Here is a 439,276-nt window from a genome sequence, read left to right on the forward strand (position 1 = left end):
TTCAACATGTACATCTCAACTGATGACATTATCAGTTACCTTATTCAACATGTACATGTCAACTGATGACATTATCAGTTACCGTATTCAACATGTACATGTCAACTGATGACATTATCAGTTACCATATTCAACATGTACATCTCAACTGATGACATTATCAGTTACCATATTCAGCATGTACATCTCAACTGATATTATCATTTACCAGTTACAGTAACTGATAATGTCATCAGTATGCATGATATGCTGAATGCCTTTAATGTCACTGAGGGTGATAACATATGCACAATATGTCACCCTAGGTGGTACAAAAATATCTCACTCTGCATTATTGGTACAAAAACATTTTGATAACCCAATATGATAGGAAATGAAAACTTCAAGACTTTTATTGTTTACATCTCACTCCTCCAACCAGTTTGGATTCCTGGACAGATTAGGTCCCCATGGACCCTTGTCATGAGGTCCTCGATGTGTGACCTGTCTGGCTGTATGTCAGTGGACCCTGACTCTGTGGGTATTGCTCATACTGTCGACCACTGGTTGGCCTGACCCATGATTGATTATGTATAAAACAACATTCACCATCTTGTTAGTAGACATTTATTATCTACTTCCATTTCCATGCATTGATGTGTCTGGAATGCTGTTGAAGCATTATTGAGCCTCTCTTATTCTGACTCTCTTTCTTCCATTTTGGTAACGTCTTACTTCTTATACTTATGTGGATGGACTTTTGAATGTAGCATTCAGTGCTAATGTTGTTATGAGAAGTGCTTCCTACCTATGGAGAGTTACAGTTAGGTAACACTTTCTTTGAACATTTGGCAATACTTGTCATCCCCTGATATATAGACTAACACTTAATCTCTGAATATATATTATTTTGATAGAATCAAAAAGTCCCTTTAAATTGAAAATGAGCCCCAGTTATACAGGAGATTTGGAGCCTGAGGAGATCTAGACTTTCTTCTTTTAGGGCTTTAGCATTGCAGATAGGAATGGACAGACAGGAAAATAATGTGGTTGAGGGACTGAGACAAATCTAGACTACCTGATTCAATGCACCTTATCAACTACATTATACACTCATCTGTAACTCGTCAATATTAACAGTAATGACTTTAATGATCAGAAAACATTTAGGGAACATTATGCTGTCACCAGATAATTATCGTGTATGCTATTTATTTCCACAAATAACCGTGTAGTGTATGTTCCTTAGTACATAGTGAAGGTTCTAGATAATCTCAAGTAATTAGTCATGAATTGCAGGTCACAGTTAAAGTTTGATGAGGGTGAGTGTTTTTTTATAGAGTTCGGGATAAAGGTTAAGAGTGGCAGACAAAATGACACTGCATCTACATAACAGAGTTCATTAAACAGTATAGAGTCTCAAGACAATTACTGCGACCTTAGTGTATCACCTGTTGGTGGCTGAACTGTGACCTTTCTTTCAATCTCACATGATTTGTCCATGGTATTTTGAAATATGATTCACTTTTAAGATTCTGTATATCTAGACAAAACATTACAAATGTATGATTCAATCAATCTTATTTCTGTATTTTTTGTTTTACAAGCATAAATGTATTAAATGATAATTTGAAACAAGTGTGATGATAAACAGTCCTTATATCATCTTGATTGAATTAGCCAGGGATACATCTAGCATGATATGACGTTAATGTTTTCTAATTGCTTCGAGTATGCAATCTGTTCTGTTAAATGTGTTTTCATTATAATTATATATTATTTTAAGTTCCTAATATCCTCTCAAGTAATCTAATAATCTGAAAGACTTGATGGTTACAGGTAAGCCAATACAGAAAATTAATTTGCAATTTCAAAGTAATGGAGAAAACTGTTTTTTCTTTTATCACATGTTCTAAATTTCTGATTGAGAGTTTATTTTGGATACCATTTTTATATATATTTCCAGAAAGGTCTACTTAACAAGAAAAATTAAATACTTTGTTTGATAATTACAGTGCCTTCTTTCCCCTTCTAAATATTGCAAAGCAAACACATGTCTTTCTTTATTAACATATAAGCAGCAGTCAATTTCTTGGTCCCCTGCTGTGATGTTGCTGGAATATTGCTGAAAGTGGCCTAAAACCATACCCACTCACTCACTCACTCACTCACTCACTCACTCACTCACTCTCACCCACCAACCCACCCTCGCTCGCTCAAGCTCACTCACGCTCACTCACTCACTCACTCACTCACTCACTCACTCACTCACTCTAGTCCATCACTTGTCTGGTTTGTTTACCTGGTTTGTTTACATGTCACCATCACCGATGTGTTGTGTCAGGAAACAAACACATGTTCTTTTCCTCAAGTCATGTGAGCAGTAGCTGCTTTTCAGAAGGGCAGAACACCTGGTGTCATTACTGATTTTCAGTGATCCAGGTTTGTAATATTTACTGCTATTTTACATTTAATTTCCAGTAGAATCTGTTTGTTAAGTTTCTTCATTTTTTAAGACTTCTTTTCATGATTATCATTGATCAGTGCATTCCACTTAGATCATCTTATTTTCAATTTTTTTGTATCCTGCCTCTGGGCTTATTCAGCAAGAAAATGTATAAAATCTCAAAGTTAACTTGACATGGTTTTACAGGAACAAGAATGTAAATAGCGACTATTCAGTATCAGTACATATTATCAAATGAGTTACGCCCAGTGTAATCTGTTTTTACAGATCATTTTCTTAAGTATCATATCAACAAATTTAAAACATAAATGTGCGCATTTTCATCTGCTTCATTAAACTACAATAAAACATTACATTTCCTGAGCTCATAAATGGGAGATATCTGTTCCCAGCCAGAACATAGTTTTGTGCATTATAAGAACATACACGTGACAAGTTAAATGAAAAACCTTTTAACAGCCCCCAAGTAATGGTCCTTGACTAATCCAATATGACTAAACTGCACTATATGTCAAAATAAAATAAAAACTCCCTCCCAACATGTGGTTTTTGGCTACCATCTAGCCTGGCTGTCTCCCCCAAGGGCTGGTTGGGGATGAAATGCTAGATGCTATTGATAATCACAACAAAAACATAATGGAGAACTTGGCTGTATAAATATATAGACCTTGACCATGTCTCCACTAGGCCGATCTTACATAAACATACCACTGGGAGGATGACTTTCGTGTTTATCCACCATGGAGACCTCCATTAGGTTTTACTGCTGTGGATCCTGGACTTCTGGAGATTGTTGTTTTTAAGTGTTTTCACAGCAAAAAGTTACTTTTTCCTTGAAGCACCATTTAGTTAAAATGGAAAACAGGATTTTGTTTAATAAAATTGAATTTAAATGTACCATACCGTATCTAATGCAATAAGCACCCTGCTCCGATAACTACCTTAATTTTTTAACACACTCTTAAGTAACCTTACCAAGCAAAAGGTTTATACGATATAGAATCAAGAATTTGTAATGTACAAAAATATCCACTCTGGAGAAGGTAGACTATAAAAGTTTCTTGGCTCTATATTCTATAAGAGAAGAAGGGCGACGGGATAGCCTAGTGGTTAAAGTGTTCGCTCGTCACACCAAAGACCAGGGTTCGATTCCCCACATGGGTTCAATGAATGAAGGTCATTTCTGGTGTCCCCTTCCATGATATTGCTAAAATATTGCTAAAGCGGCATAAAACCATACTCACTCACTCACTCACTACAAGGGAGGAGGGGTAACCTAGTTGTTAAAGCTTCACTCATCATGCCAAATGCCCAGGTTTGATTCCCTACATGGGTACAATGTGTGAAGCCAATTTCTGGGGTTCCCTGCCATGATATTGCTAAATATTGCTAAAGGGGCATAAAACCATACTCACTCACTCACTACAAGGGTGGAGGGGTAACCTAGTTGTTAAAGCTTCACTCATCATGCCAAATGCCCAGGTTTGATTCCCTACATGGGTACAATGTGTGAAGCCAATTTCTGGGGTTCCCCGCCATGATACCGTTGGAATCCATACTCACTCACTACCTCAGACATCTTTTGGTCACTGCAACAAGTTTGGAAATGTCCTCATATCTATCATCTGAAAGCTCTAATGAAGCCTTTGTTGAGAAATCACATCATTATATGCATATCATGTTATATTAGTGCTGCACAATCTTGAAAATATCCAATAAAAATTATCCCATTCAATTACTCCAATTGTTAAGTGTCTACTATACAGATCAAGTTGATTGTCCAGTCAAATATATTCCATGTAAAAATTATCATAACAGTACATTATGAGCAGTTATTTATCAAGTGGATGAATACGAGATATTGTAAACAGTCATTGTCTTGTTGGTTGTTGGTATATCCTGGCTCATTGTTAGTGATAGTTAATGACTATATGTAGTGTAATAGCTGCAGTTCATTATGAAAAGTGCCGTTACATTGGATGGAAAAAACAAACAAAAGCTTCCTGCCACCCAGTGCTAATGATGTAACATATCACGTTTCAAACACATGTTACCTGTTACGATGCCTCATACATCATTTATTTAACACAATGTTCAATTCCATTCATCACTGATGTGGTAAACCAATAACAGCTATTGTTTTGTACAAACAAAATGAAATGAGATTTCCTTCCCAACTCTAGTTTTATTACTTGATATATTGTACTAATTCATTTCTGTGTTTTTCTAGCAGTTTGGTTAAATATCAACAAAAATCACCTTTGATGAATAAAAAACATCGGCCATGCTCGTTATCTTCTACATTTTCCTTTCCACAAATTGAAATGGGAAACTAAATAGGAAATTTAAGAAGACCTTTTGGTTTCATCATATTTATATTTTTTTTTATTCACAAGCATTGCCAAAAAATGGATACAACACTCCTGTTTCCGTAATTCCCCAAACCAAGTTCTTTAAATGTTAAAAACTTAATCTATACATTATCAACTAGAATGTATATTCTTTGACAACTACACATTTAAATGCACTTGGGTACTGATTACAGTAAATACGGTATCCTGCATGCTAAGCAATGTCTGACATTTCAAGAAAATGTTTGTTTGCTTTGTATGTATGATAATAAACATCATTTTTATTGTTGTTTGTGCATATTGCCAAACAGTACACAAAGAATATGGTCGCCTTCAGCTAAGAATGTATGGATATTTATGCCTACTTTGTATTTTTGAACCCCATTTAGAAACACAATGCTTTCCAATTTCAGTTGCATAAGCTAGTGTATTGTTGTACAACATATACAATGTCCATCCTCATCTTTGTGTGAGTAAGATGGATGCTAAATAAACTAGCTGCTAATAAAGAAAGGTGTTGGTTTCACACAGCTCTGTCATTTATCCGAGTGTTGAAGAGAAAGCTGTTGTTGAAGGGAAAGCTGGTCTCTGAGAATGCGTGGCTTTTAAGGTATCATCATCAACAGTTTGAAAAATAGCTAGTGTTCATTAGAAAGAATGTTTATGGCTGTGTTTTTTAGAAATACTTTAATTATGTTCTGTTGATGTTCGGATGTTTAAGGCCAAGTCAAGCTGATCATGTGTTTTATGAATTGTTATGCCCAAAATACTTGAAGGGAAAAAGGAATGATAGATTTCAATATTAAACAGCCAGTCAGCGTAATTTAAATATACCATCATTTCCCTTCTGGTGTGGTCTTTGCTGGAGAGATTAATTGATTGGGTATGGTTTTGCGCCGCTTTTAGCAATGTTCCAGCAATATCACGGTGGGGGACACCAGAAATGGGCTTTACACATTGTACCCATGTGGGAATCGAAACACGGCCGTCGGTGTGATGAGCAAACACTTTAATCACTAGGCAACTACACTGCTCCCTTCCCTGGGGAGACTGAGATAGAACACGTATTGGGCAAATGTCAATGCAACTGCATGTCTTGAAATAAAAGGTTACAGGTTACAGATTATTTTTAAAATTTTGTTCGTTTGTTGTGTTTGGCCATATAATCACAGACTGATTAGTTTATTAATATTGTTAATATTCAATATTTTAATACAAAATATGTGGCATTCATAACCTATTGCAGTCAAATATTTTAAACACTGATTGGTGTTGTGATCAAAAGGTACATCCAAATGTTGATGGCATACATATACTTTAATAGCATCTCTAAAACCTTTTCAAGATGTTCTTTTAAGGATTGATGTAGATGAACCTTTTTGAATGATGGATGCCATAATGGTTGACCTTCATGGCATTGTTGAGATTATCGTGTTTAACTAACTGATTCTTATTATTTGGTCCAACTTTACCTCAAGGTAGAACAATGCCATTTTAGAAAGTGGTCAAATGTAGCGTATGTTATATTTGGGATTACACTTTCTTTGTAAAGTACAGATTCTAGTACTTTTTTTGGGTTGAGTCCCATCCGGGATTCAAACCCACACCCTCAGATTCAGGCACCTAATTGCCAGCACACAAAGTCAGATGCCTAGACCGCTCAGCCACCTCAGCTTCCACATTCCATATGTTGTTGTAAGAGGACATGAATAGGATTAGGAGATCAGGCTTGCTGACTAGTTTGAAGCATGGCATCGTATCTCTATTGGTAGATTCATGCTTATGATGTAAATCACAGGATATCTTGTCCAGACTCTGTTATTTACTTGTAGGTGTCATGTAGCTGGAATATTAAGATATAGCTGGAAGAGATATTAAATAAACAAACATGACATCCTGCTAATCATCAGGTTCTCAGTGACCATGTGGGATATGTTGTTCCCTTCCTTTTTGAGAGCTCATAGCAAGATCAAGTCCAAAGGTTAAGTGGCAGTACACTAGCTCTTCCAAGAAAGTTTCAAAAGGTTACAAGCCAGAAAAGCAAGCAAGCCATTATGTCCTGCATGTGCATTGTTCTCCAAAAGGGCAATGACCACACCATCCTGAATGGCCTGATGCCCAAACTATCCTCAGAAAACTGTCAGGACAAAGGTAAAACTGGTACTTTGATTGATTCATGTCAGTGTCTGAGTTGAACTAATAAGTTAACATGAAGTCTGTATGTAAAAAATTCATTGAGAAACCAACAACAGAGAAATGTTATACAATTAACACGTTTAACACAAGCTTCATACAAATTACTACAAAAGCAATTACAATGTTGGTATAAATTCCATGGCAGTACGAATACAATGGAAGAATATTGTATATATATACAGTCAAGAAAGGTTGTGTCGAGCTTTGAGGTGTTGAACTTGTAGTTGTCTCAAAATAAAAGTTTGGTCGTAGTGTACTCCGTAAGTCATCATTTTGTGTGTTGAGTTTCCAGATGAGACTGTCATATTACGATTTTAAGGTAGGCGACCTGGAGTTGCCTACCCTGATACCCCACAGTGGTGTCGCCTGTAGACCACATGTGTCGGCAGTAAAGCTATAGTCGTCAAGAGAAGAAGTTGTGTCGTCTATCTCCTCCCAACCTACAACATGACAGAGACTATCCTGAATTATTGTGGATGCTCCAGAAGCTTCCAGACCAGTCTTGACTCCTATTCTAGACATAGTTATGAGCACACTACTTCCCTCTACTGCATCTTTACTGGTACAATGTAACACAATAAAACCTGATTTTACAAAGAATAATACTGCCACTTTGCACTATCCTGTAGTTTGGTTGTGATTTACTGATGCAATGTAATATAATTTCAACAATGTTTTTTTTTGGCGGTGGGGTAAAGCGTGCGCTTATCACGTCAAAGCCCATTTCTGGTGTCACCCTTCATGATATTGCTGGAATATTGCTAAAAGTGGCGTAAAACTAAACTCACTCATTTCAACACTGTTTTTACAATAATTAACACTGCTACCTGGCACTGTCCTGCGGCTTTGTTGTAATTGTAGGATGAGTCTGTATAAGGTCAGTCTCTTCTGATTTACGTATAAGTGCGTTTGTTTACAAACAAGAGAAAAGTATGGTCACGTGATATGCAAGTTAGTCTGTGGCAGTGATGTTATGCTAAGTCATCGCTGCGCCGGAGTGTGAGTTCCATTGGTGTGGTACCACTGTATCAAAGCAACTCTCCTAGTGACCTTCAAATGTATTTCAACCTGTCACCGAATCCATTTGGAGCATCCCATAGCTATGGCACAATTTTTAGTATAAATAATTTAATGTAATGTATCAAGTGTCACCCGTGACCTCATTTTGCATGTGCAGATAATGTCAATTGGTTCCGGTGTTCCGATGATTTATTTCTGTGATCAACACAAACACTTGCTCGGTTAAGATGTTGATCCTACCAGCTTTCATATAAGACTGGGAGATACAAAAAAATAGCTGAAGCACCAAAGGTTGTGGTTTCTTTCTAATTAAGTTTGAGTAGAAGTTTCCGTAACACTAGCTGCTATCACCCTTTGAAAAGTAAATCTATACCTCTATATATTCTGTGTGTGTCACAGCCCAATAATTATTACTTACATTTACATTTCTGAGGACAGGTTCTATGTATTATGTCTTATCTTAACGTATATTATTCATCGTTTACCTTCCATGGAATTCGATTATCTGGAAATGGACTTTAAACTCAAATGAACTGTTTGTACCCTCCGTTATATAAATATTTATGGTGCCCACTTTTCAAAACTTAGCTATCTTCACTTACAACTTACACTTAAAACAATGGAATTATTATTAGTGTATGTTACATCTTTATTGTACATCAACTCTCTCATGCTATCATGTAGATTGAGACTATGGCCTACATTACTTGATAAATGAAGTATAAATAACCTCATAGCACAATTCAAGTTGTTAAATGTTCATGTATGTGGGATTACACATCTCAGTACAGATTGTGAAAGATTGTGAATCTGTACTTTTCTGTGAAAGTGTTATCCCAAATATAACATATGTGATTATTCTGTGGTGCTGATGTTTCATACATCTAGAAGGAAAGTAACAAAACGTGAACACATTCCGTCAACTAAACTTTCTGGAGCCCACTTGTTTAATTTGCTGTTTGTTTAAACTTGAATCCAACATGGGCACCCAACTCACAATTGATCACCTCATGCATAAAAGTTGTATGTACAAAGATCCAACTATTTCTGAATGATAGTTCTGAACAAAAAAAGTGTCTGTATAGGTTTGCTCTTTTTAAAAAAAATGGAATTTGAATTTGGTTCCAAAGTGGAACCACAAAACTTGATCAAAAGCAATGTTTTTCAGAAATGTGATTAAAGTCTACATAGTATTACATTTACAAAGCGCCAAGTTTTTTGACTGATAGTTTTGAAGTGGAGGAACTTTGAAAGTATTACCCATGAAAAACAGTAATTGATATGTGAATACAAGCTGGCTGTCAAATCATACAGACCAATACATTTTCCAAACTTGATTAATGTCTACATGGAGGTTGTGTGAAAAAGTTGCAATTCTGTCTGCTGGCACTGAAGAAGGCTTTAAAGGCACAGACCTATGACAGAATGACATTCAAACTTTGATACAATATATGGATGATGAACTGAGTGACCTTCTAGCCATCGTGTTTTTATCAGGTTGACTAAGGTTTTTATGGACTTATCCTTAGTGTGGAAAATAATTTTTCTTTCCATTCAGTAACTTGTATATATATTGAAATATATCTTTATGGGTTTTTAATGCAAGTATGTCTTTCCAGAGTGCCATCCATATTGACAGGGCTTCACAATAAATTAGCCTGAAATATTGAGAATTCCTTTGTTCTCATTGCTGAGAGACGCTAATGATGTTGTCTATTCTTGTAAATCATGAGGCATAGGTTTCTATAACAGTATTGTTTACTGATGGGCATTCATTGAATATCTGAATGACCCCTTAATGTTGGCACTTCACCTTCTCCTCCTTTCTCCTCAACCACACCTTCCACAGCTCTTTTGGTCTCCTCTCCATTCCTCCACTCTGCTGCCTATGCTTTTCTGCTCTTTTCTTCCCCACTCCACCATTCTGTACCCAACACCTTCATGCTCTTCACTTCTTCTCCTCACTCCTCCATTATCCTCCCCACACCTTAATGCTCTTCACTTTTCTTCTCTTCCCCTCTCCAATCTCCTCCCCATACATTCCTGCTAGCCTAGTGCTTCAAGCGTTTGCTGGTCATTCCGAAGACCCGCTGTAACAGGCCAAATTTTCCCCCTGGCCAAACCTTCAGGGGAAACAATATCCTAGGACAAAACCTCCCCGGGGAAAGTTTGGCCTAGGCCAGATTCTCCCCAGGGAAAGTTTAGACCGGGGAAGAAATGGCCTGCTACACCGGGTTCAATTCCCCACATGGGTACAATGTCATAAAACCATACTCACTCACTCACTCGCTTACTCCAGCTCTTCTCATCTCATCCCCTGTCCTCTCTGCTCCTACCTGATTCTTTCCACCCTTAACAACTCCTACTTTCTTTCATCCCAACTCCTCCCCTACACACCCCACTCATACTGGCTCTTTCCCACTCAATGCCAGCTCCTCCCTCTCTTCTCCACAGACACTCATGTCCTTTTTCTCTTTTCCATCTTTCCCATTCTCCCCCACCTTCCTCTCCCCCACCATTTCCTCCTCCAGTCATTCCTGTTGTCCCCACTCCTCACGTCTACTTAGACTTGCACAGGTGTCTAAGGTAATGATTTATAATCTGTTTGATTGGCATTTTAGAAGTTGATAGATAATAGAAAAGTATAATACTTTATGGATAAAAAACATAAGAAATAAAGAAGTTTATATTTATAGTGTAAATTATAATTTCTGAAAAAAACAGACCAGGGTCCTATCACTGTCCCCTTATCTAGGCTTGCTTCTTTAAAGGATAGAATTACTATACATGTATGGGCATAGCACTCAGTACTGCCTTGGTGCAAGGTTAGTGGTCCCCCTATCTAGACTTGCCTCTTTAAAGGATAGAATTACTATACATGCATGGGCTTAGCACTCAGTACTGCCTTGGAGCAAGGTTAGTGGTCCCCCTATCTAGACTTGCCTCTTTAAAGGATAGAATTACTATACATGCATGGGCTTAGCACTCAGTACTGCCTTGGAGCAAGGTTAGTGGTCCCCCTATCTAGACTTGCCTCTTTAAAGGATAGAATTACTATACATGCATGGGCTTAGCACTCAGTACTGCCTTGGAGCAAGGTTAGTGGTCCCCCTATCTAGACTTGCCTCTTTAGAGGATAGAATTACTATACATGCATGGGCTTAGCACTCAGTACTGCCTTGGGCAAGGTTAGTGGGTAGCTCTAGTGAATTACTATACATGCATGGGCTTAGCACTCAGTACTGCCTTGGAGCAAATGGAAGACCATGCATGGGTTCGATTCCCCACATGGGCACAATGTGTTAAGCCCATTTCTGGTGTCCCCCATGGGCACAATGTGTTAAGCCGTGATATTGCTGGAATATTGCTAAAAGCGGCGTAAAACTAAACTCAGTCAGTCAGTCAGCTCAGTACTGCCTTGGAGCAAGGTTAGTGGTCCCCCTATCTAGACTTGCCTCTTTAAAGGATAGAATTACTATACATGCATGGGCTTAGCACTCAGTACTGCCTTGGAGCAAGGTTAGTGGTCCCCCTATCTAGACTTGCCCCTTTAAAGGATAGAATTACTATACATGCATGGGCTTAGCACTCAGTACTGCCTTGGAGCAAGGTTAGTGGTCCCCCTATCTAGACTTGCCTCTATAAAGGATAGAATTACTATACATGCATGGGCTTAGCACTCAGTACTGCCTTGGAGAAAGGTTAGTGGTCCCCCTATCTGGACTTGCCTCTTTAAAGGATAGAATTACTATACATGCATGGGCTTAGCAGTCAGTACTGCCTTGGAGCAAGGCTAACCTCAACCCATTCTCCTTCCTTCTCCTCTCCCAAGGACTGGAGTGTAAACTGGCTCTTGGTAGCCACATCTCTGTTGCCACCCATACTGATGACTATAAAACCCAGCTGTCAGGGAAGGAAGTACTTGATGCTAAATCCAATTGCTATTACATTTTGTGGCAATAAAATAATGGGGAGTTGGTATTCTTTTCATTTCATTTGAGTGTTTATCGTTTTGAGATGGGTTCATTTCTTTTGAACGTTTGATTTCAGTTGGTGATGGAGTACATTTGGTGTCCCGTGGGGAAGTAAGTGGTAAATATTCATGCATAGGATGTACCTATAGATATAGAGAAGGTAGCAAGAGTGGTGAAGCATTATACTGAAGAGATAGGTGTATATAGATATGGTGTACATCTTGCATGTTTTACATAATGTTAACATTGCTTGATGATAAAGCATTACACTGAAGAGATACGTGTATATAGATATGGTGTACATCTTGCATGTTTTACATAATGTTAACATTGCTTGATGATAAAGCATTACACTGAAGAGATACGTGTATATAGATATGGTGTACATCTTGCATGTTTTACATAATGTTAACATTGCTTGATGATAAAGCATTACACTGAAGAGATACGTGTATATAGATATGGTGTACATCTTGCATGTTTTACATAATGTTAACATTGCTTGATGATAAAGCATTACACTGAAGAGAAGTATATAGATGATAAAGCATTACATTACACTGAAGAGATACGTGTATATAGATATGGTGTACATCTTGCATGTTTTACATAATGTTAACATTGCTTGATGATAAAGCATTACACTGAAGAGATACGTGTATATAGATATGGTGTACATCTTGCATGTTTTACATAATGTTAACATTGCTTGATAATAAAACTGTGCATATATTCCGCATGTGGTAGTGGTGTGTTTGTTCTCAGGTACAACAAAGCATGAGGTGGGCTATATAAGTATATTTCATCTTATCTCACTTGATCTAAAAGTAAGGATGCTTAATTCCTGGAATAATGCTTAGTCTGCTGAATATATGTATATGTAATTTTGATTGTAACAAACAAACCCATATACACTGAACCTGAGGAAGTCTAGACTTGCTTCATTTAGAGCTTTAGCATAACAGAGAGGGATGGACAGTAGGGAAAATAATAATTTAATTCCACATCCTGTGAAATACATAAACAGTGTTCAAATGACAAATTAAACTGACTGACTGAGTTTGGTTTTACGCCGCTTTTAGCAATATTCCAGCAACATCACGGCAGGGGACACCAGAAATGGGCTTCACACATTGTACCCATGTGGGGATTCGAACCCGGGTCTTGGGCGTGACGTCACTCAGCCAACGCTTTAACCACTAGACTACCCCACCGCCCCGACAAATTAAAAGAAACGTACATGTCCAGGTTTTAACCATTAGATTTTAAACTTTTGTCGTTTGTCAGTATTATGTAGTGATCTTAATCACAAGGGTTCAGATTATCTGAATGTCTGAATACGATCCTGCAACAACAAACATAACAGACATCTCTCTTCTGAAACAACCAAATGCAGGACTCAAATTTCCAAAATTTCATTCATCTTTCTTTTCTACCAGCACAAACCACAGCATTTGGCATAAACACTTGGAGCTTTCAAAACCCACTTGTTTTCAAGCTAATTTCAACAAAGGCCAAATCCGACTGATGTTAAAAACACACATGGTTTGTATCAAGTTTGATGCTGCATACCAAACACTGCGCTGATTAGGACAATTTTCTTGTTGTGGAACTTTACTCTCAAGTTCACCCTGGTTCTGCATATCTTTCAACCCAAGGACATGGCCACCCACTTCAAGAACACCTAATTCTGGAACGTCTACCTCTCCGGAGCTCATGTGTTCATCCAGTAAATGGCTATGATGATGGACTCTGATATGTTGATGGATAACTGATGAAGTCTTTACCTCAGAAGTCTATATGATGTACCTAATACATATATACATTGTTCAGCCAGGAGGCAAATGTCTAATCAATCCCAACTGAGATTCATTCACAAATTTGAGAAGATCAAGAAAACAATCTCATTCCTAATAAGACCGATATTCAATTAAAGACTCACTGGTTATAGCTGATGCACCATTAGGCAATATTCACTCACTCACTCACTCACTTACTCACTCATTCACTTCAGTTTAAGTATGTGGAGACCAGCATTCATTCTTTCGTTATGTGAGAAGATCAACATTCAGTTACAACCTGCAAAAATGCACGTTCATTTAGATTAAAAAGATCAACATTCAGTTACAACCTGCAAAAATGCACGTTCATTTAGATTAAAAAGATCTACATTCAGTCATAACTGCAGAACATTAATGTTTTGTTATGGCCTGAGAGGATCTCCATTCAGTTTGGCCTGAGGGACCATCACCTTACCTGAAAACCTGCTCCATCATCTAGACAGACTTGAGATGCTATCTTATGTGTGACAACTCACCTCTGTGGCATGGTTCAATGCCCACAATATCAACACTACATGGTTTACCTGCTCCATCACCTAGACAGACTCGAGATACTAGCTTATGTGTGACAACTCACCTCTGTGACATGGTTCAATGCCCACAATATCAACACTCTATGGTTTACCTGCTCCATCACCTAGACAGACTTGAGATACTATCTTATGTGTGACAACTCACCTCTGTGACATGGTTCAATGCCCACATCATCAACACTCTATGGTTTGCCTGCTCCATCACCTAGACAGACTTGAGATACTATCTTATGTGTGACAACTCACCTCTGTGACATGGTTCAATGCCCACAATATCAACACTCTATGGTTTACCTGCTCCATCACCTAGACAGACTTGAGATACTATCTTATGTGTGACAACTCACCTCTGTGACATGGTTCAATGCCCACATCAACACTACATGGTTTACCTGCTCCATCACCTAAACAGACTTGAGATGCTATCTTATGTGTGACAACTCACTTCTGTGACATGGTTCAATGCCCACATCATCAACACTACATGGTTTACCTGCTCCATCACCTAAACAGACTTGAGATACTATCTTATGTGTGACAACTCACTTCTGTGACATGGTTCAATGCCCACATCATCAACACTACATGGTTTGCCTGCTCCATCACCTAGACAGACTTGAGATACTAGCTTATGTGTGACAACTCACCTCTGTGACATGGTTCAATGCCCACATCAAAATGACATGGTTTCCCTGCTCCATCATCTAGACAGACTTGAGATGCTATCTTATGTGTGACAACTCACCTCTGTGACATGGTTCAATGCCCACATCAACACTACATGGTTTACCTGCTCCATCACCTAGACAGACTTGAGATACTAGCTTATGTGTGACAACTCACCTCTGTGACATGGTTCAATGCCCACATCATCAACACTACATGGTTTGCCTGCTCCATCACCTAGACAGACTTGAGATACTATCTTATGTGTGACAACTCACCTCTGTGACATGGTTCAATGCCCACATCATCAACACTACATGGTTTGCCTGCTCCATCACCTAGACAGACTTGACCCGTGAAGATCCGGGGTAGAATAGGTCTTCAGCAACCCATGTGCTTGCCATAAAAACTTGAGATTATCTTGTCGTGAAGCTCACTTCTGTAACGGATCGGGGTGGTCAGTTTCATGGCTGACTTGGTTGACACATGTCATCGGTTCCCAATTGCGCAGATCGATGCTCATGCTGTTGATCACTGGATTGTCTGGTCCAGACTCGATTATTTACAGACCGCCGCCATATAGCTGGAATATTGCTGAGTGCGGCGTAAAACTAAACTCACTCACTCACTCACTCACCTAGACAGACTTGAGATACTATCTTATGTGTGACAACTCACCTCTGTGACATGGTTCAATGCCCACATCAACACTACATGGTTTACCTGCTCCATCACCTAGACAGACTTGAGATACTATCTTCTGTGTGACAACTCACCTCTGTGACATGGTTCAATGCCCACATCATCAACACTACATGGTTTACCTGCTCCATCACCTAGACAGACTTGAGATACTATTTTATGTGTGACAACTCACCTCTGTGACATGGTTCAATGCCCACAATATCAACACTACATGGTTTACCTGCTCCATCACCTAGACAGACTTGAGATACTAGCTTATGTGTGACAACTCACCTCTGTGACATGGTTCAATGCCCACATCAAAACGACATGGTTTCCCTGCTCCATCATCTAGACAGACTTGAGATGCTATCTTATGTGTGACAACTCACCTCTGTGACATGGTTCAATGCCCACATCAACACTACATGGTTTACCTGCTCCATCACCTAAACAGACTTGAGATACTAGCTTATGTGTGACAACTCACCTCTGTGACATGGTTCAATGCCCACATCAAAACGACATGGTTTCCCTGCTCCATCATCTAGACAGACTTGAGATGCTATCTTATGTGTGACAACTCACCTCTGTGACATGGTTCAATGCCTACAATATCAAAACGACATGGTTTACCTGCTCCATCACCTAGACAGACTTGAGATACTATCTTATGTGTGACAACTCACCTCTGTGACATGGTTCAATGCCTACAATATCAAAACGACATGGTTTACCTGCTCCATCACCTAGACAGACTTGAGATGCTATCTTATGTGTGACAACTCACCTCTGTGACATGGTTCAATGCCCACAATATCAAAACGACATGGTTTGCCTGCTCCATCACCAAGACAGACTTGAGATACTATCTTATGTGTGACAACTCACCTCTGTGACATGGTTCAATGCCCACATCTTCAAGGCTGGCAGGATCTAGACCCAGTCGTAAATCTTAACTGACATCCCATCTTTATAACCTTTATTTATATTATATATTATTATGCTCATGCATATCCGTGTTGGTGTAATATGTAAAGAAAACTATCATGTAATAAATCATCCCCCACATCGTCTTGGTTCTTTCATGCCCACACCACGCAGTGATTATCTAACACTCACAGAATCAAGTTATTGTCAAGAACCCGTCCATCTTATCATCCACATCCTGGCTACACTCATTAGCATATAAGCTGCCAATATCCTTTATCTAATACGTATTTACATAATCACTATTCCTGTTATTGATGCAGGTGATGTGTGGCTACATTAATAAAGACAGAACGCCAAGGACGGATCGTGTGTGCAAAGTGCAAAGGGTTCTAATTAGACTGACAGTGTTATATATCCAGCTTCATCACCCTGTAATGTAGATCTATCTCTCTGGTCAATAGCAATATTATGCTATTGATCTAATCCACGTCAGCCACTCAAACCTGGGAGTGATGGCAAGTGTTTTGGCTTGCCCATGTGTGTAATACAAGCCTATATCTCCCTATGGTGTTATTCATCATGATGTATTGCAAGGTGCATGCTACACACAATGGTTAGTTGGATAGTGATTCTGGGCCTGACATGTTCCGATTGTGATGGAGATGTCAAGCTTAAGTTTGATGGAAATTAATTTCCCCTGAAGATCTAGATGTTCAGGTTGATCTGATGCAGAGTAAGATATATATGCTTCTATAATGCATGCGTAACGTTTATCATTGATTAATCACCACTGTCTTATGTTTTTAGACACAGGATTACCATGAAATGGATTAAGTGCATATATTTATCATGGGTTAACGACCACAGAGTCATGTCAATATCGCAATGTACATGCTATCGACGTGATACTAGCACATACACACTGTCTGTTGATTGGGAACTCTGGTGTTAAGTGGGACGTCAGACCCTGAGTTGAACACATTGGGGGATTTCATGCTGTTTCCTCCCATGCAGATGCTGGGAGATTAGGGAGGTAAACAGTAGGTTCACACCTGCGAGGGTTCGGATAAATATCAAACCTCTGCAAATCCTCTTGCTTGCGTTAGTGATGAGTGACACGTTTTGAACCCAGAATATCTTTTGAAAGTCTCCTATGCAGGTAAGATTAATACACCGTTCTAAAATTTAATTAGCAGAAAGGAATTTATGTGCCCGTTCTACATGCATAGGTTCTTATTCTTTGTGTGAATGTCTTCTCAAATGTCAGCCTTTCAAAATCTGTCATGTGTGAGAGAATGAACATAATGAATTGGAAATCGGCAAAACCTTTTGTGACATCTACGTCAAAAGCAATCAGCAAACTGAAAAATTGGAACAGTGCTAGGCTGTTTTACGGACATGTAATACGTAAGTCTCTTGCATGCGTTTTCTTTGCCGTTATTGCTGTGGAATGTCAAGCATTTGTTTCTCATAGGAAGTAAACAGAAAAAGCTTGGCTAAAAAGTCACTCTAAAAATTTCAAGTGACAGAACTCATACACAATAGAGACGTTGTCTGTTACAATAAAGTGAAATGGTGTGCTTTTGTCAGGTTTTCCCAGCATGAGTGAGTGGGTGTGGGTGCGTGAGTGAGTGAGTGAGTGGGTCAGTGAAGAAATGACGGTAATCGCTGTTTGATTCAACACTGCTTTGAACAGTGTGTCATTTGTTGAACATTTTAGTAAGTCACTATCATAGGTATGGTGCTGACAATCCGACAATAATGATGAAGGTAAATCAAGGCTTTGAAGCTATGATCATAAGATCCTGAGGAGCCTAAGGGATGCAACTCCATCACCTGGAGCAAGGACAGTTCAGAGTTATAAATTAAATTCTTCAAAGTTGTGCCACCATGCTGTGTTTGCATCAATAACTGAATATATTTGGTTGTGTAATGTTGGAATGGATTAAACTAATCAATACATATTAGTTCCAGTCAGCGTATACTGCAACACCTGTGCTCTTTGTTCTTTGTTATGACAAACTGATGCAGTAACTATGCAGCATGTATGAAAATAAGAACATAATGACTACTGTCGAAAGATGTGTGTGGCTCAATCATATATACATGAAACTGCGTGTGCTCACTTTGCATAAAAATACTCAACAGAGTTGCACAGTGTATAGACCATTTATGTTGATTTATTCATCCCCTATTGGTGTCTCATCTTCTGGCTCACCCTAAAGGTGTTTCTAGCTTACCTCATCCAGACATATTCAAACAGGGATGCGTAATAAATTCTCTCTTCCCTGTGTGCAGCAGAACTTGGAGTACAAATTCTGACAAGATGGAAATATATTACATCTTGACTACTGAAGTGGGTCAAAAAATATTGTATATTGTAATCAGTTGTACAACAAATGTTATCTCCAGTGGTTGCTTTGTCTTTTGGCATCAAAACCATGACATGTTTTGTTAAGAGTTTTAAAGGGACATGATCCTTCTACCTGTCTGTTGTCCTTGACATTGGTCTGTGATCCATGTTGGAGGTATAAAGGTGAAGGTCCAGAACCCCCCCATACCCATAATTACCTCGTGAACCTCGTCAGTATGTATGTCGGACAAGCGACACTGCACAGTGTAAATGTCAAGTGCTTCTCATGCAAGTGTGAAAATCTTCTCTGAATACAAATAATGCATGTTGGGTCACAGAGGCTGCAATCATGCACCTAGACAGGAGATCCTGGACATCAACAAACACCATTGGTTGTTGGAGGGAGTAATTAAGAGGAATGACTTTGAACACGAAACAACCTTTAGTAAACAGGCTACATTTTTGGTTTGGATTGAAATATTTAAAAAAACAATCTGAATTAATTTGTATACTTGAAGGTGTTTTAAAGCTACACATTTCAACAGATTTTCAACATGATGCTTTTTGCAAGTCAAGAGTAACCGTGACATCAGAATGGAACAAACACGTTTTTAATGTATAATCTTTTTAGTAGGGGTGGTGGGGTAGCCTAGTGGTTAAGGATGTTCTAATTTTCTGATTGAGAGTTTATTTTTGTATATCATTGTTAAATATGTTTCCAGACAGGTCTACTTAACAGGAAAAATTAAAAGCTTTGTTTGCTAATTACAGTGCCTTCTCTCCCCTCCTAAATATTCCAGACCAACTCATTTCTTTCCTTATCAACATATAAGCAGCAGTCCTTGTAAATAACAGAGGTAATTTATAAAGCAGAAAATGCGCTATTGTGTGACCGGATTTCTAGTCCATCAGGGGCTGTGGGGTAGCCTAGAAGTTAAAGCGTTCACTCGTCATGCCGAAGATCCAGGTTCGATTCCCAACATGGGTGCAATGTGTGAAGCCCATTTCTGGTGTCCACCACTGTGATATTGTTTAATGTTGCTAAAAGTGGCATAAAACTAAACTCACTAAAATAGAAAATACAAAAGTATTGGCAGCATAAATGATCTGTTAGTTAAACAGTAACTGAGCCAGGCTGTTAAAATGATTTTACATCATGCAATCTATTTGTTTTGTATTTATAATTTATTGCTAATGATTATCTGCCAAATGTTTTGCTTTTATCAGATAATGTTTCAGAGAAGATTCAAGATAGATATTGATGTGCAGGAAAATGATTTCATACACCAAGCTTTTAGCATCATCAAACAAGCTGAGTAAACCTTGAGACACAATTTGTTGCTGTCAGTCAACACTTAAATCAAACAGTGTTTGTGGGTGGTTGGCATTTCTACTATGTTTATCTAGTGTTCGGTAGTGTAGGGTGCTTTTCTAGGGTAGTGGTGTCCTCTTCTGGTCCCAAATACTCACAGAGAAGCACCAGGGTACTGGTGATGCCTTCTGTCCCAGAATACTCATACGAGGAGAAGCATTGGGTACTGGGGTACTGGTCTGTACCTGTCTTGTCCCAGAATGCTCACAAGGAGAAGCTGGGTGCTGGTGACCCCTTATGACCCAGAATATTCAGAGTGAGAAGCATTGCTGTGATGCTGTTGACTCCCCTCTGATCCAGAATTCTTAAAGGGTGAAGCATGGGTACTGGGATACTGGTTACCCCTTCCGGTCTAGAGTACTCACACAGAGAGAGAAGCATCGGGTACTGGGGAACTGGTGACCCCTTCTTGTCTAGAGTACTCACACAGAGAGAGAAGCATCGGGTACTGGGGAACTGGTGACCCCTTCTGGTCTAGAGTACTCACACAGAGAGAGAAGCATCGGGTACTGGGTTATTGGTGGCCCCTTCTGGTCTAGAGTACTCACACAGAGAGAGAAGCATCGGGTACTGGGTTATTGGTGGCCCCTTCTGGTCTAGAGTACTCACACAGAGAGAGAAGCATCGGGTACTGGGTTATTGGTGGCCCCTTCTGGTCTAGAGTACTCACACAGAGAGAGAAGCATCGGGTACTGGGGAACTGGTGACCCCTTCTGGTCTAGAGTACTCACACAGAGAGAGAAGCATCGGGTACTGGGTTATTTGTGGCCCCTTCTAGTCTAGAGTACTCACACAGAGAGAGAAGCATCGGGTACTGGGTTATTGGTGGCCCCTTCTGGTCTAGAGTACACACAGAGAGAGAAGCATCGGGTACTGGGTTATTGGTGGACCCCTTCTGGTCTAGAGTACTCGGGTACACTTCTGGTCTAGAGTACTCACACAGAGAGAGAAGCATCGGGTACTGGGTTATTGGTGGCCCCTTCTGGTCTAGAGTACTCACACAGAGAGAGAAGCATCGGGTACTGGGTTATTGGTGGCCCCTTCTGGTCTAGAGTACTCACACAGAGAGAGAAGCATCGGGTACTGGGTTATTGGTGACCCCTTCTGGTCTAGAGTACTCACAGAGTACTCACACAGAGAGAAGCATCGGGTACTGGGGAACTGGTGACCCCTTCTGGTCTAGAGTACTCACACAGAGAGAGAAGCATCGGGTACTGGGTTATTGGTGGCCCACTTCTGGTCTAGAGTACTCACACAGAGAGAGAAGCATCGGGTACTGGGTTATTGGTGGCCCCTTCTGGTCTAGAGTACTCACACAGAGAGAGAAGCATCGGGTACTGGGGAACTGGTGACCCCTTCTGGTCTAGAGTACTCACACAGAGAGAGAAGCATCGGGTACTGGGTTATTTGTGGCCCCTTCTAGTCTAGAGTACTCACACAGAGAGAGAAGCATCGGGTACTGGGTTATTGGTGGCCCCTTCTGGTCTAGAGTACTCACACAGAGAGAGAAGCATCGGGTACTGGGTTATTGGTGGCCCCTCCTGGTCTAGAGTACTCACACAGAGAGAGAAGCATCGGGTACTGGGGAACTGGTGACCCCTTCTGGTCTAGAGTACTCACACAGAGAGAGAAGCATCAGGTACTGGGGAACTGGTGACCCCTTCTGGTCTAGAGTATTCACACAGAGAGAGAAGCATCGGGTACTGGGTTATTGGTGGCCCTTTCTGGTCTAGAGTACTCACACAGAGAGAGAAGCATCAGGTATTGGGTTATTGGTGGCCCCTTCTGGTCTAGAGTACTCACACAGAGAGAGAAGCATCAGGTATTGGGTTATTGGTGGCCCCTTCTGGTCTAGAGTACTCACACAGAGAGAGAAGCATCAGGTACTGGGTTATTGGTGGCCCCTTCTCATCCAGAATACTCACAGGTAGAGAAGCATCCGGTACTGGTGACCCCTTTTGGTCTAGAATAATCACAGAGAGAGAAGCATCAGGTACTGGGGAACTGGTGACCCCTTCTTGTCCAGAATACTCACAGGTAGAGAAATATTGGGAACTGGTGACCCCTTCTGGTCCAGAATACTCACAGGTAGAGAAGCGTCAGGTACTGGGGTACTGAGACCCCTTCTGGTCCAGAATACTCACAGGTAGAGAATCATTGGGTAGTGAGCTCTTTGACTTTGAATACTGAAGGGGAAACATCCATCTGACTGGAGGCAGACATGCATGTGGTACTGGAGACATCTCCTGACCCAGAGTGCTTACAGGTAGACAAGCTCACTCAAATGTGAATACTTAAAGGGAAACATCCATGTGACAAGCATTGGGTACTGCTGACCTCTCCTGTCCATGAATACACACAGGGAGGCAAACATACAATACTAGGGAATAATCACAAGGTAGGTTTGGTGTACTAAAGACAGAGCTCTTCTGTATTGCAACAGACAGGCAAGGGGAACTTGGCAACTGAATCATGAGGTGCTCCTGACCTCTCCAGTCCATGAATACTCACAGGTAGATAAACATACTTATCATCTTGTGATTATTCCATAGTGCTGTTGCAGTACTAGGGAATAATCACAAGGTGATAAGTATGGGGTACTAAGACAGAGCTTTTCTGTAGTGAAAGAAAAAGGCAAGGCTAGCTCGGGAACTGAATCATGAGGTACAAGGGACGGCTAAGGTCCATGAATATTCACCGAGAGCCACATATGTGAATTGCAGACATGCTGTTGTCCCAGAAACTCCACAGAAACCAGTAATATCAATGATTTAAATTACTTGTCTGCAACAATTTGAACTGAGAATGTTGCACACATACAAACTGCAGTCAAGGATATTGTAATTTAGACTGTCATAGAGACTGGCGTGTCTTCCACCATAACATTCCGATCAATTCATGCATCGCTGGATCTTTCACCAGGGTAAGCTTCTTGTAAATGGAAATGTCTAAGCAGGATGGAGAGTATAATACTGAACATACATGGCTGCGACTCCTGCGGCATCGCGTGTATCACATCAATAATATCTGTCAATATGATGCTTTATATAAAGTACTTGAAGCCAAATGAGGGCTGTGGAATCAGAAAAGGAAAGAGTTCTTTGCATTCCCCCCGATGTTCATCCATTGATCTTGCCAGGAATCAGGTGTTCCTATGTAACATGCTGCAGAATGAGCATTTTAGCAGCCTATTTTAATCTCAGTTGATGGGATATGCTTGACTTCTCCCATTATTGTTTAATTATTAAATCATTGACAGAATTTGAAGTAACATTGTAGGAACGATTGATAGCTTCAATGCATCATCACTTCAATGCTTCGTTAAATTGACAAACTTGCTTCACTGATTTTGATTTTCATTTATTGCTGTTATTCAGCAAATAGGAGTTAAGGCAATAGCCTTAGGGGAATTGATGCTCAGATTTCTCACACATGAAACGAAAAGGCGTCCACAAAAAAGAAGCAGCAAATTCATTGGGAGACAAATAATATAAATATGCAGCTTCATCACTGGATGAACACATTGTTTGAGAAATAAACATGATGCCTCATCATGATTGTTTGTATCTTGTGTACTGAGGTGTGACAATTAATATAAAGCAAAACATAGTTATGTGATTAATAATTCACTTCTTTTTATATAGGAATATCAGAAGAATTCTTGAGGGAACCTCAGGTGAATGTTGTAATGGATATCATAGACATAGTGCAGGAAAACGGCTTCCACAATTTGTCTGTGTGATGTTTTAAATATTTTGTGCCACATCATTGCCAATTTGTTTTACACATTATTGGAAAAATATGTTTGCTATACTTTTAACAGGCTCTTATCTGTACCTCATATGTCCCATTGCAGAAAATGTCAAAGGGATAAAAATTGAATTTTCTAATGCAGGGTGTGATTATTTTAGAATGTGAAGCTTATGTCTAGACTCGTAAATGTTTATAGAGCTTATGATTGATAAGTATGTGTAGTCGTTATGGATTTATAACATAGGTTTAATGAAAAATGTGGTCTCAAAATGTTAACAGGTTATATATCATAGAATGTCTACTTGATTAATGTATTGCCATTACCGAGTTCAGTGGGTTCGTGCTAGCCTTCAGATATATTGGATTTGCTCTGAAGAACAATATGCTTGAGTGCATGTTAATGTCTTGAAAAGATTATAAATATTTAACCTCCAAAGTTAAAGTAATGATCCAGTATTGACTGGGTTTTAAAGATAACCAGCATATATCAAGAATATTTTCTACATTTTTAGTTTCCTACAAATCAGTAATTTTGTACTTAGTGTTCATTACATAGAACCTTAACATCTATTTATATTTTTGAAAAGTGAGTGTAATTTTATATTATTATAAGCTTTATTACAGTGATTTTCTATCGACCAGGTGTAGTTTATTGAGTCCAAAGCAGACAGTGGTGATTAAGTAGATCCAGCACAGAGACATGTTAGGATGATTACTAGTATTCACTGAAACAGCCAGGTACATCTATGGCTGCAGCACCATCAGGGCAGAAGACACTCACCATGGAAACACATGGTACCATTGCTGGTTGGCAATAAATCATAAACATGTCCCATATAGTGGGCATTGTGAAAATGGACTCATGGAGATGGAGATTTCATGTGAATATTGAAAGGGTTTTGTCATTTTTGTTACCATAGTGATATGAACACTGCCAATAGGCAGATTGATGCAGAGGGGCGTGTGCAATCCCCCCCCCCCCCAGCCTGAAATTTTATTAAATGACCAAGGAAAATGGGTGAAAATGAAGTGTGTGCACCCCCACCCCTTTCTCAAGAGTGCTCACACCCACCCCCTTCTCAAAAGCTGTGTCCCCCTTGCTGCCATTGTGATTCTCTGATCCCCCAGTAATGCTTCCAATTGAGCTTGTTGTTTCACATCACTAGGGGCAGTTGGGGGCAGTTGTGGTTAAAGTGTTTTCTCATCTCACCGAAAACCCGGGTTCAATTTTCCTCATGGATACAATGCATGAAGCCCATTTCTATTATTCCCCGCTGTGATATTGCTGGAATATTGCTAAAAGCAGTGTAAAACCCCTCACTCACTCACTCTCATGACAAACTTAGCATGAAATGTCTCTTGCTCATGACCTTGAGCTCAAAATGCCTCTACTTGCAAAGCAGGGTGGCATAGGTATACATTCAAATTCATCCGAATGTGAATTAATATATCTAATTAAACCAGGAGATTCATATTAAGCTTCAGCTGGAACAGATGTGTTCATGAGTTTCACGAGGGCAAGGCAATCCATTGGGTACAAGATATTCTGGTTGTGTTGGAAATAACATGTAAACATCAAAATGAGTATTTGTGATATTGGCAGTTGTTTTAATCATGAAAATGTAATTTGATAGGATATTCAATTTTCATCATTTAAAGCAGACTCAAAGGTTCAGTATCAAAAGGGTCATGTTTCTATATCAAAAGAGAATGGGTATATTATATCCTGGTCAGTAGTACGAGTGCGCCATGGATAGAGAAAATGAAATACTTGATTGTTTGTCATTTTGAGCATTATGGATTCATATTTCATATCCAATCTAATTAATTTACAATTTACACTCTTCCAGAGTAAGTGAGTTTAGTTTTACACCGCTTTTGGCAATAATACAGCAATATCACAGCAAGGGACACCAGAAATGGGCTTCACACATTGTACCCATGTGGTAAATCGAACCAGGGTCTTCAGCAGGGCGAATGAACGCATTAACCATTAGGCTACCCCACCGCCCCTGGTTAGTAGTGAATGTGTTTACCGTAGGATCATTCACCACCAAATCGGTCAAGCTACAGCAAGAGCTGGTGTAGCCTCCCAAGGGTCACTATGAGACATGAACAACAAGATGCAGACATTTTGACCACCACATCCACATTTTGGCTGCCATTGATGACATACAATCAGTACTGTTAATCACATTTCACATGATTTGAGGGCAGTGGGGTAGCCTAGTGGTTAAAGCGTTCGCTCGTCACCGATTTGTTCATATTGTCTATTGTCTCACAGTCCCTCAACCACATTATTTCCCCTACTGCCTAGCCCTCCCTGCCATGCTAAAGCCCTAAATGAAGCAAGTATAGATTCCCTCAGGTTTCTGAATTTCCCATCTCACAGGGGCTCCTTTTCAATTTAAATGAATTTATTTGTTACTATCCAAATGATATATTCAGAGACTAAGTGTTACTCTACGCATGAGTAACTCTCTCAATTTGACACCATGTTTATTTCAAACACCTACAACAAACTATCAACACCATCTGGAAATATTTCAAAGTTTTGAAAGCCTCTTATCAATTATTATGACCTTATGGGTACTCATTCTTAATGCCCTATGAGATTAATATATTGATGTTTATAACACATGCCTTTCCATCTCTGCAGTAGTCCTGGAGTGAAGTATGTGACCTGTGACATTCCCATCCATTCACAGATAGTTAAAATGTCACCACCATTGAAATAAACACACCCCACCTGTTTTCAACATTAAGGTAGGTGGGAGAAACTATTTCTCTCCCTCACAATTCCAGCACAAACGTCTTAGTTGATTTCATATCTTGTAATTTTGTTTGTTGCTGTTTCTGGCATGGAGATACCAGTAAGTGTAGAGAGAAAACAATCCTGTTTATTTCCAGTGCAACTGTCAGGTGTGTGTAACCATATCAACACTATCAGCATGTCAGGCGGTATGTGCAGTCATTGATAGTATTGCTACTAGCAGAACCAGGGTGTCTGCACATAATGTAATTACTGTACCTGACAGAGATCAGTTCAAGTCATGACCCCAATTTTGTAACATGATATTTGTGTTGAAACACAAGGATACTTTCCATTGACAAGATACCTTGTATTGTGTTGTTACTTGTTGACAGTCTTAAAGAGGATTGCATGTTAATATGGATGTACCAATATACTGCAATATGCTTTTCAAATAATTTTCAAAGTATATTGGATAAACAATATATGACATTTTGTGATTATCTCTATGGCTTAAGTTAAATCTACACAGACTTTCATTCACAACTGATGCTTCCTCTTGAAATTACCTGACAAAATGACATGCATAGTATAAATTGAATCCCTCATTCTGCAAATCTATATTGCTGTTATCAGAACCATAACATGTTTTTAGGACCTTAGTATGTAGCAAATAGGATCTCGTATACAATCTATGTCACTCACTGTCAAACAGTTTACCTGCCAATATATTGCAATCTGTATTGCAATACAGGTTACCTCAATCACTGTGTATTGCAATACAATTTATCTGACAGCCCTATTCTTCAAGGTGTAAGGAGTCAAGTAGAATGTTCTTGTTTAAGGCCCATCTCTGTGGCCCAACACTTTACCTGGAAACACTATTTGTTGTCAGAGTGAGTGAGTGTGTATGGTTTTATGCCGCTTTTAGCAATATTCAAGCAATATCACAGCGGGGGACACCAGAAATGGGCTTCACACATTGTACCCATATGAGGAATCAAACTCGGGTCTTTGGCATGATGAGCAAATGCTTTAACCACTGGACTACACCACCCAGCAACCCAGCCACCCCTCCGTCCCTTGTTATCAATAGTTTCATGCCGTAAATATAGAAACAACTATAAATGCCATGATAGGATGTAAGTTTTAGCTTAAACACAGGCAAGCAATATGTGGCCGATAATATTTAACTAAATATAAATAGAATGCTGCAAAACATTTCCATAATCCTAAGAAAAGTCTCAACACAAAATCAATGGTACAGTTCTGACAATATAACAAACATATGTTCATGCTCATGTGAAACGTATTAAGTGTCTATATCAAGATATTCCTCCCACACATACTCCTTACATTCATCCCACACAGAAAGTGTCTTTAATCAATCAAGAGGACACATCAAGGTTGTTGTCCTGTCCCTACCTTTTTCTGTATTTTGTAAAGAAGTATACTGAAAACTTTGATGAAAACACACTTAAGAATGTTCAAATTCTCTGAGTGCAAATACATTGCAAATTGTACCTGTATACAACCATATATCTGTTGTTACCCTTGAGCACATAGTGAGTGTACAGATACTCAACCTCATAAACAGGAAGGTTCTCACAAGAAAATTATCAATGTAAGGAGATAAAGGTGTGTTATCTTTAAGCTTATGACTGATGGCGATTCAAGACATGAGAACCCACACAAATACACTTTCACGTGTCTATTTAATAAAATATGTGATTTATAATAGTAATATAAGTGAATTTCAGAACTGTCTTCATGTACTAGACTATAATCAGATTCCATTATTTGCTGAAATATGGGGCAATAATGATGAATAATATATGAATTGGTCAATAAAAATCACTGATAATACCATGTATTTGTGAAAAGGGTCGATGCTCTACCTATAGCAGCCACCATTCATACAATGCATAAAAATGTTTGTTTGCAGCCAAACTCTGCACCCAACAATATTTCTGCTATATAAAAGCAACGTGTAAGTAATTTGGTCTTGACACAACTGAAACACATCAACAGCTTAAACACAGCTCAGCATGGTCTTTCTAAAGTACATCGTTCATGTATGTGAAATACATCTCAAAAATTGTATCTTTGCCCAACAAAAATATTAGCATTAAACATATGCACATTCTATTTCAAAACTACACACCTAAAACCTTGGCCTTTGTAAATGAAAGTTACAAAACCTTTTCATATTCATGAAAAAATGTCTATTGTTTGTCTGTCCCTAAACCACATACTTTTCCCATCAGCCCAGCCCTCCCTGCAATGATAAAGCCCAAACTTGTAGATTTATATATGTCTAGATTTCCTCAGGTTCTGAATTTCCCATCTCACTGGGGCTCCTTTTCAGTTAAAATAGCTTTATTTGTTACTATCAAAATTATATATATTCAGAGACTAAGTGTTAGTCTAGTCTATTGTATGCTTTGAACAACTGCTGATCATAAGTATGTGTAAATGAATCACTATATGCAAATTAATGCATATTTTCTGTTCAACTCTGTTAATATATTAACAAGACTATGGGAGGTATCACATACGGCAAATGTTTCCTTTAGCTACAAATCATGTTTTATTGCTCCCCGAGAGATACATTGGAGATGAGATTCACCAGTTTGCCCTCAGCTAATACATTTAAATAAGCAGAAAAACAGTGTTCACTGAAATGCCTCCGCACCACAAGATTACAGAGATAAAAAGTTTTCTTCACACAGGTGAAAGCCAATGAAACAGACACATTTTGATAAATATCTGTTATGCACTCTTAACAAAAGGAAAGAGGTTATACATTTTTTGACAGTAAATTACATTTTCGAAACAAGATCCATCCTGCTACCAGAATGGAAAGATGTGTTGTTCCAGCTTAGTAAGGGTTGGTTTGGCACAGGTTTTGCTTAGCCAATTTAGGATGGTTTTTTTTTCATTTAGTTGAGTGTTAAACCTTGTTTCTATATCTGAAAAAAGTGATGTGCATCATTTCAAACATAATATTTGTGACTTGAATACAGTTTGTGCTGTATCGTAGAAAGTTACTTTTTCTCATTTGAGTAAATAAATATTCCACCATTCTGTGCTGGTTTAGTGAACTCATTTCAACAGCTGTACGCAGGGAACTGACAACTGCAGATACGTTTGTAAATAAACTGCTTATTATTCATAGAATCTGATTCGTATCATTTCCTTTTCTGATTAAATTAAATGTGAAGTGCATCACCAATTATCTCATCACAAATATCAAATGAACTGTGGTATGAATAATATCTCCCTGAAAGTGAAATTCAATTTTGGATGTGATAAAGCTGACACAATAGAGTTGATCAATAGAACTCTCCAGTAGTTAGTGAGTGAGTATGGTTTTACGTCGCTTTTAGCAATATTCCAGCAATATCACGGCGGGGGTCACCAGAACTCTACAGTAAATCATACTTGCTTTGAAAACTGTATTTGCCTCTGTGACTACTGATATTTTATCAAGTATAAATGTTCTTCTTGAGAAACAGTTGTTAACAGATATTATCTTATAGCTTCCTTGTTAACTTCTTTAAGTGGCTTTTAGAAGTAGGTGTGATGAGCAAGGGATAGTTCTATGGATGTACAACTTCCTTATCACAATATATACAACGTTTCGGTGTAGATGCTGACATGTTATCAAGCAAGTGATGTGAAAAAGCTTCCTATTTGAGAACTTGCTAACTTTAGACATCTCTAATGACTCTTGAGGGGTAGGGAGTGGTCTGTAGTGCCACACGTTAACTCATCCTCAAGATAATTCGCCACAATACCTGAATCAGTGTTCAAAGGGGAATGAACTCTGACTCACACAAAAAACAAAGTCTTTTGTCCAATGAGAGAATCTCATTTGATAATATCTAGCATATCAATATCCTTATAAATTCACTGGAGGTAATATCAAATTATCCTTGTACACAATTATAAACCAAAATATGAAACTCGGTCAGATTAGTTGTATTGTCAATAAAAACAGGTCGAGCTATCTCTTTATCTTGCAGAATCCCTGATATTTGGCAATCTCCATGCAGGAAGAGTTTGACGAAAACATGGCCTAAACAAGATTACACATGCAATTCCTGTCAGAGGATAAACCTTAGCAATAGATGATGAAAGGAAAATATAATTCCTTGGTACCTTATCTTTATATCTTTGAGAACAAACAGGAAGAGTGCGTTCCATCTCTTGTAAACGGATAAGAAGTCCCTTATCTGTGGCATGTCTGTGATAGTTCCAGCAGCTTTTCTCCTTTCTAATTTGCCATAATCCATTGGTGACTTTACAGCGAGAATGCCAATCTAGCAGATGATGTGTTTCGGCTGTTCGGCATTCGGGGAGATAACGAGACCAAAAAACAAACTTTTGTAGCAGATCGGAGAAAAACATTCATTATCAGATGGGAACGTGATCAGACGAGTGGTGGAGAATTCAGCCGTGAAATTCCACTGATCAGCTCCCTATCTGAAAGATTGGTCCTGATGCTGAAGGATAGGACTTTGATGCCTGGCCACTCGGGTATAAGTCCCAGCCCGAAACATGGCAAGCAACCATTCTATTGGATGGTTTTATTGCTGAAGACTTTTTTACAGTTCCTCTGGGCAAAACTGTTTGACAAGCCATAGATTTTTTGGGTCATTCAAAAGTGTTTCTAATGACCCTCTGGGTATAACACTTGTCTTTGATTCTGTGCAATTTTCAAGAATCAAGGTCATACAAAGCCAGTGGGAATTGATTCTAGTAGGAGTTGTGTTACAGCATTTGGTGCTGTTTGTGTGGGTATCTCAGAAGTCATTTACAGATATATTTTGAGATTTTTTAGTATATTTTTACTTTACCATTTTTTTACGTTGGAATCATGGTGCAAGTTGGAAAGTGTTTACTTATTGGTTTGTTGTTTAATGCCACACTCAGCAATATTCCAGCTATATGGCGGCAGTCTGGAAATAATTGAGTCTGGACCAGATAATCCAGTGATCGACATAATTGGTATACAATGACACGTATCAGTGAGCCTGACCACCCGATCCCATTAGTCGCTTCTTATAACAAGCATGGGTTACTGAAGACCAGCTCTAACCCGGATCTATTGGATCCTCTAATATTAAGTAAACTATGTTTATATTGAACACGCTTATTATAAACTTATGGATGTAACACACTGTTTTCTTGATCTGAGCAACTTGTATATGTTGGTCCAAATGTTTTTTAACAAATTTCATTTATAACAAAGTGGAATTAGTGGTCTTTTAGTCTGTTTTAGAAGATACTACTGTACGTTATTATTTTTATATTGCACTCATCATTCTTTGACTTTTGAATTCTCAAGGTCATATATTGTTACAGAATTGTTTCTAAGGAGAATTATGTTTCACCATGCACCGCCTGTTATTTCAAAGGGAAAAGGCCATTTTGCCATCAGTTAGAAGAGAGATGCTTGTTTACAGAGCCGATGTTGATGAATCAGTAGTGTATGTCTGGTTCCTCGTCATCCAACATTGCCCCAGGGAATCAATGAACTGGTTGTTCTGAGAAAGTTATATCTTTGGGGAGTATCAGATGTAATATCTTAAGTGCAAAGAATACCTAGAAGATCAACAGAACGTGATCAGTGAGATAGCCCAGTGGTTAGTGGGGTCTCATATCACATTAATTGTACACACTGATGCAGTTGTGAATATGTCTGTAATTTACTAGTTGTGATGTGTCTTCACTGTTGCTACATCCTTTTCCCACTTCGGAATTATGAGATTATCAAGACTGGCCTTTTCAAAATGCCAACTGCACCCACAATTGAAATTCATTGTAATGCCTGTCCAACACTTACAACATCCTACTTACCTCCATTGTAATGGTTACCAAACTTATTGCCACCCTACTTATCTCCATTGTAATACCTACCAAACTAATTACCACCCTACTTATCTCCATTGTAATACCTACCAAACTTATTACCATCCTACTTATCTCCATTGTAATACCTACCAAACTTATTACCACCTTACTTATCTCCATTGTAATACCTACCAAACTTATTACCATCCTACTTATCTCCATTGTAATACCTACCAAACTTATAACCACCTTACTTATCTCCATTGTAATACCTACCAAACTTATTACCACCTTACTTATCTCCATTGTAATACCTACCAAACTTATTACCATCCTACTTATCTCCATTGTAATACCTACCAAACTTATTACCATCCTACTTATCTCCATTGTAATACCTACCAAACTTATTACCACCCTACTTATCTCCATTGTAATACCTACCAAACTTATTACCATCCTACTTATCTCCATTGTAATACCTACCAAACTTATTACCACCTTTTACTTATCTCCTACCTATAAACTTATTCCATTGTAATACCTACCAAACTTATTACCATCCTACTTATCTCCATTGTAATACCTACCAAACTTATTACCATCCTACTTATCTCCATTGTAATACCTACCAAACTTATTACCACCCTACTTATCTCCATTGTAATACCTACCAAACTTATTACCATCCTACTTATCTCCATTGTAATACCTACCAAACTTATTACTACCTTACTTATCTCCATTGTAATACCTACCAAACTTATTACTACCTTACTTATCTCCATTGTAATACCTACCAAACTTATTACCACCTTACTTATCTCCATTGTAATACCTACCAAACTTATTACTTTACTTATACCTTAATACCTACCAAACTTATTCTCCATTGTAATACTCTACCAAACTTATTACCACCACCCTACTTATCTCCATTGTAATACCTACCAAACTTATTACCACCCTACTTATCTCCATTGTAATACCTACCAAACTTATTACCATCCTTACTTATCTCCATTGTAATACCTACCAAACTTATTACCACCTTATTTTTATCTCCATTGTAATACCTACCAAACTTATTACCACCCTACTTTATCTCCATTGTAATACCTACCAAACTTATTACCATATTTACTTATCTCCATTGTAATACCTACCAAACTTATTACCACCTTTTACTTTTATCTCCATTGTAATACCTACCAAACTTATTACCACCTTTACTTATCTCCATTGTAATACCTACCAAACTTATTACCACCTTACTTATCCTCCATTGTAATACCTACCAAACTTATTACCACCTTACTTATTCCATTGTAATACCTACCAAACTTATTACCATCCTATTTTATCTCCATTGTAATACCTACCAAACTTATTACCACCTTACTTATCTCCATTGTAATATCTACCAAACTTATTACCACCTTACTTATCTCCATTGTAATACCTACCAAACTTATTACCATCCTACTTATCTCCATTGTAATACCTACCAAACTTATTACCACCTTACTACTTATCTCCATTGTAATACCTACCAAACTTATTACCATCCCTACTTACTTCCATTGTAATACCTACCAAACTTATTACCATCCTTTTTTTTATCTCCATTGTAATACCTACCAAACTTATTACCATCTTATACTTTTATCTCCATTGTAATACCTCTACCAAACTTATTACCACCTTACTTATCTCCATTGTAATACCTACCAAACTTATTACCACCTTACTTATCTCCATTGTCATAATACCTACCAAACTTATTACCATCCTACTTATCTCCATTGTAATACCTACCAAACTTATTACCACCTTACTTATCTCCATTGTAATACCTACCAAACTTATTACCACCTTACTTATCTCCATTGTAATACCTACCAAACTTATTACCACCTTACTTATCTCCATTGTAATACCTACCAAACTTATTACCACCTTTACTTATCTCCATTGTAATACCTACCAAACTTATTACCACCTTACTTACTTGTAATATCTACCAAACTTATTACCACACCCTTTACTTATCTCCATTGTAATACCTACCAAACTTATTACCATCCTACTTATCTCCATTGTAATACCTACCAAACTTATTACCACCTTACTTATCTCCATTGTAATACCTACCAAACTTATTACCACCTTACTTATCTCCATTGTAATACCTACCAAACTTATTACCACCTTACTTATCTCCATTGTAATACCTACCAAACTTATTACCATCCTACTTATCTCCATTGTAATACCTACCAAACTTATTACCACCTTACTTATCTCCATTGTAATACCTACCAAACTTATTACCACCTTACTTATCTCCATTGTAATACCTACCAAACTTATTACCACCTTACTTATCTCCATTGTAATACCTACCAAACTTATTACCACCTTACTTATCTCCATTGTAATACCTACCAAACTTATTACCATCCTACTTATCTCCATTGTAATACCTACCAAACTTATTACCATCCTACTTATCTCCATTGTAATACCTACCAAACTTATTACCACCTTACTTATCTCCATTGTAATACCTACCAAACTTATTACCACCTTACTTATCTCCATTGTAATACCTACCAAACTTATTACCACCTTACTTATCTCCATTGTAATACCTACCAAACTTATTACCATCCTTTTTATCTCCATTGTAATACCTACCAAACTTATTACCATCCTACTTATTCCCCATTGTAATACCTACCAAACTTATTACCACCTTTACTTATCTCCATTGTAATATCTACCAAACTTATTACCATCTTTTACTTATCTCCATTGTAATACCTACCAAACTTATTACCACCTTTACTTTATCTCCATTGTAATACCTACCAAACTTATTACCACCTTACTTATCTCCATTGTAATACCTACCAAACTTATTACCATCTTACTTATCTCCATTGTAATACCTACCAAACTTATTACCACCTTTACTTATCTCCATTGTAATACCTACCTACCAAACTTATTACCACCCTACTTTATCTCCATTGTAATACCTACCAAACTTATTACCATCCTTACTTTATCTCCATTGTAATACCTACCAAACTTATTACCACCTTACTTATCTCCATTGTAATACCTACCAAACTTATTACCATCCTAATATTTATCTCCATTGTAATACCTACCAAACTTATTACCATCCTATTTATCTCCATTGTAATACCTACCAAACTTATTACCACCCTTACTTATCTCCATTGTAATACCTACCAAACTTATTACCACCTTACTTATCTCCATTGTATACCTACCAAACCTACCCATTTAACATTTAATACTCTACCAAACATTACCACCTCCTACTTATCTCCATTGTAATACCTACCAAACTTATTACCACCTACTTATATCTCCATTGTAATACCTACCAAACTTATTACCACCTTTTCTTATCTCCATTGTAATACCTACCAAACTTATTACCACCTTATACTTATCTCCATTGTAATACCTACCAAACTTATTACCACCTTATTTTATCTCCATTGTAATACCTACCAAACTTATTACCATCCTACTTATCTCCATTGTAATACCTACCAAACTTATTACCACCCTACTTATCTCCATTGTAATACCTACCAAACTTATTACCACCTTACTTATCTTCCATTGTAATACCTACCAAACTTATTACCATCCTACTTATCTCCATTGTAATACCTACCAAACTTATTACCACCTTACTTATCTCCATTGTAATACCTACCAAACTTATTACCACCTTACTTATCTCCATTGTAATACCTACCAAACTTATTACCACCTTACTTTATCTCCCATTGTAATACCTACCAAACTTATTACCACCTTCCTACTTATCTCCATTGTAATACCTACCAAACTTATTACCACCTTTTACTTATCTCCATTGTAATACCTACCAAACTTATTACCACCTTACTTATCTCCATTGTAATACCTACCAAACTTATTACCACCTTTTTACTTACATTGTAATACCTACCAAACTCCATTGTAATACCTACCAAACTTATTACCACCTACTTTATCTCCATTGTAATACCTACCAAACTTATTACCATCCTACTTATCTCCATTGTAATACCTACCATTGTAAACTTATTACCACCTTACTTATCTCCATTGTAATACCTACCAAACTTATTACCACCTTTACTTTATCTCCATTGTAATACCTACCAAACTTATTATTTATCTCCATTGTAATACCTACCAAACTTATTACCATCCTACTTATCTCCATTGTAATACCTACCAAACTCCATTGTAAAGACCTACCAAACTTATTATTACCATACCCCTACTTATCTCCATTGTAATACCTACCAAACTTATTACCACCCTATTTATCTCCATTGTAATACCTACCAAACTTATTACCATACCTACTTATCTCCATTGTAATACCTACCAAACTTATTACCACCTTTTACTTATCTCCATTGTAATACCTACCAAACTTATTACCACCTTATTATCTCCATTGTAATATCTACCAAACTTATTACCACCTTACTTTATCTCCCATTGTAATACCTACCAAACTTATTACCACCCTACTTATCTCCATTGTAATACCTACCAAACTTATTACCACCTTTACTTATGTCCATTGTAATACCTACCAAACTTATTACCACCCTACACTTATCTCCATTGTAATACTCTACCAAACTTATTACCACCTTTTACTTATCTCCATTGTAATACCTACCAAACTTATTACATCTTTTACTTATCTCCATTGTAATACCTACCAAACTTATTACCATCCTACTTATCTCCATTGTAATACCTACCAAACTTATTACCACCTTACTTATCTCCATTGTAATACCTACCAAACTTATTACCATCCTACTTATCTCCATTGTAATATCTACCAAACTTATTACCACCTTACTTATCTCCATTGTAATACCTACCAAACTTATTACCATCCTTACTTATCTCCATTGTAATACCTACCAAACTTATTACCACCCTACTTATCTCCATTGTAATACCTACCAAACTTATTACCACCTTTACTTATCTCCATTGTAATACCTACCAAACTTATTACCATCTTACTTATTCCATTGTAATACCTACCAAACTTATTACCACCTTACTTATCTCCATTGTAATACCTACCAAACTTATTACCACCTTTACTTATCTCCATTGTAATACCTACCAAACTTATTAACTTTACTTATCTCCATTGTAAATACCTACCAAACTTATTACCATCCTACATTTTATCTCCATTGTAATACCTACCAAACTTATTACTACCATCTTACTTTATCTCCATTGTAATACCTACCAAACAAACTTATTACCACACCTTATTTACTTATCTCCATTGTAATACCTACCAAACTTATTACCATCCTACTTTATCTCCATTGTAATACCTACCAAACTTATTACCACCTTACTTATCTCCATTGTAATACCTACCAAACTTATTACCACCTTTATTTATCTCCATTGTAATACCTACCAAAATACCTACCACCAAACTTATTACCATCCTACTTATCTCCATTGTAATACCTACCAAACTTATTACCACCCTACTTATCTCCATTGTAATACCTACCAAACTTATTACCACCCTACTTATCTCCATTGTAATACCTACCAAACTTATTACCACCCTTTATTTATCTCCATTGTAATACCTACCAAACTTATTACCACCTTACTTTTATCTCCATTGTAATACCTACCAAACTTATTACCACCTTACTTATCTCCATTGTAATACCTACCAAACTTATTACCACCTCCTACTTATCTCCATTGTAATACCTACCAAACTTATTACCACCTTACTTATCTCTCCATTGTAATACCTACCAAACTTATTACCACCTTACTTATCTCCATTGTAATACCTACCAAACTTCTATTTTACCACCCTACTTAATACTACCTACCAAACTTATTACCATCTTACTTATCTCCATTGTAATACCTACCAAACTTATTACCACCTTACTTATCTCCATTGTAATACCTACCAAACTTATTACCACCCTACTTATCTCCATTGTAATACCTACCAAACTTATTACCACCTTACTTATCTCCATTGTAATACCTACCAAACTTATTACCATCCTACTTATCTAATCCATTGTAATACCTACCAAACTTATTACCACCTTTACTTATCTCCATTGTAATACCTACCAAACTTATTACCACCTTCTTACTTATCTCCATTGTAATACCTACCAAACTTATTACCATCCTACTTATCTCCATTGTAATACCTACCAAACTTATTACCACCTTACTTATCTCCATTGTAATACCTACCAAACTTATTACCACCCTACTTATCTCCATTGTAATACCTACCAAACTTATTACCACCTTACTTATCTCCATTGTAATACCTACCAAACTTATTACCATCCTACTTATCTCCATTGTAATACCTACCAAACTTATTACCATCCTACTTATCTCCATTGTAATACCTACCAAACTTATTACCATCCTTACTTATCTCCATTGTAATACCTACCAAACTTATTACCACCCTACTTATCTCCATTTTAATACCTCTACCAAACTTATTACCACCCCTACTTTATCTCCATTGTAATACCTACCAAACTTATTACCACCCTACTTATCTCTCCATTGTAATACCTACCAAACTTATTACCACCTTACTTATCTCCATTGTAATACCTACCAAACTTATTACCATCCTACTTATCTCCATTGTAATACCTACCAAACTTATTACCATCCTACTTATCTCCATTGTAATACCTACCAAACTTATTACCACCTTACTTATCTCCATTGTAATACCTACCAAACTTATTACCACCTTACTTATCTCCATTGTAATACCTACCAAACTTATTACCACCTTACTTATCTCCATTGTAATACCTACCAAACTTATTACTACCCTACTTATCTCCATTGTAATACCTACCAAACTTATTACCACCTTACTTATCTCCATTGTAATACCTACCAAACTTATTACCACCTTACTTATCTCCATTGTAATACCTACCAAACTTATTACCATCCTACTTATCTCCATTGTAATACCTACCAAACTTATTACCACCCTACTTATCTCCATTGTAATACCTACCAAACTTATTACACCAGGCCACTTATTACTTATCTCCATTGTAATACCTACCAAACTTATTACCATCCTATTTATCTCCATTGTAATACCTACCAAACTTATTACCACCTCTACTTATCTCCATTGTAATACCTACCAAACTTATTACCACCTTACTTATCTCCATTGTAATACCTACCAAACTTATTACCACCTTACTTATCTCCATTGTAATACCTACCAAACTTATTACTACCTTACTTATCTCCATTGTAATACCTACCAAACTTATTACCACCTTACTTATCTCCATTGTAATACCTACCAAACTTATTACCACCTACTTTTATCTCCATTGTAATACCTACCAAACTTATTACCATCTTACTTTATCTCCATTGTAATACCTACCAAACTTATTACCACCTTTTACTTATCTCCATTGTAATATCTACCAAACTTATTACTACCCTACTTTATCTCCATTGTAATACCTACCAAACTTATTACCATCCTACTTATCTCCATTGTAATACCTACCAAACTTATTACCACCTACTTATCTCCATTGTAATACCTACCAAACTTATTACCACCTCTACTTATCTCCATTGTAATACTCTACCAAACTTATTACCACCTTATTTATCTCCATTGTAATACCTACCAAACTTATTACCATCCTACTTATCTCCATTGTAATACCTACCAAACTTATTACCACCTTTTACTTATCTCCATTGTAATACCTACCAAACTTATTACCACCTTTACTTTATCTCCATTGTAATACCTACCAAACTTATTACCATCCTACTTATCTCCATTGTAATACCTACCAAACTTATTACCACCTTACTTATCTCCATTGTAATACCTACCAAACTTATTACCACCTTATTTACTTATCTCCATTGTAATACCTACCAAACTTATTACCATCTTTACTTATTCCATTGTAATACCTACCAAACTTATTACCATCCTACTTATCTCCATTGTAATACCTACCAAACTTATTACCACCCTACTTATCTCCATTGTAATACCTACCAAACTTATTACCACCTTACTTATCTCCATTGTAATACCTACCAAACTTATTACCATCCTACTTATCTCCATTGTAATACCTACCAAACTTATTACCATCCTTTACTTATCTCCATTGTAATACCTACCAAACTTATTACCACCTATTTTATCTCCATTGTAATACCTACCAAACTTATTACCACCTTTACTTTATCTCCATTGTAATACCTACCAAACTTATTACCATCCTACTTATCTCCATCGTAATACCTACCAAACTTATTACCACCCTACTTATCTCCATTGTAATATCTACCAAACTTATTACCACCTTACTTATCTCCATTGTAATACCTACCAAACTTATTACCACCTTACTTATCTCCATTGTAATACCTACCAAACTTATTACCACCTTACTTATCTCCATTGTAATACCTACCAAACTTATTACCATCCTACTTATCTCCATTGTAATACCTACCAAACTTATTACCATCCTACTTATCTCCATTGTAATACCTACCAAACTTATTACCACCTTACTTATCTCCATTGTAATACCTACCAAACTTATTACCACCCTACTTATCTCCATTGTAATACCTACCAAACTTATTACCACCTTATCTCCATTTTACTTATCTCCATTGTAATACCTACCAAACTTATTACCATCCTACTTATCTCCATTGTAATACCTACCAAACTTATTACCATCCTACTTATCTCCATTGTAATACCTACCAAACTTATTACCACCCTACTTATCTCCATTGTAATACCTACCAAACTTATTACCATCCTACTTATCTCCATTGTAATACCTACCAAACTTATTACCACCTTACTTATCTCCATTGTAATACCTACCAAACTTATTACCACCTTACTTATCTCCATTGTAATACCTACCAAACTTATTACCATCCTACTTATCTCCATTGTAATACCTACCAAACTTATTACCACCTTTATTTTATCTCCATTGTAATACCTACCAAACTTATTACCACACTTTTACTTATCTCCATTGTAATACCTACCAAACTTATTACCACCTTATTTTTATCTCCATTGTAATACCTACCAAACTTATTATTACCACCTTACTTTTATCTCCATTGTAATACCTACCAAACTTATTACCACCTTTACTTATCTCCATTGTAATACCTACCAAACTTATTACCATCCTATTTTATCTCCATTGTAATACCTACCAAACTTATTACCATCCTACTTATCTCCATTGTAATACCTACCAAACTTATTACCATCCTTACTTATCTCCATTGTAATACCTACCAAACTTATTACCATCCTACTTATCTCCATTGTAATACCTACCAAACTTATTACCACTTTTACTTTATCTCCATTGTAATACCTACCAAACTTATTACCACCTTTTACTTATCTCCATTGTAATACCTACCAAACTTATTACCACCTTACTTTTATCTCCATTGTAATACCTACCAAACTTATTACCATCCTACTTATCTCCATTGTAATACCTACCAAACTTATTACCACCTTACTTATCTCCATTGTAATACCTACCAAACTTATTACCACCTTACTTATCTCCATTGTAATACCTACCAAACTTATTACCACTCCTTTTACTTATCTCCATTGTAATACCTACCAAACTTATTACCATCCTACTTATCTCCATTGTAATACCTACCAAACTTATTACACCTTTACTTTATCTCCATTGTAATACCTACCAAACTTATTACCATCCTACTTTATCTCCATTGTAATACCTACCAAACTTATTACCACCTTTTATTTATCTCCATTGTAATACCTACCAAACTTATTACCACCCTACTTTATCTCCATTGTAATACTCTACCAAACTTATTACCACCTTTTTATCTCCATTGTAATACCTACCAAACTTATTACCATCCTACTTATCTCCATTGTAATACCTACCAAACTTATTACCACCTTACTTTATCTCCATTGTAATACCTACCAAACTTATTACCACCTACTTTTACTTATCTCCATTGTAATACCTACTACCAAACTTATTACCATCCTACTTATCTCCATTGTAATACCTACCAAACTTATTACCACCATCCTACTTATCTCCATTGTAATACCTACCAAACTTATTACCACCTTTACTTATCTCCATTGTAATACCTACCAAACTTATTACCATCCTACTTTATCTCCATTGTAATACCTACCAAACTTATTACCATCTTTTACTTATCTCCATTGTAATACCTACCAAACTTATTACCACCCTACTTATCTCCATTGTAATACCTACCAAACTTATTACCATCCTACTTATCTCCATTGTAATACCTACCAAACTTATTACCATCCCATCTTACTTATCTCCATTGTAATACCTACCAAACTTATTACCACCTTACTTTATCTCCATTGTAATACCTACCAAACTTATTACCACCTTTACTACTTATCTCCATTGTAATACCTACCAAACTTATTACCACATCCTACTTATCTCCATTGTAATACCTACCAAACTTATTACCATCCTTTATTTATCTCCATTGTAATACCTACCAAACTTATTACCACCTTTTACTTATCTCCATTGTAATACCTACCAAACTTATTACCACCCTACTTATCTCCATTGTAATACCTACCAAACTTATTACCACCTTTTACTTATCTCCATTGTAATACCTACCAAACTTATTACCACCTTTACTTATCTCCATTGTAATACCTACCAAACTTATTACCACCTTTACTTATCTCCATTGTAATACCTACCAAACTTATTACCACCATCCTACTTATCTCCATTGTAATACCTACCAAACTTATTACCACCTTACTTATCTCCATTGTAATACCTACCAAACTTATTACCATCCCTACTTATCTCCATTGTAATACTCTACCAAACTTATTACCACCTTTTACTTATCTCCATTGTAATACCTACCAAACTTATTACCACCCTACTTATCTCCATTGTAATACCTACCAAACTTATTACCACCTTACTTATCTCCATTGTAATACCTACCAAACTTATTACCATCCTACTTATCTCCATTGTAATACCTACCAAACTTATTACCACCCTACTTATCTCCATTGTAATACCTACCAAACTTATTACCACCTTACTTATCTCCATTGTAATACCTACCAAACTTATTACCACCTTTATTTATCTCCATTGTAATACCTACCAAACTTATTACCATCTTACTTTATCTCCATTGTAATACCTACCAAACTTATTACCACCTTTTACTTATCTCCATTGTAATACCTACCAAACTTATTACCACCCTACTTATCTCCATTGTAATACCTACCAAACTTATTACCACTCCTACTTATCTCCATTGTAATACCTACCAAACTTATTACCACCTTACTTATCTCCATTGTAATACCTACCAAACTTATTACCATCCTATTTATCTCCATTGTAATACCTACCAAACTTATTACCATCCTTACTTATCTCCATTGTAATACCTACCAAACTTATTACCACCTTACTTATCTCCATTGTAATACCTACCAAACTTATTACCATCCTACTTATCTCCATTGTAATACCTACCAAACTTATTACCACACCTTACTTACTTATCTCCATTGTAATACCTACCAAAACTTATTACCATCCTACTTATCTCCATTGTAATACTCTACCAAACTTATTACCACCTTTACTTATCTCCATTGTAATACCTACCAAACTTATTACCATCCTACTTATCTCCATTGTAATACCTACCAAACTTATTACCACCTTACTTATCTCCATTGTAATACCTACCAAACTTATTACCATCCTACTTATCTCCATTGTAATACCTACCAAACTTATTACCACCTTACTTTTATCTCCATTGTAATACCTACCAAACTTATTACCATCCTACTTTATCTCCATTGTAATACCTACCAAACTTATTACCATCCTACTTATCTCCATTGTAATACCTACCAAACTTATTACCACCTTTTACTTATCTCCATTGTAATACCTACCAAACTTATATTACCACCTCCTTATTTTATCTCCATTGTAATACCTACCAAACTTATTACCACCTTACTTTTATCTCCATTGTAATACCTACCAAACTTATTACCATCCTACTTATCTCCATTGTAATACCTACCAAACTTATTACCATCCTACTTATCTCCATTGTAATACCTACCAAACTTATTACCACCCTACTTCTCTCCATTTTAATATCTACCAAACTTATTACCACCTTACTTATCTCCATTGTAATACCTACCAAACTTATTACCATCCTTTTTATCTCCATTGTAATACCTACCAAACTTATTACCACCTTACTTATCTCCATTGTAATACCTACCAAACTTATTACCATCCTACTTATCTCCATTGTAATACCTACCAAACTTATTACCATCCTACTTATCTCCATTGTAATACCTACCAAACTTATTACCACCTTACTTATCTCCATTGTAATACCTACGAAACTTATTACCACCCTACTTATCTCCATTGTAACACCTACGAAACCTATTACCATGGTACTTATACTTCCATTGTAATACCTATCCAACTTATTATCATCCTACATTATTCCATTGTAATAATTACCAAACTTAGTACCACCTTCTACTTTATTTCCATTGTAATACCTACCAAACTTATTACCACCTTACTTTATCTCCATTGTAATACCTACCAAACTTATTACCACCCTACTTATGTCCATTGTAATACCTACTAAACTTATTACCATCCTAATTCTATTTATATCTAATTAGTTAATTTACCAAATTTTATTTCATTGTATTACCATCCAAACTTACCTCCATTTTACTACCTACTACTTACCAAACTTATTACCACCCTACTTCTCTCCATTTTAATACCTACCAAAGTTATTACCACCTTACTTACCTCCATTATAATACCTACCAAACTTATACCATCCTACACTTATCTCCATTGTAATACCTTCCAAACTTATTATTACTACCCTTACTTATCTCCATTGTAATACCTACCAAACTTATACCATCCTACTTATCTCCATTGTAATGCCTTCCAAACTTATTACTACCTTACTTATCTCCATTGTAATAGCTACTAAACTTATTACCACCTTACTTATCTCCATTGTAATACCTACCAAACTTATTACTACCTTACTTATCTCCATTGTAATACCTACCAAACTTATTACCACCTTACTTACCTCCATCATAATACCTACCAAACTTATTACCATCCTACTTATCTCCATTGTAATACCTACCAAACTTATTACCATCCTACTTACCTCCATCGTAATATCTACCAAACTTATTACCACCCTACTTCTCTCCATTTTAATATCTACCAAACTTATCACCACCTTACTGATCTCCATTATAATACCTACCAAACTTACTACCATCCTTTTTATCTCCATTGTAATACCTACCAAACTTATTACCACCTTACTTATCTCCATTGTAACACCTACCAAACTTATTACCATCCTACTTATCTCCATTGTAATACCTACCAAACTTATTACCATCCTACTTATCTCCATTGTAATACCTACCAAACTTATTACCACCTTACTTATCTCCATTGTAATACCTACGAAACTTATTACCACCCTACTTATCTCCATTGTAACACCTACGAAACCTATTACCATGGTGCATACTTTCATTATAAAACCTATCCAGCTTATTATCATCCTACATTATTAATTGTAATAACTCCCAAACTTAGTACCACCCTACTTATTTCCATTGTAATACCTACCAAACTTATTACCACCTTACTTACCTCCATCATAATACCTACCAAACTTATTACCATCCTACTTATCTCCATTGTAATACCTACCAAACTTATTACCATCCTACTTACCTCCATTGTAATACCTACCAAACTTATTACCACCCTACTTCTCTCCATTTTAATATCTACCAAAGTTATTACCACCTTACTTATCTCCATTATAATACCTACCAAACTTATACCATCCTACTTATCTCCATTGTAATACCTTCCAAACTTATTACTACCTTACTTATCTCCATTGTAATACCTACCAAACTTTCATACCATCCTACTTTACCCATTGTAATACCCTTCCAAACTTATTACCACCTACTTTATCTCCATTGTAATACCTACCAAACTTATTACACCTTACTTATCTCCATTGTAATACCTACTAAACTTATTACCATCCTTTTACTTTATCTCCCCATTGTAATACCTACCAAACTTATTACCACCTTTTACTTATCTCCATTGTAATACCTACCAAACTTATTACCACCTTTACTTATGTCCATTGTAATACCTACCAAACTTATTACCATCCTACTTATCTCCATTGTAATACCTACCAAACTTATTTACTTCCTATTTATCTCCATTGTGTATACCTAGCAAACTTATTACCACCCTATTTATCTCCACATTGTAACACCTACCAAACTTATTACCACCCTACTTTTATCTCCATTGTAACACCTACTAAACTTATTTACCTTACATTTATCTCCATTGTTATATCTAGTAAACTTATTACCACCCTCTACTTATCTCCATTGTAATACCTACCAAACTTATTACCACCCTTCTTATTCTTATCTCCATTGTAAGACCTACCAAACTTTATACTCACTGCATTTGTATCTCCATTGTATCCTACCTACCAAACAGATACCATCAACCACCTTACTTATCTCCATTGTAATACCTACCAAACTTATTACCACCTTTTACTTATCTCCCATTGTAATACCTACCAAACTTATTACCACCCTCTACTTATCTCCATTGTAATACCTACTCAAACTTATTACCATCCTACTTTATCTCCATTGTAATACCTACCAAACTTATTAATACTTCCATTGTAAACTTACCAAACCATCCCATTACTACCTCCATTGTAATACCTACCAAAACTTATTACCACCTACTTCTCTCCCATTTTAATATCTTTCTTTACTTATTCTACCAAACTGAGACACCACCTATTTGACTTCATCCATTATAAATACCTACCAAACTTATTATTCCATTGTAAATGGCTCTACTAAACTGATTACACCTTTTATTTTTATTACCTACCTAAACTTATTACCATTTTACTTTATCTCCATTGTAATACCTACCAAACTTATTACCACACCTACTTATCTCCATTGTAATACCTACCAAACTTATTACTACCTTTTACTTATCTCCATTGTAATACCTACCAAACTTATTACCACCTTACTTTATCTCCATTGTAATACCTACCAAACTTATTACTCTTATGGTGTATTTACTTTTATCTAAACCTATCCATTGTAACACCTACCAAACTTATTACTCATCCTACTTTTATTCCCATTGTAATACTCTACCAAACTTATTACCACCTTACTTAATTTCCATCATAATACCTACCAAACTTATTACTATCCTATACCATTCCCATTGTAATACCTACCAAACTTATTACCATCCTATACTTATCTCCATTGTAATACCTACCAAACTTATTACCATTTCAACCCTACTTATCTCCATTGTAATACCTACCAAACTTACTACCTTACTTTATCTCCATTATAATACCCTACCAAACTTATTACCATCCTACTTATTCCATTGTAATACTCTACCAAACTTATTACCACCTTACTTTATCTCCATTGTAATACTCTTACCAAACTTATTACCATCCTACTTATCTCCATTGTAATACCTACCAAACTTATTACCACCTTGTTTATCTCCATTGTAATACCTACCAAACTTATTACCACACCCTATTTCTATGTCCATTGTAATACCTACCAAACTTATTCCCATCCTACTTATTCCATTGTAATACCTACTCAAACTTATTACCAATCTTACTTATTCCATTGTAATACCTAGTAAACTTATTACTACCTTACTCTATCTCCATTGTAATACCTACCAAACTTATTTACCAAACTTATTACCAATTTATTTATTCCATTGTAATACCTACCAAACTTATTACCTTCCTTACTTATCTCCATTCCATTGTAATACCTAGCAAACTTATTACCCATTTTACTTATTCCATTGTAATACCTTCCAAACTTATTACCATCCTCCTACTTATCTCCATTGTAATACCTACCAAACTTATTACCACCCTACTTATCTCCATTGTAATACCTACCAAACTTCAAACTTACTTTCCCATTGTAATACCTACCAAACTTATTACCATCCTTACTTATCTCCATTGTAATACCTACCAAACTTATTACCATCCTACTTATCTCCATTGTAATACTCTACTAAACTTATTACCACCATTTACTTTATCTCCATTGTAATACCTACCAAACTTATTACCATCCTTTACTTTCATTCCATTGTAATACCCTACTCAAACTTATTACACACCCTACTTTATCTCCACTGTAATACCTAAATTTTAACCACTACCTTACCAAATATTTCCAAACTTATTACTACCTCTACTTTATCTCCAATTGTAATACCTACCAAACTTATTACCACCTTACTTATCTCCATTGTAATACTCTACCAAACTTATTACTACCATCTTACTTTATCTCCATTGTAATACCTACTAGCAACTTATTACCACTTCTTACTTTATCTCCATTGTAATACCTACCAAACTTATTACCACCCTACTTATCTCCATTGTAATACCTACCAAACTTATTACCACCTATTTTATTCCATTGTAACACCTACCAAACTTATTACCATCCTACTTATTTCCATTGTAATACCTACCAAACTTATTACCATATCATCCTACTTATCTCCATTGTAATATCTACCAAACTTATTACTATCCTTACTTATCTCCATTGTAACCATTCTACCAAACTTATTACTACATACTTTTATTTTACTTATCTCCATTGTAATACCTACCAAACTTATTACTCATCTTATTTATCTCCATTGTAATATTTCTACCAAACTTATTACCACCTTTACTTCTATCTCCATCTGTAATACCTACCAAACTTATTACCATCCTACTTATCTCCATTGTAATACCTACCAAACTTATTACCACCTTTACTTATTCCATTGTAATACTCTACCAAACTTATTACCATCCTACTTATCTCCATTGTAATACCTACCAAACTTATTACCATCCTATATTATACTCCATTGTAATACCTACCAAACTTATTACCACACTTATCCTACTTATCTCCATTGTAATACCTACCAAACTTATTACCATCTTTTACTTTATCTCCATTGTAATACCTACCAAACTTATTACCACCTTACATTTCTTATATCTCCATTGTAATACCTACCAAACTTATTACCATCCTACTTATCTCCATTGTAATACCTACCAAACTTATTACTACCTTACTTATCTCCATTGTAATACCTACCAAACTTATTACCACCTTACTTATGTCCATTGTAATACCTACCAAACTTATTACCCATCCTACTTATCTCCATTGTAATACCTACCAAACTTATTACTCATCTTACCTCCATCGTAATATCTCCATTTATTAATACTCTCTACCAAACTTATTACCACCATCCTACTTATCTCCATTGTAATACCTACCAAACTTATTACCATCCCACTTTATTTATCTCCATTGTAATACCTACCAAACTTATTACCACCCTACTTTATCTCCATTATAATACCTACCAAACTTATTACCACCTTACTTTATATTCCATTGTAATACCTACTAAACTTATTACCATCCTATTTATCTCCATTGTAATACCTACCAAACTTATTACCACCTTACTTATCTCCATTGTAATATACCAAACTTATTACCTACTTATCTCCATTGTAATACTCTACTAAACTTATTACCATCCTACTTCTATCTCCATTGTAATACCTACCAAACTTATTATTACTTATCTCCATTGTAATATCTACCAAAACTTATTACCATCCTTTACTTATCTCCATTGTAATATATCTACCAAACTTATTACCAATTTACTTATCTCCATTGTAATACCTACCAAACTTATTACCACCTTTACTTATTCCATTGTAATACCTACCAAACTTATTACCACCTTCTTACTTATTCCATTGTAATACCTACCAAACTTATTACCACCTTACTTATTCCATTGTAATACCTACCAAACTTATTACCATCCTACTTATTCCATTGTAATACCTACCAAACTTATTACCACCTTCCTACTTATCTCCATTGTAATACCTACCAAACTTATTACCATCCTACTTATCTCCCCATTGTAATACCTACCAAACTTATTACCATCTTTACTTTATTCCATTGTAATACCTACCAATACCAAACTTATTACCACCCCTACTTATCTCCATTGTAATACTCCTACCAAACTTATTACCATCCTACTTATCTCCATTGTAATACCTACCAAACTTATTACCACCTTACTTATCTCCATTGTAATACCTACCAAACTTATTACCACCCTACTTATCTCCATTGTAACACCCTACCAAACTTATTTACCTGTAATACTACCAAACATTATAAACCTACTTATCTCCATTGTAATATCTATCAAACTTATTACCATCTTCTATTATCTCCATTGTAATACCTACCAAACTTATTACCACCCTACTTATCTCCATTGTAATATTCCTACCAAACTTATTACCACCTTTACTTATCTCCATTGTAATACCTACTCAAACTTATTACCACCTTTACTTATCTCCATTGTAATACCTACCAAACTTATTACCACCTACTTTTCTTCCATCGTAATACCTACCAAACTTATTACCACCTTTTACTTCCATCTCCATTTAATATCTACCAAAGCTTATTACCACCTTTACTTATCTCCATTGTAATACCTACCAAACTTATTACCATCCTACTTATCTCCATTGTAATACCTACCAAACTTATTACTAATTACCACCTTTTACTTTATCTCCATTGTAATACCTACCAAACTTATTACCACCCTACTTATCTCCATTGTAATACCTTCCAAACTTATTACCACCTTTATTTATCTCCATTGTAATACCTACCAAACTTATTTATTCCATTGTAATATCTACTAAAACTTATTCTCCATTGTAATACCTACCAAACTTATTACCACCTTTTACTTTTATCTCCATTGTAATACCTACCAAACTTATTACTACCCTACTTTATCTCCCATTGTAATACCTACCAAACTTATTACCACCTTTACTTATGTCCATTGTAATACCTACCAAACTTATTCCCATCCTACTTATCTCCATTGTAATACCTACCAAACTTATTACCACCTTTTATTTATCTCCATTGTTATACCTAGCAAACTTATTACCACCCTACTTATCTCTCCATTGTAACACCTACCAAACTTATTACCACCCTCTACTTTATCTCCATTGTAATACCTACCAAACTTATTACCACCCTACTTATCTCCATTGTAATACCTACCAAACTTATTACCACCCTACTTATCTCCATTGTAATACCTACCAAACTTATTACCACCTTACTTATCTCCATTGTAATACCTACCAAACTTATTACCACCTTTTCTTATCTCCATTGTAATACCTACCAAACTTATTACCATCCTATTTTATCTCCATTGTAATACCTACCAAACTTATTACCATCCTACTTATCTCCATTGTAATACCTACCAAACTTATTACCACCTTACTTATCTCCATTGTAATACCTACTCAAACTTATTACCACCTTACTACTTATCTCCATTGTAATACCTACCAAACTTATTACCATCTTATTTATATCTCCATTGTAATACCTACCAAACTTATTACCACCTTACTTATCTCCATTGTAATACCTACCAAACTTATTACCATCCTACTTATCTCCATTGTAATACCTACCAAACTTATTACCACTACCTTACTTTATCTCCATTGTAATACCTACCAAACTTATTACCACCTTACTTTTATCTCCATTGTAATACCTACCAAACTTATTACCACCTTACTTATCTCCATTGTAATACCTACCAAACTTATTACCACCTTACTTATGTCCATTGTAATACCTACCAAACTTATTACCACCTTACTTATCTCCATTGTAATACCTACCAAACTTATTACCACCTCCTATCTCCATTTATCTCCATTGTAATACCTACCAAACTTATTACCACCCTACTTATCTCCATTGTAATACCTACCAAACTTCCTATGATACTATGGTTTATACTTCCATTATAAAACCTATCCAGCTTATTATCATCCTACATTATTAATTGTAATAATTCCCAAACTTAGTACCACCCTACTTATCTCCATTGTAATACCTACCAAACTTATTACCACCTTACTTACCTCCATCATAATACCTACCAAACTTATTACCATCCTACTTATCTCCATTGTAATACCTACCAAACTTATTACCATCCTACTTACCTCCATCGTAATACCTACCAAACTTATTACCACCCTACTTCTCTCCATTTTAATATCTACCAAACTTATTACCACCTTACTTATCTCCATTATAATACCTACCAAACTTATACCATCCTACTTATCTCCATTGTAATACCTTCCAAACTTATTACTACCTTACTTATCTCCATTGTAATACCTACCAAACTTATACCATCCTACTTATCTCCATTGTAATACCTTCCAAACTTATTACTACCTTACTTATCTCCATTGTAATACCTACCAAACTTATTACCACCTTAATAAATACACTTATCTCCATTGTAATACCTACTAAACTTATTACCACCTTTTTACTTATCTCCATTGTAATACCTACCAAACTTATTACTACCTTACTTATCTCCATTGTAATACCTACCAAACTTATTACCACCTTACTTATGTCCATTGTAATACCTACCAAACTTATTCCCATCCTACTTATCTCCATTGTAATACCTACCAAACTTATTACCACCTTACTTATCTCCATTGTTATATCTAGCAAACTTATTACCACCCTACTTATCTCCATTGTAACACCTACCAAACTTATTACCACCCTACTTATCTCCATTGTAACACCTACCAAACTTATTACCACCCTACTTATCTCCATTGTAACACCTACCAAACTTATTACCACCTTACTTATATCCATTGTAATACCTACCAAACTTATTCCCGTTCTACTTATCTCGATTGTAATACCTACCAAACTTATTACCACCTTACTTATCTCCATTGTTATATTTAGCAAACTTATTACCACCCTACTTATCTCCATTGTAACACCTACCAAACTTATTACCACCCTACTTATCTCCATTGTAAGACCTACCAAACTTATTACCACCCTACTTATCTCCATTGTAATACCTACCACAACTTATTACCACCTTACTTATCTCCATTGTAATACCTACCAAACTGATTACTACCTTACTTATCTCCATTGTAATACCTACCAAACTTATTACCACCTTACTTATCTCCATTGTAATACCTACCAAACTTATTACCACCCTACTTATCTCCATTGTAATACCTACCAAACTTATTACCACCTTACTTATCTCCATTGTAACACCTACCAAACTTATTACCATCCTACTTATCTCCATTGTAATACCTACCAAACTTATTACCACCTTACTTATCTCCATTGTAAGACCTACCAACTTATTACCACCCTACTTATCTCCATTGTAATACCTACCACAACTTATTACCACCTTACTTATCTCCATTGTAATACCTACCAAATTTATTACCACCTTATTACCACCACTACTTATCTTACTTATGTCCATTGTAATACCTACCACAACTTATTACCACCTTACTTATCTCCATTGTAATACCTACCAAACTTATTACCACCCTACTTATCTCCATTGTAATACCTACGAAACTTATTACCACCCTACTTATCTCCATTGTAACACCTACGAAACCTATTACCATGGTGCATACTTCCATTATAAAACCTATCCAGCTTATTATCATCCTACATTATTAATTGTAATAATTCCCAAACTTAGTACCACCCTACTTATTTCCATTGTAAGACTTACTAAACATGTACCATCCTAATTATCTCCATTTTAAGACCTACTTAACTTATTACCATCCTACATATCTCCATTGTAAGATTTACTAAACATTCTAATGCCAACCACACTTGTTAAGCCAATTCAACTGAAGGGCCATGTTTTCTTTATCTGTAATAGATATTTTCTGCTCCGTAATGATTACTTTTTGTCCATCAAAAAATATTGTAAAACTAGATTAATTTTGCACCAAATATTAAACACACCTGATGTAAATATATTACGTTTAACATCTATATATTTGCTAAAAGTATTTAGCTTAAGATCTTCTTAATGTAATTTTGGTCATGTGACAATGACTGTATATCTTACAATACAATTGTACTATGGGTCATGTGGCCAAAAATACAAAATAAAATTTGATTGATTGAATATTTATAATTTTGATAGTAACAAATAAACCTTCTTAAATTGAAAAGGAGCCCCAGTGAGATCGGAGATTTAGAACCAAAGGAAATCTAGACTTGCTTCATTTAGGGCTTTAGCATTAGAAGGGAGCTATTATTTTTCAGTACATGTGATACTTCTTTTGATCTTCAAAAGCAAAGGGTGAACTGGTTCGGAAATAGACTACGGAATATTGCCATGTCTTTCAGGTTAAAAACATTGGCACGTTCTCTCGTACACATATGGTTAAACCATTGGGAACCAACCACAACCTCATATTTGCAGTGATCCTCATTAACTTCTCACTATGTGTTCTTGTTGCAAATGTACAGGTAGTACTTGACGTACAACAACATGACATTCAGTTTCATTTTGATGATATCTACCTAACAACAATACATACTGATGTTGTAGTGAGACGTCAACATTGGATCAGTCGCCACGATTATTTTCATTTTTCTGCATTTGCACTTAAGACACTTTAAAAAAAATTAAAAATAAGTAGAATCACTGATGTGTCTGTCTAAGTTTCTCACAACATGCCCTTGGAGACTTTTATGACATGCATGGATAAACACTGCTTATAAAACAACATACATAAACATGGGATTAGTTGTCAGCAAGCTCTATATGAGAGATAAGAGTCAAACACGCACATTGTCCATTTAAGGTGCTGTGACCTTTCTGTAGTGATTAGATTAATAAGTACAGAAATATTGTCTTGGATTTTTTCTGCCATGACCTGAACTACGTAACCTATGAACACCGTTGTGTATTGTTTCAGTTGAATGATTTTTATTGCCTTAAAAAAACAACAGTTAGCTGTCAAAACACAGCTGTGAATGGTTCAGAAATCTGCCTTGGCTACAATAGCACCTAAAAACATAATTGTGTTTTCCTTGGAGTGTAATGACAGTTTTTTGTAATGCTTTCATTTTTTAAGCTTCACTTTTCCGTGACACTTTAGGTTTAAAGTCTATTAGACATATGTTTGCGTAAAATAAAGTAACGAAGTGAAGTATACCATAGCATCTGTGTCAAAACTGATCAAAACTTCATATAAGTTTACCGCTGTTTTGCCTTTGTGGGAAGAAGAACCACTGTTATTCACAGGCATTTTTAATGTTCATTTACTATCTTATTTTATATATCTTATGACTGACAAATATAGCTACTAATAACTAACCTTTACAGTCAAATGTTTAGCACACAATAAATATACTTGTAAAGATTTATACTATGTAGATTTCATGATTTTCAAGAACAGCCAGATTGTGAACACATATGATGATAGATAAGCTGAGGGAACAAACATATCATCAGTCCAATTTTCCACAAACATAAAACAGTTTTCTTCACTTCATGTATTTGCTATGTCTGTTATCCTGATATACAGAACCCAGCTGTATATATGTATATTATCTTAGTATGGAATACATCGGTTTCCATTGTGTGCAGGTGAAACTCCATCCTCCAAAACCTTCATACAGACAGAATAGGTCTACAAAACAGTTGCCTCTACAGCTATTCCATACATCCAGCTTAATAAAGATTGATTATTAAAAATAATGCATTAAAAATTAATTTATCATAATTCCGTCGAATTGATTCAGTACCTGTAATGGCAGTCTGATAAATCCTTCAGGTTATGAACTAACTGAAACACGAACCATTTCCGGATCGTTTGACAAGTTGCTTAACGTGTCACTTGTCGTGAGTTTGAGGGGAGTTCAGGGGCATACAGAGGAAGAATAACAGGAGGTAAAAAATGGTATTGACAAATGCAACAGAATATGTGTGCGCTGTATAAAACAACAGACCTTGTGTGTATTATGTCGGCAGTAATGGTTCAGAAGAGCTGGGTAAAGGTGGAGTTTGGATTTCAATGCTTCTGTCAGTGGAATTAGTGTTTACCGTTCTTTGGACAGCGGAATCGGCATGTGCAGTGTGTTTGCTTTATTGGAACCAGAGGAAGGACGGCCATGCTGGACCTCAGATGATCATTTTTGCTAACTGAAAGTAGTTTATGTGATTGCTATGTTCATTCCTATCATTTTTAAAGACACACTCAGCAATATTTCAACTGTATGATGGCAATCTGTAAATGATTGAGTCTGGACCAGACAGACCAGTGATTTACAACATGAACATGAATTGTTCCAGTTTGTATACGAATACCTATGTCAACCAAATCAGCAAGACTGACCACCCAATCCTGTTAGTCACCTCTTACGACAGGCATGGGCTGCTGAAGACACATTTAAACCAGGATCTTCATGGGTCTCACTCTTATCAGAGCAAAGGATCCTTAGTAAGTCTTGGGCACTTAAATATCATCAGCAATGCCAGTAGCAGCAGCAACAGCAACATCAGCAGCAGCATGCACACATGGTGGAGTAAAAGTAATAGATCATTTTCATATTGCTGTATGATCAGTTAAAAGAATGAAACAAATTATTGAAATGATAGAGACACTGTAAGAGTTTGCCATTGCTTCCTATGATCTAAAGAAAAGTTTGAAGATTGAAATGCTGCTAGATGAAAGAACAGGTTTTGTGTGATGATAGACCATGCAGCATTTAGATGGAAGCATTATGTCAATGAGTGTATTTTCTATGTGAGGAAGAATTAGCTATGTACATATACTATCTATTAGGGAAAAACATCATAGGAAATGGAGAGAGTCTTCTGTTAAATATGAAGTACATTTCAAACTCATCTTTATGACATAAATGATGCAATAACAATCAAAACTGACACAGGAAACTGTTTTACCGTGTTTCTGGCTGTCTAACCATAATTCTGTCTTAACCTGTCTCATCCTGTACAATCCTGTCCCATACTGGATCACCCTGTACCAGCCTGTCTCACCCTGTACAATCCTGTCCCATACTGGATCACCCTGTACCAGCCTGTCTCACCTTGTACAAGCCTGTCCCATACTCGATCACCCTCTACCAACCTGTCTCACCCTGTACAATCCTGTCCCGTATGGGATCACCCTGTACCAGCCTGTCTCACCCTATACAGGCCTGCCTCAACCTCTACCAACCTGTCTCACCCTGTACAAGCCTGCCTCAACCTGTACAAGCCTGCCTCAACCTCTACCAACCTGTCTCACCCTGTACAAGCCTATCCTGCACTGACTCGCCCTATACTAATCTTTCTCACCCTGTACAAACATGTCCCACACTGGTTCACCTACTACCAACTTTTCTCACCCTTTACAAGCTCTGGCTCACCATGTTCCATACTTTCTGATCTTGCCTCACCCTGCTGTCATAAACTCTCCTACCTGAGTAGCAGTTACAGTTTCCTCAATGAGCCTCAGGTTCTGTTATACACAGTCTCTCTCAGGCTCACATTGCTTACAACACTTTCTCACACTAATCCTCACCTGTACCATTCTTGCTTATATAGTATCACCCTGTCTAACCCTTCAGCACCCTATCCCAAACTGTACATCTCTGTACCCACTGTAAAACCCTGTAACAATGTTATTTAACCCTTACCACCTGAAACCCTGTATCACCCCATCAAACTTGTATCACCCTATCTAACCTTTAATGATCTGTTAGCACCCTATCTAACCCTGTATCACCCTATCTAACCTTTTATGGTCTGTTAGCACCCTATCTAACCCTGTATCACCCTATCTAACCTTTAATGATCTGTTAGCACCCTATCTAACCCTGTATCACCCTATCTAACCTTTAATGATCTGTTAGCACCCTATCTAACCCTGTATCACCCTATCTAACCTTTAATGAAATCTGTTAGCACTGTATCACCCTATCTACCCTTATGGTCCTATCTAACCCTGTAATCACCCTATCTAACCTTTAAATATCTGTTATCACCCTATCTAACCCTGTATCACCCTATCATCTGTTAGCACCCTATCTAACCCTGTATCACCTAACCTTTAATCTAACCCTGTATCACCTTTAATGATCTGTTAGCCCTATCTAACCTTTAATGATCTGTATCACCCTATCTAACCCTGTATCACCCTATCTAACCCTTCTAATGTATCTATTAGCACCCTATCTAACCCTGTATCACCCCTATCTAATCCCTTTAATGATCTGTTATCACCCTATCTAACCCTGTATCACCCTATCTAACCTTTCTAATCTTGTATCACCCTATCTAACCCTGTATCACCCTATCTAATCTTGTATCAACCTATCTAACCCTGTATCACCCTATCTAACCCCTTAATAATCTGTTAGCACCCTATCTAACCTTGTATCACCCTATCTAACCCTTTATAATATCTGTTAGCACCCTATCTAACCCTGTATCACCCTATCTAACCTTGTAATAATGATCTGTTAGCACCCTATCTAACCCTATATCACCCTATCTAACCTTTAATGGTCTGTTAGCATCATCACCTATCTAACCCTTATCACCTGTTAGCACCCTATCTGTATCACCCTATCTAACCTTTAATGATCTGTTAGCACCCTATCTAACCCTGTATCACCCTATCTAACCTTTAATGATCTGTTAGCACCCTATCTAACCCTGTATCACCCTATCTAACCTTTAATGGTCTGTTAGCACCCTATCTAACCCTGCATCACCCTATCTAACCCATTATCACCTGTTAGCACCCTATCTAACCTTTAGCGATCTGGTATCACCCTATCTAACCCTGTATCACTATCACCCCCACCCTATCTAATCTAACCCTAACCCTATATCACCCTATCTAACCTTGTATCACCCCATCTAGCTGTATCACCCTATCTAACCCTGTATCACCCTATCTAACCTTGTATCACCCCATCTAACCTTGTATCACCCAATCTAACCCTATATCACCCTATCTAACCTTGTATCAGTCAATCTAGCCCTTTATCATCCTGTACCACCTTTTACTACCTTTTACCACCCTATCTCAACCTGTACATCTCTGTACCACCCTAAATCTTTGTATCACCCTATCTAACCCTTTACAACCCTTAGTATTTGCAACGGCTCCACCCTACCAGCCCTTGCCACTTTGTAGCCCCTTGTACAAGGTAAAATTCAAGGATTATCATCATTGAAACTATTGTTACAACAAAGTCAATACCTATAGTTTAAGCTGAATGATATAAAGAAACAATGACTGCTTGATTGTAGGCTTTAAAAAACCCAATATTCATCCCTGTTCAAACTGACAATTTCGGGAATTCTGGCAGTTGTAGCAGAATAATAATTTCATTTCTAAGATTATAATGTCAGTATAACTTGACATTTTCTGGCAGATTCGTTGAACTACAGTTGCTTGCCCTCCTGTAGTGACTATTATCCCCCAATGAGTTCCATTACAGACATGTCACATTCAAACCCACATTGACAATGGCTAGTGGTAGATTCCAGCACACTCCAATGGATAGCATTGATCTCATGGAACAGCTTGACCCATTCAATTCCTTTTGATTTGTAACGAAATCAAACCCTTTCAATTCATCCTTTTCATTTCACATAAAAGCAGTGGGTAATAATTATTATATGACTATCTGAAGATGCTGATCATTATTGCAATGTAAGGACATGACCATTTTGCAGTAGTTTCCGGTTTTATAGAAGAATAAAATTGGCATCGCATGTGGGAAATAGGAACTATCAAACCATGAATGAGGTTTCAAATTAATTTTGACATGTATTGATTAATTTCAGTAAAAGAAATAATTTTGCAGGATGAGACTTTGTGAAATGGTATCTTTACTGATGGGATTTGAGCTAATGAAGTACAATTAACCTCCTTTCTGTCTTCCGACTTTTGTTTTATGTGAGCTGGTAAACGTTACAGGCTCTGCTATTGCCATTATAAAAACACTTAACAGATACATATACTGTCATTTGAGAATGATTTTAAGAACTGACCGATATGAAGTTAACGTGTGCACGCCCTGGGTTTATAGTTAATGAAACCAGTCACTGTTAAGGTATTTTTGTTTCCTGTTAGTGGCCTCTGGCATTGTTTTAGGAGATGTACTTTATATTTATGGCCATGACACCTCTATAACCTCTGCAGCTGACAATATGACCTGTTACTCTAAATATCTGGAGTGAGTTGAGATTAAAGCTGCTTTCAGCAATATTCCAGCAACATCACAACATCGGACACCCAAAAAAAGGCTTTACACACTGTATCCATGATTGAATCAAACCCATGTCATAAGAAGCAAACACAAACCACTAGACTATCTGCCTGAATATCTGGAAAATATGTCCAGGTCTAGCATTACATGTTGAGCCAGAGGTCTGAGCCATCCATGACAGTAGCAGTTTTCTGTGTTTTACTACACAAAGCGATCTTAGTGCTATGGACCTTAATTCTGTGTTACCAGACGGGAGTTTAATGATCATCTGATGATGACTCTAAGATCACATTGTGCAAGTGGGCCTCAAGCATAAATGAAGCAGTGTATTCTAGATCTGAACCCTCTGTGAAGCTCCAGTGTAATGTACAAGTGATGTATGACACACTGAGTGAGTGAGTTTAGTATTGTGCTGATTTTTACAAAGGCAGATTTAAATCCCAACTCACTCATTGGTCTATGTGTAAGAACCCCAAAGACCTTTGACAAAGACTCAAGTTGACAGTATGGGTTATTAGGCAGCTGAACCACAAGGACCTTGTGTTAACACAAAGCTCTGAACAATTCTGGATCAGCAAGTTGACAGTATGGGTCATTAGGCAGCTGAACCACAAGAACTTTCTATTAGAAAGAAGGTATGAACAATTGTTACTGATCTCTCAAGTTGACAGTATGGGTTATTAGGCAGATGAACCACAAGTACATTGTGTTAACAAGAAGGTCTGAGCAATTCTTGCTCTTCTGTCAAGTTGACAGTATGGGCCATTTACTAAGGCAGCTGAACAACAAGGACCTGTGTTAACAAGAAGGTCTGAACAATTCTGGCTCTTCTGTCAAGTTGACAGTATGGGCCATTAGGCAGCTGAACCCCAAAGACCTTGTGTTAACAAGAAGGTCTGAACAATGCTGGCTCTTCTGTCAAGTTGACAATATGGCCCATTAAGCACCACAAAGATGTTGTATTTACAAAAAGGTCTGAACAATTCTTGTTCTTCTGTCAAGATGACGGTATGGGCCATTAAGCACCACAAGACACCTTTGTTAACCTATTGGTTTGTACCACAAATGTTAAGTTTAAGATTCTCTTGTGTATTGACCTGTGAACTGATACACCTTAGATTTACAAGATGTACCATAGAATATGAACAAAGCAGGGAAGATCTCATACATTTACAATCTCCAAGGTATTCCCTTGAAAGTAGTTAACCAAGATACCATTGCTGTTAGATATTAACCATGGCACTATGAGCAAGTAGTATTCATCAATAATTAGGCTGTTTATTCTCTCAGGTGCTGAGAAGATTCATATGGATATGCGTGGGAACCTGTGCTGAACTGTGAGTATAAAATATCCATAGAGGCACAGGGTTATTGGCCCATTGTGCAGTGAGCATAAACTGATCATTGAGGAAAAGACTTACTGGCACGATGTTAATAAAATGTTTTAATCTCTTTTGATAGATGATAGTGAGGTACACGGTAATATCTTGTGGCTGAGGTGTTTAAGTAATAAGTTGTTCTGTTAGAAATGCTTGCGTCACATGTTAAGAAGATACCAGTAGCCATGGATAGAGAAAATGAAATACTTGATTGTTTGTCATTATGAGCATTATGGATTCATATTTCATCTCCAATCTAATTAATTTACAATTTACACTCTTCCAGAGTGAGTGAGTTTAGTTTTACGCTTTTGGCAATATTACAGCAATATCGCGACGGGGGACACCAGAAATGGGCTTCACACATTGTACCCAAGTAGGGAATCTATCCTGGATCTTCAGCATGACGAGCAAACGCTTTACCCACTAAGCTTCCCCACCACCCCTGATCTTCCAGAAAAACATTGAGTGAACTACAGTGTCTTGGGTCTATATTGTTGTTGCAATTGTTCACCTTCACAGACGTTAAATAAGTATTTTTGGTCAAGAATATGTTTTGCTTAGAATTATTTCAATATTTTATGAGAGAATATATTGTCATATCTCAACATCTATTCATGTTAGACTGTTTGAACATGAAGTATTTAATTTCAAAAATGATGAAATATTTATTTTATCTAGATAATCTTCCTAGTTCAATGATTTTTGTTGAATGTCAGCATAAATATGTTGATCCAATGTGCTCAGCATTATTGACCCTGTCAGCTGATGGCTTGGGTGTGGGAACTGCTGTTCTTCAGGGGAGGTTTCTGTTGTATTCACTGACAACTATGTACCTATAAACACGCTACTACAGTAACTAATGTAATGGTGCACCTTGATATTAACTGTCAGAGTTTCAAAACAATGAAAAGGGCAGTTTTAAATTATGTACAGTTTCTTCAACCATTCATCTTCTTAGTGTTGATTTCTTCCATCAGATATCCCACATTGTTTCCTTCCACCCCTATATCAATACTTTCTCCTGTTTCCAATATAGTGATCCTTCTCTGCACACTGTTCTGTTGCCTCTGCTCAACCATGTCTTTACTTTGTTCACATCCCCATCTATTCATCATCGCCTCAGTCTTTTTCAGTCAATCCCCATCTATTCATCATCCCCTTAGTTTGTTCAGTCAATCCCTATCTATTCATCATCTCCTCAGTTTGTTCAGTCAATCCCTATCTATTCATCATCTCCCCATGTTGTTCAGTCAATACCTATCTATTCACCCATCTCCCCATGTTGTTTAGTTCCCCACTTATTCAACCTGTCCCCGATTTCTCGAAACAAACTTAAGTCTGAATTTTGACTTAAGTTAGAGTTTTTACTCAAATTTGAGAAACGCAGGAAAATGCATTTCCCAGAATGAACTGAAATCGATATTAAACCCAAACATAGTGTACAATTTGAGATTGGTGGATAAATTACTTAAGTTGTTTGGGCTTTTTAATTTTAAAAATGCAGTTGAGTAAAAAGTTCAGCTGTTTCAAATTGTCAAACTCAGTTTGAAATTTGAGTAAAAACTTAAGTTTGTTTCGAGAAATCGGGGCTAGTTCCTCACTTTGTTGTGTTCCCCATCTAGTCATCCATTTCCACAAAGCAGATCTATATGATGTCTTTTGTTTCACATGTTGTACTCATGACTAATGCCTTATGACACTTACCAGATGTAGATGTGAATACCAGTCCGGATTATCCAACAAAACAAATTCCATTGAACACAATAGGCATCAAAGTGAAACTAAAATGAATGCATCACTGAAAATCAGTAATGACACCAGGTGTTCACAGTGTAACCACATAAGCCATTGACTAGGGACGGGTGAGCTACAGTACTTGGTTTGGTTTTTTTTATATAGGGTTCCCAGCTCAGAGTAGTTCATTTGTACCTTACAATTGTACTGTACACAGTTATATAGCAGGTGTATTTTTGATTACAGTTCAGAAAACCTCCAAACACAATAAATAAAAGTTATACGGTCAACAGTTTTAATATCAGGATATACCTACATTCCCGGGTTCCCAGCTCAGAGTAGTTCCTGTTTACCCCCAGTTCTACTGTAAACAGTATGACATGAAGACAGAGCAGTAATACTCTTTAACCTGGCTGATTATGTGTCTTTACACATCAGAGTCCTGGGCCTAGATTTTCGAAGCTCTCTTAGGGATAAGATAGTCGTAAGTTAATGTTAATGTATGGCACTTACGACTATCTTAGCGCTAAGAGAGCTTGGAAAATCTAGGCCCTGGATCCATGCTGGTATTTCCATCACTGGGTTGCAGTGGTGTCGCTGGAATGGTGAGGACTGTGATTGTTCAACTTTCACACACTCAATGGATCAGTTAGACTAATGATAGCACAATGTATGCAGTGACCTTGAGATCACCGGGTTAGAAGGATCTTCATCAAGCTATGCTTCTTGTAATAGACCATAGGAGAATCGGATGGTCACACTCACTGGATCAGTTAGGCTAATGATAGCACAATGTGTGCAGTGACCTTGAGGCCACCGAGTTAGAAGGATCTTCATCAAGCTATGCTTCTTGTAATATTCTTCTTGGACCATAGGAGAATTGGATGTTCTTGTAATAGACCATAGGAGATGGATTATCCCAGTGATGTAGGTCGATGCTCATGGTATCAATCACTGGATCATATACTGGACAAAAATAGTTAGGGATATACATAAATTTTGAAATTATGATTAATGATCTATTTATTCATGGACACACTGATAAAATATCAATCATAAAATACCAATACCCCTAACTTTGTCCAGTATATTTTGCCAGTCATATAGCAAGAGTACTGCTGAATATAGTTTAGAAAAACAAACACAATAAACAAAAGTTATACTGTCAGCAGTTTTAATATCAGAATATACCTACAATCAGTCAAATAGCATCTCTCATTGTACAGAAACTGAGGCTTGAAAACCACAAGAAAAGGTGTTCTCACTTCCCATAAATCTCCTAGGCTCTTGCATCTATTTTATGTATGTTCATCATGAACACACCTTCAAAGCAAATGTGTTTTTCTTAACGCTCCAAAATAACAACTTACTCGCACAATGGCTTGCTCGATACTAATCCATTTCATTATCTGAACATCTATTGATGTCATGGCTTAATCCATATAAGTCAGTCAATGAACACCAAAGTGCCTGTCATTTTATAATCTATTTTATGTTCTGCTCTCACAGTTCATTTGATATTTCATTCACCATTGAGATAATTAATGGCCATTTATTACATTAGGAGTGATCGATGAAAGCATCAACGAGCAGGCTATGCTTGTGAATTACTTGCTAACATTCCCATACTTGTGTTTTCGACATGTGTGGGCACTTAACGTATCTCGTTCGTAACATCATGACATTGCAGTGATCTATGTGCCAATCACCAGCAATTAACATATTTTGTTAAGACATTAAGACAATTAGAGCATATTACTCAACAGGATGGTCATTTTCAGCAGGAAATGGCATGCTTAAACACACATGTATATGATAATTGTTATCTGATAATCTTGGTAATTATGCACCTAGATGATGTAAGAATGTCACAGACAATGGGATGAGGAATATAATCTGTAAGTTATAGATAAAGGAAAAGTTCCTTGCCCTTTGTTCTTGAGACAGTGTTGATAGCCCAATGATGAGCTGGTACTATAGTCCGTTTGGCTCAAAATTGGACCGATGAATTGCAATCTAACTTGAAAACAACTAAACATAGAATACTCAATGAAACGCTAATCCTAATCATAACATCAGACCAACTCTGTGAATTTTTTTTTTCAGAATTTATGACCTAAAAATAAAAAAAGTTTCTTAACAAACTATCATTAAAATTTTGACACAAGCACGTGCACAAGTGCCGATAAAGTCATTGATTCATTAACCTTTGCTGTACCATCTCCATCCTTTCTTGCACACCTGGCTGTTCCTCCCTTTGCACCCCTCCTTCGTAACAAACAGTGAACTGTGTCAAAATTTTGCTCACTCTGCCCATCCCTTTGTTTGCAAAGAAACTGTTCAATGTTTCTTTGTGACACATCAGACATGCATAATGTACAGTTTATGCATTTCTTAATCAGTTAGGTTTTACATTGAAATCAGAGTGTCATTTTAAGCGTATCACTCATACACATTGGAATATTTCTTGATTAAACTTTGTTAGCATATATGATGCCATGCATTGCTCTATCCTTAATCTCTGTTTATTCAAATGTACCTTGGAACATACTGAAATTTTAAGAATAAGAGGGATTGTTTTGTCTTTCATAAATGTCAGCCCTACTCACAAGCATTTATAGATGTTTTATGTTGTAATGAGGTATATGAGATCATTTGATTATTCTATGAACATTTAAAAGGACAGGGATATCAATAATTTTGTGTTTTTGTCCATTTAATTATTAGAAACGAGTTCCGTCCATCTGTGCGTCCATCACACTTTGTCTGAAGCATATATCCTAAACTATTCGTGATAGCTTAACCAAACTCGGTACACCTGTCAACCATGATCCCTAGATGTGCCTTTTGGGGGATAGACCCAGATATGAATTTTATTTTTTGCGGTTTCCACGGAAACATGACTTAGGCTGTGACTATGAGGATGTCATCTGGTCCAGAGCAGATCTCCTAAACTATACATCATAGGCGGATCCAGAGGGGGGTGCGCACCCCACCTTTTGTGCTGAAAGTTTGTTAAATGACCATTGAAACTCAGGTGAAAATGAAGTGTGCACCCCACCTTTTCGCAATAGTGTGCACCCCCTCTTTCTCAAAAAGCTGTATCCGCCCCTGAACATGCTAGCTTCATCAAACTTGGTACACGTATCAAGCATGATCCATAGGGTGACCGGACAAAATCCACCCGGACAAAATCCACCCCAAAATTGCCACCCCGGACAAAATCCACCTCTTCTTAACAGAAAAATGGACAAAATCCACCCTTCTCAAATTGCTTTTGTGAAAAGTTTTAGTGTGTCCTGATCTTTGATCAAGTTGTTTTGCTCAAGCATTGCAAGCATTGTTTTGATAGCATTTTCGTTTTCCTAATTGGCTGTTGTTCCTAGATGTTGTTTCAAACATTAAAGGTTTCTCCATTTGTCACATTTTGATCATTACGTAATCCCCTTAAAGAATTAAGATGTTTTTGCAAGCCTGATTGGAGCCCTTTATACTCATGTTTTGATAGAACATACTTTTTAATGAGTTTGAGAAGAAAGAGAGCAAGTCAACAATTAGGTGGGAGTGTTCCCAACGGAAACCTCTGTCTTGCAAGGGTTCAGTGACCACAGACATGGAAGTGAAGAATAAAGTACTGACAACCGACCACTGCCACACCCCAGACCCCAGCGCTACAGTGGCCCTCAAGTTGCGGTCAGAGATGAAGCAGAAGGCCAGTACATCCCGAGAGACACCAAACCGGGTTCTTCCCCTAAGAAAAGAACCAGAACAACCACCAAACGTCTCCAAGAACGCCTTGAAGGTCTGTGCAAGACCTACGGAGCGAAGGAAAAGACACTCGAGGACACGCATCGGCCGTTGTTTGCGTTGTTGAAATTTGGCAAGATGTTTAGTCATAGATATGTCTGAATGTGTGAAAATATATGCTGTTGTCATATTTATATATGTATTGATGCATGAATGATTAATAAATGTGAAAATGTGCAATTGTCATATTTATATATGCAAAAATGAGCTTACATATGTATTTTGGGTTTTTTTGTTATCGATTATGAATGACTGATATGAATAAAATTCATTTCTGTGACTAAACATGTCATTAGGTTTTTTTTCTTAGGGTGGAATTTATTAGGGGTGGATTTTGTCCGGGTGGATTTTGTCCTAGGTTGCAATTTTGGGGTGGATTTTGTCCGGGTGGATTTTGTCCAGGTGGATTTTGTCCTGGATTCGATCCACAGATGTGACATTTGATGGTTAGACCCAGATACAAATTTTATTTTGGGGGTTTCTGTGGAAACATGACTTAGGCTGTAAGTATGAGGATTTCCATGGCAACAAGTTAAGCTTCAACTGAATTTGGTGGTAGCGCTCTTTTCTGGAGCAGATCTCAAAAACTTTTCAGTACTCTCCTTCCACTTTGCTATATACACTCCAAAACATTTGACATAATCATAACTAGTAGACATATTCATAAAGAGTATTTTGCCGTTGTGTGTGATATTGATGACTTTGTCTTCTTGTTAACTTTACAATGCTTGTGGCTTTGACCCAGAGGTCTAGGTACTCATGGAAAATGATCTTTTGACATTGCGAAAGGCTCCAGAACAGTTATAGAGGGATATGTGTCAATAAGCCTGATACAGTTCTTTATGCAACTGAGTTTTCTGTATCCCTTGACAGCATCATGGATAGCAGGAATCAGGAAAAGCATGATAAGTATGCAAACCTCATTTTGTAAATGGCTAACTTACTTCTGAAGTATAGAATGATAATCAAGCGTATAGACTCCCTATTGTGTTCTCAGCTTGGTACCTCCAGACATCTTAGGAGGTGTCTGGGATCTCCACTGGGAGAACAGGCCTTCTGTCAATCTGGTTTCTGAAGAAGGCTGCAGTGCTACCATATCTCCATATGTTTTTGGTGGGTTCATCATGGCAGCACTTCCTGGAAGTCAATTTTGCTTTCTGGGTTTTGTTCAGAGAGGGCAAGGGTGCGTGTGTGGTTGATGAGTCAGACCGGGACCCACCAACCTTTCTCTGCTGTATTTGTATTTTAATCTGTGAAGTATCATCATCATCATCATCATCATCATCATCATCATCATCATCATCATCATCATCAATCATCACCATTACCAATCATCATCATCATCAATCATCATCATCATCATCAATCATCATAATATTAACATTGATATCCATAATATGCTACAAATAACAACATTCCAACTATCTAGGAATAGATAATCAAGTTTGGGTCAGACCACTGGTTGATGTTATGAGAGCAATTCTACCTGTTTGAGGTATGATGCCAATGCTATCAACCAAGACAATCAGTTTCTTGACCACCTGGTTCAATTCAGTCAGGCCGTGAAGATCTGGATTAGAATTGGTCTTCAGCAACCCATGCTTATAAGAGATGACTAACAAGATCAGCTGACTTGGTTGACACATGTCATCATATCCCAATTGTGTAGATTGATGTTCATGAGGACAATCACTGGTCCAGACTTGAATATTTCGAGACAATTGTCATACAGCTGTAATGTGGCGTTAAACAACAAACAACATGATATCCATAACAGTTCTCAAGGGGATGCTCAAACACTTGTGTAGGATAATTAAATATCACTTGCAATACGGGGGATCTTGATTCACTCTGAACAAATGCACATATCCACATCAGAACCCAAACTGAAAGTATTCACTTCAACCTCAAGGGGCGGTGGGGTAGCCTAATGGTTAAAGCGTTGGCTCGTCACGCCGAAGACCCGGGTTCGAATCCCCACATGGGTACAATGTCTGAAGCCCATTTCTGGTGTCCCCCGCCGTGATGTTGCTGGAATATTGCTAAAAGGAGCGTAAAACCAAACTCAGTCAGTCAGTCAGTCACTTCAACCTCAAAGGTTCTAAGCAGGAGTGTTTTCAAGTTGGTCCTGAGCATCTTCAAGTTTTGTCTGGTCTAGAAGGTCCAAATAGCTGGTCTGCTGTTGAAATATTCTCTCATCATATATGTTACTGTTGTTCTTGGGACTTGGCACTCTGTCCCAGCTTGTTAGTGTTAACCACTCATGTAGTAGATCCATCATGTCTATTTAAAGTCTCATGATTCTTATTAATGCTTGCTGATGATTGTGACCGTGATACGAGTATCTGTTTTTCAATATTCTACAAGAAATCTACATAAACACAATGTATTACCAAGGTGAGTCATGGTTACAAAGAAGACCACTTCACACAAATATAGGTAACTATTGGACTAAACATCAAGTATTTGTATTTGTTTTTATATAAAAAAAAATTTAACAAAAAAATATAAATATATTTGTTTACGATTTATGTTCCACTGTCATGGATTTATCTAACATTTTACTAATTGCCTTGAGAGAGAAGAAATAGTATTTTATTCCAAAGTTGGAATTTATTCAATCATTAATTTGCAGGTATATGAACTTAGAGATTGCATTCTCTGCAATAATATAAAACTAATCATTGAAACTTATGTCACCTGGCCATTTGGTTGCAATTACAGAATTTTTAATATCAGTTTCTATGGAAGTAGCGCCGATATCAGCCTCAGAGCAGGTCTAAAATGATCCCTGAGTGTAGGGTAAATTTCATTAAGTACATTGTAATCCTGCCTTCCAGTGTAAGGTATCAGCAGGTATATGATGATGTTTCTGAGGCTAAATGAAATTATTAGAGTGGAACTGCCAGCACTGAACCTGCATGCAATCATCAAGAATATCACATCAGTGAAATATTTATGTAGTAGTTATCATTGTCTTCAAAGTGATTCTGACATTTATATCAAAACTGGATACTACTTCAGAAATAAGCTGAACAATTCAAACATCTATACAATGCTAATTATTTTAAGATTAACCATGAACCATCTTGATCAAGGCATTTTCAGCATCTCTTTATGTTTGTACCTATGAAGATATATAATCTATTGATTTCTCTTAGATAAGGTGAGGTGAAATTGGGTTTAACGTCGTGCTTGAGAATATTTCGCTCATATGACGACGTGCATGCGTGTGTATGTGTATGTGCAGCTGCCTGTACTAGCCCAGACTTAAGCTGGTTTTGTAGTGCTAGCCCACTGAGATACCACGCCACAGTGACGCATGAATACCCCACTCAGACACATTATACTGACTCCGAGCCGACCAAACCTTGTTGTACCCATTAATGCCGAGCGCCAGGCAGGGACCAACAAGTACCATATTTTAACGTCTTTTGGTATGACGCTGTCGGGGATCGAACCCGCGGCCTTCCGCTCTCTGGGTGGCCGCTCTAACCACTACACTACGGAGGCGGTCTCTTAGATAAGGATGTGAGAACAATTTCAAATAATAGATTATGAAAAACCAGCAATATACTATAATAAATAATTGTACTGTGTGTTTTATTCCTGTGTTTCGGCATTTGTTTTAGAATATATTAAAAGTAAATGCATGGCATGTCATTGCCTAACCATTGCGATAAACCTAAAACAAAAACCACGCCTACAAATAGATTACTGTTTCCTGATTGGCTATAAATACACAAAGCCTTTCAGAAAGACATCAGTGTAACATGTTATATTTGAGATGACACTTTCTCTCAGTAAAGCAGTTTTCTGGATTTCTACAGCTCCCATGGCTGAATCCCAGAAGGGATTGAAGAAAGTATAATCCCAAAAATAACATGTTATCTCATTGGCTGATAATATGGATGTGATGTAAGGGACACGGTTTCATTGCATTGTGGCAATAATGTACTGAATGATGTCATATGTCTACATCTTTGTGTGCATTAATGAATAAATAATTTGTCAGGTGTGAACATCAGTCTTGTGTGACACTAATGGCAGATTCACTGCAGGTATGTTTTACTGCATGAACACCAATTTATAATTTATACGTTCACAAATGCAAAAATATGTTTACGTAAATCTTGAATAAATCAGTAGTTCAAATTTAATTCTAACAAAATAGGTTATTAATGTTTTTAGTACTATATTTATTGTTAACTGGAATGTTGATTTTTGCTGGAAATGAAACTTTCACAATCACAATTTCAATTAATCTTCAATTTATATCAAATGAAATGCTGATATGTATGTTTTGATAGAATGAGATAGGCCATGGTTTGTGCAATTCATGATATAGAATGACAACAGTTTCTTTGTATTTGTGATAATAGAATGTTGAAACAAATAATCTTCATTAAAATTAAGTGCAGCATCTTTTGTTGATAGTTTTGGAGCCATGAAACGTGCACCTGAATCACATTATTCCACTTACATTAATTTAATTAGATACTTTAAAACATTTGAAATTATTTATGGCATTTTAAAATATTATTTTTCAATACAAATGCAGTCATGTTTCATTAAAATTGAACTTATTCTCCTGAATACTTTTTATCAATTTTCATCAATTATTATGTTCAATCAATACTGTAAAAAAAAAGTAGGGGATATTCCATTTCTTGTTGGGGGGGGGGGGTATTTGGGAACCAAGTTGTATGAATGTGTATGGATTTAAAAAACGATTATTCCATTCACCATTTGTTATGACTTTCATGTAAATGCCAATTTCATGCAATCATTTTTCATGATATGCACATAATTATGGGTCGAATAAAATTTGAAATTCACAGTTGCTGTACAATTCAGTGATAAAACCAAACTGTTCTGATAGTGTTTTGATCTCAATTACTTGTTTTTCTTTAAATGTGGTGTATGTGCTGTTGGCATATTAAACGTTGGAATATAAGGGAGCATTGTAGCACGAGCTGTTATTGTTTCAAGGTCAATAATTAGCATATCACACGATATCGACTGACAAATAACATTGATGACAGATATAGATCTGGTTGACAAGAAGCGTCAAGACCGTTTCATGAGAACGGCTGTGTCATGAAACCAAGGTCAAAGTGCCTCTCAAATTGGAGATGAGCTTCCCAAAGATACAGGTTTTAGAGTGAGTGGACAGATGATTCATAATCAGCTACACAGGTGGAGGCAGTGAGTATGGTGTTATGACACTTTAGCACTATTCCATCAATATCATGGTGGGGACACCAGATATGGGCTTCACACATTGTACCCATGTGGGGACTCAAACCCGGGTCTTCGCCGTGAAAAGTGAACACTTTAACCACTAGGCTACCCCACCGCCCTGGTGGAACCTGCATTCCTGACATCTATGTGTTATCCCTAGTAATCGGAACAAAAGCATCAGGAAAAAAAGAATCGGAAAAGAAAATCAAATTTTGCTAGGAAAAAAAGAAATAGGAAAAAAATAATCAGTTCACAGCAGTTAAGACTAGACTTTCTTTTTTTTACTGATTCTTTTTTTCCTACAATCTTATCCCTTGACTATCACATTAGTCTAAGATGTCCTTGGTGTCAAGAGAGCCAGTGCCAGACAAATCATCATTAGGCAAGCATTTTATATTTGGATGAATCAAGGTTTACTTCTATCTTCCTTGACAGGAGCAACAGAGTGTGAACAGACATAGATGGAATGAACACTTTCATGCCAATTGTTTTGGAGTGGTTTAGTAATGTTGTGGATAGGGATCACTGTGACTGACAGCACATCTTTACATGTTATTCACTGACGTGTCACTGGGCAGTTCTACTGTGACATCATGGAGGCACGTCTGGTGCCATTTGCAAGCCAGCATGGGCATTGCTTTGACTTTCAGAATGACAGTGCTATAGTACACAGGGCTCCTATTGTTACTGAGTGCCTCCAATCAAAACAAAACCACTTTACCATGGCCAACACTAAGCCCAGACTTGCCAACCACTAAACATGTTTGGGATATCCTTTGATGTTACAAACCTTACCATCAAAACCACCAACCACTCTCAACAAACTTGGCACAGTTCTTCTGGAAGAATGGAATGGACCAAGTTGACATAGGACATTTGATTAAGAATATGCCTCACTGATTCCGGGATTGTCTTCAGAATAGAGGCAGATTCATGTGATATTGATGAGTTTGACTTTTCATGGTAAATGAACTTATGTACAGAAGGTCGCTTTGGACCATCATCTATCAATATCTATAGTCATCTGACATTTGGAGACAAATACAAATCTCAGCTAGATGTCCCTGATACACAGTTGAAATATTTATTTCATTAAAGGTATAAAATATCAATAGTTATGGCACCTTTTTATTCAATATCCCCTACATTTTATAGTATATATAATTGTACATTTTCTTTGAAATTACAAGAATAAATGTTAATGATTCTCATAATGAAGGTGTTCCTGTAACAGTCTCAGATAACTAAAACCTCTTTCCATATTCAGTAGAAGTCTTTGCCAAAAGCCGATTGTAGGATTCCAACTATTGGTATGAATAAGTAAGTGCCTGAGAAAAAAAATTGATAGAAATTATGCCACAGAAATAAAAAGCCTTTCCATATTATAAGAAATCTCCGCCTAAAGAAGAGTCAGTTGTAAATTGCAACTTTATCATAATCAAGATTTCTGATTCACTATCAAATACTGATGATACCAGTTGCTTGCAGAAAGCTGGATGTATCCTGCCCCACAGAGTGCACCTGTCGTAACACAATTGCAATGACAAGTAAATTGTTCAACTGAAAACACACAGGAGGACACTTTGCAATTACAAAAATGGAAATTGCATCTCTTTTTACTTCTCTGATGTATCAAATTTGAAAATGTTCCAAAACACTGTTCAAAGCATAACATCAGTTTTCAGGAATACTGTTTTAAGCAGTCTAAGTAAACTTAGGCTCAGTATTATTTGTTACAATGTTATACTGAGTCTAACAAACCCTAGTAGAAGGTCGCGTCAGCTAACCTTTGAGCGACCTATGACCTATAAAATGTGAGGCAGCCGAACGGATTCAACCAACCAGATAACGACTACTTGTTAGTGTTTGGCGGGACTTACAAAACAGTTTGGATTTTCTCTTCCCCTGTTGCTGACACTGATCTATCAACAACAAAGATTCGCATAAAACACAGATATTTGACCTGCAGTATATACGCTTAGGGGGTTTCTAATGACATGGTTACTATAGCTTATATTTCCGCAAGATGACATCCTTGAATATTGACAAAAACGCTATTTTCGGCGACTGTTTACTCACTGCGTCCTCTATGTGTATCACTCGGAAGCGATCGTGCGGAAAATAGCTTTCGGAATCATTTGAGTTTTTTGAGGTAAAGGCTCAAACAGTATGTGCAAATGTTAACTTTCGCGATTTGGTAAGCCGTGTTCTGATTGGTCAGTCCAAAAGGTTAGCTGACGTGACCTTCCACTAGGGTTTGTTAGACTCAGTATAGCAGTGTAACGAATAATACTGAGCCTAACTTTACTTAGACTGCTATTTTAAGAGGATTGTAATTGCACTCTTCTGACACTTTCGCAGAGGAAGTCACAAAATTTTCAAAATGTCAGCAATAAAATTGTTCAAAATTATGAAAATGAAATTTTGACCTAATTGATGTGTCTATGTATATCACTAAAGGATGATATATATTTAAAGCAGGATATGTTTGTCAGTAATAGACAAGCTTATACATATAACAGAGACAACACGTATGAAACTGAGATGAATAGGTACAGATTTTTGGTGAATTACACTAAATGAGTGATTGAGTGTTTTGATGGCGGTGTTTAGTGTCAGTAACAGTACAATAGCACCTTGTAGACCAACCTTGTTCTTCCAGAAACTACACATTCAGCTGTCAGGATGATAGAGCATCTAGACATGCAGTATAAACACCAGTGAGAACTGTATATGGAATAGTAGACCCAATATTATAAATGTTGGATCTTTAAGTCTGACACAATACCTCCCTGGATGAAGATGTGAGCACACCTCCATAGAAAGCTGCATCAGTTGAGCTTTCTCAGCAACTAGTCAGTGCCAAGTATTCTGAATGTTTGGTAAGAGTGGAACAAAAGAGCATGTCTGCGACCTTTTGCAGCTCATTAGGCCCAATATTATAAAAATCTGATCTGATAAAATACCACTCAAGATCAAGATGTGACCGCACCTCCATAAGAAAGCAGTGTAAGACCCAGAATAAACTATCCGAGTATTGACATAAGCAGTATCAGACAGAATCAGATATACTACCTATCAAAAGTTTAGACTCACTAGTGTAAATGTAGCCACTTACTTCAGTCAACTGTCCTAAACTAGATTTTGCAAAATATTCCATACTGTTTAAAGGAACTCTTTACACATGAACTGATGTATTGTAAAACAAATTTGTTATGTTGAAAAAAATATTGTCATGAGTTCAATATATGATGAAACTCAGTGAAAAGTGACGAATTCTTAAGAAAACTTTACACCAAAATGCATCTGTTCACATGCACGATATTTGCACATGCTTTTCAGCAATTTGATGCATGATCCTCGTGCAATTCATCTGCATAAGGTTTGCAGTTGGTTCCCTCAAGTTAGTGGAGATATTCATCTTCGATGTAACCACATATGCATAACATATAGTGAATGATTTAAGTGAGTCTAAACTTTTGATGGGTAGTATATATTTTAGTCATGTACAAATCTTCTCTAGATCAAGATATGAGACACTTCCTTAGGTCGCCCCCACATGGGTACAATATGTGAAGCCCATTTCTGGTGTCCCCCGCCGTGATGTTGCTGGAATATTGCTAAAAGTGGTGTAAAACCAAACTCAGTCAGTCAGTCAGTCGTTAGGTCGCATCAGGTGATCACAATGTTTCTCTGATGAACAGAATATAATTTGAAGTGCCGGCATATTAGAAGTTGGTAATTAACAATAAAGACAAGATAGTTTATGGATGAGAACTTCTTGATCCTATTATAAAGCAATGTTTAGGTAGCTCTACACTGAAATGTCACACCATAATACAATAAAGAAATCCTCCATAAACTGTCTTGCCTTTACAGACTCTAATTTGTGAAAACTAAACTGAAAAGCACACAAGTCCAGAGACCCAAGACTACTAAATTAGGCTGTGTACAAAGGTTAGTAACATTTAAAGGCTGTAATTCTGAACAAGTTCTCAATTATTAAGTTTTACCACAAACTGGAAATCAAATAAAGCTGACAGAAGATGAATGCGTAATAAACATTATTTGTCTCATTTGTGCAGAACTAGCAAGAAGCTCTGGAGGACCAGTTAAAATATCATCTACAGATGTCAAAATAGAGAATTGCAAGGACTGTCTAAAAGTAACAGTATTAATTTATGACTTAATGTGTAGTGAACTAAGAGGCAACTAACGGGATCGGGTGGTCAGGCTCGCTGACTTGGTTGATAAACATGTCATCATATCCCAGTTGTGTAGATTGATGCTCATGCTGTTGATCACTGGATTGTCTGATCCAGACTCGATTAATGACAGACCGCCACCATATAGCTTGAATATTGCTGAGTGTGGCGTATAAGTAAACTCCCTCACTCACTATATTGATTTCCCTTAGCTCAGGATGTGAGAACAATTTCAAATGATAGATTGATGAAAAGCCAGCAGGATACTATAATACATAATTGTACTGTGTGTTATATTCCTGTTTTGCGGCATTTGTTTTAGGATATATTAAAAGTAAATGCATGTCATGTCATAACCATTACCATAAACCTCACTCAACTCACTCACTCACGAACTCACGAACTCACTCTAGTGAACTCAATCTGTATTAAACATCAACATCTTGTTGTGACTATGTATGTTAATTGGGAGCACTGGGACCCTTATGGCCTGTCATTATGACATTATGGGTGTAATTTACTAATTGCAGCATGTAGACAAAGGTTGCAATAACACATTCTTGTAATGTGAATCATGTGGGAATCAGGTGGGTAGTGTGAGAGAATATAACCCAGCTTGTGAAGTCAGTGAAATCTGTGTATATATGCTCATGAGACACATGTGCGAACAACTGGTGCAAATTATCACTCTATATTGGTACCTTCTATAAATGACAAGCATGTTTAGAATCGGATCTTTATGGTTTGTTCAGTTTTTGATGTGGTATTCACCAATATTCTAGCTATAGAAAGTGAGTGAGTTTAGTTTTCACCACTTTTAGCAATATTCCAGCAATATCCGGTGGGGGGGACACCAGAAATGAGCTTCACACATTGTACCCATGTGAGGAATCGAACCCAGGCCTTCGGCGTAATGAACAAATGCTTTAACCACTAGGCTATCCCAACGCCATTCAGATAGTGTGAGCAAAGATTCACACAGACGGTATCTGATGGCATGTAAAACAACCTAATCACTGAGCCTGACCACCTGATGTATTTGGTTGACAATTACACCTACCATAAGTCGTCAGGGGATCTCTGCGGGGATTTAATGCTTGTGAATGGCAAGTGCAAGATTTGCCGAGATGAAGATGTTTACAAGCACCTTCAATATCGTCAAGTGTAGCCTATCCACCTATGTAGAAATTGTGGTGGGCAGAGCTCCTGTGGGCAAAGTTCTGTACACCTATTCACCTACATTCATCTGAAGCATCTCAATATATAGGCTGCCAAACACAGCACTCTTCCTAAAGTTACCATCATATCTTTTGTCATGTACACAATCACATTATGTTAGGCTGGAGAAAGGTTACTATTCAACTAGAAATAGTTGAGATATAAATGAAAAGGTAAAAGAGGATTCTGAAAGCAAAACAATACAGTATGCTTTACCACTTAAATCTTCGATCTTCAAGACAAAAAAGGAATCTGATGAAGTTAAAGAAAACCCATGCAAGCTCCTTCTGAAATCATTCTAACTAATGTCTTTAAAATATAAGATAATGTTCAGCCTTCCCAAGAAATAAGCTTGGAATATAGGTTTGGAAATGAATAATTACTCACTGCATTGTTGTGGATATTGTTACCACATATACCATATATTCTCTCCTCACTACAGTTAGTATCAATACCATATATTCTCTCCTCACTACAGTAGTGACAATACCATATATTCTCTCCTCACTACAGCAGTATCAATACCATATATTCTCTCCTCACTACAGTAGTGACAATACTATATATTCTCTCCTCACTACAGTTGTATCAATACCATATATTCTCTCCTCACTACAGTAGTGACAATACTATATATTCTCTCCTCACTACAGTTGTGACAATACCATATATTCTCTCCTCACTACAGTAGTGACAATACTATATATATTCTCTCCTCTTGTAGTGACAACACTACCATATATATTCTCTCCTCACTACACAATACCATATATATATTCTCTCCTCACTACAGTAGTGACAATACTATATATTCTCTCCTCACTACAGTAGTGACAATACCATATATTCTCTCCTCACTACAGTAGTGACAATACCATATATTCTCTCCTCACTACAGTAGTGACAATACCATATATTCTCTCCTCACTACAGCAGTCACAATACCATATATTCTCTCCTCACTACAGTAGTGACAATACCATATATTCTCTCCTCACTACAGTAGTGACAATACTATATATTCTCTCCTCACTACAGTAGTGACAATACCATATATTCTCTCCTCACTACAGTAGTGACAATGACAATACATATATTCTCTCCTCACTACAGTAGTGACAATACCATATATTCTCTCCTCACTACAGTAGTGACAATACCATATATTCTCTCCTCACTACAGTAGTGACAATACCATATATTCTCTCCTCACTACAGTAGTGACAATACCATATATTCTCTCCTCACTACAGTAGTGACAATACCATATATTCTCCTCACTCACAATATATATATTCTCTCTCCTACTACAGTGGTGACAATACTATATATTCTCTCCTCACTACAGTAGTGACAGTACCATATAGCTACAGTAGTGACAATACTATATATATTCTCTCCTCACTACAGTTGTGACATATATTCCTCTCCTCACTACAGTATATACCATATATTCTCTCCTCACTACAGTAGTGACAATACCATATATTCTCTCCTCACTACAGTAGTGACAATACCATATATTCTCTCCTCACTACAGTAGTGACAGTACCATATATTCTCTCCTCACTACAGTAGTGACAATACCATATATTCTCTCCTCACTACAGTTGTGACAATACCATATATTCTCTCCTCACTACAGTAGTGACAATACCATATATTCTCTCCTCACTACAGTAGTGACAATACCATATATTCTCTCCTCACTACAGTAGTGGTGACAGTAGTGACAATACCATATATTCTCTCCTCACTACAGTAGTGACAATACCATATATTCTCTCCTCACTACAGTAGTGACAATACCATATATTCTCTCCTCACTACAGTAGTGACAATACCATATATTCTCTCCTCACTACAGTAGTGACAATACCATATATTCTCTCCTCACTACAGTAGTGACAATACCATATATTCTCTCCTCACTACAGTAGTGACAATACTGTATACTCTCACCTCACTACAGTAGTGACAATACCATATATTCTCTCCTCACTACAGTAGCTACTGATCATTGTCTGTACATATATGAATAATGAACTTTACATGTTCTTCTTGGATACATCAGCTTGTGGCAAGAATCCAAGGGTTCCATAATGAAAGAAAATCCTTTAAGTCATCCATTTGCAAAACCCTCATCTCATTGTCATTATTGACCATTTACCATGCGTTGGACAATCATCTAATGACTTAATGGCTCTTAGCTTTGTCTTTCAATTACAATAGTTAAACGTAAATAAAAGATTCATCTTGAAGATGTAGCTGATCTTGTTGACCCATGTGAAGGAACTATGCAAGTCCACATGGAAATATTGTCAATGTTTTGCACCCAGTACACGGCAGAATTTTTAAGTGGCTTCACTCCACATGTGTAGGCCTTTATTAAGGAGCATGTCAAGTGTGACGTCTAGAATCAATAGTCTGTCTCCAATACTCTTTACAACTGACTCCTAGTATTGACAACCTCCTTAAGGTCAATAAGAACAATTGGAAATAAACCATTTGCTTTTCCTACAGGTGGGATATGACTGAAGGGCTGTGATCAGTTCTTCCTGAGGACGTTGAAAGCTTTCTGATGTTATTTTGCTCGGTTTTACTTTCCAAATTAAACAGATCTCTTATGATGTAATTCTGGGAGTGTATAAAAGTGTATGGTTCCATGAAGATCGTTTAGTTTAAGATCATCAATTTAGTATTTAATTAAGTTCCTGTCTTTCTATTTGGAATTCCATTGGGTTTCCACATTTGTCTTTTAATGAACTGAGTGATCAATTCACCATTAATAATAAGTGGAAACACATTTCTAATCATTAAACTTCTATGATTATTGTGCATTAGCTCCACTGGCTCAGCATGAGGGACTCTTTGATGTGTTGGGCACAGTTGTCACATGTTGTGATCTTGGTTTTTTCTGTATGATACAGTTGAGTTGTGGTTCCATCAGTTAATATGTTTAAGAAATGTAATTAGCTCGCTGTTTCACTGATGGCTTTGTGCAGCAATTCCTGCCCCCTACCTATGTCTGTCTAATCCAGTTCATAGGCATAACATTGAAGTAGACATTTTAACCATCATTTGTAGCTTGTCCCCTCAAAATGTTCATAAACCCTGATAATAATGATGAAGTCATATAAGCATGTAGTATACTAGTACTTGAGACAGTATAACAGAATTACATCGAGTCGCATTTTAGACTTCGGGAAGTACAATACAGACCACCTTTATGGATAACAACTTCTTTTATTTCATGTGTGTGACATTTCAGTTCAGATTCTTGTACTGTTGTCAACAATGACAACAGTACTAGAACTTGTACCGAAACGTCACACTCATGAAATAAAGTTGTTATCCATAAAGATGGTCTGTATATAACAGATTTTTTACAGAAAACACATTACAGTATCTTGATAAAATATTATAAAAAAGAGCATAGAGATTCTCTTCAGTAATGGAGACTGCCAACTTACGGATGTACATGGGCTGTATTGGTTGGTTTGGATTCCTGGTCTGCATGACAGACTACCATTTTGGGTAATCTTCAATGCAAGGCCTACATGCACAAAGTGAGTTTAGCACTATATACCTGTAAATATTTATTAAAGTATGTTACAGTGGTTTTGGCAGTGCTACAGGTGCTTTGTGCAAGAGAACCTTGACTGAGTTTGTGTCAGTATCCTTGGACATGATCACTCTACTGTCACTGAGTATGGGTTTCTGGTGTCATGGGAGGCAAGTATTTTGTTAAACCTATATTTTCCCAGACCAGGCTGTCACATCCAGGACAAGCTTCTCCTAAGAGGATAACTGTGATGAGTGGCCATCATCTTGATTAAATCAAACTGGACAACGCTTGATGTCAAGTCTCATGAATACTGTAAAACTGACTAATGGAAAGAATTAGTCTTTGCCCAGCCTCACCTTACTTTTTATGTTTGAAAACAAAACCTACATCCATACCTTGCCAGATTGTCACACAGTACTAAAAGTATGTTGGTATTGCAATATCGGTGGATGGCAGAGCTGGATAACAGTTATCGATTGTAGGAGAGGCTGATGAGTACGGTAGGTAATAAACATACTAGTCACTGACAACAACATGCATGGAGGGATTGATGTGTGACAAGATGACTAATAATGGTAATTGGATTCTCATATGAAAAAAGTTTCTCAACTGCTCAACTCAAGTTAGTTGTCAGTAAATAAATACGACAAAACACTTTCAGTAATTATATAAATAAATATTCTGCTGAAATTTGTTGTTTAAGGTGAAAGCATCATGCCTTACCAGTGGCACTCATCACAAACACATGCAATGGCAAGTAAATTGTTCAGCTGAGAAACCATGGGAACATGTTTCATATGTCAAAACATGGAATTGCAATTTTGACATATTTTTTTTAGAATTGATTCATTAAGTACGGCATTAGGAAGCAAGCGTGGTCACAAATACATGAACATTTCTGGAATACTGGGACTTGGGAAGAAAAAGTGTTTGAGTTAGTTGTCTGCAACCCATGTAGTGGTGTCTTACAGTAATGGGTGATCAGGCTTACATCATAGGTAATAAGTATATAATTTCAGTACAGAGCCACACGGTTCTGAAGCTCTGTCATCTGTGCTGGTCAGATTACTAACATTTGCTATTTGTAAAAAAAATGTTTAAGAACATCAGAAAACTTTCAGCCATTAGAACTGAAACTTATGGAATATATATATATAACTCCATCATTGGGCATACCATGAACAATTTTAAAAATTATTCAAACATATTCCCAGAATCCACAAGACCCACAGACTTAAGGGTAATGTTCAACGCTGCCATGGGAATCAGATTAAAATATTCATTATAAATGTAGTTTTTCTTTTTCTCAACACTTAAAAAAGTCATGTCACATAGAAAAACGTTTAAGAATAGCCTTCTTGATCTTAATAGATAGCAGTAACCGTTAGACGTGTCATGTTTCATCTTCAGCCATTGTCAGTGATGAATAGCTTGTTTCACATCTGGTAGACTGTTGTACCTAATGTGGTCATTCTTTTTATGAATGGCTTCACAAAACAATATTGTTCTCTGAGGTTCTCCTGAATATGACATTGATGCCCATCTCGCCTCCCACGTCAGACATATCATATTACACATAAAAAATATATGAAAAGCATTTAAAAACCGATTGCAGTGACATTTGTGCATACCTGACTGGACAAAATGCCAGTGCATGTTACATTCAACGCGCTTCATCTTCTATCAGATGAGGGCGGTCAGAGGTAGCCTAGTGGTGAAAGTGATTGTTCATCACGCTGAAGACCCAGGTTCTATTCCCCACATGGGTACAAAGTGTGAAGCCCATATCTGGTGCCCATGTGGTGGTATTGCTGGAATATTGGTAAAATTGATGTAAAACACTCACTCACTCACTCGAGTGTTATGCAGGGTTGTGGCACAGAGTCTCATGATTTATCAAGGAACAACCAAAGTTTACGTTTCTTCATTGTTCAACACTGCACTCAGCAATATTCCAGATGTTTGACAGTCGCCTGTAAATAATTACATCAGGACCATATCCCATGACTAACGTTATGAGCAACAACAGCCAATAAGGTAGAAGGAGCGACTGATAACCAAGTCACTAAGTCTGGCCATCCAGTTCATTTCAACCAGCGTTATTTGTGTGTGTGACCAATTCTTAACAAGAATCCCCTCATGGTACAGACTAATATAAATTGTTATGGTTGTAACATATCAAAAGACTCTTTTGTTTGTTCTGTCTAACTACAGTAGAATCTGTCAGATCCTGACTCTTTGTAAACTGGTCTTCTCTATAATCCGGACTACTCTCTGAGTCCTGGCAAAATTGTTCTTAATTTAGCATTAAAGCTTTCTTTATAATCTTGACTCTCTCTATTTCCGGCTCTGTATACGAGACACACAAACATGGTAATCTTAATCCCTGCATATAAGACGATGCCTAGCAGAAACAAATTAGAAATGAAAAGGTAAATAATCTTGTCATGTTTAATTGCAAATTTGATGGTTTTACTGACAAATTCGTCTTCTTGTGTTTGTTCACATGTAGCGATACAATGTTGTTTTCTTACCCGATGAAAAAAGTTTGAGGAAAGTGTAACCTATAGATAAGCCAAACCCCTTCTACAGACGGCTTTGTTTGGTCCTCAAAATTCGGCTTATCTATTGTAGTATATGGTAACTCATCATGGCAGTGTCTACAGTAACAGACAAAAGTTGTCTAATCCGGACTCCTCTATAATCCGGAGAAATGAGTCATTTCCCATGCCAGTTCATAATTGACAGATTCCACTGTATATCAGTAAAAGGTATCTGAAAATGGATTATTTCATCAATCCTGAAACAATGGGTGGCAGTTCCAATTATAAATCATAGTGAGAATGTGCAAATTAATGTCTATACTTAATCTATAATTGCTTTCAATTTGTTAGAATGACACAGTCATACCTTTGTACATAATGTCGGACCTAACGATGAAATTGATGTTAATTGAGTTCAAATACTTACAATAAGTGTTTGATCATTTCTTTGATCATATATCACGTACCAAGTGAGACATTTCCAACCTAACTTGTTTCAAAATGTTATGGCTAGTTTGAAAATGATTATTGTGAATAAGTGTATATCAGAAAACTACTTTTATTGTAAATAATACAAAGATTTCCTTTAATTGAATAGCTTATTGTTTTCTCGGTTGAAAGATGAAATGAAAATTGCATCTAGAGCAACTCTGAAAATTACGTTGTTCTTCAAAACCTGTAACTCTAAAGAGAAAGTATGCTTTAAGTAAGTGATCATTGATGCCAACAAGTTAATAACCCTCACTAACAGAACTTTGTTCTCCGTTATGATCAGGTGAATACTTAAACTGCGAGTCTACTTCTATTTATGTTATTTTCTGTTATATCGTCCATTTTTGTGCTATAAAAATAGGACTGTCGCCGAGCACCAATATGCAATGAGTGTATTAATACATAGATCATAGAGGCTTTTTCAGAACATGAAATTCAATACTTGTTCACCGTGTGACATGAAAGGTCCTGTCATTTATCAATATATGGCATCAGTTGTTTGAATGATGTATGTGTGAATTGTATTCCTCAGTGATCTTGACACTAATGGAGTAGAGATGAAAGCTATTAACATTTCATTTTCAACATAAACCTTTTAATGTGTGGCTTAAATATCACACGGCAACAGGAAGAACATTTATATTTTATTCATAAATGTTGATTAACGTGCACTCATTAATATTCCTGCGAGTTTGGGCCAGACAATCCAGTGATTGACATCACAAGCATTGATCTGTGCAACTTGGGATATGATGACATGCTTCAAGTCAGCGAGCCTGACCACCCGATCCCATAGTCACCCCTTCTGGCAAGCATGGGTTCCTAAAAACTAATTCTAACCTGGAACTTCATGGTTTTCTTAATAAACAGACAAGTATGCTTCTAATGCTGGAAAGGTGAGTGAGTGAGTTTAGTTTTACGCCGCTTTTAGCAATATTCCAGCAGTATCACGGCAGGGGACACCAGAAATGGGCTTTACACAGTGTACCCATGTGGGGATTCGAACTTGGGTCTTTGACGTGACGAGTAAACACTTTAACCGCAAGGCTACCCCACTGCCCCAATACTGGAGTGAGTGAGTATGGTTTTATGCCGCTTTGAGCAATATTCCAGCAATATCACGGCAGGGGACACCAGAAATGGGCTTTACACAGTGTACCCATGTGGGGAATTGAACTCGGGTCTTTGGCGTGACGCGCAAACACTTTACCCGCAAGGCTACCCCACTGCCCCAATACTGGAAAGGGATGAAGATGATAATAATTAGGTATATCAGCTTTGTACGATGAAGCAGCCAGATGACATTTGTATTTCAGGGTATGGTTTTAAATCATGTATAAACTACTCATGTTGTCTTCAATGGCGGAAAAGTCAACGTCATGCTATTATCTATGTAACATGAGATTGTTGATTGTTGATATGAATCCTCTATGCACATGTGCAAACAAGATGAGACATTTGATGAAATGTATCAAGACCTGACATTTACACATTGTAACAGTGATGTGGAAAATAGTGCAGTGATGACACCATAGTACAACCTATTAGAGAATAATAATTTCCTTTTTCATAAATGCTGTGCACTCCATGTGCTATTACTGAGGAGTTATTTGGTTGAAGGTCTAAAACTTGTGTTCAGGCTATGGTAATTACTTGAATTAATTTCTTCCATCTGAAGTTACTTCTTGGACAGGGGTGGTGGGGTGGCCTAGTGGTTAAAGCGTTTGCTCATCACACCTTAGACCCGGGTTATAATCCCCCCAAGGGTACAATGTGTGAAGCCCATTTATGGTGTCCCCTGCTGTGATATTGCTGGAATACTGCTAAAAGCAGTGTAAAACTAAACTCACTCACTTCTTGAACAATTGATCACTTGATTGTCTGCTTCTGTTTGCAGAACATGGATGTGCAGTACCAGGCAATACTTGCCCTTTATGCAAGGTCTGCCGTTGATGACTACAATAATTATTTGGGACATGCTTACCCATTTTACAAACACCTGGTGTCCGAGCTGCTTTTTAGTGATTCATTCATGTAATCTACGCCGCTATCTTGTCTGATAACAGAGACCGGTTATTCCCCGGTGTTGCTATTTAAGGTCTGCAGTTCATGACTACAGAAACCATTAGGGCAGGACATGCTTGCCCATTTTACAAACACCTGGTGTCCAAGCTGCTTTTCAGTGATTCATTCATGTAATCTACGCCACCATCTTGTCTGATAACAGAGACTGGTTATTCCCCGGTGTTGCTATTTAAGGTCTGCAGTTCATGACTACAGAAACCATTAGGGCAGGACATGCTTGCCCATTTTACAAACACCTGGTGTCCAAGCTGCTTTTCAGTGATTCATTCATGTAATCTACGCCGCTATGTTGTCTGATAACAGAGACTGGTTATTCCTGGTGTTGCTATTTAAGGTCTGCAGTTCATGACTACAGAAACCATTAGGGCAGGACATGCTTGCCCATTTTACAAAACACCTGGTGTCCAAGTTGCTTTTCAGTGAATCATTCATGTAATCTACGCCACCATCTTGTCTGATAACAGGGACTGGTTATTCCCTGGTGTTGCTATTCAAGGTCTGCAGTTCATGACTACAGAAACCATTAGGGCAGGACATGCTTGCCCATTTTACAAACACCTGGTGTCCGAGCTGCTTTTCAGTGATTCATTCATGTAATCTACGCCGCTATGTTGTCTGATAACAGAGACTGGTTATTCCCTGGTGTTGCTATTTAAGGTCTGCAGTTCATGACTACAGAAACCATTAGGGCAGGACATGCTTGCCCATTTTACAAACACCTGGTGTCCAAGCTGCTTTTCAATGATTCATTCATGTAATCTACACCACCATCTTGTCTATTAACAGAGACTGGTTATTCCCTGGTGTTGCTATTCAAGGTCTGCAGTTCATGACAACAGAAACCATTAGGGCAGGACATGCTTGCCCATTTTACAAACACCTGGTGTCCGAGCTGCTTTTCAATGATTCATTCATGTAATCTACGCCGCTATCTTGTCTGATAACAGAGACTGGTTATTCCCCGGTGTTGCTATTGAAGGTCTGCAGTTCATGACTACAGAAACCATTAGGGCAGGACATGCTTGCCCATTTTACAAACACCTGGTGTCCAAGCTGCTTTTCAGTGATTCATTCATGTAATCTACGCCGCTATGTTGTCTGATAACAGAGACTGGTTATTCCCTGGTGTTGCTATTTAAGGTCTGCAGTTCATGACTACAGAAACCATTAGGGCAGGACATGCTTGCCCATTTTACAAACACCTGGTGTCCAAGCTGCTTTTCAATGATTCATTCATGTAATCTACACCACCATCTTGTCTATTAACAGAGACTGGTTATTCCCTGGTGTTGCTATTCAAGGTCTGCAGTTCATGACAACAGAAACCATTAGGGCAGGACATGCTTGCCCATTTTACAAACACCTGGTGTCCGAGCTGCTTTTCAATGATTCATTCATGTAATCTACACCACCATCTTGTCTATTAACAGAGACTGGTTATTCCCTGGTGTTGCTATTCAAGGTCTGCAATTCATGACAACAGAAACCATTAGGGCAGGACATGCTTGCCCATTTTACAAACACCTGGTGTCCGAGCTGCTTTTCAATGATTCATTCATGTAATCTACGCCGCTATCTTGTCTGATAACAGAGACTGGTTATTCCCCGGTGTTGCCATTCAAGGTCTGCAGTTCATGACAACAGAAACCATTAGGGCAGGACATGCTTGCCCATTTTACAAACACCTGGTGTCCGAAGCTGCTTTTCAATGATTCATTCATGTAATCGCCGCTATGTTGTCTGATAACAGAGACTGGTTATTCCCGGTGGTGTTGCTATTCAAGGTCTGCAGTTCATGACTACAGAAACCATTAGGGCAGGACATGCTTGCCCATTTTACAAACACCTGGTGTCCAAGCTGCTTTTCAGTGATTCATTCATGTAATCTACGCCGCTATGTTGTCTGATAACAGAGACTGGTTATTCCCTGGTGTTGCTATTCAAGGTCTGCAGTTCATGACTACAGAAACCATTAGGGCAGGACATGCTTGCCCATTTTACAAACACCTGGTGTCCGAGCTGCTTTTCAGTGATTCATTCATGTAATCTACACTGTTATCTTGGCTGATATCTGTGGCTGGTTATTCCTGGTGTTCATAGTTTATAGTTTTGAAATATGTGTCTACTGACTGCTGAACATTTTGAAAAGCAACTCACAGTTAGTATTTTGTTTGGTGTTTCTTTAAAAAACGTGAACCTAGGTATTTGCAAAACATTCCATGGCTACCAAGTCCCTATGAGCATATTTTAAGTATAGAATATATATTTTAAAGTTCATCACATTAGATCAAACCATCTCAAATTTCAACCATTTTGAAAAATGTAACTGTCCAGGCAACATATCACTTTTCAGCAGGAACTGACAAGATTAGAATGTGTATCATATTCTTTCAAATGAATATGAGGAAGATTAATTTTCTCAGACATTGAGGTGCAAAAACGTTGTTAAATCAACAAAATATTGTTATTTCTGCCAGACATATTGATTTAGATTTTTTTACCATACCTTTTGCTATGATGGATGGCATCATAACATTTTGTTCTCTTTTCTGAGACAATTATTCCTCTTATTAAGATAATGTCTCAGGTTAGCACAAAAAATGAATAAAGTTTAATCAAGACATACATGGAATTTGAACCGCTTTGAATACCATTTGAATTATTACTGTTACACATGAATAATGAGAGATGCTTGTGGATCAGATTTTGATGATACCAGACTCCAAGAATATATTCAGTGTTGAGCTCCAATGTTGCCTCCCATTCTACCAGGGTCAGATATAGATGGTAAGGACAGTTATGGGCATGAAGATTAAGCACTGAGGGGCCTTCCATTGTCAGTTCAGTCATTTGCAACAAATTATTTTTTCATTAATCTTTCAACACACAAAATGGCTTCTTTCTGACAGGTTGACAGAACAATTCTGTGCATCCGGTGCATATAACAGGTCTCTTTGTTATATCTTATTTATATCAATGATGGGCGTAGGCACTGAGGAGCTGTGGGTAGCCTAGTGGTTAAAGTGTTGGCTCATCATGCCAAAGACCTGGGTTCAATTCCCCACATGGGTGCAATGTGTGAAGCCCATTTCTGGTGTCCCCTGCCATGATATTGCTGGGATATTGCGTAAAAGCAGTGTAAAACTAAACTCACTCACTCACTCACTCACTCACTCACAAGAAAGAGACATTGTAACATTTTGAGAAATCTGACTGAGCTTCAGTAACTTCAGTATACTTTTTAATAAAGAATTACCAGTTGTTGTCATGTTCTGTGACAGGTGTTACAATGGAGCAAGATGCTCACACTTTTATTCAAACATCTGGTACCATCAATTTGATAGCGATTCAAAAACACATGCTATTCTTATAGTCAGAATAATGTAATTGATTCTGCATTAGCAGATATTTTTATGACTATAGAAGGGGCTTAGTTGCTTATATAAACTCTGTCAGAAAAGAAACGCAACCCCTGTCCTCAGATATGAAAAATTCGTTTGAATGAAGTTATTGCTTCCAAACTAAATGTTATTCGAATGTATTGAAATTATACACGTAATTAATGAAGATTACCATCCAAACAACTGCATTTGTACGCATAAGTGTATTTTATTGCTTATTCCGTCACAACGCATGAAATGACCCTCATGGTGACTTCGCACACAAAAAACACATGCAAATCATGAAAATGGCAGTTAATGTAGGGGTGTATAAAAGCCCATGTGCTTTCGTGATATATTCATTCATTTGTCGCATGAAAAGCTGTGTGAAAAATGCCACGATTGAGTGCTGCCGATCAAATATCGCCATTGGTCGTGTTCAAGCCGGAGAAAGTTTTGGAACTGTTGCACGGCACCTAAATGTTCACAAACAACGATATCCCGACTTTGAGCCGCTACAACAACTTCAATTTGACCAACGACGCCTCCGAAGTGGAAGGCCAAGAATCACGACCCCTTCAAGATCGGTACATCCGGTCCATCACTCTGCGTAATCGGCATGCCCTACCAACCGTGACTGCCACACAAATACCAGGTTTGAGGAGAGTGTCAGCTCAAACGATTAGGAACCGCCTGAAAGAAGCGGGTTTACGTGCCTGTAGACCAGTTGTTGGACCTGTACTACGCCTCTACATCTCCTCACGACGACTCAGGTGGTGCAACAACGTAAGGATATGGACTTTACAAAACTGGAGGCGATCTGGTTTTCTGATGAATCCCGCTTTTGCAACATCACGACGAAGAAAACGCGGTGTATAGGAGACGCCATGAACGCTTTGGCGCCCATCTGCGTCCCACAGGGGACAGATTTGGCGGAGAAAGCGCTATGGTTTGGGGATCCATCTCATACAACCAGAAATCAGACTTGGTGATCGCTGAAGGAACCTGACAGCCCAACGCTACATCAACCACGATACAGCCTCACCTTCTCCGATTATTGACCAACAGACACAGATTTTTCAACCAGACAACGCCCGCCTCATACTGCACGCAACAATGAACTTTCTGCAGAATTCCAACGCCAATGTCTTGCCATAGCCCTCTAAATCACCAGACCTCAACCCTATTGAACACCTGTGGATACTCTGGGTCGACGCAAGACGCCAACGCCAGTCGCCGCCACAGACGCTGCAACAGCTCGGCGCTGCACTGCAGGAGGAGTGGAGAGCCATTCCCCAGGAAAGAATCCGCCTTATCCGTTCTTGTCCAAGGAGATGCCGCGCAGTGATTGCAGCTCGTGGTGCTCATACGAGATACTGAGAAAGACGCCCCCTGGTGACAAACTGGTGTCTGTGAGATGACTTTTGAAATGACAATTTTAAACATGCCCATCTTGGTTATTATTCTGCCAAATTTCAGACTTCTGTCTTAAATAATAAAAATGCTGTGTCGTCTTAAAACTTCAGATCAAAATCTCTAAAATACAGGGGTTGCGTTTCTTTTTTGACAGAGTTTATATTAATTCAATATTTTTAGAATTGTATTAAGACTACAGAAACTCACACATATGGGAGGAAGACAGTTTATCATTCGTTGGCATGTCCAAGGATCTGGCCAGGCAGTGTCTTGTAAGTTGGCTTGTGGGAATGTATTGATGTCACATGGCAATATGTTTTGATTTCTTCACTTGTTTGTCGAATGTCGCTGTGGAGAGTTTTAGCCACTTACTTGTGTGAGTGGTGGATGCAGGTCTGGACAAGCATCCTCATCTTGCAAACACCTGGATTCACCTCCAACATTTAGTAGTCATTCATATGGGTTTCACCATGCCTTTTACATCCAAAGGAATTAGTTTCAGCCGATACTCTAGACTAGTTATTCTATAGTTTTGGCATCATGTGTTTACCATAGTGGGCAATAAATGAGTTAGTGATGTTTCACAAACAACCCTTTGTGTTTGAACTTGCAATGATATATTCACATACATGAGTCAACTTCAGATTTCTGATGTTATGTCCCTCATCCCTCGATTAGTTGATCTGTGAGATCTGGAATTCATTTTGAAACATGACATCTGAGGTCTTGAACATAGCTGTCAACCCAAAATGTGTCCAAGGAGTGAAAACCATTAAAAGCTGGGACCCAGGCACCACAGGTCTGGGTCGTGTCCAGGGCGAAGTTCTGGGGGGGGAGATGGGGGGATAAGTTGATGCATATTATATATTAATGGTCGTTATTCGAGATGAAAACATCATATAGCAATATTTAGAAAGTACTTGTACGAAAAAATGTGAGATTTAGTATACTGAGCATGAACATGATAAAGAACATGATTTTCATTAAAAGAACATGAGACTCACAGCAAAACCTGAGCGTTGACAGGTTTGCTTGAATGTTGTTTCCTTCATCAACACCTTTTCAGTTAGACTTGTATGAGTATAATGACACTCTTTGAACTTTTTGTACAAAGAATGTGCTTGACTGTACCTCAAACATTACACATGTAGACACCAAAGAATGGAACTGAAGGAATATTGCCTGAGATGAAGGGCTGATTGGTGTCTTGGAGTCTTGGAGCCACCCACCTTGTCACGCAGACTCATGAAGAGTGTTTAATCATTCTGGGTCTAAGCTTGAATCTAAATATGATACCGATGAAGCAATCTCACTAGTCCCTTTATTTCTTCAGCATAAATGCATAAATATCCATAGCGGGTTGCAATAACACAGTCTACAAATACTGATGTATCTATGGAAATCAGCATGAAACCATTCAGGAAGTGTGAGAAACAAGACGCGAGAGACGATACTGCTGCCAGGTCACGTCCAGTAGCATGGGTGTGAAGTCGATCCTTCACTACCAGCTACCAGGGCATGTCTTCCTGTCTCATTATATCACATGTCCTCATTTATGCTGCAGGCTTTTCCCCTTAGTGCTAAAGACATATTTGTAATGTTTATGTTAAACCCAGTCAATGATCAGACCAACCAATCCATAAAACTGAAATGACATTTTGTAGATGAATAATATTTATAAGGATCAAACCAGGACCCATTCCACAATACGATCATAGCACTAAGATGATCGTAACTCCCATACTGTAACATAGACTTACGACTGTAGTAGTCCTATAACTTTGAGGAATGGGGCCCTGGCCAGTTTAGGAAAGAATACACCTGCCAAACCAAATGAAACTTTAAGTGGATTGAAAACATCCTTCACAATGCATAGTTATTTTCAACAATCAAACTGTATAAACAAAATATAATCAAAACTCTGGCCTTATTCCAAAAATTGAATGATTTTAAAATTTAAGATTATAGACCAGTTTCATCCTGGAAGGACAGAATGAAACCCAGTGATGTGTTCCCTGAAAACTAAACATCTTCAAATCAAATCAAGAATTTGATTTTAAAATGTAATACTTTTAAAACATAATGCAAATATATATTTCTTGTATTATTCCATGATGACAATATCAATAAGCATCTATAGAGCAACAATCCCCACTGTAATATGCTATAAAATGTTTGAGTGGACCCATCTATTGTTGGCACAGTCAGAATCCATGCACAGTATAAATGCTGTATTCCCACAAGCTAAATATCTACAAAGACAAATCAAGAATATAATATAAAAATGTGATACTTTTAAAACAAAATGCAAACATATATTTCTAGTATTATTCCATGATAATATCAATCAGAATCTATAGAGCAACAATCCCCACTGTGGTATGCTATAAATTGTTTATATTGGATCCATTTATCGTTGGCATAGTCAGAGACCATGCACAGTATATGGGCTATGTTATCGTTACACTGGGTCAGTGTTAATAATATCATTACAGTACGACATCCGTAAGTTATTATGCACACTTCCCACAATGTGTTTCCGATGTGTCTCTCACGCTGACAAGGCTTGGATCATTAATACATAATATCCTTAGTGTAGATTGATAGTTGCTCTCTATTCATAATTGCAGCTTCAAGATATGAATAGGTGACACTGATATAATCCACATTTGAGTAGGACACTTATCGCATCCAATTCTAGGAACAATGTAATGTGTAATTGTGGGATTCCTAAGAGTTTGGTTGAAGACATACCACCTAGGGGCGGCATTGGTTTCCATTTCGGTAGTACCACCCATGGCGCCTCCTGCAAATAAGCGCGCCTTGAGAGATATGGCGTTCTTGTAGCTCTTGGAATATATAACACTTATGTATAATGGTGTTGATAAAACATGAAACACACCCAAATCTATTGTATATTATTGCTGACATTTCCTTATCTACATCCAGATATGTATCTGTTACATAGCCTAAGTGGAAGTTATTTCAGAAATGTTGTTCATATTTGTTGTTTACAAGGTGATATTTGACTGATATGAGAGATCAGAGAAACTTTGTTTGGGCTCACTGCCAGAGCTGCTTGAAGTTTGATTCAAGTTCAAAATACATCTTGTTTTTTCGCATGAATTTTATGATGTAAATGAAGCAGTTTGTGACAAGCCTGATGCAGAGACGGTGTCTTACACCTGTCAGTTGTTACAGCACCTGAACAGATGCATGCAATGAGCATCAGAGCATGGAGCAATTACCCTAGCTATGTTTCCTTCTCCTTTTCAACACTTTAATCTATTAAAATACATTTAACCTCCTTAACATGGACGACTGGAGATCCATAGAGAACATAATGAATTGTCAGCAAAGTGTGTCAAGACTGCTACAAATACATATTCTATCTGAGCCATTATATTATCCTGAAATGATAGCATAATGCTTCCCTGTATAGGTGAAACCTTTGACTCAATTGCTGAACCTGAATCAGAAGAAATACAAAATATGTGGTGTTTTTTAATCTTTGTTCAGTCATTTAGATTACACATGTGACAGGTAGCTATGACACCTGAGGAAATCTTTCCCGAATCAGCTGTTTCATGTTTCTGCTGTTCGATTAAGACAGCTTTCTGTATGTATTGAATATGTGTCATTCTGTATGTATTGTATGTGCTTGCTCTACTATTTAAACACCCATTGGCATGCTTGAGTCATTCACCTAAAATTTCGGGGCGGTGGGGTAGCCTAGTGGTTAAAACGTTCGCTTGTCACGCCAAAGACCTGGGTTCGATTCCCCACATGGGTACAATGTGTGAAGCTGATTTCAGGTGTCCCCTGCCGTGATATTGCTGGAATATTGCTAAAAGCAGCGTAAAACTAAACTCTCCTAAAATTTCACAGAAAAACAATTCCACATGAATTTTTTCCAACATGTGCAGCTTTACCATGTTGTTGTTTAATGCCACGCTCAGCAATAATCCTGCTATATGATGGAGACATACAGATGCTCAAGTCTGGACTGGACAAACCGGTCAATGAGAAAACAAAGGGCATGAATCCATGCTGTTTGGGAACAAAGACACTCTATCAACAAGTCACTGGGGTTGACCAACCAATCCATTAGGTCACCCCCATGGCCAACATAGGCTGCAGATCAATTAATATTTTTACACAGAATACACGCTGATCTATTGACCAGGCTAATGATGTAGCGCTTTGAGCATACCTCAGAAGGATTGATTTGGTACATAATAAATGTACACATTATTATTATTTTATTGGTACATTATTATTAACATAGCAACACTCTTATGAACATTGATTTCTGGAGTCGGACTCTCTTTCATGTGATTTTGTACTTAATGCCTCATAAACATCCAAAATGAATATAATCTGAAGGTTTCAGAAAATATAATTATTGACAAACAAATCTTTAATTGGTTCTGGCCTTGAGTATTTATTTTATTGTTTGGATTCACATGTTGAAAATATGATATTTGATGATTGTGTTGCTTATTTGAAACAGATGTTAAAGTAATGTGGCACCCACGTGAGTAATAACTCTTTTGTTTTGATTGGCATAGTGTTGGTGTGTGAAGAAACAGGATGTTGAGTTGTGTATCTAAATACAGCATGCTTCATCTAATAAAAGGAGGCAAATAAAACATATCATCAAAGTTTTTTAAGTTTGCAGTTTGTGATAAATCAAGTCAGTATGTTCTTTTACTGTCAATATTCCTGTAGTTTATTCCATTCAGATAGAAATATGCTGGCCAAACCAAATTAGTGTTCGAAGCCTGCGTGCCTGATGTTGTACCCAAGTGAACTCTTGAGAAAATTATAGGGCCAAACATCCAAGCCAGGATTTCAGGGCCAAACATTCCCTATTCAGACCTTGGCAGGATTTCAGGGAAAAACATGCCCCACTGAGAGCTAGACAGGATTTCAGGAAAAAACATGCCCCCTCTAAACCAAGGCAGGGTTTCAGGGAAAAACATGCCCCATCTAAACCTAGGCAGGGTTTCAGGGAAAAACATGCCCCATCTAAGACTAGGCAGGGCTTCAGGAAGAAACATTGCCCCATCTAAACCTAGGTCAAATTTCAGGGCCAAACATGCCCCATCTAAGCCTAGGCAGGGTTTCAGGGAGAAACACGCCCCATCTAAACCTAGGCCAAATTAGAGTGCCAAACATGCCCCATCTAGACCTAGGCAAGATTTCAGGGCCAAACATGCCCCATCTAAACCTAGGCAGGATTTCAGGGGAAATAAACTGAGTGAGTGAGTGAGTGGTTTAGTTTTACGCCGATTTTAGCAACATTCCAGCAATATCATGGTGGGAGACACCAGAAATGGGCTTCACACATTGTACCCATGTAGGCAATTGAACCCGGGTCCTCGGCATGACGAGTGAACACCTTAACCACTAGGCTACCCCACCACCCCCCTGAGAAACTGATGAGACAGTGGGAAACTATAGTTTTACACCATTTTAGCAGTATTCCAGATTTATGGTCTTCTCACATTTGATGTATATGGGAAATTAAACATGGCCTTCGACATGACGACAAAACACTCATGCCACTTGGCGATGCCACTCTCCTGAAGACAGTGAAGAACAAAAGAGATAAAAGAGAATGCTTACCTATCACTAGTCTGTCTCACAGTCCCTGAACCACATTAATTTCCCTACTACCAAGCCCTCTCTGCAGTGCTAAAGCCCTAAATAAAGCAAGTCTAGATTTCCTCAGGTTCAGATTCTGAATCTCTGGTCTCCCTAGGGCTCCTTTTCAATATAAAAGGGCTTGTTTGTTACTATCAAAATTATATATATTCAGAGACTAAGCCTTAGTCTAACCTTTCATTGAAGCAGGTAGTTGGCCACATATCTTCATCCATATGTAATAAGGTGATGGAAACAAAGCAGGATAATGACATTCTGCTGGAATGTTACACAGGAATGACTTCAAGATAAGCCTATGTGCTAACTCTTTAACTGACTTGCACGATTGACTTTTACCAGAGACTTCTTGTGGATCTGGAATGCGTTTGTCGTTTTTATTTGCTAGTTAGTATGACTCTTGCCTTAGGGTTTGTTCATCAAATCCCATGAATTCACATTCAGGAGGATCAAATAATTCAGATTTTGAATTCTGCGTCTGCAATTTTGTTTATTGCTGACTGGGATATCCTCTATGATTATCCGGGATGATGTCAAGGAATTAAGGAGAACCAATATCCCTGAGAACCCTGCATGGTGAGGAGTCAAGGTCAGAAGTTGTTGTAACAACCACTTCTTTGTCATAGTGACTATTGCTAGAACACACAGTGATGATGACTGGGTAAGTGTAACACTGCTTTGAACATTATTTTGGTCATAACACAGTTTGTCTGTTTCATATGGGAGGGGACTCCTGAGTACTTCAAATCTTAGACATGCTTTACTCTAGTGAAAATCTTGAGCAGGGTATGATGTGAACATACCAAGATAATCTTGGTGAATCTTGCTTTCGAACCCACCACCATGTGTTTCTTGCATGCCTAATTGATGCACGTCTGCACCGTGAAATGCAGCAGTTTATACACCTGTATCAGAAGGTGATCTCCCAACCTGGCTGATTGGGTGTGTCATGGAGTGATACAGATCAGTCAGCCTCTGTTTCCCTGGTACATTCTAGGTCAAACTGTTGTTGCATAATACCAGAGATGTTGCAGACAATTGTGTAAAATGTCCTTCTCTCAATGCTTTATCAGCCTGCATATCAAGCGTCTTCCACATGCGCACATTCAGGTATGTCTGTTACCAGTGTGCACCTTAATTGTTGTCCCAGGTGCATGCACTTGGCTGTTGGGGCTGCTGAAGGGTAATACGTAGCATCCCTTCAGGCAGCTGCATCCCAACCACAGCTATGGGAGGAGACTACAAAGCAGTTGAGGTGCCGCCACATCTTATACCACTGGAAACCATTGGCGCAGTGCACATTTTTCTACGGTGAACTATTTGACATTTGAACTATCTATATTCAACTTCTTTACCTTTCGTAAACTTCGTCATGATTAATCCTACTCAAACTTTGGTTCATTAAAGGGAGACTAGGATTGGCCTAAGTGGCAGACCTAGCAAATTTGATTTCAGTCTCTTTACATAATGGTTTTCCTGCTGGTTGAAATGTTAATTGAATATGCATGTCAGTTTAGCCGTTAGTGAGTATCTGTCTTAATTACACAGAGACATGTAACACCTTCTCACAACAGTTAATGATTATCCATCCTAATTACACAAGACATGTGACAGTTTTTCACATAGTATTAATTACAATGTCAAGAATTAGGTGGAAAATGGGCACCATGTATATTCCTCCTTCGTTGAAGGAACTGAAGAAATATATATATTCCTTTGTTGGGGACAAGAACACATGGTCTATTGTCCTGGCCCATGAGGTCATCTGCCTGTCCATCAGTCTGTGCATCTGCCTGTCCATCAGTCTGTCCATCTGCCTGTCCATCTGCCTGTCCATCTACCTGTCCATCTGCCTGTCCATCAGTCTGTCCATCTGCCTGTCCATCAGTCTGTCCATCTGCCTGTCCATCTGCCTGTCCATCAGTCTGTCCATCTGCCTGTCCATCAGTCTGTCCATCTGCCTGTCCATCAGTCTGTCCATCTGCCTGTCCATCAGTCTGTCCATCTGCCTGTCCATCAGTGTCCTGCCTGTCCATCTGTCTGTCCATCTGCCTGTCCATCAGTCTGTCCATCCTCTGCCTGTCCATCTGCTCTGTCCATCTGTCTGTCCATCTGCCTGTCCATCAGTCTGTCCATCTGCCTGTCCCTGTCCATCTGCCTCTGTGCCTGTCCATCTGTCCATCTGCCTGTCCATCTGTCTGTCCATCAGTCTGTCATCATCTGCAGTCTGTCCATCTGTCTGTCCATCTGCCTGTCCATCTGCTCTGTCCATCTGTCCTGTCCATCTGCTCTGTCCTGTCCATCTGCCTGTCCATCAGTCTGTCCATCTGTCTTCTGTCCATCAGTCTGTCCATCTGCCTGTCCATCTGTCCATCAGTCTGTCCATCTGCCTGTCCATCAGTGCCTGTCCATCTGCCTGTCCATCTGCCATCCATCAGTCTGTCCTCTGTCCATCTGCCTGTCCATCTGTCTGTCCTGTCCATCTGCCTGTCCATCAGTCTGTCCATCTGCCTGTCCATCTGCCTGTCCATCTGTCTGTCCATCAGTCTGTCCATCTGCCTGTCCATCAGTCTGTCCATCTGCCTGTCCATCTGTCCTATCTGCCTGTCCATCTGCTCATCCATCTGTCCATCAGTCTGTCCATCTGCCTGTCCATCAATCTGTGCATCTGCCTGTCCATCTGCCTCAGCAGTCTGTCCATCTGCCTGTCCATATGTCTGTCCATCTGCCTGTCCATCAGTCTGTCCATCTGCCTGTCCAGTGTCCATCAGTCTGTCCATCTGCCTGTCCATCTGCCTGCCCATCTGCCTGTCCATCAGTCTGTCCATCTGCCTGTCCATCAGTCTGGCATCAGTCTGTCCATCTGCCTGTCCATCTGCCTGTCCATCAGTCAGTCCATCTGCCTGTCCATCAGTCTGTCCATCTGCCTGTCCATCAGTCTGTCCATCTGCCTGTCCAGTGTCCATCAGTCTGTCCATCAGTCTGTCCATCTGCCTGTCCATCTGCCTGTCCATCAGTCTGTCCATCTGCCTGTCCATCTGTCCATCAGTCTGTCCATCTGCCTGTCCATCAGTCTGTCCATCTGCCTGGCCATCTGCCTGTCCATCTGCCTGTCCATCAGTGTGTGCGTCTGCCTGGCCATCTGCCTGGCCATCAGTCTGTTCTATCTGCCTGGCCATCAGTCTGTCCATCTGCCTGTCCATCAGTCTGTCCATCTGCCTGTCCATCTGCCTGGCCATCAGTCTGTCTATCTGCCTGGCCATCTGCCTGGCCATCAGTCTGTCCATCTGCCTGGCCATCAATCTGTCCATTAATCTGTCCATCTGCCTGGCCATCAGTCTGCCCATCTGCCTGTCCATCAGTCTGCCCATCTTCCTGTCCATCAGTCTGTCCATCTGCCTTTCCATCAGTCTGTCCATCTGCCTGTCCATCAGTCTCTCCATCTGCCTGTCCATCTGCCTATGCATCTCCTTGTCCCTCTGCCTGTCCAGCAGCCTGTCCATCTACCTCTGCATCTCCTTGTCCCTCTGCCTGTCCAGCAGCCTGTCCAATAGTCTGTCCTTCTGCCTGTCCATCTGCCTGTCCATCAGTCTGTCCATCTGCCTGTCCATCAATCTGCCCATCTGCCTGTCCATCTGCCTGTCCATCAGTCTGTCCATCTGCCTGTCCATCTACCTATGCATCTCCATTGTCCCTCTGCCTGTCCATCAGCCTGTCACAGTCTGTCCATCTGCCTGTCCATCAGTCTGTCCATCTGCCTGTCCATCAGTCTGTCCATCTACCTATGCATCTCCTGTCCCTCTGCCTGTCCATAAGCTCTGTCCATGTCTGTCATCATCAGTCTGTCCATCTGCCTGTCCAGTCTGTCCATCAGCTCTGTCCATCTGCCTGTCCATCAGTCTGTCCATCAGTCTGTCCTATCTGCCTGCCGTGTCAGTCTGTCTGCCTGTCCATCATCTGCCCATCTCTGTCCATCTCTGTCCATCAATCTGCTGTCCATCTGCCTGTCCATCTGCCTGTCCATCAGTCTGTCCATCTGCCTGTCCATCTACCTATGCATCTCCTTGTCCCTCTGCCTGTCCATCAGCCTGTCCAATAGTCTGTCCATCTGCCTGTCCATCTGCCTGTCCATCAGTCTGCCCATCTGCCTGTCCATCAGTCTGTCCATCTGCCTGTCCATCTGCCTGTCCATCTACCTATGCATCTCCTTGTCCCTCTGCCTGTCCATAAGCCTGTCCAATAGTCTGTCCATCAGTCTGTCCATCTGCCTGTCCATCAGTCTGTCCATCAGTCTGTCCATCTGCCTGTCCATCTGCCCGTGCATCTCCTTGTCCCTCTGCCTGTCCATACCCTGGATGACTTCATGGTCTGTGAGAGAAGTAGCCATCATACACAATAGCACAATAATCCAATATCATAATGCTATGGACTGATGTTGTGGTTGAAGCTCATCACTCTGATGCCTTGGATGAAGCCCATTCTTGGTGCATCTCCTGGAGCTGATGACAATGTACAAAAGTGGCATCCCTCATTCATCCGTCTACAACTAACTCATTAACCGACCATCCCACTTGTGCACTCACTACACTCCAAAATAACATTCACTCACTTAACAATACGATTATTGTTTGACTACGCGACACTAAAAAACACAGTCTGACTTCTATTTAATACACGGAGGAAACAACACGTCAACATGTTAACATGATTAGTTTGCTGAGACGTGAAAAGAAATGAATTTGTTACAGATAGGAAAGATGCTGTGATGATTAATACTCACTGTATCTGCTCCCAGCCCTGATACATAGGAACTGTATCTAATCGTCATCTATCTGGAGGTGTAAATGGATGATAATAGCCAGGAGGTGTCTCTTTGTCATAATTATTCATGGTATAGCCTTCACCTTTTACACAACAGAATGTTTAATGATGCGATGTTATGGTGCAGGAATTGTATTTCCGGACTTCATGATGTCAGTCAGCATCTTTTTTGTTCCAAGAAGAAAGAATCTATCGACATAATATGTGACAGGTAACTGATTGGAAAGGTATGAACAGACATCAGATGGAGATATAGAACCGTGCGTGCAAACACTGCTGTCATGTTTATCGTCTGTCTGCAGAAGATCAGGGCTCACCTCCATAAAGCACTTGCACCAACCAGCGTTATGACTGCAATTAACTTCTGATCATAGAAATACTGCTTTGTGCACAAACACTGATGAAAATAGAATAATTCAGAACTATTCATGCTATGGCGCCCTGTTCTGATAAGTATTGCTTCTTCTTCTTCTTCTTCTTCTTGTCTTCTTCTGCATTTTGGGGCGGTGAGGTAGCCTAGTGGTTAAAGTGTCCGCTCGTCACACAGAAGACCTGGGTTCGATTCCCAATATGGGTACAATGTGTGAAGCCTACTTCTGGTGTCCCCCACTATGATATTGCTGGAATATTGCTAAAAGCGGCGTAAAACCATACTCACTCACTCACTCTTTTCATTTTCTTCAACATATTTTCCCTGTTTTCTTGAACCATTCTCTTTACCAAATCTCTTCCTCTGGTTTCTTTTTTTTTCCATTTTAAAATAGTGTGTGAATTGTAAGTACCATACCATTTTCTCCATATATTTTGATATCATTTGCTCATTTACATACTGTTGATCTGTATTACATGTTTTCTAGTGATGAGGACTTTGTCAGAAACATAATAGGTCACTGTAACCTTCTTTAAATGATGAACATATATATTTCTATTACTTTAGTCTACACATTTAGTGAGTGAGTGAGTTTGGTATACACTGCTTTTAGCAATATTCCAGCAATATCATGGTGGGGGACATCAGAAATAGGCTTCACACATTGTACCCATGTGTGGAATTGAACCCAGGTCTTCAGCATGACGAGTGAACGCCTTAACCAGTAGGCTACCCCACCGCCCCTCTACACATTTAGAGCCCACTGGGATATCATGGTGTGCCTGCTTCATAGTCGCTGGGGGGCGGTGGGGTAGCCTAGTGGTTCGCTCGTCACACTGAAGACCTGCGTTCGATTCCCCACATGGGTACAATGTGTGAAATCCATTTCTGGTGTCCCTGCCGCAATATTGCTAGAATATTACTAAAAGCAGTGTTATAGGGACTAATTCAGGACAGCCATCGTCCAAATATTTAAAAAGTCCAAAACTATGTACTCAAGACATGTGAGACTTTATTGTAATATATATATGACGCTAACCTGTATTTTTAATCACTACTGTACATCCTTATCACTACCGCATTGTACATTGACTTGTCAGACCATTAATTATTGTATAAGACATTTATAACCTTCATTGGTAATCCCCCTTGGCCGTGTCTGCCATCACATCAACTGGTCAAGGAAGTGCTATTGTTTTTCTGTCTGTCCATTGATGAGTCAGTCGCCTGTCCATTGTTGTCAAAAACTGTATATATACTTAGTATGCTCACACCTAGACAGAGAAGGAGTACGAGTTCGGTATTTGGACAGTCTGTTGGGACGACTACGAGCAGGATAATGCCGCTCGTAGGAAACGCCCTGGGGTTGAGCAGGTACTCCGCTCACCTCGCTCATGTCTTGTGTATTTGTTTGTCATGTACTAAAGACGTGTGAACTCAACTATGCCTTCGTCTTCATCAACGCACACTTCATCTTAATTATCAGCTAATTGACCAGTCGACGCTACACTACGCTGTTGACAGCAGCGTAAAACCATACTCACTCACTCACTCATAGTCTCTGGAAATTTGTTTTTCATGAACCAAAAGTCAGTCCATACAAGGTCATACCCCCGAACATAACACAGATAAATAATAAATAATCTCTTGCAACTTTAATAAAGGAGTCTTTATTGCACTTCCAACAATAGTTGGAACAAAGTTTTCCAAACAAAATCAGCCATGTTCATAACACTAACAGTTTGTAATTTGACAGAGATAGCAATATCCTGACCTAACATCACTGAAGCAACAATGGCAAGATATGGCTGTATGTACACCAGTCTCTGTTATTGCTTCCCAAATTGGCTTACTCAACCAACCATTCAAACTGGGTCCGTGTATTACTCCTGCTGGTGGGAATTGGTATTTCACGCCAGTTCTCTTATAACCAATAAAGACAAGCCATGCAAAGTTATCAGTCCCTGTACAATTCAAATCAAAATCCTCACTCTTGTTTACATGGCAATGCACAGTTTGACTTGCGTATCTGACAGAACTGATGGTACAATACGAGACAGACATTTAATCCCAGAAATGTTGTTATCTCATTTAAAAATATATATTTGTAAAAAATATATCCAAATGGAGCCAAGAACGATCCTTAATTTCTGGGAATAGCTAAATCTACAAGGTCTTAATTTGTTGGAATCTCTTTACTTTTAGAGCTGAGGCAATCTAGTCTTGCCAAATAATTCTAGACTTGAGTAGGACTCCTATTTAGTTTATTGTCTTGGGTCTGGACTGACTGACTGAGTTTGGTTTTACGCCGCTTTTAGCAATATTCAAGCAAAATCACGGCGGGGGACACCAGAAATGGGATTCACACATTGTACCCATGTGGGGATTTGAACCCGGGTCTTTGGCATGATGAGCCAACACTTAAACCACTAGGCTACCCCACCGCCCCTCTTGGTTCTGGAAGAAAGTAGTACCATACAATTGAACCTTGATCCTGTCAACAGACACTGTATGATTCAAAAGAAGTGAAGGAGTGTTTATATGAAAAAAAATAGTCATTACTGAAATGATTTAACTTTCCATAATTGTATTTTTTATTCTACATTTCTTCTATTCACACACTTTTCAAGTACTATCTAAGGAAAATACCTTTGTACAAGACATTCCTGTGAGAAATATCATTTTTCATCTGAATGTTCTTATAAACTTACAAATTCAATTTCTCTTAAACCGTTCCTATTTTCGATTTCCCCAGTGATTGAAACCTTGTCACATCAAGACCTAGTACCCTTGCATTAATGCAGATATATCCATTTGTTAACTCATTGTATCTTGCAGCAAGAAACGCCACTCACAATTTCATCTTATACAATCAATGTCATAAAGATAGCCACTTTTTCTTTGAAGTGATCGTGGCAATAGTATGGGTGAATAGCAGTGACCAGTTACAAACTATTTCAGTTGATACAAGCTTTTTCTTGCCATTGTTTCCAGACAGATACATGGTTTATCATTTTCGGTAAAGGGCATCTGATTGGGTCAGTCCAACCTTGAAAGTAGAACATAGCCAAGTCTACTTAGACTAATTTGGTTAACTAACAATAAGTCCTGTAAGGCAAGCAATTACTCTTCTATCCTGGGACTTGAGGTTTTTAGATTAACACTTGACAAATTGTCCTAAAGGCTGTAATTGTGCACTTGGATTGTTCTTATGAAGGAGATATAGGCAGTGAGGAGAGTAACTGTGAACTCATGTCAGAGGTGCCAGGTACTTTAAATAAGCTGGATGTAGATCTGTAATTATCGCACATTGGCACTGGCTCAGTACAACGCTGCAGCCTATACGACTCCTGGATGAAGGTTCGAGTGTGTCTTCCTTACAGTCTGGTGCCACACAGACTCAGCATGGTCAGACAACCAGTGTCTTGGTTGACCCATGAGGGGTCATGACCCACACCAGACAGGCTGAGCTGTCAGTTTCTCATTAAGTTACTATCTACCATATATTACTGTAGATAAGCCAAATTTTGAAGGCTAAGAAAAAGCAGCCTGTAGAAGGGGGTCGGATTATTTTCGGGTAACACTTTCGTCGAACTTTTTTTCTGGTGACCAGTAAGAAAACAACATTGTATCGTTTCACGTGAATGAACAAGAGAAAACTACTTTGTTCAGTGAAGACATCAAATTTGCAATTAAACATCACTGGACAAGATTATTTCCCATTTTAGTTCTAATTTGTTTTTGCTAGGCGTTGTATTATATGCAGGGATTAGATTATCGTGTGTATTTGTCTCATATATAGAGCTAGAAATATACATGCACATGTTTCCTGGTAATAAATTTTTGTCACACTATGAAGGCATTTTGGCCATCTAATCCACATTTTATCATCATTTGTGAAAGGCTACATAGCAAACTATACATCTTTTTATGGCAAACTGTTGTTGTTGGGTTTTCTTGTTCAATGCCGCAATCCAACAATCAAACAATCTAGCTGTATGATAGTGATCTGTCAGTAATCTAATCTGTACTAGACAATTCAGTGATTGATATCATGAGCATCAAGTGGATATGACATGCATCAACAAAGTCAGTAAAACCTGGGAGTCTGAGTACCCGATCCTCATAACCACCTACAACAAGGGCAGGTTTCTGAAGACACGTTCTCACCTAGATTTCCATAATTGGTTGTAAAGTATCGCAGCATGGTTTATATTTTTATTAAGAATGAGAGTTAAGAGAGAGAGGTGAACATTATATTTGCTTCGTAGAATTGGAAATACAAACCTAGTCTGTTTTGTGGCATTTTGAGCTATGGTAACACCTTAATTGCTACTTGTCTGCAGCGTTCTAATTTAGATGGTGTGCATGTACAAAATTACAGTTTCCAACATTGCATCGTTGCAGTGACTTATGCTTACCTGTAATAAGAGGCATCTCACATACGCATATCTAATGAGGGTATGGGATATCAAAGAGATGATATAAAGATAAGGGAGGAGTAAGTATGTGGGGTTTTGTCTGAATGTCAGCAGCATAGCCCATATATAAGTACAGTCTGTAATCAATGAAGCAGGGATGGACAAAACCAATGATTAAAGCAGGGGAGACAATCTTTACCACAGCGGCAGAATGACAGCAAGCTGTATGTTGAACTGGTATAGATGTCCCAGTCATGCTGTAGAGATTGAATCCCCAAATCATTCACTGTTACTATCACTATATTTACTGTGCAATGTATATCAGGTTAGTTTTGTCAATGAATGCTGTGTAACCCAGTGATCATGATGCTGAATTTCATCGTATCAACTCTGATCCAGGTTACCCGTGAAGGCCTTTAGCAATCCATGCTTGTTATAAGAGGCAACCAACAGGATTGGGTGGTCAGACTTGGTGACGTGGTTGACTCATATCATTGTATCCCAATTGCGTAGATCGATGCTCATGCCGTTGATCACTGTATTGTCTGGTCCAGACTCGATTATTTACAGACCGCAGCCATAGAGCTGGAAGATTGCTGAGTGCAGATTTAAACAACCAACCAACCAACTAATCTGACCCTGGCCTGTTGATTGCATATCAAGTCCATAGAGGGAACTCCTAAAAGTCATCACTGGATCTGACTTGCATTTGAAAGAAGTTGGCAGCTCATGTTAGTGTGAGTATGCTGTTTGGTGGAGGTAATCATACCACTGGGTTCTCTGCTAGCAATCTGAGACTGACTCAACTTGGGCATACACCACTTTCCACAAGTGTTCATTTATTTCAATCTGGGAATAACTGATTCATTTTTGTTATCAGTATTACTTTCTCTGTTTGGCATGGGATACTGTAATTAATGAATTGAAAAATGAAACTCAGCAACCAGCTTTTAAAGCTGAAGAGTTTTTTTAACTCCTTGGGGATTCCAGGCCCAACTTGGTGCAGGTCCAGGCTTGTCCATGACTCAACTAGAGCTGGTAGTTCCATTGGCTTGCAAGTGAGCAGTTCGTGGAGGACTGAAATAACAAGAAAACCAGCTGGTGCTGAAGGGGTCATTGTTGGCACGGGTACTACAGATGAGTACCTATGGTATGTTTTTGTATACAGAAACGCACCCTAACAAAAATTAGAATACAGAAACATACCCTAATGAAATTAGAATACAGAAACATACCCTAACAAAAATTTAAATTCAGAAACATACCCTAGGACATCCTGCATTGTGCCATTTCTTAATTGGAACTGTCATACTGTTGTATTAGATACATTTTTTTTTATTGCGTTATATAAGAAACAAGTACACACTGGTAACAAACAGGCAGTCAGATGAACGGGAAAAACTACGTACAGTTTCATCTTGTGGATGTGGCGTTTTGACTCATCCATCTTTTGGAGTACTGGGTATGTTTCTGTATTTAGACTTTGTTTAGGGTACATTTCGGCATATACAGAAACGTACCTGGGGTACATACCTGTAGTACTTGTACCAGCGACCCCTTGAGCAGATCTGGCACTGACTGGCAGTAGAAAGCTGGCTTATTGTTTGCCATGGCTGTTCCATACAATGTACTTCAATCCTTCTTGAGAGCCAATTTGCCCGATCCTGTCTTGATAACATAACAGCCTACTGTGATAAGGATGATTTAATATAAACCATCAACACTGGAGAGTAAACAGCGTTGATTATCTGTCGTAACTAACTCCATTATAAACAGACTCAGACTCCATTGTAAACTCCCGTAAGCAAAAAGCCACAAAACCCTTTCCAGTATCTCGAGAAACCTCTGCTGGAAGCAAAGTCCTTTGTATGATTCTGATGATATCATAAGCATGCGTTGATGAATCTCTATCAAATAGTGAAGCAAGCAGTGTTCAGGAAGTGATGAGGTTATCCTGTGAGGTTATTTTGCTTCCTGTCAATAGACAGTGGTATCTTATGATGATGTTTCCTGTCTGTGTACAGTAGTGGTATCTTATGATCTTGCTTCCTGTCAGTCGACAGGGGTGTCTGGGATTATGATGATGTTTCTAGCCTGTGATCAGTAGTATCTTATGATGATACTGCTTCCTGTCAGTAGACAGTGGTATCTTATGATATTGCTTCCTGTCAGTAGACAGTGGTATCTTATGATATTGCTTCCTGTCAGTAGACAGTGGTATCTTATGATATTGCTTCCTGTCAGTAGACAGTGGTGTCTTATGATATTGCTTCCTGTCAGTTGACAGTGGTATCTTATGATCTTGCTTCCTGTCAGTAGACAGTGGTGTCTTATGATATTGCTTCCTGTCTGTAGACAGTGGTATCTTATGATATTGCTTCCTGTCAGTAGACAGTGGTGTCTTATGATATTGCTTCCTGTCAGTAGACAGTGGTATCTTATGATATTGCTTCCTGTCAGTAGACAGTGGTGTCTTATGATATTGCTTCCTGTCAGTTGACAGTGGTCCCTTATGATATTGCTTCCTGTCAGTAGACAGTGGTATCTTATGATATTGCTTCCTGTCAGTAGACAGTGGTGTCTTATGATATTGCTTCCTGTCAGTTGACAGTGGTATCTTATGATATTGCTTCCTGTCAGTAGACAGTGGTATCTTATGATATTGCTTCCTGTCAGTAGACAGTGGTATCTTATGATATTGCTTCCTGTCAGTAGACAGTGGTATCTTATGATATTGCTTCCTGTCAGTTGACAGTGGTACCTTATGATATTGCTTCCTGTCAGTAGACAGTGGTATCTTATGATATTGCTTCCTGTCAGTAGACAGTGGTATCTTATGATATTGCTTCCCGTCAGTAGACAGTGGTAGGGCAGTGGGGGTAGCCTAATGGTTAAAGCATTGGCTCGTCGAAGACGCCGGTGTCTTATGATATTGCTTCCACATGGGTAGAATGTGTGTGAAGCCCATTTCTAAAATTTCTCCCAGTCCGTAGACAGTGTTGCTGGAATATTGCCAAAAGCAGCAGACAACCAAACTTATGAGTCAGTGTCAGTAGACAGTGGTATCTTATGATATTGCTTCCTGTCAGTAGACAGTGGTATCTTATGATATTGCTTCCTGTCAGTTGACAGTGGTATCTTATGATATTGCTTCCTGTCAGTAGACAGTGGTATCTTATGATATTGCTTCCTGTCAGTAGACAGTGGTATCTTATGATATTGCTTCCTGTCAGTAGACAGTGGTATCTTATGATATTGCTTCCTGTCAGTAGACAGTGGTATCTTATGATATTGCTTCCTGTCAGTAGACAGTGGTGTCTTATGATATTGCTTCCTGTCAGTAGACAGTGGTGTCTTATGATATTGCTTCCTGTCAGTTGACAGTGGTACCTTATGATGATGTTTCCAGTCTGTGGAAAGTGGTACCTTATGATGATGTTTCTAGTCTGTGGACAGTGGAACCTATACTGATACTAAGTAACAGTGGTGTGGCAGTGGTGTCAAGTGGACAGTATTGTCATATGATAATATTGCTTTGAAAATTCATACAATATGTATATTATCTAATGATAATGTTGCTTCTAATCTATGGACATTTTTGTTCACTTAATTATACTGATTATATCCTGTGGGCAGTTGTGTACACTTGTATGTTGTGATGATTTTGATTTTATTCTGTGGACAGTGACATGGAATGATAATGCTTCGAATGTGCATACAGTATTTACATCATCGAATGCTGCTGCTGTTTCTTGTGGTATCAGTGGCATCTAATGATGATATGTCTGAGTAACACGTCATCATATGATGATACAGTTATTACACGATGCTGTGAGACGGGAGTAGCTTCTTGTTCTCTTGTTAGTAGAGAAGAAGCATCCTGAGACAAGGGTCAGACATCGAAATATTCGTTTTCTCCAACAGTTTGGGAAGTTGTCGGACTGAGTCTACCACTAATGGACTTTCACACTTGAGTTACATCCACAAAAACCATGGCAACTAGTGTGAACAAATTGCTCTCTGCAAATAGGAATTGACAGTGTGATTGATTTACGCTGGTTTTAAAGCTCATGACATTTGCTTTTGAAGGAATGAAACCTCGGTGGGTTGTAAGGAAGATTCAACATGATTGATAGTGATGGTTAAGTTGAGTGGTGCACAAGACAACAGAGAATCTCACATACTCCGATAATTACATGTTATGCAAGTTCACATTTCTCTTGCACTGAAGTCGTCACATTTTTTTAAGACAAAGGCTGGATGTTCTTTGGTGGAAAGTTAAAAAGGGGTCTATTAGATCTGTGCTCTTTTGTCAGAATATTTCCACTATCTCTATTTCACTGACTGGCCTTTCTCTGTCTTTGAGGACAATAATGACAATCCTAATGGTTCTGTGTGATCTGTGGCCTAGCTTTTGTGCAAGTGGATGTTTTAGCAGTTTTCTTCAAACGGCTTTTTCGGGAAGATATGTTGTATGTGTAGCAGACATGGAGTCATCCAATAGATCACATCTTTATCTTGTCAGTTTGCTGACGGTGTTAACCTATTTGGTCATGTGGACAATGTGTCCAACTTCGGATCAGAAGGTCTGTGGTTCGAATCCCGGCATGGCAGATACATACAAGTGTTAACACCATATTTGTTTCTGTCCATGAATACTATCTTGCTCATGCAAAGTATTTATTTCTAACTGAGAGGGCAAAGTTCATGATGTAAGGCTTCTATGTTGATGCCAAATGTCTCTAATTAGGAGATAAACATCACGTGTTGGCCAATTTCCGGGTGTTATTGAGTATTTGAAGCACATTCATTTGGAACCGACGGCGTCAGCCAGAGGTTTCAAATGAAATATTCCCGTGCTTCAAATACTCAATAACACCCGGAAATTGACCAACACATGATGTTTATCGACATTGTAAACACAAAAGTAAACCAAAAGGTCCACACACATATTTTGTGTCTGCTCTCATTGACATCGAGTACGGGTACAGCAGTGAAATGTCATCAGCCGGCTGTTTCGGCTGTCTCTCATGGTAGCATCTGGAACTGCTCATTTGTGACGTCATTTGGACTTTACTTCACAATATGATTTTAATGACGTCATCACAGCTGACGACGTAACAATACAATGGTGTGAGCGATGTTTGTATGTATTAATACGCAGAGAATTTCTGGGAATCAAATACCATTTGATCACGTTTTTTCAACCAATCAGATTAAAGAACACAGTGACTTTTGGTTTACAATGCTTGTTGTAGTCAAGGGAATGTTATAGATGATAACTTTGATGGGCAAGATAAATCCTTGACTGAGATAGTAAGATGTAGTGCGGTTTGTTTGCTGTACATCAGATTGGACGACCCTATTCTCAGATTCAGGAAACTTGCTATTTGAAGCTGTCTTGAAAACGACCCGACCCTGACAAAGGTATGTTTTGTAATGAAAGTAATGTTTGATGGAGATGTTATTCAATCTTAATTCTATGTCAAGGAATTTTAGAAACTAGGTGAGGAATATGGTTACAACATATAAGCAGTTTGAGATACTATTTACATTTGGAAACATACACACATTTGAATGCTACTGAAGTGAGTGAGTTTCTGGCTGCTTCACATGGATGGATCACACACACACCCCTCTTCCCCAAATAAATTTTACCTGGGGAGCATATCCCCCTAACTTTTGGACCTCATGAATTATGTGTCCCCCCAAAAACAAAAAAATCCTGGATCTGGCCCTGCTTCAAATGATATTTCAGTGTTTTTCAGTTTAAAACTCTGTGGTCGATGATGCCAAAGCTGAAGGCATTTTGACCATATCAAACAAGTGAGAAATACATTGGTAGACTGTTTTTTTCGTTTGATGCTGCTTCAAACTATTTTTGACCTGAAATGTTTACTGGATAAAACCCATGGGTGGGGTGCTGATAAAAGTGGAAACATGATCAGGATGAACTAGGATTCGAACCCAATAGATTGCTGCTACTGGATGCAACACTTAACTGACCATGTCAAAACTGGTCTGTGGCATCATGAAGATTGGTTGGATTGTTGTTTAACACCACACTCAGCACTATTCCAGCCACATAGCGGTGGTCTGTAAATAAACAAGTCTGGACCAGACAATCCAGTGATCAAAAGCATGAGCATTGATCTGTGCAACTGGGATGTGATGACATTTTGTCAACCGATTCAGCTTCCATATTCATTCAGTTTGATGTTTCAGCACAGCAGCTATAGTACCCATATTCAGCCAGGTTGAATACAGCCTAATAATCATATCCAAAGATCAATGCCTGGACCTCGGTCAACAAACCCTTTTAGTTCTAAGATGGTCATAATTTCCATACTTTAACATATACATGGCCATCATATCATCGCTTTATTGACTGGTGTCCCAGCATCAAGAATCTTAATATTTATTTTGGCCTGTGGTAGAAGGTATGAAACCATTAAATATAAATATTTATATGTTGAACATCATGAAAGCATATGTTGAATTTCTAAATCACGCACTCCTCCAACCCAAACACTCATTCAGCCTTGAATTGAATAACAATAGTGTGTTATCATAAACCAAATATGCTGAACTGATGCAGTGCACTTGAAAACCACCTGTCACCATCACTCAGTGCAGTGTTCATTGTTTCTGTGAATGTTTGTGAATGCAGAGATGCTCCTCGAAACAATAGCTATAAATTAAAATCCTGTAACAGGAATGTGATAACAAATACTATGATCATCTATTCAAGCTATGCAGACAATCCTATTTTAAATAAAATTAATTGCTACATTAATCAATTTAGCAATAAAACTCACCAGCCTGTAACACATTTCCCCTTTTTTAACAGATTTCCGTTATCTGTTGCTCACAGATTAAAGTCATAAAATCTATTTGTCCTAATTTTTTGCAACTGTTTGCAGTTGCTGTTGAGAGTTTTGCAAATGCAGAATCTGAAATATCCGTTGGTAATTATTTTTCCCAAATAGCCCGAAATTATCAGAATATTCCATTTAGCACTTTCATGATATGGTGACTGGGTTTAATGAATGGAGTATCATTTGGCAAGGCGCTGCATGATGGGATTTAGTAGCAATGTAGAACTATGATTTTATCAAACAGCTTTTCTCAAACAAAACATACATTATGGTCCACTGACATGAGGAAATACAGCTGGTGCCACATTTCTAAAAAACGGTAATGGTATAACAATGAATAATGATTCATATTTTTTAGAAACATGTATAGAGTAAATTACAGTTATAACAAACGCAAAGGGACCACTAATTCTTGTTCCTTACAACTGCAGTTAGTTATACACATTTCAACTCAAATATATGTCACGTGGTTGGCGCCAAAACTAACATTTCAATATATCCATCAGTTTGTTATGAGTGTTTTTATAAAGGTAATTTACTGTATCTGCAAGCACATGGCTTCAAAATCAAATAATTAGTTTTACTTCAGAAATTTTGGTTTAAAAGGCTTGTGATAGAGGTAATAAAGTATTTTTTCCATTATATAGTAATTGAGTTCCATTAAATTAACTAAATTACATTTTACAGCAATTTAGGATGATATTTGTTGTGAAATGTGTCACCATAGGAATCTTTTACCTTCCTAATGTATCAACCATCAGCTGTATTCAAATGTAATGTTAGATGTATCATATCCTGCTGAGTTCAGACATTTTCATGTTGGTATTAATCTAAACAATCTTTCACAATCAATTAATGACTCACAGACCGACCGTTTTAGCAGTTCCTATTCAAAGGCCCAAACATTTTGTAATGAGGATTGGCAACTGTGGTTAGTTGGCATTGCACAATCTTTAATCAGTCATTTTTTAACATTTTAATTTGATTAACATACTATAAATGATTGCAACTTTTTTTTCTTTATAACATAATAATAATAATTCTTTATGCTATTAAATTATGGTATGGATATTGGAGCTAAATTAATGATTGTTGTTGTCTTGTGGGATATGTTTTTCAGCCTTGCTATATTTTGGCTGAAATTACCGACCCCTCAATAGTTAGTATGGAGGAACAAAGCAGTAGTTATTTCACTCAGATTATTTCGAAGCACAGCTAACAGGGGCCAAGGGGCAGAATTGAATACAACTGATAACAGGGTAGCACTATTTTCAGCAGGAGATTTGGTGAAGTTTGAAACTGATCTGGAATCACATCAGAATTACTTTATTGATTCCATTCCTAGAATCATACCAAAATATCTTCATCTACTCGTAAAAGAACAAATCTCAAATTAGGAATAACTGTGCATCCAAAATACTGGTCAAAAGTTTTTAGCAAGGCTGGTTATCAGTATAACAAAGAGATTGACAATCGTTCACTAAATATTAGTTGATTTTCAATAAATACTTAAGAGAAGTAATTTTGGACAAAAAATGAAAAAATATCTGAAAGAAGTCAACATATTTTGCATCACTTGTGAGCAGTGACATGTTTAAGCATGGATTAATAACAAAAATCAGTGTAGTTCTTCCCATCTTTGCTACAAGTCTGTTTTGGTATAATAAAGAATTATGTAATCGCAATTGTTTACGTAAGATGTCACTACACAATTTCCATATCAATAATCATTAATAATTCTTCCCAATGATGATATTTCAGACTATCAGTCTCTCAAGTCAGCCATAGATGTTATTTATAATTTGTTGTAGATGAAATGCATGTCTCTGGATGGAGGCATCATTGTTCCAAGTGAAAGTAAGTACTGTGTCTTGTGAATCATGCAAATATGTGTTCACTAAGCATCATTGCCAAAACATTGACTTGGGTTTTAGATAAGCTATATCTGATATGCTGCTGACTTCTCTGCCTCATTATAATGCCATTCTCATGTCATTCTCTTGTCGTTCCTCATGGTATAAGATGTCAAAGATGGCCACTGCTGCATTAGTATGTCATGGTTTGTTATTCTGATCGCAGCAGTACTAAGAACATCATGCAGTACACCAAGAGGTGATCTGTAGTCTTTCCTGAGTTTCCCCTGATGTCAAGCAGCATCTGCCAGAGCTCATGGCATCGACATTTCTCATTTGCTTGGGTACTATTAGCATGGAAAATGTAATCATCACATTTCATGGAAAGAAACATTTTGGTTGGAACTGCACTCTCGAAAAAATCAAGGTTTCGCCATCAGAGACCAATCTTATGAAGAACATTTAGAGGAATTTACCAGTTATGACACATCTCGTGTCGACATGATGGTGGATGCTCTACAAATGTATGACCTTTACATGGATATTTCACACTTCATGACTCACGGGAACTATTTTATTATGAATATCATGTAATGACCTTACCAGTAGAACAGGCTTTTCTAAAACATCTGGTGTCATCACTGATTTTCATGATATAATTTCCATGACTATTTGAGTTGGGGCAGGATATGCACACCTATTTGTTCGTGATTCATAAACACGTGCTTATGATATACATCTTATAATTGACTTGTTATGATAATGAATTTTTACACATCAAGACATCATGCGATGACTGTTGTAACCCCTATAAAGCTTATGACATCAGTGTGCAGTGTACATGTATACAGGACCACCTCCGTGGTGTAGTGGTTAGAGCGTCCGCCCAGAGAACGGAAGGTCGTGGGTTCGATCCCTGACCGCGTCATACCAAAAGACGTTAAAATTTGGTACTTGTTGGTCCCTGCCTGGCGCTCGGCATTAATGGGTACATCAAGGACTGGTCGGCTCGGAGTCAGTATAATGTGTCTTAGTGGGGTATTCATGCTTCACTGCAGCATGGTATCTCAGTGGGCTAGCACTATAAAACCAGCTACAGTCTGGGCTAGTACAAGCAGCCACACATACACATACACACGCATGCACGTCATCATATGAGCTAAATATTCTCAAGCACAACGTAAAACCCAATTTCACCTCACCTCACATGTATACAGTGTTAAATATATCACAAGGACACTTAAGCCCCATGCTGCTTATAGATGTTGTGAACCAAATAATGTTGCCGATAATTACGGGGCAGTCTTAGAGTTAATATTTTCAGTATTTTCAGTGTGTTTTTCTTGGTGTGTTTTGGAGTTGTTTCTTCTGAGAATTTTTTTGTTTTTTTTAGAACTTATTCTTCATGACCATTTTTCAATTGGTCTGTAGATTGAGGTGTGTTTTACACATTTCCTTCATATATAACCACACAAGATTCACAATGAAGTGACATCATTCACACCAGATGTGGACCTGTGAGGATCCGGGTCAGAATTTGTCCTCAGTAACCCATGCTTGTCGTATTTTGTTGTTGTTGTTTTGGGGTTTTTTTAAACATTTTATTCATCCACCCCTGTTATATAGCATTGATCTTCATGCCAGGGAAATGAAGGTCATTGACATATAGGAAATCTTTAAGTATCATGATGTAAGCAGTACTTTACAATTTACTTAGGTGGGATTATAGTACACAAAAATCTCTCTCTCTTTCTCTCTCTCTCTCTCTCTCTCTCTCTCTCTCTCTCTCTCTCTCTCTCTCTCTCTTTCTCTCTCTCTCTCTCTCTCTCTCTCTCTCTCTCTCTCTCTCTCTCTCTCTCTCTCTCTCTCTCTCTCTCTCTCTCTCTCTCTCTCTCTCTCTCTCTCTCTCTCTCTCTCTCTCTCTCTCTCTCAGTTTCACTATCAGTTTGGCAAAATGTGCTTGTCGTATTAGTCGACTACCGGGATCAGATGAGGCTCACTGACTTGGTGGACACATGTCATCGTATCCCAACTGCGTAGATCAATATTTATCCTGTTGATCACAGGTTTATCTGGTCCAGAATTTATCATTTACAGATCACTGCCATATAGTATATTTCAATGTATTATTAGGAACTCTATTTGGATGTGTACATATTGCTGTATAAATGTTGGAGACTTTTTTAATCTGTCATTGTTGCGCCTTTAGCATATCTGCTGACATGGAAAAGGAGCATGAAGAAATCTGATATATATATATAGCTGGAACATATAATGTTATGCCTGCGACCATGTTTGTTGTTTGTACTGCTATGGGCAATAGGAAAAACAGGACATTCTTCTATGCCCAAGTATAGACTAAAGGTCAGAAGCATTTGAGTAACAACATTATCAATTGAAGCATCTTGGACAGCTGAAAATAATAGTTTCATGTTTTAACTTACAATTGTCAAATCAGAACCTATTAAATACATTCATATGGGTATTCAATTTTTCACACTGCTTTGTTTCCTAAAGTAATATATCTAAACATCCCTATTTGCACAGGTAATTATTTGGGTAAATATATGTGACATCAGCAACTCAGCCAAACATTATTTGAAAATCACCCATTGCTTTGTTTTCCACTCTGTCAGCTACATTCTTATATTGCAGCTTAAAGCAGTTTAAGGGCGAACTGTATTCGACAGCATATGTGTGTTATTGTATTTAATGTATACACATTCTCCAGCAGAATAACATATCAATTATACTGTTTACTAAATTAGTTTATAATGTTGAAATAAGAAAGTAGATTAATGGTGTTTATACACATTTATGTATATCTTCAGTCTTTAAACCGTCGTTCATTTGAAGATGCATTTGATAACATGACAAAAATTGTCGAAAATTGAGTGGAGATTTAACATCACCATATTGAAAAAAGAAAGTGCATTGCTGTCGAGCATGTCTGTGATGGAGATGGAGCTGACAAGGATGAAGAGGAAATAGGTTTTAAGTAGATCCAGGTTAGGGGTTAATGTAGGGGGGAATACATCGATGCAGTACGGGGGAGAACTTTATAGCTTTGCTAAATCCTCCATGTGTGTAATTTGGTGCAGACAAAACCTTGCTTCAATATACATGTGTATGAAATCTGTGGAAGTGATTTGAACAATCTCTGCCAACCTTCCAAGGTAACCTTACTTAAACAGCTATGAGATAGTTCAAGAGGTCATGTGTTTGCTTGACATGTATAAAACAGAGTTTGATTCTCTATACATACATGTGAAGGGTTGCTTAGAGATCAATGTTTTTATACAATCAACGTTGAATCCTTTACAAAGACAGCATCTGGAACTGGCTGTGGACTGTGGTAGTGGGTAATGCATGTGCTTGACGTCCATGCTGCAGGATATGACTATTGAGTGCATGAATGGGTAGGATAGTGGTTACTTTTAGGGGTGACTATCGAGGGGGAAACAACTATTGCGATAGCGATAGTCTATTGCAACATACAACTATTGCAATATAAAAACAAGTTGAAGCAGTTTCAGTCTCTTTTAATAAATGACCAAAAAAATTGAAACCCAGATCAAGTAAACAGTTCAAACATAGACTAAACTCTGAGTCTTATGCCATGTTTTACCGCCATGTTTGTTTAAGCGGTAACAGGGGCGGGTAACTCAAAATCAAACTGAACGAATCTGGTACATCCTATATTTTGCTCTGCCCATTTATCAATGGAAGTCAATAACTAAACTACTGATAGTCACTCAACAATTGCAATCCATGGATAGTTTGATGCATCGTTACGGCACTAGTTACTATGTTTTGGGTGTCATGAGTTTGGGGTGTCACCAGCGTGCAAAATCAGTACTTTCCTGTAGGTCCGTGATCGGTAGATCTTGTCTGTAGTGCACCTAGCTGTTTAAGGCTTACAGGAACGTTGCATAGATTTATTTGTCACAATGCAATGCAGTTTTTTAAATGAGGACGAAAAGAGTTTAGGCCCTGCAGCATCTAAAGTCAGGGGTCCCTGATGACAACCTGACAAGTGTCTGCCTGTAGGCCCGTGACAGGTAGATCTTGTGTTTGGTCTATAGTTCAGATGAGTCTTTAAGGCTTACAGGAAAATTAAATATATTTATTTATCACAATGCTCTACATATTTTTAATTGAGGGCGAGAAGAGTTGAGGCAGCATCTAAAGTTCAAGGATCCTGATGGCAGCCTGACAAGTGTCTTTTCAAACCATAAAAGTACAGAGGTAGACTAGACTAGAGTGCTAACTCACTCCAACAGCACTGGGAGTCCATTACAAAAACTCGCACTAATAGGCGACATAAGTATGTGTTGAAGAAGGTTACATTTACGTGGGGCAGAGGATGTGAAGGATGACAGATCCTGGCATCATTCTTGGCCTTGCTAAATGGTCTGTCAAATACAAATGGATTGTCAGCCCAAAGTATCAATATAAATGCAGCTCAGTTAAGAAGATAAGTTTGTATACTGAATATTCTATTCTATTTATGTATGCATGTTATTGGTACCCTTGCAGATGATATACTATAAAACAAGTCATTTCCAGTTCTTGGCCGATATGTGTAGTTCAGTGACTTGCGAGGAGTACAGATAAATGATACGAGATGTCAGTGTGGTATGGGGTTTTATGTGGGGAGACTACTCTAATGAACACTGGATGGTCCCGATTATTTGTTTCTAATGTTGATATTGACCTGATAGCGAAATTGTGAGGAAATTGATTGTCGGAAAGTTACAAATCGGTTGGTTTGACCTCTAGCGAGTATAAAGGGCTTTGTGATCTAGGGAAATTCTTGGTGTAAAGTGCCAGCCCACTGTTTGTGCAGATTCTGTTTACCATGATGTACTTTAGGCGGGAATATGAGTGTTCTTGCAGAATATGCGTCTGTATTGGGGAACTATTCATGGCCACAAATCGTCATGAATCAGGTAAAGCTGGACAACAAAAAGAATGTAACAAGCTATTTGATAGAATATGTGTAGTCAAGTAGCATGATCAGTAAGCTTGACTCCTGGGAATTGTCTAGACCTGCCGACCGGTCCAACCTTTGTTGAAGCCAAGGAAACAAACACTGGTATTTCTTTGGAAAGGGACTCAAAATTTGCTTCTATTCTCCATGCATCAGATGGGTACTGGAAGGATTAGATAGGAAACTTAATGCAAAGCATTATGGGAAACATGGTTTGCATTCTCCCCAGGGAGTTCAAAATGAGGATGAAGCATTATAATGATGCCATACTGATTGAGCATGTCTTTCAGTGATGTGGAATCTGGCCCTTGTTGAAAGAGATTTTGACTGCAATATGTTAGTCTACCTTTGATATGATCACATTTGTAGCACTCTCCATGAATCCAACACAAGATGATCTGTTGGTTTTGCCATACTTCAAAATGCCATCTAGCTACTTAGCCTTCACTTTGTGGGAGTGAGTGATGGTCATAAACACTGTCATTGTGCTGGCACTTAGCCTGGGTGGACGAGGAGGGCCTATTGTGTCGGGGAAAGCTGTTTCCTCCACTGGGAGATTTATTTTACTGCAACATTTGTGTTCAAATATTAAACTTTGTCCAGTACAACAAAACTATCAGCCGACAGCCATCTCCAATGCCAATATCATTTCCATGAAAATAGGACATTGATCAACATGGCACAATGGTCAGTTTGAGTAGGTGTTATTTATCATTACTATGCTGGACAGGGTCTGTTCTGCTTACTGTATCCTCAAAGGGCTGTGTCGCAGTAGATCCCCAACAATTTGTACTTGTAAGAGCTGACTGAAATCCATTGGTTGGTTGGTTGGTTGTTTATCGCCTCACTCAGCAATATTCCAGCCATATGGTGCTGGGTCTAGATTTTCGAAGCTCTCTTAGAGCTAAGAGAGTCGTAAGTGCCATACATTAACATTAACTTACGACTACCTTAGTGCTAAGAGAGCTTTGAAAATCTAGGCCCAGGTCTGTAAATAATCAAGTCTGGACCAGACAATCCAGTGATCAACATGAGCATCGATCGACGCAGTTGGGATACAATGACAAGTGTCAACCAAGTCAGCGAGCCTGACCACCTGATACTGTTAGTCGCCTCTTACAACAAGCATGGTTGGTTGAAGACCAATTCTAACCCGGATGTTCATGGGTTGACTTGGTTGATAGCATTGGCATCACACCTCAGATGGGTTGAATTGCACTAATAACATCAACCACTGGTTTATCTGACCCAAACTGAATTATCTATTGATGAATAGTTGGAATGTTGTTAATTGTAGCATGAATCGGCAAACAAATAATCCATATGTATAAAGATGCAAAAAGTATTATTTACATGTAGGTCCATCAGCTTTTAATAATGGTAACATGCCATTTAATATTTTCAACTGTGCAAAGATATTGGACAAAAAGGCATCCCCAACGGTGCAATCAGCTAAAAATGCTCATGAGAATAGACTGCAGAAAGCATCTGTCTCACATATCAAACGTCTGCTGCATGAAACAGCTGAATATAAATCTGGATGACAGCTTCATTACAAAGCATGATACATTCATTATGTTCTTCATAGATATTCCTTTATATGGGGTCACGCCTGTCCCAGTTGTCTAAGGCATCACAATTTGTTGTGTATGCTTCTCATTGGAAACCTATGATTGTGTCTTTGCAAATCCTCAAGTTTGTCAATACCATACACTGACTGACTGACTGAATTTGGTTTTACGCCGCTTTTAGCAATATTCCAGCAATATCACGGTGGGGGAGACCAGAAATGGGCTTCACTCATTGTACCCATGTGGGGATTCGAACCCGGGTCTTCGGCATGAAGAGCCAACGCTTTAACCACTAGACTACCCCACCGCCCATCAACACCATACACATGCTTATGGATTTCACCAATGTGGTAAATATACTGAAGGAAACAAATAAGGGAACACCAGTTCAAAGAAGTGTAGCTTTGTTTATTCTCAAATTTTCACCTACAGTGCAATACAAGGCTTGTGAAGAAGCTTGGAAATGAAGGAAGGAACACTTGTGCTTTCATGGGTTCCCTTATTTGTTTCCTTCAGTATATGTTGGACTTGCATCAAGTCAGGCTTTCCTCCCAAATAGCTCACACACTGTAATATAACTGGAATACAGTTCAAAGTGGCATTAAACCCAACCCACTCACTCACTCACCCTATTAATCAGGAGCATTTCATAGGATTTCTGATTCACTCATATTCTGAAAAGGAAATTTAATGAAATGAAATACAATAGCATAACGGACAACCAAAGTGTATTGTATAGATAGTAATATAACCTATATCAGTTTTTACATGTGGTGCATTCTGGTATGGTCGATTAGAATGATAATGAACATATTATTCAAATTTCAAACATATGACAGATAGACTGGAACTTCATACCTTTCCACTAATGACAGATGTGATATGTGTCTATATATAACGTGTGTTGTTAGTACGTAGATGAGTGATTTTGCTGGATTTTTTGCTAATTGTTTGTGTAGTTACTTTTTAGAGTGACCTCCCTTAGACATGCCAGAAAATTATGATTTCGGGCTTGAATCCCATGTTCTCCCTAATTATCTTTCTAGGTTTGTCAGGACAGAGCCCTTGGGTGGTAGATATCTAAACTTGGCAGCACATGAAGCTGGCATGCTGTGAGATAACTGAAATACTGTTTGAAGCAGCATTAGACCAGATTCTAAATATAATAGTGGTGGTACATGCTTAGGTGGTAAATACTCACAGTGGTGGTATGTACCTAAAACAGTGCTAGATGGCTATTGTGGTGGTAAATATAATAGTGGTGGAACATGCTTAGGTGGTAAATAGCAACAGTGGTGGTACATATCTTAAACAGTGCTAGATGGCTATTGTGGTGGTAAATATAATAGTAGTGGTACATGACCTTAAACAGTGCTAGATGGCTATTGTGGTGGTAAATATAATAGTAGTGGTACATGCTTAGGTGGTAAATAACCACAGTGGTGGTACATATCTTAAACAGTGCTAGATGGCTATTGTGGTGGTAAATATAATAGTGGTGGTACATGCTTAGGTGGTAAAATAACCACAGTGGTGGTACATTACCTTAAACAGTATACGTTGTGAGGTGGTAAAACAGTGCTAGATGGCCATTGTGGTGGTAAATATAATAGTGGTGGAACATGCTTAGTAAATACAACAGTGGTGGCATTGTGACGTAATTAGTGGTGGAACATGCGTTTAGGTGGTAAGTACTCACAGTGGTGGTATGTACCTAAAACAGTGCTAGATTGTGGTGGTAAATATAATAGTGGTGGAACATGCTTAGGTGGTAAATAGCAACAGTGGTGGTACATATCTTAAACAGTGCTAGATGGCTATTGTGGTGGTAAATATAATAGTAGTGGTACATGCTTAGGTGGTAAATAACCACAGTGGTGGTACATATCTTAAACAGTGCTAGATGGCCATTGTGGTGGTAAATATAATAGTGGTGGTACATGCTTAGGTGGTAAATACTCACAGTGGTGGTATGTACCTAAAACAGTGCTAGATGGCTATTGTGGTGGTAAATATAATAGTGGTGGAACATGCTTAGGTGGTAAATAGCCACAGTGGTGGTACATATCTTAAACAGTGCTAGATGGCTATTGTGGTGGTAAATATAATAGTAGTGGTACATGCTTAGGTGGTAAATAACCACAGTGGTGGTACATATCTTAAACAGTGCTAGATGGCTATTGTGGTGGTAAATATAATAGTGGTGGAACATGCTTAGGTGGTAAATACTCACAGTGGTGGTATGTACCTGGTACATATCTTAAACAGTGCTAGATGGCTATTGTGGTGGTAAATATAATAGTAGTGGTACATGCTTAGGTGGTAAATAACCACAGTGGTGGTACATATCTTAAACAGTGCTAGATGGCCATTGTGGTGGTAAATATAATAGTGGTGAAACATGCTTAAGTGGTAAATAACCACAGCGGTGGTACGTGCCCATACAGTGCCCTTTGTGATGGTAAATACCTATCATGATGGTAAACATTGCAGTGTTGATAAATGCATGTAAAGTTTATAAAAAGCCAACATTGGTGGTTCCTGCCTAGAATGATTATCTGTACAACTATTTATTGTCATATGCCATGCTCATTATTGCATAACAAATTTATCTTCACAAAGTGTACAAAAATGTGTCAGGTCAACAAATAGATGTAATTAATATTTTTATTCACCACAACTTATACTGATATGTGTCTCATATGTTATCATTACTGTTTTACCATTTACAACCTCTCTCCAGGTGACTGGCATACATTATTCATTACAATTGTTACTGATACCAGTATTTCCATGGAAGCATAGCACTTTGTGTGAATGTTATTTATTTCCATGTTTAATATTTATACTATTGTCTCCTACCTTTGCGACTGTTTATGGAACGGGTGTCATTATGTTCTTGGTGCTATTTTTATTGCTTGTCAGATATCAAATGCAGTCACATGAAAGGGCGTTTCAACAAACATATCTGAATTATAAATGCATAGCATGAATAATATCTAAAAATACCCAATGTAATAAATGAATACACAATGCCATTTAGAAAGTGGTCAAATGTAACATGTATATTTGGGATTACACTTTGTCAATAAAGTACAGTTCTGTTACTGTTGTTTGTTGAGTCTCATACTGGATTCGAACCCACACTCACAGAGTCAGGGACCTAATCGCCAACACACGAAGTCAGCCATCTAACCCACTCAGTCGCATGGCTTCCACAAACATGGAAGTTGGACAACCCTTCTGATAAGGTGCCTGACTCTGAAGGTTTGGGTTTGAATCCAATATCGAACTCAACCTAACAAAGTACAAGAATCTGAACTTTACTGAAAAAGTGTAATTTTTATTGAGCCCAATCATTGGATGTATACTGAGGGAAACAAATAAGGGAACACATGAAAACGCAAGTGTTGCTTTATTCTTTTCCCGGTTTCTTCACAAGCTTTGTATCGCACTGTGGGTGAGAATCTGAGAATAGATAGAGGAACACTGCAATGAAGTGGTGTTCCCTTATTTGTTTCCTTCAGTATATATAAGGAGGTGAGGTGAAATTGGGTTTAACATCGTGCTTGAGAATATTGCGCTGATATGACAACGTGCATGCGTGTGTATGTGTATGTGCGGCTGCTTGTACTAGCCCAGACTTCAGCTGGTTTTATAGTGCTAGCCCACTGAGATACCATGCCCGCAGTGAAGCATGAATACCCCACTCAGACACATTATACTGACTGAGCCAACCAGTCTTTGTTGTACCCATTAATGTCGAGCACCAGGCAGGGACCAACAAGTACCATATTTTAACGTGTTTTGGTATGACACAGTGGGGGTTCGAACCCACGACCTTCCACTCTCCGGCCGGACGCTCTAACCACTGCACCACGGAGGCGGTCCGTATATATAAGGAAGGCAAGAGGGACAAGGAAAAAGGTTACTACACAGAGAGATGTCTCCACACTGTGACTGTGCAGTTATCTTGTGACATTATCAGCGGAACATTCAATACCTTGATGCCATGCCATTCTGGTAATGATGCCATTAGAGTTTGGGCCAACTCTGGATGTTATTTATATCTGTGGCATTGCTGACATATTTCCTCCTGTAGTAATCAGTGGTAATAATTACCATACATACCTTCTGGTGTCTTGGGTATGACAGAGTGTCTGTTCCAGGCTTCTTTACAAAAATGCTTCAAAGGAAAACACTTTTTCAAATGATGTTGGAATATTGGATATTATATAGGGATAGGTAGGAAAATTATTTTTGAATGAAGTGTCCCTGAGGTTAATCATATAGGAAATTAATATGCAAAGCAAAAAAACACATTTTGAGTAAAGTTCATATTTTTTACCTTACCTACTCATGAACATAACATTCATTTTGTCAACAATGAATCAATTTTCTTCTCACAAGAGGATTTGAGCTAATTTGGTTACAAAGATTGCCATACAGAAAAACACATTTGAAGAGTTACAATGTGTATGTTAAAATGATAACATGTAACTAGTATATAGTTTAACTCAGCTTGCTTTTTTGCCAATATTTTCAAATTTGACCCATGCACACATTTAACATGAATATTCAAGGAACCATTTTGAAAACCCCATGAGTGACTAGTCAGTGAAATATTTCATACTTGGGAGTCATGTAGTCTGGCACCACAAATGTTTGTATACTGGTTGGCCTCAAGATGTTTGATGTCATATATAGAAGATAAAACTCCTCTTTCTAAATTTTTGGTCAATAAATCTTTGTTTGATTTTGGAACCAAGTGGTTCAGCATCATTTAACATCATCATTTGTATGTAAGTGTTGTCCTCTTATCATTAAACCACTCAGCGTAAAGTCCAGGATATCGAAGGGACTTGTCATGGTAGCTTGAACTGATATTAGACCATTAAATTATTTATATAATGTGTCTTGCATGCTGTATTGTTTCATGTTTCTTTGCCTGAAGTATGGCATTTGAGTCAGTTTATCTGAGGCTTAAAGTTAGTCAGTTGTCAAAGAGCACTCAGTCACAAGATTGTTTAGATTGTCAGAAATGCCAGAGGCCAGGTTCGTTTCACATTTGACTTGAAGACTCACTCACTCACTCACTCACTCACTCACTCACTCACTCACTCACTCACTCACTCACTCACTCACTCACTCACTCACTCACTCACTCACTCACTCACTCACTCACTCACTCACTCACTCACTCACTCACTCACTCACTCACTCACTCACTCACAAACAAACAAACAAACAAACAAACAAACAAACAACTATATATATACACTTTAATGACTGTTAACATTTATACCTTATATTTCAGTGCTTCAATCTTTTATAAGAGCCATTCTTTTCTTATTTTGTGGTGAAAAATATCCCTGATAGTACACACATCCATGTAAATATATTCATACAGGTAAGTTACAGTACCTTGACCTTTTTATACCACAGGATCAAACCCAGTCCCTGGTTTGTGTAGTCCCAGCTTGCCTATAGGCAAACATAAGAACTTTAATACCTCTAGTGAGCTCACACCTCAGTCATTCTTTCCCTGAAATAATTTTCCTTTAATTTCACCATGACCATTATTCTGTCCACTTCCCCTAATTGAATTTTCCATTATTAAATTTCATTGAACATTTGCAAATGTAGAAATGTTTCTTTTATCAAAAAAGCGGTTATTTAATGATCTGAAGTTGAAATCAGCATTTTCATGTTCAATGTCAATTTACATTCATTTTTTAATAATTACAAATATTATCCCAAAAAATCTTTAAGCGTAATTGGATTTGGAACCCATGGCTGGAGCTCCTACTGATTGGCAATTAAGGTTTGTCCTGTCATAACTCACTTCTTCGACATCTCTTACACAAAAGCATCAACATGTTTGGGGGAAATTTACATCACGACATTCTATTGTGCATCTCCGAAGTCATGTTTATCTCAATTTTAATTTGTCGTAATGCTGCATTGAAGCATGCATAGTGAAATGTTGTGCAATTCAACTGTGGGGGTGGAATCTTTATTAAGGGCAATTAAATTTGGCATTTGATACTATGCTACCGTTCCCACATCTCGTTGTGAAATATGTACATTGTTTAGTACAAACATTCAATAATTAGGTCTGATTCATGACTGTAAAACCTTAAACTATAATCAAGAGAATATTTTACAAAATTGTGGTAAAGCTTGTTCTGTAGAATTACAAAAAAATACTCATGCATCATTATTGAGGTATTCAAGTTCGTAAGGTGAGTTTGACAGAAAGGTGTAATTGTCATTTTGACTTGACATGAGACTACATCTGTCCCATATGTTCTCGGGTGTCTCATCAATTGGCAGATGAAACAATGAATCCATCTACATATGACAATAAATGTTTATAGTTTTATAGGGTATGTTACAATACCATCTGTATATCAGTAACATTATTGATTAATCTGGAGAATTTAATGCAGTCTTACCTTTTAAATATGTAGATATATGTAAATATATGTTAAATTTAATAAACACCCCAGATGTATGCGACATTTAATTTATGAACATACAGACGAAGGGAAACGTAGCATGTATATTTATAGGAAGGAAGACATTTGTCCTGTTCAAAATATTTATGTGGATGAAAGCTTGTTGACAATGAAATGACAAAATCATATCAAACAAAATTACTGACTTCATAAATAGATGTATGATATATTTTTCTAATTTTACAATATTTCAAATTGTAATCAGGGTAGTATCTACACTTACTTTCATGCAGACATTCATCAAGTCTACAGCAATCAGGGGTGGAAATAACCCATTGCCCGACGTCCCAGTCCAGTGTTTTTTTCTGTCGGGCAAGCAAATTTGTATATCACACTGTACTGGTGTCCAGTTGACTTTCCAATGTTTATTATGTTGTTTATTTAAAAAATCAACAAGAAAATCGGCCAGTATAGTGGGAAAATTATCAGGGCAAGTGATTTTACTTGTGCCACTGTTCCAGAGTACACTAGCAATTTTAAAGTTATGTCCACCCCTGAGCAATGTCAGTAAAGATTTCCAAATTTAATTTCTTAAATCATGCTCTTTCAGTCATAATTAATGTTAAACTTCCTCTAAATTTACGAAAATATGAACTATACTATATCACGATCTGACGCAGTTTGCAAAGGGCACTTTGTTTGAAAACGTATGTAAATCACTGTGACATGCACTCAACATGCATGTGGTTTTGTATCTATAAATAATCTGTTTGTATGTGCTTTTCTAATGTGTCAATAAATATGTAAATTACATTGGGAACACGCCCAGTTTATTGCTGTGTACATGTTAAAAGCCTGAATTAAAAATCGGAGCATACTTCAATCACTGACAGTGGCCACAATGCCTATGAAACCTCAAACAGATCTCCTTGTGTGGGGAAGGCTATAGGCAAATCCCTCGAAGTAAACTGCAGTAAACACAAAGGTGCAGCTTATCACACCCGTGTTGTACATTGAGCGTGAATCCTCCACATGAAAGTCAACACAAGGTATGTATTTCACACCATATGGATCAAAGATTACACGCCTGACTAAAAAAATGATTTTTTAAAAAGAATCATGTCCCGGCTTTCATGTCGAGTGTGTGTATGCGGTGACCAATATATCGTGTGACAGATATGGAGGGAGAAAGGGTTGCTGTACTTTATTATGGAGCACTCTGGTGTTACAGTTCATGGTGCTATCAATCTATGAGGGAGACTGTCACTTCTAGCAGCCTGAATGTCACACCGAGAAAAGTCGATCCAAAATGTCTGTACTGGAAGCTGGGTGCTATAATGGGGTGTTGTTGTAATGTTGAAATGAAGGTATTCACCAGCAGTGGCAGCAAGAAGCTGTCCTGTATGCAAACAGCGTGGACATTCACAACGTTAATGTATTTTCAAATGTCGAAGGGACGAATGTAATGTCTTCAGAACGTGCTAATGCTTTGATAGAAGAGTCTCAGCCAGGCAGAGGGTAAACTTAATGTGTGTTTAGCGTGGAATGGATCATACGGCTACAAAACTTCCCCACCACTCTCCACCGTATCCCAGCTAACGCAATGAATCGGACCTAGATTGACAGACTCCCTGCTTCAATATAGGGAGGGAAGTTGTGATTTCAAATATCACTGGGGTTCCTCAATATCCCCACTGATAGGATGAAATAGGATACAAAGAGACTCCATTTTCCAGAGGTTGAAGGGTGTTTGTGTATTTTACTGATATTTTGTGTTAAGTTACTGAGCGTTTCAAGCTTTGGCTTCTTCAGGCCTGGTTGTGTCCTATAAACTGTCCAGCTCACTGATGCTTTCAATAATGATAGCAGTTCATATATAAATTTAAAATTGCTATCAATATTTGTAACATGTTTTCTGATCTAATCAATGATAGTAATGTGCTTTTATGACATATTTTGTGATGAAATATTACTTTCAAGATTCATTAGAGCCTACACTTATATGACAATTAATAATATATGTTACTTGTAATTGTCCTACATAGCCGCTGTTGTGAAAAGGTGTTCCATGACAAAGTGGGTAGATTATCATGAAAATATCCCTTTTAAGTTTATCTTGTTAAGATTAACTTTACCTCTGCAGTAGAAACATGAAAGTGGAACGACTCAGCGTTTATCTTCACTGTTGTATATTGTATCAAACTGTTGATAGGATACAACTTAAATCAGATATATCAATGGTTATAACCAATTTATGATCATACAAAATTGCCTGAATGTTTACAGTAATCCTGTCCCTGTGCCTCGGCCCTGATTTATTGTACCCATAAATCCCTGCAATCCACCCCCATTACTAGGAATTTGTCCCCACCCACTGTTATGCCTGTAGAATGTGTGTGGAGCGAGGAGAGGCTTGTACGTTTCAACAGCGAGAGTGGGTACATTGATACACAGCAGAGGAGGCTTGCCACCGGCTAATGATATTTACCCCTGTGAGGTTATTTAATTGTCCGTCTTCTTCCAGGTGAGCTGGTTGGCCGACTATGACGAGGAGTGTTGAGATGAGAGGATCGGAACTCTACTCGGGATGATCGGCGTTGGACAGGCGTCGGGACAGACTTATTCAGGTTCAGTCTCGTGCTCGGCAGACGGGACACATAATGAAGTGAACCGACTCAGTGGATTGATTATTACCTGTGTGTTGGATTAATACGAGAACCAATGTGATTATAAGGCACAGCGGCTTAGATCTTTCGTAAACTGATGTTTGACAAGTGATACGATCAGTGGCTCGTGATTAGTTTGGAAGGGGACGGCAGCTATGATGTTGCTGATCTGAAGAGTTACAGATGATGATAAGTGTGTGGTATTTCAGGGCCACAAAGTAACTGCTTTCATTAAAAAAGATAGGAATCTGTCATCAGAGCCTTGAAAACCATCCACGGTTGGTTGAAAATTTGAATGCACTGAGCTGTAGTCGTGACGCAGCGCAAACGTGGAGGAGAAAGGAGTTGTTGTGTACGGTGAAGGGATTATTGTTCGTTATTTTGTACAAGTTGTGATCAACAGTGTGATCGGTGGAGTTACAACTCAACAACTGTTACAACAACTGGACTCCTGATATAGACGTGAGTATAAGACTTACAGCTATCACAAGCTGCTAAACAAGTAGAACACTTTCTGTTATGTTTTAAGATATGGTTGGAACAATGCATGTCTCTGTAACTATAATGTCAAAAACATTATAACGATAAGCTCTGTTTTTTTATAAATTTACAAACATAAGACTAGCTATAAAAAAATCATAAAAATTTACTTCATTATTATAAACAATACTGAATATGTTGTATAATAATGCCATTATTTGAAAATATATAAGCAAGAAAGTTTGATAATATCAAACCAATTATGTACTATGACATCTTATTTTAAATAGCATTCCCATGTTACAACTGTTGTGATGGTAGTAGTATCATTGAAGTGAAATACTTCCAAGTGTGTATAACTCCCTGCGCACCTCTCTCGTGTGATGATAACACACAGTTTTACAATTGTACCTGACACCGGTATAAGGACAGGCTGTCACAGTAGTGTTGTTGTCAGTCTTTGGTTACTGCTGATCAAACCCACCATAGCTCTCGGATTGAAACCATTGATCATCAGCGGTTGCCGGAAGACGATCGGTAAGCATGCCTTCTCACACACATGCTTAGCCGTGTTAAAGGGGCTGGAAGACGTGTGCAGCTCGCAGAGTGAGTTGACATAATCAATATTGGAGAGTTATTGATACATGAGTGTTGGTGTGAAGGTATGTGCAAGTTGGGGAGGATGTAGGTACTCCTGGTTGTATATGCTCCACGGTAAGTGTCAGCTTCGGGTACGGAGGATGGGGAGGTCTAGGAATGGGGTCTAGGTTAGTGACATCTGCTTCAGATTAAGCTCGGGGTAATTACTGTAGTGTGTTCTGTCATTGTAGACAGTGGTCTTGAATACAACACCACTACTTAATTCACACTGGATATTGTTTCAGAAATGAATCTGTATGTATTTTTATTGAAACCATAGTAATTAATGGCATGTTTACGATCCAAGTGATGATCAATATAGAAGTGTAGTTTCAGTTTTCCTAAATACAATGTGAGGAAACAATTGTGATAGCCTTTGTTCCAGTTCATTTATCAGCTAAGATCCTATATGTTTGTAAATATATGATGAAAATAGTTATCTATATCTGTCATAGCCTTTTTTCAAGTTCATTTATCAGCTAACATCATAATGTTTGTAAATATATGATGAAAATAGTTATCTATATCTGTTATAGAGTTTGTTCCAGTTCATTTATCAGCTAAGATCCTATATGTTTGTAAATATATGATGAAAATAGTTATCTATATCTGTTATAGCCTTTGTTCCAATTCATTTATCTACAAACTTAATACGCCTTACATTTATTAATATATGATGAAAATAGTTATCTATATCTGTTATAACTTCTGTTCCAATTCATTTATCAGCATAATTTAGATGCTTTATGGTTGTAGATATAGGATGAAAATAGTATCTATAGATGCTATAGCCTTTGATCCAATTCATTTATCAATATATTTAAGATACTTTATGTTTGTAAATATATGATGAAAACAGTTATCTATATCTGTTATAGCTTCTGTTCCAATTCATTTATCAACTTAATCAATGTGCCATATATTTGTAAATATATGATGAAAATAACCATCTATATCCATTATAGACTCTGTTCCAATTCAATTATCAACATAATTAATACACCTTATGTATTTAAATATATAATGAAAATAGCCATCTATGTCTGTTATAGCTTCTGTTCCAATTCATTTATCAACTTAATTAATACGCCTTATGTTTGTAAATATATGATGAAAATAGTCATCAGGGTATTGATGTGTTCGGAGGAAGTAAATATGGTTGGAAGTTGCGATGGTGAGAAATGTAAACTTGAGTCTGATTACTAGGATTAGTTTGAGTTTGTGTCGGTTTGTAGGAAGTATTGATGGCTTGTCAGTGATTGGTCTTGTATGTTACAGAGAAGGAGTGCAGAGACCTCCTTCAGCCTGGATTACACCACAATCAACTAATAGTCCATGGAATACCACCAGCACAAAATGAAAGAGTTAAACTCGTGTGGAGCAGAAAATCTCAAGGTACATCGATCTGTTGCTGCAATCAACCGACGTAATTTGGAACAGTTTCTTGTTTGCTGATGTGCAAAAAATCAGATCATTTGCAATTTCGGGAGTTGAAATAGCCGTTTTGAAGGTGCTGATGACTGGAATCGGTTCGAGTGGTCAAGAATAATATATCAATTTCGCCGTGACAGTTAATGTGAATTGTTGTATGTAGTAGACGCCGTTTGTGACAGGGAGGCAAGTCTAGCAAGTTATTCACAAGTGTATGTCGGACGCAGGAATTTTCGACCAATGACTAGGATCCACTAATGAGCTTTTAAGCCATCAGCCTACAACTTAATGGAGAGTTAATAATACTAATGTTATACCAATAATGGCACCGGTGAAAAAGGTGTCTGTGAAAGCTTGGTTCCAGGATATGTTCTCTATCGTGCTATAATGGTCAGTTGGCGGATACGGATATTACCTTTGGACGTTCTGGTCAGTCTGGCGGCGCTATCATTGGTAGCCACAGGTAGGTGACGCATAGCATCACACTGATACACCGACTCTAATCAAATGGATGCCTTCAGCAAACAGCATCCCCGAGTACACACTCTTCTTTAACCTTTGAGCTCTGTTCTTGCAACACAAACATGATATATTCAATAACTTTGGCACCAATTAGGCTATGCATGGGTAGTGTTTGGTCAATCCTTCTTCAGGCAACCTGGTAGCAATTTCTGTAGAGAACAAAGTAGATTGTCAGTGCTGTCTGTGGCAGTAACAAATAACCATTCCTTAAAGGTACATGATCACAGGTACGGTATCTTTATAGGTTTTTAATCTGGGCTATATAGATATGGGAAAACCAATACCCAATTAGGACATTTATGGCACTGCTCTATACAGAGGTATCATGTTAGCTAAAGGGTGCTTGCATCATAAATAATAGTTAATAACATATTGATTTTACTGTTCCCAGGATAAACTATGAAAAACTCATATCTACGTAAAAATGATACATTGCTCAAAGGATCAAGACCGGATTCAGCTGTTTTAACAAGCTCTAAGTGCATGACAGTTTTTCTACACTATCAATGTAGATAGTTGAGTGAATGAGGCATCCCTGTAATGAACATGCAGAAATACACATGCACAAATGTGACATCTCAGTTGTTTGTGATTGTCCCTGCTTTGGGGAATATCTCCAACTAATAGGTTCTACAGTATATTTGTTATTTTAAAACCAAAAGATGATATGTGCAATAAGAATATTGTAGTATTTTCTCCATATGCAAAAATATTCAATACCGTTTTATCTGCAGGAAAAATTTGTTCACATGCCCAAGCCTTAAGCATTATAATATTCAAAAGAAGTTTACTTAGTTTTGAATTACAATATCAAGATTGATGACAAGGAATATCGTGGATAATAACTTCTTTATTACACATAGTCAGTGTTTTAGGGCTACTTCCTGTCTCTTCATAACCTTTATAATTAGATCCAACTTCTAAATGCCTATAAAGACTCAATGTCAATATTATTTTATTCTCAGAGTGGTTATCAAACTTTCTAACTTGTCATGACGGACAAATAAAGAAAGATTGGTTGTTCATAATAGCCACATAGCATCCATTTTTGGTGATGGATGTTTATTTAAAAGTTCACATCCAAATCTCAGCGTGGACACAGATTTGTTGCTATGATTCATCTGTTATGCCAAGAGAATCTGTTTCGTCTGATAATCCAGACTGGTTATTCTCTGTCCTTGAATTTCATATTTAGTTGTTGGGCAGTTGTATTTAAATATATTTCCCACCAAAATTGTAAGAAACTCGGTGAGTGAGTGAGTAAGTTTAGCCTTACACCTCTTTTAGCAATATTCCAGCAATATCGCAGCAGAGGACACCAGAAATGGGCTTCAGACATTGTACCCATGCGGGGAATTAAACCCGGGTCTTCGGTGTAACCTCTAGGCTACCCACCACCCTAAGAAACACGGCAAAAGTCTCCTGTGTTGCATGTTTTGCAACTGTGTTATAAATTGTAAGGTTTTAAAAAGACACAGAAAGTCATGTTTGTTATGCATGTCACTTCATGTCACTGTGTTATTGAATCATAAAGTTAGTACAAAAAGTGGATTGGTTAGGGAACAGAAACCAGTCACTTTTCATTTTTACAGTGCCTGTGAAATGTGTGATGTATTAAATTGTGAAGCTTGTACAAAAGAAGGATTGATTAATAACAAAACCCAGAACATTTCCATTTCTTTTGCTACCTCTGAAATGTGTGATATAATAGATTATAAAGTTGGTGCAAAGGAAGGATTGGTTAGTGACAAAACCAGAACAGTTTCCTTTTCTTTGCTATCTGTGAAATGTGTGACTTAATAAATTGGGACATTGGTGCAAATGAAAGAATGGTTAAGGATTGGTTACTTTGATTGAACCAGAACAGTTTTCTTTTCTTTGAGACCTGTGAAATGTGTGAGTTAATACATCATAAAGTTGGTACAGTGGAAGGATTGGCTATGAACAAAACCAGAACAATTTCCTTTCTTTTGCTGCGCGTGAAATGTGCGATTTAACAAATTATGAAGTTGGTACCAAGGAAGGATTGGTTACATTGATTGAACCAGAACAGTTGTTTTTTTCTTTGATACCTGTGAAATGTGTGAGTTAATACATCATAAAGTTGGTACAGTGGAAGGATTGGTTATGAACAAAACCAGAACAATTTCCTTTCTTTTGCTACGCGTGAAATGTGCGATTTAACAAATTATGAAGTTGGTACCAAGGAAGGATTGGTTACATTGATTGAACCAGAACAGTTGTTGGTTTTTTTTATACCTGTGAAATGTGTGAGTTAATACATCATAAAGTTGATGCAGTGGAAGGATTGGCTATGAACAAATCCAGAACAATTTCCTTTCTTTTGCTACGTGTGAAATGTGATGTTGGTGCAAAGGAAGGATTGGTTACGTTGATTGAACCAGAGCAGTTTTCTTTTGTATGCTACCTGTGAAATCTGTGATTCAGCTTGACATTTCATGCCGGTGATATCAATCAATACTATAACTAATGGCTGAAGCATGTTGCCATATTCAAACCCAGTTGTGCATCACTCAAACTGGCGTAATGTAGATAGTACTACTGACTGAAAAACACATTCATACAATCACAGAGTTATATATTTCATTGTTTATTCACGATAGATAACTGAATGGAAAACACTGATTTTTTTAACAGACCTGTCTCATTTATAAACATTCAAATAAATGTTTAATCACTCTCCTGAATTCACTTCTCTCATTCTGTTATGAATCCTTCTGTCTATAGACGGAGTATGTTGTCTCGGTCTCGTACTAATCGCAATAATGTAACCCAAAGGTCTGGCATTGTTTCACCAGCTGATCATAAATCTGTCGATGCCAACATCCAATCACAGGAATACATCTTGTCCCGAGACATGCTGAAGTACAAATACTGTTCATTTGGTGCCGTATTGGCTTAGCTTTAGATCCTCCGTGAGAGCATATATGATACACATTTCTGAAAATTGAAGATGAAATATTGATCCTGTGGTCATGCATATTTAAGCATCTGTTTGTATGAATGTGTGATTCCAGATCAGGTTTTGTACTGTACAATGAGAGATGCTGTGTCAATGTACATTGTACTGTATCCATATTTGGATTTACTATCGTGGCAGATAAGAGGCAGCCTTTTTGGTTCAGTCTGCCCAGCAAGGTTAGCTGGTTAAAGTAAATAGGGCTATTTGCTGCAGGCACTTTGGTTGATGCGGTTTGGTCCTCAAAGCCGGTTTGTTATATTTTCGTTGCTTTAGGTGTTGACAAAACCATTATCTTTGATGCTGTAGGATCATGTAGCGTCATGTTCTGTTGATTACCTAATGGGTAAAGTGAGTGGGAAAATTTGAACAATGTGGGGACTATCAGTGACCTTTGATTTTATGCTGAAACCAGGTCTGAGAGTAACTTCATTCATAAATTGTATCTGAGATATTGGCCGGATGTATCAGTTGATTGATGAGGACCATCGGCCTACTGCTTGCTTGCTCGCTCGCTCGCTCGCTCTCTCTCACTCGCTCTCTCACTGGCTCACTCGCTCACTCTCTCTCGCTCACTCACTCTCTCACTCACTCACTCACTCACTCACTCACTCACTCACTCACTCACTCACTCACTCACTCACTCACTCACTCACACACTCACTCCTGGCCAAAGGTCCCATCTACAACACAAGGTAGTTGATGCATTGGCAGAAAAAACAAAGAAGTGCTGTCTCATCGGTTTCCAAATGCGCAGATCGATGCTCATGCTGTTGATCACTCGATTGTCTGGTCGAGACTCGATTATTTACACACCGCCGCCATATGGCTGGAATATTGCTGAATGCGACATAAAACTAAACTCACTCACTCACTCATTGTTTCTGAATCTAAAAGTAATAATAATAATAATAATTCTAATTTTTTGCGACTAGAATCAAATGCAATGCTGTTCTCTGGCGTTACATTATTACACTGACGGAATTGCACTTTCAAAGCAGCTACTAAGCCAAGTGCGACCGTATAGGTCCGTACATCAGCTTCTCAGGTACCCAATTTAAACAGGTTGGTGGACTGAGTGCAATGTGGATGAAGTGCCTTGCCCAGGGACACAACACAGTATGAGACCCAGGTCACAAATTTTGGTGTCTTTACCAGGATTCGAACCTGGGCCTGTGGTGTGAGAGGCCAGCATGCTAACCACTACACCACTGTGCTCCACAGTATATCTTAAATATGTCTAGTCATTCAAGACTTACTAATACCATAGCGTCATGATATCGGTGAACAGAGCATTGCATGCAAGTGACAATGCCCTTGAGCTCTAGGTGAAAAAAGCAAAGGTATAATCAGTTCATAATTAGATCTTCCCATCAAGCTTCTGGGGTTTAATAGACCCCCAGTAACCTATACCCTTAAGAGGTTACAATCTGACCTGGAGGTCAGGCTTCATGGCATAGTTGAATATACCAAACTAATTTCAGAGGATTATCTACATGGTCAAGTAGATACACTATCTGCCTGGTGAGTGGACAGTGAGAGAAGTGGTAAGGTCTGCAGCAGGTCAAAGATGTTAAAGAATGGTACTTGTTGTTACCTAGCCTGGCACTCCACATTCAGGTGATAAAGTGTCTGTAAACTCAGTTTATACAGGGGTGGTGGGGTAACCTAGTGGTTAAAGTGTTTGCTCATCACACTGAAGACCAAGGTTCGATTCCCTCCTTGGGTACAAGGTGTAAAGCCTATTTCTGGTGTTCCCTGCCGTGATATGGCTGGAATATTGCTAAAAGAGGCGTAAAACTACACTCACTCAGTCATTCAGTTTATACAGATTCCAGTTGGTAAGGAGTGATGCCTTGCAAGTTACTTCAATGCTAATGGTTTCATTGCAGACTTCATAATTGCTGCTTCAATTTTCATCACAGACAGAACTCCCAGAACTAAAACCAAACAACCAGGCAATAATTCAACAAGAACACCCAGATATATAAATATAGCAATATATCTTCACACTTCTTTGACTCAGTGTAGTCAACTTCTGGTTCCTGTTTGTAAGATGTTACAGCCTCATTATCTCTCGCAGCAGAGGTAGCGCTCTCTCATCAACCATTTTAGTTAAAACAGTCAGCGGATAATGCACAGGAGTAATTACAGGGATATCATGGAACTACGGCGGGGCGAGTCAGCTGACTACCGCCGCCACTGGCCGCTGCACTACCTGACTGGAGTCAACATACTCTCTGAATATATCTTGGGCGGTGGGGTAGCCTAGTGGTTAAAGCATTTGCTTGTCATGCTGGAGGCCCGTGTTCGATTCCCCACATGGGTAAAATGTGTGAAGCCCATTTCTGGTGTCCCCCACTGCTAAAAGTGGCATAAAACCATATTCACTCACTCTGAATGTATCTTATTTTGTTAGTAAGAAATAAACCCATTTGATTGGAAAGGAGCCCCAGTCAGAATGGATATACAGAACCTGATGAAATCTAGACTTGCTCCATTTAGGATTGTAGCATTGCAGGGACGGATAGGGAGTAGGTAGTCCGTCATACAAACCCTGAAACAAATATATCCAAGAAAGCCCATGCAAGTCTAGAATATGTGGCAAGTCTAGATTTCTGAAAATGAAGAAAGTCTCAGGGCTCCTTTTCATTGTGTTTAATGATTAATTTTTATGAACTGTGTTTTTTTGTTATTTGTTTTGTAAAATATGTTCATTTCAGAGACTAGATGTTAGTCTAGGCAGTAGGGCAATAATGTGGTTCAGAGACTGTGAGATAGACTATAGAGGAGGTAGCACTCATATAAGTCGTTTTCAGGAAGATGTAATAGAGCGAGAAATATTTTATTCAGGAATCCAGGTTTCCAGATATTGTCAGTTCCCTATTTTCTTTATGTTCCTGGAATACGATGCAGGTTTGGTGTGTTGATAAAACACACAATGTTTTCATGCATTGAAATGATGCATTGCTTGTTTGATGTTTGTCATGAGGTTTTTGTTCGTGTTGAAAATAGCTGAAATTAAATATCAGCATATATTTTCCATAATCATTTTTGCTGGGGAAATACATGTTGTGGTCGATTAAGTAGTTTTGTTGTCGTGAAAACGGATAATGCCACTTTTTGTGGTGATGTGTCTTCATTTTCACAGCTGGTGTTGTATTTACATAGAACGTTTGCTTTATAATGACAATAAACATAAAATGTTGTCGAAGTTTTGCTGTTTTGATGTCCGAAGCTCGTGTAACACATGTGGGTATTGCCTCAGGCACATGACTTTGTTTGAAATGGGCGTTTGGAATATACTTTTGTTAAACTCACAGTAAATGGGTACCAGGTGAGGTGTTATGATTATGTGACCGTTCACCCTCAACCACCATATAGGAACATATGAAGGTCAAGGTTAGAATTGGGCGGTGGGGTAGCCTAGTGGTCAAAGCGTTTGCTCGTCATGCCGAAGACCCGGGTTCGATTCCCCACATGGGTACAATGTGTGAAGCCCATTTCTGGTGTCCCCCGCCGTGATATTGCTGGAATATTGCTAAAAGCGGCGTAAAACTAAACTCACTCACTCAAGGTTAGAATTGATTTTTCTATTTCAACCGTATCAGAGTTACCATCAGAGGTTTGAATTATGCTTTTTTATATTCTTTGAGACTGCTGACAATGATGTAAAATCCTTTCCACGACCCCACTCATTCATCTGAACTTAAGGAACTAATAAACTGCAATTTACAGAGAAGTCTTTCTTTCACAGACTGGTTCCAAGCAGCATTTGAGTTGTGTCATCTTAGTGTAAAAAAAATGTTATTAATTGTGTATTTGACACCCAGTATCAACTCACAGGGCAAGATGTTAAACGACATGTGATTTGTAGACAAATAGCGCAAGAATAAATTGCTTTTATTTTAACTTGTGTTGTCAGGATGATAGTACAAAGGCAAACATAATTAGTTTTGTGCAAAGGGGTCACGTTCAAGAATCACAGACAGTGAGGGTCAAATATTTATTGACTGAGGGCAGTCAACCAATGGAAGAATTGGTTTATCATTCAGATGTCTTGAATTTTATGAAAACTTTTATCAAATCTTGTTTATTCAGCTGCATAGGTTTATAGCAAAAAATGTACTTGTAAGATGGTCTGGTCTGCATGTGGCCAACTGCTGTGACCAGAAAGAACTCTGTTAAAAGAGATCATAGGCTTTGAAGATGATGGATGTGTTTAATAAAAACGGAGGCATCTTGATAAAATTTCATCTGGACCCAAGTACTCTGTAGCACGACATTGATGTCTATTTCTTGAGCAGGGTTTTAAAGGCACACTGTCAGTGTGCATTCATCATGAGAAACGTGTCTGGAAACTCAGAGTAGTTTCTGGAGTAACTGTTTTGAATGAACAGCAAACCCACTTTTAATTCCCCCAAAGCATATAGGGCTCAGTGTCAAATGTACAACACAAATGACAAACAGAGCATGTCATTATCATAGCCAAGGCAAATGTTTTTTAAACCGACACTTATTATCAGTGGGATATTTGACACCTTTAACAGGATAATCCAAGGCAAAGATGCACAAAGCACCTGTAGCTCTGTGACAGTTATAACACTATCGTGAACTACAGGTTTGCAATTGTCAAAGCTCTGCAAAAGCGTTCTGGATCCTTGCCCTGGATAATACTTTTCATGTCCATTATGTTTATGTAGAAATTGTAACGCTTTAGAGTTTTTCTTCTGAGTCAAAAACTAATATAACAAACTGGAGTCAGACATAATCAATATTTGGCAAAATTGAAATTTTGTAATAAAAAATAGCATTGCTTTTGTAATTACAGTAAGAGTTGATGAATAATTAATCTACATTTCATTATCTTGAGACTTAACTTGATGTATTAGCCCAAAGCAAATAAACATATGTGACTGTACTTTTGAAAAGCACGTTGGTTGAAATAAAATTAGATGATTAGTTATGTTTTTTAGGAAGAACAATTGTACATCACCAGGTGTATTGAGCACAAACTAATATTCTTAATATTCTAATATTCTTAAGGCATATAGCCTTCACTTTGACAGACAATCTTTGAATCAGTCTCGGCTAAATTGTAGGTATATTTTTATCTAGCACTCAATCCAATGTGTATCAACTATAAAGGACAACCTATGTCTGAGTTTCTAACACCCTTCACTGAGTGAGTGAGTATGTTTTTACTCTGCCTTTAGCAATATTCCATCAATATCACGGCAGGGGACACCAGAAATGGGCTTCACACATTGTACCCATCTGTGGCGTGACGGTCCTTCTTATTAGACCATCACATGTAAACCTTCTAGCACCTTGGTTAACCAAGGTAAATATGTCTGTAATCTGTCAAAAATCTCTTATTTGAGCATATTTGAAAGTGGATATTCTACAAATGTATTATATATGTTCTTTCATGGACAAAGGGATGAAGCCAGACTTGCTTCACAGATCAACCTGCTTGAAAAATGAAATACATGAAAGTTTCATTCACCATTGTTGGCCACTATATCCACAAGGACATATTAATTTAACAATCAATATTAGATGATATAAAACCTGGCTTTTCTAACCTGTGAAATTTCCTGTTAGTCATAAGAGGTGACTAACGGGATCTGGTGGTCAGGCTCACTGACTTTGTTCATTATATCTCAGTTGTGTAGATCGATGCTCATGATGTTGATCACTGGATTGTCTATCCATACCCAGTTATTCACAGATCATAGCCATTTAGCTGGAATATTTCTGAGTGCAGCTTTTAAACAACATCCAATCCTAGCTTTTATGAAATATAACATTTATGTAATGTGGTTAAAATTCAGAGACATGCCATACTGTAGATATACTCCATGAACATGAATGATCGTCATCACAGACAGAGGATCAGACATGGAGGATCAAGGAAAGATATTACTTCAGTTCTAATCCCTCACAAACATATAAGTACATGAAATCGGGATTGATGGTTGGGAGGTCGATGCTCATGATGTTAACCACTGGGTTGTCTGGTCTTGCTGGTTACTAGGGGTGGGTATTGCAGAGAATTTTTGTATTGCGATATATTGCGATGCAAAAGCATATATTGCGATATGTATTGCAATATATTGCAAGAAGTTTTTTCAACAAAAAAAACTACTTATACTCGAGTTAATGCTAGATTTATAAAGCAAGAACAAAACAAAATCATCATGTTTGATTAAGCTTTAATACAAACTTTCAATCCTGGCAAAATAAAAATGTAAATAATATTTGACACAAATGAAACAAGGCAATATCCGAAGATTCCCGAGTGTTACGAAGTTTTCCGAATGCATGTCAAAATACCGGTTTTCAATCAGCGTATCGCAATATGTATCGTTTTCATGTCTGAACCGGTAAATACCAGTAAACTGGTTATATTGCGCAGCCTTACTGGTTACAGACTGCCATCCTATATCTCTCATATCATGCAGTGTGGCGTTAAACAACATGTAAACAAGGTGTTTAAGTCTGGAAGACACACCCAGTGACAACTAGAAACCCTGACGAGTAGGACGTCACATTTACATAGTCATCATCCTCACCGAGGCTGAACGTATTACTAACACAAGGCTAGACTTTCTATCACTTTTGATGGGGACTTTAAAGCAGCCATCCCTTGTTTGTGATAAGGATGATGATTACTGAGAAACATATTTCTGATTGTCAGATACGTTTACATTTATTGTATTTAGGTATGTTACTCGTAAATGATATTGTTAACGTCACATCGCTCAGATTCATGGGCAGATGTTCAAAATTTCAAAATATCTATTCAAAATAAACTATCAAAAACTTCCAAATTAACATGTTTGTTTACAGGTTGTATAAATGACTTGCAAAAATATGTACAGCGGGACACTTTCACACTGAATGAAAGATATAATTGCCATACTCCATTCAGAAAGATGACTCATTGTAGCTCTTTGCGTCACGTTACAGAGGGTGTGAAGATGATTATATAAAAATAGAAACAATGTGAATACCATGGTACAGTGAAATAGTACATAAACATGTAAACAAGGTGCACTACAGTCAAGGTGATTTTGATTTTAGCCAGTGTGAGAAGCGGGTTCAAACTTTCAAATGGCTTTGCAGTGCTGTTATGTAATAATATGTGTTGAACTTTCTGCATTGAAATGAATGATATATGTGATATAATATTCCAAGAAGAATATTTCTGCTTGATAAATTTCACATTAGGATTATATTTAATCACTTGACATTTAACTTACACTACAATAATGGTTTTGATATTGGATATTGTTGAGTATTTATTCTGAATTTTAGCTGTAGATCAAGGTGGCTCACAGAATCATTTCTTTCTGATCCCAAATCATTAAGAAAGTAATGTTTTATCATTCATATCATTATGTACTGAATTGTAGATGTGATCTAACGTACCACTGCAGAGATGCAGCTCTTGGCATCCCAGAAACCACTGATCATGGGTTCAGACCTCCGTTTGTCCTGATAATGTGGCATGGTATGTCAGCACCATAGATGCTCTTGTGGGTTTCACCAAAGTAGTGCATGGCTAGGACATGTATCATTTCAGATTTTCCAAACCTGAAGTGAAGCACTTTTCAAAGCTGTGTTAACCTCAACTTAACTCAATTCTTATCTCACCTCAACTCAACTCTCACCTCAACTCACCCCTGACCTCAACTCACCTCTCACCTCAACTCTCCTCTCACCTCAACTCTCCTCTCACCTCAAGTTACCTCTCACCTCAGATCACCCCTCATCTTTCATCTCAATTCACCTCTCACCTCAACTCTCCTCTCACCTCAACTCTCCTTTCACCTCAATTCACTCCTTATCTTTCATCTCAACTCACCTCTCACCTTGATTTTGAGTGTATGAAATTAATTATTATTTAAATTATAAATGTTTTACACAGTAACATATATTCTACTTGGATTGTGTGATTAAAAGGTCCCACTACACAACACTGTATATCCGTGCTCTGCACAACACCTAGTCTGGCATACAGACCCTGAAACAGATATACCCTATGTAGCCCATGCAAGTCTACAATCTGTGGCAAGTCTAGATTACCAGTTTCTGAAAATGAAGAAAGGCCCTGGGCTCCTTTTTGTTGCATATTATTTTGATTTAAAAACTTTTTCTGTAAAATAAATTCATTTCAGAGACTAGCTGTGTTAGTCTACACAACAGCATGTATTTTACTTTGATTTCGTGAAAATAACGTGCACTGCACATGACCACATTTTACTTGGAGTATGTGGACATGCTTAGATTGGCTATTGATATTTAGTAAAGCTATACCATGAAAAACACATAAAATTAATACTCAGTCATGAGCCATAACACATTGCACACAAATCATAAAATCTATAAATTATCTGAAGTGTATGTGCAGAGAACCATACACATTGGTTCGTAAGAAGACCCTGCACAGTGGGTAATTATAGAACAGTAATATGAAAATAACTATCTCCTTCGCTAGTAGGTATGATTAATAGATCTTGTTTGTCATATCGGAAGCTATTATGTAAAGGTCGGCAATCTTCAACAGTGTATTTTTTGGGTAATTAGCAGCTTAAAGGTATATATATCTAAGCGTTACCATGTAATAGCCTAATTGTATATACACTCAAGTAGCAGATAAATGGCCATTTGCAGTGGTCACAGAATATCAGTGTTTCGCAGTATGCACATTTTGATATGGTATGTTAAGCAGAAACCATTCTGATTGACAGACTTTTTGATGTCAAACCATTAATTATTTGAATGTTAGGACAGGAAAACTAGCATTTCAAACTATATTGAAATTTGGATCTAACAAATGATGTAATGTAATATATGACACTATCTTGTGTTTTGCTTCATTTTGAGTTAACTGATAAGAAAACAACATCAGGGGAATCGTTTCATATGATTGATTATATGTCGTCTGACATTTTTGAAAATGTTATCAAATATCATTCAACATATTTCTTTGACCATAGTTTAGCTGCTGTCATCTGGAGGTTTTCCAACTTTGTCAGTTTCATGAAAGGTGGCTGTATCATATATGTTTATACCTTGCTTTTCTCTACTCAAAAAACTCCTTTAATATACATTAATGATTAAATTAATATATCTGTCATTATTTGATGAAAGTAGATATATTTCATTCCACCTACTAACTCCATTTCCTGGAATTAAAATCCAGAAAACCGAACCCATTGCTTACATACCTATGTTTTTGAAATGTTTCTGTCTGGAAAGAATAAATCACTGACTATTATCTTATATTTTATAGAAAAAATTAAATAATATTGATTATTGGTTGACAAAAAATAGGCTCCTTGCAGCTAGGTTTGAGAAAAACCTGTATCGTGTAATTATTGCTATTTTGTTGTCATTGTTCATTGGGTTTTAGATTTTTTAGATGACACTTAGTAGACGTCTCTTCTGTGTAGTGTTGGACAGAGCATTCTTTATATTCATTGTCATTGTTCAGATATAAGGCTCAATACAAGACCTCAAGAAACAGATGTAGTTCACAATCTGGCACCATCAAAAGGGGAGCTTCCATGTATTCTGGTTGTTCAATCATGGATGTAAAATTAATGACAGGTGATCATCATAAACACAAGGGAGGCTCCCATTTCTTTCACAGGTGAGCTCAATTGGGTATTATGTGCAATAACCAGGTACACAAATACCACCTACACAAGCCTCACCGACAAACACTCTATAGAAATACGTATAATGGGAGGGTAATGAATATTAAGATACAATTCATAGTACTTGCTGTTATCAGAGCTCGGAATGTTGTACATATGTTTCATAATCATTCCCGTGTGATGAGTGTTTTTTTAAGAAGTGTTCTTTTTCAAGGATGAAATGAGAATTTCATGAGACCTACCTACAGCAAGGAATGCTTGGATAATAAGTGTCCATTCTGCAGTGAATGAAGCCAGAGTGTTTGCATAGATGAGATTTTATACCCTGCCCAACCGACAAAGGTTTTTATGTGCATCTACAAATATGTGCTTGATGGGAAATAGAAACGTGAGATGTTGGACAACCTTGTCGATGAAATGGGTGGTTGACACAGTTACATGAGAATGTATGAAATGAGAGCAGGGAAGGTGGATGAGGTGTGCGGCTCTCTGTGTAACAGTAGTTTGTAAAGTGTTAAGTGTATACCTTCGTCATGACCTTGAGAATAAGCTGTATGATCAAGTATGTCACTGGTGATAAGATCTGTACAAAATACCTCTACCTGTTGAAATAGTTGGGAAGGTGTAAAGGCTGATTCACTGATAACACTGACAGTACATCCCTAACATAATATCAACATCACCATTGAAGTCAATAGCAGCGGCAGCAGCAGCTTCTCTGTTCTCTCAAAGTCATAGCATAGTTATGACAATTTTTAGCATTTTCATTCTTTCTTGAAATTCTTGGACCCGTGAAGATTAAATCTAGAATTGATCTTCAGTAACCCATGGTGGTCAAAATAGGCGACTAACGGGATCGGGTGGTCAGACTCGCTGATCACTGGATTGTCTGGTTCAGACACAATTATTGACAGACCGCACCCAAATAGCTGGAATATTGCTGAGAGTGACGTTAAACAATAAACCAACCAACTTGAAATTCTTGGATGAAAAGGAAAGGTTAAGTACCTGTATTTGAAAGAAATTCCTATAAAAGTTTTAAAAAGTGATATATTAAGAAAAATGAAGGCAATACACTCACCTAGTTGCACCAGCAGTTTAATTAGTTCTATATTTTTTCTCCACTGAATGGTAAAAGAAGTGAGAAGTGAAATTAAGAATTTATCAGCAAAGGAACAATATTCCATTCCAAGAAGGATTATAGCGCAGACCAATTCCACAGAGTCCATCTTAAATAACTTAAACTGTTTTCCAATGTTGGAAACACTGACAGGTGGCGATCAAGGATAGGTTCCAACTAAAAAACTGTCTACAAGAGGTGACACGGAATCAGAGTAAAGCAGGAACCCAGCAGGCACAACCGAACTGGTATTCATCAATACTTGCAGTGCCGCCAACACTCTAGTGTCTAGAGCTGCGACCATCGGTAAGGAACTGATATTGCCATGGAATTTATTCCTACTTCATGCCTCTGGTGTCAGGTGTTGAGGACATGTTAGCCAGACTATAGGTGGAGAACGGAAGAGGATGGTTGGAGGGATGATCACCCACTAGGGAATATGTCGGTTGTGCTTATGCATGTGTAAGGAACGATGATAAACTGTCTTGTCTTAAAATATGTAATTGTCATAGAAACATATGTTTATATTAAACTTGTAAAGAGCCCAGTGAGATTGGAGATACAAACCTGTCCAAAAGGTAGACTTACTTTATTTAAAGCTGCCCATATTATAGTTAGAATTGCACAAGTCTCTAAGGTAATGAATTTCTAAAAAAATATAAATAACAGCTTCCTTAGAATATCTGCTTATCTAAACTTGCCTCTTTGAAGGATAGAATTACAATGCAGCCTTGGAGTAAGGCTACATTACAGTAAGGGCTGACAGACAATTGTATGGTTCTGGGACCGTGAGGCAGGCTGGGTCGGCTGACCACAAATGAGATCTGTCTGTGTTATGGCAAGGCTGAACTCAATGACTGTGTACATATATTTGTCCCTGCGTTTTTCAGACATCTTATGTGTCAGTCTATCAACCTACTGTAACCCGTATCCCGGGTCTGGCTCTAGTACTGAATATGTGTATTTACTGTATGGCAGATCTCCATTAAACTCATAGACTGTATGGCACTTCAACCAGTCAGGTTTGTCTGAGAAGAAGTAAGGTTACATCGATGTATCTCTTGGTGTATAGAGTGTATGGCACTTCAACCAGTCAGGTTTGTCTGAGAAGAAGTAAGGTTACATCGATGTATATGGTGTATAGAGTGTATGGCACTTCAACCAGTCAGGTTTGTCTGAGAAGAAGTAAGGTTACATCGATGTATCTCTTGGTGTATAGAGTGTATGGCACTTCAACCAGTCAGGTTTGTCTGAGAAGAAGTAAGGTTACATCGATGTATCTCTTGGTGTATAGAGTGTATGGCACTTCAACCAGTCAGGTTTGTCTGAGAAGAAGTAAGGTTACAGGTTTGTCTGAGAAGAAGTAAGGTTCATCGATGTATCTCTTGGTGTATAGAGTGTATGGCACTTCAACCAGTCAGGTTTGTCTGATGGCACTTCAACCAGTCAAGTGAGAAAGGTTACATCGATGTATCATGGTGTATAGATCAGTCTTGGTGTGTATGGCACTTCAACCAGTCAGGTTTGTCTGAGAAGAAGTAAGGTTACATCGATGTATCTCTTGGTGTATAGAGTGTATGGCACTTCAACCAGTCAGGTTTGTCTGAGAAGAAGTAAGGTTACATCGATGTATCTCTTGGTGTATAGAGTGTATGGTCAACCATCAGGTTTGTCTGAGAAGAAGTAAGGGATGTATATGGTGTATAGAGTGTATGGCACTTCAACCAGTCAGGTTTGTCTGAGAAGAAGTAAGGTTACATCGATGTATCTCTTGGTGTATAGAGTGTATGGCACTTCAACCAGTCAGGTTTATCTCTTGGTGTATAGAGTGTATGGCACTTCAACCAGTCAGGTTTGTCTGAGAAGAAGTAAGGTTACATCGATGTATCTCTTGGTGTATAGAGTGTATGGCACTTCAACCAGTCAGGTTTGTCTGAGAAGAAGTAAGGTTACATCGATGTATCTCTTGGTGTATAGAGTGTATGGCACTTCAACCAGTCAGTCAGGTTTTGTCTTGGTGAAGAAGTAAGGTTACATCATGTAAGGTTACATATCTTGGTGTATAGAGTGTATGGCACTTCAACCAGTTGGTGTATAGAGTGTATGGCACTTCAAAGTCCAGTTCAGGTTTGTCTCAACCAGTCAGGTTTGAGAAGAAGTAAGGTTACATCGATGTATCTCTTGGTGTATAGAGTGTATATCAACCAGAGGTGTATGGCACTTCAACCAGTCAGGTTTGTCTGAGAAGAAGTAAGGTTACATCGATGTATCTCTTGGTGTATAGAGTGTATGGCACTTCAACCAGTCAGGTTTGTCTGAGAAGAAGTAAGGTTACATCGATGTATCTCTTGGTGTATAGAGTGTATGGCACTTCAACCAGTCAGGTTTGTCTGAGAAGAAGTAAGGTTACATCGATGTATATGGCACTTCAACCAGTCAGGTGTATAGAGTGTATGGCACTTCAACCAGTCAGGTTTGTCTGAGAAGAAGTAAGGTTACATAGATGTATCTTGGTGTATAGAGTGTATGGCACTTCAACCAGTGGTTTGTCTGAGAAGAAGTAAGGTTACAGATGTATCTCTTGGTGTATAGAGTGTATGGCACTTCAACCAGTCAGGTTTGTCTGAGAAGAAGTAAGGTTACATCGATGTATATGGTGTATAGAGTGTATGGCACTTCAACCAGTCAGGTTTGTCTGAGAAGAAGTAAGGTTACATCGATGTATATGGTGTATAGAGTGTATGGCACTTCAACCAGTCAGGTTTGTCTGAGAAGAAGTAAGGTTACATCGATGTATCTCTTGGTGTATAGAGTGTATGGCACTTCAACCAGTCAGGTTTGTGAGAAGACTTAAGTAAGGTTACATAGATGTATCTCTTGGTGTATAGAGTGTATGGTTGTTCAGTAGTAAGTACTTATAGGACTCTCTGAGTCCACCAGTAAGTAAGGTCTTTCGGAGATACAGATAGACTCCACTGAAAACATCTAGATGCATAGATAACATTGTAGTTGGCCAGTAAGTAAGGTCCATCTGAGACACAGCCAGCCTCCACTGACAAAAGTCTAGGTGCATAGATACTACGACAGTTCACCACTAAGTAAGGTCCATCTGAGACACAGCCAGCCTCCACTGACAAAAGTCTAGGTGCATAGATACTACGACAGTTCCCCACTTAGTAAGGTCCATCTGAGACACAGCCAGCCTCCACTGACAAAAGTCTAGGTGCATGGATGACATGGTATATAGGGAATAGAACCACCGACCTTCCACTCTCCAGTCAGATGCTCTACCTACTGAACCCCAGGGTGGTTCGTGTGACATAGGATGACATGGTATGTAGGTATCAAATTTCCATTCTCTAACTACTAAACCCCAGAGGTGGTTGGTGTGACATAGGATGACATGGTATGTAGGTATCAACCTTCCATTCTCTACCTACTGAATCACAGATGTGTGTGCTGTATCAGAAGATATACAGACAGCTGTTATTCCAAAACACCGTTCTTTGAAAATGTCAGCATTAGCCATGGAAACCTCCCCAATAAGAAACTCTATGCCTTGTCATAAACTTTTCACTTCCACAACCAGTTTAAATGTTGCAGTTACATTTGAGCAAGTAATTGAATTTTGTCTATGCAACCCTCAGCTAATCAAATTGAATCTTGGCTGTTGGAGATTGCCGTGTCTTGATCACTTGTTGTTCAGAAAATAAAGTTTATTTGAATTTCTATTGGCTTGGATAGGGAAGGTTCAGGAGACTGGAGCTTCCAGAAATGAAATTGACTTGAAATGAGACAATATCCTGTGACTGAAGATGAAATTCCACGATAAGGATTGCTGTTCATCTATTACACTCAAACCAAACATCACTGTGAAGAGAGTTTGTTGAACAAAGTTTACAGCATTTCATTCCACTAACTGAACAAGTCAAACTGCTTGTATTGTGAAAAAATAGCTCATTACAATGATTGCCGTTCTAATATTGTAAAAGATATGGATGACCTGATTTATTCAGTTTCAATTCATCTTATCTTGCAGAATGAATCATTGAGTATGATGAAATAATATCTCGTTGACAACTTCGTTACCCAAAAAAAGTGATGTTCCCACTGAAATAAGAGCTAGTTTGAGGAGACATTTAACAGAACCAGTTGGTTCTATCAACATCCTTGCCAATATACTACTCAACTTTCCATAAGGATAATGTTACTACAGAAAACTGAGTAATGTTAAAATATCTTGGTGTCCTTATCAAAAGATGGCCTTCATGTGATACACCACAATCACCAAACTTATGAGGAATCACTACCCAATCCATTAGGTTGCTTCGTACACTAAGCCTTAAATAATAATAATAATATTGAGAATGTTTATAATGCACCTTATCCAGGCTAAATATCCTGCTCAAAGCACGCAATTTGATCATCATTAAATCAGATAACCCAAGCTGCCTGTCAGGCACTAGAAAGGTAATCGTCTCATGACTTTTTTCACCGGGTACCCACTTTCTGCTGGGTGAACAGAGTCATTTTTGAACAAACTCACTTGCCTAAGGTGAGACCACATGTATCACATGTGCTTCGTTGTGGGGCAGGACTGAAGTCCTAGAAACTCACAGGAGTCAAGCTGTCAAACACGGTCACCCATCCAAGGACTCTCTGTGTCCAACGTTGCTTAAAGGTCACATGCAACGTAAAACACAACTTTGCAGATTCTGATACCTTTCGGTATGGACTTACCGAAAAAAAGCGTCAAAAATGCAAATTCAACTTATAAAGTTGAAAAATAACGCGATGAAAAAAAATGTGCGAAATCGGAGTTCAGACGTTTCATTAATTTTCCCCAGACTTTTCTGGGGAATACGGGTTTCAACAGCTGGGCTGCGCTCATAGCACGTGCGCAGTGAAATAGGTTCGCACAACTTGGAAGCGGGCTGTATGGTGAATACTCGGTGAAGGCTTTGGTGTGAGCTAGTTTCATAATGTTTTGTTGATATCTCACATGCGAAGCTTTTTGTATGTTATGACAGTAAATAAACTGTTTATATAATTTCATTTGTCTATTTCACCACACGTTCTTCTTACCAAGTCACTTTCTCAGTTCGATACTTAAAAGCAATGTCATTATTTAGAGTTGACACGATTTCTAACGGTGATATAGATATGTCGCTGTCACAGACAAAACTCAATGTCTTGTTTTATTGACACCAGTGTGTCTGCCTGCCTGTCTGCTAATGACAATATTCAATACACAACTCGCGATCACTGACCACATGCAATTTGAACTTAACACCAATCAGGCTATACACCATAAACAAAACGCATTGATTTATGGCCCGAGTTCGGTCTCTGTCACATTATGTAATTACACAGACAGGCAGGTGTGATACTTGAACACATGACATGTTATGATGTCTGTTGATTGCAAAATGTTATACACAAAAAATGAGCATGTATTTACAAAACCCAACTTTCTATATATACACACACAATGACCCGTGAAGGCGGCATCTGCTAATGAACCAGCCGTTACACTTGAGTGCACACCCACCCGCTCTGACTGGGTTCGGTATCCCGGCTGCTTCGTTTCAAGGGAGGTCAACCCAAGTACAAAATATTGCACTTTTGATTTGCGATTATACGCTTATAATTTTGTTTATTTGTTTTTTCATAATCAGCAATGCATATTATATGTCATGAAGAAGTGATAATTGTGTTTTAATTATGTTTGATTTTTTGGTTGCATGTGACCTTTAACTTCAACTGATTGTGACCTGAGCTCTATGCACAGGACCACGCGCTGCCACTTAAAGGGAACAGTTCTAACCCAGAATCATCACAGGGGCATATTGCAACCCTACAAGCAAGCAATTTTCAACTTACCCTTCTAAGCAAATGGAAAGTCAGGGAGTCTAAATAGAACATAGGGAAAGCAATTTAATCCAGGTAAGAAGAGAGCATACATGTCTACACCTCTGAGGTCTGAACGTCTCTTAAACCAATACAGCCTGCATCAGGTGTGAAATCTTCACATTTGAATACCTCCATTATGAATTACATTCCATGATTTACATAATCACCTGTTATGGTCATTTTTAAATGTTTTTAAGAATTTAGATCAACGTGGGAGCATTTCCAGGGCATGCTGTGTGTCCTGTTTCTTTCTTGTATAGAAACATTATGCTCAATGGCCCATTGACTAGTGCTGGTGTAATTGTAAGTCATACATATGACGTTTTTTAGAAACTGTTACTTTAGTTTTGTTTGGATTTTGTTTACATTTCATATGCAGGGCATATGAGTGCAGTTGTACAATATCAGCAAACATGACTGTGGGTGTACAATACAGCTGAACATTAGCGTGGGTGTTCAGAAAGAGAGAGTCTGGTTGTATAATAAAAGTAAGAACCAGCAAACCGGTAAGTGTGTGTGTAGGCGTGCAATGAATGTGTGTGTGTGTACGTGTGTTGGTGTGCAATAAAAGTAAGCATGTGTGTTGGTGTGTAATAAAAGTAAGCATGTGTCTTAGTGTGCAATAAAAGTAAGCATGTGTGTTGGTGTGCAATAAAAGTAAGCGTGGGTGATGGTGTGCAATAAAAGTAAGCGTCTGCGCTGGTGTGCAATAAAAGTAAGCATGTGTGTTGGTGTGCAATAAAAGTAAGTGTGTGCGCTGGTGTGCAATAAAAGTAAGTGTGTGCGCTGGTGTGCTATAAAAGTAAGTGTGGGTGTTGGTGTGCAATACAAGTAATTGTGGGTGTTGGTGTGCAATACAAGTAAGTGTGGGTGTTGGTGTGCAATACAAGTAATTGTGGGTGTTGGTGTGCAATACAAGTAAGTGTGTTTGTTGGTGTGCAATGAAAGTGAGAGTGGGTGTTGACTTCAAACGAGCAGTTTGCCTGAGCAATGGCAAGTATAACCCACCACATATCCCCAGCAGGTTATTTAAAATCAGCATGTACATGATACATTTAGATATGCATTGAAATATTAATATACTAGTATATAATTGAATATAATTGAACACAAAATTATATCCTGATGCTCTTTGTATAAGAAAGTCAAATAAAATGAAGATTAATTATTAAGTAAACAAATTGTCATGATTGAAAGAAAAAACATTAATATGTCTACTCAATGTATGTTAACCAAGACCACTTAGATTTACAAAATATGACAACTATGTGTTACATTATATGTGTTAATACCAGGGTTCAAGCACATGCATGTATCTCTGGCTTACAGAAGGTCTGTCAACACTTCTTTCTTCAGAATTCTTGAATGATTTACGTGTTAAGTGAACCAGGCGAAGATTCTTGTTACTTGGATGAGGAAATTGTCTGCAACTGTCTTCTCAAGACAGGCATGCCAGATGCAGCAATTAATACCACAAAGCTTTTTTTCGGTAATTCCATTAAGACCCCGTCACAACAGAGGCATTGAACCCAAGGAAACAGTGGCACTCATACATATATAAACAGATAATCCATTTGTTCGCGATTCTACAATTCTTTTCTCTAAGTTTATTGTCAGGGCATGTGTTTTTTACGACCTGAGTAATTTGTAGTACGACAGTTCAGGTCATGCCAACTGTGGCCATTCTTCACAAAGGCTTTGATTCAGAAGACTGGAATTTGCAGAAAACACTATCTCAAAATGATGAAGTGTAGCCAAGCGTTGATGTCTTCATCCCAACTCAGTTATATGAGTGACCACCATGGAAGACTATGGCAGCAGAGGGGGATCGGGGAAAGCCATCTTGGATGACAGGTTTGGATGTGATTGTAATCCAACTTCAAAGAGGTGGTAAGAATGTTCTTAGATCATCCTGGTTTTATGGACGTAGTTAGGCCAGTGCAGGTGGGAATCCTGCTTCAGTGGTGGAACGAATGGCAAGGTTTTTTCATTTATCATCCTAATGCTCTGGGGAGGTCTCTTAATGATGGCGATGTGTAGATCTCGGGCCTCATTATAGGTCTGGAGAGGCAGAGGTATGATGAATCCGTGGGCAATATAGTGGTCCTGTCGCCAGGAGGAATACTTTTGGTACCTGAGACCTCAATATCGGTAGATGAACAGTATAGTTTAATCATTTATCAATGCAAAATAAATTGTGTTATCCATTTTAAGCGTACATTTTACATCAGTCACTTACCATTAGACTTATGTTAGGTGCGTTCGATAAAAAGCAACAGGCTGACATAAAGAGAAGGAAATATCAGTTAAAGAAAAAGGTTCTACACAGGGAATATAGATAGGAAAAAAAAGAAATGCTTGAGTGGAATGGGCTAATTCATTTTAATGTACAAGGTACAAGAACCACAAAAAAATTGCATTTTATATGTGTAAACCATTACGCTTAGTATTAAGGTAAATGTACATGATGGCAGATACATCACACCTGTTGTAAAGAACTGATGTAGATAAAAACATACTTAATTGTCTGAGGAAACATCTATCACATGGACAACTTCTCTTGTCAAAAGTTTTTTAAAGTAAGGCCAGACTAATTTCATTACCTCCTTTACAAAATTCCGTCCCAACATACATGGGTGGTGGGGAGATGCTAAAATAGAAGTATCTATTATACTGTTTATTTCTGTGTTTATTATACTGTTTATTTCTGTTGGGGTGGTGGGGTAGCCTAATGGTTAATGTGTTCGCTTGTCACACCGAAGACCCGGGCTCAATTCCCACCATGGGTACAATGTGTGAAGCCCATTTCTGATGTCCCCCTCTGTGATATTGCAGGAATATTGCTAAAAGCGGAGTTAAAACTAAACTCACACAATTTATTTCTGTGTGTTTATTGAATTAAGCCTACAGGCACGCCTTTGGGGTTTAAAAGGGAACATCATCCTGCCCCATAACATGTTGGCTGTACAACAACATTGTAATATTAAGTGTTTAAAGAACTTGTGTAGTCCCTTCAAGAATGTTAAGTGTGCAAAGATCATCATGGTGACCCTTTAACTATACAAGGGATACTGTAGCATCGTAGAAGATTCCTAACCGATTATTCCAGCTGTGATGTGATACTGTTAATATGTACAGTGTAGACAGTGATTATAAACCGTTATATCACATAATGCCGGACAGACTGGTCCACAATGTCGGGAATAACCATCTATCATGCAGCATCGGAATGTTTAGCAACGTTCCGCTGGTCTTCAAGTATACACATCGATCATCTCTACCCAGACATCAATAATCACTCTGTGATAATATACCCTAAATACATCTTACATGACACAAGAGGAGTGTCCGTTCTAGACTGGGAAAGTTTGGCTGAAATAAAGATTTATCCAAAGGCATATTTTTTTCATGCTTGCTTTATTATAATTCACAAAATTTTAAATAATATATGGCATTTGTAGTTCTTGGCAGTCTTGCTGCTCCCTTTGTAAGACTGACTGACTGACTGAGTTTGGTTTTACGCCGCTTTTAGCAATATTCCAGCAATATCACGGTGGGGGACACCAGAAATGCCCTTTGTAAGAGATATGATATCAGTGTTTTGAGCTATCCGCTTACATACAAAAGCTTTGTTACATTCAGAGGAACATGTGTATCTATATTAGTATGGGTGAAAAGAACATAATTTGATCCCAAGCAAATCGTTCTAATTTTGCTAAGAAAGTTGCCTTTAAAGCCCATTTTCTAATCATATTGTTTTCTATCAAGTAATAATCACTTTTTATTCCAAGGTTATTTGTTGTTGACGAAACTCATTATGTCTAGTTTTAGTAATGTGCTAAACATGAAAAACTGACGAGAACCTTAGCTAATCCTTTTTATGGTCTATTTTCATCCCCTAGTCATTTCCCAACACCAAGATTGCTGGAGGTGTTTACATTGTAGGAAGCAAAGGTTTTTCTACCAGTAGAACCTGTTGGAATTAAATAAAATGTCTTTATATCTGAACAATTGTTCAAAAGAAACTGATGAGTCCATTAGAAAACAGACAGATCACACTGCATCTTCGGGAAACTGCTAATTTTCTCCTTTTTAAAAAAGAGTTCCTGTTTTTACTTTATAATTACATCAGGTCATTGCCTCGAGACAAACAGATCAAAGGTTTAGAAGTCCTTGCTTTTGTATGGATTATTTCATTTGATCATGCAAAAGTTCAGTCCTCAGATAGATACTGTTTGTGTCATTGTGTCTTATTGGATGAAGATGAAAATATTTTGTGGAACATCTGTTGCTGAGAGGGAGGAGCAATGGTGTCTCAGAAAACCTAATGTAAAGATTACCAAAGTTATGGACGTCCAGACAAACAGGGCACAGTCTTGAATTACCCTTGAGACCCATTTCCTTTCAGAATTTAATGCCAATTGGATATCAGGCTTGCCCTTCAAAGAAATTTCATTGGGGAATTTTTGGAGAAGTCATCTAAAGTTTAATTCTGTTGGCCTTTGGACATAAAAAATCTTTGAGGGTGGAGGATTTAAGATATTTATAACGTTTATAATGCCAAGAGACGATTTATAGCATGTGACTCTCTGCATTTTATGGTGGGGAGGATGTGGTATGTTTTCCAGAGAGGAACACATTGTCCAATGGTTGCCATTAAACGTGACAAGAAAATTTGTAGTTTATTCCCCATGTTTCATCCATTATAGGTGAAGAGAAAATGGACTTCGCCAGCTCTGGCATTAATCCGTTTAATGATATTGAATGCTGTCCTGAAATTTAAATTCCTTTTGAAGCGTTTGAAAAAATGCTGATGTGTTTCTGAACAGTCATGCCCAGCAGATTGTAAGGAAATTGCTTTTCAGCTGCGCATATAGTCATCTGCACAACATTGACATGGTGTTGTGTTGTTTTTACAACCTTGTATGGATGTTGTTGAAGTGAACAATATTTTTAATAAAACTTTACAGGAAATAACATGATTTTAAATCTTATTGGTAATTGGTACAATTTAGTCCAAGGTATTCCATGCTTTTCATAAATTAAAATGGGGATCAGGTGTCCAAAATGGTTGTGTTTATGAATGACATTATCACAGTGAATAGGAAAATAGTACCTACCAAGAACTTTAGCAGGTCAAGTTTCTGTTTGAAGTGGATTAAATTGGAGATATTCTTAGCTAACTGAACAATTGTACTCAGCTATCCATTAGTGGTGTGATGATTCATCGATATGCATCGATCCATGGACCGCCGATACAGTGAATCGATATAAAGTTTTACATTGTCGTATATCTCGATACGATACGTCAAATGGTCTACGATACATCGATGTTTAACTTTGAATATTGCTGAATCGCGATATCTGTCAAGATATACCGTTTTTAAAATCAGCACAAATTTCAATCCATTTTGCAGTGACAAATGTGTTTTTGACCTATGTTTTCTGTTTATAACAGTATTGTTTTATTTATTTCGTACTTGCTTTTAAAAAATGCGGCTTTTTTTTCAAATTAAAGTTTCTTTCATTTAAACATTGTTTTTGATTTGATATTAAGGTGTTTTATAGTTGGTGTAAGAATTAAAGGTTTTAGTATCGTGATATGTATCATATCGCCACCCTTATATCGGGATCATATCGTATCGCAGCTGCCATGCACAATACTTTTGCAATATATCGTCGAGACTAAAATGTTAGTATGGTGATGTATCGTATCGCAGGTTGCTTGCCAATACCAGCACTACTATCCTTAACATTTGTAAAGATTTCAAAAGGTTTTATGGTAGAGAGCTTGCTATAGTTAATGCGGCATACATTTTCAAATTTCATGCATCAGTGACTAAAATTATTTTTGGATGCAATTTTCACTTGTACTGTGTGCCTTGCCTTTGCATGTGCTTGTGATGGCATCAGCAGTATATCAGTGTATTGCCAGTTGATGGCATCAGCAGTATATCAGTGTATTGCCAGTTGATGGCATCAGCAGTATATCAGTGTATTGCCAGTTGATGGCATCAGCAGTATATCAGTGTATTGCCAGTTGATGGCATCAGCAGTATATCAGTGTATTGCCAGTTGATGGCATCAGCAGTATATCAGTGTATTGCCAGTATATCAGTGTATTGCCAGTTGATGGCATCAGCAGTATATCAGTGTATTGCCAGTTGATGGCATCAGCAGTATATCAGTGTAAATTAGGGACAGATTATAAGGATTATGAAAAGGATTTGGTCATAAGGAGTTGTTAGCTCAACCATTGTTGGTGGAGATGCACTAACAATGTCTGATCTATTTTTGATAGCTTGATACCCGTGAGTATCGAGGTTAGAATTGGTCTTCAGTAGCCCATGCTTGTCTTCAGTAGCCCATGCTTGTCTTCAGTAACCCATGCTTGTCTTCAGTAGCCCATGCTTGTCTTCAGTAACCCATGCTTGTCTTCAGTAGCCCATGCTTGTCTTCAGTAGCCCATGCTTGTCTTCAGTAGCCCATGCTTGTCTTCAGTAGCCCATGCTTGTCTTCAGTAACCCATGCTTGTCTTCAGTAACCCATGCTTGTCTTCAGTAACCCATGCTTGTCTTCAGTAACCCATGCTTGTCTTCAGTAGCCCATGCTTGTCTTCAGTGCCCATTGTCTTCAGTAGCCCATGTCTTGTGCCCCATGCTTGTCTTCAGTAGCCCATGCTTGTCTTCAGTAGCCATGCTTGTCTTCAGTAGCCCATGCTTGTCTTCAGTAACCCATGCTTGTCTCCAGTAGCCCATGCTTGTCTTCAGTAGCCCATGCTTGTCTTCAGTAACCCATGCTTGTCTTCAGTAGCCCATGCTTGTCTTCAGTAACCCATGCTTGTCTTCAGTAGCCCATGCTTGTCTTCAGTAACCCATGCTTGTCTTCAGTAGCCCATGCTTGTCTTCAGTAGCCCATGCTTGTCTTCAGTAGCCCATGCTTGTCTTCAGTAACCCATGCTTGTCTTCAGTAACCCATGCTTGTCTTCAGTAGCCCATGCTTGTCTTCAGTAACCCATGCTTGTCTTCAGTAACCCATGCTTGTCTTCAGTAGCCCATGCTTGTCTTCAGTAGCCCATGCTTGTCTTCAGTAGCCCATGCTTGTCTTCAGTAGCCCATGCTTGTCTTCAGTAGCCCATGCTTGTCTTCAGTAGCCCATGCTTGTCTTCAGTAACCCATGCTTGTCTTCAGTAACCCATGCTTGTCTTCAGTAGCCCATGCTTGTCTTCAGTAACCCATGCTTGTCTTCAGTAGCCCATGCTTGTCTTCAGTAACCCATGCTTATCTTCAGTAGCCCATGCTTGTCTTCAGTAGCCCATGCTTGTCTTCAGTAGCCCATGCTTGTCTTCAGTAACCCATGCTTGTCTTCAGTAACCCATGCTTGTCTTCAGTAGCCCATGCTTGTCTTCAGTAGCCCATGCTTGTCTTCAGTAACCCAGTAACCCATGCTTGTCTTCAGTAGCCCATGCTTGTCTTCAGTAGCCCATGCTTGTCTTCAGTAACCCATGCTTGTCTTCAGTAGCCCATGCTTGTCTTCAGTAGCCCATGCTTGTCTTCAGTAACCCATGCTTGTCTTCAGTAACCCATGCTTGTCTTCAGTAACCCATGCTTGTCTTCAGTAACCCATGCTTGTCTTCAGTAACCCATGCTTGTCTTCACTAACTCAGTAGCCCATGCTTGTCTTCAGTAGCCCATGCTTGTCTTCAGTCAGTAGTCCCATGCATTTTGTCTTCAGTAACCCATGCTTGTCAACCCAGTATGCTTGTCTTCAGTAGCCCATGCTTGTCTTCAGTAGCCCATGCTTGTCTTCAGTAGCCCATGCTTGTCTTCAGTAGCCCATGCTTGTCTTCAGTAGCCCATGCTTGTCTTCAGTAGCCCATGCTTGTCTTCAGTAGCCCATGCTTGTCTTCAGTAACCCATGCTTGTCTTCAGTAGCCCATGCTTGTCTTCAGTAGCCCATGCTTGTCTTCAGTAGCCCATGCTTGTCTCCAGTAACCCATGCTTGTCTTCAGTAACCTATACTTGTCGTAAGAGGTGACTAACGGGATCGGTTGGTCAGGCTCGCTGACTTGGTTAACACATGTCATCGTATCCCAATTGCGTAGATCGAAGCTCATGCTGTTGATCCCAGGATTGTCTGGTCCAGACTCGATTATTTTACAGACCATATAACTGGAATATTGCTGAGTGCGACTATAAACAACGAACAAACAAATAGCTTGGTGGAAATTCTGCATATTCCTTGTGATGTCTTCAAAATATCCTCACAAGTGAAGATGCATCCACATAATTCTGGCTGGAAATATTATTGCTTTGTTAGGAATAATCAGATTATACCCCGGAGAAATATTTTATCATGGAAATGTTCTAAAGAAATGTCTTCACTAGCAGAGACCACAACTATTAGATAGATAAAGATCCACAGCAGCACCTGTAGAGACCCAGGAGACATATGTTGGTGACAGCATCTTTCACCAGCTGTCCACGATTGAGGCAAATTATGTTAGACTTAGCTGCAAAGAACATAAATATATATTTTTATCAAAATTTGTGTGTCTTTAAAAGTGATATTCCCAAACTCCCTTGTTAACTCTGTGCCCCTGTTCAATCATTTCAATCTGCAATATGGCTCCCAGAGGTGATCTAAAAACATGGAGGCAAGTTGAAGTGTTAACAGTTACAGATCCGAGAGCATATTTGAAAAATCACAAATTTCATGGAATTATCGGGAAATGGTACTGTTACAGTTTAAAATGTTCATCATTTCCTGAAAACAAACTCCCAGCTGTCATTCAAAACACCTAATAGCATGAAAAATTAATTGCAGCATGGAAATTTGAAATAACAAAACCTCATGACAGCTAGGAAGGTGTTGACATTACCAACCATGTGTACAAAGAGTGAGTGAGTGAGTGAATAAGATTTTATGCCACTTTTAGCAATATTCCAGCAATATCGTGGTCGGGAGACCAGAAATGGGCTTCACATTTTGTACCCATGTGGGGAATCAAACCCGGTGTAACAGGCCAAACTTTGCCCTTGGCCAAACCTTCTCTGGGGAAACTTTAACCTAGGCCAAAAAAAAACAAAACCCCCACCCCCATCCCCCAAGGCTTAATTTTCCCCACCCTTGAATCAACTTTAAAGGCTACTTGTTTCAAACCTTTGTTCACCCTATTCATGTGAACACATTGATAAGATATTCATGTTGATGTCAAATTCCATTAATAATTTACAGGTCATATTTTCATCTTCATATATAACATGTACATGGTTCCCATTTTGTTGCAATACCCTTCTTCAGTGTCACGAGCAGTCCTTTAACCTACCACACACAAAGTCAATTGGAAGTTTTGGAAGCAATGCAAATAGTTTCTGATTGATACATGGTGCTTGGTATAAGCTGTTGTTAATATAGCTTCCATGCACAATTTGCTAATAAATAATATATCATATTCTGATAAATCATTCACCTTTCACAGTTTTTATCTCTGAACAATACTATCTCAACATGTGCATTTCAGTGGGATACACGTTTCACATTTGACAACAAATATAATGTATGGTTCATATTGAAAAATTCATTAGCCATGAACAGATTAATCATCATTACCAATTATATCTCAGAAGGAACAAGATAATTTGATTATTGATATCAGGGGATATTTTTATTAACAGTTTACAGATTGGACTCTCAAAAAAGTCAAAAGTGGAATCAAAATGAAAGATTAATGAGGCCGACAAACTGTTTTTGCACTTCTACATGTAAGGCAAGGGAAAGGTATTGAATGACAAATAAGAAAACGATATATTTTTTCTCGTGCCTAATCTGACAACCTTTGATATCATTGCACACTTAATGGTGTGTTATATTTCTGTCTATTACCAGTATGAAGCTATGCAGTTGAGAACAATTATTTTAAATATTGAAATCAGAGGTTTCTTTTTCAGCAAGAATTAAATTCATTTTTCAACAGAGCACCATTCTAAAATGCAATTGCAGTGCCATGACTGTGTTAGAGTCTGAGAGATATGATCACCTTAGCACTGTGTTTGCTTCATGAAACATGGCTAGGGTTCTTTTCTGTAAAGCAATCTTAGCACAACAAAAACTGTAAGCCTTTTTGTAAGATATGGGAGTTGTAATCACCTTAGCGCTATGTTTGCTTCCTGAAACATGGCTAGGGTTCTTTTCTGTAAAGCAATCTTAGCACAACAAAAACTGTAAGCCTTTTTGTAAGATATGGGAGTTGTAATCACCTTAGCGCTATATTTGCTTCCTGAAACATGGCTAGGGTTCTTTTCTGTAAAGCAATCTTAGCACAACAAAAACTGTAAGCCTTTTTGTAAGATATGGGAGTTGTAATCACCTTAGCGCTATATTTGCTTCCTGAAACATGGCTAGGGTTCTTTTCTGTAAAGCAATCTTAGCACAACAAAAACTGTAAGCCTTTTTGTAAGATATGGGAGTTGTAATCACCTTAGAGCTATGTTTGCTTCCTGAAACATGGCTAGGGTTCTTTTCTGTAAAAGCAATCTTAGCACAACAAAACTGTAAGCCTTTTTTGTAAGATATGGGAGTTGTAATCACCTTAGCGCTATATTTGCTTCCTGAAACATGGCTAGGGTTCTTTTTCTGTAAAGCAATCTTAGCACAACAAAAACTGTAAGCCTTTTGTAAGATATGGGAGTTGTAATCACCTTAGCGCTATATTTGCTTCCTGAAACATGGCTAGGGTTCTTTTCTGTAAAGCAATCTTAGCACAACAAAAACTGTAAGCCTTTTTGTAAGATATGGGAGTTGTAATCACCTTAGTGCAAGTTTGCTTCCTGAAACATGGCTAGGGTTCTTTTCTGTAAAGCAATCTTAGCACAACAAAAACTGTAAGCCTTTTTGTAAGATATGGGAGTTGTAATCACCTTAGTGCAAGTTTGCTTCCTGAAACATGGCTAGGGTTTGCTTCCTGAAACATGGCTGGGAGTAATCACCTTAGTGTTCGTTTGCTTTCATGGCTAGGGTTCTTTTCTGTAAAAGCAATCTTAGCACAACAAAACTGTAAGCCTTTTTGTAAGATATGGGAGTTGTAATCACCTTAGTGCTACGTTTGCTTCCCTGAAACATGGCTAGGGTTCTTTTCTGTAAAGCAATCTTGGCACAACAAAACCTGTAATCTTAGCACAACAAAACTGTAGTGCCGTTTGCTTCCTGTAAGATATGGGAGTTGTAAAGCAATCTTAGCACAACAAAACTGTAAACCTTTTTGTAAGATATGGGAGTTGTAATCACCTTTGCAAGTTTGCTTCCTGAAACATGGCTAGGGTTCTTTTCTGTAAAGCAATCTTAGCACAACAAAAACTGTAAACCTTTTTGTAAGATATGGGAGTTGTAATCACCTTAGTGCTACGTTTGCTTCCTGAAACATGGCTAGGGTTCTTTTCTGTAAAGCAATCTTAGCACAACAAAAACTGTAAGCCTTTTTGTAAGATATGGGAGTTGTAATCACCTTAGTGCAAGTTTGCTTCCTGAAACATGGCTAGGGTTCTTTTCTGTAAAGCAATCTTGGCACAACAAAAACTGTAAACCTTTTTGTAAGATATGGGAGTTGTAATCACCTTAGTGCTACGTTTGCTTCCTGAAACATGGCTCAGATTGTGTTCCACAAAGTAATCTTAGCACTAATATAACTGTAAACCTTTTTGTAAGATATGGGAGTTGTAATCACCTTAGTGCTACGTTTGCTTCCTGAAACATGGCTCAGATTGTGTTCCACAAAGTAATCTTAGCACTAATATAACTGTAAACCTTTTTGTAAGATATGGGAGATGTAATCACCTTAGCTATGTTTGCTTCCTGAAACATGGCTCAGATTGTGTTCCACAAAGCAATCTTAGCACTAATATAACTGTAAACCTTTTTGTAAGATATGGGAGTTGTAATCACCTTAGTGCTACGTTTGCTTCCTGAAACATGGCTCAGATTGTGTTCCACAAAGCAATCTTAGCACTAATATAACTGTAAACCTTTTGTAAGATATGGGAGTTGTAATCACCTTAGTGCTACGTTTGCTTCCTGAAACATGGCTCAGATTGTGTTCCACAAAGCAATCTTAGCACTAATATAACTGTAAACCCTTTTGTAAGATATGGGAGATGTAATCACCTTAGCGCTATGTTTGCTTCCTGAAACATGGCTCAGATTGTGTTCCACAAAGTAATCTTAGCACTAATATAACTGTAAACCTTTTTGTAAGATATGGGAGTTGTAATCACCTTAGTGCTACGTTTGCTTCCTGAAACATGGCTCAGATTGTGTTCCACAAAGTAATCTTAGCACTAATATAACTGTAAACCTTTTTGTAAGATATGGGAGTTGTAATCACCTTAGTGCTACGTTTGCTTCCTGAAACATGGCTCAGATTGTGTTCCACAAAGTAATCTTAGCACTAATATAACTGTAAACCTTTTTGTAAGATATGGGAGTTGTAATCACCTTAGTGCTACGTTTGCTTCCTGAAACATGGCTCAGATTGTGTTCCACAAAGCAATCTTAGCACTAATATAACTGTAAACCTTTTGTAAGATATGGGAGATGTAATCACCTTTAGCTGCTATGTTTGCTTCCTGAAACATGGCTCAGATTGTGTTTCACAAAGTAATCTTAGCACTAATATAACTGTAAACCTTTTTGTAAGATATGGGAGATGTAATCACCTTAGCGCTATGTTTGCTTCCTGAAACATGGCTCAGATTGTGTTCCACAAAGTAATCTTAGCACTAATATAACTGTAAACCTTTTTGTAAGATATGGGAGATGTAATCACCTTAGAGCTATGTTTGCTTCCTGAAACATGGCTCAGATTGTGTTCCACAAAGTAATCTTAGCACTAATATAACTGTAAACCTTTTTGTAAGATATGGGAGATGTAATCACCTTAGCGCTATGTTTGCTTCCTGAAACATGGCTCAGATTCTGTTCCACAAAGCAATCTTAGCACTAATATAACTGTAAACCTTTTTGTAAGATATGGGAGTTGTAATCACCTTTGTGCCCAGGTCAACGACTTCTTTTTACCAAAGTGAAGGTTCTCAATTAAAGTTCCTCCAACCTCATCAGCGATGATGACTTTTGACCGAAGCATCTACATGAGGCATCATGACATTAGGGGATATCAACAGAACATTGCTGGACATTAAAGGATATACCAATTTGAATGTTTGTATATTTTGTGTAAGTATAAGCCAAATATAAGAAATGTCACTGTAACATAATGAATAATGTAATTATGTTGGGAAAGAATATGAAACTGTTTGATACTACTAAGTTTAGATCGGTACAGAAATGTGGACATGGTTACTAAGTTTCCTGTATATATTTGGATTACCAGTAATTACACCTCAGAATACAAGATTTGTCACTTTTGGAAGTTGTGCTCTCCAAGTGTCAGAAGATAAATAATAGCTTTGTCATTTTGAAACGTACTGGAGCTTTATTATGGGTTTGTGAAAACATTGTTCCAATGCATCTCTGATGATAGGAGTAAGAAGGCACATGGAACCTTATGATTACTTCAGCTGAATAAGATCACAAACCCTGGCAGTTCCCCTGACAATTTGTCAAGTATGAATGTATGTTTGTCATAAGCCCATGTTTGCTATGCAACTTATTGATTATTCATCGATACATGTAATTCCACTGACATGTTCGTTCCTGTTCAGTGTCTCGCTGTGATGCTTTGTGCAAGTGTTGCCTCTTGTGCCACTTTACCCCGTCTCAATACAATTGTGGGCACATCTTGACATTAGCCAGAGCTCTATATCTTAGAAAAACAGGTCAACAGGTCATCTTATTGGGTTTTGGTAATCCCGAAGGCCTTGATCTTCTGATAAGAGTGTCTTATTGGTTTGTTCCAAGACTCTGTGTCTGTACCAAGTCTGTGACATAGCAATTCGGATGACTGAAAAAGAGGACTTTTTCTGAGCTCATTTCAAATGTTACTTCTTATTGTGAATAGGTAGTTTTAAATGTGATGAGTTTATTTCTTGAACTAAAAAAGTCTAGGATCCTATTAGGGATTTATGGTTTTCATGATATTTGGCCTGACAGCACCATATCTTGGTTTCTGGGTATCCCCAAAGTGGCAGCCATTTGCAATCTCTTTCACTGTGGGTCAAACTCAAACTTTAGGATGACCTATCTGAAGCTCCACTGAACATACTGTGAAAATGTTACAGTCTGTTAATGTATATTGAACCACAACAAATATGAATACTTTACTGTAAAGAAATTGTTGTTTAGTCTCTTTAAGAATTTATAGAGCCCCTAAACTTGGCCTATGTGAATTTTTCCATTACAATATGTTGCAGTCTCTACAAGCCTCCAGTGACTTGAGACCAATTCCGTGGTCTAGTAGTTAGACCATCTCCCTAGAGGGATGGAAATTGGCGTCATTGTAGGATAGGACTTTGTTGTTACCATGACTGGCACTTGTCTTTTAGGGGACACACACATACATGCATATCTCTGTATATATGTGCAAACATCATGAACATGACTGTAAACAACAGTTCACCTTGCCTCACCACACCTCACCTCGCTTCACCAGTGGCATTATTCCAGGCTGCAGGAATATGGGTTGCCAAGAAACACAGGTATCAGCATCAGTGCATGGTTCAAAAGATAAAAGAAAATCATTAACAGCTTGAGCTTAAAGTGATATGTTCCAAAACAGAAGCCTGTGAAATATTTAAGTGGGTCCCCAGATTCATATTTCATTATCCTTTATGAATAATAGATTGTTTGTTTGAACCAATGGACATTCAGGATGACAGGCAAATCAATTCACTGCTAAATTGTGCCTCCCTCACTGGTTTCGTTTGCAGATAGAATTACATCCTGAGTGATAATATGGCCGCCATAATTCATAAATAGTAATAATGAATGTAACAGTAGTAATGAACACCATAGTTAATCCGTATATAGGGTGTGGAATCTATGAGAAGCATGATTATTTATTTATCTATTTTTTCTTTTGTTCGTTGCTTTTAGCCACACCCAGCAATATTCCAGCTATGTGGTGGCAGTCTGTAAATAATCGAGTCTGGACCATACAATCCAGTGATCAACAACATGAGCATTAATCTATGCAACTGGGATATGATGACATGTGTCAACCAAGACAGCAAGTCTGAGCAACCGATCCTGTTAGTCACCTCTTACGACAAGGATGGATTACTGAAGATAAATTCTAACCCGGATCTTCATGGGTAAGAAGCATGATTAACAACCTGTGTGTATTTATTAATAAATATGTGTACACAGTTCCTGAGCTGGTAAAAGGATGTCCTGGTGGGTGCAGTTGTAGATCTGTAGGAATGTACCTGAACCCTATAATACTACTAGAAACAGGTTCGTAAACCAGTGGGATTGTTCAGATTACAGATCCTGGATTTAAACGACGCTATCTTCCAATAACCTATTCATGCGTCCTTTTTCCTTAGTATTTGAAGCAGCTCCAACACTGAAACTTAGAAATGCTTTATGTGCTATAATGTTCAGCATACTTAGAGGACTCAAACAAATTTCAGTCAGAACTGTCAAAGGTTATTATTTCATTCCATTTTCTAAAGAATGACTCTTTTAGGAATTGGTTCTGAATTATTTCTTTTAACTTATTCTCAAAGAAACCTATTAGTGATCATAGTCCTTCATCGTTTGGAATATATAGTACCTAGGGAAATGAAAGAATTGTTGTGTCATTAACTTCTTGTATGTAGTATACACAGCTTTACAGCAGGAGGATTAAAAAATAGGCTTAAGTTTACAACTATTTTAGGTTTGCATGTTTAATCATGGGTTTATGGTTGTGGCAATAATGTCATGTTAAAGGTGACTGAAATAAATGTCAGGCCCATTCCAGGCGAAGCTGACTTAATGTGAGAATATGTGTGTGACTTACCACTGTCATAGTGTTAAAGTGTCTCTGTACATTTTATGGTTTATAGATGGATAAGAAAAAGATCAAGGCCAAAAGATATCAAAACTGTTTGATTATTTTGATGATCAGCTGAATAATTGATAAAACAGGAATACGATTTTTTTTTACAAAATGTTTGGTAGTCAGATTTGTTTGTTTGTTGTTTAACACCACACTCAGCAATATGCCCGCTATATGGTGGCAGCCTGTAAATAAGTCAGGTCCAGACAATCCAGTGATCAACAGCATTAGCATCAATATAGGCAATTAGGATACCATGGCAAGTGTCAATCAAATCAGCGAGTCTGAACCAAAAACCTGATCCCATTAGTCACCTCTTACGACAAGCATAGGTTGCTGAGGACCAATTCTAATTCGGATGTTCATGGTTTTGGTATACATAAGTATTTGTGATATACATTCTCAACAGAAATACATAGTAAAGGGAACGAGTACATCAAGACCTGGCAGCATTAGTACAGTTTTATACTCTGAAGGACTGACTGACTGACTGAGTTTAGTTTTACGCCGCTTTTAGCAATATTCCAGCAATATCACGGCAGGGGACACCAGAAATGGTGGGGAATCGAACCCGGGTCTTCGGCGTGACGAGCCAACGCTTTAACCACTAGGCCACCCCACCGCCCCTACTCTGAAGGAGGGATGTAGTTCCAGGATGTAGGATGTAATCAATCATGGATGCCTTTGATCTGGCCTGATTTACACTGATGACATTAGAGATCAATACCTGGGGATTACATCACAATTAATTTACTAACTCACTTGTAGTGATTTCATAGCCTGGCTTGGAGCGATGTCACAGACCCTTTGTTTGACTTAGTTTGATGGTGATCATGATATGTGACAGCGTCGTCTTTGTTTATCTGTGTATGACTTCACTTTGACTGACTCACTGGCTGACTCACTGACTTACTGAGTCACTGCTTAAGTGACTCACTCACTCTCTTGCAGGCATTCCTTTACCATATCTAGAGTGATAGAAATGCCATGTTTTTCAATTATTTGGAAATTACACTAATGACTTTGGGTGATGGTGAATATAATGTGGAAACACTGGTTATTTCTTACCTTTTTCAGTATGATCATTTCTACTCACTCTCTCAAACTCACTCACTCATTCACTAACTCACTTGCTTGATCAATCACCCTGGGGTGACCCATTCACACTCTCGCTTACATATATACAAACCCACTCACTCACTCACTCATCCACTTACATGATCATTGTGTATTGACATCCGTCATGACATTATGGAAGAGATACTCACTCACTCACTCACTCACTCACTCACTCACTCACTCACACACAGGTGATGTTAGCTACAGCATGGTGCTAAGTCACTCACCTGCACACCTGCCTACGCATTCACTCACCCATTTACCCACTCACTTAGTCACCCACTCACTTACCCATTCATCCACTCATCCACTCACTCACTCACTCACTCACCCATTCATCCACTCACCCACTCACTCATCCACTCGCTCGCTCAATCACTCACTCACTCATCCACTCACTCACTCACCCACCCACCCTCTCACTCACTCACCCATCCACTCACTCACTCTGATCTAGTATTCCATCCTGAAGGTACAATCATGGTCATGATTTATCCAATGGCCTACAAAAACACTTCAAACAGAGCATTAACAACATATTTGAAAAAATGAATGGTCATAAATCATTCTAAAATTGCACTGATGATTGGCAACAGGTGTTTAAGAAGTGGGGGAATACAACCCACGAATTCAACATGACTGAAGGTCAAGGTTAGCACACAGCGTGTCCCAGAAATCACTCCCTGTATTGAATCTCTACACAGAGTAGCAATTACATTGCCCATATATTTACAAAATGGTCATTATTTAAATCATCTGTGTACACCAGCATCATGGGCTTCCCCAGAGATGTAGAAAATGAATTTTGTGGAAAAAAAACATCACTTGACATTCCTGTCAGCACAAACACACTCACAGCCTCCCTCCACTGAAGAGCTACATTTCCATACAATGTTGACTAAGCATGTCCAGCCAATGTAACTGGCATGATGAAGTAAGACCTATATTGAATATTCAACATCTGTTCCCCAACACTAACAATTTCACCATCCCATCAAGCATACTTTTATCGGTATTTGAATAATCAAGACTAGATATCCAGAAAATAATGTTTCCTTTAAGCTGGAGGGGTAAGACTCAATTAGAGTACAGCGCTTTGGGTGGCAAAATGAGGACCTGGTGTCAGCTAGAACGAATGGAATATTTTCTGCAATCTCATTTGAGTTTAATGATGTCATCAGCATTTTAAGGACAATCTAGGCTGCAGGGTTGTTGAACATGAAATGATATCTTTATTTCTTCATACATGCTTCTTCTTCATTGGTTGTAACATGATCATGATTATCTGGAATAAATATTGTATTTTACTTTTAGTACATATGGTACTTAATTAAAAATACTGTATTTAAGATAATTAGTTTTCGATAATGAAATGTTAACGGCTGGAAAAAATGTCAAACATAGTTGCAGTGATTCTTTGACATTTAGTTTTTAACTTTAATCTCAACATGTATTTGATAAAGCTGCAATGCCTCATATTAGCTTCATTCATTTTTTAAGTTTAGGAAAAAGGTTACCGTATTCTAGGTAACAATGTTGACTTTGAGATCAGTGTTGGCATTCAGACTGGTAAAAACTAGATGCTTCTATGAATATATTCTAAATCAAGCTGCTAACTCTTCACAGGATTCTTTAGCATGAAGAAAAGCACTTTCCTGTTGTTGTATCAGTGAAGAATGAGTTTGACATACTGACTAGAAATGTGTAGTGATGTGAGAGTTGTTACAGTGTACACAAGCGACACTGCGACACCTCTCAGCACTGAGTCACTCCTGCCGTTCATGTAATCAGTGCACCCCAGTCCTCTGTCAACACAATCAGGCTGCCGATGTAGTACTGGGAGATTCCATTGCTAATGTAACAGATGAGGACAAGCACTCACGATTCCATCCACATATCGGCTGATGTTCATAGTGGAGGATGAGTGAGTGAGTGAGTTGAGTTTTACGCCGCACTCAGCAATATTCCAGCTATGTGGTGGCAGTCTGTAAATAATCGAGTCTGGACCAGACAATCCAGTGATCAACAGCATGACCATCGATCTGTGCAATTGGGAACCGATGACATGTGTCAACCAAGTCAGCGAGCCTGACCACCCGTTCCCGTTAGTCGCCTCTTGCGACAAGCATGGGTTACTGAAGATCAATATTCTAACCCGGACCTTCACGGGTCAGTGGTGTTTGCATGCATGCGTGTGCATCTGTGTGTGTCTATGTGTTAGAGAGTGTGTATGTGTGTGTGTGCATGTGCATACATGTGTATCTGTGTGTCCCTGTGTATATGTGAGAGAGAGAGTGAGTGAGTTTAGTTTTACGCCGCTTTTAACAATATTCCAGCAATATCACGGCGGGGGACACCAGAAATGGACTTAACACATTGTGCCCATGTGGGGAATCGAACCGGGTTTTGGCATGACGAGCAAACGCCTTAACCACTAGGCTACCCCACCGCCCTGTGAGAGAGAGAAAAAATGTCTGTCTGTCTGTATGAGCACCTGCATGTGTATCTGTGTGTGTCTGTCCGAGTGTCTATGATCTGGCATAAATCTTATACAATACTAACCATTTTAATAAATGTGTGAGTAAAATATATCTGTAACATTTTAGTTACCATGTCTAAAAGTATCAAAAAAAATCTTTCTTATTTTTATAACTTTTTCTAATTATATAGCTGCAATAAAAATTACATTTTGATTTTAATGGTGACATGTATAATACACTTAGATCCGGGTACCGGTAGTTTATGGTTCAGGAACTGTAAAGTGTTTTGGTGAATAATGTATGTGATTTTATCAACACATATAATGATTATTTTACATACGTGCTACACACTAGCCAGTGAAATCGTGTTCATCTGTGTAATACTGTTCCTATCAAAGTCATCCAGGCTTAGCTATTTTGGGAAAATGTGGCTTGAATAATTTATACCCGGAAGGCATACTAAGCAAAACTATGTATATTAGGACTAGCAGTTGAGGTGGGGTGAAGTGTGCTTTAAGATTACTGCTTTTATGGAGGAAGCTGCATAAGTAAGTAAGTAAGGTTTTATGCCACTTTTAGCAATATTCTAGCAATATCATGGCAGGGAACACCAGAAATGTGCAACTTGGGTCTTCAGCCTGACGAGCCACTCAACCTGCAGGCTGATTGAGCATGTGTAAGACAGCTTGTACTAGTCAGGACAGCTGTTATACCACTAGCCTAGGGAGACACATTGCTGCAGTTTAACATGGGTACTCCTCTCAGACAAATTCCTTATGCCAAACCAACCAGTCCTTGTTTGTCAACTAAATGCTGAGTGACAGGCTAGGAATCAACAAGTACCATCTTTTAACATTTTTTTATATGAGTGAGCTGGAGATTAGCCATCAACCTTCCACTTTCTGGGCAGATGCTCCATCTGCAGACTATGGAGGTTGTTTCAAAACTAATGGATTTGAATAGTTTTGAATTGATTGAATCAGATATTAGTGGGTAAACAGTTTGGGTTTTTGCATTGTTTGCTTTCTGTAGAAAAATACTATTATAACTCATTCCCATTCAGAAATAGTTGTATGCAACGACACTATTGTCAGTAGTATACTGAACAGCACAAGGTCTGATGACATTATTGTCAGTACTGTATTTAACAGTACAAGGTCTGATGACAATATTGTCAGTACTGTATTTAACAGTACAAGGTCTGATGACAATATTGTCAGTACTGTATTTAACAGGGAATGAATGTTGTTTTATGCCACCTTCAATATCTCACACACTTTTTTCAAATAACGAGGCATTACATTGTACTTACTCTTCATCTTTGATGTTTTAAATTGAGTTCTCTCTGTGAAGCAGACTAAAGATTCAATTCCCATCAGTTCATCAACATTTAAAAATTCATGATGAATATTGAAAGTGGTAACTTCAAAGAATAAAATGTAATTAGTCCCAGCACCAGGTGATTCTGAAAGAATTCATGACCAATTTAATTCTTGAATTTTAATATGTTTCGAAAAACCTAAGCCTGTTAAGGCATAGTGACCAGTTAATGTAATCTACTGACTACAGCCTATCCTGGTCATCACAGAACATCTGAGACATGGAAACAAAAACAGTAGAATCACCCTGCATTGCATCTTTCTAGACAACATCTTCCATATGATTTTAGAGAATATTCCTTCACTCAGAATACAACAAAATTCATTTTCATTTGGATTATCCACTGCAAAGTAACAAGTGCGCTTGGAAAACAAATCAGCTGAATAATTTAGATTTAACATTATCATATATGAAAAAGTTATGAAATTTCCAAGAGTACAGAAATGTTAAAAAAGCCCATATGATATATTCGTCTATTATTCCGTTCCATTATTGAAGATTGGAACATTTAATCTTCCAACACCAGCCTGCAGACCTTGAGCATCTTAAAGTATTCAACTCGTGTCTATTCTTGATCAGACTGCAAAGGTCAAAAGCCTTTACCTTTGAACAATAAGTGCAGTAACCATTCCGGTCTTTGATCATTGTGGCAACACTTAGTAAGGCAATGCTATACAGATTGCAGATGTCACTTGTAACAAAAGAACGGAGTCCAATCAGGTTTTGCAGCTCGTTTTTCCTGTGCAACACGTTATAAGGAACCGCATCAGTGTTTTGAGGGATAATCTGAAAAAAGATTGTCGAAGACCAGCAGGTGCTCAATTATTTGTGATTAGAGGCTATATTCATCATGGGATTGATCAGGAAATAGAAGGTGAATGTGGCACAAGGTGACACTGGGAAAGGATAAGCTCTTTGGTTGTGGTCGTCAGTGTTTTCACCAGACTTGTAACAGACATTATGCATGTTTTGCAAGTCTTAATGGAAGATGATGTGGATGCCAGGCCAAGATGTGTTCTTTTATTATTTACAACACTGGGTAGGCTGACATACTGTCTGGAAGAATATCAAAATGTTCAGAGAATATGTTTAGGGACTTGCATTCTTTTTCATATTGTTTTGTACGAGCTTATGGTATCTTTTGGTATGCGTCTTTGTCAGAGATTCATTTCCTTCAATTTAATGATGTCAATGAAAAATGGTGTCTTAATGTCCACTGAGATAAAACAGAAGTAAAATGGCAAAGATTTCTTTATATTTGAATTCTTTAAACCAGGAAAATATGTTAAACATATCAGTTAAAGTCGTGAATTAGATTATATTTTATAGTTATTTGAATTTGATATGAATGTTTAAGTCATAAATAATACGGGATGGGTATGTACAGACAAACATAAATTTCACTAAATTTTTGGTTTGGAAGTGTGACACAGTATTTCATTTAGGAATGTTATACATGATGCACCTCAGTATCAATATAGGATACTGACAACATTTACATTTATCATGACAGGATATCATATTCAGTGTGGTGTGGTAGTCCTTTCTGATTCTAACACAAACTTATCCATAACAAACTGAATCAAGCTTTACTTTTTATAGAGAAAAAAGGCAAAACACATTCTCCCAGTTATAACAAATCTCTACTAAAGGCAGAGTACAAGTTCCTTATGAATATGATGAGATCAGGTTTTTAAAAGAAAGTTGAACATATCACACTGGTGGCACAAGTCACAAACACATGCTAAGGCAAGTCAACCATTCACCTGAGAAAACATGTGAAAATGTGGTTCCAGTCAAAATAACAAACTGCACAGGACATTGTTTTTATAATAATATTTAGAAATGTTGTGTATATGTTTCCTACATTAGTGTTGTGTGTCAAGATCATGACTTGTACTTGTGCCTTGGCTCAGATCATGAGACTTGTACTGCTACAGCCCAAAGTCAGGGCAGTGGGCAGTGGAGACTTGTACTGCTACAGCCCAAAGTCAGGGCAGTGGAGACTTGTACAGGGCAGTTGAGACTTGTACTGCTACAGCCCAAAGTAAGGGCAGTGGAGACTTGTACTGCTACAGCCCAAAGTAAGGGCAGGGCAGCTGGAGACCAAAGTAAGGGCAGTACTGCTACAGGGCAGTGGAGACTTGTACTGCTACAGCCCAAAGTGAGAAGGGCAGTGGAGAGTCAGGGCACTGCTACAGCCCAAAGTAAGGGCAGTGGAGACTTGTACTGCTACAGCCCAAAGTAAGGGCAGTGGAGACTTGTACTGCTACAGCCCAAAGTAAGGGCAGTGGAGACTTGTACTGCTACAGCCCAAAGTAAGGGCAGTGGAGACTTGTACTGCTACAGCCCAAAGTAAGGGCAGTGGAGACTTGCAGGGCAGTGGAGACTTGTACTGCTACAGCCCAAAGTAAGGGCAGTGGAGACTTGTACTGCTACAGCCCAAAGTAAGGGCAGTGGAGTAGCCTAGAGGTTGAAGCCTCCACTCATCACGCCACAGATCCAGGTTCAGTTCCCATGAGTACAATGATAGAAACCATTTTTAAAACATAATTCTCATCTTCCCTGCAATGATACTCTAGCAATATTGTTAAAAGCGGCATATGAAACCATACTCACTCACTCACTCAGTAGGTCAGCGTGCAGGTAAGGTCTGAATATGCACAGTTAATTCTGTTTAATTAGGCATGAGTTTATGACATGGGGCAGAAAGATGCGATATTACAGTAACAAGTTAATTTTTTTGTTTACCAGACTGTATGAAACCCGATCCTCTTACAGTGCCATTACAATCCCCTCATGAATCTGATTTTGGTGTAATTGTATCAGAATTTAATCAGGGATGCTGCTCCCAGCAGGTTTTAATCATGCTCGTTGAGTTTATCTTTTCCTGTGTGATCACAGAAAATCAATGGATTTCAAATATTTTGCCAAATATCTGCTTCACCTTCCACAACCTAACCACCTCTTGCAATCACTGATTTGAACCCTGGTACAGACTCAACACTGGAAGATGTAAACCTTTCAGGAAATCATACGTTATTTAACAGTACCTATATCGATGTCTGTGCTGTGAGATGTGGATATGAAATGTTACATGCTAACTCAGTCACATACTCTACACACTTCTATGACTACAAACAGTAGGATGGAATTAGATATGTCTTTCTCCTGTCTCCTTTATGTTTCTTTCTCCACTTTCTCCTCTCACAAGCCATGGTGGCCAAGAGGAAGCATTTTCTCCTCAGATTAAAGTAATGGGTTGGACGGATTATGTTGGGCTTACTCTTGATACCACCAAGGGATTTCAAATCCATCTTTTCCTTCAGGAGTTCTCATGATTATCACAAACTTAAAACTTGTCCATACCATTCGCCCTCCCTCCATACGTTCTTGAGGAGAGGGGACGGTGGGGTAGCCTAATCGTTAAAGCGTTGGCTCGTCACGCTGAAGACCCAGGTTCGAATCCCCGGATGGGTACATTGTGTGAAGCCCATTTCTGGTGTCCCCCGCCGTGATGTTGCTGGAATATTGCTAAAAGCGGCGTAAAACCAAACTCAGTCAGTCAGTCAGTCAGTCAGTCTTGAGGAGAGACCATTTTGTTTTGTTGTTTGAAGGACATAAGATGTTTTAAAGATATTTAAGAAAATCTTTTGTGTTGTTAAAACTATTATTTCAAGTTTATATACCTTTAATTTTTATTTTATTTATCATGGATTGATGTGCCTTAGTGTGGTCTTTGACTAGCATATTCTAATCATCAAGAAATTAAAATGGTTTAAAACATATATTTTGAGGTTAGGTTCATGATGCTACATACAGTATAGATGAATGTATTGCACTGGTCCTGTCTGAGATGATACACACCAGTTTAAACTGAGACTAGTTTGGCTTCATTTAGCTGGCGTCATTCACAGTATATATAGTTCACAGGTTTGGTGAAGACTTTTTGGTAGAGACCTGATAGATGTGATCTGTATAGATGGTTCAGGGCAGATGAGAAGAGATGAGATTTATTATCCCGATAGAAACATTAGAGTACAGATACTGATACCCAGACACCAGTGATGGATGCTCATTCTACCTCGGCCAGGACAACATCCTTCATCCCTGGTGACACATCACTTGTATCTTGTATGAGGTGATGCTAGCTACAGCATGGTGCCAAGTCAAATACCTGCCTGCACACTCACTCACCCATTTACCCGCTCACTCACTCACCCATTTAGCTGCTCACCCAATCGCCCATTTACCTGCTCACTCAATCACCCATTCATCCACCCACCCACCCACTCACTCACTCACTCACTCACCCATTTACCTGCTCACTCAATCGCCCATTCATCCACCCACTCACTCACTCACTATCTCACTCACTCACCCATTTACCTGCTCACTCAATCACCCATTCATCCACTCACTCACTCACTACCTCACTTACTCACCCAGTTACCCGCTCACTCAGTCATCCACTCACTCACTCATCACTCCACTCTCACCCAGTTACCCGCTCACTCAATCACCCATTCATCCATCCACCCACTCATTCACCCTCACCACTCACTCACCCATTTACCCGCTCACTCACTCAATCACTCACTCACTAATACTGCATATAATCATTCACCTAACACTTTGGTCAAAAGTGCATTCTGGATTTTTTCCCCAAAGCCCATTATTCTTGTCTAAAAGACCACCGAGGACACACATTCTCCGAAGTTCCCAACCTCTATGAATTGTAATGACTGTTAAATATTTGACTTTCCGACATCCATACATCCGACATCTTGCTCCAGTGCTGTAAGTTGGTCCTGCCAGTCGTCAGTACATCCCATGAGTGTAATATACCCATCAATCTCGTCAGACTGAAACACGCCTTTTTCCTGCCTCATTTGCTCCAGTCTTCAGAACACAACTCCTGTTTTTTCCGCAGCCAGAAGAACATAGAGCAAAGAGTTTACCATGTCCCTACTCACTCATCCCTCGGCTGCCTCACGATAAGCCCTACCTGCCATCTCCACTTCTCTATTTCCTCTATCTGAAGCCGAACCATGATTAGCGCCCTCCCCTTCCTCCATGTTGCAATCAGTGGGTTTCAGTCACGATGGGGTGATTGGATGTTTGATGGTCAAATGAGGTAATGGTAGTCATTTCACATGCCATGAGTGGCGGTAGGTAGCCTAGTGGTTAAAGCGTCCGCTCATCACGCCGAAGCCCCGGGTTGGATTCCCCACATGGGTACAATGTGTGAAGCCCATTTATGGTGTCCTTGCAGTGATATTGCTGAAATATTGTTAAAAGCGGCATAAAACCCAATTCACTCTCACTCACTCACTCACTCACTCACTCACTCACTCACTCACTCACTCACTCACTCACTCACTCACTCACATGGCATGAAGGTGACTATTGGTCTGGGGGCAAGATTATCATTAATTGAAGTAAGAATTACGTGTAGATAGAAAATATGGTCATTGTATAAGTCTTCAGAATTTCATAACAAATATACAGAAATGTATTCTGTGGAATATCTGGTAGTGCTGTTTTTGAAAATAGGATTGGTTTTTCACATCAGCATAATTGTCCCAGTGTGACAGCATCTGTGGTGTTCTGACGTTTCGATGTTTGATTTTGCATTCATAGAAGGAAGAGCAGGATGTGCAAATTAACCCTTGATTGTTAGATTTGTAATTAGTATCAATCCAGATGTCATCTGAAGTATACTCTGGATGGACAATTGATCTGCTCAGTACCAAAGGTTATTATTATAGGTCAATCAGTATTGAAAATTATGGACTTTGTTAGCTTTGAAAGTGGCAAGGAGGTTTTGACCGATGACACAATTAACCCTTATTGTTAAGTAGCACAAAAGAGTTGATACTTGATGATGACATGAAGTGTTTGAAATTGTGGTTGTTTAGTTGAAGTCACTGTGAGAAGAGAGATGTACAGATTCTGAAATGCTTGTCTACTGACAGAGTTAGGTTTGGCCGATGTACCACAATAAGCCCTCATTGCGTAATGAAACTTTTAGAAGTTAATCTTCATGATGTGGAATTATACAGATCGACATCATATTCTTTTATAAGTTGACAATGAGAACATTTCTACACAGAAACCCTTTATGATTGATTTGATCAGCTGTCAAGTTTGAAGGAAATCATCTTTGTGTTGGCCAAGACAAACTGAAGAAGTGATTCTCAGAACCATTGACAAGCAAGACAAATTGCCACTATGAAACCAAGAGGGCTATTACCGCTGAGTAACGGAGTCAGGAGTAGAATCATGGAAGTATAGAAGCGCCCAAATTGTCAGATGCTATCCTGATATCATTCATAAATATGCCATTCAGATGTTTTTATATGCCCAAAGTCAATCTATTGAAAGTCAATTCCTACAAAGTATATCGAACCTACTTTTTTATCTTCTTGTGTACCCAAATGATACAAAAATATAAGTAAAACCAAATCAGAACTGATGATAAAAAAACTCCAAAAGAGTTTGTATTAATGTCAAATATGATGGCTTGTCAGCTGTGACATGTAGATCAGATATTGATTTGTCCATGAATCAACCCACAATACTTGATAGTGGTCCTGAAAGACATCTTTTCCAGTACATCTAACCTTCACCTATCAAAAAGTAATTACTTTACCAAACAGTAATTACTTTTTGGGTAATGGCTTTAAAAACCTTCATACTATGAGGAATTATGAACATTTTTCCTGAGTTAATGGATTTACCATAAGAGGGACATTATCAATGTAAGAGGGGCGTATTATCTGTGATTCTAAGTTCCCACACGATTCTTCATTTTGCAAGAAAATGTGGAGACATCTGAGCCTTCTTTATGATGAGGCCAGTGCACCCAGCTAACAATTTCACGTCACAACGTTATGCTTTCGTTGTCACACCGTTATTCTGTGGACTCCCATTTACCTTGTCACAACGTTGTGGCCTGATGTTGTGATACATCATGATTATGTCGTAAACAATCTCCCTGGATTATGGTTGCCAGTTTCCCGTGGGTACCACAGAGACATACAGAAACGTAAGTGAATAAAATTTCAAAACTAAATCATAGCTATCCTGAGTGGTATGCCTAAAGAGTTGTTATGACAGGTCATTTTTATGTCACCTCAAGGGAAAGTTATTTGAAGCTAACATATTTCATGTTGTCTTAAAGTTCTATTTAACATTAATAGTTGAATATTTTCCCCAGTAGTGAACAGTGCATAAGAAACAAAGCAGAACTTCACTTCAATGATCGTTCACCAATTTGCATGTTGTTTTGGTCGTGTGTTTTCTGAAGCTGTAGCTGAATAATGAAGAACAAATCTCAAAGTGAAAAGTTTTACAGAAAACTCTGTGACACCAAGTTATGAGAAACATTGTTATAATGTTGTGAGAAGCCTAAAGCATAAGGTATCCTCAACATAAATTTGCAATGTTGTCATTACGTTGTGACATAACGTTATAAAATTATGTAATACTGACTTTGTGACATCGTTGATTCATGACGTTACCAATATACAACCTTCCCACAACATTGTTATGTGTTAACTTGGTATATATCGATGGAACAAGGTCACATGACATCCTCAAAGACATCATGAAGAGTATGCATTAACCTGCAGGAAATGGATACATTTCTAAATGGGATTGAAGACAGTTTCCCAGACATGAATGGTCACACTGGCAATAATCAAAGAATAACTCCAGTCGCTCCCCAACAATAGTAGTTTTTTTTAGTTGGTGATAACATGTTTTATAAATATGGAAATGGGTTTGTCGCTTTTATTTACATGTATACATGTGTATAAAAATGTCGGGTGACATGAGGTGAAATGGATTTTGGCATTGCATTCCATATTTTTACATTTATATCGGATGTGCATGCATGTTTGTGTGATTGCTTTAACTGGTCTGAGCGATGTTGGTTTAGACTGCTGGAACATTGATACCCCTGTTAGACACAGTGACGCCATGCTGACTCTATGTTTTCTCCACTGAGTGCCAGGGCATCAGGTATAACATTTTAAAAGTCTCTTGGTAGGGAAATAAACTACTGACCTTCCACTCTAGTAGACCCAGAAGGTAGTCAGAATGTATAAACATTTAACATCAGTGCTAAAGGATACCCAGTTTTGACTATCATTAGAAACAAATTATGTTTTGTGTAAAAGTAATATCTGTGAAAAATTGATCCATTGATCACTGACAAAGAGGGATGACTACAGCTGTTCATGAAAAGGCCCTTCTGACCATTCACAAATTTTGCAGAAAAATGGAAGCATCATTTGCCTGATGCCACACGTTTGCTATGTAGAAGTACAGAGAGATTCTGATGCTTGTAAGTAAAGAAACACCTTTGAACTAACGAAAAAGTTTGAGAATAGATTTGTTTTACAACACATTAGGGGGTCAAGTTTAAAGGCAGGCGCATAGCAAGCCAATATTTTTGTGTAAGCCCGATAGGTTACAAGGCTATACATTTAGATAGTATTGAGAGCTTACCCAACTTTCATTTTCAAAATCATGTGTAAGCTCGGGTATTTTTTTCATAATGGTAGCTACACTCCTGAAAGGTCTGTGTACTTATCTCACAATTCTTAAATATGCTACTGAGCTTATGTTGAATCTTGGGGACTTCAATCCACCAGCAGAAATACTGACCCAGTTGAATTTAATATAGAATGTCAGTGAAAAAGAGGACCCAGTCTTGACTATCTTAAGAAACATGCTTTTGTGGGGACGGAGCGGTAGGGTAGCCTAGTGGTTAAAGCATTTGATCATCCCACTGTGATATTGTTGGAATATTGCTAAAAGCGGCGCAAAACTCAACTCACTCACTTATGGGCATGTTACACCCACTGTACAATCTGCTTATTGCCTGTTCGTGTGCACAGTATCATCTATTGGCCAGGAATATCACTTGGGCAGAGGGCATGCCAAACAGGAAAGATCAACTCCCTGGTGTCGGTGTGTCAAACCATGATGGTATGGTTCATTGTTCCAGTCAGCGACTTCAGACCAAATTCTATTAACATTCTGTCTGGTCCAGTAAGCTCATGTATTAATTCTCCATATGATAACACCAAACTCTGCCAAAATGATGCTTAGCGCAATATTCAGGCCTTTGTCCTCAGAACATTTTGGCACCGACTGTAGTTCACGCTTTAGACAACAGATTTGTGGGACCCATGTTTATTTTATATTTCTACTGAACAATCCTCCACACAACTAATGATCTAAGATAGGAGACGCTTTAAGACCATTTGTTGACAGTGGGGACTGGAAATTTTCTGTCTAAACAGTAGCATGTCCAAAAGGTCAGTGAATAAAGATATAAGCATCCTGGTCTATATAAACAGTTAAGGCAACAGTTCCCCCCAATGAAATATATCCCATTATGAACTGTGGAGTGAGAGGTGCATCGTTACAAGTGTCAGTATGTCAAGTGGCAACGTTGCACATGTAAGGACCTTAGATGTAGTCTAGCGCCAACTTATTGAATCCTAAATCGATTATGGCTCACCCATCGTACATCACGTCCAGACATTTTTGCAGAGTTCTTAAAGGTTAAGAATCAAGCAGAAAGAGCCAAAGTTTGGACAGTGGGAAAATAAAGCTTTTAATTACACAAGTTGTTTATTGATAAAGCCAGACCAATTTTTAAAAAAAATATTTAAAAGCGCCTGTCGTATTTTTTCTAGAAAAAGAAAAAAAATCTATTTTCCCCTCTCCAAAAATAAAATTCTAATGTTTTTGTTGGCCAAAAATGTACACTTACACAAAAAAAATTTTTAGATTGTGGTTTGCCCCATATACACTTCCTAAAATTGCCAAAAGAGAAAAACTTTTAGTATTTCAAACAAATATTACTTTGACTGGTGATTCTTTATATATATTTTGTTCCCTCCTGCATTTCGGTTTTCTGAGGACAAAAATCCGTAAAACAAGAAATAAAATTGGTCTGGTCTAAAGACAAATTCATAGAAGAAATTTCAAGTCTTATTTATACTTTTTCATCAATCCAACACAGGGTGTACAGGGGAAAGATGTTAATGTATTCATTAATCCCACCACATTCATCAAACTGGTATATTAGGCCTCTTAGCAACAAAGCATGTTTTTTAAATGAAACAAGTAGTGACATTGCATCCATCCCTGAACATGTATAACCAGCCTGGCATTAAACAGCTTGAATACTGTGTATAAATTTCAGATTAGCATGTACTTGTTTTGGTCAGTGAATATGTCCACTGGTGTGGTACTTAGCAGGTGGTGTATTGCCAGTTTTAAACTTTTTTGTGTAATTACTTTTCTTAGATTAAAATAAATTTGATTCAAATATTCAATTCTGTTTTTTAAATTACTTTCCATCTATGGCAGATGGGTTTGAAAATGAGTTTCTGGGTTCTTTTTGTTCTACAGTTTAGTGATGACAGAATGATGCTATTATAACGTATGTGTGTTTCTGTCGACGAGGACTCACGTTTCTGGCGTACATAACTCAAGAAGATGGGCTAAGTGTTGAAAAGCTTTCCCAAACAACATACTTCATAGTTTGTGAAAATGTCTGTGTACATTATGTTTGGTTAATACCGCCTATTGAAAGAAATGCCATTACTCTAAAAGAGAATGAAGATATTCCCTGTGTGTTATGGCTTTCAGAAACCAAACTCTTTACAAGCAGATGGAAATAATATTCTTTTGAACCATTACTGGAATAATGATTTAAAAGATGGTGATTTGCTGCCCAAAAAATCAAAGTTTAGGACTCTTCTGCGAACGATCTCTCCGCGGTTTATATCTTCTGGAAGTGTAACTCTTCATGTTGGAGGTTTGGAAACAGGGAAATAAATACACAGCATAATGTGGCGCTGAAAAAAAACGAAAACAAGGGAGGTAATCATTGTTCCTGTCAGGTTTGTCAGGTCTCATGCAGCGAATATGCAAGATGTCTTGAAAGAACAACTTGCTTTGTCTAATTGACGCCAGGAAAAAGCCCCATTTCCCAGTGAACTGTTGAGGTTGCTCAATACAAGCAAAGACAGAGGTACCAGGAATCTCATCAGATTGGGTAAAATAATCGCAATGCTTGTGTTGCTAGACTGTGGTACATTGAGCAAAATTACGCTTATGTCTTCAGCAGACTGATCATTTGGAAAGAAGTTTTTCGCTACAGTCGAAAGTGTGATCTAAGATTATTATGCGGTGTAGTGAGTCGTTGAGCCGAAATACCTCAATGTTTAAATAATAGTTAGTGCCTCTACACTCAATGGCATCACATTTCCGTGGTTTTTCACATTCCTGGAACTTGTGAAACAGATGTGTACCTTCAAAACATGTGATAAAACTTTTAAAAAATTGTCTAATTTAGATACTTTAAACAACTGGTGAGAACTCAGTGTTGTATTGTTGAAAACTCTCATATGTTTCCACAAATGCATGCATGTCTCCATCATTTGCAGATTATCTAATATCGGCAAGAAAGGGAAGAATTTTAAGCACTTATCAGTCACCACACATTGAGACACTTCCTATAAATCATTTACCAGTGACACACTTAAGTTTGCCAACAATTCCAACAGGGCGTCTGAGCATTTCTCCGAAGGACTGTTTGGAGAACAAGCAGTTACGTATTTCTAGTGTATGTAGCCAGTTCTTTGCCAACTTGCTTGTCACATTGCAAGTGGAGAAGACAGCGTGCAACAGTTTCTTTCAAGTGAGGCATTTACACTGCGGACTTACACACAGAATGTAAACAATGTGAACGTACAGTGACAAGAGATGCAAAACGCGATACCTTACAGAATTATGGCAAACGCTACACGTTTAAGTATCACAAGTTCTGCTTGTATACAGCTACCTTGTCTGTTGTTGGTTATTTTCCGTCATCTTACAAGTAATCAAGTGAACACATCAAAGATGCTGTTTGGATTACATATTGGATTTTTACCAAACTGAATAATGTGTGTTGTCCTTTCACCGATAACACTTGTGAGTTTCCTAAACAATATCCTGTTTGTTTTGTTGTTATTGTAAATGATATTCCCTCATATATGTTTTCAATGAACCGGTATATCAGAGGGTGAGGGAGTTTATTTAAACTATTTTTTTTATCAATATCTGTGTCAGATGTCTGCGTCTGTTCAGCCATGACAACATTACACAGGGGGCATGTTGGTGCTTCCTCTGCCTGGAGCTCATCATTACACTGGGTACATGTAGGTGTAGCCTTGCTCCAAGACTGCACATAATGCCAAGCCTATTGGTGTATAGTAATTTTGTCCTTTAATGAGGCAAGTGTAGATATGCCGACAGTACAAAGACACCAGTCCATCAGAGGAATATTTATATTTTATAGAAATTATCATTTAAACTATTTTTTATATCCATAGAGACTTGTGTAAGTCTAATGTAGGTGCTTCCTCTGCCTGGAGCTCGTCATTACACTGGGTACATGGAGGTGCTTCCTCTGCCTGGAGCTCATCATTACACTGGGTACATGGAGGTGCTTCCTCTGCCTGGAGCTTGTCATTACACTGGGTGTATGTAGGTGCTTCCTCTGCCTGGAACTAGTCATTACACTGGGTGTATGTAGGTGCTTCCTCTGCCTGGAACTAGTCATTACACTGGGTGTATGTAGGTGCTTCCTCTGCCTGGAACTTGTCATTACACTGGGTGTATGTAGGTGCTTCCTCTGCCTGGAGCTAGTCATTACACTGGGTGTATGTAGGTGCTTCCTCTGCCTGGAACTAGTCATTACACTGGGTGTATGTAGGTGCTTCCTCTGCCTGGAGCTAGTCATTACACTGGGTGTATGTAGGTGCTTCCTCTGCCTGGAGCTAGTCATTACACTGGGTGTATGTAGGTGGAGCTTCCTCTGCCTGATGTAGGTCTTTACTGCCTGGGTGTCATTACACTGGGTGTATGTAGGCTTCCTCTGCCTGGAACTAGTCATTACACTGGGTGTATGTAGGTGCTTCCTCTGCCTGGAGCTAGTCATTACACTGGGTGTATGTAGGTGCTTCCTCTGCCTGGAACTAGTCATTACACTGGGTGTATGTAGCTTCCTCTACCTGGAACTAGTCATTACACTGGGTGTATGTAGGTGCTTCCTCTGCCTGGAACTAGTCATTACACTGGGTGTATGTAGGTGCTTCCTCTGCCTGGAACTAGTCATTACACTGGGTGTATGTAGGTGCTTCCTCTGCCTGGAACTAGTCATTACACTGGGTGTATGTAGGTGCTTCCTCTGCCTGGAACTAGTCATTACACTGGGTGTATGTAGGTGCTTCCTCTGCCTGGAACTAGTCATTACACTGGGTGTATGTAGGTGCTTCCTCTGCCTGGAACTAGTCATTACACTGGGTGTATGTAGGTGCTTCCTCTGTCTGGAACTAGTCATTACACTGGGTGTATGTAGGTGCTTCCTCTGTCTGGAACTAGTCATTACACTGGGTGTATGTAGGTGCTTCCTCTGCCTGGAACTAGTCATTACACTGGGTGTATGTAGGTGCTTCCTCTGCCTGGAACTAGTCATTACACTGGGTGTATGTGGGTGTATGTACAGTATGTAGGTGCTTCCTCTGCCTGGAACTAGTCATTACACTGGGTGTATGTAGGTGCTTCCTCTGCCTGGAACTAGTCATTACACTGGGTGTATGTAGGTGCTTCCTCTGCCTGGAACTAGTCATTACACTGGGTGTATGTAGGTGCTTCCTCTGCCTGGAACTAGTCATTACACTGGGTGTATGTAGGTGCTTCCTCTGCCTGGAACTAGTCATTACACTGGGTGTATGTAGGTGCTTCCTCTGCCTGGAACTAGTCATTACACTGGGTGTATGTAGGTGCTTCCTCTGCCTGGAACTAGTCATTACACTGGGTGTATGTAGGTGCTTCCTCTGCTTCCTGGACTGCTTCATTACACTGGGTGTATGTAGGTGCTTCCTCTGCCTGGAACTAGTCATTACACTGGGTGTATGTAGGTGCTTCCTCTGCCTGGAGCTAGTCATTACACTGGGTGTATGTAGGTGCTTCCTCTGCCTGGAACTAGTCATTACACTGGGTGTATGTAGGTGCTTCCTCTGCCTGGAGCTAGTCATTACACTGGGTGTATGTAGGTGCTTGCCTCTGCCTGGAGCTAGTCATTACACTGGGTGTATGTAGGTGCTTCCTCTGCCTGGAGCTAGTCATTACACTGGGTGTATGTAGGTGCTTCCTCTGCCTGGAGCTAGTCATTACACTGGGTGTATGTAGGTGCTTCCTCTGCCTGGAACTAGTCATTACACTGGGTGTATGTAGGTGCTTCCTCTGCCTGGAACTAGTTATTACACTGGGTGTATGTAGGTGCTTCCTCTGCCTGGAGCTAGTCATTACACTAGGTGTATGTAGGTGCTTCCTCTGCCTGGAGCTAGTCATTACACTGGGTGTATGTAGGTGCTTCCTCTGCCTGGAGCTAGTCATTACACTGGGTGTATGTAGGTGCTTCCTCTGCCTGGAGCTAGTCATTACACTGGGTGTATGTAGGTGCTTCCTCTGCCTGGAACTAGTCATTACACTGGGTGTATGTAGGTGCTTCCTCTGTCTGGAACTAGTCATTACACTGGGTGTATGTAGGTGCTTCCTCTGCCTGGAACTAGTCATTACACTGGGTGTATGTAGGTGCTTCCTCTACCTGGAACTAGTCATTATACTGGGTGTATGTAGGTGCTTCCTCTGCCTGGAGCTAGCCATTACACTGGGTGTATGTAGGTGCTTCCTCTGCCTGGAGCTAGTCATTACACTGGGTGTATGTAGGTGCTTCCTCTGCCTGGAATATTTGTAATACAAGTAACTTACATGTCCTAGATAGATTTGGGATCGGATGGTCAGGCTTGCTGACTGAGTTGACTTTAAATGTGTGAGAGACAAGGCATTTTACTAATGCCAGAAAGTAAGAATGACACTTGATAAAAACACCAAGGCTTGCTAATACAATATTTATTCATAACATGTATATATAAACTATCCTAAGCCACCTGCCTTACTTCGAAATACACCATCTCACATCAAGCCCTCAAACTACCTACAGAGGAAGGTAATCAGTGTGTGTGTTTCCATCTGTGTTTACTTTATCAAATACACCATATGGGCCAAGATTGCATATGTATCCTGTATCACCACATGGAACCATCATCTTTTAGCATGAAACACACACAATTTTACCAAGATGCTTTCAGGTTTTATCAATATCCTATCAATCACCATTGTGTTATCAAAGTCTTGTGAAGATCTCAGCAAAGGGCTCACCAATGAGTTTCCCAAACCTTATCAATATCTCATCAAGGTCATATGAAAGCTCTCACCAAGATCTTACTAGAGTCTAATCAAGTTCTCACTAAGGTCTTATGAAAGGTCTCAGCAGGATCTCAATAGATTCTCCCAAAAATCTTATGATAGTCTTAACAAGATCTCACCGAAGTCTCATCAAGATCTTATAAGGGTCTAATGAAGATCTCAGCAAAGGGCTCACCAATGAGTTTCCCAAACCTTATCAATATCTCATCAAGGTCATATGAAAGCTCACACCAAGATCTTACTAGAGTCTAATCAAGTTCTCACTAAGGTCTTATGAAAGGTCTCAGCAGGATCTCAATAGATTCTCCCAAAAATCTTATGAGAGTCTTAACAAGATCTCACCGAAGTCTCATCAAGATCTTATAAAGGGTCTAATCAAGGTATCATCAGATTCTCCCAAAAGTCGTATGAAAGGTCTCACCAGGATCTCACTAAGATCTCACCGAAAGTTCAACAAGTCTTATCAAGATCTCACCTAGACCCTCTCAAGGATGAGTTATAGGCCGTTGTTATACATCACAACTTCTATACAGTGCAACTTCAGATATGTGCCATAATTTGGTACACGGCACCAAATGTCCCCAGCATCCCAGACAGCAGTGACTGGTGTCCTGATAACATTCCGGCTGCTGTTTACTCTGGAACAGCCCATTAGTCCTCAGTTCCATGAGAGCCTCACTGTGGAGTATGCATCAAAAACTATGCACTGCCTCCGACTTTGTTTTCTAAGAGTATATATAAACGCAACATAACAGAAATCGGCAGATTTTGCTTTGAAACAAGAGAAAATCGTAGCCCCATGTTTCAAAGTATTTAGCACATGTTACCAATCATCACATAAAACTGAAGTTTTTTTCGTAAAGCATTACCCTTGACAAAAAGAAAATTATTTTTTTGAAGCTGTTAATGAGAATACTGAAGCGTCTCAATCTGAGCTCCAAACTCACGTTCTTAGTGAGATTCTGTTACAAATGTTTGTGAAACAGTGCTCAGTTTGAATACAAACAAAGCTATATTTTTCACAATAGAAATCTCTTTAAGGTTTGTGCAAGTTCTTACGTTTAAGTGGGATTTGTTTATGCTGTAGGCCTGCTTTAGAGGTTTCTTGCCATCAGTCAGAACGGCATTTGGCAAACCGATGTAAGCCTCTTTTATTTTCCAGTTCCCTTTCACATTTCTTTCAACAAAATCGGAATCCTGATTTATAATGAAGAATTTTATGGAGATCGATCTGAAATTACATGTCACCCTCTGCTGGGTATTTATGTGTTTGTATGTGTTGCTGTACGAGTGTGACAGCCTTTGCTTAGTCACTTGCCTACCTTAGCTTTCATGGTCTATACACACCAAGTTAGATAATTGCTCATCTGCTCATCATGCCACCCTTTACTAGTAAGTTTGATCGATAAAGGAGTCCGATCCAGTGTTGAAAGAGTTCTAATGGTTTGGATATATTCACTGTGTGTGCAATGCATGTGTGTGGGGTTAGTACATTTAATTGAGTGAGTGAGTGAGGTTTTACGATTCGATGAGTGAGTATGGTTTTATGCCGCTTTTAGCAATATTCCAGCAATATCATGGGGAGGGGGGGACACCAGAAATAGGCTATTAGTACAAGTACATATATTAATTCAAATACATTCGAGTACATGTAAGAAGTAATAAAATCATTAGCAGATAAGGTTTTTAACAATTTTTCATCTATTTGTTCAATTAAATCATGATGAAATATCACAATAATCTGTATTTGATGTAACTACGGTCGTTTTGTTTTGTGGGATTTTAGTGTTTTGTGCGAATAATGAAGCTGATTGTCTGAACCAGTTAATTTCTGAGTTGGGTTTAGAGCCTTTTAACATTATTTTCATTTTATCCCATCAAGTCAGTATACTGTGGAAGCCCAATATGATGCACATGTTAGACATTGACGCCTATGTTGAAACCCAAGGTCAAGGTAGTGCAGAAAAACCAACAATCATTATCAGGGTAATTCGGCAATTAGAGCTCATGATCACAGGATAATGACACACCTAAGGGACAGAACTCTCGAGTGAATAGCAGCTGACGAGGCACTGTTTCCCCTTGGATTAATTAAAAGTCATTATGAAGCATTTGTATTAGGTTTAAAGGTGGCTAGTGGTATAGATACAACCCCAGTGTACATACACCATCACATACACCATCACTTTACTGTGCAGCTCTTTCCATGACAAGCAACAGTAACTCTACGTCAAGGCCGTACTTCAGCGTTCATTGTGTGCATACACTCATAACACATGAATACAGATCTCAAAAAAACAGGTCTTTGATGGTTGAGAAGAAAGGCATGCAGAAGCAATAACCCTAAATCTTACCATTATTTCTAGGCTATTTCTTTGACCTTTTCAACAAAACAGTCTTTGTCGTAACTCACGTTGTTTAACACAGACCTAAAACGCCACAGCAACTAATATTGCTTTGTGGCCGAAAGCCCTGACACACCATAAAGTGGATGAAAATGTCACAATGGGTTTTTTATGTTTTTCCTGGCATATTGTGCAACTGGGTATTCATAAGTTTCGAGTTTGTCTGTCCCCAGGGACGGCAAGGTAGCCATGATATCTAGAAACTGCTGACTACAGCAATAAATAACCTTAACTCTCACTCTGTAATATATAGTGCTCATGAAAGATCCGGGTTAGAATTGATCTTCAGTAACCCATGCTTGTCGTAAAAGGTGACTAACAGGATCGCGTGATCAGGCTAGCTGACTTGGTTGACATATGTCATCTTATCCCAATTGCATAGAACGATGCTCATGCTGTTAATCACTGGATTGTCTAGTCCAGACTTGATTATTTACAGACTGCAGCATATAGCTTGAATATTGCTGAGTTCAGCATAAAACTAAACTCTCTCACTCACCTACAGTCAGTGGACATAAGTATTCGTCACTGTGCATAATTTCCCTAGACTTACGTGTTAATTTGGTGCAGCTAGAACAAATGTCTTGAATTATTTTTCGTTTGATCTTGTTCATATTTTGCACATGGGTCATGAATCATCTCAGCTACAAAGACGTAATTTCCGTTTTATTTTCCATTCAGTATTTCAAGAATGACCACACTTTGAATGATGCGTGTCATGGTTATGACAATTTTTAACATGGCGGTCTATGGGGAAAGAATACACAATGTTGTATATATGTTGCTCATGTAACTACAATGCGGAAAATACTTGAAGGAACATTACATGGAAATTATGTATCTGTGACCAAGATGATTTCCTAACAACCTGCAAAATTTGACAACCAAATAACGGAAACTGTATTAATGAAAATTATTACAGCTACACTAAAATAACATGCAAATCTATGAGAATTTTGCCGACTGACGAATACTTATGTCCCATGACTGTACTTTGTAAAATTGTAACCATGTCTTTATTGATATATTTTAGTTTATATTTATTTTGTTCCAGAACACAACAAGAACCATGTTCCCCAGCATCGCAGGCACAAGTACGAGCACAGGGAACCGGAGTACGTTGGACCGATGTACAAGCGGCCTCCCATCAAGGATTCTGTGTATTTGACCCGCAATCAGACGACTGTGAATGTCAGGATGGGGCACACGGCACATCTTCCCTGTGTGGTGCAGCACCTGGGGACCAAGCAGGTATGTTGTACTGTCAGTGAGCATCAGTTAAAGAAGCACTCATCGTGGACAGTTTCGGCTGCTTCTGAGTGGTGAATTCCAAGTTATGCACTCAACACTTTACTTCTTCCATTAACTCGTGTTTGGTGTAGTTCAGAGTGACAGCACTTGGTAGTCTAATGATATAAGCAATGTCCTATTTGCAAACAGGGAACAAGTAAGACATTCTTGACCCAAACACAGTTTTGAGTTAATATATACTCCTGAAAAATGTTAAGCAGTTCTACTTCTTCGTATCCATATATCCTGAGGTCCATATAAAGTTAGGGAACTATTACATATGACACTGACCTCATAGATGCCAAAGGAGCCACCAATACCAGATGTAAAAATGGTAGAACAGAGTACCGTATATTACCATCTATAAGCCAAATTTTGAGGATAAAAAAAGCAGTCTGTAGAAAGGGGTCGGCTTATCTATGAGTTACGCTTTCGTCAAACTTTTTCCAGGGTGAGGAAAACAACATTGTATCAATTCGTGTGAACAAACAACAGAAGACGACTTTGTCAGTAAAGACGTCAAATTTGCAATTAAACATCACTAGACAAGATTATTTACCTTTTAAGTTCTAAGTTGTTTTGCTGGGCATTGTATTATCTGCAGGGATTAAGATTACTGTTTGTATTTGAGCCAAAAATAGCAATCAGCTGTGCACACATTTCCCAGCGATCAAGTTCAAACATGCACAATAGTATAACGTTATGAATTCAGATGCAGTCATCAGTAAAATATAATACAGAACACTATTATTTAACCAAAAGAAATATATCCTAGCATTGCATAATTTTAATTACAGTTTTTGTTCTATAAATGTAAAATATATATAATCAACACTAAGGTTATACGGACCCTCATGAACGTGGTATTAGCGGAAGTTGGATGCACATGGAATGGGGTAAAATAAGCAAGCCAGTTTGTTGCCACATGATCGTTCAGCTACAATAAGTATGATATTTAGCGAAACAAAATATATATTATCCATTTTCTGTCAACTACACTTCATTTCGATGCGTGAGTAGATGCAATATTACTGTGAATTCTTTTAATAATGTGGGCCAAAGTTATAATTATTGGTAACTGCCAGTTGTCTGTGGTCTGTGTTTGCCAGGATTAGAACCCCATTGTGGGGGGATCGGCTTATGTACGAAACATACCATTTTGACACTGATTTTAAGGGTCAAGTTTGTGGTCGGCTTATCTATGGGGTCGGCTTATAGACGGTACCCAGCTGAAATGAGCATGCAAAAGACCATGGTAGACCATGGTTCACAGACCATGGTTGACCATGGTGTATCATGACTTACCATGTCCGATAAATGGCACCACAGTTTACCATGGTAAAAAAGAGACCATGGTGTACCATGGCCTACCATGGTAAAAAAAGACCATGGTCTATCATGGTTTAACCATGTGCAGTAAATGGCACCACAGTTTATCATGGTAAAATAAGACCATGGTCTACCATGGTAAAAGAGTCCATGGTGTACCATGGTCAGCCATGGTGACAAGAGACCATGGTGTACCATGGATTACTACTGAAATGAAAATGAGACCATGGTCAGTATACCCTGTTTGGTAGATGGCACAACAGTTTACCATTAGAATAACCTTTGGTTATTGAGACTATGGTAAGAAACCAACCGCACCATACCACAATATATAGTCATATACACCATGGCATAGAGATCAATTAGAATATCGGGTATTGAAGAATTAACATTAAACAAACTCATGCACTGAAAACAAACTGTTTAAATTATGTCGACACATTTTATTACTAACACTGACAGATTTAAATGAAAGACAATTTGAGGATAGCTGTTGGGAAACTCACAGGGATTGAGGGATATGCTGTGGAACTAGTACAAATCTAAAGCAAACTAGAATTACATATCCAGTAATGTTGCTAGGGACAAATGGCCTGTGGACATGTTCATCATTTTTCAGAGGATATTCTTATTTATTATTTCATTTAAAAAACATCTTTAGGACAGCTTGGATGTCAATCAGTCAATATCCAGGAAAATTAACTAATTCAGAACACCATATCATGCAGTAATATACAATTTCAGAAAGAGTAGTCTCTTTAGTCTATATGGTTTGGAAGTAGACATAATGAGAGTCACTACCAACAGAGAAATTACAACAGGGCCCAAAATCATCTACCTGCAAGTTGTACAACTTTGAGTATCACAATTTCTCTCAGAAGAAACAGGATGCACACAAGTCTGAAGAACCTTCAGGAAGAGCAGTGGTGACGTCACAGAAGATGTCCACAATGGTTCAGGGATAGTGAGTGAGTGAGTTTAATGTGAAGAAGCTTCAGTGTGAAGAGCAAATGCTCCAGCTCAGCAATAAACTCATCTAGCAGAACTTCATCTTCAGTGTTTCAACATTAGGACCATTTCTTCAGAATCATCCAGTGGAAATCTGAAAACCACACCAACAACATTTAATCACAATCATTCTATTTCCAAGAGTCTTAAGCAAATATCAAAACTGTGTTGTTGTTGTTTTTTAAATATATATTTACAGTTGCTCAAAATGTTATGTATTTTTGACATATTTCAAATAAATTTTCACCAGACTATAATTATACTATTCAAAATAATTTCTTTTCACTGATGGCAGATGACTTTAAATTATTTTTGTAATATGAAGAGTCTATGTCAATTAACAAAACATGTATTAGAAATTAAAACACAAAATTGGCTACTAAATCACTAGTCTACATTCATAACCAAATATAATATTCTGAAATATTTACATTTCCCATTACTTATAACAATCAACATATCATAACATAGAAAAACGTATCTTATTGTAAGTGAACCTATTTCCACGTTAAGTGAATAGCTAAACGTTTTGGCACAGTCATTTTTGGTTTACAATCAGTAGTTATTCCAAAACTGAATACAAATACGATAAAAAGAAAAAGAAATATCCATAAACATGCCTATAGCAATTATCTCCCTTTTTATGATCCTTTGAATTTATTTTGCTGTCTGTGTAATCTAAGCAAACAAACTGAATCTTTCAGGCTGACCTTTACAAGCACCGTGAACTTTGACACCATTCGATCACAGATAACCTAACTCCAAAAAGTCATAACGGTTGGGTTAAACTAACTCAGGCAAAAACATTTTTCATCTGCCACTTACATGTTTTACACACATATCCTTTGTAATGCTATTGGTATACTGCTTGTGTAACACTTCATTGAATGCTCCCGTTATTTGTTATTCATAAATGAAACACAATGTCATGAAACAGTCAGGAATTCAATTTTATTTATCACAGTTTGAAATGTAAAATTGGTCTGTCATGACCATGGTCTACCATAGATTTGTATGTGATGACCATGGTCAACCATTACTTTGTATGAGAACACCATGGTCTACCATTGTTTTGTCTAAGATGACCATGGTCTACCCTGGTTTCTGGTGACCATGGTCTATAATGACCATGGTCTGCTGTTGTATACCATGATCTACCATGGTATACCATGGGGAGAAATGTTGGTGACCACGGTCTACCATGGTTTCTGGTGACCATGGTCTGCTGTGGTATACCATGGTGACCATGGTCTATCATGGTTTACCATGGGGAGAAATGTTGGTCACCACGGTTTAGCATGGCAAACCATGGTAAGCCGTGGTTGACCATGGTCAACCATGGTGCCTTTTCAGCTGGGTAATATACGGTATGTGTTTCTCTAACGGATCTAGACTTGTTTTTACATTCCTCTGGGCGAGGAACCTATGGGATATAAATGTATGAGACATATCCATGAGACTGAATTCTGTAACCGTGATTGGCTACTCCATGATAATGACCTAAGGTCAGATTACTTTCCTTAGTGTCCTTTACTTATAAGTTGGTTGTGCTTCTGTAAAGGTCACTGAAACTTAATGGTTTTAGACTGTTAACTAATGTACATAGGTCGTATCTAGCTCATAATCTGTCTTGATCCACAGGTGTGAGTGAAATGTTTGAGTGAAGGGTTACACTAGGTATGAGTAATACCAGTAGGCAAAATGATGTCAAATATTGCTGTTATATTATGTATTAATGCAGCACTTTGGTCATGAGAATACACAAAATATGTGTAGATTCAAGGGTAATATGGTGTGGTTTAAGTGAGTGTAAGGAACAGGTCATACACAAACTTGTTTGAAAATGTATCTGATTCACCTTCCCTTGTTAGAGACATTTGGAAACAATTCATTATAAGACAAATGATGTGTGACAGACAGTTGTGTAGGAATCTCTATGTGCCATATAATGCAAGAAACAGAGGAAGCAATGGAAATGGTAAATAGCTAGTAACTAATAACTAACAAATTATAAATGTAAATGAATTATCTCAATTATGTAACATACCAGATTGCAAAGGGTGTTAATGGCAAAATTGCCATGAACAGTTTAGGAGTCTGTGAAAAATTTTGGAATGGTTTGCTGAAAGTCTGTGAAGACACCAGGTGTTCAAGACTAAATGTAAGAATGTCCTGTCCTAAACACATCAACTCATATCAGTAAACTTTCAGTTTCAATAATCCAATTTGAGTATATATGAGTGTCTGAACAGAAACGAACCCTTTTTTTCAGAAAATATCTTCAGAATATGATTAAGGATTTAGTAATGTCTCTGTGGTGGATATTAGTCGCTTTATAAATACATTATTATTATTATTATTATTTGATGTAAAAGATGTTCTTGGCAGTGCTTTGTTATTTCCAGTAGTTGTTGTAGAACAGGTTTTTTAGCCAATAGCTTTTTCTGCAGTTAATTTAGAAGAACAATTTGGCAGTAATTGAAACATATTGTCAAGCAAGACCCTCATCATTGATGTATATTTGTCTGTTTGTTAAACACATCTCAACATGTCACCATGATCACGGCCCAAAGAAGGTTTCACTCAACACAAACAACAATTAGTTATGGCCTTGATCATTATGTCACTGGTGTCAACTTCCATCAAACATTTAAACCTTCCCATAAATTATTCAAATATTTTAATGAATTGAATTGAAAGTATAATAATGACCCCACAGTCTTTAGTTAAATTTATCCCCTAAATACAATTATAGTTATGAAATTACCATGTGAAAACTGTAGGATAAAGGTTTTTGTACGAGTGTAATCGCATGTATCATGCAACATGTATAGAGCTCTCTAAAATCTCAACTGACATGTACTGTTATCTGATCTGCTTTGGAAACCGTTAGTTTTAATGTTTGATAACTCACATAAAGGGATGTGACATTAGAACCTGCAAGAAAACAGATTGGCATATAAAATGTAATAAATTGAGGTGATGATATCTTCTGAAAAATATTTAACAATGTTTTTGTATGCAGTTTGTATCAGAATGTCTTTCTTATTGTATGTAGTATGTTTACCAAAGCAGCTGCGTTGAGCTTCCACATTTCATGCATGTTTGTTTCAGAGGTAGATTGCATGCATTCATTATTACTGTGCACTTCAGACTACAGGCCGTAGTGGGCAAGCAGCCCTGTCAGTTGCCGTTTGTTCTTCTCAATTAATGTTACAGTGATGTCCCTTTGCTTGTTTTCAAATTTCAAAACAGGACATGTAACTTTTGTTAATTGTTCCTGAATTATATGTTTGCAACAACACAATTTTAATTCGCTTTTACATCGCATCCTGTCAATCATCAGGATATTCTTGTTTTCACTTGACAAGATAGCACATGGCTGATGTAAAAGTATTGATTTGAGGCGTATCGTTGCATGAATGACGTCATTGTGACAGAATCTGTGATGTGTTTGTTTGTTTAACTCTCTTGTAATATATTAGGTTGTAACATAAATTTAATTCATTAAAATGCCTACCCCTGAAGATCTGGTGTAGATTTGGTCTTCAGCAACCAATGCTTATCATAAGAGGCAACCAACAGGATTCATACACCTATGATACACCTTTCCTAATTAATATAAGAACACTTATAATACACCATCCCTATTTAAGGACACCTTCCATAATTAAGGACACCTATGATACACCATCCCTATTTAAGCACACCTATGATACACCATCCCTATTTAAGGACACCTGTGATACATCATCCTTGTTTAAGGACACCCATGATACATCATCCTTGTTTAAGGACACCTATGATACATCTTCCTTATTTAAGGACACCTATGATACACCTTCCTTATTTAAGGACACCTATGATACACCTTCCTTATTTAAGGACACATATGACACACCTTCCTTATTTAAGGACACCTATGACACACCACCCTTTTTGTAAGGACACTTATGATACACCTTCCTTATTTAAGGACACCTATGATACACCTTCCCTATTTAAGGACACCTATGATAAACCTTCCTTATTTAAGGACACCTATGATATGCCTTCCTTATTTAAGGACATCTAGGACACCTTCCTTATTTAAGGACACCTATGATAAACCTTCCTTATTCAAGGACACCTATGATACACCTTCCTTATGTAAGGACACCTATGATAAACCTTCCTTATTTAAGGACACCTATGACACACCTTCCTTATTTAAGGACACCTATGATACACCTCCCTTATTTAAGGACACCTATGATAAACCTTCCTTATTTAAGGACACCTATGATACACCTCCCTTATTTAAGGACACCTATGATACACCTCCCTTATTTAAGGACACCTATGATAAACCTTCCTTATTTAAGGACACCTATGATAAACCTTCCTTATTTAAGGACACCTATGATACACCTTCCTTATTTAAGGACACCTATGATACACCATCCATAATTAAGGACACTTATGATACACCATCCCTGTTTAAGGACAGCAGTGGTACCCCATTCCTGGTACACCATCCCTAATTCAGAACACCAGTGATACACCCTCACTAATATCATATACAATACACCTTACGTAATTAAGAACACCTATGATTGATTTACACTCCCTAAGTGAGAACACCTGTGACACACCTTCCCAAATTGAGAACAGCTATGACACACCCTCCCTAATTAAGAACACCAATGAACACTTCCCTTCATTAGTTGCGCGAGACTGTCTCAAGGTGCACCGATGTGACATTTCACTGATAATGGTTCGCCATCAGATCAATTCTTATTCAAACAGAAATGATTATATGAAGTGTTGAGTCCCAGGTATATATTTAATTTGCCTAATTAGGACACGATCAATCTGTCTAGACTTTGATGTTTGGACCAGAGAAACTTACTACTGTATACATAATGTACTTAAACTCAGTGCTGTATTCACGTACTGGGATAAACTAAATGTCTGGCAGACTGTTTGGAAGTGACTTTTCTCACAGTCAATAAAAACCTGTAAAGTACGCTTATTTGCAGTTGTGGGAATAATCCTTTACACAGATGTGCTTTAGAAACTTGTTGACTTTGGAAGCTTACACCAAGCAACACTATTTGTGTATGTTGTGTATATATATGTGAACATCTGAAGAACAAATTCATACAGCATCATGTAGCATTGATAGCCTGACCTGTGTGTGGCTGATCACTTAGGTCAAGTAGCAGGTTGGTTGGTGTGTTGTTTAACCCTGCACTCAGCAATATTCCAGCCATATGTTGGCAGCCTATAAATAATGAGTCTGGACTAGACAATCCAGTGATCAAGTGTTGATTCCCTAGTTGAAATCATAAAATAAATGGAAATCAGTTTGAAAAAGCGTAAAACCAATAAACAACAAAGAAATGTGATATGATTATAAATGTATTCTAGATTTAAATAAGTTTACAAATCATTACAAAAGAATTACAATGACAGTTCAGTATAGAGGGTCAGTACAAATTCAAATGCTGTGTAATATAAAAGTAGTGATTATAGCAATGAAAACACACTGATGAAACATCGTAATAAACAATATCAGATTTAGGCATAGGCTGTAAAACATATACTTATCAGTCTATGAGAAAAAGTGTAGTTGACATTCAAATTTAATGTCTGGTATAAAAATATCGTGCATTTTATGGTATATCTTTATTTTCTGTCCTCTATGAATAAATAATAAAGTGCAATAGGATTTTTGTCCTAAGGTTTAATATCATCCAGATCATTTTTTGGGTGTTCACTAGTAATATCATTTGTAGTAGGCTGTATGGTTATTTCAGTGGGAATTTATCCAGTGTTCAGAGACCAATACTCAGCCCTATCTATTAAAGCATTCTGTGAAAAGTTTATGAATAGAATCAAGTCATGTTACTATAGTTTTCACTAGTGGAAATATGACTTGTATTTCACTGAAAACAGGGCCAGTGTCACGATGAAACTATATAGTTGGTTGTACAGATTTAGGATTGAGTGAAATATTAAGATACCTTTTATTTAAGAAAGAAAACAATTTTAAGAAAATCACAGTTGGTTTTTTCCCCATTTTTTATCAAGGTCACTTAGTTAGGAATCCCAGATAAGTCCCTGTTTATTTAATCATACTACCTATTGTATTACTGGGTTTGAAAACTGAGAGCGGATAACGTACTTTGAAGATCTGCTTCCAATTTGAAGCATAGCCTCACTGTGTGCATGGACTTAATGTCAATGGGTCAACTGTACCAGGCCCAAACTCACGTCTAAGGAATAGTCAAGGTTTATAGAGAACTGTTATTGATATATATATGAATAGCTTTAGTTTCCAGTTTCAAAGCAAAAGGCACTGGTGCTTGACCAGAAACAGCAACCCTCATTTGATGTTATCACCACCGACTGTGAAATGAAATAACAGCTAAACAGTCATTTTGAAGCAAGCTTTCATTACACAGGTTTAATGTCTTACTTCTTTACAGTGACCTGTTTTACCAGTTGCCATTTTGTGAGATGAAGATGTAGTTCCAGGTAGACCAAACTGTTACCAAAAATTCCAACACACAAGTTAAGCATTTAGCATCTGCTTCCCAGTCAGTTTGTGTACCCTCACCAGGAATGAAACAAATGTTGTCCTTCTATACTGAATTAAGGATCTGCTTCAAGTGGGTCATTATACAGTAAGTTCTTTACAGGAAATGTATATATTTGGTGCAGTTTTAGTTAGTTTCATGTGTGTAATGGTTTTTATCAAATGACAAAAGTCAATTACAACTTCCTGTAATTATATTTTGCTTTGAAACATCTTGTGTCATTAAGCACATAAAGCTGCTAAACTATTTACTTGATAATCTAAGGGAAAATATCCATATTGCATCCAAGTGGTGTTAAATATAGGCAAGAAAAATGAATTTACCTGGGTTTTTTAGGTATGAATGAGATTATTTAGCTGAACCACTCAAATAATTATATCATAAAGTGTCAAGGCTTTGAAGTTCAAAGAAAAGACATCTTTCATACAGCAAGCCATTTGATTTATAACCACATATTAATTTCCATCACGGGTTTCTTTAACCACATTTATCATCTTGCTATAAATCCTTGAAGAGTTGCAAACCTAAATTCCTGTTTGCAGATCCATCATAATTTCATGAAGTTATATTTCAAGTTCCAAAAATCAACCTGGTCATATTTCAACCGATTTTAATGTTTTTGTCATTAAGTCAATTAGAGGGTCGTTCTCGTTCACATTGGGCACCTTCCCTGTTCCCAACTGAATTGGGCCCACCCTGCAATTGACAAGCAATGAACGAGGAAACCTGACAGACCTCCCTTTCATCTTTGCCTCTTTGACAGCATGGATCATCTCTGTGGTAGATATATTTACAACAAAGCAGGGTTAATTATGGATCATTCATATACAGAAGGAGATAATTGTGTCCTTATATTTCTTGTGAAGTTCGAAATTTACTCTGAATATCAAATATGTGTCAGAATGTTATTCCTTTCATTTGGAATTAGATAGATGATGAATAGTTATTACCAGTGCTTAGATCAGCTGTACAGAGAGCAGTTGTTTACTGGATGTGACATTGTGACACATGATTTGACAGTCAGAGTGATTTACACAGCTGAAGTATTTTGTAGATGCTATTTTGAAACAAGAAATAAATAATTTGATAATTGAGATGGTATTTGTTTCCAACTGGCGAAAAATACATTGAAGTTTATATAAGCTACATCTGTCTGTCTGTCTGTCTGTCTGTCTGTCTGTCTGTCAGTCAGTCTTGTCAGTACTGTCTTCTTGACGATGTTAATCACTATTCATGATGTAATGTTAACATTGTAGTTCTTGTATCGACCAGGCCTAGAGAATTCAATGAGATTCTCCTTGATCAACTTTTCATCTTGTTAGTCAATAATATATATATATCAATCATAAAATATAATGGTTGAGCTTTCAAGCAGATCATTTACCAAGATCTAATATGATTTTATTCTCTTTCTTCATCCTGTAAACCAAACCATTAGTCATTGGCTTTAAAAAAGCACTAATCATACAATAAAACAATTAAAAGAACCCCTTAACAATCAAATGTTATTACCTTTCCAATAACTGCATGTCTAATGTATTTCAGCTACTTTAATGAAAGTGTGTAACTCAAAATGTTCATGTTACTACCACAAAGACATTTATATGAGTACTTCATTCTTATTGCAAATAAATCCTTTAATACCAAATCATAATGGACTCCCATGAAATTATATAAAGTCTTGATAACAGAAATATATAAGGGTATCAATCAAGAAACTAGCATACAAGCATGCTTTTCTGTTTAAAGAGTGAGGCTGTGAACGTGTTGGGTAGTTATGACAAAAAAGTGTGTTAGTCAAGGAAATAGTATACAAGCATGCTTCTCTGTTTAAAGAGTGAGGCTGTGAACGTGTTGGGTAGTTATGACACCCTCAGACACCCTCAGCCTGTACTTACCCTTGTCACGCCGATACATCAATAGCTCAATGAATTACTGACATCGATACTTGATTTGTGTGTTCATGTTTTGGGTTCAGTTGAACGTGTGCAATGTGCGACCTATTCACAAACAGTTGTTATGAAAGTCATAAAATATTAAATGTGTAAGTAGCTTTGTAACTTGCGGTGTTTGCATGATGGATTTTGAAAAGAGGACTGAGTACATGAGGAGGTTATTGGGTGTAGAGGCGATAGAAATTTGATTTTGTGACCTATTCACGTGTGAAGATGTAGCTTCCTTGCAGTGCTCCACATGAATAGTCAGGAAAGATGACTGTTTGTTGTTTAATGCACATTCAGCAGTATTCAGGCTTTATGACAGTGATGTCTAGACCTGATCAACTAGTGATTGACAGCATGAGCATTGTTTTACACAGTTAGGTTACGATGAAATACATGAATCAAGTCCGTAGACAACACAATCACATCAGTCGTCTCTTACAACAACTATGGGTTGCTGAAGACCAATTCTATCACAGATCTTGGGGTCGCCAAAGAATGATGGAGTGAAAAATTGTATTTAACACTGGATTGAACAGTAGACTTCATTTATATCTCAGCATGTCAGCTTAATGTGGAACTAAATCTAGAAATGATGCAATGATGAAATGTTAAACAAACCTGGTATTATAATCGAGACAAATCTGAGATTCAACCTGCAGTCATATGATTCTGTAACATGTAAGGTTAAAGCTTAGCCCGTCACGCCGAAGACCTGGGTTCGAATCCCCACATGGGTACAATGTGTGAAGCCCATTTCTGGTGTCCCCTGCCGTGATGTTGCTGGAATATTGCTAAAGGCAGCGTAAAACCAAACTCAGTCAGTCAGTCTGTAACATGTAAGGGACTTAACTCTGAACAGCTAGTATATGTACCTTTAACAACTGAATGAATGAAAGAATTCTGGTGCTGTGTGACAAAACATGGGGATTACATGGTTGTGATGGATTTGTCATATTTTGGTTTAGTTCTGTAGGAAAAAAAAGTCAGTTTCTCCATCTACTCTTGCAGTTGTGTGGGGATGGGTTGGTTGATGATGTGAAAGATGCAATGACAATCTGTGTGTAGGTGATGACAGATGTAGATGGCCAGGTTTGTGGGACGAGGTATCCGCAGGTAGAGCTAATGGATGGGTCAAGACCCAATCTTCCAGATGACCAATTATCTATCTGATGTGTATAGACCATGAAAGCAAGGCAGGCAAGTGACTTAAGCAGTGGCTATGATACTAAGCGACACATACAAACACATAAATACACACATACATATAAACATACTCATAAACACATGCACACACACACCCACACATACATATAAATACAAACACATAAACATACTCACTCACTCACTCACTCACTCACTCACTCACAGACCTAACCCCACACCACCCCCACACATGCACTCCACATACAGTGAATATATTCAAACCATTGGACCTATTTTACACTGGATCGCACTTCTTTATCGATCAAACTTACTGGTAAGGGGTTGTTGCGTCAACAATGATATATATACTTGTTGGATGCAGATACCTTAGCGCGCCTGACATTTCTCCCAGCAGCAATTAAAGCTTCTTCATCACATTCAGTTAAATACCAAAATAGTGAGGGTTTCCACTTTCACATCTTTATGCCAAGAAGCATGTTACATTTGCAAGCCTCTATCAAATTCATATAGACTCTACCACGATTAATGATACTGCAAAACCTGTAATGCTGACCTAAATGTTGCATTTAAGAGACAAATATCGCTATAAAATATTTATTATGCTATATACCTACCACTGTAAGTTAATCCTAATGTGTAGGATGAAGTAAACATAGAAATATGCCAATAAAATATTAAACCTGTTCTAAATCTAGCATACCGAGGAGGGAAATGTGATCAAAACACAATAGCACAACTTTTTGAATTTTGAAATGTTTAAAAGTGATCAGTTCACCACAGTTTCTGTCATTATTTTCAATCGCACAATGACACGTCTTTGAGGGGGTAACAAGAATCCGCTCTAAAAATGGATTAAACTCGGCCTGTTCTGTAACTTATTAAATGGGTTTGCTTCAATGGTGGCACCTTGGAGCTCGGATACTGCTTGTAGGATTAATGCTGGATCCTCAAGGGGATAATTGTAAAGGTTCTTTCTAGAAATCATTTTCCATGTGTGCAGTAGGTAAACGCAGTAGATTGAAACATCAACTATGGGAATCACATTGAACGGATGATAGACAACTTGTAGCTAGGGTATTGATTCGTCTGATGTTTCCTAAAATGATTCCTTGCAGGGGATTAAATGTAATAAGGTTATAAATTGATATGGCATCCTTTACCTACTTCTCTGTAGGGTATTTGTAACACAATTTGTTGCAAACCGGGCCAAAGAGAGTCTGTTCAGAAGTGACGGGGGTACAAGGGAGAAAACACATGGGATATATGTAATCGAAATTACCAAAAGTTGGGCCGTCTTTATGTAAGTAAAATATCAATGTTGTGGAGGAAGGATTTGTACAAACACAAACTGAAGTTCTCCTTATGGCAAAATTCCAAACTGTAGGCTTGAATGGGTATTTATAGGATATCAATGGTTGATAGTCTCTCTGCATCTGGTTTTAAATCACCTGGTAGAGCATTGATGGAAAAGGATGATTTTCAACAGCAGAACTAAGTATCTCACTCACTCACTCACTCACTCACTCACAACTGAACTCACTCACTCACAACCAAACTCACTCACTCACAACTGAACTCTCACAGCTGAAGTCACTCACAGTGAGTGAGTATGGTTTTACGCCGCTTTTAGCAATATTTCAGCAATATCTTGGCGGGGGACACCAGAAATGAGCTTCACTCATTGTACCCATGTGGGGAATGAACTCACTCACAACTGAACTCACTCACTCACAACCGAACTCTCACAACCAAACTCACTCACAACTGAACTCACTCATTCACAACTGAACTCACTCACTCACAACTGAACTCACTTACAACCAAACTCACTCACTCACAACCAAACTCACTCACAACTAAACTCATTCACAACTGAACTCACTCATAACCGAACTCACTCACTCACTCACAACTGAACTCACTCACAACTGAACTAACTCACAACTGAACTCACAACCGAACTCACTCACAACTGAACTCACTCTCAATATAACTCACTCACAACTGAACTAACTCACTCTCAACTGAACTAACTCACAACTGAACTCATTCACAACATAACTCACTCACAACATAACTCATTAACTCACAACTGAACTCACTCACTCATAGTATCTGATGATAAATGTTTCCATGTTGTTTAATGCTCAGCAATACTCCAGCTTTTCCAGTTTGTAAATAACTGAGCCTTGACCACGCAGTCATCATGACTGACATCACAAGTAATGATCTATGCAATCAGGATGTTGTGCTTCATCCAAGTCAGTGAGCCTGACCACGATCCTGTTAGTCACCTCTTACAACAAGCATGGGCTGATGAAGACCAATTCTAACCCAGATCTTCACAGCGATACTTGTAGAACTCATTACCATAGTCATAAAGAACAATCACAATTATTTCAATAAACTAATCAAAGTCAACAATCACAGCTTATTCATAGAACTCATTTGGGGAGATCATGATATATCAACAAAAAATTTCAAACCCAATAAATCACTCTTCAGACAGTTTGCCACTCTACTGTTAACAACCAAAATTGATAGTAGAGCTTCTCGGTACATCAGAATCTTCATAAACACATTTGGCTTGATGAAAGAGAGTGGATGCACTGATATCTATACCTACTGCCCTCTGACAGCAAATTAGTGAATGGACAGTTGTTTTTCACTTTAATATTCAAAGTGTCTGGAGAGTTAAGAATGGCCACTTACACCTTCTTCAAATAGAAAGTGATGGTAAAGTTGCAAGACACACAGGCGGAATAGCACTTCTGACATGTGTTTTTACGTACCGTCTCTGTTTGCCTAATGAGCGGGATGAAAAAAGTATTTCCGGCACACACCTTCTGACTGAGGATCTCAGTGACCAGCTGGTTTGGAGGTGGGTGATGTGAATATGAACGACTTGCCTCAGTCCTTCCTCCCAGGGAGCCCAGCTGATTGACCTCCGACAGGGAAGCGCTTCACACATGACTGCCCTAGTGGACACTTGTTAGGAGGAGGATGGACCAACTCATCTTCACTGAACCCAACTTTATGGAATTGTTTTGATTAGAGATCCAGCATTGTATGTTTTATTCATCATGCTCCGCCATTGTAAAGCCAGACAATTTTGTGGCGGGACTGAGATGTTAAAAGACTATTGGGAATAAAAGAAAATCATTTTTGTCATGCAGTGCATACTTTTTGAGAACAGTTCTTAAATTTTGTTCAGGAATTTTATTTTGAAATTGTTCAAAATTAATGTTAGTGGGAAAAAATAATTTATTGATTTTTATCATGTTATTCAAGAATAATCCAATATATTTTATGTATTTCGGAAGTTCCATAATTGAATTGAATTGAATTTTTTTTTAAACAGAAACTTTCTCAGCATTCATTACAACTCTAATACACCAATATTTCCATAAGACATTAATAATCCTAGAGCTTCTCAAGCTGATTCTTATAAAACAGAAACTGCTGAACTACCAACTTATTTTATCTTGTGTAATCTCATCCTAGGCCTCATTTTTTATTTCGGTTTACAACTATAGACAACCCAGACACTTTCCATAGATAACATAATCATTCACTAGACAAGAACTTATCAGTTTGGATTCAGTGAAGGACAACTATCTGAAACTGTTGCAATAATCACCTTGACTACCCAACACTTGAAACTAGTTATCACTGAAGCTGATCGTTAGTATATACAGTTGCAATATGTTTTTATCAAATAATAAACCATTCATCAAGTTGTTAAAAATCATTTTTAGCATATGCTGTTATAAACTGTTATAGTTTTATTCCTATGTCCCCAGGGCTGGTGGGGTAGGCTTGTGGTTAAGGTGTTCGCTCATAACGCCGAAGACCCGGGTTCGATTCCCCACATGGGTACAATGTGTGAAGCATTTTTCTGGCGTCCCCACCCGATATTGCTGGAATATTGCTAAAAGTGGCGTAAAAGCATACTCACTCACTCGTATTTCCCCAGTCAATGTCTCCATTTGATCATGCTGTTATAATAGGTAGGAAGTACCACACTTTGTCTACAAACAAAATTCTTTACATAATTATAATACATTTATTTCAAAATAAACCCTTCCTCCTTTACATCTAGTGTGTTTTATTAATCGAGACTTGCCTAGGATATTAATATATTTGAAAATTTAAATTCCAAAATGGACAGACCAAACTATTATAGTTTGCATACAGTATCAAGTCTACCTATATTGTGTACAGCTGTTGGGGTACAGTTGTTGTACAGGAAATTTGATTTCAGCAGACCTTGCCTAAAATTGTCTATTTTTTTAAATTTATCAAATTAATATGTATGTATTAACATAACTTAACTTTGGTTAAGTCTTGTTTGGATTTAGCTGTGGTAGAAATTTGGATCTGAAAATTAAAGTTGTACCTTTTCCCTGTCTTATCTATTCATGCATTACTCATTTTAGATAAAACATTTCAAAATTTGATTTATTAATTGGATCTTAATATTTCAGTGGTTTGATGACAAAGGATGCATATGTTATACTACATGTGTTTCATGTGTGTATTTATCCGTTTCTCTGATATTTTCATAGTCATTTGTATTTTAGAAAATTCATATTTTTGTTGTAGAAATTAGTACTTTAATAATTCAGTGATATCATCTAAAGGGAGAATTATAACCGATATTTAGCTGTTTTCGTAATTGAAAAAGGTCTGTGTTATTAGATCTTTAAGATATTATTCATGTATAACTGTGGTATTTTCTCGCAGTCATTTTAATTTCAGATAACTCATATTGAAAGTTAGCTATAGGAAAAGTTCATTGATATTAATAAAAATGGATAGATAGCTGATATTGTATTTATTTGATGTCATATGAGGAGGATAAATATCATCCAATCTGATTTGTTGTATTATATTTTAAAAATATTATTTATGTATTATAATTTTAGATAACTGTCATGAAAATTTTACAGTACGAAAACCATAAATGAAGCAGGTCCAGATTTCATCATGCTCTGTATCTCCAAGCTCAAGCTGCTTGTCAATTTAAATGGAGTTATTTGTTTCTATCAAAATGAAATATTTTCAGATACAAAGCGTTAATCCAAATATTCCAGCACTCTTACAACTGGAATTAGGAATTACAATGAACACATTTTAACACTGCGTTTAAGGGCACTGAAGATCCTAGAAAATGAAACTAATTGTTTTCAGTCACACCTGTTTTTGTATTCAGGTGGCAGAAATAGAAGTAAACCCATCTAACCTAGTTCATTGTCTTTTCTCAACATCTATTAGGCCCGTCATGGCCTGAGGAAAACATTTTTTCCATCTGAATTAGTTAAGATTATACTGATGCGTGACTTGATCCGATGTATTAACCAATCAGGGTCTGTTTCCTCGCTCTTACAGATTCTCTCATCTCGACATGTGTCCCACAATTCTTTCACCATCAAAACAAACCGGAAAACGCTGCATCTGTTGAGTCTTTTTATGGATGGAAAAGTTAATTTTGGATTTCTTCAGTGCTCCTCATGACTATGACCTGAATTGTTGAGATAGTGTCCTTTTCTGAAAGTGTACATTTCTGGTAGGTCATCTGTGCTACAGTAATGTTGTCAGTACATATAAGATTTATTTTAAAATTGGGGGCAGTGGGGTAGCCTAGTGGTTAAAGTGTTGGCTTGTCACACCAAAGACCCGGTTTTGATTCCCCTCATGGGTATAATGTGTGAAGCCCATTTCTGGTGTCCCCTGCCGTGATATTACTAGAATATTGCCAAAAGCGGCGTAAAACCATACTCACTCACTCACTATTTAAAATTTGCATTGATGCATGATACTAGACATTTCAGAATTTTAGATCAGAAGTTAAATTTCGGAAACTTATCTTCTGACAAGTATACAAATAGTTCTACATAAATTTGGTTAACGGTATAAAACATAATTTTCATTTACCCGGTAATTAAAAAATATGCTTTTGGAACATCTTTTCTTTTAAATTTAATAAAAGCTTCCTTACCAGATGTTCTGTTTATGGAGGTAATGTCATAATGAATTTGGTATTCTGCCTACAGACTCTTGGAATATTGGCCATGGAAATTAGCATCTCAATTCTTTCATCTTGAATAGTTACAATTGCCGTCTGGAAAATGATTTAAAACCTTGCTCATTGAAGTTTGCAGTACTTGAAACATATTTCTTTCAAAACAAAAAAATTACTTTTTGACATCTGTATGTTGATATTTGTAAGAAATATTTTTGTCGATCTGTAGCTTCAAACCTAACTGCCCTCTAGTTAGCACCAATGGTCCACATCTACCATAATTCAAGAAGTACGTTTTTTTCTCATATCCAATTAAAAACAGGTTGGATGTGTATCAGCTACCCTTGCTCGATAAATTCTCCGATAAAACAGTTTTTATACATCATCAGTCATCTGTGAACAATATGGCCGACACATACCACTGATTGAAGATTCCGTTATTGCTGTCAGTGTTGTGTGAAAATGGGCCAAGAAATGGTTTTAAGATCCATTAACATCATTCCTCATATAAGTGAGCTGTGAAGAATTAGGAATAAGCCAGAAGCGCCAAATCTCTTTAATTACCTTAATCATTCCGTTCATCCTCGTCCCAACTTCGCTCTCGCTTCGAACAGCTGAACATCATATTCCAGGGAGGAGAAGTAATCCTTGCATGATAACTTAGCATTGAAATTGGGCTAATTTGTCATGTTTTTCTCTCATGTAAAGAATTCCAGATTTTACCATTCCCTGCATCAAACAATGTATGCCTAATCATTTGGACCTTATCTTTGGGGGTCAGTGTGCATGTGTTTGATAAAAGGTTATGTAATCATAACTAGTTGTAGTAATAGCAGCATCAAACAGCTTATAGTGTTGATATTCATATCACATCTTTTAAAGATATTTTTATTTGAATAAAGGTGATTGAAAAGTATTTTGGGTCAGTCATTACACAGAATGTTAAATCTTGCATACTAGTTTTAGACATAAACTTGTGTGAATATATTAATTTTCTACATAAAACATGCACATATATTTCTTAGTTTTAGTGATTCATTCCTGTAATTTTCACCAGTCTTCTCTTGCATCCGGTAAGAAATTCATGGGATGATCACAGCTACTTATTCTCTGGCATTGATGTTCTTATTTAGAGAAAAATCCTGTTATCCTCTTTCAGGAAAAATTAAAATAAGATATACGAGATATTTTGGATTATATAAGTTGCTCTTTGAAGTTCTGTCTGAATATGTAACCTTTTTTTGCAATGTTACTAGTACTTAAGTATACAACATGATTTGGGCGGCAGGGTAGCCTAGTGGTTAAGGCGCTCACTCATCACACCGAAGACCCAGGTTCGATTACACAAGTTGGCACAATGTGTGAAGCCCATTTCTGGTGTCCCCACAGTGATATCGCTGGAATATTACTAAAAGCGGCGTAAAACTAAAGTCACTCACTACAACATAATTTAGTCTATTTTCTGGTATATCCTTGTTGTCTAACAACTTTTGAGGATCACAGTCAGTTTGCTTTTGGGGAAATATAATATTAGTTTTCAGGTTATATGTATCTCTTGTAGGGTCATGCAGCTGAAGCTGGTAACCAGATTTCTTAAAAGGTTTTAGCTTCCCACTAATTCGGCTGTCTGTCAGCTATGTGGCATTTATCCTGGAGAGACCTGGTACTGCCACGTGGCATATCAGGTTCAGGACAAACACACAGGAGCAGGTGTCCTGCGGGTCAGGTTCTCACCACCTGGACTGCAGGAGAGGTTCGGGTAAACCATACCTATCACCAAGCCTCTCTGAGTGTTTTTGTTATCAATATATCATGCCTAATGGTCAGGCTGGGGTTTAGTCATGCAGCTTAAATGGCATTAAGAAGGTGTCAACAATGCATATGGGTGAGTGAGTGAGTTTAGTTTTACATCGCTTTTAGCAATATTCCAGCAATATCACGGCGGGGGACACCAGTAATGAGCTTCACACATTGTAACCATGTGGGGAGTTGAACCAGGTCTTCGTGAATGCTTAAACCACCAGGCTACAAAGCCTACCTTATTGACTGCTGGAATAGTACCAAAAGCTCACTCACTCACTAACTCACTCAGTCACTCTTACCCAACCTATAGTATATGGTAATCAATGTTTCCATGTTGTGTAATGCTCAGCTTTTCCAGTCTTGACCATGCAAACAATGTGAGTGACATCACAAGTAATGTCTCATCCAGGGCCTAGATTTTCGAAGCTCTCTTAATGCTGAGATAGTCATAAGTACCATACATTAACATTAACTTACGACTATCTTAGAGCTAAGAGAGCATAAAATTAAAAATGTGGACCCAGGTCTGAACCAATTTCTGTCAGTGATACAGTTTGCTAATATATAGTATGACCAGAAATTATTGAGAATTTTAGGAATATGTTTAATTGGATTTCTAGTATAAACAACCTTGACCAGCTATCAAGTGCTTGGTTTCATTCAAGAGAGACAACTCCGTTAATCCTTTTTCATTAGTTTGTGAAGAGTTATCCCCCTTTGTTTACTTGCTAGCAGACGACATTTTCAGTGATCCTCAGTATGGATGATTTAGAGAAGAGGAAGTTGATTTTAGAGTATTATAACAAGGACATCAGATCAGCTAAAGTGATTTCAAGTAGAACAGGCATCCCTTTGTCCACTGTGTATCGTGTTTTGAAAAATATTGCAAATGGATATGGCATTGAGCACCAGGGAGGCAGAGGTAGGCCTAGAAATTTGACTGTCGGTGACAGGAGGCAGCTTGGTATTCTTGTTTATGGAAAGTGTCAATAAGAAAAATCTCACAAATATTGGTGAAATGAAAGAAGAGGTGGTCCGATATTGGGACAGCATGGACCACGACTTTCTAACTTCTTTGATCAGTAGTATGCCCTGCTGCATTGAAGCCTGCATTGCCGCCCATGGTGACCTGACAAAATACTAACTGTTCACCTGTCTTTGAATCTGGAGTTATGTTCTGCTAATATTCACATTTAATACGTGAGTAATGAGTGAGAAAAAAATAAAAATTACAATCTTTAAATTCTCAATAATTTCTGGTTGTGCTGTATCTGAAATTCCACCAACAGAACAAAGACTAGGATGTGTCAATGATTCGAATCACTCCATTGTGTTCCTTTCCTCTACAGGTGTCATGGTACCGCCAGCATGAAGAGCACATCCTGACGATCGGTGACATGACCTGGGTGAGGAACTCCAACATCATCGTGGACTACCGCGAGTTTGACAACGACGTTACCCACTGGAACCTCAGCATCTCAAAAGCACAGCCTGAAGATGAAGGGACATACATCTGTGAAATTATAGATAAAAAGAAACAAATACTCCACGTTCGACTGCGAGTGTTAGGTGAGCTGAATATAATATATACCAATAACATCAGTGCAAAAGAATACCCAGTCTTAACTTTCCTCAGAAACACATTCCTTTTGGTGTAAAGAGGGAAATAGGTGTAAAAAATATACGATTGGCCCACTGAACATCAGTGATGACACGAGACATCCAAAACAATTTGCTCGAACTTGCTTGAACTCCCAGTATAAGAAATCCTCTATAAGCTATACTGGAGGACCACACAACAGAACAATTATGATACATTGTTTTTCAAATTTTATGGTACTGTTCATTCTTTTTTAAAGTGTTTGTGATTATATTTGATATAAAAGTGTTGATAACTAATTTCAGTGGTACTTCTCTACCTGATTAAAACCAGATCTGTTACTCCAATATGACCCTCTTTGTGATAAGATCTGCCAACAACTCCTTGAGTCCACCCAATCTGGATGAAGGATGCAGTCTTCTGTAGCCAAACAGATCTCAGCTTCCTGAAACAGTTCAGCTTCATTTCTTTACCACCTTGATTCTGCAGTTTTTATTTTTATGAAAAGAAACCCAAACAGAACACAAATAAAGCTTTGAGGGATCTCCCATTTGTTTGCCGATGCTTACAACACTCAGAAGTTTTTTGTTTTTTAACGCCACACCCAGCAATATTCCAGCTATATGGTGGCGGTTTGTAAATAATCGAGTCTGCACCAGACAATCCAATGATCAACAGCATGAGCATCGATCTACGATGACATGTGTTAACCAAGTCAGTGTGCCTCACCACCTAATCCTGTTAGTTGCCTTTTATGACAAGCATGGGTTACTGAAGACCAATTTTAACTGGATCTTCACGGGTCTCACTCAGAAGTAACTCAGCTAAATATTGACAACAATATAATGTCATGGCTGGAATCATGCACATTTGGCAATAGTTGATTCAGTTTGTTGAGTTACAGAAATCGGATATGGTCTGAAAGCTCTGACTCATACAGAGAATATAGAAGCCACTGTTCAGCTGATTAGAAAGTCATCTGACTCAACCTCAGACATCTCCTCCAATCTCCACACATGGAGATACATGTATTGTATCTCTCAGTAAATTATCCAATCTCCTTGACATTGTGTGAACTTTGAATTTCCCAAAATGTTCATAAAACATTGTACATACATCAGAATGCTATGAATGTAGATCCTGCTCAACAGATATACATTTAAAGGCAATTTGATATGCTGTGTTTTTTACAAGTGAGATTGTACATAATAATTCACAAAGTTAATATTGGTACAGATAAGGTTAATTGTTATTAGCAATATTATAGGTTCATAACTTGAAGTTCTTATCAAGCCTGTTCGGAATGTTGCATCAGGTGACAGACAACACAGGATGCCGCTGTGTTCTTCCTACTGTAAAGTGTTTAAATGTCGCTGATATGAGGAAAATTAGGAGAGGCTGTGTTATGTGTTATGTTCTATGTTCGCCATTTAACTTTATTATTCAGTGTTTAGTATCTTTAATGTGATCATGTTATAGTCCAGCTTTACAGATGAATATAATTATTCATCTAATAGTGTGTTCTTATTCTGTTTCAGATCCACCCGATTATAGACCAGGTAAGCATGTTTAATAATTGACATTATTGTAATAAATATAGTTGGATGGTTGTTATGCATGAATTATTACATCTGATTTAAACATTATCATCATTTCCTAATCATTGATGCTTTGACAGTAGTTTGTGGTGCACACTCTGTCAGTTAATCAAAGTCAGTTAATCAAAATTCAGGAGTTTTCAAGTGGACCTCAAAATTTAAATCCTTATTAAGCCCATTCAAACTCAGAACATCATGAGGGGGACCTGGTCAAGACTGTTTATCAGTGCCAGTTGTAAAAGGCAACTATAGTCTGTTTGCAGTGAAGACGTACCGATGAATTTCACTTTAAACAAAAGAGTAAATCAAATAAAGTGAAATTTAGATTGCGAATCCTCATAATTTTACCTTGCCAACTAAAACATTAAAATCTCAGAATTTTATTCAACTTAGGATAAAAGTTGTTTAACAAATGATCATAGTTTCAAATCGCTATTCTTGGTTTGTATTACGAGGGGGTAAGCACATTAAATGAAACTCCAAGAACAAGTAGGGTTGGTCTAAGTTAACGCTCATCACATACAGCACGTGCATTTGTTTCACTGTTCCAACTACTGCGCGTACCTCCTTGTAATACAAACCAATAATAGCGATTTGAATGTATGATCATTTGTTAAACAACTTTTATCCTAAGTTGAATAAAATTCTGAGATTTTAATGTTTTAGTTGGCAAGGTAAAATTATGAGGATTCGCAATCTAAATTTCACTTTATTTGATTTACTCTTTTGTTTAAAGTGAAATTCATCGGTACGATTTCACTGCAAGCAGACTATAATGGGATTCTTTGGTCCTGCTCATTGACTTGGCTGTCACACATCATTGTGTAGATCAATGCTCATGATGTTAATCACTGGATTGTCTGGTGCAAACATTGTTGAATGTGGTGTTAAACAACAAACAAACAAAGCCAAATCCTTCATCAGGTAACAATGTTTTGGTGTTTATGTATATCCATTGATCATGTGATGAAGGAGTAATCACATGCTCTGAAACATTGTGCTCTTCATAATAAAGAAGTTGAGATCCATAAATTCTCTCCTATTTACATTTTATGAATTTCTGCAAAATGCTGCACTTAAATTCTTAGTTTACATGATTCTAAAACACATCTTGTATAATTCTTCACAGCATCGCGATTGCAAACTTAGATTCTTTCAGGTGAAAGTCTAAGGGATTAGCTTTTAATCATTGTTTTGCATTGCTTTGTTTCAGAAATTCAAATATATGGAAAGGAATATGTGGATTTAGGCGAGGAAGTGCGATTGATTTGTAATGCCACAGGAGGCGATTTAATCCCGGAGGACATTGATTGGTTTAAGGACGGGGATATTGTGGACTCCACGAGATTTCGAAATGTCATAATAACTAAATATCGGTCTCTTAAGGACCAGGCTTTAGTGAGTGAGTTAATTATCGACAGGAGTCGAGGAGAGGACTCAGGGACGTATATTTGTCGGAGTTCTGAGAATCTTATAGACAGCATGGAGGTTACCGTTCTTGTTGGTACGTATAGTGCTGTTTCTATTTTTCTTATTTCTCAATAATCAAAGTTACGTTAAAGTTCGGACTTAAATACTCAGAGAAAGTTTAAAGGAACACTTGCTGGCATTGTCAGTAGAATTTAAGTGATATAAAATTTCTAAGAAATTTGTAGTATCTTAATACCATAGTTCTTTTATGTATGTAGAGTGTGATGATAAATATGTCCAATCAGTAAATGTATCTAGTAATACATTATTTGTAAAGAAAAATTCTTTATTGGAACACATGTATTATTGCTGTCATTGGAATGTATACATGCTCAGAATCCGACATAAGTCAGGGCTGTAAAAACCATACCCTTCTTGTCAAGATACTGAAAGTCAGGGCTGTAAAAACCATACCCTTCTTGTCTAGATACTGAAAGTTAGGGCTGTAAAAACCATACCCTTCTTGTATAGATACTGAAAGTGCCTATGTCTGTGTGTATCTTCAAGGGGCAGTCGGGTAGCCTAGTGGTTAAAGTGTTCGCTCATCATGCTGAAGACCTAGGTTCAATTCCCCACATGGGTACAATGTGTGATGTCCATTTCAGGTGTTCCCAGCCATGATATTGCTGGAATATTGCTAAAAGTGGTGTAAAACCATACTCACTCACTCACTGTATCTTCAAGAAGCTTCAGACGTTGGATAGGGATAGGTCATAATATGAAACATCTTCTACTTTCAAATCACTGCTATTTGATTTTATTAAATATGATCATATCATGTGTCATGCTCTTAAAATATTAAATTGATTTCTAGATAAGTAAATGTTAAAATACAGAAGGTTGAGTTCCATAGCTGTATATTGACTCAGGTTAATATTTGTCTTTTTAATGTCTTTTTATTGTCACATCCACTATGGTTTTGTGCATTGTATCATCATTACAGAGTGTAGTTATCTTTCAGTATTTTGTCCATAGTGTCAAAGAAACTGTTCGTGTCAGGTGGATTTGAAATGTCTGATGATGATGATGATGATGATGATGATGATGATGATGATTTGGAGATTTAACATTCACTTTCCAGCATAATGCATATAATAAAGCACTATTATTTTTGATCATCCTAAACTGGCTTCTACAGGAGATTGCTATAATGAAATAGCAGCACAATGCTTTTCACTATGACATTCTTGCTACTATGACATCATAATTCAATGACATCACAAACCTGTATGCTGCTGAGGCTGGGTACCAGTACTTTTACACTCAAGACACTGGTGTTTACTGTTACACTGTTTACAAACTCAAAAAAGCTCATTTTGAATGATTGAGAAGAATGATTTCAGGTGCTACAAATCATACATGCTGATGTCCTCCAATCTTCTATACATGAAGTCTTGATATTTGGGATATTTGTAACTTTCTCCTACTTGTCCTGATATATTTAAGACTTTCATTCAGGTGAGATTCTCCCCTCTCACTTTTTGTGCACAAAATTGGCCTTGAAAACTGAAATAAACCGACTACATGACAATTTCAAAAGTTACGAAATTTAACACCCTGATTAATACTGAGTATGGAATATTTTCTTAACCCATGTATCTGTACTTTTAATGACAGCAATACCTTTATAAATGATTATGTTCCTTTAAATTTTTGCTGAGTATACGTTCATTCTCTACTTCCTCCCTGCTTGTTGTCATGAAGAGCCCACCGGTAAGTGCTGCCACCTGCATGCTGCACTCAGGCCACAACAAATTAATAAAAAGACACTCTTCAAAGCGGTTCCAAATTTCAAAATGTTAGATATCTGAAAAAAATTCAAATCAGGATTTCAAAATGTGACAAATGAGCTCGTGCCTGATTGATTGGCAATGCATGCCTGCTCACTCTGAAGAACTGTCTCCATCTATCAAAGTGGGAAGTTAACTGGTTTCGTTTATCAGTGAAAAAACAGTCTCATGAATCAGTGAATCCAATGCTCCTTTCAGCTGCAGTGAATTACTCTTTTAAGGAAAATGTATCATGAGATTTTGTCAGTTTAATCTGGAATTTTTGCCATGTACTTTTGTTATGTTATCTCATATAAATGTTAACATCAAAACTGTGATGAATATGATAAAATATACAGTCAGTTTCCAAATAAATACTCAAAATATACCTAACATACCACTCAGATGCATACTCAAAGTGCATGGTATAAAAAGCTAAATGTCAACTCCTATCTATAAGACTTTCAGAAGCTAAAAGCAGGTCATTATTTATTCATATGAAAAATGTTTTCAATAAAGTCACTAAAATTCCCCATGTTTCTGCAAATCTGTGGTATTTTATTGAACATAATGAAACATTTAACCGTCCCTGGACATACATCTGATAAAGTCTAAAATACTTCTAACTTCTGAATTCTGGATAGTTCAGCATGACATATGGTTTTGTTTATCCATCAGTTTGTTGGTCCTCCAAACCACATATACAGTAGCAGTGAACTCAAAGGTTTTCTACAAAGGAACTTGGAGTATTTGTATCAGTTAGCACTGGTATGTCTTAACTAAGGTGTCAGTTGTGGGTCGTACACATCTAAAACTGCGCTCTTATCACACTCACATGGTGTAACGGCAGTAGTGTTAAAAACACTGTCAAATCAATATCAGTCAATCAATACCAGTTGGGCTTCATTATAACACCGAGGCAACATACTTCAGCTAAGGGGGCAGTGGGTTAGTCTAGTAGTTAAAGCGTTCATTCGTCACGCCAAAAATCCAGGTTCAATTCCCCACATGGGTGAAATGTGTGAAGCCCATTTCTTGTGTCCCCTGCCGTGATATAGCTGGAATATTGCTAAAAGCAGCATAAAACTAAACTCACACACTTACTTCAGCTAAGAATATAATCTACATGCGAAATTAGATTTTTGAATCATTACACTCGGTTTTGTTAAAAGAATGGTTAAAGCATAAAATCTTTTCCACCAAATTTGTTTTGTGAAAATCTAAACAGGCAAAAGGGCAACCTACGGAAACAGTGTAAGTGAAATATTTAATGACTTACTAATAATATAATATAAGCATATATTATATATTAGATGAACACTATATCTGAATCTGTTTGGTCACGCTCTGATTAGGATAAAGTATCGGTAATATAGCAGCAGCAGCAGCATCTTCGGAATTGGTTTCTGAGGACAGACAAGACTGGGTATTCCTTTGCACTGACGTTTTAATGGTTTTATATTGTGAGGCAAAACACTGAGACAATGGTACATTGTAATTCAAGGGGTAAATCCCCCAAATAATGGGAACTTCTTTACTCTTCTAAATGGGACCAACAAATTTCTTTATACACTTTGTATATTCAATCTGTCTATTCAAAATGTCACATATGGTTAAGTGTATTCATATTTTGGATTTATCAGGATTGAATTAAACGATCTTCTAATTTGTTGTGGCCAGCTACAAAATCTACATCAAGATACAACTGTCATCTGTCAAAAAATGTGACTTAATTTGTATGAGTATGTCATCATGTTCAAGAGGAAAACTTGATGAAAAGGTTTTTCTTCTCTGTCATTTGGCATATTCATGCAAACATTTCTAGCTGCTTTCTTAGAACATGATTTCCTTATTTTCAGTTCTCTTGTTTTAAATCCGTGTATTTGATATTTTGAAATATTTCATTTCACAGTTTAGTTGGGCTGCTGAAGACAACATGGTTATGTTCATATTTTGTTGCTTGAGGAGACAGAATTTTTGTGTTGAATATATTGAAGGTTTATTTTATAATTTCCATATTGATGTGCAGTATTTAAATGCCACCTTAAAAATATTACAAGGGTCTGAAGCCTTTATTTATTAACTGTTTTAAATCAAAGATTATATGAATGATATGGTTAATTTGCTTAACAATATTTATACATATATAAGATTTAATTAAATAAATTTCAAGTAAAGTATAAAGTCTATCATACTGCAATATTTTCAATAATTATTTTATAGTCTTGTATATTCTCTGTATTTCATTTCAGCAAACTCCTCCAATGTGAAAAGAGGTAAGGGGATCTTCCTGAAACATGATGCCATTGTTTTATACAAAATATGATTATTATCAGCTGTAACAACATTTTCCATATAGATGCCTTCAAGAAACTTTCATATTCTATTCTTAGCTTATGCCTCAGTTAGGAAGTATGTTTGCTTTAATGACTAGTACATATTGCACAGTGTAACTGAGTCCTGAGGTAACCCAGTATTTAAAGCATTTGCTTGTTATGCTAAAGACACGGGTTCAATTCCCCACATTGGTTCAATGTGTGAAGCCCATTTCTGGTGTCCCCATTTCTGAAATTGTTAAATATAGCTAAAAGAATCGGTGAAAAACCATACTCACTCACTCACTCACAGTGTAGTTGCATACAACAACTATATGGTTAATGAGTCCAGGTGGTCATGTGTTTCATCAGACAAGTCGACAAGTCATTTGTTGCTGAATGAAAGAGTCCCACGTCTGTGCCATCGCTAAGAAGGTCAAATGTATTTAAGAAGGGTCAAGGCATTTTGGAAACTTTATATTTAGAGAAAACAGCCATATATAAATGCAATTTGAAATTCATATTCCAATGTTATGAAAGGTAATAAATGGATATTTTGTCATCTTTTATCAAGCAGTGTTTAGGGTTTGATGGGCACAATGCTACTATTTCCAGTTCGAGATAACAGAGGTCATCAGTGCGGTGCTTTGATCTAAGCAGAAAATACATTTGCTGTGTTTGTTGTCTGTCTGCAAATGGACATAAAGACATGATTGATGGCTTTTTGAAAATTTGAATATGGTGAAAAGTTTGCTTTGGAATTACCAATGGGTTCCAGATTAATTGAATGATTGGTTAATCAATATACTAAGCCAAGAAAAGCTGTTATGAATCTTGGTAGATGGTAGAATGATATCCTTGAATATGTATTTAGTATGACAAAAACCAACATTGATTGACGGAATTTTTATATGTGTCTTACTCCAGAATAAACAGAACCCAACAATCATGCACGCAACGCCAGACCAATTTGAAGCAGCATACAGTTGTTTTTATTGCATATGCTGCGGTAATTTTCTTGCCTAAAAAATGTGATTATAATTGATTATCGATTGATTTACGAGGTAGGAATATTGACATTGAGATATTCTATCAATAATTAGTTCTAATATTTCCATATTTCAGGTTCTGGCTCGGGGTCCCAGCATGCTCGATCGGAACACCCATTCAACAAGGCAGCACTGCACCTTAGCAGCAGTCTCAACATGGCCACAATAGTTGCTATAGCAACCATTGGTTTCCTGCAACTCTGGAACTCATGACAGTTGGACTTTCCATGATCAGAGATGTATAATACTCAGAACTATATTTGAGATTAAAGGGAGGCCTCTTTGCTTTAAAGCAACAAGAAAAGGGAGACAAGTCAAAAGACACAGGTTCTGGAACAACTGTGAAATGCTTGTTTCCTGTTATTAGTACAGATTGAAAAGTGACTGTTTTAACAGAGGAAACATGAAACAAAATGTGAACTAGTGACGAAGTAGATGTACCTTTACAGGAGAAGACCTGGAAAGGGAGACAACTTTCATTACAAGCATTCAGGGGAGATAATGCAAAGAATTCAGGGGAGATAATGGATTTTGTTCCTTGAGTGCCAGGTGCAAAGGAATTAAAGCTTACTGATTCGTAAGCATTACGGAAAAGTGGTCAACATATTCTTTGAAATATATAAGTAATAAACCTGATTTCATATATGATCCGATGACATGTTGAGCAGAAGTACACGCTGCATCAATAAATATGATAGCATGAATATGGACACCATATTAATATCTGTCAGGATGAAGATTGTGAAATACAAAGAAAATAGCTCATATTTTTTCATCTAGCGTAGCTATCAGTGTGTTGATGAACAATAAATCTCTTGGAACATGACATTTCTATATGAAATAGAATGTATTGAGAACATAAGTTGATTAATGGAGCAGTATACGATGAACCGTCGGGGACAACTAGATGGATAATGGGGAACTGATAACAAAGCTGGAAACGATTGAGCAAAACTGCACATTGAAAATGTCCAATGATGAAGAGTTTCAAACTTCCAACTGCCAAGACAGACAATATTTCTGGAAACAATATTCTCTTTTTCCCCTGTTGAATTTCAATCATGTGAAAGATGTTGATCTTCCTGTGCTGTTTGATTGAAACTTTTCTGACGGTTGACATTTCAGTTGTGAAGTTTGTAATCAACTCTTTGTATTGATTAATCTTCATGAAGCTGTTTTTAATGGTATTGTTTGATTGGTGAATATTTTATTGAGGATAAATGTTTAAGATGCATAATTACATTTTAATGTTAAATTACGTTTTAGGGTATTTTCAAGTTTAATTTGACAAAATTCACAGAAATGTTGCTGTTTATCAATTGTTTGTTACTTTTAATATTTGTAGTATTATGTTTTGTAATGTTTTCCAATATTTTGCTCAGGTATGGTAGATGTTACACTATCAAACCTCAATATATTTTCATTTATTGAAGTTGTATAGAAAACAGTAAAATATATTAGTTACAGTTTTGATTATTACTATTTGAAAAGAAGAAATAATTTGATGGAACTTGTACAGATAGGTACACTTGACTGAGTTCAGTTAAACTTTCAGTTGAAGTTTGAGTATGTCAAATGCAGTATTATACTGTATGAAACTTGTAAGAATGACACATCTCAAAAGAAGATGTCCAAATTATATTTTAATATAAATGTTCCCACGTTTTGTACAGCCCTGGCACAGTGAATATGATGTACATAACCGAGCTAGAGCAAGCTCCAGCACCGACACCTCTGTCTGTGCATGTGTCTTCAACGATGTTGTAGCATAATTTGACTGTAATAATTTGACATTTGTAAATATACCATGTTAATGAGTACATTTTGTAAACCCTTATTTATTTAGAAAAAAGTGTGTATATTTTCCAAACATTAGCTAGTTGATAGATCAGCATTTGTTAAAGTGCTCCTTTTCTGAAATGTATGCTTGGAAAGAACAGCAACCATGATGAAAGCTATAAAGAATAATGATACTCTTAATGTGAATTATGAACATATATGATTATGGATATTCATATTTGATTACACTCAGTTAAGCATGTGTTAGGTTACTGACACACAGTATACACAGCTTTGCAATATTTAGTATTCCTGTCTTAAACATATAAGATGTGAGCATGCAAACAGTATTTTGATACAAAAATAGTTGCTTAAGTGTCCTGTGCATAAGGGAGTGAGTTAACAAATATTTACTAGATATCAACCTTCTATTGGTAAATATTAAATTTCTAGTTTCATGAAAATGCAAAAAATGATAAAATTAATATTTTCAATTTGCAAAACAAACAAATATTTTTGGTGATCTAACATCTAACCACTTAAAATGTTTGAAATGTACACATATTTTCCACAGAAATTATATACTGTTAATTGATCTATTGTGACAATATCTTTTTGAATGATTTTAACTTTCAATCCAGTGTTTTAGTGAAGATGCTAAGGATGAAGGAAGTGCTTATTTTGATCATATTCTGTTGAAGCAGTAGTTATTTTTCGAACTTTATTCCACTTCATTCTGAAGTCAGTGTATGAAATGAGAGATAATAAAGACACGTAATTTGAGAACCAAAGAATCATTTAATCAAATACTGAGCTTAAAAACTCTTCATAATGCTGAAAACACTGTGGGGAACTATCTCATACGTATCATCATGGAACTAAAGCATAAACCCTTTGTACAAAATGTAATATACTGAGAGAAACAAATAAAGGAACACAGGAAAATTCAAGTGTTCCTTTAATATTTTCCAGTTTTCATCACCAGCTTTGAATAGTACTGTGGGAGGAAATCTGAGAATAAATAAAGGAACACTGCCATGATGTGGTGTTCCCTTATTTGCTTCCCTCAGTATATCTCAGACAGCAATTGTAATAAGTCAATGAATAACCATTCTAAATATGTGTCCAAACTGTCCAACATTAGCAAGTTTTTAAAGCATCTGAATCTATAGCAAAGCCAATTTTATATGCATGATCTTCATAAAACACCCAGTGCCATTTCTACAGATTACAGTAAGTGAATTTAGAAACCTTCATTCTTCTTGTGTTATCATTGATTTTCTCAGAAACAGTCAGTTAATTTTCCCCACTATTTTTACTTCTATGCCCAAGGGAATATGTTTGACATATAATCAAGACTGATTACTCTCTGACCTTGACATTTTATATTTAAGTAGTACAATGATACAATTAAAAGGCTGACATGGATTAAATGAGCTTTTTGTTCCCTCTTGGAGAATTAGGATAGCACTTAATCTTATGATTGTTTCTAAGGAAGAACATAAGGGTAGTATCAATCATTTTGCTGCAGGTGTATTTCAAACTCTCTCACAAATGATGCATGGGAGGATTGTTAACCTGACAGTGGTTAGAATGGTTAATCTGTTGACCTAAGTTCTAACCATTCTCTCTATTTACACTAGGGGCGGTGGGGTAGTCTAGTGGTTAAGACCTGAGTTCGATTCCCCACATTGGTACAATGTGTGAAGCCCATTTCTGATGTCCCCCACTGTTATGTTGCTGGAATATTGCTAAAAGCGGCGTAAAACCAAACTCACTCACTCACTCCATTTACACTACATTACATAGTACCTTGTTCACTTTAACATAACATTATGTCTGTGTTCTGCAAACACGTACAGAGTTTAAAAAATGAATCTATTCCTTGTTTAAATCTTCATACATTGTTAAAATCTTTATAAAAAACAATATGATCATGGATGCGACAAGACCTTGTAGTAAGATGCCAGTTGTGAATCTTTAAAAGACATGTCTTAAGCCAGTCGAGCTGCAAGTCTGATTTAGGTCAATCAAACATTCACTTTTGTCCTAGACCATATACTGTCAGGAGAAGCAGCAGGGCATCTCAATGTATTGCACTCAAGGGTGTAACATTGATCATCAATGATAATCAGCTGCTGTGGCCTGACCCTTGGTATGTGGCCTCAGGGGTGGAAATAACTTAAAAATTGCTAGTGTACTCCGGTACAGTGGCACATGTAAAATCACTTGCCCTGATAATTTTTCCACTATACCAGCTGTTTTCTTGTTGATTTTTTACATAAAGAACATAATTAACATTGGAAAGTCAACTGGACACCGGTACAGTGTGATATACAAATTTGCTTGCCTGACAGAAAAAAACCACTTGATTCGGGCGTCGGGCAATGGGTTATTTCCACCCCTGGGCCTCTGCTGTTGTGTCTGAAATATAGGATGGCTATCAATCTAACAGTCAATAATCACACAGATAATGTCCTATATGGCACTATTTACAGTGTCTAGCTGTAATTTGAGCAACTGAAAATGGATATAGTTCTGTACATGATCTACTTAAAACCACAGTGAGTGAAGGTTTATTGAAGCTCTCATAAAATATGAATACTAGCCATCGCAGATGTTTTCACCTGCATTCATGGCAAGTATTCTTCATTCCAGACCAACAAAAAATCCCATAACTTCTATGGCATCTTTTTAGAAGGAAAAAAACAACACCACAATCTGAACAAGTTATAACTGGCATCGTTACCACAAGCAACTGTCTCAGAATGCAGTACACAAGTTACTCCAACTTTATTAGGATGGAAAATATGTAATCAATAGTAAATAAGTATTGTCACTATGGAAAGATTCTAATTTGTCATGTTCCACACATTAGAATTTTGCCTGCAAAACCTAAACTTGTGTTATGATGTCAATGGAATCTATGGGTCTGTTGCTTTATGAAGGGAAGGGTCATGTTAGTATGTTACCTCACTTTGGTTTGCTTGTATGTTTGCAATATAAGGCAGTTCAACTAGTTTTGTCAAGGTGCACATTTTTATCCTGAGTTTAAAAGGAATGTTTTCAGTGAAAGCATTTACAACAGCCGATGATGATGTATTGCAGGGCTGGAAATAACTTTAAAATTGCTAGTGTACTCCAGTACAGTGGCACAAGTAAAATCACTTGCCCTGATAATTTTTCCACTATACTGGCTGATTTTCTTGTTGATTTTTTTAAATAAACAACATAATTAACATTGGAAAGTCAACTGGACACCGGTACAGTGTGATAGACAAATTTGCTTGCCCGACAGAAAAAACACTGGACCCGGGCGTCGGGCAATGGGTTATTTCCACCCCTGTATTGGACAATACATTGATCTGTGAATGTCTGTATACAGCCTCTGTATATTAGTCTGGTGACGCTATGTAGATATATGGACCAGTGTTTGAGTTGCCTAATACTGCAGGGTGCCGTTGTACAAAGCAAGCTTAGCACGACGACTGTCATAAGTCTATGTTAAAGTATGAGAGTTAAGATCACCTTAGCACTAAGATTGGTTTGTACAATGGAGCCCAGGGTTCCGTTTCACAAAGCAATCGTAGAGCTAAGGCAATCATAACTCTCATACTTTAACATAGACTTATGACAGTCGTAGCGCTAAGATCGGTTTGTGAAACAGGCCCCAGGACAGCATCTCTGTAGTACAAGCCCAGATATGATCCACCTCTGAAAGATGTGATCCGTGATTGCTGTATCATTTATGGAATTGGATGTAATCCACTATACCATGTTGAAGGGTTATAATGAGGTGAGGTGAGGTGAAATTGGGTTTTACGTTGTGCTTGAGAATATTTCGCTCATATGACGACGTGCATGCATGTGTATGTGTATGTGCGGCAGCTTGTACTAGCCCAGACTGAAGCTGGTTTTATAGTGCTAGCCCACTGAGATACCATGCCGCAGTGAAGCATGAATACCCCACTCAGACACATTATACTGACTCCGAGACGACCAGTCCTTGTTGTACCCATTAATGCCGAGAGCCAGGCAGGGACCAACAAGTACCATATTTTAACATCTTTGGTATGACGCGGTCGGGGATGGAACCCGCGACCTTCCGCTCTCCGGGCGGACGCTCTAACCACTACACCACAGAGGCAGTCAAAGGGTTATAATGTTCACTCACTGCTCTACATATGCTCTTGGGACCTGATTCAACTTACAAGGTTATGTTGTGAGGGTCATTATTTAAATTACCTAAGTGAAAATCCAAAGTCATTTTACACAATAATAAACCATACTGAACCCAATCGTGAAACTGCATCTGCTCTCCTTTTTTTATATATTTTGTTATTAATGTCAATTTTTTAAAACCTAGCAACTACATGTGAGTTCCAAAGGGGTTCCAAGCAAGATGGGTCACTCTGGAAAATGGACTTGGGCTACATCATTACAGAAAGGTTGGCAGGAAGGAAAATAATATGGTTCAGGGACTGTGAGACTAACTGTACTGTGTAGTTGTAAAGTCTATTTAAATTCACCAGGAAGGTTGAAGAAAGATGATGTGTAAGGTACATGCCAACCATCCATAGTAGATCCTGCTACAGTTACACATACCAACTTTGGCCCTCTTGACGCATTTGTTGTACAAAAACACTTACTTATTTCTTTCATGGCAAAGAAATTTTGATAAAATACCCAACAGTTTTTTCACTAAATGTCAGACTTATCCCTTTGGGACCCTGTTGTTGAAGAACAAATTAAGCCACTGGACAATTTAAATTATTTTTTTATGCAGACATTTTAGACTTGTTTAACCCTGTTAACTTGATACAAGTTTATTTATTAAGTTAACCTTGTTAGCTACATTTCCTACACCAGCCACAATGGTGCTCGCTTTTTTTATAAACGTGACGTGCTCGCTGATTACATAACAGTGTGGGTTCTTGGGTAAAGCTAGCTACATCTATATATCGGAGCGGTCTGATGAGATGCTGTAAATAATGTTGAGTTTGTACATACTCTGTGTAATATCCACATGATGTGTATTTATTGCCATATTGATGATCTGCCATAGCATGGAACAGAAGCATTTACTTAGTGTTTTGTTACTGTACTGAATGACGATATTTTTACCATGCCTGAAAATTGTATTTCCTTCCAATGTAGACCTAATTTTCGCAGAATGCTTATAATTCTCAAATTCTCCTTTAAAAAGGTATAGATGTAGTCACAATGCTGTGAAAATACATAAAAATAAATGAAAACACACCTGACATTATAAGTGCATAATTTGAATTTGATTGGATTGTCAGGAAGTAATATATATGATGTATTTTTCTATGGAGACATATTACTTTGCATGGGGTACACCACATGGACAGAATTTTCTGATTAACAGGTAACATTATAGAAGTATAATCCTCAGGCCAATATAGCTGAATCAACAGGCAGAAAGTCTGTATTTTATGTAAGCTTCATTCATTTTCCAAACAGACTCCGCAGCTATAAAATATCTGTAGACAGAAATTAATCAAAGGTTCTTGGACACACAGTGGGAAGTAACAACAGAACCGTTTGCTAAATATCCATCTTCCATAGATTATTATGAAGATGTGTGTCAGGTTTATAAGAGACACTACTTATATTCCACATAGTGCAAGCATATTACATGATGTCAATTTGTATGGACTAAAAAATCCAAAATGGTTCAATCTAATATAGATCATCACCATGCTTAATTGTATATTAGCGAATCAGTCTGACATGACAATTTAAAGAGATTCTCATTTCTCAAATGGTCTTAAGTGTTTAACTTAAACTTAATATACAAGCATGTTGACCTTAACGCAAGGTTGAAGATATTTTGATTGACATATTTCTAGTTCCTATACTGACCATGAAGATCGTCCAGTGTGACACCAGGTGTCGATGTCCTTCCACTGTACCCCTGCTCAGTACAATCATGGACCCAGGTGTCTAGGTTTCAGCTGCTGTGTTACCTGCAAATCTTTGTAATAAATGTGTAGTACTGTCTATCACTTTGTATGTTACTTGTATGAAGTTAAAAATAAAGTCATTGATAATTTTCAATATTTGTTATGACTTAAGTTTTTGCTGATCAAGTTTTTATCCTGGAGTGGTCATCTCATATGGACTGCCTGCCTTGTCCAAGCTAATCACTGTCAGCCTTTATAAGACACATATCTGCATTTCCTTGAGAATTTTGAGAGTCAAGGATGGACCAGTAGTTTTAATTTCATGTAGCTTCAAGTAAAACAAACAAAAATCTTAATTCATTGTGGGTTGTAATCCCAGATTCACTCGTACCTCCATGGCTAATGATTCTTTAATTGGTATTTCCAACTCATCACCTTGGTTTCAGCAACAATGTAAGTGCATGAAGCCAGCGTCACTTCACTTGAACTAGTTGTCACACTGTTATGTGTTTTAACTGATGTTACATTTCTATGAAATTCTTTTGAGGATTGTAAACATAAATTGTAGATATACTATTCAAGGAAGGAAAATGCATAAGCAACAAAATCCTTTCCATGATCATGAGAGTGAGTGAATATGGTTTTACACTGCATTTAGATATATTCCAGCAATATTACAGCAAGGGACACCAGAAAAGGTCTTCACACATTGTAATCATGTGGTGAATCGAACCCGGTCTTCAGCTTGATCAGCGTACACATTAACCACTAGGACACACCTCCACACCACGTGATCATATGAGATTATGATTCTGTCACTAACAGAGGCTTGTATTCATGAAACATTTGAAGTAGCGATCAGCGTACACATTAACCACTAGGCCACACCACCACACCACGTGATCATATGAGATTATGATTCTGTCACTAACAGAGGCTTGTATTCATGAAACATTTGAAGTAGCGATCAGCTTACACATGAACCACTAGGCCACACCACCACTCCACGTGATCATATGAGATTATGATTCTGTCACTAACAGAGGCTTGTATTCATGAAACATTTGAAGTAGCGATCAGCGTACACATGAACCACTAGGCCACACCACCACTCCACGTGATCATATGAGATTATGATTCTGTCACTAACAGAGGCTTGTATTCATGAAACATTTGAAGTAGCGATCAGCGTGCACACATGAAGTAGAACCACTAGGCCACACCACCACTCCACGTGATCATATGAGATTATGATTCTGTCACTAACAGAGGCTTGTATTCATGAAACATTTGAAGTAGCGATCAGCGTACACATGAACCACTAGGCCACACCACCACTCCACGTGATCATATGAGATTATGATTCTGTCACTAACAGAGGCTTGTATTCATGAAACATTTGAAGTAGCGATCAGCGTACACATGAACCACTAGGCCACACCACCACTCCACGTGATCATATGAGATTATGATTCTGTCACTAACAGAGGCTTGTATTCATGAAACATTTGAAGTAGTGATCAGCGTACACATTCACCACTAGGCCACACCACCACTCCACGTGATCATATGAGATTATGATTCTGTCACTAACAGAGGCTTGTATTCATGAAACATTTGAAGTAGCGATCAGCGTACACATGAACCACTAGGCCACACCACCACTCCACGTGATCATATGAGATTATGATTCTGTCACTAACAGAGGCTTGTATTCATGAAACATTTGAAGTAGCGATCAGCGTACACATGAACCACTAGGCCACACCACCACTCCACGTGATCATATGAGATTATGATTCTGTCACTAACAGAGGCTTGTATTCATGAAACATTTGAAGTAGCGATCAGCGCATTACATGAACCACTAGGCTACAACACACCACCACTGATCATATGAGATTATGATTCTGTCACTAACAGAGGCTTGTATTATGCAGTGTCACTAACACATACATGAACCAGGACACACCACCACACCACTTGTATTCATGAAACATTTGAAGTAGCGATGGTACTAGCAGTGATTCTTAATAAACAAATCAAATCATTACTTTGCTAATGAATCTGGTCGGTGGCAGCCATATGCAGAGTTCAAAGTACTATCCACTTTTTTAATTAGCAAAATTTTAATGTCATAAATAAAATCAGAGAAGAATGTGCAACACTTTCCATTTTTGAAACGTGACAATGTTTTGTGAGAGAAAATGTGAAAGTTTTCTAGTGTTCATTATGTTGTCACAATTTTGAAAAGAAACATGGTGATCAGAGTGTGATAATAGCACCTTGTACATTGAAAACATCTCTGTAATCTCAAGACAAAGGTGCCAAGAAAGAATCATGATTATCTTAGAAGAGTCACCATTCTGTTCATGCATATCAAATATACTATTTGTGTGCGGAACCTCTATTGAAGATACCTGGTCTGTGTGCGAGTCCTGTTTTTTGTTGTACCCTCGAACCTGTGCGAGTCCTCATTTTGTTATACCCTCGAACCTGTGCGAGTCCTGTTTTTGTTGTACCCTCAACCTGTGCAAGCAAGTCCTAATTTTGTTATACCCTGTGCAAGTCTAATTTTGTTAACCCTCAAACCTGCGCAGTCCTAATTTTGTTATACCCTCGAACCTGTTGTACCCTCAAGTCCTAATTTTGTTATACCCTCGAACCTGTGCAAGTCCTAATTTTGTTATACCCTCAAACCTGTGCAAGTCCTAATTTTGTTATACCCTCGAACCTGTGCAAGTGCGAGTCCTAATTTTGTTATACCCTGAACCTGTGCAAGTCCTAATTTTGTTATACCCTCGAACCTGTGCAAGTCCTAATTTTGTTATACCCTCGAACCTGTGCAAGTCCTAATTTTGTTATACCCTCGAACCTGTGCAAGTCCTAATTTTGTTATACCCTCAAACCTGTGCAAGTCCTAATTTTGTTATACCCTCAAACCTGTGCAAGTCCTAATTTTGTTATACCCTCAAACCTGTGCGAGTCCTAATTTTGTTATACCCTCGAACCTGTGCAAGTCCTAATTTTGTTATACCCTCGAACCTGTGCAAGTCCTAATTTTGTTATACCCTCCTAATTTTGTTAACCTGTGCGAGTCCTAATTTTGTTATACCCTCGAACCTGTGCAAGTCCTAATTTTGTTATACCCTCGAACCTGTGCAAGTCCTAATTTTGTTGTACCCTCGAACCTGTGCAAGTCCTAATTTTGTTATACCCTCAAACCTGTGCAAGTCCTAATTTTTCTCTTCCACAAGGAGTTGTGAGAGTCCTATTTTTTTGTATACCCTTGGACTTGTGCCAATCCTAATTTTTGCTATACCCTATGACTTGTGTGAATATCCTAATGTTTGTGATACTCTTGGACCTTCATGTAACCCCTGAATTCACTGATGGCACCTATTGACATCTCCTTCCCAAGTTACAATGTTCGAAGCCCATTTCTGGTGTCCCCCGCCGTAATTTTGTCCCGCCGTGATGTTGCAGGAATATTGCTAAAAGCGGCGTAAAACCAAACTCAGTCAGTCAGTCCTTCACAAGTACATGCAATCATGCTAAATGTGAGCATATAGGGCCAACAAAATTGTCTCCTAGCATACAGTCTGAAATATACCTTCCTCCAACCCCTCAAGTTACTGATGTTATTATATCAACCACTTATTATGCTTTGAAGTGTAAACAAAATGGAATCCCGCAATGTTGAATTAGTTCAAATAGACCCCAATAATTCTTTTGTCACAAAGTATCAATGTGTTTATCTATCAACCATAAATATCATTGTAAGGACTGGGCCCTGCTTTGGAAAGTTGTAGTTTCTGTTTTGTTTTCCATTTTATTCACTACTCATGAAGATCCGGGTTAGAGTTGATCTTCAGCAACCCGTGCTTATTGTAAATGGCAACTAATGGGATCGGGTGGTCAGGCTCGCTGATTTAGTTGACACTTGTCATGGTATCCCAATTCTGTAGATTGATGCTCGTGCTGTTGATCACTGGATTGTCTGGTCCTGAATATTTACAGGCTGCCACCATATAGCTGGAATATTGCTGAGTGTGGCGTAAAACTAAACACCACCCAACCATCCAACAACTGTAGATTCTATGTCTGTGCAGATTTTCTGAAACAATTTTTCAAACATTCCAGAACATTTATGTGAGCAACAGTTTCATGCTGCTCGTCCTTACTTCCCCAAATTGCATCAATATACATCTGAATATTTTTCATAACAACCCACTGCAAAACCACTAAAATATTTCAATAATTATCCTGAAATAATCATCCTTTATTCTCAATCATTATGTCCAAGGCCTACAGAATGGAACCACACAAATGGTCTTCCTTGAAAAACAACACAAGACAATGTTCAGGTTTTTTTACATGTATATTCATTTCTTCTCGGCTCATTACATACTTACAAATGCATGTTACATGAATACATCATATAAATAATGCAGTAGTATAGAAAATACCACTGCTAGAGATATGTACACCAGGAAATTACAGACGTGGTGGATGCAGAACGGTATATCTGAAAGTACAACCAGTCTTGAATTGGTGCAGCCTAACTCGATTTTATACAACTGACCTTGACACAATGCAACCAGCCTCAATGTAGGGAAACCACCCAACACACCATGCAAACAGACATGACACAGGGCCACCAGCCTCAATATGGAGCAACCAACATACAGACTGTGCACCCAGCTTGACACAGAGCAACCAGCCCCAATCTGATGCAACCAACATACAGACTGTGCAACCAGCTTGACACGGAGCAACCAGACCCAACGTAGTGTAACCAACATTCAGACTGTACACCCAGCATGACACAGAGCTGTGGTGCAGCCAACATACAGACTGTGCTACCAGCTTGACACAGAGCAGCTAGTCACAATGTGGTGCAACTAACATACAGACTGTACAAATGGACTTTACACAGAACAACCAGCCTCAATGTAGTGCAACCAACATACAGACTGTGCTACCAGTGCCACTGATCTGCAACCACCCAAAACAGTGCAATCAGCCTGTATGAGTTACAACATTGGAAACAGCAAAACTGTCCTTGACATCATTCAACTCGCCGAGACAAGGTGCAGTCTCGGCAGTGCAACCATCCTTCAACGCTAAAGTTAGACAAGACACCAATCCAACCTGGTGTCGCTTGAGATGACACAAGACTTGACACGACACCACCCAACATGGTATGACATGATACCAGATGTGCATCAAGGACTTGGTGACTCCAGTGATGGTTGATGCTTCAGTAGGTCTCCCTGTAGCATGTCAACCATACATAACCATCCATGTTAATGGGCTATTGTTTCTTCAAAACCATAAAGTGCTGATGATTTGAAGTAATTGTCTGTGTTGAACAGCTGTTTGAGGGAGTTTTACTACCCATTAGTTCGTGGGACTAAAAGTCACTACAAGCAAATTAAGCTGAAATTACATAACATCGTTCTTAAGGATACTGTTATTGCTCCTTAGCTTGGCCGAGGATCAATGTTTAGGCAATATCAGGAGCACAACTAATCACTGACAGCTGTGTGACAGGAACAGAGTTATACACATGCAGACAGAAGGTATAACTAACAAAACACTTTCTATTAAGTACTAAAACTCTAATCAATTACCATTTTTCTCATCTGTAACCTTGGTTTTCGGGGGTCAGTCCTTGAATTATCCTATGAGACACTACACTGAAGTTGGTAATAAGAGATGGACGAGAAAGATACGACAGCACAGGAAACCCAACTGGAAGCTTTGGCCTGTCTGAATGCATGCTCCTGACAACCCTGACAACATGAGGCCAGTATGTCATGAACCTTGACAACATGAGGCCAGTATGTCATGAACCTTGACAACATGAGGCCAGTATGTCGTGAACCTTGACAACACGAGGTCAGTATGTCATGAACCCTGACAACACGAGGTCAGTATGTCATGAACCTTGACAACACGAGGCCAGTATGTCATGAACCTTGACAACATAAGGCCAGTATGTCATGAACCTTGACAACATGAGGCCAGTATGTCATGAACCTTGACAACATGAAGCCAGTATGTCATGAACCTTGACAACATGAAGCCAGAATGTCATGAACCTTGACAACATGAGGCAACTATGTCATGAACCTTGACAACATGAGGCCAGTATGTCATGAACCTTGACAACATGGGTCCAGTATGTCATGAACCTTGACAACATGAGGCCAGTATGTCATGAACCTTGACAACATGAGGCCACTATATCGTGAACCTTGACAACATGAAGCCAGTATGTCATGAACCTTGACAACATGGGGCCAGTATGTCATGAACCTTGACAACATGGGTCCAGTATGTCATGAACCTTGACAACATGAAGCCAGTATGTCATGAACCTTGACAACATGAAGCCAGTATGTCATGAACCTTGACAACATGGGGCCAGTATGTCATGAACCTTGACAACATGGGTCCAGTATGTCATGAACCTTGACAACATGAGGCCAGTATGTCATGAACCTTGACAACATGAAGCCAGTATGTCATGAACCTTGACAACATGAAGCCAGTATGTCATGAACCTTGACAACATGGGTCCAGTACGTCATGAACCTTGACAACATGGGTCCAGTATGTCATGAACCTTGACAACATGAGGTCAGTATGTCATGAACCTTGACAACATGAGGCCAGTATGTCATGAACCTTGACAACTATGTCATGAATGACAACATGAAACCAGTATGTCATGAACTTTGACAACATGAGGCCAGTATGTCATGAACCTTGACAACATGGGGCAACTATGTCATGAACCTTGACAACATGAGGCCAGTATGTCATGAACCTTGACAACATGAAGCCAGTATGTCATGAACCTTGACAACATGAGGCCAGTATGTCATGAACCTTGACAACATGAGGCCAGTATGTCATGAACCTTGACAACATGAAGCCAGTATGTCGTGAACCTTGACAACATGAGGCCAGTATGTCATGAACCTTGACAACATAAGGCCAGTATGTCATGAACCCTGACAACATAAGGCCAGTATGTCATGAACCCTGACAACATAAGGCCAGTATGTCATGAACCCTGACAACATAAGGCCAGTATGTCATGAACCCTGACAACACGAGGCCAGTACATCATGAACTATTAGTTCAATCCTGTTCCAGGACATGATGGTATACCTAGGTATTGCTGACAATGGCTGGATACAGTTGCTGTTAGTTCCTTTGTTCGTCCCCAACATATGTAATGAGGCATTAGGGATTACATTATGTTTAAAGATTGAACATGAGTGCGTATCAGAACACAAATGTTAAAGTGAGTATGGTTTTAACCCGCTTTTAGCAATATTGCAGTGATGTCACGGCAGGGGACACCAGCAATGGGCTTCACACATTGTACCCATGTGGGGAGCTCTAACCACCAGGCTACCCCACCGCCCCTAGATGTTAGATGTAAGACCAGATGACATAAGATCATACTGTGGGAAACATCAAATGTATCCCCATTAATAAAATATTTAATTCTGAAAACAAAAATGAGTAAATCTAAGTAGATATTGTACCAAACACAAACCTTTTACTGATTTAACATATTTATATGCATCAAATATTCTGATATTGTATTTTATGCTAAACGTGAGAAAAATTCTCCAAGGTTTCTGTTCAAATAAAAACGATATTCAGACTCTGACTTCTTTCTATACATACAGGTTCACATGACAAATCAATATAATTGGTATACAAAGAAATACTGCTGGTGAACAAAGATACCATCACTCCTTGCAAGGGGAAACACAATGTGAACATTTCATCATCTCAACAGATCTCGAGAATTAAATCTATTTAATGTAGTGAATCTTAAACTGAAGTAATTACTTGAACAAATGCTACCTTCAGTTGTCTGACATACCTTGTAACTTTAGGCAAACAAGTTGACACATGTAAAATACTAAAGTGTCCAGTGATCAACTAGTCAGATGGATACTAGGTGCTATATAAATGAAATATTATTGTTATTATCATATACCTGTAAAATTCTGGATGTTCATAATTTGTTCCTAGATCTGCTCTTGATGAAATGAAACAATCCATTTTTATCATTTAATACAAAAATTGCAGCACAGTTGTACACAACAAAATGTTAGTTTTCATTTCAAACCTATATAACCCCTTCTTGTTAGTTTACATAACTAAAAGCACCTGACCACCCCCACCCCCCTCTCAGGCAGAGATTTGTGTATTTATACTTGCAGTGTAAACAGAGAAAACCTAGATGTTCCACGTTGATGAAGATATACAAGGTGAAAGATGCACAGTGATGACTGTAGAGGATTATGACCACAGTTATGATACAGTTACGCATGGAGTACTTATAAAGTGTTTTCCAGTGGTTCACCGTTATGGTCAAAGAACCTGCAGTGCGGTGTGAGTGATGCTCAAATAATATACCACCTGTTACATCACAAACATAAACTGAACCCGTAAAAAACGAAATATATCAGTTCCCGTTTGCCTAGAAACAAATATTTCTGTTTATCTTAGTGTATCAGTTGTTGCTTAAAACACTGTGCAAGAAGTTTATACTAACTGAAGCTCTCATAAAATCAACAGTCATCCCTGACATGCTGAAGAATATTAGTGTCTAACACGTACATTTACCAGCTGATCTCATCACGTTGTAAATATAACCTGCTGTTACATCACAAAACTGTTGAGTCACGTAGACATAAACGGAGCCCGCAAACAAGGTATATCAGTTCTTGTTTGCCTAGAAACAAATATTTCTGTTTATCTTAGTGTATCATATGTTGCTTTAAACGCTTTGCTGGAAGTTCATATTTAATTGAAGCTCTCATAAAATCAACTGTGATTTACTGACGTGTTGAAGAATATTAGTGTCTAACCGTGTACATTTACCAACTGATCTCATCATGTAAAATACTCCTCATGAGGAACATTATATTTAAGAAACAAAGACCAAGCATAATTAATTAGAAAAGAAGCCCGAGTTTCATACACATAATGGGATGCTATGTTTTGCGTTTATGAGGACCACCACATTATCACATACCTAATAAATCTTATTTAACCTAACACACACAGTAAGATCTTAATCTGTAACAGCTGAAAGCAAAAACAACATAAATTTCTGTTTTTCCTTGTAAATAAAACTACACATTCTATGAACTTCTGACATTAATTTTGCTCCTTTAAATGGACAACAAATAATAAGGAACAAACTCCAAGCACTGGATGTCACCAAAGCACAGAAATCAAGCAGATTGTGAGACACACACAGTGGTAGGATATCACATGGCATTGGAGTGGCTAGAGGCATGAAGACAATGTCCCATGTGAGTAGGTGACTGTACAATTTATACAAAATGTTTAATATCATACACAGTCTGCATCAATACATCAGTGGCTGGGCAAGAAACGCTCAATAGTTCAGGGATGCATGTTGGCGTCCACCTGGTGTCCAGTAGACCCCATTAATCAAGCAATAAGTGTCTGATAATGATGACTCCAAGTTTGACAGGATATCTTCAGTCTGGTTATGTAGAATGGCAATGTCATTACGAAACTACAGGAGAATGTTCTGGAGAATGTTCTGTGTTCCTTCTGTTGTTCTGCAGGAACACATCCCAATGCTGACTGTCACAGTCACAACACCCATCTATGAACATCGGTGCTTTACGTTTCAACAATGTCTGACCAGGTCCACTTGGTAACATGATTATCAACACTGCTGGTCACAGTTTCAGGAAGGTTTGTGTCGTGATTCAGCCAAGATGAACACAGATATTACGACTACATTAAGTGGATGATGTCTATCAGCAGTAATGGAGATTGTTGTCGCATGAACTATTCCTAAGTCACACATGACTAACCGGGTGGTAATGGTGTTGTCTTGACTTGATATCTCTGTACAGGTAGCTGGACATAACTGTCCAGTTTCAGTAGGAAATCTGACAAAATACTTCTAACACATCACCCAAAGTTTCATGTTTCCATGTCACACACTGCATGCCACAGATCTGGCTAAACAAGAACTTCTTGATTCTCTATCATATCAACCAGTGTGTACACTTCTTGACAGGATTTCTTCTGTTTATTACAAATATTTAATTGTTCAGATGTTTCATCAGAACAGGGTTTCTATTCAGCTTCAGACTCCACAGATTTGTTTCCTCATCACTGCATCCCATCCTTCTTGAGTCAGGCCGGCTGTTGAATTTTTTACATTCTTTTGTTTTCAGAGCTTGTTCAGCAAGAGCATTAGAAATTAACACCAAACTAAACGGATTTTGGTTCCTGAGTGACAATTTTCCAACATATTGATCCTGGTATTTCTGATTCACATTCCACAGTATTTCCAACTGTACAGAACAAGTCACTTTATTATCTTGCAGTGGGACCTGGTGAAGAAAAGGACTAGTAAACCTTTCAGTGAAGCATTGTTAACTGACTGCCTCATTGCAAGTCTGCAGGAAACACTGAAGAAAGCCAGATGCCCACATAAGTTACGACTATGATTCAGAGCCTCTTGACCATGTTGCTGTTGCTGCTGCTGCTGCTGCAGTTCCGTTTGGTCATCAACACAAAAAACACACTTTTGGATCTCATATGGAACATAATAACCTTGCTGACAAATCTTATGTCAGTCTTCAGGAAAATATTCTTGATTCTCAGGCCACCATGACCAGAATGACAGCATTCTTATTTCTGCTTAACAGACAGAACAATTCTGACAACTCAGCAACGCTGTTTCCTACACTCGTGGAGTCTACAGCTCCTATCACCTTCCTGATGCCATTGTCTTAGAACCAATTTTCAGTTTGATATAAATGATCCATGAATATGTGCTTCTGCTTCTCACATGTATACTGGAGGCTACAAGGTCTGGTACATCTGCTAACTGCTGCCTGGTTCAAGTCCTCCAGTGTTGCAGCAGCACTACAGTCACGATCAACACACTGACCAGCCACTGACCAGAGACAACAGCTTGTCCTGGAGAACTTGACCCTGTCTCCTCTGTCTGAAGGTGACCAGAGTCTGAAAACAACATATTTTGTAAGTTCCAAGTCAAGGATTCTATATCAGTCATCATAAATGATTCATTGGTTTCTTATGAAAAATTGAAAGTTTTTAAGTACCTATTTTAGACTATATAAAACTAACTTTCAGACTAAAGTGTCTTACAATGTTCAATCAAGTGGTCAGTGAATAACCGCTGTTAGGTATATAGATTTTCAGTTTTTTCACAAAGGGACTTGAGACAAAAGGGAGGCCTCATCACACCATATCAACTTTGTTTCAACTGTGTCTACTGAAAACAATTCTAAAAATGCCATCGATAAAATTCTTGAGCAATGGTCAGGAAAAGAATTCAAACATGATGTCTTTGATTCCCAAATGAGTGAGTGGGTGAGTGAGTATGGTTTTACACCGCTTTTAGCAATATTCCAGCAATATCACGGTGGGGGACACCAGAAATGGGCTTCACACATTGTGCCCATGTGGGGATTCGAACCCGGGTCTTCGGTGTGACGAGCGAACGCTTTAACCACTAGACTACCCCACCGCCAGATTCCCAAATGAAGAACCTGGGAATATCAGCACTATACACAGGGATAAGTGATGAAGACATGTCAAATGACATCATAAGACATCGTAACTGCTCCTGAGCAATGATGTTAGATGGCTGGATCAGTGAAACTACAGCGTAAGTGTAAAACAGCTGCCATACCGTACTCACTGTAGTGAGGCTGTGTCTGAAGCTGTTCATGCTCTCTCTCAGGGCCGTGCTCTGCAAGTTGAAACAGTTCTTTGTAACAAGTTGCTCATCAGTGAGTTGAGTTTAACACTGCACTGAATAATTGTCCAGTTATATATGCATGTCAGCTTACTGTGGATTGAACCCATGAGGATCATGTCAGATCTGATCTTCAGTAACCCATCCTTGTCACAAGTGGCAACTTAATGAATTAGTCTGTCAGGTGGCTGACTTGGTTGATGTATGTCACTGTACATGTATTGCTTAGATTGATGCTCATAATGTCAATCACTAGATTGTCTTGTCCACGCTAAATTACATAAATTACATTACAACTCTGTCATACAGCTAAAACATTGCAATATTTAGCAATAGTGAATGAGTGAGTATGGTTTTACGTCGCTTTTAGCAATATTCCAGCAATATCACTGCAGGGGACTCCAAAAATGGTCTTCACACATTGTACCCACGTGGGGAATCGAACCCGGGTCTTCAGAGTGATGAGTGAACACTTTAACCACTAGGCTATCCCACCACACAATATTTAGCAATAAACAGATAAACCAAGAATGTGTGAGGAAATTCTGAAGTGATGTAGGTCTTAGACATTTATTATTTTGGTGAAACACATCAGAACTGGAATGGTGCCAACAGACATCAATACATAATCAGCGTGAACAAGGACTTAACCCACATTTATAGGTTTCTGACGAGCCCAAGAGATGCAATTGAGCAACCACCCTACACACGCCTCATTTTTTCTCAGACACCTTATGTTTCAATCCGTCTCAGTCTGCCTTTAAGTGATCTGTCAAATTGATGACTTTTTGTAAGTGGCCAAAATGCATCCTCTTTCCCAACTCCTTGACATTGACCTTTGTCCTTTCAAGTACCATAACAGGATGAGTTCCTGGATGTTTACAGTTGACAAGATAAGTAAGTACCCAGTTTTCCAGATCAGATTTTGATTTTCTGCAGCTAAAATGTTAATATTGGACATAAATGTCCTTAATTTTCACACTTTCCAACTTTTTACCCTCAAACACACATACATATATGTACATTACTGTCCAGTATGTCCACAGCAAACTTTCCCCTAATCAAGAACGTATCTCTACAAAGACAACTTTTTAAACATACTGTACTGTTTTTGACAATATTTAGAATGGATACAGACACATACTTCTGTTGGGATATTCTGATTATTCTATTCACAATGCCAGCTGAGTGAGGCAAAGTGGCTCATTAGCCTGAGGTTCTGTGCACAGTCTGCTAGTCTAGCCAAAATCTTGCAATCATTATATTAGTCTCAGTACTAGATTTGTCCTGACTGTGATGCTTGGTTTGTCAACACTAGACCCATGCTTCTGGGTTTTACTATAGTAGTAAATAGTGCTGGTATTGGCATACAACCTGCGATACGATACATCACGATGCTAAAATTTTAGTCACGACGATATATTGCCAAAGTATCCTGCACGGAAGCTGCGATACGATACGAATCCCGACAAAAGGGTGACGATACGATACGCATCACTATACTAAAATATTTAATTCTAACACCAACTCTGAAACACCTGAATATCAAAACAAAACTATTTTAAAGTATTTCGTCAAATTCCACCAGCGTTTTTCAATGTTCATTCAGAAATGAGATAACTAAGTTTATACATTGACTTTGTGAATGATAATAACATGTGAGCGCTGTCTGACACAGTTCTTGACGCAAGAATTTCCGAGAAAACATTTACTTATGAAGGGAAAATAAGTAAGCAAATATTTTAATCATCAAACAAACGTGAGTCTTTCTTCTTGACAGATATCGCGATTTGGCAATATTCGAAGTAAAACATTGATGTATCGTTGCCCATTTGAAGTATCGTATCGGAATATACGACAATGTATAACTTTGTATCGATTCACTGTATCGACGGCCCATGGATCGATGTATCAATGTGTATCGATGAATCGTCAGACCACTAGTAGTAAATGTCCATGACCTCGTGCTTTACTCAAACTGACATACCATGATATATCTGAAAGATTCCAATGTTTCCAAACAGGCACACGTTTGCCCTCTGAATGTACTGATGATGTTGTACAGGGGCAAGGTAATAACATCTTATTGCCGCCAGACTTGTTTTCGTAATAATAGTAACAATATAGTAATAATCTGTAAATAGTAACAATCAACTTGCATCTTTAACCTCATTTCAAAGTCTGTTGCAAGTCTGGTTTATAGAATAAGTGAGTGAGTAAGTTACTACACCCCTTTTAGCAATATCACAGTAGGCGATACCAGACTTTACATACTGTACCAATGTGGAGAACCGAACCGGGGCCTTAACAAACGCCTTACCCACTAGGCTACTGCCCTGAAGAATGAGTGTGTGTGCATGTATGTGTGTGTGCATGTGTTGTTTAATGACTAACTAAGAAATATTTCAGCTATATGATGTTGACATGTAAATAATCGTGTCTGGACCAGATTAGTCTGTCATACAGACCCTGAAGCAAATATATCCAAGAAAGCCTATGCAAGTCTAGAAAATGTGGCAAGTCTAGATTTCCACAGCTTCAGGAAATGAAGAAAGTCTCAGGGCTCCTTTTCATTATATTTTCTTTTTTTTCATTATGATTTTTTTATTTGTAAAATATGTTCATTTCAGAGACTTGTTGTTAGTCTAGGACCAGATAATCAAGTGATTGATAAGGAAAGCATTAACCCATGCCATCAGGTCATGACAACCAAGTCACCAAGTCTGATAATCCCATTTTCATATTCACCAAGTTGCCTCTTGCTACCAGCATAGCTTGTTGGTAGGTTTGTAGTTCAACGCTGCACTCAGCAATATTCCAGCTGTATGGTAGCAGTCTGTGAATAATCGAGTCTGGACCAGACAATCCAGTGATCAACAGCATGAGCATCGATCTGCGCAATTGGGAACCGATGACATGTGTCAACCAAGTCAGCGAGCCTGACCACCCGATCCCGTTAGTTGACTCTTACGACAAGCATAGTTGCCTTTTAGTGTGGACCAGACAATCCAGTGATCAATATCATGAGCACTTTTTCAGTCATGAATATCAGGGATACTCTTAACAATTGTTAAATCTACACAATGTCTGAATAAATATGCAAAGAATAAAACACAAATACCGCAACGGAAAACAAATGGTCTTAAGGTGGACTGTATCAACACATACACTGAAAGTGTGTGCTAGCTCCTAGCTGAAGAATTCCTGTAACTGATAAAGCAGAGACACCCCTCCTGGTATAATACTCAATACTTAAACGCTGATACTACAGTACTAACCTCGTTTGTTAACATTCGATGACCCACCTGGAACAAAAACAACAGGTGTCAAAAATAGTAAAGAACTGAAATAAATTTAATATCATTTATAATGGTTAGGTTAATGAAGCCTCATGACCCTTATCAAACATGGATATGTTCAAAGTTGGATGACATTTATATCCGTGATGTAATTTGCGACTTCCGTGTGGGATTGACCCCTCGGTCAGCCTGCTGACGATAGGGGCTAGAATTAGCTACATAAGTAGGAAAGTAAGCCTTAAGGGGCATGTTTTTCTGATGTGCCAACCAGTCCACACAGCTGCAGTCAGTTTACTTCTAATTCTTATAATCCACATCGAGCTAATATATTTTGTCCTCTGTGCCATGTACAGTTTTTAATCAGGAAATAAGTAACCACGATATTTGATGAGCACCAAACAAGGCAACTAAGTCATTGATATAGACCACCAATTTAAGAGTGTGGATAATTTTTTTAAATGTCATATAGCAAACTCATGAAATGATGGTATCATTAAAACAATGATAGTGAACAGCTGGCCATATACATCATGAAATTAATGGAGAGAAGTCTTTAAGCATAGGACTGTTAAATGGAGCTCCTAAAACTACATTAAGGAATTCTATGGAAGATTAGTTTCCATTCTTTTAATACCTGTGAATACAGGTAATGGTACAGAATGGATATACAGAATTTACACCGCTGCGAACAACATATTAGTTATGACTGTCAGCTTAATGTGGAAATTAATGAATATCTGCCTGTTTTCCTCTTTTTCACCCAATCAGTTGATTCACTATCATTTTATCCTTTTACAGAAATAACCCTACCCTCATTTGAACCTATGAAACCTCTTGCCTTCGAAATGCTAGAATGTTTTTTGAAAATAATCATATTTAAAAAACAAAAAGCTAAGATTCAGATGATACCTGAGGTACATACAAACTTTCATGAAGAAATATTGAACGAGTTTATATGGATGGACAGATACACTTCTGTAGCAACTGTGAAACTTTGGGCGATGGGAGAACTGAAGGTGAAACTTTAACTAAAACAGTTACAAATAAAACAAAATTTATATGTTTATATACATACACAATAACCTTTTCAAACCAGCAGATCATGCTACTGAATAAGGTTCTTTCTTCACATTCTTCAAACATAATGAGTGAGTTTAGTTTTATGCCACACTCAGCAATATTCCAGCTATATGGTTGCGGTCTGTAAATACTCGAGTCTGGACCACACAGTCCAGTGATCAACAGCATGAGCATCGATCTACACAATTGGGATACGATGACATGTGTCAACCAAGTCAGTGAGCCTGATCACACAATCCAGTTAGTTGCCTCTTACGACAAGCATGGGTTACTGAAGATCAATTTTAACCCAGATCTTCACAGGTATCTTCAACTACAGGTGAATAACGTGTTATTAGGACTGACTGCATATTGTTAACAGTACTTGTCCCCCATAAGAAGCCCTCAATGGATGAAAGCATGCATGAAGATTTTCTAATCTGGACAAAATCGAAACCATTTAGTCCCAACTCACCTACTCTGACCGTGACAGAATGACTGCTCATTTCGTTTTCAGATCCGCGACACATGAACATCCCTGAGTCATGTGGCTGACTGTTATCCACGATGAGCTCGCTGAAGAGAGAGTGGTCCTCCTCAGTCCAGAAGCGGGTGATGATGTAGTTCCTGTACCTCTCGCCTGTGATCTTGTCTCCATCTTTGAACCAGTCAATACTCTGGGCGTTCAGCCTACCTGAGATGTTGCACACCAACCGTATCTCGCCACCCACAGGTACGTACTTGGACCCTTGCAAGAAGATATCTGCAACATCACATGTTGGAATCTTCTACATTGTTTACGATGAACACATTTATACCGAGCTGATGGATATAACAAACTTTGGGTTTTTTTTTGTCCCGGATGCTTTCTGTATAATAAAGTCCAAATGTGTTATGAACTACAGCTAAAACAAACCAACATAAGTGGTCCAAATAAGTTCATGATGACAATAGCTCAATGTATTATGTATCTCCTGAGAACATAAAATATAATTATTTTAACGTTTCTGGTATAGTATACCTTAAATAACTATATTGACGTTTTCAGAAATGAGGAGAGTTGAATGTTTTCTCACTAAATATTACGGGCGATGAGGTAGACAAGTGGTTCAAGCATTCGCTTGTTACGCCGAAGACCTGGGTTTGATTCCCCACACAGGTACAAGTGAATCCCATTTCTGGTATCCCCCCACCGTGATATTGCTGAAATATTGCTAAAAGCGGCGTAAACCTAAACTCACTCACTCAATAAATATCAATTCAGAACAAAATGGGATGTTGAGTTTTTCTTATCATATCGATATGTTCTGATAATATGAACCGATTAAAAACTTACCAGGCTTTTGTGCAGGGGGATCTGAAACGTAAATGTAAAGTTGTCACAGATATATCATCCATAGTTATATTGTATAACACTTGATATGACTTTTGATCTGATTAGAGCTTAAATAGGGTTATCTCCCTTTCACCAATGGTGCTCAAGTCAAGTTTACAACCAAACTAGTAGAATAATCTTCTAACTTAAGAATCACTACAAAATTCTACAATTTATCATGGGAAATATGAATTTATGAATTCAATATAAAAAAGAAGAGAATTCCATGCTTACAACTCACATACCATGCGATGTTCTTACCTACAACAATGAGATACACTTCCCGTACATATTTTTTCGTGGCAGCTATCTGGCATTCATATATTCCTGTACGGTCTTTCTGTGCGTTCTTTATCAACAAATTCCAATCACTGACTTGGAAAGAAATTCTTCGATGCTCTGAAATAACATTTGGATCCTTCACCCATGTCAGTTTACCAATTGTCAAGAAGTGGTCTGCCCCTTGGTGACGCCATACAACCTGGAACAAAGGGGAGGACAATAAGGAGCTGGTCTAGAATAACAGGCTTGATACAAGTCAACAGCAGTAGGGTCTCTCCATTGTAAACTGGGTTATCGCCAATCAGTCTGGGGAGGGTGAAGGGTTTGTAAGTATTTGTACAAGGCATTGATTGTGAATTAGTGAGTTTTGAGCTATTTTCACCAATGCTATTCAATTTTGTAGAGGCATATCGTACAAAAATCGATGCTGGTGAATTTACAACCCATCACTCGAGTATTGACTCTACCATACATTTGGAAAGAGTAATTATTTTGTAATGTTATTCATAGCCACTCATACTGCACACACATATTGTTCAAAATTAGATTAGATATGCACAGACCACAAATGGACCCAAAAATGTGAAAATAAATATACTATAATAGGATGCTCTTGAAAAAATACATGCTGAAAATAGAATGACAAAATAAGAGACGGACTAATTTCATGGTTACATCCCCATTTTCAGACAAGGTGTACATAATGTAATCTGTGCCAGGTATGGACTGCAGTGGCGGATCCAGAAGGGGGGTTCAGGGGGTTCGACACCCCCCCTTTTTGAAAATGACGAAAGACCACATTGAAGTTAATGTTTTGAAATGGTGGAGCCAAGGTAGGGTTCAAACTCCCTGAACGGCCCTTGAAAATTTCTGGATCTGCCTATGTATTGAGACACAGTTTTATGAACAGCTTTTACCAAAATTGATTTGCACATCATAAAATATACAAACAGACAAAGTTTGCTTTTATGACTTGTATCAACCAGCCAGATTGTCACTTGACCTGGACCAAGTCCTCCGTTAAGAAATTTTTCCCAAAATGCATCACTCAGATAACATTCACGGACTCAACCATACTTCAGTTACAAGTCAACAATTACAAATACTGTCATTATAATCAATCAGTTCTGGACAAGACAGGATAATTATTTTCCAAAGAAACTCCCAAGACATAAACTTTTTAATGAGTCACACGTCCACTCCAAATATGGCCAACAGAGGATCTGATCTGTACTTCAAGCCATTCTGGCTGAAGAGGCTTCTGATTGAAATGTATCTTATACAAAACTCATTCTTGAAAGTGATCTTATGGAAACTTCTGAGATATTATTTCAAGGGAAATGAAACACTTAGCATCATAGTATTTTCATTTGTTAGTAATGACTCAACATTTTATTCATCTCTCCACCCTGCATGACAACATATTTGATTTGCTGTAGTGTGAATTAATGTCAATGGAACTGTCTTGGCCAACTGAGGTTGTAACCATGATCCAGCATAACATGTATCCACTGTACACTGTATGTGATAGACTGTCATATCCTCATAATTCTGAGGGTGGTGAGGTAGCCTAGTGGTTAAAGCGTTGGCTCGTCACTCCGAAGATCCGGGTTCGAATCCCCACATGGGTACAATGTGTGAAGCCCATTTCTGGTGTCCCCCGCCGTGATGTTGCTGGAATATTGCTAAAAGCGGCGTAAAACCAAACTCAGTCAGTCAGTCAGTTCTCATAATTCTGAGTGTCAAGCAGCATAACAACATGTAAAATCTGTAAACGTCTTTTGTGTGATGTGGCCAGGGATTAAACTACCACCCTTCCCCACTGGATCCAGGGTGATGGGGTAGCCCAGTGGTTAAAGCAATAGCTCATCATGGCGAAGGCAGCATAAAACCCAACTCACTAACTCACCCACTCTATCAGAGTGAGTGAGCGAATTTAATTTTACACCGCTTTTAGCAATATTCCAGCAATATCACACCGAGGACACCAGAAATGGGCTTCACATATTGTACCCACGTGGGGAATCGAACCCGGATCTTCGGTGTGACGAGCAAATGCTTTAACCACTAGGCTGACCCACCGCCCCCACTATCAGATGCTCTATCCACTAGTCCACAGAGGATGATACATAACACACAAAACAAGATTTGTTCTGATGTAAGACTGTGCACCTCCACACAAACAACATCTGCTCCCTTGCTGTGTCGTAACCACAACAACCAAAACAAATCCAATCTGGTAGAGTTGTTGACGGAGATATGAATACTACACATATCAAGGTACCCTCTGTTATTTACAGCACATAAAAAATATACACCTGAATCATGTCATAATAGAATGACTTGGGAGGACAACAAATAAACAGAAATATCAATACATGGCAGACGTGCAAATGCTTGGCAGGCCCTGGGATGAAGTGCTGTTTGTTTACGCTTTAATCAAGATGGATCCTGCAGGCAAGGGTTTGTTGTATGAACAAACAGCCACGTTTGGGAACACCATATTGAATGAAGCATTTACATACTCCATTTGTATTTCCCATCAGCCTTGCTTGTATAGCAACATGTGAGATGTCTTTGGGATAGTAGTATATTGTAACACTGGGCCGGTGGGCACCAGGAACAAGGCAACACTGTGGCTAAAGTTCATGAGTGAGTGAGTGAGTGAGTATGGTTTTGCACGGCTTTTAGCAATATTCCAGCAATATCATGGTGGGGAACACCAGAAATGGGCTTCACACATTGTACCCATGTGGGGAATCAAACCCAGGTCTTCAGATGACGAACAGATGCTTTAACCATAAGGCTAACCCACCACCCCTTAAGTTCATGAGAATTTCGTTTTATGCTGTTTTTACCAATATTGCAGCAGTGTCATAACAGCTGACACCAGAAATGGGCTTCATTTCATATATTATGTATCCATGTGGGGAATTGAACCCTGGTCTTTAACATGATGAGCGAATGCTTTAACCATTTATTAGGCTACTTCATCGAACCATTGTTGTTCAAGGGGGTGACTAAAAACTGTGACATGATATATTGTATGTCATCATACACCAATGTAGATTGTGCACAATACATGAGATGTAGGCAGTACTGTAACAGCTTGTACATACAGTCAGGCCTCTTCAATTATTATTTGGTTTACACAAATTCTCTATAACCAAAGGGTCATTGAAAAAACTTGTCTGAATTTTCTAAGTAGTAAGATGGATATTTTGCTTCCGAAGAAATAGTGTTAACTTCTGACATAAATTCTGTGTAACATTTTGAAAATCAGAAAACAAAGCTGTCAAAACAATCCCAAATCGTTGACGGACATTACCATGTCCATTCACAGAAGCATTCACGACTGTGTAGTAAAACTTAGTTAGTATACTGAACCAAAAAAGTTAGGGAACATGAATATTTTATTGATATTTTTTTTGTAGTCAACACTGATCACACAATTTCACAAAATATCACCCCAAATTTTCATTATCCAAAACAAATTTTGTTTAGCATATTACCACACTGATACATTTTAATTTTAATTAATTTAACAGCGTACACACAATCATAGTTTAACCCAATGATTTTTCCTTCTCCATGGCCTTCTTCAAAAGGTGTTTCCATAAATTCAAAACCATTTCCATCATAGCTGAAAGATCTTTGAGACCTGTTGGTAGAACTTCTAAATAGTCCGCCAAATCACTGCTAAAATATATTTGTCCCCCAGGTTAAAAATTATAGATGGGTTACCAGCCTTTTTAACTCACACAATGTACTTTATTTTCATTCATTAAAAACACTCCTATTTTTATATTTATTCAAGTTGATAAACAAAAATAGAGAGGAAAAATAACCTCTATGGAACTTTTTCCAGTACACAACACAGCAACTATTCCTGGTGAGATAGAAGACACAGTCTTTGAAGATGATCCTACTTTTCTTATTAAGGTACAAAACCTTCCCTGTGAATTTCCTTTCCTCCCTCTATCATCTTAAGTGATAAAAATTAATCCAATTTTGACACAAAACATGCCTCTAATCACATAAATCACAATGTAAGTGACAAATCAGTCGGTGCTTGCCAGGCAATGCCGAAATCCAGGGCCTCTCTAATCCAACTAGCTCCACAAAACCTCACTTAACTGAATTATTCCACAGCCTCGATACCACTGAGGGGTCACTCATGAGTCAATTTGGAACGAGCTACTTCAATAAAAGCAAATTCACTCCATCACTAAACCTCCAGAGGCAACGAAAACAATCAAATCCAACAATTGGTACAAAAACTTATTATTGGCATCCATGGCGCCAATCACCAAATGGCAGCAATTAGCCCCTTATTGATTAAGGAATTGAGTGCTAATTTTAGAGCATTAAAAACGTCATCTTCAAGCTAATAAATATCCATAAAGCCCTTCCAATAACGACCCTTATCTTGGACTTTTGAAGGGTCTTCAGAAAATACCAGAGAACTTCATGGTAATAATGGGATTCAGATCTGAGATAGAAAAAGCTACTTCTTGATTGAAACAAAACTTGCAATTGTTGCTAATCCTGTTGGTAGACTGTGTGGAAAAATGTCACTTCAAAGCACTGTTACAGCCTATAAGAGGTTCCAAATTCTATGTTAAACCTATCTTGCATGACTTCCTACTTACAATTACCCAAATAATGTTACAGGAAATTATGAACAATTAAAATCTATATTACTATCAGTTTAAGATATGATTTACCATGTCAAACATCACATAGTCATGGGAATGGGTGGAAAAAAAACAGCATTCATTGATTTTTCACTATTCCACAGTCACAAATAACAAAATCATGTGCCCCTGTGCAGATCCAGGTTAGAATTCCTTTCTTCAGCAACCCATGCTTGATGTAAGAGGTGACTAAAGAGACTGGGTGCTCAGGCTCGCTGACTTGGCTCATGAATGTTGTCGAATTCCAATTCTATTGACTAATGCTCATGACATCTATCACTGGATTGTTGCGTCGGGATGTGAATATTTACAGACTTCAAATTTACAGTTGTAATATTGCCAACTGCCTGATTAAACAACAGACTCACAAACAAAAAATAATGTGATATCATAAAAAGAAACACTTGGCTTCTTACCTCAAGGACAAGCCACAAATCATTCCAAACTAAAGAACATGTATATATATATTTCAAGGTCTTATTAACCCAATTCCAAAATTACAAGCAAGTTTGATGATAAAAATAAATCTTTCAGAAATTGCCAAAACTAATGGCATCTAAAATACAACAAGAAAACATGAAAGATGGAAAACATCCCACAAGAATATCTTCATCCTGAAACATAGGTTTATACCATAATTGATTGATGATTAAAGATAAACCATCTGATCCAAAGCTATCATTATATTTTACTATCTTCATGTAGAAGTTTACTAGGAAAAGATTGCTGCCCACCAACCTATTTCCCTACAAACATGCCACGCAATCCGCTTGCACGCCCATTGGTATGAAATTCATTCCATCTTCTCCACATCCATCTTGCACTATTCAAGACTTCAGCTGAAGGAAAATTATGAGCACTAATCTCATCTTTACAACCGATTTCCTACAAAATCTCAATGGACTGAAACCAATGTACAGAACCCAACCTAATTAAACGTTCAATATTAATCTAAAGGTGCAAGTGTGACAAATTTGAAGTAATCTTTTGTTCAGTCAAGTGAAATGCTGTATATAAAGGTTGTGTTTTTTCAATCAATACCACGAGTGTACCACTTGCCTGGACTCTCCCCACTGGGGGTGAATCAAACTGGCATATCTTTCTGCTAGAGTATTGTCTGTCACAACAATCACAGGGCCAGTCTTGTGGGGATACATGCAAGATTTACACTGAACATGCTGGGCAGTTAGACTTATCTCAATCAATAGTAGACTCGTTGTATGTCGATTACAACACGGAGGTGGGCACGCAGCAAGTCTTTGGAAGCTTTGTCTCCGGGTTTCCAGGTGTCATGGGACAGCATATTATCATAAGAGAAACAAGTGCTCAAAGCTCTAGGCATCACATTGCCTGATTCTTAATTACACTGATTCTGTTTCATGTGAAGATTTGTTACCGTCAACAATGGAGGAAGTTCCATGTAAGCTTGCTTTTGGGAACAACCACGGACATAGGATATCCTAAAGCATCATGATGTCTGGATTAGAATAACAGTGAACCCGAAACAGAGATTTTCACAGTGATGTCCATACTTCTTTGTATCCTTGTGGACAAACTAATGTTTAGTCCAAAAAAGGTATCTTATTTGAAAAAATATATCTATTAATAAATGAGTAAAATAAAAAAAAAGCCTTGAACAATGTTTATTTTCAGCTGAGGTAATCTAACCTTGAGTGAGATTCATGCTTTTGTTGTTCTATGTGGTCTACATGACAGACTAGCTTGTCTGATAATTCTGATGTCATTCAAGGATCAGCCTTTCTTTTTTTTAAATTTTGCTTAGAAGGGACAAAATCTATAAAGATCAAGTGAGCTTGTCTCGCATTATCCATTTGTCAATCAAAGTTTACATTTTCCAGATCAGAAACTACATGGTTGAAGCCTTTGCATGAATTTTTCCAAGAAGTTCTCACAAACTTCTGATCCAATTTTAATCATGGCTACCATGGCAGCCATATTGTAAATGTTGTTTTTTTGTTTTTATTCAGCCATGCAGAGAGGATGGATGCAGAAACTGTTGGGGTGTTTTTTGCTACTAAATTTTGTTTCCCACTAAATGACATTTCAAATTAAAAATAACATTCAGGATATATTCAGATGATATTAATATGTTGTGAAAAATCTCGAGTAATTTGCAAGCAAACAAAACATTTCCAGGAGCAATAAATTGTCATTATCTCAAGACTACAATGACTATGTAACTCTAAACAATATGTAAAGGAGATCATGAATTATCCTGATTCAGGATCAACAAAGGAGGTGCTTCACATTAGTGAGTACAGATTGACAAAACTACTTTATGACTAAACACCATAATAAATGTTGCCAACTGTGATTGATAAAAGACACGCTCTCACTGCACTCAACAAGGAGGTTGCTTGACAACACAACCCCAATCTAACCACTGTGTCCACCTGTCCAAGAATCTTGGCACTATCAATCTAACCAAACTCTCACTACCAAAAACCCCTTATTATATCTTGTAAAATACCCCATATGCCATCTCCTCATATACAAACAGCTACTTCATCATGTCTCCCGATACCGAGTCCTGGCTTCTTGATGAAACATCTCTTTGTCTGATGATTGACAGGAGCTCCACTTAAAACAATGAGTAAGTCTGTCACTAGTGGCAAAGGGGAAAATGAATTACTTTGATGAACAGCTATGGAAAAGCAGTCTATGTATCTAAAGCAATGGTTAGCTGGTCAATGGAAAGTAAATCTGCATCTTGACTGAGGGATGACTAGCCAGGAAATGAACATAGATACAAGATGAATCGTCAAGTCGTCGTTTTTAGCTACCAGCTTCATAGACCGTGTTCTATAATTAAAAATATAACCTTGGGCAGATTCACTCTGTAGACCTGACAGAAGACTGAAAGAGGGTTTTCTGTGCCACAAGAAATAACCCTATGGCAATACATTATCCTTAGAAATGTCAATGGTGAGTTATTGGTAAATTCAGGTGTGATGTTTTTATTATTATATCCTGCTGTGGTTTCAAGTTTAAACTTAGTATTGCCCAAAGACCTACAAATACTGTTAGCATCATTAGAGGTTTCAGATGTTCATATATCCTATTTATATTAAAGTATTATTTTTCACAAACTATCAGTAGTTTTTCACTTATGAATTAAAATTGTTAAATTAGCTTGATACATCAAACATTTGTTCGCCTTTATTAAAAATATACAAATTAAATATTAATGTTTCCAAGTCCTTTAACTGTTTATTCTGACATTCATAGCAATCAAATGCTGAAGAAAAATACATTTAGATGAGGTGTTCATGTTGTTTTTGTAATAAAATCATCCCAAATAAATACTACAAATGGTAACAGCCGGTTCATCACTTAATGAATATTCTCCACACAAACATCACATGTCCTGATTCTATCAAGCATTCCTGTATGATCATGAGATTAATTTTCCAGTACTAAATAAGGCCAATTGTGCCTTAATTTGACCATCCCTGCCAACAAAGCCAATGAGTGACCAAGGGCTACGTCTCTCCAGGACGTAATTATAACAACATCAGCCAGTCTGGTCACATCAGTTATTGTCTCTGTGGGTCATCAGTAAGTCCAGCTGTCCAGAGACTGACCGGGACCACCAATATAGAATCCCTCAAGACCTTGACAATAGGATTACAACGATAAATGTATTAGCTACTCAAAAGCTTCACTTCTTGGTTGATCCTGAACATTTTCATCTGAGTTCTTGTGTGATGTATGTCAGGGGCGTCCATTTTCCCAAGACTTGACAAGACCAAATTACTCTTATGAATCTTAAATACTACTCATTCAGCACAAGTGAAAAGCAGAGTTTAACAATGCCAGATACAGTCAGATGTGTCAAAGTTAAGAACCTCCAAATTAAGTGAGGTTTGACACACATGAAAATAAGTGAGTTAGTGAGTTTAATTTAATGCCACTTTTAGCAATATTCCACCAATATTACGACAGGGGACATCTGAAATTGGCTTCACATATTGTACCCATGTGGGGAATCGAACCCAGGTCTTTTGCGTGATGAGCAGACGCTTTAACCACTAGGCTAACTCACCGGCCCTATATGAAAATGAGATGAATGTAGATAGGATACAAAGAACCAAACTTTTACTCTGAGAAAAATGTGCAAGTTCAACACATCAGTAACTGTAATATTATGTTGTTCACCTCAAAACCATGATACAGACTCTGGAGTCTTTGAATAACATTTAGAAGTGATACACATAAAGATATTCACCTGATGAACGAATAAGGATATACTCTGAAACATCATGATCCTCAAAATAAAGAAGCTGACACACATAAAGGCGAGAATTTATGGATATCAGCTGATGTTTCGGAGTATATTCTTACTCCTTCATCAGGTGAAAAAATGATGGAGTTAGAATATACTCCTCCGTGTTCCTTCCAAGAAGTTGACATCCATAAATTCTCGCCTTTACAAACACTAGGTTTCTAGTGTATTGGAATATACTGCACAGCTTGGGTATCATCTAGTATATTGGAATATACTGCACAGCTTGGGTATCATCTAGTATATTGGAATATACTGCACAGCTTGGGTATCATATGCTTTATCTGTATTGTATTCCTGACAATCATTTTGAATAAAATACACAATTTTTCAAAGGTTTTAAATTTAATTTTCTTGGAAAAGAATTGTAGGTTAATCATTTGACATTGCTATCTGAGTAATTTACACAAGGTAATTTCACAGTCCGTATGTTTAATTACCCATTTGAGACATTTCTGACACATGTTAACAAAAATTAGGTGCTAGAATTGCCTTTGGACATTTTTCGAAATTTTATGGGGATGACGTTTTTCAATGAGAATTGCAAATGTTTGGACTAATCATTCAGATACCAAGTGTAAAAATATTAATTGCCGGTGATCAAACCTGTCTGTAATTGGCAGCCATCCTGATGAAAATATTTTTTCCTGTGATGTCCAAAACACATCCAGCTGTTTTATGTGTCCCTCTCTTCAAACTTATTAGCTTTCTTTCTCTAATTCATGTCATTTGACAAGATTTGGAGAGTTGAACAACTAATGTCAGAACTCACAAATTGCCTGTGCCTCAATGGCACAATTCTCACGAGACAGATGAAACGAAATATTCAAATCTGCCTGAAATCAATTGCTTCAAAGTCTGCTCTACAAGGACATGCTTTGACATTTCACAAGCAGCCATGATTAAGTTTAAACAAATGCATATACTTGTTACCCCAAAATGTCCTATGTCTTCAGACGTTATTACTTTTTAAGGTCCTTTATTTATTATTTACTACACTCAAACAAAAACGATCCCTCAAGCAAAAGAAACTCAATTTACACTTATCATGATGAAAAAATTGTGATTACGTTCCAGTGAAGGATTGCTCTGCGTGAAACTTGAAAAGAAAACCTGTTTGTTTTGGAGCCATTTAAGTGAATTATATTCACAAAGTATATTGTAAGTTACGAGAGCAAACAGCGGGCGCCCTTTCATCACGTGGGTAGCCTCACATTTAATAGATTTTTCAGGACTTTGAGATGAAGGGTAATAACCTTGTCTATTCTATGCTTATCAAAAGGGACAGACGGACTGCTGCTGCCTAATTAGAAAATTGTATTAAGGAAATTAATGATCTTGATCTAAGCCCTGACTGTCCTTCATCAGAATTGAATCAGAAGATCTTACTGTCCAAATTCGGTCAGTTTGATGATCACCGCAGCTGATATCAGTCGTATGGAAACCTCATTTCCATGCTCAAACATACTGACCAGTGTCCACTTGTGACAAGTGATTGATACAAAAGGCTAAATTACTTTATGATTTCAGAGCATTTGCATCTATTGTTGTCCTGCTCTACATCTGTATCTGATTTGCATTACGTTAACTTCATAAATGTGGGTAGTGGTGGGTGTGCAGGTGGCCCAGTCATCTGAGATGCATTAGTGCAGAGTTGTGTCCCTTGGGCGTGCCAGAAACCTATGATTGTGAGTTCAAGTCTTAGTGAACCCTGATGATGCTGTTAAGTGTGTCACCACCACACCAATGGTAACTGACTGACTGACTGAGTATGGTGTACCCATGTGGGGAATCGAACCCGGGCCTTCGGCGTGACAAGCGAATGCTTTAACCACTAGGCTACCCCACTGCCCCACACCAATGGTAACTGGTTTCAGTAAAGTGGCAAACATCTGAGCCCTGAATTGTTTTTGGCTTTCCCTCCACATTAAGTGGACATGCTGTAATGTGAATGGAATACTGCCTTCACTCACTCACTCATAATGAAATCAGCTGAAACATTCATTTAGATACAGATTACATCATCAGACCCCTTTTTAGAACTGCTGACAATTTTATGGTTACAATTCCTTTAAATGTTGTTGAACACCACACGAATATTACAGTAGAGGGGCACTTAAAACCAGTGGGGCACCTTAAACCAGAGTGGCACTTAAAACCAATGGGGCACCTTAAAATCAGGGGGCACTCAAAACCAGTCAGGCACCTTAAACCCAATGGGGTACCTTAAATCAGAGGTGCACATAAAACTAGTAGGGCCCCTTAAACCAGAGGGGCACCTTAAAACCAATGAGCCACTTAAAAACAGATGGACACCGTAAACCAGTGGGATGCCTAAAACCAGTGGGGCACCTTAAACCAGAAGGGCACTTCAAACCAAAAGGGCACTTTAAAACCAAAAGGGCACCTAGAACCAGTGAGGCACCTACACCATAGAGCTGTCGAGCATCATGTATATTTCATCTTAGTTTGGTATGTACCACTGGGAGCCATAACCTGCAACAGTAATGTGTCCTGTCTCATATCTGCATCACCATGACTAATATTTATATTTGGCATGACTTTATTCAAGGACAGTAAATTTGCTATGGGAAATAACACAAGTGAAATCTAGTCTAGTGTTCCTATATCTTGCCAGGGTATCTCTGAAAAAAATGTAAAATTCATTCCGCTGTCACAGAAAATTATGATTGATACTCTCTAACTGTTTAATAGCTTCTTCGTATCAGTTACAGGTCAGAGCTTAATCGTTTCAGTCATAATTTCAATCCTAGTAATATGAGGGATAATCCTTTTTGTAAACTGCACTCAAATCAGTCCAGCGCTCTTCAAATATTTCTAAGCTCACTGTGAGGATTCCATCCTTTTGCCCATGTACAAACACACAGAGACCATCGATAATCACATGGAACCAAGAGAATCAGAGATGAGAACTTGATACTTTAAAGTATTTGAAAAAAGCATGTAAATGGAAACACATTCTGAAGAACTCGATGGGGTTTTAGCAGTGATGGTTACTCAATGTATTACATCTGTACATCCAACTGTTCCACATTGCTTTCAGCTGAATTTAAACTGTTCAAATTGCATCCACTATCCACTACGAGGCACATCACAACCTGGTAGGAAATACATATTAAATGCCAATGCAGTGGAACAACCTGTCTTGATTATCCAAGAATTCAGGTTCCATTAGGCATCAATGGTAAAAATGTCATGAACATTATACAAATGGACCACTGAAAATCAGTGATGACACCAGGTGTTTGTGAAAAGTGAGTGCGTTAGTGAGTTTAGTTTTACGCCGCACTCAGCAATATTCCAGATAAATGGCGGCGAGAATAAATAATCGAGACCAGACAATCCCATGATGAACAGCATGAGCATCGATCTGCACAATTGGGAACCGATGACGTGTCAACCAAGTCAGCGAGCCCGACCACCCAATCCTGTTAGTCGCCTCTTACGACAAGCATAGTCGCCTTTTGTGGCAAGCATCGGTTGCTGAAGACCTATTCTACCCCAGATCTTCACAGGTCTGTTCGTGAAAAGGACAGGAAGGACATGCTGTTGATTTATTAGTCTGTCATACAGACCCTGAAACAAATATACACAGTGCAGTCTGTGCAAGTCTAGAATATGTGGCAAGTCTAGATTACCACAGTTTCAGAAAAGGAAGAGAGTCTCTGGGCTCCTTTTTAATTTATTTTACAAATATACTTTAGAATTTTTATATTTTTTTAAAAATAATGTTCATTTCAGAGATTAGATGTTAGTCTATCGATTAATATGTGTAATAAACATTAGAAATACTTGTACTGACATGAAGACTCTTGTAACATGGTACAGACTCTGGGTACAGACTCTGGTACTTTTGCTGGGAAAAGTTCTATCCAGGATTCGAACCCACACTTTCATGCACCTAATCGCCAGAACAAAAAGTCAGCCATCTAACCAACTCAGCTACTGTGCCTTCCACAAAAATGGAAGTCGGACAACTGGTAGTCTAGACCACGGACGTTGTATTCCCATCTGACAAAAGTAAGTAGGCATGGCTCCCCCAGCTGAAAGCACCATGCCATTTACAAAGTGGTCAAATGTAACTCATCTTATATTTGGGATTACACTGTCTCAGTCTTGTGGAAGCTGGAATCCCGGATGGGACTCAACCCAACAAAAGTACTAGAATCTGTACTCTTCTGAGAATGTGTAATTTAAAAAATAACACCTGTTAAAATTTACAACTTTCTAAATGGCATTGTGTATTCATGACCGCTCTTGTCATGATCTAGCTGAAACATGGCAGGAATCGTTCACAAATTGATGCAAGATCCTGCTTCTCTCAAACTTACTTTTCCTCAGGGGATTCTGAAGGTCATTTAACTCCCAGAGAACAAGTGACAGAACTTGTAATTGCATTATATAGTTGGCTGAGTGTGAGCAGTTCATCAACTGACCATCACCATGTCCCTTCTGGGGTATCACAGTGCTAACATCAGCTCTTGGGTCTCTTGCTGTACAGACATACTACCATGCTTCCCTTCTGGGGTATCACAGTGCTAACATCAGGTCTTGGGTCTCCTGCTGTACAGACATACTACTGTGCTTCCCTTCTGGGTATCACAGTGCTAACATCAGGTCTTGGGTCTCCTGCTGTACACACCTACTACCATGCTTCCCTTCTGGGGTATCACAGTGCTAACATCAGCTCTTGGGTCTCCCTCCCTTCTGGGGTATCACAGCGCTAACATCAGCTCTTGGGTCTCCCTCCCTTCTGGGGTATCACAGTGCTAACATCAGCTCTTGGGTCTCCCTCCCTTCTGGGGTATCACAGTGCTAACATCACCTCTTGGGTCTCCTTCCCTTCTGAAGTATCACAGTGCTAACATCAGCTCTTGGGTCTCCTTCCCTTCTGAGGTATCACAGTGCTAACATCCCTTCTGAGGTATCACAGTGCTAACATCCCTTCTGAGGTATCACAGTGTTATCATCAGCTCTTGGGTCTCCCTCCCTTCTGAAGTATCACAGTGCTAACATCAGCTCTTGGGTCTCCCTCCCTTCTGAAGTATCACAGTGCTAACATCAGCTCTTGGGTCGTCCTCCCTTCTGAGGTATCACGGTGCTAACATCAGCTCTTGGGTCTCCCTCCCTTCTGGGGTATCACAGTGCTATCATCAGCTCTTGGGTCTCCCTCCCTTCTGAAGTATCACAGTGCTTACATCAGCTTTTGGGTCTCCCTCCCTTCTGAGGTATCACAGTGTTATCATCAGCTCTTGGGTCTCCTCCCTTCTGAGGTAGTGCTATCATCAGCTCTTGGGTGAAGTATCATCAGCTGTTGAGTCGAAACATCAGCTCTTGGGTCTCCCTCCCTTCTGAAGTATCACAGTGCTATCATCAGCTCTTGGGTCTCCCTCCCTTCTGAAGTATCACAGTGCTATCATCAGCTCTTGGGTCTCCCTCCCTTCTGAAGTATCACAGTGCTAACATCAGCTCTTGGGTCTCCCTCCCTTCTGAAGTATCACAGTGCTATCATCAGCTCTTGGGTCTCCCTCCCTTCTGAAGTATCACAGTGCTATCATCAGCTCTTGGGTCTCCCTCCCTTCTGAAGTATCACAGTGCTATCATCAGCCTCTTGGGTCTCCCTCCCTTCTGAAGTATCACAGTGCTATCATCAGCTCTAAGGTCTCCCTCCCTTCTGAGTATCACAGTGCTATCATCAGCTCTTGGGTCTCCCTCCCTTCTGAAGTATCACAGTGCTATCATCAGCTCTTGGGTCTCCCTCCCTTCTGAAGTATCACAGTGCTATCATCAGCTCTTGGGTCTCCCCTCCCTTCTGAAGGTATCACAGTGCTACATCATCAGCTCTTGCTAAGTATCACAGGTGCTCATCAGCTCCTCCCTCCTTCTGAAGTATCACGGTGCTAACATCAGCTCTTGGGTCTCTCCTCCCTTCTGAAGTATCACAGTGCTATCATCAGCTCTTGGTCTCTCCTCCTTCTGAGGTATCACAGTGCTATCATCAGCTCTTGGGTCTCCCTCCCTTCTGAGGTATCACAGTGCTAATCATCAGCTCTTGGGTCTCCTCCCTTCTGAAGTATCACAGTGCTATCATCAGCCCTTGGGTCTCCCTCCCTTCTGAAGTATCACAGTGCTATCATCAGCTCTAAGGTCTCCCTCCCTTCTGAAGTATCACAGTGCTATCATCAGCTCTTGGGTCTCCCTCCCTTCTGAAGTATCACGGTGCTATCATCAGCTCTTGGGTCGCCTTCCTTCTGGGGTATCACAGTGCTAACATCAGCTCTTGGGTCTCCCTCCCTTCTGGGGTATCACGGTGCTAACATCAGCTCTTGGGTCTCCCTCCCTTCTGAAGTATCACAGTGCTAACATCAGCTCTTGGGTCGAAACATCAGCTCTTGGGTCTCCCTCCCTTCTGAAGTATCACAGTGCTAACATCAGCTCTTGGGTCTCCCTCCCTTCTGAAGTATCACGGTGCTAACATCAGCTCTTGGGTCGTCCTCCCTTCTGAGGTATCACAGTGCTATCATCAGTTCTTGGGTCTCCTTCCCTTCTGAGGTATCACAGTGTTAACATCAGCTCTTGGGTCTCCCTCCCTTCTGAGGTATCACAGTGCTAACATCAGCTCTTGGGTCTCCTTCCCTTCTGAAGTATCACAGTGCTATCATCAGCTCTTGGGTCTCCCTCCCTTCTGAAGTATCACAGTGTTATCATCAGCTCTTGGGTCTCCCTCCCTTCTGAAGTATCACAGTGCTAACATCAGCTCTTGGGTCTCCCTCCCTTCTGAAGTATCAGGGTGCTAACATCAGCTTTTGGGTCGTCCTCCCTTCTGAAGTATCACAGTGCTATCATCAGCTCTTGGGTCTCCCTCCCTTCTGAGGTATCACAGTGCTAACATCAGCTCTTGGGTCTCCCTCCCTTCTGAAGTATCACAGTGCTAACATCAGCTCTTGGGTCTCCCTCCCTTCTGAAGTATCACAGTGCTATCATCAGCTCTTGGGTCTCCCTCCCTTCTGAAGTATCACAGTGCTATCATCAGCTCTAGGGTCTCCCTCCCTTCTGAGGTATCACAGTGCTATCATCAGCTCTTGGGTCTCCCTCCCTTCTGGGGTATCACGGTGCTATCATCAGCTCTTGGGTCTCCCTCCCTTCTGAAGTATCACACTGCTAACATCAGCTCTTGGGTCTCCCTCCCTTCTGAAGTATCACGGTGCTAACATCAGCTCTTGGGTCGTCCTCCCTTCTGAGGTATCACGGTGCTAACATCAGCTCTTGGGTCTCCCGCCCTTCTGAAGTATCACGGTGCTAACATCAGCTCTTGGGTCGTCCTCCCTTCTGAAGTATCACGGTGCTAACATCAGCCCTTGGGTCTCCTTCCCTTCTGAAGTATCACAGTGCTATCATCAGCTCTTGGGTCTCCCTCCCTTCTGAGGTATCACGGTGCTAACATCAGCTCTTGGGTCTCCCTCCCTTCTGAAGTATCACGGTGCTAACATCGGCTCTTGGGTCTCCCTCCCTTCTGGGGTATCACAGTGCTAACATCAGCTTTTGGGTCTCCCTCCCTTCTGAAGTATCACAGTGCTAACATCAGCTTTTGGGTCTCCTGTTGTACAGCCCAAATTTGGATTTGGATATTTGTATTATTTTTGTCAGATACATTGTTGCAAAGATATGAGTTTATGAATGTCACACAATAATTGAAATTCTGTCAAGAAGTGAAAGCACCAGTTTACAATTTGATCACTTTATGTGTGTACTGAATTTAACCTGTAGGTTTAGAGATAGTAATGGAAAAATCATTACTGTGAATTCAGTCAAAATCAATGTTGCCATGGAAACAAAGAAATATCAATTCTAACCAAAAACTTAATAGCAAAATGCACCAGATGACAACCTGGCCTTTGGGTACACCTGCAAAGTTTTATAAGAAAATATTAGTTTAAGAGATGTGATCTTGGAAAAAATATGATTATGGACAAACTAAAAAATGTTCCATACCTCTCTTTGAATGTATACATGAAGTTTGGCTAGACTTGATGGAAATGAGTTGTTGAATGTTTTACTATTCTTATCATGTATGACAAGGACCAATATATCAACTTGTCCAGCTATTGCTTGTGTAATATTGAAACAATCTATTAATTCCCTTTCGGTTACAATGTCACAGTTGGAGGCGCTGACAATGGGTTTCACAGACTGTACCCAAGAGGGGAATTATACATGGTCCGTAGTTTTACAAGTCAATTTCATCCCTCAACACAAGGCTACGCATATCTGATTAAAAAGATTGATGACTTATAAGTTTTATAACAAACACTTGAATTGCACCCATGTATACTCAAACCTTGTTTGTATTAATGTATGAAGACCATGTTTCTCTTCCATACTTTCATAATGGACGTCAATGTACAATACTAATGTCAGTTTGTTTGTAAGAGAGAGTGACAGTGTGCATGTCAGAGAGTGAGAGAATGTGAGAGAAAAAGAGAGACAGAAGGAGAGAGAAGCTGAGTGAGTTTTAAGCTGCTTTGATCAATATTCTAGCCATATCATTGGGTAACCATATTCTCCCACATTATGCTAGACTAATGCTTAATTCCTGAATATATATAATTTGGATAGTAACAAATGAACCCATTTATAAAAGGAGCCCCAGTGAGTTCAGGGAGCCTAGACTTGCCTTATTTCAGGGTTTATCATTGCAGGGAGGGCAACGCAGTAGGGAAAATAGTGTTGTTCAGACTGTGAGACAGACTAACATTATTCCAAAATGGTGAATGAAACCCAAGTCTTTGATGCTTTGAGCCAACACCTTAACCATTCAGCTAACCAAATACAAATTTGATACATGGCAGTTTGAATTGTGCAGTGAGTATGGTGGACATCACAAAGTAATTTGATTTGAATGCCAATTAACTCATCAAAGTATCTGCAGCGGACAAAGTGTCAGTCTGGACATTCATCAGCTCTTTAACATTCATAAACAGACAATAGGACAGAACAGCTTGATGTCCAACCCAAGTCCACAGATGGACAGTCTGACAGATTGACCGTCTGCTCTCAAGCAGCTTCAAGTCAGCCACCAATGAATATCAACAATAAGTGTTTACTCTCAGTGGATAATTTCCCTCCCACCATCCCCTTCCCTGTCCACTCAAGTTTGATTTCGGGACACAATTCCTTGCTGGTGACATGCCGCAGTGTTTGCATGTATGCCCACCACCAGTGGACAGACATGACTAGGGTAGAAACTTGCTCATATTCCCCCCACCACAATTAATTTGCTCCCATAATTGTCTTTGATGATCGACTGAATGGCCCTTAACTGCTGACTGAACTCTTCCAAGTGCCTGGTATATAGGGTTACTTGAGAGTGATTCATACAAGCTAAGTGGTGTGGAGACGATTATACACAATTGAAAATGTTACACATTGTAGACGTGGTTAATGTCGTACAAAGTCGCTACAAACTTATCTCCAGCAACACAATGCAATTCAATAGACCTACGCTGTCTTTTGAGACTTACAGTCGCTTTGTGAAACAGCTCTGACCTTCACGAGTTAATTTTTAGAAACGCATTGGTTTGAGCTGATGTAACTGTTCGGTACTGGGCAGGTGATTGGATTAGCCCTGCCGAAGTATTTGATCAAGCAACATAGTTTACTACTTGCTGGGCCCCTTGACAAGAAGACCTGACCGAAATAGAACCCACTCAGAGTGCTTGGTTCCATTTCTGTGAGTGTATTGTGGTTTGTTGAAATCCACAATAGCACTTTAGAGAGGATCAAGAAGGTTTAGGAAAATTTATCATGACATCTCCTCTAAATCAAACACAGGGCCATCACAAGCAGAAATAGATCCGATATTTAGCCATGCTAAATTCGAGAATAACGATAGAAAAGAAACAATGATGTTTGGTAATTATTAAAACCTTTTCTTTTAGTTCAGCGGAATGGTAATTCCTTGAAAAGAAGCATTTGTAATGAAGACATAGAAAATAAACTAAATCGGATTACGCATCTGTGGCACAAATCCCCTACTGATTACACATTGTTCTTCCTGGTCTGCGACCTCTCCTGGCAAGATGTTGTTTTCATATGTTTCTCTAGAAATCAACTGTTCATGATACCTAATGTACTTACAAGCTTGGCACATTACATAAGGATTTCTTATGAAAATAGGCAAGGGCATGACACTACTCACAAAACATGCAACTTATAACTGGAACTGTTCATAATATGGTAATGAAGATGCCAAACTTGACTGAATTTTTTGTAATTTTATCGCAAACATGGCAAATGGCACCGAATCCCATCTTGAGTTTGATAACTAAATTTTAACATCTATCAAATATTCTTTACTTTTTTTGACGTCATGATATTTTTGAATTGCTGCAAATTTTATCAGTTTGCCTCCAGAGAACACTCCTAGTGTTCTAATGATTGGGAGGGTGTTCAACAAGATTCTTTTATTGCTGAGGAATGAGCTAGATGCCTCGTGCAGCTAAATCACCTGCACATGATACTGTCAACTGATCATTACATCAGCGTGCTAACAGCTACATACAAAGCCTACAAAATTACAAAATTTAAATTTTGAGCTAATTGGTAAGAGGTTTGAAAACATTGCGAGCCACACTTGAGTCTTGGACTGACTGTCTTGACTTTTATGTCATCATTATATTTGGGTTGTCTGTCGTTTCATATTCCAGTTCAATTTCAATTCCACATCAAAGTAGCCATTGCAAATGCCCAATAGAAACAGAATTTCACAAAATTAGCAACACTTCGTGGCATCTAGCAATAAAGTGGCGCAGGCATAAAACCCAAGCATGATTGTGAATAATTTACAGCTTTTGAGAAGAACTCTTATTCTTTAAAAGAACTTCTCTTTTCTATTACAATCTCTGAGAGAGTTTCCGAGTTCAAAGTGGTTATGGCTCAGTCTGGAGGGAGGAGAAAAGTGTTGAAATTTGGATATGTTTTAGTTGTTCATTAAATGGCTTCTCTTCTAAAGAGAGCTTCCATTTGACATCTAAATGGTAGGGATGTTTAATGGAGTGAAATTAATTAGTCGCGACAGACAAGTCACAAAGTGGTTCTCAGTCTACTTGCTTTGAGTGGATCAAGATCCTACTGTTCTCACTTTTTTAAAAGACATCACTCTACATTCGGCCAGCACAGGAAGCGGTGTCTCCTGCGAGACAACGAGACAACACCTGCTAGCAAGCAGCGGCGACATAAACGAAGCAGGCTAAATTGAGTTTAATTGGGTGGGGAGTTCATAGTCGATGCTCCTAGGCACTAAAATCCCCAATATTATAACTTCTATCAATATTACTGAAGATGGGCCAGTGGTTAGTGCTTTCACTCAACACACATGTGGGTCTAAGTCCACAAAGGTGTACCATATAAACTTGATGTAAATACTCCAATGACTGCTATGTTGATAGACTTGCACAAGACTCTAAAGTCATAATTAATAATTTAAATGATAATTTCTACAAAATATAAATATCCCTCTAACAGACTGGCTATGAACTACTGTCCACCTATCTAGACTTGCCTCTTAAAGGATAGATAGGGACGGTGGGGTAGCCTAAAGGTTAAAGCGTTGGCTCGTCACGACGAAGACCCGGGTTCGAATCCCCACATGGGTACAATGTGTGAAGCCCATTTCTGGTGTCCCCCGCCGTGATGTTGCTGGAATATTGCTAAAAGCGGCGTAAAACTAAACTCAGTCAGTCAGTCAGTCTTAAAAGATAGAATTACTATACATCCGTGGGCTTAGCCTTCAGTACAGACTTGGAGCAAGGCTACTATGTTGAGAACATGGTGAAACATCTTACAATTATTTAGTTCATGCTAAGACCACTGATAGGTAAGTTGGGGACACATACAGTTCAAACATCATCAATATGACCACTTCACCAGGAACTTCAAACTCCCCAGCAACCAGAAAACCATAACGGATGCTAATGAACAATACTGCTACATCATTAAATCCTAATTCCAACAACGCTCAAACAAATTAAGTAGGCTATCCTTTCTCTAACACCATCTGCTAACATGTGAGTGTATCCCTCCCTGAAGCAAGCCCTAAGGCTTTCAGAATAAGGGCCTATCTCCTTACCATTAATAGGGAACACAGACCAGCTAGAGCACATGTTGTATTGTGTGTGAAGCAGGGGTCACCTTCTACATGCTCCTATCAACTCTCTAGTGGTCAGAGAAGTGGAATGCCTAGGGCAGTGGGGACAGTGTTGGCTAACATCAGCTGAGTCGGAGTTTTAGCCTGGGGGAAACACACTGTCAAAGCATATGCAGCATCCAGTGAGACCATAACAAGCCACCTGTCATTTGTTAGTAAAGGATACTGTGTCACAAAACTGGTAACAAGATATGATGTTTTGTGACTAGCGCCTCATATTTCTGGTATAATCAATATGAGATAATGCTCTTTGTGAAGGATGTACATATTCGCGTGAAACCTGTTCTAGCATGCATGAACCATGTCATCTGTAATGATAATGTGACTTCAACTGTTCAAGTTGGTTGTGTTTGTGTTGCAGTCCTACTGTACTATATTTCACAGATCTTCACATTCACTGTTGCACAATTCCAACTTTCTTTACCAATACACAAGGACTACTTTGTGATCATTTTTTAACAATGACATGTTTAGAATAGACCCCCTTTGTAGTGAAATCCAAATCCCATTCCACTAAAAATTCAAATTTCAAGCAAATCGCTTTTTATGGGTGTGGGGGCGGTGGGGTAGCCTAGTGGTTAAAGTGTTCGCTCATCATGACAAAGACCTGGGTTTGATTCCCCATATGGGTACAATGTGTGAAGCCAATTTCTGGTGTCCCCTGTCATGATATTGCTGGAATATTGCTAAAAGCTGCGTAAAGCCAAATTCAGTCACTCACTCACTGGGAGAGAGAGCTTGTTTTAATACCACTGGTGACAGTTTTTCATGATCAGTTACATTGTATTATATCAGTATATTCATAAAGAAACTCGATTAATCTTTTGGGGGGTTTTAACAGGTCAAACAACATAAAACACAGCAATATAAAAAGACTTTACTTGTACATTTCACAGCCACTGATTCTCATGGTATTATTGCTGAATCGACAAAATTTATTTTACAGGAAATATCTCTCAAACCAGTTTGTTTTGAAAAGAAGATTCATTCTGAAATACAAAATACACACAGAAGTGTTTACCACAAAGTTTGATGCAATATAACAAAGCTGTGTGACCTTTCAACATGACGTATCAGATTGCACAGTCAAAACTCAAAAAAAAAACTTCCAAAGAAACTGTGACATTTATGCAACTTGTGAGTGTGGGCAATTTTTTGTGGTTTTGTTTTGAACAAACATAGTAAAGAAAAACATTCTGTAAAACAACTAAAAACAGTTAATTGCCTACTTTTCAAATGTCAACATCTCATCTGGTTTGTAAAGAAATAGGTTTCCATGATGTAGGTTATCATTGGATGGATACCTTGCCATGAGGTGAGGTGAGGTGAAATTGGGTTTTACGACGTGCATGCGTGTGTGTGTGTGTATGTGCGGCTGCTTGTACTAGCCCAGACTTAAGCTGGTTTTATAGTGCTAGCCCACTGAGATACCATACCGCAGTGAAGCATGAATACCCCACTCAGACACATTATACTGACTATACTGACCAGTCCTTGTTGTACCCATTAATGCAGAGCCAGGCAGGGACCAACAAGTACCATATTTTAACGTCTTTTGGTATGACGCGGTCGGGGATCGAACCCGAGACCTTCCGCTCTCCGGGCGGACGCTCTAACCACTACACCACGGAGGCGGTCACCTTGCCATGACACACATGCACTCCGGTATATGAGATGTGTGTACTATTTGTGAAATCCCTGTATTAGATAAGGCAAAGGACTTACGTCTTTAGATCCCAGGTTTTCAATCCGACAGGGCAGTTTTGCAAGTTGTCCCACCATGACGGTGATGTTGCGAGGGGTCGGCAGGAAGGCTGGTTCTCTTGGTGTGGCACTCATCACACACAGATCTGAAACAACATCAACATCAACATCAGTACAATCATTGTAACATACATCATTATATATACATAGTTACATTAATACACCCATCTCTCCTGATGAAACTACTCTGCTTTTACCAATCTATCAACGTTTTTAAAATGTAAGGAATCAAACCCAGACCTTCATAGTGGCAATAGTTATCACTTCAACCCCGTGGCTACCCTATCAATCTCCTATTCTACACACACTAACATCATACACATGGCATTAATACTATTTTTCGCAGTGGTTGAAAGACTAAAGGTTAGCATCACTGGGTATGTTTTACAAAAATGTGTAAATACTTTTTTTATGCTTTGAAATTTCAAATTAATTTTTATCAAGAAAAGCTGCTATTTTAACTGCACTCAGGTCAGCTTCTTGATAAAATTATGAATCATGACTCAAGTTGTTTATCTACTTAAAGTCTCTGTAATACATGTGTTTTGGTGATATATCAAACATCTACTAAATATCTGTTAACAAGTTATTGCACATCTCGGACTGTACTTTATGATTATCGATGAAAATCGATATTTATATGTCGCCATGAACAACAAACTGGACCAAACTAAACCTGTTAAGTCTCCACGTGAAATGAAACATAAACTATCCTTCCACATATCTATTTCTTCTGTTACAAACTTAATAATACTATTACCATTTCTGGAATAAAGAAAGATACCTAAAATGATTTTATACCCTCAAGACTACGGACATAAACTGAATTAATTTCCATTTAATTTGTGAGGAAGAGATTCCCTTCAGTGTTGGACCTGCAACACAACACAGCTGATTAGCCGTCCGCCGCGTGACACATCACAGATATCCTGCGAAGGATGTGCTGCTTTGTTTTCATTCAAAACAAGGCATAGAATACATTGTACCTCCTAGACAGAAGAGGAGAGAAACAGGAGAAGGTAATTGAAGTGAAATCTGACCCATAGCCACCTGAAATCACAGTCACTTGACCGATCACCTACCTAATTGGTTGGAATTAAAACGACAGTAGCCTCTGACCACTCACAAAACAAATGGTATTTATAGTCATTAATTAAACAAGACATTAATCACTATGAAGAAACCAAGACCAAAATGCCAGACTCTGAAAATTGTGAAATGGGGTGATTCTTTCATCTTATTGAACGCCTCCAACAAATCCAATCACATGAAAGTATCAAGACGGTCGTAAGGGACGCAGTTTAAATGTCATGTCCCATGGAAAGGTAGACAGCAATTAAATCCTCTATTAGGCGTGTTGAATGTACACCACACAGGTGGGAAATTAAATCAAACTCAAGAATTCGGTTTGTCGCTTGAATGAGATTCCCCGGCCCTTGGGACACTTCAGGAGTTACCTCCACTTTGGGGACAAGGATCCAATCTTTTTTTTCATTCAGTAAATTACAGAGATGTATCCCACAACAATATACAGTAAATTATGTTGTTGTGACATGTAGACAGATGATAACAAATTGTACAGAAGATTGGAGTGACATTCAGACCAAACCGTAACAAGACTACCTGACTATGACATCTAGACCGACAACAACAAATGGTGAAGAAAGTCTATGAGTTGAGTGAGTGAGTGAGTGAGTGAGTGAGTGTTTGTTCTATGCTACTTCCAAAGTATGTCATGGCATGTGTATCTAAGTAATGCCAGTCTTAGACATTTATCACTTGTAAGAAACTCCTGAGCACAGGTATGGTACTGGACCCATCATCGTAGGTTTCTGGCATTTCACATACATTCAACTCTGCACAAGGAATTGCGGCGCCTTAGACAACAAGGCCACATGTGCCCCTGAATGAGTGCTGAGATATGTCATTTTCCCCATCACTACATGTTTAAATGTACTGGAAAATACAACTCATTAAAGCATTTTTTCAACATAATGATCAATATCCTATAAGACTGTTATGTCATATGGGAAATGATTAAAAGAGTTGTGGTTAGTGTTAAAAAGGGATTTCAAAGCAATTTCATTTTGACCTGTGAAGTCATTGAGTGCATTTCAGACAATGATTGATCAAGAGATCAACCATGTCACTGCAATATGCAGGAGGTAGAATCATTCTTCCTTGTTTGCACACACTTCCTGTACCATGGAATCTTCATCACAGACACCTGCTCCTTGTACCATGGATTTCTCCTGACACCTGCTCCCTATACCATGGATTTCTCCTGACACCCGCTCCCTGTACCATGGATTTCTCCTGACACCCGCTCCCTGTACCATGGATTCCTCCTGACACCCGCTCCCTATACCATGGATTCCTCCTGACACCCGCTCCCTGTACAATGGATTTCTCCTGACACCCATTCCCTATACACCATGGATTTCTCCTGACACCCACTCCCTATACCATGGATTTCTCCTGACACCCGCTCCCTGTACCATGGATTTCTCCTGACACCCACTCCCTGTACAATGGATTTCTCCTGACACCCATTCCCTATACAATGGATTTCTCCTGATACCTGCTCCCTATACCATGGATTTCTCCTGACACCCACTCCCTATACCATGGATTTCTCCTGACACCCATTCTCCCTATACCATGGATTTCTCCTGACACCCCCTCCCTGTACCATGGATTTCTCCTGACACCCCTGATACCATTCCCCTATACATGGATGGATTTCTCCTGACACCTGCTCCCTATACCATGGATTTCTCCTGACACCCACTCCCTATACCATGGATTTCTCCTGACACCCACTCCCTGTACCATGGATTTCTCCTGACACCCACTCCCTATACCATGGATTTCTCCTGACACCCACTCCCTATACCATGGATTTCTCCTGACACCCATTCCTATACCATGGATTTCTCCTGACACCCACTCCCTATACCATGGATTTCTCCTGACACCCACTCCCTGTACCATGGATTTCTCCTGACACCCTCCCTATACCATGGAATTTCTCCTGACACCCACTCCCTGTACCATGGATTTCTCCTGACACCCATTCCCTATACCATGGATTTCTCCTGACACCCATTCCTATACCATGGATTTCTCCTGACACCCACTCCCTGTACCATGGATTTCTCCTGACACCCATTCCCTATACCATGGATTTCTCCTGACACCTGCTCCCTATACCATGGATTTCTCCTGATACCTGCTCCCTATACCATGGATTTCTCCTGACACCCACTCCCTATACCATGGATTTCTCCTGACACCCACTCCCTATACCATGGATTCCTCCTGACACCCGCTTCCTGTACCATGGATTTCTCCTGACACCCACCTGTACCATGGATTTCTCCTGACACCCGCTTCCTATACCATGGATTTCTCCTGACACCCACTCCCTGAACCATGGATTTCTCCTGACACCCACTCCCTATACCATGGATTTCTCCTGACACCCGCTTCCTGTACCATGGATTTCTCCTGACACCCACTATACCTCCTTATACCATGGATTTCTCCTGACACCCACTCCCTGTACCATGGATTTCTCCTGACACCCACTCCCTGTACCATGGATTTCTCCTGTACCATGGATTTCTCCTGACACCCACTCCCTATACCATGGATTTCTCCTGACACCCACTTCCTATACCATGGATTCTTCCTTACACCCACTCCCTATACTCTCCCAAGTCCCTGTTACCAAGACGTACTCACTGGGGAAAAGACAAGGTAGTGAAAAACTTTCCTCATCCCGAAATCCCATGAGAACGTATTATCACATACCATATCCATTATAGCTATCTCTGTGTTCTACCAATGTTGTCTGTGACATCTTCACAGATCACAGAACCATGCCTCCTCAGATCCTGCCTCCGTCAGTGACACCTTATAGCCTTCTATACATCCTTAGATTGATTTAATGATCAACATGACTTGCCGGGATACAGTGCTAGACACACTAGGTGCAGCTAACACACAGATAAATTACATTGAACGTGCATCACAACACTATTCTTAGGTCACAGTATTTTATGCACCTACTGTACAAGTTACTTGGAATATCTTGGATGTAGGTGTCCAAGAACACAAGCCTCCCATCTAATATTAACACAGTGAGTGAGTTTAGTTTTACGCCGCTTTTGGCAATATTCCCGCAATTTCACGGTAGTGGACACCAGAAATGGGCTTTACACATTGTACCTATGTGGGGAATCGAACCCATGTCTTCGGCATGATGAGCGGAAGCTACCCCACCACACCATTATTAACACAGACACACACAGACACAAGAGAAAGAACTACAAAAAAAACACAGAAGAAAGCTATCATATTTTCTAATGCATAATATTCCCTTAAACACATGGGTCACCATTCATTCCTGTGTACATGTTTTGGGAAAAATTGCTTTTTCAATATGTTTCTTTAAAGAAAATATGAGTTTGCAATAACATCATAGATATGATGACTTACAACTTCATTTGTCTCCTGCTTATCTATGCATTATTTTAATACTTTATACTTTTTACACATCACATCAGTTTGATGAAAGAAACTTTTTTGTGGTTTCTCATGTTCTTGTGGTCATGACAACAATATACTGAGACGCAGTAGTCAAACAAGATGAAGGAAATGGGACTTATTATATAAAAATATAGCATTTATGATGTATATATTCATTTTCTGTCAAGTAAGGTTCATTTGTAGTTATCAACAGTGTTAATCTGATGGGGGTTGCTGTAAATGGTAATAGTGAGTGATTGAGGGAATTGGGTTTTACGCCGCTTTAAACAATTACCAGCAATATCATGGTGGGCTTCACACATTGTACCCATGTGGGGAATCGAACCCGGGTCTTCGGTGTGATGAACAAACACTTTAACAACTAGGCTATCGCACCGCCCCGGTAAATGATGATAAGCTGCTGCGATCTAATAATTCAAGAAAATTAATCAACTAGATTACAAATATGAGACCATACATACACAAATATACAGATAGTATAATGACAAGACTACCTTGAACACTGTCAAGTATAGATTTGATCACATGCTATTTCTGTTCTTGAGTGATCACTGAAATGTCTGTCCATTACAAAAACTAATCAAAACTCATTGTCTGAAACATTATGCTCCCCTAACAACTGCTGATGTTTATTGAAGAAAGTGCACTTTACACAAGAATACATGGCAGTTAAAAACGGTCCTCAGGACTTCAACGGTTTCCTTGTATCATATTTAGCTCATGGAATCCCCTTCATCTGTTAAAAACCTTCATTTAAAAGTTTATTGATTTGACAAGTACCCTGGATAATATGTTTAAGTTAATGCTACAAACCAGGTAATATTTCCCTAACAATGATTATTTACAGTGATGTCCAAGTAAACAAACAATGACAGCTACAATGAAATGATTTTAGAGTTCTCTTGGAATTTCAAAACTGTTATTTGAGTTCTGAAAAGTCTCAGTCAACATATCTATCATATGCCATGAATGGAACTGAAGTGATGGAGCATCACGTTGGGTTCATCTTGATAGCACACATTACGAAGTCTAAACCAAACAGCACAGTTCAATCATTCCTCACAGACAGATGCAGGCGGACGTTGTGAACAATCATGATGTTCCTTTGAACTGTTTTAATGTAAACAACCACCAAATATCTACATCAATTCATTTCTCCTTGTAAAAGAGAGTCTGGATGTGTCATAAGAGATTGCCCTGTAGTTGAGTCAATCACAGCATGTCAGGGACAACAGCGAATCTGCATCCATCCTGCCAATGATCAAGGGAGACGATATCACCATAATGCTCACTTTACCATATTTCGCTCCATCAAATTCTCTTTGATAATAATACCAAATATTCTTGGAAGATATATCATATTGTCCCGACCATTGTTTTAAACACATTAAGGCCCTACAGAACTGTCAACTGATGTTATTCATGAGTAAGTGAGTGAGTTTAGTTTTACCCTGCACTCAGCAATATTCCAGTTACATGATGGCGGTCTGTAAATAATCGAGTCTGGACCAGACAATCCAGTGATCAACAACATGAGCATCAATCTGCGCAATGGGAACCAATGACATGTGTCAACCAAGTCAGCGAGCCTGACCACCCGATCCCGTCAGTCGCCTGTTACGACAAGCATGGGTTACTGAAGATCAATTTTACCCCGGATCTTCACAGGTCTGTTATTGATGAACTATTCATAGTGAATGAGTGTCGTCTACATCAACAGTACTTCAGGCTTAATGTAACTGATCATAGTTACATGACACTTGTGAAAACTGTTGGACATTGAAGGACAGAATAACAACTAGCAAAGTGTATCGAGGGTTAATCATGTTGAAATGAAAGAAAAACAAGGAAAATATTAGATATTTTACCTTTATGTCCCTTTAATCTTTACATTAAATGAGTGAGTTTAGTTTTACGCCACTTTTAGCAATATTTCAGACGTATCACTAGACATAGCTGCGGGGGTCACTAGACATGGGGTTCACACATTGTACCCATGTAGGGAATCGAACCCGTGTATTTGGCATGACGTCAGTGAATGCTTTAACCACTAGGCTACCCCAACCCCCTCTTTACTTTAAAGAAGAACTAACAAAATCTAGCATGGTCAAAGCAACCTAGTTGTTGATACCATGAGCAAAGATCCACATTTCTGAGACATGACAAATTTCAACCAGATCATCTTGTAACACCTGTCCTTCAGGTAATTCTAATTGGTATCAGTATATCAGTATCCAGTACCAAGACCTAATCGGTCCAAGAATAAATAAGTGTTGAAGTGATGAAGAAAATCTTAAAACATCTCCTAAAGAGTCAGTACAGGATCACAGAAGGTTACACCATTACATATATATTAAACCTTTTGCATAAAAACACCAAGAATCTTTCCCCTATCTTGTCCCACCACTGTAGCCTTGTGTGATGGGCCGCTGGGATGGCCACGTCCCATGATAAGTGTATTTACCTGAAGGTTTATGGCTACACATACAAAAACAGTGATAACTCATTCTTTGTTTCCATCCATAACCAGACTGAGAGACTTTAAGTCGAAGTAATTGGAATGAATGAGACATAATGTCTCTTTAATCATCATCAACTTTGAAGATGATATAGAAGTATTCCGGGACAATTCTGATTTACGAACATTTAAGAAGCAAAAGTGGATTTAACAAGCAGTCATCCAAAATGTCTCAAACACTCGAGTTAAAAAAATGCATATATATCTCTTCAGCACTTATGGCAGGGATTATTTGTAGCACAACAAAATCCAGAACGGCTTTTAGGTGCAGTAGATCAGGCTTTTAGAAGGTGAATGAGGAATACATAGTGTTGTTATTCATTAAAGGTTGATGAAAGTTGCGATATTTTGTTTTCATCTTTCCAGTGATATTTTGTTTTCCAGATGTGTATATTCTTAAATGCAACACGACTGTAAGATGACTGTATTAGGGACACAGTGGTCGAAATAGCTTCTGACCTGCTAGCCAAATGCTAGTTGATTGTGAACCGACCAGCAATATATTGTTAAAGCTGTTCCGACTGGCTAGTCTCAGATCATTTCTTCTTTATTCAATACACCTTAACATGGTGAATTATTAAGGTGTTAAAAGTCTGTCCGCAAAAGGTTCATCTTATTTATTATCTCTTGCCACACGAAGATCGCTATGTAAAAAAATGTTAATAGCATTGCGTAGAAGATGACAGGAACCATTACAATACAAATGTAACGTTTAACATCACACCAATTCTGACAGATGTGCATTTTGATATTGATATTTTGCAGGGCCAGTGAAGTATGATGTGAGCTTGCAACATTTTTACTCAACGAGTCCTGTTTGCCAGTGACTTTTCAAAATTAATTCATACACTGTCTGGACACCATTGTACTGTGATGGTTTAAAAAAGTGTAAACCTTTTGCTTATTCTGTAAAGGTTTAATAATTTACTACGGCTGTCCACTAGAGGTTTTAATGGCAAATACTAAAGGACACAGAAGAGGGAATTTGATTTGTGACCAATTACGGTTTTATATCACTATGTTACAGGTTTTAAGCCACACAATTTAAAGCGAACTTTGAGCAAGTCAAGCAAATGTTAACACAAATGGGTTACCTTGGTTGCAGGAGAAATAAACCAAAAGCTATAAGGGTCATTTTTCACCCTGACATTTCGAAAGGATTAGGACAAAGAAGCAACATTAAGAGGAAAAGAAATGGGAGAAAAAATGGAACAAAAACTAAATCTAAAGACAAGAGGACAAGAGGACTTTTGTAAAAAATCTGATGATTTAAACAGGGTTCTCACAGTGATATCTCAGTATGTCCAAGCATGGATAACATACCATGAAATTAAATATATGCATCTGTCCTTGCCAGTAATAGCAGAATGGTGGTTACATTTAGATACAGAAGCAGCTCCTTCGCCACCTTTTTCTAAGTGAGCCTTTAGATGCCCTACTAATGAAGAAATATGACTTCCAGTTTAACCACATCACTTTGGGTTTGGGCATATATTCCTAGTGAATTCCCCAAACTTGAAACATGATCGTTATTCATGTAGCTGCCTGACTCAGTATGGCAACACTAAAACTAACACAGTGTTTTAATGGCATCACTTTTGGTTTAAGGAAATGGCTATCCAAACTTTATAAGAGAAGGTCTTTCACTTCTTACTGCCTTAATGAGGATGTTTTTCTGCACTTCCAGTTTCATGACATCCCTTTTGGTAAAGAAAAACATGTACACTGCTTTGGAACTGGTCTTTACCTGAAGGAGGACAAATCATGTCATGGACCCTAAAGAGAGAGTGAGTGAGTGAGTGAGTGAGTGAGTGAGTGAGTGAGTGAGTGAGTGAGTGAGTGAGTGAGTGAGTGAGTGAGTGAGTGAGTGAGTGAGTGAGTGAGTGAGTGAGTGAGTGAGTGAGTGAGTGAGTGAGTGAGTGAGTGAGTGAGTGAGTGAGGAGTGAGTGAGTGATGGAGTGAGTGAGTGAGTGAGTGAGTGAGTGAGTGAGTGAGGATTTACACTACTTTTAGCAATATTCTAGCAATATCATGGCAGGGGACACCAGAAATGGGCTTAACACATTGTTCCCATATGTGTGTTTGGTGTGATGAACAAACACTTTAAACACTACGCTACCCCACCATCCCCTAGATATTGTATTAAGTGTCACTGGTTTGATTGACCTGCAGATCCTTCATCAGATACTAAGTAAAGTACAGCTTTATTCACACCATGATGATGACCACTTGACATGCTGGAGCAAGGTACAATATCATTTCCCTTAGTCATAAAGGAAACATACATGATGCAATATCTGAGTGATTGAGTAAATCAGTCAGGTTTGATGCAGTTTTTAGCAATATTCCAGCAATTTAATAACAGAGACACCAGGAATCAAAACCAACCTTGATGATCACATGCTTTCACTAGTAGGCTACCCGACCGCCCTTAATATCTGTTATGTATACACGCACCATGCTGAAACTGAATGTTTATCACTGAATGGTCAATGTTATTTCAATCCAGTAACGAAAGGTTGTCATTAAATTATGACGCTTTGATTTTAATAACGTCAGCAGAAAAAGGCAATTCAATGAAATGAAATTTTAAGAACAGTAATCATTGTGACCTTGACCTTACATACTGGTTACTGACAAGCAGGACACATGAATTGCCGCTCCGTACCTAGAGTGACAGGTACCACGTGTCACTGACAAGTAAATACTTCTTGAGTTGTTATCCAGATTAATGTTTCCTCAGGCCAGGGTCTGAAGGATGACCTTGACCCCTGACATAACCCTGACATCAATGTGTCAAAAACATTTCCCTTGGTATTAAAGGTGTCCAAGACACACTCTTGGCGCCATGCGTAAATACAATGACAAGAAAACCAAAACATCAGGCAGCAGTCAGAGAACTAGAAACAGGGAAATGAGCAAAAGAGGGTGATGATGCCACAAGGAAAGGCACCAATAGCAAATTGGTAAAAGCATTGAGGGAAGTGATTTAAAATAGAGACGGGATTAAGATATGGTGTCCAGCAAATGAGGCAGACAACAGTTCGGGTCTCGGCTTTTGTATCCTCAATGATGCCAGGAGGGAAGAAATGACTCCCTGCCTGGCGGAGGACTTACACATTCAGTAAATCAAAAGAAACGTCAATGTACGCACAATGGTAATCCGTCAGTCTACTTCCTCTTCTGTTCAGCTTGGCATGACATGTGCATACGGTAGACCTCCATTGTAGATTAAATCCATACACCTACATCACTCAGTGTAACGTGCACCATTACCATCAAAGACTTTTTTTCAAAGAGAAAATCATTCCCCTCTGTAAAAAGAGTGCCGCTACCAGTCAATTGTAACTCTAGGCATTATGAAGCAACTGGGAAGGCTGCTCAGCTAAAGCCAACTCATTAGCTTGGTTGGACACCATTTGGAAACGTCAGGTAGAGTGTTATATCTTGTCATCTAGTGAGAGTAGTTGTTTACATCTTAGCAGCGAGGAAGGGCTTTAGTTATGTGTGTAAATATCATCCCGAAACACGTGTATACCTCACCTGTTCCACACAGGTGATACCAAGTTTAAACTGTAACAAGAGAGCGACAGGATTTTCAGACAAATTACAGTAAATTGGACTCCTTGAAACTCTCATACATACTGATTCTGTTCCTCTTTAAATTAACATAGTTACAATGATTTAAAAGTATTTACAAAATATTTTAAACAAATCAGCAAAATTAGAAAGCTTATGAAAAACGCGAAGTGTCTTTTCCTTAAGAACATGATCCAATCTTGTTTGAAGACCTCCCTGGAGGTAAGCTAATGTATGTTGTAAATATTGCCAGAGATGCTTCTATTTAAATGTCAAAGGAAGCAGGCACAGAGGGTTCAATACTACAGTCTTTAATGAATGCTATTAAGGAACTGAACTCTGCACATCCATACCAGATACAGGCAAAACAGGTCCACATCCATATCTGACGTAAGCTTGCAAGGCTGAATCAATGTACTAATATGTGATTTCCACATGTCTGCTGTGACTACATGGAAGGCCGAAGTGTATTGACTTCGATGTTCCAGTCACTCCTGGAAGAGGTGGAGCTTCACATATATTACTTCTATAATCATGATACCAGTGGGGTAAATATCGGGGACTATAGACTAACTCGTAGTCTCTGAATATATCTAATTTTAATAGTAACAAACAAGCCAATTGAAATTTAAAAGGACCCTCAGGGATACCAGAGATTCAGAACCTGAGGAAATCTAGACTTGCTTTATTTAAGACTTTAGCACTGCAGACAGGGCTTGGCAGTAGGGAAAATAATGTGGTTCAGGGACTGTGAGATAGACTACTGGAACTAGAGGGGGATACATTTTTTATAAACAGCTTGGAGTAGAGTAGGATAAACATCTGGGGCTCAGGTGGGGTAAATATCTAAACATAGCGTGGGATAAATGCCTGGATATAGTGGAGGATAAATAATTGGGGATACAGTGAGATAAATTAATGAGGATTGGAGGGATAAACACCTGGAGTTAGGGTGGGATAAATAACTGGGGTTTAGGGAGGGATAAATACTAGTACCTGAGACTGTGGGTGGGATAAATACTTGGTGTTTGGAAAAATACCTATGAGTAGGTTGGGATAAATACCATAGGGAATACATGGAATAAATCCCACATGCTAAGGTGGGATACATGTCTTAGAGTAGGATAGGATCCAAATCAAATGCAATACAGAGTTCCCACTTATCATTGATGAATTCCTTTGGACTTGGCTGTGGAATTTTACTGTATGGTACATGCAATTTAATAAGATTTAGTAAGTTCTTTGAAGGGCACTTAGATGTAATGAATGGGAGACAATGATAATTATTAATATCAACTTCTTTATTTGTTAAACACACAAAGAGGTTAATATCCAAAATATCTTTGACTCAAGATTCAGTAAATCATGTAAAAGTCTAATGCTTATTAGTTACTATGGTTATTCAGCAAATACTATCATGTTCAACTTCCATTAAGACATCCAATTCCCATTTTGGTTGCCTCTTACAAGTATGAATTAATCATGGCCTGTTTCAGACTGAAATCTCATTGGGGACACTGAGCGTAATGCAGTCATTTCTGCCATTGTTTCTACTTCACCTTCAATATGCATAGAAAGGAAATGAATATGGTTCTTGACAATTACACTGCAGAGCTAACAGACTGGTATGAATAGTGTGAGGAAAACAAAAGCCTCTTATCTGGAGTTTTGTTGTCACTTTTCCACCCAAGACCACAACCAATTATCTCATAAGAATTTCAAATGGAGATTCACGCCATTATGGAATAAACACAAACAGTATGTTTCTGCTCAGTTAGAAAATATTCCTGTAACAGTTCATGACAGCAAAAACAGTTATAAACATTAACAGTGAATGTATTTTCGCATATTAACAAAATAGCTTAAACACTGAATAATACTTGTTCCTTGTTGACTATATTCTGTCTGAAATGTCTGTTTAAAATGAGGTGAGGTGGAGTGGGGTTTAACATCTCCATTGCACTGTTATGGTGACATGTCTGTGGCATGGTGTGGTATGGATATATGGTGCAGTGAGCTTCTACTAGTCTCTACTAAACCAGTTTTATAACGCTAGCCCACTGAGATACCACAACACACTTTAACATGGGCTTTGTGGTTAAAGCGTTCACTCGTCACGCCAAAGGCTCGGGTTCGATTCCCCACATGGGTACAATTAGACTAAGGCTTAGTCTCTGAATATATATAATTTGGATAGTAACAAACAAGCCCATTTATATTGAAAAGGAGCCCTAGGGAGACCAGAGATTCAGAACCTGAGGAAATCTAGACTTGCTTTATTTAGGGCTTTAGCACTGCAGAGAGGGCTAGGCAGTAGGGAAAATAATGTTGTTCAGGGACTGTGAGACAGACTAGGGTACAATGTGTGGAGCGTACAACTCACTCATTTAATGTAAAGCTTAAAAGGACATAAGGTAAAATATATAATATTTTTCTTGTTTTTCTTTCATTTCAACATAATTAACCCTCGATACGCTTTGCTAGTTGTTATTCTGTCCTTCAATGTCCAACAGTTTTCACAAGTGTCATGTAACTATGATCAGTTACATTAAGCCTGAAGTACCAATGATGTAGAAGACACTTATTCACTATGAATAGTTCATGAATAACAGTGGCAGTGGGGTAGCCTAGTGGTTAAAGCCTTTGCTCATCAAGCCCCGGTTTGATTCCCCATATCGGTACAATATGTGAAGCCCATTTCTGGTGTTCCCCACCGTGATATTGTTGGAATATTGCTAAAAGCGGCATAAAACTAAACTTATTCACTCACTCACTCACTCACTCACTCACTCACTCACTCACTCCACTCACTCACTCACTCACTCACTCACTCACTCACTCACTCACTCACAGACATACATACATACATACATACATACATACATACATACATACATACATACATACATACATACATACATACATACATACATACATACATACATACATACATACATACATACATACATACATACTCACACACTAACTCTAACATGGATATACCAGTCCGGTACAGTATACATAGAATACTTTAGCAACATGTCCTTGTTTTATTCCCTGGAGGCAGGGAAACAACAAGTACCATCTATTAGTGCGTTTTTGGTGTGATAGAGCCAGGGATCAAACTGCCAACCTTTTCGTTCACTGTTCAATCCACATGGCCACAGAGGTGGTCCCCATGGATAGTGAATGAGGCTGTCTGCCAAACATCATATTTGTTTTCTGTGTTATTAGGTTTAAAGAAAACTTAATTCAATATCGTTTACAGTAATCTGACCAAACTGTGCTTGCCAATATCAGTAGACCACACCAATATCAGTAGACCACCAAAACACTGTTACTGTTAGCAGCCACAATCAGATCACAACTATTGACACAGTGGAACCAACCCAAATGATCAGAGAATGGATTCATACATCATAAATGACATACTATGACTCATACAAACTTTGACTATCATGTCAGTTTTAAATCTTAATAGCATGACTATTGACTCAAACTGTTCCAAACACAAGAGTATCTGGGAGCATTACATCAAGTGCAAGCAGGCAATAAAATGAAATGAAACATATTCAGTGACTTTTAATGTTAATTTTTCTGAATTAAGGACATGATTACTAGATTGAATAATGTTTCCTGCTCACTCCTGATTGACCAGGATTCACCAAATTCTTAGTGTTTAAAGTGTGTTGATATTCTTAGTTTCACACTGGTATTTTTCAGCCCCTACTTCTACAGCCAGTGTGTGGGAAGGCAGGCAGTTGATTAACTATCACCATGTGTGTTGTCCAGACAATCTTTATTGAACAACAACAAACAAGTGGCAATATAAACAGCATCAATACCAAGACACTCCCAATCTGGCTCCCCTTTCTGGAGTCCGCCTAAATTCACCTGGACCCCAATCATCCAAGCGACACTGCAAATATTAGGATTGACTCTGGTCTGGAATGCCTCTACACACAATTTCTAATTGTGGTCTGCAGCAAGCTTGGGTCATCTCACCCCTATCTTTCTCCTATTTCTGTATCTATGAACACAATTTCATCAAAGCAAATCCTTATCTGGACAATAACACATTTTCAGTGCTAACATAATAAGTATTTTCATTTAATGTTATCTGTGGAAACGGTTACATCAAAGAAAATCCTTTTCTGGTCAATCACCGATTCAGAGCTTATACGTATTTCTTTTGATGCTAATAATTGGATCAGATATGCTCACCAAACATTCACAAATGTGTACCTCTCTAAAAAATATTTTTGACTGGGGAATCTTCAATAATTGTGGTAATATTTAAAGTTCATAATGTGCCAACAATTGCCTCCAGTAAATTACATATATGACTGAACAAAATATATCCAGCAGAGCAAAAACATTATTAATTTAAAAAATGCCACTTTTTTTGCAGTTTACATATTTGACTGAACAAAATATATCCAGGGTCCCATTCCTCAATGTGATCGTAGCGCTAAGTAACTCCCATACGTTAACATAGACTTACGACAGTCGTAGAGCTACGATTGCTTTGAGGAACATGACCCAGAAGACCCAAAAACATTATTAATTCAAAAGTGCCACTTTTGTAGTTTATGGTTTACTGATTACTTCCTAACCAATTTGCTGCAGAAAATGATATAGAAAATAGTTTATTTCAATAATTTTATCTTCTATCATATCATTGTTTGGGTTGGTCAGTAATAAACAATAAATGCCAACTCTGTATAAAATGCTGAATGTTCAATATTTTCACAGTGACAAGTGCTCATGAGGTTATTCACCCTAAACAAAACAAAACAATATATTTGATGGATCATTGTTAACTCTTTCACAATAAATTTTTGTTAGATTTTTGTAGTAGTTTTTCATTTTTCTAATATATCAAATATAGGTCAGGCCAACAAGAACAATTTCAGTCTACCATTTCCTATTTTCTGAAAGTTTTGTCGGAAAGTCATCTGATGACAGCCTCAAGATATAAAACTAACATACACATGTAATATATTGGATATAAACTTTAGTACACGTTTTTGCCAAATTATCCACTCATGCCTCAGACTTGGGTGAGTGATTTGAAAGCGAACATGTTTGAACAACACATGTCAGTAGATCCATCCTACTCCTGTAGCCACCCTTATGACGACGCATTACATTACTTCTTTACTTGTCCTAATTATTCCAATATCAGATATCATATGTATTTTTATGCACATGGATATAATTTAAACTCTATCTTACATGGAAATCCAAACAAAAGTAAACTCATAAATTCTTTGATACTAAAATCTGTCCATATTTTTATAACAAATGTGCATAGGTTTGATAAATGATTAATGATGTTCCATACGCAGGCTGCTTGCTTTCCTATCATGCTGTACATTATATGATTTGTTGTATTCATGTATTAAAGTAATGGAGAGGTATTTAAAAAAGCCATTAGCGCCTGTTTACCAATCCATGATCAATCTATTTTTGAATAATATATGTTTACACTAACTAACATTCACACTAAGACATAATTTCTTTGTAGCACAACACACAAAATCTCTTCTGTGACCAGCATGACAAACAATTCCTAAACTCATCTTGATAAAAAAAACACACCTGTCATCACAATACAACATCGGAATTCCCACAGCCAAACCAACTACTAATCAACAGCTGGTCAGATGAAACAGATATAGCACTACTTCCTGCTTTATGATTTTCACTAACTCATTAAGGAAAGAAGTCTGTTGTGCAAAGGTTTTCTCCCACCTTTAATTACTTTGATTGAGGAGGGAGGCACTAGCTTATAAACAACTGTGTACTAAGTAATTCATCTCGTCCTAATGAAAACTCCTGGCTGGAAGATTAGCAGTATGTCTTCCTACCACAATCAGGCCAGGTCCAATTAACCCACAACACAAGCCTGGACTTTAACACAACCATAGTCTTGGAACTACTGCACCTTCATGCAGTGGAATTGGTAACACAAAGTCCATGCTCTTGAAGTATCATTTAAAACAAAGTAGCTTCACAGAATTGTAGAATACATCATAACACCGAAGAGTATCATCAGCTATCAAGAAGTGAAAAACAAATATTAACAGATTCCATGGCATTTGAAAGTAAAAAACATTCCTTCAGGATTTAATAAATAGAAACAAATACTACCCAATATTTGATAGGACCATGCATTTCACTAAAGACAATTAAGACTATTTTGAATCTTAGCAAATGTTGAATGGCATATACATGTATATGAATATATATATATGAATATGCTGAGTGTGTCTCAATGGGTTGAGTTGAGTTGAGTTTTACATTTATATTCAACACCCACTAATGTATCACTAATGTTCTCTCATACAAGACAAATCTTATGGATAACAACTTCTTGATTTTTTTTCACAACGTTTCTGGGCTAGTTATTGCCCCTTCTTCAGGTGGATGTTCTCTCACTGACTGAATATAGAAATAATGGGGCTTGTGTTCCATTTATTGCACAAAATGATGCAGATTTTGCATTGTTGTCTTCAGTTACTTATTGTTAATGCTTAGTCCTCGCACGAAGTGTGGGATATTATTGACATGTTTACTGGTAAGGACTTCAACATGCACAAAAGCAAAATATATATATAGGAACAACAATTCTAAATGGTTCCCATTTTCAACTGCATGTGTGTCATAACTTCACTGTCCACACATGGCCCTGTGTCATTTTCACCTGTGAAGATCCAGGTTAGAATTGATTTTCAGTAACCTATACTTGTGGAAAGAGGTGACTAACGGGGTCGGGCGGTCAGGCTCGCTGACTTGGTTGACACATGTCATCGTATCCCAATTGTGTAGAACGATGCTCATATTGTTGCTCACTGGTTTGACTGATTATTTACAGACTGCCACATACAGCTGGACTATTGCCGAGTGTGGGATTAAACAACAAACAAACAAACAGAACAAATTTGTGTCTAATATCAGAGCTGGGTAGCTGAGAAATTGGCAATACCACACAAACTCTCTCTGTAGCAACATTGTCATAAGTCAGACAGTTTACCTAACAGTTCAAGTAAGCAATAACAATGGTTTATTGAAACATTGATAAATATTTTCTCACAGATGCGTGATTGTAAACTCACACACTATCAAGACATAAATGACGTTACCCTTCCATCTACTTTCTGAATCACAGATTAATTTTGTATACGATCATGTGCATGATTCTGGCCATTTCATAGCTGCCCTCACCAGACATCAAAGCATCTCTAACGCTCACACAAATGCATGACTGGGCCCCTCTGATGGTCAGCAGCATGTGTCCAGCTCACACGAGGGACCACCCCATCAAAGTTCCATGCAATAAATTCCTAATGAGCTAAATAAGTTCAATCCAGTTGGACTTCATCAGTCTTAGCATGTAACAGTGGTACGATTGGAGCCAAACAAGGTGTGGCCCCACGCCATGAGGAGAGAAACACAGCATCATTGCTCTTAACATTCAGTTGGAAGGAGGCACTGACTTACTAAATGGCCACCTGCCCAAAATAAAATGATGTACGGTAATTCAGGTTTTGCTCCGTGGACCTGTTCTCATACCAGTTGCCATGCTGAAATAAAGGTCTGATCAAACAGATTTCAGCCTCAGAGATACTTCAATATAATACACATGTCTGTGACCTTGGGGGTGTTTCAACCACACGGAAGATGTCTGAAGAAAGATAGGTTCAAGTGCTATTTAATTTGTCAAGATGGAGTTTATGGCAGATGCACGCAGGAAATCAATACCGAGTGTGATAGGGTTATTTGGCTGCATCTTTGAAAGTTGTACAAACACATAAGCAAAGGTCTGTTCTCTGCTTGTATTACTTCTACCCTCTTGATATGATCCATTTTGAGTGTGACAGATACTGTAAAATCCTAAAGATGAAGGGGCACACATTTTCAACAGGAATAGAAAAGAATCCTGATTGAAGACAGGTGTACATTTTGCCACTGTTTTTGATCAATACTGAGTGGGTAAATGAATCTAAAATTTTGAATTTTTACAAGGACAACCATCATCTATAATTAGAGAGGAAATTTTCAAAACTTCAAATGTCAATAACATTTTCTTTAATTTCAACCCTTCAGATGCACACATTAGGTTGCATAACAGCAATATAAAACAGAAATATTAAAAAATGATACATAGTAGAGATCCGAAAATGCTTGGGTGATGGGTGGCAAGAGAATACTTAATATATTTGATTTAAAATAAATTTCAAAAGGCAGATTGAATATTCTTGTCAACACACACCACATCGATACTTAATGTCAACACCATATCAACCTGATCGTACTAATGACTGTGGAGGGAGCTCCAGTGAATATTCACCAAAAAGTGTTTGCATGTGCAATTGGATTCCATGCAATGAAAATATCAAACTTTAACATCAAATCAGTACAACTCCCCAAAGTCGTTGGACAAAGTAGCGAAACCAGGGCTATTTCTCTTTGATCTTGGGCTTCACTTAAAAGAGTAAAGCAATTACCTTTTTTTTGGCTCTCATTGTGGAAACAGAACTTAGTGCTCTATCATGATAGGTGGAAATGTAGAAATTCAGTGTATAATCCAAAAGCTGAAGAGTATTACAATCTATAAAAAAGGAAAATTGATTGTACAAATAGTAAGTAAATAAGAAATATAATGTTTGATTAAATAAAGCTCTTTGCCAAATTAAAGCAGGATAAAAGAACAGATGTAGCACCAATATATTATATTTACTTCTTGAACATTACATGCACTTATATTAAAACCTTTTTTGAAACACAGTTGATGATAGCTGTGGACACCTGGAATGTTATATGGACACCTGGGACCACCTTCCTCAGCAGGAACTGATCGTAGGCTGGAGTATCTCTGTGAGATCATTGTCTGCAGACTCTGAAGCCATCCTACTCACATTTGTATGGATGGATAGAGAAATATTACCAGTGGATGGAAAGAGAAATATTACCAGTAGGTGGATGGATAGAGAAATATTACCAGTGGATGGATGGATGGACACAGAAATATTACCAGCAGATGGATAGACAGAGAAATATTACCAGTGGATGGAAAGAGAAATATTACCAGTAGATGGATGAAAAGAGAAATATTACCAGTGGATGCATGAAAAGAGAAATATTACCAGTAGATGGATGGACAGAGAAATATTACCAGTGGATGGAAAGAGAATTATTATCAGTGTATGGATTACCAATGGATGGATGGATGATAGAGAAATATTACTGATGGATGGATGGATGGACAGAGAAATATTACATATGGATGGATGGATGAAGACACCTGGACAATGGAATAAAAAGTAAGCTCCATGCCATCAGGACAGACCACCATAGGACCTATGGAAAACAATTTGAATCGGCTTTCAACTCCAAATTATTTGTCAGTTCATCACTTCAAATGATACTTTTCAACCTCTAAAGTACTAGACACTTCTGAATGTTTGATAAGTCACATGAAGTTCCATTGGAACATAGGCCCTAATCAACTTAATACACAGAGGTTTCCATTATTTAGAGAAATGTCTACAGCTTTTCTGTCACCACAATTTCAATCCAAGTCAAAAAAACTGAATCAGTACTTGCTTCTATGAATCCCAAAGCACATCAAAATTTTAACGAATATGCAATTCTAGACACTAATTCAACCCTTTCACACTTTTTCCACTAAATGAGATAATCTGAAAAAGGCTAAGAGGTTTTGTCAAAATTGATTCAGACTTCCATTAAAATTAAGGTTTAGCTCAAAGAATTAAGGCAGTAGGATGCAGCAATTGTGTCTGTGGACTGATGGCCAGGCAAACAGCAAGAGTAACCCGATACCTTGGAACCCAGGAGGGTGCCATCTGCAACCATTAGCATCGCAAATGAAACCAGTCTTTGCTGATGCATGTTGGGAAACATCTTGTCTTCTTTAATGCTCCATTGATTCTTTTCCTTCAAATCTGGCAGGAGCAAAAAACTGGTGTATTGATTATGTTTCATTACAAGGTAATTGGTTACCTTTCTATTCACGACGTGAGCATGACCCAATGGTCATGTGACCTGCTTGGGGCTAGGCAGATCTGATTAAGTTTGGACACTCCATTGGCTACCCTTCTGGCACCTCTCACTACCTCTTAAGCTGTGAACGTCCCCTGAATAAATGCTGCTTTCCTAATTACTGACATGATCATCTGAGCACCAAGGCCTGATTCCTCTTGATGGGGGCCGAAAACAAAATTTGATTTTTTTACACAGCTGGAGGTTGTTTTTTAATTTCTTTCATTATTTTGATGAACCTTGATTGAAAATTCCTGCTATTCAAATACATTTCTAAATTGATCAAGTTTAATGGTATTTAACGTCCGTCTATTTGCCATAGTGTCCAAACATTAAGAGGAATCATTACAGGGTCTAGCAGGGCCTACCACTGATTCAATTAAGTCATGAGCATGTCCTTTCGGCAGGTCAAGTGCCCTCAACCGATGCATGCTGGAAATGGCAATTTTATTCCTCACTACACACAGATGATCTAAGGGCACATGCAAACTTTCAGAAACACATAATTATCATGGAGGCGGTTCACTGAAGCCATTATAAATACTTCATCACATATTCCTGCAACCATTTGTCAAGTGAAACACTGTAATTCTTGCATCAGAATGTTTAACATCAAAACAAGATCCCACAAATGGAAAACTGTTCTTTGGATGGTGTCATACAATCTGCATCCATTTCAACAATGGGCTTACTTTTGAAGAAATACTTTAACTGGAATAAACACATCTTTCAACTTTAAGTTCTTCAAATTGAACAGTTAGCAATACATACTAGATAATTTCTAATTCCCTGTTACAAAATGTCCAATCACTGAGAAATGTATCAACAATTAGCATTTTTTACAGATTTTTTACAAGACAATGATATACACATATTTTTTGTCAATAATCCTTATCCCATCACAAGTGACACACAATTATTTGACATCCAAATTACATTTAAGTCTCTACTTAAATCCAACAATGTATTTATTCCACACCACTAAATAACTGTTCCCAAAATAACACAGAACTCAAAAACAACTTAACATATAATTTCAGAAAGTCATCAAATCTACACACCACCTCACGGCGGCAAAGGAGGAAATTACATAATATGATTATTTCAGGAACATTCTTTTGCCCAAAGCTAATCTCCCATGAACTGAAATGATATACTCAACATCGAAATGTAATCTTAAATACTATCAAGACGGAATAATTTCCTATTGTTCAAGCTTCATTTAGCCAGCATATTGTGTGCTGAAATGTACCCATTAGGGCTGCAGTGATACGGACATCAAATATACCGGGTTCCATTTCAAGCCTTTATTTAATAATGTCATGGCAGCCATACTATAACAATTTTTCATGTTCTCATATTGGATTACAAACAGAGCTTTTCATTTCCCTGAATGTTGATCCTGATGCCTTGGCGCCTTGGATTCCCTCCTATGGGATCTGCTCTGGGCATGCTCCGTCAATACAGATCAATTAAGACTCGATCGTGATCAATACACTAAACTGGGGACAGATGTCATGTTTCTTTATCATCACTAAGCACTTGGTGGGATTACTGTGGCTAACAGACTTTCTCTAAGCAGATTTACCATAACAACTTAGCCTAGAGTCCGCCACTTGATGTCCCTCCCCAGCCTCACTAATGACCACACTAGGTGGCTCAAGAGCTGACACGTCCAAGCTGGCCGTCTTGCTAGAACTGCCATCTTACATGAAATGCAAATATTTTCTTCAAAGGGCAGACACAGTACATCACGTTAACAAAATAAAGTCTACTTATTTTCCCAATAATATCTCTCATATAATGAAATGGGTAACAACTTCAAAGGAACCTTTTTTCTCAAAAGCATTAATTTGTCTTTGTCATGGCCACTGTTCGCTGTTTATTCAGAGCTGAAAAATCAAAGAGTTGACCCATCATAACGACATGAGAAAAACACAGTAACAAGGCTGGTCTGACCTTTCATTACATACTATTGACATGACAAATTCATTACTTGTAAGAGCTGATGCCAGTAATTTCCTAATTGTTACTGAGGAGAGGTGATCAAGGTTCCCCAAGGGTCGTAAGAACATCTTGAGAAGCAAAATATATGAATACACGTACATTCAATGTGTAAGTATGAATGCACTTTCCTCGAACAACCAGATTCAAGAATTGAAATGCTCAATAAAAGTCATTCAAATGATGAAAGAAATATTGTCAATAGCTCTCACTTGATGCAAAAATCTGACGGCGTTCAAGTAATGTGTTACTTCAGTTTGAAGAAAGGTGGCAGCTGTATGCCCACATTGTGCCTACGTTGTGCCTACGTCATGCATGTACATTTTGGCATCCAACTAAAATTTAGGTTGACATGTACTCCGCACAGGTTTTCATTCAGACAGGCACAAAAAAATTATTTGGACAGGCACAAGTTTTCATTCGGACAGGTACAAGTGTTTCATTTGGACAGGCACAAGTGCTTCATTTGGAAAGGTACAAGTTTTTCATTTGGACAGGCATAAGTTTTTCATTCGGACAGGCACAAGTGTTTCATTTGGACAGGTACAATTGTTTCATTTGGACAGGCACAAGTTTTCATTTGGCCAGGCACAAGTGTTTCATTTGGACAGTTACAAGTTTTCATGTGGACAGGTATAGTCTGTCAAACCAACTTTTGGGACACCCTTTTTGTGAATTATATTGCAAATAACACCAACTGACCACATGCTATTAACGTATATCTTATTGATCCCCTTTAATGTAAAAAGAAAAAAAAAATTGAACTTTGTTGGTCACTTGGGGGAAAAGTTACTTAAGTAACTATCATTGAAATTTCTGGTTGTTTTATTGTCAAGAGATGGGATGTAGTCGCAATAAACGTACCAGCTTACGGGGTTAGGTCAGAGAGCAATTCACGTGCATGACCCTGGGTCACAGTAGTGTGGGCTTCAGGTTCACATGTCTGTATCAAGGGAACGTCTCAAAAGCATTAAAGAATAATAACAAAAGTTAACAGACTATACAAGTGTTTCATTCAGACAGGCACAAGTTTTTCGTTGGACACAAACAAATCTGTAAGTCAGTCAAATGTTTAAAATACAGAGAGCATCTAGGGGGAACATATTGATACAAAGAAGTTCGATAAAGATAAGTATAAGATAAGACCTGAGTTCACTGAACATAAATCTCCAACTGTTTGTTTTTTATGATGAGTCAGGCTGGCCCCTTGTCACACTAAGGTATGAACTCAGATGTAGGGCATCTATCTGGGGACATTAATGGCTGATACTACCTTGCTTAACTCACTAATTTTATTATCCAGATGAAATAAACCCAGAAGGTTGTTTAGAGGAAGAACCGTCCTTCGCAGATAGTTCCCTGGGGATTTGATGCCTCGATGCCAGCAGTTAATCAACTGTGTGGCTTTTTCTCATCCAAAATATTTTACTCTTGAATCATCCTGGACTGATGTTTACTTTTGACTGATTGGGTATTTGTTAAATATTTATTCCTTGATTTAAAATTCTAGTAAATAGAGACACAAGAACTGACTAAAGGAATTATTTTTGGAAAAACAATTTTAATTTAGATAAAAAAAGATGACATTATGATACACAAAAACATCCTCCAGTTGATGTAAGGAGAAGAAATCTGTACTGAAGTATATTGAGGTGAGGTGAGATGAAAGGGGTTTAAATTCAAGTACCATCTTTTATCATTTTGTATGACTTAGCCAGGGATTGAACCTACAACCTCCTGCTCTTCAGGCAAATGCTCTACCCACTATACCATAGTAATGTTCCACAATGATAGTGAATGATATTTTGCACCATCACAGTCTGCACATCAAGATGTAGCAAATTAATAAAATTAGGTTACTAATTGTTCATATATGCTGAGATGTACATTCTATTATATGAAACTATTCCAAAATTAGGTTTACATTCTTATCTTTTGACTAGGTTGTGTCGGAGATATCAAACCCTGTCACCAGGGTACAATGTCAGACTTATCACATAATGAAGTCTTGAATATGTAAAACCAACATCGTGCATCACTGGCAGTAATCCCTGCCTTTGATAGCCATCATCTCTGGCTGTTCAACAAGCAATCATAACTAAAAACAACAAAAACTGAGTTATACAATTATTCCTCCATTCCCCAAAAGTGATGTCTGCCACACAATATGTATCCCAACTGACAGCAGACGTCAACTGACTCTTGTACTCAACAAGACAAAACAGGAAAACAACATTTAATGTATTTTCAGAAAAGACTGTCATCAAAATTGCAAAAATCATTCTCAGTAAAAATCTAGCAACTGTATGGATGAGAATTGAATAACCAATATTCCTTATATCATGCCTTATCTTCGTTTAAAGGAATCGACTTCAATTTCTTTCACAATTTCAACCCAAATCACCAATATTCTTTTGCAACATGGCCCTCCCAGTTCAAGCTCTTTGAAAGAAGTCTTTAGGATTAACTGATTTTTTTTTCAAAAGGAGCCAATTTCCTACAAAAACTACTTATCTGTGAACAAACATGCCTCATTACCCTTAAGGATGCCAGTGTTGCATGACAAGACTCACTCAAGTAATGAACATGGAGCAGAGTGTTGTCAGTGTTATTTGAGAGTCACAGGCAGGTAGTTATGTACAGATGGAATAAAAGCCTTCAGCAACTATACGGAATGTTCATCGTTGCCAATCAATACTGAAGTCTTTTAAGTCGGTTCTGTCAAATAATACAGGACAGTTATTCAGTGGGAAAGTTTTGGCTCTACTTGAAAGAAATTCAATACGTGAGGCAAGAGCATCTCTTACTGACTCTATTAATGTTTACACCTAAATACCTTACACAGACTTAACTTACAGTAGGTACAAGATTATAATACTTTGTATTTTGGAACTATATACAGATTAAAATATTTGTGACAATTTGAATGTTCTCAACGATGGACACTTGAATATTTATTATCTTTGTTGTAAAATAATTAATGCAGAATTGTAAATCACTAGTAGTGTTCAACATATTTCAGCAATGTATTACAAATAACACATCACATTAATGTACAACACATGACATATAACAGCAACAAATGACATATATATGATCTCAGGTCGGTATCTACACAGCTGAGTTTGGTCACCATGAGCATCAGGTAAAACAGCAACAAAATACTCAACAAATGATGCACATATTTTGAGACAAGCAAACATTATCAGAGACATCTTTACTACAAGACAACTTAATCAAAGACATCTTTATTGGAAAACGAAAACAGTTGACATATAACACTTGAACAAGAAAGCATTCTCTAAATGGTTGACTTTGAATAGGTTGAAAAAACGCTCAACCTATTACCATAATACACTTAATATCAAAGCATCAATTATGGATGTTTGATGTAACAATCCCGTTTTATATTTAACCTCAGATCTTTGTACTTCAGAAAAATAAAAGCTCAATATTGCCAATTTATTTGCTCATTTGCTCTATCTGCACAGCATGTCAGATGTTTTTGTCAATTTTGTCCCAATGTTCTACAGTGTAATGGATATTATGGCAGACATGACAGTCATCTTGCAACAATGAACCTGATGGAGAATCATGTTTCAGCTAATGATCATCCACTGATGGTTTATTTTACAATGTGCCAATCACCAGTCAGTATGTACCTTTATCGACAAATGTCAAAAGGTGTGAAACAAACCCATTCATGATCATAGCACACATCAACAAAAGTTGCAGTCATCTTCCTGTTCAGCCTCACCATCATCTGGTCCATCATGTACAACACCAGGAATAACAACAACACCTCAGTATTAGTAATAAGGATGAGGCATTAAAGGCTCTACCGGGCTGCTCTTGAAGTACTCTGGGACAAGACTACCACCACTTTGACATGGCTGCCAACACTTGAGATGGCTAGTCTAGAACAAGCCTGGACATTCCTGACACTTGTGGATCTCTCCATACAGCATACAGATCAATAGGCTGTCCTCCACACATCATGATGGATGACCAATGGCCAAGATGACGGATGCCACTGGCTAGAGTTCTTGACGAGGGCACCACCTCCATAACTTCACAGAGGCCAAGTTGCTACATACCTAGTGTGCAGAGATGGTTTTTGTGAGAGAAAAGGATTGAGTAGGCTTTCCAATTTGCCCAGACACCTCACTAATCAGGAGTAAACTTTGACCTCTCAGGACCACAGAAAAGCCTCATTGGTAGAAAAGGAAAGAATTGAATTTGATATTGAATCTAAATGCCTCCTTCTTTCATCCGATGGTCAGGTCGATAGGGCAGAAATCTCAAGTAGACTATGAACAACAAAAACTGTGTAAAACTCACATCATGGTTAATGAAATCCTACCCACTGACAATAAACCTTAATGCTTGAAAGTGGCCCTAATCATAGTAACAAGTAATGGTGATGTAAGGGGCGACAGAGTCACTTCTTTCAGACATTGGTGAAGTAACAGCCTACTTTGTAAATATTTCATCATGTCTCAACACTGTCAGGCCTTTTTCACAAACCAGCAAAGACAGAAACAAATGAAGTCTAAATTGGCATGTTTGAACATGATGCAGAAATCTAGCTGTCTTAAATGTAACATTAATAAAAACTGTCCTTTCTTATGTAACTTTTTGAGTTTATTGATTGTGAATGGTGATGATATAGCATGGCTTACATATCCATTGAAATGAAAGAAAGGATTTCTTCTGAGATGAAAGTCGAGATACAGTTAGTGAAAGAGGAACAATGATGCTGATGCCATATCATGAACCCTATGAAGATCTTGGCAACTGCCAACCCAGAGAACCATTCCAAGATGCAGGCTAAACCGCTGCAAAGCAACCACACAAAAACATGTCTATACATTAAAAGCATGGCGTATGGAACACATAACATGTAACAAATATGTGGTGAGTGAGTGAGTGGATGAGTGGGTGAGGGAGTGAGGGAGTGAGGGAGTGGGCAGACGGGCGGGCGGGCGAGCGAGCGTACACAATCTACATGTGTATTTGTTTTACCCCCATATAATGCCCCAACTAGAATCAAGAGATATCAGTCTTACCAACACTATAACACCAACATTGTTATCACACTACCCCCTAAGTACAGGGGTAGCCTGTACTTCTATACATCTCTAAAGAACCCTGATAATCCATGTTAGAATGCGGTCTTCAGTAACCCTTGAAATAAACCAAACAAATATACTTCGCAATGACAATACAATAAAACCCTAATCTGGTGACGACAAGCTATGAAAGATGACTCAATGAATTTATCTGAAGATAATCTATATAAGGAAAGACTTCTCATTACCAGGATTAAACGTTAAAAGACACTATACTCCACAAACTGGTGACCTTCCGATCTCAGACATTGCAAAAAGTGACAAGCACAAAACACATCCTGCCTTGCAGTAATTGTGATTGATCTACATAATAAAATTAGAGGTTAGCAGGTAGTTTTATAAGGACTTGAATATAAATTGCTAGAACTGGCATTTTGCCTAGGTCTATTTTCCTTTCCAACAAGAATACCTTCATAGCAAGCTGACATGCACTGCAAAACCAGGAATAAGGAACTGGGCAATTATCAAAGAGTGATAAAACAGGGTGGACAGGAAGAGGAGAAATATTACTTAACCCAGTAAGTCCCTTCAAAGATTTATATCATGGATCTACCAAAAGATGAATGTACTCGAAGAAGGATTTAGCTATCAACCAGGGTTTTATAAAAGACACACAGCTTGGTAGATCAATCGCACATCAACTTACAAGAGGGATGAAAAGGGACAACATTGGCGAAATCAAACTACATCTTCAAATATTCAAGGAGCTTATTGAAAAACAACAACGGTAAAAAGACTATGCCAAAGTTGATTACTTTAACAACAAAGTTGATAATATCTTGGAAGTTGTCAAATTATCTACATGTGAACAATAGAAAAAGCTAGCCTGTGACGTTATCATGAAATGAAAAAGTCATTTTCCAATAGGATCCTAGATCTAGGGAGTCGCGTGAAATGCTCCAAATCAATAGCAGCATGCCCAACTGACTTTGTTACTTTCAATACTGGCTGTATTTATAGCGTGGCATCAATATTATACTTGCAGCATCATTGGCACTTTATGGAGCTAAGTTGTCCTCTCTCACAGACCTAACACTACCCATATATGAAGTACTTTGGCAAATAAAATCAGAACCGACCTCATCTACTCTATTTCAGCTGAACATTTCAGTAAAGTCAAACGCCTTTCTTTGAGCATGCCCAAAGAAAAACATTCTGGAATAAAGTTATCAAATGTTGAAACCGTGGCTTTGGCTAATTTCTTAAAATGTAGGACTGAAGAGCAAACAAATTTGAATATTCATGAACTTTAATTGTCAACAACAATCAGAGAAATTAAAGTCTTTTGTTGGCTCTAAATGGTCAAACATTAACATAATTAAACCCCTTAAACATCTATCCAACATGAAAAACTTCATCCACCTCTCTCTGCAAGAGGGGCGGTAATAGTTAAAGCGTTTGCCGAAGATCCGGTTTTGATTCCCCACATGGGTACAATGTGTGAAGCCCATTTCTGGTGTCCCCTGCCATGATATCGCTGGAATATTGCTAAAAGCGGCGTAAAACTCACTCACTCTCTCTGCAAGAGGAAAATGGAAAATGTGATTCCCATATGGGAAGATTTTTGCAATCCTCAAATGAAAACCACCCTTTATCTAGAAACCCAATATACAGGGTGGATGTCCCACATTCTTATTCAAGTAAATTCCTCCATCTTTTATGAACGGTTTTGGATAATGTTTCAGCAAACTAGGAATCTGTGTGGGTAAAGTTCCGTGAGTTCCTGATAATCTATACAACTCACATAATTCAACTTCTTAACAAACTGTCAAAGGAGGAATGACAGAATTGGACACATATTGGATTTCAAATGTTAGGTAGGATTTGATCTCCATGAACTGAATTATTAACTGGAGATAAGACATTCGTGTGCATATCTACATATACCTCCTAAACATATGGTTGTATAGAATACTATATCAGACCACAAGAAGCAGTAAACTATATACTACGACTGGTCAAAAATAGCACTGATTAAACAAACATGTGTATTCCCTCTGTATGTTATGGTGAGCCTGTAAATGACAACGGTGAATGTGTGAACTATTACTGAAGTTCAATGATGCTGGTTGGATGGTAGCCTTGATGGGAATATATGGTTGTCAGGTAGCCTTGACAGGAATATATGGTTGTCAGGTAGCCTTGACAGGAATATATGGTTGTCAGGTAGTCTTGACAGGAATATATGGTTGTCAGGTAGTCTTGACAGGAATATATGGTTGTCAGGTAGCCTTGACAGGAATATATGGTTGTCAGGTAGCCTTGACAGGAATATATGGTTGTCAGGTAGCCTTGACAGGAATATATGGTTGTCAGGTAGCCTTGACAGGAATATATGGTTGTCAGGTTGCCTTGACAGGAATATATGGTTGTCAGGTAGCCTTGATAGGAATATATGGTTGTCAGGTAGCCTTGACAGGAATATATGGTTGTCAGGTAGCCTTGACAGGAATATATGGTTGTCAGGTAGCCTTGATAGGAATATATGGTTGTCAGGTAGCCTTGACAGGAATATATGGTTGTCAGGTAGCCTTGATAGGAATATATGGTTGTCAGGTTGCCATGACAGGAATATATGGTTGTCAGGTAGCCTTGACAGGAATATATGGTTGTCAGGTAGCCTTGACAGGAATATATGGTGGGTTGGGTGCCTTGACAGGAATATAAGGTTGGTTGGGTGCCATGGCAGGAATATATAGTTGGTGGGGTGCCATGGCAGGAATATATAGTTGGTGGGGTCCCATGGCTGGAATATATGGTTGGGGGGATGTCATGAAGGTCAATGTTGTTGATTAGATACTGCAATAGTAACAAAGCCGATAGGTTATAGACATTTTCATTCAATGAAGATTTAAAAACTGTCTGTTTCACTTGATTGGCTTCATGTTAAATGTATTCATTCAGAATTGGAATTCACAAAATGAAACAATATAATCAAAACATAACACAGTAATTGAACAGCGCAGTTACCATCATACTATTTTTAATATGATTATGGTTATCTGGATTCAGCGAAAATCTTTTTAGTGAGTGGTTTTACGTCGCTTTTAGCAATATTCCAGCAATATCACGACGGGGGACACGAGAAATGGGTTTCACACATTGTACCCATGTGGGGAATCAAACCTGGGTCTTCGGCTTGACGAGCCAACGCTTTAACCATTAGGCTACCCCACCGCCCCAAAAATCTTTTGAATTAGAACAATACACCATCAATAGAAAGTATATAAGTCCAAACACTAAAGCCACCATTATATAAACACATCAATTCAGTTAAACAAGGATCTACTGAGAGGAAGTCATTCCATGATGTACTCAAGCAAAGACTATAGTTATATCAGATGCATTTAGATCAGCTATTAGCTGGTATCAGTCAATATTTATTTACAGACCAATCAAGCTGTGTTTTGATATACTGAAGATTACTACGTTCAGATCCAGATAAATAGGTCCTGTGATTAGCACCAATTAACACATAAGTCAACTTATTACAGTCCATTCTTGTACAGGCAGACTGGGTATGTCTGTTGTGCTGTTGAGTCAAGTCTCCTGATAACAACATTCCTTAACAAGCCTTAACATGTCTTGTTCCAAAGGTTGTCAATGAATGAGCAAATGTGGTTTTAACTGAACAATGCAGTAAAGTCAATGCAACATGGCATGAAAGATGACTCTTTAAGTTTTATTAATAATGGCAGAGAAAGTAAGTGTTCTGGGAAAGTGAAGTGAGTGAGTGAGTGAGTGAGTGAGTGGGTGGGTGGGTGGGTGCATGCGTGCATGCGTGAGTGGACAGTATTTCAGTTATATCATGGCATGAGGAAGAACAAAATGTGTGTGGTATAAGATTTTATCTGCTTTTCTGCAACCCACAAACATGTGTATTGCACTTACAAAATCTAGAGTCAAAATGAGGTTAAACCAGAATTAAGACCAATGGTCCCAGAGCTGCAGTGCCTCAGACGAGTCCTCCCATGTATATACACTAAAGTACATCACTGTACCTACATACCGGTACTTAATTCACATGATGAAGTTGCAAGAAGTAACCCTGAACATTGTGCAAAGAGAATCTTCATGTTAAAATCCTTATTCAACAGATGACTGAAAATTTCTGAGCCTAGCCATGATGGATTTGGTTGCTTATTATGTTTCAACATAACCCTCTACCCTCCTGCCAGTGATGTCTGGTGTACAATCAACTTTCTCCAAATCAGAAATGGATAATGCCTGCCTGTTCTTTTTCCACATTTGGAAAGAGGTGGAAATCTGACAGTGCCAAATCTGGTGAATACAGAGGATGATCAGTGAGTTCCAAGCCACAGTCACGTATTGCACCTGCCAACAGACTTGTACAAAGGTGGACTGAGCCTGACCAACAACACTTCATGGGGTGTTGTGCAAAATGAAAGACTTCCATATTCTCTCACAGTTGCCTAAACATATTTGCACAATATTGGCCATTAATGGTCTGACCTTGTGGGAGCTGGGATCCCTTTGGGATCTGAACAAACTAAGGCCATAACCTTGCTAACTGGTGGACCAAAATTGCCTTCTTTGGGGACATCAGACACTTCCTCTGTTTTGACTGCTACTCAGTCTGGCTGATAGAGACGAACCCAGGACTCTTCCCAGGTTATTACTTGCCCAACAAAATCAGTAGGGGGCTGCTTCAATGTAAATATTCACAAGAGATGATGAACAGGAAGCATTTCAGATCAGGAATCAGAAGTCTTGGTACCTAGTGTGCTGAAACCTTTGTTATGCCCTGTTCATGACTAAGAATATTAACTCTAATGAGAGACGCCTCCTGTATTAGCTTTGTGATGTGTGGTGAGTTGTCAATCATCCACAACGATCATATCATGGATTTAATGAACATCAGTGGAGGCAGTTGGAGGGCTTCCTGATCTTGGATCATCTTCAAGGCTCTCATTTCACCTCTTGGACCTGCAGTCCATCTCCTAACAAATTGCAAAAGAATTATCATCATCCGCTAAAGATGACATTGTCATGGATGGCTGTCAGAGACAGCCCTTGTCAGAAAACTGACAGCAGTGTGGAAGCTAAATTTGGTCAGTTTTCAACACAGAACAACCAGTCACTTTGATATCTGCAATAGTATGCTGGCTGGTTGTGTTTGAATTTGGTTCAAATGCAGCCTGTAAATATGAAGTGTGGTATGGAAAGTTACTGTACTAAGTACACTCTATCAACAGTGTACAACACAGCTTTTGTAATGAGACTCAGGACATTCCGGTCATCCTAGGTATGTTGTGTTATTGAACTTTCTCCTTTTAAGTGCCCAAGAAAAAAATTAATTCAAATACTGACGAACAATGAAATGGTGAAGGTTTTATACACAGAAACACAAAGACAAAATTGGTCTTATTACAAGCACTAGTGTAAATGCTTTTTGCCCGATCCCATAAAGGTCAAGGACCTATTCCACTGCGTGTAATTAACTGTCAGACAAGAGGAACCTGTAGATACAGAATGTAAGAGATTGCCATCAGTGGTAGAACCTTGTCTACACTGTACTGTAGAAAAAAATTGAAAAGTGTGTTTTTTGTCTTCTAAAATGGAGTAAAAGTAACTTGAAGATAAAAACATTCTGTAATCAAAACATACATGTCATATATCAAAAGCTATGTTGATATATGCAATCTTTATTGAAAGTACTTCCTGAGAGTAGATTATTTGCTAACTCCCATAGATTCCATAATAGGTCCCTATTATCTCATGTTTGTTGTTACCAGTGAAGATGCAGGTTAGAACGTGATCATCTGTTCCATATCACAAAAGACAAGAATACTCTGCCAATATAAATGTAAGCAAACTGTTAACTGAAACTATCAACTTCATCTGCTTTAAGGGCATCAAGTTGAGAAAATTATCCTGATATGTCCAAGTATCTATACTGCATGAGTCACATTATCTGTCCAATTACCATAACATGAAAGATTGTGGAATCACAAGCTTGAACCTTCATGGGATTCAAAATAAATGCTCTGAAATTGCAGTCAATTATTCAAAACATTTGCATGTGTCAACAATCCTCTTCTCAAAAATAGCTTGTCCAATCCACTGTTGGCAGCTACAAGTCAGGGAATTACAATGTCTCCCAAAATCTGTGAGTCTTTTTGTCATCCAGTGATGTTGGCCGTTCCTTTCTTAAGCAGAGGATACAGGGGTGCTGGTTCCAACCACCGTTTATCTATCAATGTTGACCTTCTATTTGACAGAATCAGATGCACAACTGTCAATAACACTGTGATACATTTCACCATGTAATCAGTGCTCCCTTCAACTAATTCTCTGTAATGCCTCATTTGAAACATTCATCACCGTACAAATGACAAATCTGAACCCAAAATATGAAAAAAAATTGATAAAGAAATTTTGGAGCCCCGAACCAATCAATGTAATATCGGCAACAAGCTTGTTGCAAAAGCTGGATTACTTAAAATGCACCTGTCACAGTGTAAATGCTACCTTGATGACATTAAGGAATGATTTGTAAATGATTTCAGCATGAAAAATCTTCACATGATCAATGATGCTTCAGAACAACCGTTTTACGATTCCAAGGAAGGGCCTCCTTGCTGAAACACATACACGCTGTTACAATGTAAATACTGAATCTCGTTCATGTCAGAGGATGTAGAGATTGAAAGATGATTTTGGCCCTCTTTCAGCAACATAAACCACAGTTGATGTCAAAATCCGAAACTAAATTCCCATCAGTCAAGCATTCTGCGAACATGACACAGTTTTATCTGATAATACCTAACATTTCACAGAGGCAATTTACATCCTAAGCCGTATCAGCTGAAAGGGTCTCTATTTGGTACAACAAACCCTGAAATGAACCATTTTGGATCCTGGACCAATCTCTCTCAGCATCAGCTGAAAAATGATCCACCTTAAGCAGCCAAATCGAAAATATTACAACATCCACTTAAGTTCCAATGAAATATAATCGGCAAGGAATACCATTTCTAATTGCATGCTTTAAAGGTTATTAAACTGTCGTATAAACATTCACATTATAGTCATAATTTTAAACATTAACTCAAAACACACATTTAAAACTCAAACTTGACATTTTTCTGAAGGTCAGGAGGTTAGTACTGATTAACAAATTTTTTGATCAAAAACAAAAATACAACAAAATTTGAATAAAGTATTTTTAACAAGCGACAAATCAGCAAGATACTAATTGAAATCTTTCTGGCGCAGTCAGTATTTGGTTATGCGATATTAAATTTTACAGAAAAGGCAAATAACAATGAATACAACATAATAAATGGCCTATAACAAGGCAATTATGTAAATTAATGTAATAATCTTTGGATTAACAACATGCATTATGCAGTTTCAATAATTTTTGGCAGATGATAATGTGATTACAAGCACTGTGCACCGATCTGCTTCAGATTTGTTTCACGTGGCTAAATTGAATAATAAATATTATGACTCATTTCATAATTTATTAACTTTAACACTGACGTAATTATATGCAACACAATCTAGCAGCAAGCAAACAGTGACTTGTATGGTTAAATATTTTAAACATCATAATGATAACAATTTTAGTTGTGTACACATATTCAGAGCAATTGTAAAGTTAAATGACCCATTTCAATATGTTGTTTCTTAATGAGAAGCAATTCAAGGAGGCTGTTTAGTTCAATCTCACAATCTAACCATGCTGCTAAGGACTGTGAAAGTGTATTGGGATAATACTGACTTTCATGATCTGGTGTTGAAGCCTTTGTGCAATTTAATCAGTATTGTTGTTCACTGAGTAAGTGAGGGGGTGAGTGAGCGTGCGTAAGCATGCATGAATGCATAAGTGAGTGAGTGAGGTGACAAACTGGAGCCACAAGAAACAGATCAGCATCAAAGGAAGCACAGTTCCCATGGTGATGCCTACTTCTTGCTGAAATATCTCCAAACATTCATAGGGCGGTGGGGTAGCCTAGTGGTTAAAGCGTTGGCTCGTCACACCGAAGACCCGGGTTCGATTCCCCACATGGGCACTATGTGTTAAGCCCATTTCTGGTGTCCCCCGCCGTGATATTGCTGGAATATTGCTAAAAGCGGCATAAAACTTAACTCAGTCAGTCAGTCCAAACATTCATAATGATGCTGTCTATGAGGAAGTCAGGTTTAACTTCTTTGAGTGGCATCTTAGATGTTGGGTAGTATAATGCTGACAATTTTATGAGTGAGATGTTTCAATACATATTTCTTGTACCGTTGTCACATAATACTGACACATTTATGGATAACAACTTCTTCTGTTTCTGAGTGAGATGTTTCAATACATATTTCTTGTACCGTTGTCACATAATACTGACACATTTATGGATAACAACTTCTTCTGTTTCTGAGTGAGATGTTTTGATACATATTTCTTGTACCGTTGTCACATAATACTGACACATTTATGGATAACAACTTCTTCTGTTTCTGAGTGAGATGTTTCGATACATATTTCTTGTACCGTTGTCACATAATACTGACACATTTGACACATTTATGGATAACAACTTCTTCTGTCTCTGAGTGAGATGTTTCAATACATATTTCTTGTACCGTTGTCACATAATACTGACACATTTATGGATAACAACTTCTTCTGTCTCTGAGTGAGATGTTTCAATACATATTTCTTGTACCGTTGTCACATAATACTGACACATTTATGGATAACAACTTCTTCTGTCTCTGAGTGAGATGTTTCGATACATATTTCTTGTACCGTTGTCACATAATACTGACACATTTATGGATAACAACTTCTTCTGTCTCTGAGTGAGATGTTTCAATACATATTTCTTGTACCGTTGTCACATAATACTGACACATTTATAGATAACAACTTCTTCTGTCTCTGAGTGAGATGTTTCAATACATATTTCTTGTACTGTTGTCACATAATACTGACACATTTATGGATAACAACTTCTTCTGTCTCTGAGTGTGATGTTTCGATACATATTCCTTGTACTGTTGTCACATAATACTGACACATTTATGGATAACAACTTCTTCTGTTTCTGAATGTGATGTTTCAATACATATTTCTTGTACCATTATATAGCAGGATTGGCAAGGATACAAGAATCTGTATCAAAACATTACACTTACAAAATATAAGGAGTTTATCCATTAATTTTGACAGTATTATTCACGGTTTCATGGTAAGCTTATGATGACAGTTGCTTTTGTTGATCCTCTAAAGATAAAAATGTAACTAAACCTATGGTCACTACACTTACTGACAATTACTCCCTGGGTTTTGTCATGAGGGAACAAGGGAACAGTTAAAAAGTTAACAGTTTTGACAGAACTGAACTTGTTCCATGTAAAAGTTCAAGCAAATCTTTAACCCATATTGCTAATACATATCAAAGTGATCTACAATATTGAACAAACTTTATGATAACAACTTTCATGGGAGCGATGTTTAGATACAGATTTCTGTTCCATTGTCAAGCAGGAATTGAGTTGTTATCCATAAAGTTTGTTCAATATTGAACATCCAAAATTCTTAAATGCCACTCAAAGAAGTTAAAGTGATATATATACACAAAAATAGTTCTAAACAACAACAGCAGCAGTAGTAACAACATCAACAACAGCAGCAGTAGTAACAACATCAGCAGCAGCAGCAGTAACAACAACAGCAGCTGCAGCAGCAGACCCCCAGTTGATGTATGTAAAGTGTACCATGGGAGTACAGTATCAGACAACCTGTATTCTGTGTTATTCATCGTTACACTCATAACAAATGTCACAGTTCTACAGCAATTGAATACATTCATACCACAGTTTCTGAATAATACAAAAGTATGTTATCCATTTCCCTGTACAAGATGTGCCTTCATCACCAGCCCAGTCCTGTACATACAGTGACGTCAGCTGTCAGAACATGGTAGAGCTATGGAAGGTTAAAGGAGCAGCTGCTTGATGAGTCTATCTCATAATCAACTTACAATTACAACAATGTCTTAATTGCCTTTAACCTAATACAGCTCCTAACAGTGCACTCTTAGACCAAGGTCATATCTGGAGCTCTGTCAGACTTCAAATCATTTCTCACCCTTCACCATAGACTTGAATAAGTCTCTAAAGAAAAAATGAATAGTTTGAATAATGATTTCTACAAAATAATAAACAAGACACTGGGGTCCTTATTGTCCGCTTATCTAAACTTGCCATTTGGAAGGATAGAATTACTATGGGTTCAGCATTCAGTATAGCCTTGGAGCAAGGCTACCTTCACCATAGCAGTGATCAGTAGGAAAATGTTAAGTCTCTGTAAATTGTATAGAAACAAACAGCTCCAAACAGGAGGCCCAGCGAGATCGGAGAATCACTACATACCTATGAAAAATGTAGAATTGTTCCATATTGGGCTATAGCCCTTAATGGCTGGGTGGAAGGGAAAATAATATGGTTTGGGGAAAGTGCGACAGACAACATAGATCAGAAGTACTTATGGATGAGGAGGTTCTTACTCAGGGGCATCGTTTTTGACAGGACTATCAATTGGTATTCAAAGGCAGAAAAACATACAGTTCATCTGGTGGACAGCAAATAAATCCTCAATGTTTTTTGATACCAAGTCTCCAATTATGTCACTAAACCTACAAATTAAGTGAAACTAAAAGTTACTGGCTCCCATTCTCCATTTGATATATCTGAAAGGATTCTTTCCAACAGTACATCTCAAATAGTGTTTTCAAAAACAAAAAGCAGCACTATTTTTTCAGTGCTAATTTAAGCAGCTGTTGATTTAAAATGGACTGCTTCTGTCAATATTTCTCACAAAATGCTTTGAATATCTTTGAGGATTGAAACTAAAGAGTCAGCAGTTTTAAGTCAAGGAAGGTGTATGAATATACAGATAAATTAAGTGTGAGCATCATTGTCTTGGCAATATGTGACAGTCATTTACTAAGAGTCAGTGAGTTTAGTTTTATGCTGATTTCAGCAATATTCTATTAATATCACCGCGAGGGACACCAGAAGTGGGTTTTACACATTGTACCCATTTGGGGAATCGAACCTAGGTCTTCAGCATGAAGAGCGAACACTTTAACCACCAGGCTACACTACTGCCCCCATTTACTAAGGAATGACATTAATATTTATATATATCAACAGTTAAGATTGCATATTTAATTATCAGCCAACAAGGAAACTAAGACAACAGCAGAATATAATTGACATCTTTCAGCAGCATAATGCCATGGAATCCCAACCATCTCATCACCAACCAATCACGAAGCAGTCATCATTTAGTGGGTGAAGCCTAATGTATTTTTAGTTTATGGAGTATTAAACTCTAACAAATGGCGAGGCAATCAAATACCACAGAGTCACTTGAATTTACAAATTTGTGAAAAAAATAAGCACAATGGCTGAAACACTGATAAGGTCATGTGCAATGGATATTTTTAGTAGCAGTCCCAAAAAAAGATATAAGTTTAATTAAAGGTGTGAGTCACAGTATTTTTTTTATAAAATACACCTTGAAAAAATGTAGATTTTGTGGCTGAGAATTTCTTTTCATTGTAGCTGTCTGAAGCATATTTCTTTTTTTTCAAACTTTTACTGAGTCTATTTTCTGTTGTCAGTTCCAAAGTATTTGTAGATACAGTCATCCCTCGCAATAATGCTGTTCGAGATACCGTGGATTTGGTTAAACCGTGGGGTAATCTGTGGCTCCCACAAAAAAGTTGCCCAGCAATCACACATCTTTACGTCATCGGAAACAGCATGCCAACAAATCTGCTGTTGTGCTCAAGTTAATCCTGTTGTAAACTAGCGAAGTTCAGTGCGGATTGCAATGTACGGTGTTCATCATACATATCCATGTTTTAAGACGCTTAAGAACATTCAGGGTTTTCTTGAATAATCAGACAAACAGCGGCACATCATAATAACTTATGAAAGACAACTTTATCATAAAGACATGTCATCGCCGAGTACTTATGATGTTTGCTGTGATGAACACACCTCGTTATAGTGTGGGTAAACACGGCCATCAGAAACAAATGATGTCAGAAAACACATAATAAAATGATCTTTCTCCCCTAAGACCAGCATTATGGCGAGGGATGACTGTACTTGTTGTGTAGGTGTGATAAGACAAATAACAGAACAGAGGCTCGAACAAACCAAGGCTAGTTGACTGTACAACAGGGCCAAGGTTGTTACACTTTGTTTGCTGTTCAAAGCCACACTAGGCAATATTCCTGCTATGTGATGGTGGTCTGTAAATAATCAAGTCTTGGCCACAGCGCTGAAATTATCTTGGACCTATATCAAAGAATCGGGGTTACACCAGAAATGGGCTTCACACATTGTACCCATGTGGGGAATCGAACCTGGGTCTTTGGTGTGACAAGCGAACACTAAATTATAACAGATATGTAAGAAAATATGCAAGTGTATATGTGCACAAAGTAAATATATCATCAAATAGATGGTGAATAATTGCTTGATAATGGTATAAGCATCTACACCAAAATGGCACATCTATTGCAATTAAAGAAGCTGTCAATCAAAAACTTTTGTTCCTTTTCAGGGGTGTTGTAGCGATGAGGATCCGTCGGTCATGGCATGACTTCACTTTTCACTTGCAGTACAATTGTCATGACAGACCAATGAAAACCCATTGTTTTCATACCACACCCATTCATGTTGCAAGTTTAATTCATGTTGGTGCACTTGGCCACCATGTTCATGTGGGGTTGCATTTTTGCGTTTCTCCCACTTTTTCGTTATTTTCAGGTTGTTTTTTATTCTACAAATCCCTCCAGATGCATGCAGACATGAGAAATTTGTAGTTGGTATACATTATGGAGGAGTAACGGTAAAACTCTGATATTTCAACTTTGTGTACTTTTGCATTTCTTTTCTTGCAAAGTAGGTCAATTTTATTACTGACCTAAGAAATGAAATATTGACCTCAAAGTAAATACTACATTTCTAAGGTCCACAAAAACAGTACTGACATCACATAGAGTCTGTCATTGATTTATTATATGATAAATTAAAGAGACAAAAACAGATCTTGGCATCTGAAACTATGTTCATTACTATAACATTAGGTGGTTCCAAGAAACAGAGGTAGTAGGTTAGGGAAACACCACTGCAGTGAAATTCCCATTCTATTTTTAGTCAGTACCATAATCATCAGATATAATTGGAGTCAATATGTGTTTCTGTCCAATGTTTTTGTGACTGCTTTTCAATGAATTTGGCATAAAATATTTCTATCCTATAAGAAACTAAGTTACAGATTGAGTAATTAATCAGATAGTGCCAAACATACTCATTTTGTAGGGACTTGATTCAAAATGGCTGAGACTGCCATTTTTCAAGAGCTGAGTGCCCCTTTAAACTTACCACAATTAACTTTTAATGCCTATCATGGATGATGTATTGTAGTTTGGGATAATTATATGGACACTTTTCAAATCCATCCATTACCAACAGTGAGAAATGAGTTACTAGCTGTGGATCATTTTTAAAATCTGAAATGACAACGTTTTTCAACCACTCACATTTGACTAATGTATCTGCTTAACAAATAATTGATTCCTTGAGATGTAATGAATAATAAACACGTGGTGTGCAACCATACATGGCCTGGGTAGCAACATACTTGGACGTAGATTAACATTGTTGATAAGGAATCATTACGAGTGAAATCTAAGAAATTATTTAAAAAACACAGCCTTCCCTGCAGCTCATCTCAAGACTTTTACTGCCAGTGGATGTCAACTGTAAAAATTAGGAACTGAGAAAAGTCCAATAGTCACAATCAAGAATTCCCGATGCCGCAATAAATGGTTAAAGATTTACTTCCAACTATCAATTCTTTCTACATTATGTCCATGCTCAAACGTAATCCCTAACCCATGATAATATCCAATCCAATAAATTGAACAGAATAAAAAGTTCAAATCCTCCTCAAGGGTGATTTATCTAGGAAAATGTCCATGTGGGCACCCTCTCCAGACGCATTGGAGCACACTTGGCACGTTGCTTCTTTGCGGACAAGCTCTTACCTTAACTTTACTCTCAGAGAATATGAAATTTCAATAAGTGAAAGAAAATTACTTCTACGAAAACAAATAAATTTCTTCTCTGTTGTCAAATGCATATCAAAATGTAATACTACAGGAATGAATGCTTAAGCAGTTCCATCTCCTAGCGACCCCTTTAAGATCAATCGCTCTATGGTGTTGAAGAGTTAACAGTGAATATGACTTGTCTGGCCTTTACAGGTCTATCATGGAAGGTCGATCTTTGATCTGTAATTGAACTTGGCCACGAAGCAAGACGGGAAACCAAGTAACAGACCAGTGCTACATTATTTGTTTAAAGGGAATAGAATATCAGTCATCAAATTTCATTTCAGTGCAATTTGTGTCAAGAATTCTTCACTGATTTTTATGCTGGTTGTTATACTGTATGCTTTGCTCTTTATCTTGCTGGAATATTCTATGAAGACCACCACTGTTATTTAATCTCATCAGCAGTTCACTAGGAAGGAAATTTAATGATTTTCTTCCCAGATAGACGCAAACATGTAACTGTCAGTCGATAGTGTCTCCTTGCTAATTTCATCCCCTGTTACATCGATAAGCATATTAACAACTCCGTTTTATAAGACAACAAAACAGATTTATGTTAAACATCAAAAAGACAAAATGTCACAACACGTTAATCCTGTTTTAAGATCCCCAATGAACAGCATCCTTGGGACCATTTCCCCAACTAGTTTAACAAATTGCCCAGGATGAATTGCCATATTGATGTCCTTAGCCAATACAAATTAACATCAAAAGGCCATTGGCAGGTGATAAATTCAATAGTCAAACTTGCAAAATTAGGCCAAATTTATTCTGAGGTCTTTCAGCGTGTCTGAGGCCCTTGTAAATGTCACAGATGTCCAATATGCATGCTGAAGTGATAGCTAAATTCATTTTCTACTGCTCTGTCCGAAAATGTCCACTTTAAGACCTCATCTGGATCAGTCGTGGCCGCTATAACCCTTCAAGTTAATGACAAGGTCAGACCATTTTCCTGAATCGCCTCCTTGTTCCTGGGGAGTTCACTGCCAGCCATGTTTGTAATCTCCATTACACAAACTTGTTGGATGGACCAGTAAAAATGTTCCTGTTTGTGACAATCTCATTCGTAATTGACAAGTGAGGAAGTTGGTTTATCCCACTTCTTGAAAATGACAACTTTCGCAGTTCTGTTGCAAGATGGATGGGTGAAGGTCAGCCATGTTTGCTGACATAATTACTGTTGTCAAACACTCAGATCTAAAATATCTGCAGGAGATTTCTCATAGCTTGTTTAAACATTCAATTAATCACAATGGGCAGAAAATTGCTTGAGAAAAGAAGCATGCATGTTTCCAAAAGCTCCACTACATCATGGAATAACAATGATCCTCTTGGAATGGGTTTCAAGGATTTCCATGACACTGCTACTGGTTACTCTATCCTAATCAAATATGTTAAATTGCATACATGTCATGTAAATGGTAATAGTGAGCTGGATTTAATGTCAGATTCAACACAATTTCAGTTATTGCATTAATTCAGCTGAGTGTGTGAGCTCAGTCTTCGAGGAGGCAGTGAGAGGAGATGACGTTCAACGTCTTGTTAAAGATTATTGCACCTTGACATGAGTGAGTGGGTGGTATTGAGTGAGTGAGTGAGTTGGTCGCTTGAGTGAGTGAGTGATTCATTTTTCTTTAATAATAATAATAGAATAGTTTATTACTGTGTTATGTTTCACAACATATACAGCGGTAAGATATATGTATACTGTAAACGTATTATATTTCGCGCAGGTTTTATTTTTAGCACTTTTCAAGCAAAACATTTTAGCCGAAAAATTTATAATAACCGCGAATAAACCTGTCATTCATTCAGTCTAGCCACGTTCGCCCCTGAGTTGTTACCATAACACATCACGTTTGAAGACAGAAATCAACGGGAATCTTAAAATGACGACTGATCATACTTAACTGTCGCTGTAATGGATTTCCCAAAACATAATTAAATAATGAGCCAAATCCCATTGCCGAATTAGCGAAAACAGCAATGTGTGTTGTGGCCGCCATGGAAATTGGTCACATGACATGGTTTGATACAAAACAGAAACGACTCGGAAAGAAATAATACAGCAGTATTTTATTTATTCATTAAGATTTTATTCACCAGTACATCATGAAGCGAATAGTCACTAACACTCAATCATCTCATTCACAACAACCCGGCTTGTTTGAAATCACAAAAAGCTTCATATACAGTATAAGTTAATTCGTCAGAATTCGGAACATAAGACTGATGTGTTTTTCATCTCTTCTGGGAGTAAACGGATTACTGTGTACTAGTATATCGCACAGATAGGGATTTCCTGTGAGTAAGCAATAAATGCCGCCTGACAGGTTAAACCACTCTGTTTGTTTTCACTGCTATTAGTGGCGGCCAAAGAGACAGCTGGCAGTTCCGGCAATTACTGATTGCGCGAATAATTGACCGAGCGAAGTAGTCTAAACTGTCAATTCCGCGAAAATTGCACCACGCGAAAATAAGTACGTTTACAGTATAACAACCGGGCCTCATAAGGACTTAAAGACACCAACTTTAAAACATTACTATGCATATGAAAATTATAAAAATATATGTCATATCAGACACACCAACTCCCTCACACAAACATACAGACACATTAAAACCTTATTTGGACAGGCACACCAACCCCCTCAATGCCAGCACCAGGCAGGGAAACAGAAAGTACCATTTTTTAAAGTCTTTTGGTATGACAGCTTAGCAACAAACCACTGAACCCCAAATTTGCACAAAGTCTTAGACAACATTATGTTCCTGACAGACCAAAGAACATAATCTATTATTTGAATCCATGATTGCCAAATCCTGCCATGACTAAGGGACACAACTCTGCATAAGAAAATAGGAGTACAGCCAGTAGGGCACTCTTTCAAAACTCTCTGAAAATGACTATTATTATTAATCCATCTACATATTTCCAAATTCCTTTTAATTTAATTCCACTGTTTGAATGTTGAGTGACTGTCACTGTACCACAAAGGGTAATACAGATATCTGATGCATCCTTGCAAAAATATTAATTTTTAATTGCAGTCAATAAACATGGATATAACTTCATAACTTTAAATATGAAACATAATAATTTTCACTTTGTGCAATATGTAGCTAGTAAGGTATTTAACTCCTATTCAAATTATTCAAGTTATTACTTTAAGCAACAAGACCCGATTGTTCATGTCAAAATGGCTATTTTTATTTCCATTCTGTAACAAAGTTATCACAGTGCTGAGCTCACCTGATGGAATGGGGATTTTTTGTGTGAGAATTTGACATTAAATGGTCTGACTTTCAACCTGTGATTCTGACTTGGGGACAATCTGACTGTAAGTGACCATTAAGGGAAATGAATCTGGCTTTAAATTGTACTCAACTTACCAAAACATTCATCAAAGTTTAAATTAAGGATACTTTGCAAGATTTCGACAGTTTAAAGATGTCTTCCCTTTCTTCATAGCATATCCTTCGGCAAACAGAATTAATTTGAAAACTTTAAGGAAAATCACAAGAAAAGTGGTATTTTTCATTAAGATTTAGGGATATTGCAGGTTTTCATTTCAAAGTGAAGGCAAGCCGATAAATTGCAACTCCAAAACCAGCAGCAAGTAATTTTATAGAGTTTGCACAAATAAAAACAACCATTTTCATCATGCCCCCAGCCCAGTGGGTGACAGGTGATTGCAGGGAGGGTCAAATTTCTTAATTACCGAAGACTATCACAGAAAACAACCAAAAAAAACCAACCCTGGAGGTGTTTCCAACTAAAATGACATTGCATTATTTACAGTCTCTGTACCTTACCTCCATGGAAGTTATAACATTTACCAGCGTATGTTTGAGTGTTAAGATTGATGTGAGGTTATCAGCTCAGATGAGTGTTGATTAATCAAAACTCAAGATAAAAATAACATTCCTGAAAACCAAACCCTGTCTTGACCATATGTCAGAGATCCTTGCAGGGCATTATGATATTCAAAGAGGCCATAAAGACAGCAGCTCTAATTAGAAATGTAAAACTACAAAAACAATATAATGGCTTAATATAGAACAGCATAGCAATTACATCAAATACCCTAACATGATATTGAAATAAACTTTCCATCAGTTTTATCAGAGGCGAAGAGAAATGAAATTAATTGATAATGAAGTCACATTTCAAACATCCGCCGATCCTGACATTCTATTAATACAAGTTGCATGTCTCTAGTATTATACAAAAACATGCATACACCTTGAATGTAAGAGAAAGGTATGATTTATCACAAAATCTGTCACAAACTCCTCAATTCATCTGCAATTGCAAAGCTTTAATTGAGTTTATTTTCTTCATATGACAGGTATGGAGGTGTATTACACTGCTGATAGCTTTCGGACAAGGTTTCAATATGTCCCTGTCAGATTGCCCATCACTGATTGAAATTAACATGCAGTATGCCCAGTTGTATTAGTCAACCTATCAAATTCATAGATGGAATATTTGACAAATGTTCCTTTTCCCTTTTTAATAACCACATGATTTACACCTGATCTAGCGGCCCCTGTTCAATCATAATTATATACAATGTAGCATCACTCTCATCAAAGCCCATCTTTTTCAGTCTTGATAGAATCCAATCCAAAACGGATTTGTGTAGAATTCTTCAGTGTTTTTAGCACGGACTCTGACTCCCGAAAAGGTTGTATTCACAGTTTTTCAAAGAATTGAATGATCACTTTGGAGGATTTTTTCACTGAGGTAACTGAAATCTCTAAGTACTCTATCACTCTGTAAATTATCATTGATTTTCCATTACACCTCCGCGACATGTTTGGAATTTGGAAACAATTCGGACATACTCGTTAACAATAATGACGGGACATTGTGAATTTGAAAACAGCTTTATGCCATAAGGTCCAATATTTCACTCAAAATGATCGAGTAATAACATGAAAATCATGTGGTCAATATTTGGATCTTAAGTAGGCGAGAGAATGAGGAGGATGGAGAAAGATAGAGGATGGAGAAAGATAAGGGTTGGAAGATGGGGGGAACGAGGAGCAGGGCAGTTAAGATGGTTGGGGCAGGGACAAAAAGGTAGGAGGCAAGTATCATTTAGATGAGATACAGGCCATGACATTGTCATTTCATTTTTCATGATTTCACCCAAAAAAATGACATTGCTGGATTTTGATTGATGTAGTTTGGAATTGTTATGATTATCTCCGCCAATCGGGGTGGTTTTTTCAGTCATGTTCATGACCTCAACCAGACATGCATTGAGTCCCTTCCCGTTCCTTAAAGTTCCCAAAACATAATCTTGCCCGGTACTTTGAGTCTAAAAATGTAACTTTCAGACCTTGACCTTAATCAACACAACTCCTAAAGATCAAATTGACAATTTACCATAGTCTTGGGACTGAGCAAGTAAATGTGCAATGGTAGCTATCTATAAATGACTCAGAAATGACCTTGACCCTTAAGAGACAAGTCACCTACATTTCATGTGACTGAATTTATAAAGACATAACAATACTAAGTGTCATGTCTGGAGAGATTTCGCCATGATCCCTAAACTGATAATGATGAGAGCATGTTTTATACAAAGTTGAATGTGCATCTGGACATATTTTGACCAAAATTCTCATGAGGGTATGAATTAAATTTAATAAATGGATGAACACTTTTTGAGAAAATGCAACCATTAGCCCACAAGAGAGATTTGTTCTATCATAAAACCTTGACCTTTCTTCTACTACTTTAGCATCTGACAAAACAATTCCCCAGGGCCACTTGCAAGAAGTCTACAGAAGACTCTAATGTCTAATATCTAATATCAATAACATTTGTTCAGTTGGCCTTAGAAAAAAAAACCCGCGGCAGTTGAAATCCCACAAAGACTTAAATCAGACCCATTTCCCAGTGCTGATTACTAATGATGATGAACTACGAGAATAACTTTACGTTTACCAACTAATCAAAACCTCAGCCAATAAGGAAGGCTAGCCAAAATTGACTGATTTAGCCATGGGAGGTAACTTTATACATTATTAATTGACATTTTTGGTGTATCAAGTGACATGACTGCTTAGAAAATTGACTAAGTGGGGCTGAAGGGGCCGTTGTTGGCACGGGTACTACAGATGTATAACCTGTATACAGAAACATACCCTAGCCAATATCAGAATACAGAACCTTAGCCTAGCCAATATCAGAATACAGAACCTTAGCCTAGCCAATATCAGAATACAGAAACATAGCCTAGCCAATATCAGAATACAGAAACATAGCCTAGCCAATATCAGAATACAGAAACTTAGCCTAGCCAATATCAGAATACAGAAACATAGCCTAGCCAATATCAGAATACAGAAACATAGCCTAGCCAATATCAGAATACAGAAACATAGCCTAGCCAATATCAGAATACAGAAACATAGCCTAGCCAATATCAGAATACAATAGCCAATATCAGAATACAGAAACATAGCCTAGCCAATATCAGAATACAGAAACATAGCCAGCCAATATCAGAATACAGAAACATAGCCTAGCCCTAGCCAATATCAGAATACAGAAACATAGCCTAGCCAATATCAGAATACAGAAACATAGCCTAGCCAATATCAGAATACAGAAACATAGCCTAGCCAATATCAGAATACAGAAACATAGCCTAGCCAATATCAGAATACAGAAACATAGCCTAGCCAATATCAGAATACAGAAACATAGCCTAGCCAATATCAGAATACAGAAACATAGCCTAGCCAATATCAGAATACAGAACCTTAGCCTAGCCAATATCAGAATACAGAAACATAGCCTAGCCAATATCAGAATACAGAAACATAGCCTAGCCCAATATCAGAATATCAGAATACAGAAATAGCCTAGCCAATATCAGAATACAGAAACATAGCCTAGCCAATATCAGAATACAGAAACATAGCCTAGCCAATATCAGAATACAGAAACATAGCCTAGCCAATATCAGAATACAGAAACATAGCCTAGCCAATATCAGAATACAGAAACATAGCCATAGAAATATAGCCAGCCAATATCAGAATATATCAGAATACAGAAGCCTAGCCAATATCAGAATACAGAAACATAGCCTAGCCAATATCAGAATACAGAAACATAGCCTAGCCAATATCAGAATACAGAAACATAGCCAGCCAATATCAGAATACAGAAACATAGCCAGCCAATATCAGAATACAGAAACATAGCCTAGCCAATATCAGAATACAGAAACATAGCCTAGCCAATATCAGAATACAGAAACATAGCCTAGCCAATATCAGAATACAGAAACATAGCCTAGCCAATATCAGAAATACAGAAACAGAAACATAGCCTAGCCAATATCAGAATACAGAAACATAGCCTAGCCAATATCAGAATACAGAAACGTAGCCTAGCCAATATCAGAATACAGAAACATAGCCTAGCCAATATCAGAAATACAGCCAATATCAGCCAGCCAATATCAGAATACAGAAACATAGCCTAGCCATATATCAGAAACATACAGCCAATATCAGAACATAGCCTAGCCAATATCAGAATACAGAAACATAGCCTAGCCAATATCAGAATACAGAGCATAGCCTAGCCAATATCAGAATACAGAAACATGCCCCTAGCCAATATCAGAATATCAGAAACATAGCCAGCCAATATCAGAATACAGAAACATAGCCTAGCCAATATCAGAATACAGAAACATAGCCTAGCCAATATCAGAATACAGAAACGTAGCCTAGCCAATATCAGAATACAGAAACATAGCCTAGCCAATATCAGAATACAGAAACATAGCCTAGCCATAGCCTAGCCAATATCAGAATACAGAAACATAGCCTAGCCAATATCAGAATACAGAAACATAGCCTAGCCAATATCAGAATACAGAAACATAGCCAGCCAATATCAGAATACAGAAACATAGCCTAGCCAATATCAGAATACAGAAACATTAGCCTAGCCAATATCAGAATACAGAAACATAGCCTAGCCAATATCAGAATACAGAAACATAGCCTAGCCAATATCAGAATACAGAAACATACCCTAGCCAATATCAGAATACAGAAACATAGCCTAGCCAATATCAGAATACAGAAACATAGCCTAGCCAATATCAGAATACAGAAACATAGCCTAGCCAATATCAGAATACAGAAACGTAGCCTAGCCAATATCAGAATACAGAAACATTGCCTAGCCAATATCAGAATACAGAAACATAGCCTAGCCAATATCAGAATACAGAAACATACGCTACGACAAGTCCTTGCCGCATTGTGCAGTTTTCTTGATCAGAACTGTCATACTGTTGTATCAGATGCATTTGATTGCTTATATAAGAAATGAGCATACACAATAACAAATATTTTGTGATGCAGAAGACCACTCACAAACAACTACATACATTTTTGGGTTTAGGTTGTGGAATATGGACTTGTCCCTTGTTTAGGGCACTGGATACATTCTTGTATTTTGACTTTGTTTAGGGTACATATCTGTATACAAAAATATACCTGGAATACATATCTGTAGTACCCGTGTCAACAACGACCCCTTCAGCCTAAGTGGACCCATATTGAAATCATACAAGAACATACTTTACTGATTCTGTGGTAGTCACAGACCAGCAAAGTTTAATTCTTCATAAAACTAAAATTGTTTCTCAACAATTATGTACCACTTCATCTGTTGTTTTATGTTTATAAAAGAAAAGATTGTCCTGTACATTCTGAGTTTTTGTAGGGAGTATTGGGTTATATCAGTAGTATTGGTGTGGAAGTCAAGAGGTGCTTGCTCTAACTTGGTGCGAATACGATATGATCTATGAAAACTTGTTAATGAAAGTGAGTTTAAATGAATCTTTACCAGTATCTGAATGGATTTAACTGTAAATTCTTCTAAGACTAAAGCAATGTCAAGCAAGTGAGGGACACTGTGAGCAATGCTACACTGTGAACACTGAACAATGCAATACAGCTGGTGGTGGCATCAACACTTGGTTCAGTTACAGACAAATAGCCACATCTTCCCTGAATGTAAAACTTCTGTTCTCCCTGACTCAAGGGAAATCAACATCCAGATTCTAAACTGCACTGCAGATTTACATCAATTGGAAGATTTAGAATGCATGTGTTCAGGGCATTGCAAAATAGTTTCTAAATATCGTCATTTTATTAATGAAGGTCCCAAAGTAAGTTGATGCTCTTTCGGAGTTAAGCAATATAAATCTTAATTATCCACTATTAGGTGCTGTCATTTTGTTTGAAGCTAGTTCAAGTAACATGATAGGTGTAATTTGATTGGCCAAGGAGGGACATAGAAGGAACATAACTCTTAAGAGCCAATGTTGGTGCTACAATAGAGCCAAAATATTCCAGCCAAATTCTACAAGGGTGGAAACAGTTTTGTTTTTATTTCTTTGCAGTCAGTTCATGCTCTTGCTTGTGGAGATGTCTTACAGTCATCATGACCACTAAATCCCCATCAGATCAGTTGTAATGATAACAAGGTTTCCGGATGCGGAACGACTAGGCCATACATTAAACAGAGGCAAACCCTGTCTGTGTCTAGTACCACACAACACAGAGAGTTTAAACTGAGAGGCTCTTAACTTGAGACTAGGTTTTGCTTGTTTGCTCTATCAATCATCACTCGGCAATATTCCAGCTATATAATGGTGCTCTGTACATAATGGCGCACAGAGCATCAAATCCAGGGATTGACCTTGTGAGCATTGATCCACATCATCATCCCCTACATCTGTTTACAGTTTACAATCAGCATCAGTTGCAGGAGAGATAAGGTAGGCTTTAGTGAGGTCACAGAAAAAAGCACTTGAACTTTTTACTAAAGGAATGTCTGCTCATCTGAATGCAGAGCATTTAATTTTGTCTGAGATGCCTATTTATCAATCAAATCTAGACAACATGATCTATCTTTCCAACTGAAAAGGAATCCAATGTGCATTCTACTGAGCTTGGCACTCTTATTAACTACTGTGCCATATTCTTGACTACAGAGGCATATAAGGAATCACACACCATCTTTACAGCTTTCAAAGAAGTGTAATTAATCACGTTCAAGTACAGGTACTTAAAACATCTAACCACATGCGGAAGAATTTTTTTATTATGAGAAAGTATAAACATTTCTAAGTGTTAGTGCACTTATTTTGTAGCAAATGGATATACAGGCCGGCATTTAGGTGTTTACCTCAATCGTTAACGTGATGATATTTGATTCCTTCAGTCCATCATACTGGTTGTGCCACTTCATCTTTCATGCTGTACCACAGTATCTAATTGGCTGTATCACCTCAAGGTGGTACCACTTCACCTTAACAGGAATATGCTTTCATATGAACACATGTACCACCAATAGATAGACTTACATATGCAGGGACATACCACACTTCTATATCACAAGCTGTTCACCGAACACAATACAATAATACAATAGACAGACTTACAAATGCCACACCACACTTTTATATCACAAGTTGTTCACCGAACACAATACCATAATACAATAGACAGACTTACAAATGCCACATCACACTTTTATATCACAAGTTGTTCACCAAACACAATACCATAATACAATAGACAGACATACAAATGCCACACCACATTTCTATTTCACAAGTTGTTCACCAAACACAATACCATAATACAATAGACAGACTTACAAATGCCACACCACACTTCTATATCACAAGTTGTTCACCAAACACAATACCATAATACAATAGACAGACTTACAAGTGCCACACCACACTTTTATATCACAAGTTGTTCACCAAACACAAAACCATACCAGCAATATATTACTTACATATGCCCTACAGCACTCCCACTTCACAAGTTGTTCACAAAAACCAAAACCATACCACAATAGGCAGACTTACATATTCCATACCACACTCCCAATTCACAAGTTGTTCACCAAACACAAAACCATACCAGCAATAGATAGACTTACAAATGCCATATCACACTCCCAAGTCATTAATTGTGTAGAGAACACTAAACCCTATCAACAGACATGCATGTCATCCAAGTATGAACAGATCAAAGGGAAGAGGATTTGATAATCTAAAGCATGAAACTAACATATTTTTATATCATTAGACCCATCTTGATAACTACATCAGCCGGACCCTGTCACAAGTGATGAATGTGGAATTCCAAGGAATCTATAATGGTGAGAATCTGACATCAACACCTACACCTCTGATCAATATTCTGTAGCTCTGTGAACAGCACCAGGCCACATTACACCCTGGTTTTATGTGTTTTCATATCAAATATATCCCTCAAACATTAGAGCTTTTGTTAGATTTATGACCCTGTATAAGTGTAGTTGTAATGAAAACAATGGGTTCCATTTCAACACACGAACAACCCTATATTTCATCACACTTCAAATATTTCTTGCTGAACTGTCTCGCCATGTGAGAATGATGTCACCTGATAAATTCACACCAACATAAACATCATCCCATCATAAACAAACAAGTCCTTTACCTCTCAGTGTAATATCTATACCCAAGCTTGATTTTATTGGAATGCCCTTTGGAAGTAATATATCAAAATCACAAACGTCAACTTTTCTTGTAAATTACGCCCACATTTCATTTGGGTGTGTCACTACAATATCTTGCTGTCTTCAAGCATCAATATGATGCATCACTGAGGTATATTTTACAATGTACGTAATGCAAATGTCAGGGTAATGTAGATGACACCATTGCCTGGAATATTATTTTCACTCATAATGGATTCTTTGTGAAATACACTAAGGTGCTAGTGAGAGAAAAACATGTTCACTTAACAGAACGATGCTCATAAACTATACTGTTTGAGAGAAGTGAAAGAGCACCCAATATTTACATAACAGCACAGTTAATTTATCACCATGGTATAAGAAAACAAAACACAGCTTTGATTGTTAAAAAGGCTAACATTTACTTCTTTACCCAAAGATGTTGATAAGAGAATAACAGTACTAAAAAGGTGCAACATCAAAACTTTTTACTTCTGAACTTTTTTGCATATTCTAATAGGCAAAGGATAGTATTTACTCTGAGTAATTATTAAATGCCAACCTGCTTTGCTAATTTTATTGAGTAAGTGAATGCTGCTATATATCCCTGTGTCAGGGTGATATGTTAGAATAGCAACATCATTTCAACATTGGTAAATTCCATGAGCACAGGTATTGTGCTGGAAAACCGATGGACTACATATTCTCGTAAATCAGGTTTTACAAACCCATGACCTCACTGAGACCAGAGACCATATGATAGATCTATTATACGGTCTCCGGTTTTACAAAGCATTGTTCAAGAATAGTTACATCATAACTGAAAAACAATCAGGCAATGTCACAGACAGGGAATATGTTGCCATGGCAAGCAGTCAAATTTATTCCCTCCCTAAGTTTCTATATTTGATAGTAACTTTGTCACAGCATTGTAATCACCTTTAAAGGACTTGATTATGTAAAGGAAAGAAATCCGCTCTGATAGAATCATCAAGGTTCACTTTGAACATCCAAACCTCGAGATCGCACTGACACTTATGTCCATCAACCAATCGGTGATCAGTAAGGCGATATCACCTCTTGAGATGTCTTTTGATCCCTCCACAGCGATACCTCCCTCGGGAGGCAGTTATTTGATAAAAAATCTTCCTCCCTAGCGAAAGCATACCAAATGCTTCACACACTGCAATAGAGCCCTTTTCAGCATAGACTGGCTCTTACCGTGTCCAATATCTTTGCAAAGGGCATTGAAATAAATGTCAAATGTGACTTTTCTTTTCCTTTGGCAACACCACAAAATACATTGACAAAACTAAACTAGCACCTAGACACTGTTGCCGACCAAATACATTCCTGTGGATTGTTTAACAGCTTTGAAGTAGCCTGTAGCATAATGTAATTTTGGCATTGATCACCTTCCATAGGAAGGGCTGAGTGAGTGAGTTGGGTTTAAAGTCAGTATGAACAATATTCCTATAGCATGATGTGTCATCCGCATGTTGGAGAATGTCCAGAGTGATAGAGGTCTCTCATGTTTCCAACTTGGTAGAAACCCTTTAGCATGTATGCTGACAAACCTGGAAACAAATTCAGATCAAACTGGGATTCAAACTCATGATCATCGGTGTCTTCCATGCAGGATTCTTCAAAAGACATACTGTGAGTGAGTGAGTTTTATGCTGCTTTTAGCAATATTCCAGCAATATCATGGCAGGGGACACCAGAAATGGGCTTCACACATTGTACCCATGTGGGGAATCAAACCCTGGTCTTCAGCGTGACGAGCGAATGCTTTAACCACAAGGCTACCCCCTAAAAGCCATAAGAAACTGTATTTGAGGAAATGTCAGTTATTTAGCCTACCTGGTATAAGCATCAGGCTGAAGAACAGCAGGACTCCTTGAGTAACGATGGTGAAGACGGTGGCGAGTAACTCGGCCATATCCTATGTTTGGCGACAGTACTCCCACAAGGTCAAGGTCATTATGCATGCAGGTAACGGTACACACCCGATATTGGTCACATATCGGCTCAATGCATCTTCCAGCAGTATCCTGTTGTGTGATGACAATCCGATCCAAGTCCTAGCTGTTCCTTCTTACATCAGGTCTATATCATCTCCTGTCCATTGTTCACCTGAAACATGCATCAATATCAGAGTGACCTTATTTGTAGGATTTTTTCATATTTTGAAATTGCAATTATATTTACTGACATGAAGAAGAAATTTGTATTCATTAAATGCATAATGGATAAACTGGATCTTATTCTCATATACGGCAATGTAGCGGCCATGAAATTTCCAAGTCCCATACTGGCATTCGAACCACTGACCTTCTGACAGGGTAAGGATGTCATCTATGGGATGACTCCACGTCCTGCTACAGACTTCCCTGTCAACAGAAGGCATGGCCGGACCGCCAAGCAGGGTACTGGGACTAATTTTGCTCAGATTTCATGAACGTGCTCATCCCCATGTTGGGTGCCAATGTAGCAGCCATAAAATTTCCAAGTCCTGTGCTGGAATTCGAACCACTGACCTTCTGATCCAAGGTCGTATGACCAAAGAGGTTAACCCTGTCAGCAAGCTGACAAGGTAAGGATGTCATCTGAGTGAGTGAGTATGATTTTATGAAGCTTTGACAATATTACAGCAATATCAGAGCAAGGGACACCAGGATTGGGCTCCAAACATTTGTTGATACAAACCTGGATCTCAGAGTGTGACCAGCTAATGATTTTACCACTACGCTACCCAACAGCCTTTTCACCACTCTGAGCAATATTTCAGTTATATCATGGCATGCCAGGTTAGAGGATATCCTAAACAGTCAGTGTGAAAAAGGATCAAGGATCAAACGTCAATGAATCTGATAGTGTACACCTGATCACAGGATCTCAATAAGACTAAGGGAGGCAACTCTGCCAGTGAATTGCAGTACCTAAGTTTAATGGCCTACTCACATTACTGACATTTGCTGAGGATAGATTTTGAGTAGCACAAATGAAAGCTGCAAACAATCACCTGTAAAAATACTGAACTTGACATTTATATACTTCAAGTGGTTATTTGTTATTCAGGCAAAGATCCAGACAGGAAGGAAAAATCATTACATCACTATGACTGATGCCATCTTCACATCAGGAAAATTAATAAGTTGAAGGTTAATTATCTCATAGAAGGAGAAGGTCACACTCCAACAAGCACATATCATTCATATTGCATAGAATGTAATATCATAACATGAAATAAACACAAAATTACAGACCTACAATTTGTTCATTGTTTTTAACCTTTGTCTATTTCAATACAAAACTACACATTTTATACAGTTAAACATTACCATCTAAAAATCCTTCATTTTACAGTAAAATTGGAATCCCTGCATCCATAAAATCCTTTAGAAAATCACAGAAATGTTCAAAGAACCCAATTCCACAAAGGCTGACAATCCTTCACCTCAGTACAACATGGGTACGATCATACACTCACGAACATGGAATGAAACCTTTCCAACCTGTCAGAAACCACTCCAAATCCACTGATCTACATTTCCACATTTTGACCCAACCAGCAAGAAGCAATTCCAGTCTTTGAAGCAACACCATAAAAACCGTTGAAGGTAAGAGTAACCCAATGTTTCATCTTGCACAGGTCTACTTGTGTGGGTCGCTTTAAAGAAGTGATTGGTGCACAAATAAACTGTGCGCCTGTATAAATGTTCTGGCTGCCAGAGCTTGCCAAGCACAAATATACAAACATGCCCAGGTTATGGTAGGCTGCTCGGCATTTGTTGTTGTCACCTTAGTCTTGTATGTTGCAAAATCTCGAAATGTACTGCATATTGTGAACATGTGAACAGCATGTAATACTAATAAGGTTTAAATCTTAAAATGCACTATATATGATGATCATGTGAACAGCGTGTAATACTAATATGGTTTAAATCTTAAAATGCACTATATAGGGTGATCATGTGAACAGCGTGTAATACTAATATGGTTTAAATCTTGAAATGTACTGCATATTGTGAACAGCATGTAATACTAATATGGTTTAAATCTCAAAATGTACTGTATATTGTGATCATGAAAACAGCATGTAATACTCATATGGTTTAAATCTCAAAATGTACTGTATATTGTGATCATGTGAACAGCATGTAATACTCATATGGTTTAAATCTTGAAATGTACTGCATATTGTGATCATGTGAACAGCATGTAATACTAATATGTTTTAAATCTCGAAATGTACTGCATATTGTGAACATGTGAACAGCATGTAATACTAATATGGTTTAAATCTCGAAATGTACTGTGTATTGTGATCATGTGAACAGCATGTAATACTAATATGGTTTAAATCTTGAAATGTACTGCATATTGTGATCATGTGAACAGCGTGTAATACTAATATGGTTTAAATCTTCAAATTTACTGTATATTGTGATCATGTGAACAGCATGTAATACTAATATGGTTTAAATCTCAAAATGTACTGTATATTGTGATCATGTGAACAGCATGTAATACCAATATGGTTTAAATCTCAAAATGTACTGTATATTGTGATCATGTGAACAGCATGTAATATTAATATGGTTTAAATACTAATATGGTTTAAATCTCGAAATGTACAGCATATTGTGAACAGCATGTAATACTAATAAGGTTTAAATCTTGAAATGTACTGTATATTGTGAACATGTGAACAGCATGTAATACTAATAAGGTTTAAATCTTGAAATGTACTGTATATTGTGAACATGTGAACAGCATGTAATACTAATATGGTTTAAATCTCGAAATGTACTGCATATTGTGATCATGTGAACAGCATGTAATACTAATATGGTTTAAATCTTGAAATGTACTGCATATTGTGATCATGTGAACAGCATGTAATACTAATAAGGTTTAAATCTTGAAATGTACTGCATATTGTGATCATGTGAACAGCATGTAATACTAATAAGGTTTAAATCTTGAAATGTACTGCATATTGTGATCATGTGAACAGCATGTAATACTAATATGGTTTAAATCTTGAAATGTACTGCATATTGTGATCATGTGAACAGCATGTAATAGTTGCCACTTGACTTATTCATGACAAGTGCAATGTTCTACTCCAAAGAGATTCAATCAGGGCTATATTATTGAAGCTTACAGTACTTTTCTTCAATATGTTTTACATGAAGTCTACAAAATTTACATGTAACAATGATGAAATTGTTTCTCGAAAACAGTGTGTTTTCAATATCATATTTGCAGTGCAGCTATTTCATTATACAAGTTGTACCAATGACCTTCAGTTCACATACATTATCATCTCTGGACAATTACTGTGTATCTGAAGACATATAATACAGAAAGTATGCATATTAAAGTCATCCATAATATTCCTGTGTTATTGACTGTTTTATGTGACATGCCACAGTCAATGGGTAGCAACTGTCTAATGTGAGTGAGTGAGTGAGTGAGTGAGTGAGTGAGTGAGTGAGTGAGTGGTGAGTGAGTGAGTGAGTGAGTGAGTGAGTGAGTGAGTGAGTCAGTGAAAAGTCAGGACCATCAATCATCAGATATAATTGGAGTGGGTGTGAATGAGTTTAGTTTTATGCGACCTTTAGCAATATTCTAGCAATATCACGACGGGGGACACCAGAAATGGGATTCACACATTGCATCCAAGTGAACCCTTTAACCACTAGGCCTCCCCACTGCCTCTGCTCCTCAGGCTGCACTTACTGGTGTATTACAAATGGAGATTAACTGGAAGAGACTCTTGGAAGGAACCTTCTTGCACAAAATGATCTCACTGCTGAGAATTCTTGACATAGACATATAATAGTAAGTCTGCTCTCTGGAAACTGTTTTCATGATTTGATCAATTCACTTTTTTGTTAAGGCAACAAAAAAAATGTGCAAATAAATGCTTGGGGGGAAATCACGGTATTATAAAGCACTATAAAAATTAATTAACAACAGCACCGACTGACCTAGATTAGAGATACTGGGTAGTGAAACGTGTTCAAAGTTCAAATCATGCAGATCCAGTTTCACAAAGTTCTCATAGTGCTAGGACTGGCTTAAGTCCAATACTTAAACATCAGACACAATGGCACAGAGATGGCTCTGGGTCCTCTTCCACACAGTGATCTCAGTTCTACAACTGCTGTAAACCAATGTTGAAATAACAGGAGTAGTCTGTCTTACAGTCCCTGAACCACATTATATTCCCTACTGCCTAGCCCTCTCTGCAATGCTAAAGGCCGAAATGAATCAAGTCTAGATTTCCTCAGGTTCTGAATCTCTGGTCTCCCTGGGGCTCCTTTTCAGTTTAAATGTATATATTTGTTTATCAAGATTATATATATATTCAGAGACTATGTGTTAGTCTATAATGGGGGCTACAATCATCTCAGCGCTAAGACCTCTTTGTTGATCTGGCCACTGGACACCTGACTGCACTTCTCACAATTAGGAGCTTGAACTATAGATCACATTTAATACTTTTGAACCTTGGCCCGAGAGTGAGTCAATGATATTTATATATATAATTAGTGAATATGGAGTGGGAAATATGATATGTAATTAAGTGCTTATCAATGAATAATGATTGTTCCAGCACATTATTCTGACAGATGTAATACTTGAATGCATGGGGAAAATTAATAATAGCTGTTATATATCCATTGAGACCAAGTAAACCTTTACACAGAGACTAGGCTGTTAAAAGTCAGTAAATACCACACCCATATATTGGAACCTTGTGAATAATGTCAGTTTGGAAGCAAGAACTAATCCAGAGCAACCACTCCAATGAGGCTGAAGATCCTCCAACTTTTCCATATGCTTTCTTTTGTCAGGACTTGTTTGTGAGTGAGTTACATTTTACCCCATTTTTAGCAATAATCCAGCAATTTCACGACAGGGGACACCAGAAATGGGCTTCACACATTGTACCCATGTGGGGAATCAAACCCCGGTCTTAGGCGTGACAAGCGAATGCTTTAACTACTAGGCTTCCCCACCTGGTTTATATTGCAACATGCAGCCATTGTGGGTTTCCTTAACTTGTTGTGAGTAGAATACTAATGAGTAGAATACTAATGAATCACATTTCTCAGTCATACAAGGAAAATGTTTAAGAAAAAATTTAAAGTTTTATACTGTTTTATAATAACATTTGTTAGTGACGCCCTTGCCAAGACCATGCAAGCCTGAGCTTTGTAGTTTCATCAGAGACATTTAAAATATGAATGTTTTATGACGGTAAATGGCTAGTGAATGAGCAAGTACCGACTGAGTTTGGTTTTACGCCGCTTTTAGCAATATTCCAGCAACATCACGGCGGGGGACACCAGAAATGGGCTTCACACATTGTGCCCATGTGGGGATTCGAACCCGTGTCTTCGGCATGACGAGCCAACGCTTTAACCATTAGGCTACCCAACCGCCCTGAATGAGCAAGTAAGGTTGTAAGCCAGTTTTAGCAATATTTCAGCAACATCACGGCGGGGGACACCAGAAATGCACTTCATACATTGCACCCATGTGGGGAATCGAACCCAGGTCATCTGCATGATGAGCTAACACTTTAACTATTAGGCTACCCAACCACCCCATAAAATGGCTAGATGAAAGATAAGATGCAATGACTTATGAATATATTTGTACTGTTTGACCAGGTGAGTGAACAATTTGCTCATCGAAGTATCAATATTCTTTGCATCAAACAAGTATTCTGTACTTGATCAACGTGACAGAAGCTAAGGATGACACTGTATGACCTCCTCTTTCCACAATGATATCCTTCAGCCAAAGTGTTGAACATCAAAACAAATGTACCACGTTGAAAACCTAACGAAGATGCTGTATTGCCAAGTACATGCTGCTTTCTTGTTGTGAAGTAGGAAGTAACATTTTATACACAGTAAATGCATTTAAAATCTTGTTAAATATTTTCCTTTGAATTTTAAATCAATAAATCAATATGAAAGAGTAAACTCATGGTTTAGATATTCAGGTAATCCTTGTTGGGCTTCACATTGAACTTAGATGTGTTAAAAACACAATCCCTGTTGACATGTTAACCCAGGTAAACTCTAACATGTCTGTATCCAGTGTGCAAAATAGCCTCTGGCCTGCTAGCCCATGGCTAGTAAAACTCCAGTCGGGCCAGTAAATCTCCACAGTCACTGGCCCGACTGGGTAGTGAAATTTGGTCATTTATTTTTTATGTTATTTTACTTTTTGTAATCTTTTGCTTAGTTTCTACATTCAAATTTCGGGCCTGTGAATTATAGTATTGGGCTAGTAACTTTCAGGCATAGCTAACCAGAGTGGCTAGCAAAATTTGGAAACTATTTTGCACACTGTCTGTATCCACAGTTTCTGATACTAACACAGATAATTACAGATATGTTTTTTTGGATATATGATGGCAGAAACATAATAGGCAGAGATGACACACTCTGACACTTTCCTTTGAGATTCTTAGACATTAAAGTTAATTTGACATCACACAAAACAACAATACAAACTTTCCAATAGTAATTGATTTTAATAAAAGATTATTCAACATGTTTTAATTAGATTTTCAGACTAGAATTGTTCCTGTTACTTAAAAACGCTTCTTTCAAAATCAACCACAAAAGGGTCAGATTACTCTGATTTGGTTTGAAAAACAACTTTTCTTACCAAATTTATCATTAATTCAATTTACCCAAAAAACATTTTTAACAAATTCCACACATTTCAACCATGATTAATTCCCATACAGAAAGAATCTACTATGACATCCAACCACCATCATCAACCATAGATTAATTCCTTTGACTAAAGAGAAAAAAGAAAGTAAGGAAAAAAATCCGTCCTCTGGAGACTCCTATCTTTTGCTTTCTGAATTCTGCGAAACCACATTGTCTGTGTCTGAATGTGCGAGACATCTACTCACATAAAACACAAACATCTTATAAAAGCATTCCCTCTCTCTCAATGTCGTATTTGGCTTTACTGAAAAGTAAATGTCAAATATCCATTTACTTTACGTTGCAGTTCTTTCATCCGAGTGCGAACCTATACATGCAGTTACATCACTTGGGCAATCTTTTTCATCAGTCAATTCCTTCCAAGACTGATTGCCAATAGAAAAATCCTATCAATCTGGTTAAGCCACCCTTGGCCTCCTTAGTACTAAAAGCCTGAACAAGATCCTCTCTGAGGGAGTACTATTTTGAAATTAATTTTCTTCCTGTTTCAAAGAATCTACACAAAATAAAGTCAAAGATACCAAGCAGGATCTGTTGATATATCGTCTCATTTTCCACTGGTTAAAAAAACAGTTGGGCCCATAAGGTTTAATTGATCTTTCATGGAGGATTTTAAAACTTTTCAAGAAAATAAATGTTTTAAGAACCAAAATAAATGTTTTAAGAACCAAAAAAAGTTGCTTAGAGACCAAACATTTCACATAATTTAATTATATACTATTGCAATTATCTGAGACTCAAGATTTAGAATTGGAGATTTTTCCTCCCTAAATAACAGCTGAAATCTATAAAATTGTGTATAACCTTTAATTAAATATCAGCACCACAAATATGAATTAATTCATTTTGTGTTAGAATACAAATTTGACCACCAAAATCCAGGTTCAATTCCCCATATGGGTACAATGTGTGAAGCCATTTTCTGGTATCCCCTGCTGTTATATTGCTGGAATAATGCTAAACAGTGTAAAACCCAACTTACTCACTCACACTCACTTTTCCTTGAACAAGGTTATAGATATGTGTTTTAAGGTGTCCTACACAAGTATTAAGGTTGATAATCTATACATACTAATTCTGACAATATAAATGATAAACAATGTGTATCAAATCATCAACAACAACAAATTAAAGTTCAACCTGTCTCCCTTAAATACAATTCAAAAGTCATAACAGATTTGAATACATGACATGTTTTTATGAAAAACAATTTCTTTTCATGCTTTATACTATGTTTCAGAGCTAATTCTTGCTCCTTCATCAGGTGATGTTCGTTTAATTTCTAAATGTCATTCAAGAAGAACACCAGATTTGTTCATACTTGTACTGTTCATCTGTCATAGTAGGTTGATATTCCAACACAAAACATTCCAATTGTCTTTGACTTTACACTAGTAATAATCTGACAGTAGAAGTATCAAAAGACCAAAGAATTCAAAGATTCAAAGAATAATGGTACATCTCCTTTACATGGCACAGGAAGCAGCAGTCAACCATTACAATACATGCTTGTCGTAAGGGGCAACTAACGGGATCGGGTGGTCAGGCTTGCTGACTTGGTTGACATCGTATCCCAGTTGCATAAATCGATGCGCATGCTGTTGATCACTGGACTGTCTGGTCCAGACTCGATTATTTACAGACCGCTGCCATATAGCTGGAATATTGCTGAGTGCAGCGTTCAACCAACCAACCAACCAACCAACCAACCAACCAACCAACAAGATATACAGATCTATAAACAACATCTATAACCTGATGTCACCAGTCTTCATGGTCCCAGCAATGTGGTTACTCAAAGACTATAACAGGATAAATCATGACATGTACGTGATTCTGTTACATCATTTCTTCATTAGATAATCAATCATTCTTCATTGGAGTTCTTTGAAAACTTCCTGTAGACAGAGACTCTCTTTGGAAGCCTAATTTCTTCAAGAATTTCAAGTGTACTGTTCATTTTTAGATATTTGCTAAATGGCTCCTTCACATTCAACTAACTGATGCAGAGGCTAAAAAACTCTTCACAAGTTTCTCTTCAAGTCTTGAAATCATTTTTAACCATTTTCCTTTAAATCTGAGCCAGGCTTAGACCCATACAGTTTCAAGAACTGAGTTGAATGTTTTCCTTCTCCCATGAAATCTGACCTGGAATATCTCAGGATTGTGAAACAGGACCTAAAACGATTGATTTTAATTGACTGATAGCACACACTTATGTGTGAAACCATGTCACCAATAGTCAGCAAAGTGTTTCTAACGTCTTTCAAGGAGGGCGTGCATGATCCCTGTGTAAAATAAAGAGCATCAGTCACGTCATTTGCAGATAAAGATGGACACCGGTACCACCCGCGCAGGAAATTGCAGTGGATGCTGTTACAAATGTCTATTGTCATCCCAAAAGAACAGCACTCATTGAACAGGCATACATATAATCTTCTAGCACTTATTTCAGAAAATTCATGCAACCGTCCTTCAAATGTCTTCCTCCAGGGATTGCAATCTCCGACTGGCAAATTAGGAGAATAACAGATTGTGTATCTGCATGGCACTTGTTGAAGATGGCATTGCCTACTGACATGAAATCTAAGAGAACAGTGAAACTTCACTACAATCCTACAATCTAGGGCTGTAACTATGCATCGAACTATCGATGGATTGCAATTGTTGAGTCTCCGATAGCAATTAATCGATGATAGAAACAAAAAAATATTGATGCATCCATAGTATGTGTGACTATCAATACTTGAGTAACTGACTTCCGTTGATAAATGCGCAGCGCAAGATACAGGAAGTCCCTGATTCGTTGAATACAATTTAGAGTTGTCCGCCCGTTACCTCTTAAACAAACTTGATCTGGGTTTCAAGTCTCTTGTCCGTTATTAATAGACACTGAAACTACTTCAGCTTGTTTTTATTTCATATAAACTATACATTCATTTGGGAAATGACTGCAAATGAGACAATTCAAGGAGAAAAAACAACTATTGCAATAGTTGGTCGCAATAGTATGGCACAGTAGACTATCGCTATAGTTGTTTCCCCCTCAATAGTCACCCCTTCTACAATCCTACAGAATCCACATCACAGTCTAGAATAGGATTCAGACTAACTCCTTGTGGGAACTGCAATAAGGTCCATGCATGATGGCCAATAGTCGGTCTCAGTCCCTGAACCGCATCATCTTCCCTTCTGACTTGCCCATTCCACAATGCTAAAGCCCTAAATGAAGCAAGTCTAGATTTCTCCAGAATCTCCCTTCTCACTGGACTCCTTTTCAGTATTAAAGGAACTGTTTGTTTTTATCAAAATTATATATATTCAGAGACTAAACATAAGTCTGATGGCAGAAGGATGCAACTATCAGGAACCTCAGTCATTTCTGCTTGAGAGTAGTCATAATTATGGTTGATCAATATTTCTCTGATGCTTGAATTCATACCAACTTTCCTCAGTGTTGAAGCATCTATGTTAAATCTGGACCACATCGCCATACAATTAACACCAGCATCTTTAAGATCTTGTAATATCACTTTTTCTTCAGTTAAACAACTTTTCTAATTACCATTGACCCCAACCGTGACCCGTATCCTGGACGAACCAAACTGTTTAAAAAGTCAGACATCATAAAACTATTTCTAGCCTTGCCTTTAGAATTTGAAGTGAAGATATGAATACCATTTCAAGTAGAGCCACTATCAAGTTATCTGGTTTGTCATACATGTCCACTTGATTGACTGGCTATAAGCTTCTCACACCAAAAGCCTGTCTGCTGTGGCGTCCATCAGTTTCTGGTGGCAGCAAGAGTCAGATATCAGCAGCTATCTGGACAAATGTTTAAAGTCCCAAACATCAGTCGTTATTGTCACTTTACATTTCACGAGTCAAATGTCTGCAGCCATTAACACTGAATGTTCTAGAGTGAGTGAGTAAGGTTTTACGCCGCTTTTAGCAATATTCCAGCAATATCATGGTGGGGGACACCAGAAATGGGCTTCACACATTGTACCCATGTGGGGAATCGAACCCATGTGACGAGCGAATGCTATAACCACCGCCCTGAATGTTCTAGAAGTCAAATATCTCCAGCAATAGTCACTGAACTTTTCAGGACCCAGAATCTGCAGTTCTAGAAGTCAAATATCTCCAGCAATAGTCACTGAACTTTTCAGGAGCCAGATATCTGAAGCTGCAAACACAGAATAGTTAAAAAATTCCAGATATCTTAAGCTGCAAACACAGAATGGTTAAAGAACCAAAACACTGACAGCTATCCATTTTAAAGGTTTCAAGAGCATAAATGTATTTGCACCTATTAGCACCAAGGTTTAAAGAGGTAAATATTTGCAGCTATCATCACTGATAATTTCTGGAGCCAAATATCAGCAGCTATCATGAATGAAGGTTTCAAGAGCCAAATATCGGCAGCTATCAGAACTGCAGATTTCAATATCTATGAGCAGCCCTTCTGCACCTCTGTCTTCAATACCCCAGCTCCCAATCAATACCCACTGTGTATAATATGGTGCAATTCAAACACTTTGTATGACATTATAACCAGAACTAGTCTCATTAATACTGTACAGATTTACTTTCAAAACAAGATAAAATTCTTGATTGAACATTTTGGTCTCCACATTCTGCTTGTTTCTACAACAGTAACATAAAGACACTCATCATCTGGCAACAAACTTCGCAACATCACAGTGCAAGGCTGTTGTAGTGTCAGTGACATCTTTATGGGATCAATGACTGACAACCATGGACATAAAAAGACCAATAATTTGCAAAGATGAAAGGTACCAACACCAATCATTCCTAATAGCACCTAACACCATTACCAGAAAATGACATTTTTTCCTGACCTACATAACACCCACTCCATAAAGAGAATAAGCTAAGATGCCCTCTTACTAATACGTATTCATTAATCCTCCCATCTCAAACAACATGACTCCCTTGGGAGATGAGCACTTGAAGGCTCTCTTCTGTATTCAATCGTTCAACAAACCAAACCGTAACAAGTATGCACTTACTCGCATCTGTTGGTCAAAGGTCAGTCTGTAAGCCAGCAGGAGTGTATTCATCACACACAAATCCATGTGGTGGTCCATGCAACTATCTAATGTCCATTTCAGCCATCATATGACAACCTTAAAACCACACCAGCAAATACTATCTTCATCCCGTTCCCAAGACAGTCCAAATGGGGTAGCATCATCATACATCTAATTCTACTCCCTGGGGAGAATACAGTAAGATCACAAATCCATCCACTAATCCATCAACCATGGCACTTCCCTGGTGTATATGACCAAATATATCCTCCCTACAGGACCCATGTCAAAAACAGGACTCGAACACTATCTGATGGTCAGTACATTCCATAACATTCTGTGTAAAGGTCCACACAAATCAGCTGCTTGCTCACGCTTTGGGAGAAATGGGTTTCTAAATGATCTGCACAGGGAAATCTACATCAGCATGGCGAAGTAAAAACACTCCACTGAACGTCAAGCTAACCATTAATCAAAAATGTACTGTCACCAAAATCAGATATCTAAAAATATTAGAACTAAAATAAGTTAAATTAAAAAGTCTTTCCCATCATCTACTATTCAGTTTGCAAGAAGCAACTGTTTTAAAAATGCATTTTGATTGCATGGATGTTTTATAATGTGATGATGAGAGATTTACCTAATCCGATCTTAAATTTGCCTGGAAAGCTTCTTTCTACAAAACAGATGTCTGCTTGATGAAGACTGGAGAGTCAGTTATCATAGGACTCTTGTAACAGTCTTATATGGTCAGTATCCATGACAAAACTAAAGTAAAACTGAGCATACAAACTAGGATATTAATCTAAATCACCCTATTAAAACTTAAACAAGCTCCTGTTATTTTCAGCATTCTGAAATCAATACCCACCCATGATTAAACCCCCTATTATTTTCAAACACCAAGTCTTACAATAGTCAACGATAAACATAAATATTTAATACATATCCCTATCCTTTCTGACAATATTGTAACATGTACGCCTGTTGGTTGAATGGACTACAAGGGAGAATACCCTCAACATACTGATGTTAATGTACTAACACAATAGTTTCCACATCACTGATGTTATATGCTCCCACGGCTTCATGTTTTAATGAGCTAAAGTGTCCATGACCAATAAACAGAATACTTAATATCTATGTACTCCGTGACACATATCCATCTGCATCATTGGTCAACTGAGCTGCCAAAACAGCCTTGATAATTGATTTACTGTTTCAAAGAGGTTGTATCATGCACACATGTTTAACGAACCAAATATTTTGTTAGTAAGTGATAATTACCCACAAGAGACACATTTGAATGTGCTTATGTATGGAGTACTGTTTGTTCTGACATGATCAAATGACAGGAGCACATCAAACATTGTAGAATTAATGAAGTAATTAATGTGTGCTTGTATTGTAATGCATCACTTTCACCACCACCACCACACCACAGACCATGGTCTAGTGAATGGGTGGTTCTAAGGGGACAGGTCACTCAATGGTTTGGATCCCCTGACCATGTCTTACTTCTGAGGTAAGGTGAGGTGAAATTGGGTTTTACGTCGTGCTTGAGAATATTTCGCTCATATGACGACGTGCATGCATGTGTGCGGCTGCTTGTACTAGCCCAGACTTAAGCTGGTTTTATAGTGCTAGCCCACTGAGATACCATACCGCAGTGAAGCATGAATACCCCACTCAGACACATTATACTGACTCTGAGCCGACCAGTCCTTGTTGTACCCATTAATGCCGAGCGCCAGGCAGGTACCAACAAGTACCATATTTTAATGTCTTTTGGTATGATGTAGTCGGGGATTGAACCCGCGACCTTCTGCTCTCCGGGCGGATGCTCTAACCACTACACCACAGAGGCGGTCTCTTACTTCTGAACATTAACAGATGGTGGTACCTTGTTTGGTGCTCAGCATTTTTGAGAGGTGAAGGCATTTGAAATAGTTCATAAAGACATCTTATATGATACATTATATTGGAGCAAATTATCACATTGTAACAAAGATGATTTTATGCCCAATAACCTTTCAAAGTTTCTTTTTACTTGTGCAATTTCAAGGGGAGGCTACATAAAAAAATAGAAAATAGATATATCTGGTCTTACTACATTACAGAGGGATTAGATCTGTACTGTGATAAACTTACTGTATATATCCCTCAAACAGAATGATGACGGTCACCAGGAGACACACTGGACCTTGACAAGTTGAGTGGAAATATGCTCAACTTGTGCACAGGTAAAAAAGCATTTTAATAATATCCGACAATAACATCACTGCAGAATATGTGCTTCTTGTGTCCATACTGTCTCTAAACCATGATATAAGAGCTGTTCTCTAATCTAAGCTGGCAAACAGCAGCTTAGATCAAACCAAGACAGTCAAACACAAAATGAAAATGAAATCAATTTAGTTGGACAGATGAGTTTGCATGATGGAAAGATGCTTTATGGGTACGGTATCTTTGTCAGTGACAAATGTGCTCCATTCAACTGTGTATTGAGTTGACGCAAATGCTGGATATGAAACTTTAACGATTTTCAGCAGCTTTACGCTGAATTTAACCATGATTATCTGAGATTCTACATTTAATGATATACTCTAAACAGACCACAAACACCAGATGTGGTCTTTACCAAATTTGCTTTTTGTGAAGTGGTGGTTATTTCTATCTTCTAATGTGATGAGTGGTTCTCAGGAAACTAAGATTCTCCTCAAGCAGTTCTAACATGCCTTCAAGTACTTCTTAATTAAAATGAGACACAACAGGATATAACCGTGGCAACAGCAAATAAAATGTCCAGAAAATATAATCACTCAGACTTAATACATATTAAACGAGATAAAAATATTTTGAGAAAAAGATTTTATTCAAATTTTCAAATCTCCTTGCTGGAGGCGGAGTAATAAACAAATAAAAACTCAACTCCTTCACAGAGCAGGATGTCAATTTCTTGAACATAGTTTGGTCAGATGGAACCAGTAACATGTTCATCACTTAGGTAACTAATTCGAGTCAGAAGCATATATTATTAAAGGTGAATAACCATAGAAACCAGTCAATGTTCAACAGAGACTCCACCATACTCAACTTCTGAAATGGAGCCAAGAAAAACACTAGTTGAGAAAAGATTTAACCAGCGGCCTCTCTGCCCATCTGAAGCTTATACAGATGAAGATCATAAAGCTAATATTTGGATTCCAGGGATGACCTGTTTTTGTTCCTAATCTACTTAGAGGCAGCCTAGACACAAATGTCTCACACATAACTCACGAATGGTTTTAACATAGGAATTAATCACAAATTAAGTAAACATTTTAAGTAACGATCGACTGGCAATAAAACCTTCACACTAATCATACAAGACTTATCATCAGCCTTCAGGAAGAGCTAACGTCACTACCTGAACTTCAAGAATCAACTTTACACCAAAATCTGCTTATCTTGACATGGAAGCATTTGAGCAATTACATGTTTCACTTACAAGTTCAGAACATTTTATTCCAAACCCGACCTGTGGACTGGATGAACTGTGATCACATATCATGTATATATGACATGTTATACAGATGACAAAATCAGATATATTTATCCATGACCAATCGTCACTAATCTGCAACCCTTTCTGTATACATTCCAGACAGTGATCTGTTACAAATAACCACCGCGTAATCCCAAATACCACCAAAGCTGGGCTATGTATATTCAAGCTCACCACAAACATTGGCCTCTTTGGGAGGATGATGGCAAACAATAAAACAACTCTGGTCTCTCATTATCTTCAAATTGTTGGGAATAGAGATAAAAATATGCCATTGATGGTCGAGGATAAGTGTTCCAGCAACAGGGAAATCGATGGCACTTGGTTCAAATAAACAGCCTTGACTTGCTTACAGACTATTTGTAGCTAGATGACTATTCCTTTCCTAGAAACCTTCAGGACCTTCTATGTTCAATATGTGCTAATGGCTAGAACCAGGCGTCATACATTTTCTGCTGACAGTCATACCTAGCATATCATCTTAACCGAAGCCGAAAACGACCATACCATCAAGCAATGCAAACACAGCCGGGATACATCCAACCAATTTAGGATATTCCTGGAGTGTGCCAATACACCTAGTCACATCATTCAACCATATTTCACCCGATACCAAACACACAACTAACTGCCCATGACCTATTACAAGCTGAAAAGCTGCTGCACAAATTTTCTTTTGGATATCTTTCTCGCACAAATGGCGAAGCAGACAGGGTAAACATGGTACAGAGAGTGACTCTTTGGCCACGAAGTATCCACTTACGAATGTGTAAATCAGGTACTGATACAAACAAAAACACACGAAGGCCACGGATGATGAGCCATTAAAACATCCATCAGTCCGTTCTCCATGACACTCTGGACCCTTGCTATGGGCTGACATTCATTCCCGTGATAATTACCGGACTTGAGCATTTTGGACGTCTGGCTATTGCCTCATAAAGATGACAGAGAGATCTCTCCAGAATTCTGCATAGAAGGAATTCAATCAAGGGATATATAGTGCAAGAAGCTTGGCTCCATGCTGATATTTGCTGGAAATGAATGGGTTCACATCTATCTGCAGCCGCACAACTGTTGCTTTCATGATCAAACACAGCTCTTTCAATAAAAGGAAAGACCATCGAATTGATTATGGCCAATTGAACAGAATTAGATCTATCTTTGGGAAGTACTGTATAATCGGGAGAGACATTACGGAATTTTGTCTCAAGACGTATCCATTGGCAAAACTGTATATCTTTCACTTGCAAATCAGCATGGGATGAATTTACAAAGTGGTAGTGCTTACACAATAATAGCTGATGCCACTGCAGTGACAGTTAGGCATTAATGGCACCGTTTTTTACCAATCTTTACAGCTCCGGAATTGTAAAAGACAAAGACATGGAATTCCATTTAGCGACTGTTGATTCAGAGGCTGAGACATCTGAATAAGAAATGGGCAATATTTATCAAGGGGAAATACACCACAGTTAGGCATTTGAATACTTGTGCTTGCACCTTGTCCCCTGACCATTCTGGATTGCTAACTCTTTAGACTGTTAATGGCACCTTTTTGAAAACATAGCAGACAGATTCAATCTCACAAACAAATATATGGAATTCAAAGATACTAGTCATAGCAACAGGGCAGTGAGTTGAGAGAAAAAAAATGCTGGATATTGACTTGTGTGCAATAGAATTTGAAACCAATTTATAGTATTGCTTCACCATTTCAGCAAAGGTCTAAGAGCATGATGATTGACTCTTTCTTGAAATATTTCTGCATAATAATACTGAATGTCACTTACATTAAAATATTTATACAAATTATCTTACGTTCATGTGCAATATTGACATGTGGAGTGTTACAAGCAGAGAGACATAATTTATTCTGAAAGTTTTGAGGCTATCCTTTGGAGGCTTCATTTCTAAGGTCATACGACCTTGACTCGTAAAAAGTTTTTCTCTTGGTGAAAAAAAACAAACAGGGTAAAACTTCTATTGGAATTTCAAGTTCTGAAGGTGTGGTGTGGAGAAAAAACTATAAAGAACAAAAAAAGTTGGCAGTCTTTTGGGGGATACTTTTATGAATTGGTATGATCAGTCTATATAAAACACATACTAAAACATATTCATGGTGCCAAACTATTTTTTGCTCAGTATAATTAGACCCAGACACTCATGACCAAACCTCAATTCTAGTTTCCAAGTCAGAGACTCTAAATTTTACTTTTTATTGAATTGAAAAAAACAAACCAAAACACACATAAGAAATATGTATGTTGACTATATACTATTTTATTGGCACTGTCATCAGCCTAATTATGGTATTGTAGCGGCCATAACATTTCCGAGTCCTGTGCTGGGATTCGAACCGAGGACCTTCTAATCCGAAGTCGGACGCCTTGTCCACATGACCAAAGAGGTTAACCCCGTCAGCAAGCTGACAAGGTAAGGATGTCATCTGTGGGATGACTCCACGCCCTGCTACAGTATTCTCAAGAGTTTCGAGAGATGCTGTAGCGACATACTTTGTCTTGTCATAAATAAATATTGATAGAGGAATCTGTGAACATAATTTTGATTTATGTCAATTTTTATCTATAATGGTCTTTTAACAAAGCAGTGCAACAAATGTACCATAGAAAAAATTCTTGGTGCTCTCAAGAGAAGGAATAGTTTTGGATATGTTGAAATACATCTTTGAATGTCAGAATCTCATGACATTTATGATAATCCTGTTCACATTACAAGACCTGTTAAAGCTTATAACACTGTCACACTTAATAGATGCCGTATGCTTCAGTTGTTTTATGGGGAAATTTTCTTTTGATAAGAAATGAAATTGTCATGAAAAACAAAATACCTGGTACTTAGTTTCTGCATGGTCATGTCTTTAAACTTTTGAGAAAAACATTAAATGAAGCTTTACTTGTATACAAATATTAGGCCAGAACAATTTTATTTTTTGTTTTATGGGTCCACCTGTCATATTTTTTAAAGAAGAAAAAAAATAAGAAAAAAGTTAATTTTCCCTGCTCATCGTACTAAAGAATATTTTGTATGACGACGTGTATGCATGTGTATGTGTGGCTGCTTGTACTACCCCAGACTTAAGCTGGTTTTATAGTGCTAACTCACTGAAATACCATGCCGCAGTTAAGCATGAATACCCCACTCAGATACATTATACTCACTCTGAGCTGACCAGTCCTTGTTGTACCCATTAATGCCGAGCACCAGGCAGGGAACAACAAGTACCATATTTTAACGTCTCTTGGTATGACGCGGCCGGGATTGAACCCGTGACTAACCACTACTCTACGGAGGCGGTCCTATTGGTTGTGATTGGTTGGCGGTCCTATTAGCTTGAGTTAATCAAGCAATTCTTGCCACACAGTTCACCTAAATATTTAGCTTATTAGGACCCTTGGTTCAAGAAAAGGCAAACATGCATAAAACGTTTTCATTTTATCAGGTAAATGACAGTCCTGACATTTCAAAACAAATGAATTGATGGACTCACTATTGAATGAATCTGAATCATGCTATTTTTTCAAATTTGTTCCCGGTCATTGATGGTTTTGAAAAGTAAGAATGAAAGGGAGAGAGAATATTTCCCAATGTAAGAGTTTTATTCCAAATGTAAGTGCCAACTCCTCTTTAAAAGAACAAAGTTTTGTTCCAATTTCTGTGACAGCATGTGACATTCAACAAGTGGGTGCAGTATGATATATCCCTGTATGGAGCTTGAGTATACTGCAGAGTCATGCCAGAGTATTACTTGTACATTCAAGACATCACTCTCCGTCCCAGAGGTGAGGTGAAATGGTGTTTTACGTCGTACTTAACAATATTTCACTCATATGACGACATGCATGCGTGTGTGTGTTTATGTGCGGCTGCTTGTACTAGTCCGGACTTTAAGCTGGTTTTATAGTGCCAGCACACTGAGATACCATGCCGCATTTAAGCATGAATACCCCACTCAGACACATTATACTGATTTTGAGCTGACCAGTCCTTGTTGTACCTATTTATGCCGAGCCCCAGACAGGGACCAACAAGTACCATATTCTAATGTCTTTTGGTATGACACGGCCGGGGATCAAACCCATGATTTTCCACTCTCCAGGCAGATGCTCTAACCACTACACCACAGAGGCGGTTCCTCCGTTCCAGAGACCCGTACACATTCTAATTATAAGCCTATACATCAGATTCCCAAAGTAAGCCCATGATATATTTATCCGGTGACATGTCCACAAAGGCTACAGGGGTAAGAAATCAAAGATCTTTTTGTTTAGAAGTTGAATTAGTTTGAGTGAAAATTGGTAAATAAAAATTGAATACCACAGGCACCTGTTTAGTTTCATCTGCAGCAATGCTGGAAATGCCACTGAATTTGTCTGGAAGGTTGCCATAGACTGCAGTTTCATTTCCCAGTGCTAACGTTCCAGTGTTTACGGATCAGATGCTCTAATGTCTCATAACATTTTTTTATACAGCAGGAAAAAGCAGACCAAAAGAGAAACAAATTGTTGTAATATGATTGATTATACCTATTGTAATTCCCCAAGGAGACTCCAAGTTCATATAGTTCCCCAGTAACCTATAGTTCCCCAGTAACCTATGCTTGCTGTAAGAGGGATCAAATGGATGAGGTGGTCAGGCAAGGAGACTCCAGAAGGAGCAAGTCATCCCTCCCTTCCATTGTATATCTAATATTGTGGTGATTCAGGGCTGGATTGGTCTGGAGTACCTCATGCTTGTCCAGCTCAGGTCAATGGAGAACTGGTCATAATGCATGTGTCCTGCTGTAAAGTGTGTCCTATATTGGTGTTCCTGCTGTGAAGCATCAGTTTGTCTGGTCCTTTACCTAGCTGAACAGATGGTGATAGCAGCACTCATTCCATTAGTATTGCTCCAAACAAAGCATTCCTGCTACCACACTATATTTACAAGAGATTGGATTCTAAACGAGTTTGGTCCAATCAGGTATAAATGTATTTCTCCATGAGTTTTTATCAACAGATATGCATTTATTCATGCTTTCTGATTATATGCAACACTGGACAAATGACTGTTCATGAGTAATTTCCTGTATTGAAATCCATTCATCATCATCATCATCATCATCATCATCGTCATCATCATCATCATCATCATCATCATCGTCATCATTATAATAATCGTCATCATCACTTACTCTGATATCATCAAAAACAATGCCCTGTGAAGACCTCACTTTGAATTAGCAAACCATGCTTGTCGTAAGGGTAAACTAGCACCATTGGGTGGTCAGGCAATTGGAATTGCAGAAGACCAATTGTGTGGCTGAGACTTGAACATTTACATTGACCATCATGTAGCTTGAATATTGCTGAGTACGACCATCATGTAGCTTGAATATTGCTGAGTACGACCATCATGTAGCTTGAATATTGCTGAGTACGACCATCATGTAGCTTGAATATTGCTGAGTACACGACCATCAGTGCGACCATCATGTAGCTTGAATATTGCTGAGTAGCTTGAATATTGCTGACCATCATCATGTAGCTTGAATATTGCTGAGTACGACCATCATGTAGCTTGAATATTGCTGAGTGCCACCATCATGTAGCTTGAATATTGCTGAGTATGACCATCATGTAGCTTGAATATTGCTGAGTGTGACCATCATGTAGCTTGAATATTGTTGAGTGCGACCATCATGTAGCTTGAATATTGCTGAGTGCGACCATCATATGTAGCTTGAATATTGCTGAGTGCGACCATCATGTAGCTTGAATATTGCTGAGTACAACCATCATGTAGCTTGAATATTGCTGAGTGTGACCATCATGTAGCTTGAATATTGCTGAGTGCGACCATCATGTGAGCTTCAACGACCATCATGTAGCTTGAATATTGCTGAGTGCGACCATCATGTAGCTTGAATATTGCTGACCACCATATGTAGCTTGAATATTGCTGAGTGTGACCATCATGTAGCTTGAATATTGCTGAGTGCGACCATCATGTAGCTTGAATATTGCTGAGTACGACCATCATGTAGCTTGAATATTGCTGAGTACGACCATCATGTAGCTTGAATATTGCTGAGTGCGACCATCATGTAGCTTGAATATTGCTGAGTACGACCATCATGTAGCTTGAATATTGCTGAGTGCGACCATCATGTAGCTTGAATATTGCTGAGTGCGACCATCATGTAGCTTGAATATTGCTGAGTGCGACCATCATATGTAGCTTGAATATTGCTGAGTGCGACCATCATGTAGCTTGAATATTGCTGAGTGCGACCATCATGTAGCTTGAATATTGCTGAGTGGGGCAGTAAAGAACAAACTAAACAAACACTGAGCAATGAACCTCATCCTTCAGGCAGAGACGAAGAAGAGGATGACTACCAGCTGCAACCGTTCAGTAAGAAGATGTGGCAGCTGCAATATGCATTTGGTAACCTGACAGTTAACATTATTGTGATTCCTTATCATGTAGCTTGGCTTATTGTGCATTGCCAGGGTAATAACAAGTGACATGGTCCTGAATCATTTAACATCCATTCAAGCCTATGTTGTTGATTGTCTGTTAACACCGGATAAATCAGATCTCATGTCAAGTCATATTGAACATTATTCAGTCACACCATGAGCCGGTCATTTATGAATATCACAAACTGTTTCAGATTATTGTCTGCAACAATGTTAACAATACCCAAATGTGCTCAAGTTATTACATATGTAGGGCGAACATTCATGATTTAAAATGTTCATGATTTGAATAAAAAGGGCAGTCCCAGTTTACAGACTACGTCCATGCAATGCATAACACTCTATATAAAAACATGGCAATACACATCAGCATTACAAAATATTCTGGTAATAGAATCAATACAATTACAGCCCTTGTTACTTTCCAACCCCATTATCTGGCTTGATGCAGTTGTCACTACCGCCAACACAAATAAAACGTACTCTGTGAGTCCTCATTACAATAGTCCTACTGGAGGGATCTGCACTCACAATGTGTTTATACATCATCTGTACATCTATCAGGGAAATATTACAGGGAATTAGAGAGAATGTGAACATTGGGGAATGTGAGATGCTGTTGGTGCAATACGTGTCTGTTTGGATTCAAACACAGGTCTGGTGATGCATGTGTGAATACACTCTCCCAACACAGGTTTGGTGATGCATGTGTGAATACACTCTCCCAACATAGATCTGGTGATGGATGTGTGAATACACTCTCCCAACACAGGTCTGGTGATGCATGTGTGAATACACTCCCCTAGCAAAGGTCTGCTCCAAATACATTATTATTATTATTATATGATATTTATATAGCGCACATATCCAGGCAACTAGTGCTTGTTCAAGGCGCTGGTATATTTTCCCTCGATCATTGGATGTCAATCTCAACGGCACATCGTATTATCAATCTCAACTCCCTGGGGAGTATGCAACTCTTGCAGCCACTAGGCGCACAGAGTTATTGTGGCTTTCTCATCCTAACGAGGTACCCATTCACAGCTGGGTGGACTAGGACACATAGTCACAGTACTTTGTCCAAGTTCACTGCACGTTGCTGTACCCGCAACTAGGTGTTTGGACGTATTCATGTGGCCACCATCTGGTCATATACCAACGGATTCGTGGGTTCTTTTAAGTGCACAGAGTTGTGTACTATACACTAGGGATTGTGACAACACTGAAAGAGTCTGCACACAAAGTTGACTCCAAGGTTTTTACACCCGGGTCACAGGTGGGCTCGATCCCGACACCTCAACCTCGCTGGATCACTAGCCTGGCGCCTTAGCCAGGTGACCGCGCCCCCCAAATGTCAACCTGCTCCAAATATATAGGTCAAGTATTACACAGACATTCACTAAAACTTGGACACATTTCTCAGAAGAGAAAACCAAATACAACATAGCTTAGCAACATTAAAATACAACTACTTCTTCATCCATGAGTGACTGATATATGGCACCATAAATAGCCATCAAAATTGTATGCATAAAGAGAACTGGAATCTTCAACATGTCTTGATACAATAACACTCAATATCTTAATCATGTTTCTCCTACAAGTTATAATATCCTGGTTAATTATTGCCATTTTCCCCATCACACATCGCCACTTTTAATGTTTGAATCCTGCAGCAAGTAAACCAATGGCTGACATCATGAGCATTAATGTACACCACATGGCATGACATACCTATGCATCATGGTTGAGAAGAAGACTGATCCAAACATCCAAGGACAATCAATATCTGCATTTACCTACTGCTGAGTTTCCGTAATGGGAATTTCTTGAAAATCTGTTGATTCCAGAAGTAGCATCAACACACCTCTTCTACTTCAAGAATCAGTAGATTCGAGCTATTTCTGAGAATTTCTGCCATGTTTAGTTCATATAAATTGCACCAGAACTTTGCACAATGACTATAGTTAAAGTTATACTTGCTACAAATTGTTCAGAAAGGCCAACGAGTTCCTGGCCCAGAATAACCTGCAACAACAAGAGCATAACGAAATCATAATGGCTGAACTAAGAATGGTGCAGACAGGAATGAACCAGAGACTTGTTCTATCCTTGAAACTGAATTGGCAACATTTACCATACCTCAGGTGCTGAGATAGGCGTCAATGTAACCGAGCTGTTCTTGAGTCAACAATGACAGCAGTGACACTGTTGGTGTCAGCTTACGTCCCATAATATCACAATAACATTTATTTATCCTCTCAGCCAAGGCTGAAAGCAAACAATCGATGCATAAATCCACAGATAATATTATCTGGATGAGAAACCCTTCAGAATTTGTAATTGAGTATCAGACATTTTGACACAGCCATTAAAAATTCACCAGGTGACCCTTCAAGATATGATATATGACAATATGTGCCATCGTGTAAAGATGTGAAGTTATCATCATGCATACGTATAATCTGTTTCAGAGTTGCGGAATTACCTGAATCAATAGCGTTCACAGAAAATACCGCTACAGAGATAACACTTGCATGAAAGAATGGTGTAACAATAAATCATCAAAATAATTATGTGTTTCGGCCAATGATTTCCTGGGAATGATTCTTTGAACAAATCCACCCATCTGTCGAGACACTTCTTCCTCTCACATGTGGTATTTATCAGAAGTACACAACACGCATTATTGTAAATCGTGTCACACAATGAACTGTTAACTCTTACACTCAGCAGCTGAACATGCCATGCTTCTGAAAAAAGGTAATTGAACTTCTGTTGATCATTTGATCAATTTTGTTCAGAAGAGTAAATTTGGATTATTTTAGTTGCCCTTTTCACAATAAACACTTCACAATAAATTGGTTTTCAGCATACATGAGAAAAAAACCAGCAATGATCTTTCTATTTATCTTATATCAAAGTTCAAAGACGTCCATTAAATTTTTCTTCTTTCCTTTCTTTGCTGTTATTTAATGCCACAAGCAGCAATATTCCAGCTATATGCTGCAGTCAGATCTGGGCTAGACAATCCAGTGATCAACAACATGATCATCAATCTATGCAACTGAGATACGATGACATGCATCAGCCAAGTAAGTGAGTCTGACCAATTCTAACCCAGATCTTCATGCATAATTAAATTTTTAAAAAGAAACTGTGGTCAGAGAGCCCTTATAATCTTCAGATCTTGTATGTATTATTCATATTAATATATTCTCATGAACTATCAATGGATTTGATTGGCATGAAGCATGAATAATTGCTAACACCCATTGTTTGGTATCTTTCATCAAATCGAGACAGAAATATGCTGCTTTTTCTTGTCCCCGTAGGCACATGTGTGTCTCAAAAGGGAGACTGAAGAATGTGTTTAAACATTTCTGTACATACCGTATATGACTGTCTATAAGCCGAATTTTGAGGACCCAAAAAAGCAGTCTGTAAGTTATAATTATTGGTAACTGCCAGTTGTCTGTGGTCTGTGTTTGCCGCGATTAGGACCCCATCGCGTGGGATCGACTTATGCACGAAACATACCATTTTGACACTGATTTTAAGGGTCAAGTTTGGGGGTCGTCTTATCCATGGGGTCGTCTTATAGACGGTCATATATGGTAAGTCATAAGTATAGCATCCACACCATAGCCTATGACTTATATGCAATTAATTACCCTTGTTGGCTGCGGTTGATGTCTGGAATCAAACATGCTACTCAAAACAAATGAAGGAACTATTTGTGTGACAATGGTAGTCATTGAAAACTGGTCTGTGAAGTATTATTAATTAATGGCACCACTGCCTTACTCGTGAGATCATTGCACTTATTTTGTGACTTTGAATCAACCAGTTCTTCTTTGATACAGCACAAGGGGGTAGCCTGATGGTTAAAGTGTCTGCTCGTCACACTGAAGACCTGGGTTTGATTCCCCACATGGGTACAATGTGTGAAGCCCATTTCTAGTGTTACCCAACATGAGATTGCCGGAATAATGCTAAAACAGCATAAAACCATACTCACTCACTCACTCAATAACACAGCACCAGGCAGGGCAACAACAACAAGTGGGCCACACAAATGGACAGTGGCCAGATGTCCATGTAGTGGAAAGATCTCCCAAGCTGACCACACACTCTCAGGCCAAGCTGATCCATCTTATCTATTAATCAGGAACAGACCATCCCTCCCTGGCTCACTTGCTGTACAATCACACAAACAAGTTCTGATATACATCAGGTGGATCACATTCACTAACAACAACCTGATTCCTCTTTGACCTCCATGCTCAAACTACTTGCAATCTTCCAGCACAAACTATTCTTCCATATACCTCCTGGAAACTGATTTCCATTCTTTGATAATATCCTCCCAAAGTGTATTCCATAATCTTGTAAAAGCAATAAGTTGTTTGAAAGTTTTATATCTTTAGCCTGACACAAGGGAGATCATTGTTCAAGACAGTTCAGCATCAGGCCTTCATTTCTTCTCCCCTGGTATTTGAAATACAAAATGTATCTCTATGTATTTGAATTATGCTTCATAGTGTTTATCACATAAAAGAGATTATATTTTTAAACAGATGAAACTAATGTCCCTTGCTTTCTATCTAAAAGATGCCATATGCATGATATGCTGGAAACTGGGGAAATTGAAGTGCATTCAGACACTTACATTGGGTCGTATTTTACAATAACTTTGATATATGTACAAAGGCATACATTAATTTCACACTCAGTGTCAAAATATTTTTCTTTCAACTTCCCCTCAAACAAGCCTGTACCATTGTCATAGGCTTTCCCAGATGAAATTCATTTAACCAAAAATGCGTTTCCATAATACTCATGATAGTGTGAAAATTCAAGTAATTGTTTTATTGAGGAAGTTTAGACAAGCCGTGCGGCAGCTAATTATAATCTCCATTGAAATATTCTTATGTCCCCAAAATACAACACACTTTATTTCTAATATTCCAAGCTCCATATGAAATGAAATATCAGATATTCTTAAAACAAACAGACATCCGTCTACAAGATTATGAACTAGGCTGGTCAACAATGGAAAGAACTTCATGATCAGAATTCATCTTGCTTTACATTTACTTCCCACAGAGAAACATTTCTGCCCGCAAGCATATACTATCTTATAGAAGATTTCAACACTATGTTATCTCTGCAGCAGTTAATTGTGATTCTGGGAATGATTTGTGTTCAATATTCTCCCCAGCATGTCTACACAAAAGAACCAGGCTGTTTTACTGTCTGCATTGAGAGACAATGTTTCTAAACTGCGAGGGCTCGTAGTTTCTTTAGCGTAGAAGGTTCCACAGTCCCCAAGCAAATTCACCATTATATCCTCCTTAATTTCTTTAAAGGTCTTATAAATGGAAATGGGGTTTGGAGGTCAGAGCCAATAAAAATCCTTAATAGGTTAAATGTCTTCAAAATAAACATAATCGTATCTAAATCAACATTATTTTTGCACATGTATGGAGTGAGTTCATCATCATATCTTTTGTAAATACACATTTGCCTCAAAAGGTTCAGGCACAGATACAGGAATGATAACAATCCGGTTTTGCAGAATGTCTAAACAGTAGGGCTGCAACGAATATGCTTAAAGCAAAAATGATATCTTTACAAATATATAGTAACAATACAAATATTTATTCATGAATAATTTTTTAATATTCATGTAGTAGCTTACGTTGTAACATTTCACTGATTTCTGTAAAGCAAAAAAGTTATATACATTGCAAACAATGCCTCTTATAGCCTACTGGCCATGCCCTAATTGTCCTTGGCAAAATCACACACGAACAATGAAATGAATTCATGAAGGAATACAATTCGATTCACCGAAATACATGAGCAATTTGTAACAGAACTACTAAATATGTCCTAAAAGTGAATTCTGTTTGTCACATGATATTTATAGATGCAGACACAAATGATCCATTAATTCAAATTTAGAAATGTTTGTTAAATTCCACTCTTTACTTTTACATCCGTTAGATATCTGAGATACATAAGATGAGAATGGTTCTCAAGAGTGTCCCGTCAAATGTCACACATGATATCTATAACTGGATATCATCTGAAATATCTGTGCATACTTGAAATTGAAATACAAGTCTTCTCTATAGTTTCCCAAACAGCCACAGAGGGGGTATCCTTGCCATCATTTGAAACATCTCCGTGCCTTCCAGAGACATCAATGGTTCTACGTCAAATATGCATCATTTATAAAACTTGAGTTGACAAAAAAATGAATTTACTGAATTTCTGTGCTTCAGGTGTTTACAGCCATTTATAGTTTGTAGAAAATACCTGGAGTACATTTTAAAGCTGCCATGTCTAAATTATGTAGCAAGAGAGATGAAAATAAGGAAAACGGCACTTTTTTCAACATTAGCTGTTCTTTGAAAAAGGTCATCTTAAGGAACTTTGGCAAAGTTTCTGGAAATTAAAAAACTGGTTTTCCCTGGGGTTACTAATTTCATTGTTGTCACAACAACAGGGGATGATAGGGAACAGTTTGTCTCATCAGTGAAATGAATAGTTCTTTGGGATGTAAAGTGAGAGGTTTCATACATACAGGCAATAATGGAGTGTCCATGGATGATAATTCAAGTCAAAGAGTTGGATGAATCATAGTTCATGAATGGCTGCTCACAGGATGAGGATGAGTGGGTCAGTGGGTGAGGATTGGCTGAATATGGGTGTGTTCCAGGGGTTCTGCTGTAAAATGGGTTGGTAAAGTAAAGAAGAGGTGGTGGGTGTGGGGGTGTGTGTTAGAGTTGGTGGCTAGTGTAGGGGTGAATATGGAGGTGATGGGACGTTGAGGGTTAAGCATGAGGGTAAGGGTATGGGAGGGTGAGGGTGAGGGTGAGGGTGAGGATGAGGGTTGAGTGCAGAGTTGAGAGTTGAGGGGTAAGGATAAGGGTAAGGGTAAGGTACAGGAGGGTTGAGAGTTGAGGGTGACAGTAAGGGTAGGATGAGGGTGAGTAAAGATCAAACTCTAAATTATCATAACGTCTAGAGTCTTCCAGAATTGGTTAATATTTACTGCTTAACCCACTTAACAAATAGCCACGATGCATGTGTAGAATCAAGTTCAATATCTCAACTATCCACCACAGACAATTTGTCTACTTGAGTGCAACACCAAGGTTCACCTTAACCCTTCCCCTATCATATAACAGCAGAATTACTGTAATTTCTTCCAAGAAGTTTTATTAAATGTCAGAATAAAAGCCCCCTGACAACCTTCCTGGTCTTTGGGTCTCATAGAAGCAAGTTTTACAACTCTGAGGTTTTTGAGGGGTGACATAAAATCCCATGGAATGACCCAAGATAAACTGTGAGTTCCTTTGAATATGGAGGAAAGAGCTTTAACATACAGTATAGATGGGATTCTCCAGGGACTAAACCATAAACCAGATTAAATAGTGTCACACTAAGATAAGTCTGGTCATATCCAATTCCGTATTGTCATGCTTGGCTGGGTATCATCCAAAGAATCATCATCGGCCACTACGAAAGTCGGCTTTGTTGAATGGTGCAGAGTGATTTTCACTTCACAGGCTGGCATACAAATGGCACCTTATACTACAACACGGTTACAAAATGTTTTTTTTTACAGAATAAGTTTAAACCTTTCCCCATTCCAGCATTTGCAGTTAAAAGTTTGCTTTTAAGGCTGAGATTGCATTGAATCTTAACAATTTGGTTGCAAGTGTTGTCTGAAATGAAAGATAAAGGTTAAGATAGGGCTGGTGATGTCAATGGGAAGAATTAGGTGACTCGTTCGTTTGGCAGTTGAAAGGCAGTGAATTGAGAATGAAATGGAGGATGAAAGAACAAGCCAAATATCTTACCAATGCTGTCTAATGGATGAAGAAAAGTGATTGAGATGGAGATTGTGTTTTTATTTTTAAGGATATCATAACACACCTATAACAGAACCAGATGAAGAAGAGGATGATGACTCTCAAATCAGATGAGATGTAGAACATGAATGTCACATCAGATCGGGTATATAATTTGTTTTGTTGTTTAACGCTGCACTCAGCAATATTCCAGCTATATGGTGATCTGCAAATAATTGAGTCTGGACCATCCAGTGATCAACAGCATGAGCATCGATCTACGCAGTTGGGATACAATGACATGAGTGAACCAAGTCAGTGAGTCTGACCCCCGATCCTGTTGGTTGCTTCCTATGACAAGCATGGGTTTGCTGAAGATTATTCTAACCCTGATCTTCATGGGTTCAGCATCAATAAGTAAAGAATATGGTGTCTACATACAGGAAGGAAGCAGACTAAATTGTGGGGTTCAGAGTGGCAGCTGTTTCAAGATCTGAATGTAATTTAACCATCCTGGTAGGTATCTTTGTCCTTTGAATGGGAATCATAGACGACAATGGATGTCTTTGACAGCTTGGATTTTTTAACTTGCATGGATGCTATGGACGCAAGGTCAGCCCTTTAGTATTCTGTAGTAACGGCTGTATCTGTGTCTTCATTTGTGTCTGGAGACATTGGTGGGTCTGTATCCATGTCTTTGTTTGTGTCTGCAGACATTGATGTGTCTGTGTCTGTCTTTATTTGTCTGCAGACACTGATGGGTCTTTATCTGTGTCTTCATTTGTGTCTGCAGACAATGATGTGTCTGTATCTATGTCTTCATTTGTGTCATGCCAGTCACAATAGGTGTGTGGACCATCAAGGTCCTTAGTCACAAGGATCTAAATTTGCCTGTATGTCACCCTCAACACCTCAGCAAGCCTTCCAACAGTGACACAAAGTACAGTAGCAATCCATGAATAGCATTCCACACACTCAATGTTCTAGCACTCCAATAATAAAGACTAAACCAAATTACAAACCAACATGCAACAATAACATCGGAACCACATTATGAAGAAAAGCTTTCTAATCATTTCCAGGCTCCTTATATAGGACAAGGTTCAATAATGAATGAAATTAAGATTAAAAACATAAGTCCAAATATACAGTGATCATTACACGATTAAAATGCGTATTTGATTTTGAATTTATTTCATGAAACATCCAGTGCAACTGACTCAGTTTAGATTTACGCCGCACTCAGCAATATTCCAGCTATATGGTGGTGGTCTGTAAATAATCAAGTCTGGACCAGACAATCCAGTGATCAACAGCATGAGCATCGATCTGCACAATTGGGAACCGATGACATGTGTCAACCAAGTCAGCGAGTTTGACCACCTGATCCCGTTAGTTGACTCTTACGATAAGCATGGGTTACTGAAGATCAGTATTCTAACCCGGACCTTCACGTGTCATCCATCCAGTGCTACGTGCCCATGGTAATGACTGTTCATTGGGATAAACACATCAAAAAGCACACCCTGTCCACATATATGAATTTTTTGAGGAACAAGTGTCCACTATACTCAAGAAAATACAGAAACAACACACCCAACAAACAAATAAATGATTGAATGTTATATAATGCCTCAGCCAGCAATACTCAAGCCATATTGCATGGAGGCCTGAAAATGATCATGTTTCAACAAGGATAAGATAAGATAAGATATTTATTGCATAACATTCCATGAAGAAACAGTGGCAATATTCGATAAACTACAAATATAGACACAGCAGGTACAAGAAATATAGATACATTTCACACATAAATGATGCACATTATAACAATTTTTTAGAAACCATGTGGTACAATGACATGGAAATAATATATGAGGAGACTATGGTAATATACAGAATTCATTTAAAGTTGTAAAGATGGTGACATATTTTGGGAATTGTTTCAGGGCTTCTGTTTGTGAAAATTATTAGGAACTGTTCTTTTTTAGAGAGTGTAGCAAATTCTTGGTCATAGTAAAGCATTGTTTGTAGAAGTGATTCCCTTTCTTCGCTATACTTGGTGCATGATACATGATGATTACTTAACCTCTAAGTTTTGAAAAATGTGATATATGATCTTTGTTTTCACAACGAAATAAATAATTTTCGAGTTTTATAGATGACTTGACCAATCTGTATGTTCTTAATTTGTAATTTGAAAGGCAGTGACTGTAGCTGAAGGGGGCGTTGTCCGCAACAATTACTACAGATATGTACCCCAGGTATGTTTCTGTATACAGATATGTACCCTAAACAAAGTCAAAATACAGAAACGTACCCTGTACCCTAAAAGGCAGACGAGTCCATATTCCGCAATCCAAAACCGAAACCTCATGTAATTGTTCCCGTTCATCTGATTCCACGTGGTATTCATATGCATCGTGAAATATCCGTTACTGTGTATTTTCATTACTTACAAAACGCAATCAAATGTATCTAATACAACAGCATGACAGTTCCGATCAAGAATACGACACAATGGGAATGGAATCGTCCTAGGGTACGTTTCTGTATTCTCATTATGGCCAGGGTACATATATGTATACAGAAACATACCTGGGGTACATATCTGTAGTACCCATGCCGACAACGGCCTCTTCAGCGTGACTGTAAGCATGAGGTCTGATCCAAATCAGTGGGCTGCACTGAGCCAAGTCACCAAGTCTAACCCTTGATACTTGGCAGATGGCTGTTATGGCTAGAATGGCACACTGGGGATCAATTCTTTCTCAATCCCCATGGATCCAGTGAAGAGAAACCATTCAAATGCAGGTATGAATGCAGTCTCTACAGCTTTACCATTGATCGCCTTCAGCAAAAGAGCATCAGAATGATGTTTTAGAATACCAATTATGTCAACCCATTCTGTGATAAAAAAAATACATCTCCCAGTGGTGCCAGTTTAAGACAAGTGACATTCTTTATAAGTTGAGAAACATAATGAATCATGTTAGCTCCAACTGAAAACTCCATGCTTTCAGATAAAACCCGTCTCTCATAAGATCCTCTATTATATCAGTGCAGGTTTCATTCACACTGACAAGTTTCTCAACCTCACAGAACACAATTACCGTTTCTGTCCTACACATACAAACATGCCAGCAGCAAATGGACCCACTCTAGACCACCTGTGTCACAGTACACCGAGAAGATGAAGTGAATCCCGCATTGCGTGAATAAGTGGGTAAGTCAGACATATGTTGGAGGGACTCCCAAAATGACACATGTAGATGTTTACCATGATCAGACCTTACGGAGTTCAGGCATAGTGCTGACTGCATCACCTTCAGGGATGAGTGAGTGAGGGAGTTGAGTTTTATGCCACACTCAGCAATATTCCAACTATATGGAGGTGGTCTGTAAATAATAGTGTCTGGACCAGACAATCCAGTGATCAACAGCATGAACATCGATCTACGCAATTGGGATAGGACGTGTGTCAACCAAGTCAGCTAACCTGACCACCTGATCCCGTTAGTCACCTCTTACAACAAGCATGGGCTACTGAAGATCAATTCTAACCCGGACCTTCACGGGTTCCTTACGGGATGAAGCAAGGATGCTGAACCCACCATCCCAAGATGAGATCTCAGTCAACCAAACCCTTTCTACATTAATAAGAAATCTCTGCTAAAAGCAGGGTGCAATTCTGACATTTGCTAATGAGATGCAGTGTCCTTGATGATGCTCATGATGTCGATCACTGGATTGTCTGGTCCAGCATCAGTTCTATACAGAATGCTGCCATATAGCTGGAATATTGATGAGTGTGGAGTTAAACAACAACCAAACAAAACCAGTGTCCTTTATGATGCTCATGATGTTGATCACTGGATTGTCTGGTCCAGCATCAGTTCTTTACAGAATGCTGCCATATAGCTGGAATATTGATGAGTGCGGAGTTAAACAACAACCAAACAAAACCAGTGACCTTAAAAACTGAGTCACCACTGCCCTGACAGATTGAGGCAATGAATCACTTTTACATCAAAGTTACCACAGGTTCTACACATAAATCAGTTAAATCACATCCTGGCTAAATATTTATAACACTTTTGATGAAGCCCAAAAAGTATAGAGCACAAATCAGGGATCAAAATTAGCAGATCCTGGCAACCCTAAGAGATGCAACTCTGAGCAGTCCCTAACATGATTTAGTCAGCTGGAGCTGTTCTTCCTAGATGTTGTCATCAAGGCAAGTACTTAGTAGCAATCTGAGCCACCCAATCCCCTTTTAGGATACTGCATACAACAAGCACGAGGCCCTGTTTCACAAGCTACAACTGGCGTAAGTCTATGTTACAGTAAAGGAGGTATGACAGTCGTAGTGAAAAGCATTCTGAAACATGGTCTTGGCTACTGAACCGACAGAATCTCCACATCATCTGACGTCTTTAACAACAGCAGAGATCATGGGAACTTCAAACCAGAGATTATATACATAGATATCCTCCCCTTACCACTTGGCAACTATACAGATTATGATTGGTACATGGTCTCTGGTCATACTCTTTTAAGACACACGTGTCATGTTACACATTGTAAATTGTAAAACAGACATGTTAGATAATGAGAATATGTTAGTCCAATTCCTGATTTATTAAATAAATGTTGAAAGTACATGTCTTTAAGATGAGATCATTTCTTCATGACAGGTGATCCATCTCATCGTGACACTCATTACATTTTTCAGATTCTTTGCCTTTGCACAGTATGGGTTATAAATGTATCCCAGGCTGCAGTGACTGCACAATGCATTACAGGATCACAACACATCTCCAATATTTTGGCGTATCCTTACATACGAAACAACATATGGCTATTTTCACACCAGCTTGTCAATCTTCATAACATGATGGTTATAAAAAAGCAGAATTCAATCTTCCAATCAAGCTCTTATTTCATAAAACTTCATCCATCTTTGTTAGAAGTGACAGAGACAATAAAATATGAGAAGTTAGCAACATTTGATAGCCACCCTTCTATCAACATCTGTCACAGACAGCCGTAACTACTCTGCCATACATTTACTCTTGGCCTCTCAGCTATTACAGCTATTTCTTTTACACAAAATGACAAAAGGGTCAAATGAAGAGGATGAACAGAATCAAGAGTATGAATAGAACCAAGAGGATGAAAAGAACAGAACCAAGAGGATGAACAGAACAGAACCAAGAGGATTTACAGAACCAAGAGGATGAACAGAATCAAGAAGATGAACAGAACCAAGAGGATGAACAGAACCAAGAGGATGAACAGAACCAAGAGGATGAATCTAACCAAGAGGATGAACAGAACCAAGAAGATGAACAGAACCAAGAGGATGAACACAACCTCAAGGATGAACACAACCTAGAGCATGAATAGAACCAAGAGGATGAACAGAACCAAGAAGATGAACAGAACCAAGAGGATGAACACAACCTCAAGGATGAACACAACCTAGAGCATGAATAGAACCAAGAGCATGAACAGAACCAAGAAGATGAACACAACCTCGAGGATGAACACAACCTAGAGCATGAATAGAACCAAGAGGATGAACAGAACCAAGAAGATGAACAGAAATTATAGGATATAGGATAAACACAACTTAGTGGATGAACAGAACCAAGAAGATGAACACAACCTAGAGGATGAACACAACCAAGACAGCAAGGGTCCACCTTGGCCATGGTGATGGCAACAAACACACCAGGAAACGGTTCTGGTATTAAACCACTACATAACCTGGCTTTATAATTACCTCCATCAAAATATGCTGATAAAGAATTACCCTTACCATAAAGCATGGGTCTAGTTTAACCATGATAATGATGGCTTCCATGGTCACAGCAAAATTCACAAACTTGGTGGGTTTACAAGCATTTTGGAATGCATTTAAATTTTTTGCTGTATTTGAACTTTAGTCAGTTAAAGTAAAAATAAGAGAAGAAAATATGAAAATTGAAAAAAAAAGTTACATAAAAACTTTAATATATATATGTGTGTTTAAAAAGATGAAATTAGATAAGGTACCAGTAACAATGTCAGTATCTAATTTTCCAGGACTTAATGCAACAGTTCGGAACAGTTGGTGGTAAACCTAATGTGAAAGCAAAGTGGTTTACATGAATCCAGTGGACAAACTGAGGATCATGATCAGGGCAAATCCAGGATTTGAATCTTTGATGTATAGACCCTGACTTATGTTAGAGATGCAACTCTTCACAAACCTCGGTTTATCACATCCATCCAATCTGATGACTATAGGTAGGATGCTGACAAACCAAGCACCATTAATAGGATGAGTCTGGGTGAAAAAGCTCAGAAACTCCTGGCATGACTAAGGGAGGCAACTTTACACAAAACATTATGTCACCTTCCAGCACTTTAGTCATGTGAGCACTGATTGAATAAAGCAAGAACAGAACACCACCTTCAGCATTGAAACTTGTATCCTTTTCTAATTTCAAACTGATACAATCTGAAATGTCAAGACATTAATGACCAAAATCACCCAGCTTTAGACATCATGTGACACAGCCAGTACATCAATATACCAAACAAAATGTTAAAAGTCAAGAACATTAGGTTTTGTGCTCACCACAAAACAGTTACATATACACTGTATCAAACTAGCTACGGGAACTTACAACGCATTGCAAATGATTGAGAAAACCTTTGTTCTTCTTCCCCCTACAACTACTGATCGTGTCTAGAAACATTATCCTAAAACCATGAAGTGATGCAAGTTTGGGCACACCATCATTGAAATTCTGTTATTTGTATACCCAATATACCCTGAAACAGACACCAGGGTGTGGTTTATCTTGTCAGTGAGAAAATTGAACACTTCCAACCTGCTTTGAGCTGGAAATGAAAATGCATACAATTAATATCTAACCAGGACTTCAAAGACTGCATTTTCATGAAATATACATACAACGACCTTGGTAGAAGGTTTATCTACTTTAGATCAATGATCCATTGTCAATATTACCATTGATTACCAAGTGGTGGGTTTCGTTCACTGACAGAAATCCAAGATCATCTTTGTTCATGATCCGTTTAATTCTCTTATCAAACACCCATTGTGGTCTTTGTTAATTGCATCGTGTTACGTAAACATTATGTGATCACAGCGATGATGGGTCTCTCTGATCACCGACACTAGGAATATCTTTGCATCAGCTAAAATTGCATTCATCAAGGATTAGAAGCATGCGGCAGATTGTGACAAAAAATATAATTAGATTTCATTTTATCACATGCAAGCATGGCATGAGCATATTAATTAAATGGCAGTCCTGGATTGGCGGCCAGTCATTTCTGTCTATCATCCAGGATAAAACATATGTAAATTTAGGGGTTTTCTGGCTTTTACACAGCAGATAATATCCTTCACTGAAGGTGAGTTGGGGTGAGGTGAATTGTGCAAAATTATTGCACTTACACAGCAATGTGCATGCATGTGTGAATGCATATTTGAATGTGTGTGTGAATGCAAGTGTGAGTTAAATTCGGCAGCCTAATGGTTAAAGTGTTCGCTTGTCATGCTGAAGGTCAGGTTCGATTCCTCACATGGGCAGAATGTGTGAAGCCCATTTCTGATGTGCCCCGCAGGATATTGCTCAAAGCAGTGTAAAACCATACTCACTCACTAATCCTTTAAGATTTTTATGGTGTGATGCGGTCAGGGATTGAACCAACCATCATCTGCTCTCTGGGTAGGTACTCCATCCACTACACCACTTTGGTGGTATCTTTGCCAAACATGGACTTATGCTGATTGGTACAGGAAGAATGACTGAGAAATTGTTAGGTGGGCGAGTCGTTGACCATTATCATAAATATAGTACCATATAGGAGGGAAGTCTAAGTAAACTAGTCAAATTAAAGTGGTTCAAAACAATGGTCACTGGATCCTGACAACTAAGGGATGCAACTCTGCAGTGAGAAATGTGCCACACTTCAAACATAAGGTCCACAACAAAGACGATAGTATAAACTATGCATAATAACCTTTTCTTGTGTACTTTTCGTCTTCAGCAATCATCAAGCGTGGTGTATACTATCTTTTACCTGTCAGTTTACTTCCTTACATTCTTACACTCGATAATGATAACAGTTTTTCCTGGAATGTTCAACTCCACTCAGTAAGTGAAAAGTATGAATAGCTGAAGCAGAATCAGGTGTAATAATGACAGAAAAGATGAATTTTGAAAAAAGAAAATAACAAAGTGATAATGCTGATGTCAGTGCGACTGAAGAATACTCGATTCCAAGACACTGGTTATTCTGAGAGAACACTTGCCGTGGGATTTTCCATCCATAGATGATGGTAGTTCTGCAGCTTGTATTCCAGGAGGAATAAAGAAAGGAATAATGTTCTTGAAACGTTCCACTTGGTAATATCAGTTGTACAGGAAAACGGTCTCAAAAACTTAAATCTTTCATATTTTCCTGCTTCAGACTGACTTGAATAAATGAATTTTGACACCAGTTCCAGAGAAGATCATTATGAAATGGCACATCCTCTGCATAACTTTCAACTCTCAGAAGATGATTGACTGACTGAGTTTAGTTTTATGCCGCTTTTAACAATATTCCAGCAACATCATGGCGGGGGACACCAGAAATGGGCTTCACACATTGTACCCATGTGGGGATTCGAACCCGGGCCTTCGGCATGATGTGCCAACACTTTAACCATTAGGCTACCCCACCGCCCCCTCAGAAGATGAAGTTCAGTAAGGCTGAAGGGTTTTAACATTCAAAACTATTGCACTTACAAAGTGACCTTATGGGTACATGCATGCTTCTGTTAGTCTGATTCCTTGGTTTGCTGTTTAACGCCACACCCAAACCTAAACCGTCATCAAACTGTTTATCAATTGTTATCAATTGTTATCAATTGTTATATTTTGTCTGGTAACGTTGTCTTTATGTAGAGGGGCAAACACGTCATGTCAGTTAGCCCCGAATGAAGATGGTTAATTTAGGTCGCATACAAAACTGCAAAAATTTAAAGCAAAGAAAAGAGTGAAAAAATAATGAACAAATCCCAAAGTGCAATCAATGTATCTGCTGAGGTGACAAGGACCAGCGTGCCTGGATTCCATATTGTTTCCAAACAATTGAGTGATATAGAAACTTTGGTTGGGTTTGGTTTGGTTGTTTAATGCTGCACTCAGCAATATTCCAGCTATATGGCGGCAGTCTGTAAATAAATGAGTCTGGACCAGACAATCCAGTGACCAACAGCTTAAGCATCAATCTACACAATTGGGATATGATGACATGTGTCAACAAAGTCAGCAAGCCTGACCACCCAATCCCATTAGTCGCCTGTTACAACAAGCATGGGTAATTGAAGACCAGTTCTAACCAAAATCTTCATGGGTTCTGTGAATCTGGACAAATGTCAGTTTCATGGTGCTAGGCTGCCAAGATATTATGCCACCGTTTCAGAATGATGCTGTTTAGGCCCAGCATACTGACTCATCAGCTCTTGTATAATCAATGCTAAGTTCCAGGCAGGGAAACAACAGGTACCACTTTTTGGTACAACACTCCCACGATCCAGCACTTGCTGAGCAACGCTCCATCACGCCATGGAGCAGTCCCCTCTGAAGGTCTGTCTTAATTACCTTAATGAATAATGTCCTATGATGTCCCTGTGATCAGATCTATTGAGATTCGCACAACAAAGAAGAACTGAACATCAATATTGATTGAGAATGAAACCTTAAATAGAATTTCAGTTGTGCCCGGAACACAAACTTTGTTAACAGCTATTATCATAAATTAATAATAATAATAATAATAATAATAACAATAATACTTTATTGCCCGACAAAGGAATTCCTTTCACAACAGTGAGGCATACAGCATGGTTAAAACAAATTAAGCAAAGAACAACGATCACCTTAAACACACAAATAAACAAAAACAGCAGATGATTCTTTCTACATTTAACAAAATAGCTTTTAAGACATATCAGGAAACACAGATGAACTTTCTATGTACGGTAATACTGAAACTGCAAATGCCAAAAGGTTCCAATAGATAAATCATTTAGCCATATATCACAAGTTTAAAGAACAAACATTAACGATTTGTAGACTGAAAATACAAACTATTCACAGACAGATGGACTGAAAACCACATCCCCAGCTTCATATGCCAGGAGACAGATGAACTGGTATAATCAATGTGTGTTGTTGATATTGTGGGAACAGTTTGTATAGATTCTACCCTGGGGGGAAAACACCACAATTAGTATCCATATTTGACTGAGTAAACATTATGCCTGACAATACAGTCAGTAAAAAGAGCAATCCAAACACGGAACACTATAGTGGTTGTGTCACGGCTGATAGCTGACCTGGCGACTAACTAAACTGAGGATTATACTCTGTAGCCATTCTTTCTCTGTGTGTATTCATGATGAAATAACCAAAGATCACATTTACCATTGTGTTTTATCATCCAAGTAATCTGTAAACTGTAATCTGTAACCACAAACCAAAATATACAATTATCAATTGATTACTTATTGACTGCATATGTAACAGTGCCTGAAGATGAGTCACTTTTCTAGTATATATTTCAGGTGATGACCAAGTTTGTTGTTGAACATGTGTGAACAGTTATTGTCCAGAATCTGTCCTTGGGAATATCCGAACAATAAAAATATCAAAGTTTGATTGAATGATTATTATCCTTAAGAATACAGACAGCAGGAAAAAATACATAAAATGTGTTACATATTATACTTAATCATATTTTGTAATCCCATTGTAATATCACAAGTCCCTCAAACCATGATGGTAATCCTCCAAATATTCTTTTGTTCATTTTTTTCTTTGTTTCCTAACCAAATACTGTTAAGGAATCATTTCTTTGGAAGCATGTTCTGAAAAGTTTATTTCTCTTTTCAAGACTGCCTCTATGATTTTTTACAAAAAATGTAAACTTTCTTCACAAATAGCATCTCACAGATCATGGTTGAAAAACCCATCTGTGTCTGACTCAGCATACATATTGTTAATCCCCATGCACTATATTACACATTTTTTGCCACATTCTCACATAAACATTGGAAACGGCCCGTTTGATGTTTTATCAAAGAATGAAATAAATTCCCAGTAAGGATGACACCATCCCATGGATCTGCTGAAAATATACTTCTAGTCATGATATCACATACCCGATTTGCTTATTGTCAAAATCCATACATCGCTTAAATGCCAATCGTTGAAATAATTTCCTTACAATTTTCACTATTGTGTGACGACATGTTCAGCAAACACTTGCAGCAACCCCCAGTGATAGAAAATCAGCCATTTAAGATGCCTCTGCAGCAGTAATTACTCATATTATTGCACATCCAAACATGAACGCCTGATGTCTTAACGTTTACAAGTGTTTGCAATCAGGGAAGAGATAGCAAAATATTTGAAGAAGTGGCATTGATTTTCATCAGCAGCCACACCGGATACATATCTCTCCCAAGATAAAGATGTGCAATCACAGATGAGATCTGCCCAAAGCTGACAAATAGATCAAGTCTGCCCCCTGGTCAGCCCTGGATTCTGACCACTCCGCTGATCGAAAATCAGCTTCCAGTTCTTGGTGGTAATGGAAAGTGCTGTCCAAGTGCAATTCATCATGTTGCTGCTACATGTAACATGATGCAACATTGTGCAACAAACAGGATTAAGATATTGATGCTGGTGTAACACCATGTTGTACAATTATCCCATATCTACTGTCTGAGATCCTGGTTCAGATTATCAGCATGGTGGCTGTTAGATTCTCGTAATACTGCCAAAGGGTATATTGCTTTTAGCAGTGTTTAATGGCAAATGGTCTTGAAAACACTCATGCTGACATCTCAATTTAAATAGGAAATTGTTCTACAAATCTACCTTTTAAAAAATTATACTGTATGTACAAATAACTTGAAACTATGTTTTGATAACATTATAAGTTCTAAACTTTGTTTTTCATACAGTGAATTTTATCTTTTAACTGCACTTATTCAGTGAATCTCCCAACTCACTGGGTCTTCTTTTCAATTTAAATGGGTTTATTTGTTACTATCAAACTTATATACATTCAGGGACTAAGCGTTAGACTAAGTGTATACTTGCAAGGAGAATCATTCTAATGTCCATAATATTTTGTTTTAAACAGCCACGCAAACCTGGCCTTTAAACCTACTCCGTCAAACAAAATCTTCTTACACACTGAACACCCTTTTTCAGCATATAAAAGCCAAGTCTCTCCCTCTGTATCATTAGTAAAGCTCCAATATCCCTTTTCATTTACAACAAAGAAGAAAGCAAACCATTTCTCAGTAACAATCTAGCAATATATCTATCTTGATTTGCTGTGTGGCTCAAGTAAATACGATCATTATCCTATCTTCTCCTTCAGGGCAACCCCGGCAGACAAAGCATCATCTCGGTAAAACAAATGTTTGTCAAGAACGTACTTTCACTTGATCAATAATACTGAATATCAGAGCTATACTACAATTGGAAGGCTATTATCTCCTGGCCTTTTGTACATAGCCACAAGTAAGAATCTAAGTTAAGTGCAGAGGTATTCATCCTCATTATACGAACCAAAAACAATTACATTACAGTTGTTTTTTAATGGTTAAAAATTTGTAAAAAGAAAGAGAATTTTAACGTGTTTCATCACGGACTGACTGACTGAGTTTGGTTTTATGCCGCTTTTAGCAATATTCCAGCAACATCACGGCGGGGAACACCAGAAATGGGCTTCACAAAGATGTGGATTGAACCGGGTCTTGGCATGGCGAGAGCTTTAAACTGTTTCATCACGGAAACTGTTTGATAAATAGTACAGTGAAGATGGAAAGTGGTATGAGAATGTTTGATACAAAATGTTTCAAGTCTCTAAACTAGTTGTTGGGCATACATTCACAGTAGTAAAACCCAGAAAACACTGTGATTATCTCCCCATTGTGGTCCAGAGACACCTCATTCAGAGACACCCAGTCATATACACCTGGTCAGAGACACCCAGTCAGAAACTTCCAGTCGGAGACACCCAGTTGGATACCAGAGACACCCCAGTCAGATACCAGATACACAGTCCAGAGTCAGTCTAAACATCAGTGTCAGAGACACCCGACCAGAATACCCAGTCAGACATCCATCAGAAACAGCCAGTCAGAGACACAGTGACATCCGACCAGAGATACCCAGTCACAAACATCAGAAACACCGGTCTTGTCAGTCAGTTTTTACTTGCCGTTACATGTATTTGTGATGAATGCCACTGGTGGGATATGTTCACCTTTTGTAGAACACCTCTTATCATAACTATTTTACGGTGTTTCATAAACACATGCTCATGATATAGTCAGAACTGAACTATCAACTGGGTTAAGTGATTTCTTATTAATATGGAACAGGTTTTTCTGTTTCATTTCCAAGCAAGTTCAGGGATACTAGATTTCTGTCTGGAATCTTCTGGAGGAAAACAACTTTGGTTCATAGATTTCTGCAGGGTATGTAACAAAATATGTAACTTTAACATCATTATTTTATTTAATTGGGTTTGGTTCAACTCTATCAGTTCTATCATATAGCATCTGCCTGCTCAAGGAGGAATACCAACAGTGTGGCAGGCCTCAGGTGTTTTCAGCATTCATTTGGTGATGCTTCAGCGTGAACCCTTGCATTTGCAATTTCTAATATACTATTGCAATACAAAGTGATGTATTACAATGCGATGTATTCATCTGTTCATGACAAAGTACCACGGTGACGCCAAGCAATGACAGTGGACCTACATGGCAGTTCCATTCTTCCTAAGTTCAGAGTCTCCACAACCCGTGAAGATCTGGGTTAGAATTGATCTTCAGTAACCCATGCTTGTTGTAAGAGGCAACTAATGGGAACGGGTGGTCAGGCTTGAGGACTTGGTTGACATATGTCATTGTATCCCAATTACGTAGATCTATGCTCATGCTGTTGATCACTAGATTGTCTGGTCCAGACTTGATTATTTACAGACCACCGCCATATAGCTGGAATATTGCTGAGTGCGGTGTTAACAACAAACAACAAACCAACCATTCCTCCTCAGCTCAGAGTCTCCACAGACAGGAATGTAAAAAAATGGTGCTGACAACATCATAGTTGTTGTAAATTATTTTTAGTTTAAATCATAATATTTAGATGGTATAGTTCATAAAGATATCAGTTCCTATGAAAGACAAACGACCCCAAAAATTGTTGGCTAATCTGGTCTTGCTGTGTAAAAGGATAGAGTTGATATACGTCCATGAACTTATCGTTCAGTATAGACTTGGAGCTGGGCAAGAACTATGGGTCACTGCAGATTGGTATTGTGACAACTTTGGTTACAATGAAGTAGCTTTAATAATTTTAAATGACCATAGTAAATACAATTCACAAAATCCCTTTCTTTGCCACAAAAATATTCTTGGTAGAAGCAGAGTTGCCCATACAGTTCAAAGTACATCTTGAGCATGCGTTCATGAATCATACTAAATGCTCGAGAGAGGGTAAGAGCATCCTGCCCCACCGGTGGTACCTAATACATGCAAGTGCAAGTCAATTATTCACCTGCTACAAGTCAAAATAGAACATTGCAACAGACACATCTGTCACTGATGGGTCAAATTTGGAAATGTCCTCCATGTCGACATAAATCTTTCTTAAACCCACTCTGTGTAGTAACCTTTATCAAACAACTTTTGAGCAAGAGTCCTTTGACGCTCTTTGAAATCTTCACATAAACATCAAGCGAGATGGTTCCATAAAAGTTGTGAAATGGAGACACCAAAGCTGGAACTGTAAGAATATTGCTCAGAATAAAGAGAAACTTGACTATTGGAAAATTATAAAACATCCCATGTTCTTTTCACTTGTGACACTTCCTACAGCAATACATACAATTACACAGATACCACGAGAGTTTGCTTCCCTCCTAGGTCACTGCATCTCTCAATGTCAGGAGTTGCACATTTTCAAGCCATACATGGTCATCATCAAATAATTCCCTAAGAAACAGTCGGTCAAAATTTGAATGTTGAAATACACTCATCTCCAGTGATGTGACAGCTGAATACGACGTGAATCACCAATAATAGAGCCAGCTACATACACAGACCAATCCATCATACAAGACTGCTAGAGAAGTAGGGTTTGTGTGCCCACTGTAATAATGGGGAAATCTCTTGGAGATGAGTATGTATAGGAACAACGCCATGATATATGAGAAAACCACAAAAAATAACAAATTTATACATTACATCGAGTTGTCAGACTATTGCTTATTGAGAGAAGGAATGTCATGATTGAAAATAATGCAGATTTCAACCCAAAAAATTGAGCATTATATAAAATATGAGGTCATCTTGCCAAAGTCAAGAAAACTTCAAGAAAATAAAAATCTGAGACTGCAGACAAGAAATAAATAAATTTCATGAGAGCAAGTTAAGCTAGCCATGACAACTCCCATACTACTGTGTCAGTAAAACCTTTAAGATAAACAGTTCACAGTGTTATCCATTTATGGAATAGATCAAGGAGTAATTATCTAGAAGCAGTTGACGCAATTGTCCATTACACAATTTGGAGCCTATAAACACAAAGCCTATTACGAATATAAAACACATCATTGCCGGAAACAACATCATTGTTTGCAGGTAATGCAGTATATGTCATTCCATTCTGAAAGTATTATGCATGATTTAATACAGAAATTACGTTCTCAATTCAAAGCTAAAAGGAAATTAACACAAGGTAATTGCTCGGGGAGTTTATTCCTCATTCCTTAAATTGTTAAAATTGTTAACACTGCAAGTAAAATTGCTGGAGTCAGATTTGAATGTTTATCATCAATATAAGAGCGGCAAATCGTGAATCAAGCTGTCAAAATCATATCTGACCCTACTCATTACTTAAATTCGGAATACAACCTCCTCCCTTCAGGCTGACGCTACAAAGTTCCAATTGTGAAAACTAAGAGAGCCTGTACATCCTTTATTCCAAGTACCATATCCCTCTTAAACAAATGTGAAGATACCTAAATCAAAGAATTTATGTAAATATGTTTGGTATCTCTCTAATGTGTCAGTAGCTCTGCTGATGTAACACAAATTCCTGAAAAGGCATTAAAGTATTATTCTATTCTATTCAAAAATATAATCGTATAAATACAGGAAACGATGGATAGATGTTGCAGTACATCATGCTCAGTGGTTATAATGAAACTGAAGCGGTGAAATATGGAGCAATATAACAGGAAATATCAAATGATTGAATGGATATAGGATTGAACACAAACAATTATCATGAAATAAACTGAAATTGTTATTTATATGAGCATGTAAGACATGTCATTAAAGGTCATACCGAACCATTACGATTGAAATCTATTCTGATGAAGTGAGAAAAACAGTTTCTATGTACATACTTATCATCAGTTGATATCAACATTGCTTGATTATAAAAGCAGTGATATGACTATTTCAGTAATGCTCCATGTAAGATATATGTGGATGACGCAGAATATACTCAATATCATCATATACTAGTCAGGTTTCTTAATTCAGAACCAGGATATACACAGATTCAGCGTGTCAAGGATGCTGTTGTCTTGACGATGCAGAAAAGGACTGTCACAAATGAGTCATTCGGCCAGCCGATACTCAGTCACATCCATACCTTAAAGGCCGGGGTTCAAACTTATACCCAGATGGGGTGTGGCCTCCTTGCCTTGTCAAACTGTCTTTCGATGCAAAACAATAAAGTATTCAAGTACATTCCATGAAATATCACAAAATTGACTTACCGATACATGATGAAATTAAGCCATAGTGTAAAGAAGTATAAAGAACATTGTATTATCAATCTCACTTATCTATGTTTGAGGTTGAGTAGCGAAAGATAAATCTTTTGTCAACCTTGCTGATAAATTAAAAAGACAATGAACAACAGCACCATGGCTCTACAGCCTACCAGGCAATGTAGACAATAGTTTAAATGGCAACAAAGAAAGCCACCCAGCAAACACTGCTGTCAACACATTCAAATGTTTTCTGCATACATATTGAGGAAAACACCTAAAACAAAATATATCATCACAATAAAAAAGAAACTTTCTTTCAGGATTACATCAGCTTCATACAAGAGGGTTCAGTGAAGGTAAATATGGTGTTTACCTGGCACAGTCAGGTATAAAGCACATGAGACTGGTGTTGGGCAGTCATGTGATGTAGGTGATGTATCTGATAGCTGTAGTGGTGCACCATCTGTGCTCGTCATGTTGTACAGGTGAGCAGATCTTCCATTCAGTTTCTGATAATTTCATGGATATTTGAGCTCAACCAGCAATATTTGAATTGAAATTTGTTCTGGCCAATGGCGCCATGTGGGAATCATTTTTTTATGAGAATGAGGTGGCATTTGCTTGTTTTGCTGTGAGAAGTTACTTGTGAAAGTAATGGCTGTGGATTAGTGGGAGCAGAATGTACAGCAAGTGTAACAATGATTGTTGCCAGACCTTGCACCATGGAATCTGCCAGGATAATATTTATTTGCAAAAACACCCCAACATCTTCTATTCCCACTGGAAAATTAGAAATACAATATGCCCCCAAGTTTTGTATTTTAAACATGGGAGACTTCTCTACTCTTGTCGTAATCAATATAAAAGCCCTATAATCATTGGTTACTTTTTCCACCAACAGCCAATCAGATAGCTTGTTTCGTGAGCCAATAGCCAAAGTGCTTCTGATTGTGGTAAACACACAATAACTGGTGGACCAAGAAAACAAATATCAAGATTGTTTTTATACATTTCAATACTTGTTGTTGCTATTTCCACGCTATTTATGTCAAGTTAATTCAGGATACCAATTGTGGAAGTTCCTTCAACAATCAAGGTGTATAATAACACACTAGGAGACAAATGTGTGTACTCTTGACAAAGCAAACATGGTTGGATGAAAACCGAGCATGCAGCTGAAGTGAAACACGAACCAAGAAATGACACCGATATTTCAGCTTCACTGCAGGTGTTGGTTTCTATCAATTTACAATATTCAAGCCTCAGTTGTGAATATGCATTGAACTTGAAGTTGAAATTGAGACATATTGTGAAGTTTCTGTATTTCATTGTTTGATGAATATTCAAAAGGAAAAACAAAAGGTTTTACCAAACTCTCAAGAAATACAGTGATGATGGTGGAAAACTACTCTCCAACAATTTGTAACTGAATGAGAAGGGTACGGACTTTGCCTGCTAAACTTTGACCTCTCTTTGGCAAGAAGGACTCCACTTTTATGAATTCTACATTGTTTCATGGTAAATATTACATGTTCATTTTCATGAAAGAGACTGTCAGAAGCTCAAAACTGATAATAATTGTAAAGTGTATAATGTACAATGTATACGGAATGTGTATCTAGATAACAGATAAAGACTTATCCCATGACAGAAACTACATGACATGTGCTACTGACACTTGTGTTCTATTCCATCAAGAGGTTCTCTCTGAAGTGCTCTATTTCTCAGACAGTGTAACATAAGGTGAGGAACATGTATCACACAATTAATTATACATTCATTGCATGTGAGCTTGTTCCAATAAATGCCATTCAATTCCCCTGATAAATTGTGTGAAGCAAATTGTTTGTGTGCTCTCGAAAAATATTGATTGAATATTGCTAAATGTGGTGAAAAAATTATTTTCCTTCTTTCAGGTGACTGACTGACTGAGTGAGTTTGGTTTTATGCCGCTTTTAGCAATATTCCAGCAACATCACGGCAGGGGACACCAGAAATGGGCAACACACATTGTACCCATGTGGGGATTCGAACCCGGGTCTTCGACTTGACGAGCCAACGCTTTAACCACTAGGCTACCCCAATGCCCCTCTTTCAGGTGAGCTAAAATCAAATGTAAGTACCTTTGCCCAGGTAAGCTAACAATGGGTTCAGTAATCTCGCAGAATGGATACCAAAGACATTTGTGGCAGCAAACTATGACTACATTGATGTAAAGCTTAAGGTTACAATGACTATAGGATGAAGCAAGTCAAGCACAGACACTAAAGCATTACACCAAAGGATGTCTCTCAGACTCCACTGGCTGCAGTGGCTGGAGCAATCCAATGTAGGAGGAGGAAGATCATCAATATATGAGATTCAGAAGTGGCGATATGTGGTATGGGTGACATCCGAAGAACTAATTCCGCTGCCTAAAGGGACGCAATAGAAAACCTATATCGCACGGCCCACATGTCATTCCACAAACAGAAACAATTTACTGGCAATATAACATCAAAGTACTGATCTATTTATCAACTACACAGTACTATTTATGTTACACTGCATTTCTCCCGATCCCGAATTACTGTGCAGCTTCTGAAGACAAGGCTGTGGCATCAAGGCATACGCTGGCTGAAAGAAACCACTTAATCAATTAATCAATGACTGGGGAGCTCTCAGGTGATGAGGAAATCCCCTACCGCCACTATGGTACATGTCTTGAAGTCTAACCCATGTTCTGGGGAAGAACTATGTCTACAGCATAGATGCTGAGATGAAACTTTGGCTTATGTAAGAACATGTTTTTTTATACCACTCTGATGTAAGTAAATCTAAATCAACCAATGTCTACAGACAGAAACCATGTGGCATACCATGAAGCCAATTATCTAACCAAACTCTTGATGGAATACAGAATACCAAGAACAACGCCTGGGGCATAATCCTGGCATGTATGAGTGATATAGGGCCCAATATAGGCTGCATGTAAGCACCATATAGGGCCAATAAGGGTGGAGCCTGTAGACTCAGGTACTCAAATTCTGGCATGTACACATTATATAGGGGCCAATATAGGCTGCATGTAAGCACCATATAGGGCCAATAAGGGTGGAGCCTGTAGACTCAGGTACTCAAATTCTGGCATGTACACATTATATAGGGGCCAATATAGGTGGAGCCTGTAGACTCAGGTACTCAAATTCTGGCATGTACACATTATATAGGGGCCAATATACGGTGGAGCCTACAGACGTATGAGCATGAGGTATAGCAGAGACCATATAATATTATAATGACAAATTACAAATTGATAATGAGTTGTACTGTCTGACCGAATCTGGAACACACATCGAACTTGTGAAAACTCTCTACATGCCTAAAGGCAACAGATGTTCCAGTAGTAAATAGGGGTGTGGCCAAGACCCATGTTTACCTGTGTCCAATCTATGGAAAATTGTCTATTGCAATATCGAAGGACTGATCAATAAGTTTAAACAGGAAACATACAAGTCATTTGTAAGCCAATTTGATGTTATTTCCCTGAAACCTGGACCAGCAGGTGGTAACTCCTGGCATGTAAGGCATGTATGCATGATATTGGGCAAAAATAAGGGTTAGTTTGAAGGATTCCAAGCTAATCAGATGGTCATTCTCTGACCATGTGGACACATACCACCCATGTTCGCTGGTTTGGCCATTCTCAGCTTGTGTACCTCACTACCCATGTATCACCTGAGTAAACGAACTGGGCCATTCTAAGTATAGCACCAACACAACCAGAATGGACTTGTTGGCCCAATAAACTACGCATCCATACATAACAGATTTAAACTTGTTGGGGCATTCCAGGCATGTACAAGTATGTACAAATTATGCCTGCAGTCTGGACCATTGTTTGAAAGTCAGCAATGAACACGAGAATCGGTTCCTTGCCACCCCCTGCTATGCAGACCAGCAACATTCCACTGCTATGGATTACAAGCCAATACTGAGTAGCTGATCAAGCCAAAGCATTCGGTGTTGAGTTAGGTTACTATGTAAACTAAACCTGATGAACTTGCCAAGAAAAAGCTGATGTTGATGGTGATAGTGACAGAATGTGTATGTACATTACTTATCTATCACAACAAGCAGCACTTAAAGAGTGAGCTGATCAGTCAAGCAGAACCACACTTAATGCAGTCAAACTTTAAACTGAAAGCCAAATGGAAAATACAGGCTGAGAATTAAACAACTTCCTGAAATTCCAACAACTTGAAAAGAATGTGCTAAACGGTTAAACAGTAACGTTTATTGAAGGATCAATATCAGCTGACATGGAGATAACATTAAAAAACATCATTATTATGTTAGATTAATTGTAACCTGAATTTTTAATTGAGAATTTTGACATTTTCAAAAACAATTCAATTTGTAGTTTAACATTGGTAAAAAAATGTTATCTATCACAATAACTTATTTCCAGTGTTATATTTCATGTTTGTAGATTGTAAATATTGTCATCGTTATGAGCATGTCCATTACCACAGAAATATCACTGCCGTTTCTGTCATACTAATCACAGAATGTATTTGAAAATCTCTGACATTTCATTGGTATGATGATAACGATCTCATACAATGCAATTGACTTGACTTCATGGGCAGTAGAAAATCCATGTGGCGGTTCCTATTGCAAGGTCTTCAGACAGACATTCATTAAACATAGATATACATAATGTGTCTGTTGTTAAACACATGACCATTCTGCAAATTTCAATAAATATACTATCAATGAACAAATGTATAATGAACAAAAACAAGTTTGTTAAAACTTGGAGTAGATTCGTCTAGGTTCTACATTCCCTTCATAGGACAATAAAACGTGGAGTGATCACCGGGTTCAACTAAGTTCAACAACTAACACTACCTAACAACCAATGAAACAGTCCGAACTACCGCCAATTACCCACACTGTAACGTTAGCCCTTTGGCCCCTCCATTATTGATATGGGACGATCTGCGAAAGGATCCTGGTCTTAGTCTCCATCGCTTTTTGAAGACATGATGAAGATAAGACACTCGCATCCAATAATCAGACAGCTTCATCAAGAAACAAATACTCGTTGTAGGGATTACAACACTCGTTTATTCATCATTAATTGTCCTGTAACAGTTTCTGCTGATAGTACGACACGTCCCCCTTGCAGGAAGAACACAAGTAATTACTGATAAAGCTGCTGGTTTTGTTGCCAGACTTTTTATCCCTGGGTTTAGACACACTGACAATTTTATCCTAAATGTCATCGTGTGGAAGTGTGCAAGGGGTGATCTGATAGGGGAAAATGGCTATTAGTCAAAACCATTTAAACAAATGTCTGTGCTGGGTCTGATGTGTTTTTCAGGAATGTCTTAAAATAACCTGACACTTTTAATAGATGTCCTTTTATTAATTTTAATGCTATAAATATAATCTATTGTTCGGGTGAAGTTCTTCTGTCGACTTCATTTAATCAAATGCTCTGAAAGTTTTCTTGATTTGGGGAGATCAATCATGATTGTGCCATATTCTCTATGTTATAGGACAGGCCAGCTCTTAAGCATGGACATATTTGTGGGTAGGATGATATTGCTTGGAAAACTAGAGATAGAAGCTGCATCAGACACATTAAAACAAAAGTAATATGTATAACCTACCACAGCCACTTTCAGACATGTTGCAATGACCATTATTATATAGACCATATTTATTGTATGCACTTAGATCATGCTTAATACACATGTATTGTACTTTACTTAGACCGCTCTTGTACAATATATTGTAGACAATTTAGGTTACAATTTCATATGCATTGTGCACAAAATAAACACCTATTTCGAAATTACATCACTTGGACCACTATTCAACATTTATTGTATATTATTCAGACATTCTTGCACATGTATTGCACACTGTTTATACCACTTTTCTTCATTTATTGCACACTATTTAGATCACTCTTGTACATGTATTGCACACTATTTAGATCACTCTTGCATATTTATTGCACCCTAGTTAGACCACTCTTGCATATTCTTTGTACACTATTTATACCACTCTTCATTGTATACCATTTAAACCACACATGTAGTGCACACTATTTATACCACTCTTGCACATGTATTGCACACTATTCATACCACTCTTCTTCGTTTATTGTAAACTATTTAGAGCACTCTTGCATATTTACTGCACACTATTTATACCACTCTTCTACATTTATTGCACACAACATGTACAAAAATACTGTATATCACTCAGACCATTTTCTATCAAAAAACAATTACATTTGTACTCATAGCATACCCTCAGACACAATTAAATAAAAATAGAAAAGCTATCTCCTGGAGGAGCTACAACCACATAAAGCTGAAACCCCTAATCCATACACAACATGTATATGGAATTGCAGTTCCTAATACATGCATTGATTAGACAAACATCCATAATACCACATACCTAGAACAGCATTGGGTGTCCATCAGTTTCTACACAACATTGATTAGTCAACTGTGTCGTAATTAACTGTACATTCTCAACTCAGTCGTGTGACAATGCCTTATAAATGAGGGGAGGAGGACCACCCCAGCCATTAGAGGCATGTACTGATGTTGGAGTACACCGAGCCTGTGACAAAAGCTGTCATCATAGCTAGTGCTAATGAACTGTCCTTCGTAAACCTGTTACAAAAGATAATTAACAATTAATACAAGTCATGTACTAAACTTAACCACCCCACTGATCGCTTATCTGAAATGTGTCTTAATAAGTAAGTTGACAGTGCTTCAAACTACAACATCCTCACTACCTGTGCACTCATTAACTCGGGATATGTCGCTTGGTCTGTCACGGGGAAAAAATGGTATTAAGTTCACATTTATCTGTAAACCAATAATGACATTAGGTGATTAAAATTGTAAAAGTTGTCAGAAAAAACATAATTTTGTGTTTAATTGACCATGGATGATGAATCAACATCCCACAGGTCATAAGCATGACCATTTCAACAGAGAGGGTGATCGGTAGCCTTGTGGTTAAAGCGTTTGCTCATTATGCTGGGCATGGGTTCAATTCCCCACATGGGTACAATGTGTGAAGCTCATTTCTGGTGTCCTCTGCTGTGATATTACTAAAAGTGGTGTAAATTCAAACTCACTCACTTTTAACAGAGGTTAGTCAAAGATGAAACTTTTTACCGCAATCATCAGTAGCTATGAATCCAATAATCAATAACCAATTAAGGCTAGAACTACCACACAGACCTGCATGTATTTCAAATGTATTTAAACAAACTTTTTACATACCTGAAGCAATTACAAATCCTCGTTACCAAACCAGGTAGTCCAATAATAAGAGACACCTGACCAAGTATATCCAGTGTGTACTCCAAGCTACTCCGATGTGCTCCGTCGTCAGGTGCTACACAGACAGCATGAGAGTAGAAGCCTGTAGCAGTATCCTGTATCCTTTACACTGTTAGGCTCATCATCAGCTTGTGTTAATCTGCCTTGGGGGGCGAAGGAGGAGAGAGAGAGAGAAAGCGTGCTGTCGGAGGGCTCCTGTCGTGCGGGCAGCCCACCACAATGTGCTAGAGTCTCCGACTGTCAGTCAGACCTCAATCAACTCAGTCTGGCCAATCGGGGAGCGGTTCAAGTCCCATCATTGTCTGTGAATGGGAGGACAAAAACAGATTTACTATGCAGTGGTTGTAGTAGAGGTGGTGATGTTATGACAAATGTCTGTTAGCATGAGTGGGATCAGGTTATGTAATGTGTAGAAGAGGAGGCACATTACACTTGTACTAGTACTCTACAGAAGGACGATGCTGACTGCTGCTGGTGCTGTATTGACTGTTAGTGAGCTGGAAACAAACTAGCTTGCTGCACTGGTCACCATTACAAGGCTCTGGATTCTGTCAACATTCTCCTGATATTTTTAGCTGATATGTGAAACACTCCAGATCTTATTAATATCTTATACATGATGGCACACCTAGATTTTGATTTTAAATGAAGACAGAGTTGATGAAGAGATTCCACCCTTTCTTTCCTATGTCATAGTACATTTGTTAATGTTTTTATCAAGCCTGTACCAAAACACTGCATTGAAGGTAAAGAAGTTGAAATATACAGACCAGCTCCATCTTCATTGATAGCATTACACTTCTAAACTGCCATGCAACTTGAGTTTACTGGCTTTTTTCAGAATGGATCTGTGGCTCTTGTCTGTCTCACAGTCCCTGAACTGCATTATTTCCCCAACTGCCTAGCCCTCCCTGCAATGCTCAAGCCCTAAATTAATCAAGTCTAGATTTCCTCAGGTCATGAAGTTCCCATCTCACTGGGGCTCCTTTTCAATCTAAATGGGGTTATTTGTTACTATTATACACATTCAGAGACTAAGTGTAAGTCTACTGTGGTTCGTACAGACCCTGAAGCATCTGACACAATCCATTTCTCATCCTCATCCTTTTCTCAGTTGTAGCATTCCACTGTCTGTTCAATGCTAAACATTAAGAGACCCATGGTGTTTTATAAAAGGTGTTTTAAAAACCTGAAACTCAACTGTTTTGTAACAAATTTGTTTTATGATTAGTCTAAGCATGTATTAGGACCCGTTTCACAGTTAGTGAGTGAGTGAGTATGCTTTTATGAGTCTTTCAGCAATATTCCAGCAATATCATGGCTGGGAAAACCAGAAATAGGCTTCACACATTGTACCCATGTGGGAAATAGAACCAAGGTGACGAGCAAACGCTTTAACCACTAACCTACCCCACTGCCCACTCCTAAAACAGGATACATTTTGGTCATGAAATTGGTAATATGAACAAATAGAGTGAATGATCCCGTCAATCAGGTGGGAGTTACTCATGTAATATCTCAGTATGTCAGCTTGATGTGTAATGAAAGGCCTAAGTCATCAAGTTTTGTTACATCATCTAATACTTTAGATAGGACAGACAGACAGACAATTTAAGTCTCACCAAGGGTACACAATATATACATATGATGTGAGTTTAACAAGAGTAAAAGTACCTTAGCCATTATTTATAGAATTATGAGAGACTGTAGGAGATAATGCATGCTGACAAACCTTGCAACAAGAACAGGGCATGCTAGGATTCAAACCACCATCATAGATATCGGGAGTGTCAAGGGGTGTAACTCCGCACAGCAAATCCCAGTGCCTTTGATGACTGGGCACAACAAATAGAGTGAGTGAGTATGGTTTTACGCAACTTTTAGCATTATTCCAGTAATATCACGGCGGGGGACACCAGAAATGGGCTTCACACATTGTACCCATGTGAGGAGTTGAACCCGGGTCTTCAGTGTGATGAGCCACTGCTTTGACCACTAGGCTACCCCACCGCCTGCAAACAAGTAGAACCTGACATGAAACGGTGACACAAACCAGGATACTGCTCCATAACAGTTAGTCTGTCAGTTAGTGTGAGATCCGACTGAAAAATGACCGCAAGGCTTTGAGTAAGGAGTTTACGATATGGCCAAGATCCGATGATTGAGAAGCTACACTGTGACTGAGGGTTTCGAGTATTGTACGTAGGATCTGGCTGGGTGGACTTGCAGACGAGAGACTTGGCTTATACCCAGGGGTGTACGTAATATATTTTCTCTCATCTGGCTCAGACAATAGGACTATGTGTTAGCTGTGTACAAGACAGGTGAATTCCCTCCAGAATGCGAGCTGGATGCTAGTACATTACCAGCATGCATTGATGAGTGAGCTGTGTTTTGTTGTGTATCTACGCAGGTAGTGTCTACATTCCATAGATAGTGCAGTACTCAAGTCATGTTGGTAATCTGAGTCAAGACAGAGAGTGCCACATGGCGGAGAAAGATTGTGATCATCATATGCCAACATAAGTCTTCTGGAACAGTGTTGGGGATGATAAGGTATCAAGTGGTTATGTCATCCTGCATCTGCTACAGCCACATCTTGTTGTTCTTGTGTTCATTGTCATCTGTTGTTGACACTGACAAGACGAAGGAGTTTACAGTTAGAGATAGATGCTGATTTCTTACAAAACACAAGGGTTACTGTCTCACAGAACTAGTTACTCAGTGTCCAGACTGACACTTGGAGGGATCTTGTTGGGTGGACATGCATCTGAAAAATGGCTCATACCTAGGCATTTAAATATCCCTAGTTTTATGACTATATAAAATTAGATGTTTTGTTTGTATGTTGTTTACGCAGCAGTATTCCAGCTTAGTCCAAACGTAATTGAGTCTGTACCAGACAATCCAGTAATTAAACTAACATATAGTCTCTGAAATGAACATACTTTACAGAAAACTGTTCCTAAATTATAATCATAATAATAATGAAGGGGAGCCCAGAGACTTTCTTCATTTTCAGAAACTGTAGTAATCTGGACTTGACACATATTCTAGACTTGCACGGGCTCTCTTGGATATATTTGGTTCATGGTCTGCATGACAGACGATCCGGTAATCAACAGCACAAACATTGAACTATGCAACTGGAATACAATGACTTGTGTCAACCAAGTCAGAGCATGGCACCCGATCACATAACTTACCTCTTACAATAAGCATGGGTCGCTGAAGACAAATTGTAAGGTGATGTGGGGTAGCCTAGTGGTTAAAGCATTTGCTTGTCATGCTGAGGGCCCATGTTCGATTCCCCACATGGTTACAATGTGTGAAGCCCATTTCTAGTGCTGCCCAACATGATATTGTTGGAACATTGCTAAATGCAGAGTAAAACCATACTCACTCACTCACTCATTCCCTAAGGTGATGTAGCATCAGGACGGTGACAGCAGAGAGCTGGGTAGGTGATGTAGCTCTAGAACCAGGATAGTGGCAAGTCAGACAGGTGACGTAGCATCACACCAAGGTCAGCTTTACAAGTCTACTCAAATAGTAACCTGAGTGATGAGGACGGTGTGTGGGCAAGACCTTACCCAGGTATATTGGATTAAATCACCCCCGAGACTGTGGTCACCGTAAAGTTCTCAATTACAAGGCTGCTGAAGTCTTAGACTGATGAACTTACAACGTGTAGGAGTTCGGCAGGTGTTTCTACTGCTCAGTGTGGACGTCATTAGCTTGATTGGGCAGACTACACCTAACATAACATTGCATTAGGAGTCAGGACTCTCAGGGAATAGACCTGGCCATGCTCATTGATTTTGTCTTCAATACCAGCCTCATTAACTTCAACGAAGAAAAATATCATGCTTGAATTGTCTTGGGTTCAGATACATTTTTTGGTTTCAGACAAAAATTATTTCAATTTTTATCAACACATCAATCATCATCACAGGAGAGTGTCCATGTCAGTCGTATTTATGGCAGTACAAAACAGTTATAAAGTCACAAAAGTCATGGAATCATTATTAGTTCATGTAATATTGAATGTTCCATATTTCATGTTAATATAATATTTGAACAAAATAGCTACAATAAAATTTTATGAGACTTTTATTCCACCTGCCACAATACCACACATCCAGCTCATTACTCAACATAACGGCGTTGTCCCAAAGCACCTTTGAAAACTCCTGCTACTTGTATAATCATTGCTTGATTACACAATTAAATACTTGGCCCTACTAAACATTCGGGGTGGGGGTGGGTAGGTGGGGGTTTAGCTTAGTGGTTAAAGTGCCTGATTGTGACGGCAAAGACCTTTGTTCGAATCCACATGTGTGAAGCCCATTTCTCGTGTCCTGCCGTGATATTGCTTGAATATTGATAAAAGCAGCATAAAACTCACTCACTTGCTCTCTCACAACTGACAATCATGATCTTTGTGAATCACATCCATCAACAGTGAATGTACACAGATTCTTTGTACTGTTCAAAATAAATACGGACAAAATGCTTCCAACCTCACAATTGTAAGATATTTTGATAAAAATGAAATACTTTAATTATTCAGGAACTCATGTTCAGTTGCATGTAGACTCACAAGAAAACCACCCAAACATTAATAACATGAATAAAGATACATCCAACATTAGGAAATATACCACACAAAGGCATGCATGTATTGAAAAACTGTATGTCACAGTTACTAAGCCACAGGTTGCAGCACAGGAGACAGGAGAAATTATTCTATTTATAATGAGTATGGCTTCAAGCTAATTTAGCAATAGTCAATAATCCCTTTGCATCTCATAACTACAAGAAGAATCGAAATAAGACAAGGGTGTCTTTCACATGACAAGCAACAACTACCCACTAGGCTATACCATCAATCCTGTTCTCAGACTGAAGCATTTAAGATCGCTAATTGCTGATAATGTTTTCAGTGATAATTGTTGTATTGTTTTGACTATTTTATGCTCTTCATGATAGGTAATTAATAATAACTAATTATCATACACACACCATTCTCCAGGTAATTTATTACCTGAATATTATGATGTATGAAAAACTATGAAAACATCCCAAACAACAAATTTCACATACAAAGTATATTAACAGTAATAATGTACAAGAATACAGCCAGTACTTGGGGAATCAAAATTAGGTGTTATTTCCGTTATCGTAAGTCTGTGTGAATCTGGTTACATGTAGTGATTTGTACATGCTGTTGCACAATTATGACTTTTCCAGCCTCCCCAGACAGAAGAGCTGCATCAAACATCCCACCATCGTATATCAAAGCAACGATATACTTCAACTGTCCGTAGTGCAGAGTGGGGACTGGCAACAGGCACGCTGAATGACTCGTGGCAATGATGAATAGACAGTAGGAGGAGAATACATGAAAGCAAGACAATTTACAGTCTTGTGTTAGTACACGACCATCTCCAAAGTTAAATCTGTATTTTTTCTCACACTTGAATAATTCATCTCCAACTGTAGAATGTTACTTTAACATGCACGTGATGATACAGCATGTTTAAAACTGATAAAAGTATGAGGCATATTATTTGTCAAAATGTCATTAATAATATACAAGTCATACAAAACATAATATAAATATGAATTATATTTAAGATATGAGACAGTGTAGTGTGAGAAGTCAGTATATTAGTTGTGCATTTGACAGAATAAATGGCTTTAATGCTTCTTGGAATAACTGTTTCGATATTTAACAGATCACATCGAACAGTGACATGAATGACAGATGGTTAACAATGGGAAAAATGGTGAGCGAGCGAGTATGGTTTTAAGCTGCTTTTAGTAATATTCCAGCAATATCACGGCGAGGAAAACTAGAAAATGGGCTCCACATATTGTACCCATGTGGGGGGCGGTGGGGTAGCCTAGTGGTTAAAGCGTTGGCTCGTCACGCCGAAGACCCGGGTTTGAATCCCCACATGGGCACAATGTGTTAAGCCCATTTCTGGTGTCCCCCGCCGTGATATTGCTGGAATATTGCTAAAAGCAGCGTACAACTAAACTCAGTCAGTCAGTCAGTGTACCCATGTGGGGAATCGAACCTGGGCCTTCGGCCTGATGAGCCAACACTTTAACCACTAAGCTATCCCACCGCCCCAAAAATGGTGGGGGCTACGTCCACTTGACTGTTGACTTTCTACTGGATCTCATCCAAACATAGTATTATTTGAAAGTATACAGAATATAATTTTGACATCGAGACATGGAGATAAGGATATAACAGTCTGATACTACTACTGATGTAAGCTGCTTGTCTTTGGGCCAAGATCAATACACTAAAGACAAGATGAATTATCGGTAATTGATACTGATACCGTGCATTGTCATTTAACAATGTAACACCATGTATTACCACCACTTTAGTAACTTTCTACTTCAGTTGACATATATTTAAAAGTATAAAACCTTAGAAGAAGGAGCTACCCCTATTGTATCAAATTTTCATTGCAATGAAATAAATAAATATTTATCAAATAAATATGAATTAAGGTAACGTGGATAGTTCCATGGCCAATATGCTCATGAATACTGTTGCAGTACTATTTCAGTGGTATCCCCAAATTGCTCCATCTCAATTGCAGCCCCAAATGCAAAGACTTTACAAAGTCTTCATTTGAGTGAGTGAGTGAGTTTAGTTTTAGACCACACTCAGCAATATTCCAGAAATATGACGGCGATCTGTAAATAATTGAGTCTGGACCAGACAATACTGTGATCAACAGCATGAGCATCGACCTGCGCAATTTGGGAACCGATGACATGTACGTGTCAACCAAGTCAGCGAGCTGACCACCTGATCCCGTTAGTCACCTCTTACGACAAGCATGGATTACTGAAGATCAATATTCTAACCCGGACCATCATGTGTCATCTTCAATTGATCTTGAATACAATTGACATATAGATACAACATTTTTTTAAATTCTTTATCATGACTTTTCAGAGCTTTGCACTCCTTCATCAGGTGAATGCTGAGTCAGTGATGATGATGATGATGATGATGATGATGATGATGATGATGATGATGATGGTTTTAGTTTTGAGGCTTAAATTGCGCTACCCGACATGATGCGCTGAGTCAGAGCACAAGAGTTAATACATATAGACAGAACACGTTTACACAACACAAGGTGGTCGATTGTACAAAAGCCTTTCAAGAACTTCATGTGACTGAATTACACAGACAAATCTTGAGACGACCCCTCATTTATCATCTGATATTATGCAAGTGGATAGAGCAGAAGGGGAGAGTTTGTTCTGGACAATACAGGTGTCTGACACACGAATCTGTGCAGCAGACGCCAGATTCAGTGTGCTTGCCAGACCTAAGTGCATCATTGTTATGGGGTTCTGTGGATCAACAGCCGCTAGTTGTCTAATGATTTAAAGTCAACATTACTTTAGGGCAGTCAGTGATGACCCATAATTAGAGGCCGAGGCGAGGCCGATCATAAAACCTGTAATTATACAGAGGCTAGTGAACACCATTGGCCATTGTTGGAGGGTAGTGTACATTGCAAAGCAATAGTTCCTCCTCCGTTGCCTGCTGACTGGTTAATTGGTTTTAATTAGCAGTTTTAATCTGTGAAATCTATACCGTATTGAAAGAACAATGCCCTAAGTTAATAGATTTGAATGATAATTGCGATGTTAAAGATCAGGTTACTTGCTAGGTTAACTGTTTCAACCCTTTAGATAAGGAGAAAGACAAGGCAAGTAGCTGAATTAAAGTCCACTGAAATGTAAGGTCCAAAGCAAAAAGTATAGTCCAACATAAAAATGATTGAAATTTGATTATTTGAACAACATAAAGCATGTCCATTCTTTTAAAAAGCCGGATGAAATTTCTTGTGGAACATCTTCACATTGCAGCTCTCTGAAAAAGACATTAGAACACTATTCATGCAAAGGAATATTTTCAAAGGATCACCCTATAAAAATTAAATCCATGTGAGATTGATCAGCCCTGACTGGGTCACATGATCATGATAAAATACTATGTACCATCCAAGGTGAGAACTACATTTCAGAACTGGAGAATAAATCCCTCAAATCCAACCAATAAAAAAGCAGGGTACACATGGATTTCTGAATGGGAGAATATATCCATTATACCCTGCTAAGAAGCAAAAAGTTGCATGCTGAAAAAGCTGAAGTGAAAGAAACTTGACACACCACAAGTTAACCTCAGCTTCATCGAACATTATTTTTATCAAGATATTTTTATGGATTAAACTTCTTTTTAATTTCTCTCACGACGTTTGAGACCATTCACCTGATGAAGGGACCTGGAATGGTCTCAAACGTCGTGAGAGAAATTAAAAAGAAGTTTAATCCATAAAAATATCTTGGACATCAATGTACAACTTGTAAATGCCACTGAAAGACATTATTTTTATCAGTTTCATATTTTTCAAAAAATCTTTTTCAATGGCTGATTACTAGCACGAAACATTTGTTGTTGCAATGTCACGACGGATATATGTGGTTTTCTGACCCTTTGTTAGGTTAATGAGCTGGAGGCAAGGGTTATGCTTAATGTGGGAATCACAAAAAATAAACCCCTTGTGATACTGCTATACCTTATAAGGATTTCATGCATTCAAATCAGGTAAATCAAAAGTGACAACAGGACTTTCAGAGCAAAAACCTGCTGTAGAGAACATGATTACATTTCATTATTATTTTGTCATCTATGGTCATATATATTACTGAATGTGGTCTAGTTGTAAAAAAATAATTGGGTATTTCGGAGGATGACATGACTTTGTCATTTGTATTTTGATTACAGTTCTCAGAGAAGAATTGTTTTAATTCAAAATTTATTATTTGTAAAATATGAACACCCTGGTCCTGAAGCCTGAGTTGTCATCCATCTTACCACATGGTCACTGAAAACCATATCTACCATATATCAAGTTATCAATTAGCTATTTGACTCAACACAGAGACTGCAACAAATGATAACCAATGCCTTTTATGTTTACAACATGGAAAATATTTATCTTCATATGTGTGGGCATTCTTGAATATCATAGGTAAGGAATTGTCACATTTAGAACACATGGCATCTGGGCATAAAATACTCAATTAAATCTGCAGTTGTTATGGAATTAATGTGAATCTCCAATTTGACTTTGCTCCTTTCAAGTGAAAAGATCTATGCTATATGGTCTAATGAAGTCAAATATGCTCCTTATTCATAAAATAAAAACTAAAAAGTCAAACCAGTATATATGTGTTTTTCGTTTGACCAGAATACTCTAGCATAGTCCCTCATCTTTCATACATAATAGACATTGGAGCTGGGCTGATCGTCAGTCCCATGTTTTCTGGTGTGTGCATTTCTAAATGAACAAATCAACCTCTGGTATTTAGACATAATGGTGACGAGTCCAGTAAATAATTAGCATCGACACAAATGACTGTATACTTGCACAATTAGTAGCTACATCTTCTTGTATTTCTATAGCTGGAATAACATTTGATCTTAAGGTTAAGACGCGTTTAGATTGTCTTTCATGAATCAAATCGTCATATTAATCTGATGAAGGAGTGGACGACATTTCAATACAGACTCGCTAATGAGAAATGCCATGTTGAAACTTCAAACATTCACAGGTTGGATAATAATTTATAACTGCCATAACATTATACCTATAAATAATTGGCCATGTTGAGTAGACATTATTGAAGAATAATGGTATTGTTTCTATGGCTATTCATTGTTTCAGGGAAATTGACAGCCAGTTTGACAGATTTGCAAGGAACTAGATAAATAGCCAACACGTTCATTATATATGTATGAAGTGAGTACATATTCTACTGAAAAGAAGTTAAGTTCCTATTACCACCAATACCCTATAACACCGTGACATTTACCACAGTAATATGACTGATTCATTGGTTCTTAAGATCTTTGAGTGGAAAATGAACATAGATCTAAAACAAGATATTATCTATTGAACTCATTGAACTTCCAATTATTTCAGATGAAAGTGAATTCTTCACAAAATTAAAAGCTACTGGTTATATTGTTAATAAAAGTTGCTCTTTTTCTATCTTAGAACTTGTGGCTGCTTCAAAAGATGCTGATTGCCAGTTGCCAGTTGAGAGTTGCATCACTTTGATGTAACCAGGATCTGCCGATCATAGAGATCCTTGGTGTGCCAGCAGCCAATACTTGTATGAATAGTCATAGGTTTAACAAAAGCAAGCATCCACGACAAGGGGCCATCTTCTGTGAGACATCTATAACTCCATAATCCTCTTAACTGGGGCGGTGGGGTAGCCTATTAGTTAAAGCATTCGCTCTACACGCCGAAGAGCTGGGTTTGATTCCCCACATGGGTACAATGTATGAAGCCCATTTCTGGTTTCCCACACTGTGATATTGCTGGAATATTGCTAAAAGAGGTCTTAAACCGAACTCACTCACTCACTCTTACCTGGACAGTTCCTCAGGCACCAAATCGCCAGCACACAAAGTCAGCCACCTAACCTGTTCAGCCACCACAACTTCCACAAAAATGGAAGTCGGACAACTGGTAGTCTAGACTGCAGACTTTGTGTACCCCTCTGATAAGTTAATAAAAAAAAAGTACTAGAATTTGTACTTTACTAAGGAAGTGTAATCCCAAATATAACATATGTTACATTTGACCACTTTCTAAATCGCATTGTGTAATTGAACCCTCTGTCATAAATATCCTGTCCAACCTCTGTGTCAATGAAGGAAACCTTAACATCACAATTCTGGGTTTTGTGTATGACATGAGTTGTGTCCACAGCATTTCGGGAACCATTGTCTAATTTAGCAGGATAGCAATTAGAACATAAATATTTACCCTAATTTGCATCTATCAGTTGAGAGCCGGGTTAGAATTGATCTTCAGCAACCAATGCTTGTCGTAAGAGGCAACTAATAGGATCATGTGGCAGGCTCACTGACTTGGTTGACACATGTCGATATATTGGATTTGTGTAGATCGATTCTCATGCTGCTGATCACTGGATTGTCTGGTTTTGACTTAATTATTTACAACCTGATGACATATAACCAGAATATAGCCGAATGCCACATGAAACAACAAACAAACAAAATCTAACGGTTGTAACGACAAACGTATTGGATAGTCTTGGATGACATTCATATACATTTTCCCATCCACTGGACCATTCTTGAACATTCTGATCTTGTCTACATACACTAAGGATGGAGTTAGTCAATCTCCCCAATGTGATAATCAACACATGTTCAACAGAACCAAACACAGGTTCGAAATAATTCTATTAATTAAACCCAGGATAAACCACCTTCAAACACAGCAATTTGTAAAAACCCAAAATCTTTGTGCTAAATTTATCAGTGGCTATTTCCCCCTACTTCACTCTCTAATCTAAACCCTTATTGAAGTCCACTGTCACTTTGATGTTAATTGTTTCTTAGATTTTTAACTAAAACATTCATTTGAATGCATAGGACAATTCAACAGTCCTAAACAGTATCGATCACAACACCTTCTAAAGCTTGTACTTTCAAAGGCACAATTCCTGACAAACAAGATAACAACAAACAGCCTTAAGATTGTTCTTAGTGTTTTATTACTGACATTTTTTACAATTTTGCCCAACCGGGGTTTTAATCATGAAATCCTTGAAGCCGATACTAACAGATGTGTACTGCAGGGTGACAACTGAAGCATTGATCTTCCTTGCACGGAAGGATGTTAGCATGGCGTCTTCGACAGGTGCTTCTATCCTCAAGATTCCAGCCAGCAAATAATTTAAAAAGTCATCCCAGTGTCCAGACAAGTATTGTTTACAGCTGTATGACCCCTCAGGGAAATGAAGCTGCACATTAAATCTGCCTTGTCTGCAACTTTCTATATTTATATCCAGGTCAGCGTAAAGTCGTTTTTTACCCAGAAAAAATTATGTCTTCATATTATTTCCTTCCATCCTTGGCAAAAGACATGATTACATATTGATCTATAATCTTCTATATAATAGATCTAATTTATATATCCATTTGTTGTCTTCCTATCCCTGAAAAGACCGTGACAATAGCTAATATACTTACAATGTATAGTAACAGCTCGCTGTGGAGCTGAATCACAACTACATGAATCAATAGGGGGATTTCTGTGAAAGCACATTTCAAACAAAGACGTAAGGAATGATGTATTGTGCTTCTTTTACTCCAGCCAAATGAAGACCTGACAGACTGAGTGAAAGCATTATCAAAACATTGCCTCGGTAATGTAAAAATAAAATAAAGCCCAAGTCTGGTGTTCTTGTTCTTTTCTAGATCATTATCCCGGTGAATTGGAAGAAATGTACTGAAAAAGCAGTTAATATTGTCTTTATACGATGTGATTCCTCAGACTTTCCATTAAAATCTATTGATTCTTGGCACAATTCACACACAGAAATATTAAATAAAAAGGCCTGTCGAAAGCTTTCATCCAGAGTTCACATCAGCAACATAAGGCAAAGTTGCGATTGTGTTCTGATTCAGTTTGAATACACAAACAATCACATGAATTTTTCCATCACGGAAGCTGCAAGAGAAGGAAGCATTGATTTTAATGTCACTAACAAGTTACAAAAATACATGAAGATGCTTTTTAACACAAAATTGATTCCCATGCAATGTGACAGGTATTGTATTGATGTGGAGATTGTTTTTTAACAGAATACATGTCCAACAGACTGAACACACTAAATAATGCTCTACACACTAAATTACACCCATATATGTCCTACTAAATGGATTCATGTCGACATAAATATGGTTCAGGTAATATTCATAAAGAAACTAGTTTTCGCTATATATTTCAATTTGCCCACATACAGGTTTTCCTTCAACAAAGAGGACCCTGTTTCAAAATGTTGCATATTTTTAAATTCTCTTTCCAATCTAAAAGACAAAGGACTATGTTGATGAAAAAAAATAGCAATTTGCCCAAGGAAGTAACACACTGACTCTAAAAAGCTTAATGATTAAACCATTCATCGGACATCCATGCTAGCATTTTAAGAATGCCATATGACAGTCTAGAACTTCCAATACCTGACTTAAGAGAATTCAATGATACCTTAGAGGTCCAGCTCCCATGGATGTAAGTCTGCTCCTTGACTGTTGTCCAAGATCAAAGTAAATGAAACATTCATAAACATGTGATTCATGGCAAACCACTACGCCGGAATTAATTCAAATCAGGTAAATCAAAAGTGACAGCAGGACTTTCAGAGCAAAAACCTGCTGTAGAGAACATGATTACATTTCTTTATTATTTTGTCATCTATGGTCATATATATTACTGAATGTGGTCTAGTTGTAACAAAATAATTGGGTATTTCGGAGGATGACATGACTTTGTCATTTGTAATTTGATTACGGTTATCAGAGGAAAAAACACCCTGGTCCTGGAAGCCTGAGTTGTCATCCATCTTACCACATTGTCACGGGAAACCATATCTACCATATTTCAAGTTATCAATTAGCTATTTGACTCAACACAGAGACTGCAACAAATGATAACCAATGCCTTTTATGTTTACAACATGGAAAATATTTATCTTCATATGTGTGGGCATTCTTGAATATCATAGGTATGGAATTGTCACATTTAGAACACATGGCATCTGGGCATAAAATACTCAATGAAATCTGCAGTTGTTATGGAATTAATGTGAATCTCCAATTTGACTTTGCTCCTTTCAAGTGAAAAGATCTATGCTATATGGTCTAATGAAGTCAAATATGCTCCTTATTCATAACATAAAAACTAAAAGTCAAACCAGTATATATGTGTTTCATTTGACCAGAATACTCCAGCATAGTCCCTCATCTTTCATACATAATAGACATTGGAGCTGGGCTGATCGTCAGTCCCATGTTTTTCTGGTGTGTGCATTTCTAAACGAACAAATCAACCTTTGGTATTTAGACATAATGGTGACGAGTCCACTAAATAATTAGCATCGACACAAATGACTGTATACTTGCACAATTAGTAGCTACATCTTCTTGTATTTCTATAGCTGGAATAACATTTGATCTTAAGGTTAAGACGTTTAGATTGTCTTTCATGAATCAAATCGTCATATTAATCTGATGAAGGAGCGGACGACATTTCAATACAGACTCGCTAATGAGAAATGCCATGTTGAAACTTCAAACATTCACAGGTTGGATAATAATTTATAACTGCCATAACGTATACCTATAAATAATTGGCCATGTTGAGTAGACATTATTGAAGAATAATGGTATTGTTTCTATGGCTATTCATTGTTTCAGGGAAATTGACAGCCAGTTTGACAGATTTGCAAGGAACTAGATAAATAGCCAACACATTCATCATATATGTATGAAGTGAGTACATATTCTACTGAAAAGAAGTTAAGTTCCTATTACCACCAATACCCTATAACACCGTGACATTTACCACAGTAATATGACTGATTCATTGGTTCTTAAGATCTTTGAGTGGAAAATGAACATAGTTCTAAAACAAGATATTATCTATTGAACTCATTGAACTTCCAATTATTTCAGATGAAAGTGAATTCTTCACAAAATTAAAAGCTACTGGTTATATTGTTAATAAAAGTTGCTCTTTTTCTATCTTAGAACTTGTGGCTGCTTCAAAAGATGCTGATTGCCAGTTGCCAGTTGAGAGTTGCATCACTTTGATGTAACCAGGATCTGCCGATCATAGAGATCCTTGGTGTGCCAGCAGACAATACTTGTATGAATAGTCATAGGTTTAACAAAAGCAAGCATCCACGACAAGGGGCCATCTTCTGTGAGACATCTATAACTCCATAATCCTCTTAACTGGGGCGGTGGGGTAGCCTATTAGTTAAAGCATTCGCTCGTCCCGCCAAAGAGCTGGGTTCGATTCCCCACATGGGTACAATGTATGAAGCCCATTTCTGGTGTCCCCTGCCGCGATATTGCTGGAATATTGCCAAAAGCGGTCTTAAACCAAACTCACTAGGTCACTCTTAACTGGACAGTTCCTCAAGGCGCAGGGTGCAGTTGTACAAAGCACCCATAGTGCTATGTCTACAGTAAATTTATGTGATAGGGGTTACAATCACCTTAGCACTAAGACCAAAGAGTCCCATTCAGGATTCTAACCCACACCCTCAGAGTCAGGCACCGAATCTCCAGCACACAAAGTCAGCTGTCTAACCCCATCAGCCACCGCGACTTCCACAAAAATGGAAGTCGGACAACTGGTAGTCTAGACTGCAGACTTTGTGTACCCCTCTGATAAGTTAAAAAAAAGTACTAGAATTTGTACTTTACTAAGGAAGTGTAATCCCAAATATAATATATGTTACATTTAAACACTTTCTAAATCGCATTGTGTTATCGAACCCTCTGTCATAAATATCCTGTCCAACCTCTGTGTCAAGGAAGGAAACCGTAACATCCCAATTCTGGGTTTTGTGTATGACATGAGTTGTGCCCACAGCATTTCGGGAACCATTGGCAGGTTAGCAATTAGAACATAAATATTTACCCTAATTTGCATCTATCAGTTGAGAGCCGGGTTAGAATTGGTCTTCAGCAACCCATGCTTGTCGTAAGAGGCAACTAATGGGAAAATAAATATTATAAAAACAAAAAAAACAAACTACCAGTAATGGGATCATGTGGCAGGCCCACTGACTTGGTTGACACATGTCAATATATTGGATTCGTGTAGATCGATTCTCATGCTGCTGATCACTGGATTGTCTGGTTTTGACTTAATTATTTACAACCTGATGACATATAACCAGAATATAGCTGAGTGCCACAGAAAACAACAAACAAACAAAATCTAACGGTTGTAACGACAAACGTATTGGATAGTCTTGGATGACATTCATATACATTTTCCCATCCACTGGACCATTCTTGAACATTCTGATCTTGTCTACATACACTAAGGATGGAGTTAGTCAATCTCCCCCCAATGTGATAATCAACACATGTTCAACAGAACCAAACACAGGTTCGAAATAATTCTATTAATTAAACCCAGGATAAACCATCTTCAAACACAGCAATTTGTAAAAACCCAAAATCTTTGTGCTAAATTTATCAGTGGCTATTTCCCCCTACTTCACTCTCTAATCTAAACCCTTATTGAAGTCCACTGTCACTTTGATGTTAATTGTTTCTTAGATTTTTAACTAAAACATTCATTTGAATGCATAGGACAATTCAACAGTCCTAAACAGTATCGATCACAACACCTTCTAAAGCTTGTACTTTCAAAGGCACAATTCCTGACAAACAAGATAACAACAAACAGCCTTAAGATTGTTCTTAGTGTTTTATTACTGACATTTTTTACAATTTTGCCCAACCGGGGTTTTAATCATGAAATCCTTGAAGCCGATACTAACAGATGTGTACTGCAGGGTGACAACTGAAGCATTGATCTTCCTTGCACGGAAGGATGTTAGCATGGCGCCTTCGACAGGTGCTTCTATCCTCAAGATTCCAGCCAGCAAATAATTTAAAAGTCATCCCAGTGTCCAGACAAGTATTGTTTACAGCTGTATGACCCCTCAGGGAAATGAAGCTGCACATTAAATCTGCCTTGTCTGCAACTTTCTATATTTATATCCAGGTCAGCTGTAAAAGTCGTTTTTACCCAGAAAAAAATTATGTCTTCATATTATTTCCTTCCATCCTTGGCAAAAGACATGATTACATATTGATCTATAATCTTCTATATAATAGATCTAATTTATATATCCATTTGTTGTCTTCCTATCCCTGAAAAGACCGTGACAATAGCTAATATACTTACAATGTATAGTAACAGCTCGCTGTGGAGCTGAATCACAACTACATGAATCAATAGGGGGATTTCTGTGAAAGCACATTTCAAACAAAGACGTAAGGAATGATGTATTGTGCTTCTTTTACTCCAGCCAAATGAAGACCTGACAGACTGAGTGAAAGCATTATCAAAACATTGCCTCGGTAATGTAAAAGTAAAATAAAGCCCAAGTCTGGTGTTCTTGTTCTTTTCTAGATCATTATCCCGGTGAATTGGAAGAAATGTACTGAAAAAGCAGTTAATATTGTCTTTATACGATGTGATTCCTCAGACTTTCCATTAAAATCTATTGATTCTTGGCACAATTCACACACAGAAATATTAAATAAAAAGGCCTGTCGAAAGCTTTCATCCAGAGTTCACATCAGCAACATAAGGCAAAGTTGCGATTGTGTTCTGATTCAGTTTGAATACACAAACAATCACATGAATTTTTCCATCACGGAAGCTGCAAGAGAAGGAAGCATTGATTTTAATGTCACTAACAAGTTACAAAAATACATGAAGATGCTTTTTAACACAAAATTGATTCCCATGCAATGTGACAGGTATTGTATTGATGTGGAGATTGTTTTTTAACAGAATACATGTCCAACAGACTGAACACACTAAATAATGCTCTACACACTAAATTACACCCATATATGTCCTACTAAATGGATACATGTCGACATAAATATGGTTCAGGTAATATTCATAAAGAAACTAGTTTTCGCTATATATTTCAGTTTGCCCACATACAGGTTTTCCTTCAACAAAGAGGACCCTGTTTCAAAATGTTGCATATTTTTAAATTCTCTTTCCAATCTAAAAGACAAAGGACTATGTTGATGAAAAAAAATAGCAATTTGCCCAAGGAAGTAACACACTGACTCTAAAAAAGCTTAATGATTAAACCATTCATCGGACATCCATGCTAGCATTTTAAGAATGCCATATGACAGTCTAGAACTTCCAATACCTGACTTAAGAGAATTCAATGATACATTAGGGGTCCATCTCCCATGGATGTAAGTCTGCTCCTTGACTGTTGTCCAAGATCAAAGTAAATGAAACATTCATAAACATGTGATTCATGGCAAACCACTATGCCGGAATGAATATCTGGTGTAATGAATCTGCTTCAGGCTATTGGCAATATGATGAAATCAGATTTTCAATCTATCCTGACCAAGTTTAAAGATTAATGATATGAGCATATTGCAACAGAAACAAGTGTCCCCACACAGGTAATGATACTATTAATCACAAACTCAGTGAATCAGAAAAGATCGTCTGATAATGACTTCACTTTCATGATGGGGCATCGACATGAGCGTTCTTCAGAGTGTCTAAAGGAGGCAGTATAGGAACACTGTCAACACAAAACACTGCAGCCATCAGCCGGGATTAGATGACTTGATAAAGTAGACACCTATAATAAATGTCCATTAATGAGATGGTGAAATGATATCCTAATTATGCCGGGGAAATTGCAAGTCCAAGTGGGAAGTCATCAACTTCAAGAACCACATATTTAACAGGATCAATCCGGCTTTACTGTTAGAAGATTGTTTACTAAACATCTAAACCTTGGATCTGGAAATAACTTGCTTTGAATCTTAAAGGATTCCGCGCAGATTAGTTCAACTTCTTTGACTGTTTACTTTTACCCACAATGTAATACAACATCTAACCAAATGGATCGGGAGCTGCTTGCTTTTCAAAAATTGTCTTTGATCATGGAGATGTGAACTTATGTATAATAAAACTGGATGTGATTAAACATAAACTACACATCCTCACATAGTCTGTCGGTAACAGTTCAGTGTTACACCACAAGTCTTCTTGTATAATACACTTACAGTTAATTCTGATACTGAGCTCAGGTCGACTCAATACCATTATTTCCTCCCACTGAAGCATTTTATGGAGTGAGTGGATGGGTGGTGAGTGAGTGAGTGAGTGAGTGAGTGGATGGGTGAGCGAGTGAATGAGTGAGTGGATTGGTGAGCGAGTGAGTGAGTGAGGTGAGTGAGCAAGTGAAGTGAGTGAGTGAGTGGATGAGTGAGCAAGTGAAGTGAGTGAGCAAGTGAAGTGAGTGAGTGAGTGAGTGAGTGCGTGAGTGAGTGAGTGAGTGAGTGTTTTATGCCACTTCCAAATGATGTCATGGCATGTGTATCTAAGTAATGCTAGTCTTTGACATTTACCCCTTCTAAGAAACTCCTGAGCACAGGTATGGTACTGGACCCATCATCGTAGGTTTCTGGCATTTCCCATACATTCAACTCTGCACAAGGAATGACGGCACCTTAGACAACAAGGCCACTGCCCCTGAATGAGTGCTGACATTTTCCCAGTTGAGTGAGCGAGTGAGCGGTTGAGTGAGTGGGGAGTGAGTGGGGGAGGGAAGGAGGGAAAGATAACAGAGATTATATTTAGGATGCATTTCTTCACTGAGATATGTGATGATATGACACCAGGGCAGATTTTCTGGAACATGCGATGAATAAAATTAGCAGGAGGTTGAAAGAAATGGTATAACTAGTGAGGGGATCGAGTCACTTTAAAAACATGATCCACCATCAATAGTAGGCACAACATCATTAGTCCATCCTGAATGTTAGCATTCTTCCAACTCTCTAACCCGTGACTACATTACTATTGGGATATTGTTAAAAACAAACAATGTTTGGTTCTGATGTAACATCAGACAAAATTGATCTTCGAGAAGGCTGATTGATCAATCGATCATTTGGGTCGACTGTCTAGACTGTGATCGAATCAATTAATCAGAAAACAAGTTGCTTCAACTGGGAGTCCTGTGATAACAAAGAAATCAAATTCAATTTATGTTAACAAGCCAAGTGGTAGAATATATTATTCTTATATAGACAGTGAACAGGTATGGAATTTCCCCTACAGAATACTTGCAACACAGGAGAACACAGATGTATAATCAAGTTGGGAAATTAAAGTTGAAGTGTGATAATTAATATCAAGAATATCATTGCAGATTGTGATAGTTATCAGTTAAATCCTGTCTGAATCAGGATTAAACAGTGGTCCTAAAATAGCAACTAAAGTTTGTCACATCAGTTCTATCGTAGTGACATTCAACTGCCTATTTCCCTTTCCACAGTTACTGAGGGAGGATGGTCTAGCCAAGTGGTTAAAGCGTTCGCTCATCACGCCGAAGACCCAGGTTCGATTCCCCACATGGGTACAATGTGTGAAGCTCATTTCTGGTGTCCCCTGCTGTGATATTGCTGGAATATTGCTAAAAGCAGTGTAAAGCAATATCAACTAACTCAGAGTTACTGGGGGCGGTGGGGTAGCCTGATGGTTAAAGCGTTCGCTCGTCACGCCGAACACCCGGGTTCGATTCCCCACATGGGTACAATGTGTGAAGCCCATTTCTGGTGTCCCCTGCTGTGATATTGCTGGAATATTGCTAAAAGCGGTGTAAAGCAATATCAACTAACTCAGAGTTACTGGGGGCAGTGGGGTAGCCTGATGGTTAAAGCGTTCGCTCGTCACGACGAACACCCGGGTTCGATTCCCCACATGGGTACAATGTGTTAAGCCCATTTCTGGTGTCCCCTGCCGTGATATTGCTGGAATATTGCTAAAAGCGGTGTAAAGCAATATCAACTAACTCAGAGACACTGATCAGTCACAATGAATACCACAACATTTAAGGAAAACTTCAAGGCAAAACTGTGTCTCTCTGGCATCATCTTCCACACTATCAAATTGATCACTGAGATTTGTTAACTGATGAGCAACAAAGTCATCAGGCATAATCTTTAAGAATTTAAATACATATTTAAATACACGCTTTTCAAAGACTTTAGCCAAACAACTCTTAAAAACCAGTGATCTAAACTTGGAACATTCATTACCATTCCATCCTCAAATGAATAGGTATCAATGACCTAGGCTTTATTCCAAACAAGTGGGATACTGGAATGGTGAGAGAGGATGTTTAGGGAGATCATACTGACAATGGTATTAGTAGTAGTAATGTATTTTCAATTTAATGTGGTTCAGGAGCTTTTGTGAACTTCATTTGGAGTTAAATCTATCGGATGTCGGAAAACAGAGTTTTGAAAACAGAAGCATTTCCTGATCAAGAAGTTCAACATCAGACTGTTCTGGATCAAATGTTTGCATTGGAAACGGCATCATTAACTTCTTGTGCATCTTCATTCATGTGTGGGTTTGAACTAAGACTTATTTTCATCATTTATCTCATTTTAATGCATAACTCTTAATGGAATTCCATCATTTCTTATACAACCTATGTAAATCTCAGTGTTTTTTTCTTATCCAGTAACTGAAATTGGCCTCATTTCTAGCTTGGTACGAGCCTTGCCAAGAAGGGTATTAATTATGATAGAGTCATTATGTATTCAATATTATATACATGGCAAAAAATGAAAGTTTCCTCTGCAAAATGACTGATTTTCCTGAGATCATATGGATGTATCAATGGCTATCCCAGAGGTATCTGGCAATTTTAAACATGGACTTGTTATGTATTTACCATTCTGATAGTTCAAGAAAGTAAACAGAGAGGCCCAGAGGTCCATTTGTACCTGCCTTACCTTAGTCATTGTCTTAGAATTCAAGCCAGCCTGAAAATAACAGGCATAACAAACCAGTGAGTTTGGTTTGGTTAGGTTGTTGTTTAAGCCACACTCAGCAATATTCCAGCAATATGGCAGCGGTCCTTAAATAATCGAGTCTGACCAGACAATCCAGTGATCAACAGCATGAGCATCGATCTACGCAATTGGGATATGATGACATGTGTCAACCAAGTCAGTGAGTCTGACCACCCAATCCCATTAGTCACCTCTTACGACAAGCATGGGTTGCTGAAGACCAATTCTAACCGGAATCTTCTTGTGAGTGTAAGCCTAAGCACCATTGAGTAACAGATTACTGCAACACACATCTGCTAAACAATGGAGCCACAAAGCCACAACAGTAGAGTGAGTGAGTGAGTGAGTGAGTGAGTGAGTTAGTGAGTGAGTGAGTGAGTGAAGTGAAGTGAAGTGAAGTGAAGTGAAGTGAAGTGAGTGAGTGAAGGAGTGAGTGAGTGAGTGAGTGAGTGAGTGAGTGGAGTGAGTGAGTGAGTGAGTGGATGAGTGAGCAAGTGAAGTGAGTGAGTGAAATTTTTCCGCACATCTGCTAAACAATGAGCCACAAAGCCACAACAGTAGAGGTCTCTCAAGTATATTCTGGAATCTTTAGTTGATAAACATAACAACCTGTAAACAAGTGCGCTAGTTCATTTGCAAACATTCTGTCTCACAGCTGTTTTAACCTCTTCCAAACTATATCAAAATAACAGTTTCCATGTCACGATCAATACCTTTTCTCATAGAATGATTGATTATTCAAACTACTCATCGCTCTTATCTACACAATATAAATTACCTCCTAAATAATTCTTCTATTGCCTCCAGCTAACAGCCCCAACATTCTCCTGGCCAGACAACATGTTTCCTGTTGCAACTGTTAGGATGTACAAAACTTGGTGAATCAACATGAAATATTCATTAACTCCACTCTTTTATCTTCTGTCAGTCTTTCTAAGTTCACCTTGCACTACCCTCCACATATCTCATAGCTGTGACAGATTCTCCTGACTGAGCTACATGGTGGGACTCCATCTGTGGGTATTCGCAAGTCAGTGAACTTTGAAGCTTCAAATATACAATGTATAAATGTGTTCCAGATTAAAAACTAACCCAGATTTAATCCTAAAGGTACTTTTTATCATAAAAGTATCTGCATTCAAAATGCTTTGCACAGAGTTATGTTCTGCAAATACTTGCTACAGACTTTCAAACAAGACTGACATCCAGAATGACTATTCAGCAAAACAGACTTTCCTGCAAGAACACCTTAGCATCAAGACCCACTTTCCAGCAAGAACACCTTACCATCAACACCCACTTTACTGCAAGAACACACACTCACTTTCCAGCAGCAACAACCTTCTATCAATACCCACTTTCCAGCAACAACAACTTTCCATTGATAACCACTTTCCAGCAAAAACAACTTTCCATCAACACCCACTTTCCAGCGAAAACAACTTTCCATCAACACCCACTTCCAGCAGAAACAACCTTCTATCAATACCCACTTCCAGCAACAACAACTTTCCATTGATAACCACTTTCCAGCAACAACAACTTTCCATCAACACCCACTTTCCAGCAGAAACAACTTTCCATCAAAACCCACTTTCCAGCAGAAACAACTTTCCATCAACATCCACTTTCCAGCAGAAACAACTTTCCATCAACACCCACTTTCCAGCAGAAACAACTTTCCAGCAGAAACAACTTTCCAGCAGAAACATTTTCCATAAACCACTTTCCAGCAGAAACAACTTTCCATCAACACCCACTTTCCAGCAGAAACAACTTTCCATCAACACCCACTTTCCAGCAGAAACAACTTTCCATTGATAACCACTTTCCAGCAGAAACAACTTTCCATCAACACCCACTTTCCAGCAGAAACAACTTTCCATCAACACCCACTTTCCAGCAGAAACAACTTTCCATCAACACCCACTTTCCAGCAGAAACAACTTTCCATCAACACCCACTTTCCAGCAGAAACAACTTTCCATCAACAACCCACTTTCCAGCAGAAACAACTTTCCATCAACACCCACTTTCCAGCAGAAACAACTTTCCATCAACACCCACTTTCACAACTTTTTTCCATTGAAACAACTTTCCATTGATAACCACTTTCCAGCAGAAACAACTTTCCATCAACACCCACTTTCCAGCAGAAACAACCTTCCATCAACACCCACTTTCCAGCAGAAACAACTTTCCATTGATAACCACTTTCCAGCAGAAACAACTTTCCATCAACACCCACTTTCCAGCAGAAACAACTTTCCATCAACACCCACTTTCCAGCAGAAACAACTTTCCATTGATAACCACTTTCCAGCAGAAACAACTTTCCATCAACACCCACTTTCCAGCACCCACTTTCCAGCACTAACACCTTGGATGGATCAATGGAGTCCAGGTTTTAACTGTATGTGGTAATTAGTAGAACACTAAACAAACCCCCTGACAACCAGTATTGAATGATATCAACTAACATCATTAGCCTAAAAAGTAAATGCTATATTCAGGTATCCAACAGTGCCTCATGAAGGTGAAACGTCAATGCTGATGACAAATAATTCCACAAAATAAACGAGAACTGTTAAGTAAATATAGTATTAACATATTCACAGTTCAAATACCGCAAAACAAGAAATGGCAGATAATGGATGTTACATTTTATCCAACAAAATACTGTCAAGGTCATCTTGACATACTACTACAGCAGAAGGTACTATGAACTGCAAAGTTTTCCAAAGGTGCACGGTCCAAGCGTCATCTGAATCATAAAGCTACAGAGTGCCGAAGCTGGGGAGACCATAATTCTGTGAAAAGAAAAGGATTATTCCTGATACCACAGCCATTCACGCAACTGAGGTATAGGAATGTGAACCGCTATGCATAAAGAAGTACAAACTGTACACAAACATTTATCTCATTAGCTTGCTATCTGTGGATGAAGGTTCTCAGTTCATGACTCCACAAGAAATTCTGTTCACATTTCACACATCTGTACATGTAAAAACATTGGTATGAACTTTGCTGGCAGTGATTTGTATGGTAGAGTGGCAAGAGCCAAGCCTATAGCTTTTCCCCATCCCCACAAGCTGAAGGTTTCAATTATCTGAGGTGCAATAAAACTGTACGATGACATAGTCATAACTGGCCAGAACCATAGATCAGCTGATAGTAATAACCTAGTTTGTTTCTCCAATCACATATCTGAAAGTTTAGAATGTGGTGAGTTAGGTTATGTTTTAAAGGGTACATGAACGAGGGTTTCTCCAAAGCTACAGCACTTTGCCTCCATGGAAATTCCAGGAGAGATATTCTAGGACCAAGGAGGATCCACTTACCTTAAAGCAATGGCAATACTGACTGACTGAGTTTGGTTTTATGACGCTTTTAGCAATATTCCAGCAACATCACGGTCGGGGGACACCAGAAATGGGCTTTACACATTGTGCCCATGTGGGGATTCAAACCGGGTCTTCATCGTGACGAGCCAACGCTTTAACCATTAGGCTACCCCACCGGCCCGCAATGGCAATAAGAACATTTGGTTACAGTGTTTGAACTCATGCTCAGACTATCAACCACTGGGTGGCTCATTCCAGTGTTTATGATTTATTCTAGGACCAAAGAGGATCCACTTACCTCATGCAATTAAAACAATGGCAATAAGAACATTTGGTTACAGTTTGAACTCATGCTCACACCATCAACCACTGGATGGCTCATTCCAGTGTTTATGATGCTGGAGTGTCTTCCAATGGCCAATATATCAAACAAGTTCATACAACTGTCTGACAAATAATAATCTTTCATAAATAATTCGTATTATTAAATCAAAAGACCAAAGGCTGAGAGTCTGTTATCATAAATACTTTTTTAGTTTCTAAACAGTAATAATGGAAGTGCTCAGCATGAAGAGTACAATGTAAGTACTTCAGTGGAAGAAAGATAAGTGACATAATTTGATTCCTGTGTTATAATAAGCAATGACATCACAATTGTCTGCAAAGTATTGTGATGCAATATCATCATCTAGGACAGTAGCATTATCTAGGATATCTCACCACTGAGTGATAACACCTGTTTAAGCCAGTTGTAGATGACTAATAGAAAGAGTATCATGCAATACAAATACATCAATGGCAATAAAATACAAAGTGTTTTTTTCACATAAAATATTGGGGAACACCCTCTGATTAATTTAAATACACAGTTTACATTGTACAAGTGATGTTGGTCTCAGACATTTTCCACTTTTAGTAAACCATTATTGAAGCAAACCAGGATTCAAACCCACCATCACAGCTTTCTCATGTGCCTCAGTTAGAGAGTTTAGTTTTACGCTGCACCCAGCAATATTCCAGCTATATGGTGGCGGTCTGTAAATAATCGAGTCTGGACCAGACAATCCAGTGATCAACAGCATGAGCATCGATCTACGCAATTAGGAACCGATGACATGTGTCAACCAAGTCAGCGAGCCTAACCACCTGATCCCATTAGTCGCCTCTTACGACAAGCATGGGTTACTGAAGATCAATTCTAACCTGGATCTTCACGGGTCTCATGTGCCTGAGCAATCCAATGGCTTCACAATGGAACTGTGATGACCGCCCCAACCCACACTCCAAGTGCATTCCTCATCCTTCCCCAAGCACCATCCCCCATCCCCATAATTGGTACAAATATTCAAATATTCCTTTGTAAGCTTTACGATGATGCACAGATATACAATCTCTGTAAGTTTATTTTATTTCAGTCTCACCATTTTAACACTTCAACTCAATATACCTCAGAGCCTTCTGTCCTCCCTTTCCACATTCCTTGTACAGCTATCTCAGCTGATGTCATGCAGTATTTCCAATCTGAAGAGCTTTCAATGTCTCCTTCCAACTGCCAGCCTCTTTGAGAGACCTGTCAGACAATGATCAGGAAGAACTGTGACAATATCAATGTGTTCTTTCCCTGAAACACCTCTCACAGCTTTCTTTCAACAAACCGGCAAATCATTCCACGAGAATGTGCCATGTGCTGTCACAATTCGTCTCACCACTTTGACCTGAAAAAGTGATATGAGCGGTTACATTATTGACAAAGGGGCACTCATCAAAACCATACAACACAAGTTAAATTTGTTTTCAGAGATCGAGTAGTTGTGAACAGGTAGCTCAACAGCTGATGAAACTGAAACAGTTTTTCAATTACATTTATAGGGTAATTAATTATATGCCCCTTTTGTAAAACATCAATAATAAAAATATAGCACCAGTGCAAAAATTACCCAGTTTTGACAATCCTCAGAAAAAGATTCCTTTTGGTGTTAAGGGTAAAATAGCTGTAAAAATCATATGAATGGATAGCTGAAAATCAGACATGACACCAGGTGTTCAAAAAAGGGTCAGCATGTCCTGCCCTGTCACTAGTAAATGCCCTTCACCAGTTTGTCTAATACAGACTGTTTTACGTCTCCATGTCCGGCTGCTCAAAGAGATTGTCTACAGATTGTTCTGGCAGTTGGTTTTGGTTTGTTGTTTAATTCCAGCTATACCGCAGCGGTTTGTAAATAACTGAGGCTGGCCAGACAATCCAGTGTTCACCAGCATGAGCATTGATCTACACAATTGGGATATGATGACATGTGTCCACCAAGACAGCGAGCTTGACCACCTGATCTCGTTAGTCACCTCTTACGACAAACAAGGGTTGCTGAAGACCAATTCTAACCATCTGGCAGTTGGTCTGGGGATGCTGATTGTAGCAGGGTGATTAATATGGTGCATGCATTATTGCAGATGAACTGAGCCAGGATAAGTGAGTATGGTTTTATGCCACTCTTCGCAATATTCTATCAATATCTTGGCTTGGGACACCAGAAATGGTCTTCACACATTGTACTCATGTGGGGAATGAAATCCAGGTTGTCTGTGATGAGCAAACCTTTCAACCACTAGCCTACCCTAGTCAGGATAAGACACACCAGGGTTGACAGGATAAGACACACCAGGGTTGACAGGATAAGACACACCAGGGTTGACAGGATAAGACACACCAGGGTTGACAGGATAAGACACACCAGGGTTGACAGGATAAGACACACCAGGGTTGACAGGATAAGACACACCAGGGTTGACAGGATAAGACACACCGGGTTGACAGGATAAGACACACCAGGGTTGACAGGATAAGACACACCAGGGTTGACAGGATAAGACACACCGGGGTTGACAGGATAAGACACACCAGGGTTGACAGGATAAGACACACCAGGGTTGACAGGATAAGACACACCGGGGTTGACAGGATAAGACACACCAGGGTTGACAGGATAAGCAGCAACACTGAATGCAATGATGCAATTGACCAGTTTAAACATTGGGGTGGTGGGTGGTCTTGTGCATAGAGCCCAGGTAACAAACCAGTTGAAGTTAAGCAACATTGGTCATAGAGAGTCCTTGGATGGGTGACCGTGTTTGGCAGCTTGACTCCTGAGAGTTTCTAGGACTTCAGTCCTGTCCCACAACGAAGCACACCTGACACATGTGGTCTCACCTTAGACAAGTGAATTTGTTCAAAATTGCCTCTGTTCACCCAGCAGAAAAATGGGTACCCAGTGGGATAAGTCCTATGACTACTAACCTTCCAGCGCCTCACAGTCAGCTTGGGTTACCAGGGTAATTATGTCCATTATGTTGTATGTACTTAGAGCATGTCCCAGCGGTGTGGAGTTCAGCGCGCTGTATAAGTGTCCTTATTACCATCCTGACTCCATTACCCCATAGTTCCCATTACAAGTTTGACAAACTGGACACGGTGTAAGAATCTACATCAAAACGTCGCTCTATATGCAATAAATAAGAAGTTGTCATTTATAAAGTTGTATGTTTCATTTTGACTCACTAACTTCTAGAATTCTGATCAAACAATTAAACTGGACATTTTCATCTGGCAAAGGACATGGGCCCTTATTCTCGAAACGTGCGTAACCCTAAGAATTCTTAACTTTGATCGTAGCCAATGTGTTAAGAATGGGCTTAAGACGTTCATAGGATTACGAACGTTTCGAGAATAGCTAGCCTGGTACCTCTTACTAACCTTCATTTGTGACTATCATATTGCTTTCAAATGTAGGAACCTAAAGTAAGTTTACCTAACTGAAACAGAATTTAACATGTATTTTCATTTTCAAAAGTAACACAAATTTGTCCAGACAAAAAGAAAAAGATACAACAGCCTGCCTGGTAAACATATCTTTGACCCATCAAGCCTAACACAAACACATTAGCAGGCTATCAAATAGACACGGAACAAAGCAGGATGAGATGAAAGTGTATCATTGTCTCATCACCCAATCAAACCACTGACAATCATGGATGAGTCAGTCACTGATCAAACAATATGGCCAGATCTACCTGGACACCATCTGCCAGCTATCAGGTGGTCCTCCGGGCCAGTCATCACTGGGGCCCTATCTGTATACCACATCAATACCGTATCAGTACCACATCAATACCATGCTGCTGATCAGTGAAACATTCTTGCTTATAATGGCATCGAACTAAAAAAAGGTTTCAGCGATAATCAACTTTAGGGAGCTACTTGTCTCAATTTCATCCTATTCTGAAGGTCACCAGACAAGGCTTGTGATAATAGAGGCATCCGGTAAATGATGGGGGCATTAAAACGTGATCTTATTTTGGCTTGGTCCATCCATTCAAACACTCTGAAGTCACTGATGCGTGACTGTGTTTATGTAAGACTGTTGGCATCATGGCATGTATAGGCAAGACTTAATTTCGTAAACACTAGGTTCATTCAAATGTGAATCATCTCATTGACTTGGTCATGCGTTTTTTTCCTCAATCCAAAAAATCAATCTTGATATTTTTCTTAAAAATGAGTGCGAGTGGCTAACCAGCTGATAAGTGTTTTTAACCGAATAATTAATATCACTGAATAAACAACAAAGTAAAGCCTCATCATACAGAATGAACTAGGTCATACTAAATATTTGTTCTCCAAGCACTGGTCTTCACAGGAGATACTGAATGAGTGAGTATGGTTTTATCCCACTTTTAGCAATATTCCAGCAATATCATGGCGGGGGACACCAGTAATGGGCTTCACACATTGTACCCATGTTGGAATTCGAACTTGGGTCTTTGGTGTGATAAGTGAATGCTTTAACCACTAGGCTACCCCACAGCTGTCAGGAGTTGCTACTGTCATAAAATGTGCAGACCAATGCAGAAAAGATATCTTTTGTTACCATGGCATCATGAATAATGATATCATTAGCCTACTGAAGCAGTACTTTTAACAATAAAAATACTGATAATTATTAAGGGTGTCACGATACACCAATCTCACGATATGATACATATCACGATTTTAAGGTCACGATACGATACGTATCGCGATACATAATTTTCGCGCCTTTTCATAGCATTACCTTACTGGCAACGTACGCGCTCGCTGATTGGTCCATCAAAATAGTCTAGCCAATCACAAAAGCTGTTAGTTTCCAACCTATTTTTTAAGTAAAGGTAGCTACATCTATTTATTGGAGCAGTCTCGTATAATTTTACTATCAAGACTTTGATGGAGATGGATATAGCATAAAAATTTGAATCGATAAAGTTTTAAAATAGGAATCGATACTCGCAAGCATGTATCGCGTATCGTATCGTCAGTAAAAATGTATCGATGCATCGATTCATTCGCGTATCGCGACACCCCTAATAATTATTGTTTATGTCTGAATCTGTTGAAAGAATGATGTTGAATAAGCCTCAAACTTTAATGTTAATTTAATGTTAATCTTTTTGATAAAAAAAACATAAGGGTCAAATTCTCTGATATACAGCAAGAATATTCACAAAAACATACAAAATTCTTTTTTTTTTTGCAAATGCACATCAGTACATGTAGACAGAGGATGCTTGAGTTAAAAAAACAGACAACAAATTTCTGGAAGTGATAAGCCATTCAGTGGCCCGCCATCTGAGTCTGAGATCGTGTTCCCTCAGCATTGTTTTATCCTTTACGAAAACCTGCACGCACATTTGAGTATCTGGGTGCAGTCAGTCGGGAAGAGTCTGAATAATTAATTACTGAAGTTAATGAGTGTCTCTGTTTCAGTAAGCAAATTTTATAACGTAAGACAGTAAAAAGGTTGACTTAAAAAAAGAAAACAATTTTCTTTAACGTTTTCACTTAAAGATTAATTTTAATTAAGTCTCAAACATTTCAACATAAAACCCACAGTTGAAAAAGTACACCAGGCTGGTTTTTTGCACAACTAAAAAGCATTTAAACTGTTGTAACACAAGTAGTACACCAGTGCCACGACCTCTCCCAGGTTCAATTGATTTGTTTCATATTTAATCTGTAACTGTCACCGAACAGTGAGGTACCGGTAGCTATCAACAAGAGGTTTAAAACAGTTAAACTACTTTATCAGCGAATCAGCAATTCTGATAGATACCCACAAACAGGAAATGTTCTCAATGATTAGACGTTTCCCCTGATATACATCTGATTTTTATAACCAGCCAATGGAGAACACAATTAACATTCAACCAGAACAACTGAATTACTTATTAATACACATTTATTTTCTCAAAAATACCGGAATTAGGTCTGAGGGAAAAGAATTTTTTCAAACTACTGTCACTGGCCACATTTAACACTGTATTGTGGCTTTTATTGCAATTGTCTACAACATAATTTATGAGCCAGCGAAGTGAGTATCATTACTTCAAACTGTGATATGTTCATTATCTTATTTAAAATAAAGCTTCAAAGAGATTTCAACACAAGCTGAAAGTTTTTAACAAAAGTCAATAAATAAATGAAAACACATACATAATAAATCTGCTGCGCATGCCTGTCAGAAATTTCATGCATAACGTTCGTAAAACATTGCAAATTTTAACTTCATGCTTTGATATCCATGCTGCTTTAAACTAGCACATATATTCAGACTGTGCATGCCTTGTGAGAAATTTGATGAATGTTATGCACATGCTAGAATTCATGCATTTTATTAAAATTTAATGACAATCTACAGGTGACACAACAGAATCACAGTACATCTGTAATTCAATTGAAAATAACATAATTTATTTGATTTATGCGGTCTCCATGCTTGAATGAGCCGGGGAGAAAAGTCAAATTTTAATGTAAATCATGAGAGAAAATATAAAAGGGTTATGTTTTACTGTAAAAGAAAAACACTTAATAGGTCTGGCATAAATAGGAACTGTATTTTTAATCATATCAGGAGGAAAAGGCCCACATACTTGTACATCGCATCTGAATTGAATATGCAGATGTTACTTCTAGTCCATATCATTTAATCAAAGATAATTTTCAGTTTGGTCCCAGCACTTATCTAGTTCTTCTGAACAAACATAATTTTTTAGAATTTCCACAAGAGTCTAAAATTTCAAATTTGAAACCTGGTAAAAACTTGAATGCTCATATGGTCCGAAATGTCTTCAAGGAGTTTCAGTTCCATCCATCAAGCTGTTCAAGAGAAAGGTTGATTACCATATATGGTTCTTGAAACTTCACCTAAAAACTACACAGAGAAGATTACTGATTATGATATATAGGAAACAAAACCCGATTCTACACACTGTCATGATTATTCACACAAAGTTCCTGGGTCTTGTGGTTCAATACAAGATCATTAATCATTTTTTAAAATTCCTTCACCTTTTTCAGGTGGCACAGTATATAATACTCAAATGAAGTTAGGGACCACTACATACTTTCATACTATACTTAATCAACCACGGCATGACTATAGTGACATCAAAGAAATGGGTGATCCTTACTTTTTTTGAGTAGTATATACACATTCAAGAAAAACACCCAAAATTGAGAAAACTTTTTAAACTCTACCAAGTGTAAGTCAATATATGCCCTATAGGGATTATAGGTGATGGCCGGTTTGTTTGTTGTTGAATGCTGCCCCTAGCTATATGATGTATAATACAACCTACACCACACAATCCAGTGATTGACATCATGAGAATCAATCTACCCAAAAGGGATTCATTGACACCTTTTACGACAAGCATGGGACGCTGAAAATCAATTCTATCCTGGATCTTCATCATACCTGAAGCCTGCTCATGCTATTAACCACGTGACTATTTACAGGCTACCTTGATAATGGTTTAGTGTAGCAGTCATGACTATATGAATACAACTGGTGGTTCAGGATACGCTCACCTTGTCACGAACACCTGGTATCATCACTATTTCATAAATGATTCATAAACACATACTCTGACATTGTATTGAATGGTGACATTCACTGGATTGTCTAGTCCAGACTCAATTTGTCAACAAACAACATCATACAGCTGCAATACTGTTAAAACAAATATATACTCACAACATAGTCACAATTGCTCAATCGACTCTGCTTTTAGCAGAGATTTCTTATGAATGTGGAAAGGGCTTTGTCGCTTCTATTTATCACAACTGATCACATCGAGGACCCAGGTCCATATTCCTCACATGGGTGCAATGCATGAAGCCCCTTTTAGGTGTCCTCTGCTGTGATATTGCTGGAATATAGCTAAAAGCTGCATAAAAACTTATTCACGACCTTGTCCGAAATGTAGGTCAAGGCGACCATCATCAAAAGGAAATCATGCCATGATAAGACTTTTGTGCAAAGTTTCATGAAGTTATTGCAAATATGAGTTGTAAAAGTGTACAAGATGTGGAAAATCACTCTCAAATATTGCAAATGTTTAGGAAATAGTTATTTCCTGCCTAATGGATGTATTTGTTCACGGCATCTCCGTGATCATTACCTGCAATGTGTTAATAAACATGATGCGCATATTCAATATTGACTGTCGAAAGTATCTCAGAGCAGCTGAATTAAGATCAAATAGATGGTTTCTGATGGAAGCATTTATTTCTCGTCTACTTTGTTGAGCAGAAAAAAAAGTTTTCAGAACAGAAAAATGTTTTCTTTAACATTGATGAGTATTTCAGCTACTCCGATCACACGATGGGCTCTTATACAAACAAACTCTCACACGGACAAATCAGTAGTATAAGCATTGTAGGCATTGTAATTATTGTAAGTATTGTAGGCATTTTAAGTCCTGTAAACACTGAGTATTGTAGGCATTGTAAGTATTGTAGGCATTGTAATTATTGTAAGCATTGTAAATATTGTAAGTATTGTCAGCATTGTGAGTATTGTAAGCATTGTGAGTATTGTAAGCATAGTGAGTATTGTAAGTATTGTGAGTATTGTAAGCATAGTGAGTATTGTAAGCATTGTAAGCATTGTAAGCATTGTGAGTATTCTAAGCATTGTGAGTATTGTAAACATTGTAAAAATTGTAAGCATTGTGAGTATTGTAAGCATAGTGAGTATTGTAAGCATTGTGAGTATTGTGAGTATTGTAAGCATTGTAAATATTGTAAGTATTGTGAGTATTGTAGTCATTGTAAGTATTGTAAATATTGTAAGTATTGTCAGCATTGTGAGTATTGTAAGCATTGTAAATATTGTAAGTATTGTGAGTATTGTAAATATTGTAAGTATTGTGAGTATTGTAGTCATTGTAAGTATTGTAAATATTGTAAGTATTGTAAGCATTGTAAATATTGTAAGTATTGTGAGTATTGTAGTCATTGTAAGTATTGTAAGTATTGTGAGTATTGTAAGTATTGTGAGCATTGTAAGTATTGTAAGCATTGTAAGTATTGTAAATATTGTAAGTATTGTCAGCATTGTAAATATTGTAAGTATTGTCAGCATTGTGAGTATTGTAAGCATTGTGAGTATTGTAAGCATAGTGAGTATTGTAAGTATTGTAAGCATTGTAAGTATTGTAAGCATTGTAAGCATTGTGAGTATTGTAAGCATTGTAAGTATTGTAAGCATTGTGAATATTGTAAGCATTGTGAGTATTGTAAGCATTGTGAGTATTGTAGGCATTGTGAGTACTGTAGGCAATGTAAATATTGTAAGTATTGTCAGCATTGTGAGTATTGTAAGCATTGTGAGTATTGTAAGCATAGTGAGTATTGTAAGTATTGTGAGTATTGTAAGCATTGTGAGTATTGTAAGCATTGTGAGTATTCTAAGCATTGTGAGTATTGTAAGCATTGTAAATATTGTAAGCATTGTGAGTATTGTAAGCATAGTGAGTATTGTAAGTATTGTGAGTATTGTAAGTATTGTGAGTATTGTAAGCATTGTAAATATTGTAAGCATTGTGAGTATTGTAAGCATTGTTAGTATTGTAAGCATTGTGAGTATTGTAAGCATTGTAAGTATTGTAAGCATTGTGAGTATTGTAAGCATTGTGAGTATTGTAAGCATTGTGAGTATTGTAGTGTGTAAGTATTGTGAGCATTGTAAGTATTGTGAGTATTGTAAGCATTGTAAATATTGTAAGTATTGTAAGCATTGTGTGTATTGTAGGCATTGTAAGTATTGTAAGTATTGTAAGCATTGTAAATATTGTAAGTACTGTAAGCATTGTAAGCATTGTAAGTATTGTAAGTATAGAACAACAGCCACAGTTCCAAAATTGCTTCAATAAAAACATTCAAAGTATGATTTATGGATTTATATTATGTAAATTAATATGTTACTCATAAGAATTTATGACTATAATTAATTATATTGCCTCATCATTTTAAAAAGGGTGAGTATGTGAGTTGGGTATTACCTTCTTTTTAGCAATATTCCCACAATATCATGGCAGGGGACACCCAAAATGAGCTTCACACAAAGTACCCATGTGGGGAATCAAACCTGGGCCTTCGGTGTGATGAGCAAATGCTTTAAACACTTTCCCATCGACCATTTGAAATGCAAGGGCATTCTTTGACTCAAACTTTCTGAGAATATTCATTGGATATTTAACATCATTTCAATGCTATCACAGCTGATTAGAATACTCCAGCACAGATGGAAGTCCAAGTTGATCTACATGATGCTCATAACACCTGGTCCATCATCAAACTTCGCAGATTGTCCTTTCTGCACTCAGATCCGGCAGGTAAAGCTCCACCAGGAGCGAGCTCCCTACCAACACCTACCCTAATATTATGACAACAAATTAAGAAAGTCTTCTCCACCTTAGATACGCTGTTCTCATGCAATGCACCATCTGATAATTCCACCAGGTATTGATTATGGTTAATTTTTCATTGCTTCATGGTCCTGCCATGCCAAGTGGAAGACATGGAAGTTCCGAGCTTCTGATTGCGAAACTGCTTTCCTCACAACAATCTGTCAGTCTGTCTGCTGCAGTTCTACGTCATTTGGTACTGGCGATGGGGCCAAGCATCTCACCCAAAGATGACACGATTTATCCTTCTGAGCAGTCTAAAAATATGTTCACCTGCTATTTTAGTGCAATTCACACTGAAAGGATGATGGTGGTTCGATGAGCACCAACACGCCTCAATAAGCCACATTTAATTCTTCTAAATTGAAGTAATCAAAACTAACAGAATTCCAAGCATTACCTTTATTCTGCTTTCAATTTTAACAATTTTAAAAATATAATCCTTCACATTTGCATCAGACTGTGATAATGCTATTAGGGCAAATTGTATTAGGGATGGAATCTGATGAACACAACTTCATAATCTATAAGTCCCCTCGGCACATGGATCATTATCAGATAGGGAAAGATTTCAGTTTTAGAAACACTCAAAACACGAGTTAGTCCCATTTATTACACACATCAAGTTATTGAACAGTGAGGCTTGTGGAAGAATGGACAAAATCAGTGAATTCATCTTGACAAATCCTTGAGCAAGATGACATAAAGATATGATGACCACACCATCAACCAGGTCACATCAAGGTGTCATGACAACAGCATCAACCAGGTCACATCAAGGTGTCATGACAACAGCATCAACCAAGTCACATCAAGGTGTCATGACAACAGCATCAACCAAGTCACATCAAGGTGTCATGACAACAGCATCAACCAAGTCACATCAAGGTGTCATGACAACAGCATCAACCAAGTCACATCAAGGTGTCATGACAACAGCATCAACCAGGTCACATCAAGGTATGATGATAACAGCATTAACCAGGTCACATCAAGGTGTCATGGCAACAGCTTCAACCAGGTCACATCAAGGTGTGATGACAACATCATCAACCAGGTCACATCAAGGTGTGATTACAACAGCTTCAACCAGGTCACATCAAGGTGTGATGACAACAGCATCAATCAGGTCACATCAAGGTGTGATGACAACAGCATCAACCAGGTCACATCAAGGTGTGATGACACAGCATCAACCAGGTCACATCAATGTGTGAATTACAACAGCATCAACCAGGTCACATCAAGGTGTGTTCACAATAGCATCAGCCAGGTCACATCAAGGTGTGTTGACAATAGCATCAGCCAGGTCACATCAAGGTGTGATGACAGCATCAACCAGGTCACATCAAGGTTAGAAGACACAAAATTAGCCATGTCACTGCTGACTTCTTCTCACTTATCTAAGTATCATTCACCTAATGATTCAAGAAAGGGCAAAACTTAACCTAAAACATTCCTACAAACATTAAAGAAGTTGATAACAATCCATAAGACTTTGATGTCATAAAAACCTTATGTTCATCAGCATAATGGTTGAGCTGTAGGGGTTCATGATATTCTCTCCTTCCACTTAAAATAGTAATGCCATATATTATTCTTAAATATTTATCACAATTTATTGAGAAATTAGACAAAATGCAAACAAGTGTGGATTCAGATTACCATTGTGCCGTCTATAAATCTGTCATGTGATATTGTATTCAAATTCATGAATGAATCAAGATGACTAGAACTGCACTGGAAATGATATTCAGGAGATTCTTTAAATATGCATGGAAAAACTTGTTTGCTGCATCAAAGAAGAAAATCACAAAGATACAAATATATATCCTTCAAATGATCAACATTAATCATCACTGTTGCAATGTACACTATCTGATTTGTCATAATTAATCACACACACCTGAAACCTTTATTACACAAATGCCTGTATATTGATCTGCATCCTCGATTATCTCCAGGGTATACATTACGATCACTCTCAACTATACCCTGGATGCATCCACGGATTGGCCCGATGATTTTATTACCTTCCTTTGCTGGCTCAAAAATGCAAATTCTCACAGTAGCCAATCAGCTAAGCTTTCCCCCGTTACATCCGAAGCTTGCCAGTGTCAACAAAGATAGTGAAATAGGTCGAAGTGGGTTGTTCGTGAATATTCAGTGAAGGTTTGTTGAGCAGTGCCACTCAGATTTGTTAGGAAATAATACAGACAAATTGACAGATCTGAAACTTTCCAAAAATATATAAAAGAACTCCTTCTACCTCTTTCTCTGCATCAGTTGTGTTGCCAAGTTTAAACGGTTAGATAAATTAAGAAGCGAAAGTGAGTTGTGATTGGTTCGCTCAACTTCCCAGCGTAGACACCTGATTGGATAAAAAGCCAGTCAAGGGAGGTAATAAAATCATCGGGCCAACCCGTGGATGCATCCAGGGTATAGTGGAGAGTGATCGTAACGTATACCCTGAAGATTATTGAGGATGATTTATCTGTATATTGCCATTTTTTTTCCAAAGCTGAAAAACTTGTTTGTTGGTTGTGTAAATAGAAGCGAAACTTTTCCTGTAAGAAATCTCAATACAAGCAGTGAGTGAGTGAATATGGTCTATGTTTTTCATAACCAGAAATGGCTTCATATATTGAATAATTGAACCCAGGTTTCAGCATGTTTGACAAGCTGGCGCTTTAACCATTAGGCTACCCCACCACCCCCTTGCTAATAGCAGTCAACTGTACAATTCTAATTATATCAGAAGTGTTTGTTTGTTTGTTTGCTTGTTGGAACGGTGGGGTAGCCTAGTGGTTAAAGCATTGACTTTCAATGCTGAAGACCAAGGTTTCAACTCCCCACATGGTTACAATGTATGAAGCCCATTTCTGGTGTCTTCCACCCTGATATACCTGGAATATTGCTAAAAGTGGCGTAAAACTAAACTCACTCACTTGTTCGCTTGTCTGCTTGTCAAACGCCACCCCCAGGAACTCTACAGCAGTATGGATCAGACAATCCAGTGACTGAAATCATAAGACACGGTGTCAGAGCTTTCAAGTGAAATTCAGCACTGTGTTTATGAATCACTATCAAACAGTGATGTGACCAGATGTTCCCGAAAAGGTGAGCATAACCCCACACTGGCTGCTATTCCTACCATTTGAAAATAATCAAATCTGTACAAGAGAGTCCAGTGATTGCAGAGATGTCGACCCTAATTTAGCCCAATTAGTATTTTGGCCAAAAACTGATGCAAAAATTAGTATTTTTTGGCAAAAATTATCAGTAACCTTTCCAAAGAATGACCATATTTAATACAGAATATATAGATATTATAAGAACTTGTTATTAACATTGTACTCACCTAAATCAGTAGTAATTATCCATATATTGCTTGATACTGAATAAAATGTGGCTGAAATTTATTGTGTATGGTACATATGCTATTGATAATTTAATTTAATGTATTTTTGTTAAAATTTGTAATTTTTACTGTTATCCTAGTCGTGTATTTTGTGTTGTTTTTTTGTAACGAATACAATAAAATCGCATGAGTTGGCATCTCTGTGATTGGTGTGTTTGAGCACATGTCATAAACTAAAATTGTCCCAATCGTCCCAATCCATTTCGTCCAATTCCAGCCTGGAATCACCTCAAGGGCTTTTAACAATGATGACCACATGTCCCATGTAGAAACAGTGACAATATTCTATAAACTACATAATGAGATACACAATAAGTCAGATATAGCATCTTCCATCCGTGAGTATTACCACTGAACACAAAAATCCTAGGTCTCTACGAATGATTTCCAAACAACTGAAATTAACAATAACTTTCCACCTTCTCTAGAAATCTCTGTTAAAAGCAGCCTCAATTCCTATTGTAACCAGAACATCTGTTTATCAGTAATTATCAAATAGGCATTCATGAAAATTGACAGGCATTCATGAAAACGAAGAGGCATTCATTAAAACTAATAGGCATTCATGAAACATACCTGGAATTTAAAACTAATAGGCATTCATGAAACATACCTGGAATTAATGAATACAAATAGGCATTCATGAAAAAATGATAGACATTCATGAACAGGTGAGTGTGCCCTGTCTGGCTGGTGGCTTCACACGGAGGCAAGTCATCATTCACCTGAAAGAAAACAACACACAGGAACATATGACTCAAGTCAAAATAAGAAACTCCATTGTACAAGAGTTATTGGAAAATCTCAGCTGTACTGATGAAGTGAGTGAGTTGGTGTCTGTAATCTATCACAAGACAACTTCCATGTGCAGGTGTGCTGATGTCTTAGCAAATGTACCATCTCATTTGTCTCCCTCTTCACTGTCCACTTTCATACAGGATGCAACAAAGCAGGGAAACAGCTGTTACAAATTTTATATTCGTAACTGCCATGACACTGAAAACTAATCATGCAACTGATATTTTGCCTCTTCTAGAAATGCAATGCTCAATTTTGGCAAAATATACTGACACAAATCAAACCTGATATAGTAACTTTACATCATCACAATCATCATCAATTCTTGACACAGTCACTTCCCATCATTGCAATCAGTTTGTGATCATGGATATATTTTTGAATATTTTTATGAAATCACATGCTCAGTCTTCATCACAACACAATATCCCCCAAAATATCCATGATCCCAACCTGTTTGGGGACAATGGTCCCGCTTGCCATGAGGATTAGGTGAAAATGTGTAAATCCAGATATTTACGGAGTTTGTTTCAGTGAGGAAGCATTCATGAAATGAAATAAATGAGTAATTTCAGTACATTTGTATGACGATATTTAGATGCTATATATATTACCTATGAAGAGTGGTTAAATATTTATGTGAATGAAAACAATGTGTGGTGTCATGTGATGTTATTTCTGCAAATATTACATGCCTTAGATGAAAAAGAGAACTAGACTGGGGTTTATTCTCTGAAAGCTTTGTCATTTTTAAAATTAAAAAAAAATCACAGGGAAAACTGAAGAACCCCAGCAATATGAGATATTCAGATTCAGAATCTTCGAGATTCCTTTCCAAAAACTATCAACTACATTGTTTGCCATAGCCAAATGAAGCTGTTAAGATTCCTTCCAGATTTATCTTGTAATATAAGGCATCTTTTTAAATCCATGTATACATTTCAGATTTTTAGTATCAGTTTCAAGAAAAATACAACTTCCATATGATAAAAAGACATGGTTAATAAAATTAAATTTCTGATCATGACAATATGATTGTAATGTCCTTTTTTATGTTTTCACATGTTGTCATTGCCAGTACAGAATGATTGCACTGAGTGCTACCCCATGGTCAAGCCAGTTGACCGTAACCTGATATAGTAACTGTAACCCGGCATGTATGCTTATTATGGCTGGCTTATGTCATTGGAATGGGAATATTGCCACAGTCATTTGGACATGAGTGGTGACTGGGTACAGGTGCCACAGTCATTTTCCATCATCAAACATTTCCTATTAAAGAATCAGATCAAGGAATGGAAATTCAGTTCCAGGATCATATTCAATCATTGCAGCATTTTCTATTCAGTACAGATATTAAACATGTCATTAGTGTAGGATGACCAGTTCTGTGTTGAATACAAAATCACACCTCCTGCCATGTCCTACAGTCATATCCGTTTCATCATTGCTAGCAACTCAGTCATATCCCTTTATTATCACAACTGGTCATATCCCATTTATAACCACCTGTCACTTCGCATCATTGCCACATTCACTTCACATCACTACCAATCATATCAAGTTATTGCCAGTAACTTTCCATCATCGCAATCATAATCAATTCTTGCCACAGTCACTTCACATCATTGCAATCATATCCAGTTAATGCCACAGTCACTTCCCATCATATCTTATTACTGTCACAGTAACTTTCCATCATCACAATCATATCCAATTATTGACACAGTCACTTCTAATCATATCTTATTATTGTCACAGTCACTTTCCATCATCACAATCATATCCATTGCTGAAGTCATTGCCACAGTCACTTTCCAATCATCCATATAATCATTATCTAATTATGACTTCTCATCACAATCATCATTCAATCATATCCAGTCATTGTTCCAGTCAATCACAATCATATTCTATTATTGCCACAGTCACTTTCAATCATATCTAATCATATCCAGCCACCACAGTCATCACAATCATATTCAATCATTGTCACAGTCACTTTTCCATCATCACAATCATATCCAGTTATTGCCACACAGTCACTTGCCAATCATATTGACACCACCATTATCCATGACATCACTAGTCTTTCCATCATCACAATCATATCCTATTATTGCCACAGTCACTTCCAATCATATCTAATTATTGCCACACCTGACTTTCCATCATCACAATCATATCCTATCAATTGAACACCAGTCAACAACCAGCAATCATATTCAATCATTGCCACAATCACTTTTCCAATCATCAATCAATTATATCCTATCATTGCCAAGTCATTATTGCCAAGTCAATCAATATCTAATCATTGTCACTGCCACTAACTCATCATCACCAGTCATATCCAGTTGTTGCCACAGTCACTTCCCATGCCAGGTAATTATTGACACCACCATTCATATCCAATTAATGACATCACTAGCCATATAAAATTATTGTCCCACGAGTCATATTCCATTATTGCCACAACAGTCATAAGTCATATGCCACTGCTGGAACACCTGACTATAACAACCAGCAGTCATATCCTATCAATGGAACACCTGACTATAACAACCAGCAGTCATATCCTATCAATGGAACACCTGACTATAACAATCAGCAGTCATATCCTATCTATGGAACACCTGACTATAACAACCAGCAGTCATATCCTATCAATGGAACACCTGACTATAACAACCAGCAGTCATATCCTATCAATGGAACACCTGACTATAACAACCAGCAGTCATATCCTATCAATGGAACACCTGATTATAACAACCAGTAGTCATATCCTATCAATGGAACACCTGACTATAACAACCAGCAGTCATATCCTATCAATGGAACACCTGATTATAACAACCAGCAGTCATATACTATCAATGGAACACCTGACTATAACATAATCAATGGAACAGCAGTCATATCCTATCAATGGAACAACTGATTATAACAACCAGCAGTCATATACTATCAATGGAACACCTGACTATAACAACCAGCAGTCATATCCTATCAATGGAACACCTGACTATAACAACCAGCAGTCATATCCTATCAATGGAACACCTGATTATAACAACCAGCAGTCATGTCCTATCAATGGAACACCTGATTATAACAACCAGCAGTCATATCCTATCAATGGAACACCTGATTATAACAACCAGCAGTCATATCCTATCAATGGAACACCTGATTATAACAACCAGCAGTCATATCCTATCAATGGAACACCTGATTATAACAACCAGCAGTCATATCCTATCAATGGAACACCTGATTATAACAACCAGCAGTCATATCCTATTAGTGACACCTGATTATAACAACCAGCAGTCATATCCTATCAATGGAACACCTGATTATAACAACCAGCAGTCATATCCTATCAATGGAACACCTGATTATAACAACCAGCAGTCATATCCTATCAATGGAACACCTGATTATAACAACCAGCAGTCATATCCTATCAATGGAAAACACCTGATTATAACAACCAGCAGTCATATCCTATCAATGGAACACCTGATTATAACAACCAGCAGTCATATCCTATCAATGGAACACCTGATTATAACAACCAGCAGTCATATCCTATCAATGGAACACCTGATTATAACAACCAGCAGTCATATCCTATCAATGGAACACCTGATTATAACAACCAGCAGTCATATCCTATCAATGGAACACCTGATTATAACAACCAGCAGTCATATCCTATCAATGGAACACCTGATTATAACAACCAGCAGTCATATCCTATCAATGGAACACCTGATTATAACAACCAGCAGTCATATCCTATCAATGGAACACCTGATTATAACAACCAGCAGTCATATCCTATCAATGGAACACCTGATTATAACAACCAGCAGTCATATCCTATCAATGGAACACCTGATTATAACAACCAGCAGTCATATCCTATCAATGGAACACCTGATTATAACAACCAACAGTCATATCCTATCAATGGAACACCTGATTATAACAACCAGCAGTCATATCCTATCAATGGAACACCTGATTATAACAACCAACAGTCATATCCTATCAATGGAACACCTGACAATAACAACAAGCAGTCATATCCCATCAATGGAACACCTGATTATAACAACAACAAGCAGTCATATCCCATATCAATGGAACAGCCACAGTCATATCCTATAAAACACCTGACAAAACAACAAGCAGTCATATCCCATCAATGGAACACCTGATTATAACAACCAACAGTCATATCCTATCAATGAAACACCTGACAATAACAACAAGCAGTCATATCCCATCAATGAAACACCTGATTATAACAACGAACAGTCATATCCCATCAATGGAACTCCTGATTATAACAACCAGCAGTCATGTCCTATCAATGGAACACCTGATTATAACAACCAGCAGTCATATCCTATCAATGGAACACCTGATTATAACAACCAGCAGTCATATCCTATCAATGGAACACCTGATTATAACAACCAGCAGTCATATCCTATCAATGGAACACCTGATTATAACAACCAGCAGTCATATCCTATCAATGGAACACCTGATTATAACAACCAGCAGTCATATCCTATCAATGGAACACCTGATTATAACAACCAGCAGTCATATCCTATCAATGAACACCTGATTATAACAACCAGCAGTCATATCCTATCAGTGACACCTCAAGTAATATCCCATCATTACCACTACAGGCACACCTCACTACAACAACCACAAGCCATGTCAAATAATTGCCACACACTAGGCATGCCCCATCTTTGATTCAAATTGTTTCTAAGGCCAGACCAATCTTATTTCTTGTTTGCGGATCCGCCAGTCATATTTTTTCAAGAATAATAACAAAAAATAAATAAATTGCCCAACTCCAAAAATACAAAACAATTATTGGCCAAAAATGTAAACCTAAAAGAAAAGCTTTTTCAGATTTTTATTTTGCCCCATATACACTTCATGTATTGCCAAAAGTTAAATACTTGGAGTCTTTAGAAGGAATATTACTTTGACCGATGATTTTATTTTTATTTTCTCTCTCTCCTGCCTTTATTTTTTTTTTTACGACAAAAATCCATAAAACAAGAAATAAAATTGGTCTGGCCTAACCAAAACACTCATCACATACACCATCAACTTTCACCAGTGTACTCCACACCAACTCTAACTGCAAGTCAAGCCCTGCCCACTAGGTGACCATTGCCATCTGCCCTACCTCCAAGCAGTCATCAGTTACAGTGTTAATCTGTATCTCAAGCTTGTCATCCTCTGACATCAGTTCTGCAATGAATTACCTTGGATCTCGGGCATACTTCCTGGCACAGATGGTCACTGGTCTACAAGGGGTATTTTCATCCAGGATCCATTAAAACGGGGCAGACAGTTGGATGCCCCCCAAAGCCAATCAATTAATTTCTGGTGAAAACGTTTTGATCACGATTCTAAGACCAGCAGTGCACTTTCAGCTAACACCTACGATTAGATCAACTGAGGGAGGGTTTACTTTATAATCTCTAAATGAAGTCACATTGTTCGCCAGTCCCAAAGCTTCTTAAAGCTAATAATCTGCATAATTCTCAAATATCAGAAATATGGACACATGATATACAGGTGAGTGAGTGAGTGAGTGAGTGAGTGAGTGAGTGAGTGAGTGAGTGAGTGAGTGAGTGAGTGAGTGAGTGAGTGAGTGAGTGAGTGAGTGAGTGAGTGAGTGAGTGTAATTTCACTGGGGTGGTAGGTAGCCTAAGTTTTCAAAGCATGTGATCCTCATAATGAAGAAATGTGTTTGATTCCCTGGGTACAATACATGAAGCTCATCATGACCAAGATATTGCTGGAATATTGCGAAAAGTGGCAAGAAACCTTACTCACTCACTTATGTCACATTTGTCAATAATCCATATATCACAACAGGGGTGTTAGAAACAGGCTTCAAACATCGTACTGATGTTGAACCCATGAGTGAATGCTTTACCCACCAGACTACCCCGTCAACGTTCATGTTAAAGGGTCTGATGACAAGAACAAACTAATCAGTCCATTACCATCTCCTTTAATCAGTGTGAAAACCTCCTCTGCAGGAGATCTTACATCCATCAAACACATCTTCAGAATTAATCTCTGTCAATTGATTAGTCTGACCCTTCTAGATGGCTTACTGTCCATGTTTAGCGAGACTTCTTCCTTTTTCTTTATCCACATTAACGGATAACCTGCCAACATGAGTACAAGCTAATTGTCCAGCAAGCCGAAAGACTATTTTTGACCTTCAAGCAGACCGCAGACCAAAAGTCAACAGCCCTGAGGATCCTTCTATTCCCTGACGCAGTTACAGAATCATGGCCACCTGAATCGGCCATTTGCGAGCCTCAATGACCTTCAATACCCGCCCTCCAGCTTAGTGTCCTCTCAGTATCCAGCAATTGTCACTTGAATGTGTTACATACACAACCTAATGAATACGCCCCTCTGAACCAGTGATGGATGAAATTAATTATTGGATTTCACTTGATGCTGGATAGTAGAAGTAGTCTGTGCTTAAAAAGATTTGGCATGCTACTGTAACATTAGGCTGACCAATAAACAACATTGTCAAGTCTTATATTCATTCGTTTTGTCATTTGAGACAACCTAGAGGCCTTCTAACCAATTGTCCACCAATTGACATCACTGCTCACTCTCACAATGTGATTTCAGCTCAAAAGTAGTGGAGCAGGTTATAATTTTATTGTATTACTGCTCCCAGAGAGAACAACAATGAACACAAATGTCACTCACAAACTGTCAATAAGTGTAGTCATTAACGGAGACAAAGAACACTTTAGCAACAATGAAACATGTTCTTGTAGACATGTGTCTGTTGACAGTCGTGATCAACAATGGACACAAAAAGTATGAGGGATTTAGCATGCTGCAGGAGACATTCAATCTGGAGCAATTGCCAAGTGTTGTTCAAGGTCACTGGCAATATGATGAAATTGAAAAGAAAGCTATCATAAAAATTGCTTCCCTCAGCTGAAATAACAATATTACTTTTTCTAAAAGCTGATAATGATTGACATCTTTCTCCAAACACAATACACCAGATTCAAATCTAACAAAAATTGAAAAACAATTTCTGGAGGAGAATGTATTTGGAGACAGGGACAAATTAAATAGAATCAAAGAAAAATCAATTTTGTAGTGGTAATATTTGTAGGGACATAATTGTTGAAGTCACACAGTGGAATTAACACTTAAAAGTTCACCAGCCGTTTAATGGTCATTTGACTGACTTCAAATCTAATCCTCATTGATTCAACAGTCTAGGTCAAACCCACCTGTCCAGACCAATCTATATTGCCCAAAGTTATTTCATTATATAGAACTAGTTTGATTTCCGGCCCAGCAACTTCAGTTTACCAATCCTTCTACTGCCGACTAAAGAAAAGGGAGCTATGCAAGGCCGAACTTTTTTGTTTCATGTCAGTTCATGTCAGTAATAATCTTGACAGTCAATATGTGAGTACGCCAAAGTTATATTGATACATGAGTATTAGCTGTAAAATGTTTTGGTTGAGAGGTGATTAGAACCATGGTCTGGTTCAATGGGATGCCTCAAGAGTTGGGCCTGGATACACCCTCGTTATCCTCCACCATCAGAATAATGTTGATGGTTTGTTGATTAACACACTCAGCAATATTCCTGCTATATGGCGGCAGTCTGTAAATAATCGAGTCTGGACCAGACAATCTGGTGATCAACAGCATGAGCATCGATCTACGCAGTTGGGGTATGATGACATGTGTTAACCAAGTCAGCGAGCCTGACAACCCGATCCCGTTTTTCACCTCTTACGGCAAGCATGAGTTACTGAAGATAAATTCTAACCTGGATCTTCACGGTTCCCAAGCTCTGGGGACTTAGTCAGTCTATGATAGTTAAAGCATTTATATCTTTGATGTGTTTTTCATGTCCAACATCAAAAAGTAATAAAGTGGGCAAGAGGAAAAAATAAAAAACAAAACAATAATGATTTTCACTAATTGTAACTTATTTTGTGAAATTTTGAAAATTATCACTTGGTAATAGTCTTTAAATTAACTTATGATGTATATCTAGTTGTTTTGCCTCAGAAAGTTATTTGTAATAAACGGTTGGGAAAATTGAGATGAGAAAAGTTTATATTATTTCATGTCGGAATGAAATGTCAAGGTGGGTGGGAGATCAGAAACACAGAAAAAAATATGGGCAGCCTTAAAGAGAATAGGCTGAGAAAGTTATTTTCAGAGAATCCAGTATAAGATTCAGGAATATGAGAACATGAACTAATACACTGACTAATATGCAGTATATCATCTGGTCGGTGGAAGTGAGTGAGTGAGTGAGTTTTTAGCAATAATCCAGCAATATCACGGCGGGGGACACCAGAAATGGGCTTCACACATTGTACCCATGTGGGGAATCTTCAGCATTATGAGCGAACGCTGTAACCACTAGGCTACCCTACCGCCCCGGTCTGTGGAAGACCTGTCTAAATACCTGATAAGGACCAAATATGTATGTATCTTTTTTGCACCCTTATTTCAAATAAATAAAAGATATAGTACAAGTAAACAAGCAATTCAGAAGTTATTTCAAATCTTAGACTTCAAATTCATGACCTTCAAGTGTATTACGGACTCAAATGACAAATGAAATGTTTTACTTGTTTGAAATCTGAATGCTGTTAAACTGAAAATACTCAACATCGATCCACATATAAATTTGTTACATCTCTAGTCAGGAAAATAAGCTTGAATCCAGTGACCCCATAAATTATCGATCATTTCAGTCGAGAGAGTGCAAGTGCAATAGACTGCATTTGATACCTGTTAATCTAATTTGAAACCTAATGTGTTAGCATTATGCCTGGAATTGCATCTAGAACCAGAACAGGTGGCATGCTATGCATTCGCGGCAAGAAACTTGACAGTGGCAATTTTGTGAACTAATCCCGGACATGGGTTTTATTTCTGTCAACTGGATGTAGCAATGTCAAAAAAACAGGCAACAGCAAATGGCAAATGTATGTTAGCTGACACGGTGATTGTGGACAAGTAAAACATGTTAACATTCTCACGTCTTTGATAGGCAATTACAAGCTAGAACGTGAAGACATCAAACATTTATGCATTAGCTTCTTTCGTACTTGTACTGACATTTCATCTATTGTGTCTATATAGTGATGAATTATAATGGAGAACAAACAGTAATGTCGCAGATTAATGTTAACTGACGTTTTCAGTTGACATTCTTCACAAATGCGAATACGTTTAACTCTGTAGTCAGCTTTTTTATAACTACATTGACTGACTGACTGAGTTTGGTTTTACGCCGCTTTTAGCAATATTGCAGCAACATCACGGGGGAGAACACCAGAAATGGGCTTCACACATTGTACCCATGTGGGGATTCGAACCTGGGTCTTTGGCGTGACGAGCCAACGCTTTAACCACTAGGCTACGCCACCGCCCCCATTTATAACTACATGATGCAGACAGTCAAAATGGACATGGCGGATCTCTGGATTTGTGTCTGATGCATTATAATGAACTTCAATTTCCAGATACTTGGGTGTACCTACAGGACTTCCTCTCTCAGATTTCAGATGAAACGCCTACCAAGCCTCTCTCTCATTTCTGTCCATCAGGATACATATACAATTCCAAAGAAGTTAAAGAATATTAAACTTTTTCAAATGCATACATATAGAAGGACTGATTAACTAACGTTACATGAAAAGTCAGACATTCTTTAACTTCATTTCAGTAGCATATAAGAACAAAACTTCAGAGACATGCAATTGACATTCAATGCATCTGACTGACCTTTCATAATTGAGCATTCTTGAAAATAACTGAAATGAGCATAATAAGTTAATGTTTAGGACGAACCATTTCTTTTAAATACTGCTGTAGTTAATTTGTAATGGCATGTGAGAAGAACCATAGTTATGTGATAAATAGTAATTGCAATAGTAATAGCTCGCATATGTGGTGCTCATATACATATGTGAACATTTGTGAAACTTTGTTTGAAGCAGGCAAACTAAAGTTTAACCAGACAAGGAAAAGACCACATAATCATCAAAACCACTTCTATGGTCAACAACCATCCAGGTCATCAAACCCTTTCCAATGTAAGTCTTATTTAAGTCATTAAGGGGCGGTGGGAGCCACTTTAGCCTAGTGGTTAAAGTGTTTGCTCATCACACTGAAGACCAGGTTTGATTCCCCTCATGAGTACAATGTGTGAATCATTTCTGGCGTCACCCTCTGTAATATTGTCAACAATTGCTAAAACTTGTGAAAACTAAACTCACAAAGTCATTAAGTTAGTTAATGGGCTTTTAATTCTGCTGGCAAGTTCCCACAGGTGTCACCAGGATGGTCAGTGAACTACATATATAGCATCCATTAATATCAGTAATGTTCATTCCTTTCAAGCTATTACTGGATGAAGGGGTGGTGGGGTAGCCTAGTGGTTAAAGCATTGGCTCGTCACGCTGAAGACCCGGGTTCGATTCCCCACATGGGTACAATGTGTGAAGCCCATTTCTGGTGTCCCCTGCCGTGATGTTGCTGGAATATTGCTTAAAGCGGCGTAAAACCAAACTCAGTCAGTCAGTATTACTGGATGAGAAAACAATTGAGAGAAACAACCAAACACCACCTCATCAGCTGATATGTCAGTGTGAGTAACATTACACAATACACAATATCAGTGCAATGGTGTCAGGCGAAAAACGGTTTAACGTCGTACTTATTTCGCTCATATGACGGCGTGCATGCATGTGTATGTGTGGCTGCTAGTACTAGCCCAGACTTAAGCTGGTTTTATAGTGCTAGCTCACTGAGATACCATGCCGCAGTGAAGCATGAATAGTGAGTGAGTTTAGTTTTACGCTGCAATATTCCTGCTATATGGCGGCGGTCTGTAAATAATCGAGTCTGGACCAGACAATCCAGTGATCAACAGCATGAGCATCGATCTGCGCAATTGGGAACTGATGACATGTGTCAACCAAGTCAGCGAGCCTGACCACCCGATCCCGTTAGTTGCCTCTTACGACAAGCATAGTCGCCTTTTGTGGAAAGCATGGGCTGATGAAGACCTATTCTATCCCGGATCTGAAGCATGAATACCTCACGCAGGCACATTATACTGACTCCGAGCCGACCATTCCTTGTTGTACGCCAAGTAGGGACCAACAAGTACCATATTTTAACATTTTTTGGTATGACGTGGCCGGGGATCGAACCCGCGACCTTCCACTATCTGGGCGGATGCTCTAACCACTACACCAAGGAGGCGGTTGTCAGTGCAAAGGAATACCCTATCTTGACTATAGTTCTGTTTGCAGTAAAGGAAAAACAGGTATGATAATTATAGGAATGGATAACAGAAAATCAGTCATGTCACCAGGTGTTCACCAAAAAAAGGGGGTTACCATGTCATATGACATCTGGTGGTATCCATCATTCAAATACGCTGCCTAAATATGGAAGTATTTTTAGCCTGATTCTGCACAGCTGTTCTCCTTCCATGCAATCACCAAGTAATTCTTAGTTTCATTCAGCTGACAGGAAATCATAAACTAGATTATATTTTCAAAAAGTCTAAAAAATGTCATTATTGTTTTTGTTTGTTTTTATCTTCTCATTTTCCAGATGAATGTTTAATTCAAACATTATGGAAACTCCTCTATTTCTGTGTCATCCTAATCATCCATCAAACGCAGTGTGTATTCTGCAGGGCATTTATCTCAAATCATATTTCTGGAAAATCCACAACAAGTTGTCAATCAAAAGTGCCATAAATCCTGGTCAAAAAGTGTAGTTTCCATTGAATATTTTCAATTTGCATAGAATGTAAATAAAAGGGTAAATTTCAGAGAATTAGCCAAAAGAATACGATTTTGGTATGCATGAAAGCTGTACAGTAATAAAAACTGACACATACACAATGGAGCAATTTGTACCAATTGAATTTCAAACAGTCTTAGTTTTTTTGTTTTTTTTAATACAGCCCTTTCTGTAGTACTACATTCTCTGGAACACACAATATACAGAAAGTGTTAGATGTCTAATGAAATGATTGCATTACAGGTGAGGTGAGGTGAGGTGCAGCGAGGTCAGGCGGGCTGAGGTGAGGTGTGGTGAGGTGAGGTGAGGTGCAGCGAGGTGAGGCGGGCAAGGTGAGGCAGAGGAGGTGAGGTGAGGTGAGAGGTGAGGTGAGATGGGGTGAGGTGAGGTGAGGTGCAGCAAGGTGCAGTGAGGTGAAGTGAGGTTAGGTGAGGCAGCAGTGAGGCGAGGCGAGGCGAGGTGAGGTGAGGGAGTTCGGTTTTATGCCGCTTTTATCAATATTCCAGCAAAATCACATCAGGGGACACACCATATGGGCTTCACAAATTGTTACCCATGTGGGGAATTGAACCCAGGTCTTCGCCTTGGTGAGCGAATGATTTAACCACTAGGCCACCCCACTGCCCCAGAGGGTGAAAGAAGAGCTGGTCAGCTACACTGGGAGTGAGGTGTCCATGTTACATTGCAGCATGGAATCTCAGTGGGCCAGCACTCTAAAATCAGCATTAACCCCGACTTACACGAGTGGACGGACACAGCAATGTGTATGCATATTGCTGTACAAGTACATCAGGGCAGGTGGGTTAGCCTAGTGGTTAAAGCTTGGCTCGGCAGGGCGAAACCTGGGTTCGATTCCCCACATGGGTAACAATTGTGAAGCATTTGTGTACAATGTGTGAAACCTATTTCTGGTGTCCCCTGCCGTGATATTGCTTGAATATTGATAAAAGCGGCATAAAACTAAACTCACTCAATCGTTCACCCTATCCTCCTTGCCCAGCTTGAATCTGTCTCACAGTCTCTGAACCACATTATTTCCCTACTGCCTTTCCTGCAATGCTAAAGCCATAAATGAAGCAAGTCCAGATTTCTTCAGGTTCTCCCATCTCACTGGGGCTCCTTTAATTTAATAGGGATTATTTCTTACTATCAAACTTATATATATTCAGAGACTAAGTATTAGACTATGCCCAGCTTGTGCAAGGTCACTTTACTGTGTCCACATGAAAATGACCAGGTGGTCAATAAGATACCTGATCTGGACAACCACAAGTCACCAGTCAACTTAGGACTATAACATTATTTATCAATATTCCAGCAATTCATTGCAGGGTATAAAAGTAACGGTATTCCCATATTGTAGGTATCAAACTCCTTACATCAGATATACATACAGCATTGACAAGGCTGATGCAGAGCTTACAGTTCCCTTCATCTTCCACAGACCTTTTAACACTACAAGCTGGGACAACGAAATCAATCATATCGCTTTGTCAATATCTATATTTGATTTGATGTATCAGGCAATGACCACTGTCTATGACCAGTTCCCAAGGGTTCCTGGAATTCCTCAATAATGGAATGTTTTATCCACCGCTCACATCTGCATTATGCTGGATGATTGATGCGAGGAAAACTGACTTTGGCACATTGGGCAAAAATATGCAAACACAAGCTTTTGTTATGCATGTTGGTTTTAATAACATGCCCAGTTTGACATCTGTCAGGTTTCTGTTTTTTCAACGAGACACATTTCTTTTACAATTAGTGCTAAGTGATAGTCAAAACCACATCTTAATGTTACATAGGGAATGAAATTAACTTTTAACAAAACTCAACCATGTAACACTAAGACCTATAATATTTCTTTTGTCCATATTTGGTGGACTGGCGTCTATGTTCTGTGAAACAGCCATTAGGTACACATCAAAAGCATGAAAAATGCATCATTTCAACACAAACACTCATTACTTCGAGAAAAATATTGGCTGAAACTTCTCTTCCAATCAAGAATGCAACCGAAAGAAAATTAAGTAATGGAATAATTGACTATGCTTAAAATGTTACTTGAAAGGTGATTACTGTCGTTCATTATATATAAGGTTATGAAATTTCATAATGAACTGAAGCTGGTGATATTTTATTCAATACCTTGATACATGTAACAAGACAGAGCATTATGATTGGTTGAAATCGATTAACAATGGCTCCTTTCAGTGGGGGATAATAAGCTCTTTAATGTTTAAATAAATATTAACAAATGTCAGATTATTCTAAAACTTGTTAAAGACATTCAATATAAAACAAGTCTGACTTTACCATACTTAATTTATGTATTATTGTATATAACTGACAGTTTGGCTTTTAACTGAACAAATTATACAAACAAATATTTTTATGTCAGTAATCACAAACTATCCCTAATACAGATACGATCTATTAATAATATAATAGTTAAATCTGGTTAGTGAGGTGTAATCTGTTGTGTAGACAAACGCTTAGTCTCTGAATATATATAATGTTGACAGTGACACATAAACCCAGTTAAACTGACAAGGAGCCCCAGCGAAATGGGAGGTTCAAAACCTACGGAAATCTAGACTTGCTTCATTTAGGGCTTAAGCATGTAGAAAGGGCTGGGTGGAAGGGATAATAATGTGGTTCAGGGACTGTGAAACAGACTATCAGTTGGTGCTGTGTAATCAGTTTCATGTGCGTGCAGACTTCTGTTGCTTGGGATCTTCTCCAGAATTTTAAACAGTTTGAATGAAATAATTCACCTTGTTTATTTTGTCACTGTGTCAGACACCTGTCCAGATTCTGTAACGTTAAGACGGAGGTCACAGAGACTCGGAACATGTGGCAATGACATGTACGACAATTAGTCTTCACTGGCAAAGGACAATTACTCCATTACAACCATGGGTTCTGTGAAGGGCAAACAATGTCATTGAAATATTGTGTAATCCTTTACTCTGCCACAACACAAAATTTTGTAACATGAAACAGAATTTACTAAACTTTTTTTTTAGAAAATAAGTTTAATAATCACAGAGTTTCAGGGATTTTTTGTTGCTGTTTTTGTTCTGTTTGTTGTTTAATACTGCACTCAGCAATATTCCAGCTATATATCATCAATCTGTAAATAATCAAGTCTGGACCAGACAATCAAGTGATCAACAGGTATTTCAATTTTCTTCCATTCCTATCAGTGGATCTCAGCAAGGTGAACACTGGGTCTCCCTCCACAGGGATGGTGACAGAACAAGTAAGTAGGTTTTACACTGCTTTGAATAATATTTGAGCAACAACATCCAAACTGTGTCAGCATGAATAATAATAGAAGAAAGATACACTTGATGACATTTTAGACATTCAGATAATAATCAATCCCAATAAGGCCAAATCTTGACTTTGATTGACTTATTGTTCAGATTCCTGTTCCCTGCAGGCCTTTTGCATTCATTCCCTGGCTGAGTCAGGTGAGTGAGTGAACTCACGGAAACTCTGCTTTGAGATACAATTTAGAGTATTATCATGGTGAGTCGTGCCAAGTGTTGCAGGGCTCAGACATTCATCAGTTTAGTACGTGAAACCTACGAGCATGGGTATGGTGGTGACAAGCCAGACAAAAATTCAGGGGCAATGTGGATTTGAACCCAGAATGTCAGCTAACCTGCATGGGAGGTAACTCTGTACTTCAACTGCCTCCCTGCTGCCTGCAGTGTGAAGTGAGGTGAGGTGAAATGGGGTTTAACGTCGTACTTAAGAATATTGAGCTCATATGACAATGTGCATGCAGGTGTATGTGTGGCTGCTTGTACTAGCCCAGACATCAGCTGTTAGTGCTAGCTCACTGAGATACCATGCTGCAGTTAAGCATGAATACCCCACTCAAAAACATTATATTGACTGAGCAGTCTTTGTTTTACCCATTAATGCCGAGAGCCAGGCAGGGACCAACAAGTACCATATTTTAACGTTTTTTGGTATGATACTGATTGGGATCGAACCCGTGACCTCCTGCTCGGAGAGAGGACACTCCAACCACTACACCACAGAGGCGGTGGCCTGCAGTGTCAGAAGACAATACAAATAACACTATATAAACCTGCCTAATCATACTCAGGCTGGTTCTTTAGCATGTAACCGCCTCAGTGGTGTAGTGGTTAGAGCGTCCACCCGGAGAGCGGAAGGTCGCGGGTTCGATCCCCGACCGCGTCATACCAAAAGACGTTAAAATATGGTACTTGTTGGTACCTGCCTGGCGTTCGGCATTAATGGGTACAACAAGGACTGGTCGGCTCGGAGTCAGTGTAATGTATCTGAGTGGGGTATTCATGCTTCACTGCGGCATGGTATCTCAGTGGGCTAGCACTATAAAACCAGCTTAAGTCTGGGCTAGTACAAGCAGCCGCACATACACATAAACACGCATGCACGTCGTCATATGAGCGAAATATTCTCAAGCACGATGATAAACCCAATTTCACCTCTTTAGCATGTATAGGCACAGTTCTCGAATCCATGCAAGCTCTTTTCAAAATCCTCAGCACAAACCAAATGGCCCCTAATAGAAGATTTCCGAGAACCATAAAAAAACACAGAAATCTGTCCGAGCCCCAGAGTATTGCGAAGATGGAGAACTGTCATCACTTGCCAGTTTTTCCCACAT

At 38.0% G+C, this 439,276-nt stretch overlaps 2 protein-coding genes and 1 long non-coding RNA gene across 9 annotated transcripts; 1 reads left to right on the forward strand and 2 right to left on the reverse strand.

Annotated features, from left to right (window-relative positions):
- The first annotated feature begins 62,779 nt into the window (after window positions 1-62,779).
- LOC124284589 (zwei Ig domain protein zig-8-like) lies at window positions 62,780-227,445 on the forward strand. 6 transcript variants are annotated; one of them, XM_046720693.1, is made up of 10 exons: window positions 62,780-62,820; window positions 132,117-132,720; window positions 134,656-135,271; window positions 194,795-194,991; window positions 216,236-216,455; window positions 218,025-218,045; window positions 219,298-219,588; window positions 221,259-221,267; window positions 223,576-223,599; window positions 224,764-227,445. In XM_046720693.1, exons 3-10 carry the CDS (start codon window positions 135,196-135,198, stop codon window positions 224,898-224,900), a joined length of 975 nt encoding a protein of 324 aa, XP_046576649.1. In that variant the 5' UTR covers window positions 62,780-62,820; window positions 132,117-132,720; window positions 134,656-135,195; the 3' UTR covers window positions 224,901-227,445. The 6 variants fall into 6 exon arrangements, with proteins under 6 accessions (XP_046576649.1, XP_046576648.1, XP_046576654.1 ...); XM_046720692.1 differs by lacking the exon at window positions 62,780-62,820 and adding an exon at window positions 130,513-130,641; XM_046720698.1 differs by lacking the exons at window positions 62,780-62,820; window positions 221,259-221,267 and adding an exon at window positions 130,516-130,641.
- An 11,209-nt stretch (window positions 227,446-238,654) lies between these two features.
- On the reverse strand, window positions 238,655-239,312 carry LOC124284590. Of its 2 annotated transcripts, XR_006900589.1 has the most exons (4): window positions 239,201-239,312; window positions 239,139-239,169; window positions 238,749-238,965; window positions 238,655-238,686 (listed from the first exon to the last, which is right to left on the reverse strand). It is a non-coding gene; the product is annotated as an uncharacterized LOC124284590 (long non-coding RNA). The 2 variants fall into 2 exon arrangements; XR_006900588.1 differs by lacking the exon at window positions 238,655-238,686 and having other exon boundaries at window positions 238,739-238,965.
- A 546-nt stretch (window positions 239,313-239,858) lies between these two features.
- On the reverse strand, window positions 239,859-383,180 carry LOC124284591 (titin-like). Its single transcript, XM_046720699.1, has 9 exons — window positions 382,743-383,180; window positions 328,678-328,950; window positions 273,184-273,308; window positions 250,209-250,428; window positions 249,909-249,929; window positions 249,048-249,335; window positions 247,493-247,519; window positions 244,149-244,208; window positions 239,859-243,454 (listed from the first exon to the last, which is right to left on the reverse strand). The coding sequence occupies exons 2-9, from the start codon at window positions 328,754-328,756 to the stop codon at window positions 243,330-243,332; spliced, it is 945 nt and encodes a 314-aa protein (XP_046576655.1). The 5' UTR covers window positions 328,757-328,950; window positions 382,743-383,180; the 3' UTR covers window positions 239,859-243,329.
- Between the last annotated feature and the right edge of the window lie 56,096 nt (window positions 383,181-439,276).

Source organism: Haliotis rubra, unplaced genomic scaffold (genome assembly GCF_003918875.1).
Source record: "Haliotis rubra isolate DU_JTF1 unplaced genomic scaffold, ASM391887v1 Scf34, whole genome shotgun sequence".
Classification (NCBI taxonomy): domain Eukaryota; kingdom Metazoa; phylum Mollusca; class Gastropoda; order Lepetellida; family Haliotidae; genus Haliotis; species Haliotis rubra.

Coding starts and splice junctions, on each gene's coding strand:
- LOC124284591 (XM_046720699.1), bottom strand. CDS start 328,756: ATGGCCGAGTTACTCGCCACCGTCTTCACCATCGTTACTCAAGGAGTC. Junction 250,429..273,183: donor AAAACCTGGGATCTAAAGAC/GTAAGTCCTTTG, acceptor CCTTTGTTCCAG/GTTGTATGGCGTCACCAAGG. Junction 243,455..244,148: donor GCCTCACTACAGTGAGTACG/GTATGGCAGCTG, acceptor TGTTGTTTTCAG/ACTCTGGTCACCTTCAGACA.
- LOC124284589 (XM_046720693.1), top strand. CDS start 135,196: ATGGTCAGTTGGCGGATACGGATATTACCTTTGGACGTTCTGGTCAGT. Junction 194,992..216,235: donor AGCACCTGGGGACCAAGCAG/GTATGTTGTACT, acceptor TTTCCTCTACAG/GTGTCATGGTACCGCCAGCA. Junction 218,046..219,297: donor TCCACCCGATTATAGACCAG/GTAAGCATGTTT, acceptor GCTTTGTTTCAG/AAATTCAAATATATGGAAAG.